This window comes from Apteryx mantelli, chromosome 4, assembly GCF_036417845.1.
Source record: "Apteryx mantelli isolate bAptMan1 chromosome 4, bAptMan1.hap1, whole genome shotgun sequence".
NCBI classification, from domain to species: Eukaryota; Metazoa; Chordata; class Aves; order Apterygiformes; family Apterygidae; genus Apteryx; species Apteryx mantelli.
Window position 1 is genome coordinate 36,725,441 of NC_089981.1, and position 576,716 is coordinate 37,302,156.

At 38.8% G+C, this 576,716-nt stretch overlaps 3 protein-coding genes and 2 long non-coding RNA genes across 10 annotated transcripts; 2 read left to right on the top strand and 3 right to left on the bottom strand.

Moving 5' to 3' along the window:
* The first annotated feature begins 63,568 nt into the window (after positions 1–63,568).
* LOC106498181 (uncharacterized) lies at positions 63,569–89,371 on the top strand. Its single transcript, XR_001294906.2, has 5 exons — positions 63,569–63,638; positions 65,560–65,620; positions 68,892–68,931; positions 69,474–69,572; positions 88,255–89,371. It is a non-coding gene; the product is annotated as an uncharacterized lncRNA (long non-coding RNA).
* Positions 89,372–94,708: 5,337 nt separating this feature from the next.
* On the top strand, positions 94,709–95,787 carry LOC106498206 (uncharacterized). The gene is made up of 2 exons (XR_001294918.1): positions 94,709–94,785; positions 95,214–95,787. It is a non-coding gene; the product is annotated as an uncharacterized lncRNA (long non-coding RNA).
* A 7,241-nt stretch (positions 95,788–103,028) lies between these two features.
* Positions 103,029–397,728, bottom strand: NELL1 (neural EGFL like 1). 4 transcript variants are annotated; one of them, XM_067295537.1, is made up of 20 exons: positions 397,649–397,728; positions 393,601–393,729; positions 373,576–373,726; positions 358,636–358,806; positions 340,763–340,859; positions 336,034–336,106; positions 335,687–335,769; positions 329,913–330,047; positions 328,954–329,056; positions 324,701–324,774; positions 318,601–318,700; positions 309,351–309,479; positions 252,363–252,488; positions 217,438–217,560; positions 171,291–171,386; positions 124,187–124,261; positions 114,702–114,895; positions 108,986–109,162; positions 106,980–107,204; positions 103,029–105,006 (listed from the first exon to the last, which is right to left on the bottom strand). In XM_067295537.1, exons 1-20 carry the CDS (start codon positions 397,695–397,697, stop codon positions 104,956–104,958), a joined length of 2,361 nt encoding a protein of 786 aa, XP_067151638.1. In that variant the 5' UTR covers positions 397,698–397,728; the 3' UTR covers positions 103,029–104,955. The 4 variants fall into 4 exon arrangements, with proteins under 4 accessions (XP_067151638.1, XP_067151637.1, XP_067151639.1 ...); XM_067295536.1 differs by having other exon boundaries at positions 124,187–124,327; XM_067295538.1 differs by lacking the exon at positions 124,187–124,261.
* A 9,485-nt stretch (positions 397,729–407,213) lies between these two features.
* Positions 407,214–439,377, bottom strand: SLC6A5 (solute carrier family 6 member 5). Its single transcript, XM_067295541.1, has 15 exons — positions 439,198–439,377; positions 437,810–437,948; positions 436,243–436,374; positions 435,668–435,841; positions 434,415–434,556; positions 433,872–434,004; positions 432,244–432,378; positions 429,829–429,932; positions 427,151–427,275; positions 421,646–421,758; positions 421,230–421,361; positions 420,037–420,136; positions 413,203–413,303; positions 409,736–409,903; positions 407,214–407,369 (listed from the first exon to the last, which is right to left on the bottom strand). The coding sequence occupies exons 2-15, from the start codon at positions 437,877–437,879 to the stop codon at positions 407,214–407,216; spliced, it is 1,785 nt and encodes a 594-aa protein (XP_067151642.1). The 5' UTR covers positions 437,880–437,948; positions 439,198–439,377.
* A 26,950-nt stretch (positions 439,378–466,327) lies between these two features.
* On the bottom strand, positions 466,328–535,307 carry PRMT3 (protein arginine methyltransferase 3). Of its 3 annotated transcripts, XM_067296247.1 has the most exons (17): positions 535,230–535,307; positions 534,878–535,022; positions 534,152–534,234; positions 532,700–532,749; positions 531,256–531,358; positions 529,433–529,586; positions 525,714–525,855; positions 523,441–523,506; positions 517,223–517,344; positions 512,759–512,858; positions 503,567–503,645; positions 496,107–496,294; positions 491,088–491,174; positions 477,376–477,426; positions 477,081–477,168; positions 466,879–467,029; positions 466,328–466,542 (listed from the first exon to the last, which is right to left on the bottom strand). In XM_067296247.1, the coding sequence occupies exons 1-16, from the start codon at positions 535,264–535,266 to the stop codon at positions 466,920–466,922; spliced, it is 1,605 nt and encodes a 534-aa protein (XP_067152348.1). In that variant the 5' UTR covers positions 535,267–535,307; the 3' UTR covers positions 466,328–466,542; positions 466,879–466,919. The 3 variants fall into 3 exon arrangements, with proteins under 3 accessions (XP_067152348.1, XP_067152347.1, XP_067152349.1); XM_067296246.1 differs by having other exon boundaries at positions 466,328–467,029; XM_067296248.1 differs by lacking the exons at positions 512,759–512,858; positions 517,223–517,344 and having other exon boundaries at positions 466,328–467,029.
* Positions 535,308–576,716: the final 41,409 nt, after the last annotated feature.

Consider the following 576,716-nt stretch of genomic DNA (forward strand, 5'->3'; position numbering starts at 1 on the left):
ATTCATGCACACAAAGATATGGGAGGTTGGTAGACCACCTAGAAAAAAGACCACTGGTGCTTGGTCACTGAAGCACTTAGACTCATCAGATTGATTTCATTCTAATATAAACTTAAACTCTTACAGTAACGGTATAAACAAAAAGAGGTGCATTAGCGAGACCCATTCACAAGTTGCAAATTTTTTGCAGATAAATATTCTTGTAAGATGAATGACTCTGTAATTACTAATAATGGTAAAGCTAATAATTTGAAACCAGATGAAACTAGCCTGTTTTTCTTTTACCCTTCACACTTTTAAGACAGTTTTGAGCACATATGCCAGACTGGGGAGTAGGCTTTAGCAGGGGGACTTGGGGCATGGGGAAGCAAGTAGTGGGAATGTATTATATGCCTTTAACTGAAACTGAACCTGCTTGCAGGAATATAATAATCTCCTTAACAGTGCATCCATTTGGCATGCATTGAGAAATCCCTCTCTTTTTAACCATAGCTTTCTACACAGTGAAATGTAAGATGTTTCTGTGCTAAGCTTGTGTCTCAGATTTTTGGGGCCAACCTGTGCCAGCTTCTGGTGCAGAAGCTTCTCAGTGTGTGGTGGATTTGCTTAGCAGGGTGCTCTTATTGTTATCAGCCGGAGCAGGACTGTGTTGTCCACTCTAAGGAGTACTACTACTGTCAGGAGTATTTTCTCACTCTGCATGTAGGTTAGTATCAGGAAAAAGGAGGGAGTTGGTTGGAGGCATTTAGCTCTGAGTAGTCAGGTGTTGTCCTCTGCCTTCCATCACTGTGAATCCTACACATTTCTGAACTTCTCCTTAGTGTTCTTAATTTCACTGTGCTTCTGAAATTCTTGGTCTGCTCCTGGCTTTGGAATTTGATCTCCGGGATGACTTGCCAAAATAGCTTTGTAATATTATATGTTATTTCTACTTCAGTTAAGAAATCATCATGGGAATATTCATTCCATGCATTTATAAGGCTCCTTGACTTCTTTTTTTGACCATTTAGCGGCACATAAGTCTGTCAAAACTGAGTTTAGCAATGGGCAGACAATATGGAGCAGGCAAATGACGAATGAAACGCTGATTAGGGTAATATAAAGCACTTTAAAATGTAGAGGGAATAGAGGGAAAAGTGGTAGTATGCAGAAGGGTACATGATCTGTGGGAATACCATGGGAAGACCTTCTTTATTTCATTGAAATCATTCAGTAAAGCAAAATTTCACATACAGATCTTTCAAGAGTGTTAATATGCTTATGAAAAATGTTACTCGTCTTGCTGAAATGAGCACTCATGATCAGAGCAGGACTATTTGCATAACCAAGATTTATCCACCAATCTTCTTTTTTTGAATAGTAATATTGTGCAATATTAAGTCTGAGTAAATGTCAGCTGCTGATACTTCGGTGGCTCCTTTAGGTAAATATTTCATGGTACATTCTAGACTGTTCCTTTTCTTGAAGCCTTCAGATGGATTTATTTTGTTTTGCTGCTCTGTGATGCTGCTGCTAGCTTCTTCTGGGTTTTCTTTTTTTACGTTATGTTCCAAGAAAATACTAATTCATTTAGGAAAATTAGCTGTACAAGGAGATTTTGAAGGCAATAGCCACAGAAGTAGTTGCATTCAGTGGAAGAAGCACTTTGCAAATTGCCAGACTATTTCAGTAAAGTTCATATAGCATCTCAGTGAGTGAAATGCTAGGGTTTACTTTTGCTGCGCTTCAAGAACTGGAGAATGTAGACTACCTCATTTGAACCTTTAGATAATTAATAATGGCCTTATATCATTAATGATCATATTGCATGTTTAAGTGCTACTTTTTCTTTTTAAACTATTGATCATCTTTAATTAATACAGGTAAAGCAGACAGCACTTTGCTGACATTTGACCAATCTGCAGAGCTGCAGTGATGCTCTAGGTAAATTAAATCTCCTAAAGTTATAGAGCTTGTATTAGGACATAGTAGTACTTGGTAGCACTTGATTCCCCAGTTTTGAGTTCCTGCCTCTACATCATGGGGTTTTTGGGCGGTGTGCCTCTCTTTGTTAACAGACCTTGTGTATTGCTATTAAAATAAATGCATATTTTCTGTGAATTAGTAGGCAATAAATACAAATTTTCAGTGACTGCAACCAAGTGACTCAAAATGGTATTTGTTTGATTTGTAACTGTGATTGGTAAGCCTATGATCAAGTTTCAGTATTTTACCTGCGTCTCAGACACATATATAGAAATACCAGACATGAATAGAAGCACAAGTCTACATGATTCAGAAATGGGTGATCTCCACCTATTGTTTCACCTTGTTAAGTAGTTGACAGAGAAATGCTCGAATAAATCTGTCATTTTAGTCTTCCTGATAAAACTTGTTGGTCTAAACTTAGTCTGTGGTGAGCAATCTCAGGTTTTTCACTTTTCTCCCTTGTTAAAGACTAACAGGAAAGAAGAAGAAATAGAAGTCTGCACTTTTATTTCTTTCAAAGATATCACTGAAATTAAGTAGACTCAGCTCAGCTGAAACTAGTGGAATTACTGCCACAACTCTTCTTAATGGGTTGTGTCTGTGCTATGGACCTCATTCCACAGACACCTTCTTTAAGCAATTCTATGCTATGCAATACATTACTGCTATTTTACACTAGCAGTTTCTTATTAACATCCAGTTTAAGAAAGATCCACACTTGAAGAACTTATCCTTTCCTTTATGACATATTTATACATAAACTACTTAGTGCAGAAAAGAACCTATTTTTCCCATCTGGAGCTGAGATGCTGAGACTGCTAGATTGTTGGTTGCAGGGCTTTATGCTTAGCAAGCAAATCCAAAGTAAGCTGAGGCAATTTTCAAAATTTATTCTCTTCAAATTAAAAATGAGGAACCTGATGCTTTGCTTAACATTGTTTTTGATTAAATTAATTATAGTCTTTGACTATGTCTTACAGATTTATGTCCCTATTAAGCATGACTGAGCCAAATTCTCTGGTAGCTGAACACCAGTGGCTTCAATTAATTTTATGCATTCATAGCTTTGCATAGTTGTATTTTAAGCCTAGACCATTTAAAGGAACGTTAGGAAACTTTAAATCTGAGGTTGTCAGTTTTGACCCCCTTCCAAAAGTCTATCCTGCTCTAAACAATTGACTTTAGTCTTCATACTCATATGTTCTTGTTATGAATTATGAGCCACAAGCAAATAAAAGTTAAATTTATAATGTCATCTAGTTCTCTGAGCAAATGTTCCACAGTAAAGGTACCAGTGTTAATCTTCCAGAATCTTGCTTATGAGATGCCCAGCATCAGAGCACTACATATCATTGACTATTAGAATAGTGCTTTTTGTAGAGGAAAAACAAATGTATGGTTCAGCATAGTTCAGCTGAAATTAGAGTGGAACTCTAAAATGAGGACTGATGTTAGTGTTTTCATTTGACACATGACCAGAAGATTATGAAGTCTATTCCCTGTTATTACAAGCAACCATGTCATAAAATCCATTCAATTAACTGTATACGTTTCTTCTTGAAGATAGTGGTATTTTTCTACTACTAATGAAGCACATTCTTCCAGTGTTTGTAACTTCTGACTCCTAGCTTACATTTATTTGTGCTGAGTTTGAGTACTTGTGATTGTGACCATATTGTCAATTTTTTCCTTTTTGCTGAATTTACATATTGCCCTTCATTTCCCTAGGCTAAATAAAGTTGCTCTAGTGATATACCCCATTGAGTAAGAAAGCATATGAGGATGGGATTAAACAAATAGTATGCTCTCTATCCTCATTTCTGGCTGTGATCTCGCTGTAGCTGAGATGTAGCTTGAGCTCAAAAATCCACGCTGTGCTTAGGAATTGAAGAAATTAGGCTGTTACTGATAACTTATCCAGCCCATGCTTCATCAGGCTTTCAGTGGGGCAGACTTGAAACTGGCTGAACTGTTGGGGGGTTCTGAACGACTGAACAACTGAGGGTTGTGATCAGCAGCACAGAGTCCAGGTGGAGGCCGGTCACTAGTGATATCTCCAAGGGGTCACTACTTGGGCCAACACTGCTCGACATATTCATTAATGACCTGGATGATAGGACTAAGTGCACCCTTAGCAGGTTCATAGACAATACAAAACTGGGAGGATTGGCTGATACACCAGAGGGTTGTCTGCCATTCAGGGAGACCTTAACAGGCTACAGAAAGGAACAGAGAGGAACTTCATGGAGTTCAGCAAAGGCAAGTGCAGGATCCTGCACATGGGGTGGAATAATCCCATTCACCAGTAAAGGATGGGGAAAGACCAGCTGGAGAGCAGCTTTACAGAGAAGGATTTGTGGGTCCTAGTGGACACAGAGTTCAACATGGGCCAGCAATGTGCCCTTGTGGTGAAAAACACCAATGGTATCCTGGGCTGCATTAGAAAGAGTGTTGCCAGCAAATCAAGGGAAGTGATCCTTCTCCTCTACTCAGCCCTAGTGAGACCACATCTGGAGTGCTATGCCCAGTGCTGTGCTCCCCAGGACAAGAGAGACATGGACCTGTCAGAGCGAGCAAGTCCAGCGAGGGGCCACGAAGGTGATTAATCTGGCATGAGGAGAGGCTGAGAGATCTGAAACTGTTCAGCCTGGAGAAGAGAAGTCTCAGGGGGACCTTATCAATGTTTATAAATATCTAATGGGAGAGTAAAGAAGATGGGGCTAGACTCTTAGTGGTGCCTGGTGACAGGACAAGAGACAATGAGCACAAACTGAAACACAGGGAATTCCATCTGAACATAAGAAAACAGTTCTGTATAGTGAGGGTGGTTGAACACTGGAACAGGTTGCCCAGAGAGGTTGTGGAGATGCTCAAAAGCTGACTGGACAACCTGTTCTGGCTGACCCTGCTTGAGCAGGGAGGAGTTGGACCAGGTGATCCCTGGAGGCCCCTTCTAATCCAAACTATTCTGTGACTGAGCTGTTTTTACTTCTGACTGATACAGCAAAGCCTCTTGAATAGGAACTTGAGCATATGCTGAGATGCAGAGTGTACTCCGGCTTTCCCTGTGGAGTTTTCTGGAGCTAAGCCTAAAGCTGTTTTATCTGAGACATGTTTACAATGCTGGTGCTGTATTAGTCTGGTCTTGTGCGTAGATTGGACCCTCGTTTAGCTGATAGTGTCCTTAATCACCTTTAGACTCTGCATTTCCCAAATTGCCTTAAAAGACCTTCTCTGTTTCAATTTGAATCATATATGAATTAAACATACAGTACCAGGATGGGTAACCAGACTGAACCCACTATCCTGAAATATGTCCTGTACTATTTGTAGCAGTGTTACTGCTTCCCATTGCTCGAAATCTCTCTTCAGATGCTTATTAGGATTGCTTGTTTCATGGATGTATTACATGATAGGGCCATATGCCTCTTTTGATCAACAAAAAACTCAAGATCCTTCTTGTCCTCACTTTTTTACAGACAAAAGATTATTACATCATCAAAAGATCATTAGCTCTTGTGCTTTTCCTTCCTATAGTTGAGGAAAAAGTCAAAAGCAAACTACTCCTTCCTGTAAGCCAGCTGCACTGCTCTGTCTCTCTGCGTGTTAAACACATTCATGGCTGGCTTCTTGGCTTTTTAAACCTTTTGCATCAGCCAATCATATCCTTTCAGTTAAGTTCAGAAGTTAAGTCAGATCGACTTTGAGACCAGAAGGCTACCTTAGAACATAAACTGTTTCTCACCTACTTGCAATACATGGCTTTGAAACAAGCTCAGCAAAGTCTATATTGCATTCACATTTTTACAAGCTCCAACAAACACAGCCACAAGCAACAGAAAACCAGATGAAACAAATCAATTTACCTTCTGGAACACCAGGCAAGTCTATGCTAATATTTAGGGTCAAACCTGAGGTCAGACTCAACCATTCCATGACAAGCAATACAGCATTCTCCTATGTAGATTTTGGCTTTGGACCAAAGCCAGCCACTCTGAGACACGAGCAAAGCCAGCCCATGGAGGTGGAAGGATTAATGTGTGATTTGCCACTTTCCTCTTTAGAGGGTGCGTAAGGTTGGAAGGTGGAAGTAGGAAACTGTGGGATCATTCTGGAGCGTTCTTGTGTTAAAGATGTACAGTGTACTGCTCCATTGCAAACATGCTTCAGAAAAGGATGGACTAGGGAGGGAGCTATTTCAGAGTTGGCCTCAAGTCTAAAAATTAAATAGAGCTTTCCAACCTTGAGAGGGCACATGACTCGGGGTAAAACTTGGGATTTCCAGTATTAGAGGAAGGCAGACAGGAGTTGAATGTGGTTTCATAGTGAAGCTTAAGGTCAACATAGTCCAATACCTCTTTTTCCTTACAAGTGTCAAATCTCATGTAAATGCCTGCCTTTCTTGCTGTCTATTTCTGGCCCTACATCCAGACATATGAAAGAGATATAGCTGGCTACTATTCACCTGGAAGTGAGTAACATTACAGTACAAGGGAAGATAAAAGGAATCTTCTCTTAAAAAAAGCTCTTTTGTTTTTGTGGTCATCTAAACCATTAGTGAAAACTAATGGTTTAAAACTAATGAATAAATAATAATAAAACTAATGAATAAATGTAGATTAAAATAGTGACATTTTGGTGGTGGTTTTTGTCCTTATGGTTTGAGTAATCACATCCATGTTCATAAAGGTAATGACTGTATGTTCATGACAGTAATGTTTCACTGGATTTTAATCACTGTAATTGTCCCTCCATTATTCAATAATGTTAGATAACAGACTTTCCTTCTGTAAAAATTCTCTCTTTACTAATTTTGTCCTGGACAAATGCTGTAAGGTACTTAACTTTGTTAATTAAAGATAACAGCCAAGTGCAATGCTTGATGATGACGCTGCCAGTGACATTCTCTATTCTAAAGAACCAGATTAATTTAAAGTTTTTAACCAGCTGCTCTATAAATTGTGATGCTAATTACTAGGTATTGAGTTATAGCAGACTAGAAGACACAGGGCCTTGTTTGCATAACTGGAGAGTAGCCATGCGTGAAAAGTGAGATTGAGAGTGAGCTTGCTTGTTAGAAGCAAAAGTATTGTCTAAATCAGGGCAGGTTATATTTTGCCCTGACTATTTTTGGTCCTTTTTCAACACATCACTGAACTGCTAAAATAGTTGTATCTATTTTGATAATTCTGCTTCTGAGTTGTTTTGCTAGCTTCTTTCAGGTAAGCCTGCTAGATAGTAAACTTACTGGCACATTCATATTTCTTCACCATGAAGGTCCAGAACAGTCTGAGTTTTCATCTGGACACTTTTTCATCATGTGTTCCTTTGTCGCTTATTCCACATACCTCGAAGTAGTATGTAGTCTTATTGCACCAGACTCCAACATTCACCTAATTAAATCTCCTCAAGATTCAGTTCTGCCAAACTACCCCAAAACAGGCTCAGAAGTAATCTGTTTAGATTATTGTCAGTAGTAGTATTTCATGTTGTGTTTTTGCAGCTCCAAGCCCAAGTAGTTCTCAATCTTGACTGGCACCTTTGGGCACCACAGAACACACAGAATGCACAAAAAGTGAGAGCATGGATATTTCCTTTTTTTTTTTTTTCTTAGTAACTCTTGCATTTCTATCACAGCATGGTTATGAGCTAATGAGAAATACTGGATGACAAAATTCAAAGTTGACTTTTTTCCAACAGAAAAGGGATAGTGCTTAAATAAAAGCTCTACAAATGACTCTTAAGGTTTTAGTACTTTTAATATATCAGATAGCTGTGAATGGCCCTGTACACACAGCAGTATACAATACAAAATATATATGACCTTATTAGTCACTCCATACGGCTAAAAATGAGTGTTGTATCACAAGATGTTATTTGAGAATGAACTGAAAATACTATGCTCTGTGCTATAAGATTTTCATATGAATTCTTTCCAGAGCTAGTTTTTGCAGAACATGTGGCTTAACATGACTGCAAGATCTAACAGATGTTCATGCAAAGGTCATCATCTCTTGCCAGCTCTAATTTTTTAGTTAAAAACTTTTCAGGACTCATGAAAAGGTTCTTGCCTTTCTCCAAAAGTTTATATTTATTCTGTTTTCCTCTTCTTTTTCCTTTTTTAAGTTCCCATAATTTCTTTCCTTTAGTTGCTTTTCATTTTTCTAAGTTCCATAACTTTACTCTAACAAGCTTCTGGGATGATCGCTCTGCTTGCAAATATGGGCCATCTACTGTCTATCTATATGGGGGTTGAGTTCTATAATAAAATGAAAGCTATATGATAAAAGTAACTGTCATACATCTTTCAAGAGGTCATCTGTTCTCTGTTCACTAATATATTCCTGCTGATAACTTCTGAAACACTAACTCTCTGAGGCACTTCAAATGGGTAACAAATTGGCCTTCCAGATTTTAATGTTTTCTCCTTTTCCCCACAAATGACAATTCCCTCCCAATTTTTCCTCTAAAATTTTTCTAAAATTGCATTTGAATGAAGTCTAGTGTGTGACTGCTTCCAGTATAAAGAACTCTAAGGTTCTTTCATGAATCTTTGTTGAGGGAATGGTGTGACTGAAGTCTGATTAGAACTGGCTTTCAGAGAGGAAGAAATACCTGAAAACATGCATACATATACAAACATATGTATACTGACACATATATCATGAGCAACTGCTCTATAACTGTTACTGGGCTGCCAAAGGAAGATATCAAGATTCGTTGAAAGACAACCCATGAAAGTCAGGAGTTCCCAGAATTTGAACTCTTTAGCTTAGGTACAATATTGTATTCTAAGAGTATCTTGTAAGTAAAGCAAAAGGGATTTTTTTTATTTTTTTTTAGCAGGACTTTTACACTTATAATCAGTTAACAAACTGACATTGTAATGATTTTAATATATACTTCAAAATAATGATTTCACTCAGTCCAGTGCTAATGCTGTTAAATGAAACTCCCGGTTATCTTCGTTGTGTGAAGAAATGGAAGCTGTTAGAAACAACTTTACCTGATAGCAAAAAGAAGAAAAATCCCATTGAATGCTTCACTACTCAGAAGTTTCAGTTTACAGGAGTTAGAAATGGATTTCTTGTGCCCCAAGAGACAAGGATTGAGAGCACCATTTTGGAGGGGATATAAGGTAGGGACCTAGAGCTGCATCAGCCCATGTCCACAGCTGTTAATGGAGCTGAGATTTGTTGTTTACAGAAAGACTCTGATTTGTCCCTGATTTCAGGTACCTGCCAGATTAGTAAGGTTCTATTTAAACCATACATAATGCCTGAAAAGAGCATGACAAGGTATAAGGATATTTAAATAGACTATTAGCATATGCCTGATGTCAAGGGGCAATTCAAACAACAGCAATATGATTACATACACTAGTGAAACCAGATGGAGGCAGTAAGTAAAATGACTTAGAATGATGCTTCACCTGCTGTAGGTTGTTGGGAGTTTTTCTGTTTTTTTTTTTTTTTTCTAAATTCTGCTCTTCAGAAGCTTCCATTTATTTACAAAAATATAATCTGGAGAGTTAGAGACAGTGCCAGATAATAAAGGTTTTGTTCGATTAAGAGAAGAGCACGATACACAAATCACAAAAGGGTATAGAAATGTGTTATGTCAGGTGTGCACTCTATTACAAACTGTTTCTGGTATTAACCACTATAAGACTCAAGCTATATTTGTTTTGTCACACAGACGTATTCCTGCTCTTAAGTTTTGAATAACACCAGGGCCTCATCTAATGAAAAATAATGACTTAAACAGAGAACTCAATAGTGTTTTCCAAGAAGAATCCAACTGTAGAAGAGAAGCACATGACAGTTGTGTTCACCAGTATTTTCTGGCTTACTCTGTATAATTGTATTCAATTTTTTTTCTTTTTTTTTGCAAGGATGTATGAGACAAAAATTTGTATGAATACCATTTTTTTATGCCTGCAGTCTCTAAGGGTCTGAGCAATGCATTTGATATGGTTGCTTATAACATTCTATTGGATAAATTAGCCTCCTGGGGCTTGATGGTTCAACTCTGAAATGGATCGCTACATATGCAAATCTAATATGCTAAAGAGAGAATAGTCTTTTCAGGGAATTTCCCCCCCCCTTTTTTTTTTAATTGCAGAACTGGTGAAATTGTAACATGTTGTTTTGTCTAAAATTTTTATATTAATATGTTTTATAATCTTAATTCTGTGCTATGCTTGTTAATTACATAAAGGTCCATGAGCTGGAGGTTTTATGAAGAGAAAGAGATAGGGGAGATGGAGAGACCCGTGAATTACTCGCTGAAGAAATTTCTGTTTATTTCTTCAGTTCTAAGATTGCAGTTAGTTTGGAAGTGAAACTGTTTACTGTTGGAGAAAAATGCTGGAGCTGAGAAGCAGAGATTGAAATTTTCTATCCCTGAAATCAGTAAGGCCATCAGCAGCAGTGCTAGTTTCCCTTATGTTGTTCTGCTAATACACCTTAATCTCTCCTGGGGGACTTCAGCTAATCATGGCTTTTCTATTGAGGCTGTCAGCAGGGATTTTGGTTGCTGCTAGTGCTTTCCTGGCTTCCTGATTTGGACACTTGTCTCACTACAGTAAAGTCATTAAAAAGACAACACTTATCAAGTCATCTTGCAAATAGTTATTATTCTAGATCTAGAGATACAATTGGGAAGAAGCTAATCCAGATCTTGTTCAGTGTTGCAGAGCACCGCTGGCAGGAGACGTGTTGAGGCACTGGGCTGAGCAGACTTTGGGCCACTCTAACTTGTGCTAAGTAATTTCAGGCCTCAACCTGCCTGAGAGCTCGCATGATCTGTTTGCTCTGCTGCTGATTTGCCCTCAGGGTTAAGGCAAAGGCTCTAGATGTACGAGTAGTTGATCTAAGAGCTGTTTGCATTATCTTATCCTAGCTTAAAATGGAGTGACTTATCTGGTGAGATGGGTCCAAGCTCCACCGCTCTGCACCATTTGAGTGGTACAAAGCATCTAGACCATGCAGGCAAGAATCTGACCTCATACAGGCAAACAATGACTTTAGCAGTGAACAGTGTACAGGTGACTAAGTCTCATATTTTGCTCTGACTTTAGAAGAAATCATGACTTTTGCATGTTTAGCTTTATGCTATTCATAATTGACTTTGAAAACAAGTATTTTCATGCAAATAAGATGGCAGCCTTTGGAATGATTTTCTAAGGTGTCTTGTGTTAATCATTTTTCCACATTTTTTTAAAGAGAGGAATTATTAGGGTTTAATTTCTTTGCATCAGAAAAGATTTGGGTTTTTGGAGGATGACCATTTCCCATCTAGGAGTGATTCAGAAACAATACCATTCTAGCTGAAGTAAATAGGGCTTGAAGAAGACCATGTTGACTTGTCATAGCTAAGGATGTGGCCCATATATCTTAGTGCTAGCTACTGACTCCTGAAATATATGTAAACCCCCACCTCCCAAGATTATAGTACCTATGAAGTTTTTTCTGATCAGTCCTTCCACAAAAAGAAGATAAAACTCAAACAGAATAAGCTACTTCGTGATGTAATAGTGTGTGTGTGGAGGAGTGCTGTGGAATCATCATGTCAATTCTTTTTCTGATTGCTAGATAAGGAATAGGGAAGGAAATGGAGAAATAACTGTTATTCTCAAATCTTTGATTTCTTTCTACTGAAATACCTTCTAAAAACTGTTGACAAAAGCATCCTTTCAGACTTACTAGTTCTAAGGCAGTTAGAAAACAAAAGATGGATTAAAGATAGCTTTGAACTCATCTGCAAACACAAGTATGTATCAAAAAATTAGTATCCTTCACCTTTGGGTGATCTTTAACTTCTCAGAATTGCAGAAGGCTTTGAACTCAGCAGGAAAAAAAATGGAAATGGTTTCTGAAGAATATTTATTTGTTCTTTTGATAATCCCAGGACTATGCCACGCAGCTTGTAAATAGTAAGAAAGGTGGGATCTTTTTTGAAGAATTCCCGTCTAAATAGGAATGCAATCAGAGAATGGAATGTGGGAAAAAATTACATGCTTGAATGGCATCATATTTAGGGTTAAGGAAAAAGCTTGTAACTTTTCTCTTCAGGAAGAGTGGACTAGAAATGGTGGCTTTTTGGACAAATTTTCTGAAACACCATTAGGCAATAAGCCCTGGCCAAATGGAATAAGAGAAACATGGAAGAAGCCCATGATAAAGCAAAAGACACAGTAGAAAGGTTAGTTGTATGGGTGGAGTGACTGGCAGCAAGTCAAAAATTCTGTTTGAATTTTTGACTTATGTCAAATTTTATAGTCACTGTTTCTATACCGCTGCATAAATAATACAATTCTTTTGCAAATTGCTGCTTCTTAGTATGTACACCATTTAAATAAATATATTACTTGGAAAGTTTAGTTTTCTAATAGTTTTTAAGACTCACAGCAATTAGAATTAATTTGCCTGTCAGGATATCTCTCTATCTCCCTAACCACGCTAAATAAAGCAACTAACATATGGCTTGTGCAGCAGATGGACCAACTAACACACAGACAGCTGTATGTGTTTGGCACCCAGGTGCCAACTGATTTTGCTGGGAAGTAAAAACTGACTGATGTCTTTGAGTGAGAGTGTTTTTGTATTCTTTCTTTTCTGCACCAGAGCTTTCCAACCATGTTCTTCAGTGTCATACTTGCTCCCCAGGGCTTGATACCTTTTCAGATCTGTGAATTAATATACTTAAGTTAGTGTACATGCAAACTGCCATAGTGGGTCCAAGCACAGGGTGGGCTGGCTCCCCATCTGTCCTTGGTGGTGGCCAGGAGCAGATGCTTAGGAAAGGTGTATCAAAACCAGAGCAGATTCATAGTGATTCTTGCCTTGTGCAGCTTCTCAACTTCCAGCAACCGGCAGTTTAAGAAATTCCTGAGCCAGAAACATCATCTGGACCATGATGTTTAATTGAACTTAATTTACATGAATTTATCTCATACGTTTTTTAGCACAAGTATATTTTTTGTTTTCCATGATAGCAGTGCCCCAGTTCACTTGTGTGTTCTGTGGAAGAAAAGTTTATTTTGTTTCTTTTAAGCCTGCTTCCTGATAATCAAGTCCTGCTGAATTGTAAGGCAAATGAGGATATGTGGTCACATTATCTCCTCCGTAGTTCGTAAAAAATTCAATTTATAGTTCCTCAGAAAAGCTGTTCCATTCCTTTGATCATTTGTGTTGTCATTTTCTGATATATGTTTCAAAAGGATACATGAGAACTAGAAAAAAATGACTAGGATGCGTTCAATGTAAAGGAAATACGTGCATCTGTTTATACAGAAGCATTAATGGTGTATTCTCTTTTGTTCTCAATTGCTTTCCTAAAAATTTTTGTTGTTCTCTATATTGTTCTCTTCACTCTTCTGACTTCTGTTGAGCATTCAGATTACATTTGTAGAGATTTATGCACAATGTCTTCAAGATTTCTTTTTCACAGAAATAATTAATTTAGAGCTAGTCCCTTGGTATATGTAGTTAGCTTGTGATACTTATTCCCATGTTTACTAATCTGAATTTACTGATAAACAATTTCATCTGCCATTTTATTATTAGCCATTCAGTATTATGACATCCTGTGACTCTTCACACTCAGCTTTTAGATTTGATTATCTGCAATAATTTTCTATCATTAGCAAATTTTACCATTGCATTATTCACCCCCTTCACAGTTTTTTCAAGAGACACCCCCAAAAACTAGCTTTATTGGTGGTAGTTTGTGTTGTGAGAACAAATAATTTATTTCTTTTTTTTATTATTATTATTAATTTTGACCCTAGTTTCTGGTACATATGTATGTGTATATGAAAAAGCCTTCTCTCTCGTCCGGTGTCCACTTAAACAGCCTTTCATAGCAAAACTTGACAAAAAATCTTTGACATTCAAAGTGCTCTATTGAAATCTACTCATCTTATTAATATGCTCACTAACTCCTTCAAACTTTGAGATTTGTAGGAAATAATTTTTTTTCTACAAAAGCAGTGCTCATTCTTTCCCAACCTATCACATTTATCTGGGTGTCTAATAAATAATTTCATATTTCTTAAGGTTTCTGCAAGTTTACCTGGTGCATAACTGCACTGTAGTTCTCAGGATCACCCTGGAGCCCTTTATATGAGTTAGTTCCACATTTGTTACCTTCTGCTCTTCTGAAGCTGAGGATCATTTAAGTGATGAGTTGTATAGCACGGGTAGTTGCCTGGAAGTTTCCTGTTTGAGTTCCTCTAGAACTCTAGGGTGAAGACCATGACATCCAGGTAATTTTTTATTGTTCATTTTATTGATTTGTTTTAAAAACCACTTCTGCTGATAATTTCATTTGAATACAGCTCTTTAAAGAATCTTTGAAGTCTGTGATAGAGGAACCTCACTGACTTCTTTACAGTGAACACTCGCACAAGAAATTAATTTAGCTTTTCTGCAATTACATTATTTTTTGAGTGCTCCTTTTATGCCTTGATCCTCTATTAGCCCTACCTAGGAGACTTTCCTTTTCCAAAGTGCTTGAAAATAGGTGGGTATATGGTGGGGGGTGAGGGGAGTTGTTTATGCTTTGCGCCTTTTTGTGCTTTGCTACTGAAAGTCTTTTTCAGTCTGATGAATCTCATTCCAATTTTAATTTATTAGAGTTAGTGTTTTCTTCTATGTTTCTCACTTTATCATTACTTTATTTCAGAAGATTGTCTTTTTACTTTTCAAATATTCTTTAATTTTGCAGTTTAAATGTCTCATTTCATTTTTGGTCTTTTTGTAGTCTTTCCTGAAGTGTTGTATATGTTTACTGTAAGCTGATGAGACCCATAACCAACACCATGCTGTTCACAAGTATTTTACCCTTTTAGCTATTTATTTTAGTTTTTTTGTAACTATCTCATTTTTACGTAGTTCTCCTTTCTAAAGCTAGCCCTTAGCTTTAAAGGTTTATGACTTCTTCTTCTCTCCCATACAAAAACAATGTATTCAAATAGATTATAATCATTATTACAGAATTGATTTTCAAAAGTTACATCCTGAAAGAGCTTTTGTGTGCTATTCAGCAGCCAGAGCTGTTGAATAGCTGTTGAACAAGGGCCATGCATTATTCAGCAGGGGCTGCTGGCTCCTCCTCCTCTACCTAGTGGAGTCATAAAAAAAAAAAAAAAATCTTAAAACAAATGTTCAAGAAAAATTCTTTATGATGTCGAAAACATCAGTCTTTTAATATCTCATGTGATATTTATCTCTTTTACCTGGAGACGTATTTACTGCCTTCACAGTCTCTCTAATCTTCCTTTGCATTTGATTGTCACTATCCCATTCTGGTTAGGTATTTTACTACTACAAAATTTCCTATTTGAATGCTCACATGTTCTGTACTATATTTTAATACAGTCTGTTATTCATGTTACTTGATTATAACTATTCTTTTTTTTTTTTATCCTTCTCCCTTGTCAGTTTGATCTGTGCCTTCAATTGTACTTACTTTTTATCCTGACATTATACCTCTTTTTGTTATAATCCTTCTACCAAATTCCTGGTATATGTGTTCCACTATTATTCTTATTTAAAAGTAGGCATCTATTTGATACTAGACCTTTTAGACTCCTACCATTTGCATTAGAAATGCTTGGTCTTGGTTTAGCCCTCTATTTTTGTGTCTTGTGTAATTTGTGATTTTTTAAAAAGTCTTCTTCATTGTTTCCTACCTTAGTTGACTTCTTCTATAAGTTTTTTTTCAGAGAGGGAGTTTTAATGACTTCGTCCCTCTCATCTGTTCCAATCTTCTTCTATCAGCCTAGTTGATAAAACTTAATCCTTGCTATTGAAGGATTCATTGGGGGTTGTGAGTATTTCCTTGTACAGCATCAATAGCAAGTTTGGTTCTTCCATGAAAGGAAAAGGATTTGAAAGGGGCCAACCCACTTCCATTAATCTCAGTAGGAGAGGATAAATCCTTGCACAGTAAGGTACTGTCTTGTAACTTCATTGCACTGCTGTGAAATAGGAAAGAGTGTACTTGAATATGAGGTACGATAGTGACTGGTTCCTAAACATTTAACTCTTCAGGCTTAGATCACTAATAGCAGCATCCTTGTGAACCAATGTGTTGGGACAGTGAGTAACCTGAAGCATTTGCATCCTCAGCTGGATGAAATATAGCTTAACTTCAGAGAGCAGGGAGACGCTAATTTACAGCCGGCAGAAATGTAGCTCTGTATTTCAAATATATTTTGAATATTGAAGCTTTCATCACTAGATGACTAAACTTTTTTCAGGCCTCTTTGAATGTGCAGTGGCTGTAAAAATTCAGTATCATACAGATTGCAGCATCAGAAAAAATTGTCCCAGCTTGCCTGCTCATTCATTTGTTCAACTGCAGTCATCCAAAACACATGAGGATGACCATATAGGTGCAGTAAAGATGCTTATTTTCAAGGCTATATCCTGCCTGGTCTTTCACAACGTGTTTTCCAGGAGTTGCTTGCACTGTCCATAAATTTAGAAACCACAACTCCTGGTCCCTGTTTTGCACTGCTGTGGAAGAGTGTGTGTACTGGATCCCCCTAAAGGAAGGTGTTCTCCCAGTGCATCTCCCGTTTCTCTGCTTTGAGTCATTAAAAAGAATTACATTTACACATAAAGAAAGGAGGGAATGTTCTCCTGGTGAACAGTGTAACTATGATTTGCCCCAACTTTGTACTACAAGGAGTTAGCTAGCTTAGAAAATGAAACAATGAAAGAATACAATAAACAGAGAAAAAAAGAGAAAATGAAGACAAATGAAAAATGGTGGCACAAGTCAACCTAAAAGGAGATTCTTTTGAGGAAAAGCTAAAAAGGAGAAAATATAGGTCAGAAAGAAGGGATAGATGAGACTTGTACATCTGTCACTTTAGTAGCTGAATTTCCCGTAAACTTCCATTGAGATCCGATTAGCTCTGCAGGGAGCAATCCAAGTGGGAAAGCATTAGAAGTAACTGAACTTGTGATAAATCCTCTTGCAGCCAAGCATTAGTCAGAAATATACTGATCTAATAACAAGTCATGATTACAGTTTAATCCTGACTGGTACTTTCAGAATCACAGATAAAATGGATCGTTTAGTGTTGACTTTTACAATTCCCCAAGGTAACAGTACAGGGTTCTTGTTAACTGCAAGAATTATTCAATTTGAGGACGAAGCCATATAAATGCATGCTTTTTACAGGACTGGGATCATTAGTATTGTCGCAGAGGTGTATGTGAATTACCACTAAATCAGGTACTGGTCACATCCCACACAGTAAATTACTAAGCATCTTATTTAACATTTTTACAGCTGATATTAAGTTCTAAAACTTCAAATGAGTGAGGCTTGGAGCTTTCAGACTTTCAGTTTGGGAACAGTTCTTCCTGCTCCACCTTTCCAATGCAACAGGCATTGCTCAAAGGTTTCATTTCTTTAGCACCTGAAAATACAGATGCCATATCTCTAGTGTACTTCATGATGTTGGTTGCAATGAGTAAGAGAAAGTAACAATTTATATTTATAATTGTTTGTACACTTAAAAAAAAAAAAAACTATCAGTGGTCATTAGCCAAAGGATTACTTCTTTTCTTGTCTTGTGGGTTCTGGACTATATTTCTTGATTCACTGTGGTTAGGATCTGTCTCTTTTTTCGTGGCTCAGCAAAAGAGAATGTTAGGGAGTCTACTTGCTTGAAAATAGAGATAGAATTGCTCATTTGCCTCTCATATAAAGTATTTTTTGAATCAAAAATTCAGTTTTCTCATGAAACTCTTGGTTTTCAATTTCTGACCCCAAACGAACACTTTGTCTAAGAAGAAGCTAAACTAGGTGTTCTTGAGTGACTTCACATATCTTTAAACAGGATTTATGATTTAACAGAATTTATTTTGTGCTATAATCAGGCATTACTGTTGAAAGCTTCATGTGTATCTTATTTCTACAAGGGCCATGTGTGGTAGATACAAGCAGAAACTAGATTTTCAATTCTAGGAGATTTCATGTTTCTGGTTTCTTTTTTTCATTTCTCAAACAAGTAAAACCAAAAGAATTTGAATTTTCCCACATTCTTACTCAAAGGAAATATTCCAGAATTTTTAATTGAAGCATTTTACTTTACAATACTTCATTCTATCACAATATTTCATTTTTTTCTCCTAAATGGAATTTCACCAAAGTAGATACATTTTAAAGCTTTTAATTTAAAAAAAAAACACTTTTCAGTAACCAAAAGATACATTAAAAAACTTCTTTTTGCCCTTAATGCAAGACAGCTCTTTCCCATTTATGTAAGAAATTTCTAAGATTGTAAAAATACTTAGCATAAAAATTATTAATAAAAAGATTAATGTGACATTAGCATCTGTTTGGTGGAATTCCAGAAAGCAGTACTTGCTAAGGTAGTAATGCATCTTAAATGATACACTTCGCTAGATACACATTTCTCTTTTTGTAAAGTTTATTGTGTTCCATTTATCATCATGATAATTCCCAAGTCATTTTCATTATCACATGACCAGAAAATGTAACCCTAATACGTATCTTTGGAAAGATTTCTCATGTGCCTGAGTGAAATATAAGCAAAAGTTTTCAGGTCTGGTCTATAGTAGAATAGGAAAATAAAATGGACATTGACAGATTTAAAGCCAAATACTGTTTAGCAGGTATTTTATTTTTCATCTTTCTGAAATTCTTTACATATAAATAATTTTCAGATTGAAGGCATTCTAATACATTTCATATCTCCTTTTATGCTATTCCCTAAAATGCCTCTTGGTTTCTCTGAAGTCTCTCTCTGTATCTCAGAAAACATGGATTATGATGAGGTGAATGTCTGTCATTTTAAAGATGAAAAAATTTCCAGGACAAAGGTGAAGAAATCTATCTTCAGCTAACAATTCTCATTAGGTTGAAAAGAAAAAGTATCAAAATGGAAAGGGAGTAGAGTTAGGGGACCAATTTATGGATGAAATAGGGAATTATGTCTGCAGCTCTTTTTTTGTTTCAGGAAAGATAGTGAGGTTAGTGAGTCTGCTGGGGAAGGAAAGTAGGAGTGAGGAATCCAAGGTGTCAAAAGATGAGGGAGAAAGAGGAATATTCTGTCCAGATCTAATCTGATGCGTAGCCAAGAAAAGTCTCAGACAGTCTGTGAGTTTGAATTCAGCTCTTGGTTAGTGGTATATAAAAACAATAAAAATATCTTCCCAACTCATTCCTGCAAAAAAAATAAACATTATCCTATAAAAGACTTCAATACTGTAAGAACTGGCAATGAAATCCCAGTGTAGGACTTTGTGTGCACCACCAGTGGTGTGGAAGAGGTCCGACCGTGATGGCATGCGAGCCACCTAATGTTCCCAAGTCTCCCTACCTTGGCAGGAACAGTGAGACCCTGAGGTCGCCCCTTTTCATGTCTGCATTTCTGCCACTGCCTATATGGGAGACTGTCAGAGGAAAGGAGCAGGAGATATCTGGCATACACAAGCAAGAGAAAAGAATGGAGTATCGAACTGGTCTTTCTCAAAGAGCTAGTTTCCCTCCAGCTTTGCGCCTGTGGCTTGGTGCACATGATGGGGATACTGCTGGGAAACTGCTGTGGGTAAAGGAGGGGACCTTGGGGTGATCTTCAGCCCCAGTGTCTGCCTCAAAGGGGCTGTCGTCTGTTCTGCACCCCATGTCCTCAGCAGGTTAGCCAACCTGTTTGCTCCTGCTTGGCACCTGGGATCAAAATGACCTGCAGGCAATAGAGATGGTCCTTGGGATCAGGGCATCAGAGGCAAAAGAGGCCAAGCAGCTTGACAGCACAGAGGGACCCTGAGTGGTCGAGGGGCCACATGAAGTTCTGTCGCATGTCAGTTTTATGGCAGTAGAATTACACCAATTTCAGTAAAGTAAATCCTGATTTAAAGCTGTGTCACTGCATATTACAGAATCACAGAATCGCTGAGGTTGGAAGGGACCTCTGGAGATCATCTAGTCCAACCCCCCTGCTCAAGCAGGGTCACCTAGAGCACGTTGCACAGGATTGCATCCAGGCGCGTTTTGAATATCTCCAGAGAAGGAGACTCCACAACCTCTCTGGGCAGCCTGTTCCAGTGCTCTGTCACCCTCACAGTGAAAAAGTTTTTCCTCATGTTCAGATGGAAGTGTCTGTGTTTCAGTTTGTGTCCGTTGCCTCGCGTCCTGTCGCTCGGCACCACTGAAAAGAGTCTGTCTCCATCCTCTTGACACCCTCCCTTCAGACACTTGTACACATTGATGAGATCTCCTCTCAGCCTTCTCTTCTCCAGGCTAAACAGGCCCAGCTCTCTCAGCCTTTCCTCATAAGAGAGATGCTCCAGTCCCCTAATCATCTTTGTAGCCCTTCGCTGGACTTGCTCCAGTAGTGCCACATCCCTCTTGGACTGGGGAGCCCAGAACTGGACGCAGTACTCCAGACGTGGCCTCACCAGGGCTGAGGAGAGGGGCAGGATCACCTCCCTCGACCTGCTGGCAACACTCTTCCTGATGCACCCCAGGATACCATTGGCCTTCTTGGCCACAAGGGCACATTGCTGCCTCTTGCTTAACTTGGTGTCCACCAGCACTCACTATTGAATCACATCCACTGTTGTGTTAAATGTAGGTATTTTTCATACGCACATATACATGCGTACTTACTTTTTTAATACAGCAAGTAAGGAATATCACTTACAATATAACTTTTTATCTAATTTCGTAGTGGTGAGGGCTTTCCTGCTATCTCATAAGGCAGTCGGCTTTCAGCATAAACATTGTTTAATTATAGAATGTTTAAAGTAAAAATACCTACAGATCATCATTCCAGCCTCTGTGCTTTTCAGTGTTAAGCAAAAATTTATTTTATAATGTGTACATGGCAATGATTCTCTTGCTACAAATATATGAGTGAATAGAAAACATAAAAGCTCATTTTTGATATGTATGTTCATCTGAAAAATCTCTGCTGAATTTCACCTAAGAACAGTAACAAAGCAAAAGGACCTTGAGTCTCCCACACATTGAGGTGATTCATATGTAGCACACTTCGACACATTTATCACTGTCTGATGATATGACCCTAGGTATTGAAGGAAAGATTTCTCATCAGACATTTTCTTTCACAGCCATAGTTCTGAAAGATGAGGAAAAACAGTCAAAATGCTGAGGATTATATCATATTAGCCTAACTGCTGAGCAAAAGTAAAAAAAAAAAAAAAATAGTGTAAGGTATCAAGAGTTTTGTTTTTGTGTGATGATTTACATTCAATAGTGATGTGGTCTGTTGCAAAATGACTGCAATAAGAGCTGTAAATAATTGTGAAGGAAAATGCCTGAAAAGATTTGAATTAAAAAAATAAAAGCTCTGTTTAGAAAAATCTGATGCAGTGTATAAATAGTAGATCTTAGAGTCCAGATAAAGTGCAGCTGAACAGTCCCTCCTGAATGTTCCAAGAAGTTCAGGTACTCAATTAAAAAGCAAAAGATTATATCATATCTCTAGAAAGCCAGCTGTTCTGTAGTATTACTCCAGGAAACCCATTTAAGTTTGAAGGACTCATAAACATTACCCCAGGACTGGGCTTCTAGTGATATAATCTCTTCTTTAGTAACCAGGGCTAATCTTCTTTTAAAGAAAAACCCTGATGTCAGACATTTCTGGTAGCAACAAAATAAATGTTAATTATTTATTTCTGCCAGAACTTCAGCCTTCTCCTTTAGCAGTGGTGTAGCCTATAGCGCTTTTTTTTTTTTGAGACTGCTACAGCAATATTTTAAGGAATATTTTAGTAGGAGGCAGTTTTACTATAAACAGAACTTTTTTAGGTAAGTAGGATTAAAACTTAAAAAATGAATCAGACAGTAAAAGAGCTGATCTATAAACAGATATGTCCCTGCCATTTTTCTAGGCACTACCAGCAATCAAGTCATCCCAGCTATCATAGGATGGATTTGGGTTGCTTTCTGGAGTAAGTGACCTTTTTTTCAAATCAACCTCCTTTTATATTCACAAACAATGTTGCTATATATTTTTTATGCCCGTATAGAGACCATGAGAGGAAGCTAGACAGCAAGCGCGTTGCTTTGGGGAGTGCTAAAACTTCCTTTGGGGATCAAGAGGAAGCTAGAGAGGTTCATTAAAGAGGAAGGGCTTTAAACTAGGAAAGATGGGGGAAGGGGAGAGTTTTGGTGCCAGGGTAGCTGGCAAAAGACAGCTCAAGTCAGGACACCTCCAACAGGTGAATGCAGCCAGGGAAGTGAGCATGGGATGTGGCTATGGAGGATCCTCTTTTACCCCTCCTGGGAAACCTGCATGCTTGATCACCTCTCTGAAATGCCTGTACACCAATGCACGCAGCTTGGGGAACAAACAGGAAGAACTAGAGATGTGTGTGCGGTCGCAGGGCCATGATCTCATTGCCATTACAGAGACATGGTGGGATAGCTCGCATGACTGGAGTGCTGTCATGGATGGCTACGTGCTTTTTAGGAAAGACAGGCCAGGAAAGCGAGGTGGTGGAGTTGCTCTTTATGTGAGAGAGCAACTGCAATGTATTGAGCTTTGCCTAGGGGTGGATGAAGAGCGAGTCGAGAGCTTATGGGTAAGGATTAAAGGGCAGGCTAGCATGGGTGACACTGTTGTGGGTGTTTACTACAGGCCACCTGATCAGGAAGAGGAAGTTGATGAGGCCTTCTACAGTCAGCTGGAAGTAGCCTCACGATCCCAGGCCCTGGTTCTCATGGGGGACTTCAACCACCCCGATATCTGCTGGAGAGACAACACAGCTAGGCACAAACCGTCCCGGAGGTTCCTGCAGAGCATTGGTGACAACTTCTTGACACAGCTGGTGGAGGAGCCAACAAGGAGAGGTGTGCTGCTGGACCTCGTACTAACAAACAAAGAAGGACTGGTGGAAGATGTGAAGGTCAGGGGCAGCCTTGGCTGCAGTGACCATGAGATGGTGGAGTTCAGGATCCTGCGAGGAGGAAGCAGGGCACTAAGTAGGATCGCAACCCTGGACTTCAGGAGAGCAAACTTTGGCCTCTTCAGGGACCTACTTGGAGGAATCCCATGGGTTAGGGCCCTAGAAGGAAGGGGCGTTCAAGAGAGCTGGTTAATATTCAAACATCACCTCCTCCGGGCTCAAGAGCGGTGCATCCCTATGAGTAAGAAGTCAAGCAAAGGAGGCAGGAGACCTGCATGGATGAGCAAGGAGCTCCTGGCAAAACTCAACCAGAAGAAGGAAGTATACAGAAAGTGGAAAGGGGGACAGGCCACTTGTGAGGAATATAGGAATGTTGTCAGAGTATGCAGGGATGCGACGAGGAAGGCTAAGGCCTGTTTGGAATTAAATCTGGCTAGAGATGTCAAGGACAGCAAGAAGGGCTTCTTCAAATACATCAGCAGTAAGAGGAAGACTAGGGAAAATGTGGGCCCTTTGCTGAATGGGGTGGGTGCCCTGGTGACGAAGGATGCAGAGAAGGCAGAGTTACTGAATGCTGCCTTTGCTTCAGTCTTTACTGCTCAGGCCAGCCCTCAGGAACCCCAGACCCTGGAGGCAAGAGAGAAAGTCTGGAGGAAGGAAGACTTTCCCTTGGTGGAGGAGGAGTGGGTTAGAGATCATTTAAGCAAACTTGACACCCACAAATCCATGGGCCCTGATGGGATGCACCCACGAGTGCTGAGGGAGCTGGCAGATGTCATTGCTAAGCCACTCTCCATCATCTTTGAAAGGTCATGGAGAAGAGGAGAGGTGCCTGAGGACTGGAAGAAAGCCAATGTCACCCCAGTCTTCAAAAAGGGCAAGAAGGAGGACCCAGGGAACTACAGGCCAGTCAGCCTCACCTCCATCCCTGGAAAGGTGATGGAGCAGCTCATCCTGGAGGCCATCTCCAAGCATGTGGAGGACAAGAAGGTGATCAGGAGTAGTCAGCATGGCTTCACCAAGGGGAAATCACGCCTAACCAATCTGATAGCCTTCTCTGATGGAATGACTGGCTGGGTAGATGAGGGGAGAGCAGTGGATGTTGTCTACCTAGACTTCAGCAAGGCTTTTGACACTGTCTCCCATGACATCCTCATAGACAAGCTCAGGAAGTGTGGGCTGGATGAGCGGACAGTGAGGTGGATTGAGAACTGGCTGAATGGCAGAGCTCAGAGGGTTGTGATCAGCGGTGCAGAGTCTAGTTGGAGGCCTGTAGCTAGCGGTGTCCCCCAGGGGTCAGTACTGGGTCCAGTCTTGTTCAACTTCTTCATCAATGACCTGGATGAAGGGACAGAGTGCACCCTCAGCAAGTTTGCCGATGATACAAAACTGGGAGGAGTGGCCGATGCACCAGAGGGCTGTGCTGCCATTCAGAGAGACCTAGACAGGCTGGAGAGGTGGGCAGAGAGGAACCTCATGAAGTTCAACAAAGGCAAGTGCAGGGTCCTGCACCTAGGGAGGAACAACCCCCTGCACCAGTACAGGTTGGGGGTTGACCTGCTGGAAAGCAGCTCTGCGGAGAAGGCCCTGGGAGTGCTGGTGGACACCAAGTTAAGCATGAGGCAGCAATGTGCCCTTGTGGCCAAGAAGGCCAATGGTATCCTGGGGTGCATCAGGAAGAGTGTTGCCAGCAGGTCGAGGGAGGTGATCCTGCCCCTCTCCTCAGCCCTGGTGAGGCCCCATCTGGAGTACTGCGTCCAGTTCTGGGCTCCCCAGTCCAAGAGGGATGTGGCACTACTGGAGCAAGTCCAGCGAAGGGCTACCAAGATGATTAGGGGACTGGAGCATCTCTCTTATGAGGAAAGGCTGAGAGAGCTGGGCCTGTTTAGCCTGGAGAAGAGAAGGCTGAGAGGAGATCTTATCAACGTATACAAGTATCTGAAGGGAGGGTGTCAAGAGGATGGAGACAGACTCTTTTCAGTGGTGCCCAGTGACAGGACGCGAGGCAACGGGCACAAACTGAAACACAGACAATTCCATCTGAACATGAGGAAAAACTTTTTCACTGTGAGGGTGACAGAGCACTGGAACAGGCTGCCCAGAGAGGTTGTGGAGTCTCCTTCTCTGGAGATATTCAAAACGCGCCTGGATGCAATCCTGTGCAACGTGCTCTAGGTGACCCTGCTTGAGCAGGGGGGTTGGACTAGATGATCTCCAGAGGTCCCTTCCAACCTCAGTGATTCTGTGATTCTGTGAAAGAGGAATCTGCCAAGGCTTTCTATAGATGTAGAAATGACCTCTTGTTCTGCGAGTAGTGAAAGCACTCCTGTATGATTGCCTTGTTCTGAAACTCCTTCTGGGCATCCTCTTTTGGCAATGGTTACAGACATGATCCTGGGCAAGATGGACCTTTGTTCTGACCCACTATGGCCACTCATATGTTCTTAAAGAAATTTGACCTTGCGACACACAAAAATTAATAGCTTTAGACATGGCCATCAGTTGAGTAAAGGCAACAAAATCAAGGCCTGGGTTTTTCACCTTAAAGAACTGATTTCTAGAGGATGAGGCTAGGCCAATTCTTGCCAGGTTCATATGGTGGCAAATCGTATAGAAGGTGTCTGTTACTCCTGGAGGGGCTGCGAGCACCATGCAAGTCATCTGTCCATGAACTGCCTTCTGAGGTGTGCTCCACACATCAGAAGAGCGCACCCTTTCCAAATGGCTGACCTCATCATGGGATCTGTGGAAAGTACAGAATAGTCATGTGTAGAAAATGCTTAGGTTGGCAAATAATTTTTCCCCTTTTCTTGAAAGTGCAGCTCAAAGGCTTCTGTAATTTTCACCAGTATATGGAATTTACTCGTACAGAGATCCATCTAATAAAACAGAGTTACTGCTGTGAGGTGTGTGTTTGCGTACATGCCCGCAGACATACCCACATGTCCAGCACACAGACGTGGTCTTTGTTCTTTCTCATTGCTTCCTTAGTGTTTTGTGGCTGAAAGTATGTGGGTTTTTTAATCTTTTGTGTTTATAGATAGATGCTAAACATTTTAATGGCATTCTGTGCTTTGCAGGCCCCTTTTTAATACACTGTTAAAAATATAACCAGTGTAGGTTGTTTAAAAGAGAGACAGAGTTTCAAAACCTTATTCTATTCTATATGCCTACATATTACAAGCATAAACTGTAAACAAGTTTAACAAATATGACTTTAATTCAGTTACAAACATTCATATTTTTAAAAGCTCTTGATGACCTATTAGCCAAATATATTGGGTTCTTAACTCCCTCAATCTTGTTCAAAAATCCCTGGTCTCATAATGCTTTGTACTAAAAAGTAGTGACTGCATCTCTGAAACTGATCGTTTTGGTAAGCCTAGGCTGAAAATCAAGTTTATTATCACAGGCTTTCATCTAGAATATAAAATATCCATAGGCTTTTGTTGTTTACTTTCTTTAATGGGCGTTGTTACAGGGCTGTCTTTAACTCTTAAAGCTTCTGATTTTTATAATTCTCCTACCAGTTCAGCAGATGTGCTTTCATTAGCTCCACTAAGTGAAACTGTTCAGGTCAGGTGTTTTGGGTCATCTGATCCAACCTATTACATACAAGGTGATAGTGTGTCTATCAGAGAAGTCAACAAAAGTGAAAAAGCAGAGGAAGAAGTTGTGAAAAGAATATATACTGTTGAGCATAGTTCTCAACCTGCCAACATCACCTCATTTGAAACTGTTACTATGATGAACACCAACCATTAACAGAGATTCTGCAGGCAAAACTCTATTTAAAATGATTCTGGAGGTCACTTAATCCAGTATAATGGATAAGTAATGATTTATTGTAGGAAAAATATTCAACTCTGACATACTCTTCAGTCAACAGATAATTCTCAAAAATTATTCTTAGAATTGTTGACTAAATTGCTTTAATTTAAGCAGCCAATAGTAATGCTCATTGCAAATAGAAGTTATGCTGACTTATGGAACTCATGTTTTCTAAAGACTTTCATGAAGTCATGTATCTTTCCTTGTAAAACAATTGCTCTTAGCTAAACAGTTAACATCATAATCTCAGTAATCTCCAAACAGGTAGCTGAATTCAGTTATTTTGTCCAAAGAAAAAAGTATTAGCCACTGTCACTTAGTGCATGCTATTCCAGTGCTAAATATTTTTTATGCTTCTGTCTTGTCCACAACAGAGTGTACTCATCCTAAATCTCACTGCTTTTCTAAGAGTTAGTTTTCCTGGTAACAAAACCAATTACACAAGTTTCTGCTGTAAATTAGATCAGAGTAAATATGGAGTCACACTGCTGACTTCATTTGAGGCTATACTGATGCAACTGGAAATAGAACTGGTGTTGGTAACATTACATGATCTCCTCTTTAAAGCTCTTTTCGCCATAGTTAGCTAATCCATGACCTGTGAGCCAAATAAAATTCCAACCCAGTCTTGCCTGGATCCCTGCCCTCCTCTCTTGGGACCCCTGGCTCTCTCCCCTGTCAAGTGATCAAAATGCAAGGCATGCTACTGCATTGCTATAGCATGTCCAATCACATGACAAGATTTGTTTGTGCTCCTGGATCACTGTCGTATCGGTCTCAGGATAAAGCCTTTGTGCACATCCATAAGAGGGTAAGTGCCTGCCCTTCTGACCGGGAACTATTGCGTGAGAACTTCTCTCACAAGTATCCTAATTCACTTCCACACTTTTTCTAGAGAGAAAAATTCTCACATAGTTCTACTTAAGTTAGAGTTACAAAGCATATCTACTAATGAGAGTTGACAAAGTTTTAACAATTTCAATGAGGATTATAGCACCAAAACATAAGAGAGATCAGCAAATGATATTTTCCTGCCCTGTTACCATACCACTGGGATGTTCACCCAGGGTTCAGGAGGATAAAACCAGTGACGAGCTCTTTGCATTCTCAAGTGGCCTTGCCATGTGTTAGTAAAATGTCTTTAATTCCCTGCACCTTTGATACATAGCAGGTAGCCTGTCATTTCCTCCCTTACAGTCTCTCTGCTCTGACTTGGAGGAATGTGAGTTCAGGTCTTCATTCTATGATTCTTTGCTGCTTTCTCGAATGCTTTTGTAAGCAGTTGCTGCACTGAAATTGCTCTATTCAATCCAGGCGGCTCAAGAGAGAATGACCATATTTTGAAACAGCACATGACCTATGCTTAGTAGTTGAATTTGCTCACTTAAGCTTGTAATCTGTAGCTACTTTTGCGTGACTCTGCTAGTTCAAACATCAGTGGTACTTGAGCTTCATTTCACATGTTTTGATAGGCCAGCTGTTTGGAGTTTATAGAATTGCTTAACTCAGTTTTTCCGTACGAATGTTGTGCAAATGGTTGTGTTATATTTTACTTAACACTGCACTGAATAGAAGCCAAAACTATAAATATTAGTAGTTAAAATACTATCATTGTCATCTAAATCACTACTCAGTTGAATTAATACACGTTGACATGCATGAAGTGTAGGTACACAAAGATTTGGTTTCCAACTGTTTCCAAATTCAAGTATTTTTACATGTTTCTGTATCAGCTACAGTCACTTGATTGTTCAAAGTTTACTTCACAACCATAATGGTTAGAGACTTGCTTTAAGAACACTGAATAACTGGGAGAAGAACCCAGGCCTGACACACAGATGAAATGCTGCCATTTTCTCAAGGCACCAAGCCAATACCAGAAAGTCTGCCACAGCATCTCATGCCCTGCCTCTTCACCAGCTTGCCAAAATTAGACTTGCATGAGTACCAATATGTGGTGCAAGCCATACTGTATCTTGGATCTGTGCCTTACCACCACCTGGAGTAAAGATTGTAGGTTAAAAGCCTGGAACTGAAAAGTGTTTAATTTTGTGAGGTATCACGAACATACCATTTCTGTTTGTCTGCTGCTCTATGCATTTCACATTAGATGATAACCTGAGAGGACTGCATGTATCTAAATCTGAACTAAGTACTTAGTGACCAAACTTTTTATAAATTACGCAACAGCAGCTAGCACTCAAGCTATATGTGAGCAGATGGATTTCATCGTGCCTACTCCAAACTCTTTGCTGTCCTGTGCTACTCTCTCCTAATTCCACTCTGGTTGCTACCTCTTTGTTTTTGATAAAAGCCCTGTTGCTTTCATTTTTAAATATTTGCTTGCTTGTGTTAGCCAGAGGATTCTAGTGCAATGTGTTGTAAAGGCAAAGTCTCTGCTGCTGACCCGTTGTATCGTTTTTGGCTTCATTACCTGAGCATGATGGTTGCTCAGCCATAGTCTTTGAATTGCTTTTCTAAGCCTGTATCTAACTGTATGATGTCCTAGTGTGCTTAGGACCCTTGTCTTGGACTACTGTTTTGTGTATCTATTTGATAGATGGGGGTGCACTGTTCACCTATGGCCTTTGGTGTCTAGTAGCCTGTGATTCTTGGCTACTCTTCTGCAGTAGACTGTGGCAGACTACCTTGATCTTCATAATATCTTGTGGCCTGCTTCTGCAGTCGTTCTGCTGCACAGCTACAACAGGTTTGCTCCTCCTGGGAAGCAAGGTCTTTATTCCCTGGTTTATGCATGGTGAAGGTAGGTTACTATCTGTTTTTGGGATAGCGTATTGCAGTTCCTCAGTGTTGCTAGGTGGGAGCTTTTCCTTGTTGCTGGGGTCTGATTTGTATTTAGTGCCAATTCTGTTCTGTTACTTTGTGGATGGATAAGGGAAAATATCTGGGATAGTAATTCCCATTTGTACTGGGCTACTTGAATTCTGCAGCCGAATAGTGGGCTCATTGCCTGAGCCTAAAATGACAGATACTTGGTGTGGTACAAAAAGCATTTTGAGTTTTTCTGCCACATTTCTTGCCTCATCCAGAACCAGGTGGCCTAAATGTCTCCTTACCCCTGTGCCCTGTGACATTTGTTGAAGAGCCAGAGTTAGCCAGTAATAAACACAAAGCACACAAAATCAGACAGAAATTAGGCAAACTGAATTTGATTACTAGTTTCTTCGAAACAGACTAATAGTATGTAGTTTCTTGTCAGACTATCTCCCGGGCTTTTTGGGGCATTCCTGGACAGTGGAGCATCTATACTTTTTTGTACACAATCTGCTGCTCTTTGTATGTGCCAGAGGAAATCAGACATATTATTCCAAAGTATGCCATGAAAGTCCAATATTAGAATGCACCTGTGAACTGTGGCACTTTAACTGTAGGGCATGTCCCTTAAAATCTCAGTGTCCCATGAATGAGTAGAGTGAAAACTGAATCATCAGATATACAGGCAAACCCTCCAAAGACTAACTAGACTGTTCTTACTCTGCAGGGAGTTCATTCTCCCTCGTAACAAGCTAATGAGGAATTATCTCTAGAGTAAGTCACTTCAGTTAATGCTGTACCATGGACGCTTCCAAAGCAGAAGATCAGATACATAGAAAGAGAGAGAGAGAGATTTAATTTGTTTAGTAATGCACTTTGCAAGGCTCTGAAGTAAATGAGTACATTAAAATTAGTTTTATAAAAGAAAAAAAATCAGACACAGTATTATCACAGATTTGATTTTGCTAAAATAAATCAAAGTGTAAGAAAATTTAGATAGGATTAAGCATGAAAAAGTGCTCTGTCATTTTAAAATGCTTTGGTACAACACAGAAGAAAATAACACTGAGATTATTTGCCTTGTACTCTTTAAAAGTAGATCCACTTCTGTGAGCATCAGACTTTAAACAATCCAAGAGTATCTGATGTTATCAAATGGATGGGAATGATTTACTGCAGTTTGCAAGTAGATATGTGCTCTCCTCATTTACAAAACCTTCTCAGATGTTGTACTTCAAACCCTCTCCGGATATTTGATTCTGTGAAATGCTGCTGAACATTCAGATTAATTGCTTCTCTGTGTTCCATTAAAGAGTTCATTTATGCCTCTAAAAATGGCATGGTTTATATTTGAGTCACATCCTGAGCCTGTGTTCAAGCCCCAAACTATGCCTTGTCTTAAATGTGCTGTGCATCATGCAGCTTGGATGTAAACCTGTGCTCATCAGCTGACTTTAGGAGATGCCGAGGACACAGAAAAGGAATACACAGTGCCTAAGAGAGCTGAAGCTTGCTCCTCTCTTCCGAGTGCAGAGGGGCAAGGCCTGGCTGAGTCCCCCACCAAATATCTATTACAGTTTGACAGCAAAATTAGATGGTCGCTACTGGGGTAGTAAGTTAAGCTCCATCATCCATTGGCATATTGTGGGGTTTATAAGCAATCAAATGTGAGGTTAAAGGCACCGTTGTGCCTCTGGAAGCCAGATTAAAGGTGATATTAGGGGAAATATCCTCAGCAGCCTGCATGTGTGGAAAATGTGGATTCCTTCAACACAGCCTCAGAGGCAGTGTACAACAAGCACATCTTCTGCAAGGGAGCAAGTATCGTTGGCTGGTTCCTTGCTGGGCTCACCTGGCACAGGTTATCATGTTGTTCAGCTATTCAAACTGCTCGATAATGTTAAACTGGAAAATAGTTCCTAGTACTTTTCTCAAACCTTCATACCAACAGTTTCTTTCAGGGATTTAACAGTAATGGTAAAAGAATGAATTATTCTTTACCCATTACTTTTCCTTAATTTTGAAGGCAATGGGGCACCATTTAACAAAAGGCCTGCTTGACAAGGTGCACTGATGAACTTCTTCAGGCCCAGCCAGTTGGTCCCTGATAATAATATGCAATGTTTTGCATTTAATTTAATTTAAAGTTTGCTTTAATGTTAAAAGCATTAAACAGAAGCCCCTGTCTTAGGCACTAGGTCACGTCTTGCATTTGACTTGTATCTACAGAGTAGTTATGTAAAGGTACCAGTCCAGATATAAATCTATATAATCCATAGTTACAAGAACAGTAAGGCAGTTAGCATATTTGTATATATCATATTATTATATTAATTATTATATTGATATTATATTATTAATATTATATTAATTATTAACATATTACCTATACTAATATACAATTTCCCATTTCTTTTCACAAACTACGTTCTTCCCAGATGAAGCAGGAAGCTGGATTTTCACTGAGATGAGTTCAAATGCAGCTGGACCTCAATGTCAGTATTACCTAACAGGGTTTGGCTCAGCCCTGCTGGCTGATGCTGGAAGCCCCCTGCCCAGGGCAGGAAATCTAGTGCAGTTTGGCCTTCGTAATGATGCCTGTTTGACCCAGACCGCTGCCTGCTCTCTCAGCAGTGGTTGCCCTCTGCACCAAGGAAATGCTCTGCAAGGTTGGAGTTGCTGTGATAGGATGTAGGTTGCAGAAGACTGAATATAGGTGGCAGAGAGCTGTACAAATCGGTAGTACAAGTAAAAACAAAAATTGGAAATGCCTCTGTGTAGAAGTTACATCTTCAGTCTAAACTTCAGTAATAATTAGTTCTAACAAATGAAAAAAGATTCAAAGGCCTCAGGTCTATACAATTTTACTTTATATTTTACCTTTTTTTTATTTGCAAGGAATAAGGAAAAGAAATGTATTTGACGCTGCAGAATTCTTATTATTCTTGATTGCTTTTTTGTCAAACGTGGTTACATCAACAGTAATGCCAGATTAATAGAAAGATTTGAAGAGAGATGATTGGCCCCTCTCCCCAACACCTTCTAGCTAGTAATTCTTTCACATTACTATTTTTTCTTGTCTTTTTTCCAAATAAAATTTAGAATAAAATCATGGTAAGTCCTTCTAGAATGATACTTTCACTTCCTCTGGAAAAAACATAAAGGCTGTTATTAACTTAAACCAAAATATTATTTTGCTTAAGAAAAAAAAATCTGGTAAAAAGCAGAAATTTGTTTAGTTAATTTAACCATTGTAGTGCTTTGGTGCGCATAGTGTTATGGTGCTTTTAGACTCAAATCATCAATATTCCCACACTACTGAAATGGTTCTGGCAGCTAACACAAAACTACGGGGTTTAGAATTCCATCCTTCACTTTTTCTTCCTCATTTCATATGAAAGATTTTTCCAATTTTGTAATTAGCCAAAATGTTTGCTAACTAGATAATCATTTGCAAATTAATTTTATGTTGTGCAAAGTGTAACTAAAAAAGTAAATCAATAAAACGCAGTTGAGGATGGCTATTTTATAGTTTTAAAAGCCAACTCATCACTACTGAATAGAAGCAGCAATTTTTAATGCATTTAGTAGTATTGCAGAGGTTCTCAGGCAGGGCACATTAATTTTCACATTAGAGCTTGGCTGTTGGAGAAAATGTAACATTTTAACTTTAACACTGTTTTCATTCAAGGAGTGAAAGACACTTCAGAGTTTTTACTTGACATAACACTAGGTTGCTTTAAAAGTTACCTTCTCTAACAACACATTTTAATATAGGAAAACTTAAAGGTGAAATTCTTTTTTCCTAAAGTCATTACTGAAAATTTATGGAAAACCTCAAAACTTCGTCCCCTGTTTTGTTTTCTTAAGAAATTTGGAGAGTTAAAGCACACTCTTTGGCTGAGTCAGGTCCTGATTCTGCAAACCGGAGTCCTGATTAGATTGCTAAAATTTAAGGACTTAATTTAAACACAGCAGTCCCTTGAACTGTGAAAGTGGGAGCCTAATTTTTAATTTTAGCAATGGGGAAAAAATGGATAATTGAAACAGTAATGAGGAGTGGGAGCGCAGTCCTCAAGCTTACTGTGCTTTGCAAAGTGCCTCCGCAGTAGCGTAGCTCTCTGTGTACTCCCTGTGCCTCAGGAACTTTTTGCATGAGAGCCAGTCCATTTATTTCTCTGTACAGATTGGTCTAGCACGGCTGTGCTTGGAGACCTAAGGCTCTGAGTTTTCAAAGTCTAAAATGTCAAACTGTTTGTGGAGACCTCCTATATATAGCAATATATAGTCAGCTTCCTGTATATTTTTCCTAAAGCTATTTTCCTTTAGTAAGTAAGAATTTCTCCAGGTATATCTTCTAGGAAGTTGTTCAGCTTATCTTTGAGGAATATCTTCTAGGAAATGTCTGTCTGTCCTGTAACTTTACTGTAAGCATTCCGTTCCTTTACTTCATCATTCCCTAGCCCTGGATTGCTATCCTGATGTTTTTTCAGTGATTTTTCAACAAGAGGATGGATACCTTTTCTGGCTGGAAAGCAATGTGAAATTCAGTAAAATAATCTCCCTACAGGCTTATTTAGACCCATGCTTAACATGCAGAACAAAACAGAATTCAGAAACTGATAGTAATGTTGATACTAGTCCACCAGTCTTGATACCAACACCCAGATATTTGAGATATGAGAAGTGTTGGATCTTCATTTTCTTGGTTTTTCATTTCCAGTTCTGAAGGCACCTAAACTTAATACTTCAGTAACCTTATAGTAACCTCCAAAAAATCTGCTACTGTCCCTTAATTAACAAGAGAGAAAACTCTAGTAGTTTTCCTCTGATATAATTGCTCTTCCCAATGAAGCTTGAATAAAGCCTAAATTCTGAATAATGATATATTGGCACACTTAGAAAAGCATTGTTAGGAGCTGATTGCTTATATAATATCCTTGGCAATTTTTTACATTTAGGTTGTCCTTATTTTGTTACAAGAAAAGAATATAGAGGTTTTTACTTCAGTTTGGTCCATTAATTTTCCTAAGTCATTTGGACAGCAAGGTATTTAACCAGCCTCCTATGCAGTTTGAATGAGATACTATTTCTAAAGCACCTAATTGAATGCTCTTATTCTATGGTTTAAGGCTTTCATTAGAAACAAGCCACACTTTCTGTGAAAGATTAATATCCACATGAAGGAAAAGGGGTAATATAATCAGGAGTGGTAGTCTCATATCATCACAAAAAATGAGGCTTGCCAAAAATCATGGTAAAAAAGATCAAGAGTTTTAAGCAAATCCCCGTTGCTGGTTCTTGTATCATTAACAACAAATTAAAACTAATTACCTTCTAATCACAAAAGAACACAGTCTGATGTTCCAGTCATTCTTTGCGGTGATTATAGAGGCAGGTGTGGAGCAAAGGGAATACTCTGCTAACATGCATGAAAGGCATGAATGACTGGAATTAGTTTGGTATGTTGTACTAATTTTCTTTTGGATTTTCCAGTCTGTATGGGAAGTAGGAGGATTTATATTTCTTTTTTTCTCAAAGATGTTCTGTTCAGAGAAGTACATTTTGATGATCTGTAGACACACAGCATTTCAGCCAAGCAATTTAAAGATGTATTCAGGCAGGGTACAATTTCCCTGAAATTCTAGGAATTGTAATGACAGAGAAGGTAAAAAGCAACTCCAAAATTCCTTGAGCCCATTCAGCTTTCTTATGTTACATTTTCTATACTATGTTGGAGAATGAAGAAGCCATTGAAACAGCCAAAGAAGCAAAAACTCAAATCAAAACTTTGATTACAGTTTGCAGCAAACTCTTTTTCCAATCAGTGAGCTTTTGATTTTGCTCTCCATGACATATATTCATATATTCAGTTTGCTGAATATTTACTTTACTTTTCAGTGATATTCATACATTCATACATGCATATTCATACTTTTCAGTATGAATGCTTTTCTCTCACTACCACACATGGATATCATGAGACTCAATTCTCACTCATTTGGCTAACACTCATGTCAATTTTGTTTAGATTTCTTTTCCAGTGAGACTGTTCATCTGCAAAGGACCTCAAAGGTCAGCTTTTATAGCCAAAGAATATCCTCTTGACCCCCAAATATGAGTGGGGAAACCAGTTTCCAGGGAAAAAAGTAGTATTCCAAAGAACAAATTTTAAAAGAACTTTACTGAAGTAATTATTAAATATAACAGACTAATGTCAATAGATATTGCATTAAAGATCTGTGTAAATGATATAACTTTATAAACTTAATGGAGCAGGAGAGTCCTAATACTGAATGTTTTAGGATGTTGAGAAAAGCTAATAGGTGGCTGACCAAGTGGTAAGCTCCAGGGAAAGGATGGTGTCCCTGCACCTGCAGATGGATGCACCTTGCACCTCAGCATGGATATCAGTTGGAACTCTTATGTCACATATGAGACACGTCAGGAACACTACTCCAGTGTTCGTAATCACTAATATAAGCCATTTTCTTATAAACATAATAAGTGCGTGTATTAAATTTGTCAGCCTATTTCTCAGCACATTAGACTAACCGTTAACCTATATTTTTAGCCTATTCTGTGGTTTCCTAAGCCAGACTGATCCTGCAGTCAGCTCTAAGTGTGGAGGTAAAGAGCTCATTCTTCCTACAATCCCATGCTTAGGTCCATTTCTTTGCATTATTCATCCCTTGATAATCTCTTTTTGACCTATTTGAAACCAAAATGCTTTACTTGTAAAGCCATACCTTCCCCAAATCTTGCTAAATCATCTACAAAAATCCATTTTCTCTATAAATATTTGCAATACTCTATGTATTTGCAACTAATTTTTTAGATAAGGAACAGTCTTTTTATTTTATGTTTGTACAGCTCCTAGCATAATAGAATTTTCATCAGTGGCTTTGGTTTCTGGATACTTCTCAAGATCCACACTCCTTCCTTAGAGAGAGATCCTCAACAGATCATCTAAACGTTTTTATATCCAGAAGTCAAACTTTCACTTCATATCAAAGTCTGTGGGTGCTGTTCATACAATACAAAAATTATAGCTGAAGAGAGTCTTGGATTCTGTTGGTAGTTGTCCAAGGAACGTAGCAGAAGGTTTTGTTGGTGTAACACCCTCTCTCACCTTGGTGCAGGAGGTATGTCAGGAGGGAGCTTAGTTTGCAGAGTTGTACTGTGTTCCATGAGTCCTCCAATAATGTCTCCATTCTGCTGATCTTTCCTTCCATACTCTAAATTTATGCTCAGACAAGCAAAGATCAGCTCTGGTAATCCCATCTTTCCCAGAATTTAATGGAGCTTAGGAACAAAAGAGAATGTAGTTCAAATTATCTTGCCAATTTATTTATTTTTTTATGCCCTCGTACTGCATTATTCATTTATAGCAACATTTCATGAATTTGTATTTCCTTTCTGATCATTAAACAACTTAACCTTCAGAGGTGCCTTCCAAACTATCTTGTCCAATCTTTTGATCAAAGCAGGACCAATGCTGAAATTAGAGCAGGTTTCTCAGGGCCATGTCCAGTCAGATTTTGAATATCTCCAAGGACAGAGATGATATTTTGCCTTGTGTCTAGTTGGAATTTCCTGTACTTTAACTTGTGGATCTCTTGCCCCTTCTCTTTTTACCATGCACATCTGAGAAGAGTCTGACCTTGGTTCTCTCTATAATCCTCCTTCAGCCAGCAGAAGACTGCATTTAGATCCCCTCTTAGCTCTTCTTGACACCAAGCAAATCCAGCTTCTCATTCTACCTCATGTGTTACAGCCACCTAACCATCCTCACGACCTTCTGTTGAGCTCTTTCTGACTTGACAATGTTTTGCTCGTACTACAAGGCTCAAAACTGGATGCATGCTCCACTTGTGTTCTCACAGGTGCAGTACAGAGGGCAAATATCATTTCCCTTGACCTGTTAGCCATGCTCATGTTAATGCAGCCCAGTGGGAGTCAGGTTTCATCACCAAAAAGGCACTTTGCTGACTGAGGTTCAACTTGTTCACCAGGAGCCACAGGTCTCTCTGTAAAACTGCTTAAAAGTCAGGTGGTCCTATTTTGTGGAGTTACTCTGTCTCAGGTGCAGGACTTAGCATTTGTCTTTGCTAAATTTCATGATGATCCTCTTGGCCCATTCCTCCCACTTGTTGAAGTCTCTCTGAATTGCATCTGTGCCTTCAGTGGATCAGTCGCTTTCCTTGTGTCATCTTCAGACTTGCTGAGGGAGCTTTCTCCTGCATTTTCTCTGTCATTGTTGAACACAGATGTTAAACAGTATCAACCCCTGAGTAAAGCCTCCAGTTACACTTTGAACCTTTCACTGCTACCTTTTGAGTCCAATGGTCCAGCCAGTTGTCCGTTAACCCAGTCTTTCTAATTAGGTACAAGGATGAAACAGGAGACCATGTTGAAAATGTTAAGTAAAGCCAAGGTAAACATTGTGGATGGGAGAGAACAGGGGACAAAGTCAGTCATTTCATCACAGAAGGCAATCAGATTGATTAGGCCCAATTTGCTGTTAGTAAATACATGCTGGCTGTCCCCAATCACCTTCTTGTCCTTCCTGTGCCCAGAACTATCTTCCATGAATATTGTTCCTCAGTTGTCCCAAGGGCCGCTAAGTCTGTAGTTCCCTTGATCTATCTTATTGCCATTTCTGAAAACGGGCATAACATTTACCTTTTCCTTTTTCCTTTTAGTCATCAGGAATCCTCCCAATCTTTAAAATATAAAAATTTGGAAAAATTGTTTAATATTTACTGACCAGTGTGCAATTTCAGGCAGAGTTACTGTTTGATTGTAAGATTAATAACTCGAGCAATCCTGTAGGTGCTGGATAACTGTTATCTATGCCATGAGGAACACCAATACTAGTGACCAGCATCAGAAGTATGTAGCATGAGCTAAATATGGGGAATGAAATGAGCAAAATTTTTTCATTGTTACCTCTACTACCTTTTTTTTTAAACTTGCATTTCAAGTACTCAGACATTTTGTGAATCGACTGCAAGATCTTCTGCTTACAATGTCATAATTTCACAGTTCATAACATCTGAAATTTCATGGAGAAGTACCAATTTTGGCTATGCTGACTTAAGGTGAAAAGGACAGAGAATAGCAAAGATCCTATGCCACAGCTAAAATCCACAGAAGAGATATTCTTCTTTTTTCAATTTAAATTTCATGTGCTTTGACTGCTTTAGCTCGGCACTGCTTTAAGTAGGACATTTAGTTAATGCCATAGACTTGATAAGTTATGATACTCTTAGCATGCCAAATCCTCTTTAAATCCATGTCTTTTAAGCCCTTTTGTAATGTCAAAATTCTCAATAAACAGCACACAATGCAATTACCAATGGAACATAGTTGTTTTTTTTTAAAATAATCAATTATACTTGAATGTTCATTTTGTAAGTGTCTGGTACAGATAAAAAAAAAAAAAGAAGGAACACAATCATGATTGAGATTAGTTGTCAAGCAATTATGTATTTAAGTAATTAAAACTATCATCCATTACATTGAATACTCTAAAAATTCTCACATAATTGATGTCAGTCCTGTCCAGAGAGAGGGTTTTGTCTCCAGTGAAAAAGAATATTATTCCCAGATTTGAAAATTAAGTGCCTGGCTTTTACTACACACTCTCCCTCCCTCAGCCCTCAAAAACAAACAAAAAAAAAGCAAACCCTAAGTGTCTTGAAAATAAATTCTGTGTTTTAAAAAAAATATAGCTTGAAAAGTAGCAAAGTGTTTTCAGAACATGTTTCTCAGATTCTATGCCCTGTGTGACGTTATAAAGAGCACAATGATACCATTTTCTTGAAAAAATGAACAACAGGGGACAAGAATTTGCATAAACAAATGAAAGAAACTATTTTGAGTGTCAGAATATAAATGCAACTTTTGATGGAGAAATTCATTTCTCTTATGTTTGTATTCACATGAAAAATATCACAAGTAGAAAGGTGCTCAGTACCAGTTACAAATAGAAAAACACTGATGACAAAAATTAGTCTTGTGAGTATAACATTGAGCTGTGAAAGGCTGAGATGACGCTGCTTTGTCAGTGCTCTAAAAGTTGCTGTTTGGGGATGGAACCTGGATTCACGTTGACTTTTCAGAGGATTTGCGTTCAGAAAGCTTTTGTTGCTGGATTTTATAAATGTGCCACGTCTTTGTGTATTCCTTGCCTAACTGAGGAGATCTACCTTCCTTCAACTCTCCTTATGTGACGTTGTGCCGTACAGTCCTATTTTAATTTACTCAGATTGTATGTGGAAATAAAATCCCAAGCCCAAATGAATAATGATACCCTAAAAGAAGGTACCTATAGTGGAGTTTGTAACATATTATCCCTGTCTTCTATCCAGCTATAGTTCCTCCACGCAGATGCCTTCACAGTACTTACAGTACCCACTGTGTTAGTTGAAATTTGGTGCCCATATGGCATTATAAAGAAGCCTGCTGGGACAGTCCAGCCTGCCTTGAAGTCAATAGCTTGCATGTGCAGCATTAAATAGGTGTTAATAATGTGATTACCTACTTTCAGTTATTTGCTTTAATTTCATTGTTTCAAAAAATGAACAAAAATTTAAAAAATTCTAAACCCATGGAAACTATATTCTAGTGACAAGATGGATGCTAAAGGTGCAAATGGAATTATGAAGGTTTCCTGTAGCTTTTGATTTCCATGTAGGACAAAGAAAGCATTATTTCATTGAAATTTCTCCTATTTTTGCATACCAGAACTCAGTAGAAATTTTGGTTTCCACATGGCTTCATTTAGTATTTTTTGAGATACATATATCTGAAAATTAGGACAGTGTATTAAAAGACAAGTGAAGTGTGCTCCTGCCATACCACCAGCAAGGGACCATCGTTATTTTTTAATCAGTTTTCAATATGTTGTCTGTAAGCCTAACTAACTTGGCTATTCATAACTTCGTTGAAATGAACATTAAGGGAATGGCCTCCCCTTTAAATAGTGTGGCATGCAGATAACTTGGAATTTCAATTTCTCCTCTTTAAATAATCATTAGTGGCAAAATAATCTTGCTATGGTGTCATAAACACATATCCCATTAGCAGCTATATATTTATATATTTAAAACTGCTAATAGCTTACAGTGTGATCATTATGGCTAATGCTCTTGAACGGTATCCATCTAAACTTTCATTACTTTTTTCATAAGCTCTAACAGCCACCCAACCAAATAGCAGCTCCCATACACAAAAAAAGTACATGAATTAAATTAAAATTTAAATTTACTAGTATTTTTTTTACGAGGCGCTTTCCAAAATTACCTATCCTGCATTCATTAAAACTGTAGCATAGTTAAAACAGTCTATTAGCAGCCCTTATCTCCAAGGAGTTTGAATGACTGAGTAATCTAACTGGACAGCTATGGATTTTCTGTCTAAACCGATTGATGTTAATTTTAATAATCCTAGATTTATTTCCTTTATTGTTTCATAGAGTCCTTTAGTACAGTTCACCTATTTGTTCCTCCACTAGGAATAACTCCATATACCTGCTGACCCTTAGGGCAAAGAGTTGACTAGCTTGAAAAAAGGATATGATGATGGTAGTGTAAATGTATGGAGATGATTTCACAAAAGTACTTTTCGCACATTGTGGTGTATCTTCAGTACTGTATGATTTGTTTCCCAGTTGATCAAAAGCGTTCTTCAAATTCCCCAAGTTTAAATTTAAAAACACGGACAATTTATGTGCTACAGTTTGGTATGCGAGATAAATTTGAAACTCCCGAACTCACATCACTGCAGTAGAACACGTAATCCAGAACCAGCTCATTCTTCAGAATGTGAACTGCATTCATTTGTAGTCGACCAGAAGTCTATATTCATCTACATAAAGAAAAGTAGTTTCCTTTTTTCCAGCCTAAATAACATACAAAAGTACTTCTGACAACTTTAATTAGTTATAAGATTGATATTCCTTAGGATCTTTTTAGCATGAAATTCAGTTCATTAGATTGCAGAAATGGTCTCAGACTTCATCTCAGTGCTCCTAGACTCTAGAAGAGTTTGGGTCAAAAATCGTATTTTATTTCCATACAGGTTCCAGAATGTGTCTCCCTTAGGACAGTGCAGCCATTCATCCCATTTTTGCAGTGATTGCATGTTTTCAGAAAGTATCCAGCAGGACTGCAGGACTGAGTGTGTAAACTTGTAAAATGATTAAACTTGATTTTAACGACATGAATGGAAAAATAAAGTACAAATTCTCACATCCACGCACAAGTAAGTTTTCTCTGAGTACAAACTTAAGTGTATATATAGGGACCTGATGTGCACATAAATATTGACAGCTTTCATACTGAAATATATTATCATTTGCATCATGAGGATCTAAGAGTTTGTGCTTAATATATATATATCCCTATAATGTTATTTTTAACATTCATTTTTCATTTATCTTTTCTTCCAATCCTAAAATTATGTTTTTACAGAGATATCCTTAGCAATTACACAGCGGTCACCAACAAGTGGTGTACATGATCTAATTTTAGAATTGAGGGCTTCAGTAGCACTTAAGGACCTTTAACTATCAGGAGCAAAAAATTTTCTCTACCAGATCTTAACCTTGGCACTGAGTAAGTAGACATGAGGGTAATGCATCACATGATCTGTTTCAACCTTGGATCTTTTTCAATCCCAGCACTGAAATGAGACTTTTTCATATCAATTTGTTCTGCTACAAATGGAACTAATTTGATTGTATTTTTTATTTATTTTATGGAGGGAGCTTGCAGTTCTTAATCATATATGGTAAAAACTCATCAGCTAGGAAGTCATCCACTTTTATTGTATCATTGAGAAGGAACATGTTCTCGGTGTCTCTTACACCTGTAAGTGTATTTTCTAACTCCTCATTTCTTCTCTAATTACTTCTTGATTGTGGGGTAAATTCTCTAAGCTGCATAGGAAGGAAAATCATTGTCTTTTTATCCTCTCTGTGGGGAATTCATTCCACTTGTTTACTGATGTGTGTGGCAGGCTGAATAAAATGATTCCTAATTAGCATATATGAAATAATCATTGGTCTATCTGGAGTCATAATTAATGCATTAGGAAGAATTTACTGAGTGTCAAGGAGAAAAACATTAGCATAAATGAGCTTATTTTAGATGGGCTGCAATTGAGAGACTACTTTTCAGTAAGAATGTTTACCAGAATTAAGCAATAATAACATATCAATTTACTAAGAACCATTAGCATGCATGATCTGAACTATTAACTTCTGCAAAGAAGCTCCAGCCCTGCTTTGAACACCTTGCTAGCCACAGTGTATTGCTGGCATCTTAATAAAGTCATAGTACCACGAAAAGATATGGGGATGCGAAGGGGAGAGAATCTGCTTTCTATGCAGTGGTTGCGCAGAGACATGTTGTTTAGCATGCTTGTGGACACTGAGAAAAGCAGATACTGCAGAATCTTATTATCATCCTACCTGGTAAATTTGAGGCTTTATTGATTAAAATGTGTTCCTACTGGGAATGTAACTTGTCAACAACAGCAAAACAGAAAGACTTTCCTTGCACTGGCAAATGTGTTTAAATAACTTTAATTTCTATATTGTTCCTCTGTGAGCCAGGAAGTGACAAACTGTGATACAAACTTTAACTATTTTCATTCCTTTTTCCTCAGTCAGTCTATAGACCAAGCATTGGGAGGCTGGTTATTTTTAGAGGACTCTATACATTAAAGAATGAATGCTATACACAAGGAAGAGGCTAGATTCAGGAAACTTCAAAATATGAGCACTTCCATTTTATAGGCTTAACCCTATAGGACATAACTTTTAGTACAGCCATCATTGTACTTAATGTTGAAAAGATGTGACTGCAGATGAACCCTGTAAAGGGTCTGTGAGCCACTGGGTTCAGTCAGACTTCAAACATGAGGAACTGACTGAAAGTAGTAAACCTGACTCATCTGACTCTTTTAGTCAAACCTGTGTCAGGTTAGTATAAGTGGACTCCACTGTTACTCTTGACTCAAGAAATAGTAATCCATTACAGGATTATAAATTTACAGTATTCCACCAAATTCATAGAAAATCTCTTGAGAACAATCCTAACCATGGTCATTAATTCATGCGGGGAAATCAGCGGTCCAGCTGGTATCTCCTTCACTGCGTCCCCAGCTTCTGTACCTCTTCCCATGTGTTATTTTGTCATCTGGAATGAAACAAATGGTTCTTACGTAGTTTAAATCTTTGCAGATTTTTTTGCTTCAGATTCTTTGCTAGTGATTTTTAAGTGAAACACCACGCATGAGCAGGATACTAGCAAGGCTTTTGTTGGTAACAACTCCACAGAACACACCTCACCGTATCTATAGTAAACAGTCTTTGTTGAGCTAAATTAGAAATGCTGTTTTGTCTGTCATAATAATATTTGTGCTTCATCAAGTGCTATGCAAGACGAATGATAACACAGGAAAGATGCTTCTATTGCTTGATGAGGTCTTTATTACTATAGTTAAAACAGCCAGTACATTGATTCTTTTTTGGTATTGACTTTCTAAAATGAATTGAAAAGTGACGTTATGGAGGGGGGCTCAAGAAAGGGAGAAGGCAGTCTTAACAATGCACAGTGGTTCAGATGCATTCAGCTTATTGTACAGATCAGTACAATGTGTAAGAAAAAACAAAGGGCAGGGAAAACTGTCAGCTACACTTACAGAAACGTGGTAGTGGAATAGAAAACTTATGTAGGCTTTCTTGATGCTGCTTTTATTGCCTTCATAGACACAATATATTTAGCAATAACACTCTTTTCTGACCTTTTTCTAATCAGGTTGTGAGTTGTTATACAGGGGAAAAGTGATTGCGTTATTCCATTTTGCTTGTGCCCCTCCTGGAGGAGATACTGTATCTAGCAGCACATCAGAAGCTACGTTTCTAGAGTTGCATGCAAGCCATCGTACCAAGTGTTGCTAAAGAATACCATCTACAGTGCTGACATTTTGGCCTGGTGATAAATGTTGTAGCAAAATAAGACTATTTCCTCTAGAAAGGTCAAAGCCCAGGGAATCGATTAGCATAGCACCTGCTTATGGAAGAAAGTTGGTGTGTTGGAATAAAGAAATGTCTTCATTTTTCTTTTGTCCTTCCATGCACTAAAATTATTATTTTATGCTTCCATGAAGTAAACTAAGAAGCAGGAATGGAAGCAAGTCCTCAGGCCTGATCCTGCCCTCCTCTGTAACTGCTAAATCCCAGAAACGTCATGGGCTATGTTCATTCATATCAGGTGGTCTTAGTCACGGCTAACAGGCCTGTTAATTTCCAGCCTCTATATAAGCTACTTCCTTAAAATATCTTTAAGAGATTAAAATATATAGAGGAAGGATTAGAGAGGAGAGTCTTAATTGCTAAAGAAGAGGAATGACCCTCAGTGAGGCTTTCTTTGCTCTTCCTCTGCCCTCTTTCTTCTCCATCTTGGCGAAACAGTTCTCTTTTGCTATTGTTTCTCATTTCTGAATGATGTTAGTAGTTTGGTGTGTGTAATTCTGTAAATATCCTGCTCTTCTCGTAGTGCCAAGTTATTAACTTTCAGGTCCAGTCTTCCTGATAGGTGGGTACAGACTATCTCCAGGTACTTGACATGAGAATCAAAATGTGCTATTGTACATTTCTGTTTCATGCTGACTTTCTTTTTAATCACAGTTTTCAGACATTGTTATTACAGGGCATTTTCTTAACATTATTTCCTTGCTTTAATATGTTCTGACGTCCTATTCTGAGAGTTTTGGACTTTGCTGCCAAAACCTAGGATGACAGGTGTGGAGAATTACCCTCAGACGATGTAAGGCTTTTACAATAAAAGAAAAAAATTAACCATTTTATTCTGAGCGGTGAAGATGTCACGATTCACTTGTGGGAGACTGTTGTGGATTCTCTGTGTAAGACTTTCCGGTCCCAAGAGGAGCTTTAAGAGATTTTGTCATCACTGCCGTTCTGCACTTGGGGTGTCTTTCTCTCTGCAATACTTCTCTGAAGACTAGCAAGGCAGTATGGTAATTCTGCTCACTTCTTACCCATGATTGGGGTAGAGGCTGTCACGCAGAAGGCAGCAAACCTTTAGTTCAGGAGACTAGGACACAATTATGTTTAGTCAATGCATGAAAAAGATGGTGAATGATGGTTTCTCTGTGATGCATAAGGAGGCAGTCATGTAGGCAGCCACAAACTTTTGTCCATCACCTACAAAGCAAGGAAATGCCTTTTGAAACAGTGACCAAATTTACCACTGGCATTAAGTCAGCTCCAAGGAGTTACATCCAGCTGCTGCTTTTGGCCCATTGACTGATGATGGTGTCCTTCATAAAGATGTATGTATTTCTGCTAATCTGACTTCGAACCACAGCATTGTCATTTGATTCCACATTCACTGCATAATTGCAATATAAGAATGAAAATGCTTTTTTAGAATGTAATTCATAAAGCAGCTTATGGTCTTGCATAATTAAAATGGCTAAATGGAAACAGCTCACTGCGCTTTGAAATGCATACTAAGCTAACCAGAAATTCATCAGTGAATGTGGCTTCTAAGAGGCAGTGGAAACTTTGGAAATGCTTTATAACAGTGCAACCTAAATTACTCCAGGAGGTACATAAAATTAGCAGTAATTATTACATGAGAGTTGTATCACTGTATCATCATAAATGGCATATTAGATCTGCCAACAAGCCTTTCAGTTTAGAAGCAGACTGGATTGGGTCTGCATTTTGTTCTCTGGCTCACAGCTGTGCTTAGCTATATGGATTTGATTCTGTACTTCCAGGCTTTTTTGCAAGTTTCACGTTTATTGGGCCCATGTATCTGATATCTGATCTTAACTGAGGCTTGATCATATATGGAAGAGATGTGAGACAATTCATGTGGTCAGTCAGAGCTTCTTCCAGCCCATGAAATCCTGACCAGCTAGAAACGCACTGAAGAGGCAAAAGCTTTCCTGCTCTGACTGATTAATTAATAACCATATAGAAACCTGGGAGTTGAAACTTAGCAGTGTACTGACCATGAGCCAGTTAGACTCTGATCTTGAACTACCAGTCTCTGGAGCATGTTTTCAGTGTGTAATACAGTATTAATTTAACAGAATTAAATGTGTAATTAATTACTTGAAGTAATTAAATATTTTTACTTCTCCCCAGTTTGAAGCTGGAGGAACTGGGGCAGATTAAGTTACAGGCTATCCAGAAATCAAGACTCACTGGTTCAGCCCTGTATTCCAGGTATACTACATGTCCTTCTTCTCCTTCCACTTCTCTCTCACCACACAGTGTCCTGTTGTTTTATACACCAGTCTGAGGTTAAGTGGTACCAGTTCTCCATGGTTTGATACTATCTCAGAGCTCTCCATGAGATCAGCCAGCCCCGCTCAGAGGCTATCAACAGCATTTTCCCATCTGTGGGTTGCCTCTCCAGTTTTTACAGGCAGCTGCACTAGTCCTTTTTGAGACATGAAGATTCGCAGAGCAGCTGTACTATTAAATCCTGAATAGTGTGATTCTGAACACATAGGTTTTTTTAAAAAAAATGAAGCCTATTTTCATGCAAATGGCAGGTTTTGTTCTTGGAAAACAAATATTGTATATTCCCTCCTATATAGTGTGCTGTCACAATTCATGAAAATTCTTCTCCTGTCCCCCTCCCTGTTAATGGACTCTAATTATCATGCATATGACGGATATGAACTTCCAGCATAACTGGGTGGATACTGCCAATAAAAAGCCTACATTGCTTTCAGTGAATGCCGTGCATGTGTCACCTCCCCCCATCATTAATTTTCAAGCACTGAGATTGCAGTAATTTCTGCTTATAAGTAGCATGTTGATGTGTTTATTACTCCGCAGTTGAGTTCAGTGCTGTTTCACATAGCCTTTTGCAGTGCTCATCATCATTTCAGTAGCTATAGACCAAAAAAGCAAAGGCCCAAACTAAGACCCAAAGAAGCTGGTGCCCAGAGAATTGTTGGTATCAACCTGCTGTTCAAAAAACTTTTCTCTAGTACTAGTTCTTCAAGCAGCTGTAACCCTCATATTCAGGTCTGAAACACTATATCATGGAATTTGAGCTTCATATTAAGTGTCGTTGAGGATTATTGTGTTTCAGACAGTGATTCATGGTGATGTTTTAATTGTAGGTTCTTTGGGAAATAGTACAGTTGCATCTCTGACTGTGTGAGGCCTCAAAGTGTTTGCAGAAAGGTGACAGAGAAGATAGTGATCCTAATAAATAATGCAGTCAGTCACTGAGAAGAGGAATTATGTTTTCTCCCTTGTAACTCTTCACTAGTTTTGCTGTGTTTATTTCCCAGTAAGCGTTAGTCACTTCTGAGCCAGCATGGGATCTGTGCAGGCCTCGGGTGGATAGGACTTCATAATTGCTGCAGTGCTTCGTCGCCTTCTGCTAGGGTCTCTCTGCTACAGAGATCTCTCTGCTGGCATTGGCAGAACCTGGCCTCGCTCCACGGCTACCATATGGCAACCAGTTGATACACAGATGCTTCTTACTCTGTGCTGCAATACGATGGCAGACTCCTCTGTCAGTCTACCACATTAGCACATATTGGAAATATGCTTTAAAACATTGACTCAGAAGGACACTTAACCTTGATTCATAAGGGCTAGTTTTAAGGCCAAACTGCTGTCTGGAGACGGGGACCCTACAAAGCAGAGCCCCTCTAGTAGCGTAACCATCTGTGGATAGCTGAAGGGTTGCTTCCAGAGCATGTGGGGGTCTGTGCTACTGGCACGCAAGGCAGCCGGTTATCCATCAGGGCAGGTAGAGCGCAAGCTGCGCTGGAGGCAACCATCTTGATGGCCGTCGGGCAAATCACTGGGCGCGTTGTGCCTATGAGACACACAGACCTTGAGCTTTTAGTAGATATAGCCATTGATATCCAAGGCAATGTATTAACTTGTTAATGATCTAAACAAAAAGAGCTAGGATCTGTAACAGAGAAATCTGAAAAGAAAACTAAGGAGCATGTTAGATTTAAAAAGAAACTTCATGCTGTGGCTTTCATTGGGATTTTATTGCAGTTTGAATCGTTTGTAAGCGAAGAATCACAGAATGAGAAGTGAAGTTGGGCACTGGAGCTGGAGTACAGTTCTCACAAATGAATTTTACTGTTAGGTGTTCAAACAGGACTTATCTGAAAAGTACCAGAAGATCATTACCATTCACAGATTGTTGATAGCACCTTGGTTTTAGAGACTGATTCTGAACAATCCTCCCTGAGTTAATTGCATGGAACTTATTTTATCGTCTCCAGAAGGCTGAAGGATTGAATCAGTTCTGTCAGGGCTTAAACCAAGTTTTTGTAGGAGCCTACGTAATGCAAGCCTCGGGGTTGTGCCAATGAGCCATAATAACATTCTCCATTACTGTACACCTCTTGTGAATAGCTACTCATTTGATGACTTTAGAGGGATGAAGCGGTTTCAGTGGTAATGGATGGGATGGGAGTTTTTTAAAAGCAGTATATCCTAGCTCGATGCTATTCTACGATTAAGATTTCTAGGTACAATGGGCAATATTAGAAGTTTACCATTTTCACCTATTAGAATTATATATTCCCATTTCAGGATTCTCTGCACACATGACTAGAAAACTGTTGCTCTAACAATTTAAATAGCTGACTAGATTACAACAAAATTTTGTATTGTTTTGTAGTCCAAAATAAGTACATACACAAGCAAACATATACACATTTACAATACATCACAATCTTTGAAAGAACAAAATGATATGACATTGCTATGGGTGGTCTGTTTGACATAATGGTTATGATTAGACAGTTCTCTGCTCACAGAGTGATACTACAATACCGTACCACAACACCGGAAATGAACTCAAGAGTCTATAAAACTGTTTAGTAATGACTGCCTTGAATATGAAGATGAATGGCAATGGTTAACAGTGGACAATTCTGATTTTCATTAGTGCTGAGTACCAGTCATTCCCACTGAATTAACAGTGGTCAGGTGATGCTCGGCACCTCTGGAAATCAGTCTCCAAGTGCAATTTATTTTGTAATTAGAATGAACAAATACTTGAGAAGGTCTGAGAAATTAGGATTACCAGGGTAGACAATTGACAATGCCTTTGAGATAAAGGCTAAATATCTTTTGCAACTCAGACTCATCTTCATATATACAAAATTTATGTCATATAATGTCTACATTAATATTTTATAGCATTTTTGTTGTGTGTCATTATTTCGCAGCGTATTAAGGTGCCGTATAGTGCCTAACATTGCTTTCTTCTGGAGCTGGGAGTTTAAAAAGTGAAGAAGCAAAGAACAAGTAGAACAGCTATCTTTGTGCACCTTCTTGTGACCCCAGAAGCCCAGGAAACTTTTGAACCCAACTCTGGAATTAAGTAATTAAGTTATTATGAAATATTTTTGTGATAGTCAGAAAACTTTAACCTTTGCTAATGAATAATAAACAAATCATTGATGAGGTATTGTGATGCTTGGGCAAATCACTATTTTGTAGCTTTTGGGAACCAAGAATGGAAATGTGTTCAACTTCTGCTCTCTTTAACAACCCCTCCACTTCCCCATCTCCTCCTTCACCCCCAGCCCCACAAGACTTGGGAAGAGCAAGGGTTTCAGGGCTTCATACATACTCCTTGCATCATCCTAAAGTCAATACTAACAAATATTCTATTGCATACATGAAGTATGACCCCAGTTCTGCCTGCGTATCCTGGGTTCTACCACAATAAAAATGGTCTCCCTACAGCTCACATAACATCAGGAGAAAGGACTGGAGTGGAAAGGTTGAGTCTTACTTTCTTTCCACCTTCCCTTTCAAAGAATCCAAGAGAGTATAACAGGCTTGCTGATGGAAGAGAAAGGACTAGTGGTCCTCTAGTAAAAAATAATAGCATGTAAAACATTGTGGAGCTTCTGGGTGGTGAAGAGTCTTCTGCAGAAAGGATTATAAAGTTTGCAAGATAAATGAAGCAATGTGAGAGTGAGTTTGTAAAGAAATTACAGATGTAGTCTGTGTAGGCATGAATGTTTATCTAAAACAACTCCAAACTTAGAGAATGGTTTAAATTCACCATCTGCTCTGTAGAATTTATGAATTTTCTATTTTAAAATAAAGTATTGTTTAGCTGTCCTCTTTAGACCTTACTTTCATAGTCAATATGCAATAGTCCAATTGAAAAGCTTGCTGTCCTATTCCTCTGTGGTTTGGATAGAATGGAAACTATTTTTCATTTTCATTCTTTTTTTCAGAAAGTTGTCTAAATCTCGGGAGTGAGAACAAGGAATCTGAATGCTATCCTTGGTTTTGCCACTGATTTATTGTGCTTCCTTGGAAACTCACTCCTCTGTGGGCCTCAGTTTCACCATTCAGTAGGGATATCAGTACCTCTGCACTTCATGCTGCACAGGGTGAGAATTAGTTTCCTAACAATTACTATCACCTTGTGATTCTTAGGTAGAAGGCCGTTTTCAGATGCAAAATATTACTTTTTTACAATTATAATTTCCATGCCAAAACTTTACACATGAGCTTTGTAAAACCAAATCACAGTATTGTTGGCCCAGCTTTAGTTAGTATAGCATGTCACTGTAGAGCAAAAATTGCACTTCTTGTTCTTCCTCCTACAGAACTCCTGATAAACATTTCAAATGGCAGTGGTGTAATTATCTTTGATTAGTGACTGTGCTAACTTTAAAAAAAAAAGTAGTAAAGTAGATGTTGATTACCAAGCAGTAATGTAGTGCTTTCATGCACAGCTATAATTCTACTCATGAATATACATTAATCTTATGCATCAGCTGTTATCTTTATCTACAATCAAAAGACACTAACCAGTGTCACTTCATTTTGATTTAGGAAATGTAAAGGAAACACAGAGGTGACCATAGTGCAGGAAATTTCTGGATGGTATAAAATCCTTAAAGATCTTTTCAGCTTTGCTGTTTAAAGTAAACCCTGTATTTTTTCCACAATCAAAACGTTTCAGAATAAACTATTGCAGAGATGGCAACAACCAGAGATAACATTGAGAGAGATGAACACAAGGTGCAAGTGAATGTGAACAGAGACTAGAAGCAGCAGAGCTGGAAATTATGCATGGTGGGGGAACCCAGTAGTGTGTTCCTGCATAGTACCTGAAGGCTTAGGAAAAATGGTAAAAAAAATCTGCCAGAGCTATCTGCGGGGAACAGCAAGTGACCTTCAGATGAGAAGACATGAAAATTAAGGTCCTGGGTTAGGATTTATCTCACCTACACTGATATAGTTATATATCAGCATCTGAAGTGATTGTTTAAATTTCTTTTCTAGTCAGAGGAAAGAAATAGCTGCTTATAGAGCATGATTCATTTTTTCTTGGAGTGAATATGTAAAGCTCCAGAAATGCCCATTTCTCTCCACTGACTTTCATCTGAGTTTACTTGACTAGCTGAAATGTAGATGGCTACAGCAGCAACGTCTAAGTTAGACGAAATAAATCTCATGTTCTCAAGGTCCTCCCCAGCTCTGACACTATCACTGCAGCTCATCTAAAATTAAAAAATGACAGTGAAAAGCAGTTAAAATCAGTAGGTTTCAAATCAAATGTGTAATGAAAACTGAGGTTCGGGAGAGAGTTTCTGCTGCAATTTTCTAGTCTTTTACCCTACTCAACAACATGCAGACTGAAACACTGGCCTTGCAATCACACATTAATTTCCAGATCAGATGTATTTGTTGCATCCGGTGTGGTGGGTCTCCCAAGAGACCCGCCAGTGCTGCAGTGCTGAAAAACACAAGAGAGCTGGTTGCCATAGTAGCCTCCCCTAGAGCATTTGCTCCTTTGGTTGCTTTTGTGATACATCTCAATCTCGTGCTATTTCAGAGTTAGTTTTTATTCTATACTAGGCTGTAGCACATTTGAGTGAATCTGTCAGATCTCCCTAATCCATTTTTTAAATATCAGCTGTCTCATGCAATGTACTAGGGTAATCTAAACATTTGAATTTAACTGGAAAGGTACTTCTTTTGCTTTTCCCTTTCAAATAATCACAGAAGGTAAGAACAAGCGCTCAGTGAAAACCAATTTGGGGAGAGCAGTAGTCAGCAGATTAAGACGTCTATTCTGATTCTTCATTTTTCCCTCTCATTATTCTGACTGATCTTCAGCGGATGAAGGCAGGTGGGTTGGCTGCCTTTCCAGCCCAAATTCAACAGTCACGCAACAGACTCTAACAAGGCAATTGACTGTAACGCTGTGTGACTCAGACATATCTTTGACCCACAGTAACTGCATGACTGTTCCCCTGGGTTATTCTCAAACAGATCTCAAAATCTCTTATGTACAGTTTATGTTTTCCCATGGAGCTGAATCTGACAAAATACCATCATCTTTGCAATGACTATGCCTACAGTGCATATCATTGCAGTAAGGACAGAGACGCAAAAGTTCTCCTCTCCTCAAAGAACCATGTGAAAAGGTGTTTGCATTTCGCAATATACTGCTTCACCACACAATTCAGTCCCATCGAGATGTTGTACACAGGAATTGATTGCTTCCCTCACACTGAAGGAGAAAAGCCAACTGTCTGTTCCTTTCATATGGGTGTTCCTAGTGCCTTTCATTTTCATGTGCAAAATGTTATTGCTTTCCCAAAAGGTGCTACAAGTAATTCTTACTGATAGCAGAGGGAGGGAAAGCTACAGTTTGAAAGCAAGTTCTGCTAGCTGTTTCTGACAGTGTAGATCAGAAGATATTCACAAGGAGAAAAGCAGTGTGATTTCCTCTACTGGCATAATTTAGCTCTGCAGATTTCGGTGGATTAGGTATTTTGCAAAGAGAAATAAAATTGTTTTGTACTTGACCTAAAAAAGGCTAGACCAAGAAAATAATGAGGTAGAGCTGGGAAGCACATTGGCTCAAGGTTACTGGCTGTATATGTTTAGTCAGTCAAGATAAGCCCAGGCAGCACTTGGTTCTGATCTTTCTTACAGTAATTTCACATCCATTTGATAACTCTGAATGCAGTGGAAAGACTCATATTTTAAATGAATATGAGATGAGATTCAGCTCTTATTCTGAATTCTGCCTTCACAGCTCAGGCCTATTGCTGCTAAAACATTGAAGAAATGTGTGAGAATGATTCATTTCTAGGAATAAAAGCCCACAATGAAAACCAAAGTCAGCAGAACTGTAGGATACTTGAATCCTGCCCAGCATGCTAGGTTATCTTTGAATTCAGAAGAAATTGTTTTTTTTTTCAGGTGACATCCAGGACACAGAATTTTCAAGGTCAGAGAAACTGCTCAAGCTCATCCAGCTGTTCTCTTTTCTAAGCATTCTGGGAGGTGGGAGGCAGCAACAGGAAGGTGTTGCCTTAATGACATTCTGAGTTTGTTAAACTCGTTTCGCATTTGTATCTGGCCCCATTTTTAGACTTCTCTAATTCTTCCAAGACTTTCAATTTAAGTCAGTGACTGAAAGCAGCAAAATTCCAGTTCTACAGAAATGACAAGAGAGCTGAGCTCAGCTGGTTTTCCATTTAAAATTATCCTTTGCCCCCAAACTGGATTTATATTAGGCCTGAGTCCAGTCTGAATAAAACTCTTGTTGACCTTTCTAAGATTATCATGGCATGGGATGGACAGATTTTATCTAATTCAGTATATTATGCATAAAAAAAGAATAAGGTACAGATGCTTTGTTGGCGTTACTGTTCCTGGGAACATATTTTTAAACTCCTTCTAATTTAATTTAATATTCACATGGACGACACATTTCCTTTGCCGGCAAAAAGCAGTTGTACCGATGCAGCTAATTTGATTTTTAAATATCTTGCAAAGCCAAGCAGCATTTTTCTTCCTTCTTCTCACTAACTGAATTTTGTATTTAATTGCTGACATTTTCTAAATGGTGGCTACATGCCTATAATGATGTGGTTATGACACTAGTTCAGTTGGTTTTAATGTATTGCTTTACAGTCAGTGGCTCTGAAATCAGGAACATAGTGAAAATAAGAAAGGTAAAAATCAATGGGAATTCTTTTCTTTCCTGTTGGTATAATAAAGGCTGACAGGCACAGTGCAACCGGTGACATAGAGCACTGCAAATCCAGACCCCCAACCTCTCTTCTGTAGGTACAGAGCACTTTTGGACACAATAAAAAGGTGAACATTTGCTCCCCTATGCAGAACAGAGGTCTTTACCCCTGGACCTCTACAGAAAGAGCCAGTTCTCTGTATACAGAAAAAGAACAGAGCCACAGAATTAATGTGTCCTCTAGTGCATGTGATGTCAGGTTTTCTCATGTAACAACTAATGCAAACAAAGGGATAAAAATAAAAATGGTTGCCAGTTCATAAATCACAGTGCTTTAAAGTGCATCAGTTAATCACATGCTCAGTGTTAGAACAAGAGTATGTATGCATGCTATTTGGCTTGCTACATTTAACATAACCTAGTATTTATGATTTAGGCAAAATTCATTGTATAATTGCATTTGCAAAACACATGTGCGATTATTTGAATAATGTTCATTTAAAGCAACCCTTCCTGAATAAGCAAGTGGAATATTTATGCATTCAGATATCTGTGTCTAATTACATTTGTGCGTGTAGTTACATATTGCAATTACTACTCATTGGCATTATTCGTACATTTTTAAAAATCTAACTCCATAAATTCATATTTCTAATTTAATTGTCTCATGCAGAGATATTGGAGGCTTGTGTATATATGTAGACAAAATAACATCTAACTAATGGTGGCAGAATCAGACCTATCAGATATGTGCTGGTTTCTCTTCAAAAAGGGGATGTATTGGAGAATAAATAAAACACGAGAGAAGTCAGTTTAAGAAATCTTGTTGTATGGGAAAGGTTTCACATAAAGAATAGGGAGAGGAGATTGGGGTGGGTTTTGGTAGTAGCTGGGATTTTTCCTTTACTCACAGAAATATATTAAGCTCTGAGTTTCAGATAATCTTGAGTCACAGGACATAAACATGTATGATCAGACCTTTCATGCCCAAAAAATCCATTTTCCCTCTTAAAATGAATGTCTTTTCTGATTTACCAATAATGGAGTTGTAGGTGTATGTAAATAATCTGCATGCCAAAACTTTACCTTTCTCTCCAAGTGAACAGAGAGTTAGTTTTGCATTAAAAAAACACAGAGTTTTAGCGTTACAGTTCAGTGACTGTACAGAAAGACGTTTTGAATAGAAATGCAGACAAAAAAATAAAATGTTTTTTGGTAAGATATAGTAAGGCACTCTTTAAAATGGCCTTAGTTAAGATAAGTTAAATTGTTGAAAATACACTCTAATTCCAGTACTTTAAAAAGTAATCAAATCTATAAATTAGAAGGGAAGAAGGAGATAACTAGTTTGAAATTGGAAAGACTGCAGCCAGCCTGCTCCCAGCAACCACAAGAGAACGTGGAATTCTGAACTAAAAAGGAGCTATTAAAATTTGGAAAGCTCAAACTATGGGCAGGCCATAAGAATAAATGAAGTCTTTATGCCAAGCTGTAGCACATGAAAAAAAATGAACCTCAAACAACAACTTTGTCTTCTTTTCTCTTCTTAACATATATATGGCTATAATAATTTACATATGTATCCAAGGAATGTATTGATTGTAAAGTTTGTAAGCTCTTTTGAAAGTTATTGGTCTTTGGTCACAGATGGATGTGAACAAAAATTTCAATTTTTGTTCACATAATGTTTAGGGATAAAGAAGGGAATTTTCAAGGGAAAAAAGAGAGTTAATGCCTTATCCCTTATTGGCTTCCCCTTTTGTGACTTTGAAAATCTTTAATTTGGGCTTTGACATCTCTATTCACTTCTACTGTGTTCCTGGAAAGACCTACCTTTTTCATTCATTTTTGTGCACAAAAACACCAGTGGGGCTCCTCAGATCATAGTGTGAAAATTCCTTGATGTCTTTGCAGAAGGAATTTGCAAAGAAATAGTTAAAAAGTTAATAAATAGTGCTAGTTAGTGGAAGAGTTTCTGTGATATGCGAAGTGCTTCACAGGAACGAGGGTAAAACCAGCCAACATTACAAAGTTACTGAACAACTACCAGACAGTAACCTCTTTCCTCACTTTCCGTCTGGGTGTGGGCACTCTGGACCCCTACAATCACCCACATTCATTTTCTAAAGCATCTGTTATCATAATACTAGGGTACATTTTATAGTATTTATCAAAACATGTTATGATATATGAAACATTTCATAAATACATCTCACTATGCAAGACTCCATATCACTTTCTGTAATCGTTTTAAGATAGCCTAACATCACAGAGAAAGTCTCTGTCAGTGCATAGGGAACTATCTTATCAGCCATCAACAGCATATAGATCTAAATTACAATAAACCACCACTTACTTCTCTTGATGCGCACGGATGAGGGAAACAACAGGTTTCTAGTGCAGAAACCACTGCCTGTAATTATAGCTAGTGAGTTTGCCTGTAACCACAGAAGAGTCAAAGCTCAACTTTTATTTTAAATGACTAAATCCAAAGTATAGATTCTCAATAGCCTTTTCAGCGACTACTTAAACCTGCAGAGGCCTCCTTATCCGACAGCTACGATACCACAGTACCTGTCTGCTGAGCCTGCACGCAAGTATCTTCTGCAGTGAGCAGTGTGGTGCTTAATCTCCAGCAGGATTTGGAAATGAATTTTTCCCTTCCCCATAACACCTGCAAAGACTGAAGAAATGGATACTCTTGGAACATAAGGCCTGGTGAAATTTCATACTAATCACAGGCGAAAGGAAGAGGAAGCATGCTGTGTATTTCCCTTCCTTTTTACTTACAACCTGGTGTTTATAGCTTCCAGTTTGAGGATGAGAAACTGAGCTTCAAATCCTCCTACTGTTTGTTTAAAGCAGGAATCTGCCTCTTCTAGGAGTGTGTGCTTGTGTGGTCTGAGATAAAGTTCTTAAAACTTCTGCTGCTGAAGCCTTTTTGCAGACCTTTCCTTCTTAGGAGGTGAAACTTAAGCCCATCTCCTTAGGATTCCCTGCCAAGGAGTTTAGGTAATTCAGAATGCTATCTTCTCTGGATTCAGAGGTGTTTAGCTCTTGTATAAGGAAGATTATGGCTGTAGACAATACAGGATACGTAAGGGTTAGGTATGGTGAAGCTGGGTCTAGTTCTTTCATGTGGACCTCGCCATTGAGATTGTTTTGATCCCCAGTGAGTGATTAACTTATACAACACTTTGGAGTAGGGAATTTAGAAAAATGTTTCCAGTATAGATTGGAGGCTGAAGGAAGGCAAACAAATACAAAATGAAACTTTCGGGGACACAGCGGCAAGCACACCTGTTCATGCATAGATTTTGTATCTTGATGATCACGAGAGTCAGGATGTCTTCAGCATATGATGTTATCTGAAAAGAGGCCACTGTCACAGTGGCCTAAGAACTGATTAACTTCTGTTTAAGATGGAAGAGCAGTCAGCTTCTGAATTCACGTATTCATGTGACCTGTTTCTGCTTAGCTCTGGATTTGGATCTGCCTTAAATAGTGGGACCAAGAGGATGCAACAAGATTGCATGCTTATTTCCTGTATTAAACAGAGGGGAAAAAAAGAACCTTTAAAGGGAATCTGTAATTAAGCATAAGATAGTAATCAAAATTGGGTAATATGTATATATATTAGGGAAAAGGAATTAGCCCACTGTTGTTTAGTAGATCCAGTAAGCCAAAAATTCCTTGTATGAGATCCAATTCTATTTACAACTTGTGCTGTAGAAGTTTCATGATATTTAGTATTAGAGTATATTTGGCTCCTGAGCATTGTTAGGGATGACAGCCAGATCCTACCTGGCTGTCTTGTTAACTTTTTGATTAAGACTGAAATTAGATATTTGAAATAGCCTCTATTTCAGTAAAGTCATTTGTTACAAAGGCTTCCTTCTTCCTCATTTCTTTATAATAGGTCTCTGGAGTTTCATGAGCAAGAGACAAAATTATTTCCACAGGGTCCATGAGCAGCTGGAGTCCTGTTGCCTTGATATATCAGATAGTATATCCAACTAGGAATAAGGTTTAATTTTGATCATCTAAGAAATGTTTGTGCTGTTTGTAGTATCAAACCAGACAGTGTGTTTATAATGGCCAAAGAAATGTGATTATAATTTCCTTTTCATCCATGTCCATTTACACACATTGTCAAGATACTATGATATGCCTTAAATAACTCATACCTCTTTTTACTTTAGAGTCCATAATGCACTTCGCTTATTTTATTTCATATATGTAGTTTTTATTTAGTTAAAAACTTATGAGGAAAGATATGCTCTGTTTCATTTTGGGCAAGGCACTTGTTCAAATTTTTAAGAAATAGCCTATAACTTTACATACAACTGTCCAGCCTTTGGCTGAACAGTATGCAGAAATATCAACTTCTTGCAGCTCCTAAATATCTTCAGTTGCCTTGTGTGTACTCAGCTGCTCTGCAAATCAAGCCCTGGCTATGAAACGTGGACATCCAAAAACTAAATCATGGAAATTTGGCACTTCCACTTATCCCTGTCTAATTTCCCCACTAGCTAGAGTTAATAATACTAATCTATTTCACATAAGTGCCAAAATGTCTAATTCATGACTTAATCTATTCTGTTAACTCTCTTAGAAGCCTTTGGTAAAGTTCATCATTATTCGGCGGCCTTTTGTATTCTACCAGAGGAGACTGAAGTGTCCTTATATGTTTTGGTTTTCTTTGATAAACTCCAGAGATCTATGTAGAGCTTGTCTGCTCCAGGAATCATTATGCAGAACTACACAGGCATGTCTCAACATTCACCAGATGTGTGAGATGTCCTATGGGATAATGGGAGGTAGCTTGGTTTAGCATCCTAAGCAAGTAACTCAAAACTCTAGTGCTATTTTTATCAGTTCTAGACAATGCAGTGCCTCACCTCCCCAGTATCCAAACAAGAGTTTTTAAGGAAAGCAAATAGAAAAGCCTAAATGAATTACAATGAATATTTAAATTCTTCTCCCAAAGAAAATGTTGTTGCAGTCAATAAAAACTTTGCCACAGAATGGTACTTCAGTTTTCATCATCAAAATTGTGTATTTCAAGAAAAAAAATGTTCTGCTGATGCCACTTATATTTGCTAGCCAGCTGCAATTTTTACTCTCTAGAAATAGGCTGAAGTGTAACAGAAAAAGGGCCCTCCAGATATGTTTTTGACTGGACCTTTAAGGCTAACAGAGTATGTAAATTCTGTAGCTTAACATATGTAGGCTGCCTAGGGTAGGCAGCAGTTGCAGTAGTGTTTTTTTTCTGATAAACATTTTCCAGTAGGAATATCTATGTACTGCAAGACACACTCATATCTAGTGATGGAAAATAATAGGTTTCTGGTTACTGCCATCCCTTTCTGAATTCAAACTGGAATCCTACAGACGAGAGACTTTGTCTGCTATTACCGATCACCTTGCTGTCTCAAAGGAAGTCTTTGGTGAAGAAATAAAGACAGAAATAATAACAGACTTCATTGCTCTGGTCTTAATATGTCAAGAAAATAAGATAGGCAAGATTGTTGAAACAGCGGAATTTCTTTTACTGAAGTACTATCAGGCCTGTACTATTAGCAAACTAATTAACAGTTGAATATTGACAACTCAGTAAGTGTAACTACTGTGTGCTTATCATTTTGCAAGGTTGCCTTTTGCAAGCCCAGAGGGCTAGAAATTCATATTATACATTTGCAATGAAAGGGGGAAAAAGAGGAACAAACAGGAAAACCTTCTTGGGTTTTCTTATGAGAATTCACATTGAGTTTTTAAAAGAGGAGCTTAAAGAGGAAAGTATATCAATTCACACAAATGCTGATTCTGTTACAACAGCTTCCTTGGTACAAAAAGGCTAGGATCTACTTCGGCTTGTGCTTTGGAATTAATTCTTTAAGGAACATAGTATCAGAAAGTGAATGAGAATTATTTTGCTTCTTAGCATGGTGTGACGTTATCCATTTTCCATTTTTAGGGTAATTTTATAATATTAGAACAGGCAAGGAGAAGATATCATCACAGTATCCCCACTGAGACTTTATGCATTAGAGTTGTTTTTCTTAGCAGTGGATTTTGTGATATATCAGGAACCTAACCAGAGTGAGGAACATACGGAAGAATGTGAAAGGGGACTTGTGCTCTCAAACATCACTTACTTTGTACTCTATACAGTGCTCTTCACAAACATTGCAGTATCATCTGAAAACTGCTGTGGTCTTATCAAAGAATTTGTTATATCAGAAGAGGAAAGTTTTCCCCAGTCTGGGTCTAAATTCCCCCCAGAAAACAGAAATATGTTGTGCACTGTGCAGGACAAGGAATATGCCCCAGCTGAAACTGTGAACGCTTTTGTTTGCATTTGTAAATGTAAGGTGGAACAGATGGTGACAACTTAGTTTAATGTGAACAGTCCATTGTAATAACCTAAATTGTCAAGCTATTCTTCTGTAGAAAGTGGTATATGCGTCATTCAAATAAAGTCAAAGTAGCTTGCACTTTACTGAATCAGTTGGGATTGCCTTAACAGAGTATAAGCTGTTTAATTTTGGTAGCTGTGAATGCTCCAAAGCCAGAAAAAAGTCTGGTGTGTTAAGAAATAATCCATACCCATGCTATTCTCTGAGTCATTTTGCTGTGGAAAAACTTCTAGGCAGATGCCTAATGAGATTAACAGCATTAACAAAAATGTCATGTCTTCTGAGCTAAGCCCAAGGACAGCCTGCTCTTATCAGTTGGCTACAGATCTGTAAGGCAAGGTAGTAGCCCAGATCAAAACAAGCTTCATCAAAAATTGTTTCTTACTTTTGCTAATGTAATGTATTCACACTCAGCATTTTAAAAGCAGGTTGCTGAATGTCTTTGCGTAGCAATGGCATGCACAGCGAGAATGGGCTGTTTGGTTTTTGTATGACGGATCAAACTTTCAGAAGTCCCCCCGTTGTATTTCTGAAGTGGGTCGTGCCTGCCTTTTAGTGATTGTGCTGTCCAGCGATGTGCCTCTGTATGAGGTATCTGGACTCCCCTATACAAAGCATGAAGAAGATTGCACACCCAGGGCTGGCATACCTAACCAAAAAGATCAGTCACATTGAGCAGAGAGATATCTAATATAGCCTCTGTTAATACTAAGGAGAGGCTATGGCTGAAGTCCAACCCAGGAAAGTAGCTAGGGTTTTGAGATATAGAGAGTTACCAGCAGGTAACTGCTGTTGCCCATGTAGCGAAAGGCCAGCTGGTTTTGTGGTAACCTTCCATCCACATGCTATTTTCCTGTGATAAATTTGGTGAAGGCAAGATATTTCATCTCTTTCTCCTGCCATTATGCAGGTTCTTATGTATCTTTGCCATTTTATTGTCTTGGGATTCCTCTCTTGTATACAGTTAGGTGCATAAGCAATGCCCATCCCTCCTAAAAAATGAGACAGAAGCCAGTGTTACCCCTCCACCCCCCCGCCAGAACATTGATCTGATATATTGATATCACTTTCCTACCTAGACAAGGCAGAGATTTGAACCAAGAAGTCCAGTACTAAAAGTAAAAGTCCCAGCCATGTCATTATGGATGATCGTGAGGAGAGAGTCTGTTGCGAAAGGAGTGATGCACTTCACTCGTAAGAGGGAAGCAGTGCTACCTTTATTGCAGTAAGACAGTGACTTAACAAAGTTCAGTCGTGAATAAGAACGATTTAGCAAGGTTCGATTGGCAAGGTTCACTCAGTTATTTACTGCATGAAGGACAGGGTCAGATGCGTGCGCAATGGAGACCCTCCCATTGAGTCACGAGGTTCAGACTGGACCCCTTTGCTTTCTAAACTCCTTCAGAGAGGAGCCTAGGTGCTGCTGGATCCAGTCCTAGTCTCAGACTTGGTCAGTGGTTTATGCCTAAGGGATTATGTGCACAATTAGTCAGAGATATAACTCAGTAAAATTTTGCAAAGTTCAGCATACTGTTAATCACTTACTGAGGCTCTGTCGCGGGTAAGGAATCTCTCAGCCTCGAGGAGTAACCTTGAGAGGCATCCCTGCTCAAGGGGAGGTTCTGCAGTGCAGCCCGCTGCCGTGCAGGAGAGCTCCATGGGCTCTGGGCTGCCCCCTACTTATGGGGGGGGGGAGATGATTGACTCATAGTCATATTTGCATGCTGGACGGGCCTTAGTTGGCACATGCTCAACTAGCCCCTACAAATGTGCTGTTTACAGGGAGGACAGGTTGAGGGGGAGAGAGCACATCAGTGGGGGGGAAAGCAGCACACCGTCAGAGAGTCCTTTTCAGTGTCTCCTACAGAAATGACTCTACTGAAAAGTAATGAAGTAATCACTGGAAGCTGACTGCCACATCCAGATCCAGTGACGTAACTTCTATTTTCACCAGCAAATTGCAGATGAACAGAGGAAAAAGCTCAAATATTTATTTCAATTCTCTTTACCTAGGAATTGTACATCTGTTTCTTGTATATGGAACTGATAATTTATAAGATAAAAAGGAGAGAGGAGGTGGAGAAAGAAACAATATTTCAGTGTTAATCCGTTTATACTTTATATTTCTATGGGACTGCTGAATACTGATAAAAATGCACTTTGGTTTCAAAACTAAATGTGAAAAACTTTTTTTAAACTACCGCTTAAAAAGATTGAACAAGCCATATTGGCATATTCAGCTACTTTCTAGTCCCAGATAATTAATCCTTCATTCTGAATGGCTACAAAGGGTCTAACATTACTATTATTTAAATAATATGTAGCATATTCTTAAAGAACTGTAAGGGCATGTATATATTTTGTGTACTGCACTCATTTAGCCTATTAAGTTGCACACAGCAGTGGCCAATGGCTGGGGCATACAGCACTTTACATGTTTTTTAAAGAACATAATGGATCTAATATTCTACCTCTTGACACTTTTGACTCTGAGTTAAATGGAAGTAGGAGCAGGCCCCAGATAAATAGTCATTTCTTTAGTACTGTATGTAAAGGATGAAATTTGTTTCAGTATTGGCTTTTATAGTTGGTCTACACATACCATGAAGAATACCTGTTAACAACCCTCAACTGAGCCTAAACAGATATAAAAGGTAACATTCCTTTATTTTGCATATAAATATGTGTGTGTGTGTGTGTGTGTGTGTGTGTGTGTAAAGAAAGTCATCTTCAGGCTCTTTCTTTTATCTTGAATACTAAAGTGACTGTGTTGCTTTACTGATAAGATAAAAATGGTGTTTTAAAAATCACATGCAGAGGTTTTGATAAGGGTATTTCTCAAGAATAAACACACCTTTTTGGCTATTGGATTTAATATACATAATGACAACATTAGCTTGTTAGCTTGTATTACATTCTAAGTCTACATTAAAAAAAGAAGCCTAACTTATTATCATAACTGCAGTTTCTTGACTTAAAAAATAATACTATGAAGTGCAACACAAGGACTTATTATTAGGACTTTCTTCAATTAGAAGGAAAGGAAACCCTACCAACTGGTGTGATTTCTTGTAAATGCCTTTTTGTCATTTGAAGAACTCTTCTATAGATCTTTCAAGTACACAGATCCCCCTGGAAACCCACCAACTTGTGTTTTTTAAAGAAATGCACGCACAAGAGATGCTTTCAAGCACCTTTTTTGTTTTGGTGGTGTTACATACGCAGCCCTGTGTGTAGCAATAGGGGAAGAATGTTAACATGAAGGAGAACAGAGAACAGAAATGCAATAAAAATGGAAATTAAATAAAATCAAGATTAGATCTATTTAATAAATGCAAAGCCTGCGTCCCTTCAATCCCAGGAGCCAATGTAAGGCTAGAGAAAGGCAAGTCCCTTCAATTATTCATGGATACACATCAACAGCAAGCAATTATTGCCTTTGCTTATAAGGATTCAGTTGGCATTGAGCACTGAAACCAGTTGTCTCTTTCAAAAATAATCTATATAACTTTGACAAGACATTAGCACCTATACCTAATTATCTCCCTATTGTATCCAAGCTGTCATCCAGGAGAACATTTGTATTATAGTTGTGATCAAAATAAAATACAATGTATTATAGTTTTGCTTATGTGAAATAGTAATCCCTATACACATAGACCTTTACTTTCCGAGGGTTTAATCTTAATTTCACTGCAGTAAGATTCAACAAGGAGTCATTTTAGGAGAAAACTCTATTTGTTGCTCCCTACTGTGGAGGTCTGCTTTTTCTTACAAAATGGATAATTGTAAAAAGGCCAATGATTCAGACATCTCAGAAGAACATATAAGTGTCTTGAAATTGCCACAAAGAATATTCCATAAATACATGAAGAGAGAGAAAACCAAAAAAGCCCTCTCTGCTTATTGAGAGCGATAACAGAAGAAAATAGGTTCGGTTAGTCTTTTAAACTCCCAAGTATGATTTTTCTTCCAGTGTATTCACAGGAGATTTGCATTTCTTCCTATCTTGGAATTGCTTATCTGTCTCTCTAAGCTTTTGTTTTCACCCTCTGTTTTCTTTATATCCGATTTTAGTGTGCTTTGACACTCCTTTTCAAATAAAAATGTGAAACATTTGATTAATGAATTAGATGAAGTGTTCAGCTTACTACCTGGTCCTGCCTGTTGTGAGTTTAGAACTTTATTGGCAATGACAAATTAATAGAGATTTTTACAGAATCATCCCCCTTTCTTCCAGAAGCTGCTCTGTCCAGTGGGCAAAGTCTGCAGTGTAACATGAACAAGAGCCTTCTCCAAGGCAGGTTTCATTTCAGATTCCAGCAATGACAGATATATACTTTCCTGTACCTGAAATTACCAACTTTTGTAGACAAATACTGACATAATTAGAGTAGGGTTACAGGTCACATGGCAAAACAATCTTGTTTGCAAGACTTTCAGTATGGAGCTTTATCTAATGCTAACTCTCATAGCTACAAAAACAGTCCCTAGTCCTTCTAGGTAAGGAAGGTTCCTCAGGGGAAGGCATGAAGAAGCTAATATTGTGTTGTGCATGTTTTACTGTTTTAACAGACAAAGAAAATTTCACTCACCTTGAGTTTGTTTCCATGACCTACAGAACCTATTGCTTATGGTGAGTTGCATTTCCTTCCTTTGCCATTTCCAAATCAAGCCACTTCCCAGGGACAGAAAGTATGTCCTAATATATTCTGATTTGGGCGTGAGGACCCAAAGACACACAGCTGACACTGTTTTCTATTTTCCTTATTTATTCCAACTGATATGAGAAAGATAGGGTGTTGACCTCATAATGATTTGTAAGATAAAAAATATACCTATTACAGTCAAAAGGAGTGCATGTTTTAAGGTATTTTAGGGGTTGCTTCTGTCATACAAAATCATAAGGTAAGTGCTAAAGATTGTACTTATGAAGCAGTCTATATTGAAAGATCAATTTTACTTAGCTTGATAGGTAAATCATTTGGGATAAGTGATTTTTCTTTTAATCTTGCCCGGGACCACAAGGAACACAATGTCAATCAGGTAAAGCAGACATCTCAACACCTTTGGAGTGTCTGATGGTTTGCATCACGCTGAGTGAAATGGAAATTTGCTACTGCTGAAGTAGAGGTCTGTAATTCTTTCTAGTTTTAAGCTAAGAATTCGGAGTTTCTAGATTGAGTAATGAAAAGGACAAAGGGTTACAAATAGCTTGTATTGTCAGCTAAATGGCACCCAAAATAGGCCAGATTTGTCAGAGGGGTGTTATTCCTAGTTCTCATGTAATCCTTGTGGAATTTTTCATGGAAGTTTAATTACTACCCTTGGTAAACACATGGCCTGGCAAAGGTCATTTGAAATACTTATTTTTGCTAGCAACAATATCGCAAAGGATGCGTGTTCAATGCATTCTGCCAGAACTATTTCAGTAAAATGTCATTTGGGCTTTGGGGATAGATTGCTGCCTCATTAAAGCTAGCTCAAAGGGAATGCTGGGTTCTTCTGGAGACTGAAGCATGAGAATGGATTTCTTTCCTCCAGTCTAAAATAGCTGATTTTTAAAACATACAAAGTTTGGACCTACTGTATTAACAAACATACTCTAGGAATTTGATTATAAAAACTAAACTTAAACTATTATAAAAAAAAGACAAATTAACAACAGTTCAATGAAAAATATAGGTCAGAACCTATTCCCAGTAATAAAATATCTCCTAATTTAATTGAGAAAACTATTGGGCTCCAATAGGTGATGCCACTAGTAATAAATACTTAAGGATTCCAGAAAACTCATGACTATGACATCTCAGTGAACTCACAGCAGATGAGTAAGTGAAACACAAAGGTGAAAATTTGGATCCCTAAGAAAAACCGTAGTTAATGGGTCTGGAGCCACACTTCTCAGAGAATGAAAGACTACTGGATTAATGAATTCAAATCAAAGGTTGCATTAGTATTATATCTGCCCAGGAAGGCTGTAGACCCAGATAGCCAAGTAATCAAACACAGCTTATAGCTCATATTCCTTCCACCTCGAGGCATTATTTGTTACCTTGGAGAAAATCAGCAAAAAGATTGTTTCATATAAAAGATTCCCATGCATGTCCTCTCTGCAGCTTGTGCCTACCTCCATGCTCAGGCACAGCAAAGGTAAAGGCACAGTTTGGTCCTTAACTTTTCTTTTGGAGCATTTCCTTTCAAAGAATAACCAGAAAAGCAATACTTTGCATTTGAAATATAAATCTGGAAGGGGGAAAAAAGCCACAAATTAAATCCTCCTCTTCTCTAGCAAAGAATACTGCTTTTGTCTTAGCAAACATCCTTTATCATTCAGATATGCTGCTGCAGCACTCAGCCATGACAAGCATCTATTCAAAGGGAATTCCTTTTGATTTTTTCCTTTTATTCCATACCTCATAAAATGCTCCAAAACAGCAATCATTATCAAAACGATTATTCAGCTGGATAATCCGACCATTACCTTAATTGTTCATCCAACTTTGCTGCAATCCTTGCAACCACGGCTGCTTATTTCAAAACTCCATTTTCAGCTATTGGGTGGAAATAAAAAGCTTTAACCTTGGTGTAGAAAGAACGAAGGAAAAATCCTACATAAAGTATTTTAATGGACGTTAAAAAGAGTGGAGTGAAGGGGGAGGAGCAAAGGAAGTGGTTCTTAGTAACCATTTTCAATTCATTTTAGCATTGAATAAACAAATACTGTAAGATGCTGATACATATGCATATTATCATGCAAAAGGTTCACGATCTTTTATTTGAGATCTTCTCTAGCTTTTGTAGGAAAAGATGTTAATACAATACATACATATGTGTGTAAATGCATATACTTACATATATATAAAATATATTTATATATTTGGTCATGGGCATTGCTGATGGTTTTAAATGTATCTGTTAAGAAAGGATCATCTATTAAAAAGAGTATAGTGCTCTTGACAGCTTTTTAGCTGTGAGTTAGCAGAGTACATGGACCAAAAGTCCCTCTGCAAGCGTATCTATCTGTACCAAGTCATAGAAAATAAAATGTGGAGCAAAATGAAAATCTAAGCAATGACTGACAATCTGCAGAAAGATGATTAAAAAAAAATTAGTACCCTAACTATATCTCACAAGGAGCTTAGGTATATTGTTGCTCATCACTCATAATGTGCCAACTCTATTTACATTCTTTTAAATGTTGCACTTTATATCATTCCAGATTATAGATTGCCTTTGTGAAGGCGCACAAGGGAGGTGATAGCAGCATGAAGTTTTTTTCCTTATCTGATATACTAAGTAACAGCTTCCGCACAACAGCAGTCTGTGGAAGTTTGCGTACTTTATTCTGCCGAAGTTAGAGCCTCAAGGATCTTCCCCCTTGAACACCACATTCACACATTCACTCCTAGCATGACTGCAAAAATGAAAATGTAGTATAGCTCCCCATGGAACGTATAATGTTGTGGGTATAGAACAGAGCTGTACCTCCAGGTCATGTCATTCTTATTCCTCTGAAGTGAGTGGTGTTTCCAGAAACAGGGGTGCACAGAGTGTCCCCACCTACCCGAGGGACCCCTGAGGACGTAGACAAAGAGCAGGGAATCTCTGAAGGTGTTTTGACTTGTTGCAGATGTTGGTTCACTCCCGAATAAGGAACACTTAAAGAGAAAATGAAGTCACCTTTGCATGCTGCTGAGCTCACAGGCTGAGTGAAGCTGAGCCGGACACGAGGGCTTCACGTGAACCGTTCTCGTCCCAAGTTAGACTATAGCCAAGCCACCCCCGTTAAATGCTCATGCAAGTTTGACGCTGAAATTAGTATGAATTGTTCGCAAGACGGTGAGAGGCAGCTTGCAGAGTACAGAACAATATTTTGCTTACGTGATTGTGTTTTTCCTCCACAGCCTGCTTCAAGGATTTACCTGACTGGAAGACCCAGGTGTGGTAAGTAACTAATGGTGATGCAGAGAGTGAATGAATCCTACAGATCCCGGTGACAGGCTTAGAGATGCCATACACTTTGCCCCAGAGGTCTCCTCTTACTTTCTCAGAAATTTGTCCAGGCAAAAAAAGAAAAGATGCATTTAGTAGTGCACCCAGCTCTTCTGAATGTTAGGCATTCACTTGAGACAGTCGTTTCAAGTGAGGATTGCAGGCAAATGGCTATTCCCCATGCCCAGATCAACTGTTCCGTTGAACTACACCTATGCAACAAGCTCATCAGGTTTTTGGCTGCAATATATGCATGCTGTACTTCCGGAACAATTCCTTAGAAAACCATGACAGAAGAGGGTGGCATCTATGCATAATATTTTGTCATTTTCTCTAATTTTCTCTCTCTACTTTTCTAATCTTTGCCTCTGCTGTCTTCAAGTCTCAATTGCTCTATTTTTTATCTAAGCCTACACAAGCTATTTCTATGGTAGTCTTTTGTTCATTTTTCCTCTTATTTCTTAGCTAAAACTTTCCAATTATTTTGTCCTTAGTTAAAAGACTTTGCTGCTTTAAATTCACCCTGAGGAAAAACTTCATTATTTTCCTGTCCAGCCCTGTGTCAATTACTGAACCATTTCTGCTATGTTACCGTAAGTGACGTTACTCCAGTTTTCTAATATAGTGATAATGGTGTGTGGCTCATAATTTTTTTTTTTAATTGTCTGTGGATTTCAACCTAATTTGTGAAAGTCATTTGTATTTTAAATGTGATGAAATGGAAATGTGGTGATCTTTTAAATGAGTGGAGGACATTTACAAGGGGATCACTGCCACTCTGTTAACTTTGACCTCACTTTGGATTGTGAAAGAACTATCTACTCTAAAAAGTGCTCGAACAAATGTCTGATTTTTATTGATATGTGTGCCTAGTCAGTGGCATTTCTAAGGCACTTGACACCACTGAACAGAAGAGTTGACCTTGATATGAGAATATTGTACCTCATTACAGTGAGAAGAATACTGAGAATAATCACCTATCTCATAGGTGCTTATTTCTCATATGATTTTGTACTCCTTTAAATTTACAATACATAAATTGTTATTAGAAGCATACCTTAACCAAAATAACAGATTCAGACATTTTGGAGATACTTAGGTCTGGATTTGAAAGCAATCTTTGCCTTGCTGATGAGTCAAACCTAAAGTTCAGCCTTAATTCCTTTGAAACTTGGAGAATTTTTTAATCTGGAGCCCCAATTAGAGTCACTATTCTAAATTCCCCTTGTGGTTCCCATTGTGAGGTACTGTGTTGCAGTTGGATGAACCAAGCTGATTCATATTGCTATGTCTGTGTGATGCATTGCAATCAAATTAGCATTCTTTCTGTAAGAGCTATTTATGGCTGTTATCAAGGTATCACAAAGCAGTGTCTTCAGGAGAAATTCCTTCTGTATTTCCATGAGTTGCGAAGCCTTCCAATGAAAAGAAAGGCAAAAGCATGTCGGTCATGGATGATGCGACTCCTGCGTATAGATGAGACTCCTAGCTGCATATGCAGACATAATTTCTAAACTGCTCAAAGATTTGAAAGCCCATGCTAACTGAAAATTTAAGACATTATCTTTTTTCTATAACAGTTAAGAGATTTCCTAAAAATACTATCAAAACCTAATGCAAGGGCTGTATGGTTTTCATATAAATTATACTTGTTTCTTCAGCCTTTAGAAGGAAACACTATCTATACTATAAATACCGTATTATAAATACTATACTAAAATAACATGAAGCCACTGCAGGAAATTGATTTGTTTTTAGTTTACTTCCAATGTCCATTTTATAACAAATTTGTGGTCTTGAACAGTGTTCAGCAGAGGCCATATCCCAAGGGGAAAGAAAAAACAACTTAAAAGAAAAAAATTGCATTTCAGTCTTTGTGACCCTGTTGTGCTGATAAATGTTTGAAGCAGGAGAAGTACGGCCTTCAGTTTTCCTTGATGGGGCAAGCAGGTCTAACAACACCAATTCCTCTCTGTCAGAAATTTCATAGTCTGCTTTGGTAGTACAAGAACTTTGTCTACAGCCAATAAAGCCACAAAGGGGCCCTTTATTTCAAGCTGCTAGAAGTTCATATTTCTACTATTAACACAACTAGATAATTGTCCTTTGGTGATACCTGCCATATTTGGAACTCGTATCATCCACAGTGATGCAGTCTAGTATGTGTCTATTTCAGATAATTGGAAAATAGCAACCAATCCCTTAATTAAATTCCAGGGAAGTATGAATTAGAACATAAGTCTTGCCTGCCTTGTACATCTTTGTTCCTCCACCGTAGCTCTGTGTAAAATGATACATTTCAAGAATATGTATTACTACTCAGGGTAAAATTTCCATGTTGTTAGACTTCCTGAGCTGATTAGGAGACCTGCTTTTTTTTTGCAGCTTATGTTAGTCATTCAATGCATCTTACAGAATCTTTTTTAGCTTAATAAGATAAAAGGCATTGCTAGCATGTTTCATAGTAGCGTACATGCATAGGTTTTGCACTTCCTACAAGTGACTGCTATTAATTTACAACAGGAAACAATTTTATTTCACAAATATATGATAGGAGAAAGCTATTGCCCAAAATCATTGTATCGTAAATAATAATTTTAAAAATTGTCTAAGTAATAGTGAGTTCTATGGAAAATAAGGAATTTCTTGTAAATATTGTTACCCTTTTGGTGCTAGTGGCTAACAAAAGAATTCTGATTAGGTATAGAAATTGTTGATAGTGTAAGACATCTTTAATGAATTATGTTCAGTCACAAGAATGTGCTGTTTCAAATGTGAGAGGGATCCAAAGAACAATCCTATGCTCAAACCATTTCTTCAACCAGACCACCAGCCCTAAAGGTGGGTCTTCACTCTCTTCTTCGGTACATGTATCTAAGTATTTGGAACATGTTGAAGATTTTCCTTCTAGCAGTCTTTCTGTTGCTGATTTACTGATTCCCTTCCTGAGCTATTTCTCTCTCTTTTTCATTGGAAACCAGACTCAGGAAGGGTGGGGTTTTTTTTCAGAATCTACTAAAGTTGCTCTATTTTATTATTTTAAATCTCCAACAGGTGGTAACTAGCTCATGCTAGAAGATTCTTTCACTGAGATACTTGGAATAATTTAGGAGAGAGTTGAAGACTACATAAAGACTATGTCCTTACGCATATCTGGAGGAATTTGTGTTTGAATAATGCGAATTAAGAAATGCCCTAAGAAATAGCGAAACAGGAATAACTTCTGAGGGACTGTGTTGCTTTCTAATTATAGCTTGCTCAGCACTCATAGTCCCAAGAAACTCAGCATTAACAAAAGTTAGAAATGGTGAGCACTTCTTAGATGTCTTTTATTGAACATTTTTTCTGTCCTGCATTTCATTTCTAATGCTTTCATAAGTCTGCATTTTTTCACTGTTCGATCAATGGGCTGCCAACATTTCCTTTAGGAATCAGTTCTATATACTGATACGTTTTTCAGTCAGAAAGGTTTCCTGCTATGAAACCAATTGCTTCACTGTTTTTAACATCATTCAGTTGTTTCTAGCCTTCTCTCTTCTATGTTTGTGTATTTAGCCACTGATGTCACATTTAGACCATACTTAGCTATGTTCATTCCGTTCAGCCCTCTATCATTTAATAACCCCTGGCTCCTGATAGCTTTTGCTGGTCGTCTTTGAACAAACACCAAAAGGTGGATTGATTGGTTGGGTAATAGTTTTATTGATGCAGAAGTGGCAGAGAAGGAGAACTAGCGGTTTTTCTAGTTGAAGATCCCATGGTGTGACTGAATTTCCCACATACTAAAATACGCTCGACAGGTCTGACACACATTCCATGTCCACAGAAACTTATTCTGAAGTCATATCAAGGCAGGAAAGGAGATGTGTGTTATCTATGTTACTGCAGTTGTCATCAACAGTTCTCATCCTTTGGGATCTTTTATCAGATGACAGTCTAGAGCAGTCTTGAGGCCATAGCAGGGAAGGGAACCAGCTGTGGATTCAGGGGCTGTAACAGCTCTCCTTCATGTCATTTTGATGCAACAGCTGGTAATCACTCACTAGGAGAAAAATCTGGTTTGAATATTCCCACTTCAGTCAACCAATACTTTTAAATTAAAGACAGTTACACTCTACTTCTTCAAGAAATGGTCTTCCATTCACCAGGCAAAGTAGCTATGAATTTTCTACAAATAACACTACAAAGACCAGTTGAATTTGCTCTTCAATGTCTCTTTCACCACCGCTTATTTCCAGGCTTCTTATTTCAAGCTTCCAAATTCCACAGGGTTTTATCTGAGGAACTAATTATAGGCCCCAGCTCCTGCAAGCTGAGATATCTGTACAGACTAAGCCCAAAGGCCCTAAGGAGCAGCTTGGAGTACTGAAATATGAAATTTAAAAAAGAAGATGAGAATTCTATAACCAGGGTGTATAGGACATATCATCTACTTGGCTGTATCTGTTAAATAAACATATATCAGCAGGGAAAATGTTTAGGGGATCTATTATCTTATTGAATTTCCAGCTTATGTAGGTTTTCACCTATATAGACATGGACAGAACAGCACTGCTAATCTCCAGACCACAAAAGACTTTCTTGGTTTGTGACTTTAGTGAGTCAGTGGGACAATTCAAAGAGAAATTTAATCTTAAATGCTTGTTATTCAAGCAACAAGTAAACTTGATCTGCTGGAGAGGATTCTGCAACTCCAGAATTCCAGTTATTCCCTCCAACACACACAATTCACCAGTCTTGCAGCATCAGGGCATGGTCTCCATTAAGGTAGCATAACTGCACAAATTTTACAGCAGTATTTCAGATGATTGACAGCTGGGGAACTGGGAATTGAACATGACTTCTGATTTCCTGCTGACCAGGTAGGTATTCAGTTTCAGCTCCATTGCTTTTTTCTTTTACAAGTATGTCATTCTCGGATATTTTATTATCAAGTTCTAGCAAAAAATAAATATGAATAAGAAGTCTGAGAAAAGCAGAACATTTATAATTTAGGGATAAATAATAATGTTGCTAGAGGGTAAAAATAACATGAAAGTTATTAGCTACAGCAGTAATGGCTATTATTTCAAATGTTAATGAAAAGCAGTCTGCTCTGTAACTAAACTATTAAATAAAGACCCAAACAATGTTTTTTCAATCGCACCAACATCACTGATATTACATAGCTTTTCTGGAGTTTTACAAATGATCCAGTTTGATATTGCTGTCTGAAGAAGTGTCTGGCAAACTTGGAAAATCCCATGGATGCCATCTGACGCGCTGGTCTGACCACTGGTTTTGTTGGAATCACACTGGACTGAAATTTTTCCAACAAGGTGAGCAAAGCCTATTAAACACAAAGTTAAGACTGCAGCTGAAACTGGAGGTTAACGGTGTTTTACCAAACAAACAGCTACATACTGGTCATATCTGTGTCAGCGTAGATTTTGCCACCGATTTGAATGGGTCCAGAATGTGGCCTGCGGTAGCCTTCAATATGGGAAATTGCTGAATGCAGTTGCGCTGTGCCACTCGCCTGGTCGGGGTCGGGGGGACAGTGCCTGCTTGGGGAGGGTACAGCCCTGTCATGCCCTGGGCCACCCTGGCCCTGCGGGGTGGCTGGAAGTTTATGGTCTCATTCAGATTTTTTCAACAGGTTAAAGCAAAATGGAAGAATCTTCATCTGTATTTTGGTACTGAATAGAAGCTGGGTTGTCTCAGGGTTATGAATTTTGCTGTCTCTGAGCTCTGAATAACTCTGCAGCCAGGACATGGCCCGCAACAAAGCAAGGAGGGAAAAGCTGGAAAGACAGCTATTTTGGCTTCAGTTAGAGCAGTTTAAAGGTTGGATATTCAGAACTGAACATCTGGATTTTTGCATTGTCTGTTCTTCCCTGTAGCTGATCCTTCCACTCCTCTCTTGAAATAATTTGGGTGAAGTTCCGCTAGAGAATGTTCTGGTCTTTCTTCCCATCCAGTCCCCTCCCTATTTTTACTTGTTTGTTTGTTTATGAGAATTGGTGCAATTTAGCTCAAAACACTTGAAGCAAAGATGAATCCACCCTTAAAGAACTCACTGGGGTCTGCCACAGGGGGGGCCCAAGTGTTTGTGAAAGGCACAGACTCTCTAAGCAGGTGTTGCTGCTCCTCAGGCAACATGCATTAATATCAGGAAACTTATTCCCTTTGTAACTTCCTCTTAAAAGGCAATCACTAAATAAGGTGCTTTTGCCCTGTATTCCAGTTAGTTTACTAATCTGTGTCAGTTAGATAGCAAATGCTGCTGTAATAATACATACGCGAGCACTATAATCTAGCTGGGGTACAATGCCCTTTTCTCCCAAGCATGGCTTAGCCTGAAAGCCTATTTATCTTGTATTATAATAAGATGCCACCAAGATATTACAAAGCAAATAGTTTACTGTTTGGGTTGAGATCAATAAATATTAACTTTTTATTAACCAAAAATGTAAAGTGAATGCTGAGTGAAGGAAAGTTGAATGAATAGCTTAAAAGCAATGAATTATACTATGCACATAAAACGAGGGTGACATGGTGTGAGGCATACATCCTATTTCACATGAACTGGATGATATCGTAGTTGCTCACAGAGGGATACTCTGCAAAAGCTTAATAGAATCTGTATGATGTAAAGAGGTTGTGCAGATGGAAAATGCTTCATATCTACCTCATAATATTATTCTTATCAAAATACACAGCCCCTTAGCCTGGAAATTACTCTCTCCTTAAATAAAGAAAAGCTGGTGCCTGTTTTTCATTTTTGACATTTTACCCTTTCATTTAACTGTATTCTCCATTGCGTGAAGTAGTGGGGAAGATCACTGGGAGACACCCTACTTTCTCATTGTATACTTCTCTTAAAAGATCTTGCCAGAACACTCCATTCAGGGTCAATATGAAAGCTGAACCCGAAAAGCATAATCTTAAAGATATTTCACCACATTTCAACACTGTGCAAGTGGAGATCATTTGAGGATGACTAAGGCATTTTGGGGGGGGGGGGGGAATCATCGAAGGTCACCCAGTCAGCCAGGGGTCATGGCAGCCCAAAATATGCCTCTTGGGGCGGGGGTCATCCAAGGTCAGGCAGGTACTCTGGGGGTCCTCTGAGGTCACCGCAGCACCAAATATGTGTCTTGGGGTCATCTGAGCTCACCTAATTAGCCATGGCTTCATCTGAGGTCACCACAGCACCAAATATGCTTCTGGTGGGGTCACTGAGGTCACCTAATTAGCGATGGGGGTCACCTGAGGTCATCAAAGACCAAAATATGCCTCTTGGGGGTCATCTGAGGTCACCTAATTAGCGATGGGGGGTCACCTGAGGTCAGCAAAGACCAAAATACACCTCTTGGGGATCATCTGAGGTCACCTAATTAGCAACAGGGTCATCTGAGGTCATCAAAGCCCAAACTACGCCTCTTGGGGGGTCATTTGAGGTCACCCAATTAGCCCTGGGGTCATCTGAGGTCATCAAAGCCCAAACTATGCCTCTGGGGGGGGTCATCTGAGGTCACCTAATTAGCAATTGGGGGGGGTCTCCTGAGGTCAGCAAAGCCCAAAATACGCCTCGGGGGGGGGGGGGGGGTCATCTGAGGGCATTGAACAGCAACATATGCTTCTTGGTGGAACATCTGAGGTCACCTAATTAGTGATGGGGTCATCGAAGCCCAAACTATGCCTCTGGGGGGGGGTCATCTAAGGTCACCCAATTAGCCCTGGGGTCATCTGAAGTCATATCAAAGCCCAAAATATGCCTCTGGGGGGGGGGTCATCTGAGGTCCCCTAATTAGCCCTGGGGTCATCTGAGGTCATCGAAGCCCAAAATACACCTCTTGGGGGGGTCATTTGAGGTCATCTAATTAGCCCCGGTGTCATCTGAGGTCACCACAGCACCAAATAAGCTTCTCAGGATTACCTGGCATTACCAAATTTGTGCCTTGGGAGGCCAAGGTTTCTTGCGGGGGGGGGGGGGGTGCTTGAGAGCATAATGGGAAAAAAAAAAAAATTAGGCCTTTTGGAAAATCATCAGAGATTAGCACCCCCCCCCCCCCCCCCCCCCCCCCCCCCACACACACACACACACCCCGGGGTGAGAGGAGGGCCGATTTCATCCTATTAGCACATGGGGGGGGGGGGGGCAGGAATCATACCAGAGCACTTGGACAATAAATATGCATTTTTGGGATTGAGTTTCCGTTGCTATCTCCTGGGCATCATTTGCAGGCACTTTGGCACTGAATATTCCTTTCAGGGTCATCTGAGGTCATCCAGGCTCCAAATATGGCCCTTGAGGTCAGCCCTGACTGAGCTTGTGACTTTGGGGGGGGCACTTGCTTTCACCTGACATTCATTGGTGATCTGATCTGGGACCCCCCCCCCTCCCCTACTTGTCCCTTTGGGGTTGGCTGCAGTCCAAGCTTCCCCCAGTGGATTGTGAGGGGTCATCTGAAGTCAGCCTGTGCCTTAGGTTGTTCCTCTGGGAGCTGTGGATGGCACCCAAGGTCACCGAGGTGCCTCCTAGTGTCAGCCCTGACCCCACTGCTGGCACCCTGCTCCCCAAGACAGAGGCCACACTGCACCGCAGCCCTTGGGGACAGGCCCTGTGGGGATGGGCTCAGGCTCAACACAGTCCTCTCTGCTGGGGCTCCCCTGTCACCCATGTGAATCCAGCCATGCCCCCGGCTGCAGCCCCAAGGTGCTGAGCACACAAGGGGCAGCGCAGTTTGGGGTGGGAGCAGGGGGTCAAGGCCACCTGGACTAACAACAACTCTACCTCTCTTGTCTTCTCCAGCTTTAGCAAAGGTCATGCTCTTTTCCAGTTTGGCACTCAGGTGTCACCTGAGTTTAGTCTTGGCCCAATTTAGCACACATCTGACCCCAAACACAAATCCCTTCTGCTGCTTCGGGACATGTGAGGTACAGAGTTATCCTCTCAGGGATACCATCCCTCTGTGCCCAACTTCTGCCTCTGCTCCTGCTTAAAGGCTAGCAGAGACCAAGTAATGCCTCAGCTGGGTGCCCACATATCACCACTGGGCACCTACACCCCCCTTTTGCTGCTGGGATGCTTCTAGTTCAAATCTTCTCTCTAGACTGCTCGGGGTTTTCTGAGGCAGAAAGGTGCCACAGTTGTGTGGTCCAATTCATCTGAATTTCAGTATTGTCCCTACTTCCACCTAAGGCATTGGCTGATGCAAAATCCCATATCTGGTCTCTCTCTGTTCTGGGCCCTGCTTAATTAGCTCCCCAACTGGGTCCTCAGGGCTTTGACTGATTTCAGGGAACATCCTTATGGTCCTTCAGGTTCAGCTGTGCTGCCTGCTTCCAGGATTTTATCAGGACAGACACCTGACAGTCCTTGAGCAGTAACTAGATGTGGGGTTGGGCAGGGTTGGAGGGAAAAGATGACCCACAGTGTTTTGTTCCTGCACACGCTGTTCTTGGTGTCTCCCAGTGCCTTGTTAATCAGCCCCAGCACAAAACCTTCAGCTGAGATGCTGCTTCTTGCACTCCCTTAAGAAGGTGCCCAAGAAAGCATCACCCCCCCGGCACGGCTCCCTCCCATCAATGAGGGCCTCAAAATCTCCTACATTTCAACAGTGGGTTTAGCTCATCTTTTGTTTTCTCCAGTTTGTGTTATCATTGGGCTTTTGCCTTCTGTCTTCAATTCCCATCCATTATTTGGCTATTTAAAAGGCATAGGGAAAAAAAACAGAACAAAACCAACCAGACTCAGTCACGAGACGACAACTGATGGCCTGTCTTTAGAAAAGCCTGAGCAGAATTGCTTTTACACAGGGCAGGCAGATTAATGAAATTAAGAAGCAGATTTCACTGGCAAAAGGACAGTGAAGACCCCTTCGTAGCTGCAGCAATGATGCTAAATAAAAAAATATTATTAATATTTCCTCTCACAAGGAAGTCATCTTCAAAAAATGCAAGGCACTAAACCCTAGATTAATTCATAAAAATGAGGGCCTCTGTTGACTGTTATATAATGACATAAGACAGACAGTGCTGGGACAGTGTTAAATAAGAGATTATAATATCAAAAATTTATTTTATTCTGCTGTTATTTATTTCAAAAATCAGCTGCTCCAATCAATCAATCATTTTTATTAAGCCTTCCATTCCATTCATCCAAGTGCTTTGCTACCAACACTGTTTTAATACTATATACGTATTTTTCAACTGCATTGTGGGAAGAAAACAAACCCCAGCTGTTTTCTCTATACACTGAGCATGAGGGCAAGAAAAGGAGATGAGAATTAGTACTAATCATCTTTGGAAAGGATGATTGGTCACAACCATTAACTCATTAACAAGCCATAATTTAAACAAATTATGGCTTTTATGAAGTCTCCTATGCAAATAAGCATACTCATACAGGTGTCAGACTATTTAATTCTAAACAGAGGAAATCATGGCATATATTTGCAATTTATGTAATAGTACATATACAGAAAAATGCAACTTAAAATTCAGTGTCATGCAGAGTGAACAGAAAAGGCAAGAGGCATACACATTATTCATAATTTCCCTTTTGTACAGACTTTGCCATATGTAACCTACCTATGTAAACCTGCCATATGTAAACTGCAATAGCATCTATCATTACGGCTCAGAGACACATATCTTATTGCTCGACCCACTGTGTAGCACAGAATCAAACCACATTTTTTCAACTACAAAAGAGAAAACCAAGCCTTGCTCCACAGAGATCTCCTTGTCTTTAGCCAGAACTTGGCTGGTATTTTGGAGAGGACTCAGATCCCAGTGAAACTGTTTGTCAGTGCAGGGATGCAGAGCACATAAAAATCCTGTTTCTCCTCAAGGCAGCAATTCCTGCAGCAAAAACAACAAAAATCTGGTCCAGAAGGATAAAATTGGTCAGTTTAGAAGCATTTTTCAGGACTCTAGGACTCAGAAGCCAGGGAACAAAAACAAAACATTTTAAAGTAAACGAAATCTAAATCCTGCCATCACTCAAGCAAAGCAAAACAGATTCAATAAAACAAACAACCAAACAAAAATTTGGTGAGCCTGTGTTGTGAGGCTTGTGTTTTTATAAAAATGAGTAAGTTGCCAATACTAAGTCAGCTGACTACTGCAAGCAAGCAAGATGCTAGGTATGATTCTTCCTACTTTAATTAATTCATGCATGCTCATTTGAATCATCTAAGACATATCTGGGCCTTCCGCCTACAAACTGTAAATTCCATGAAGAAGTGCTGCTGAAGCTTAGTGCTGAACAAAGTATTTGTAGGCAGCAAATAGCTAATGAAGTTATGCAATGATTTGCATCACATTTATGATCACAGCAATGCTGCATCCATGCTCATATTGCTCAGACCATAGTATAAACATGAATTATATATGATGATTCAGTGATTCTGGAGTTGGTATTGGCATCTATGATCATTGGGATACTTGATTATTTAGACCATTATACTCTACTGCATACCCACATCCCTTTATGTGAAACCCTAGTGCACAAATGCAAATCTGACATCCCAGTTAAAATCCATCAGCTCAAAGAAATGGGGGTCTTACTACTCCTCCAATAAATAAATTCTATGTCCCACTTGCCTCCTATTTCATCCACAGATTCTTCTAATGCCATCTCCTTTTCGCCCTGTTCTCCAAATTTCATCCTTGAAATCCAAGCTCCTCTTCTTCTTCCCCGTTCCCTTCTTCTTTGGACCAGCACATTTCCTGTGGTGAGAGCAGGACCTTGCACTGGGACCACACTAGAGCACACTGGCTCTGCAGTCTGCTAGACATGAAGAAAACAACCCCCACAAGAGAACGAAGTCAACAGCTGGGACTGTGCTAATGAAGGACCATTGCTGACACCATTCTAATGTTTAAATAAAGGCAGAAAAGATATGCAGCCATGCGCCCAAGGGAACAGAGCTGCTTTATAGAAAAATAAAGGAAAGGAGGAAATTAATAGGCGAGACTCAGTCTCTCATTACCAGACATGACTTCACCTATAGGCCTTCCTCTTGCTTCACAGCAATTGCACTGGCTTTCATAGCAAATCATGCATTTCAAGGAGCCAACAGCATGAAAGGAATCTAAAAATAGGCTAGAGCCTGAAACTGAAGAGCAGCTGTTTCATGAGCAATGAGAGAAGCAGCAGGAGAAAGAACTGTAGAACAAGAGCTCTCCAAGTATGCCAGATGACTTGCATTTTATGCTATTTTACAGAAGTTCTTCTAGCATCTGGACATCTTTCAGATGTAGAGTAACTGATATAACTAGGACCTGCCACATGCTTGCTCTTCTGTCCTTATGCTGAAGATGATTACCTGGAATCAGAACATGGACACATCTCAGCACTCCGTATTACCAGACATCCTGAAGGATCACCATGCACTGGAACAGGGAGCTGAAGAAGCTGAGGTGGAAGCAGAAGTTCACCTGTTGGGGAAAGACACAGGTAGAAGAGACATGCCTGCTGTGCTCTGTGACAGCTGGACCTGCACTTTGAATGCAGATTTATAAAGTCTCAGTTGCAGAAGATGAACTCCCAGCATCCTACAGGTCCCTGGACATCCGTGCTTCTTCCCCTGTACAGAAGAAATCCCTTCCATCCAGATCAACGTTCGTTCTTTTACCAAAGTTTTGCAATTCATCAAAATGCTGACCACAACCTTGAAAGAGCTTGTACAGGCTGAGTTCTTCAGGTACCTTAGAAAAACGGCTTGAAGACAGTATGGCAAGCAAAACAAAGGAGGATTCATTGTGTTCAGTCCCACATCATGTTAGCCAGGATGACAGCAAGTGGAAAGCCATTGTGCAAGCATGTGTGCGTGAGAGTACACAGATATTCCAAGTCAGAGCAAGTATTGGATTCAAGAGGACTGAGTTTGGGTATGACACTTCTCAGAACCCATGATTGTGCTATCATTAGACAGCTGGTATGGACACATAGGCCAGGAAGGAGATCAGAGGAATATCAGGTAGACTATTAGGCCACTGACATAGTACATGGTATGAGAAAGGGTGAGAAAATCCATCAGATTACAGAGCAAGAGAAGGAAGAAATGTACCAACACTCAGGCTACAAGGAAGGCTTGGTAACGAGGATTTCAATCTTACTTCTATCAGTCACCTGAAGTACCAAGAATGCCTCATTTTTCAGTCTCAAAATAAGCTGCTGCTGGCAGCCCACTCCAAGAACATCATAATGGTGACTACCTCTGGGAGAGCCCTAATTGCCGTTCTGGCCAGCTGATCGTTTCAGTGCTTTGAGAGGCAGGCTATGGGCAGCAGCAGCCCATAGTACACAGCCTGCAGTGTCATCAAGGAATTCATGCAGTTTCCCATGTAGCCAAAGACTCAGAGATGTGCCATGTGTGAATTCTGCCCACGTGGATAATGTGGTGGTCAGAAAGCTGATAGAGGATGACCTTTTACATATCAATAGGCAGAACGCGCCTGCTATGAAATGATGATATGTGAGATGTACTGGTATTTCATTAGCCTCTCTACTTCATTCCTGGGGACATGCTTCACTATGTCTGGTCCCAGCACACTGGTCGCTATTGGGAAATTCCTGTGGTAGTCATCAGCAGAGCCCTCGCTCAGAGGTGCTTGGCATGACCCAACCTTCCCTCCTGCTGTCTTTTTCAGGCCACAACATGCTCTGTGTATGGGGGAGGAGGCAGAAGGGGTTATGTCTGATGGGACAGGTTTTGGGGAGTGTTGCCGCAGGACCTGCAGTGGCTGTTCTATTGAGGTGTAGCTATTATTCTTGCTGCTAAGCCAGGGAGCCTCTTTGCTTGGTAACAGCAAAAGGTAAAGAGAATCAGCGGCCTCTGAGGAGCTACAGAAAACTGGCAGCTTTGTCAGCATCATGAGGAGTCAGGATGGATATCTGTGAGGAAAAGGGGGGCAGGGATGGAGCAAGAGAGGAGGAAGGATTTGGAAGGAGCAGGAAAGCAGATGTTTGAAATGAAAAGCAACTAAAAATCCTTTTCTCCCTGTCACTGGAGGGAGGCATACAGGTAGAGGCTGCATCGCTCCTGAACTAAGAGGACCAAGACCTTTCACAGTTCAAAATGGCTGAAGCCAACTCAAGTGCTATGCTGCCAAAGTCACACCTGTAGTGAAGAAGAGATGCTGCTATCTGAGAAAAGGCAAAGCAAAAGGCAGCTTTCTGCAATGCTTCTCTCTCACTCTTTGTCTCAGCTCTAGCCCTGGAAGTTACCTGATGCTTTGAAAGACCTTGCAAAATTCTACCAAGCAGAGGTAGAATTCATCCAAATAAATCAATTAAGAGGTCCAGATCTGAGCTAGTTGGATTAGACTATCTTTTAAGTCAATGGACATGGTACAATTCATCATTCAGTAAAATAGAGAGCTAAAATAGGACAGGTGAGTCATGCCTAAAAATGCCTAATCCTCTCCACGAAATAACAAAGTAAGCCTAGTGTGCCCAGCTCAGCTGTAGATACATACACCACAGGTTTCTGAAGTGATGCAAAGTGAATCCCACCCCAGGTTCCTGGCAGTCACTTTTAGTAGCAGAAATACCACCTTGATCCAGCTGACTTGACCCTGCAGAGCTGCCCTCCTGTGCCACGACAGCCTGCAGATCAGCTGGAAGGAGAAATTCTTGTGTTGGGTTTTATTGCCTTTCTCTGGCTGGCCCCCAAAATACTTGAGTGCAAGGCCCAGGAACACGCTAGTTAAGGTTGAGATCTACAGCAAAGCTACTCTCTCTTTTAAGCTGTGTTTGAGGAATATGCCTTTCATGGAGATCAGATGTACCAAAAACTGAGGGCTTGCACTTCTGGCTCTGTATCCACAACAACACAGAACAGCTAAGTATGATGTATCAGATGAGTGGAATAAATCATTCTGTGGACACAGTACACTGTGCTGCTGGTTGTGCAAGCCAGTCACCTCCTGCTGCAACAGGCAGCCTTCCTGCGGTTAATCAAGAATCAGCCCTGCAGTCATCTCCCAGGGCTAAAGCTTTAATGTGATCTGGCAAAGCAGGGGAGAGGAGTGATAGGGGGAGAGATGGTTGTCTTGTGATTATCTTCAGGAGGTGGTAAAGAAGAGAGAGGGTGCCTCTGTGTCAGGCCAGAATGATTTACAGACAGAACTGCATTGCCATGGCCTGCAGGGATCGTTACTGGCAGGAAACAGTAGTCTTTGGGGCTGAGAAACAAATCAAGTAGTGCTCTTTGAAAGGAAAACTCTCATAACTAAGAAGAAAGGACTTTCCCTTGCAGGGTCTGACATTATCAGTTGGAAGACTTGCATGAATCTGAAAGCGTCTTTTATCCATCTTGTTAGCATCGCCTCCAGAGAGCCTGTGGTGGGGGGGACAGCATTCACTGTGTGCAGCTGAACAGCCAGGAGAAGATAAGAAAATGGTTTGGACAGCACAGCCTTACCCTGAAGCCATACCTAACTTCCGTGTCAACCCCCAAAATAACTGATTTTGATCAAATCTTCTTCCAGCATTCCTCTAATATCAGAACGTATTTCCTCATGACCAGTTCTCCTCCAAGACTACACTGATAAGTAGTGTCATGTAAATTCTGCTTTCACCACATGAGATGGATACACCTGAAAAGCACTAGGTTAATACTTGGGGTTGCCTGCCGCAACCCCTTTTCCTCCAGCATGAGATGCATGATATTCTTGCTGTGTGCTAAGATTTTATTTTGGGTTATTATGCATAATACCTACCTGGCACTTCAGCTTTCCTTCTCAGCGCTCCTAGAAAACTGGCTGTCAGGGAACATATATGGCTATTGACTCTTTGCCTTCCTTTCTGTTCACATTTCCCTGCTCCCAGCCTCTGGACCATTCCTATCACCCAAGATAACCCTCAGTGAAGCACTTCATAGCACACTACTGAACTCACCGTACTAAATCCTGATGTTGTCCAGCTGTCCTTGGCTACAATGGAGGAATGAAAGACGAGTGCTCATAGTTTATGCCTCCAAGAGAGTCATGGGCGTGATTGCAGAGACTTCCATTTTTACATTCCTGTTTGCACACATATTTAATACAAAAATTTAGTCAAAGCTCAATTTGGAAATACAAATAGTAAAATAAAGTTATAAATGTCTTATCATTGCAAAAATGGATACCTTTTGAATGACTATCCCAATGACTGCTGTGTGGCTCCTTGGTAATTAGTCCTACAAATACCATCATTAAACTTTAAACTAATATAAAGAAAATGTGCAACTGAGCATGCTAATAATAGCACCAATCAGTTTCTTATACTGAATGTTTTCATAAAGATATTCTTTATAACACCTTTGGCACAACTGGGACCTTGCATAATTAAATCTGATTTCACTTTCTTACAACTGTAAGCATAACTGGAAATTTCTAATTAGTTCCAATTATTCTTTTCAGAAATGTGTTCTATGTAGTATAATCTTGTATTCATCTAGCCAAATGGCTTATGTATTTATTATTATTATCTCCTACTGATAGCTATTTAGCTGAGACATTTTGACCAAGATAAATAACTATATGCCTCCCAACAACAACTCTGTGTAGCATCTGCTTTGGGTGGTAAAATAATTTACTAAATGGAAGATAGTATTTAATGGAGATAAGATAATTTTCCATTCTACTACTTCGAGTAGAGATAAAAACTTAGGCTGATTATCTTCTAAATCTAACTTTTCCCCCCAATAAAGCTTCTAATAAAGTGGCCTCAAGAGAACTTCTATTCTCTTTAATGAAACTTCCTCACTTAATTGTGCTTCTCTTCTGCTAGTAGGGAGAAGACAAGTAGGCTCCAGTTTTTACTTTGTGGCTAGGATTTTATGGCTGGTTGACATGCCCGTTAACACTTCTCATGCCAGCTCAGGGAGAGAAGCAAGTACTGCAAGGCCAGTAACATCCATGCTCAAGAAGCCCACACTAGTATCAGTAAAAAAGCATATATTGCTTTGTGTCAGTGCTACACACAGTGAGGTGCCCCAAACACAACCCCCACGTATGTGTTACCTGTGTCCTTGAACACATGCGGTGCCAATTGCAATAGTAACTAGGCAGCAAATACCTCTATTTTCTCCACAAGCGTGCTCCTAGCTGAAAAAGCACAGATGTGGTCTTTTACAAAGTTTACTCAAGCAGGAAGCAGAGGCTGAATTACTAGCTAAAAAGGAAACAGACAAAAAGTTATAAATTCTAGAATAAAACACTGGAACCTATTTACTTCCTGAGAACCTAATGAACCGCAAGAGCTCATAGGTTGAAAAGCAAATTAAATAAATGTCTTTCCCTTTTAAGATCTGGGGAATTACAGCAAGTGCAGTTGACTTTATGCTCGTCTTCCCTTATTCAATATGGGTACAAATCTGCTGAAATATAAAAGAGAAATGGCAAGAGAAACCACTACTGAAATAAAATCAACATTAAACGAAGGCGCTGGGACGGGTTGGGGACAAGCGCACACTTTCCTGGACTTCCCTGGTTTGTCCTTCATTGGTACATCAAACCTTTGCGTGCCATGTTAGAGCACTCTGACAGCTATTCTGCCTGTAGTGACAACAAAGCAGGACCCCCGTACGGCTAAAGGGAAGAAGAACTGTTAAATGAAGTGGGTTACTATACTGTCTTTGCTTTCGTCAGGCCTTATTTTTCCTAATGAGCTTGCTGCAAGGAAGATCCAGGACAGATTAACGTTGTTGTTCCCCATTCAAACAAGGACAGGCCACGGATGCTCTTCCTGCATAGCCCAGCAAGAACATCAGCTGACTGACGTATTTAAGTCTGGCTGACTGCTGTGGTTACCAAACTGCAAGTCCATAGCAATGCCTGAAGAGTGCAGAAATACTCCAAAACCCAGAAAAAGCTTGGAAGGGGAGGAGGCAGGGAGGAGGAGAGAAGGCAGGGAAGAGGAGAAGGTAGGAAGGATGGATGAAAGCCCCAGTGCAGGGCAGATATGGGGTGCTACCATATCAAAATATCTAGCCATACCTCTGTGATTTTGCAGGGTCGTCCTTGTGGATGATGGGATCCACAGAGTTTGGTGGTCAAGGAAGCAGCTGGCAGGGATGTACAGAGGTCCTGAACCTCATGCCTGCTTTCTTTGAGATTTGAACAGGATTTAATGCCACAGCAGTGTGCATTTCATTCAGGGCCCTCACCAGTACCTGATTTATTAATGCACATTACTCATTAGACATGTTGCGTATATTATGTAAGTTATTTTGTCATAGCAGTGTTTACCGTTTCTTTAGTGTTTTATACTCACAGAAGTGGGACACAGGATGCCTTTGGAGGTGATTCTATCACACAAGACTCTCTCAAAAGATCCATCAGCAAGTTAAAATTGAATTTGGAAATGCATTTGTACCTACCAAACATACCATAGGGTCTCAATGCTATCTAGGTCAATGCTGTATCTGACTTAGTTAGCTGTTCTCTCAAAACTAAGCCTTCAGAAATCCTAAATATAACATCAACATTATATCATTTAAACAAATAATGAGACTATTTTATTTACTTGGAGATTTCGATGCATACAGGCTGTTTCCCGGATTTTTTCTGGGCAGCCAGGAGCATTAGAAATTTACTTTTGGGGGCAGGGGGAAGGAAGCTAAAATTTTAGCTGTGCTTCAGCTGGAACATCAAGAAGCATACCAGTCCCTCCTCCCAGCATTTTTAGGTTAATGATAAAATCATAGCATTTGACATTAATTTGTTATCAAAAAATTACATTTTTGTGGGCATACTCTCAGACCGAAATATACTTGACAGAAACAGTTCAGAATAGTCAGAAAAATTACAAAATTGAAATTTAGTGTTATCCATGATACTTTTGGGTACACACACTTGAAAAACACAACCCCTTGATTGTAAGAAAATTCTTTCGTACCAAAAATTACTCTTACATGGAACATAACAGAACCCAGCCCACAATTTTAAATATGCTAACTTCAAATATGATAGATTAAACAAGAGGTTTCATGTTCAGCATATAAAGCTCTCTATTCTAGGTCACTGACAGTAACCCTCCATTGTAAAGCAGTAATGAGCTTTAGTTTCATTAAAATATTACTTCTTTTGTGTATTAAGGATGATTTCTTATCCTATTCTCTTTATCTGTTTGTATTTTGTGCAGCTGTTTCATTATTGATGTAAAGAAGCAATTCAAAATTTAATGATTAATTTTAATGTAAATCTTCCTTGTCTGAATAATTGATGGGAAAGATGAACATAGACTTTTGGAGTCAGCAGTTGTTATTGCTTCTTCCTTTCTTATCTTTGTAGTAGTACTCTCTGCCAAGCCCCCTAGAGAACACGTGTTTCTGGGGGAGATGGCTTGAATTCCCCAGCCTCCTATCACTCCAGATGTGCAGTTATCTGAATACAAATCTCTACTTTGTCCTCCAAACTGTGTAAGCTCATCCTGCCTCATGTATGGGAAGTACCTGATCTTGCACAAAGCCCTCAGTCTGCTGCATCGTGAGGCACCAGAAGGCCACACGGCTGATTCTGCAACGGGCCTGTCTGTCCAAACGCCTCTCTACAAAGCTCTGAATCAGCAAGCGATGCAGAAAGCCGGGTAAAGAAACGCCACTGCCGCGGTGCTTGCTCTGAGCCCTGACAGACCAGACGGAGTCAACTTCTACTCCTTTAGGAGGATTTTCCTCTGCTCCGTTTGCGGCGGTTGTTTCTGGAAATCCCAAACTACAGTAACACTGAAAACTACTCCATTTTTATCCAAATTCTTCCAATCCTGTTATCCATTATTTGGTAATCCACATATACATATGTGGCCCAAACCTGCAAATAAATCTCTGATGGCCCCAGTGGAGAAGCTATCGATTTCACTCCCAGATGGATCTAGAACTGGATCCTCCAGGGCATCCCTTGAGAGAGAAAGAGAATCTCCTCCATGCTTCTAGTACAGCTTGTGTTATATAATTTTCACAGTAATTAATACATTTCAATAAACTTGTAGAATGACTTCCTTTCATAACATAAGTTTAAAATTTCATTACAATCTGAAGAAAATACTCCAGAACACCAAACAGTTTATGTTGAAGAAGTTAACAGCTTCCTCCTACTCTGCACTGCTAACATTTTAATATTTAAGTATTTTGTTTAAATGTTAAATAGAATTGCAAGTTGTAACAGGGAATAAATGTTATAAAGATAGAAATCTCTATTGCCATTTAAGTGATAAGTTAAAAAAAATAACCATCTTTTCATGCTTGGGGGGATTTTTCCCTCGGAAGTCACTTTTTAATCTGATTTAAATCCAATTAAGTCTGAACATCTAAAATGAAGAACAAGTCTTTGAATTTATGTATAACTGATTTAACTAATCACTGTCTTACTGCAGAGCTACTAAGCAAACAAACTATGAAAAATAAATGTGAAATTAGACCCAAATCACAGAGAGCCTTGATTTTGTTTTTTAAATAAATTAATAATCATTTTGTACAAAGAACAGGCCTTTCTTTGCCACCAGCAAGTCAAAGTTTCATTTGTTAGATTTTAAAACTAATTAGGTGAGAAACAGTGTTACAGTTCAGGGAAGCCTCTGTATTTTCACCTTCACATTTAGGACATAAAGCCTTTGTGTTCCTCAATATAGCCCCATCCAGGCAGACCAGAGCCACCACGTTCACTGGGGAAACTCCGCTGCTTCGACAGCTCTGCACTGATTTACACCGGCCATGCACTTGGCACTCTGCTTCTTCCACTGCTCCCACCGCCTGGCCCAGGCGTGCCAGGACCTCGGTCCCCCACTGCTGCCAAGGCAAAGCCCTGGCTGCTGAGCTGGCCGGGGAGGTCTCCCCGCTGCCCCACGAGCTTCTGCGCTTACCTCCAGAAGAAGGGGTTGGGCATCGGAGTTCACCGGGTGTGTGGCTCTGACACAACAGGCATCTGGTGGCATCAGCAAGCTTGTAGACACAAACTCCAGCGTATGTTTGCCAGTAGCCAAGCTACATGTCTCATTATGAAGCCACCTCCTGCACAGGCTGCAAGAGCTGAAGAGGGGATTCATTACGGAGAAAAATCTAAAGGACAGGTAGGAAGCACTTCCCTTTCATCCTTCTGCTGCTCTGTTAGTTTCTGTTCTTCATCATTTGCTAGCACTGACATTGAATGCTAATCAGATCGGGCCTGAGCCAGGCTCAGGCTGCCATTTCCAGGTACAGGTATCCAGCACTTTACTCCAACTTCCCCATATACCAAGCAACTTTGGTAATCCATGGGTGTTTCAGAAGCATGTCTGAGACCTGGAAACATCAGCGCCTGACAGATCTTATCTAAGTTGAAGAAAGAGTGCATTGCAGTCATCACAGCTGCACGATGCTGTATGCTCCAGAATATCATAATTGTATAACTACGGGATAATGGAATAGCTTTTAAAGCTCCCTGTCAGAGAGTATCTTCCTTTAAATTGCTGTCTGTTTCATATGTGGGAACTACTATCTCATCAGTGAGATGACACTGAAATACTGCCAGACACCGCGCAGCTCAATGCCTGAAAAAGCAGCTCTCTCACTGTGGATCCAGACTCTGTAGCTGCAGACAGGGCTCCTGCCAAACTGCTTAGTGCGAATTAACATGCGCATCCAGCTTCCTAGAAGCAATCTCTGACATTTTTCCTTTCTTTCTCACATGCATGCCCCCATACAGTGGCACAGGGTTTCCAGAGACAGCATCAGGAAAAGCACTATGCAAAAGCAGTTCATTCCTGAGATACCTATTGTGTTGCTACCATAGTCTGAATACAGCTGCAAATATTGCTTGCTGTGGCTGCAGCAGCTGGCAGCTCTGAAACCCTTCAGCTATACAGCCAGGACAGGAAGACTGAAGAGGACAAGCCCAAAATGACAGCTCCTAACTCATTTCCTCATTCCTTTCCAAAAAATAAAGCTTTTCTCCTTCCCTTTAGAACTATGTAACAGAGTACAAAGCTTTCAGAGTGAAAGAAGTGGGAAATCCCACATACATGCCTTGGAGACATTTCTTAGGTGTACATAGGGGGAAGGAAACTTATTCAGATTATTTCTTAAGTCCCTCCACAACCCTGCATGTCCAGCTTAGTATTGTGGCAATAGGCAATAGCCAGTCTGCACTGTTTTTTGTCAATGATTCTGGTTTGTTTTGATAATCCAAAACATATCACAGGGGAAAAAAATCACAATTTTTTAATCCACTTGAAGATTCTCCCATTCAGTCCACTACATAGAAATGTTCCCATTTTTCATCTTGTTTGCAATCCTTACCTAATAACCCTTGGCACTGGAGAGGATTAAGCAACATGATCATTTTCACAAATCATATCATATTTGCCAAGCATTAACTGAATGTCATTAAAGGCCCAGGCATTTGAATTGCAATTGCAGGTATTTCTCTTCCTATGTAAACAGCACTGAGGTGCCCACAGGCAATAGCAGAAATGCAAGAGGCTGATATGCAAACAAATCCCAGGTTCGCTCTCATATTTTTTCAGGAATGTTTTTTAGTCCTAGACTTAACTCACAAGAATCAACCAGTTATATCATTGGTTTCCTACACTGACACTGTGCCCAGTAAGCCACCCCAGTATTAATTTTATTACCATTTTACCTGGTGTCTTTAGGCATATTATTTCTCCAGTTGGCCCAGTCCTCATGAGGGAACACATTTCTTTGTTTTTTTACTTTAAGGTTGATATATTGGGAGGTCTTTTTCTGGGTAATTTCTTTTTTCCCCAAACATTGACAACTGGGAAAATAGAAAAACATACCACAGAGAGATTTGAACCATTTCCTCCCTATTATGGGAAAAAAATGAGTTACTTAAAAGATAATGAAAAATGATGGATTTGTGGGAGAGCAAAATTAGCCAGAATATATTTTAAAGTACTTTTGATATATTTATTAAAAGTCAAGATGTGCTTCAAAATAAATCCCAGTGCACTTTCAAAAAATTGCATGGCTTAAAAAAGATCCACTTAAAAAATGAATCAACGTTTTAAAAAAGAAAAAAACTGCATTGGGGTTTATCAAATTGTTATCAGCAGTAGAGACAGTTTTGCAGCAGCATTCTAATTAGCACAACCAGATCTTCTATAAATACGAACACTCCAAATTTACAACAATAGGGAGACATGGCTTCTGTGCCCAAAGCATTTTTACAGTATTTATTGTGGAACAGTTTTCTCCTCACCTGCCTATACTGCAGTCACTGTAGGAAATGCAAAGAAGGGAAAAAAAAAGCACGGACATTGCTGATGGCAATGCACCTTACTGATGAGGTGGCATTTATTATTTTCCCCTGCATAATTGGTTTTAGGTACATCACCATGTGAAATATAGCATAAGCAGTCAATTAAGTTATATTTCCCACTTACAAGCCCATAAGTAGAAAAAAGGAAGCCGGGGGGGGGGGGGGACACAATTTAGGAAGTGCTTGAGACTGCATTTGATTAAGGGAAAAAGAGTATGGCAATTCATACACTGACGAACATACTCCTATTATTCAAGGCTCAGCAAATCTCCCAGAGGACACTTTAATGGCCACTATCTACCATGACCAGATGAAATCCCTTTTCTTAATCCCCAGTCCTGAACTTTAATCCACTGCTATTTAAATTTCTCATAAAATCTTTTATTTGCCTTGCCATGTTATTACCTAATCAGTAAGTATATTCTGTTCTAATAACTTGTAAGAGTTCAGTTAATATGTGAGTAGAGGACAGGTTACTGTGCTTTCCTGAGCGAGCTGTAAATAAAAACACCATTTTTAAAAACTAGAGGAGAAATTGCCCAGCAAGATCAAAAGACCATGGGCCCTCATCCTAGATTAGCATCATGAAAAGACAGATCCTTTCCTCTCTTGTAAAAACAATTTTTCCTCTTCTCTCCAGCGTTTAGTCAGTGCCACATCAACCCTTTGCAGTGCACGTACTCAGGAGAACAAATTATTAACCTCTGGGGCCTGGGAGCCACATCCAGGGGCCACCTGGGTTGTTCTCCGAATTGCAAATATGAAGACTCAGCAATTTAATGAATTACCTTCTGGGTGCGGGTAGCACCCGGCGGGATACCCCGAGGCGCACGCTCCTGGTCCGTGGTCTTGCTGGAGCTCCTTGGTGCCCCGGCTGCCCAGCGGAGACATGGAGACACGCAAGGTGCCCTCAGCCCAGGCCAGCTGCCCCGCGGAGGTGAACTATCGCGTCTCCATCGGTGAGAGCGGCCGATGGAGAAGGGTGGATGCCCGCCTGGACGCCCGCCGGGGTGTGCACGGGCAGGGCAGGACCCCGGCTCCCAGCCGCCAAGCCGCAGCGCCCAGCCCACGCTGCCCCCGGGGGGCCCCGCACTGGACCTGCCTCAGCATCAGGGCCCACGTGACAAAAGAAACGCTCTGCAGGCCAACTTGCAGGCTCTTGACAAAAACTGACTGGCTTCCAGCAAGTTTAAGAGCCCCACCTGCAAAAGAAGCAATGGTCAAAACCTGAATTAAATCGATAGTGAGAAAACCTATCAGTGTTCCCATGTGCACTACGCAGTCCGGGCGCACAAATCCTGGCAGGCATATGGCACTGACTTGCAAGAAGCATGCTTTTTTAGAGGAACAATTGCTTGAGTGGAAACAACCCTGTCAAGAGATATCGGTCTCCCTGCCCCCAGCCGGAACTAAGAAGCTAATAAAAACCATCAGAACACAAGAGGCAAAATATTTACTGCATGTTTATTTAAGCATGCTACACAGTCACCTTGAATTATAATATCACTTCTGCTCCTAGTTGCATTTTTAACTTTCTAGAATTTTCTTTTCTTTTCTTCAAGTCAAAAGAATAAATTAGGCAGGGAAACAATACTGAACCAAATACATCACTGCATGCTCTGTGGCTGCTAAGAAACCCTGCAACTGTCCTCTTGAGTTCTGTTAAAATAGAACATACTTAATATTTTTCTAAACTAACTGCATGTGTTGAAAGCAAATGAGGAAACGACAGGGCCTTGACTATGTTTGGTATTAGGAGAATTGTGAACTTCTGAAGTTTTTTGACAGAGGCAGAGTTATAAATATCAGCAAGTGCTCTGCAGTGCTTCACTGACGTTCCCCCAGTGCAATTTGTATACTGCTTCAAGATATTACACAGACATATATTTTACTTCCCCTGCTAGTAGCCAATTTGCAAGAAAGCAAGTGATATAAAAATGGCTATTTACTCTGTAACAAGCAGTACAGTACATTATCACTCGACACTGATGTTGTTAAAGGATAGCAAATCAATAATCAGTTCTTATTCAGTAACTTTGTAAACCATCTGCTTCTATCATTGTAAAGCATGCTCTGCTGCAGCAAAGCCTTTACTGCCAGGCTAACAACCAATTTCTTTTATAAAGTCTAAGACAATGTTTTATCAAAAGGTTTCTAATTGCCTTTTAAATAAGTGAAATGGTTAGGCTATACAGAAATTTTCCAGAGAGAGATAAATTCTAATTCCCTGTGAAAGTTCATCCTCATCAGAAAATATTTTGTTTACCTTTCAAACTCAAAGTTTGTGATCATATGATATATTACATTATTAGACTGTACATAGCAATTTTATTATTACCATTTATCATTTGCTCAGAGCAGGCCCTGGAAGTGCAGCCGCGAGCAGAGCCCACTGCACGCAGCCCTCGTTCCAAACCCTCCCGCCTCCACCCAGCCCTGTCCAGAGGAAACACCACTCAGCTCAGCGGCAGGCCTCAGCTCAGGCATCCCCGAGGCCCTTGCAGGGGTCCTCAGAGGTATCTACTGGTTTTCACTGACCATCTGTGGAGCCTGAGGACTCACTTTAAGGTACTGTTTCACTAAGTATCTGAAATTGGAGAACAATTTAGGTGACTTAGGTGCTTAAGCTACCTCTAGTCACTGGAGATCTAGCCAATGCCAGAGGTGCAATCCACGTCTTCCAATTAATATATGAACAACTACATTGTCACAGTTAAGTCTCAGGCATCCTACAGAATATTTAAGGCATATTATTCCAGGAATAAATGCAAGGATGGGGAATGGAGATAGGAGAACTGCAACCAGAACTTAATTTGGAGGTTTACAAAGCTTCAAATCTCTGGTCATTACTTTTAAACTGCTGATAGAGTCACTGGTTTCTTCAGTGAGTTGTCAGCTCATTAAAAAACAAACGAGCGATGCAGACACTGAGGATCACAGTCCTGCCTTATTTTACTCACAGCCCTTTGCTTTAACAGCCAATCTTGCCTTCACAGCTCCAGCGGGGCAGCGAGGAAATGCAGCACTGCTGGCTTTCTGCTCTGCTTTCCTGTCTCGCCAGCCCAGCACTGGCCACACTCTGACCATGCTCGTCCCATGCCACCAGACTTCAACCTCTGTTAATCTCATAAACCAAGAGTAAAAGTTCTCTCCCCCTTACCTTCGGTAAGTAATTTCTGCCCACATGTCTAGATTAAAGCAGCCCAGGCTCCTGGCACACCTCAGCACCCAGCTCCAGCCTTCTGCTCCCACCACGAGCAGCTGCAAGCGCAGATGCGGAGAAGTCACAGCTCCAAGACCCCTGCTGCTGGATTCGGACCATCTCACAGTGATGACCATAAGTGACCACTTACCACAACTCAGCTGCCAGGTGCCAGCTGACAGGATTTGTTTTTAAATAAAAATAAAGCACGGAAGGCTGAAGCAAAGACTCGAACCTTGAGTGCCCATGTTCTAAAGACAAAGACAAAAATCTAATAATCTTTTAGTGTATTGACTGTTCTGAACTACTTCTTTTGGTTTGCTTGGCATCGGAGTCTTTTCTATAAATCACTTCCACATTTAGTGTCACCAGCTTCATGAATTCATTTGTCTTTGCTAAAAGCATCATTGCCTGTGTTGATATTACCTGACTCTTCAGTCCATGTGTTTCTCTTGCATACTCTTCTTGTGATTTAAATTGCCCAATGACATCATATTTCCAACATTAAGCAATATTATTTTGATTTGCTTGATTTCAGTTCCAATTTTCTCTCATGCATAAAGCTAAAGAATCTTTGTGATCTAGAATATTCAGTGATGTCCCATTACATATTTGATATTGGCTTTCCCATTTGTGTACTGTTGCTTTTTCTTTGCATTTGGTGCTAGCTTGAGCTTAACAAACAAGTTATTTTTGCTATAGGCAGTATCCTCATGTCATAAAAATTGCAAAAATCTCATCCTGGAGTTACTGCTCACTTTGATATAATGCTTTATTTTCCTTTAGCTTCTCTCCCTTCCATCTGCAAGCTTTGGCATAATGACTTCTTTTGCCTCAATTACTTAATATCACCCCATACTCTCAACAAATTCCAATAACGAGGACTTTTTTTTACTACACTACTATCTGCACTTCTTTGGCCTCTTTAGAGCTATCGGAACAGCTTTAGTCAAGCTCCATCTTCTTGTTCTTATTACTAAGCTATCACAAATCAATTAACCTTTAGAAATTAAGATCTGATAATCACACATGCCAATCACATCACATTTTTTTAATTTAATGATCTGTGGATCAATTTCTTTCACTTTGATTAGACTTGTTGAAAGATACTCTTTGGATAGGACACATTTTGGGGGTTGAAAATGCTTCTAGAGAACTTTTATGATTTGCCATGGTGCACAGTTAGACCACACCATGACTTACCAGCCCAGTGCAAGATGACAGGGAAGTTTTTCTTCATTATAGCCAGTACTATCAATGCTCTTCTCTTGTTTTTCTTTAATATGATGTTGTTACTGTACTATGGCATTCCCATTATGAACTAAAATTGCTAAATGATTATACACTGTTATATTTGTCTGCTCAGTGACAAAGATTTAATGTGTTTCTCCTTAGACTCTCTTTTTGATTTTCTGTTTTTGGTAGGGTGTTCTCTCAGAGGTTTCTTTTCTGCTTACACTTAGACACAGGAGTTAATCACCTTTTGGCATAAATTCAGAGTAAAAACACTGAAAGGAAAGTAGGACAGCGCAAAGGCCACGCTTTACTCCTTTCTGCACATAGACCAGTCTCTAACACCGACGCCTCCTGACAGCTCCCAAACCCATACAGGGAGTCAGGCAAGTCTCGCCTCTATTTTCAGTGAAGGCTCAGATGTATATTCAGGCTCAGCACACTGGGTTTGGCCTGTACCAGAGCCATCAGTCTTTTAAACTGTGGCCTTTCCTGAAGGTCCCCAACACTGCAGTGCTCCAAGGATGGCCTGAGCTCAGGCTGCCCTTAAGGCCTAATTGGTGCCCAGACAGGAGCTTTCAGTGGTTTATGCTGTGGACACACAGAGAAAGGACAGGCTACACATCACCTTGTTTTCCTGGCCTATCCCCTCACTACAGAAATTTTAGCTACTAGGACAACTTTCTTTCTTTCTAGTGGACTTTGCTGTCCAGGGCAGACTGCAGTCCTAACAACAGAAATCACAGAAATTCAGCAGGAAAATGCCTGGACCACTGAAAAAATGTACTTTTTCAAATTACATACTTTTCTAAAGGTTATCTATTAATTTTAGGGTATCTGGGGCATAATTTTTGAACACGTGGGACTGACATTTCTCATTGCTAGCCTTGCAGTGGATCAACTCGGCTGAAATAGATGGCATACCTTTAATTTCACTTGAAGTAATATTACTTATACCAGATAGAAGTTTGCTTTGTTACAGATATAAGGGACATTTTTCACAGATTGCCACATCATTTGTCAAATAATTTCACATAAACTGAGAGATGACATAGAATTAGAAGGCTATGCAGAGGTGAAAAGGTTGTTAGGGATACATTTCTCTTCTCCTGATTGTAGAGGATATATATGTGCACACTATAATCCTATATAGCTTATATTTCTGTAATGCTTTAATTCAGAAAGACAGATAGCTTTGAACTTTCTCACTGAGCAATACTTAGACAATGAAAACCTTCAGCTTAATGCCTTTGAACTTTGCAGGAATTTAGAACTGCCACCAACATTTGTGATTTAAACCATCCTGCATGGCCCTAAAGACTTTTTGGTAATACCTGAATTTTCGTTAAGGGTTGGTCTGAGACTGCTGTCAACCCCGGATGCACCTTTTCTCCCTTCTGCAGATGGGTCTATGGACTTGGCTTCAGATTCAGCCGTGTTCTTTTCACAGACTGCTGCCCATTGAGATGGTTCTGTGAACAACCAGCAGAAAGGATGTGGAGCAGATCATGGTCTAGAGCCATTCTTTCAAATGGGTAGGGATAGCGTTCCCTTGAGAGTCTCCCTGAGAGAGGAAATATTTAAGTAAGAGGTTATAAAGAAATAATAAAGGGTGCTAGGTAATTGATCTGGTCTGGCTGCCTGTAGTTTTAATGGTTTATTCAATATTAGGGTGCAGACTAGACAATAATTCTAGGTGTTTTTTGACTAGTACGAAGGAAATGACCTTTGAATGGAAAAATCTAGTTATGCTTTCCATTTTCTGCTCCTATAGACATGAAAGCAAATATTCTTTTGCTTAGTTTCCACATTCTTTCCAGTCTCTGTTCAAGTTGGAAGACCACAGTGATGGAAAGGTCTGAAAGATCCAGCCAAAAAATTAAGAAAGTGAAGAGCGAACTGTTAAAGAGGGAACAGTCATTTTCTGATTTTAGGACAATTAAGATACTCCCTTTAAAAAAACACCATCTTGACATCACTGGCTAATTAGCTTATTAAGGTGATGGATTTTGTTATGGATTGAACTAACCTCCCTCTGGATCCAGTTCCAGATCCCACCAAGGAAACTTTTCCTTAACCATCCTACATACTAAGAGAAGCAGATCATTCTCGCCACTTCTAATATGTCTAAGGCACCAGCAGAAGAAATTTTCCATAGTTTTTTTCCCTGTGTGTGTGAAGTTTATTTTCAGCTCTGCTTCACCCATAAAGAAGAAACACCACACCATTACTGCCCTGCTGCTGCAAACGGCTTTCTGCAGGCCTCCTCTGGCCCTATCAGTGAGCGGTGGCCGCGGCTGCACTCCCCTCTGCAGCCCCACGGCCCTGCGCTCCTCGGCGGGCACAGCCAGCCCGCAGCACCCGCCTCCTCCCACGGCCACGCGCTCCCCGGCGGGCACAGCCAGCCCGCAGCACCCGCCTCCTCCCACGGCCACGTGTGCAGCAAGCATTACCTGCCTGGTGTGCTTAAGAGAAGAGCTGAACCTGCAGTTAAATGGCATTTTGTCTCAGCAGCTCCAGCTCTCTCCAAAGAGTTACTGTGCTGTAACATTGCGGGGGGGAAAAAAACTCCAAGCTTTGGCAAAGGTGCTTTGCCCACTACCACACAGGAAATATTTGATTCTGATTTTGAGAAGGTGCTTGTGATTTTTTTGTGGCGGTCTCTAAGAAATACTATTTTTGTATGAAAACCTTTTCATTGGGATGACTTCATGCAGTGGTTGCCTAGTTCAGAAAGCTGTCTTCTATCCTGAAAATCACAGAAGAAATGTGTGTGGCTAGAATGAACTTAATCAGCTAATGATTTAATACAAATTTGAGTAAACAGCCAAACCTGTGGTCAATCTAGAAATCTGCCTTTACAGCTGTAAATGTACCTTTTTGTTGTCCTCAGGAAGCTACAAGAGGGCAGAAGTGAAATTAGTCTGTAGATTTGTGTTATTTTAAAATAAATATTCATTTTTTTGTAACTCTTAAATTAAGATGTAAGCATTTACCCTTAGAGTTAATGCTTACCTTGAGATACCTAGGTAATTCCGTGATTCTTACTTCAGAGACATTGAGTAAAGAAATGCCTAGTTCTAGTCTACAGTCATGATAGTAGCAAAGCCCTCATATTGACTACCATGTTGGATGAGGATTTTGGATAATATTCAGGTAGGAAAACAAATCCTCATATTTAACACTGAAGTGTATGAAAGGGAAATCTGTCAAAACTAGTACAAAGAGGCACTGGATTAAATCATGTATGTTTGCAATTCTTGTGATGCAAAAAGTAGATTTATAGTTCATCAAGCAGCTATCAATATTAGTAATCAGCATTATTAGAAAACAGTATTTTTCAACTACATTTCAATTTTCTGGTAAACTTCTGACCTCTGCTTTGTGTCTGAGTGGTGGTGTGATCTCCTGCAGAATATCTGAGCCTCTGCACTGAAGTGCTTGGCAGTTCTATATGTGTACACGTGCCCACACATAGGCATACAGTAATAAAGAGCTCTGGGATAGGTAAATATGTTATGGTGTCTCTTTTAAACAGTTATTTGAAAGAAACTACTGAACAGAGAACGGTAACTAAAAGCTGCTATGAAAAAGTTTATGAATCTGTTACTGCATCCAGGGCAAATTACAGAACCACTCAACTAGAGGGGAGCAGGCAAGGTATCTCACCAGCTTTTTCCAAGGTGGTTGCACCCAGTCTGGGTGGAGATGGACAAAAAAGAAACATGAATTGTTTCAGATCCCATTGTAGCTACTTCGATCTCAAAGAGAACGTGATTAGACTTGCCTCCAAGCACCACTCAAGATCACTTAATTCACTTAAATAAAACAATCTCATGCACAAATTTAAGAAGAAAATTAATTCAAGTGTGAGATACTGCCAAGGCAAAGATTTGGCTACCAGTCAGAAATCCACTCATCAGAATTCAGTGCATCCCTCCTGTTGTGCAGCTGAAGTAGCAGTAAAGAATTTAAATGATACATGCTTGATTTGGGGGGGTGGGGGGATGGGGGTTGTTTTGTTTTAGTTTTTGACTAAGGAAGGCCACATCCTGTTCTCACATGCTGTGAATCTCCTGGTGACTGCTTCATTAAAAAATTAATTTGGCCCTTTTAATCAGTTTACTGATATACAACCCTTTCGTGAATACCAATCCTGCTTAAGGGGGACTGTTTATTGTGACCTACTAGCAGGAGATAATATTGTTAGCACATACAAGTATTACTTGCAGATTACAAGCAATACCAGTATTTCACCAAAACCTCTCCTGAAGCCAATGACCAACTGAAACAGAATTATTGCTGACTTGTACCCACGAGGGAAGAGAACTGAATATGAAGAACTCAGACACCCCAGCTCGGATTTTACTTTTCTTTTAATTTACACCAGTGCAAGTCTTTTGTCTACAGGCCTTTTTGTGCAAAAAGAGAAAGATCAGGACCTGATTTTTATCTTGCTTACAGCAGTTTAAATCCAGAGGAACTCCAAAGATCATCTACCATAATAGGGACGCTAGTTCGTTGGCATGTATATACTTCTGACAGCAGAATATATTCCTCAAACAATTATGTCTTATCACAACGCTCACTTAAAATGTTACACTGAACTGTATCATGGGGCCCTTTTAAAATCTTCTCACTAATAATGATTATGTAAGTACATCTGAGACATTCCCATATTGCTCGTAGGAGTTATGATTTAATTCTATTACGATCTATTTCACCATTTGTGTAATCACGTCTGACATTTTACCTTTTGTTTTGTAAAATATTATTGTCTGCCATAGTAAAAATCAGCTGTTATTTTGTTTGCCATCACAATCTGATTAGAAAGATGTTATTAATTAAATGTTGTACACAGTTATACTTGAAAATTCACTGACAGCTCTTGGGAGAAGGTATTACCGGAAGACAGTTGATATTTAGGTCTCTGAGGCAATACAGAGACACTAATAAGTCTCCCACACATTGCTGTGAATTAGGAAGATATTATTCAGTTTTTGTGGTGAACAGGATGGGTTTTCTTTGGCCTTGAATAGTGACTAGTATGGTTACTGGGCTCAGGGTGGTGCATGTTTCTAGGAGCCACTACAAAGGCCCAGGAAGGTGCACGTGCTTCAGCTCAGTGGGTGAGTCTGCAAACACACCGGGGGCAGAAATGAGCAGTCACTTCCCTTACAAGAGGTGCACAGTACCATACAAAGTACGGATTTAGTGCCTGGGATGCACTTTTTACTAAAATGAGGAGGCAAAGATGTTTTATCAGACCTGCAATCTTGCTTTTCTCTTTCTCACCCATTTTTTTGACATCAGATGTTATATGCAGAGAAAATATTCCTTTGCATGACAAATAAGTAGAAAAAGCTATAAAATTCCAACTGCCTATAGTGAGAGTTTGAACTGAGTCCCTTAACTATCAGCAAGTTCCCTTTCACAGAAGTGGCAGACCTCCTCACATTAATCCTATCGTTCTTATATTCTGAGTGGAGAGAAGGACCATCTCACCAACTAAGAAGAGATTTTTAGAAATTATCTTTTTTCTAGCTATACCTCAATTATAATGAACATCATTACTTTTCAGCATTTTCACTGTAACGCCCATAGGTTTTTCTGTTAATAGGGAACTTCATCAAGTCCCCTCAAAAGAAATAGGTTTTGAAAGTTCCTACCTTAATCACAAGGAACACATTGTATTAAATTTTGTTTCTCGATCTGCTGTTTGAGCTGCAGTTGTAGCTTCTGAGTACACTGAAGATATTTTCTAAATGTGATGTGACTAGTGATCAGATTGCTTCATAAGGAAAAGTTCATCATAGTCAGGATAACTGCTTAAAATGCAACATAAATAAACAAGTCTCTGTCAATATTTTGACTCTGTGTAAACAATTCAAGCTGTATCACTCTGGAGATAACAACACTTAATGCTGTATAAGACAGTCTGAAAGGGTTCTACTAAACTAATCTGCATTTTGGTTCTGGAAGGAAATCAGCCTGTGCAGTGAGAAAACATGAGCTTCGCTGCTCCTGTCAACCATCCTCCTAACAAGGTCTGGAGCTTCCAGAAAGCATCCTGAAAAAAAGCTTCACTCTTGCAAGTTAAATGGGAAAAGAATGATTTTCAGACTCTGCACTGTCTTAGATCACATTCACAGACCTCCAGAAACTGGTGTGCATGACAGTCTGGCATATATGTTTTTTTCCACGTACATATAAATGAAGTATTTCTTACAACTTTGATACTAGTGCTCCAGGCAAATACTCTCTCTCCTTTTAGCAACCTCACGAGTTCAAGTCTGGAAAGGGAAAACAAAAGTTTGGGATTTAGGACAGTGATTAGTGTTTTAGGATTCTGCTAATAAAACTACGGGAAGCGATCTGTACACAGGAGTTTATTTAGATGCCCACAAGTTTTAAATCATTCCCCTTTATATCTCAGCCCACTGGATATCTCATCCAACTGAATTACCATTGGGTTTTACAATGTGATATACAAAATGAGCTGACATTATGATTTACAAACATCCTTTGAGTATCATATAAAACACAACTGCTTCCCTTATTATACAATCATTAGGGCAATGCAAATATATTCAGTACATGAGTAGCTGAAAATGATGGGGCATATTAAGAAAATAAACTTAACTTTACCACACAAACCTGTTAGGTAAAACAAACCATGTTAAAAAAAAACAGCAATAAAATCATCTGAATCACTGCAAGTCATTTTTATATTATTTTGCCACTTCCTCCTTATGAGAAACATGACAGTACTTTATTTAAAAGAACACTCTATTTTTTTCACTGTATAGTCACACTTCATTCTTATTAATCAATTTCACATTTCCTGCATGAAACTATGAAGAAGTCACAAATGGATACTTTCCAAACTGTAGCCACTATACTTATTTTTGCACTTTTTTCCAAATACTCAGTGTGTTTAATTAAATGAACAAAAAGCAAAGAACATTACACTAATGAGCAGAATAAAACACAACAGCACGTTAAAAAGGTGACATTTAAGCTGTAGATGCCATCATCATAGAAATATATTCTTGTTCTAATGCTACAAACTTTCTAGCCTCATGAAAAAATGAATTAGACATAAGTTGAAGGGAATGCAAAATCTAACCTTGATAAAGGACTAGGAGTTTTAATTAGTATTTCTGTCTAAACTTAGGTATTAAACAACACTGTGTGGATTGCTAAGTTTAAAACTAAGTCTTTTTGAACATCACAAAATATAAAAAGAGAAAATCTGTTTCTTAAATGTTAGTTGGGTAATGAAAGTTACTAAGTGTTAAGGGCTACTGACCCACACATCTTTGGGTTCAGGTGCTCCTGCACTTTGTCATTACGGTATCAGTGACTGAGAATGGCAGACATCATTCTTATCATAAATTTAAAAAAAAAAGGATTCTGAACTCATCAATATCGCTATAATTAAAAGCAAAATCTTACCTACCATATTCAAACTATATCATCTTAAGGCTCTCTGACTGTTTTATCACTGCACATCCCAGAGGAATTATATCCCTTTCCAACATTTGCAGTTTCTCTTGCAAAACAGAATACTGATAACAGCTAGTGACTCTTTCCTGAATGGTGGCGGAATGTGTTTTTAATTCTGTTTCTCATTATAGGAGTCTTGTTGCTGTTCCATATGTTCGGAAAAGAAAGTGCTTTTTTGCCATTTCATTAAGTTCATGGCATTTATTTTATAAATTTTTAAGACAGATCTAGTTTGGTCACTTCCAATCTGTCCAATCATATATACCTTTGAATGTTTTAAAATGTTGGACAGCTGTGAAATATAAGTACTATGCAATTTGACTGTACATACATACATATTTTCATAAATACATCTGACAGGGACCTTGGAACTAAGTATGTGATATCATGGGACAAAATCACAACAGGCTGTCTTATTTGTAAAATCTAGATCCAAAGTAAGAAAGGCTGAATTCTATCATGTTGTCAATACACAACTTAAAACAAAAATACAGCATTAGTTTACTCATGAAATAATTTAAACATATTTGCAAATGTCTTGACAGGAGAAGTGTGTAATTTACAACACTGAAAACTTTTAACAACCATTGACTTATATGCGTTGTACTGTAAGTCACCCAGACAAGGCTAGCAAGGATGAGCATAGTGATAGGTCCCAAAGGCAACTCCCAAACATCTTCCTCATGTGGAGACTTTGGTAATTGTCTGTTGTATAAAACACCAACTCATATGACTTCATTTCAGATGTTAACTTCATCAGTTTTCCTCACCCAGAACAGTCCAGTCTTACTACTTCAGTTATTGTGAAGACACTCTAAATCCACCGAACAGCAGACATTCCCATTCTGCACAAACAAACAAACGGGAGTTATTCATCCATGTGCAAACAGTCACACAGAACAACCGGGCTGGTGGTACAGAGACGTATTACTCTTATGCATCTACTGCGCACAAAAAGCATCTGCTTAAGCCATAATCCCATAAAATGCCATATGATGTTTTCATAGGTCCCAACTGTGGTGGCTTTTGAGAAGGAGGCATTCTAAATAGCACTGACTTTATCTGCTCTTTTTCTCCCTGTACAGGCTGTATTTGCCAGTAGTCACAACTGACCTGAACTACACGGGAACTAGATACACAGGTGTGGAAGACTCACTGGTCCCCCATAATAAAATCTAGCACAACATCCACGACAAAGATGACTGGATTTGTTTTCTCCAATGCAAGAACAGAAGTAAAGAGAATTTTTATCAGATCTGACACACAGAGAAGTTGTCAGTTTGTCTGGAATAAGTAGATCGTTCAGATTCTTGATTCATGGCAGAGACATATGGGGAAAAACACCAGATGGCTTTGGAGTTAACTCCATTGTTAAGATATCTTTCCGTTACATCCAGTCATTTACAAAACTTTCTTATGCATTGAAAACTACAATAAGCACCAAAACCCCCACCAGGGTTTCTTCTTCTTTTGTTTTTTAATCCAACACAAACCAATAGGAAAAAACTCTGAAGAATGACAGAAAAGCTAACTTCAAAAATTTTAAGCCCTGGAGCAACAACTCCATTTCACATAGTGAACAGAAGGTTGTGTAAGATTTTATATAACACGAAACAACATTTTCATAATCCTGTTTGGAACTTTTTGTTGAAAAGCAAGAGAAGAATAGTTTTTACTGAGAGTGATACAAAACACAGAATTCACAACTTAGCTTCCATGGAGTTTGATTATGGCAGACTTAATAGCAGTAAAAGGGATACTTTTATCTGTTTTTCATTAGTCCTCATCTGTAAGTAAAATGTACATGCCACAGCCATAATTCCACAGTGCCTGGCTTTGGTGACAGCTACCTTAAGATACCCCTTTTCCCAACCACTTATTCCCACCTCTCTGCTGAAGTTCGCTGCTGCTCCTCACTTTTTACTTTGTTTTGAGTTACACTCTATGCTGGATCACTAACATCATCTTTGTATAAAAAAACTTTAAAGAAAAGTGTGTTCTCTTAATCTGGACCATTTTGCCATTTCTCTTTATATCACAGCCTCAAAACAGTTAGGGGGTAGTGAAGGGCAACAATGGGCAGGAGCAGGTAAGAACCTAACGCACCAGGCTTTGACGCCAGAAAAGAGAAGAAGAAATGCTCTCTGCTCTCCCTCTTGACGCCGGTCCACTGTTGAGGAAGGCATACAAGATTTGTGAGACCTGAGAGAGTAAGCAAGAGGGAACATGGAAAAGCGGCCCTCAGGGAGGTCACTGCATGGAAGACGGGAGACAGGCTACTCCTCTGCATTAGAGCCATTGGATAAAATACACCATAACGAGATCAGGGAGCAGAAACTGTGATGCTTCCCCTCCCTCTGATGCCAAAGGAGCGCCTTCATCTGTGAGACGCAATAGGTTTCAACTTGTTCACCTCCTGGCAAAACTTTTACTAGTGTTTTTCCCTCTGCTTACCAGCTCACATCTCTGTAAAATACATTTTCACAAACACCCACATTAAGCAATTACTAAAATATTATCCTAGATTCATACCAAAGGCTCTCCAGGATTCATACTGAAGGGATCTCCAACAGAGTATTTACAAGTTGCACTAGGGTACTGTGCATCTGTGCTATTTCCAATAAAATAACCATAGAATTGCCATGCTTTGTTTCCACCCTGCAGACCATAAAAGGCACAGGTTTTCTGTAGGCTTTCTCTGCCCTCAGGTCTCATTTACTTCCCTGGGAGTTAGACATGAGCTTCCAAGGCCAGAAGGCAACCCGGTTTTTATGTAGCAACACGCATTTCCATTACTACTCCACCTTGCCCATCGTACCTTGCATTTGCAGGTGGTACAAGGAGATCCAACCATTGTCCATACGGAGCCACTAAGTCTTGTGATTCCGTAGCCATCTAGACAGGTTTTACTGATGTCATACGTGATGTTATCGGCCAGACAGGGGTCACTCACACAGTGGGGACAGCACTCTCCTTCTGAGATGGCTGTGTACTCGCAGTTTAGATTTGGGCACAGAAGAGGCCAACAATCCACCTCTCCTTCCTGCAAAAATTGAAATAAAGCTCACTGAATTTTTTGCTATTTATTAGCTACTAAGAAACATTGCCTCTTGTTAAATAGAAAAGTTTTATTTTACCAAAATTGAATACAGATTCAATGCCCTCAGTCTAGCCGATCATGTAACTGTGTGTTTGAATACTGAGCTGAACTTTCCTATATGTAGCAGAGTATCAATTTGGTTGTTTCCTGACTAAATGACAAAGCTGTCATCATCGTAGGAGGAGAATTTGAGTTTCTGGGGTTTTTCAATGCAGTGTTAAACATTGGGTTCTAATAATTTTTCATAAACTATAATTTTTGTAGTGATGGCCTTGCAAACTTGCACCCTCTTTCTATCATGGTCACGTAAACATCTCTGTGGCAACCACAGCAACTGTTTAAAGAGGAAATTAACACTGCAGATAGATGTAGGTTACTATGTTTGAAAAACACTGAACATTGATCTAACTAGATTCCTGCTACAGCCAGGAGTCTAAAATGCAGCTAAATGGATTTTACTGTCAATTGCAAAAGGAACTGCTAGACCAATGCCAGTTATGTTCCCCAGAGCGATTTTTTAACCTTTTTTAAAAAGCAGTTTAATGGATAGGAACTTGGAGAAGAAAGAATCATCAGGTCATTTCTGTAGAGTATTTTGTACTTTCTCATAGCTTAAATGTGCAGAAGTTTTATTTGATTCTGAGTAAGTCACAGTTTAGATTTAACAGGCAGTATAAATAAGCAGTATATCAAAGACTGGAAATTTCCACTGGGACTGTATGTATCTTTGATAAAATGAATGGAAAGAAAGAAAACAGACCAGCAATTGAATCTGTTTTGGTGAAGTGCTTAGCAGGAACAACTGGACAAGCACTGTGATTCCAAATCTGAGATGTAGCACTGATTTAGTGAGTGCATCACTGTCTTTTAGCCCTATCTGTCAACTCGGTCACAAAATTAGGCAAAGAAATACTAACCGTGGATTCACTGTCCCTTGTAAAACACATTACAACTAATATTTGCCATTGTTGTGGTCTCTGGATTAATGTCATATAGAAACACAATGTTATACAGACAGCTAAAAATGGAAATAAAAATGGTAATTTTAATGAAGTTCATTGCTGCACTAAGTATATCTGTACAAGAATTAAAGCTTTAGGAAAATATTCTACAGTGTCTAATGAGTGTCTTCAGTGTCTACAAAATGGTCTTTATTTTGTGTTTTTTATTTTGCACATTTGTCTAGCAATTTCAGTGTTCTTTATCCTTCTTTTTGATATGGTTAATTTTTGTTTTTTTCACCATGTGGCACTGGCACTCCTTTTTTCCAGCATTAGCTGGATTTTTTTTAATTTTTTTAAAAATTAAATTAAATTTTTAAAAATATTTTATACTGTCCATTTTGGTAAGACAGGTTAGCCAGCTAATATAATAAGCTGAAATGCCTCCAACCAAATTCATCATTTGTGAAGGAATTAATAAAAGTCACTTAAAAATCAGATGACCCTATGTGTAAAAAGCGGACTAATGCTTTAAAAACAATTACTATAGTGTCAAGATTTCCAAGCTTTTGTCAAGCATTTCGTTTTGTTCATTAGACCTAGGTATTCAGAGGTAAGAAGAAAACTGACAGTGTGGTTTCTGGTGCACACACAGCGAGTGCTTTATCATCGTTCTTAGTATGAAAAGCAGGCAAAGGGAGAGTTAATATCCTACTTCTAGGTATGCTTTGCTAAAAGTCACACTCATTACTCTTGCTCCTCTCCAAAACACATTACTCGTACCAAGCAACGGCACTGCTGGCAGCTGTAGGTCCAGTTGTCCCCACTGCGGTAGAGCTTGTGCCCGGTCTGGTCGAGGCACTGGCTGGTGACCCTGGTGTCACACTCCGGGCAGCAGAAGAGATCGGCACTGGGGTTCTCGCAGTCGCAGGCAGTTCTCCGGCAGAAAATCCTCCCGTCCTGCGGAGAGCATGTTGCCCTGCCATCAGTCACATGCCGCCAAAGAGCACCCCCAGATCAGCTCCCCAGAAAAGGTCACATGGTAGATATCAAAGGGTACAGCTTTGGCACATCTTTACTTCAGGAAATACTAAGTTCCTAACATATTCAATACTACCCTTGTAAGGACTCAATCCTGCAAGTTGCGAGCAACTTCAAATACCAGTATGGTTCCAATTTCTATGAACGCTAACAGACACCTAATTGCTAGGATGATTTAACTGACCCAATGTTGTCTGAAAATACTGTTTTCTTTTTTCCCCGCCTACTTGAATTTAAAAAAAAAAAGGGATCAGTTTCTCAGATGAAATACTGTGAAGCAATTTCATATCTCATTGGTTGCATGAACAAACTCACCAAGTGGCTTCCCCTCTAATACATTAGCATTACAGTTGTTTAGCACTATTTCTTCACAATGATACAGTTACTCAAAAATAACTTGAATAAATAAATTAAAAGTATGAAGATGGTCTCTTTAACTTCATAGGAGCATGACGGAGCAAAATTGCCATGGCATTAATCATTCTTTCACCTGAACTTACCACTGGTTCTGTTCTATACCTGGACCTACAGTATATCAGCTTAAAGCTATACGGACTACAAACTGTCATCATTCACTATATTCCTGTTCATGTTTAAAGAGGGGTTTCTATATTCCACAGGCTCTCCAAAATATGATTTTCTTCTGCATTTGCTAAGTATTTACTTATAATATTGGATGACATATTTTGGTAAAGACCATTAAACAGAATTGTTTGAGATAAACAGAAGAATTGCTTCTGCATGTAAAAAGAAAAGGACGTATTCCCTTTGCATCAGAGAAAAACAAATATATTCTAATTCTAGTCATAAAAACTGGAGGGACTACCATGTTTGAAGTTATATCCTTTTTGTAAGTGAGTCAACATACCAATATGCCATATGTAGACTGGAAAACTGAAAGCATAGTTAACAATGAGGTGATTATTGGGGAGTTTTGCCATTAACTTCTTTTGCATTTAATACTGGTTATTGGATTGGTTCTTATTTAAGCAAAGAGTCATTTGCAGCCAATTTAAAGGTACAGCTGAGACAGGAACGAAGCTATATTCTGCTTTGAATCACAGTTGTACAATTCCTAAAATAACTCCACTTGTTTCATTAGAGTTGCTTCGTATTGTCTTCAAAACCTTGTTCTGAGTCTATAAACCTGTATCTGATGTAAAGGGGAGGTTTTTTCCTTCCTGAAAAAAGGTATACTTATCTAAGTGAGGAAGTTTATTTCCTCTTGAAGCTTTTAAAAAGTTATGACTAAAAAGCATGATGGCAGTCCAGGATGGCTTTTCTATAGGCAGATGAAATAGCTGTAACAAAAGCACGTGGCAGGGGAGGTTGTTCTGTTTCTATTCTGATGTAGGAATCTGAGTGTGGCTTTTGTTTTTAAGCAAAGCCAGGCTTGGCCACATAGCAACACATACAAAATCAGCATCAGGCAACCATAATGCTCAGGTCAGCCATAACACTGATGTGTTTCATAATATTTCTGAACTGATTAGCGCATCACTTTCAGTTGTAAGAATAATTAAAATGGTTTCTTACACCTAACAAAGAAAGCTAAAGAGAACACAAAATTATGGAAATGTAGAAAACGTGATAGCTTAACATGAGTCTGAACTGCTTTTACCAACTGCAGGATACAGGGCTAGTCTGTCATACAGTCTTTACTCAGTTTTGTATCAAATTAAGGTAACTACGGATTCTTTTAGTTTGACTCTTTAGCTGTTGGAGAAGGAATAAACAAGCTTTGTTTCCTTATTCGGCAGTTTAAGTAAATCATAACCTAAGGAAGAGAGCTGCTGTCTGACTCCTTACCCATGCCTGCTGGCCAGGTCGGATGCAGCGCTGGGAATAGACCCTTCCATGAAAAACAGAAAAAAAGTCATCCTCTCCCCACAGCGAGTGGTGGAAGACAAGAACTGAAAGTCTTCCCTAACAAAGAGGTAAGGCCAAATCTCTGTTCCTCTGCTGCGGGCAGATGGCAGCTTCCAGCCAAGCAGGAGGGCGTTGCCGGGACCACCCATCCCCTGCGCCCGGGGTTGGAGCAGGCAGCTCACCGGTCTGACGCCACTCACAATGGCAAGGTCTTGCCTCTCCGAAACCAAGTCCAGATTAATAACAGCTAACAGTAACCTGTCTGTCCTGCTCCAATTTACTTTCCAAGCTTTCAAGATTATTTTTCAAATTCCCCTTTTCAGCTGGTGACAGTGCTGGTAGTTCAGAGCTCCTGTGCTGTTACCTCTGGGGAGCAACTAACCTTTTACGTTGCCTTCACTCTATATATTTCTGACAATGCCTGAAGATTTTGCCAGAGACCTTCTGGTAATCATAATACACTGCTACTCTCTCTATTCTTTAAGCATCTGTGTTTCATCTACAACCTCGTTAGTTCCATGCCTTTCAAAAAACATTTTTACCCCATACTGCAATGACACAAAGCCTCTTAAACTACAACATTTAACTTGTGTTTTTGCAGCTCTACAATAGCACTGCTTTTTTTAAAAAGTCTTCTCTATAGTGAAAATGGAGAAATATATAGAAAATAACTTAATTTCTTTTGATGGGATAATAATATATACCATCTAACTAGTCCCTGTCCCTCCCCACCTTCCTCCCTGAATCACTGCCACATTCTTCACAAGCATTGATGGTATTGAACACACAATTCTTCTTACTAAAGGAAAACCTGACACAGAGAGGAATCACTACAAAGGTGACTCAACTTTCCACACAGACCCAAAGCTAATCTAGGACAGAAGTCAGACACTGCAGAAACCTAACTACCGCACCGTTCTCACCATTACAAATGCACTTTCACCTTGGTTACATCCCACTGTTCTCAGTGCTGTGCTTATTGCTCTGGCTGTTTTTCTTAGAGGGAATGGAGGGTTCTCTTAATTAGAGGACAGACTCAAAAACCTAGATATAGCCAAACTGTACAGCCAGGTTCAGTTTTTTTCATAGGAGAGAGGAGTAAACCCCCTCCCCCCTCCAAATTTCTACCACTCTTGTATATTGATTCCACAAGAGTTCAGGAACATGCTTGTAGAAGACACATCAAATATACTTAAGGTACTATGTCAATTATAAAGTCAACTAATTAAGTTTTGAGAATTTATGTTTTTGTAAACTTTGTCCTCATTCAGATGAATGAGGATGGTTTGAAGAGACTGTGGCTGATGAAACACTGGAATAATCCCTTGTGTTTCAGTAATGACACTTGGCTTCAGTATGTAGCTGTAATAACATAACTTCTCACGTTTGATAGTGTCCTACTCCACAAATAACCTTACCCAAAGAACTTGAAAGTTAAGCAAGGCATTTGATTTTCCTTGCACCAGATTTTAAGCTAAAATATTTTCAAAACGAGATCCATGTGTTCCATCCACTGCCCAGAACACATCCATCTGACCTTTCCCAGAATAACTATAGCAAAAGACAAGCCAAGAAAACACGTTATTTTAAATCTGAAATGCTGACTTGTCTCCTGGAGAAAACAAGCGAGCAGGATCGTTTCAGAGTTAGAGTAAGAAGTGGAAGGAATGATTTAGTTATATCCTGCCCTTTTGCTCAGTGCAAACTGAGCAGGCTGCAGAGAGGTCAGGCAGGGTCAGCGCTCTCGGCGGCAGCACGGGAAGGGCAGCGTCCTGCAGGAGGCCTCCGGAGCAGCCTGGTGGACTGGAAGCTATCACAGTTTATGAAATAATGTTTCAATAACAGATCTTTTAAAAATTGCTGAATGAGTACTCTATGTCCCAGTTGGGATATGACGGAGAGGAGCTCTCCCCCTTTTCCCTGTTCAACAGGAAAGAATTTGGCTCCTGAAACAAGGCAGATACTGGAATGAAAGAAAATGCAAATTTTTATTCACAAAGGAAAAAAACTGGAAAGTGAGGAAGATAAAAAGGAGAGCAACAAACAGTGCCAGGCTTATTTTAAAACATCTATGTACTAGTTAATCATTTTGTGTATTTTCATTTACTAATAAGTGCATTCAACATATAATAAATAAGTGCAGTGAAAAATGGCAAATAAAACAAATTACAAGCAATCTAAAATGGGAATGCTAATAGTCATAATTCTACAAAGGCAGACCAGATGTCTTCACATATATTAAACTGTTTATTCTATTGACTGGAAATCCTTTCATAAGCCAGCCAGTTCCCCAAGATTACAATAAAAGCTTGATATGTATTCAGTGGAGTTGTACACTTCAGCTTCTGAAGGGAGGAGTTTTAGGGAGCTTGAGGCTACTTGAAGTGAAAAATATAGCAGCTAACAAGAATATATTCCCATTTGAGCCTAAAACAGCAGTGTGCTTTGTGGGAACTATTCATTCTAAAATCTTGATTTTCCTTTCTGCTATCCTACTGCAGTACAGAAATGATGAGGCTTTCAGCTTCTTTCAACTTCAAAACAACTCTTCCCCCTTCTAATGCTTATCTGGCTCATAAACCATTAAGATACGAAGACAGATAGCCCACTTCTCACTCTCTCTGTTCCGCTTTTCCCAGTGGCCAAAATCTCATTTTACTTACACTTATGCAATGGCTAATAGTGTTGTTGCTACACCTACGGAGAGTTTTACCACTGCTATGAATGCATCTCAGATGAAAGTGGCCATAAAAGACCAACCATTCCTTAGGTTGGCGCATTTCTCAAGTCCGGCTGGTTTCAGTGACATTGCCCCTATGTTAACTTAGTGTAATTGAAGAAAGCAGAGTCAAATGTTCCTTTAATGTTGTTGCCACATTCAGAAAAGAGTGATAATTTATGGGGGGGGGGGGAAATCTGATCTAAATGTTAATTCTAAAGTAGATCTACTTATATTGTGGCTGGTTTCTCAGGAAGTGCAGAGGTACCCACACTCACCAGCGGTACGCCAGCAGGAAGGCTGCCGACGCAGCCAAGCTGCAATGCGGAGGAGAAGGCTGGCCTTCACCCTTCCCCACTTGAGGAAATGAACTGCCTGCTGATAGGTCCTCTGATCTTTGAATCATGCTCCTTCCTTCCTTCTCATCCAGTTAATTCACATATATTCCAAGTAAAGTGAAACAACATCAACAGGTAAATTGCTGATTACAGTACTTGCCCTGAGAGATGAGTATTCATGCGAAACAGAAACAAAAACGGAAACCTGGTTTCAACATTTCAGCATATCATATTACGGGGTAACATCCGAGGCATGCTCCAAGTGGATCTGGCCCACAGAGTGATGTAGTAGAAGCCTAGCAGGGTTTGCTGCTACCAGCTGTGTTTGTGGTTGTGCATAGTATGAAAAAGATAAGTCCCAGAAAAATTTCCCAGTAAATGCTTAGGTACCCGCAACAGAGCTCAACTTCTGCCTCTGTGCTGTGGGGTTAGGCTAGAATTTTGTGAATGCCAACAGCACTGCAATATCAGATTTCTGACAGTAGCCCAGAGGTTTAAAAGACTCATAAAACACACGACACATGGGACTCACCTTACAGGAACAAACAGAGCATCTGTCTTCCTTCAGTGTCCACACCTGCCCGTTGCGCTTTAAGCCACCTTCGTGGGGACAGTCACCAGTGCAAGATGGTCCAGAAGGGCAGAGGCAATCAAACCCTCCTGCCAGGTTCACACAAGCTGAATCGTTCCAACAGGTGTGGGTCTTTAAGGCACACTCATCGATATCTGCAAAACAGCTGATTTATAGTGCTTTGGAGATCTTTTTGTGGGACAAATTTTATTCCTGTAATTATTGCTCATCTGTCTTGGAGGAGGAAAAGGGTACCTTCTTTCTGCTATCTCCCATGTTTACTTGCTAGACATTAAACATCAAATTTTTCAGTTATTTTTCAGTATTTGGTTTGATTCCACTAAGAATTCTTAAACTATCTCCAGTAGACTTAATTGCAAATGCTGAGATCGACATACCTAGTGGAACTACACATCAGCGATGAACTTGAACTGCCAGACAAGGGTGTATAGTGATTTCCCAGTGACTGGAAACAAGTGAACAATCAGAGTGACTTTCTGTCAATGAGACCACACTCTGTTCTGGGTTTTACACCAAAATAGAAAGGCACTATTGTTCATAAGCTCCTAGCATGATCAACACTTCCCATACTAACAGCAGTCAATCACACTCTTTTCCCATTGCTGGAAGGTATAAGTGAATAAAAAAAGAAATCAGAGGCACCGTATAGAGGGAAAAGAAAATAGAACAAAGCAATGCAGGAAAAGTATGATTTCACAATGAAACAAAGAGAAAAGTAACAAAAGAAAATAGTTACACACTAGAGAATTACAGCAGAGATTTCACACAAAGTGAATTACAGTATCCCATTAAAATTGCTTTTGGAGGGTAAAATATAATTATCCAATATGAATTTATCTAGGGAGCTAATATAGCATTCTTTTTCTTGCAGCAGAAGCCCTGAGAATTTTAAGCACACTATGGAGAATAGGTATTTCTTTGACAAAAGAACTCCGGACTGTTCTTAAAAAAAACACCTGACAGAATGTCCAGGTAAATATAAAGGTAAAAATTCCAGATAAAGATACCAGATAAAAATACTTAACCAGATTATTTTGACAATACCAGTCCAGGAGAAAACACCTGCCAGAATGTCCAGGTAAAATATCAGTAAACTGGTAGGTCTTTTTAGTTCCACTATACATTAACAATGAAAACTAAGCAATAGTGGGAGGAAGGATGGAGAAGGGAATTCTTTAGAAGTATCCAATGGTTTCTATCATGAAAATTACAGAATACTGTTATATGAATTCAGAAATCACAAGAAGGAATCATCACACTTACCATTTAAGATGTTCCCACTGCTAGGGTGAAATATGTAACTGTTTAATATTACCTAAAAGTACTTTTAATTCCTCCTCCAAACAACAAATTTAAAAATTCAGTAGACTTTGAGAATAAAAATTACCTCAATTCTAATTTAGGTGGGACGTGATGACTAATTGCCCTACTTCCTGGACAAGTGCCATAGGATCACTAGTCAACTCTTTAAAAAGCCAGAACTTAGAAAGATCTTAAAAATTATCTCAATCAGGTGAAGAAAACTGTTTATAACATACAAAACACTAAATTCCCTTTGACCTGGTTACTAAAATTCCTCATTTCGATTTATAAATAGTCCTGGAACAACTGGATATGTGGTACTGCCCTTGGATTCGATCAACTGCAAAATCAGCCAGCACAAATGAGTCGGGGTATGGGCCAGCAGAAAACTGTTCTCGTCTTTCTGCTTATAGACCCAAAGGGAAGCAGAGAGGGAGTTATGCCACAGAAGGGCTTCATTCCCAGGCTAACCTGTTGGCCAGTCCTTTGCCAAGGAGGTTCCCAATGGCCTGACGGCACAACTCAATTGTTCGTCCCTCAGCCTTCCCTATTATGGTGAATTTTGCTGCCCTGACAAAGCAAGTCTTAATCCCTCCAGAAGAACATTACTGCTCTAATCCATACTTTAGCACTACTAGGTATTTGAAAAGTCTGCTATCGGTGGTTGCACCAAGAAAAATCAAAACTTGTAGTCCATTGTTTAATGAGTGCCAGAGTATCACAGAAGAACCATGAAGACTGACATGAAGAGAGCTATGAATGATCTGGTATAAAATAAGTTATACCCAAATAGCTACTGTAAGACTTAGAATATTTTAAAAATGCCCTATACTATTTTCCTTTCCATAAGCCATGACTTGTATTTTATGTTGAAAACAAAGGCATGAAGGCAGCATTCGCTTTGTCTTTGGTGATTTCACCAAGCATTGTCAATATTTTCTTCCCCACAATATTAAGGGCTCCTTGAACAGCACATATATAATATGCAGCAGGATCAGAGTGCAGATTAGAAGGGTAGCTTTCACAGTTCAAAACTAAAAGGATTTCACAGATGAATATAAAGCCAGATTGCCTACAGAGTTCCATGTAATTGCTTTACTTAGGACACAGAAATCTAATTCTGCTTCCATGTAATTTAACAGATTTATGAAAAGCCAGATGTTAGCAATTATAGAAACTAACATTATTCATATTCTCAGTAGTACAGACCTGTTCTCACTGCACAAAGCCAACCTAATCTATTATACATATCCAAACGGAAGAGCACCCTATTTATGCACTGCTATCGTTGTCAACTTAGCACACATAAATAGGATGCCCCCATTAAGAGCGGCCCAAACTGGTAAATGGGACATTAGTGACAAAGGAAGCAATCAAGCAGAAGCCAAGTAACATAGCGTGAACACAAATTCCTAATTGCTACTCAGTTTGCTCAATTTTTTTCTTTCTTTATGCAAATGATGGTTTCTTATTATTTTATGGCATTTATTATTTAAATGTTTTAGTCATTAATCAAATACAAAAGGCTTGGACACTGCACTTATTTCCAGCTGAACTTTTAATAGAGCTAATTTTCCTAGAACATCCCTTTGGCAGTTTTTTCTTGTCACTGATTGCATTTCTGACAGTCAGAACAACCAGCCAATGTTCCCAGTAACTTGAGGAAAAGAAGTTTTAAGCTTAATGTGATTTTGTTTCTTCCACTCTTTAAACTTTAAACCAGATGTAAAAAAGAATTTAAAGGGAAGAAAACCCAGACAAATGCCTTCATATTGTTAGCCCCAGTTAGCTTAAGGAACTATTTCATTTAAGGGAGATCAAAAGGAATTGCTCATGTAGACATGAGATCAGCATGTAGACTGCTAAGCTAAACATGGAATAAAATACTCATATTTACTGTGAAATTTCTCTTAACAACAGGAATCAATGTGCCCACTTAGCTGTTGAAAAGTTACCCTAGCTTAAAATTCTGAACATGTCCAAAACAATCTTCTAATGAATACAAAAATAGTATGATAAGGCTCTTGCATATAGATTATTTTTATATTATTCAAATCCTTGTTCAGCTCAAATTCTCCACACACCCAGCAGGTTTTGTTTGCTTTTCCACAACTGCTCTCAGAAGATGTTGGCCCAAAACAGAAATATTTAATGATGGGCAAGACAAAATAGTAGACAGACCTCATTCCCAGTTTTAACAGCACTATCTCAGTAGGAAGAAGACAAAAATATTCATTTATAAAACTACAGAATTGTCAAGACCAATGGACAAGTACATATATGAACTAACTAGGAGACTCCGCAGCCTCTTCCTGTTTATAACACAAGAACAAGGTGTCTGTCTTGATTTTGGGGGTTATCAGTTCTTCCATAACTTCCACATCCCTGTCAATCTGTGAAAACAAGTCATTTTCCTCTTTTTATTCATTCATACCTAGAATCTGACTTTGCAACCTTATTCATTATATTATATTGAGATAATCTGTGGCATAAACTACTAATTAACCCAAGTAAAAGTGGCTGATGTCTCACAGAGCTTTACTTCTCCCCTCCACAGTCTCTTTTTAATGAAAAGTGAGAATAAGGTGGAAATGACCATAAGCAGGTATTGGTTTGTAATCCTAGCCTTAAGTGATTTTTAAATCAACAATATACAGCCAACAGTAAAGTGATGGTTGCTGAGATATTCCACCTCAAATATTGCCCAGGACTATCATAAAACTCACTCTTTAAATACTTTCAATCTTTGCTTCTCTAAGTAAATATACAGCAACAAGAACCCGGTCATATATACTTTAAGTGCAACACAACTAGTCACACTTTATGGATGGGAATAAGAAAGAAAAACCACCCAAGATATGCACATTTCCTAACATACTCTTGAAGTACCTCAAGATAACTTGGTAGCATGAGATTAAAAATCAGAATCAATATGGAATAGAATAATCCCGAGATGCAATTTCCTTTTCCATCCTTTTTGGCTATAACAAGAGGTAATTTGCCTCAGATATTACAAGAGGTCCCATGGCCACTGTATTTGAATGGGGTAGAAGACAAGCATGACTGTACATATCAACGCAAGTTCATTAACTTTGTTTCACTGAAATTTCAAACCAATCCCTAGCTACTTCATTTCTTAGCTTTCTAGGCTATTCAAGTTCTAATAGTATGACTTTTCTATAGCACCTTAATAAACGTGTGCAAGTCCTGCAGCACGGTGCTCTGTAATATCATGATAAGCTGTTGCAGAAGAAAGAACTCTACTAATGTCCTAATTTTAACTGTTACGGTACATTAAACCATTACAGTATAATGTTACATGAAGAATGTATGCTGGGCTCCCAAACCAATGTATGTATAAGCTAACTAAACACTGCTTTGACAAATCATTTTTCACAGGCAACTTGTCACTGAAAATAATGTATTTGTCTTCTTTCTAAATCAAACAAAAGTGGTTTGGATTCATCACTGAAAAGATTCCTTTTTAGATAGAAAATATTTTATGATAGTACTTATATATAGACATTATGGTTTATTAAAGAACATTGTATAGTAAATTAGATTTGTTATATAGGATTTACTAATGCTTTCTAGAAATGACTAAGCACAATTAATTTTAAGACATGAAATAAAACTTTTTCTTGGAACACGAATCAGAATTTACTAAATGGAAAGTAAGCAAGATTATTTTTATTTTGTAGGAGAAAAACTACAGATACAGACTCTGCTATTTTGAGTTTTAGGAATTTCTATGAGCAGAATAGAAGCAAGTTGTAATACAGCAGGTTCTAGAGTTGGTCTCAGGTACTCTGTACCACATGCAAACCTTTTCAACAATGTACTGCTTGGTAATGCTAGAAAAGCAATTCTCAGGTATATAGGAAGATTTTCAAAGGATGGGTCTAGGCTTCTATTTTGCAGAGAAAGGGGGCAAAATAAACAAAGAGCAAAACTCCTATTCAGTTGGTTTTGAACACAGATAGGAGAGAACACTGCAGCATGCTATCTATTATATTAAATTTTCATGAACTGATTTTAAACACATTCAAACTTGACCATAAAGCACTGCTGCACCCAACTTCTGTGGAGACTGGCAAATGCACATAGAGGTTTTTTTTCTCACACTTTCTCACAGTCTTCCCTTTTCCCAGCCAGCTTTCATTACCCTACAACAGCTACTCTACCCTGCAGTGAGGTCCAGCTATGCAACCTTCCAGTATGAAAAAGATGGTGAAGCCTGTGGCTTTGTGGTGGAAAAAACAGGATCTATGTTAAGTTTCCCTACAAAGTTTAAGTTGATTCTTGAAGGAAACAAAAAACAACCAACAAAGGACGGGGGCTGCTGTCTTGGTTGTTTTTCTTTCTGTGCTTGCAAATCAGTGTAGAGATATGGGAAATGAAGCATCATGGGAAAAAATGGAATCAGGAATTCTGCACTGCAGGGTCTGAACAAATGCGTACAGACTGGAAGCATCATACTTAAAAAAAGAGAGATGAAGATTAAAATCTATTATTTAGTTTAATTTGCTTTTATTTTTCTGCTGTAGACAGGAGTGAGCTTTATGGCACATTATTTACTTTTCAGAATACAACATTTTCTTGGCCAGCTTTTCCCTTCTTTTGGTTTTCATGATCTTAAAGGTTATCACTGAAAATTCAGTGGTGAGGGTTTATTCAATGATTACCTTATGAGGTAGCAGTATTTGGCAACAGGTTCTTAGTGTAAAGAAACTCCAACGTATGCCAGATGCTTCAATATGGTATCGCTGGATAGCAGTTAATATTGGTAGAAGTATCAAATGACAAGTCATTGTTCTCTTTAAAGGGTTTTTATTTGTTTATCCTAAAGTGTAGCAAATTCTTACTAGAAAAGGAAAAAAATTAGAAACCCAGCAACTATAGCCCACACATTATAATTGCCATGCAAACTTTGGTAGCAACTTAGCACAGCAATTGCCTTTTGCCTGCAAGCAGTATCCTTAATAACATATTGTAAAAGGCCAGTGCATCACAAAAACGCTGGAAATCAAATTAGATTCTCTGACTTGAGCCTGCACACCACCACCTGATGAAGCTGACATCTTTTATAAAGGTATGGCCATGGAAATCTATTCTGTTTTCAAAGCTGGCTTTGGTCGAGATTTTGAGCAATAACAAAATTTCCCCAAGCTTGAAGCAGCCTGGCTAAGTCATACATCCTGATTTCCCACGCTCTGGTACAATATTACGACTTTCCCCTTCCCTGTCACATCAACTGATTTACAAACTTGTCACTTGCCAGGTGACAAACTCCACTGTTATCCAGTAGCCAATGAGACAGAGAGCTTTTAGAAGCACTGAGATATTACAATACGCCCCGAATAAACGATATTTTTTAAAACGTTCTGCAAGTACTGCAGAGACACTGCAAGCAATGACTCAGCTCCAACACCACCTACATATAAACAGAGGGAAAGGGGAGTTCACCAGTAGATACACAAATGCATAATGCATCCAACAGCAGCAACTGGCTGCCTGGGCTTTAGATAGCTTGCCAGAGCTAAATATGCCCTCCCACTTACCTACCATTTTTTAATGTTTTTTTTAATCTCTTTTTACTTATTTTCTTAGGCTACTTATTGTTCTCTAAGATTTGTCCTTCAGAGAGGAAGAAAAGGTGTTTTCATAGCATACTGAAGGACAATGGGCCAAATCCACCTCAGGTGCACACTAGCATTTCAGCACACAGTCTGTAAAATAAACCAGGACAAAACACTGTTGCTAAGCAGATGAACCTTCTTTTATCTGAAATAGAGTGAATGACTCTTGCCCTGACTCTGCATACTCCACCATGCAAATACATTCCATAACGTGATGTAAATATGTGTTCAGTCAACAAAGTTTTACCTAGAACGTGTAATAATATTTATCTGTCATTTTAACTAATTCTTTATCTTCTTTTTAAACTTTTTTAAAAAGTTATTTTTAAAATAAAAGTCATGGTTTGAAATTTTGTTGTTGATATGGACTAGCAGAATCTTTTGATTAACTTTTAACTGGTTAACCAATATAATGAAATAAAAGAAACTGGTTTATTCTCTTCATCCCTGGTGCCCTGCAGCAGATGTTTCAGAAAAGCTGTTTAATTAAAACAACCCCACTCATTTCACATTCCATTTACCACTTGCATATGGCACGCAGAGCACCTCACCTTACGAACTTCCAGCACATTGTGCAGGTCAGAACGAGGGCCATTTGTTTTCACAAAAACTCATCCATGCAATCCATGCTGCATAGAACATAGAGCATTTGGGGGTCCTTTTTTTCTCTGAGGCAGCAAGGTGCTCTTCCCTTTAGTAGCAACATGAACAATACTAACGTTTTGGGGAACTGAACTCATCTATAAAAAGGGAATACTGGACCATTCAAAATCACAGTTCTGCCTGTACACCATTTTTTTGTTGAAACCAGCCTGAGCCTAATATGTTTTTAGTCCCAACACAGTTATCCCACACCGCTGTCATAGATTGGAGAGAGCCAAGCAAGCAATATCAGTAGGCACGAGGAAAGCTGTGAACGCCCGTTATCCGCAGCACCCTCAGGGCTTTTGAGGTTCTTTTATATTGCTTTGACTTCTGACAGAATGAGTATTTTCAATATTGCTTTGTCTGTCACTCCTTATACAGAATTTAAATACACCAGAGCAGAATTCTAAATATCTGAGAATCCATTTAAGAATACATGACTTTCACGTGGTGTTTTATCTATTAAGTCACAACGTGCTGTAAAATCTGTCATTTTTGACACAGCCACCCCATGAAGTCCACCTTTGTGGATTTGCTGTGCTCACTGGTTGAGAGTCAGCTTAGGACAACATGTAAAAAGTTAATATGGTTTGACTGGAAATGTACAAAATATCAGTTTTGAAAACAACTACTTTTCCTCTGCATTTTTAAATCACAATGCTATCTCATTCTAAAGACCCATCACTTCTACTAGCTGCAATTTGTAAAAGATGAGAATTTGTCTGTTACGAGTTACAACTGAACTTACATATTTAATATTATAAATCTTCATTTCAATTTTTACTTTAATTGTATGCTTCTTTAACTCTTAGAAAGAGCCCTTTGCACTTATGTGCATGATAAATAAAATGTACAGGGTTAAAAAAAATTCTTTCTCATAAGAGGCAGATAAGGAAAGATGTTTTTTATAGAAAATTCATAAAACTGAATAGAAATGAAATAACTGAAATCCTAAAGAAAGGATACAGAACCATAAGAAGTTGATCTGAATCTCAGTGGAAGTTAAAATGAGATCCTTTCTAAATAGTTCTCAACCCTTCCAATGAAATATAGAGAAATTGCTCAAAAGGCTTCAGAGCAGAAGTAAAAAATTGGTAAAATTGTAAAGCAGAGGTAAGCCACAATTACCATCTTCCCTGTGATTTTATTACTGCTTACTTACTGTGGCAGCATACCAAGTCTTATGGCCAGCAAAGGGCACCTCGAGCGCAAGAGCCAGCACCAAGCCGCATGGACCCTTGTTCTTGGGCCTCGCACTGAGAGACTCTGCTCACAGAAATGCCTGCCCAGCTACTCCATACCCTTTAAAAATTTCTCTCCGTTCCTGTTCTTAGGGCCTTATTTTCCACATATGGTATGTATGGCACACACAGTGTTGGATCCTGTTTGCATAATTCTAAAAATAAAATGATGAAGATACCAAACAATGCAAAACAAACAGATCAAAGCAATACAGACTTGCAATAAATGTGTTTTGTATCATGAAATTTGAAAACTGAAAACCAGCACTTCACCTTTTGTAGCTTATGCTGCTCCCCCAAAAGCCTACTTTCATTTCAGGTTTTAAAGCAACCTGTTATGGTAAACGGCAAAGCACAGTAAGTCACACTTTTGATCTGTGGTTGCCGTCCTTCTGTAGCACCATTCAAAACCGGGATGCATCCTGCACTAACATCTGCATTGTGCAGCTAGGGACACCGGCAAACTTAGACCCACTTGAATTCTCATTTTATCCTTAAACACAGCAACTGCTCAGGACATACTGTCTCAATAGTCACTTTATAACACCATGCAGAAATATATATATAAAAAAAAAGCGCTATGCTGATCATTGCTTACCAACACAGGACTCCCCGGAAAGAGAATAGCTTCCATTGTCATGGAAACCGCTTCTGCACTCACAGTGGTACCACCCTGGGAGGTTAACACAGCGTGAATGGTTGTGACACTCAATGATCCCCTCTGCACACTCATCAATATCTGCCTCAGAGAAAAACACAAGCCAGCCAGGAAATTAATTTCCTTTGACACCAATGGTTTCTTTTTTTTCTTTTTTCTTTTTTTTTAAAGTCTTCCTTTAAAATATGGATCATGGTTTATTATGGTTCCAAACAACAGACACTAACATGATTGACATACAACAATAAAAAAGAACAATAATACATCATGGAGTTTGAAACATATAAGACGTTTGTTTACACCATGATTTGCTTAAAATGTAAAGTAAACATGCAGACTTTTTGTTCCTTGTTTTTGTTTTTTTTTTAACTCATAAATTTGTCTGTGCACGTAAAGCATGGCACAGCACTTTCTCAACTAAAAAGGCAATTTCAGCAATATTCTTGCTTTCCAAACTGCATGTCCCAAGACATCCTGGAAAAAAAGACAATTTTCTTCAGGACTTCTGTTTACAGTGGCACTTAATAAGTTCAGAGCATTTAACAAACATTAATTAATCTTTTTTTGTAATTTAAATTTTTCATGAGGTTTATATGATCAAAATAAGTACCTAGTAAACACACAATAGCGTGTAACAAAGAGACAAGGCAGTCTATGTTTCAGCTGCTATAATACATTTAGCTGGAAAAAAGTGAGGCAATTGACAACATCCTGGTAAGTCTGTAGCAGTGGAAAGGTACAGCAAGTTGAATACCCTGCTGAGTTTTAATGAATGTGCTGTTTTTATACAGGAGTTTTAAAAATTTCCTTAACATGGTTAATAGAGACCTCATAATTGCTAGTAACCTTGGTTAATCACAGCTGGCACCTGGCTGTTTCTCCCCTTTGAGCATTCTTCCAGCACATTTTGTAGGATTGTAATTAAAATTAGCAAATTAATTATATGTTAACCTTGTGGTAATTTAAGAAGCTATTACATTTCCATTCCTCTGTTTAGCTCAAACTATATTCTTATCTTGGACAGTCTTCAGCCCTGCTACGGGTACCTTATCAATTAAAATGAATCTCGAATTATCCACAAATATTAGAAGTTTTCACTCATCAAGATTCCTTCTTGACAACCAACACACTTAAAATATGAATGAAACTGTGTATGCTGAACACACAAAGTTTGTGAAATTAGGTTATCTGCATTTAGATCTGCTAGCATCTAGGTTCAAATTTCTCATACTTAGATCCTGATGCCAGACTGAGTTAAGGTTATTAAGCAAACACAGAGCATGTTTTTTATCTCAATTTATAAAATGCATATACCAATATGGTTTCACTGACTGCAGTGGACTCATGTTCACGTATGTTGAAATATATTTGAATGATGTATTCTTTAATACAACTCCATTTTATGACATCTTAAAAGCAATACCATAGAAAAGTTCAATTTTTCCTCATTTAAGTAACAATATTTATTCTTGCGGAAATACAGCTGAGAAATCTAAACAAAAACCTTTTTCTCAGTTTTGTGCTCACACTCCCTCAAGAACGAAGTTATCTACATAACAGGGTTATAACCACTATTTATTTCTAACTTTATTCAGCTTCCATCTAACAATAAAGTCAAATTGTTTATGCTTTAAAATCTGTCACTGCTGCCACCTTTTCTGTACTTTATATTTTGTAGAAGCTAATTTTAGCATTAAAACACTGCACAAATCTAGCTGTCCATCAGTGATGAGTGCTGCTTGCAAACTCAGACACTTTCAATTCATTACAGCAAATGGAATTTATAACCATGATCTTTTCACATGTCGTGGCTGATGGAACAATTTTAATCCTATTTGGAAAGTGAACAACTTTGCTATTGCAGGTCAATTGCCAACGACTCCTCCTTCTAGCTTTCTTTTCTTCCCCAGTGTCAAAGCTCAGAATGCTCCAGTTTAAAGATTGGTTCGTTGGGTCAGTCCTGTACTTGGCCTCTTTCCATTCAATTTTACATTTTTAATTTACAAAATCAATAGAGTTTTCCTAAAGTTCATTTCTAAAGTTGAGCCCTTTTGAAAGTATATTTGATTCAGGCTCATGCTATAGGATACTAATTGGATGGTGGATTCCTTCTCCAAGAGCCTGCCTGCCAAGATACCAAAACTGAGCAGTGGTGGGAACTTTTGAAGGAAGAAGAGCATCAGCGTGCAAGTCTCTGTAGATTATGTCAGAAAAGTAAAATTAAACACGTAATTCGTAGTGGGACAAAAAAGAATTTCTCAAACCAGGAGAGCCGGGGAAAAGGGACATGTGTTCAGGTATATAGGTTCTGTCTTTACTTCTTTTATCTCCTTAAAGCAGTCACACTTGCAACAGCACTGCCTTACTCAAGCCAAGGGAGGGGATGAGGGAAGAGGAAGAGCCGTGCTGGCCGGTTTGAGAAAACCTGCCATTAAAGCCACCGTGGACTCCAGAAGCAGCTATTAGAAACCCTTCCAGCTCTGCTCCTGGCTGCTACCTCTCCTCCCCCAGAGCTATTGCAGCTAATGGGAGGTGCCCTGTTCCTCCTCTTGCAGGTGGAGACCCAAACTCCTCCTTGCCTCCCAGCCTGGCCTTTCCCTGTGTGTATGCGTGTGTGTGTGTGTGTGTGTGTGCGCGCCTGCAGGTGGGCTAAGACAGGTCTGGGGTGATGGTGAGGAGAGGAGAATGGACAAGTGCCCCTTTCCCTGCTTCTGCAACAAGTTTGCATACCTTTGGCGACACATCTTTAGCCAGACCACATAATACAGTATGTGTGATGAGAAAAAGACCACCATTCGCAGCTTTCCCATTTCTCTAATACATTGCAGTTGCCTATTCCTATGCTTAAAATAATGTGCAAGATGAAAAGGGAAAAAAAGTTATGATTAGGTCCATAAGCTTCTCCTGTTATCCTGTGCATTATTTTTAGCATATAAACATATATCTAAAGGCATAGGAAAATATTATGGATTTGTTTTAGAAATACAGAATAAAATAGTAATAATAATAAAAATAATAAAAAGAAGCAATTGTAAACGACAGCTTTATAAAAAGGTGTATCACATACTGCAACATTACTTAGTTCACCTAATAGATCTCTTACATCTCAACATACCATGGCTTTTGAAAACCCTTTTTCTGAGGAATATTTCTGTGGAAGATGTTGCCATGTTTAATGACCAGATCAGGGAATTAGAATCAATTCACTGTTCTGTACCTATGCTTTTCCATCTTTAGATCCTTGCACATGTATTTACAAACTTACCTTAGGATGGATATCTTTTCATCAATGTCCGGTTTAAGGTTTTGCTATAGAATTTGAATCATATATGCACTGCATTTATGTGTCACAAGTCTGTGAGCGCGTGTGTGTATGCTGGTACTTTTTTCATAAAGATAAGCTAAGTTGAAATGAAAGCATGTACCTCTGACTTTGGAGAGAAAATGATACCAAAGTTGTAATCACTCCTGTCACTCTGTCTGCATTACTAGTTCTATAGCCTAAAACAAACAGAGTGATTGTGAAAAACACATCATTTAATATTTCTTTGGAAACTTAAAATTTCCCATATCCTTAATTTGTTTCTCTAGTCTTGGGCTAAAGACCTGCACTACCCTTGAACTAGCGTAATATTTTTCTTTTCTAACTAATTTAACATAGAACATTGCTGCTCTTATCTCCTGTGGGACTATTTTTCCACTGCATTGCATGCTTTTACCCCACTCAGTTATTTAACTGTCATTAATACAGAATTGTTAATGGATCTGGCAACACTCCATAATAATGGCTTTGCAAAAGCTCAAAAATGGCACATTTTGGCATTGTAGAATAAAGGCACCAGTTGGTTTTGAATAAGCTCTTGCAGGATGCTAATCCCATGCTTTAAGGACAGGTCTGTAATTTTTACTTTTACCATCCCAGCTTCTTGCATTATTCATACAGATATTTGTGCAGACAAGATAAATAGGATAATTTACCTCAAAAATAAAACACAATGGTGTTTCACTCAGTGAAAAAGTGAAATTAAAATAATTCAATCTTTTCTAATGCTTCATCATGTTTAAGTCACTGTGTGACAATACTGAAAGAAAAACTGTTCAATGTCACGTAATAGCTAGCAATCTACAGTTTCAATGAGACAGAAGAGCTACTATAATAAAAGTGTCTGTTCATCAAACTCCTACAGTACGCTTCTCCATGCAAAAAAATATACGATCCTTATCTTTAGCTCTTTGTGGATCACGAGACCTATAAGCAGGAAAGGTCTGTGCTAACATGAAATGATCATACAGGTCTCTGGCTTCCCGAATTAAAATCGCACCCTGACGGTTAACTCCGTTGGTTCCAGAGGAGCAGAGCATCACAGCTTTGTTTCCACCGTAAGGGGTTTCTTCAACATCAAAACACCAGAAGCCTTCAGCCAGCCAGCTGAGGTATCAGTTCTACATAAGATGACGCCTTGTCTCATCTTCAACTTTCACACAAGCCTCACTTCCCGGAGACAGAGATTGCCGGGAAGGAGTGTCAGCGCCAGCGCTATGCAAACAGTGGCTCTGCCGCAGAACGCTCATTCGACTACTTCAAATAAACCCTGTAAGCAAAGACAACTGCTTTGGATGAGCAGAGACAAAATAAGGCTTGCTCTCTCTCGCAAAAAATATCTGCCAAATGCCTACCTTTCCACCAAATTAACTTGATGTAAAGCTTATCTGATGTGAGCATAATTCATAAAAGAAATAATAAAATGTTTTACATAAACTTATATAAATGTTGAATTTTATTCTTTATTATTAACTCATATTAGTTTTGACATTTCTCTATAGTTATCAATAAGGAACTGTATTTATTTTTAAATACCTGCAATACAATGCAGAAATACATTGTCAATGTTTTTCCCAGTTTAAACTAGAAAATTCTATGACTATCTGACGTTGTCACAGGTTTACAACCTAATGTGCCTACAATACCAATGATACTGAGGTAATGCATTTTAGTTATTAAGCAAATGCTAACTTTGAAAAACAGAGATACCTGTATAATTTAGTTACATTTGTATAATGACTCATGGCTGTCACTTGAACTCATGTGACCAGTTCACACTTAAGACCATAGAGATATTAAAAATCAGAAAGGACAGAAAAGACATCTCTCTGAGCCCTAACCATTGACATTTTTAATAATCAATTTCTTGTCTCATAGCTTTAAATGTCTCAAGTGATAAAGATGCCACTTCTCTCTGACAGAGGCCAGCAGAAGACTTTGGAATAGTCATTCAGGAATTTTTTCCTTGACATTTAGCCTCTCTTTTAATTATCTTCATTTTAACTCATTTAGGAGATTTTGAGCAAATAATCAGCACCAAACAGCATGTTCCTATCTCCTCAGCAGTCATGACTGTTTTCAAAGACTGGTTTTAATGGCATTATGCTTATACTGGCCTTTGCAGTTCCTTCTCTGGCAAGAATAGTTTTGCCTGAATAAATGGTACAGGCTGAGGTCCATTTTAGCACTCTGGGGACACAGCAGGAAATTATAAAATTTTGATTTGTTGAGACAGTGAATACAACTCATATTCATGAACAGTCAAACCCACGCAACAGTTTAATGGCACTAAGTAGCTTTCAGGGATGAAAGGTGTGCCCACCACTCATTATAATTAAAGAACATTTGTAGTGTGCTTTATTGTATAATTCTGGATTGGTGTTATCAAGATTTTTAATAATCTGAAACATGCAAATTTAAAATGATGAGTTTAACAAGGAAAAATGGAATTAAATTGGTATCACAATAACACAGACTACTGGTACCAGCAATTTTTAAGATTAATTCTTTTAATATATAGCATTTAATTTACTGAAATTCATTTTTAATAAACATTCCAAGCTGATGTCTTTATCAGTTTAGTGCACATCTCTCTCACACCCTCATATTAGTCTATTTGTATGCTAAATATGCAGCACACTTGGAGTCTGCAACCTAAAGGTCCTGAATGATCCAAATAAATGTCAGTTCACACTACTGTAGCTGAAACAGAGTTTTTGATTCTCATAAATAAAGATTGCCAGACTGCTCCATGGAAAGCGTGGCAAGAATATATTAGGTAGGGTGAAGAACTATTTCATATTTAGTGCTGCATTTGCGTTCCTGTTGCAAACAATATTTTAATTAGCACTCTGCAAGTCAGAAACAAACCGACTGACTTCACAACTGATAGGTTGCTCACTCCAAAGAAAGCTGCTACAGTAAACAGATACAGGCTGCAAACTGGTTCATCGGAGCTACAAAAGATGAATCTGGTCTCTCACAAAACAGGACACTGACAAACAGCCTTCTCTACCCAAAGCACCAATTGTCTGCAATACAGTGCATTGCACACAAAAATTGTTCAAATGACACTAGCACTGCATATAAAAGCTTCACTGATGAGCCTTAGCATTATTGTTCAATGCTAGCAAACTACTTCATGCACAGTCTTTAGGTATAATACATAACCAATATATCACTCTGTCTAGCACTTGAAAAGCTAAAGTTCAACATCAGAGAGTCACAGAAATAGCCTATTATCTCATCTAATACATCCTGTGACAGAAGAAATGCTCCCTATCATATATTCTTTGGTGATTTGCTTCATCCAGTTTTAAAATGACTCCCATGATGAGTCCTCCTTCCCTTCATTGGGAAGATTACATTGCAGCCCAATAGTCCGCAATATTAGGAAGTTCTCTTGATCAGTTTGAGTCCTTCCATATTCGAATATAGTTCAGACAAAATAACACTTGTCAAAACAATTTCACCGCTAACAGGAGGCAGCCGCTGATGAGAAAATGATAAAAAGCCTATCTTCTCCACTGTGGCTAGGGGGTGGGGGCAAGTGTCAGCCATTCCCCTTAAAATCCCTGTGCATACCACTGTGCCAAAGGGCACAAGAAGCAAAACCAAATTGCCAGTTTAGATTATAATAGTGTACACGCCTTATAGCACCCCTGAGAGTTTAATAATAATGGGAAATATTCTCAATTAGTTTTTTAAAATCTTGAAATGATTAACAGCTTCAGAAAAGCATTTTCATTCATACAGCAATAAACCCTCCCAAAGAAGCAAATCCCCAAACAAGCAGTATAAAAAGAGCTCTTGAAATGGCAAGCGGAATAATGGAAAGCTCTCTGCATCCTTAATTAGGGAACAAAATGGCTCAGGAAGTGCTGATCAATACAGCGCAAATGACAAAAACGCAGACTTTTGGGGAACGTAAGAACACAGTTTCGTAAGGAGGGTGAAATTTGTTGTGGGTCTCCCAGGCACCGCACTGGAGTCCAGCTGTTCTCATCCAAGGGAAGATCTCTGCCCACCAGGGAATTTGTATGTTTGCTTCTGATAACAGGGAGGATACACAGAAAGACCCTCTGAGTTACAAAAGAACAAAATATTGGGAGGACCTTTTAAGAAGAGAGGGCAAAACTCTTACACCACGTAGCCTATCTGTTTTGTGTTCACAACGCAAGTACTAGCCTTTCTCCTCTTTTTTCGCTCTGCTTGAACTTTCACCAATCCCACCACCATTCCCAGTGCTGTTAACCTTTCCCAGGTTCCTAGCTCCATTACTCCATGCGCACGATCATAAAAAGCAGTTTGCTGTTGTGATTTCCCATACACAATCCACTAAGTATATTGAGAAGCATCAAAAAAAGTGTTTTTTTGGTTTTTTGGTTTTTGTTTTTTTTTGCCAAGTCAGGAAGATTGAAATGGGCTTTCCTGGTTAACTTGGACAGCACTGTATTTCATTGCACTAAGTAAACAGAGTCAAAATGTCGTAAGAAATCAAGTAAATTTGGCTAACCAAGCACAACAGTCCAACTATCCCATTGAAACGTTCAGAACGAAGGCTGGGCTGAAGACGATCAGCAACTGCCCTATGCTTCCTCAGTAATCAATGAGCTGAGACAGAGACTGGCAAAGGGCAATACTGCCAGCTTTGTATCTTTTATTTTTTCACCAATTTGAATTCATGTTAAACTCATTTGTTGTATATGTTATCATACATTTAAAATTTGTAAACATATATATGCACTTCAATCAAGCTAAAAAAATTCCCCCATGGAAAATTGAAAATTTGTGGTTTTCACTATGAAAACCAGAATTGAAAATCTTGAAACTCTTCTTCAAACGAACTTTTCATTTGTCATGCAGTTCGTAATATAACTAGAGAGAATAAAGTACACCAACAGGTATGAAAGCTCAGTGCTGCATGCAGTAAAATCTTCCAGATGAAAAACTCAACAAATATTCAGGGTTAAAAACTGAAGTCATTATTTTTACCTTTTTTAAAAAAATACTGCAATGGGTATTTCCAAATAAATAAAAAGTGACTATTTCCTGAGCTTAAAACGTGCACTTTGAAAGCACACACACACTTTCATTTTTTAATTACAGACTGAATTTTTAACTTCACTAAACCATTTGTTGTAGACTTTGATCAGACCCCAGTTTTCCCAGACTGGGTGCTGCTTCAGACATCAATAATTCCAATTAAAACAAGTCTGAGATATGACTACATCATTTCTCTAAGCAATTAAAAATGTGCAACTGAAGTAAGTGGAAAATCCTGAAAGAAAAGCCAAGGGACTCATCAAATGTTAATAATAACGATAATAAATACATTGCACTTATATACCACCTTTCATCCAGTGATCTCAAAACAGTTCCTACACATTATGTAACATTACAATACTTTGTGAGGAAAGTAAAAAGGTAACAAAACTTTGTTTACTTATCTAAAATGGTTTTGATGATTCAGGATGAAAATACAGCCCCCACTGTTTACTGCATGAACTAGCCGTCCACTCGTTAAAAAAACCATTTATCCAGATTAGTTTTCTGCCCCCCATTTCATTGAATTAACTAAGTTTTATTATATGTAAGTTGAACATAATTGCTTTTTAACAGCATTCCCAAAGTTAGGAGTTTCTCACAAGAGTTGACTTAATCATTTGAACACCACAATAAAATTTACTCCTTTAAAATGTACTAACCTACACTATATTCCACAAAAACTTATCTGCAAAAGCTGGCACATAACACTAGATCTTATTGTACTAGAAGAATCATTCTGAACTTGTAGAACTCAAATGGCTACATGATCTAAATATTAGTGTTGGGGGGAGATGCTGATCCAAAGAGTCAATGAAGGTAGTGAGCTGAGTAAATTGAGGTTTAAAAGCAACAGCTACCTGAGATTTAATACTGTTGCTGTCATTGCCTCTGCGTTTGATTTTGACAAATCTTTTCACTTCTCTACATTTCTGTTTCCTTAGATGCAAAATATTTTAGATACTTTAGTAGTTCTTCAGTACATACCTCAGATAGTATGTAGGCTAATGAATGAACATACCGAATATTATTATACTACAAAGAGAGAGAGAGAATGTGTGCATGTGTGTGTGTGTGTGTGTATGTATATGTATATATATATATATACACACACACACACATATATATATATATGCAAAGAATCTCTGTTTCAGAGAGTTTTTATTATCAGTGAAATGAATTTGATCTATGGAACACAGGACACCAGAATATCAAGAATCCAAAATAAGTGAGCTCCTCTGAAAAAAGCTGACCTATACATATTCATGTGTTTATGAGGAAGAGATTAACTACTTTTGAGAAAAAGATCACTAAAAATGGAGCGCACAGACTGCCCCATAAGTTTTTTTCCTAATTACACTGGATACTTTTCTTCTCACACAAGGACCATATCACCTTTCTATGAAGACTAAAGTCTCCAACACGCAGGTTAGACCTAGATCAAAAATTGGGTGTGGTAAGCTGCTCCGGGTAATACAAAGGCTGTGATTCATGTCATGAACAAAGGCAACTGTAGTGTTGTCGTAGCCATGAATGTCAGAGGATACGAGCAAGAAAAGCTTCGTGGGGGAAGGCGGTACAGCAGTACAAAAATATTCAGCTTTTCAGAGCAGCAAATACGATCTACACGAACAAATGGTAATGAGAAAGGAAATCATTCTTAAGCCCACATGAAACCACCTAGTACGTCACAGCCTGTGATGTTTACATTGCTTGAGAGTCAGTAGAAAAAAATGCTCATTACTTGACAGTGACTTAGGCCAAGGGTTGCCCTAAAATAGAAGAATACTAAAAATACAAACATTAGTAAAGTGTGTCACATGTGATTGTCAAGGAACCTGGGGCCACCAAGGAGAACATAAAGTATCTGGCTTTCTGAAACAAGGTTTTCACACATATATAACTTGGGAAATATAGTGGGGGAAAAGACAAATTGAGAGATTTGCATTTCGTTTGGTTCTTAACCTGTATCAGCTCACAAATCCTACAGGCTATATTCTAATTTATTAATTGCAGGGTGCAGGTGTCTTCATTACTTACACTTCAGTTACATACGATGCTCTCCCCAAATTAATCACTTTTATACGGAAGTCTACTATTATTTTTCTTTAATATAAAGTCAAAAATATACAGATATTTAATGAGAGGACATTTATTATGCTCCTAGTGACGCTTTCTTGTTAAAATTACCTTGGTTTTCACTCAGTGAAAATTCGATTTCTGGCCTCACAGATTTTCAGTGATCAAAATAATCATAGTTCAAACAACATCATGGCCTGAATACAGCTGTTTGAGAAACGCATCCAAACATACACCTAAATTATAATCAGATTCAATATGTTCACATGATAAAAAGTTACTGCCATTAAGATGGTGTCTTCGTTTTATTTAAACCAGTGATGTGTACCACGAGTTTAACAAGAAGCTCCAACAGGGTCATCCTGCTGAGGTGACAGAGTACCAAGAAAGGTGAAAGGGGGAAGCTACTTGCAGATGAGAAGGAATTGGAATAATCAGAGAATATTTACAGTCCTTTTCCATTTCAGCCAGCTCTGGCTCCCTAAACTGCAGCTAAGAAAGAACCAGCATTGCTGAGCAAACATGTTTAAGTGGGAAATTTTTTACTCCAGAAAAGACTGTGTGTATTTCGTTAGTGTAGCTCAGCTTTTATCTTACAGAATTATAAATAAATGGGCTGAGGGTGAAGTCACCAACTGCTAATTCAGAAAGCAGACTGGCAGCCTTGCCTGTTCCAAAGCAAAGATGTTTGCTGCGCTGAGCAACCACAGGTGAGTCAGCGCCGGTGGGGGACGTATTCAGGGTAAGGCAGGACGCCACTGGCACTCGGGGGTGGCGCTCCACTCTTTTTTCCTGTTGCATGACAATTTTAGAAGGAGCTTGCAGAAGCCTAATTAACCAAATCGACAATTTTTCTTCTTCTTCACTTGCTTTGATTTTGGCCTTACAATGAAGCAGTTGCATACACAGTCCACTACCACCTACCTTTTAATGACGTTTTCTCCCTAAGAAAAATTGAACATAAAACTGAGAGTCAGCTACTTTACTATAGCGCGAATTGGCTTAACCATCAGACACTGAATGGTACACATTGCTCTTTTTTCTTTTGGGGGAAAAAAAAAGCTTAGAGCAAAATGGCATTATTTTGTTATCTTCTATTTACAGCAGAAAAAAATCTGTTCCTAATTTTTTTAAAATAACTTCTAAAGGTCTGAGTTCCAACAGGTGATGATAGACTTGCTGCTCATCCTGTACAATTAAAGTAAGCTACAGGGGCCTAATTATATCCTACGTTCACACAATAATCTTCATTCCCACAAAAGGGAGAGAAAACCCTTCAAGCAAAAACACCGTGAGATTCATCTCACCTGGCTTTAGATGCCTAGAAAATAGGCATCTTTATTAGAGGTAGTTATCTGGTCCTCATTTATCATCAGTGGAGAGTTAGGTGCTTTTAGAGCACACTTCATCTAACACCTATCTTAGATGTCTACTTTGGGAGATGCATCATGCCTTAGAAACCTATTTCTCTCCACTGACTATAAAAGAAGGTTAGCCGACTACCTCAAATGGAGACATCCATAACAGCCCCCATTAAAGCTGGGTAAGACAAATTCTGTTTCACTTGGCTATGTACGTAATCTACATGAAAAGGAATCAGTGACAACTATGCTGAAGGGGGTTGTAAATTTAAGCGACGCATTAGAATCACAGAATAATTCAGGTTGGAAGGCCCTCAGGAGGTCGCCAGTCCAACCTCCTGCTCACAGCACAGCCAGCTGTGAGATCAGACCAGGCCCAGGCAGGTCTTGAAAACCTCCAAGTGTGAGGACTGCACAACCATCTCTGGGCAACCTGCCGCTGGTTTTTCCTCATGGGGAAGAAGTTGGGATCTCTCTTGTTTCAGTTTGTCTGTTGTCATTTGTCTTCCTGCCATGCACCACTGTAAAAACCCTGGCTCCATCTTATTGGTAACCTCCCTGTAGGTAGGGGGGCTGCTGTTAGGTCCCCCTGAAACTGTCTTCTGCAGGCTGGACAAGCCCAGCTCCCTCAGCCTCCCCTTGCAGGGAAAGTGCTCCAGCTCCAACCACCCTGGTGGCCCTCTGCTGATCCTGTGCTAGTTATCGATGTCTTTCTTGTATTAGTTTTGCAGATGCAGTCTAACAAGCACCAAGGAAAGGGGGATAATCACTGCCATCAATCTTCTGGCTGCGTTCCTGTTAATAAAGCCCAGGACTGAGAAATTCCTCCTTTGGTGTCTGCTATGGCTGCCTGTGATGCTGGTTGTCTCCTTCTGATCAATTTGCTCCAGGCAGCTGTCTACTCCCTGGCCTGCAGGTATTTTAAAATACTGCAGGTATTTTAAAAGCCTGTTTCATGCTTCCCTTGCTTTTCCCTCTGCTTGTTGCACTGCAGACACTAGCCTCTTGTTTAGATGCGCCCTCTTGAGCCATCATGTTGTGAGCTGTCAGCTGCTGCACTCCTTTTGTGCTGGCAGCAATAATAACCTTAATAGCCTGCATCAGCTAGGAGGAAGGGCTCCACAGTACTGATGGGAGGTCATTTGCTCAGCAAGCTGGAGATGAATGAGAAGAGCTCTTCTTCAGGGAGGCACTGTTTGCCTGGCTTATAGGTGAGTAAGCTGCTGGGGCTGTTTTGGCCTCCTTAATGCTCCACTGGGAGACACTGGATTGAGGAAGCAGTAGAAAAGATATGAAAACAGTGCTTCTAACAATGCTTTAAGGGAGATATATTTTACAACAAGCCCTTGCCTGCTTTTTATTGTTCATTTATCCATTTTTATATCTTCCTGTTTTCTTTTTCTGTCCTTTTTTTCTTTTTCTGGTATAGAATAATCAATTCAGGTGAAAGTACAAAGAAAAATGAAAAAAGCTGCTAATCCCAGAGCAAGGGAGGATTCCAGGCATGCTGTTCAACGCATCAGTTCCCTTTTTTTTTTGAACATGCTTTGGGGCCTTGCCCTAGGTTGGGTGTTTGGTTGCTCTGACTGTTCCAGGAGAGTACACCTACCCTCTCAAAGCCACACACCTATGCATGCTCTGCTGGCAAATGCATGAACAAATGATCTTCTGCTTGCACATGCCAGTAATCATTCACCCCTAATCTGAATTCTCCTTTTTAAAAGATCTCTGCAACAGAATTTTTTTGGCACTAGTACTCGAAGAACACAATCCTATTTTAAAATAATTTCTCTATTTCTGAGGTGAGACTAGAATCTTCCCAACTGCTTTAATATCTTTCATATTTTATAACCTTTCTCATCAAAGTTTAAATTTTTATCTTCATTAATATTGCTGTAAATCAAAAGTGCCCCTTTTTAAGTTGGTAGAATTATACCAAAGACATAATGAGATAAGAATTGGGCTTCCTGTGAAAAATTGAATATTTATGTGTTTATTTTTCAGGTTAACTGTGACTCATCATACAAATTTTTCAGCATTTGCTTCCTCCCAAAGCCATTAAAAATTGCAGACAGTATACAGAGAAATCCCTTTACCAGTCACTGAAATGTAGCCAGCCCTGGAGCAATCTACAGCAGCTATTTCATGGCACATAGTTATGCAGGCAATGACAAAGAGCAGGTGGACTTGACCACAGACATCAGATCTACCTTGTGAAATGTAATTTTCCAAAGTGGAATTTGTCAAGACCCCATCCCTAGCTGTGTCAATGCCACAGATCATACTGTAGTTAAAAAAGCTGAGCTTTACATCTCAAATCTGTTGTGCTTTCACCTTAGCATAATAACTGTTAAAGTGTTGTGACTCCTAATGCAATTGCCATCACGAGGAGAATAGACAGGGGCATGCTTAAACTTCATGCACTTCACTTCCAGGAAGGAGACGCAATACCACAGACTCACTACCTTCCCAACATTTCATGTCATTTAAAAAAAAAAAAAAAAAAAGTCCAGAAAGGAAAACTTAGTTCTGAATGAAACTTCTGTCTTGCTTACTACATCAAAGCGTGTCCTGATTGTTGCAAAGGAGCAGTTTGGCAACTAGATCAAAGTGTCTCCTGGCTGTGTTGTGCTGGAACTGAAGTGTCAAAACTATTTCACTGCAACACTAATAAGAAATGCTTTGACTGGGGGGGAGAAGCACTTCAGTCATTATCAAGTAGCTACCACTAATGTTTTAGAAATCGATTACACCTACTGCAATTTCACATTATGACATGTCACAGAAAGTAACCCATATCAGTACATTACTGTTACTGACACGTTATCAAGCAAGATAGAAATGAAATATTAAAGCAACATTTTGAAATCTGGACATTTTCTGCGAAATGCATATTTGGAGCTTCAATCAGAGAACACTGTGTAAAAGACCAAGGACAGTGCTACAGACTATCATTTAGATACCTTCTTTGATTAAATTAGAATTAAGGGACATGAATTTCCTGAGCTGAACATGAACGTGTGCATGGAAGCGTATAAAGAATCAGCCTGGAGCCTGTCCCCAGATATATCCACAGGAACAACTTCACAGGACTCTCTTCTGCCCTTGGATAAACAGTGCCTCCAAAGGTTAACATCAAATTATATATGATCTCCTTCCAAAATTTGTACTTATAAAAGCTTATCAAAAAATGTAGTGCCCCAGCTGCACCACCGGGAAGCAGAGACCTGCCTCTCGGGGGAGTCTACAGCTACCAGCACACAGCGCGGTTCCTGCACCCAGGGCGAGAGAGCACATCGTTCCCCGCACGCCAGGACTTCTTCCTGGCCCTTCCCAACTCCATCAGCCAATCGGCTTTCCCATTGGCACTCGTGGATAGGGCACATTTTCAATTACGGAGGGATACACAAAGGGAAATGGAAACGTTCATTCATCTGGCCAGGAGTCAGCATCACATCCCTAGGGAGACCTATTACTGAATATGTTCAGTCAAATATCTTTGCAATCTCATTTTTTTGTGTGCAAAATATTAGAAACTCAATTTCAGGCACCACACTAACACTCCTGAAAATTCAATTAAAAATAAATCCAGTGTTGTAATAACTCTCATAATTTTTTACTACTGATTTATAATTCCAATACAATGACTACAACTAAAGGAAAATACAACATGTTACTCTTTTAGCTCTACAGAGGACATAATTCTGACACTGCTGAGAACCACAGATCATACTTCCAGTTTTTGTCATTTCCAGGAAAACTGAAAACATTTTCATGTCCAATTAACCAGTTGGATTGCTCAGCCTCACATTCATTACCTTTCTTATTATTTACCATCCTCCTTATTATTCGTCTACCCTACTCTTGCTGGCATGAGAATGCCATCTATTTTTCTTTTAATTTTAAAATTCCCCTTCAGCTCCACAGGTCTATAAAATTATACCTTATTGAACAGCATAATGGTATTATGTTGTCTTTTTCTCCGCTACTGCACAGCTTATCTCTAAAGCTTGTGGGTTTATTGATTTATAATTGCCTAACAATGACTGTATTAATAATTTGGGACTATTTACTGATAAGCATTAGCAAGAAGACACCAAAACAGTTGTCAATTTCAATAATTCATTAAAAATGTACCTGAAAAGTATCAGAAAATATCCAATCCATATTCTGTAGTCTTGGTTATCAAAATACTGTTTTCTCTTAAATTAAAAAACTTTATCAAATTGTATGTTCGATCATGGAATTTTGAAATGTCATTTGAAATTTATGAGAATTTTAAAATTATATAGTTTTATTGTTTTATATTAATACAGAACACAGTATGCAGTCCTGCTGATGATGATATACAGTATTTTAATTCATTTAATCTTTTAAAATAATTTGGGCAGTTGCTACTTGGTACTGTTCCAATTTGTACTATAATTACGTGGCTTGATACTACCATATATGCTATCATTGGCAAACCATGAAAAAAACAACAATAAAATATGCTACATTATAAAAATGAAACAGCAATATTAAAAATGAAATTTTAAGATTCCCACTCCCAAAGTATTTTCAAAAATGTTTGTTTTTAATTCACAGAGCAAAATATTTCAAAGCATAACAAAATTTTATTTTTGGCATATCAACATTTTCTGTAAAAGCAAATTCCAAGTTTTCAGTTGCATCAACATCTTGACTTAAGTCACACATCCAACATATTACATGTACTTGTTGTGATATATGCTTCACAGATAGAGAAAAATGAGCCTGGAGAAATGAGGGAAGCACCAACAGTCACTTAAGTTAGCGGACTAGTCAGGAAGCAAATCTATAGTCTGTGAATTTATTCCCTGACAAGAGACACTAAATTACAACCCTGCATGCAGCAACACTTTATAAGTGTGACAGTTTGGATACCAGTTACTATTTAATATAGAATTTTAAACTGTATTAAGCAGCCTGAACAAAATTTGCCATACAGCAAAAATGGTACAATTTTATTAGGTGGAAGATAGAGTAATTTTCATTCCTGCTATCTGGTACCAAATGAAATGTCATACCTTTTCTAGATGTAAATTATTTCCTATTTACATTATAATTAAGCCAGGTGACACTTTCTCTGGGTAATGGAAGTTCTTCTGGGTGCACCCCTTTGGCCCTCTAATCTTTTGAGAAGCAGGGATGGTGGCAAGGTGGCCAGCGAAAGAAAACGGAAGAAAATGAAAACAAAGGTGATGTTACAAGAAGTACATACGGAATGATGGTAACAGTCCAGTTAAGCTTGGAACGGCCTATTGTTATAAAGAAATAATAAAGGAAAAGATGTCTCCTCTGAAATGAGTCTAATACCCAAAACTTTTTGAAGAGTGCTACATAGCTGACCGTAATTTACCTATTTTCTAATTCTATAGCACTGTCAAGTGCCACCTTTCACAGATGCAGGCTGATTTCAGCAACTGATTAATTATTAATTAGACAATTTTATATCAGCCCAGCACCATACTGTTTGTCTACCCGGGGAACAAAGGGAACAAACGGACTCGAATGCTCCAGCCCTCACTCCTGCTAATCCGTCTACAAAGAAAGGAAGACGTTCCAAGGTAACAAGGAACATCTTATGCAGTCCTCCCCCATCCCCATAGGCTTTTGCCAGCTCTGAAAAAAGAAAAAGGGGAAGCATTACAGTGCCCGAGTCTTCTTGCTGGTTGTGCCACTGACTCCCTGAGTTACGACAGACATGCAAGTTACTGGCACCTACGTCCCCAAAAACAGTTTGGGGCTGGGGAGAGGCAGACCTAGACAGTAAACAGGAGCATCGGTTTCAATCCTCAGGCATCATGTCACACACAGGGAGAGACATACAGAGAGTGAAATATGGACACACAACAGTCCCTGGATAAACCTGTTATTGCTACTGGAGGCCAGAAGAGTGCCCTAACCATGTCTGTAGGGAGCTACGCTCATGTTTATTTTCTGGGGCAAATTAATGTTCATTGGTTTCTGCAATGTGGAACAGCATCATCAGGAGATGTTACGAGGAACACTATTGCAGACTTTTTAATATGACTTTCTCCTGGGAGGGAAGAGAGAGATCTGCAATACCTCAAGCACAGAGAAGAATTATCCTAACTTAAAACACTGGGATTAAAAACATCCCTGTCCCAATGCGCTTGTCATGAGGCACCTCTGCAGAAGAATGTACACCTACAAACAGAAATCCTCTGCCAAATGTCTCCAACCAAAAGCAGCAGCTACTGTTGGGTCACGGGTGCATCGTGCCAAACACCAAACCCCAGGACCATATTTTTGGAGTGCTCTGGGTTAGTAAGCTGGGTCTCAAAAAAAGCTTATTTTATGGATTTAATTACAGTTTTGGCATGAATACAGTGCTACTCATCTCTGATATGACAGACAGATCAGATATATACATAAGTAGAACTTACAGCCTCTAGGACTTTTTACTTGTGAAAAACTACATAAATGTCTATTTACAGCATTTGATGGGGGTTGCACAGTAGGACCCCTACCTCTGTCACAGCTCCACTACAAGTCACTGAACTCCTTTGGAGATCTGGGTTTTTCCTACTACGCCATCTCAGTATACACACCAATACAAATGGGATAACTGTGTGATTAAAGTTCCTGGAAGTCTACTGATGAAAAAAAAGAAAAGGAAAAGAAAACGAGAGAACAACTGAAAGAGAGAATTTCTTTAAGCATTTGTCTTGGAGCTCATCTCATCTCATATTTTCAGTAAAGACCATATCACAACAAAGGCAGCAGGCTGTTAATGGTAAAACTTTGCAAAGCACTGCCAATGCCAAGGAATAGTGGAGTTTCATTCCGGAAGAATTGAAAGGCCATAAGGACTTGACTAACAGAAATGGAATGAAAAGTAATGATATAAAGTGCCTGATGATTCTGCTCAAGAGCCTAATAATAAGCATTTCTGTTCAGAAAATGGGAAATTATCAATGAGAAATGACTGGGGAAGATAAAGACCATATTAATCAATCAGAGGATCACAGGATAACTAGGATTAACTTTGCTGAAAAAGACAAAAGCTATCCTAGAATACATCAACAGAAGTATTCATATAACAGAAATACAAAAATATTAATGCCATAAAACAAGGCATAGTGACACCTCATGTCAATAGAAATTTTGTCACCACTGCTCAAACATCCACAAACAGAGCCACCAGGACATACAGGAGAATAAATAACCTATTTTATGATATAGTGTTCTTCCCTTATTTGGCCCAGTGCAATCAAAGCCAAGAGGAGATACAATTCCTTTGTGTAAATTCATTAGGGGGGCAAATAATAAAAAGAATTTTCTATTTAAGACATATAAATATAGCTATTTAAGACAAAGAATGGCAAGGGGCAGAACACAAACACAAATTAGTATAACCTGCCAGGAATAAATCTAGGCTGGAAACCAGGGGAAGATCTGAGCCATGGTGACAACAAGATCTGGAATAGCTTTCCAGGCTAAGTCACTTTTTTTTTTTTTTTTTTTTTTTAATTTAAAGAAAGATCTAATTTTAGGACAGGTCTGACAAATCCATAAAGAGGATTATGTGACAGTCACCTGTGATAACTGGGAACTAAATTAGGTCATCTGGAAGGTCTTTTCAATTTTATGTCCCTTATGCTGTATAAAAAGGTAGGTACTTGATTACATTGTTAATAAGAATTATTAATGTATGATAAAATTCTAAAGAAGACAGGGCTGTTTATTCTTCATAATAGGTGATACCACAGGGTAAACCCTGTGATCCTCTTTCCCTTTTCTGTGCAAAAAGAAAATGCCCTAGCTCCATTATAATTTTGTTCTGTTAGTTATTAAAAATTAGCCAGCACAAACTAAGAACACTTGTTTATTCCTAGACTGGTCCAACAGCTCTGAATACAAAATGGGGGGGGGGGGGACAGAGGAGGCAGAAAGGACATACAAAAGGAAATACTAAGAATACATGTTCGAAGGGAAAAAAAAGGCAAAAAAAAAAGAAGAGGAAAACTTCATTTGTGCAGGTTCTTGTGTCTCATCACCAAGAGACGGTAATGTGTGAGAGGGAAGAGGAAGGAAAGGTATGGAAGAAAAGTGGAACGTGTTTTGCTGGTGTTAGTTCCTTTAGTACAGGATGCAACTGTCTCAGAAAAGGGGAGATGCAGCAAAGGGCATTTCACACACACAGAAGCACTGCCTGGGGACAGAAGCAGGAGCCAGGAGGGCCAAAAGTCTAACGGAGGTTTGATGCGCTCCCCCCCAGGAACCTGGCGGGGGGATCCTGCCCGCCGACCCCTGGTCGACTCCCCAGCTGTGTTTGCCCGGAGGAGCAGCCCGCTGAGAAGGGCTGCAGAGCAGACAGGGTCCGGCAGCTCCCCAGGGTCCCGCTCCGTGCTCCCTACCATCCTGACCCAACCTAGCATTATAGCCCGCCTGGGACAGCCCAGGCTGTAGGCCAGAACCCCCCGTTTAGATAATTCCCTGTTGCTGGCCATTTACAAAACCAAAATTCATCCTGCCTGATCTCCCAAACTCTTCATGATGCACAGCCATAAATGTTTCAATGCATACTTCAAAAACGTTTGTTATATTTGCAACTTCTCCTACAATGTTCCTGAGAAACAGCCAGGTCTACGTATAAACCACACAGCTTGTGACTATCTTCCCCTCCACATTAAAACCCAATAGATTGTAAGAGCTAATTTAAAAACATTATGATTTCTTGTTCAAATGTGCAATTAAGAAAAGAAATGAAGACTGAAATTAGCAATGGCAGAAGATCTCTAAACTTTATATTAACACAATTAACATTTTGAGTAGAGTGGGTCAAAATAACTGGGCTTTGTACTTGCTTGCAACACTGAAAAGTAAAATAATCGTGCTTTAGGTCAAATAGCGCTTCATTTTATTTTTTAGCATTATTTTAATGTTTGCAAGGGTTTATAAAAGCTGTTTCAAACATAAAATTGGAAACATTTACAGGGGGTTTCAATGCTGCTTATAGGCTTACAAACAAATATGAAAGGACATGAGACCTTTACACTTAGAACAGCTGTACATGAAATTTTAACGTTACTAATTAAGCTCCATATATGTGCATGCAGATAAAGAAAATTCTTCTGGAAAATCTGAACAGTTCATTTAATCAAACACTGGGCCCTCTGACTCCAGAAGTAAATGGAAGTTGAAGGCTCAGGGTTACAAATGATCAGCTTACAGCACTCATGATGTGTACTGCTGAGCAACAATGTCATACAGAATTTCTGATTTATTTAGCAGAAAAGAGGTAAATAACACAGGACAAATTTTAGTAAATTAATAATGATGACACAGAAAGAAGCCACTGTGCTCAGGTTGAAGCCTTGAACATTGTTGCTGGTCCAACCCCTCCTCCGTGCACATCCTCTTAAGGGGAGCTACTTGGCAGAGCAGGATGTGGAACAGATCACAACCTAGAACATGACCTGATGACAATCTACCAAAAGCCATCACCACCTTGGAAGGAACAGACAAAAGTATTACGCATTCTTCCTTTCTGCTCAGTAGTTCAGGTAGCATCTTAGATGTAGTACTATGTCCACCAAAGAGCAGACAGCAAACTTAATGGCAGAGATGTGGACTAAGAGAAGATCCAGAGAAGGTTACAAGAATGATCAGGGGTCTAGAAAACATGACTTCAAGGGACTACTGGGAAAAAAAAAAAAAACATTGGGAATAATACACAGAATAATACAAAGGGGACAGAATAATACAAAGGGGATATATGAAAATGGGTCTTAAATATGAAGAAGATTAAAGTACTATGCTTGATCTAAAACAAAAGATTTAAGACATTAAAAAATAACCATTTTTACAGTAAGGATATAGAAGCACATGAACAGGCTATGTAGGGCAGCTGTGCACTCTCCATCCATGAAGATTTTTAAGAACATGTTACGCAGATGGGCCAGTAAAAGATGCAGTTCATCCTTCAATAGGTTGGAGCCCTGTCTAAGGTCTCTTCCAAGATTATTTTCTAGGAGTCTGTAATTTTGTCTTTTGACAAGCATACTTGGTCCTAAATCATTCTCTTCTCTCAATTTTCTTTACCCAGTTACTGACTTCAGTGAACTCTATACCAGGGAGCAAAAAAAAATTAGTTTCCTTATTCTTCTTCCATCACTTTGGAGTACTTCAGTTGCTAGATGCAACTAACTGGAAAGGAAGAACAGGAGGCAACACAGATGCCTGAAATCAGATCTTGGCATCAAAGCAAAGAAGGAACTGATGTCCCAGATACGCTGTTTAAATTTCTTTCTGACCCATTTCATTTATACATTTATATATTCTACTATGATCCTAAGCACAGTTTTATATTTTTAAAAGCCCTCCTAGTTCTCTTTCTCCTATACCCTCCCACAATGGCAAGAACTCAATAGCTTGCTTTTGTTACTGGCCCATCAAATCAAACTTGGCAGGATTCTCTTCTATTTCAGCTTTTTACCTTGGTTCTCCTGTAGTATTTGATGACAAAGTATCTGGGATTTTGCTGAAGAGCTTTCCCATTAAAGAGTTTTACCTTAGAGATTTGAGTTTGCCAGCTCCCTAGAACCAAGATCTAACGACCTCCAGAGCAGAGGTGACATTTCTGTTCAGCCAGGTTCACAGCTGAGGTGTTACACACCGTGTAAAGGAGAAACACCAATAGAAGGATGAAAAAAATGAAGTCATGGATTCCAATAAAATTTATACCACTCTAATTCAGCATTATTGCCAAGTAGCTCAGCAAAGTTACAGTGGTATAAAACCAGCGTAAGCCAGAAGAAAATCAGATCTTTGTCTCAAAGACAGAAATGTATTTGATCTTATTTAGGGGTAGTTATCTACATTCTTTATTTGATAAATGTTCAGTTTAAGACTGTTAGATGCCAAGTGCCACAAACGATACGTAAATAAAATAGAATATATAAATTACATTGGAAGATATCTCAAGATATCACCCTGACATTTTCAGTGAAGAAGCTGACAGCTCTGTGATTGTCTAGAATGGTGTCTGTTAACTCCTATATAACATATGATTTTTAATTAAAAAAACACAAGCAAATTCAGTTTATATTTTTTAATGATTTTCCAAGAATACGTTGGAGTATAGCTAGCATGGCAACATTGTGGGTGGAAAGAAATACAAGTTCCTTTTACAAGTGTAGCAACAAAGGAATAGAATCAGGATTTAAAAAAAAAAAAGGTTTAACCACAACCCTAGTCAACACGGATGCATGACGTGACAAAAGGTAAAGACAAAATCCACTCCCCATGCCTCCAGATACATTTCTTACTTGATTACCAGAAGACAAATTATTTTTTTGGAACGGACTGATGCTGTAAGGATAGTGTTAAGCCTGAGTTTATGCCCTTTCTCAGTACCCAGTCAAATCATTTAAACTTTAACATGCCTTGCTAAGTTGCACTAGGCTGTCTGAGTGGCACGGCAATTTCTGAGAGATGGTTTAGGAAATGCCTCTTACCTGCTTCTCTGCTATTACCTGCCTTTTCCGAGCTGTGGCAGGAGACAGCTTCAGAAGTTCTCCTCCTCTCTCCCATTTCAGAGGGGCAGCAGATACCTAGGTCCGCTGGGAACACTGCTGCCTCTCAGCAGGGATGCAGCAGGGGAGGACCAGCCTGGTGTCAGGCACGGGGCTCCCGGAGAAGCAGCAGCCGAGCCCCCCGCAGCCAAGGCCAGCTGCCTGCGAGGGGAGTCCACCACCAGTGCAAGGAGTGCTCCCACCTCCCATGACCAGCAACACCTCCGATGGGCTTTCCTCACAGCAGGTAAGTCAATGCTGCTGTCACCTCCCAGTGGCAGGTTAACAGGCGTTCTCCGTCAAAGTTGGGAGCTAAAATTCAGTGTACACCTCACCTGAAGCACAACCAACCGCGCAGGCTGCTCCTACAAAAGGATAAACACTACACATTTTTACCCATCAAACCTTCTGATTAAAACTTAATAATGGTTGGGATATGAGAGGGTGATGTCTTAAAACAGGATATATTTTCTTCTTTTATTACGGGGCTCAAAAATTATAAAATATATCTTTCAAACTTTTGTATTAAAGAAAGAAAAACGGGCTCCCAGGCAGAGACCTTGAATGTCAAGTGATTTTTATGGCTATGTAATGGCCCCTGAAAATAGAGGGTTTTAATAGAAGTGTCAGTCACAGTCTGTAACTACTTCCATGAAGAATTATGACATTAATGCTCAGTGAGATTTTTCAAACAAATATGCATCAATGCTAGGCAGCTGATCTGCAAGTTACTAGGACCAAGAAAATTCATTCAAGAACTCTGCAAAATCCCAGCATTCATGCCTCCTACAGTTCATGAGGTCAACTGAATGTATTGCAAGCTAGGCTCCCATTTGGACTTATTTTAATCATTTTTAAATTGGACATAATTCTCTCTCCACCTTGTATTTGTACAGTATTACCCAGTCTCCTAAAAATCATTACAGATCACCTGTGAAGGTTAGTCATTAGGGTTCTTTCAGGAATAAGAAAGACTAATAACATATAAACCCATAAAAACGAACATGCCGTGGAGGTTTTTATTTTGAAAAGGAAGATAATCATTGCCTTTCAATTGCGAGGCATTCCATCAGAAACTTGTTTATGTGAAATGACTGTGCTTTTGCATAAATTAATAGCTGGAGTCCTATCACGCGAATCTCAGTGCATTTTGCCAACAGAGCTAAATTTCTCCCTGGCCCATACATTACCCTAAGTGAAAGCAACAAAACTGCCTTTCTATAGAGCTCTAGCAAGATCAAAGGACTGTAAAGGTTAGTTTCCATGAATTGTTTCCACTGGTGCCTGCTCATACTACAGTTTGCAATAGCAAAATTGGATTTAGGACACCTTGTTGAGATATTAAATTTACATTTTTAACAATGGTATTGATACTACTGCATTATCCTGTACTGTAAAGAAGCAGCATTTCTGATTTTGCTTATATTGACATCTAAAATGCACCAACACATTGTTCGAGGCAGGTAGTTCTGAAACTTTTGAAACAAAATCAAAATTGACCCAGTGCTCATGACTACAAAAAAAAGCAAGAAATTGTCTAACAACACCGTGTTTCCAAGCCTCTCTGACTAGGTCTCAGGGAGAACGCCTGTGAAACCTGTAAGCTTTGCAACCCACCCAGAAAGCAGCTCTGCCCTTCTCCACCAGAGACTGTCAGCTTGCACAGCATAGATCAAATTCAATAGCCTGACGAGCACTTTGAAAGCAGAAACAGGGCAGTCTTGGGAACAAAATTTTTACACGTGCACAGCCTTGGTTAGTCAGTGGCTGTGCATTCTACACAAGGTGACATTTCTGCATGATTTTCAAGTTAAAAATATGCAGAGAATACTAACAGTGACATAATCTACTTGCCAAGTCTCTAACATCATTAGGATACTTAATAGCCTATCATCCAGCTAAACTCCTCGTGTTGTCTGTGACTTTCTAAGGGAGTATTTGTGCCAGTTCCCTGCCACTGGAGTAGCTGAGTCCTGAACCTGAGCTATCACTGATTCTCCCATTCTGTCTCACCTTACCCTACGAGTTATTTCTTCAGGAGCTTATCTAGACTGAGCTACTACCAATTAGCTTTCCATCAAATTTTGGGGTCACATGCAAAGATGATGCAGAACGTAAAACTATACACCTCATGTACAGTGCATACTTCATACCATTTCTTTAGCTTTCTTGGTGCTCAAGTGGTTTGTTCAGTCTTCAGCAGACTGAAAGATCTCCCAAAAATGGAAAATACAGTCAGTTCAGATAAAAGGTTAAATCACTCTGTGTGTTCTGGGAGAGAAAAATATGTAAGAACTCCGCCCACACCCACTACAAGAAGGTACAACAGTAATAATTGAATAGTAACTTCTTCAGTGACTAAAAATATTCAAATTCAAAGCACGGGCAGATACAACATTACATCCAGGAGATTATACAAGGCTCTTGATCAGCACAGCCAGCGCTCTTGTTTTGGGTCCTGGTTTACAAAGACCGAATAAGCATAGTTGAAGGAAACAGGAATTATAACTATTTTCAGAATTATATCAACACAATCTTGTCAATAATCTTTTCTAAAAAGGCAAGTAACCAGAAAGAGACAACACATCATGGTATCCTGGGGAACTGATTTTAAATCAATTACTAAGTTCTTTACAATCAGCTTGACCAAATAAAACAAGTCTTGTAAAAATAAAAACTTGTTGAGAACAAGTTCAGTATCTAAATCTAAAGAGTGGTTTTGATCTTCCTCATGACACATAAATACCTTTTTAGTAACTACTGATACTGTTCAGACCCTGAGAAGAAACTAAGACTTTTTATGCTATCATGCCACTATTTTTATGATCCGAATTTTCATTCTCTCATAAGATACATATGTATACTTAAATTTTAAAATATATAAATTCAAGTTTAAACCTGCTATAAATCTGAGACTATTCTCCTTCCTTAGAAAAATATAATTGATAATGATACAGTAATTTGGGGTGGCAACATACAGTCTTCCTTTCTTTGGAAGACAGGAATTCCCGTAGAATGCTAATCAACAAGGAGGAGAGTGTACTCTAAAAATTCAAGACTTTCAAATCTCCTTGATATCGCCATCATTTTTCTGTTACACGGTCTCAGACCATATGAGGAAAGATCAACAGACAACCTGGGGCAGCCAGGAAAATGGACAATAATCTTGTTTTCAGCTCAGGATCAAAACAAACTTTGAGAAAACTAACTCTGGGTTTTTCTTTCTTACAGAAGAAATGCATTTGTTTCCCAGTGTGCTTGAGCAGCAGGAGATCTATGAGTGACCAAAATAATGTGTACCTCAATCCCAAAAGAGACATAATTTCTTTTAGTCTCAGAGCACAAGCAGCTGTCTTCACAAAGCAGCCTCTCCCCACCCTTCCACAGACAGAGTACTCGCTGCATTTTAAGGAGTAGAGGCACATAAACACATAGAGGATCGTACCTAATTAGTAATTTCTAAAGTGCACATAGCATTCCCTGGGCATTAGATGGATTTGAAACAGTCTAAGACTCTAGTGCAGATGCCCGTTAAAGTTAAAATATGTAAGTTAAGGTCTCCCTCCCTTTCTTCCCTCTCTCCCATTTTGATTCTGTAATACAAGACAAGTGCCAAAAAAATTTGCTCTTTAGCAGTAGAGATTAAGAACAACAGTAAAGGGCAGAGGGAATGGGTAGGAGAATCACAAACAGTTTGAATGCCCTGGCTAATCGAGAAAGAAGCACACACGAAACCAAGCAAAAAGAAGGCACAGATCTGCAAGTAAGAGTCATCACCACAACACCCTCAACCCAGACCCAAACAGGCTCTACTAGAGTTGAAGGCTGTCAATCAGAGAGTGCTTAAAACTGATGAGACTGCCTCCTCTTATTAGTTGCATGCCAACACATTCAATCTTCTTTTCTAAACCTGGAGAAAGCATCTCTCTTCTTTCTGCTCTGGTTAGTCATTCTTTTCACACCAAGACAACAGCCCACAGAAGGGTAAGTCACACTGAAGATTATCTTCTCATCAGTACCATGAAGAGCCACATCCGACTTCACTAAGAAACTCCTTTCAGTGAAAAGAGTAATTTCAAACAACAATAGCCAAGCAATTCACAATTTGTAGTGGCAAGAACAACACACCCTCACAGAGAAGCTGACTGTCACGGGATTTATGAGAAGCTTTACTTCCACATATGTCTTGTAAAATCCAACAAGAAGCTTGCAGCAGGACGAAACAGGGATAGGAGTAGAGACCTTTGTTGAAAGGAAGAAAATCACACAGTCTTTTCAATTATGGGACCTTTTTTCATCTTATACTCAGAGAGGAAAGAAGAAAAAAGGAAAGAAGAAAGAGCAATTATAGTTTACAGTGCGTATCAGAGAGTTTTGTATAATCCATGTTTCAGTATTATTCTACTTTCAATCCTGCTTCCCACAAAAAAATCAATAAAGCAGCCAAATATATGAAGTTGACTGAGTTTAATTGGAAGCCAGGAAAAGAGATATTGCATGTGTGGTATGACAGTTGTTCTTTTTGCATTGCTTTTGTAGCAGACAAATGACAATTTTAGAGGAGTAGCTGCCATAGTGCCCATGGAAGCAAGCAATCCAGTTTAGAGAACTGGAAGTGTGAGAACAATTTCAAACAGTTCTTCCTCAGACTTCCAACTTTCGTACCACTGATTCATCTCCCCTACTATCTTCCTTAAGACATCCAATTTTAATTTAAGAACTGGTACTAACATCCATCTTTCATACACGGGTTAGAGCACTCTCCTAGAAAGCAGTACATATTGTTTGAGAGGGATCCATCCCACAGTTTCAATTTCAGGAAAACGACCGAAAACACTAGCCCAAGTTATTCGGCATGAGGGGGCTCTCCATTTTTACCCCCCCCCCCTTATATCTCGCACATGCACAAAACCCAGGTTAATAATGGACTTCAGTGAACATAATGGGCTATAATGAACACACCTGAATGCTCCTCAGCAACCTGTTTTATCAGACTAATTCAACAGCCAATGAAGACACTTCCCTACCCATATAGTTTGTTTTTTCCTCTGTAGATCTATGAATCATTGCAAAAGTTTCTTTTGCAGAGAAGTTAAAAAACATTATTTTCATAAACTGACGGCTCACTCCATCCTCTGCCTGTGGGCTGGCCATTTAAAAATCTTCTCCTTATGGAGAGAGACAGAAATTCAAGCCTTGCTCCACACAGGTCACACTGAGAACTGTACAGGCAAGCCACAGTCAGCCTTTGTCCCCAGTGGACAAAAATAACCAGTACAAAATGTGGCATGAAAGAGTGTCAGGGAAGTGTGATGGCTCAAGTGACAGGGACAGCGTGCAGTATGTTTACCTGCCACTTGTGTGCATTTTATTGAGTTCCAGCTGCTGCAGCTGGGACTCTGCTGTCAGAAGCTTCGCATCCACTCACAGCGGTAAACCAGAAGTCCCCAGAATACTGGGGAATAAAGAAAGTAAATCAAAGCAACTGCTTGCATCCTCTGAAAGAACAGGCGTACAAGTGTCGAAGTGTTTTTCCTAATAAAAATATTGGGTCACAAGACTTCATTCTATTCAGTGCAAAAACGCCTTCCTTTCAGAAGTCTTTAAAGCCAATTATACAATATAGTTTAATATTGGAAACAACATATACCATTTTGATGGTATATATTGATACGTAACATTTTGAAAGAATGATTTAATACTGATATCTAGGAAAAGCAAATTATGTTGAGTAACAAAGTCTGCCAAAACAGCTTGATGTTAATGAAAAGGCTAGTCAAAGTAAATACAAATCTTTCAATTTGCAAACCTTGAACCCTCATTGCAGAAATATCTTCAGCAATATACTCCTCTATTGGTTGTAGCCCAAAGAAGTGATATGTTTACCATATTACAAGGGCCTAAAAAGTCACACAAAAGATATACATATAGGAAAATAAGTGGCTTCAGTTCTGAAATGATTTTCCATGATATTAAACTCTTGCCATAAACACAGTTTCATTATTTGTATACTTCTGATGTAAGCAGATTTCAGTAATAAAGACTGAAGGCAAGTTGCCGAATAGCAATCTACCTTTCAGAAAGAGAGACCTATGAGAACCATATTCAATAACATAAATTGTATTACAGTGTAAACAAAATTTAACCCAAGTGCAATGAATAAAGCAGAAAATGACTATTAAATGAAGATGACAGAGTGGAAATGTTTTCTATATAGCTATATAATATACTCATAACCAACGGCATTAAGACAGTTCCATACCAGTAGACAATTTCTCATTTTTAAACTTCCTTGACAAAACAAATAACTACATCTACTCATAAATTTTAGAGAAAAGACTCTCACTATTAAATATTAATAAGCTGCTTTTTATACTGAATTTTAAATTACAGTAAAAGTCCAGAACATGAGTTTTTAGTCATCCAAACTTTTTTCACAGTATTTTTCATTTGATAATTCTAATACAGTTACAATATATGCACACAGTGTGAAGTCAAATTTGCAGTACATCACTGTAGAAATGCTCACATGTAAATGCTACAATACTCTCAATAACTCTGCTCAGAGCAAACTAACAAAGAAATCAAAAGCTTGATCTATGAAGCACCACAAAGATAGAAATAGCTATGCTACATATTCTATCCACATGATCACGCAATCCATCTCCCAGAAGAAGCAAAAGTAAAAAATCATGATTCAAGAGCAGCTTAATTCTTTTCAGCACTCAGTTACTATTTATCAAGCACTGCAGACACCCTCCTCAGCTCCAAAGAAAGGTAATTCACACTCTTCCCTAATGTAAGCCTGCCCAATATGCATATTTAGCCACTAGCCACTCATGCAATCCTCCAAAGGGATATCATATCATCATTATCCAGATTTGGATAAAATAATAAATCATGGAGAAAAATTTAAATAGGTAACTAGAAATAGATAAATAGATAACTAGGTTTTAAACAGATAATAGATAAATAGATAACTAGGATAAATAGATAACTGAATAGATAACTAGGTTTTGCACCATATCAGCAGGTTGTTTTCCTGTGGAGCTGTCTCCAGGTGCCATTTGAAACACAATAGTTTGGGAAAACCACAAGTCTTGGAAAAATCATGGCACTAAAGGTGCAAAATGATGCTAATGCTACTACTACTAATGCACGCAGAACAATCAGATAAAAAAAGACCATGAGTTCTCTTTTCCTCACTTATTTTTACTTGGTGGTGCAACCCTTACATCACTTGTCAGCCATCCTCTCCCACCTAAGCTGCTCTAAATTTATGTATGTGCACAGGGCTAGCACAAATGAAACCCAGAACTGGAATAATGCAGATATAATTTTTATGCCACTTTTTCACTGCTATATTCCTCCCCATGAGGTTTAGCCAGCCTTATCTGTCTAATTCTACAGACCTAGGATATGTTTCAGCACAGATATGTATTACTGGAAAGTACAAGAAAAATAAATCAGCAGTAATTAAATACACAGTATTTTATTTGTACTAACCTCCACAGAGCTAAGGTATGCAGAAATTATGCTTAAGAATTAGTAATATACAACTTAGACACAAAAATCCTTGTTTTCTGAAAACAAGAAATGACCTACACTCCACAGTATACATATAACCCTATATCAGTCTTGAAAGCATATTTTAACAGTATTTGTATTTACACTGAATTTAGATTAGATTATCTCCCTTTCAAATTAATTTCTGGAAGCAACAGAATGCTCACAACAACACTGTGTTTTCAAGAGGGAAGCAGAAGAAAAATAAATGAGAATTTATGAATACTGTGATAACCCTGTCAACATTTACAAGCTATTCTTGCACTCCTTCCTCAGGAGTTCTTAAAAAAAGCCCCACATCACTAAAGTCAAATACAAGCTGCTTGCGTATCCACAAAATACACAGGTGCAGCTAAAGCAGCTGCTTGTGATTTTCTTTCTGAGAGCAGAAGAAACCATATACAACCAAATCAGTGCTCAGACAGCAAAGTAATCCTTTCATCTGTCCAGTAAAAACTTCTCTTTTAAGGAGGTTTTACCTTGGCTGTAAAAAAAACCAAGCAGAAATACTTCTGGCTGGCTGTCTTAAGACAGCTGTGTCCTTGAAGCTGACCTTGCCAACTTCTGAGGGCTCTTTACTCATGGGAGGGGACCCAAGACTTGTGAAGACGTCGTACCAGCTCTTCCACCACCCTTTGCTCTGCAATGTGTGCGCCGGCTGCCTTAGGAGATCAGCTTCAGGGAACTTAATAGAATAGCTGATTATTAAGATTAATAAACAACTACCTGTGTTCTCCACCCTTCTTACATGGCAAATTCATTAATAATTGTTCCTAAAGAAGAAATAATCTCCATGCCTATGAAGTGTCATTGTCCCTCATGCAAGTTATTTTATACAGTATATATATAACAGTATATAACAATCTGTTATTTTATACAGTATAACAAACAAGATAATATGTTTTAAATCAACAACATGACAAACCAGTCACATCATTATGGCTGACCTGTTCAAAGTTAGAATCTGCTGCTACGGTCTGCTTGAAAGATACTTGTCTGTATAATCTTACCTATAGTCCCTAAATGGGACTATAAACAGACTATTTGGTTATAACTGAGGCAATGTGTTACATAAAACCACATGTTCTACGCTAACTGCCACATCACCTTCCAGGAACTTCAAGGTGCTTTTCCCCTTCTATTCTCCTTTTTTCTGTAAAAATAACAACACTGCAAATGTATTTAAAGAGGGCATGCTTTTCTACATAATGCAGAGAAAAGATATTCTGTGCTAAGTAAGCTTCTGCCACCTTTCTTGGGACAGCATTTCCAAACAGTACAAATATTCACATAATGTTCCAATATATATAATATACACAAGACAGAAGGACCAGAATTACAGCCTTTACCCTGTTCTTGGTTGCTTCTATGTTTAAACACTTCAATAAGCATTATTTAGTGTGTGTGTACATGTGTGTGTGATCTAATGAGTCAGAAAGCCAAACTTACAGAGCATTCACTCTTTCTCTTTACACCTCCACCTCAGAAAACAACAGTTTATATAAATACAACTTCATCTGCTGTAAACATTAAAACTCATCCAGTCAAAAACTTCAGAGCCATAAAAGAAGATTTGCAGCGTTTCCTAGTTTTAGCAAATGCTTATTCACTCACTAGACCGATGTGAATTTTGAGGGTCAAACCATAGCACCACCTTGAGTCCAGAAATCTGGAATAATCTGCTGACCTGGGAAGAAGCTGAGTATAACTCTTAAATGTTATACAAATTGTTTAAAAAATAAAAAAAAAAAACCCAAACCTACAATGACCTCCAACATTTATAATGCTCAATGTTTATAATGTCAGATAAATGGTGCAGATATTCTGAATAAAATGTTACTTTCAAAATGCTACTATGAGTACGAATTCCCACTTTACATTCCTTCCTTCTATTAATTACTCCTTTTGTATTTATTTATCCTTGGCTGGCATTTTCAGCCAGATTTTGCCACCTACTGTCACACTGAGCTGTACTTTACATCATTACTAGACAACTGAAATCAATATGACTACTCATAGCGTAAGACAACTCAGTGGGGTAAAGACTGACAAAGCCTGTTATGATTTTGTCAGCTCAATTAAGTTTTTTCAATATCTCTTTTTCATGAAACTTAGTAGGTCAAGGTTCTTAACCTTTTTCAATACAACTGAGGTTGGAATCAAATCATAAGGTTGTGAAAACCACAAAACCTTCAGTGGTTTCACAGCTAAAATATTTTGGGTGTTACATTAAGGTTCAGATACGGTCAGCACTATAGGTCAGTTATTGTATTTGATTTATACTCAAAAGCGATATACTTCAATAAGGGAAGAAAAAAAAAAAGGTAAGGGTCTATTTCCTGGTTTGGTTGGTCCCTTTTCTTCATGTTTCAAAAATACTGTCTTTCCTTCAGTGGAAAACTGAAATTTCTTGTTGCTCATACAGGCAGCTTATGAAATCTGTCATTTTCAACTGTGACTGACACAACACCCTTCCCTTAATTCTTTCCCTATTTTATCTTTCAATTCGACTTAGAAACCTTGTCTATGCCCTTTAAGTCTGGCAGTTAATATACAGTAATGTGAAGGAGAGTGAAATATGAAATCTAGATATGTGAATACACTATATACTTTTTTTTTTCATCTAGATGGAATTTAACATTCATGAAAAATGCCACATTAAATGCCATGAAGTGAGGTGTCTTCTACTTTCCCACAAAAAAAGTCAAAAGAGTGACAATGTCAACTGTATTACATTTCCCATTTAGGGTGCCCCCATCCCAAAGGAGTTGTTGTAATTTATTTTTACAGCTAACTGCTGAAACTATTCACCAAGTGGACTAATAAGTGACCATTATCATTTTGCTGGCTGTAGCAAAAAGATGTAATAATAGATTGAACACATGAACTAATTTATTTAACACACAGTAAGCAAACTGTTAATAGTAGTATGACAGTCTAAAACCTTTTTGTAGTGGTTGGACAATTAACTATTCTAGAACTACCTCCTTCTTGTGTAATTTTGTATTTAATTCTTTAAACATTTGTAAACTATATATATCATGAAAGGATCTGAAAAAATCCCCCACGGTCAAGTCAGTCAGACAGACACCAGATGTCAGGAAATTTTGGTCATTATTGATCAGATTCTGCGACTCATTACCATCTAGCTATACATACAACTTTCTTTCATCTTATTCAGTAATGAATATACCTAATAAAGCCTGCTGAGAAAAGATGGGGGGGGAAGGGGGGAGGAGAGAGAAAAATCAAAGCTCTCTTCAAAAAGAAACATATGATTCAGTCATCTCAAATGGGAGGTTAGGAATAGCTGGGCATTATCACACTGTATCTGACTCACTAGCTTATAAATGAATAATGGGACCACTGGGGGAGTTGTTATTGCTACCAGCACACAAATTTCACAAACCACATCAGCTGTGAACTCTCTGTTGAAAGCTGGAGGAGAAACAAGAGTTGAGATGAGAAAATAGAAGAAAATTTCTGAGGTCTGAATTAAATCTCTACTTTTTTCCACCCACTTAACTGAAAGAAATGAAAAATTCTGTGTGGGACATTCTAAGGGGGAGAAATAAAATAATTAAAGGTGGGCGCCCAGAAAGAAAAGCAGATATATAGAGAGATTTTAGGAGGCAAAAATTTCATATTCCCATTCCACAAAAAATGGCTTCCATTAACTGTAGGATTTACAATCTGCTTGAGTTGTAACAGGCACAACACAAAAGGCCCTTGTTCTATTCATAGGGTTTTTTTCTTTTAATTTATTTTGGACAGACTGATAGACTTTCCAGAGTTAAGGCTATCACAAGAGGTGGCCAGGACAGCTGTTGTAGAAAGCCACAGAGTGAGCATTTTGCAGCAAAATAAATGAAGCTGCCTTATCACACTACTAAACTTAATTTCTACAGGGGTCAGCGACAGCTCATGGGACCTTCTATATTCTGTCTCTGGTAGAAAAGAAAGAACCATTAAGTCTCTCTCCAGGAAATGTAATCACAATTACATCTGGCCAAAGAATTGTCAGAGAAAATTTTTTTCCTTTACATAAACCACTACCAATAGCTAAACATCTAGTCCATATTGTAGTACTACCACTGCTTGAAAGCATCAAAAAGGAACCTAGGGGATTTCCATAAAAAATCTCTTTGATGGAATTCAGTCTTCATAACTGGTCATATAAGAAAGTAAAGTATATGTACTGGGCACACCTGTTGACTGATCAACAACAGACCAGTTTCAGTATTTCCTGGACGCTCAAGAAGAACTTTCTCCTGATGGCTACAAAGCTATTTCACTTCTGAGCCTGAACACTTTGTTCATTTTCAAGGTCAGTGGCTCAACTGTCAAAGGAAGGACAGATTGTTGCCCATTCTGGCTGCCTGCTAAACTACTGTCTTGGAAACGAGAACGATGGATTTAATCTCCCTTAAACTTCAAAGTGCCTACAGTCCAGGTTGTCAATGCTTTGGATGAATGTCAAACCACTACCTGTTATACAGAAGATGGATGGCTGCAGCACATGCGAGGGGGAAGCATGGGATCCTAACCAGAGTCTGGGTACCTCTCTTTTTGTCTCAGGTCACCAATGAAGCTTAGCTGCCTACCAGTTTACAAAAGAAGATTCGGTAGGTGTGCAAGAACCTATGAATGGTACCTGGTAAACTCTCCTATCCAAAACAGAGATACCACTACTTTCAACACAGCGCAAGGAGCAGGACAGTTGAATGAGCTGAACTCACTCTCGCAAACCTACATGCTTAAACTCCACCTAAGAGTCACTCACATTTGTCATCAGAAACTGTAAGACCTGTAACCTACCACAGAAATGTAGCCACCTATGAAGTGAAAGCATGGGTGCCACTCTATGCTAGCCAGACAGCTATTTCAAATGAGTAATTTTTCTGACTGACATTACTAAAGGAGGCAGAATGTAATTACCTGAGCTGGAATAGGATACAGGTTCAACTGGATCTTTAATGACCAAAGTGTTTAGGGCTTTCACTTTATGTCTCATTCAAAAGATGAATGAGTATCATTCTCAAAGATTAGATTGCCAGCATACAGAGAATGTCGTTTCAGAAAAATCAAATGAAAAGGGGATTTTGCTCCTTCACATAAAAACCCCACCATTTATGTTTCAGTCTGAAATGACTGATCTACTTAGTAGATATTACATGTTGAAAGAAATAATTTGGATGTTATACTGCTTAAGCAGTAGAAAACTCCACCTATTAGAGTGCCTGAGTTGCTAAATCAGAGGTTCTCTTCTAGAAAGGGAAAAATGTTTGATGTATTTAGGAAGATGCCCCTTTCTGCAAATGTGAAGGACTGAACAGATTTTCATTAGAATATTATAAAAAGTTTCAAAAATAACCTTGACATATAATTTTTTGAGGTACAGTATGATTGTTATTTTAAAGCTACCTCATGTATAAAGGAACAACTGAAGAAAATATTAAACCAGAAGGATCCTAGTTACTTTTATGCTTCACGTGTACCTTATATTAAGCACAATTTATTTTAACATCTTACATAGTCTTTCTCTGGGGACTACAGCCATCAACAAAAGCCTACCAAAACCAACAGGAATCTGCACACTGAATTAGTGAGCTCTGAATCTAGAACAGGTTTTAGTGCCACACTTCCTAGGAGCTGGACTCATAGGTCTTTTTCACACCCAACAGGTATTACTCTATTGATTCTTTGGTAATTTACCATGCTTGATATGCTGGATTATCCATAAAAATTCTATTGTGACCAGGAGCTTTGGATACATCATGTACTTTTTGCAGCAGAACAGACACATCAAACAGACTAAAGACAATAAAAATGTTTCACCTGATGCCTAAAAAGCATTGGAAAGGGAGAAGCAAGTGTGTAAGTTTCCATATCAGCAAAATATGGCATTTTTTTTCTTCTCTGTATAAACTTTTGAGTACAAACCTAAAGAAGGAGGGCATGTTTACTTGGGTCCACACTGATTTTAACTCAGTAGATTTTTTAGAGCCACCTCCTTCTATTGTTTCTATTGCAGGCTTTTCTTCACTGTAGTCTTTTATAACACCACCACAATTCTGCAAATCTCTAAGGGCAAACTGTTGAAAACCCTGGCTGTTACTCTTAAAGAAAAGGATACTCAAAAGGACTGAAGTTCAGCATAATTGTAGGAGTTACAGAGGCTACCTCACAGTTAATAAAGAAAGGATGACACACCCTTTAACAGGGGTTTAGCTCACATTCTCACCCCTACTCCTAATGCAGACTAATTGGATTAGTTATCCTCATTGCATGCGAGCTGCAATCTACACAAGTCACATAAGAGGGCAAATGATCTATGTCTTTTTATTTGCCTTCCGAGCATTATGTAAATGGGGACATGATCTCTTCTTCTGAATGTCAGCCCAACGAAAGCAAGTAGAGGTGGCTATTACCTTTGTGGTGTTGAATTCCTATCCACAGGGGAAAAGACCTTGCCGGTTACCCCTACTTTTTTCTGTAACATCACTTCCACCAGCTTAGAATGCCCTTCTTGGGCCGTAATTTGTCAAGGAAAAAAATCTTACAGTTAAAAAAGAAAAACAGGAAAACTCACTCTTTGTTAGAATTAAAGACGAAATACTTCTAAAATAGAAACATGCTGTTTTGCACCATTCCTTTCACTTACCACACTACTTCTCAAAGAGATTATTTTCCCATGCTGGTCCTGATTATTGAGGTACATTTGCTCTCACTACCCCTTGATTAAAGCATTGTCTATAAATTAACTTCAGTGAGATTGCTCATGGAATATGTTAATACTCGCTGTATTTAACTTTGGCAGAAACGTGGCCCTATATAGTAAACTTCTCAGTCGCTGCACAAATTTTGTAAAGAGACTCTGAATTCTTTACCCAGCTTGAATAGGACCTTACTCCTAGGGTGGCTAATTAGATTTATACCCTAGATCAATGAGTTAGGGATGGCATATTTATCACCAATAATCACAGCTAAAGCAGCCTGCTCCACATAAAAAACCCATTCTAAATGCTCTCTTACTTCACTGGAACAATTCCTTTCTCATTTCACCTAAATCAATTGCACCAGATCCTGAAGCTCTCACTCAGCTTGAAATTCTCACTGAAGCCAAGAGGAGTTCTGTCTTAAAAAATGCAAGCACCTCTCTGTGCCTGCTCTGCACATCTCAAATTATAATGCTAGGTTATCAGCAAATTTAAATATTCATGGTTGGTTTCCCCATCTACAGAGGGCCATTGATAAGAAAAAGTAAGGTGGCTGAGAGCTTATTAAACTCAGTGATGTTCCCTAAATACTGCCTGTAGTTGGATAGACTGTGGAAGTTTTTACTTGATGTTTAGTTAGTTCACTACCTATTCTGATCTCTCTCCTTACAAGCACTCTGGTTTTGTTTCATGATGGCATACGCTAGGAAGAACCAAGGAGTGGGTTTCAGAATGTCCTGACAAGCTATGTTATAAAATTAGCATTAGTCCACTGCACTCGGAGAAGGATTTTATTTTGATTAACCAGAGTAAAACGAATGGTCCTGTTTATAGTTAATACATCATAAAGTATGTATTTCAAAGCAACGGTCTTTTCTCTACAGCTCATCTCACAAGAGATAATTCATATATGGAGATTTCTTAGTTGTCAAATGGAAATTTCATATATATATGAATATGCATGTTTGTTCAAATTTTAAGTGCTTTGTAGCACCCTATTTTCTTCAATATATTCAAGTGGTGATTCTGCCACTTGAAATAAATTTAATCACACTGTCTGGGTCATCAGAGTCCAAGAAGAAACTGCAGCAGATATACCCGCACTGAAGGTTTGGGAGCTGTTTCTGGTGATAAACTGGACGAATGTTAAGCCAGAGACTGAGCACTTCAAGAAAGGACCAGAAGGAACAGGTCTCCAGCAGAGAATGAACTCCACAGCCTCAATTCCAACAAGCTGTCTGCACAAAACTTGGCGCTCGAGATCGTGTGCTGTAGGATGTTCAAAGGGAATTTGCGGCTTATACTTAAAGCCTAGGAGTTTGCTACTGCTTATTTTACCTGTCTTTTTCTAAACATGATGTTCCTTCTATAGTGCATAATTAGAACTTATGGATGATCTAACACTTCATAGTAGCAGCCCAAACAAACAAAGAAAACAAGAACAAACAAACCAACCTCCTTTTCCTCCAGTGATTTCCAGGCACTAAGTAGAGGTCAAAAAAAGGCCCTAACAATTTTTACCTGTTCAGCTAGAATAGCTTATATTCCTCACAGCATGTTCTCCTCTCAGCTAGGAAAGGCAGGTACCTGCTTTTTTTCTGTGATTGCTGCTTTCAGACCCTGCACTGTGCTCTGCATCTTCTAGGCACTTTATGGAAACTGTATGGGTGTTCCCTTTTAACGCCATGGGCATCCTCTGGGTGCTAGTGCAGCCAAACTGAGGAAACACACTTTATCCTTTTGATGTGCATCTCTTCAACACTGAAAGACAGGTTTTCCTTCAGAAAGGCATGAAGTTGGCTTGACAAAGCCAAAGGAGTACAAGAAGCAATTCCAGCAGTGTTGTCCATCGCTGAGAGGCTCTGTAAGGAGCAGAATGGGCAGCGAGCCCAGGCTTGGGGAAAAACAAGGACTCTAGGTCTACTCCCTCATTTACTTCACAGTGAAAGTTTATTTCAAGCCAAGCACTGGCTGGCTCTCTCCACCGGTCACCACATTTGGCTAGTGACACGGGAATGGGAGCACACAGGGGCCCAAATCATGTGCTGGGGAAGAACGCTTGCAGAGATATTCCTGCTGGTACAGCACACCTTAGCAGTCAACTGAACGGCTCTCTTGCACTGCTGCATTTTCTTAAACTTCTTATGCACTTATGCAGCTGCCTTTATGCTCCTGTGAAGCTGCCTTCTGAAAGTCCAACTCAGCTACGGTAGAGCACATTTCTCATATTGGACTTCACTGAATCAATCACTAAATTCCGATCCACTAAAGGACCATGATTTTGCTTTAATGAAAGCTATGTTAGTCCTCATTCCATCAAATAATCAATTTTTAAATATAATTTCAATCAGTTTAGTCCATAGTGCTACAAGAATCCCTCATCTCTAATACCAAACCAACTTCTAATAGTTTTTTAAAAGATTCAACATAGCTTACTATCCAACTCTTTGGTAGGGTACCTGAATCTAAAGAGAGAGAGGGTAATTTTGTTTGCAGTTTCTCCTTCTGTTAATTGCTTCTTTATCACTGGAGATCTAGCTGAGCAATCTCCTTGAAAGTCCGCTGCTCTTTTTTTTTTTTTTCCCCTTCCAAAGTATTTACTGTCATTTCTTTTTAGATTTTTCGTTGCCTTCTTTTCAGTCGGAATGATATGATACAGTCAAGCAGTCAAATCCACTGCTCCATTAAACAGGAAGATACAAAGCCATTAACTTTTTGGAGTTAGATCCATTCATTTCTCTATATAGCACATATGGTTTCATTTCACTACTAGGTTACTAAGGAAGAATAAAACATAGCTATTTTTGAAACTCTATAATGATTCAATAGTGGGCCATCAAAGGTACTAATTCAAGAACCTCGAGAACAGGAACAGAGACACAAAGAAAGATGGCCTGTGGAGACACTATCTAAAGGTATTATTTGGGATGTCTAAGGCAAAAGAATAAAGACTTCATAACATGGGTTTGGATCTTCTCTGCACTATAAAGTTTGATCAACAGAAATTACCTCCTGATTATGTCAGTCTGCGTGAATCGAAATGCAAAGCAGATGTCAATTGGCTAAATCTTGCCTTTCTCTTGTCTGAATAAAACTGCATCCCTAAATAATACCCCATATGTAAAACTGGCTTATAGATCCTGGTAGGGGGGGAGAGGAAACGCAATTTGCATGGAGAAATGGAAATCGTAGGAATCTAGACTAACAACCATAATCCCAGCCAGGATAAACAATATAATACTGCCCAATTTCTAAGTGCAAGTTTTGGGGACCAAAGGGAAAACAAAATCATTTGCCATGACTTAAAAACGGATGTGTCTCACCCAGTCAGAAAACTGCAAAAGAGATATTTTATGACCACAAGTCATACAAGTAATAAAACATTAGAATATTAGAAACATTTGTTAGCCGGAATGTCAAGATATCATTTCAGCTAACATAAAAGATTAATAGAGCAGATATTTCTTTCATTACAAACAAACAAAAATATATAGGCACTGACACCTGAATATAAAAAATAAACTACACAGGTACATAAAAATATCCCTTGCAACCAATAACCCAGTGCCTGCTTAGTGTTCCTCCTGGCTTTTAGAAGTAAACTTTTACAGTATAAAAGGCAGTGTAAGCACTACAAAAACCAGCCCAGGCTCCTCACGCTGCGGTCAGCTAGAGAAGAAGAATGGTGTTCTTGGTCTGGGAGAGTTCACTTTTCTTTGGCTTGGCAGTGTGAGATAGAACAAACAACTTTTCTTCCATCGAGAGTTATTTGTTGATTTGCAGACAGATGTCCCCTTGATCCTCAGAGACGATCTTAATCAGATTTTTCTAGGAGATATTCTTTGATCTATTCCCTGATATCTTTAGAAATGACAGCTTTGTTTCTTCTATCACATTAAGATATCACCCCTTGCCATTTTGTGATAAGCACTGCTGGGGCAAATGCTGTAAACAGCCTGGCAGCAAATGGAGCAGGATAACCTCAGCCACCTGGAGCATCTGCCTTCTCTGGATCTTTCACACCCTCAGGAGTGTCGTATCAGCCACAATCATCATTTTCTGTAATAAGCTAAGCATCATTCACTTCACCCCTCCTCTGTTGCACTTCACTGGCTTTACCTCACCTTGAAATGAGAGGCTTTAAAAAGAATCTCATGCAAAGCATCGTGCCCACAGCTGGTTTGTTTCCCAGAATAAATCCTGCTGCATATTTTACAAAAGCTCTTTAGATACAGGAAGGCAGGGAGTTTTGACATTTAGCTTACTATACTCACTGAAAATCTCTCTCTGGTTTGCTTTGGTTTTGTTTGCTTGTTGTTTTTTTTTAAACCAGGTTCCTCAACTGAAAGGTCTTTGATAGCTACACACCTAAAGATTGATCCAGCTCAGGAATCAAAGGAACAGCACATGGAAATGCATATTCTCACATTTCTTTCCATCTCCAGGGTCCAAAAGAATACATACTGGAGGGAGTTCTACCCCGAGAACTGCAGAAAACAACATATTCCAGCAGAAGCGATTAAGAGAGGAGTGCACAAAGAAGTATGTCAGCTTCTTAGACAACAACCCTAGGTATTGCAAACTATTACAAAGTCGATCAGCTAAAGGCCTCATTTTCATGACATATACACAACACACCCAGCTGATATAAGCATAGGAACATTTCATTGCACACCTGTGAAAAACAAGAACTATGACTGCACTGAAGATGCCATATATAACTAATGCAATATTGCAAGCGTTGATTTCTTTCTTTTCTTTTTTCCCATGAAGTGATTTTTGGGATTCTGAGCACGTTTCTCAGCAATAGTACATACTGAAGCATGACCTCTCACCCCAATATCAGGCAAGCTTTTGTAGGCACAGGCAACAACACAAAAAATAACCTCAGTAATTATCCCATCCTGAGGCGTTTCTGCCATGTCTAACCCTTGTTGCTGAGTGTTTGCAATCAGCAGCTAATTCTCTGACATCACTCTTCCGCTCTGTGAGCAAACTGTTCCCCTTTGCTTTACAAACATTGTAAGTACACATGTAACTACAACAGAAACACTCACCTCTCTGAGCTCCAGCCTAAGCCAAGTCCTTTTAATCTACCAGCTTCATATTCCCCATTCATTGTGCATTGGCTCAGGCAGCAGTCAAGTCGTTTCTCTGCCCTGTTTGCTGTCATGAGGCATGGGAGCAAAGGTTTGGTGCAATGGCTTTGAATCACTTTTGGAGGCGATGCCCCATCACTGCCAAAGGCTTTCTGGCAGCTTTTGAAAAAATACTGCACTTCTCTCGATTTGCCCCTAGCTGGGAACCTACAGCTTCAGATCCTTCTGCTGTTTCTTGCTCATTGCCTGAAGTTGTAATTTGCACAGACAGATACTTTGAAGACTCGTATCTAAATAACAATTGGATTTTGCCTCTCCAAACTGATTGCCAGCGACCAGCTGGAGGCTGGGGTATCTTGACCGACATCACTGTCTGCTTTCCTATGGCAGCTTGCATTCCAGGTTTCTATGCTGGACACTTGGGTTAAACCCACTGTGCAATTCCAGGATCTGACTCCCATAGCTGAAATTTCTGCCACCACTGGTCACCATCCCAGAGCTGTGTGCAACTTGCTGTGTATTTCTAGGCCCAAGTGCATGACTCCACCACATGCAGGTGTTTAAGGAATGCCTGCAACAGACTGCGATTTCCAGGCATGGAATCACCTGTTCACGTGCTCTAATAGCCTACATTGTCTTTCCTGTCTCATCCTTACTGCTTCATCAGCAGCAGCAATGATTAACATTCCACAAATATAGAATAATGATGGAGTCTGTCTACAAAACCAACATGATAACTCCACTGACCTGTGGTTTGCCCACAGAGAGATAAAAACAGCTCAAGGAATGATTTGGGGTTTTTTTGGAAGTTGAAAAAATATGAGATGGAGAAAACATCACTGGAGGGAAAATGAGGGTATTTGACTCCATGTTGCCAACAATTCTCAGGGTATTGTGTTTGTGTTCTCTGTAAATGGGATGCTTGCCAAAGATGCCTCCTGGCTTAAGTCAGCACTGTTGCATACAGTCAGGATACACATTTCCAGCTCAGCAGTCGAGCACATACACACTGGAACCACACAGCAATGCCAGCAAAAATTCTAATAGAAAAAGCTTTCTAACCCAGGTATATCACTTATGTGTTATATATGATCACAAACAGTAATGATCACATAGATCATTTCTTTCAGCCCCGGCTAGCTTAAAAAAAAAAAAAAAATCAATTTTGATCAGAAGATAGAATCAGACCCTAAATAGAAAAGGACAAAAAATTCTATAAGCAGCATCATGCACATACTTCTAGAAACAGCATTATAAAGAATGGATGGAAGGAAGAATTACCTGACAGCATCTCTAGATATCAATCTCCAGTTCATCTCACATGCAAAAAGAAAAGTCAGCCCCACAACCGTATTATGGTGATTCCTCATTTCAGGCAAAGCAACAATTAGCAATAGCTAATTTTTCTTAGCTGCATGCTGCATCTGCACATATGGCTTAAATATGTGCTTCAATTTCACTTTTTAAATGAGTAAATTACCACCATAAATCTTACCCTTCTCAAATATCTCTGAATTTTAAACTAACCTAATACCATCATTTCAGCCATGCAGTCAGAACTGATGAGTAACACAGAACATTCATATTCAGAAGTAAATGCACCTGCTTTTCAACAACCTTCCTAATTGCTGGTTCATTTTGCACTTACATGATGTTAAAGCCAATTTGGGTCATACTATGTTTAGCCAATGAGGAGTCCTTTCAGCTCACAAATAATGTATGAGGAATTGCTGTGTTGTTGGTTTGAAGGACATCTTTAAATGCAGTGTGGCAAACAGAATACATTATCAAAACACATCATTTTACTTTAGATATGCATCCGTTCACTGTAAGCTTCCATCAGACAAGATTTTACCAGGAACATTTAAGCTTTGATTTAAAGTGGTATCCCACCATTTCATTGCCTTTGGACTAAGCTTTTTGAATACCTCAGGTGTCCTCCAAAAATACTGCAGCAAACTGCAGTGAGACTATGAAGGAAGTCCTCACTGAACTAACTCTCATTCCTGACACCACTGCATCTTCCTGGGGTAAGCAGGTAAACAAAGGGAGGCCCACTGCAAAGGTGGCTAATCTGCTTTCTATTTTCAACATACAATTTTTCCAGGACGTGTGCCTTTGTGGCTGAAGTTATCACCACTTATATCTGATATTCACTTAGTCAGCCACTGAAATATGCGTATGACTTAAGGTATATCTGCTGACCTTTTTAAATACTCTAACACAACTAAAATGTGACAAACTTCTCATATGCAAAGCCCTTCTCATTCTTAAAACAGTTTGCATATCAGATTTCTAAATGTTTTCATCATTCGTTTGACTTTACCAAGTAGCATACTGGTACATCCTATCTCTTTCCAAAAAAAATTTTTTTAATCCTTCTTCTAGTTCAAGGCATATAGATTTTACACACAGAAACTAGTTCCTTCTGATGTCTACCTCTAAATTTACTGATATAGTGAGGGTAAGGCGCCTGCCATGTTTCCTTTACTTGGTGTGCTAACTCTTATTTTAGATCAAAACAATATAAAAGACAGAGAAAACATAGGTTTCAATTGTGGTCATGTCACCCATTTATCAATTTTAAACCATCAATTTATCAACTTAAAGACTCTGTATTCTAGTCATAAATGTCCCCTTACAGCCATAAGAAGAAAGACGCTTCAAGATTCATTGGTGAAAGACAGACAGTGAGCAGAGCTGAAAGATGGCCTGAAGCCGTCGATTCCCTGGGTAGGCAGGCACTCTCCAGGCCAGACAGCTCAAGGGTTTGTATTACAAGATTTTCACATATACAGACCACATCTCAGATATCCTGCATCTCTCTGAATAAGCTGAATAGCAGAAATAATTCTGCTGAATAAGCAGGAATAGAGGTTGTGGAAAGGAATGAGTAAACTGTACATGGGAGAGTATACCTAGCAGGATTAGAGGCTGGGGAGCAATGGTAGGTTGTGCTCCAAGAAAGCTATTTCTCCTATTACTTCCCCCTGTATCTAAACCGTGCTTGTTGCTCAGTGTCAGAAGGTTTGGGAGTTTATTCCTCTTTAAAACAAATAACCCAAGGGCTATAAGCATGAGAATACAATACTCACAAATTAATTCAAAATGGTATGAAAATATTAACATCCTAATTTATTCCCAAATCATTAGGAAACAATGCTGACAACTAGAAACTATGGGATCTCAGTATTTAGTGATTTGAGTACATCCACAAAAAGCTTTAGTAATTTTCAGAAGCTACTCAGAGCAGATTTGTTGACAATCAGGCTTAAATTATTTTCTATTATAGCAGAACAGCCATGTATTAAACAGATAGTGCTACACGCTAATTATTAAACAGTCTCTGGGTAACAAGTGGTTCTAGTGATTTAACTTGCCCTTCAATGGTTATTTCAATTTTGTTTTGTTTTTTTCTTAAAGAACATAGTCAATTATGATCTCTTCCAAACTAACATCATGCAACCTGCCTTAACTATCTACTTTATTTCCACTGGTACAGGCAAGTACAAAAGGTTCACTAACAAACATGCAACACAGAAAATTCTATTATCAGGTTATTTAACTGAAATACAACCATGGTCAACAAGGACCAAAATAAAATTTGAAATCTGCTGTTTAGAGAAGCTAATCAGGGTCCTACATGGCATCCTGTAAGATCCCTTTCTTCTTATTTAAGGGAGACAAGGAAACAGATCGCTGTGAAACATATAAGGTGGGCCTATGGAAGAAACTGTCAGAAACAAGTCTTAGTAAAGGAAAAGATCTGGGACAGATCTGAAAAGAATTAAATCATCATTTGTAAGATGCATTTCAACAGCTTGTCATTCTATGAAAACTGGTGACCTCAGTGACTTACAAACAAAAAAATTTTAGGAATCCAACTTATACCAAGAAGAATTCTTTAATGGCAAAACTAGTGAGAAGCAAGTATCCAAATTCTGGTCTAATCTGCACAATAGTTCCATAAAAATTAGAAGGTCATCTTGAGATGGCACCAGAGAAGACATGTGCAGTAAATATTTTTAATCTGCCTTCCTCTCAGTGACCTGGCAGGGCTCACTGGAAGCAGAAGCAAACACAACTCTGAACGTTCCATGTTTAACTTAAGAACATCTTTCAGTTAGGAGAAGGCATCCACAGAATAGTCAAAATACGTATGTTTACTGAATAGAAAATATCACACAGAACAAATGGCAAGTAACCCAATGGAAAGCAACTATTTCTTAATTCAGCATATCATATTTCTCATTTCCAAAGAAGGAGGAGTGTTTCAGTAGAGTTTTACCTTTCTCACAGCAACTCCCTGTGAATCCAGAAGGGCAGACACATTTGTTAGGGGCTACACAAGTTCCACCATATCTGCACCCCTCTTCACAGAATGCTGAAAAATAAAATGAATGTGCAGTAATACATAATTCTTTTATTTATTTAACATTTGCAAGATACCAGGAAAATCATCCACATTCTATAAAGCAATTAACAGAATTCAATATACTAAAATCCAATCCACCTGCAAACACAAAGAGAAGCAACTCAGTTAAATGATATGAAGAAAAAATTCAGATTACCCCTAGGCAAACCACCTCACCAATAAAAGATTAATAACCATCTGGAAAAAGGAGAGAGGGAAAAATATAGTGTACCATTTTTAATGGCACTGATCTTCTTTCAATTACACCCAATATGAGTATTACAATTACAATGCTCTGGTGATCCACAGAGAACAGGCTGGTCAGATGGTGTTAACTACTTTGTTTCTCACTTCCATCAAATACACGTTACTGAAAAGCTTTTAAACACATAGTATTTTCCTTTTTTTCCCTTCTTTTTTTTTTTTTTTTTTTGGAAGTGTGGAAGTGTAAAGTTCAGTTTGCGGAATCAAGAAATGAAATAAGGTTAGGCTCCTGACTGAAAACCGAGAAGGGGTCAACCACAAGATAATGCCTCTACTGAGGTGTGATGCTTTATATGAAAACACACAAGTACTCTATGAGTGCACTTGTGCAATGGCTGGGATCTGAAATGAAAGCTGCATCTTGCATGCTTTCTGGTAAGCACTGTGTGGTGCTCCATGCACTCACCCAGCCAAGCTTTGCAGGAAGTTCACTGTGGAAGAAATACATTTGGGATTCAATGTCACTCTTTTTTCTTTCCTTTTGTTGTGTCTGTACAAGGAGAGGAAGTGAGGTGAAAAGAGGAAAGGAAACTGTGGGCAGCAGGACATGATCTATTTTGCACCATTCACTCCAGTAAAAACTTCGTTAGGAATAAAAGCAGGCCTTACCCACAGCACATGCCCCACCCTCTCCTGGATATTATTAAACTTCACAAGTTACTCAGTGGGCTTAACCGCACTTATGAGGGAAGATACAATTAATATTTAAACAGCAACTCTGCATCTAAGCTAATAACATAACTGCAAAGCGTTTTCTGCAAGCTAAAATCACAGATGGAGTGTTGGCAAAAAGATGTCACAAATGGTATGAAAAGGCTTAAAGTGCTAGATAACAGAAGAAATGTTTTAGATTTATCTTCCAAGGCACTAAAAAGAAAAACAAAGTGAAAAAAGTACTCGACATTAGGAAGATTCTTTTGTAATTTTTAACCACTTAGAGGCAAAAAAGCACATCATCACATCTCTTGACTGAATTGATAGATGGAGCTGCCTTACTCTAATAATATAATTCATAGCATGTCATACTATGAAGGTTTTATGGAAGGTATCATGAGAAGAATGCTGAAGTGGTTCAGAGAAGATGGTAACAGAAGAACGTAAACTCTCCTAGGAATGGCGCAAGGTGGCCGTGTGGAGAAAGAAAGGCTCTTGCCCAGCAACATGTCCTACCCATCGATGCACACATTCCATATGTTAGTCTTCTGAAATATATCTATTTTGAAACCAGTCAATTTCTACTGGATGGAAAGAAGTGAAAGACAGTTTAACAGTAGTATTTTAATTGTAATTTTCCATCTAAAATATTTGTAGAAAAATATAATTTTACTGAAGTCTAAAAGTAATATTACAATACAGAACTGGAAAAATATGCAAAACACGACAAGATTCAAAAAGTTCCTCCTGTATCTCTTTAAAGAAAGTTTGCTGATTTACAGTCTCAGTATTCTCAGAACAGGAGCAAGGTTCATCTGATTTTTTTCTGGTTTGAGAGTAAGCAGAGACTTTCTTGAAGTAGTAATACATTCCCGCATGACATCAAAAGAATTAGAATTGTGGCAGAGCAGATACAAAGGGCAAAAAAGAAAAATACAATCAGTTTCATTGTCAAAAAAGTGAATAGTTCATCCACAATATATGCCACATTGCACCGGAAAAAAATTACTCAAGGGTCTTAAAATAGAAGAAGTAATAAAGGGCTTAAAAAAAGAAAAGGTTTATTGTCTACAACAATCACACCCATCTACTGAAGGTTATTACAGCTGAAGAGACATACATACAAGCAGTGATGGGGAATAGGTAAGAGGGCTTAAGTAAGAGCTCTCACCCACTGTCTTTACCACCATAACTGCTACTGGCAACTTATAACTGTGAAATATTTGCTTCTTTCAATGAATCTTATTGCTAGATCTGCACAGAAAACTATTTTTTCTGCTGTCTTCTAAAATAACTAACAGAGAAAGGTTTACAAGACAGGCTGGCGATTAAAGGATTTTCCTGTTAGTGCAAAAACTCTGTCACGTCCTTGCAGCACACAGGTCTTGACATCCACAGGCACCACCAGGCACACGCTTCACATCTGGGAGAGACGGGGCACTCGCCACGGCCCAAAACTCTCCCTCTCGCTTTCCTTCTATTCCTTACATACTCAGATCAAAATACACCTCCTCCATACATATCCTGATGTGCTAGCACTTGTTCAACATTTCGAAATTTCTCTCTTCTTTACCTGTTATATCTTAGTATGCGAGCAAGTCAACTTAAAAACAGTAGTATCTGTACAGGCACACCCTGAGGGATGCAGCACCACTAATTCCTACGAGAAGGCACTCCACAGGGCCCAGCATGCCAGGAGCTACCCTGGCAAACAGCTGCTGGTGGGGGTACAGAGCCAGGGAAGAAGCTGGGCAAAGGCTGCAGAAGGAAAGAATTCAGCTCTCCTTTTCAATCACTGCAGAAGCTGAAAAGGTCTCTGCAACACAGACCAGCTGTCTTTGCTGCTCAGGCTTTGATGGATTTGGGGATTTTTTATTTCTTTTTTTTTTCTATGCAAGAATAGAAAACCCCAAGGAAGACGACCCAAATTATCCTGCTATTGAGGACATTATTCATCTTCCCCAGATGGTGCTTCTACAGACTCTCTAATGCCTGCATTGTAGGTTTGCAGCAAGTAGAAACATCAAACTCACAAATCTCAGAACACAGCTACATAGTCAGAATGTTTGTCTAAAGACTACTTTCTTTAACTGCTAGAAAAAGAGCCCACAGTATTATAGGCAGTACTGATAGCACTACCTTGAATTTTAAGAATGTTCAACACCCTCTAATGATATAAATCTGGTTTTACTTGCTAATAATTTTACCAAACTTCATTCATTTGGACTATTTTCTCTGATAGGATTTTGCCTCTGAGTGAAACCCTTCAGAACATTTTATCAAAATTAATTCATTTCCAATAATGAGATTTTTTCCTTGAAGACCCTCAGTAGAAGGGTTAGAAGATTAATTAAGCAAAATCTTTACACCACTTCTGCACCTATGCTCTACTGATGGACAAGTGGACCCAACAGGGAGCAGCTCAGTGACTGAAGAGCGAATCAGCTGGAGTGCTCATGCTCTCAGGAAACTACCTGCTTTGGTGCTTATGCTTTCTCACAGCTCTTATGGACTGTGGGACATAAGGCTTCTACTGTCATTTAGACCCTTCAAAATGTATTATGGGGCGGGTGAGGAAATGGTACCACAGAACTACCAGTTGTAAACCTTGACTGCAGGCTCCCTCTTAGTCAGGGTAAGCTAACACAAGAAAAATAAATCTTGGTTGGGTCATATTTTCCTAATGCCTTCCCATAAACACATCCTGTCTCTAAAATTATTTGCAGGTTGGAAACCTTGTTGAAAAGGTGAATGGTTACTGAATTTGCAATAAACATTTTATCGGGAAAATTAAGTAAAGAAGCCATTAGGGTAAAGTCTACGATCAAAACCAAAAATCATTAACGTTCAGGTCTTATTCAGTATTCCATACGCAGTGGAAACAGATTTAACTGACTTCAGGCGGTTTTCGCTAGAGTGAGAAAAGCTGGACAGATCTCTATAATGCTAACAGATTTCTTCCTCTGAAGTAAAAGCCTTTATCATAAAAGACCTTTGCTAAAGACTAGTAACTTCTCCGCAGAGAAGGAGCTTTATTTTTTGAAGTGTGCCCTCCCTGATGATGGATCTACAGCAAATGGAATCAGCTAACATGATGATTCTGCTGGAACTGCCATTTTTGTGACCAGCATTGCAGGAACAGGGTAGCCTCACTACAGAGCTCCACAAAAAGCAGCAGGAAGCAAGCCACAGACTTGATACCAGTGCCCCCAGACACACCAAAGTTGCATTCCCACTGCTAACTTATTTACAGGGTATAGCTTCTTTTCCTCTGTCTAGGTAAATACAATCATTTCCTCTCCCAATAAGGGCATTACAGACATCCTCAGAAAGGAAAAGTAAAGTTAGAAGTGCTAAAGCCTCTTTGAGCAGAAGATGTGGAATTTGTCTGACATTTTTGTAAGGTCCTTATGTTTTTCCCTGAATCTAAGCACTAATGAAAAGGACAGACAGCATGAGGGAGGCACGCCAAGAGCAGCTTCAAATATTCGGTACTGCCTGTTACTAAAAACTGTGCAGTTTCTCTTTAGCCCCTCTGTTTGAGACTCAGAGAAAGTTGGTCAGTTTGGTTTTTGGGTTCCAACCCCTTTTTCTACAATGCTGAAGAAATTGTCTCCATTACTCTGTATTTTTCCCAAGGTAGCACAGTACAATACCTCACTGTGCAACTAGAAGCTGGAACAGCAGCATGGAACCCTCAGGCTGAGTGAATACCTCTTACTTCCAAGTATAACACAATAATCATCATAAAGTAAAAAAACACAAATCAAATATGGAAAAAAAACTAATTATCCTATGGATTTAAAGGAAAATTACCTGACTATGAAGAGACACAAAAGTCACCCTCCCAATTAAAACAGATATATGTTAGATATTATTTCTTGATCTATACACAAATTAAACTTTCTATAAAATTATAATAAAGCATCATAATACAACTGTTATATTAGTATTTTATAAGAATTACATATATAGAGATATATTTATTAAATACTCCTTTTAATAGGTCTATTTCTTAATGTTGCCCTGCTACAGCATAATCCACATTTTTCTGGCTAAATAACGTTACCTACTATAATGCAACCATAGGTATAATATATTGTACTCCCTTCTTTTTCCCCTTATCTGATCTGCCCATTACTTTTCAAAAAAAAAAAGGAAAGAAATAAAATTAAAATAGAAGCACTTCATTTATTTAGTATTTATCTTCTGACATTTGAGAATGAGCAAATATTTGAACTCTCAGGCAACTGACTAGAATTATATCAAGTGGACAATCCTCGTTTTCTCTTCATCTCAACACCACCAAAAAGCAACAAACACCAGTAAGGAAGAAACTATTTCCATCAATATTTTAAGAGCATCTGTACAATTAGTTTACTAAGCAGCTGACCTCTTCAATTTGACAGCACAAAGAGATGGAAGAGGTCCAAAAGCAAGTCCCTTAGCAGTGGGTATTCTTGGCTTCTTCCACTGGTTTTTTTCTCCCTCATGACTTTCCCTGTTTCTTCTTTAGTCAGGAAAAAACACAATATTGAAAAAAATGAGTTCCATTAGCACCAAAAGGAATAGCACTACAGAAACAAATAAAATGTACCGTAGCTCACATAACAGTAAAGAATATAGCAATACCAAAAAAACAAACAACCCCTGCCCCCACATCACAGGGAGGAGAAGCTATTAATTAAAGCAAGAAAACATATTTTTGTTCAATGGGGTGTACTGACCAGCATACGTTCATATGGATCAGAACAGTACCTATTACTGCATTAGGTTAAGTTTATCACAATCACAGATATCAACCCTCACGCTCCAAGATATAAACCAAACACTAATTTACTCCATAAATTGTGAGGACAATTACTGTGCAGAGTAGCTCTTACTCTGTTTTGCAGAGGCAACTGCTACGTAGCCCAGGTGAGAAGTTCTCCTTCAGACAGCATGACAAGATATTGGTTTCTACTGTGTACCGCAGTATCTAATTTGTGGCTTTTCTGCATATTGACCCAAAGTACTGGGTACTTACATCCACACAAAATTAGCTGGTAGCTGGCCTCACGTGTTCCTGTCAGCTTCAGAGTGTGCTAAGTACCTGAGACAAGGAAAGTAAATTGTAGTTCATGATCAAATGCAGCAGTATACTGCCAGCCTTGCCCCAATATTTAAACCTACAACAGTTTTCTAGAAGACTTGAATTTGAAGGGACTTCAATCCAATGCCTCTGCTTGCTCAAAGATTATGTATTGGTACAGGGCATTATGGGGAAACAACCATTTCAGGTGCTCACGGAAGGCTGTTTTCTCACAACTATATTCCCTACGAAAATGCAGACCACAGCTCCTCCTGGTCACTGCCCAGGCAATCCTCTCTTCACATCTTCTCTGTTCTCCTTGTAAACCAGCAGGTGTCTGAGGATTGCTACAGCAGGCAGCAGAAATATCAAGAGAAAGTCATAATGGCTTCTCTTCTACTTTTGAAATACTTATTTACTGATCAACAGGGTGATGAGTAAAATGGCCATAAGGTCCAGTGATATTTGGCCAGATTCAAAGACTATTTGCATGTCAAGTGAAAAATGGACATAAAGGAAAGGCAAGAAAGAAGTCAGAGACAGACTGCATGGGTAAACAAAAATGTGCTGGCTTGGGAAAAGAGATAGGCTAGCTGAACTATCCAAGCAATTTGATAATCAATTGATGGAAAGATCACTTTGAATTTAGTCAGCCAAGTACGCACAAGGTCATAGTTGATAACAATCCAACTACGTATGCCAAATACCAGAATAATCAGATGATACCAGTTGCTGAGGCGGGTTTAGAGGACAACTGAGAAACTAAGGAGAAAGCACACAAACAAAATAAGGGAGCAGCAGAGGTTCTGTTCTTTTTCTCTGTTCTCAAGTGTGGCACTATCATCTATAAAAGTACAAAACTTTTTGGTTCAGTGAACTACATCCATTGGATACAGGGTCACACTTATTTAACACAAAGTCTGCAAAATGCCACTGCTGTCCCTTTACAGCTGGCTGGAGTCAGAGAAGGACAAATCTGGCAGGAAAGAACTGTGGACATCAGAACCGGTCTGGAAAAAATTCATCCCACATGTTGGAGAAAGAAGGGGAGTAGGGAGTATGGGTCAATCGAGCAATCAGGATGTGACTGTTTCTGAGACTAGCAAACAACTCCTTAGCTGGGCAGTTCATCACCTTTATGAGTGGCTTCCAACCTAATTTACACTTCAGATTTTATATGCATTATGTGTGAGGTTTTGTTCAGTTCAGGAAGAGCCTATAAATACTCGCGTCTTCTAAGAGCTGATGGTAAAATTATTATTCCTGATTTATATTTATAGAGATGGCACATGTATGAGGTACTTCACAAATGTAATTGCCTGCTTAGTGTAGTCAAAAGTCCAAATACAGGTGGTATAAAAATATCATCAAGAGCTAAGTATGAACAAAGACTAATGATCTGGGATTTAGGGTTTGAAGAAGGGATTTTTTCAGACACTCAAAAAAAAAAATGGGGGGACCTCTTCTAAATTTAGGAGGCAACACACAGTAAGAGTAAAGAAGGTAAAACTGCAAAATGGAAGAGATGGAAGAGTACCTGGAATGAATATAAAGAACAATGAACACATAAGTAAGAAATTATGGCAAAGATACCAGATACAGGCATACGTATATGTGGGGGCATATATATATTTATACACACACAATCTCTCTATACATATAGTACATGTGCACATGTGTATATGTGTGTATACATGTATATATATCCATACTATATAGTATTTATCAATGTGGTGAACTAATGTCGTAGAACTTGGCATTAGGCTTTTTTAGCAGCTTTAGGACTGAATCTTTTCAGGTACCCAGCGCTCTGTGACACAGCACTTGCAAAAATGAAGATTAAAGAGAATTTGGAGGGCCAAGGATAGCTCTCAAAAGGCACTAACTACTTTTTGAAGTAGGCCCTTTCTTTGCTGTTGCATGATGTTAAATTTTCTTGGGGCTTGGTGTTTTGCTTGACTGATACATAATCAAATTGTGGCCATTTGTACTCAAGAAGCAGACAGTTCCTCTGGACTCTTTCAGGGTGAGCTCAAGTGCTGTTTGGCTAGGGATGCTGGGGTTTTTTTGAACAATGAAACATCAGCTCCTTACAATTAGTACAATGAATCACATTATTAATCACTAATTACTTCCTGTATTACCTCAATAATGGAACTTACTGGTGAATGAAAAAGTTATCCACCTTGACTGGTAATTTTTCACTACAATTTTTTCTAATAAGCAAGTAAGATTTATTTAATTAAATGAATTCAGAAAGCATACTGAATGGACAAAATATGTACATTATACTTTATTGGTAAAAGACACATATGAAACATACTTATTGATGTCAAGTTTGTTTTATGGCTCTGAGGACAGATACCTGATGATTTTCTAAAATGTGTATGAATAAGATCAACCGGAACAGTAAAAGACAAAAGTAGTATAATACATTTGTACTCTGAAATATCGCACTTTTGAACGTATCTCTCAAAACCCCAGATGATTCTCTGTTAAATAAATATTGCTGTTACCATTTTGCTGCTCTGCTTCCTCAAGGCTGGACTCTAATATTTTCAGTGCACCATTTTAAGTTGACTGCAACCTTCTGTCTAGCAACCTAATACTAAACCTGACAAAATAGGGTGGAATACATTTTCTGGAAACCAACCGAAAGTCATCTTTCAAAATTCAAGTCAACACTCAAAGCTGTAAAACCAAACTGAAATTTACTTTATTTGACAAATGACATGTGACATACCATATTAACTTTTTTTTCCTTATAGCACATCAATGTGCTTATTATAGTCCCTTGTTCTTTTTTCCTTTTTTGTACATATTATATACACACATATATAGTGTGTACACATGTATATATGTACACACACATGTATATGTACATATATATATAGTTATCAAAATAGACAGAAAAACACTTTACTAACAACTTCAATTATTACATCACAAAGTATTCCTCTTTAACAAAACCTAATTTGGAAAATTAATGACAATAAATTACCACAATGTGGTGCAGTTCTGTTTGTCTCACAGCAAAAAAAGAAAAAGACGACACATGAACCTTTTGACCTGCTTCGACTTTGGCTGTGATAGTGTGGCTCACAGTTTCTTTAGAAATCAGTTTTGCTTAATCAATCTTTATTTAAGGATAAAGAAGCACGTTCCAGCAGCACAACAGAAACATTTTCCCTTGCCTAATCTGGTAAATTATCGCAACTATACAGACACCTTGATTCCAATCCCATTGAATTCATTGAAAAGAACTGGATTAAATAAACAGTTGACACAATCTTAGCTGTGTTTGACCATAGTGCAGTACATGGAATATCCGGGCAATATAAAAACAGTTCTCTATCCGTGTGTCTTCTATGAGACTCTGGTCTTGGCTTTCCAGTGCATGCAAATACACTCGAGATACATTCAGCACAAGAGTAGGTGGATTCTACCCAAATGTAATAGATGCACTGAACAACATCCAGACCCTAAATTCACTCTTCTTACATACTTGTGTAGCATTGATATGGGACTTCACCGATAAACCACAAGTCTGTTTACCTGTAAGAAACATTCTCTCTCAGAGTAAAAGATTTACTGCATATTGCCTAATGAAGATTACCTGGCATCCTCAAATAATCGCATTTCATTAAGAAAGCCTGAAGGCTGAACAGCTGCAAAAAGATACACCTAACATTTCAATAAAACATCACCTTATGGTACTTGTCTGTATGAAGAGCATTATCTTTTGACCTTGTAAATGAACTTTAGAATGAAAATTTTTAGCTGTGGCTGGAAATGAACCTGTTACTCTTGCAGTAATGCTCAGATGCAATCATAGCTTCTACAGTGTTAAACTCAGCAATATTAAGGTTGTTGGAATCTTATCGCAAGCACAAAAATTGAAACTGAAAGCAAATACTCACTTGTTTTGATAGCATTTAATGATTCTCTAGTTTACAACTGCATATTTTGTGCAGCTATCTGATGGTGACAATATTGGGAAGGAGAAGAAAATAGGAAATAAAACGGCAATGGATTCTTCTGCTCTGAATCAAGGACTTACAAAGACATTAGGAGAACATAAGCAGAGTACCTGCTAACGAACACACTAAAATCTAGGTATTATCTCCCATTGACTTAACATGATACTTCTGCTAAGTATGCAAGTAAGGGCTCTTCTTGCATCTCTGAAAACATTCTCAAGTGGGTTTTTGCACCATCTTTTATATCTCACTCATCCTCCCAAGGCATTCCACCCCAAATAAAATGCCTTTTCAAAGCACAGTTGCCTTCTATCGAACAATACCAGAAAGATGGGAATTGTCAGTTCCATAGATCGAAGTCTGCCAGCTACAAAGGAGGAAAGACTTTGTCAGCCTGTTTGTATTCCTTCAGCATGTGAAACTTTCAGAGCTCATTCACAATACCCATCCCATCTTCACTCTCTATCAAGAAAGATGCCATGTTAGATATAGACATTTCCCCATTAAGGAACAGAATTAAGAGTTAATCTCAATTTACAGAATCTATCTTACCTTGCAGTCTCTAACAGATAAAGGTTTGCATTCACTAAAGACCCTGTCAAGCTGGCAACAGAGAGATGAAAAGCTCTGTATCCCATTAGCAATGCCCCAGGGCATTCTGTCGCATTCAAATCAAGTTTATATAAGGGAAAGAAAGAATGACAAAGAAAACAATGAAGGAAGAAAAAAAACAAAGTTTCAAATACACTGGTAAAACATACCACACTAAATAATTGATTCTCTTAGGTCTAGATAACTTGTGCACTCTTTTACACCTCTGACCTTTGCATTTGTTGGTTTAAAAAGAGAAAGAAAGTAACTATTAATAGGATTAAATTAATCTCAGTGCTAATCTGCATTTTAAATTAGAAAGCTTTTCAGTAGCTAAAATATTACCACAGAAGCACAGTTTTCTGGAAAAAATGTAGATTCTCAGCAATTATTTTTAATTTTCCCCTTGGGGAAAAAGCTTATGTTCAGCTCAACATCTGGATCTACCTAAACTAAACTCACCAAGTAAGTTTTATACTGAAATGTAAGGCTCATCCAGAAGAAGAGAGAAAAAAATTAAATTTTTGATTCAACTGAGAGAGACAACTGAATTTTTCAATGGCGAAAAAGAAAACACTGAAAAGTGATATTGTTCTCACTGCTATGCAGAAGCTTCAAAGCCAAAAGGCAAAGATTGCTTTTGCTCAGCCTGATGTGGCAGCAGGTGTGATATGCATCACCATCAACCTTATAATCATCATAATACCTTGCTTTTACATAATTCCTTTCATCTCAAGCTTTTACACATTATAAACAATTAAGCCTTACAAACCCCGAGTGAGGTAGATCCATTAAGAACCTGAACCTGCTAGGCACTTTTTTAGAATAGAGTTAACTACAGAAATTTAATTTAATAAACTACATGTTTAACAAGTAAGAGCAGAAAAGCAAATTCAATCTTTGTGTGTATAATCTTTAGCTGAGCCAACAGTGCCGTAGAAACCCAAGGGGCCACATTCTCTGCTTCTGTCAATTAGTTAAACTCTATCAGTTTACTAAGAATTTGTCCCCTAAATTCCTATGCTACAAGACTCTATGGAGTACATTTCTGTGACAACTTATACGATCTTACTGTTGGTTTCTGTTCTTAGATATACACATAACACGCATGCATTTTAGCCAATATCTGGAAAATACACACAACCCTGACTTCTGTTTCTGCCACCTGTCACTCTTTGCTATTTTTCCTGCAGAGAGCTCACTGGGAAGGAATATGGGGAGGTAAAGGGAATGGTAAAGGGGAAGGAAGATGAAATACAGATCCCTGGTTGCTTTCTAGAGAGAAATACCACTGAGGGCACAAATCGAACTTCAGCGATTCTAGGGCAGCGTGCTCTGTATTTTGCCATACGGGCCCCATCGCGGTGCTGAGTGCTTCAGGAGTCAAAGCAATCAAAGATCCCTACAACAAGTGGCCTAAGCATGCCTTCAGGGTACTGGGAGTTTTCAAAGGCGCAGTGCTTCAAGTTTGGTGTATCTGGCCAAAATTTTCTTCCCAATGCAAAACATCCAGACATCGTCTGCTTGCCTCACAACCTGTCAACTGCATTTCAAAGCTCCACACAGCATATGCCGTAGAGATGTTTTTAGTACTTTGGATTCGTTTAGAGCGATGAGGTTCAACATAAATGTGAAATATCCTTCTTATACTATAGTCTGCTAACAGTACACAATACATTCTTAATGTAGAAAAAATACAGCGCCATAAATGGCAGCTGTAATCCTTCCATCAAACACAGTATATGTTCCTAATGGAATATATTTTGAAAACAGTTTCACAGTACTGCCTTCCCACAATATCATTTTACTATGTTTAGTTTGCAAAAATTGACTAAAGGGATACTTGCTATATTGCTTGGCAATGCAACATTTAATTTTATGGTGCACAGAATGCATTTCTCTTAACAGATGTATCAATTCCCTGATATCATGACTAAACTGCTTCACAGCCATTAAACGCAGTGTGGGAAACCAGCACAGCTATGGCATTTGTTTTTGTTGTTGTAACAGTAACACACACTTCCACTGCTCATGACATCATGCCTTCCTGAGTAACAACAAACACAGCTTGCTCTTAGCAGACTTGATCATGTGCACACTATATATATTCTTACATGCATTCAGTGGTTATGCACAAAAATTTTCCCAGCTGTGCCTCCTAAGACATTTTTTATAAACAATTTTTAATAAAACATTACAAGAGTATTGGCAGTGTTTCGTCTATGTGAAATTGTTGAAAGAAAAATCTCAATATTCAAAAGTTCTCCACAAAATGAAATTCAGTCTTTGCCTTGGGAGAGCTTAGCCCCCTGCCTGAGTGTGAGTTAAATGTTCCATTTAGGCCCTGTCCTGACAAAAAATTAAATTCCACTCGATGGGAAAAATTTCAGAACAGAGAGAATATTATTTAATTGAAATAATCCCTGACTAAATTCAGAGAAAATTATGTGCATATGTTTCACACCTCTTTGAGATAAATGAGTGCCTTTAGGGATCTACCCCAGCCACAGCCACGTAGCAGTCGCCCCCCTGCGTAGTCCACAGCAGACATGATATTAATAAGCCTTCAGAAGAGCTCTGGAAGAAGACAAAGTCACAGTCATATGACCTGATTTGGGGAAGTTCTCCCCTATATAAGCCGTAACGTGGAAGGAGATGAAACTCACTTAATTGTAGCTTTTCAAGCTACCTGATGTGACTGGCCTCTATGAAGGACAGTGAGGCAGCTTTGAAAACAACTGCTCTTTCTGCACGTGTATGTTTCTGTTCTTAATATCCCTCATACTAGGGGTTTCAGCAATCTCCTAACAGCAGCTCCAGCAGATGATGAGCTCCAGGCTCTTCAAAGCATAAACAGTATGAATCCCCTCACTTCATGCCCTTCAATGCACCTTACTGGGGCTTCGAGAGACTTCGCTAAAATCTTTGTTCTAAAAAAATTTCTCGGAAAACATATATTTCAAGTATCATCTTAAAAGAACAAGTGAGTGAGCTTTGCAAAGGCATGTGTTCTTTTGCAACAAGTCACAGGTAGGAGTGAGTTCTGTGAAAATTAACTGGCTTAAAATACTGGGGGCTCAAGCTCAGAGAGACAGATACAGAGGAAATGTGTGTCCATGAAAAGAAAAAAAATAGCTTAGAGTAATCCATTCATGCAAAGTCACCTTCAAATATTTCAACATTATTGTGAGGAGTTAGAATCTAGGCTGGAAATGAAACTACTGCAGGTCATGTTTATTTTATCTATCCAGTTTAAATGACACTAAAGGAAAATGTACTGTGTAATGCAATGGTGCAATATTATGGTACTCACTTTCATATTACTGTGTTACTCATCAAGGATGAGGAATAAAGCAATGCTACAGCATGATTCTTAAAATCATCATAAACATAATACACTGTCATATACTCTTTCATGTGGTACCTAGTCTTCATCTACCCCACTGAAAATCAGTGTATCCTAAGCATAACTCTAAATTACAGATAGCTTAAGACCAAAGCATATTACTCAAGCCAAGAATGAAATATATATGTGTAGCATGGAGATATATATCACAAACAACAGTTTTGTATATTTTGAAGAGATTCATGCTTCTAATTATCCATGTGCTAAGCTGAAAATGTACCTAGTAATGCCAGGTAGAAAATATAATCAAAGAAGCAGCAATGCAAGTACTTAAATATTCTATTACCTCACTAATGCTAGCTTCAGCAGAATAAAGAAACCTTTTGAAATTGCTTCATCTTCACCCAAGTGAAAATAAAATAAAAGTTCTGAAACCTTAAACTTAGAATATTGTCATACTACGAGGCAAGAACAAAAGCCATTTATGTTTAAAGACACTTTCTGAGTCAAATCAGGCTTGATTTTTTGAAAAAAGTATGGTTCCACTGAGGAATAATCAACTGGTCATCTCTAATGTACATTGACAAGACAAGTCAGATTGTGGGGAAAAACAGCTCTTTGAACAGTTTTGTGAAGCTTTATGCATGCTATTGTTATGTTGCTGTTGCACTTTTTTCTCTTTTTCCAAAATCCACAGTGAAATTACTAGGTTTGTTCTACATTATGAATACTAGGCTGCATACCATGAGGAAATAAATAGCTTACGGTGTATATAATGAGTCATTAATACCAAAAAAGAAAAGAAAAAAAAACCCACTGCTGTTGGACAGTATCAAAATAATGGTGTCCTGTTGTCCTCTAAACAGAAAACTTTAAACAAAAACATACAGTGGGGCAGCAAGCAAGCTTCATGTTAAACTGAGTTCTATTTTTGCATGCACAATAGCTGCCTGGACTTCAGGAGCTGACATGTCATCACAAAACCAGACTTCTGGCTCTGGCACAGGCACCAAACAGGCTTAAGGAAAGGGACAGCAGACTTGGACATTCACAGAGAGAAACCCGCTACGTGTGAAGGCACAGCCTGATGGGAGTTTGGTTTTTGTCTTCCAAATGGCACCCAAGAGTCTGAAGTTATCTTCCTATCTATCCATGGAATTAATGTCAGCAACAGAGCACGTTTCCTCAGACTACCATGCCAGTGGTGTACTGCTGTAGACTATTATATTCATCTAAAATAAACCTTTTAAACTGTCGTCTATATGGCACATTAGTCAGCACAGTAATTCTCAACCTCTAGGGGGATGGCAGAACATCAGAAAAACCATAGGGTGAGATAGAGACAGAGCATTTCTTACAGCGGAATATCATACACAAATAATACTGGCTTTCACTATTTCCATTAAAAAAATGCTGCTTTTTCAGGATTTACAACCACATTTACTTAATTGACCAATATCTGTGCATTTAAATACACATTTAAGATATGAGAAGCTGAACACAAATACTTAGCAGAGAATTGATTCCTGCTGTTTCTGAAAGCAGCATAAAGGAATGTAATACTTTATCAGATACTCAAGAGAATTCCACCTAGGTGCTTCACCTATTGCTTTGCGTTTTGTTATTGTTGACTAAATCAACAAATCCAGCATCACAATACAGTTTTTTTAGTGACTTATATCTACCTTTATCTGTATTCTGCCACTGAAAAGGTACTTCAGTGAAATGCAAATGTATCTCAGAGCAGCATATCAAGTTTGGTAAAGCAGATGAGATTATGAGACTTGCCACGTGCAAACTTGTAAGTAATTTGTGTCAAATTACAAAGGTTGTGATGGACCAGAAGCAAGACAAACAAACGTGATATCCCAAGGGACCAACAGATGCTCAAAATGTCCAGGCAAAATTCAATACTATTCATTCATGCAAAATCAGAAGAACACAATAAAGTAACACAGTGTAACAACTTCTACAATATACAATTTTACAGCAAAGATAAATAGAAGTAGTTTCTTCAAGTCATGCAGGAAGCTATCAGAACTGAAGAGTCATCTCAATCACATTCTCTGACAGATAAAACTCACTTATTTCACTCTGATACTTTAGTAGATTATAATGCATATGTCCCAAATAAAACTGTATAGGCATTGCTTTACAACAGTAAGTACAATTGAATGCTGCCAATAATCTTCAGTAGAGGGCAAGAACTCTTAGTATTAACACCTGGACCTAGACTAAGTATATTCTATTGTATTTGAAAAGTGCTATAATAAAATTCATGTTCTACATTTGCCTTCTAAGGCAGGCACTTTTCTAAAACAAAACTGAAACATAAAAATTTAGAACTTCTTTGACCCCCTTTTATAACATCCAGTAGGTCACAGAGATCCAATGAAGCTGAAATCCAATATATTAGCATTTGATTATGCACTAAGACTGTGCAAGGTCAGGTTTGGGGAGACTGTCTTCTCTATTGTCCAATCCCCTGGGTTTTTTAATCTCCAAGAAGAAAATGTGTGAAGATGCTTACTGAGGAAAGAAAAGTTGAATGTCATCTCAACTGGTTGCTAACAGCATTGCAGTCACATCAGATAATCCTTCCAAATTCTTGCACTTTTGACCGCTTTTTGTTGTTGTTGTTGTTGCTGCTGCTGAATTTTCTGTAGCTCTACCTCTATCATTATTAATTTGTTTATATTTCTGCTAAGCACAGTCATCATGAGAATATGCCTACCAGGGGAAAAAAATTCCTGAAGCCAAGAGGCGGCTAGAAGGATGGGTTTGAGAAGTCGCTGGAGTGAGAAAATAGATCCACTGGACAGTTACCCAACATGGAATTTTTGTTTCCACTCGGCCAGCCTCTGAGATTTACCATTTGTACTAATCACAGTCCTTGGAGGAACTCCAGATTCTTTAATACACTGAAAATTCATCCTGTGGTTTCTCTTGTTTTAAATAGGCAGAGGCAAATAGTGCATTATCAAGTGCACTAATTGATCCAAATGCAGTGTAAACTAAATTAATGGGGCTGGAAATGCTGGGAAAATTAAACACAGCATTCTTAATAAAGCTGAAAATAGCTTAATAAAGCTGAAGATAGGATCCAAGCATCCTAAGGCATGTTTATTTCTGTTTAAATAGATGTCTTCCTGTAGACTGTTATCAGCTCAGCAGGAGTCTTACAAGACAGCCATTTTTCTCATTCTGTGCATTTTAAGTTAGGTTTCTATGAAGTTGAGCCTGCCTGTAAAAGCATCTGTCAAACCATATAAGAACCATAACTGTGGCAAAGTGATGCTAATATCCTGAGAGGAAGTGAGTTTCAGTACTGAGCTCCAAATTCGATCTAAACCTCTATCGCAGAAATGGAAGTTTACTTTCCCATCTTCCAGATACTGAGTTACTGCACACAAAAGGACGAACATGTCTAAAGGAACAATAGGAATCAATCCTCATTAGAAAGATTTTCCTTGTTAAATGGATTGTGGAAGTCCTTGGTGGGCAGCAAGGCACTGATTCTATCCTTCTGCTCTGTTGCTGAAAAGAGCCCATCAGCACTGGCAGGTGCCACAAAGGAAGGGGCTGAATAGCACTCATCTTGGTAAGCAGGCTCAAAATTAGATGCAAGAGGACAAAGCGCCCCAGCCCTGAAAGAAAAATGGCTGAGGGGCCTCTTCGGATAGCATTTCAAATACAGTCTCCTTGAGCTGTTTCTAAAGAGAAGAAAGGACAGCTGGGCTTCAAGAGCAGTAAGAATATCCAGCTGGAATTTTGGAGCTTTGCTCAAACTCTGCACAAGAGAAGGGACAGATGTATTGTACTTCTCTTTTCAGAAAGTTTCAGGAGGTAACACAAAGCAGAAAGGAGTGGAGGTAGAAGCAAGCAAGTGAAACAAAAAAAATTAGGGGTAAGAAAGTGAAAGTGTGGAAGAAGTGAAAAACTGGTAAAATACACAGAGAAAAGGGAGTGCCACTAGATACCTTAAATTTGGTGGAAAACCAAGCACCAGGAAAATAGAACACTGTTGGCTATGCAGACTTCTCTTTTGATACTTCATCTGAAAATATCAAAGACGTAATTGAATGCTGACTTAGAAAGGCAGAAGAATCCCAGACAGGGAAGGACTAACCTGCAATACCTACAACTGTACAGGAATTAAAAGAAAAAGCAGTATCTTTGGAAAAGGCACCAAGGACAAAGTCACCGCCTCATTATGTGTGTGAGGCACATAAGAATAAAACATGTCTGAAAGAGAAGATTCTGTAAATACTATGACTAAAAGGTAAGCAGACCAGCTATAACACAATGGTCCACACTGTGTTTAGAATTACAGCACTCAACTCTACAGATTATAAAAAGATTTCAGCTGCAAAATTAAGGATAAAAATGTTGTCCCACTACTTTTAGCAGTTACAAATTTGACATTTGTGCTACTGATTACAGCTCTTCAAGACATTTTGTAGCAAATACGTGCATGTATTTCATAAACTCTGGCAGTGTGGATGCCACTACAAGTAACTGAAAAAGAGCATCCTGCAGGTCTAGCGAGAATAAGAAATTTCAGATCCAGTGACTGAAATTCCAATGACTGCTCTCCCATATAAGCATCTGAGTTGGCAGCTGAGTCTAAGGCATAATGCTTTTGAGTCCAGAAGGCTATTACATGCTGCTGTCTTCCACATTTACGTCACTGGCACATTCCCAACAGAAATACAGTACTGTTTAGTTACAGCTTGGCCTTTTGCACATTTAATGATGGTCACAGATGTATGGGGTAGCAATTTGAGTGGTACAGTCCTGCAATAAAGCTAACATTACATATTTCTAATATGCATCATAGCTTTTACCCAAAGCCTACTGCAGCTTTGATAAGCAGACATCACTGATGGACAGAATTTAACATCCAAGTTAAATTTCAAGTGAAATATGAGGAATAAAATGTGTAAGTTGAAAGGAGGAAGGCGAAACATTACCTATGGAGACCTAGAGTCCAGCTTATTCTCTCCTAGAAGAAGTGAGAAAGAATCACCAGCCATCAGAGAGGATCTTCAGAAGTGAGAAAAAGAGCATTCTGATACAGGCTTGCACAGATACCTGCTTGTTAAGGACTTTTAAGGTCACACACAAGACTAGCCTTGCCTGCCTACCACAGCACATAACATATACCTGTCAGTAAACAGGAGGCCACCTTGCACAGGAACATCGGCAACCCTGTGGAGAGGTGGAGGGGGCACAGAGCATGTAATACCTTTGACTGCTCCAGATGCTGTTTTCTCAGTGTCAAAATATATACGTTTCAGAAGAATAAAACTGAGGAATTAAACTAATTTTCTTAGTGCTGGATAATATGAAATGGCCCCTAATGAAATAAAACAAACAAAAAAAATACTTACAGCAAGGTGAACAAAAGGCTGAGTGAGAGTAAAACAGAGTACAAACTGGTATTCTGGTACAGCCTTTGAAAAAGTAGGAAAGTAGTCACAAATTATGGCTCGGGCCAGTTCTAACTATTCTAGGCTATCTGTACTGAGAACCTCTTCCACTACATCCATTCAGGACTTTACTTTGACCCACTTACTTTCTAATATGGACTTATCCTCATTTAAAGGAAGATTTCCTCTCCTTCAGGACACAACTGCTGTCTGAACCAGTCAAACACACTGTCAGGAGGAGCATGAACTAAAAACCTGGCTGCAGAACCGGTCCCAAATCTGGAAGACACAGGAGCTGGAATGAGGCTCAGTGGGCATCTCTGGGACATTTATTACCTCAGAAAGGTTCAACGAATTTAGACCACAATGTCTTGGTGTTCCTTTCCATGCTAACATCTATTATGAAAATGAAGGAAGTAATTCGGAAGTATGCAGAGCACTGCGGAAGTGCCTCCATTTCACTCCAAGACTAAAATATCCAGCATCGATTCTGGACACGCACCACTTCCCCAATAGAAGTTCTGGATCTTGGTACTTACCAAGATGATCAACGAGCATATTAAAAAGGAGCTTCAAAATGAAATAATGATTTTTTTGGGAGGGTCCTGCTCATTGTCTGCTCTGAAATCTTTTAGCCAGCTATATTTTCTTTACCAAAGGTACTTAAGAGGCTTCAGCAATAGGCAGATGGATATGAAGTTTCATCTCGCTGCCATTACATAAATGATAATTAAAGGAGGGTATAATCATTGAGTATCTTCCCAATATTTTTGCATGGCACCCTTACCAAACAGGTATCTGAAGAACTACCACATTTCACTTCTATGTTTTTTCTAGCATAGACCATGTTTGAATCTTTTGAGAAAATGACACCTGGAAATATAAGAAGCAAACAGAGTATATGCAGGCACCATGATCTGTAGTCCCCCATACATGATCCCTCATGTGGAGGTGTACTGCACCAAGATCTACTCTGTCTGGTTGATTTGGTATCACAAGAAGACAAGAGCATTTGATTGGGAGGAAAAATAATAGGATATTTTTCTGATATACCTACTAGAAAGTGCACCACTAGATTTCTGAGAATCCCAGTACCTCTAATACTGGAACTACCGAAACAAATAGTCTGCTTTAACTCTATCAATCTAATTCAAAATGGATAAGCAAGATAGCGCAACTTAGCTTTCACTGTTGCTGTTCAGTTTACTGAAGTCAAAAATTAATTTTACATGACTATTCACAACTTGTTAGCTGAGACCATGGGCCAATGCCCTATGCGTCCTCAGCATCGACAGCCACAAATACTGTACTTGCAGAGGATCACCTAAATACCAAGCTCCCACTGAAAAGATACTAAAAACAGGGTGGAATAGGAAGACACTCCCATTCACCAATGGCTTAAATGACAGAATTTTTGCTGGACAAAAATGCTGTGTGGAAAATCTTAAATTTGAACAGTGGTGGACAGCCAGGGAAGTGAAAGGGAGGAAATTCTTCTGACGCTGTACAATAGAGGTGCAAATTCCAGGACTTGGACAACTTACAGTGAGCCCTGGCCCAGACACAACAGGGACAAACTCCAACGGCTTTTGTTACAAACTGTTCTATTTGTAAATACTGCAACAACAACAAAAAATACATTTAACCCACAGAGACTATTTCTATCAAAAAATATTTCTAGTAATATTTTAAAAGGGATGTTTGTCATCTTCTGAAGTGCCAGGCTCAAGACTTTAATTAAGCTTTTCCTCATGGTCCAAGGAGAAACAGCAGGGAGGAAATGTGACTGTTTCAGTTCCAAACCAGCGACCTCCTTGCAGGGTTGGCAGCAGGGAGGGAAGGACAGGAGAGGACAGGAGGAATTTCCAGAGTCATTATTGGGACCGGCAAGCTCCCTTTTGCCTCCTGGCTCAACCCTGCCTTTTCTGCTGTCTCCCCGCCCATGTGCTTGAGAGCATTATGCACTCGAGCCCTGGTACCCCTTCTGCCAAGACCCATGGTATAACTAACACCACATTGTGTGAAGTAGAAAGGAAAATCTTTCTCTGTGATAGATACTATGTTAGCTTGCTCTAATGTGAAGCTCTTGAAGAGAAATTGCATATTCAGAACGCTGACTCAAACTAGACAAAATACAATAGATATGGCTTAGCCAGTGTCCTAAATAGCAAAAATATATTTTCCTGAAACACGACTGCATTTCTTCCAAAGAGAGCCTGGAATACTGTTTACTATTCTGACTGCAGCTGCAGAAAATGCTGTTAGCTTTTGGGATTTCTGCACAGTAACTCTGAAATCTCTTTCTTGTCACTTTGCCGCAGCAACATTCCATTTAGCACATATTCACTTTTTAGTCTTTTTTGCAACAGACATTCATTTACATCTATTTTACATGAACTAAATTTGGCATTAACTGTAGTAGACCAGATGCTTAAATGATACAAGAGCTGACTGCAGTGCTCATCTTTATTTACTGCTCTGGCTTGGGCTATATTGATTCCTAAACATTTGCATATGTGCTGGTGAGATCGGAATTTTTCCAGTAACTCTTATCCCGTGAATTTCATTTTTCCTCATTCAGATCAGGTCACTGACATTGATTTCTGTTTACAGTTTACATATTTCAGAGTAAAGCAAGCCATGGACAAACATGAATTTAATCTACACAGTCAGTATATTTTCCAGATGAGAACATGATGGGGGGGAGGAATATTTTGGTTGTTGCTTTTTAAGCTCATAGTTTAAATTAGGTAGGCCACTCTTCTTCATTTCTTGCTTTAAAGACTGTTGCATACGACATTGCACATAACAGCTGCACTTGACCAGTAGATGAAGTGAGGCTTTTTGCATAGCCATTTTTCTTTCCTTTAGATGAAAGGATAGTGTAAACACTTTCTTTCATTTAGATTTCTCTGACACAGATACATGGTAGCCATTTAAAATAGCTACATAAACTGGCATCTTAAGCCACAACTACCCTCACATTGATCACATCTAACTTAGTATGTGGAGCATATTCTGAGGAGAGAGACAAATTTGTTACATGCATTCCTCTGTGTATAATACTCATCTACCTCATCCAGTCATTTGTGCTACAAAAACACTCGCAGTTTCTCTAAACTTCTATTTTCTGCCTAAAATAAGATATAAAATGTTCCTCTCTTTCATTTGCTGCTTTCCCTGAATAGTTTCATTCACATTTTTTGGTTCAACTGCATTTAACAGGTTAGATTTTTTATTCAATAATTCAGTTATTAAACACACATGGGGAATTTCTCTTTGTGATCCTTTTTGTTGAAATGCAAACCTCCTTAACCCCTTAAATTAGTACAGTTTACCTAGAAAAGCCAACACTTGTCATCTTGCACTTCCTCATTAACCGAAGACCTTTTTGATCTGTTAAATGCATCATAACCTATCACTGTCAGAAAACTGTTTTTTCTCTGCATTGTGGAATCACTTCTCTGGTCTGATAAGACACTTTGTATTGTCAGACATCAGTCACACCACCATCTTACTTGCCATCAGGTAGAAAATACCCTGAATCAGTCATGGAGAACAATCAGCCTCTCTCCCACTTAACTCTGCTTCCCCCTCTCTCATTCAGAGCTAGACAACTAACAGCAAAGCAGAGCATGTAAAGCTTTGCTCAGAAGCACTGCTCCAGCTGCAACCGAGGCAGAGGTAAGAAATTACCACTCCCAGTAGCCCATCTCTGCCCCTTCCCTTCCCAAGGCTATTCTCCCCTCAGACTTGTCAAGTAAATAACTGTATTTGGAATTGTTCATTAACAAAATGCTGCCATCTTTACTTCATGAGTGGTCAGAAACCTACTGTTTTTCAAGCTGAAATTATTCTTGATGATTTTTATATCATTTGCTTTTGTACCAATAGCGCCTTTAAAATTTTCTTCCTTGATATTTATCTCTCAGTGAATTTGTACATAGTAAGAATCTCTCTTCTCAAGCCTCATTTTGCTAGGCTAAAAAAAGCAACTCTCTGTTAAGCCATTTTTATCAGACGAATTCTGCATTGCTGCAAACATCTTTTCAGTCCTCTCTGAACATGTTCCCAATTTAAACCCATCTTTTTGAAACAGCTGTGGCAGAACCATGTGGCAGTATCACCTACGAGGTCTTACATAATTTCTTGAACAATGATATTAAAGCTTTTCTGCTTCTAGTAAAAATATCTCACCTTTTTCTCAACTGCATCACAGTAGCAGCTTACACTCAACTCATAAACAAGCAACAGACCAATACTAACTTACTTTGTATGTTATTTCAGATTGAGAAGCCCCAGTTGTACAGTAAAATTCCCTGTAATCAGCTCCTAAGAGTTCTTAGGTTATTATAGTATTTAAAGTGGATGATTACTCTAATCCAGAAGGTCAGATAATTCTTCCTGGAGGAGAGCTTGGGGTGAAAGTCTTCACACAAAACCCATAAGTCATCATTAATATGTTAATTGTTAAGATTAATGAGGCATTTTTGGTATTTTGAATGGTGACCTACCCTGTTATTTAATAGCTTTCATACAATGCTCTCAGTACTACCCTCTAATGGAGTAACTCCCTGCCACAGACTTAGATCCAGCCTCATTAACTCAGTGCAAAGACTCCTCCTGAATTTCACAGACTTGAATGAGGCCCAGAGTGGCTGTGGCACAGCTAACATTGCTGAAAGGAGCACTCTACGTTTGGGTGTGTAAAAGCATCAACCTTGTAAATGCCCATTTATTTTTCAAATGCTCTGCATTTAGAGCCTACTTCGACCTACAGGGATCAATAATTCCATTGACCTCAACAGACTCAATGGTCAGGCTCCTGGAAAAGATAAAACATTTCAATAACCACAATAAAGAACTTTACCCAAATACAAGCATTCGCAAAGTAACAAATGTCGAAAATCAAGGAGCCTGTAAAACCTTCTAGGAACCAGGCTGCTAAAACAGAAGGGGATATTGTGTATTTTTCCAATGCCAAATGTAAAGAGATTTTATATAGGGCAGCCATGAACATATCTCTGAAACAAAGGCAATACATTTTCAAGTTTTAAGTCCCTGCCTCAAAGTTCAGGAGACCTCCATCTTTCACAATAAAGCTCTCCATACTTGTTTATTTTATGCAGAAGTTGCAGTAATGAGGAAGCCTACTGAGTGCAAAGTTTTATTCCTACAGCATCATTTGTTGGCAGAGATCGCTTTTTAAGATTACTGTCAAGCTGCCAATAGACAACAGAAGTCTGCCATTCCTTTACAATTCCATATGCAATTTACCACCAATGAAACAATGCTGCAGTCTTTCAAACATCAATCTTTCCAATTCACGTGTAGCAGCATGCAGCAATACCTAAGTAAATTTCAAGGCAAAAAATGGTTCATAGGGAAATTTATTATTCAATTCTTTGGATTTTATAATCTCCAATGAACACAGCTACTAACATATAAAACCATTGTAATGCATGCCTAACCAACCAGGTATTGCAAAGACAAAAGAGAAAAGGGGTAGTTCAACTTCAAAGAGCTTATTTTCCAACAGACTGGACAGCACTTCTAATTAAGAAAAAAAAAAAAGACAGTTACAATAAGGTAATATAAACTTGATACATTCCTGCACTACAGCTATGGCTACCATATCTATCTTTTTGTTTATCATATTAACTAACTCATTAACAACATCTTCAGATATGTCATTGCTTTATCTGAACCTGACTTTCTGACTATCTTAATAAAAAGCAACAGAGAGATTTGTAAGCATGGCCAAGACTCACATGCTACAAATGGGAATAATTTCTCTAGTGATACAATATTATCACAAGAAAGCTGTGAATTATGGGCATTACAGAGGACAAAGTCTTAACCTTGCTGTAACCCACTTAAGTCACTGCAGGATACAACAATCCAGTTTAAAAAAGAAACATCTGTCATACTACAGCAGGTTGTGCTGTCACAAACATTTGTAAGCTTCTCTACCAATTTTTGTGCCTGAGAGACAATTTCACTACGTAATACAAGCAATAATAAAATATCTCCCATTTACAATTGCTAGAAATATACATCAGGAAAACATTCTGCATTGGTAAAGACGACAAGAAGGAATCAAACCAAATCACAAACCCATGGAGATGTTTTCAGTGATTACAGGCCACTAGTTTAAAAGACATCTCTAGCTCTAATTTCTGTGATTTCCAGACCCTGCTCTGTAGCTACTGGTGGCAAAGGAGAACAAAAACCATTGTACTCTACGGAATATGTCACTGCTGTAATTTCAAAAGGGTTTCAGTCCTTTTTCTTTTCTTTTTTTCCTCCCACCTCAAGCTTCTGGACTGCCATTTGCTGTACCATAATACTCTATTGTGCAAGTTAAACAACGACTACAGAAGAAGCAGTCAATGTTTAAATTTATTATGTCATTGTCACTAAGTCACTGTCTCTAAAATCCAGAGCTTACTAATCTTGGCTCTATTTCAGCAGTCATCTACAAAACAATACCTATACCTCCAAAATAACAACCTTGCTTCCATAAGCCTGCCCTGCTCTCCAGACATGCCCAAGCAGGCTGCCTGTACCGATGCCAAACCTAAAGAGAGACTCTAAACAGAACAAAACCACTGATCCACTGTCACACACATGAGGATGTATTTTTCCACCTGTATTCATTTTCTGTGTTCCTATAACATGTAGAGCGCTGAAGTTCAAAAGGCTTTTCATCCAAGGCATGTTTTATCACCATACTGCCTCTGTGGAGTACATTAAATTTCTCCTAGGTACTTGCAAATAAGGATGGACTTTCATGACCACCAGGGGGACAGTGCCAAAATAACAGTGCAGAGAGTTCAATACACAGGCTCCCTGGGATACACCAATGCATTACAGCTTACCTCTTTCCCCCAGTAGTGCAAGGCCCTCTACAACGTGTTTCCTGCAACTGAAGAGAAGCCCCTCAGACACCCCTATGAACACAGCCCACCCAAAAGCACCATCAGCCATTCCTTACAGCCTGCTCATAGCTTGTATTTGCTTGCCTCCTCTATGCTTTGCTGTCTGCCAACCAACCCCACAAGGTATATTATTGCAACTGAAATGTTTATGCCCCACATTACGCCCAGTTTCTCCCTCCTTTTGCTGAAATGAAAGCTGTATTAGCAACTACATTCAACTCAAAATCATGACCTGTGCTAAATATAGACCTTCCATCCCTTGAAGTTAAGGTCAGAAACAGAACCAACAACAAGCTGAACTTAGTTTATGTGAGGAGTTACTGTATTTGTGCCATTTCTATCCAGACTCCAAGGAGGAAGAAACACAGTTTCACACAACATAAAATAGAAGCATCGGTTGAGAAAGAAAATCTGCTGAGATACAAAACAAACCCCAGGGAGATGTATCCCAGCAGTCTAAGTGCAACAAATGAGTGAGTAGAGCTGTCAAGAGGGAAAGAATTGTTGAAATGGTCTGCATCTATCACCACTGTCAGATGCTTCTTAGTGGAGGATCACTCCCTTTCAGCATGGATTGAAGCATGAGAAGCAACTCGGAGGCTGACCACTTAAGTTCATACTACAGTAAGCATCACTTTTATTACTATACTTGGTAATCAGAACAACTTCAGAAGTGCTTTTATCAATAGAGGTGTGCATTTTCTTGTATTACTTCGTCCTTTTCTTTTTCAAATTGTATGCCTTAAATTGTATGCTTTATCTCATGCAACACCTTACTTGGTAGCACTCTTAAACCTGAAAACACGCTGTAAAAGCTAGCGGAGGAATAGTTTCACCCACTGCTGAGATACAGATCTCAAGCTCATCAACACTAAACAGCAACCGGAATTTGCCCAGGACACTCAGGGATCATATCTGCATGAGTCTATATGCTCTTAGTAACGGATTTTTGATATTTACGTTTCATGTCAGCTGCATACTGTGACCCCATGACAATGCAGAATAGGATAAATTGCTACATATTGCATCCCATAGATGCCTCCTGGAGTTTTACCAAGAAGCCTTGCTTTGTGCACTATTATAATTCATTTAATTTCTTCCATAGCAGATATTTAAGTACTTCTTCTTTACACCTCCCTCAGCTTCTACCGCTGTTATTTATTTTTTATATTTGGCATAATATAGACAATGTAGTTTCTTCTTGTTCTTGGTCTGCTCAGACTAAGGTTTAGAAGTTTTGCTTTTTAAGTTCATATATTTTAATTAAAAGAAAAAGTGTAAAATACTAGACTTCCAGACATAATTAATCCTAATGCACTGTTCCAGATCAGAAACTCTAATTAAGTTTCAGTACGTCCTATCGCTAATAATCACCCAGTCAGCAAAAGTCACTGACGAATTCCTTCCCTTCTGCCCCCTCCACCCCCAAGGCCTTGCTGCCCCCACTACTTAATTGGAAATTAAACATTTTCTCTCCATACAAACTGGCCACACTTGTACTCTTATTTAAAGTTCACAATTAGAGATGCTTCTAATGTTGGAAAAGAAATAATCAGCGTAAGAGAAAAATATCTTTCTTGCAATGTGTAAAATTGACATTCTGTGACCAACTTTTTGTGGAAAAGAACTTCGAAATTCAAGTTTTCAACCAGAACACTCACAAGTTATCTTACTTGAGAAAAAGAAATGGAAGGTGAAGACCGAAGATGAAGACACACGAAAAAGACATAAAGGTTCATGTTGATATGAAGATATGGTAGGGGACTAAGATTCTTACACTATAATAGACTGTAAAACAAAGCAATCCTTTTAGTTGTGTCCCAGGAACAAAACATAATAAAAGTAATTGACAAGTAATTTTACCAGTTTGCTGCCAGTCACTGAAGACTAGGTCTCCTGGAGTTTATAGCCCTCTCCTAGCTAATGCGATGGCGGTTTTCCTTTTTATTGTCAACATAATGCTATGTATAAACTGAATTGAAGACTTCTGCCTTGAGGACTGTCAATCTAGATTTCATTCACACTAAATCCACTAACAAAGAAAAATCTATTTAAAAATAATTATATAGTTGGTCCATGGTGTTTTGCTGAATTTAAAACAGGAAATATTACTCTTTATAAATGCTAACCTAAAAGACACTAAAGGGACATTCCTTCCTATTAATTTAATATTTGACTATTCATTTAATTTCACAGCATGTATTTTCCAAAATCAATAACCCAAATCACAAAGGTATCCTTCTACCCAATAGGTAAAAAGCAATGTACCGCTCAGAATCACATGACAGAAAAAAAAAAAAAAAAAAAGGCTATCCTGGTGGTGAAGCAACATTTTATGTTGCTGTCTGGGAGACTCAGGAGAAAAAGTGACCTTAATATACTCTTTTACTGGAGCTAGTAGAAAATAAATGCACTGAAACAGTTAATACGCTTCATTGTGTGGAAGAGCAAACCTAAGGCTTCTGTTCTACAACTCAGTCAGCTGCTTGTTGTATGAACCAATATAAAGGACACCCTTGGGATAAGCCACAGGTCCTGTCTTTTCAGCAGAGGCTCCTGGGCCAGGATGGCAGCAATTTGGAAGCTAGAAAGAAATGAAAGAAAAATCAAAAGGTAATCCAAAATAACTCCGAGGGCTAGAGTCTGCCCACTGGTTGTGCCATTAAAATTAGAAAGGAAAATATGAAAGACAACAGAGGAAACAGAAAGGACCCAACAGAAAACAAGTGCCTGCTGCTGCCTGGAAACAGAAGTTTCTTGAGCGTTTGCAAGCCGCAGCCATGTCTGCAGGCAGTGACAGGCATTAGTAACAGACTTGTTTCCATGCCCTTATTAACTGGTCTTCTAAGACATGGACAATAATTTTTACAAAATACAGTCTCAATTTGTTCAGTGTACAAAAGAAGTGGACACCCGGGTGCAGCTGGTGCACCTGCAGGGGAGAGGAGGCAGTTTGGACCATCTACTGACCTGACTGCCTCAATGAGCTTGCACAGGCGTGCGGAGCAGGGCACGCACACAGCTTCCCTATCTGCCTCGCAGAGCTGCTGAACTCGCTTGACTTCCCTCCAGCTCCACCTCTCCTCCTCTCCTTCCCCCATGTATTTGTCAAGTCAATACTGATCACTTTGCATGGAAGCACAGAGGGCTCTTCGGGAAGAACAGAGCCAACAGCACATCACAACAACGCAAAACCCAACACAACCTGCATTTGAAGGGATCACATGAAAAAGGCTGATGAAAGCAAAGGTACCCCATTCACATAGTTTGTATTCACAAAGCCAGATTGATTATCATACTCCTTATCACCAAAACTACGTAAAACACCAAAAATGCCAGCATTAGGTCCAGAAAATTTGTCATAGAATATGCTATACATAATATAGATATACCAAATCTACCCCAGTCAAAAAAGAATACATTAATAAATCATACTTTTATCTTGTCCCAAAATCCAAGTAATTGCTATCACAGTCACACACAACTCATTGCAACAACACTGCAGAACTGTATAAGCTTGCTATTAGATCATTTGGTGATTTATTCTTATATCTACAAACAAAGCGGGAGTAGTATCAAGTGATACATGCCCCAAAAGCCGCTGCTCATCTTAAAAATGGAACATGGTATGTATTTAACTACACAAAGACAGTTTCATGTCTAAAGAAGCTAGAGTCAATTCTCTCTTTGATTTGTAGGTTATAGTTTTCCCATCTCTTCTGAAGTAATTGATCAGCTTAGCAAATGATTACTACTTTGCGTTGAAATGTACATGGATTTCCTGTATTTCATTTAACAGTACAGTTAAATATGTACAGTAACAGTACAAATATGTGTTTTGGCTTCTAGCATACATTTTTGAAGAAACAGATTTGCAATAAAACCGTATTTTGGCAACCTATCAGTCACAATTCAAACATAACAAGAATATTGCAATTATGTTGCACAAATGCTTCTTTCAGCACTGTTCAAATGTACAACTATATTGTGAGATTAATAAATACGATCTGTGATTGCTGAGGATCAGATCTGAACCTTCGAAATGCCAATACTGATTTTTGACTTGGAAAACAAAAATCACATTAAGCTTGTGTCTTAACGTTGTTTTATACCCAATACTCACTTCCTTGCATCCCTGAAATAATGTAATACAATGAAAAGTGATTTCTTGTCAGCTAGAAGAAAAAGCAAGCGAAATGCAAATACCCTGCTAGCTGAAGATATTTTTATATGATCTATCTCCAATATAATTATCACACATTCATGAGAAAGTCTCACGTGAGTTACCAGAAGACTTTTCAAATTAATATAGTTTAATGAGAAATACCTAACATGACTAAACAAAGTTGAATATCTAACTGGGGACTTTCACGAAAAGGGAGGTAGGCTGGGTTCAACAGTAAGTCTTGTAATTATATTAGCATCTTAGTCACATAAAAATAATAGTGAAAACATGATGGAAAACATTACTACAACTTCAGGTTATTAAAGACAAAAAAAACGCACCTCAGATAATGGTGCAGATACCTGAACGGGCACTGAGCAAGCAATAAGGTACAAAACTGGCAGCAGTGAAGCAGCATCCGTCTGGAGCCACCTTCACTAGCCCAGCCTGGAGCTCGGCAGCTCGGGGGGCTGCGCGAGCCCCCGGCTTCCCGCGCCGAGTGTGATTTGCACCCTCTGGCCATACCGACATGATCGCAGCTGGCCAAGAGGCTCTGCGACATGCTCCCCTGCACAAGGTGGATACCCTCTCCTCTCTTTTTCTAACTGGTAAGTGGGATTCAACTACCATTGCATGAAAGCTTCTGCATTCTTCCTTTCCAGCAAGATTACTTACTTTTCTGAAATTTCCACATCGACAGCCATTTATCACTGCACAGGCTAAAAGGCTGTGTTAAAGCCTCTGAATGTGTGTTCAACAGTCCTCAAGAATAAATGTCACTGTCCACATAAATGTGGATAACTGCTTGCACAGACACAAACTTCAGCACCCTCCATCTACTACTGCATGTTTTATAAACTAGTGTGTTACCAGCTGGAGTGTTAAAATAATTTCCCTTAAATTAGAAGCATTTTCATCCTTGTAGAGTAGAGTCAGTCTATGGATGAGAGAGGTGCTTAAGTGGCTCAGCTAAATGGAGAAAAATGTTGCTTTTGCAGTACATTGAAGTCACCAATATGAGACACATGAATGCAGCCTGAGACACTTTGGGGCAAACAGTCCCGCAGAGCATTTCAGCATTACAGTATGCTACAAATAAACAGTGAGAGTGTCAGAAGAATGCATGTATTCTTTAAACAGCATGAACAAATCCTTAATGAAGATGCTTTTTCTCATGATACCTGCACAATTTCATTAGAAGTAACAGCTTAAGCTCCTGCAGCAGTTTGAAACATTGTCTGTCAAACGTAATTTTCAAGGCAAGAACAGTCTATCAGCCCTCTTATGTATTACTTCATTAATGTGTGTCAAGCATGCCTACCTAGAATATACATAGATCATGACCGGACCTGCCTGGTATGACCAGGGAGAGAGTTTACAGGGTTTATCATGATCACAATGTCAGAAAGAATATTAAGGTTTAAACAAGAATTAAATAACTATTTTTAGATCCAAATACAATATGCTAGGTTTGCTTACATTAAGCTCAGTCACATTCTGCAGCATAGTTTATTTGCACTGAAGGCCAGCATATTTCTCACCGACTGCCAGAACAGAGCAATATAAAAAATTTTGAAGCCTATATAAAAACTCCAGTTCACAGCTTAGAAGCACATCATAAAAATACCTGAAATTATTTTTCCATATGTATACCATGCTTCTGTTTAATGTACAATCTTCAGTTTTAAGCACTCAGCACAAAGAAATATTGTTTACAAATTTGTAACATCTACCTTTATCAGTGGCAGTTAATTAAACTTGTTTTCATGCACTCAATTTCATGCATTAGGTGTAATTTACCGTATCTCTAGGCATAACTCTCCCGGTAGACACCCAGACCAACAGGAACATGAATATAAAACAATATGTAAAGAAAAAACGCATAGTGAAAGATCCAAAAGAGCACCCGCATGCCTGAAATGCAACATGGATAAAATTTAGATAACTACATCTAAAAATGCCATTTAGCACTCCTCTGCCTCAGCTCTTCTCCTCCAGCCTACACACTTAGCTCTGTTAGACACTTCCCACACTTGTGCTTTCACACAAACCTTGAGACAGTCCCTGAACCTTTGGCACAGGATCAGGTGCTCTCATTGGGAATAAGCAGGAATCAGGGCGCCCCAGTCTGCTTGGAACTCACAACCCCCCCGTCCTCATGCACAAGTGCATTCAGAGCATGCTGGGAATCCCCATGGAAAGCACTGAACTCCACAAAAAGCCTGGTGCCCAAATAAGCCCAGGTACGTGCCAGCCGAGGCGAGAGGACATGCCTTCCCTGGCACCCCATCTCATGCTCTGCTCCTTCAGCCCTTGTCCGGGAACAGGGGGAATGAGGGCAACTCCCTCATTCTTGAGGACCTCAAACCCACAGCTCCATTTCTTCCAGAAAAAAACACCGTGGAAAGGGAAGCGAGAGAGAAGGTTGCCAGTCTTTACCCCGCCTGCTGAAGCTGACAGCTTGGCATCTGGGAAACATGGGACCAGGAGGACAGCAAGCGTGAGGAAGCTCAGCTCCCTCGGTGAGTAGTTAGGGCCAGCAGTTACAAGACAGGAGATCTATTGCCTGTCCTCTGCTCACACTGTGTGCAGGTGTTTTTGATGGTGGACATTTAATGCAACAGGTATAAATGCTCAGTGCATCAGACCTTACCATGTGAGTGATTCTTGAATTCTGATGCTTTTGTAGCCATAAAAGAACAAGTAAATAAAGCATTCAAAGTTACTTGGCCAAAGACCATTAGCAACCACATAAGTATTCCCATCCGTTTTTATTTTGGCTCCAACCACTCCTCTGTGATGTCACTGAAAATTAGTTTTTAAATCTTCTTATCTTAAACCTAATACTGTCTGAATTAAATTTCCAAAGGAAAGGTATTGATTGTAGCACTATGTAGTGCTTCCAGTGAAACTTGAGTGACCATTACTATTAAGTAGAAGCACAGTCTCACTCCATTTGGTGAGGATTCAAGGATAAGGGATAGGTGGATTTGGCCATTCAGTTATCCTTTCTTCAAATACAATGAATCCAACCTCCCTTGGCTACCCACAACAAGAGATGAATGCTTACTGTCTGTTTAACCTTCTCTGTGCAATATAAACACAGCAAAGCATATTCAATATGAAATAAAAAAAAAATTAATTATGTAGGTAGCTTCATTGGAGTCAATCACTTACTTTTAGTTAGATGCATACCTTGTTCAGTCAGGTCTAAAATCACTACATTAAAAATTTTCTCGCTTGCCTCTCTCCTAAGGCTAAGGGAATACTGCACTGTGCATGCAGGACTGATTTGATTACCTCAATCTTTTATTGGGAAATAACGTATGTCATGGCAATGTCAGACAGCTATTGTTTCCCTTGTTCTGTTCAAAGGGAGGAAACAATAGGTGTCAGGAAAACAGTACAACCATGTGTCTCAGTAATAAAAGTGGCATATTAATGTGCGTCCGTAAACCATCATAATTAATGCAGGGGAATGGATATTGCCTACTTAAGCTCTGCAAGTGTTCTAGTAGCTCCACACCCAACCGCCATTTTATTCCATCCCTGGGCTTTCCAATCACAACAGCTCCTTCACAAAGCCATGAGACACTGTGAAATCATACGCTCAAGGGAATGGGCAGATACATTTTAATAGTACAAGTGACAGTTGAGAACAGCCAGTCTGTTCGTCAGCGGCAGCAAATGCATCCCATAATCCACATGATACATATACATACCATACCCTTGAGGCTACAACATAATTAACAAGCTACAAAGATGGGTAAGATGGACACGCACAAAAGGTATGGACATGTATTGCTTTAACTTTTTTTAAACAACAAAGATACATTTGTGAATTTTACATCATTTCAAAATTTCAAGCCTTGATTGATGTGCCTGCATAGCACCTAACCTTCAAATAAATAATCATTTTTGAAGTTCAGCTTAAAAAAATCCAGCCTGACATTTCCCCATCTTTATGCACACAAGTGGAAAAAGAAGGAAAAAAAAAACCAGCCCCCCCCCCCCCCAAAAAAAAGAAGAAAGCTGCAAGCACCATCAAGGTGACAGACTAAGATGCTTGAGTATTTATTAGCAGAATAATAACATAGGTCATGCAGCTTTGTCCCTCAAGGAATACATAAAGACAGACTCCTAGTTTTTAATGACATACAAATTGTTCGTTTTTACTCTCGGACGACTGAATTTTAAATCATGCTGAAAAGCAGGACCCCTTCAATTCCCATCTCTTCTGGGTTTACTTTATCTTCTAATTCCCTCTACATTTAATGTGTTCTAAGTTACTTGAATTCAGATCCTTATTGTAGTTTGTGTACTGAATTCACCCAGTAATTCATTTTGATGATACAATCTTCAAAGCACCATTTGCTTTTTTTAGTGGGTTCTGGAATAGATTTGTTTTCACTGCAACATTTCTTTCAGGTACCACTCTGAGTATACTGTTTAAGCTTGTCATTAGTCTTGTACTTAGCATATGCTCACTTAGCATAGCCACATTTATTATTTTTATCGTTGAACACTAGATAAAAACTCCATGCACACACAAGGGTGCCTCCACTTTTAAGCATGTTGCAGAGGCTAAAACACCAGCATCACTGTGAAACAGTTGCGAATTGGAGAATTTTTCTGGATAGTAATATGCAAATTATTCCATCAAATATCCTACATGGCTTCCAGATTTGCCATTTCCAGTGCTCAGCAAATAAACACAATCTCCAAAACTAGAGAACCAACCAATGTAACTAATGCAAACAAAGTCAGCAGTACCTAACATGTAGGGCTGCCCAAATTTTTCCTCACTATAAAGTACTGTTTTCAGTAACTTGTGGTCAAACAAATATGAACTTGTACTTGAGCTTTTCCTGTGCTGGATATCTACCAGAAGCAGCATGGTAGCCAAAAATCCCCCTATTTCTCAACAGAAATAAAAAATATATTTTTGTATCTTTTGTCCCTGCATAGAAACAGCTTACAATCTCTTCACTGAGAATCTGTGGACCCTCCCCTCTCCTTGGCCCCTGCTTCAAAAAATTTGAAGATGTGCCTTTTGACATTTCTCTCAAAATCCAGCCAAATTTGGGCCAAATCACCTCTGCTTGCAAAAGTTTAATACAGATTTATCACATACCCTTAATATTCTTGGAGCCAGACCAAGGCAGGAGAGGACAGAGCCACAAAGGAAGGTGGAGATGGGCAAGGGAGGGCACAGGAAGACAACAAAGGAGAGTGGGAGCTGCAGAGAGGAACGTCAACTGTAACACCTTCCCCTGCGGAAATGGGAACTGAACCCCCTGTTGCCACGTCTTCCTCCAAGGGCCAGACCACGTAGAGAGTAACATAGCTCTCTCCAAGTCACAGAAAAACATGACTCAGAGAGCACTACAGGCTCTTCCCGAAAACCTGGTCAAATACTTGAGCAATGAAACCAAAACCTCCACCACACTGATACCTAATAGCTAATGTAAAGTTAGCTAAGGGTACTTCTTCACTCTGTTGCAATCATTTAATAAGAACAATATAGATGGGCTTCTGGACCTGGTAAAAGCCTAAATCCAGTACAGATACTGGAACTATTTAACAGTGACAGGGTCACATAATGAATGAAAAAGATAATAAACATTAAATACCTACTTTCAGGACTTCAGCTCTTTCACTCATTGATGGTCTGTCAGTCAGTGAGGCAGAGGACCAAAAGAATAAAGGATCAACTGTGATTTTATCAATGACTGCATTACTGCAGTGGACGCAGTGGAGTGACCTAAGACTGAATAGGTGACCTAAATTTTAATATCCCCAAATTTTAAAATGCTTGATTTTGCAGCCTTAATACTTCTTTAGGTTTGCTTCCTTGAGTACTTTAAAAATATTTTCAAGTAGTTTCTGTAGAGAAAACATAGCCCAACGGTTTAGAAACAGACCTGTCAGTCTGGGAGGTGAGAGTTCTAATCCTGGATTGGATACTGTCTGTTTGTCACGTTCAACAAATCACTTAATGTCTTTACCTCAGTTTACTCTAGTGTGGGAAATTCAGAGGAACAGGATGCTGAAAGGAGCTTTCTGGCTTGAGTCCAATCCTCTGCTATTGTAAGCAACAGTCTCTCAAAACCCTTTGTAAAATCTCAGTGACACTTTTGTACAGTTAAAAAAAAAAAAAGCATAAATAATGAATAACCTAAAGGAGATTGCTCTAATAATATGCTACACCAGAAGAGCATATAGATAAATCAACTAGGTCATTCCAGATGGCCTTCTAGCCCAGCATCCTGTCTCTGACTGGGGCCCATAATGAATGCTTAGCGAAAGAACAGGGCAAGGATATAATGACATTTCCTAAGGATTCCCCATGGTGCAAGGCCTTCCTTAAATCAAAGATTGTTCACCCATCAGTTGGGAATTTCTTCTGTCATGATGTCCGTCAGCTTTTTTGATCCTTTCAGCCTTCTCCCCATCCTATGGCCAAGGGTTCTCCAGTTTAATTAGGTGCCGTGTGAAAAAGTACGCCCTTTCACATTGGTTTGATTGTGCAGTATTACTACTGTTGCCAAAAACAATAACTGTGATGCTCTTATTTTACATTTAGGTGAGATATTTATATTCAGTTTTGAATACTGTTTCATTACTTTCTACAGATAATTCAAAGGAATTCATATCTGTGGTATCCTTTTGCCTTTTAATGTGTTTGTTCCACATATATTAGTTCTGAAATGTTTGCACACTGTAGCTGATTTCACAAGAGAGACAGAGCTCTGTGCTGCTATTGCAGCACAGGGTCAAGCCCATGCTGCAATAGGTTTTGTGCAATGAGGTATTTCAAGATGCTCCTACTGAACTGATTTTTCCCACCCATGAGAAAAAAAAGTACTGTGTTGCAAATAGCTGCAAGGCAAGCTCCCAGGGTCTGCCAGCACAGTCACAGATATAAACAGACGAGATTTCACACATCACAAGGATTACAAATTTAAAGCAGCCAGTACTGCAGACCAAGCAACTGACCATGAAGTCTACAGCTCTACTGTCAGAAGGAGCAAATGAGTTCTTTGGATGAAGGGCACGTTTGAGGATTTAATAAATGATCATTTTTGTTCAAATTTCACGTTTTTATATTGATGGAAGAAAGAAAAAAAATACTAATTTGGACAGCATTTGTAAGTATGAACCATTTTAGTATCATTCGAAAGCTTCCCCTACTTCAGGGGACTCTGGATTGGGCTGCTCTGCAACACAGACCTGGGAGGTGCTATACCTGCTACGAATGGAAGTAGTTACTGATGGAGATAGCCTTGAAGAGAATGGAGCAAAAATTATGACAAATGGATGGTGCAGACATCAAAGTAAAACCTTTACATTTTTGCTTTTATGAAGTACGCATTTAAAAGAGAAAGCAGTGAATACTGAAAATAGTACCAGAAGCTAAATCACAATGCTTTGAATGAAAATAGCAATCTTTATTACTGAATAAACTACATAAAAGAGGGAAAAAGAGAGAGAGCTTCCTTAAATTCCCAGCCTATTGGGTCAATACAGTTCAATATCAGAGGTCAAATATGATTTCCCTTTTTAAAAGCAATCTCTTTTTTTTTTTTTTTTTTTTAGACATTTTAATTTTGAACTTAAAGGAAAAAAAACCAACAACTGAAGAGAGAAACTAACATTGAAAATTGTTTTCATATTACTTGATGCAAATGTTTGATTTACAAGTCACTCCTGGAATAATTCGGATGGCAAAGGACAAAACAATAAGATCGAGTATGCGAAAGAGATACAAATAAAGAGTCTGATTTTGCAAAACCATACTACTATATAACCCAGTATGACCGTCCAGGAAATCACAGGGAACATTTCTGTTAACTTCATATTGTCACCTTGTAACTCTTTCATACACACTATATAGGACCTTGATCCGAGAGTGAACTGCTGATTCTGAAAGAACCAATGTAAACCAAAACAGTAGGAGACAACGAGCAACTGAGTCAATGAGAGATTCTGAAATTCATAACGTGAACCATGGAGAATAGGATTTGATCACTCAGGAACAGTCTTGAGCAGGTCTGTCGGGCTATCTGTACTTACTCATACAAGCAAAAAACCCTGTAAGATCAAGTTAAATTATTTCCCTTGCAGATAACTACTCTTTGCTTCCTTTCATGCAGATACAATAGTTGCTCTGAACTGGACCACTTCATCAGCAAACATTAATCAGTGCTATACTTTTTTACATTAGCTGTATATCCAGAGCAGTGAGATAACCTGTGTCAGCCAAGAGATCAGGTTCCAGATTCTGACAAGTTACATTAATCATGATTTTTAAATGATCTATTTCCACAACTGATGTGTATTACTAAATCACCTTGAACAATTTTTCACATAGAACAGGATCTAATCATCAGGAAATATTCTGCCCTTAAAGAGACTGTAAAGTTGGACTGCATAATGGCAGATATGTATAGCTTAGCTCTTAATACAAAAATAATTACTCCTGAATTTCAGTGCTTCGTACTACTAAGGCTAGATCATGATGATCTAAGGGCAAGAAAAAATTAGCTTAAATCATCTTAATTTCATCAATATTATTCTAAAGCATTACAGTCCAAAACCAAGCCAAGAACATTAGAACTGAAGGAGCTTAACAAGTATGTGGTAAATCATTTACAAAGGGAGATTATAAAACTTCAAAACCAATACACAAACATTACAATTAGAAGGAACGTATAAAACCTGATAGCATTCTAACCATGAACATAAAATACAGAGATTCTTGTATTAAAACATCAAGTTTTCGATTTTATTAATGCAGTGGATTTAAGATTTTAGAACAATCAGTAGCTTCAATCATATTGTCTTGATTCTGAGTCTGACCATGCTAGTTTTACAGTGAAAACTTTGTAAGAATTCTGATCTCACTGCTGTAAATCTGTATAGAGCTTATAAATTATTAAATAAATCATATCTAGAATGCTCTACCCAAAAGTCTGACTATCCAATGTCTTACACTTGCCATGGCATCTTGCACATATGCCAAGCAACAGAAAGATGCGTGTGAATGCACCTATCTGCTTTTGTAGCAATTTATTCACTATGCATTAGGCATACACAATTATACAAAGCTCAAAATAGTAACAAATGAACAAAGACCAAAATCTCAGAATGATTCAATACTCCCATATTCTTTCACAAGACTCATCAATATTACAACAAAACAGTCTCCAGCAGCAATTAAAGCTGTGATAAAGCATATCAACCATTCAAAGCCCTACAACTAAAGAAATCAGAAGCTGTGGGGAAGGACTTGCTCATTCCTTTCCACTCCTATGGTGGCCTACACACTATCCATAATGCACTTCTGTGCTCCATAAGGCTTTCAACTCCACCTCCAACAGACATCTAACAGTGATATGATATGCTTTTATATCAAGGTATGAGCACATCTCATTGTCTTACATTGCAGGCAGTTGGAAAATTAACCTACCTTAGCTCTGCTGATGTCAATGTAAAAGAAACACAAAGACAAGCAGACAACCCAGCACAGAAATAACCAATGAGACTCATTTTTCTTCAGCTCTTATTATTCTTTTTTTTTTTTTTTTAATTAAAGGAAGACGAAAATTTCTTTGTCTCGACTCATCTGTTCAGTATACCATCATTATCCTACCTACACATATGAAGGTATACAATTTCTTTCATGGACACTTATTTCAGGCTATGAAATATATTTCATACTAAGAAGCACATTATTAAAAAATAACCGTTTTGGAAGTAACCAAGAAAATTGCAATTATGGAAAGCTCTCAGACTGCGATTTGTCAAAACAACATAACCATACAATTACAATTTGTGATTAAAACAATATAAAATAGGCTGACTTATTGATTTACATCAGACAAAAGTAATTTTCAAGCCTGTAACATAATCTGGGTACTCAGTGTTTTGAAAGTGTGATAAAAAAAGGCTCCATACGATTATTCCTGCTACTTTGTTGAAGATAACAGTATCTGTTAGAAATCTGGCCACTTTTCCAAGGTTCAAACAAGTATTTTGTGAAGGGACCAGTAAGTTTGTCAGTAATGACCACAGTATGGAACACACTTTCCAAGGCAAATGTATGTGAAGAACCAGAGTATCATTAAGAAACTAATCTGGACTTCCAGATTACACCAGAAGAAACATGAGTCCTTTTTCATTTAAAAATAACAGCCTTCTTTAAGACTTCACCATACACTGAGTTGTAATGCCTTAAGTGTCTCCAGTGAAATGCTGCAGGGGAATATAATAGAAGAAAAACTGCATACTCTAGCAGAAATAAACTGTTCTATGACCTGAATGCTAATTAGCATAAACATTGTTTTGATTTTTATATCACAATACCCTACGCATCTCTGCCCAGGCATCAGTCATATTGCATACACTTGCTTTAAAGTTTATGACTGTAACTATATCCATCTCATTTAATCATTCTAATAAATCTACATCTCAGTAGAAACTACTAAATGAGGTATTAATAGCATACTAAACATACCTGTTAGACTACACAAGTGAAATACAAAAGTACAATGAAAAATATTTGCTTTTGTCTAAGTGATAGACTTCATTTCGCTCTGCATTAGAGAGATGCATGAAAAAGGATTTACAAACACATCTCTGTTTCAGGAGAATGGCTCATGTTTACAGACTGAGAATATTTAAGGCCTTTTTTTTTTTCCCTCCCTGATAACACTAAGTTAACTGTAAGGATGTCTATGGGCAGAATTTGACCATATAAAACAAATATTTGCAAAAAGAATATCAAGAGGTAGGACAGGGCTGTACACTACTTCAAAGTCTCTTTGTATAAAAGAAGAAAACAACTGATCGCAACAAACCTTTGATGGTGACTTGTACTTTGTTCATGCTGAAAGGCCAGATCTACAACCCCCATAAAGTCTGGTGTGGGGGTTTTTTTTTAGGCATTCAATCCCAAATGCCATCAATTATTTTAGGAAACCTCCTGGTGTTTCAATATACTTTGGCCCCTTTCGTTGACTTCAACCCAGGGTACAAGCCTTAAGGCTTATAATAAACTTCTGATAAACTGCATACCGCACGGCAGACACACTCTAGCCTCCATCTCTGTAAGGTAGAGCAGAGCTGAGTGCACCAGCTTCTTTGTGTTTTATCAAATGCCACATCCCACGTCAACAAGTCATTTCCACAGCATGTGGTGCAAGCGTGCCTACGAGGGCACTCGAACTTAGCAAGACAAAAAGCAGAGAAAGCCGTTTGCCCTACGTACATTTTCCAAGCTTCCAGATTCAAGCTCTGTCAGGAATTCACCCAGAAACAGTGCAACAGTACACAGACCAAGAGGAGATACAACAGCCCCTTCTAGCCTAAAAATGGGATTAATCTCTGTATTCAATATCCCTGGTTCTTCAGATACATTCATGACAGTTTGTTTTTCTCATTTTGTACATGACAGAATTTTACTCTTGCACACACAATGCCACAGGTGACAAGTTACTCATAAAGCTGGTTGCCCTATTTTCAGACTTCTTTCACATAGCAGTCACTACTAAACATGGATTTCCTGCAAGATCCCTCCTGGTAAGTACACGGTATAAAGTGTCATGTCCTACCAGGGAGGCATTAGCCCACCATGTCTCTTTCTTACTGATACTTGCTAAACCAATTTTTATCACTTTTCCATTCTACTCTGGTAAGCTAATTGGCTTTACGCTACACTGTCAAATCCTATCCCTGTAACAATAGTGAAAATGCTCTACAGCTCTAACTTCATCTTAATCTACTAATTCTATAACATATTCATGGAATTCAAGTAAATTGGCATGGCATGAGTCTTCTGTCAGGCACCTATAACTTCTTCTATCTTTTGTATCACACTTACTTTTATTTTCTTTTTCAGTTCTCTCCATAGAAAAGAGCAACTTAACACATGTGTAGATTCAGAATCTCTCTCTATTCAACTAGTTATACCTCTGCCCTCTGACTTTAATGCTATAATTTCTTCCAGCAAAGTCTTTCCCATTTTATTTCTCATTTTCTGAAAAATCCTAAGATACAAGATATCTGATTCTGGGCCCAGCACTCTGTCAAATTCCCTCTCTGTGATGGCTCACTGTTATACCCTCTTGTCATTCCATTTCACCTCAGCCACCTTCTTTTCCCATCTGTCCCCAAAATTTCAGCGTCTCTCTGGGATGCTAAAGCCTGCTTCTTACAGTGAAATTGAGAGCACGTTTACACCCCATAGGAAATAAATCTCATTTATGTCTGCTTTTTTACATTGTCTCACTGCCTATTTTTTTGGTACTTTTGTATATATATAAAGATTTTCTTGTGTTTATCTCCACTTTTCTTTACATTTTTATGTCACTTAAAGTACGGCAGTATTTATTTTAAGATAGAAGTGTATTTGGTCTTGGTCTGCATCCTTTTCCAGCACTTTCTTTCCTGACAGTTTCAACATCTAGTTTGACACAATCTAGTCCTTAATTACATAGTCTAGTCTACTACATTTGTGATAATGCAGACAATTTCTTATGCATGAAATTTATTTTTCTACTTGAGAAATGTCACAGCCTGATTCTACAGGATTTTTTCAATATTTGCTTTCCTCTTCACATTTGATTTTGTTTTGTTTCTATTTCTAAGTCAAAAGCAATCATAATATCCATATCCAGATTATATCTGTTCTTTTCATTTCTCCATACTTTCCACAAAAATGCAAACTTCACAAATTACTGCCAGAATAATTTCATTATATTTAGCAATAGTTCACCACGCAATTTCATTTAACTGCACATATTTTCCTTTGTAAAATTTAAATCATATTTTGCTTTCTTATAAAGACTTCATCACAGTTTTAAAGTCTAAAAGCAACATTATTCTGATTTTATTTCTTATAACGTTGCCAAAGATAATGTTGAAATATATAGCAGAACCAGGCAGAGAACCCAGCCTTGTTCCCTGACCATAAAATAATTTTTCTATTTTACAGTGTTGCTGGACAATATTAATAAGATTCTTTAATGAACTACAGAGATATGTTACTTCAGAAGTAGATGAAACAATTGTTAGAGATGCGTGTACATACAGAAAATATGTAAACATTTATAGAACACTTATAGGTGATTCAAGGAGAAGAGAGATGTGTGCATATCTTCAGATGGTATTTCAGTCAATTTATCACCTTGCTTTATATCTGTTTTTGCCAATTTATATTGCCTGAAGACGAGGCTCCAGAATTACTAAAAGCCAAACATAAGTGGTTTAGAGTCATCCCGACATGTTCGCAAGCCTTTCCTTGTGCCAACCCCAGCACTTGTGCAAGCCAACTGAGGCGACTGGCACCTGCTAATTTTTCTCATCTGCTTATTTTTAGCCAGATTCCACTCACAACGTATCAGTGTTAAGCCTGGTGGAAAGGCAGCAATGGTGGTGCTTCTGGTGTTACTGCAGGTAAAACCAGTGATGGGAACACTCCTTAAGTTAGCAGGCTGCACTTGAGAAAACCTCAAGTGACCACAGGGCGCGAGTCTGAGAAACCACTGCTTTAAACTGCACTTGAGAAAACCTCAAGTGACCACAGGGCACGAGTCTGAGAAACCACTGCTTTAAACTGCACTTGAGAAAACCTCAAGTGACCACAGGGCGCGAGTCTGAGAAACCACTGCTTTAAATTGCATGTTTTACTGTTTACCAAGATGCACACCGCTCTAATGTTACACGTTGCTTGCTTCTGGCAGCAAACTTTCCATGTAGTGACAGATTAAAGACTTCTAATCATCCCTAGTGAATTTAATAATTATTAGATTGTAAGACATTCTCCTGTAATCCCCCCAGTTTTCCTCTCAATGCATGCTTTCCAGTCAGACTGTAAGAACTCAGCTTTGTTTTGTCTATTTTCATATTAGCTCATTTCAAAAAGGCAAAAATAACTGCTTTCACTTGTGCAATCCAGGGCATATTAAAAAAAAATCTGCAAATGAAAATTTCACTTACTTTGTGCTATTATCTACAACTCACATGTCAACAGAACTTTGAGGTTAAAAACACTATCCCACTTCCCCAGTGCAATTTCATTACTTCAGTATTACTAGATTAATAAAGACACAATAGGAGATTTACTTTGAGTTTTTAGCACCTTAAACCAAGTATTAGGCATGCAAATCAAGAAAGTAAGTGTCGAAACATGGTTTGAATGAACTACTCAGAACACCCGTTTCAGAGAAACATGATTAAGGGTTCATCTTAGACTGATTAACCTTAGAAAACAAAAACACCACAGTCAAACACAGACACGCTGTTCACTCAGACTTCCCTGAAACTGTATTAGTCCACGCTGTAATTTACATTCCCTCTAATCAAAGATTGAAAACATACTAAAATTAATTTATTCCTAGTATCACGTCTTTATCTTCAATACAGACAGAACAAAGTTTAACTTGGCCACAATTTTCATAACATTGTCATCATCCTTATTAAATTATTACAAATCATTTTATAATTTTAAATAGAATGACGTGCTTGTGCATAGGGACATTACCCAAATAAAGTCAGACCAAAAAGCAATCAGATGGTATATGCTGTTTCAGCAGCTGACAAACTAGTCCTGGTGAAGAAATTCAGTCTGAAACAACGGGCTTTACCAATCTTCCCTTTAAGAAATTGCTCTGCCAGTTATAATGTGCTGGAAAATTAATATCTATCCCCTTGTGCCCCCAGATTAATTATGGAATATTTTACCTAGTAAATTTCTGTATTTCAATAGCAGTCACTAAAAAACCCCCTAAAAATTAGATTTCTAATAATTACAATTTTATTTAGAAAATCAGAAAGTATGCAAACCCCAGAAAAGGCAAAAAATAACATTTTATGAAACAAGGTAATTAATAAATTGCAGAAGAGGTATAAGTAAATAAATAATTCCATCACAGTCAGTCCTCACTGAGCCAACTAGTTTAAGAAAAACATACCATACTCTGTCTTTATAAAATATCTTTGCTTCTCCTTCTCCATAGAAGCAAAACAACCTCCCTAAATAAATGACCTACCACTTCACAGGAAGCATGGCTGAATCCAGGTGTTTCTTGTTTACATTACAGTGAAGTCTACCAAACACACCTTTAAAGCTAATGATTAAAAAAAAAAAAACTATCCTGATCTGAGTAGTCAAAGCACAGCCATTTGATGTTAGCATAAAAGGTAATTATGCTAATTTAAAAGGCATCTAATTAAGTTTTAAAAGCTAAAGATGATAGCACATACTATCCACAGGTTTATAAAATGATGAACATCATTTAAAAGCTGAATGAAACTAGCTGAAATGACAGTATTCATTGAAAATAAATGGAAAGGCTTTTTCTTCTAGCATTCCCAAAATACTTCCTTTCTGCCACAAAGTTATGCACAAATCAATTCCCATCATCTCCATGGATACTACAACTGCCAGATGATAAATAGGACAGTGAATCACTGACAGAATCGAGCCATCGCAAGTTACTAGAACGTAGGTGACTGTCAAAAAAAATTAATAGGGTCTGCAGCTTTTGCGATGTTCCTAGAGCAACAGACCTACCTCGGCAGATGGTCCCATTCCCCACATATCCGGGTTTGCAGGTGCAGCTATGTCCCCTGACAGTGTTAGTACATATTGCATTCTCATCACAGTTATGCTGTCCGCTGCCACATTCATCATGCTCTACAAGATAAAAAAAGACATGAGAAAGAGTGAGCTTTTCGGTTTGATGATCTGACATTTGAAAACTAAGTTGAAAAACAGGTTGCTACAATGGCTGAACACAGGGAGTTTGGTGTAGGAGTCAACCATGGGTCTGCTTCAATTCCAAGACTCAATGTGCATGGTGGCAGTAGATTATTCAGGTTCGAAACCAGGAAAAAAAAATTGGGGAGGAGGCAAAGTACAGCTACAATAAAAAGCCCATGAAGAAGAGTATCACAGAGGAAAATCTACTATGAAGACTAACCTTCGCATCATTGTCCATCATCAACAGTAATAAGCATAAATACAAGGTAAGTAAACACAAGAGAGGGAAACCTAAAAGCATACCCTTTAAAGAAAACAGTTCAGTTGTTACAGCCATTTGCTTAAATGCATGCTGAATTGAATCTTTCCCTAATAACTATAACAACATTTTATATTTTTAGAGCACCATTCATACCACAGGACCCCAAAGAGTCTTCTAGACAAATGGGCCATATTTTGCTTTCATCCAGTAACTCTAACTACTGCCATGGAGCCAAATTTGATGCAGCTCCTGCACTTTATTCTCCTGCTACATTTTGTTGTAGTAAAGCATCAGTTAAAAGGTGGTGAGCCACCTGACTGAAGTTTTTCCCTTCTTCCTGCAATTACCAGCAGCTTCCCTTATGCAGTAGGGTTGCAAAAAGAAAACCTGCATGTTTTAAAAAACACTACCTTTGTACTGGTGTATTTGTAGCTTTACTCAATGGAATCAAGAGGATGCAGTGAAATTTCTTTGAACCATCTGATGGGTCTTGACAACAGATGTAATCAAAAATCAGAATCTGGAATCCTACTCAATAGCGTTTGTCTTCACTTACACAACTACAATCATCAGGTTAGTGTTCATATACTTGGAGGTTAAAGTTCCCCTCCTGGAACTAAGGATAGACTTAAAAATTCTAGTGAATAAGGGGTATACAAAGGACTAAATTTAGCCTTCTAAAGACAACAGAGAGAGGTGTTGTGAGCAACTCATTTTTACATGCCCTGAATTAACCCCTTCGGAACAGGGTTGACAACTCCCTTCGCTGACAACAGGATGAGAGAGAAAAGGGCTTCCCCAGGCTAAAATTAGCCTTCACTTTTCTATAGTATATAACAAGAGCCAATTTCAAGACAACTCAAGACACATGTAGACTTGAGTAGTGTATTTCACAGAACCCTCCAGACCAAATATTTCCTAGAACAGCTTTGATAACTATTTGCAAAATATGTATCAGACATATGTTTTCTATTTTTCAATGAATTTTTCTATTTTCTATTTTTCAATTTTTAGCTTTGACAGCTAAATGATATGGATTGCCATCATTTTCTTTTAAAGAGCAAAGCCTACATCACTCGCTTTTCACTTTTAGCAGGAAATTTTCACACACATGCACACGCTCAAATGTGCCTGTCTTCAGCTGATAAATTCAGACTTACATTTATACTTGTTAGTTTATGCTGGTCCCTAGCTCTGCTTAGTAATTCACTTAGCTCCTCTCCAATTTTCCGATTCCCTAGATATTCTGAATGTTAGGTTTCTTCAAGGCCTGCCTGCTCTCTCCCTCATCTTTTAAGAAACTGCACCACAACCTGATTCTTGCCTACTCCTGTCTCATGGTGCTCCGACTGCTGAGTTGCACTCAAAACATTTTTGAGCTACTTCCCAGGAAGCACGTAATGGACTGCTGAACTTAAATGATACTTTCTTTTAAAACAAATACCTTCCCCATAATCTCTCCCTCCTGTTACTACATTTATTAGTTACTGCCATTAGCTTTCATGCGTGTGCATTCAAATTACGAGTGTGCCTCTGTTAGGCTCACACACACACAAGAGCATTCCTACTCAAAGAATTGCCAAAATCAGTTCATTATCTTTTCATCACTTCAAGTATACAAAAAACATTTTCCAAAGGTACTATTTGTGTTTTGCCCTAAAACACAGGACATTATACTCTGCTATGTTTTTCTGAGACTTTGACAACATAAATTACTGATTTACCACTCCTGCAGAAGCACAGATGCTGGCAGTACTGAAAGATTTAACATAGACACAGCCACACTTAATACACAGCCATACTTAATACAGAGGTCAATTTTTCTAAGCAGATTTAATCTGAAGCATTAGCAACAGTTCTGCCCATGGGAACCTGCCCTTCATGAGAGATCCTGATGCTGCTATCCCAAGGAGGACTAAGGGAATCTCATCTGTATGAGGAATCCCAAGATTTCTTAGCAGCTGCATGGCTGCAATGATGGGAATTTTGAAAGGAATTTTCCCTGGTGTAGACATGTCTATAGATGATGTTGCTACAGTTCTAATAAGAATGAGAAAGCATCAATTTTCTGTCAGGCTACAAAAATCTTTCATTCCAAATGGAAAAAATCCTTAAGGCTCTGTCAGTAGTGAGTTCTCTTGGATTTCCGTCTCCCTCACAAGGTATCATCTGTTGGACCACTTGGTGGTCATGATATTGGGAAGAGGGGGTGGAAGGTGGGCGTGTGTTTTGTTTAAACTCAAAGGAGATTATGACTAATTTGCAGAGAGCATCACTTTCTTAAACAGATCACTTTCCAAAATCTCTGCACTGAACAGGCAGAACCTGGTTTTGCTTTAATGTTATGGTTAATACTATCTAACCAGAGAGCAACCAAAGACTGGCAGGGAAAGACACTGAGAGCCAAGAAAAGGAGTCACAAACAGCATCATTCTAAAGCACCAGAGGGGAGAACTGAGACAAAACGTTGAAGTCGTATTTTGTTTTGACAATTTCACTTTTAGCTGAAAGTGAGTACAGGAAAGGTGATTCTAAAAGTCAAAAACAAAAGTCAGATTTATTTATTTGTTTACATCTGCCATGGAAGCCAGCTCAGGAATAAGACTGTCATGATTAAGTTTGTCTGAATGTATCCATCTCTGTGTGACTTTAATTCATTACATAACAGAGACAGAAGGAGATTCTAATCACAGACAAAAACAATTGGCAGCTTACCGAGATGGACAATACTGTAGGATGCAACTCCCTGAACCAACATTCATTCCCTTATTCCTCATTGATATCCATTTTCAGAAACAGGTACAATTTTAGAAGAGCAGTTACAATTGCAACACCACTCTTTCCTCACAGACAAGTTAGTTTATTTATGCAATTGCTGGAGATTATTTTCAAGATTAGTATTTCTTTCATCCAGGAATTCTGGTTATTGCCACCTATGTTCCATGCTTTGTTTTGGGGAAAACCCAGAGAAATCATCAGTTCTTCTGTTTTTGTTTCCCTCTATAAAATGAGAATACTGCAAGAACATTCTGTAACATTTTTAGTATTTGGCACTGTTCTGAAATCCTCAGATTTTAAGATTTTACCTAAAATTAAAGAATATCCAACTTTGTTGTATAAAATGAAGAATCTAATATTGACTGCTGATTTACCTTCTACTTAATTTTTCTTTTTTTTCAAGCAGAGATGATGTGTGAAAGCCCATTTCATCTCTGAAAGTTCAGATCAGCGTCCTTGCTTCCTAGCCACCAAGTTACAACCAAACCCAGCAAACAACACATTTAAACCTAATATTTTTTGTCTCAGTAAAAGCCTTCCAGAATTTCCAAAAGCTCTCATGAACTTTTCCAAAATCCTCAAGAATATCATGTTACATATGGAGCTTCCTGAGTTCAGGTATGAACCAAGACAGCTTGTAAAGCAATGACTACAAAGTTCATTCTTTTCTCAACCTTTATCCAGGGATGGCCATCTGCCTCTAGAAGCACTGAAAAGATGACTGGTAAGAAATTGGTCTTTTAAAAAACAAACAAACAAAAACCTCTGTGGTCTTTGTTTTCAAACCATGATTCTGTTGAACCATGATACGTATCAACTGTGGGTGCACCCTAGGCATAGGCTAAGCAAGGCTTCAGTTTTGAAGAACTAAGGCCTTTAAAACAAAATCTCTGTAGAAAGCTTCCATTTGAAAAAGCTGTCACCGGAAAGTCAGCCCTGGTTAGCCACTTGCCTCAGGCAACTGAAATTGCATGAACTCGAACAAAAATCCACTCTGATAGTGCTGTGAACCTGGGGACACAGATGTTTCTACATGGTTAGAGCTACATGATGATGTGCACTGTGGTTAAGGATAAATATTAAAGTTCTCTCTGCTTTGTTTACAGGCAACCTAACAAAAACAGTTTACCTTGCTGATTAGAATACTCACGGCTATCTGACAGGATGCGTTTCAATGTTACATGACCTTACAGAGATAACAATCACATAAAAAGAAAAGTTAATTCACCAGCAAATAGTTTCAAATAGGTGGTTAGTTGCGTATTGTATCATAGGAAGCAGCAATGCATCCTACAAATTGCAGAAAACCACTTTATACTAAAAAAAGGCTGGTCACACTGACATCAGGGCATGCTCAGTATCTCTTTCTCCTAAAATTCCAGAGAAGAAACTAGTTACAGCCCAATGGAAAAAAAGAGACCGTATTTCCTGTTAAAGTCCCAGTAACACAAAATGAGTAGGAAACTGCTGGACTAAGCACAATTACCAGACTACGACAGAGACAGCTAGGGCTGCAATGCACCTGCCTGTACTGATGCACGTGCTCGAGACAGACTGACCCCGACTAAGCAAACAGCACAGCACATCCAACATCGGCAATATCCAGCAGCCAACATCTATTGTGCACACATGTAAAACACAACAGTTGTGTAATACAGAGACCAGACACAACCAACCTTTGCATCTGTCACGAGAGCATTCACTATTAAAAGTCGAGCTGCTACTAATAGCTGTATTAGCTGCCTCTTCAGCAACAGCAGAATAATTGATCATGATGTATTTCATCTGTGAACCTACTTGCTTCAATTTTAAACAGACCTTTAGCTTTCTTCAAAACAGAGGTAACTATTTCTGCTAATGAAGTTAAAGCATCTGCAGGGGACAGCAACTTGTGCTTCTGCACACTTCGAACGGGTATGCGTTCCAGCTGCTCCATCCTTAACACACAACCTCCTGACTGCAGCTCACTTCAGTGAGAAGTATGAAATTGATATATACAAATCCAAAATTCAGCAACTTTAAGGCACCCATATTTCTGTCACATTTTCCCTATCCCCATTTTTATATTCTCACTGAGGAAACACATAACTACTTTTTTGTGGCACATGAGAAATACCCTCTGTTCTGGGCTAAAATGAGCTGGAAGCCCACATTAGGAAAAGTGTAAGTGGGTTCTGTACAAAGATTTTATCTGCCTGAAGTAGTGCACTGTGTATTAAGTCATTCACACTGTATTGCAGAAGTGTAATACAAACAACCACATAAAAATAATTTGGAGCAACACATGCAAAGTAAAAAGAATTTGTCATGTATTTATAAATACAGATTAAGGAACATCCATATTTCTCCTCTTCTTTTGTATGTTCATGAAATACAGTGTTTGTAAAAGGTTCTAGACAGTTCTGAAAATTAGCATCAGGAGAAACGTCAGTACTAAAAAAAATGGCATATTTCAATATTCTTAAAGTTGTAGGTAATATAGATATCTACATTTTTAATGAAGAAATATTTTCAATACATACTTTCTCTATCCATGATACTGAAGAAAGATAGCCTGTGCTTATATTTTATGTGCTTATTATTTTAAGCGCGTTCTTCAGAGGCATTACAGAATTTCTAGGGCGTTTCAGCTCTCCTTTGCTGAAGTAGACAACGCTAGTAGATTTAATGGATTTGTGTGGAGTCTAAAGGTGACAATCTACTTTGCTTTAGCTTTCTCTAACTCTTTTGTTGTATTATGTTTGGACAAAACCCAAATATTTGGGTTGTGAGGATTACACTTTGTCTAAAACATATAAATAGGAAATTAAAACCTCAGATTGAAAGCATATAGCAAGCAACACAATAAAGCTAAGAACCATTTGGTCAGGATTCATAACAAATTGTAACATCAGGTTAGCTTTCCCTTGAACAATTCAATAGTCTGTAATGGATTTCAGGTTTATAATATCAAAAAGGTACATTTGATACAGTATTTATTTTTCAGCATGAGTGTTGACTTTTTTTCTTTTTTTTTAAATATGGACTTTCTTCTTCTAGAAAGCACAGACCCTGGAATGTAATTACTGGAGACATATCCCATTGAATGGTCCTTTACCATAGCTGCTCTCACCTCTCATTGCCAAGAAAAGGTCTCAATTTAAACTTGCTCACAAAAAGGAAAAGGTTTTCCTATTTTAAGGATTTCATCAGTTCTCCAAACATCACTGAAAAGCAATCTTAGTTATTCTTTAAGTGGTTGAGATGACTACCTACTTTGGGGGTACATAACTGCAAATACAGCTAACATTTCTATACACCTTCATGGTACATATTACAAGAGATTTACGTGACTAGAGATATAACTCACATATAGAATAGGAAGGTCATCAGATGCTACCACTGTTTATTAATACAGAAGCCATTTGTATAGAATAAATACACTAATGTAAAATTAATTCATTAATTAATTAGCTATCTGACAACTCTTAAGCAACAGCCTTTGGAAACTTAGAAAGGAGAAACTCTTCTCTCCAAATACTTTTAAAATTCCTTTTAATAAGGAAAAAGCAATAACTTTTTGGATGGTATTAGGCTTCAAATGTCTCTTTAATAATTAAGGCTTTAAAAGTCTATTTTGAAAGACAAAAAAATTGAATTTAGGAAGAATTGTGGACTTAGTGGAATCTGGATTTCAGCTCCTAACAAGTTCTGTTGAAACACAAGGGATAGCTTTGAAACGGACTATTAAAAGGAAGCATTATTCTGAACACACATTAAGAACTTCCTCCCACAAAACCAGGACAATTAGAAACATGATGCGTATATCAAACAAGGTATATGCAAGAAAAATGCATTGCAAAGATGTTAAGCTGGTGAAAGAAAGACAATAGCTAATTGTGAATCCCAACAACCCTGAAAATGTGCGTTTTCCCCTACTCATGAAAATTACAGAAACAAACTGAAATTTATCCATGCCCGTTATGAACTTCAACTATCCAAGCTCACCCTGCCCATTTCTACAAGGAAACAGGACAAAGGAACAGGACACAGAATAGAAAAGCCCCACTTGTTTCTGCAATATAACAATATGCTCTGACTTTATACTTATGAGCAGTTAAACATATAAAGCAATGGGAGAAATACCAGATCTACAGATTTTAGTACAAAACTGAAATGCTATTGTAATGTAATGTAATGTATAATGCGTAAGACAACGAACAGCTTCTGGTGTTAAACACCAAATTATTTAGACCACATTCTAAAAGAGTAGACATATGCTACTCTTGAGAATGAGGAAGAAATAGCAGGATTTAATTTGAGTATAAAATTCTGAATGTGCATGTATTTGCTTAACTGAAGAAAACCTCTTGAATGTTTCCTTTTGAGTAAGAAACTAAAATATTGCCTTTGGTCTCCTGGAACCTAGTTAGATTTTGCTCATATTTGCCTATCTATAACTGAGTTTAGAAAAGAAACAACTGATGTAATCCTTGTTTATTCCTTTTATTCTGTTTTGTTTTAATGTATTGTAATAAACTAGTCTGCGTAGACCTAGAATTGTCTAGAAATCCATGTGATGAAATAATTAGATTCGTGTTCCTAAACTGGCATTCAGAGGGAGAAAATCACTGAGACTGGTCTGACAATTTCCTGTTCCTCTACAACTTTAATTATTAGTTGGTTTAGTTTAGTTTTTCACTCCACAGTGAAATCTTCTTTGTAGTCACCTGCTAGAAGAATGTAAACAAAAGCAGTGTAATCTTAATCATGTGCTCAATTTTAAGATACCTAATGTGATCCAGAAAGCTCTAGAAGAAAATGGACTAAAACTAGTCACTCAGGACAGTGTGCAAATATGGGGAATGATGACACCTATGCACCAGTATGGTCTGAAAGTTCAGCACCTGACCTAGTGGCTGGGTCTTTACAACCCATGCCTAATCCACGGAGAAGCCCAGCCTTCCTTATTTCCCCTTGGCAAGGGGCAGAAAGCAGAGACACATACGAAGGTCTATCTTCTGCTTCCAGTACACGGAGACCTCACTGTTTCTTGCCAAAAAACAGACCTTACTAAAAGCACCTACCAGTAAGAATCCCACAAGCTGCACGATTATAGTGCATATGCAGACAGAGATAGAAAGAGCCCTGGATGACAAAATGTATATTATATAAGAGGGGAAGACTTAAATTTTCCCAGAAACATTTGTAGTACACAAAACATCTCATAAGCCAATTGCAGCTTGCTTTTTTTCCTTTTACCCTTACCTTAATTTAACCTATAAAAACCTAAGCTGTAAAGTGTACTGAGTTGAAACTATTTTTTTTTAAAGAGCTGAGGAAGAAGCATTTGCTATTAAATTTCAGTGATCTGCCCTTTTTAGTGTTCAGGTCAGTTCATACCTTTAGTTTTTGTCTTCACACAGCACTGTTTAACTCCATTTTTATATTTCAAGCACCATACAATCACAAATACAGAATCCAAATAAAAAATTTAAATCTTATCAGGGTTATGTAAATTGCCCATTTTTTCCTTTTCGTATCATACTCTCAATTATGTGAATAAGCCCAATGCATAAATGTGGAACTTGGGTTATGCTTGAAAGCAATAAAACATCAGATACTCACACATTTAGATTTTCATTTGTATCAACACAAGACCTTTTGCTGCCAGCTATTTACATTATTAGCATCCTGAAGAGCATGTGTACTAGCATGCACATGGTGTATGCAATCCTACTGTTTGAAGGAGTTCCAGCCTATCAAGTCTCCTCTTGTACTGAAGCTACCCATGTCTCCCCCCACTTTTTGGGCTGGACAGATCAGAAGCGCACACAGTATTCAAGACGTCAGCATAATCATATTTTTCATTTGGTTCTCAGTGCCTTTCCCAAAGGATCTCACATTCTGCTCGTCTCCGACCACAGCTGAACAGTGAGCTGACATTTTTCAAAAAACTATCTGCAGTAATTCCAAGATGTCTTCCCTGAATGGCAACGGCTGATTTAGAGTGTTTGTATATATACCTATCTTTTTTTTTTTCCTCAAGGGAAAGGTACTTTATCTCTGATTCTCTGTTCTGCCTCACTACTTTATAAAGAACTACTAATAGCATCTATTTGAATTTCCATGAGATACGTTCACTGAGCAGTGCTGAGGAAATTTTAAATTGTTGCAATAAAAATGTTTACTTTTGGCCAAATCAAGATGCATAATAGGTAGTCTTGCAGAGGGAAACACTGCATTTTGTTTTCTGCAAGTGTAGGAAGAGGAGCAGAAAAGAGTAAGCAGATCTCTTGCTAGCATAATATAAAATATTTGCACATATATGTTAAGTGCCTATACAACAAATGTTAGGAAGTGGGAAGAAAGACATTTGTTTTTATTGTTTTCTGAACACAATACTAAAAGAAAACAAGAAGGCAAAAGAAAAAGAGGAAAATCAGAAAGAAGAGACATCTGAAAAACAAGGTTTAAAGCTAAGACACATCAGAGCATTTTAAGAAGCTTTAAGAAGTTAAAGATTGCATTGAGCAAACAGACTGGGAACTAGGTCAAACATTTGAAAATTCAGGAGTCACTGGAAGTGTACCATTATTTTCTCTGCACTTTGTACTTTATATCCCTCCTCTTTTAAAGTGTTTGAGCTGCATAGATGTGTCAGGTTAGTAAGGAATATGCAAATCATTTTATTAATACAAAAAAACAGCTACTAGATCTTTCATGTGAAGAGTCACACAAGGGTTTTTTTTTTTTTTTTACACTGAATTGCCATGTCATACATATCAATACAGGAAATACTGAAAGTATTGACATACATGAAAATTCCAGAATGCACCTTTAACAAACATGCAGTCTTATAATAAAACGGAAATCCAGATGATGTATTCTTCTTTTAAACTGCATGCTTAGCTGCAGTTTTGTGGAGTTCTTTCCGAAAGTCCTATTATTCATGTTTGGATGCATTGCTGTCTTGTTTCCTAATGCTGAAAAGTGTTCTTAAGAAAAAAATTGTTTGAAAACAATATGCACAAGGACAGTCTCTGTGACTGTACTACAGGATAAATCCATTGCAGTCCAAACTTTTCATCACAACATACTTCTCACAAAGCAAAAATACATGAGGAAACTGGGTCATTACAGATGTACATTTTTAACCTTAAAACTTGCCACCAAATTTTGGGTGCAAGTGTGGGTACATGCTGTCAAGTTCAATTCAGACCAGTTCTAGAAAAGAAATTAATTACAGTAGTTTGGAGAAGACAGCATACTGCACACTTAAACATGCAAACAAAAAATTCCACCATGGAAGAAACCTCACCTTACTGTCAAAAAGCTCTTTTGTTATCTTTGTGCTTTGAAGATTTGGCCAATTCATACCATCAAAAGAATGAACTCCTGCAAGTACAGTTTCTCACTGAGCAAAGAGCTCGGAGTATATCTGTAGCACTTACAGTCTTCAGGATGGAGGCTGAACTCCATGGAGATCAGATGATCTTTCAAAACTAAAACTAAGCATTAAGGACTGCCCATTTTCACCGTTAAAGCTTCAGAGGAATTCTTAAATTTAACAGTAATAGAGTGCAGAGGAGCTCTATTTCCAGTCCTATAGATCAGAATGAATTTCTCGTTACGCAAACTTTTGCACAGGGTAAAGGCAACAGGGAGCATTGCTAATGAAATACAGTACCATATAAAACCAGTTTTTAAAACCAAGCAATATCAGTGATTAAGGCAAAGTCACAAAGGAACAAAAAATGGTTCACATAATGCAGTACTGCACACATGGGGAAAAAATGTGGTGATGAAGATTGAAGAACTACAGTCATTCGCAAGATCCAAAACATCTTAAAGGTGTTTCTCCTTATTGGATTTATAAGCCAGAATGATCTAATGTTAAGCACTGTATGTCTAGAGGTTCATAGTAAGCTGGCCAGCATGTCAGTCTCTCTCTCGCTCTTCCTCCTTCCTGGAAACCAGAAGAAATTCCACATATTTTATGTCCACATATGGTATGTCCAAATATAGTATGGCCTTGAGGCACGATGGCTCAAGTGCAGGTCTGTATATTGGAAGTTCATTCTGTTCTGAGCTCTGCCACAAACATGTACGTATGAGAGCTATATTATCATGCCTGAATTACAATGTACACCAACAGTTTTTAAAGAGAAGGGCACTAATAAATAAGGTCTTCTCAATTATTACTTTGGGGTATTAAATTTACGATACAAATCCTATCTTGTCCACAAATTAGTTAAGCAGCAAGGCACTGGACATTTATGAGACATCTTCTATGGCCTTTAGCTTGATCCCAAATGGTCAATGTGATTTTTACAACTGACTTCAAATGTAATCAGGAGTTAGCCCCACAAAAACAAGATCCCAGACCCCAACCCACAAACTGATTGTATACTGATCTGAATATTCTAAACTGCATAATGTCCAAATTTCTCTAGGTAGTTATTGCTTTTCTTAACATAGTAATGAAGCAGACAATTTCATACAGAGAGCCAATAAAGTCTTGGAACTCAATATGATGTACCACACACAGAGAGCTACTATACACTTCCAGCTAGATCAGAGCAGTAAGTCACTAATGATAAAGGAATGGTAAAAAACACTTCTAGGAAGTTCTTGAATTCTTTATATCATAGGACATTCACTTAGGAAAATGAAGAAATTGCACATAATGACACAATCTGAAAAACTGAGATCTTGTCTAGCAGTCGCCACTGCCTAATTTACAGTTTGCAGGAGAGGTGCCCATTACCATTATATCTTAAGATACAGTTTTATTTTGCCTCTGTGTTTTGTAAAAGCTGAATACAGTCCAAATATCTGCATTCTGTATCAGAAAAGAAACCCTAAAGCAATATGATACTGATTTATTTATACAGTGATATAACTTAATCTAAAAAGACAGGCTGCTTTTTATCCATGAAATTGTGAAAGCTGCATATTTTATGATGATCAGAACCTCATCTTTCAGGCATTTTCAGTCTGAGAAGAGTTGTAAGCTTTAATTTGCAGAAATCTCAATCACTAACACTAAACATATGAAATGAACCTCTGAACACAATTTCAGCCAATATTTCATAATGGCTTGATGAACTTATACTGATAATATAAGGTCAAAAGAGCTTCAATAGACTTTCTCTTTTTCCAATACTCCATGATGCTTTAACTTCCACATAAAACAGATTATAAAAAGAAAGACATACCCCATTTCAACTTTGCACAAAAGACTATTAGTGCTATTGCAATATATTAAGGCAGAATCATTTCCGAATGTATCGCATGTGAGGCAGATGTGTCAATTTGCTGATACAAGAACACATGAAATCACAGTTAAGGTTTTATAGAACAGTTCAAGTATAATGAGGACAGGGCACATATTATTTCTTTACACCTATTAAAGGCGCAATGAAAAGGCTTGCAGAGTGTTGGAGCACGCATTACAGCTAATATGAAAGTCACATAGGCTTAGGATACTTTTCTCAATTTTCTGTTGACACAGCTAAACAGAGTTGAGCTGTTATGTTCCACTGCAGACATAAGCGCCCTTACGTACTCTATGTCCAAGTTTCTAATTAAGCAAATGCTATAAAAAGGACAGACTCCAGTATATTTTAAGCCTTTGACAGAGTAAGGAGGGACCGTTGTTTCTTACTGAAAGTAAAGAGAACGTTGTCCTAGTTGTGGCTTGCCCAACTAGTGAGTGCTGACCAAGATTCTTAAAAACAGGTGCCCAAAGATGGATTTCTAACACAGTATTTAGGCAGCTAAATTACTAAGTGGTTTACCTTCCCCCAATGCATTTAACTAGGACAAACATGCACTTATTTATGGAGGCCTTGTAGCTTGGCCTTGGGTTTACTCCTTTAGCCTTGCAAAAACACTGTGGCATTGTTAAATGGTACGTCGTCATCAAATTGTTTTACCTCTCGAAGAGTGCAACTTCAGCAATATATTTCCTCTCCACACAGAGAATCAATTTTGATTCATAGGCAGAAATGGCAACTAGCAAATCGTCATTTCCTAAGGCACCTATGTTTCTCCTTGGAGATAATCTACCCTAATAGCGATCAGACAAGACCCTACTTGTCTTATGAGACCTGACAAGATCACAACCTGAGTTTCTTTGGCTGCAGCTATACCATATTATATCAGCAAAACACTGCCCAGTATGAAGATCGCACTGCTGAAACAAAAGACAGGGCAACCGGAATTCACATGCTGTACATTACTCGGGCTTTCATGACTGACTTACCACAGAATAAACACAGTATAACTTTATTTTGCATTTTTAGCGCTTAAGTAAAAATTAGTAAAAGTTAGTTAACCAAAAATATGAGCCATTAGATTGAAAAATGCATGGTTGATTGATATTAATTCATGCAGGCAATCCTCTGTAAAAGATTTATGCTTTGAATGCATGAAAAAAATCATAGGCAGTCACAGGAAAGTGATAACAAACAGTATGTATTACTATCCAAGAAAAATAGGAATTAAGTACAGGATTTTGCAAGAAAACTAATGATAAAAGAAAGGTGTCTTTTCTTCAAGAAACCTTAGCACAGAATTTTAGGGAGGATAGAAGCAGTAATGTGAAGTACCTAAAATCACCAAACACAGTGGAGAGCACTGCAGAAGCGCACTGGAGACTGAAAGGAGGGGCTGGGAGGGAACGAGATGCCTCCCATTCATACTGGCTCCCTTCTCAGGGTTAACCAGTAACTGACTCACCAAGCGCTACCTGAAGCTCCTCTGCTGGAGGTGAAAGGATACCAGCCTTTGGCAAAGGATGAAATCATTAAGAAAAGCAGAACACCAGGTGTGAGGAATGCCCGCAAAAACCAATTTACAGAAGAAGGCACAATAAAATGAGCACTAAGCTTGTGTACCTAGGCATACTGACAAGACAAATCCACGTACATACTAGTGCACCCAATGAGACAGAGCAAGTGGGGTTAAATGACCACAAATCATGAAGGAAGCCTGAAGCTTCAGCAGTGGGATTAGAATGCTTTACGAGAAAATGTGAGATAGGAGTCATAACAAAAGAACAGAGGAAGTGAGAAATGAGAATCAAGCAATGGTGAACTTACAAAAAATTGTCTTCTCTTTCTTCCAACAAAAAGCAACATCAACATTTGCATAGCCAGAGAGCAGGCAGTATTCCCAATTAAAGACACACTAAAAGTATATTCTTTCTACTTTCTTTCTCTGTCTTTTTTTAATATCTGCATTTTCCATGCTTTTACACTACAGAATAATTTCAAGGGGAAAATCTAATGAAGTTACAAATTCCAATGTTTTTGCTTGCTTTTTCAGGAAAGCAAACAGGTGTGTCGCTTCTATGATGCTGTTAGGCTTGCAGAGCAATCTGGCTGAAGCAGCATGTAATTTCTGACAATACTGTAATTTTCTGTTCATTGTCTTGCATACAAAAACATTTTAATTTAAGTCAAAGGCTGTGTCAGAAGGAAATTTTCTCTGTATTTAACATCAAGATGAAATACCAGCTGGAGAACCTTTTTTACTCCATGCTAAGTAAAAATTTGAAGTGCAAAATGTATCAAAGGCCTATACTTTACTGTATATTCTTCTTCTCGCATAACTCTTCAGGTCTGCATGAAAACATGTGCCCTGAGCTCCCAGGTATTCCAAGCTCTCTCTCTTTTACAGCATATGTTTTCTCCCCAATAATCTACTGTCTAGTCCTTTGGCCCACTATGCCCCTCATTTTCTTTAACAAAGTAGCAAGTCCCTTCCCTTCAGCAGGCTCTTCCTTGGGTTTATCCAGCAGTCTTGGGGCTAATCCTCAGTTCTGCAGCTGCCTGCTGGCTCCTGCAAGCTGTCCAACCTCAGCTTTCTCCCACCGCCTAACTCAGCTCCTTGCTCATATGTTCCCATCTGGAGAACAGAACAGGCAATTCTCCACAAAGGTTTATTACCTCTAGCCCCAAAAATAAAAATATAAACAACTGTAAAGAAGTCTTTATACTAAAGTAAAAAGTGGACATTGCCAGAAATAAAAGTTTAGAACTAGAATTTGCCATCCTCTTCACTCCAAACAGTATCCATATTCTAATGATTTCAATGAAAAAGTACTCCCATATATAGGGTGGTATTTCATACTGGAAAAATTTTGAGAAAATGCTCCTATATCATTTGGAAAGAAAGTGAATTAAAATCCATGATCTGATTATCCTTGCTAGATTAAAAAACAGATAGAAAACAAAGGAAAATGACCTCCATAGAAGAAGTGTACCTGTGTCTATCACATGCTATTGTGCGGCTTAAAATAAAATTCCAGCATAAATTCCAGAAAAGAAAAGCAGGATTATAAAGAACACTCAAGCTCAGAAAGGGCAGCAATGAGACTGTTAGCTAAAGTGCACACAGGTCCAGCAGAGGAGAAAGCTTGATCCAGGGGTTGGAACATCTGGCACAACCTGAATTTCACTCCTGTCTGTCTTATTAATTGACTGCAAGACTTGGTGATAAAGATACTTTTACCACCTCTTTTGTAAAGCAATATATAGAAAGGTGTTATGTCAGTGCAAAACTCATCTAATACAACAAAATTGTTTACCAAGAGACAAGAGTGGGGAAGAGTGGCTTTGGAGAATTTGGAGCATTTGAAACAAAGTGAAAATCTAAAATAAACCTGACATATGTCAGTGTTAGGTGACAGGTAAACATTATGACATACTGGAACACAACTGACATTTCAGGGATAGCTCATATATACAAAGGATAGCAAATAACCAAGAGACAATTTGGAAAGGGTTGCTGGTAATCACATAACAATACAAGGAATGGCTGAAACAAGTCTGACAAAAGCCCGCTAGGCAAGTGATAGATGTGGACTTATTATCACAGGTTAAGCATTAGACAGACATCCACACTGAAATTATGGGGAAGAAGGTGTCAGGAGGTATATAACCAGACAAAAGCTTCACAATCTTTCTGTATCAGAAGAAATATAAGGATCAAATGCTTTTATTTTTTAAGTGCAAGGCATACTTCACACAACAAATAACAATCCTCCTACAGCTTCTGTTTCTAATCCCTGAAAGATATTTTGTGTTTTCACTTGCCTATTTCCTAGAACCCTCCCCGGTACAGAGAGGAAAAGAAAAAGATTCCCCCAGTTCCTCTGCCCCGCAGTGTCCTGCAGGCAGAAAAGGAAAGGAAGCAATATAATTGCAGCTTGCACATAGCTTTGATAAAGAATATATCTTCAGTTCTTCAACGTCTTTCATCTAAGGGGTTCAAACCCAATTACAATCACAACTGATCTGTGTTTCATGTGTCACTTTTGTGAGACAGGTGACAAACGCCAGCTCCATTTTACAACAGAGAATACTATAGTAGAGAAGAGGTATACGTCTCCAAAGGATCCCAGAGCTATGTTGTACAAGAGCTGGGATCAGCACTAAATTAGCATTACAGTAATTAAATAACCCTTTCCCACAGAAGACTATGGGCCTTTTGATTTTAGCTACTCCTCAGAAAATCTGAGCATACAGACAGGTTCTGTGGCATCACGGTGATAAATTCCCCAGAGGAAATCTCCTGCCACAAGCTTCCATACATACAGACTGAATGTCAGCAAGGAGCCTTCTATCCAATTTCTAGCTTACAACGACGGAAGCAGGATTCCTATGCATAACAGTTACAAGCACTCCAATGCTGCAGGAAAAGATCAGTGAATTAACATGTTAAAAATTAATAGTAATTTGAATAGTTAAACATTAATAGCTTAATGTGGAAGGAGCAAAAAAGATTTCTTTTGAAACTAATTTGACCCTGCCTCCTAGGTGACGATGTGATGAAGATGACAAGTGAAACAAATTAGTTTAACAAAACAATTGCTTGGAACCACAAATGGAATTTCAATGTGATACCATGTACCTCTATAACCCAACAGGTCATCTTGTGGGGCACACCTCACTGGGTTCATGTGCAATTTAGAAAATTAATAGGATAGAAATGTGTTTCAAATATTTAACAAGAGGCAAGATAAGGTCAACCAGGAATAGTCCTTTTAGCTGAAAAATTATACACATACAGTATTGATTCTTTTAACTCCCTGGTAATGAGAGGAAAGTAATCTTTTTCAACCAGAAAGAGCTCATGTAATTGATCCATTTTTGGCATCCTAAAAAGTAATCACACTGAGAAAGATGAACGATATGCAACCAGTCCTGACCATACCAACACTGGTGACCATACCAACACTGGCAAAACTGCTGCATTTCTAAAGAGGATGAGAAATGCAGCCATGCAAAGTAGGAAGTAAAGTTCAGGAGCAATCTTTACTGCTTGAGTTGACCCTATGGGAGACCTGAATGACAACGCATAATGCTGCCTAGTATCAAGTTCTTAATTCCAACACAAATTGTGTCTGGGTGTGGACCTTTTGAAATAGCCCAAAACAGCTCATGAGTCCCTACTGGAGGAGTGACAAGCAGGAAAAATAGGGAGAATAAGCATCAGGAGATCCCTTCTTTCCTTTCCCAGTGAAAGGTGAACAAATAATTGTTGCACAATAAAGGAGAAAAAAATACTAAAAATTGAGTATGGTTAGAATGGATAAGTGATGGCTTAGGAGAAGCCTGGTATCATTCAACAGGGAAGAACTCCACGTGGGGAGGAACAACTAGGTCAACTATGCAGAGCGTTTTCTAACTTCAGTATTCCTCTGAAACTTTGCTACACCAGGCATTCGTAGGAAGTGGTATATTTGGACTAGCTGAACCAATGGTTAGTTCTGGACTCAAAATAATCTGGATCTTTTGTTTCTAACACAAAAAACAGTGATAATTTTCAGTTTATGGTCCTATTTTACATTCTCTTTCTGAACAGTTCACGGGGAAAATTCATATTTTAGGTTTGTTCTCTCTGAAATACTTACTTGGCATACTAGAGCTTACTTGGCATACTACAGCCTGTGAATTTGTGTTGTAAGGTTTTCAAAATCCCTTTCAAAATGGAAATGTTATTTTTCTGTGATGCTCACTAAGCATTATGTCTTGCTTGAGAAGGCAGAATGTAAGTTGCATAATAATAATATAGGTCTCAAAAGAAGATCATTAACTACAGCAGGATTACCACCTCATCTTGGGAGAGTGCTCTCTCATTTTCTGCCTAGGCTGGAAGAGATCACCGTATCTCTGATCAGCGCTGGTATGATAACCATTGGGCCAACCATGGAAATAAAACAGGATTAAAAGATAATAAACAGCACTAACAGACAAAGCCTGAAAATGGGGTCCTTCTGAACTACATGCATCATGGAGGAAATCCCATGCTCAGATTTCAAGCAGCTGTACACAGAAAGAGGAAGAGGCAGGGGAATACGATACAGATTAGTTTCATTTGCCAATAGGAAAAGACAGAGAAGGACGACAAAGTTATGGAGTGTAATATAATAAAATGTAAAGAATTTTAAATTCTCCTAAAAATGGGCTACTGAGTAACATGGAACTCAGAATTTTAAAAAATTAAGGTAATATTCAAGTTCAGAAAGAATAAACATGAATGAAAATGAACTAAGAACAAAGACAGAATATTTAACAGTACTTCCTGTAAAATAAAATAAAACAAAAGTTCATACTTTGCAGTGACAACCAAAAACATGAAAAATACAAGGATATATGTCTACAACAGCAACTGTATATCTTACAAAGTTCTATATATTTTTTTCAGTTATTAAAAAAGAAAGATGAGACAGCACTTGAAAAGTAGAGGAGAACCAGCAACATCATTATCAGCACTGATTCACAAATGTCAAGAAACTACAGAAAAACATAGACAACATCATTACACAATGTCTAAAATTGATATTTCACTGAGGCTAAACTCCTCCTCCCCTCCTGCTGCAGTTACACAGAGTTCAAGGGGTAACATTTGAACAGCTGCATGTAAAAAATAAAAAAGAGAAGTTTACAGAAGTTGACAGAAGCAAAAAAATCCCTGCAATAGGATTTCATGTGTAATCTGTGCTTCATTGTAAAACTAAGATAACCGACTCACAAAAATATTAAGATGCTCACTACACTCTTGTCTTAAAGGATCTTGAAGGATTCAAATGAAAATATCATAGGACTACAATTATTGTTGTTGTTATGGTTAAATACTCTCTGGCTGTTACTCTCCTCTGACTTTATTGGTTTTAACAGATCAGTTTAAGTCACATCAAGTTCACCTAATCGGATTAGATATTTCATAATAACCTGACTGTTTTTTCCAGACGCAATTTTATTTTTATAACATCTGTTAAATAATCACATCTTTCTACTGGAGCTTAAAATCCAAGAATATTGAAAATAGTGTATTGTGGCCAATTGAAATTATACCAACAAATAGCATTCAAAGGATATAAACAGATAGAAGCAATTATCCTCCTCTTTGTGGAGCATGAAAGTGATAAAAATTATTATTTTTCTGAGATTACTATAATATTCATGCATCTACTTAACTTTCTCCCTTGGAAGGTCCCATTTGTTTTCTTTAAAGAAAGGAATAAAAAGATTTAAAAGATTATGATTATTCAGTACTTACAAGAAAATGAATAGTAGCAATGACAAAGGTATGTAAAATGAGTAACAGAATGCAGAAAATTCTCTTCTCCCATATTAGAAAAAACTCATGCTTGCTTGATGCAATTAAAAGGAAAAATATCAAGATGGACAGATAGAAACACTCATTTTACAGAACATGTCTAACTGATCAAAATTTCAGACAGTGTTGTGTTTAAGACCAATAATATTCAAAATAGCACCTCTTATGTACATGAATAACATTAGTAGCTTTACTAGCTAGGATTTAATTACAAAATTATTGATTTTCATGGTTCAAGGCAAAAAATGATCATTAGATGAAACGAAGGAAAGAGATTCTTCCTATGATATACTACAGCTGCATGGAGGCCTACACTTTCTCTAAGGCAACCAACTTCGACTGCTATCAAAAAATTAATACTAGGTCAACTGCAGTTCACATGCCAGTTTCTAATAAAAAGGCAATGAATTTTATGTGGAAAAAGAAACAATCACGGACTTTAGACTGCTATCTGAAGAGAGCGCAGGTGTCATGGGAACATGGGTATCCAGGATTAATATATATAGCAACAGGCCTTCCAGCTCACTTTTTATTATTATTATTACTATTATTTGTTCTTCATGAGCTCAGCTGACAGCAGACAGTTTGGTTGTGGGAGAGGAGGAAGAGTGAGAAGCTGCGTCTCTTGACCTCATCTTGGGCTAGCTGAAGTACCTCGTGCCATAATAAAGGACTGCTCTAATTCACCCGAGCAGGCTTCACATGAGAGAAAAATCTGGAAGCACACTGCACACTCCTGCTGCTGCTTCTAGGATTCTTAGCTAAAATAGAGTGCAGGGTTTACCTATGAATCACCCCAAAAATGGACACCATTGAAGGCAAAAGGTCTTCAAAGACTGGATTTGCATTTTCTTTGTCAGGAGGCCTTGAGTAAGGGGAATTTTCTGATTGTTTTGCTCTAGAAAGGGCTAATGTGTTCAGCTGATGTATAAATATTTAGCATACTCAGTGAACAAAAATGGTAGTGTTTCATTTTAGGCAAAGCAAGTAACTGTACAAAATTTATTAAATATCTTATGACAGTGCAGAGTACTTTCCGTTTTAGTCCCTGCAATGCTTACCTTAAAAGAGCGTGCATAGGTGTTTTGAGCTGCAGTATAAATTAGCCTGTGCAAGGTGCTGTACTTCTATTCAGTACAGCAATTCTACAGCATTTCAAACTACTTGTTATACCAAGTAGACAGTCTAGGAGAGGTGCAGTTTGGGTTATTCTCTCTATAGTATGTATCACATACCTTGTAAGGTTTGTTTCTAAAAGGTACATCATATTAAGTTGTGATACAATGTGACATGATATAATGAAAAATGTATCAACCTCATTTTTAGACTATCTTTTCTTATATTGCAAGTCTGGTTTCTGCAAAAATGAACATCTTTAATTCCAGGGATTCATAACAATAATGAATAGAAAGAGCATAGAAATAAGGTCAAAAACTCCACCTATGTAAATTCCATAATCTATGAACAGCTTAGAAAAATGACTCTAGGTTTATATTCCTAAGCAAAGACTTAACTGAAGAATATAAAATAAATGATTCAGAGAGGGTCAGCCCAATGTGCTATTTTCAGAATACACAGAAGCAGAGATAAGGTAGGACCACCCTTCTGCACACAGAATTATTGTGGCCACAGAGCTGCCAACAAGGAGAAACACAAGCAGGATTCATTAAAGAAATCATTAGAGAAAGTCCTCCATGCTAGAACGTGACTTCTTTTTTTTAAACACTGCAAAAAAAGACGTGGCTTTGATCTGCCAAGAAACCCCCAAACTTTTCCTCATCCAATTTCTCATGGTACAAATTTATTTCAAGGCTTGCTGCTTTATTAAGGATTGTCACAATTTTGACAGCCTCTGTGCAAAAAGCAGCTTGCACTCTCAATCTAAATCCTTTTAGAGAAAAAACTGTTTGAGATATTAAAAGACTAAAATATTAACAATTTTAGCCCCAGCTGTTTATGGAGTTAATGCCCATAATCACCACTTAAACTTGCTTAATGTCTACTCCCATGCATCACATAGAAAGAAGAAACAGAAAAGTTCAAAGCTAAGGAGGGTCTAAAATATATATAGTATGAAGTCCTTCTGGAGATGTGCTGACAACCCACATTCATGTTCAGGAAGGGAGGGAATTTAAATTCTTAACATTCTGCAGGCTCAGATCCAACTTGACAAATTTGCTTTTGATTGGAGAGCCAACACATGCCTGCAGTAGCATCCAGTAGCAACCAGCATCTCAGTAGCTTTCAAAATCTTTCCAATGACTTAAGCACTACTTAAGTCTTACACAAACCTTCTGTACAGGCATATTTAGGTATTGTCTTTATTTATTTAGTTCATAAATCATGAACTGTTAAGAGTTGCATCACGCTAATACAACAGGAATAACAGCTTTTTGTTTTGGTAACTTGTTATCCTTAAACCAACTGTTGCTGGAAAACCTATATAAGTGTGACAAGCTACACCACAGTATTCAAAATTGGTCTGTAAACGTCCTTCAAGAGCTGTCTGAATGTACTCATATGCCAAGCAAGTTAAGTACTTAACCATCATGCAGCATTAGTTCCTATACTTCGCTCTACTTTGTTAATTTGTTTTAAACTTAACACCACAAGTTAACTCTGTTAGGACTTCCACTGAAACAGAAAAGTTGGACAATAAAGGCAGTTAACCCCTTTGAAATAACATAAGAAAACAAATATCTTTATGAAAGTCAGAAAAAATATCAGGTAACGGTTCCATATTTCAAAAGTGGTATGAACTCATTTCATTACTGAATTAATTATCTTCTTTTCTTGGATGCAAAAACAAAATCCACAAAGCGTAATAACTGCCCTTGGTCCCTAACCCAATTTATGGATCCTGACAAGCAGTCTAATGGCATAGATTATTTTTAATAAATCAACAATCTTAGAGCAACAAATCAAAAGCAGCTTCAACCACGAAGACAAAATGTGTTTCTGTGTATATACATTTTATTCTGACCAGTACACCATGCAGAGAGCAAACAATTCTGTTAAGAAGCGTGATTCCTGTTGCTGTCAGACATTTCACATCAGCTAAGAATTTTTCTTTTCTTTTCTTTAAGCCTTTAACTTCTTACTTCCAATAATCCCAGTCAGTGGTTCAATTCTAACAGCAGCAACAAGCAAAAATGAAAAATGCAAAGGAACCTATGTCATCAGATGCCAATTCCTATATATCTTATCTGAGCTTGCAACAGTTAAAGAAAACACATCTGGGAAGAGCAGAGTCACTTGAACTGCGGATTTTGCATCTTTATTGATTGAGTGAAATAAGTCTGTTTTCCTAAAACCTGAAGCGATGATTACTGATCAAAAGATCCTAATAGGCAATTTTAGCATGCTAGGCAGAGAAACAGAGAACTGAATATGCTTTTAATACACTAAACTACCTTGTACTTCAAGATGAATGGGGTCATGTTGGTAACAAAATAAGTTCAGCCTATTGATGTCCACACTATAGGTCGGCGCTCCTCAAAAGGCACACTGGGGTCCAGACTCAGATCATAAGCATGTTTTTTCTGGGATTTCATCATGGTCCCAGAAACGCGAAGGCACCGGCACCTCTGCTGAAGACCTGGTGCATCTCGTGATCCCCCCAGCCCCCTGGCAGCAGCTCCAGCGTGCTGCGCAGCGCGGTGGACCCCGTCACAGAGCGTGGCTGACGCAGGAGCGCCAGGCAGCAGCCAGCTGCCTGCTCGGCGCACTGGAGAAAACCCACAGGAGATTTCCACTACTGTTCTCTGCATGGGCAACCTGCTGTTCCTGATAGTGCAACGAGGGCAACGCGTGAAAGAGCTTATGTAGGACAGGGGGATGCCCAATGGTATAGCAAGATTATGCTTTTCCCTGTTCTATTATGAAGGGCATCTGTACACTGCAGAGCCACAAAGTTTGTTTCCCACCCCCCATCCAAGATCATAGGGTTTGTCTGATTCTTAAAAGTATGCAAAGAGTGAAGTAACAGAACAAACCCATTTATTTAGCTTTGCACTGAGTAGCTTCTCCTTGCACATACAATAAATACAATGACATTTTATATTATGGTGAAATGTGATTACATTTGGAATGTCTTTGCTTTATTGTAAAGCCACATTTATGGCCTATATGGGATGCAATTCAGAACTGGGTTCTGAAATGAAGGCTCCAAAGATCAGAGGGCTCCTCTGCCCCTTTGTGGACTGCATATGTGCATACACATGCACATTCTTAATTTATCATTCAAAGATGAATTTGCTATGTCAGACATTTCAGAGAATAATGATGTCAACATTTGCTCCATCTTTAAAGAAACTCCACCCCCACAAAACTAGCGTAAAGGGCAAGTGTTGGTTTCAGTTAGATAGTTCAGCATTATAGAAGCTTATATGCAGTAAATTTTGTGTAATTGAAACGCTATTGCAGGAAGCAAGAAGCAGACTAAACCAAATCTCTAGAATCCTGAAAATATCTTGTAGCATGGAAACTTTTCTTTGCCATGATGAAATAGGAATAAGAATATTTTACTCCTATGGGTCATTAAGATCTCTCCCTGGGGCCATCCTTATCCTTTGCTTGTTAGCCCTGTTTTCTGACCATTTCTACTATCATCTGCCGTGACAGGAAAGTTCAGCTTTCCCCAAACTCCTGATTATCTCAGCCTAACAGCATGCAACTGTATTTTCTAAAAGTGAACTTTACTGATAAGTTCTGGAAAGAAAAAAGCCAAGCAAATAAAAATGGCAACAGATTAATCTAATAGAAACACATGATTTGCAAGACCGAGCCATTCATTTGTCCCAATTCTGTGACAATAACCAGCAACAGTTATTTCTGAGAGAATCACAAATTTCTGTTTTGGGTAATTATTATATACAATTGTATAACTACACAGGAAGTTTTTTCCTAATGACAAGCTTTCTCTGTCCTGAAGCATAGCTAGGAGGCAAAAAGTCTACAGTAGAAAGTACGAAAATATTAACTACAAAGTAATAGATCAAAGCATCTCTTTTTCTCCCTCCCGGCCCTACTCCCAAAGGCTACCTTTCTTAAGGACCAAGCAAGTCAGCTTGCTAGCTGCTGTTCCTCCACACTCCTTAAAATTATTTCACAAACATTGCAGAAAAGCAGTGCTTTTAGACTTACGGCTATTCACTGATGTTTACACATCTAGACATAAATTTAGGATAGCTAGGTTATCAGACTTAATAGCATTCACCTCCAAATATTGCCCATAATATTCTTGTTCATGGACAGAACACAAAATCCTCTAAAACCAGAATGAGACCATCCCATAGCACAGATCACATTGGACTCCTCTGCAGCAAGAGAAATTCTGCCCCCTGCCCCACTTCGGCTGAAGAACATGTTTAACGTTCTCTGGGAAGCTGTAGAACTAGCAGAGCAAGAGCAGGACAATTTAAAACGCACGGCTAAACAGGGTTTACACAAAACCCCAGCCACTTCAAACAAAGAACAGATGCCCGTCATTGAACCATGGTCCCAAGGTCTTTTCAATAGCTAAGATCACTCAGAAGGAGATTCTTTGATCACTTGTATACAGTAATTGCTACTCAAGAGTCAATAGTTATTAATAAAATATTAGCTTTCTCCCAATCAATATGTACACATTTATAAAAGATTCAGCACAAGTGAAAAAATGAGACCATAGTGAAGTGAGAAATGCTAAAATATTATTTCCTTGAGTATAAAATACACACTTCGATTAAAAAGGAGAAACCAAGATCTGCAAAAACCTTTGTCATACATATTTCTCATTGTCAGAAAAGAAAGTCAGATGTAAGCACAATCAACTTGATAGAAATTTTTCTATTGAGATTAACAAGCTTTGTATAATTCCTTTGTTTCGGAGATAAAGGCCTTATACTGCAAATCCCAAATCCAAGCAGCCAATGCAAAGGTACAAAACCAGATCAGCTGAGTGCTGCATGTTTCACAGATTTGTCAGTGGTTCCTTGGCAAACTAGTCTCATCCACAGTGACACACTGCCATTCAGGAGGAAATCCCAAAGTCACCCATTTGTCAAGTCCAAGCTAATATACTGCAAGTCCCTGGCCTTTCTAGAGGACTAGTGATTGCATCCCTGATCATTTCTGCCACTCCTTAAACCAAAGTGGTAGGGATTTACAAGCTTGCATTCCCATGCCCCGCAGTGGAAGGACTCCCCTTTCTCTGTATAGGATTTCTTAGGGAGAAATGTGCATATATGTGCCATGCACTGTAGAGACTTTCACCCAACTCCAAATGCTACACACTGCAAGATATATGCAAGCATACTGGAGGAGCATTTGAGTCATTTTTCCTAACAGAATGCGCTAGTCATTATTACTGCAAACAGACAAGCCATACAGCCCATTCATCCAGCATAAGCAAACACTACAGAGAACCTGTATTTGGCCATCCATTAGCCACCCATCCAAAATGTCTTCTTTGTCTTTGTTCTATTGTCCCATAGCAATGTTTCTGTGCAGAAAAAGAGGATACATTAGGGAAAAACCCTATACAGGGTTCCTATCCAGCATGGTCAGGGTCGTGCCTGGCTATTCAACCTTTGGCAGCAGACATTAACAAACCAGGGACTTTGAGAACCAACATGCGAGGGTTAGTCCACCTCTGTGTCTGACCCACTGACAGTGTGCACACTGTGCCCCATACTCGGCTTCATCTGACACACACAAACACACTTATCTTGCAGCTGCACACAAAAAAGCTTCTGTGAGATGTCAAGAGGCCCAGAACAATGACTTTTCTGAGGGAAAAAAGGTAAGACAAAACCCTCCCCTGGACCAGTTTTGTATTGCTCAGCCATGTATTTTAAAAGTTAATTTTTAGGTTAGAGATAAGAATGAAGCATATTTATGAAAAAAGATTTTAAATATTTAAAAGATAGCTGCAACTGGTGAAAGTGTTCTCCACATTCACCAAGAATACGACAAAAGGTGACAGGCTTAAGTTGTAGCAAGGGAGATTTAAGGTTAGACATTACAAAAACCTTTCCAACTAGCTTATTATGTACTGGGAAATACAAAAAAGGGGGTTAAGGAATTTCCCTCATGAAAGGTTTTTAAGAACAGGTGAGACAAAGGATATTTTGGGGGGTACCCTGGATCCTGCCTTGGGGTGGAGCGGTGGATTAGAAGCCCTTCTCTATGATTCAGTTACTTCCATGATTTAGTAGGAGAGTTCCATTCTGTGTTAATATTTGTTTTCCATGCTGTATTTTTAGCACTTGTGTTTGAAGAACAAAGTGTTTGGTACGAAATGTTTGCTTCCAGAAACAGGATACAGTGTGGGGAGATTTTTTGCTTGTTTAGACAGAGAAGACGACAAACCCTGGCTGTTAGAGCTCCAGCAAGATCACAACTTGATTGACTAAACTCTTTCCCAAAAGCAAGTTACACTCCTGAAGGCATTAGCACTTACTGTGGAAGCAGATGACTAAAATATCAGAGCTTTTTGCTTCAAGCCACTGACATTGATCCAGCAGCCTCTGCATGTTTTCAGGTAGTATGTTCTAGCTCTCACCTCATGAACCGTTTGCAGTAATTGTTAGATTTAGGAAAGAGATCAAGAATTCATGGGCCATAGAAATGGGTTTAGTCCTATTTTATCAAAAAGAAATCCTGCAATGCAACGGATCAGGATGAATGCTGACAGGCTGACACGTGAAAGCCTGCCATACAGTCATTCTTTAGATAGACAGCTCCATTCACAGGACTTGAATGAGAATTAAATTAGTATCATTCTTTTTAAGCTACTGAACATGCATATGCAAAGCATTTTGAAAAAAATTTTTGTGATAGTGTGTGTATATTTTATATAACGTATATATATAAGCACACACACACATCTCCACATCCACACACACACATACACCAGCACAAAAGGTTGCAACTAATAAATTATGAAAAATGCTAATTATCCCTTAGTCAAGAAGCACAACTATCAGCATGATTTGCAGTCAGCTGTTTAATTAATTTCAGTATTAATAAAGTTATAGAAAATCAATGTGTCAAAAGGACTTGAAAAGATTACCAACCACTCTGGACAAATTAGCAACACATCAATGCGTAGAGCACAGGAGAATACAAAGATGTTTAATTAAACTATTTACTCATGAGGAATTTAAATCACCATAAATATTATATTTTCAGTACATATTTTCTTCATATTGAAAGCACTTAGGAACAAATAATATGCAGATCCCCACTGCATTATTTTAAAGGAAGGAATGTAAAAAAGTAGCAGTTATAGCCAGTGAACGAAGGTGAAGTCAGGAACAAAAGAACATAATATAGCATTCAGAAAGTAGAGGACTGGGGAATAATTCAATGCTGAAGTAACAAAAGATGTTTCAAAACTGTATGGAAAGAGGAAGGAGAAGATTTATAACATTAGGGTCACATGGTTATTCAGGGCCTATGCACACTGTGCTTCAATGAACTGCTATTGTTTCTTTGTGAAAATGTCAATACCTATAAAAATAAAAATCATTGTTTACTGAATCCTTCTTGCTATGAGTCTATGTTTTTCCCATGCCAAAATTTTTTACTTTGTTTACAAGACTCCAATGTTGTCACTGTCTCAGCATGAATTTGGGCAAGATGCTCCATTTCTCTGTGCCTCAGCTTCCTCTTTTCCAAAACAGTAATTAAAAATACTTATCAGCTGTCATGGGATGCATTGAGAAGCTACATTATTAATGTTAGTACAGCATTTTCTGACAGTACAGAAGAATTATCCTATTTAGTTACTATAAATAGAGGTTTCCTGTAGCAAGAGTGTACTAGTTATCTCACTAAGGGACATATCTAAAGCCAAAATGAATGGGATTGAAAGCTTTCCATCGAGTTAATGGGCTTTGAGTCAAGACCTACGTATCAGTCATCTAACACGAGTTGGCTGCTTTTTTATTTTGCTGGATTGACTCAGTACTCTCCGAGTCTTCTGTTGACTTGTCCTGCAGAGCAAAGAAATGCTCTCTGATGCAGGCAATACCCATTGGTGCATAGATTACCTGCTGCTGAACTCAGCCAACAGCCCACTCAGGGACTCAAAACAAATGTTTCTGCATTTTAAGGCACCAGGAACTAAACGTTTTTCTTCACAGTTCTGTGAACAGAGATCCTATTGACTGCAATCCAAACAAAAGACTGCTACTTAATAGTAAGAACTAAGTACTGTCCTGCCTTTTAGTACTTGACACATATGATTCTCTGGAAAGAAGAGACTACATAAGAGTATTTTATGCCTGTTAGTACAATCATAGCATCGTCCACTCAGGGTGGCTTAATTTTCAAATACATTTAGGACTAAGTATTGTCCCAAAGATACAATGCAGTGAGAAGACAGGCACACAAATCAAAACACAGCTCATAGAAGGACAACGTGCTGTCCTCAGTCTGTAGTGTCCAGAATGGACTCTGAAGGAGGGAATGCTTCAGAACAATATATATGAATGTATTAGTGACAAGTATAAATCAGGAGGTGCAGATCCCCCCAAAATCCCTATCCCTAGTGACACCCATTGTGCTGACCATCTGCCATACATAACTGCAATCTCAACCCAATTAACATTTTCACAATGTTTCTTTAAAAATTATGAAGTGCTAGGCAAGATACTCACTAATGATGGACTTCAGGACAACAGCAAGATCTGAAGAGGGCACTAAATATGGCTGAAAATTTTTCAACCACAGACCCATCCTCATTGCTTACTAACCCACACTTTGGGTTTTGAGCTAGCTGATGTATCTATCAATTCATTAATTCTAAGCCATCACATGAAAAGCAGTGATATTTGTTTACTGACCTCAGTGAACATGCAAGACCCTACAGAGTACTTTCAAAGTCCAAGTGCCACACCAAAAGTGTTAATTTTTCCTTCTTGAATGCTAATTTATCTCACAGAAAAGGAAGAGATGGAAAACAGGTTCAGTAGAAGAGACTGCAGTAATTGCACTTTCTTTGGAAGAGTGACTGTATTATCAGTTGGCTGCCTAAAAGCTTCTATTGACGGCCTTTTCAAACACATATAGTGGTCTGGGATGACAGGCCAGTAATCTGCCCTTAAAGATTGCCACTTCACCTTTGTGAAACTTGCATTATTAGCATCATGACTGGGTCAAATACCCCACCTTGAACCTCTGACAGATAAGCTACAGCAACAACACTCTAAAGACATCAATTTTAGCGGTAGCAAACAATTTGAACAGCTTTTGCTATAATCATGGAAGTGAGTTACCTTTCATGGATAAGGGAGAGGAAGGAGGAGAGAACAGGAGAGGGCAGGCTAGTTTTTTCCTTGAAATTTAGCTTTCACAGAATTCCACATTTTCCACGCTTTAGGCCCAATCTTGCCAGTAATGTATTGCAGAAGGGCTTGTTCTGCAAGGTGCAGTAAATTCAAAACTGAATGCTACTCCAGAAAGCAAATTGCATAGAAGTGAAGGGGCTTTTATGGGATAACCCTTCAAAATCATTAGGTTTTATTACTTCCTCTAGTCCACCCATACTGTAAATCTAATTATCATACAAACCACACCCTAAGAAACATTTAAAACCTAAGGCTTCTTCTAAACAATACCTTTCTATATAATATTAATTCTTCCACAGGATGAAACTAGCTAATGATGTATTTTGAAAATACTTACTGTGATAGATGAGGGTTTGCTTTTTGCAAGTAACATATAATTAGCTGATTCATTGCTCTGAAAAGCTAAAGGTAAAAAGTTCTATGAATACTATCACACAGAATGAGGACTGAAAAAGGGTTAAAAGGCACAGTCCAGTATTCAAAAATCATTCAGAATCGCACAGCTCCGCAGTAAAACCTGGAAAGGGATTCCTTTCATGGAAGGAAAACCCTTGCTTGCATAGCTTGGTGCATAAAGAGGAGGATGTTTACATATAGGTTGCATCACCTTTTAGCAGTGCATGCTGCTGACAGGGCAGCTGTCAGGGCTCCTCAGGGCAAAATGGGCAAAGTAATTTTCAAATCCAAAGGGAGTTTCTTCATTTTGCAAGATGATGACCATGAGTAATGCATGCAGCCAAAGGAATAAAAATCCTTTAGCATACTCATTTGTTAAGGTTGTTTTAAGCTTTCATGCTTAATTAGCAAATATTTGTAGGAGAAAAAAAATACAACCCCAAACGAAAGTATCATAATTACAATAACACGGAAGTGACTACACAAAACAAACAACTTTCTCCTGAACTGACTGCAGGACTTTAAAAAGATCTCAGTGTCCCAAGCAGGCCTAAGGAAAACACTGTAGAATGAGGGTATTTTTTTGAAATGGTAATCATAGATGTTACAGGCCAAGAATCATCATCATGACTGCCTACGTATAAAAAGATGAGACCAGTCTACACTGTTTGCTCTACATATCAGCATGATACACCTAGTTATTGGAGATAACATAGCCTATTAAGATAAAGCAGTAGTTTTTAAAGTGATTTGGTAGTGGATGGGGAAGGTGGAGATAGAGATTAGACATTATAGCTTCAAACAGGTGGAGGGTAGGGATAGAGATATTGTAGCTTCAAACTACATAAATATATATATATATATATACACATACACACACACACACTTCCATAATAACACTAGAGGACAGGTGCAGCCCACCAGACATAAAAATACAAGATTTATAAGATATAATTTATATTGCTTCAAAAAGAAGTAAACAAAATAATGCACATTCGATGCAAACTCCCAGACTGGTATATTAGAAGAAAGCAATCCAGGAGAACTTATTTTTCAACAAGCAAAACAAGGTAAAAACCTGTGGAAGTGAATAATATTCTTTAACAGGAGATTCCAGTAAATGAGAGCATCCGGACAAGCAAATTTTCAGAATGGGAAAGAATGTGATTTACCTGAGAACAGATAAACAACCTGTGACTTTCATGGGAAGAGACTGAAAGAAGCTTCCTTTCCAAGGATAACCTTTCTCAATAAAACTGTCTTTCATTGAAGAGCTTAACATTCAGAGCTGACAGCTCCAGGAATAGGAGAGTACAAAAACCATTAATGCACCTTTATTGGTGGATCCAGGTCAAAATTATCACTAGACTGACTAACCTAACTAAACTGCAACAGACTATGTCTTTTGTTTATACAGGACTGAACATTGATTATTTATGAAAATATCCACTATCCCATCTTAAGCCATATTTTAGAATTTAAGATAATTATAGACTTCAGGCAAAATATTACTTGGTTACTTATCTTCTTCTCTGTTTCTGTGACTACAATTTCTACGGACTCAGCACAGCTTCCAAGGTACTAGATTCTTACTGATATCCATGGAAAGTTCCTGCTCCACAGTTCTCATGATCAGAACTGGGAAACACTATTCAAAAGGTGTTTTGGAAAAGAAGAAGTTCCATCAACAGCAAAACAGTACAAATTAGTTTAATTTGAGAAAGATGCAGGGAAAGAAGAAAAAAATACAGAAAGCTGAATAAAACTCAGCAATATCCAGATTATACATTTCATTTTGTTCAATTCAGATTGACCTAACATTTCAATATACAATTCAGTTTCTTTTTAAAAATGATAAAAACCTTATGCTATCAAAAAAACGTTTAACTTATGACTTCCACTCATCACTGCTTTCCCCCTTTCCAAAGCAGCCAGAGCACTGGGGCCAAAAAGCAGCTGCCTGCCCAGTGACACCAACTCTGCTCCACAGCTTCCCGCGCGAGTTGAGGACAGCCAGTACCTCGCTGAACGAGACTCAGGCTTCCCAAGGCGTGACGCTTCCTACTCTGTGGAAGCAACTCTGCCTTTAGGTCAGCATTATATAAAGCACATGCAGAGCTGTGCACGTGCCTTGAGCACTTACATTTGAAACTTGTTAACCTTTATTGTGAAGCCATTCACCTTCACTGTGCTGAAAAGACCTGACCCCACACACAAGATTCAGACGTCATCTGAATGCTAACCTATCTCAGGCTTCCAGGTTTGTCACCAGATACATGGTCCAACAACAATACGATTTCTCACTTACTTTGTATGAATAAATAGGAACAAATTAAAAAGCTAGTAACAGCTAGTAACAGCTATAATTTAATTTTGTTTAATCCTGCTATACACTGGTGCCAGCATTAAAGGGGAATTACCTAAGTATTTGCTACCTGATCTTTTTTTTTTAATTTATGAGAGGAGAAGTTTCTGTAAGCATAATGCAAAATACCCAAGCAGGATTAGGTCTTCCATTGCACAAGTACTTGAATATACATCTTTGTATAATATACTATTATTTCTAGATAAAATAGGCAATGAACCAAGTTTCTCCTCAAGTACATTAAACACTTGCTGGGCTTTTTAACTGTGATGTCGAAAAAGAAGTCATTTTAGCAAGATAATAAAAACTGCAAGAAATATTTATCTCGCTCATTCCATTATTTCTTATATCACTTCTGGGTTTTTTTTTGTTGTTTTTCTGTGCATGCACGTTAAATGAATGTTCAGCCATTACTGTCAAGCACCTGTCTTATTACTTCACACTTTTGCTGTAAATCACAAATACCCTGCTTTCTATACCATTTGCATGCCTAATGATACTGTCTGGCTGGAAGGAAAGGAACATTAGGGAATTAGTAGTGTATATATGGAAAACAAGTGTCAGATTATCAGAAATGTTTTTCCCATCACTGTAAAAGCAGCTAGCATACACAGACACACATTTAGAACAAAATTTAAGGTCTGAAACTTTTCTGACACAGCAGATTGTAAAAGATCAAGAAAAACTCTAAAATTTACTCAAAAGACACAACAAATTATTTAGAAATAAAGAACATCTACACAAAATACAAACCGGTTCCCTGACATCTGTTTAGTATGAGCCTCTCTCAAGAGATGAGTAGGACCTTCCTGAAGTTTTTATAAACTACCTAATTCTAGCTACAGGACATGCTTCATCATGAAAGCAGATATTTCCTGTGACCTTCCCTAAGGATAACGTGTATTACAATGTAATTATTCCAGGCTGGAAATCATTCTCATCTTGAATACTCCTTGGCCATCCTTCCACTTGAGAGAATAGCTCGCCCAACACGATTCTAAACCTGGTATTGTGTCCATCTTCTTCTGTTTCAATAAATCTGCCTGATATGTCCCTCCTTTGCCAGACAGGTGTACCATCAAAATAATCCTGAGATCAACCTTTTTTGGAGAGATGTGATTGAAAGATGTTATCAGCTTAGGTATAGTTGGGCAGAGCATCTCAGAAACTTCTCACGTTTTTCCCAGAGATTGCCAGGAAAGGCTCCTTAAAGACCTGTGCACAGAAATGAGACATATCTACTTTCTCATAAGACTTTTTAGAGCACATTTTGCTGATAGGTATTAAAAAAAATTACTGGATTTATTGTCTGTTATTGCACTTATTCTCATTTCTAAATAATGTGCACCGTAGTCCTGGAGGCATTAATTCTTAGCATTAATGATAACAATTTCCAAACCATCAGACAACAAAAGGTTTGGAGGAACTTGCACATTTCAGTTCCTCTTTCATCTCGGCTTTGTCCACAAAGCTTTTCCTCCTGGATCATTTCTGATATTTCAAACCACTGACCAGCTTCAAACCATAGGTAATAAAACATTATTTCTTTTCACTAAATGTGGGAAACCCTCTTTATGTCCTTGCTAAAATAAAGCAGATCCAAAGGTCTGGATGAGTCACACTCTCATGTAGAGACATTAATGGAGCTGTGAAGTGAGATGATGGGTACAGCAGGGCTAGAAACCGGACATGATCTCATTTGCACCTCACATGGAAGACAGTTGTGGGACGATAAGAGACAGTGCCCTGGCTGACAAGGGCACTCAGGCACATGCATCCGCCAAGCTTCCTGCACCACCCTCGATCTAATCCGAAATGCAGCACCTCATACCACATTTATCTACCATGCTTGTGTCTAAATTTTATGCCAGCAGAGGGACAACTAGAATGTGGCTTTTGTTTCGGCTCAGGGGTTAATTAAAAGATAAACAACACACATAAGACAGAGTATAGCAGCACTGTTGGTATGTACTTAAGAGCTCACCTGTACATGAGAAATCATCCACACGGACATATCCCATGACACAGTCACAACGATAGGATCCAGGCAGGTTAACACACACTGTATTGGCGTGACAATAATGCATCTTAGCAGCGCACTCATCAATATCTGCAGGGAAGAAGAACCAGGGAAGGTCCCAGTCAGGCTCAGAGTTAAATGCGTTATGTGACAGAATATTAGAATAAGAGATGAGAATTTCCATTTATAACTCCAAAAGCAACCTGGCTTAACCCTAGCATTACAGAACAAGGCAAATTTGGTCAAAAAATTTTCCTTAAAATGAAGTAAAAACTCCAGCATCACAAGAATGCGTTCCTTCCACTGTTCTTTAAAAAAATCCTAATTTTTTCTAACTCTGGAAAACTAACATATATTTGTTTTTTCATAATAACTTCTAGAAGTATAAAACTGATAAAAAGAGTTTTCAAACATAGAAAGTAACATCAAAAATATGCAACACTATATAACACTAATTCTGTCTCATAGGGAAAATAAAACATGAAGATGTAGTAACTCTGCACAACACAGTATCCATTAGGAGTCCCATTGGGCAGATAGGGCATAGCAATCTTTGTCCTGAAAATGTAGCAGATTCAACTGCAATATTGATCAATAAGTATTCCAGCCCTCTGGGTTCACTCAAGCACTCTGCTAATGCCTTGTCCCTGAAACACACTTGTGCTACAAGAGTTAATGAAAAAGGTACAGTTGTGTCACTGTGCCACTTCCACATCCTGCACAAGAAGAAGATGCAGCCAGTTGCCTAAACCTATTCTGAGCCTGCTTTACGCCATCCCAATGAAAAAAAAAAGATGACTTAGGAGAGCTAGCAACTTGGTCCTATATCTACTTGTTGAGCAATCTCTATTGTTGCTGCAAATCTAAAATTCAAAATTACAGTTTTCTGAATAGGGAATCAAAACCATCATTTACTTGCCTGTTTAAATATCATAAAGCTCTGCAATATTGTAAACTGTAAAATTCTTCCCCCTTCCCTCCTCACAAAAGCAGAAATTATACTGAAGCATTCATTTTATTTTTTTCTGATTAGGATAGATGTTCCGCTCAGTAGCACTGATTTTACATAGAGTGATTCATGGTTTTCAAAAGATTTTTCTAGTATTACATATGTCCAAGCAAAATAAAAAAGAATCAAACTTTTTTTTTTTGCTGTTACATTCTCCTTGTTATTGATTGCTCGTGCTCAAGAAAGGTATTAACTGGCAACATTGCTGAAGATTTTCTCAGCTGGTCAGGTACAGACCAGTCTCCCCACAGTTCTGCTGCCACGTCCCTCTGCACAACCACCTGCAGAGACTGTGCTGTGTTCTCCCTCCTCCCTCGCCGCCTGGCACTTACGGAGACACAGCTGAAAGGCCAGGATGGGTTAGTACCAAAACCACAGCAGCTCCCTGCAAGCTGAGAATTTCGTCCAAGAAGGGGGGGCCCTAACTGTGCAAGTACCGAGCTCTGTGCTGCCTTAATTGAGGCCTATCAGCAGCCGAGGTATCCTGTTCAACCTCCCCGAACAGAAGTAGCTGTAGTTGAGATATGCTCGCATTTTCCAGTCTCCAAAAATGAAGCACATGCCAGCTCTGCTCGCTCTTTCTATACTATGGACACCTGTCCAGCAGGAGCAACTAGCTAAATCATTTCATGTTGGCCACCAAACAGCTGTCAGTTGGCAGTGATTTTTGACTGCTGCTAACTTGGGCTGAATTAGAAATGATGGCCTCGAGGCAAAAGACTTTGTATACTACTGCAAACACCTTGAACTAGCTCATTCCCACTTTTCTGTTGTTTCTGTTGCAGTGCCACTTGATGAAATGAATTTTAAAAAGTCAGAAGCGTCAATATATGAAAGATAAAAGCCAAGAAAAATCCTCCCACATGTCTTGTTATCACACCACTGAGTGCTAGAGCCACTTGGGAAACACTCAGGTGTTGACATGTGTTCACACTGTTCTGCTTTCAGCCTCTTTTTAATAGGCTTTTGGTACATAGCTTTAAGGAGTTTCGTTCTTGCATATCTAATAATTTTCTGGCATAAAAGGGAAGGGAACAGAAAGATGTCTGAAAAGAAAGCAAGTATGTCAAAGCAGCAACCAATTCACCTGAAAATTAACCTGACATGTTGGCCTTTTTATCTCTAGCTTCCTCACTGAATTCACTGGACAACAATCCTCCCCTTTCTTCCCCCAAAGGGGAGTGAGAGGATTAAAAGTCTCAGAGGTGAAGGAACCTGAATTCTTATTCATTGCAAGCAAAGCCCACAGTACTATAACACAAAATAGGAAAATTCCCAAGGATAAAAAGGAAATTCACAACCTATAGGAAAATACCTCTGTAGCTGAATTTCTCAAAAGGAGACTAAGGACTTGAAGGGATGACTTGACTATAAATAAGAGAATTGAGAACAAATGACATGGGATTGCAACAGAAGTCCTTGAGTACAGGAAGAAAAAGGCTGGACCTAGCAAAGGAATCGGAAGGAACAAAAGATCTCTCTCTCCAAATTTTGCTCATTTATTTAGGCCTTTTCTCAATCTTTCTCTATGCATTTTCCACACATACAGTATTTTACATTTTCTATTACCTTTGCAGTATTAGCCCTGTGCTAATACATGCACTTCCTTTACAGAGAATAACACTGAGAGGTCAAAAACCAGCAACAGTATTTTCTTACTAAAGCTGTAGGGCAATGATAAAGCTGTTTTTTCGGCCCGCAGTTCTACAAACTCTTGTAAAAGGTTAGGTATTCATGACAAAAAGCTTTGGGTTTTTATTTAATATTGTTAGAGTAAAATCCATAAAGCACACAGTGGTATATATCAGCTCAGTTGTAATGGAACTCAAATTGTGATTCATGTGTATGGATTGCTTGTCACATTTGAAATATTAGAGCTCATCTTCTAGCGGTCTTTTGAGGTGATAAAAATACATGATTAATGTTTCTCTCCAAACTGGTGAAGTAGTTTGTTTTTCTTCTAAAAAGGTATACTTATGGTCTTTAAAATGAGACTTGACACAGCATAATCATCATTCACATATCACCAGCTTCCATCTACATAAGCTAGTTCTTTGCAACAACAAGGACATTTGGGCTCAAGCTTTTCAGTAAGGATCATTACATTACTGGGTGGGTTGGTTTGGTAAGGGAGTGATAATCCACTGGGTTAAAGTGTTTCCTTAACAGTTACCTACACAGGTTTCATTGTCTATACAGCGCTCTGTCTATCTACTTGCATCACCATACCCTTTACAGTTCTAAATTGGGTTAATGAACTTAAAGGGAAATATACATGTATTATTTTTAACTATTTGTGCCAGTACTGGTACAAAACATAGTAAAAGTATTAATCTCAGTGGAGCTACCTCCTCAGCACCTGACATTCTTTTTTTCATCATCTAATACCAACCGATCCCAGTAGAAAACAAAACAAAAACAAAACAGACATGGAGAAGACAATACAAATGGTGTTATGCTTTGATATGCAATGGTACTGCCTCCTTCTGACATCTGTATCAAGATTTGAGGGAAAAAAGGGTGTTCAAAGGAAAAGGAATTTTTTTTCTATAAAAAAATCTAATTAACTGAGTGTAAATTCTTTTTATTAATCGTATTTAATGTCATGGGCTCATTAAACTAACAAATACAAAACAGACATTTGTCACATGCACACTCTGGACGGGAGAAGGAAAGACAAAGAAAGTAAAGACAAAGTTAAATAATGGCTGCATCAAGAAGGAAGTAAACAAGAAGAATTAATACATCAGATAAATGGTTCAGGTAATTTCTGGCCATAAAAGAATGGCCTCATGCAGAGGAAAAAAACAGCCAAACCCATGGCCACTGGGTGTGCTGGCCACTGGGTTGCATCTGCCAATTTACTTTATAAACTTTGCAAACCACTTGATTCTTTTCATGTCCCACTCCAAAAACCCACTACTAAATATTTAAAAACAGATGACAGTGAGATACTGCTCGAGTATCTTCTCACCGTTTGCCCCCTCCAGTAAAAGTCACATCAAGCCAAATTAATCTCTGCTACAAAGAGGGCAAAATTCCTGTCAACCACAATGGGACTTTTGATCATTTATCCAAAAGGTGAAACGGACCTACAATTTTTAATTCTGTTAGTCCTGTAACAACCACAAGTAAGCCATCTTGAAACCAGGCACTCTTTATGGATGGAAATGCAGAGCACCAATGGCATGCATCTGAAAATAATCCACTTGGACATTAGCAATACTGTCACCCATTGTTTGGGGCTTCACAGTTTAGCTACTGGAAGACAATAACACATTCAAATCAAAACAAAACAAAACTGTGAAGTGTTCCAGAACACCAGTAAATGATCTATTTTGGAAATCTGCTAAGTATCAGAATCAATCACTTTACTCACAGCTCTCTTCCGATTATTTGCTTTTGGTTTGAGGAATTACATTTTACCAAATTTAATTATAATTTGCAAGCACGCTGTAAGAAGGCAAAGACAGAAAAGCAAAGACAGCTTTCCGCAAAGTTCTGATCTCTAATTCAGGACTCCTCACCAGAAAATAATGCCAATTTGTCTGGGGGGGGGGGGGGGGGGCGGGGGGAGGGGGGAATGTTGTGAAAAGATTTTTGTTTTTCCCAATCTCTTTTTATTCAAGTTAACACCATGCTTGAGCTACATTAAACTCTGGTTTAAATAATCTGAATTTTTTTAAATGTAAAACCAACCTGTGTTGTTATTTAAAACTAACCAAATCTTAAGATATGTTCACAAGTTGATGGAATCATATAAGCAAAGTTTTCAAGATAGCGAAGCACAACAGCAGTCGAGCATAAAAGAGGTCCTAAAATGTCAGCTACCCTATGCTTATGCAAAAATGAACACGCGCTATTTTTGCTCCACTGACTTAGCAGTTCACTGTTCATTATCTTCATTATTTATCCTCCAAACTCTCCCCGATTCAGTCCTCTCCTGCTCTCATCTCCTTTCCACTGCCAGCCCCACTTGACTTCACTCTGCTTGTCTTTTTTCGCTCCCATTATCTGCCCTCTTTCACATCCTTCTAACATGCCCCATACCTGCTGCCTTTAGCACAGGGTTGCCTTCTCAAACTGTGGAATGCAACCCTCAGCAAAAGGCTTTCAGGGAGCCATAAAGCATTAGACAGCAGCAGTCAGCAGCTCCCTGCGAGATGGCAATGGCTCAGGTACCCCTGCTTGCAGGAGTAAGAAAAGACTAGTTACTGGCTGCAAGTGTTTAGGCTAGCTTAAAAGTGTTTACCAACTCGGGCTCGTTGACAGCAGTTCAGCTCCTCCAAGGCAGGACAGCGGCACAAATACAGGCACCCCTCACCACTCCTCTGACTTGGAGGAACGGAGCTGCTTCCAAGTCAGAGGCAGAAAAACAAAAACAGATGAACCAAACAATAATCTCCCTTTAAAACAAGGCTGAGAAACATTACCCTAATATCATGAGTAAATAAATAGCTAAAAACACCTTGATAAATTAGGACTGGTGTAGCATCACCAGGGAATCTGTAAGCAATATAATAACTATCAATATAGTAACATTAGAAAGTACTGTCAATTTGATTTTTAGAGCTTCATTAAAATGGTGCAGCCTCTTCCTCTGGGCACAGTGTAAAAGTGCTTTACGTTGATATAGCTACTTTACGATCAGCCCAAGAATATCAATATTCCAAATCAGCTCTCAATTTAACTGTCCCTCTAGGGATTATAACTGTATAACTATCAGATTAAATAAACAACTAAATATAAAAAATAAACACATACAAATGCAAGTCACACTTGAACAAGCATACTTTCCAGTGCATACCAGACCTAAACTAATGTAACATATTCCAGAGAAGGACAAGAGAAAATGGAAGTGGAGCTGTAGCCCTCCCCTTTGTTTCAGTATTTTGGGACATAAATTCTTTTACCTATCACACTCATGAAAGTGACTGGTCTTTCTCAAACAAAAATCACAACGTTAGCACTCCTTTGCTACCTATTTTCTTGACTACACTAGTAAACAGCTCAAATAGCAGTCATCCTGGACAGTGGTTGCTTCCTAAAATCCACTCTGGTGAAACTTAGCTTCAGACTTTAGAATATTGCCTAGGCACAAGATGAGCTCTTCTTTTCCATCCCTCATAATGTTTACACCTGTGTACAAATCATTACTCTCATTATCTTATGCTATGGTTACATCACAATTCTGGAACCAAAGCCAGCATCACACCCTTTAAAGCTTCCTGTCCAGACTATGTAATGCCCCTCTAGTTAGAAGATATTCCTTTTATGATTCTATTAAGCTCTGCTCCTCTTTAAACCAGACTGAAAATTTGTAATTCTGCTCCCCCCTGCCCTTTCCATCACTACGTTGGTAATTTAAGATGAATTATTAAATGTCAATGTGGTTGGCTTGGGGTAGGGTCCTTAAGATCCTTGAGAACTCTTAGGATAAGAACAGTTTATTTAAACTGAACTTTTTGTAAAAGATCATTTAAATCAGTTACAAGGCTGCCACTGGTGTGTCAGCATTGAAGAAAATTCAAATAATGTTAGGGGTTTTTTGAACAGAAAGGATCTGTCTTTCTAACCCTAAGTGAAAGACCGCAATCATCTGATAAATACATTAATAGAAAATGTTCACAGTCTTATAAATATTATTTTAAAAAAATGTTTGCAGCTATAGCTCTTAGGGATGGTTGATAACTTATTCATAAGACATCTCTGACAGTTACAAATAAGTTATTTTAAAAAATATGCAGCCAGAATTCACATATGATAATGCAGTTTAGAGAACACAGATTAAAAATAATCACAAAAAAGCAGAATAAAACATTTGGGGGGAACAGGTTTTGGCTAATGGCAGTGGCTCAGTCATTTGCTCCAACATGCAAAAGCAACTGGCAAAAATAAATCGAGAATCTTCTTGTATATGCTGAAAATAATAGCAGCCACTCTGATATTTAGAATTTAACTGAAATCCAGATTGTTTTCATCTGGGATTACTCAGCCTTTTAATTTTTTATTTCTAGTTATCCTTTGAAAATACACTGATACCTGGATTTAGAACACAGGGCAGCACCACAGGCTACTAAGTGGTGTGCCTGAGTGGGTGTAAAGACTTCTCTTCAAAGCCGCTGGTTAATTGGCTCTTACACTAAGTGGATTATGAGGGGCCATGTAAGGAGCACGCTACTTTTTTCAATTCTGGAGCCTGTGAGTATTCAGAACATTTACCCAAGTCAGCGCCAGCGCCCCTGCTCTCCAGCTACTTTCTGGCCTCTGACTCGATCAAAGCAGATCAGTGAGGTTGAGGACACGCTGCAAAGCAGATTCGTGGATTCAGAGGAACACTCACAATGTCCTCACATGGACATTACAGCAAGCAGAAAGGTTCTTTATCAACCCCAGGCACTTTAACATGTTCAGAGACACTAGCAGCTACCTCAAGAAAGAATTCTGTATTTCAGGGAAATGACCTGGTGTCTATTAGCCTCTTAATCAGAGAAAAGCAAAGAACACTTATGTCCTCTTGAGCCGTATTAAGCACCCTGAAGAGTTAAGAGTGAGCTGTCACTGGTTCTGACTCTAACGAAACATCTTCAACTAAAAGGGAGTTAATCCCAAATAACCTGGTTCTGGCCCTACAGGAGTTGCTGGCTCCCAGAACTTTGCAGGACCAAGTCTGTTGGTGGAAAAGTTGTCCTCTCTTTGGTTAAGAGTACACAGGGGATCTGATGGGATACAGAACTACCACTGCAGCAACTGAGAAGAGGGCTATGTAATGGAGCAGTAGGGAGCTGTGCTATCTCTGCCCGCCTCCATCTATAGTCAGTAATACTCGACTGCATTGCCAAGGACACTGTAACAGGTAAGAACTAAACTTACAGAAAGATAAACTCAGAAAAAGGATGCAATTCAAGTATGAAGCAATTTTGAAAACTTCACTTATAAAAATGTAATTAGAAATATGCCCACGTGGCTGTACGTCCCATGATGGCGTTAGCCTATTGTTCTTTCATAGCAGCCTTCTCTTGTCCCTCTTCAGAAGTGGTATGCTCTGTAGTTCACATTATAAATTCTTTCATCCCTCATCCATACTTATTCAAAGTTACGAAATAGCCACATTTGTACATTTTAGTCGTCTTTCAAAATAGCAGACCTTTTCTTAAAGCTTCACTCCAAATGCTAATTCTGGAATAAATAAAAATTCCTATGGATGTGATAAATAAGAGGTTGGGGTCACTAGGTTCAGCCTTGTAAAGGTGATAAATGATTGCAAGAGCATAGTGACATATCTCAATAAAGAAAAGCAAAGAAAGTGTTGCTCAACTTCGACACAAGGTAACCTCTTAACAGTTCATCAGAAGTGGAACAGTCCCAAAATTAGGAAAAGCTGCTGGGTCTTTCCATCCTGCAGAAGACAACAGAAGGCGAAAAATGAGGAGACTCCTCCCTTATAGACCTTTTCCTAAAGCAGGAGATTTTGGGGGAATCTCCTAGCAGTTGAGGAAAAGATAGTGAAAAACAGGCTCATCTTGAACAAGGTACGCATGAGACAAATTCTCACCACCAAAGATGGTTCAACAAATCAACCTTCATAAATTGTCACTTATATTATCACATTCTGTCAGCACAGCACACATCTGGTCAACTGAGAGCTTAAAAATTAGGAGCTGTTCTCCATTATTCCCTTGCTAAATCCCCAAGTATGACAACAGAGTTCTGATCTGCTCCATGTTCCTCCATTGAATCCGTACAGATCAACAAAAATGGGAAGAGTCTATAAAGTCTATTCAATTACATAAATGGCGCTCATCAGTGCAAATACAATTTGCCTGTTTGGGACACAGAGGGAGTTAACTGTTTTTCCCTGACTAAAACACATGACAGAAACCTCAACAAATTACTTCAGGGACAGAAGGTTATATATAATAAATCTAACTGGACTACTCTCCTTTTGTATTTAATACCACTCTTACCCGTTTTTCTTCTTCAGAGCCTCTTAATGCATGAGATTTTATCCTAAATCCAGCTACTTCATGCTTGGCCGTAAGAGTTACCATTACATAAGTCTACGTCAAATAAAAGGTTACTGTACTACAGCTCCCAAATATATTACAGCCCATTAAAAAACAAAGGAATATAATCACCTCATTCTTACAAAAATAGCTGTGTTCCCTAGAAAGACTGCCTCTCATTTACTGATTACAAACGTACTCCCCAAAGCCCTATTTGCTTTGGCTTTGATTTCACTTGTGAAAGAAACTCTTTTTGGATCTTAGTAAGCACTGATGAAATAAATACTGGTGTTGGAGAAGCAATGTCAGATTTCTGTAATAGATTCACCTTCACACTTTTTTGTTATTTTTAATTCTTCCAAACATTCTTAGGTACTCCAGTGGATGTCTACAGGGGAGCAGGGGGGAACTGTGCTTTTTCTTTAATACACCACTCACCTACATTAGCTGAGCAATAAGATACACTGAAATAATTATATCCATTTTCATTCAGCTAATACCTTACTTTTTCAATCCCCTCTATCTGATTTTACTAATGGCTAAAGGTGAACAATGGATTACTGTATCAAAATGAACAATTTCCTCTTGCTGCTATACTCAGAGCAATTACATTAAATACCTCGTTCCATCAGCACTTGTCTTATACCATCCCCCACAATTTTTGCTTTGCTGCTCTATTTTTATCTCTAATACTCTTACCCAGTTTGTCTCCTCCTATCTGTGTCCTGTGATATTGACTGACTTACTCTTTCAAATCCACACAGATGCTATCTTCAAATGATAAATTGTAGAAGGCTACCCATATAATTGATCTAGAATCCCTGTGCCCACGGCAACCTTTTACTGCAGCATTTTGAAGGACACTGTATCTCTCTGAAAAATTAAATGCTGATGAAAACTGTGATATTTTTTGTCTTTACTGTGCCTAAAAATATCCATAGTCCCTGGAGAACCACTGGCATTGCATTCTATAACCACTTCTAATATACACTGTTATAATAAATGAAACATATGACACATTAATAGCAAAAAATCATACAAAATTAATACTTTACCATTTTCACACTAAAGTAATTTTTCACTCAAGTGCAGCACAAAGCAACATGCAGGTATTGGAAAAATATCGTCCCATGTTGGTAAACACTCACTGTGCCCTATCTTCCCTATTTATGGCTTTCACAAGACAATTTGCATTTTCCTAAACTCTCTGTTGATGTCTTTTCAAACCACTCATTGCTCATATCTTTTCATCATGTCTTCCTCTATACAACTTTGCTGAAAAATAAAAAAAGTAAAAAAAAAAAAAATAATAATAATAATAATTAAAAATGTGGAAACACTGAACTTAAAGTGACAGACACATCACATCACCATTGCTATGTTGCAAACTATGCCACTTCAGGGCTTCAAGAGCCAAACCAGGTGATTTAACATGACAGAGGATTTACTGATTTTATTTTCATGGGTCCAGACTATGCCCTGTTAATCAGGTCCCACAGCAGGTGAGAGCCAAATACTTCATTCAGCTAAGAAAATTATAGATCACTGTGACAGCTCCTTTCTTAGTATCCCCCTAAATCATGCTAAACACCTTTGTTCTATGCCTTTATTACACAATCTAGTCTTATTGTTTGTGTCTTTTTAAATTTAATCTACAAAAATAAAAATAATAAGCAAGCATCAGCAGAATAAAACCCCTTTATTTTACACATTACAAATAATTTTCCCGTATAAACATAACCTTAATTGACATAACTGAAAAATGCAAGACATGTTTCTCATTCTAGCAAATATGGTAATCAGGTGTGATTTATAACACTAGTTACTGAAAGAGGCATTTCTTTTTGGAGATTACATCAACACTGCACTCCTTAGGCATAACCTGAGGTAAGCTAAAACAGAGAACAGTAAAAGGAAAAAAAATTCCAACAGATGATCATAAAAATGTTCTTCACCTGCAACCCTAATTCCTGCCTCAATGCTTGGTATGAAATTTATTTTAATTGCTTTGCTTTTGGCTATGAAAGTGAACTAGTGATTTAATGCCTTTCCCTTTGATAACATAGTCAAAGTTTAGCTGCAGTAAGAAACACGAAATTGGGATACTTGAGTCCTTGCTATTTCATATCTAATAACACTGGACCTGAATAACTATATCCACCGTGATCACAGGGAGTCAGCAAATGATGTCTCTACCCATGTTTCCTTCATCAGTATCAATTGCAGAGGAATTCATTCACAGAGATTCATACGTCCCACAGGGGCCAGCGAGACAGAGCATGAAGAAAGGAACCCAAGAGATGCCTCACTGGCAGTGAAAGCTAACTGCGAGCACGGATGTTGTTTGGCTGATGTTTTAACAGAGACCTTGAATGGGCACGTCCCTTCCCGAAAACAGCCTTGTTGCACACAAGCTTTCCAAGACCCTTCCAGAAGAAGGATTTTAATTTCTAGTATGCAGCATCCTGACCTTTGTGAGTGGAGGTCTGGAACAGAGGCAGCATTACGGTGTCATTCATGGTACCAAATTACTATATTAGTATTTTATTGCCAGTACCATTATGTACATTTCAGAGCAATTTGTCAGAGATAAGGCTCAATTCTACCATGAGCAAGCAAGACAGGCCTTTGCCAGTTATAAGCAGTTCCATTAAAACCCACAGAAATTCTCTGTGAAACATAGGACTGTCCAGCAGCACTGTGGCAGAATCACACAGCAGGCTGAACTAACCCTTGCTGAAGCTGAGAGAAAGTCTCTGTGACTTCAATGGGCTTTGATGACTTCAGGGAGCTTTAAACCAACCTAGAGTACTAAACAGAAAAAGAAATCCTGATAAATCTTCTCAACTCACAGATGTGTTAAAGATTTTAAAAAGAGTGTGTGTGTGTGCATATATATATGCGGGGGGGTATAAACATATATACACATATATACATATAGACACTGCAGAAGGGGTGAATAGTCTATAAAGGCCTCACATTGAACAAGAAGAAGAAGAAAAAAAATAGAATTGAACTAGCAATTCCTAGTTCCAAACACTGTGCTCTGTTCCCTAAGCTCACTCTGTCTCTCAGTTTTTGAAGCTACAGTAAATTTTATGTAAAAGCAAAATTGTAACTCTTAGATTGCTGTTGATGAAAGCGTCATGTTTTTTGTCCCTGGAGAGAACTGTTACAAAAACAATGTGAGCTTTGACTATCACTAGGAGGGTGGAGATTTCTATATATATCCAAAAAGCATTTTCATGATCTCTATTAAGAAGCAAAATTCTAGCCTGATTTCATTTGTAATTCTACAATAGTTGTAAATAAGCTTTTAAAACAAAAAAACAAAAAAAAGCATGAAAGAGACAGCACAACTGAACAAGCTGTGGATAGAAAGTCAGTATCAAAAAGCAATGCAAAGCAATCTTCATCGCCAATGGCTTCCAATACCTTCTCTTCCCCCCACATACATTTCAAACTATTGTCCTTTTTTTTTTCTTCTTCTTCTTCTTCTTCTTCTTATTATTATTATTATTAACAGCAATTTAGCCTAGTCACATTGCAACAAACTGTGAAGTCACCCACACAGCACAGCCAGATAGGACACACTTTACGAAAACATACTACCATTGCCAGAGACTTCTAAAAACAGAACAGGGGGTGCCTGTCGAGGTAAAGGTGTCCCACAAGATTCACAAGATTATAAAGCCCCTACTTTGAAGTACCTCTAAGCCTTTTTTTTTTTAATGCAAGTTTCTGATTTTTGTTTTTGAAAAAAGTTCAGAGAATACAAAGCCTATGTCCACCAAAATCTATGTCCACCAATGTCTAAACCAGCATGTAATAGGGAATACCAATCTGTAGCTGCCAAGATGGAGAAGAGAGCTACCTGAAACTGGTGGCACTTTGTTCACCAACAGGCCTGCCTGCTGCAAATTACTACTCTGCCCTTGAGTCCAGGACACACAAGTTTTCAGAAATCACACTTTTCACCTTGGCAAGTTCCTGGATTAATCAACACTGTGCCACTAACTGTGCTTTGTTCACATGTCACTATCCTGGGCATCCTTTGAGTGTCTGGACTGCTTCTTGACTGCACGTGTTTTTGCGAGGCTGCTATTGCTAGTCTAAGGGCTATCATAAAACCTGTTGTACCAACTAGTTTACAGTAGAACCTATGCTTGCAATAAGCTTTTAATGATGTGATGAAAGGGTAAATATACCAAAAGCTGGTTAATTCATAAGCATCTAGCAAAAACTGAGCAGAAAGGCAGGTACAGGACTAGAGAACATACACCCTAACATACATGCATCCCACGAGGCTGCAGAGAAAGGTCTCCATGAAGGCAAAGACAAATAAATAGACCATGAAAATCCCTTCCTTTATTCACAACAGGAAGAACAGCCCTTTTATGACTGAGGTAAAGAGGACAGAAAGCAGAAGCCACTGTCTTTATTCCATCCTTAATGTGTGCCCTTAGAGAGAAAGCAGGGAGAGCTTCTCAAAAATGGGTTCAGAGTAACAATGGTAACAGAGAAAGAGAAGTTATCTTAATGTTTGGAAAAAGACCAAAAAAAAGATAAGAAAACAGGCTAGAGATGGAAGTGAACAGGAGTCCAGATGTCAGGATAACAAAACCAAGGAGTACACATGTGAAGAGAATTAGGGCGCAATGGGAACAAACTAAAGCTACCAGTGATACACTGTGAAACAAGACCCAGATGGTTGTACAACAGAGAGAAGATGAACATAAAACATTCCATTTCTACAGTGATTGAAGCCTTTGTATCATGACCCAAGGATGTTTTTCCTCCTCAAAACCATAATTATAATGGCTCATTCTGCTGTGAAAGTGCAGAGAGAGAATAACTTCAGAAGCAATATCGTGAACACTTAAGCGACGTGACTTTCTGCAGAAAGGACACGAATTTTCAGACAAGCACATATGAAAACAAATAGGAGTGTAAATGAAAATCAAAGGCTGTAAATAACCCCTTCACCTTAACCTTTGTTTCTTCCTAGCTGAATATTTACCGATCCAGATACTGAATTCGGATTATCCTACATATGCAAGCACTTAGCACTAGCTTTATACTTAAGTCCATGAAATCTGTCTCCTTTTCCAGGCTCTTTTAATTCTACATAGCTATGATTCATCTTCTGTCCTGTAGTTTGTAGTACATTTCCTCTATAAATGTATAGCCTTTATTTCACTTTTTCTTACTTGAAGATTGTCTCATCCTTAGCATCTTTGCATAATGAACGATTCCCTTACCTCTAGTTTCTCACACAACACAACCTTGTCTCTTATAGTATTGTTTCCCCTCTTCCCTCTCCCAGATCCTATGTGTTCCTATGAGGAACCTGAAACGCACTCTATTCTCATGTTCTACATAACCACAGTGATTAGTTTTAAATAACTTTACCAGCTTTTAACTACTAGTTGCCATAGTGTTTGCATATCAGATTTATAAGTTTTGCATACCTACCTGGGACCTACCATTGTGCCTTTGATTAGTGGGATAAAATGGAGAACATACGAAAGACACACATTACTGTGTGTGTGAAGGGAAGATACTATCTAGGACGAAAGGGCGACTGTGGCACTTTCGTGGGCTTGGCTTATTACGTTTAATGTCTGCTCACAAAGCCACGGCCAAATTATATGGTGAAAGCAGTTCTGTAGCTGTAATCCAGACAAAACATGATACTGGATATAGGCTCACTATAGCAAAGTGCTACAATTAGGTATACCAAGCAGAGGTTACAGTCTGGCTGAGAAAATAAAAACTGAACTCACCTTACATATATGCACTTTTTTTTTTTTTTTTTTTGGTCTGAGTATTTTTGATTTGATAAGATTTTGTATTTTCAAATTAAAGCAGTGCTTCTAAGCAAACTCTCCTATTTTTCATAGGATAACTTAAGAAATTTATTCCCCTTAACCTGTGAAAAAGTAGTCTAACCGAGTATCACCACGTTTGGTATTTCTTAAGTACTTAAAAATGAAGAAACAGAGATCCATTTCAGATTGGAAGGCAAATTCAAGAATTTTCAAGTTTCTCCTCTACTTAAGTCCTGCAAGGATGATGCTAACAACTGCAATGTTAATAGCTGATAATGCCTAATTAAAATTATAGTTAAGGTAAGTGATATATTGAAACATAATTCAGTCATAAAACCATCATTTAATAAAACTGCAAGCTTTTTTGAGACAATTCACTTGAAATTACATTACATCAAAGGAAAAGTGTGACTAGTATCTGGACTGCATCAATATTCCTTGGTATAATAAATGACAAGGAAAAATTAGTAATGCACAGTAACAAAATTTGTACACAGAGCACATGCTGCTTTCTCATAAAACATTGATATTCAAGATAAAAAAAGACTTTAAACTCATCCACCTTCTTCCAATAAAGAAGTTTCTTGTCCTCCTGCAGTGCTTTCACCAATCCAAATATAAGTAAGTGAAATGATCGATTCACACAATAGACTGATTTGATCAATCCCATGATCTAACAAAGCTGAACATGCAGAAATTTCTTCCTAACAATCAGTTTCTTTTTACCTTCCAGGTTTTCAGCAGTCTTCACAACTTCCACCTTTACTTCTACTTTCTCGCTATCTTGGCAGCCCTAAATCATTTCGTCTAGTCCACAATCTTGAATTCAAGAAAAGGCTTCCCTCTGACTGCTTTTTCCTGCACATACTTGAAGACAGTTACATTCCTGCTATCCCTTCCACCAAACTATACATATTTAACTTCTGGCCTTGCCTCATAAATCAGTCCGTACAACTGCTTTATCATTTTTACAGTCCTTTCTGAATAGCTTTCTATTTATTAATTTCAAATTATATAACTGCACATGCCATTTGCCTCAACTTGTCATGTGCTCTGAACTCTGCTTCCGAATCTTCGTAAAGATTTTGTAAAAATAAAATCGTATGCTGCTTTGACCTTGGAAAATTATCCACAAAATAGACTCTGTTAAAACAGTTTTAGAGATAACATGAAAGAAAGGAATGGTATAAAAATAGTGAAACCACTGTGTTTGTTTATTTTGAAGTTTACACAGTGGCTTAAAGATCTCCCAACCACAGGAAGGCTAAAGCAAAGTTCTTTTAATTACAATTACATAGCATATAATTTGCACAAATTCTAGGGTATACAAATCTTCTTGCTGTTTTCCAGTTAGGCACTAAATCCTTGCAATCTGATGATTCCCCATAAATCTGTTATTACTAAAAATATAAGGAGACATATTATCCAAGGACAATGCTCTTTCTGATTCAAGGACAAGATTCAGCTCATGAGGCGCATTAGAATGCCCACAGGCCAAACTCAGTCAACAAAAAACAGCAGAGATGGCTGACATTTATACCATTTAAAAAATTGTGTGTGTACACACACACGTATTCACATATATATGAATTAAAACAATCCTCGATCCCCCGGGCAGATATAGAAACGGCTATGCTCCACATGCATGCTGGGTTCGACTTGAATACAAGCATCCATTCACACTTCAAAACCCCAAAGTCTCTATTCTGGCATCCTAGGCACAGGCATATAATTTAACGGACATCAAATACTGCAATTTCAGTAAGAAAAGATAAGAGCTGACACAAGCAGATAAAAATTCAAAACCATTCATCTTTATTCAATCACATGGCGTTTTAAGACTTGGCTGATAAATGCTAAGAGAATATCCAGGGTAATATCACTCATATACTAAAGTCTGTATTCGGTTCTGTGTTAGTAAAATTAATTTTTTGTGCTTTCATTTATTAAAGCATCTAATTAGCCATACTGTTGATTTAATAAATAATAAAATATTTGAATAATAATTATAGCTTTCTCAAATATCTACTAATGAACAGCTTGTTTCTGAGGTGACTTAAGTGAATCATATTCCTTGCTGCATTTCCCTTAGGTATAGCCAACTTATTACTACCTTGAAACACAAAATCCTCTACTCAAAGCATCCCTCAATCACCTCTCCTGTTTTGTTTTTTTTTCAGTTCTGTTACTGTTCACTCTGATGGGAAAAACGTTCCTATTTTTGAGTACAAATCTCACTGGTTTATATTCTTGCAGTGCTGCAATTTAACAGTCTACTTTTAACGTGTTGCTTTATCTAGCGTCCGTATAAACAGTGATTGTTGATACCCTGCAACATGCCCAAACATCTCAAAGGCATAAAGGAATTGGTTTGACAATAGCTATTGATGCAAGCTGATGTACAATATGAAGAAACATGCATTATGGCTTAAAACAATAGTGTCACTCACTGCTAGGCTTATGAAGTAGCCATAAAATGCAGAAGACACGTTTCTGATCTTAGCAGAAGACACTTAGCTTTAACACAGATATAATTCTATTCCTTTCAGTAGAGATAACTGTAAGCAGTTGGGTCTGTATAAGGAAAAAGGAGAGAAGGGGGCGAAGACATGAGGCCTTCCATGGCAAGTCTACAGAGCAAAGTCATGCTCCCCATCACAAAGAGGCAGGCTCTCCAGGTCAGCCTCTTCCATCTAGTCAGTTTATATTTACCCATGCCAGCATGGCATTGTACCTGGACAAATATCCGCTGTGGTGCGCTATACAGTACAAGGAAAGTTCTGGAGTCCACAGTCTGGATGTTTGATGTCTCATTAAGCTATCAGACAGAAACCATCCCATTGCACTGTTAAGAGATAACGATAATGCAATTCAAAGATTATCCAGTTCTCTGCTACCAGCTTACTGTTTGCACCTGAACAGCAACAAGTTCCAGTAAAAAAAAAAAACAAGGGAACAGAAGACGATGGTGTGATAAACAAACCCACAGTAGTCACAGTCACAGTCCCACAATGAACAAGAAAGCTGTCACTTTGATTGCCATTGCTTCTTATGCTGGTCACTGCAGTGCAGAAACAGTATCACATGCCACTTCAAAACATTTCAGTCTTGCAAGACATAACAGAAGTATTAGTGCAAAAGAGTTCTGTAATTCCCCTAGGAGAGATGCACTTAGGTGCGGATTAGATGAGGAATCTAGACCTGCAAGGCATTCAGTGACAGCTGAATGAGTCCACGCTCAGTGAGCTCCACCAGCAGATGACCATGATATTCTGCTCAGCCTGAAAGCATCAACTGGAGGCATCCGCTGGGAAACTCTGCTATTCCTGCAAGCCGTGGGGCCTACCTTCAGATCATGTATCTGCCCTGTAGTGAGGGAGCAAACAGCTGAGCAGAGGAGATCCCAACTCCTCAACTGAAGTTGAGGTAACAGTGAAGAAGCACCCACTGAACACACCAGCATATGGAAAAGTCTGTGCGCCTCCTGGGAAGAGTTATTTAAAACAAACCAAGCACAGTGAAGGATCATGACAACAGCAGAAGAAAGAACATGGCCATATCAATCCCTTCCCCTTCCTCACCACTTCAGCCACATCCTCACTTTCCCCAGCACCGAAGGGAGCAGTAGTCATGACGGCAGAAGCCTGGCTCTAAAGCAAACCACCAAGAACAGCCCAGGTCTACGTAGCTGCTCACACAATTCAAGAAGAAATTAGGCTGACTTCTTCCATATTTGAGGGAAAGAAAAAGCAATCTAGTACATGACTGTGTATTGGCTTAAGAAATCAGTCTATAACTCTTCCCTGATATCCAACAGTCTAACCTATCTACACAGCTCATAAAAGCAGTTTTAAAAGCAGCCTGTCTGTTTAAAATGTCACTGCAGTGCCTCAAAACTGGAGCTCAAAGAGATGCACTACCTGTGATCTCTGAAAGGAAGTGACAGCCTCTGAAAGCACAACAACAAATGGATTTTGCACTGCAAAACTAGTTCATGTGCAATGCATAATCCACTGGTGAAGTATGCTTGCCTCAGTGTTCAGACACAATTTTTGCCCTAAGCCTGTGAAAGAAAAATAAAAACTTCTCATTTTATAGAAAGAGAAAAAGAGGGAGGTCAAAACTAATAGATTCAGCATTGTCCAATCCTTCACATTCACTCACTGCCATTATTTCTTTTCATTAGTGGGCAAAATGGGGTGGGGAATGGGGGGGAGCAGGGTTAACAGTTGGCAAGTTCTTGAGTTTTTGAGCTGATATCCATGTGTAAAATGCAGGATCTTGTACACAGAGATCTTTATCAGGTTGTAATTTTTTTTAAATAAATGTCGCTATTCACAAATTAAAGTGACACTTATTGCATGGCAACAGCAAAATCATGCTTTACTTCTCCAACTGTATATTTCTGTAGGTTTTTTCAGGGGTTGTAAGGTTCACAGTATACTGTAGTGTGTGCTATCATAGCTGCAGCAAATATAAATGCGAAGTGTTCATTATTCTAGACCTGTTTCTCCTTACTACCTAGTTATGCCAAAAAGTACCCATAAAAAAGAAGTATCTGTACAGACTAGATACAGACACAGTGAAAATGTACGATATTGATCCCCTACCAATCTAATGTTGAAATACGATATTCCCAGTTTGTACTGCTAGGAACAGAGAGAATGCCAGTCATTCTCAGACTCCTAAATACTTTACAAAGAGCTTTCCAAAGACCACAGACGCTGTCTAGAGTTTCTCCCTGAGGAATGAAAGCAGATAAATTTGGTACCAGAATAAGCAGGGGATAAATATGGACTCTCTGTATGTGGAACGCAGAACAGCCAGCTTTTCAGGAATGTGGAGCTCACAGAACCTGGATTAATCTCTCACCAATCAAAACAGCAAAGTCATCTGGTACTAAAAATTATTTATTAGATTTTTGGGAAGTATTTAGCAGGGCTGGACAATTATTTTTAGTAAATGGTTCACTTGTCAAAAAATATAGTTTCAACTGATCAAAAATCATTCATAAATTTAGACCAAATTAAGATTAGAGATCAGTAATATGAATAAAATACCTTTTGGAGAGTGTGTCATTTCTGAAATAACACATCTCAGCCTCGCAAGGGAGCACGTGCCACACACGGAAGAGGATGTGGTGGTAGTGTTTCGTCTCCTGTGACACCAACACTCTCAGCTCCACTGTCCGGGGCATTCTCCCCAGCTGGGGAAGCAGCCGTTCGAGGTCCCCCATTTCCTCACTTACAGGAGGGGTTTGAACACAGGGCTCCCCGTTCCAGGAGCCTGCCCCAACTCCAGTTCTGGGAAGTATAAATAAAGGCAATATCCAAAGGTCTTCTTCTTTAGGTTGATGAACTGACTCTTGGGGAATTTTTGTTCGTTTTGCAACACACTCTGAATGTGCAATTCTTCTCCCAATTTCTACATATTTCCTAACATTTTTATATTTGTTAACCACACTCTATAAAGAGCTGAATCACTTGCTACTAATTCTGTAGTATAATTTTAAGATTAATAATTTCAAGTATGTTTTCGATAAGTATTTCAGAGAGATTAATGTCCATGTCGATCTAAGGAGTTGCAGTTATTTTTATACAAGTGGACAAAATCCATTTAAATACTTGAACAACTTTTAAAACTACCAACACTAAAAGAATTGGAGTTTGGCCTTCTCGTGACACCTAATTACATCCTTTAAATAGCTGACATTATTCAGATCACCTATTAGTTATTATTCCACTTCTAAGAGTAAACTTGTATTTTCTTTCTTTCTTTTTTTTAAGCCCACAGCCTCTGCTAGCATTCTATTTTATATTATACCTCCGTCCTGGGCATCTTGTTGCTTTCTTTATGAGTGGTTTTACTTATTTTGACAATGATTTGTCTCAAGACAATCTTTTATGAATTTTGAATTGTCCCTTTCTTCCCGTCAAACTGGGCCTGTCAGCAAAGGTAATCTTAACTAAATATATTCTTTTCAGTCTAGTCCGATCTACAGATATGGACATTACTCTAAAATGCAAGACATTCTATAAATCTAATGCCTAAAACCTGAATGTTTAAAATTCCCTTGAGTAGCCCAAATCTAGGACACCCAAGCAATTTTGTGACCAGATACTTCTCTTCAATACTTACTTGTTTATATATTTTAGTTATATTTTAAGAACTGAGAGTTTGTCACCAAGGTTTAAAGAGTTCAGCAAATTTAAATACAAAAAGCCTTTGCACCTAGGTCTATGAAGCTGTCAGATTTCATAATCTCAGTCAGGAAAGTCTTGGTCAGAACTTATATGGAAAACTTCCAGAAAAGCAGAGTACATTGGATTCTGAATGAAACAGTATGTTGAATCACCAGCATGCAATGCCCCATGTGAAAAAGAGATACTCTGATTTTGGGAATAGACTCTCTTAGCCAAGACATTAGGTCAGAAGGGTGTCAAGAACCAATGGGTTTTTTCCTCTTTTGCCACCTTTCTATTGTAGTAATTTACATCTCATTTTCAAACTGTGATTTTAGCTGGGTTTGGCATTTTTTTGTTTCTTATTGTAAAAAATGATGAAGCATAGCTGCAGACAACTACCAGTTTTTACACTCTGACTAGCCATAGCCCCCTGCAAAAGTGATAGGACTATAGCAACAAGTAAAATTATTTGATTGTGGATGTAATAATTATACAAAAAGAGTGCGTATGAATTATTTGTTCTACTTATAACAGTGCATCAGATGAGCCTATATACTATTTCTTCTCACCTCACTTATTATTTCATTTTTAATTATAGGTTTTAGTAGAGAAAATATGCCCACTATTCAGATAAGGTTTTCCTTTAAAACATTGAAATGAGGTTCAAAATATGTTCTTAATGTCCAGATTTTAAAAATTCATAATCTCATTACTAAAAATTATTTCAAAATGAATAAAGGTGGAACTGAACTTGATTAACTACATTCATAAATCCAAAACTAAAATGAAGACAATTTCTAAATCAAATAAATTACTTATTAAAAGATATAACTTAGATATTTATCAATAACCAGAAATTAAAAGAACAAAACAGAAAAAGAGAAGACTGTATGTGAAGTTGGGAGTAATCCTGGCATCATACATTATCAGCTGAGAGTAAATCAAAAGACAAGAATGGACTGAAAATGTCTTTTCTTGTGAAGTGATTTTGTGGCAGTTTATAATTTTTTACCCATAACGAAGAGTCCTAAGGCTTGTTCATAACCTTTTATCGTAGCTGAGCCTCACTGGGGACAAAGAGCTGGGATGAAAAATTTAAAAGCAGCAATAATCATATAGAAAAGCTGGCTAAAGAAAGAAATGGATCAACTGTGTGCTGATTCATATTTGATTAAATGGTATATAAAATGATAAATAAAAATAAGTCTAAAACCAGGTTTTGGATTTAACAGGGCCAACTCTTAGAGCCTAAGAAAGTTAACACAACTGACTTGACTGCATTGAGCTCAAGAATTCAGATGAGGACAATACAGAGAAATAACTTTAATGAAAAGTTGAGACTATCTGGAATAAAAGTGAGAAAAATACGGTAAGCATGAAAAGCACTTCAAAGAAGATATCAGGAGTAAGCAAAAGATTTACAAGGATGGGAGAGAGAGACTGATTAACAAGGTAAGCCATGTTTACTAAATTAGCCACACAGTAAAAATAGTACCTGAGTTGGATCTTTCAAAGGAAAACAAAATGAACAGCGAAAGCTTCTTTTTCACCTGTGCAGAGCAGACTGAGGAAAGTAAGTAGAAACACTAGTTACCAGGGGTGAGATTAAATTAAAAACTATCTCTATGTAGCCTCAAATCTGGGTGAATGCCCCAGTTTCTCATAAGACTAATGATGCACATACTGGCACTTAACTAGAATGACGATATTAACATACCAGAGGTGGAAGCAGAACTTTGATTGCTTAGTGTAGAAAGATAATCAACTAAATAAATAGAAAAATCAGAAAACAGAGCATGAAAAAAGTAGAACATTAAAAAGCAAATTCAGTAGCAAGTGTTTTAATGAAATCCATAAATTCAGGAGAAGTCTCTGTCGATTCTCTCACCACTAAAAAATAACCCATATGAAGACCGCATACCAAAACGTCATCCTACATTTTCCCATTATACCAGTTAGTCTTATAAACTTTTAATTGGAAACTTTGTTCTTTGTGCATCCCAGATCATCACTGCTAAAGCAAAAACAACACTGGAGAACATCTAATGTAGAACCTACATTCAAAGAAGGGAGAAGTGATCTGGACAAATTCATTTGATCTTGACACTGAATACAGTAGGCTTTGGAAGAGACAGTAATCAAGGGCATGGACATATACGTAAAGTGGGATAAAATTAAATATATTTTCCTTACAAGCAGATCATCTGAGAAAAATAATATATTTTCTTGATAAGATAGCTGACTCCTTAGAGTCAGGGCAATAAAGGGCATCTAATACATTTAGATATAATTCAAGCATTTGATATAGCATCTCATAAGAAAGTATTATTTAAAATGAAGATGATGAGGAATAATAAAAAATATCCATCATAATATGGATAAAAAAAAACTGTCTGTGGGGGAGGGTACAACAGTCTATACTGAAAAAGCAGTTATTAAGATGGAGAAATGTTACCAATAGTATTCCTCAGGAATCATTCTTGGGATTGATCCTGCTTAATATATTCATTAGTAACCTTGGTTCAAGGACTGGATTATGAAATGCAAAGATGACAAAGTTGGACAATATTATCAACACTGAAGAGGACAAGATCATCAGAGAGGAAGAATGAGATGACCTTGTGAGCTGGAAAACTGAATGGGATGAAATTTGAAGCAAAAAGTGCAAAATCATGGCAAGACAAACTTATGACAAGGATTTCTGCATTAAACTAGAATTTCATCAATTGTAAGAATGAGAAAGCTGGTCGATAGAACGACTGCGAGGTACCAATGCGTTGCAGTTGCAAAAAGGTCTAATAAAATTCTAGTATGTGTAAGACATTTTCAGAGGATTCAGGGAAGGACTAACACCAAAGACTAGACAGACCTCATACAAAATAGTGTGGAGAGTTCTGATCATCTTTTTTCCAAAAAAAATTGTGAATGTGTGCAAAAAAGGGCTTATAAATAACTACAAGAAAGGGAGAATATCCCTTATGAAAAGAAGCAAGGAAGTCTTGGCCTTTTTAGCCTAGTTACACAAGGACTGAGGATATATATAATTATTTTTTGTTATTATATCAAAGGATAAATGCTGAAGAAGACAGGAAGGGGAGAAGTACTGAGAGTTAAAGGATAATTCTGGTGCATGATCAAAAGGCTAAAATTTCTGTATGAACTATCATAGCATAGAAATTAGAAGGCAATTACCTAATCAACAAGCCAAGTTTCGGAAGAAATAGCCTTTTAAGCAAGTTATTGGGAACCAACTGCAAGCTAGAGGCTGGGAAGATGGAGCTCAGCATCCCAATCCCTATGCTGTTATCCATTTTGTTCAATGACTCTTAGATGCAAAAGGGATAAACTACCAGAGTATGCTCCAGTACCAAATCCCACCTCTTCTTAGCTCCATTTTCACTTGTTCTTTCTTTGTCTCAAAGAATCCTTTTTTCCCTGGAATCTTTTATTCCTGCCCAGGTAACAGGAAGGAAGGCTCAGCTTTCAGTGTAGCATTTAGGACTCCTTCATGCGATGCGAGAACCATGTCTAGATTTTTCTCTTGCCTAGTGCTACATGTAGAATGCAGAAGTACTCAGTAGCCATTTGGAAGCAATGTCTAATCTACCAGTGCACAGAAGACCTCATATAGGACCCAGCAGCACCTGACTCTGTCCACTGACTGCAGAGTCAGGATCTGGCTTTTGCTCTTGGGCCCAAGCATCTACCTGCCATCCCTGAAATCTAAAATTGTGCACCTGCAGACCGTGATCTGAACCTGGCTCCAACTGGGAGCAAGGCAGGAAAGAGCATTAACTAAGCTAACAATAAATAATGGTGCACTTATATAAAATACACATCTTTCAGCAGCTAAAGAGTTACTGAGTCCAAAATGGGACCCCGTCACCTTTATCTGCATTTTAGTGAATCTGCATTCCTGTAAGCACGAGCTTGGATTATGTGATGCAACAAAATCCTTCCACACAGAAACAGGTATCTCCTCTAAGGCAAACATGAGATTTGTCTTAGCAACCTGCTTGCCCATCAAGTGTCACCTCTTTCGCTAATGGTTTAGATCAAAGGAAAGAGAACACACCCCATAATGTACATAACCAACTGTGTAATACTGCTCAGCGGGGAAATATCCTTCCTCTAACACCATAGTGATTACCTTATGCCTTGAAGCGTGAGAGCTGATGATCTTTATCTTACCTTTCATAACTACAAAGGCTACTATTGGTCATAAAATTATCCAAGCATTTCAAAAATTCAGCCACAATATTTGATTTGATGACCTTTTGCAACAGGGACTAGTGCAAGTTCACTAGACATTCAATGTCTGGCAAGTAATTTGTTTTAAATTATGCTTTTATTTTCGTATTGCAGAACAGGATTAGAATAACCTTCTGAATAATTTTTACCACATCCTTCACAAAAAAATGCAAACAGCTAAATCAAACCTTGCTTAAGAGCTTGGCTGTGACCTCAACTTATGTTATATGGCATAACAAATCCACTCCTGCAGTAGATACAAACACCTTCCCACCTAGAGCAGGTGGGCTGGACGTGGAGAATATGCAGAGACAATGTCCCTAGCTTTGCATGTATGAGCCAGCACAAGAGTCGCAATTTGCTCCAGGTGTATCACCACTTTCTCGCTTCTTGCGAAACATTGCAACACAGGAACAGGGTTTCAGGGAGAGAGGTTTCTGGGCCAAAACACCTTCTGTGATAATCCTGCATCTATTCAGTTTAAGCAGCAGCTCTTGTTCAGACAAGTGTCAAAAGGTACAGTTTAGCCTTAAGTTCTTTCCTTTTAAATCCATTACCTTGTGCACTTAGGTGTGAAGAATACCAATATCTTCACTGTCAAAAAAATCCCCACATCTTTTTTCTTTGCTTGTGAGGATATAACAAGAGACTGGTCTGAAGAAAACAAGTACTCTTTTATTTTTTTCCCCCAGACAGCTCAATAGACAACAAGAAAAAAAATAGGCTGAGTTGTTAAACAGCAAGTAGCTCAGTCTTCCTACTACCCACCCAGTCACCCCTCCCACACGCACAGGCTGTTCTTCTATTTTACATCCCAGAACTTCACAAGGAAAAAAGGACAGACAGCAAAGAAAATTAAAGCAGGTATTCTCAACAAGCAAATCACATGTCTGAAAATTCATTTCCCAGTAAGATTATGTAACTGAAGCCTAATTGACTAAATCACACTTGTTTCACAGCTATTAAAACAGCCTCAACAACAAGGAAGACTGGGAGAGAATAGGCTTGTATATTTACTGAAGAAAAAAAAATGTGAAGCTAACTCAGGAACTTATTTGTCCAAAGTAATGACCTTTTAGAAAGAAAAGTTATTTTACCCCCAAAAACAAACTACATAGTGTAGAATAGTCTATAAAATCAGTATCTGTCAAAGCCATCAAAAAGACACCATTTCTTTTCCAGTAGCAATGTATTTAAGAGGTTGCTTGCTAGCAAACTGCCATGGCAACGACAATAGCACCTGGGGTACAGTGTTCTCCTGAGAAACAAAATACCTTCTCTTGAGAAAAAATACTTTTGCAAAAGGCGCAATACAAACAATTTTTAAGAAACTTCACTACAGTCACTGAACTCCAGAATTGGGCTCCTATCCACTCTGTTTCTTTATCTAATTAATCCCAGTGAAGATTATACAGCACAGTAGACTGTATTCTTTAAACATATACCAATCATTCTCCACTTCTGTATCCAGTTTCATTAAGCATGGTGTAAATGTAAGACAACCCAATGCTTTCTGGAAAGAAATCTATAATATGAGACAGTTTCAGTTTTGAAAGCAGAATGAAAATGGGCCACAATAAAATTGTCCAAACCAGCTACTAGCCAAAGCATTGAAGCCAACACTCCTTAAAATACAGCCAGAAGGTGGCACGTGCCTCACTCTCTTGCTGAGAATGTGGCTTAAATTGCAAAAATGTACCAATACTTCTTTCTGCAATGTAGAAATATTCAATCCAGAAATAGCCTAACCCAATCTAAACTTCAAGGGGCAGAAGAAGTGAAAGAAAAAGGAAAAACTCAAGTGTAGATCTGTGTGCATGTAAAAATATTTTTATGCAATGAAAAAACATACTGTAAATAGTTTCTTGTGCTGAATCCATCAACAATGCACACTTCAGCATCTTGAGTTCAGCTCTTGACAACAGATTCTGCACATAACAATTAAGTCAACTTTTGAGAAAAACAATGCAAAATTCATGTTATTCTGAAAACTATATTTATATAATGCATGATTTTTAAGTACATTCTATCTCGACTCTCATTTTCAGAATTTACCATTACCAGGAAAAGAAACTCTTAAGCAAGCTTCCCTTCCCTTGTCTTTCTGGCTTTCCTTCTGTTCCCCATTCTCAAGGCTAAGGGAGAAAAAAATTACACAGATCATCTCAAGCAACAAAAGGGAAAATACGGAAGATAAATACTACTGCTGACAATGGCAGACACCAATTATTTTCTTTTTCTGATACCAGTAAAGCTTCCAGCGCTTTTAACTCACAATTTATGAATGTCACTGACTGACATTCTACTTTTGTGTTCCTAGCAGCCTCGCTTATTGTCATGCTAACATTTTATTAAGCTTCTTTTTTCTTCTCCCCCTCTCCCCTTCTCTTCTACCATAACTTTAAAACTTTGCTTGGAATCACTGAGCAGGCTCTTGCCATTAATAACAAAGACATTTGAACTCAAGAGATTTAACGTTATTAGTGATCCCCACCTTCCTCTTCATTTTACAGGGTTTTCTGTTTATTTGTTTTTAAAAGGTTCAACACAACAATTTGCTCTAACCATGCATTCAGGAAACACATTCACTTCCGATGAGTAAAATATTTCTTGTTTTTTTTCATACAACTGCCTGTGTCTATTCATTTCCATTATTGATTCATTTCATAATGCAATGCATTGGTCTTCAATGTACTTTAAAACTACAGTTTGACATGCCACTAGACACTTGCTATAAACAGGCAGCATACATGAAAGATGATTAATATATGCAATTAATGTGTTGACTGATTCTCTGATCTGTGTCAAAAAAAACCCCACAATTAAATCAAATGTTTTCCTTCAACCAGATTCTAGTAGGTGATTCCTTAATCAGACATTCATCAACACTTTGATTTTTTCATTTAATTTATAAATGCAGAAAACTTAGGACAGATAAGATGGTAAACATTGATGTGGTGCAGAAACCCACGATATTTAAATGAAGTGTCATATTATGCTTTTTAAGCATTCTGAATATAAATTACTTTTTCACATATAGCCCAACCCCTAGAATAGTTATTATTTGACGTCTGTTTAACGTGTAACTCTGCTACCTGTCTCATACAAGACAAAGTGTGTGGCATCTACAATGATCAGCAATTGCTTAAATGGAAGACATGAGACCATTTCCTATTTTAACAATGAACAATAATGAAGCTTCAAACACAAACCAACTTCTTCTGACCCTGACAGTGACGACTGACACTACAGTCTTAGTCAAGCTACCATATGAGGAAGGATCTTAGCAATCTTGACCAATATGTATAGCTCACCTACCTTAATTCCTCTTTTAGGCACACAAATTCCAAACTGATCACAGGTGGGAACTTGTTTAAGCTAAGAAGCAACAATATTGATGACAAACACAACATAGTTCAGCAATGACTGAAAGAGCACGAGGGAAGTAAATTAAGATACAGCTGCTCCATAATATAAAGATAGCTCCAGTTTTCACTGCATCAATACAAAAAGAGGTTTTATAGTAAAGGCTACAGTAGCTACTACAGTTGCAACTTATTCAGTCTCACATACAAAACACAACTTTCTAATGCCCTGAAGTTCAGAAAGTCGTGATCCCTCAAAGCTGAAAAATTTGTGAGAATATTTTCATCCAACAGAAATACCTTCAAAAAATTTAACAGTCATAAAGTGCAGGGCTCCAGACTGGCAAAGCACTTCACCATGTATTCAGCTTTAAGTACCTGAGTAGTTCCAGCCAATTCAGTAGGACTATTCACAAGAGTAAAAGCTAAACCTGGGCTGTATTGACTGGCTGAACTGGGACATAGGAGTCAGATACTGAAGCAACGATTCAGTTACAGCAGCCAAGCCCACCTTCATAACTCCCAAAGGATGCAGCAACAGACACAGTCAATACAAAATATATTTTTGAGGTGAGAATGAACGATATCTGGAAGCCCTACCATAGAGGTTACTTTATCCACGATGGGATACAGGATGTTTTAGCCATTTTCTGATTTCATTTGCCATTTAAGACCGCAGAGTTATTCCAAGACACTAACAGACCAGCAAAAACTAAGCATACAATGTGACATAAATTTTGTTTTAAAAAAGTTTCTGAACTGTAAGTGAAGCTTTTATCTTACTAATAAAATTTGAATATTATTAAGCACAGTTTCCACAGGGTTCTGTCATGACTCTGATATTTATTGTTCAGTGCTTTCATTAATGACCTGCACAATGGAACAAAGAGTATACGAATTAAATTTGCCAATGATGCTAACCTAGCAGGTTACATTACAAGAAGGTTGGAGGATGTAAGAATTCAAAATTATCTTTACAAATTGGAGAAACAGTTCTTTTAAAATAAAATACCATTCAATAGCGGCAAATACAAGGTTATACATCTAGAAAGAAATAAACCACACAGATACTGGATGAGAGCAACAAATGAAGTAGCTGTTTTGCAGACAAGAAAAAAATCTGAGGGTTTTGAGAGTCAGTGTCATATCTGATGGTCTAATGAGTCAGTAATATCATACTGTCACAAAATTAGGCAAGCCCCATCATGAACGAAGTACCATCTGTAACAAATCTTCTTCCTGCCCTCAGCATTGGAAGACATCATCTAGAGCCTCTCCTCCAGATTCAGACGCTACATGTCAGATTTGGACTTACTGGAAAAAGTCCAGGGAATAAGCAGATGTTTAGCTAACATGATGTTCTTTGAAAGAACTGGGGCAGTTAGGCTATGGAAGAGGAGGACACATGGTCAGAATCTTCAAATACATAAAAGGCTGTGGGCAAAGAAGTATGAAATAGTCCATTTTAAATATCTATGATTATTAGGACTGAGATGGCAGCATGGATTAGGTATTAGAAAAAGCTTTCTAATGGTGAGAGTAACAAAGCACTGCCATAGATTTTGGAGGGGAAGTTGCACTGTTCCCATCTCCAAAGGTTTTTTACGACAGGCTTAGGCAAATATCTGTTAGGAATGTTTTTTGTTAAGTTAATCCATGGCTGAGCAAGTGAAAGGTGCTATATTGACGGCTCAGACCCAGTTTCCTATCCTTCCTCACTGTTTTTTCCTGTAAAAGCACTGCTGATGGCAGGGGGGAGATTAGGAAGGATATAAAAGCTTGCAAGTGAGACTGATTAATATTATTGTTCTCAGAATGCAAGGACTCTTCACCGCTACCCGGCAGAGACATCTGAGCACTCTCTGCCTTAACAGGGGATGATCACATTCACAGTCACCTCATCTTGTATGACTCATCAGAATTTAGGCTGAACATACTTAAGGATAAGCAGAGAAGGCAAGTGTCAGCAGGAACCTGAAAAGTCAGTGTATTCTTATAACCTGAAATGCTGGCAAACAGCCTTTTTTTCCCCTTCCACACAGAATTCTCTCTTTAAATTTCCCTTGAAGATCAGCAAGTCATAGCAAACCTTTAGAGGCAGTAATTACAAGAAATTATGAGGAACTGTCCTCCCTAATGATCATCTGATCAGACTTCAACAGCAAGAGAGCTTTGATGAGTGGGTGGACCATCTATTGGCAATTTCACAAATCTCAGATCTCTTTACAGCGGTGAGGCTGCAGAAGTAGTGGAGTAGGTGACAATTTGTGAAAACAAGTACAAAACCTTAGGTACTGGCAAGGATTCCACTAGGACTTTGCCGTTCCGGATAAAATGTAGTATAGACAAGAACTCCGTGCTGCGAAATTGTCCCCAGTATACTATTTCATATAATCTGAGGGGGAAAAAAAATTTTTTTAAAGGAAGGACTTCTAAAAGACCTTGGATCTCTGTAGGTGGTAACAAATAGCATTTTTAAATCCAGCTCACGAAACCTGGCACTAAGAAAATAGTATCCTGTTCTCAAAGGGAATAAAAAAACCCTCAAACAACCAAGCTTACAAACGCTCTGAGCCAAACAATTTCAAATTTGCTTTCGGAAATTATTTCAAGTTAGGACATAAAGTTACTTGGCCTATAATGAAGACAGTAAATGATGTACGAGACATAAGACAGCTGAACATTATAGAAGTCTGGTAAAATTCAAAGTCATACTTTCTAACATCACATCACATTCCAAAAGCTTCTATTTCAAAATGATGTTTCTGCTTTCTGTTGTTTGCTGCTTCTAACGCTACCAATCAGAAAACTCATTTACCCTCATTCATGCTATCAATATAGATAATTAAAACGTCACCCTTTCAGACAAAGAAATGCCAGGACTCCCAGGGATACATGGTTTTGGTTTTCCATCACTGGAGGTTTTTACCGGGTGGGGCTTCATTCTTATGAGCAACCACCTCCAATAATTAAGGACAGTAATCAGGGGATGCATGGGGCACTTCCCTCTTCCATACAGAAATAGTCACAGTAAAGGCAGTTTTATATTGGTTTCAAAGGCACTATCACAGGCATCAAAAATTAAACTGGGAAGCACATGAGCATACATGCAATTGCTGACCACTCATTCATAAAAGTCATCCATTATTTATATATATAATCCGGAGGTCTCCCACATCTCCTTAACGTTGATCCAGTGTCACACAGGAAATCATGTTACAACTTCTAGAATGTCAGGACCTTGTATTGTGCACCTAATTTAAGCTCTTCAAACTAGGACTGTTCTAAATTTACCTTAATCTCTCAAGTGGGGAAAATGGTCTACGCATCAGCTCATAATATGAGCACAAACACAAATCATATAACATATGACACATATGTTAATGAAATCTATTTGACGGACTGACTGACCTATTCAGTAGATAACATACCTCAGAAAAGACCTGGCTCTCTTCAGCTCAGTTTCCTCCTCTTTAATGATATTGAGATTTATTCACTTTGCCCAACTATTACCCACATTTTGATCTTCATGCTGAGCTGGCCAGCAGGGGTATTACACTTACTCTTCATATAAATACTGCAAGTGTTTATTTCTTGGGATATTAATAAGGACAACTTGTTTCATATACACACAGTCTTTCCAAATATTAAAATGACTTAGTCAAATAACAGAGCTAGACATGACAAATGCCTGTGTCCAAACTACTGTTTTAGAGTTCAAAACTCTCATGTAAGTATTAACAGCTCCCCAAGATGTTCAGGTGTCTGATTTCTGGATCAAAATCTATAGCCCTGAGGTAGATGAGGTTCCCAGGGTTGCTGTAGGACACAAAGGGTGATAAACAGAACGGGATTCACATCAACCAGCCTGCTGGGCAGCAAACTGCCCACACGAGCTTACATGTAACAGTAATGGCAAGGGCCTGGATCAAATCTCACCTCTCCTCCAGGTTTAGAAACCTCACTCCATTCAGCAGGGAGAAGCTTACTTCCACCTCCAGGTATCTCCAAGAACATAGGCAAACTGGTTGAAGGTGTCTAGACTCCTAAATCCTACTTAAGCACTTAAAACTCCTGTTAAAATGATGAGAATTTAAGGATTTAAATAGAAGATTAAGAGCTGAAATGTCTTTAGGGATTCATCCTCTCTCTCAAAAAGTGACAACTTTTTTTTTTTCTTCAATAGACAGAGGAGAAAAGCAGCTCCTTCCCCTTGCACAACAGCTCAGCCATTTAAAGTGTTCAGATATCCGGAGAGTGTGCAGCTCAGTCCTCTACTTCAGAGGGTTTACATTTCCATTTCCCTGGCCACTGCCCTAAAAATCAGAGTAAGCTCATCTGCAGGTGAGGCTCTCCCAGCCTTTGCAGTTGAAGCTGTTTTACCTTGCTCACAAAACGATTCATCAGGAAATGCAAGAATTTAAAATTATCTTGACAAATTGGAGAAACAGTTCTTTAAAATAGAATGCCAATCAATATGGGCAAACATGCAAAATTTAACCATATCTTCTCTACACATCCCTTAACTGATTTGCCATTTTCTATCACGTTTGTCTTCACTTTTAAGACCTATCACGGACTCTATCCCATTCTACCTGTCATCCATTGTAGGCTAATAGCCTTAGCCAGGCAAGGAAAGAGGACTGTCAGTTGGTCTCCAGCTCAAGATATGTGCATTTTCTTCAAGCTGCAGTCATTTTCATCAAGTGCTCTAACCGGTATACTATTTGCACACAAAAAAATCCAACTATTTTTGTCTTCTAAGTATATTCTTATTTAACTACACTGTGGCATTTACTGGGTATAAAAAGTTTGGTCCTAAAAGGGCTGCAAAACATTCTTACAAAATTTGATCTTCTGGAGAGAAAAAACAGAGATCGCTTAGATGAGGCAGCATAGATGAAGCTGCTGAAAAACTTCTATGAAACTTCTTTTATAAATCTGGAGATCCACATGTTTCAAAGCACTAGGATAATGCACTGAGGACAAGAGAAAAAGAAACATGCTACAAAACTGACCATGGTCAGTCCCAACTGCCAAATCAGGAAACTGTCAATAGAGAGAACTGTTATAAAATGAGTTTAATAGTTTCTTACTGCATGTTGCATTCCCATGAAAGATCATTTGCTGACTTTAAAAGCCATATCTATTGTGGTTCTTAAGTTCAATCAACAAGCTAACATCCAGTGACCCGGACTGACATCTATCCAACATGTGCAGGTTACCATCACTTGAAGTATCATGATAAGCCTTAGAGAACTTGATTCAACTCTGCCCTACTGACACTAGAGAGCCACGCTGGGCTTTTTGAATCATGCCAAATAGATCGTGGAGCATTTGCCGAATTTTTTGTCAGGAAAAAAATGTCTGGAGTGGCCAATTATACCCCAAAGTACAGTTTTTCCTTTGTGAAAACGTATTATTGATTCTGCTTGTACCACATGTTTTCCATCTGCCTTGCAAATGGCGGAGATGGTTTTGAATGTGTTGGTTGCCAGCGCTGCACCTGTCCCTATGGCACTGCGGGAGCCGCTGTGCCATTCCAGCTTTGTGGAGCCGAGCCCAGGTGCCGCAGGCTGGGCTCCAGCCGTCCATAGCTGCAGCACCAGAACCGTGGCAGGTCCCGGCAACTGCCTGCCCCTCAGGCGGGGCCGCACCAAGCTCGCCTTCTGCTGAAAGGGGGATTTAAGGAGCCCATGGGGAGACCGGGAAGCCTTTTCAGTAACTTAGAAAAAATAAGACATTAGAAAAATAATGCCCATGCACAGACAATGGAAGAAATAACAATAAAAGGCTTGGGAAAGTATTTGTATTCTGTTTAAATTGCTCGTTGTAAATCAGCTCTTCAACTCTCACGCCACACTCACCAATAGCCAGTAAGGCAAGCACAGTTGAAAGTGTAATACTTAACAATTCACTTCTAGCCCTAGGGTCAGGGAACAGTGGGTAAAACTGCCAGCCTCAGCTTTTAGAGAAAAAAACATGTTGATCACATTCTGGTAGGGTACAGCAAAGTACACAGAAATCTAAAGAAAAAATAAAGAAAACAAAGAAATCTATCAAAAAAATTAAAATGTTGGAGTGTCTATATAGCGAACCTGTCCAAATGGATTAAAAAACCCTCAAGCACACAGGAAGAGCTTGGGGTCTGAGCCTGAACATACTAAAGGATAAGCCAAGAAGGGAACTGTCAGCAAGGACCTGAAAAATCAGTACAGCAAGTTGGATGAGACATTAAAAAAATCATGACTCGCACCTGTTGGAAGAAAAGATATGATTTACAGTAAGTCAGAATTTAGTAAACAATGCAATGAAAGCAGCTTGTGCGTCACTTTAAGCTTTGCTCAAAGGTGACAAATGCAGTTCTGCAGTACAACAAAATACTGGAAAGTAACAACAACAACAAAAAAAACCACCAAATGTGGTCCTATCAGTAAGTTCCACTCATTTCAGGTGTACTTAGTACCTACTTGACATACAGTTTGGTTGGTGTGTAGTTTCAACAGCAGTGTTATTGTATGCTTTTCACACAAAAAATTAATTACTTCTATCTGTCAGGCATCATAAGCGCTATTACACTAAAAAGTTTGTTTGTTTCTCTGTTTTAATTATTGCAACATGATTACTACAGACAAAACAACAGCCTAAAGGTACAAATGTAGCTAACATCTAAAATATACTAATGTATAAATATGTATGAGTGTGCGTGCAGCTATGGACGATACTTCTTTTCATAAATAAGCAACTCATAATCAAAGCTAAGAACTCTTTTAAACACTTTTTATGGTACCTTCACATTTTATTTATAAATATCCTTCAAAATTATTCCCCATTACAAGAAAGTGACTTTGAGGTAATGACTAAACACCACTTTTCAGAGGTGTAAAAAAGGTGATACAGGGAAATGCATGACACATGGTCTAACATACTTCAGTCATTAAATGGAAGTGCGCAACACAAACTATGTAGTACATAATGATTTGATCACACACTAGCATTTATGTTATTGCTTTAGTATTAATCAAAGCAAGAGGAAAGTTTTAAAATCATGCTCACATCTCGCTATTCACACATGGTCATTCAAGCCAACCTTGATGGTTAAATATTAAAATGGTTGGAATCCAAATGAAGAGGAACACGAGAGAACAGAGAGATGAACAGAGCACTGCACTTAAGCCAAAATTAATCTAATCTAAACTCTTTAGCCAATATTCTCATTACTTCACAGCTGCAACCCAAGTATAATCCCTCTCTCTCTATATATAGAGGGCTGTACTGTAGTTCTCTTGTACTAAACTGCTAGACATTCGTAGGACAAAGCTCTAAATGCATGGACTATCGTGTTATCATGATTATTCCACGAGCCCTCACACGAGCAAATAAAGCTAACTGGCATGTGATTACAGAGCTCAACACCAGAGTCCAAAAGTGCCAGAGAAATTAAGAAGCTGGGTGCTGAAGAGAAGTCTGGGCAAATCCAATTAATGTTAACTCTAGTATCAGAAAAGTCAGAGAGATAAGCACGCCGGGGAATGGCTTGTCAGCTCTAGCTTCTTCCCCATGGACCAGCAGAGGAGAACCAACATGCAGAAGGACATACCAAACACTGCATAGCAGTCCTGGTCTCAGCTTCTTTCCTCAGTTGTATCATGTGAAGCTATACAAGTCAATGCGATATTCCAGATTCACATGACTTAGATTTAATACAAAATGTAACCATATCTTCTCTACGTATCCCTTGACTGATTTGCCATTTTCTATCATGTTTGTTTTTACTTTTAAGACCTGTCATGGACTTTCCCTATTACACCTATCATCACTCATTCAGTGCCAAGAGGTTGACTGTCAGCTACAATCAAATCACAAGTCACCTTTGACAACTCATTAGGCTTTTTAACAAGCACAATCCCTCGTTCTCTCACACTGCACTTGAGAGGAGTTCTGTGTAAACAGCATCACACCAAACGTATCTCCTTCAAAACCTTCTTGGAATAATCCTTTTCCATGATGCCTGAAAACCTAGGAAAATAGTTCAGTTAAAGGTGTATTCCAACCGGTTCCCCTAGATTTTTGTAACTTTCTAGCTGTCTGGTGTTTCCTGTTGTTATCTCCTGACAGTGTTCGAAGGGGGCGGTATGCCACACTGCAGCTCTCCTTTGGGTGGAAATGAGCCACTGCTCTCTCCAAGCAACTGCGGGCACCATGGAGCAGGCTGGCTTGGACCTTCTGCCTCTCACTCAGAGGGATGGAGGGGAAACCCTTGCTGAGACCTGATCTTAAGTTGGGGCCAGAAGACTCCTTCATTCAAAGGCAAAGTCTCTTGTAGCAGTGGGCAGCTCTCATTGAAACAAGAACTTAGTGCAACTTCCTACTTTTCAGAGAGAGGCGTCTGCCTTAGTTTTATCACTATAATCAGTGCATGGCAATGGAATTATTCTAGGTTTACAAAAAGAAAATTTAAAGTAGAATCTATTCACTTAAAAAGACAGGGTTTTACTTATGAAAAAAGGAATCTGTTCCAGGTTTTCAATTTCAGATCACATTCCCACATTTTTTTGCTCCCACATCAAACACTGTCTCTTGTTCTATACTCAAGTTATAACACCTCCTGGAAAAGGAATCATCTTTTTATTATATATCTGAATAACACCTACCACAGTGGTATCCAGGGTCCATAAACAGGAGCCCTAAACACTGTAGTAATAAAAGCAGTTATAAGAATACATAGCTCCTCTATCATTAGAGCTTCCCATGCCATGCGATTTATACCCACTTACTGATATACCTAACCATGAATAAGAAAAAGAAACAAGATTAAAATGGTACCCAGTAGCTACCCCACAACTACAATGGCATCTCTTAATGAAGGCTAACTATAAAACAAACAAATTAAAAACAAAATGCTGTAACTTCAGTGGCAGACCACAAGCACATCAATCTAGGTTAAGATAAGTTAATTATAAACTTAAACACATATACAAGCTGTTTCATGTCTATGAGCACACCATAACATCACATTATTCCTGCAATTCAGCTGGCTGTTACTCAGCTGTTCAGTACTACCTGAGAAAAACACAGGCTTAAGTACTCACTATCGCACTATTGGCTGTTGGTTAAAAAACTGCAAGAGATATGTTCTCATTTTTTCCAAGTGGCAAAGCATCTTTTCTTGATACAGCCAAGTAACAATCTAATATGCCCCAGCACACAAAACCAGCCTGTGATAAGACATACAACTGACACATGTTAAAACCAAATTTCCCCTAGGGCTTAAATGCACCCCTAATCAAGAATATCAAACAGTAGCATCTGACACTGTTGCAGTCGTAACAGCCCTAGATCAGTTTGTCCCCTGTAGCTCCAAACAGTTTAACAGATGATACTCTTTCTATTTACTGGCCAAATATCTCCTACTGTTATATGTATAGTTCAAGGAATGACAGTGCCAACTCTTATGCTATTTGTCGAATGCTTATTTTCTGGTCATAAAAACAATTTCAGTATTGTCTCTTTAACTTAAGTAACACTGTTTTCCAAGACTTTTATGTCAAAAAATTGCACTAATCAATGAGGCTCTAGATTTAAAAAAAAAAAAAACAAAAAAAAACCTAACTAATTCAATTTAAAGGGGAAAAGACAGCTCATATCCCTGTACCCTTATATCAGAATGATGGTATAATGCCCGTGACCTAGCTCTCTGGTCCCGGAAGCACCAACTCTGTCTCAGTCTGCCTCAGGTCTTTTTTCAAAGGACATGGAATTTACCAGCTGTAACTTAGGCAAGTTAAAAAAAAAATAAAGAAAATACTTCATTGCAAATGGATTGCTTTTCCCTCAAGATTCTTGATTCTCTTCCAGTTTCTAAATTGGACACTTTCTAGCCATCTCAAGTTTTTCCCAATATCACCAATTCCTGAGAATCTAATATGCCTACTGATTTTGCAGGGGTCAGATTAGGCCTGTGAAGACAATGAGCGTGAATTTCTTTCCTTTAGTAATAACAATACAGGGAGAGTTCTCAAGTCAGTCGCTTTAGAATTACTTAAAATACAGGAGAGACTACCAGGGAATGATTTATATTCAAAGGGGATTATGGCTAACACTTAAATGTTTATAAAATCAATGGGAGCCTAGCACAAAACAGATATAGCTCACGGGAATTCATATTGATTAGATTCCCGTGTAGTCCAAGATACAGTTCTCTTTTCCATGATCCTCATTAGTTCATTTCAAGATTTATGTGAATTGCAAAATAGACATAACTGAGCTCCACGGCTATTTATTCTGTGTTAACTAAGGAAAAAAAGAATTCTACTCACCTGAAACGGAAATTCATTTGTTCCCAAATGTTTAACGAGAGAGGATGGTTCAGTCTACCTCCACATTCATCATCTGTTGCACATTAATGAATATCCAATAATGCCAATACTAACCAAGAAGCAGCTGACAGAATCCGTTAGCACTCAGATAGAGGTGAACTGCCACTCTCTCCCTATACCCGCAACACAAAAGCGGCTACTCCAACCAACCTACGCAAAATGCGTGGCTCCCTACACTAACAAAAGCCATACATCTTTATACAAACCAACGTTTTGTAGCCTTTTATGCAGGATAGCACCGACAGTAAAAACAAAGACAGCAAGGTGCTAATTACTAGAAGGTATGTTGGTGCATTGCTCCCATTGCGTTGTCAAGCACCAGCTGCCTACCAGCCAGAAAGATGTGTCATGTTTTACTCAAATTTGATATTACTGTTTGTACAGAAAATCATTAGATGAAAACCACACATAGTGGCAGCACCAGGCTCGGAATTGATTCTTGTAGAAAAGAAAGACTGGAAATTGTGCCTTACATTCTTTTACAAACTGAATGCACTTCAGATCGCTGCTGACCTTTTCACAACAGCATTGATTCAGCTAGCTAGACTGAAAGTCAAAAAGCAAATAAAGTCACCTAAGGGGTAACAGGTTAAAGCAAGCTGCAGAACAGAGCAGAAGGCCTGACCTTCAAAGGTTAATGTCACTTGTGCCCAAACAAATGGATGAAACTCATCATTACCAAGGTAGCTAGAAATTATAATTCCAAAAAAGCAGAGTGCTTAGCTGAAAAATAACTCATGTGCATGAACTTGGCATCTTTAAGAGTCTGAATCAGCCTAAAGACTGGTTACCCAGATACTAATATCTAGCAACGACTGTGATCTTCCCAATACACCAGCCCTATTTTCCACTCCTCCAGTTAAGCTACCACACAAGTCTATCTAAGCATTGCAAAATTCTTCCTGGAAAATAGGAAGATGAAAACAATGCCCATATTCCAGTGGGAAGGATGTGCTTCATGCAAAGAAAGAAAAAAAAAAAAAAAAACAGGACTCCCTCCCACCTCCTGGAAATAATGGGAATGCATTAGAAAATTTCATGCTGCCATGGGATCCCTACTGCCCAAATATTGAATTATGGTTTTCAAACACTTTGGATAAGAAGAAATGTAAGCCAGCTAACAGGATAGTCATGACACTGCAAGCACTGAGTCAACTCCGCAGAAAATTGAGTTTTACTGCCTTATGGATGTGGGACTGGAAAGCAAATGGAAGACCCGAGCTCTCTGCTCCTGAGGAAACCGGAAAAGTGGGAACGGCAACAGCAGCTTGAACATCCACCATGATGATAGGCAATACTTCATAATCTCTCCCTTTGGCAGCAGAAACATGAGCATTGCTAAGGCTTGTTTCTCAGGGCTCCGGCATACAAAAAGCAGAGAGCAAGCACGCGGCCAAATTGTTATAATGCAGGTCTGCTCCCCCAGGATACCGCCTGCTTTTCCTATGCCTACAGCCAATCCTGAGGCAATAAATTTTCAGTGTAAACTCTTCACAGATTAGACCTTCTCTCTTTTTGCAAAGCACAGTGTGTTTCTGAGCTAACAGTAACTCACATTTATGTCTGAAGATGCTACTGTGTATTCATATAATTATCTCAGCACTAATAGCTACCAATATGTACAGATGCATTCTCTGGTGAAAGCTTGAAGGGAAAACATGAGTCATAAAAAATAGGGAAACAAAATAATGAAAATGAAGATGAGAGGTAAACAATCCAAAGGAAGATGAGAGATAAAAAGGAGTTTGCATTTCAGGCGGAAGGGTTTTGTTTGTTTGCTTGTTTTTACTTAAAAGACTGTGGCATGTTAAGCAAAACAGAAACATATTTAAAGAAATCAGAGAAAGAAAAAAAAAAAAAGAATTAAAACTGAAAACACGTAAACCTAACTTACATTTAATATAGCTAACTGCAGCCAATTTCCAAACACTTTTTAAGTCTTTAAGTAGAAAGAAAACCACTTGCTACTGCTGAAATGCAGTGATCCCTACAGAGACAATTTGCAGCAGTACAAGGCATACAGCTTCTGTGAGAGTGTTCAGGACAAGATATAAAAAGAACAAAGTCTTCAACAGTACCGACCAAAAGCATTTTAGGTTAACGAAATGCAATTAACAGAAACTTGGGCAATGCAGTTTCAATAGCAAAAAGGAAAATGGTGACGTCTAATCCAGAAATGGAAGGAGGAAATTAAAACAAGAAACAAGAAAAAAGTTCTAGAATAACCAAAGTGTATTCCAAAATAGAGTTTTTAGATAGGAAGGACAGATATACTAACTGGAGAAATGGCAAGGTGTGTTACTGGAAAAATTTCTAAATACTAAAAAAATTGTAAGGGTCAGCAGGTACAAAGAAGTAGATTTCATAGAAAAATGCAAGCTTTTTTGAAAGATTTTTTCAAAGGCATTTACCTACCTAAATCAATTTTATTTCTTTTTGTCCAAAATCTTCAGATTAAGAGGAATTATTTGTCTAAAAATTAAACACGCATACATGCACTTTTTTTTAGAATGCTTTTTATCAAGTATCAATAACATTAGGTAAATAAAGTGGAAAAAAAAATAAAAGAAAATGTTTCTTACTATATGTCATGCTACGAATCTCGTCACTATATAAGCAGTTTGCTTGCTTTTCTACATTTACTTCAGTTTATTTTCTGGCATTATTACACTACTAATTACCTTCATCCATCGAAGCTCACAGTGCCCCAGAAGGACAACGAACAACTTCATTAGCACTATTAGCAGAGTTTTCAGGCAGCAAACCAAAACACAGAAACTTGCACAGAGATATACAGGGAAGCAGACAGATCCTATATCCCTGAAGACACAGGTCTTCCTTTTCTTACCAGGACAGTGCAAATGGATTAACCAGTCACACTGTCAGTTTCAGTTCAAATACAGTTTCTCATGCAATACAATAATGTAAGAATATGTTTTTCTTTATTAAATTTATAAAGAGTTCTCCATAACGGAATTACACTGAAAAATAGGGAATTGTTTATTACTTGAACATAAAATTTAATACAAATATATAAAGGAAATATATGTCTCTAAATATCAGTTGTGAGTAGAAATGGATACCTTAAAATTGCTATACAACAGTATAACTCTACTACACCTGGATTATGTCAGAAGCTCAATATCTCTTTCGATTAATTCAGAACAGTTTGCACTTAATACAGACACACATTTGTACAATCAATGCACAACTATACTACAAACTAATCTGAAAGAAGCCGTATTACTATATAAGGAGAAAAGCCAGGAAAGGATGTAAATATACATATTGAATCCAAAAAGGGTGGTAGAGAGTTTACCATATAGCAAAGCCCTAGATTAGCAGTAACTTCCTTTCCAATAATTCCTCAACTTCTGTGCTTTGTTTTTCATATGTACTAGCTTTGAACACCCAGAACTATATCAGTAAATCACTTACTATGTCTTTCTGGGAAAAAGTGTCACTGTAAACTGACATTTGTCATAGATTTAGAGAGTCTTGTATTTTTAGAACCAATTTTGTTTTTTCCATCTACAGAAAACAAAATATATTCACATAAGGAAACAGGCAACAGATAATATTTCTGGAACAGCCTTCAGTTATGTTACTATCAAGAGCGATACACTTTCTATTAAAAATAATAAAGAATAAATATTTTCATAGGCAACCAAATAATTTTTCCATTTAGTGTTTTTCTGACCAAAGGATAAAAAATTATTTCCATTCAACAGTTCCAGTTGAAACTTGCTTTATGTTACAGCAAAGACTTTAATTTTAAACACATAACTGATTGACAGTTTCTCTCTGGATATACCAAGGCTGCTGTATTTGGGACCTATACTACAGAACCTGGGCACTGTAAGCTTTCTGGATCCCCAAACCCCCAAGATTTGTAACACCTATAAACCAATCCTGACAAAAGAATTTTCTACACAGACTTCACTGCCTCCATTTCCTCAGGACGTGGCACTCTCTAAGCTGAGATAGGAGCCCTCCAAGGCCTTTGTATGGGTTTTCCTGTGAATCAAGCTTTTTCCTGGGTTCCCAAAACTGATCAATTTTCTTTTTTTGTATCCAGTTTGTAATAAGTCTTGCTGTGGGACAAGTGCACATCCTTCCTTCTTCTGACTTGCCCATGACAACCCTACAGTTACTTTCAGGCTGCCTCAAAATCGGATTTGCTGTTCCAGCATATTTGCAAGCACAGCCCCTGAAGCAGCTAGATGACATAATTCACAAAACACTTTCACGTGGCCACAGTCAGGCCCAATCAGACAGGCCTGTCTACAAACCAGCTGTGAGGACTCCATTTGGACAAGGGATGTCGATTAAGTCTGCAGGAGCTTCCACGCCTCCAAAGCCATTCCTTAAGAGCAATGGAGAGACAGCTTCAGAATCAAAACTGTGCATCAAGTTCCTTCCAAGTAGCTCAAAAAAGTGTATAAGTAAAACCATTTAAAACAAGTATTTTTGTTTATTCATTTGGAGACTTTCAACTGTGCAAAACAGTTGCCCTCTCCGAGTCCCCAAGCACTGCAAAAGGTAGCCACAGAGAGTCAACAGCATCTAATGTCCCTCCAGTGCCCTCAAGACAGAATAACAGTATAGGATGACAGATAATAGAATCACTAAAAAAAAGTAAGTTGGAAGGGACCTCTAGAGGATGTCTAGTCCAACCCCCTGTTTAAAGCAGGGCTACCTTCAAGGTTATATTTACTTGGGATCTGTCTAACCCTATATACAGTTGCTCAAAAGTGCAGCAACTGCCTAGCCTTAGCCAGAATCCGTTCCAGAAATATCCCGTAACAGCCACGCTAGACAGGCTTGCTCAGCCACCCAAAATAAGAGTCCTGCGTCCATTAATGGTGTGTGTTTTTCAGTTAGTACTTTTTATTTGTTATTTGTGTTTTGTTCTCAACTTAAAGAGTGAACATCCAGGGCTTCAGAAGATCCTGCACTCAGAAGATAATTCAGAGATAGCTCGTTTAATAGTATTCGATCTGAAAGATTTAAAATCAACCCAGTCATAAATGCTCTTTGGGACTGATGTGGAAAAATGGCATCAAGATGAGATGATTTCTTATACTGTTTGATAAGAAACAGTATTTAATTTAGGGTTTAAAAAAAACCACACTTCTTTGGAGGGCAGGGAGGAGGGGACAGGGAGCACACCTGACATGAATTCCTCTCATGAATCCCACTTCAGGGTCAATGTTCAGCTGAAAGCAGCCAGCCACACAGCTAGGTTAATTCACAGTGCCTAAGAGTCTGGTGTCCTGTCTTCCCCTAGATGGGACTTATATGAAGTCAGTGAATCAAATTTAAAAGCAAAACACATTATTAGGCTCCATAATATAGAAAGTCAATTGAAACACAAATAAAATGCAATCCTTGCAGTCTTCACATTGACTTCACAGGCCCATAAGAAAGTTGCTATTCTGGCAGTTCCTGGGTAACTAAAACCTTCTGTGCTGCAATAGAAAAATCCTGTTTGCATATATGGACACACACGTGCATGCATGTCACAGAAATATACACCCACACATATCATTTTTGAATGATTCCAGTTATGCTCCAGATTTTAAAAAAGACAAACCCCAGCACTTCAAAATTTAAGTCTTAAAAACTAAGCACACAGGTTTTTTAGAGACTTGTACTGGTAGGCAACTTCTTCATTCAAGTCTAATCAAAACAGTCCCAGTATATACAAACATTTCTCAGCATTTTATAGCCCAGCTCAACCATGAGCTAACCTCTCATCATCACTGCAAACGCAACTTGGACTTCTGCCTCTGCTTTGCTGTAACTGTTTTGATGCAAACATTCATCTGGTCTGAAGTGCCACAGCTCCACTAAAAACTCATTTGAATTTTCCCATCTCTACTGATGTCAGCAGACCCGTAATAGTTTGCATGATGTAAGGAGCTACACTTATAATTTTTAAGAAAGATAATCTTGGCAATACTAGGAATGATGCAGGGGCTTAATGGATAATGTAAGAGCAGCAAGAGCTCTTTCTACTCTCAACAGTTAAGACAGGCATATAACGTCACCATTTCTGGCATGAAGCGCTCTCTCTTTCAATGCTGGAACATGTAATGGGAACAATTTGCTACTGGGGTCACTACAGTGTAGAGATAATGATGCTGACCCAGCAGGAAGATGCAATAATACTTCTTTCCCCCTACTGGTAAGCTTCTAAGTGAGATCCTGCTACAATTAATAGCCAACAACGTGTCGCTGTGCTTTTGCTTAATCCATGTTTAAAACTAGAGAAAGAAGGGTTTTTTAAGAAAGTAAATAGAAGTGAAGGCAGTCCTTTCCATCCCTACTCCTCTCTCCCTCCACCCCTGAACACAAAACAACACAAATGCATCCCTGCCACCAAATCTGGAGCATGGGCACCAAAAAAAAACCTTGATTCTAGCAGCTCCCAAAGTTACTGTATTGGAGGCTGAATGCAAGTATAGATTGGAAAGATGGTGAACTACTTAAAGACAGACAGTGAACTAGACCAAAAGACAGACAGTTAACTAAACCAGTTTTGTTTTCGGTGTTAGAAGTGATCAGCCTACTCTTAGCAAACAACAAAAGATAGCAAGCAAATTAACAAGCCAAGTTTTATATAAGAAATACCCAATTACCTCTGATGCAATTCAGACGCATGCCATTCTAAAGTGTAAGAGCAACTGCTGAAGGGGAGACAGCCTCCCCAGTCCCTCCATGCAACCAAAAATCTAAACAGCCTCCATGGGCTTTTCATTGCCATTGAGAGGGGGTGAGGAGATTTTTTTCCTTTAATGGCAATGATTGTAATCTATTCAAATGTAGGTTACTAACATAAGAACTGACAGTTGCAAGGCTGAATTTCTTTGGAACCATAATTATTTATGACACTTTATTACAACAACTCCAAAACATATGGTTACCTTATTAGAAATTAAAATTCATTTTCATATAAATCTCAGCATGACATTACACCAAAAGAACTAAAGTAACTCCAGGGGATGGCAAATAATTTCACTTACACTGTTCTAGGGTTTGGCAATTGCAATATGAATTTAAACTACTTGTAAATATAAAAGCAGTTTTGATAACGCAAATAATCCATCTAGAGGCAAATAGGGCATAAACATTATTTTCCCACAAGCTTCTGAATCTACTTAGCAAAGAATTTTGACATTTTTTGTTTGAAAACTTTGTCCACTAGCAAATCCACCTTCTCTGCCTTTCTTGTATGTAATTACTTGGGGTGGGGGAGAATTTTGACTCCTCCATTAGCAGCTCGTAGTCAAGGAGACCAAAGTCTCATTTAAAAGGCCATAAACTCACAAATGCAGGAGCTGATTGATTAAGTGTCTGCCATTTGATCATATTATAAAAGATGAATTTGAATTCATGCAATGACTAAGATCATCATTTAAAATAAAATGTCTTTCTCTATGAAAACAGTAGACAGGAAAAACGTATTATTTGAATTATGCCACCAAGAAAAGGGACTTTCATTAGTAAACAGCGGAAGCCTTAAATTGGCACTGCAAAGTAACTGAAGTCTTAAAAAGTAGGTTGACAAGTGTCTTTTAAAGAATGTGTAAACTTTAGAATAAACTGGTATCAAGCCACATGTGTAGGAGACTGGGGGGGGGGTGCTTTTTCCTTTGGCTGTTTTTTTTTTTAAAGTCTCCATGTGAAGACTTGGGTCTGACTGAAACAGTGCCATCAAGGCAGCCTTTGAGGCAGGGATAGTGACCTTGACTGTAACGTTTTTAGATTCTTCTCCCGCCCTCCTCTTTGTTATGGTTTCAACATAGAGAAAAGTTCAATGCATTTGCAATAAATGCAATCATTCACTATCAACAACTGTCCCATTTTTTTACCTTTAGGTAAATCCATCAAGTATTCCGTGTATATAGTTATGTATATATATACACATCTATGCAGCACAGAAAATACAGTTCATTATAGCTTACTCTGTTATACAGTGAATGCTGACTGCAGCAAATACTGACACCATGTGTGGAAGGTTTTCTGAGAAGACGACAAACAGAAGGATAGTATTAAAAGCTGATCCAGAAGTCAAGTTAATGGACACCATCCAAAAACTACAGTCATACATCACAGCAACACAGAAGGTTTATGCGATACTACATAATGTTAATGCCACCTCCCAAGACACAATGCAGCAAAATGCAGCTGCAGTGGAAACACCATATGGGGGAAAAAATTCAACAATAGACTAATTTGTTTTCTACAGCAAGAAACATCAGCTGTGGAAACTCAGTGGATTGCTATCTGACTTTGAGGGCTATATGCAGAACTGTTTACTTCTTATTCTGCTTAAGCTGCTTGTAAGAATCAACAGGAGTTTTGTATGCTAAACATCACAGTTATTTACATATAGGATGCATTCAGTCGAAGGTTTAAATATTTGAGCTAAGTTTTATGAAACGCTGTCATTTTCAGAACCATAACAAAAGCCACCTTGTATGACAAGAGACTTTCTTGTTCCTGTATGTTTGCAACAGAAATAAGAATGTTTTATTTCTGCGTTTCATTAAAACATGCTGATAGTGACAGTCTTTGTATTTGGAACTAAACAGCTAATTTTTCCTGACTTCTGCAAGGATTTTTTTCTCGAACTACTGCAAAATTTCTTCTATTTGGCTTCACAAAACAAACACCTTCTCATCAAACCAACACCCATGTAAATATCTTTGAATATTTCAGCATATTTATGTATCCACCTTTCTATAAGGAATTTCCTGATTATGTCCAATATAATCAAGTCCAAACAAAAAGAAAAAGAAAGCATTAAAGGACACACAGCCTGGAACACACTTACAAATTACAAGGAAATTAAATGTTGTTTTAGTTTGAAAATAACTAGCAGCAGAATCCTGAGATTCAAGGCTTATTCACTCTCAGGTTCAGAGCTTGACTGCCTATTTACATAAGTTAACCAACTTAGCAGTTAGTGTTATCTTATTACTTCACAGGTAACAATATTCCTCTACAAACTTAAGAAAATTTTAAGAATGGGATCTCCTGCTTTACAAGCCCAAATGCTGAGATGACTACTAACTTGCAGAGCTCCAAATCAAAATATATAAAATAGGCAAATAAACATATATATATATATATACAGAGTCGAGTTGGAGGCCTGTAGCTAGCGGTGTCCCCCAGGGGTCAGTCCTGGGTCCAGTCTTGTTCAACTTCTTCATCAATGACCTGGATGAAGGGACAGAGTGCACCCTCAGCAAGTTTGCTGACGATACAAAACTGGGAGGAGTGGCCGATACACCAGAGGGCTGTGCTGCCATTCAAAGAGACTTGGACAGGCTGGAGAGGTGGGCAGAGAGGAACCTCATGAAATTCAACAAAGGGAAGTGCAGGGTCCTGCACCTGGGGAGGAATAACCCCATGCAGCAGTACAGGTTGGGGGTTGACCTGCTGGAAAGCAGCTCTGCGGAGAAGGAGCTGGGAGTGCTGGTGGACACCAAGTTAAGCATGAGGCAGCAATGTGCCCTTGTGGCCAAGAAGGCCAATGGTATCCTGGGCTGCATCAGAAAGAGTGTTGCCAGCAGGTCGAGGGAGGTGATTCTCCCCCTCTGCTCAGCCCTGGTGAGGCCACATCTAGAGTTCTGCGTCCAGTTCTGGGCTCCCCAGTACAAGAGGGATGTGGCACTACTGGAGCAAGTCCAGCGAAGGGCCACAAAGATGATTAGGGGACTGGAGCATCTCTCTTATGAGGAAAGGCTGAGAGAGCTGGGCCTGTTTAGCTTGGAGAAGAGAAGGCTGAGAGGAGATCTTATCAACGTGTACAAGTATCTGAAGGGAGGGTGTCGAGAGGATGGGACCAGACTCTTTTCAGTGGTGACGAGCGACAGGACGCGAGGCAATGGGCACAAACTGAAACACAGACACTTCCATCTTAACATGAGGAAAAACTTTTTCACTGTGAGGGTGACAGAGCACTGGAACAGGCTGCCCCGAGAGGTGGTGGAGTCTCCTTCTCTGGAGATATTCAAAACGCGCCTGGATGCAATCCTGTGCAATGTGCTCTAGGTGACCCTGCTTGAGCAGGGGGGTTGGACTAGATGATCTCCAGAGGTCCCTTCCAACCTCAGCAATTCTGTGATTCTGTGATTCTGTGATATATGCACTTGAATTTCATTGTTAAGCGAGTGAGATGCAAAGCTTCATCTAATCTGTCCTCAGAGGCCTGGGCCAGAGAGCAGAGCTTCCTGACGCAGTCCCACTGAGTCAGAGATGTCTCTGCCCCGATGGAGTCACCTACCCCCAGCTCTCATGTTGCCTTGCAGCATGCAGTATCCGGCTGCATGGTACAGCACATCAGACCGATGGTTTGCCTGGTCGTTCCATGCTGCGTGCTTGGGTTCATGCTAAGGGGCAAATGAGCACTCATATTTCTCCCCAAAGCTTTCATGCTTATCTCATATACTAGCTTGAACCCTAAACAGGATCAGTCTCAGGTTTGGGATTAAAGGCAGCACTGAAGAGCGTAACAGGATTATGCAGACCTGTTCTTGGCTGTGCAGGAAACTGCTATCAGGACACCAAATCTAAATTTCCTGAATCCCAGTAAAATGTTTCAACCCTAAAACATCCTGGAAGTCTACTGCAGAGCAAAAGAATATGTTTTGTTGACATTTGGATAGAAACTGTTATAGCCAAGGTATTGCTTTAAAATAAATAAAAGCCTATCATTACTAAAAGAGAAAACAAAACCATTTCGTAGGTACTGGAAGATCCTATGAATTTTAGAAAACTCTCTTCTGTACTACCTCTAATAACTTATAAATTACTAATAACTGACTTGAGCGAAGAGAATGATCCAATGCTCAAAACGTGAAGAAACAAAGAATTCAAACAACAAATGCCATTGTGTAACTGTGATCATATTTTAACAGAACAGATTCACCGGAAGAAAGCAATAATCCCAGAAACTGAGCTTGGATTTCACAGGAGATACTCTAGGAAATGTTACTAAATACACATTCAACAGTTTTTACCCTGAATTAGTAATTCAGCATGCATATTTTTCTGCACAAAAATATCAATAAATCAAATACTGTCAGTGTTTTAAAAAGCACGAATACACACAACAGAATAAACATGGTAGACTGTCCTTTGTATCCCAAATCTGTTAGCTCAGGACTGCAAACTTCTCAAATATAGTAGTTGTGGTGGAATGAAATAAAAAAGACAAGTTTAATTCTGCAAAATGCAGTTCTCCCTTTTTGGTGGCACTGTAACATAGAATAAGAGAGGTCTGCCGTAATTTATGTTGCTACAAGTTTTAGGAACATTAGCTGCTTACAGTCTCATATTGCCATGTTGACTTTCGCTGTCCTCAAGCAGTTGTGTTGTCTTGAACACAGCTACTTGCAGAGAAAGCTGACCCTCAGTACAACTAAGGGTGGCCAAATCTAGTCCTTACTAGGTATGTTTTACAAACAGGACTGTAGAACTTCATATGACAAATTATGAAAGATTTAGAAGCTCCAGGAAAAATTTCTGTTTTCATTCACAGATGTAATTCTAGGACAACAAAATAAACTCAGACACTCATTCGTCTTACTGATGGCCTGTTGACTCTAAAGCCTTTTACTTAACCATAAAAGTGAAATACAGCCTTCCTTGATGCTATGGCAGACTTCCGACACAGGCAGACTCTGCCTCTGCTGGGCAAGAGCACATGCCCGCTCATACTGCTGAGCTGCTTTGTGCTGGCTCTGCACTAAGCCCTAAAAAGCTTACCTGGATCAACTACGTAAAGCCTCAAGAGAGTTTTATACCATTCAGTTTTTGGCCTCTTGAATGGGACTTTAAAATGTGCCATCAGGTAGTTTCCATCTTTGTGGCTCAATGAGCTCTGCTATAACCTAGACAGAAATTATCAACTTCTTTCATATCTTCAGCTGAAAAAAATTCAGACAGGATGGGGGACTTTTTTTGCTACTATGGCCTGGAGTGAAAACAAAGATCCTGGAGTTCACAGTGCCAATTCATCCCACCTGTGTCATCCCATAATCCAAGCAAGATTTAATTGGCATTATATTTAACATTATAATTGCTAAAATTAAAATACATAATAAGAATAAACAAAAATAAAATACTACCATTTCACTTGCTAGAAGATATATCCAAAAGCGTGTGGTAGTTTGATAAACTGTGAACATACATAGGAAATATTGCCAACCAACTGTAATGCCTTTAGACTCCTTAGTAAAATTATACTATATTACCTACACAAATTCATTTTCTATGTCTATAATTCCAGGCCATAATTTGAAAAGTTTTACAGTTCATATGGACAGGGAGAGTTCTTCTGGTACAACAGTGACATGCTGCTGAATACAAAAAGTCAACGAGTTAGAGGGTGAGTTCAGTCAACAAGAAGCCAGCTGGACTTGGACGGTTTCCCATAAATCCTCTAATTTAGATCCACCTATTAAGAAATAGGAAAGAAGTCAGGAGAGAAAGATCATTCCTTTTGAAACACTTCTGTATGCAGTGAGTCACAAGGAAATGATCATCTTAATAGGAACAAAAGGCCAACAACGTGTTTAAGTCTCTATGGTATCTAATTTTTTATTTACCCCTAATCTTACGATTATGATTTTATGTATAGAGGAATACAATAAGCAAGGAAGAGGTCATAATATAACATGTGCTCAAGTTTGGACAACTATCAATTTTCAGGATTAAGTATTTAGTAAATGATTCACTGCACAGCTAGATAAATAGTCCAAAAGGTAGTAAAGGCTTTAAAACCAAGAATGAAATTTTGTCTTACCTCTAAGGTTGTCTTTTTTCAGAGAATATTCAATCAAATCTATCTCATCATCTCTTTTTACACCTCCTTCCTGCTTTTTAGTTTCAGAAATATTCTCTAGGAGATGGCTATCAGTGATTAAACTGAGTCCATGCTCAAGTAGAAAAAGTTTGTATACATCCTACTTCTGTAAGTCTACTTTATTGTTATGCTGAACCACAGGCATCACAGGACTAGTTAAATTACTCTTAAGAGAAAAATTCATACAGAAAATAGCATTACATTGTTCTCTGGGGAGTCAGCCAATAATTGTTGGAAATTTCAGACAGATTGGTTTGATGGAGATACTGATAGGAAAATAAATTATACAACAGAAGACAAACTATCAACTAAAGATGCTCCTAGGATGTTTTGTTGCCACTCAGTAAAGCAAACTGAAAAAGATTCCGTTGATGAAGATTACAAGAATCATTTTATTCATCTCTATGCCACCTCCCCCAAAGCTGCGAGTCCTGGAAAATCATTATCTCTCTTCCTTATACTACAAAACAAGCAGAAGGTTTTCTGAAAAGCACTTAGTCTTTGGGTAGTATTTCATGACTTACATGACATTTATGAAACGAGCAATAATTTTATTACAACAAATTAAGATAAAATTTTTGGAATACGGAAAGGTAAAGAAGTGACTGAGCCGAGTTCATTCTGAACGAACACCACGAAGGGCTCTACAGAATGCTATCAGGACAAAAAATGGGAAGTGTTTTCATAAAGGTTAAGGCATTTAGCTCATTAATTCTGCAAGCTGAGGTAATAGCAGTAAGATGACCTCGAAGGTCAGGTTATATAAGAAAACTAACTATGCTGCCTGAATTAATTTCACCGAAATATATTCCTCACAGAGCTTATTTTGTCACTATTAACCCATGAAACTTTGCCAGTGAAGGGGGGCGGGGAATCCACCAACCACCAGTACCAGCCATTCTCAACACTACATTTCTCCTCAGAAATTTTGCCATCTTCTTTAGGAGCAAACAGACTATCCTGAGACATCCCGCCCTAACTATTGGCTAATGGGCTACTACTGCCCCAGAAGTTTTGTTTATATTCTTGTAAAATAGCTTTCTTTGTTGCCCGTTCCTAAAAGACCAACTCAAATTCACACATCTTGTTTATATACTTTAAATCAGAAACTGGAAAACATCCTAGAGAGCATGTGTCATCCAACTTTGGCAAAATGGGGGAAAATACCCTACAAAATAGTAATAAAATGAAAATTTCAACCTTGTAGGCCCACTTTAATGAATGGAAGGGTTTTTCTACATTAAATCCTTTATCGCAGGAATATTTAGGGTGACACTGGTTTACCAGAAGGGAAAAATAATACTTCTACGCAGCATGACAGGGTACCTTGCCATATGTTACTGTATCCTTTTTACTAGGTGTTTTCTTGTGGGTTAGGTAGTTCCATGGGAAGGGCAAAAGGTTAATACTAATTTTCTTGTTTGATGCACTTTTTCTCCCCCCCAACAAACTAAATGTAGGTCCAGATTCATCCTAAGTATTATGTTCCATAAAGTCAAGAGTACTATAATCCCCCCTCCAAGGTCAGTGAGGAGAGACATGCATTTATCTTAACTGGGAGATTCATCCCACTTCAGATCTAAACAGCTTTCACAGCGAATCTGAGCCCAGCAGCAATAGATAATAATCACGTTTGCACCAATCCAACAACTTTGCTGGCAGAAAAGGGCTGTTAATATTTCAAGCTAAAAAGCAGTAAAGAAAGCAGAACTGAAACGTTGAGGGAAAAAGTAGTTTTGCCTTTGCTCTTCACTCTAAAATATATAGCTGAACCTCACTAAATTCTTCACAGAAGAGACGGCCGTTTGCTTCTTAGCATCTAGAAAGTGAGGATAATCATGCCAGCAACAAATCTAACTTTCAACTGATTTGGCCTGAGTTTTCTAATTTCATCTTTGAGCTTCAGACTCTTCGTTTGCTGTCTCCACTCTCCACTTTCCTGTCTCTTACTCTGCATTATGAGGACTGTCCTATTAGTATTTGTAAAGTGGTCAAAGACTGTGGAGCTTTCTGGCTCTGAAGCAGTGCAGACTATAAAATATCTGCTGTACACATCACAAAACCTGGAAGAAGCAACATGACACAGGCTCAAATGAATTCCCCATTATGGTCCTGGTTTTGCCACTGAACTACCATGCCATCTCTAGCCAACTGCCATGCACGTGACTCTCGGCCCTCATTCATGCTCGCACATCACGTGCTGAAAATTCATAGCTGCAACTTGAAAGCTTGCATCCTACAGATATTGGACTCTCCAGCCGTTCCCAGAATTTACCCGTGCATATGTGACAGAGGAAAACAGACACTGGTTTAACACTTGTGCCTAACTATTCCCATATGCAGGAATAGATTTTAAACCTCAGCCAACATAAATAATAAATAGAAATATCTCTATATGTCTCTCTGCAAATGATAAATGCTCTGTGCTTCAGATGTACAACACAGATAGGCAAATGTCCAAAAAAAACAACTTTTCTGTTTTTAAATGAGATATAATGCTTTAATTGAACACAGAGAATCTTCAGTTATCTCCTTCATTCATTACAAGCTCCATTTGTTTGTTTCAAGTCTTCCCTAAAAACACTTGTGTTATTGCAAAAACAGTACTCATATAGTGAGTAGTTATCCTACGCATATATTTTAACATGATGAGCTGCTATCTACTTGACAAACAGTTGAGAATGAACTATTTTTCCTTCTCAGAATTATTTTTATTTATTGAACAAATCTGTTGACACCAATTCTCTGACAGACTTTAGAAACTTAATTTTTTCCACTGTAACGGAAGTGTGAATGCAGAATGCTAAAAGACAAGACACAAATACATATGAAAACAAAGCAAAACAGACTCAAGTTCTTCAGAGATCTTACAGTATCAAAATAATGCCATAAGGTTCAGCAGTACAGCAGGATAAATCTGTATCAATAAGAGCCACCAGAAACAACAGTAAAAACACAGAGTACGTAAACTAATACTATACATTAAAATTCATATACACAAGTATTTCAAATGCGTTGGAAGAGATGAGAAATCTGCAAAGCTCCAAGTTAATGATCCAAAGCATTTTGAGCTAAGGTGCCACTTACCAGCATATGTCACACGTATGAAATAGTTTAACTTCACTGTCTCAAAGGAAACAGTAATCTCATATGCCATTTAATTTTAAAGGCTTAGAAATGACAAAGATGAATTCAAAACTATAGCTGAGACTTCTATATTTTCTGTGCTTTTACAGGCTTGTGCTTCAGTCTGTTCAGGTGTTTTGCATATTTAATTCTTACACAGTACATACAGAAACCCACAACTCTACAAAAAAAACCCTTATACTTACTTAAACTTGTACCAAAAACCTGCCAAGTTCCGTCTTCAGATGCATGTCTATGTCTTGATTTAAATCACAGCTTTGATGTGCATTTGAGAATGTTATTCAGACAACTAGGAAATGGTTGCATTTAGTAGATTAAGCACATAGATGAGAGAAATGAGACTGGAGAGACTGGAAAGCTGTTCCGTGGGTGGGGAGCAGTGAAGGGTGGGGAACGGGCAGCAAAGGAGTCGCCTCTTGGCCAGTCAATTCGTCAGTCTGTAGCTTGCCTTGCCAGAGAGCCCTCTCTTCTCTAAGTGATCGCCCAGAAACTACTCCCCATCTAGCAATTTCATAACTTATTAACATTTAGAATTTCTCCTCCCTTTATCTATCCCATGTTCTCAGGCAAAAAAACAAGCTATATTTGTTCTATTGCCTCATATTTCATCCACACTGACAGAAGTCAGGGCCTTGCTTCGCCCTTCAAAAATTCAATACAACACAGACCAGAGATGATGTAATTTCAACTAATTTGTTCAAACAAGTTTCTCAATAAACAGCATCTCTGCTGCCTACCTTTAGAACAAAAAGTGTAAACTGTTTTCCCAGTCCCTGAAAGTCCATATATAGAACCATTAATTTTTGTTCGCAGACTGACAAAATGCCATCAGATTTATAATTACAGTTTATTGAATAGCTTTATAAACTGTTATTTAAAGCAAACCTGCTCACTTACATATACTAAAAAGTTCTTTTTCATGAAAGTGTGATCATTTAAACCAGTTCATGCATGTCTGCTTTTTATTCTTTCATCTTTTCTTCCTATTCTTCCAGTATATTTTAACAGCTTGTCAAAAATGTCATCTCCCTTCCATCACCAGCACTGCTAGGAAGAAGAATCTCGGGAAACGTTTTTATAAAGTAGTGCAAAAATGTCCTATGATGGCCAAAAGATTAAATATTACAACCTGATCTACAAGGGCGTTAAACAGCATCACAAAGCAAAGGCAGGAAGGAATGTGTTATTCATCAATTCAGTTTTTAATAAGCAAGTCATAGTTACCAATAAGATCAAGCTATAGAAAACAGGGTAGCACTAAGGAAAAAAAAAAAAAAAAAGGAGAGCGAGAGAGAGAGAAAGAGAGAGAAAGAGAATAAGAATGCCATAGTGCATTCTTTCCTGTGATGAAGTAATACATCATCAGAAGTACCTCAGCTACACTCTTCTCTGAAATAGGTCTCTTCTGTATAATAGGAAGACCATTTCAGAAAAGTACCTGGCTCACAGAAGTACTTCAGCAAGTACGGCAGATCACCGTTTCTATATCCAGCCTCAATAAACCTTCACACTCAGCTTTCTAACAAATGCTACCACAATTCCCACTTCATAAGTTAATGCATGTTGTAAAGATGTTCCTCCCCCAAAAAGCATCTTACAAGGTAGGTACTACTGCCTGAAAAATGGTATCTTGAAAATCGTAACGACAGCACAGCCATGGCATGCCAAGGCAAGACCACAACAGCAAAGTATACCCATAGGCAGGTAATCTCAATAGTCCAGCACCATTTCTACCTTTCTGGTAATTTCAAATGTGTATTTTTAAAGGAAAAGGGGCCCTTATGATATACACCATCATGAAAACTGAACTTTGCAATGTAATTCATTCTTCAACCATTATTTAACACTACATTTCTGAGTAGGTTGTTAAGTGGACAGGTCTTTCAACGTTTTGTTTACCTTCACAATATGCAGAGTCCCCTTGGACAGAGAGATAACCATTCTTGCATTCACAAGTAGCTTTTGTGTTCCAGTTTTTGCATTCTGAATTTTCGCCACATACGTGTCCCTCTGCACAGAAGTTATGTCCTGAAATACAAGCAACATGCAACCAGGTATTAAAACATGTTTATTTCAGATATTCAGAATATAGTATTCATATTGACTGTATTACTCTCTGAATACTTTTGGCATGCTACTTTCCAGAAATTCTCTCTCTCTATGCAACCTAGTACATGCATGCTTTTCAGATTCCTCTATCAAGCCATTCTTAGTAACATCATTTTGTATAAATAAAAAAAAAAAAAAAAGTGTTTGCATGACTGTTTTTAGTCAGGAGAACAGCTTTCCTGATTCCTCAAAGCAGGAAGCCGTGCTAATACATTAGTCTTCTACTGAACCTACTCAGGATAAAACGTCACCTTAGTCTTGAATATCAAGAAACCAACCTACACCAAAAAGTGTAATATTTTTTAAAAAACCTTTCATGATTCTCTGATTATGCATAATATGCATGTGGTTTAGAAGAGAATAGGCAAAAATGAGAAGTTGCATTAGAACACAAAACTATACTGAAAATCAAGACAACTTCATACACTGCTTTATAATTGTAACATGAAAACTGGATTGTTTCCACAGTCTAAAATTAGTCCAAAATCATGCATCATATTTTGTAGAGAAGAATTTTTTTTTTTTTATTAATCTCTCATTTTTCCCTTGACACAAATTCTCAGTAGTTTCTTTGTGAAATTCCTTCTATCCCATATGGTTATTTCTAAAAACATGATGAAATTTCCCACTTCCTTCTACAACGGACTGAAGTTCTTTCTTCTTGATTTGCAACATTTCTCAAGCGTGTCTCAAAATCTCTCTCTGCTGAAGTCCAAAGGTGAAAGTAATTGCAACTTTATACCTTTAAAGGTATTCCACCAGAAGTACTGTAAGAGAGAAAAGTACCTGACAGAATTTGACAACACTGATTTTTTTTTTCCAATATCGGTGGCTTTTTTGATTTTTTTTTTCCTTATTAATATCCAAGAGTCAATTTCTATTTGCTTAAGATATATAAACAGCCATATATAGATTTCATTTTGGTCATTCTTAGTCTTTCTAGTTTTTTTTCCTTCTGGAAGAAGGGAGGTTTTTTTGTTTTGTTATTTGATCGTTTTTTGGTGACTTAAAAATTTACAGGCATGACTTTGAAATATGCATACCAGAAACGTAGGCATAACATCAGCTACATATATTCCAATTTGCGCTTCTATGAATATACAAGCACAGTTTTTGCCAGTTTGGGTCATAAAGGAGCAAAGTAAAAGTTCTAGTTCACAGATCTGAAAGCTTTCTAAAATCACTTAATGACAGCTAAGAAAAGATCTGGAGTTCTAAGGTTCAAATGTCAAGTTCAGACCTTTATTCATACTCTTTGCTTTGATATTTAGGGAACTTCTGAAAAATTTATCTCATATTAAATGCAATTTCCCCTGAGGTAAGCAAATTTTCATAGTTCTATCCCTGAAGTTTGAGGTTTTGGGGGGGTGGGGGGGGGTGCTGTTTTTTTTAAACACGCATTTCAGTCATCTATTAATTTAAAACTTTGGTTCTGTCATTTTAGTACACTCCAGCCTTCCAAGTTTGACTAGGAATGCTTATCTAACATTGGGTTGCAAATAATTAAAAAAAAAAAAGTAACACCTGATAGCAAGGTAGACACTTCCTCAGTGTCAACATCCAACTCTACACTTAAACTTCAGAATAATTTTACTAACAACCAAGGTATCTTCCTTGTGCTCAGTTAGCATGTCCTTTCACTGTAATCCAACTCCCCCCCCCCCCCCCCCCCCAAAAAAAAGCACTTAATATCTTTGGGTCTTTTTTGTCTCCTTTAATAAGAACTGCAGATATTCTTTCTAGTCTTCATTCATTTCACAGTCTGGTAAAAACCACTGAAGTATTCCAGATACAGCCTTATCAAGCCTGGGTACATTTTACACTGGTAAAAAAGGGTGCAGTGCCACTGCCTTTAGACATTTATGATATCACAGTATTTGATTTTTCATTTTGGCCTTTAAAATTATAACTGAAACTGAACACTGGAACCCATCTCCCCAAACTTATCCATTCAGCATCTAATTTATACTCTCTGAGTCGGATTAATATTCCGTTAACCTTCTGAATAATATGCAAGAGATGAAGAATTTTATATTTTCTTTGTCACTGCTTCCCCTAAGACTACGACATCCTATTTCCTGCTCCTTTAGAATGATAATTCTTCTTTGAACCCATATATAGTGTTATATTTGATTATTATTGTTAGATACTACTACTACGAGCCTCAGTAACATATTAGTATGTTAGGCTAGACACTATACAAAAACCACACGGGAAAATGTTTTAATTTAGTGTGGATTGTTACTGCTGTCTTTGGATTTGTTACGTTTCCCACTCTTCCAAACTTGCACAAAGTATTTCATCTTTCTCAGTACGTTTTAGTTACAATAGTCCTTATAAAAATTTCTGCATCAAAAAACTTTTATTCTAGACTGTTTTTAATCTCTGTAACTGTACATTTTATCATGTGACTTGTTTACAAAATGGTATTTTTCTTCTTTAAGTGATCGGATTGGGAGACTCCAGCTGATAAGCTCACGGAAAATTTAACACTTATACTGGCAGAAGGGATGACTTCTCAGAGTTCCATCACGAGTCCTGAATCCCACATCGACCACCCATCTCTGGAAGCACTTTCTCTAAAGCACAAGCCCTTGATTAGTCTTCCATATCACAGCATAGTTCTATGAATTCTGCACTGGTGATCTGCCACATCTGAAATTCATAAATAGATATGATGACTACCCTAACTATGCATTTTGTACCACTACAACTGCTGCCTTTTTTCTTTTTTTTTTTTAAATACTCTGGGAAAATCCTATTGCCTTTGATCCCGTATTATCAACTCTGTTTGAGATGAACCATCTCCATTCAGAGTCAGACTCTTTCTTATGTTTTCAAGGTTGAAGTCTGCGAAAAGAGCAGAGGAGAAAAAAGTAACATTCCAGCTTTGTAACTTAACTACTAACTTAATTACTGTGTAATTAGAGGTTCTAAAGAACTTTTTATTGTTCTCATCTCATTAGGAACACAAAATATTAGAACACCTACTACATCTGTAGATTGCCTTGGCATTTATTATTATAAAGACTTGTGAAACACTGTTTCCTACCATTTAAAACTGTTGACTAAAAGTGACTCAACCTCAATTTGCCACAGCACTTCAGAAAACTTGTTCAATACCTCTGTAAATGGAATGTGGCAAGCCATGTCTGCTAAGAACATGCACATCGCTTCGACACTGTATGTTACCAAGCTTTTACAAAACAAAGGTAATTTAATGTTAGCCAGCAGAAAAATGTACATGATGGTACTGAAGAGTAAGGGCTCACTGCGACTCTATCAGAGCAGGCATACCATTGGATCAGAGGCTCTTTCAAGTGTTTTTTTTCTTCAGTGAAGAAGCACATTTAGCATTTCAAAAGAGCTAAGAGGGGCATACCTAGGAAGTATTGCTCTTGACTCTCTTAGACTCATTCTTCCCAGCTGGGACTTTGGATGCAAAGAAGTAATAAACTGCTATCTACTTTACCTTAGTTCATATTGGCCTTAAGTGCTATCCCTGTTCTTCAGGCAAATAAAGGCCACCTGGTATTTGGACTGTAATGTGAAGAAATAAGCTACCTATGCTCTTCTGACCTTTAACATTCTCAACTCAACATCAAACTTAGGCAAGTATTTTAATTCATTCCTGTTCAGTAAAACGATCAGGAACATGCACAGGGCCTACTGTCTGAGAGCATGCTTTCATTCTTGACTAAACAGGGAGGGACCTAGGCACTGACTTAAATGTCAATCTATACATGGCCAATCTATTCACGGGAGCAATTACTTATTCCCAAACAAGCAGAATGGAAAAGAATGCAAACATCTGATTTTTATTAGTTCTTTGCTGTGAAATGGATTACAGGGTTCCTTTAAAATACCTATGCACACAGTAAAACCACTTGCTGATACTGCAGTGTGATCTGAGAATCCCAGCCACAGGTGGTAGCTAGCAGAGGGCACACATTCCTATTGCCCAGGTGAGAATAACCGAATTACTGAGACTTCAGAATATTCAGCAAAGTCTTATCTGAGACAGTCAGCTCTCCTCTAAATGTAAGAAAAGGCTTTAAATAGAATCATCACATCCCAGCAAGCCAGCAATTGGAGAGGATTTGACAGAAGCACACAAAATCTTAAATAGTTCTGATAATCTAAACTAATTTCAGGCCAACACAGATGACAAGGCAAGTGAGCATGAATTAAAATTACAGATAAACACATTCAGAACAGATGTCAGAAACCATTTCCCACACATACACATAGGCAATCATAAATGTGCACAACAGCCCTTCAAAGTCATTCAAGACATTCAAGATACAATTAGATAGCACCATGAGGGGAATTAAATATTGAAGAGTGTGTTCAGATTTTTGATGGGCCTGATGACCTCTGTTTCTTCCCCAAACATTTCTGATAACATTACTCTCCTCCTTATCAAGGCTGCTGAAATGTTTGCTTCATTTTTTCTTAAGTAAGAGTGTATTTGTATCTTCCTTCTTCTACTTCTGATATTTGACTGCCCAATAACCATTAACAAATGTCCTAAGACAGTTATGAAAAGGTTCAGATTTCATGTTACCAGACATAAAATTATCACTTCTGTAGCATCAGGAGCCGTACTTAGAGGACTTAGAGGTCCCAAGTAGGCTATCTGAAATTAAACATTTATTCCACTTTTGGCCACTTAAACATTGCTCTTAGTTTTCCAAACTTCTCCACACCTTCAGGTCCTAGTTCCCAGAATCTGCTTTTCCAGAGCAATATGTGAAGCTGTTTTGTACTGTAATCTAGTTATTTAAGCACCTAATGTGTTTGGTAATTGGGTTTAATTATTGATTGAAGGATGCAAGAACTCATTGAAGACTACAGCTTCAATCAATATATTCTTTCCATATCACTTCACACAGTAAACAGTGATGTGCCCCCCATTTTTCTGGAGGCTTCCTGGTAACGTCTCTAAGACTTTCTGTACTTCCTCCAATACCCCTAGTTGATCACTTCAGAAACTCTAAAACCTCTCTTTGTTAGCTGTTCAACAAGCTATCATTTCAGCAATCCACATGTTCACTGTTTCACATGTCAGAGCCTTCTAAAAAGAACACTGGTGATGTTTCCATTAATAGGATTAGCAATGTTCAAAAGGTCCAAGGTAATTTCACTCCCAAAATCATTACAGTTATTGCCGTTCAGCCCCACACTTATTGTGTAAACGTGTAAAGCAAATCTGCAGGACAACTCACGGGAAGAGCCATAAAATTTGCACTAGCAAATATGCCCTCTCATGATCTGAATCAGTTTTTAATGAGTCATGAGCAATGAAGCACTTTGCACAGCTTTTATGCCTTCTGAGACTGTGGTCCCAGAACTCAACGGTTTGACATAAAACAGTAACTTTACAAATTCTTTCAAGCTGCTATATGATTGAAGGCCTTATTACACACTGTTTATTTGTATGCATTAGAATAATGGAACTGCACAGCCTAACAAGCTTATAAAGAGTAATACTTTGAGGATAATAGAGCACTTCTAAATCCTAAATACTGCTATAACTATGTATAGGAAGTAATTATTTCATATTTATCAACCTCCAATAAGAAAAAAATAAAACTTTGAAATAACTCAGACATCATAGCAATGCACAAGAAACATCTGATTTCTGAAAAAGCAAAACTCGGTTCCACAGCTACAGAGGGAGAAATGAGAAATATGCTACTTGAAGAGCTTTCTCAAGCTGCAGTTGAAAGATCAGGAACTCTTAAATTACAACAAAGCAATATACATAAGTATGGCAGAAGCCCTATTTTTGGATTCAGCTACTGTTTTCTGTGGTAAAATGCACACTCCAGCTCATCAGTGGGATTCTCCACTTCCTGCTAACCAGTGTCAGCAGTCAATCTAATTCTATCAGCCAAACCATATTAAAGGATAGCAAATAAAAATTACTTTCTACAGAAATCAAACAACTCACACTACTTCATTATTTCTCACACCCTCTCTTTTAAGGAGAGGATGATTGAAGCAGCTAGGGCTGTTGAGTCTGTTCCTACATACCCAGATTGTGAGAGTAACAACATAAAAATACTCTCATGAAACTTTATTTCAATCACTCATTCAAAAGAGGAAAAATTCACTCTTTCAAAAGCATACACTGTCTCTGGCAAGGAGGAAAACAGTTAAAAGGAACAATAAAACATTTTTATGACACTATATTTTGTATTAGATTTGCTCCTGGACTATAAAAAATGTAGTAGGCATGCTGAAGGAAAAATGAACGATTCACCAAAAAGTAGTAAAACATATATTTTATTACACAAAGACTCTGTGTAAAATTTTACAATTAACTAAAACTTCTGTAAGCCTAAAATAAAGCTTACTAATACCATGTTATTCTGCTGAAAAGTATAAAATAGCCACATACTTTAAGCAGACATTTATACTCAAGTACAACAAATCAGTGTATTGTTGAGGGAAGAACCACAGTTGAAGGACAAAACTAGATATACTCCAGCTAACTAAACATTCGGGGATAGTTCCTATATATGGATCTGACAGAGACTCATTCTTGCACTGAGGTACATCAGTTCACAAAATAAATTGTCACTGTACAGTAAAGTTCTTCCATACTCCACCTACTTCACCGTATGCCTTATACAATCATTTCACTGAAATCTAGAAACTGGGCTTTAACAGTATGTTAGCTTTTGCTATATTATAAGCACACGTAGCAAGGCTGAGGAAGAAAAGGTATCATTTTCTGTTTTTACTTTTCTAACCATTTGCAAACAATAATGACCATCTAGGAGCCCACCAGCTGTGTATATTACAGTATTCAACCTAGTACTTTGCTGACTCACAATTTCAATCACCATAAACATCACAGGTTTTTCTCTTCCCCTAGCACACCCTATTTTATTTTAGGCATTTACTTATTATTGTGGTAGGTATTACAGAGATCCCTGAAGAGGGTATGGTCTTATACCACAACATAATGAAATTTCCATACTTCATTCCTTGTTTTTTTCCTTCTGTTGATCTCCCACATTCATCCTTTCATTAAACAAATTCATCTGCTGCAGCTAGCAAAGCACAAGCTGCAAACCTCTTATTCTTTCCCAATGTCATTTAGCAAAGGTATTCTATAATTTTTTTACAGAATAGAAATTCAGTAGAAGTTTTCTGTGTTTCAACAACTACATACTAAACAAAGCATACATTGATATAAAAATAAAACCTAACCATCATTAAGTATGTACTGATAAACTTTGCATAGAATTATTAGTCTCATTTAGCATTATTGGCTACTAGTAAATGCTTATAACCATCCTGTTAATAATTACAGCTAAAGGCCAATGCAAAGTATTATCAGTGTCATCGTAACATATGATGTGAAATGTGCACACGACATGCAAGCAATCCATGTGGCTTTCCAATAAACGCTCTGATCATTCAGGACTATGTTTCTTGGACAGTAAAAGCTGCACATAGTCTCTGAAAGCGGTCACTACTGCCCAACAGAGGGAGCACTCTGTCCTATCCCACAAAGTACATGCTGGCGCTGGATGGGACCAGAAACCACAGTCTGCCTGCCATCTCAAGAGGTACCTGTTTGCATAATAAAACCCACACAATACATTAAATTGTTTATAAATATCAGTTTTTTACACCAGTGTTTCTACAGATGATAAAATTATATACTACCACTTGGGGTCGTGTGCAACTGAAACAAAAACGTCAAGTAGTATATATTCTATTTAAAGAAATAAAAAGCAATTTAGGAGTGCTAACTTCAATCTATCTGTTTAGAAAGCTGACAAAACTAATCACATCTCTAAGCATAATTTTGAAAGAAATTTAAAAAGTAAAGATAAAATAGAGAAAGAAGGAGGTACTGTTTTAGCAGTCAGCTAATGCAGAACTGAATTGGAAGTCTGATATATCAATTTGAAAGCACTGAAAATCAGAGTTCACAATTCCTTCCGTTGCTTTGGGAGACCATCACATAAGCATCCATAATCATGGTATTTTATAAATAATAAAAACAGATGTAGGGTGTATATCTAAAAAAAAGTACCTGTCATTAACAATAATATAGACATGAATAATTATAGAACTTATCCTTCATCAATTCTGAAGCTTTCAAATTTCTAATGCTTTTAAGCAATGAAGCTTATTTTTTTCAGTACTGCACTACATCAAACTGGGTCATCTGCTAAGAAGCATCATTAAGACAGGGAACCCTCTGAGAGAGAGAAAAGCAACATTTACTGCTTACTTAAATAGTTACAGATGTTTCTAGAAACTGCTTAAAAAATTAAAGTGTACATCCTTAGTCCCTGATCCAGCAAGCGGTCTCAAACGTGCTGGCCCCTGAAACCATGTGCATATGCTTGCAAGGTCAAGGCCTTAGTAAATATTTAACTACACACATATTTATTAATATTTACTGGCTAAGGGAGAGATTCAGAGTCCCTCCTTTAGCATCTTGCAATGACACTTGGGAAGAACTTACACACAGGCAAGCAGGTAGACCAGCAGGCCCTCACAACCATCTAAGCCTGCAAACGTCCAACACTCATTTGGCATGTCTCTTGCTTGAAAAATTTCTGAGACGCATCACTACAGGCTGACACTGGAATCTGAACATTATTACTGTGTGCTTAAAATAGGCAGCTCAACCCCCCCTTCCAAAGGGCCTGGCACCCTGCACATCCAGTGCAGTTCCAAGGTCAAGTGACACAAAACGTCTCTATTTCAAATAACTTGCTCCTAATAGGAATTTGTAAGAGATACTGGGCCCTGTAAATACCCTTTCTTCCCCACCTCTTCCTTTCCTCCCTCCGCCTCTTTCTAATTCAAAGCAATTACAGCTTTGTATCTGATAATTCTTCTACCCAAAGGAATAGCACCGACTGGTTTATGTGAAGGCTAATTATAGACCCAGGTTTATAGAGGTACCTAATATCTCATTAAACAGGAATTGCTCATTCCACTGTATCCCCCAGTTAAATCAGCGACATATATTCCTTCCCAGCACACACAGTCTCTGGCTTACCTCTGCAAACACTGCAACATTGGTTCTCTGGAAGAACGTGGTCTTTTTCCGAGCAGTTCAATGGAGGACAAGTCTCTGTTACTTTTACTAAAACTCCATTCTGGAAATAAATAACGTTTAAAAAAAAGTGACATTGATGAAAATATGTGCAGTGGCAAGGATCACAATTTTCAATCTATAACACTGGCAATCTTTAGTAACAACAGTAGTAAACTGACAGGCAGCAAGCTAAATTCATTTTTTACACCACAACATCAAATCTAAAGTTAATCTGCTTGGACATTTCTATGCCCACAGTTGAAATAAAAAAAAAAAAAAAAAAAGACACTTTAGCTCAAAATTCTATAGCTTTTTTTCCTCCCTTAACCTGTTTAAGTATTTGAAGGAATTAAAGTATTTCACTCCAGGTTTTTGTTAAAGACAGTCTTTCTGCTTTATGTAAGTTCTGGTTTTATTCCTCTTACAATAATTTCAGATTCTACATACTGCACTGATATTTTATTCAACTCAAGTAAATATAGCAGAGAGAAGAGCAACATTTTCAAGTGTCATGCATTGTTCTGCTGTGTACAAATTAAAGACATCTGCTCTTTAAAAGTACTGATAACCTGATTTCCAAAAATTAGGTCCTTCAATGGCATAACAGTGCAGAAATCCAATCTTGAGACTTACATTTTACACAGCAATTTCTGGTTTGGATACCTAGGTCAAGATACTCATATGACTTTGATTTCTTCTGGATTTAGAACAAGACTGTGTAAGGGAGATCTGGCTGCTGATGTAGAAATTTCTAAAATAATAGATATAGGGGTATCTGGGGAGATTTTGCATCATCATTTTACTCCATCTTCTTCCCATCCAGGAAAACAGCTCAAATTCTGATCCATCCTATCTCCAGATTAACAGTTGTCCTGCTTGATTCTTAACATACTGTGCCAAAATAGCTTCCTCTTTTCCCTCCTCCTCCTCCTCCTCCAGCCTCCCATATACTTTCATTTGCTTCATCAGCACCCCTTCTCCTCGAGCTATGCCATCACTGCAAATCAGCAAGGGAAGACGACCAACAACCAGCGTTTTGCTCAGTAGGAGCTACAACAACTATCCCACAGGACTGTCCACACTTAAGTAATCCCATTTTCCTAGAGGCCAAAGGACTGAAACTCTACTAAGGAAGCAGGTGGCCTGCTGTATTACCAATACACCTTTTTAATACAAATCTTGCCCCCACTCTTCCCAAAATGTTTTTCATGATGCCTCAGATGCTGGAATGAAAAGATGATGTGAGAATTTCCACTTTCTTAAAATAAATGAATCAAATCAATGACATTTGCTAGCCATCATGATTGCAGAGGAAAGTTTAAAATATGACCCAAATGCATCTGGGGGCTAAAAAAGCAGAGCAAAACTAAAACAAAAAGCCACAATACGTTATTAAAACCACCAATTTCATAATCCGAGGGGTGAGATGGATGATTTTGAATAGAAAATATTAAAAATACCCATGTGTTTATCTGGTATGAAGAAACACCCCCACATAGGGATATCCTCACTAGCCACAGACTTGCTTTCGTATCTACAAGATACAGCGCCACACCATGCTGAAAGTCTACCTCAGGTGCCAGAACCAGTAGAGATAATATTAGTATAACTCTTCACAGGCAATTAGCCTCGCTAGAGTGCCACACTGATTCAGCTTTGCTGCTTCAGGCTCCAGAATTAGCTCTCCCAGCTCTCCTGTACAGCTCCACCTGCAGAAGGCCCGCTGAGTCTACAAGGTAGACGCACAAGGCATGGGGCAGCTAGCAGCACTTACAGTTGAAAAGTAAATTTAGCAGATGTAGGGAATGCAAAACTCTGACCATTTTACAATCACTTCTGGTGACTGCCATTGAGATTGCAACTTAAAGGTTAAGCAGGGCCAAGCCATTTCTCTCGCTTCCCAGTTGTACTTTATTGGCAAGTTCTATCAGTTGTTGTCATGAAAAATAAATAATAATAAAAAAAACACTCTCAGGCATCAGGGTTTTTTTGTTCTTTTTTTAAAAAAGTCTCCCTACAGTATCATACAGCATGCATCTTCTAAGCAAGTACCCACACAAGAACAGCGAAGTTAATGGAGGTATTAGGTCTCCTTCCGATCTCACTTCCCCAAGCGAAAGGGAGGAATCCCACAAGCTTGCCCATGCAACTGCAGCAGCAAAGGTGATAAAAGAACCAGACACACCAAGCCGTCATTTATTATCATGTTAGTAAACTACCAGCTGGAAAAGCACTGGCTATAATTTATCGCCTAGTCAAGCTCACAAAAGACAGCTGCAGCAGAAAGGGTACGGTATATCACTGTATTGATGAAAAGTCTTGACTGATGATAAATCTGGTCAAATAGATGGCAAGAAATCAAGAAATTGTTTGGAAGTCAAATCAGTGGTCAGGATGAGTCAAAAAGCAAAAAACAATTTCAATCCTCATGCCTTCTTTAATGAACCATAAGGAGATAAAAGCACAAAATTAAGTGAGAGCTCTGTTAACTTCGTAAGATTTTACCTCCCTCAAGTTTCTTATTTTCTGCAGAACTTGAGTCTCAGGAAAACAAATCAAATCTATATTCAGAAGTTAAGTTTTAGAACATGAAAAATGTTTCTATGTTGAAGCATTCTTTGGATTAAAATCAATTCGAAATAAACTAGTACAGATCCAATTATAAGAATCATCATCCTTAGATTTTTAGATTGTATCCACTGAGATAAGCAAGAAGGCTGCCTTAGAAAAATGACTGTAACTTTTTGTACTCAGTTCACATATGCCTTCACAGAATCTGGACAGAAATAAATGTCAAAAAAAAAAATTCTTCTGGAATAAATAGGTACAGCTCCAACTGTGATATACAATCTACAGAGCATTAGATCTGGAATCAAACTTTTACAACTATAAAATTGAATTTCTTGTAATTGCAAAGTTAAGTACATAAAGAATTGACTGTAAGCCTAATCAGTGACAATCTGAACCGCAAGTTCAAGACACTTCATCTTCAGAAGGTTAACTTTAGAAAAAAATAGCAAGATTCCAAATGGAATTATTTTGTTTCATTCTTTGGGTGGTTTTTTTCTTGTTTTAGATATTATTGATTAACCTTTCAGCAGAAAGGTCCAAACAGTGTCCCTAGCAACCATTCCCAGCACCAAATTATTCCTTACTTTTATGAAAAACTAAGTCAAGCTTCTTGTAAGTCAAAGGAGCCTTGTCTGTCTTTCTAGTATTTTTATAGCACTCGTTGACTGCCCACTCCCAGCGTTACTGAAAAGGAGTTTATTCTTGTATCCTTTGCTGTCAAACATATAGGCCAGTGTGGGTATCATGTCTTTCACAAGCAATGACACAGAAGTCGACTGACCATCAATAAAACTCCCAATGAAACAAAATTTATAGAATTCTTTCCGCTGACTTATAATGGGCCATTTCATCATATTGGTGAAGTCCACAAACCTAAATAACCACTTATTTGAATGCAGAAAGGTGCAGTTTTCTAACTCACAGGCACGCCTCCATTTTCTTGGAAACACTGGTGTGCTAATTTTGTCACTTTGTCTTTGTAGATTAAGAGCGTTTGTGGGCAGGATTCCAGCTGGGAACAAGTGAAGGACTGTCCACCAGTAGCATATGTGCTTATGATTAAGAGGATGTGCAGCATAAATTCTTTTTTTTTTTTTAGTCTGGATTAGTTTTCAGAAATAAAAACAACTGCACACAGCCTGACGAAGAAAATCTGGACTGATCCATCTGAATCCATCAGTATTATTATTTTTGTTAGGTGGAATAAATACAAGTTAAAAGCCTCTTAAGCTTGAATCAGCACCTACACAAGGAATAAAATAATTGCATCTTCAAATAAAAATGGAAATGTGAAATTTTAATTGTATCTTCTTGACATTACCCTGCCTACAAATATATCCTCCTTTACCTTATCCACCTACAAATACATCCTCTTTTACAGACACAAGAATTATTCCCAAAGATATTTCCCCTCAGGTTTTTAAAGTCAACTTTATCAACACTAATAAACTGACAGTTGACATGTACCCTCTACAGTATGTCCTTCATGGACCAACAGCTTTTTCAAACTTGATGTCTGTTTTTCACATCTGGAAAAATCAAACCATACTAAATTTTTCACAGTAGTTCCCCTAGCACAAAGCTCTTTATTTAGCGATACAACAATGTCGCAAAAAGAGTAGAAGTGTCCTCCCCTTGTCCAACACTAGGCCTGCACAGGATACAAAATTATTACTACAGCAAATGAACAGTTTGGCTAGCCTCCATTGATATTTTGCCTAATTGAGGTAGTAAATAAGCAAGTGTTTCACTTAAAGCTTCAAGAGGGTCATGCTTAAAACATGGTGAAGGCACTTCCTGTCTAGAGATGCGTCCCCTTGTAGGAGCAGAGGTAGACGCCCCCTTAAATACTTTCCCAAGTCAGAATGACAAGCTTTGACAGTTAGGTTTAATGTCTTCAGATACAGCTGTGGAAATACCCTTTTGCAGGTATAGACTCATTTCTTTCATTGTATCTCATTAACAGATGCTGTTTCAAAGATGTAAAGAATTGCCATTATTTACATCTCCACTAAGATGTAAATAATACAATCTGTGACATGACTGCAATTAGCACTGCTGTATCAATTTCCTTCAAAAGTGAGTAAAATAGGGAAGTATTATACATAATATACTTTTATATAAATATATCACAATATACTTTTATAAAATATAAAAATATTTCATTATTATTTCAGTCATTTCTAATATGAGAAGTAGTTGATGGTCAATATTTGTTTTTAATCTCCCTGAATGTATTATCATATTCATAATGATGAAGGGACGACTGTCCTATTTATAGTGGAGAGGAATTCCACAAACATCATTCAGACCACCTTCTAAGTTTTCACTTTAATGTGAAAATCCTCCTATTTTCACCTTATTTCACATAGGCACTTCCCCTGCCAAATAAACACTGTAAGAGAAGACCTTAGTCTTCAAGACAATGACCTTGCCCACATATTGGTATATATGGTGTTGGGCATCCCTATACAACCGAATACTAAACAGCAAAGTTATTTTGCACAACAAGCTGCTTTCACAACATCTGCAACCAGTTACTGTCCGTTTCCATTAGCAAACATAAAATTGCTACTCTGTACACTCAGTCACAAATGCAACAATAACCAGATCATTGTGATCTTTTCCAAATGTTTTTCATAATTGTTCTAGCATACTGATCTGTCAAAGCATTTGTAAGCCTGCCCTTTATCACCCTTCCCCCTCCACAAAATTCAACAAGATGTAAAGAACAAAATACTTAAAAATTACATGCAAGAGCAAATGTGTTTAGAATAGCTGCAACTTTTTGAAGCGGTAAGTCATATTTAAAGCATGCACATACTCTAGTCACAACAAATACACGCCTCAGCAGAGCAATGGGCCTGTCTCTCCTCTTCTAGGGCTCATCTTGATTAGGACTGGGTTCTGCCACACTTACCCACCATATATAGCACTCATATTCAGTAGCACTCCCTGGAACGAATGCTCCTATTTACCTATATCCTCCATATACCTATATCCATGCTCCATTTACCTATGTCCTTAAATACTGACTATAGTTACCTGAGCACTATGAACCTGACAGAACAAGACTTCAGTCCAGTCAATTGTTACCATTAATACCATTACTACCGTGATTAACTAATACTAGGGTAAATCTAGAGTAACTCAAGCAATGTAAGTGAGGTTTCTTCAAATTTTAGCAGCTGTGGCTGAAATCAGAGACTGGCTCAGGATGCTGCCTCTTTCTAGAGCTCATGAAAGCAGCAAATAAGAGAAAATATCCCTCCAAGTCATTTTACTCCTGTTTTTATTACCCTGAATGAGTTGCTGTCCTGCCTTGTTTACATGTTTGTGGCTTTCACTGACTTCAAGGTAACCTTTTCAAGACAACGGACATCACATTTGCATGAAGGAAGCCTAAAGAAATATACTAACTTATCATTGTCACTTTTGAAGACTACACATTCATTTAAAATCAGAAAAAGTTTATGTGATAAAAACTTACTCGACATTCCCTGCAGCTCTTAGTTAAAACTCGTTGACCTTCTGCTAGCACTTTGCCTCCATAGATACACTTTGCTGTAATTTGGGGGCAGGAGGGGAAGGTGGGGGAGGGGGAAAGATAAAAAAAAAAAATCAGTATTTGGGTAGTAAACAAATGCAAACTATAGCACAAAAGTAAAACCAATATTCACATACACTGGGAAATACAGTCACAATGTTAAAAATACGACACAGTCATTTGCATCCACTGGAAGTATTATATATAATTAAAAATAAATTCATTAACAATAAATTCATTTTAAGAGCAAGCAGCTCATTTGCACAAAGTGAGAAACAGGAATAGAGAACAAGATAATTGATAGCGGACCCAATTCATTAGAAAATATTTTCATTACTGAGATTCTGCAGATCAAGCTACAATATTTGTGTTACCAGAAGTCTTCATGCTGCACTTCAAGAACAGAAGACATTTATTAGTGTACTGTTCATCAAGAGAGCAATATAAGCACAGATTTCAATTAAACCCTCAGACTTTATGTGGGCACAAAGGTGGACTCTTCAGCTTGCTGGAGCACTGCAAAAATTGTCTAGATGTAGCAAATAACTCTAATAAATCAATGAACTGAAGAAATTATTTCAGAAAAATATTCTTAAAGCACACATCAAGCAAGCAGATTTCACAGCAAATGCAAAGGTCCTACAACACTAAAGCTGTTGCCAAAAAGTCTCCTGCAGTCAAAGTCAGTGAAAAAATTCTCCTCCAAAGTTTTGACTACTCTGTTAAAGATGACCACCTCCACAGCAGAGCCAACAGACTAGAAGATGTGAGCACTCCTCATCCATTTCAAGGCAAAATCAACTAGCTTAGCTTAGGACTACTGCCACCGTGAGGAAGGTAACATCCAGCAAAGCCATGGTAGCAAACAGCTAGGATGAGTACTACTATAACCATCAGTGACCTCTTGGAAGTAAATGTCTAAAATTCACTTCCAGGAGAGGACAGTAAATCCATCCATTAAAGAGAATAGTTGGACTATTGTGATTTTACACAAATCAAGTACACATTATAAAGGCACTCTATAAAGCTGTTAAAACTTTCAGCATCCTCCTTGTTCAACATCATGGGATCCTCTTCTTAAGTCTGTTACTTTGATCACAGATATCACCTTAGTTTCTCACCACCTCTACAACAGCTACCAGAAGCCATGAGAAGGCAATTCCGTGCTCAGCCTTTTCTTTTGTCTCTGATTTCTTTTCACAGAAAAGTAGCAAACAAAACAATTTATAGTATGCTTTCAGTACAACAGGGAGACTGGAATCACTTATACTTTAAATTTACTCACAGGTATATCTGTCTGCAAGTAAACCAACAGCTCGCTAGGTAGGTGTTTCACTCTGAACTCTAAGAAGTGTCTGTCTGCATCTAGGCCAAATTTTTTCAATCTGTGTTAAGACATAGTTATTTCACCAGCAAATAATTCTCTATCTGCTATCATTCTTTAAGTACCTAACTGTAACACCAGTCTATGTGCACAGATTTGCTAATCCATTATCTCTTGAATCTGTACATCTGGCATACATGCAAAAGTCTACTTCTTTGTTGGGTCCAAAGTTCCCCCCTTGGTGAACAGTGCGAAGGGCTCTTTACCAAACTACAGACGATTTTATACTGTGAGGATGAACCCTGTGCACCTCTTCCTGTGTGCCCAACAGCCATGCCAATGTATGAAAATTGGTCAATAATACTATTGCATGCTCATCCAAAATATGAAGGAGCCCACTATTCTCAGAGACTCTACATTACTAACAATGTCAGTGACTTACTGAATGCTGATAAAATGAACCTCTTTGGTGCTTGAACTATCACTACACTTGACCAATAACTAAGAGTCTGGCCTATTACACTGAAAGGAGAGCTATAAGGTGCGAATCCTGTGGTGCAAGCGAAAAAAGCCTTAAAAGTTCCCTGAGTCAAGGCACACACATGCTGAAACAGAAAGCGTTCCAAGTGTTGGTTCTCAGAAAAAGAAGTCGCAGCCCACCTAGTAACTGCTTTACCTCAGTTTCTCTCTTGAATACTGTGATAAGGGGACCAAGCACTCACAGGGGTGGGCAGGTGGATGTCCCTTACAGCTGATACTAGGAGTACTCCACAGCAGCAAAAGGACCTTTTCTTTAAACTTACACACTTGAAAATGCTGTTTTCTAAAGGGAAGGAGCAAGACTTTCAAAAGAACTCAGTTTTCATTGTCAACAACACGTTGAAAAATTAGGTTTCTTCCTTTTGGTATCCTAGTTTTCTTGCTTTTTCTAAAGCTGCCCTAGTTTATATGTCTGAGTTGTTGTGATCTCACTTATGAGAAACACTTTAGATTGGGAAGCTGTGTTTAAATTAGGAATCCAAGTAAGTATTTTTGGGAAAAGATGAATTAGAGCAATTTCCTTTTTCTTTCTCTCTATTCTCCTGATAAGACTGCTTTTAACACAAGCATGGGTGCATGAGAAAGCAAGGAAATACACAACTCAAAAGCATGATGAAATTTTAAATAGAATTATAGTCTTTTGTCAAATATTAGTTGGAACAGCTAACACAAGATGGCAGGGATCAAAATAGAACCACCTCATTTTTAAAGCCTTTAACATTTCAGATGTTAGAACTACTTTGTTCTTTAACTCACAGCTAACAGGAAACTGTTTAATAATCCAGCCATTGAATAATCCCTAGAGACAGCAAATTACAACCGATGATTCTATCAGAGCTAAATAGCAAAAGCACAGAGAAATTAACACCTGCAGTGCAGCTCTTTGGAAAGCCTCAGCAATTACGACTATATACCCGAAAGTGACTGCCTGTGGCCCTAGCATGTCATTCTGCCAAGGAGCCGGCATTTACAATCAATTTCAATCAACTTCCATGCCACTCTTCCCATTGACTGACAGGCTGAGTTCTTGTCAGAGTAACGAGTCAAGTTTGTGCCAATCACTGACAAAAGGCAAGTTTGATCGTTCATCTTTCCATTACAAAAATCAGAAACACAGTTTACTCATGGGGATATATGTTGAATTTACAATTTTGCACCTTGCAATTCCTTTGTATCAAATTCTGACTTTTGTCCTTACACGTGTGTTAGCAAAGGCATGTCAAGAGAGGTGCTCACCACCACAGCTTCACAAAGGAACTTTACAGTTACCACAGTAACACAGAACAGTTTACAGTTTACCACAAATAAAAGTATTTTGAGATTTTTTTTGGGGGGGGGGGCAGGGGGGAGCATCAGCAGAGCCAGTTTACCGCCTAAATACTCTGTTCATAGACATCTTTTGGTAAGCAGCTTGCTCATTCCGACATACAGCTGAGACAAATGAGATGACGTGAGTAAACAACAGCAAGTGAAAGATCATGGCTAGGGGAAATTTGTGCATGTGACTAATAAATTCAGTGAGTGAAGAAAGGTGACAGAATGGTAAAAGGTGTTATTTTTTTTCCTAATTAGTCTTAAAATAATTCGACATCTGTCCTGTGAATTACAGAAAAAGTCATGCCTGAAGTCTACTGGTCTCCAAGAAGAAGAAAAAAAGATAATTTGTGCTTCATAAGGTAAGATGTGCATCAGTCTTCAGCTAAAATTTCCATGCATAAATTGACTTCATCCACTGTACTCCATTAAGGCAACAAATATTGAATATAGGCTCTCATTTCCAGAAGGAAAAATGGAAGGCTGACAGTAAGACCAACCACAAAATTTACTTTTTTTCCTTCTTTCTACAGATTTATTACGAAATGACTTACAATAAACTATCACTCCACACAGTGATATTAACCCAAGGTCTGAAATTCTGTCACGTTCGTTTTAAAGAACAGTCTTCCAAGCTGAAATAAAAGTAAAAAGACAACACCTCAACTTATTACACATCACTATGAAAAGCTCAGGCTGAAGGCTTCATGCTCCTCAACATCAACAGGAGATACAAGCCAAAGCCAGGTTAGATTTTTTTTTTTTGCACAAACAAGTGGAAAAATAATTTTATACTGACAACATGTAGCAAGAGAATCTTAGAAGTCTGCAATGCTTCATTTTATATATTTCTCAGCAAATTATTTATTTTCTTCCTAAATCAAATTTCCCAATACAACTCACATTTCCTGATCTAACAGGACCTATGAAAGTCATTATAAAATGTTCCTATTCTCAGGACAGATTTAACTCCACTTAAAGGGAAGGTAGATGGAAAAGGTCTGTGTAATGTACTTACCCTTGCATACTTTGCAGCACTGGCTTTCCACGTGCACTGGGAGAGCATCAGAAGGACAATCAAGAGGGGGACAGGACATCCTTCGGCACTCCACAACTCCACTCTAAGCAAAGGTTATTAAGACAAAATTCAACTATGACTTGTTGTAATTAGCGAGTATTTTATGCAAAACACAAACATAAGGCAGAAAACTCATTAAGTAAATGAAAACAGCATTATGGATTACATCCTTCAGTAACAAGTTTAATCCTGACTGCCAACCTGCATCTAAATGCACCTGAAGGAGAATCACCCGATTTTGATATATGTTACTGGTTTTACCCCACTTGCCCAGAGCAGCAAAGCAGGTTAAGTGGAAAACATAAGCCCATCTTTACAAGAATGTAAGCATCACTTTTTATAGGCTCTGCCAATCACCTTCATGATTTTTAACAATACGTTTTCTATTTTCTCGAGCAAACAAAGAGTCCCTTCAGATATTTATCAAATAATTTCAACAAGGCAAGATTTACATTCTAATTTTCTTCTGTTCCTCAGGTTTTCACAGTGATAAACACTGAAAACAGAATCTGCATGTTGTTAACAGGCAAGATGCAACTAAGCATCTATGAATACTATTAAGATAATGAATCCATTTTAAAGAACTACTGCAGCGAAAACAGTTCCGAACCAAACAGTCAACACCATGATTTCACCCCAAAACAGTAAAGTCCTCACAGATATAATTAGATCAAATAAGAGAGTATTGTCAAGGGAAAGCGGATTTTATCTATGAAGTCTGCACATAAGAAATATCAGTTAAAAAAAAAAAAACACACACATTTCCCTCTCTATTGTTCATACTGCCACTAGGTGCATACTAAAAAACATAATTATTCTCAGAGTTAGCATTACGTATTCAAGCTCCATTTTCACATTTTAATTAGGCCCTACTCCTTAAACTCTTTAGAAATTCTTACTTTGCATGTGCAATTCCTGCAGTGATCATCTTCTACCCATGAGTCTTTGTCTCTATAGATCACTCCATTTACTTGACAAGTCTTCTCACAATGACAGTCTTCCAACTGACTCAGCCTTGTTTCTGCATAATTTAACTATAAATGAAAGTAGCTTGATGAGATTTCTGCAATTCAAACACATGACTTTAACAAAGCAAATATGAGAAAGCAGTATACTTATTTTTAGCTGAAGCAAGTTTGACTACAAACTTTGAAACACTGAACCAGGATGTCAGCAGGTATAAACTAACCCTACTCCACAGACTTTGATGGAGCTGTGCTAAACGACAATAGTTTATGACCTAGGAAACTGCCTCTTGTACTTTAACGAACCCCACTAAGATCTCCTCAGGAATGTATAGGTACTAACAAAGGTACACGAAATACACTTGTTTGTCAAAGGAATTTCTTAATTGCCCATTACCCTGATTATAGGTCATAAAGCATGAAGGCAGGCAGACTGACCTTTTCTAACCATCCCCATCTCTTCCTTGTCAAGCATCAGCCAGAGCACTACTTTCTGGCTTTTTAGAAAGATCTTAGCCTTATAATAGCAAATACGACTTACAGGTGAAAGAAGGATTTTTAAACAACATTGTACAGATATTTCCAGACTGTCATTAATGGAGAATAGGTGTTCCATGAGTTAACCCCGGGCTGGTGACTAGCCCTCTACAGTCCTTGCTATTCTCATTACCTTCTCAATTCCAGCTACTAAAAGGCATAAAGAAGCCAAAACCAATGAATCTTTTCCTAGTACTACATCTGTAGGCTAGATATTGCTACACTTACTCATGAGATACTATGCAATAACAAATGGGAGCAGTGATGATTCACGCAGTGACGGAAAAGGACAGTGGCCCTCTGGACAGCAAACAGGAGGGAGAACCTATGTGATTCATCGTACAGGCAGGATCCATTCCTCACTGCTTCTTGCTCTGCCTGACATAACCAGGAGGCTTCTCAAACTGCCCTTTCCTAAGCCCTCCCTTTCATACAGGGTACCCTCTTAAACTGAGGGTCCTCCAGAGAGCAACAACCCTCATCGATGCGCACCTCGTACCTAGTGCCATCTCTAACCCTGAAGAGGACTCCAAATGTCCTCTTCATATTAACTAAAATTCAAAAAAAGTCCTACCAAGACTCAATATTTAGAGGTAAACATGTGCATTCTTTACACCCCAGAACTGCCATCACTCTAAAATTACTCTACTGCCAGATAGATCCAAGTTTCTCAAGGTCTTGATATTTTATCTTCATATTTGTTGTATGTGCATAAGCCATCACACTGAAGCCATTGCAGATAGTGAGGCTACTTGAATCGGGCACAAGATAAAATGAATGCCTACCCTATTCTGTTATAAATACCAAACTATTATTCCACATTACAGACTAATACATCTTAATAGCAGCAAAATTCATAAAGATGAATGCACAGAGCTGCAGTCTTTTTTTACATAATAGCATACACCTGAGTTTTATACATTTCTATCCTCTAAAATTCCATTGACTTTAAGTGAAATTATTCTAACATGCCCATTTTACTTCCTGACAGTAAAAGAGCAACATACTGGGGGGGGGAGGGGGAATGCACGCACACGGGAAGGAATAATAGACAAGTTTCTGTGTTTTCTTCTCTGCAGTCCTCCTGAGTGAAAGCCCTGAATAAAAGCTCTGAATTCCTTAAATTGTTATTCTAGGATATTACTGAGATTGACACGCACCTCTCCCCAAACCCAATATGTTCTGGTGACTTCAAAATTCCTTTTCACATTTTAGAGGCAAAACCCATCCTCTTACTGAGCTGCTTGTTTTCAGCAGAAACCCTCATTATATTTACAGTGTATAAAATATATTCAATTTTGTTAAAAAGATGTCTGATTTGTCTTATGTTTGTACTTTATTTACATGCGTGGATCATAAATTTTTAATACAAAAATAACAAAAATGAACCTTCCTATGGAAGTGTGCTATACAAATTTTAAAGACAAAGGATATTAGAACATCCGGTTTTGAAGATGGCACTTAATATTGCCCTTTTTCTGTCCTAATACTTATCACAGAAAAAGAAGAAAATGCTGTGAGAATAAAAATTTTGTATTTTTTAGTTTTTTCTATTGCTTGCATTATCTTGCTAAATTCATATCAATTTTATTTATTTAAATATCATCTACCTCCTGTTCTAAGAAATATCTTAAACACAGTGGATCAATTATCAAAATAAAAATACACATGTATGACCAGTGCTACCTTTGTTCAGGCACCTGTACCTGTGGTGTTACACAACTTGCCACTTCATCTTTACTAGAAGGAGGGCAGGCAACAAGGAACCCTCCAATACTCACAGGTCAATCAGTGCATCACAGCCCACAAAATCTGTTCAGAAAGAACATTTAACTGTCATCTCCTACGCTGGAGTGACCAGGCACATTCCATTTGTGTTTAAGCTTCAGGGCTTAATTGAAAAGTTTCTACTGTGCTCAGCAAAACAAGGAATTCCTTAAAATTAGCTGAAACAGGTTTCCAAATGTTGTCAAATACGCATAAGTAGATTTGTCAAAGATTTAAAGCATCAGTAGAAAATCCTCAGGCTTCAAATGTTTTATATTTTTTAGGTTATGAACTGAAATAAACTAATGAGAGGGAAGAAATTCACACCACATTCAACATTTTCCATATACTAACCTAATTCTAAGTTCTTAACATTCAGAAATATTTAGTTAGCTGTTTCTCACACAACTTATTTAACATTTTCCTTGCTTCTCCTCTGTCTATATGAATAACTGAAAGACAGACTGCTGTTAAAAATGTATTATTTCTGGCAAAATTAGAAATAAATGTATACAACTTTCCAAGAAAAATTTTTTGTTCATGTAAGTATTCATGGCCATATAAATCCATGGTATAAACAAACCAACAAAACTATTCCATCCATGAACTCAAGTGCTTAATTTTCTTGTTTTTAATAAAAACAAGCTTCAACCCTTTTGACCTCAACCAAAGAAAGACTTGGTAAATGTTTGTGCTGAAAGGCTTTAGTGGCTCTCTCCAGCACAAGCCCATCCTCGTGCGAGCCCGCAAGTTACTGAAAAGAAAGTATACGCCACTCAAATGTAGGAGATCCCGAGGCTGGTTTCAGTAGAATGTTATCAAGTGTTGCATGAATTATTTTAACCATTATACTTAAAGAGTAACCAATAATATTTCAGCATGGTGGTTGGGAATGCTGAACTGTAACATGATCCTTTTGTCCTGCAGCAAATTAGTATTTTAGCTGGATTTCTAACAATCTGATCTATTACCTTTCCCCATTTACAGACAAAAGATTAGACCAATGAAACATTCACTGGAAAGATTCAGACCTCATTTAAATTGCAACAAAAATAGCATAGGCTTAAAAAGCTAGTGTTTACACACCTGTAAAAGCTATGTCTTTTCAAGGCATAGGTAAAAAAGGGACATAACAGCAGTTAGTTTTTTACAGGTCATAATCAAATGCTCCTGTACCTAGCATTTAATGATAACTTGCTTTAGACAGTGCTCTACCGGGCACTTTATACGGCCTCCGTGTGTTGTCCAGAGCCGGCCCAAGACCCGAGGGGCCCTGAGGTAAACCCTCAGGGCGTGGGGTACTCTCTCCTCCTACCTACATGCTGCATAATTTGCAAGGCTTCCAAAATTAGTGAAGTCCTAAGCCACTGTTCTGATGTTTCTTCCCCAAACAGCTCTGGTCCAAGTCTTCATAGCTTGTATTATATAAATTGCATGTACACATTTGTTGCAAGCAACATTTGTTGGTCTATTCAATGCTGTAATACAGCTGTGATCAAACACAGACCTAGGGAGCAACTAAAGCCCCAGCTATAGCAGAGCCTAAAAGCAACAGCTGGTTGTCAAACCACAGGGCACGCTTTTCCAAAACATCATGTTCGCACACTGCATCTCTTGGTACGGGGCCAGCAGCTGGGGGTCACTGCTCATGTACGTTTGCAAGCCATTCTTTGACCACCTGCCTTGGCAAAAGTTATCTCCGCAGAAGGGCTGTACAGCTGCCTAAGGCAGCTCTTTGCCTTGTCAGACATCATCATCGCCATATTATATACTTGTATCTGCATTAGGATCGCTTGGGGCCATTTACCCCCTAGAATGAAAATGGCAGGTACAAGCCTCAAAGCTTATCTTAAATTCCTCCAATTTTAATATGCATTTGTCCAGCAATTTAGTTTCCTTTCCTTGTACATGAGTTTTTCCTGGACAACAGCGTTTCTGTAACCAATGCAATGAAAGACTCAGCGCACTTCAAGAGGAAAGGAACTCACAATGAAAGGTTATCCCAGGACCACTTTATGGAAGCACGAAGTCTCTGAGTACAAATACTGTGTTATTTGCTTCCCCCCTAAAGCACTAGCAAGCAAAAATATAATTAACAGCAGAGAAAGCAAGTTACTCAGTACACTGCATAATTGGAACATGCTCATACCACCAGCAGGGCTCAAAATAATTGCCTCTGTTTCACAGTACAAGCAGCAAACTGAACTAAAAGCTTCACATTTTTCATTCTGAGTCAGCCTGTCCAAAGCATGTCAGCTGGGTAAGTGGCTTGTCAGTATAATGCACACTCATAAAAATATTTTTTTTCCTTTCCTATTAGGAAAGAAAAAAAAACAAACTTAAAGGCAGCACAGTAGTAAGTATCACACATATAATGCTTTTATACTAGTACCACTACTATGCAAATCCTATTTTTGAAATTCCTGTTCAGTAACTACACTGAGAGTAAAGACAGCTACAGGTTGGTTTTAGTTGCACTTAAATCTACAAGTAATTAGCACATGATGAGACAATTAATTGCCTTTTACCATGGACCAGATGGTTTACCAACATTAACCTCAAAAAGTGTTCACAGATTGCCCTTTAACACACACTGGGGTTCAGTCACCTCTAAAACAAGGCTTTCCTACCCAGAAGCCAGACCACAGCCTGAGCAGAAGGGACTGGGCTAACACAGAGATTGACTGTGCAACATGGGAGCAGACAAGATAATTCCCAAAACTCCAAACAAAAAAAACCCTATAGCTTCCCATACACCCCACCCACAACGCGAACCAGTAAAAAAACAGCATAACCTGGATCTGGGTTAACTTTACACTGTAAAAGCTGTTGATAAAAGGTGACGTTGAGATCAGCATATCCAGCAGCTTCACAGGCATTTCTATTTTGGGGCCCATGTAATTCTTCTGCTGCTTTGGGGCTCGTGTGAGCCCCCCCACACACATTTTGAGGCCATTTCAGTTCCTAGTAAAGAAACCACACCACCCTCCTGGAGAGTCCACAGGGCTTCCAGGGGTCAGCGCTCCACGGGCAAACATGCACCCTCTGACAGCACGACTTAGTGAGGAAATCACAGAGGGATTTCACTCCTTTGTTTCTGCATTCATCCCAGACATGAAAAAGGAAATCACACTAAGGCTTCTTGCAAAAAACAGACCCTTGGCCTTTTGTCGCTATCTTACGAAGAGCAAGTCAGGCAATAGAAGTTCTATGAGGCTTAAGCAACATCCATGAAACTCTCTCCTTAAATCCACGGCAGATAGGGGTACTGGCAGAAGGAAAAAAAGTGAAAAAACGTTTCTCTGTCACGAAAACGTAAAATAATTGCAAAAGGATGAATTACTTCTATGCCGGTCTCAGCAAAGGAGGAAACGGGGAATTGACAAAGAAGCTTAGGTACCTACTTTTGCAGTCATTTTTGCCAGGAGTTCTTGCAAATCCATGATTCCTTGCACCAGACTTAAGAAATCACTGCAGGTCGGGCATGCTCAATAAAGGAAGTTTAAAAAGAAAAGGAAAAGAAAGGAGGAGAAGGAAAGAAACAATAACCCGTAAATAAATCAAATCTGATATTCTTTTGATATGTCATTTGCTGTTTATTTGAACATAAAATGCAATCTTTACACAGAATTTTTGCTTTCTGGGAGTCACCATACGCAACAATGACAAGCCTGAAAATATTACTTTTAAAATAAAGAAATAATTCATATTAAAAATCTAACAACTCTAGAGTAAATAAATTGCTACTTACTGCGATTCAGATTAGGACACTGCGTTATATATCCATTAGGTATAAAGATGATTTTCACATCTTGAATAACACCCTTTGTAAAAGAAGAGATAACTGGTAATACAGATTACGAGCATGCACTTAGGTCTGTACAAGTTTTTTCACAAGCTATCTGTTGAGAGGTACAAACAACTGACCAGCTCACTCTTTTCATGAAGATAACAACTTAAGATGGACAAAACGTAACGATTTCTCCTCCCAGTCTTCCTGGGTGTTTGCATGTTAATTTTCATAAAACAGACACAAATAATACTGTTTTGTCTTTTGCAATCACTAAATATAAGCTGCTTAAATGTCTTAAAATGGGAAGACATTAGTGAAAAGCAATGAAATAATACCAATTATTCAAGCCTATGAGACACTGCAAATAGAAGAAAAAAACACTCAGCAATATGCTTAGTGATTTAGCAAAGGTGGCTGTGAAATCGAATATTACATGAAGAGGAGTATATAGTGCAGAAGGTAAGTAAGAGCCTACACTTTGGCTGTTCATTGCAAATACAGTAAGTAACATTTAACGTTTATGTGTTCATTTTCTAAAACAGCAGAAGGTAATCAGCAAGCACTGTTTCCTGCTTACTGTTTCATGATCAAACATTAACTGAAAATATTAATAGACATAATCAGATCACACTGTCTCTCTTGCACAAGAGTAGACATTTATTAACCTTTTCATCTATGAAAATAATGAAACCATCATAATGAGAAGTAATACTGTCACTAGAAAAGGAACATCCAGAAAGCTATTTTATACACCTCTTGCCAATAGTCAGTGAGAAATTAGAAGCTGAAGGGCAAAAAAATACTTTAATGCTTAAGTCTCTCCAGTGAAAAGCTTAACCAAGAATAAATGAGATTACAAAGTTTCACCATATCATATCACGCAGCTAACAAGAAACCATCCAGAGAAAAGTGATAAGATGCTTTCCTGAACTTAAAAAAAGCAAAGCTCAGCTTTAAATATGTTTAACCTCTTTGTTGCACCAGTACACCACTGGTTAACCGTCATTTGGATAGGTTTATATTTAAATGCAAATAAAGAAGAAAAAAAGGGGGGGGGAGGATCTTTTTCAGCCCACGAAAACTTTAAGATGTCTGTTGCAGGCTTTAGAGGCCCCAACACCACAAACAATCTGAAGAGGAAACACAGCTGTTTTGCTTTTTAATTTCTGTCCACACGTTACCACAGGAAAAAGGGTTAGCTTCAATTCACCAGTGGGAACATATAGATGCCTTCTATGTTTATACATCCTCTGATACGGATAGAATTAATACGATCAAATACAGAAGTGATCCTTTAACTTCAAAGAGCACAGACTTTGCTGATGTAATTTTTTTAACAGAAAGACTTCATTATAGGCAGACACTTATGGCAGTCATAATTACTGTACCAAATACGAACAAAAGCGCCGCCACCTCCCTGGGGTGGGCGGCCCGGCCCCCGGCCCCTCCACACGCTGCGGACGTGCCCCGCGCCAGGTGCTCCAGCTGTCGCTACCCGAGGCACCGCACTTCCTTCACCGAAGTCGGCGTGACTCCGCAACCGAAGGGGCGGCAGAGCACCGAGTGCACGTGTGATGCTGTGCAGTTAAAATACCAATTTACTTCCTAAGCACCTACCGTACAATCCCCAGGCAGCAGGACTAAGATCAATAGAGCCTATTACAGCAGACAGAAAAATTACCATCTTTTGACATCAACCACCTATTCAGCAATGTATTAATAAGTCCACCTCCGCAGTGGCTTTCTGGAGGGAGCCTTAGGCAGGAGGGCTCTCCTCAGCGAGGAGAGGCGCTTTGCTGCCAACGCTGGTGGTGACAGCAATCAGACCCTTCCCACTCTGAGGGTCCTCCAGACACCTGCTATCACTGTTTTCCTCCTTTCACTTGCATTTACTTTTGTTTCCTAATCTGATTATAACGGTATTCTTTAGCACTAGAACAAATGTTGCTTTTGGGGCATACAAAGAAACCTGAAGGGTCAGTGTGAATTTTTCAAAGGAAGTAATCCACAAGATTCCCTCTAAAGCAAACAGACAAAGTTATCCTAAAGCCTGCTCTGTATTTGCTCCCTCCACTGATGTGCTAAAACCACTCTGTCTCGTCAGGGGAAGTCCCAACTCTAAATGCTTGGTCACAGCAGATAAGTTGCACAGTTGTGAAAGGCCGGACCAAACTCCCAGGAATATGCCGTAGAGTACGTCGTTCCCCAGCACTGGCACAGACACGGCAGGGCTACTTGTGGAATTATCTTTATAAACAGGGATGTGGAACAGAGGTATAAATAAGCAAAATGGCAGCAACTGGCCACAGTGATTCAAGAACATGATCTTTTCCCCTTACTCTTCTGATACACTGAAGAAGTATCATCTGAATCAACATGAGAATGTGGCCCACAATGCTATTAATGCTATCCTTTTATGGGGCAGAAGGAGACACACAACAATTATTTGACTATCACTAAAATAAGACTATATTTGGAATAGCTAAGATAATGCTCAGAACAGTACCCAATGCTTTTTGATGCATATATTGTCATGGCTCCAACACACATACAAAAATGCTAAATCTTTTTTAACTTTTATTTCCCTGCAGATCTCTGTTTACACTAAGGAAAATAAGTCTATTTTTCTATATGCTAAAACAGTGAAACAAATTGCTCTGAAAAAGAAAGGGAGGTCCTGCTGAGCATGTAAATATATGGAAAGAGATATGAACTCTTTATAAACTGGCAGAAGTCCAAGCTTTTGCAATGATTAACAAAAAGTAAGATTTCTGAAGCTCTCAAGCCGGATTAAAAAAAATACAACCAATTACATATTTCTTCCCTGAAGAAAGTTAGTAAAATATTCAAGCATGCATAAAGCAAAGTAAGGCACTTGTCAACTTTCATTACGATCAATAAAAACTGTCAGCTCATTAGCATATCATTAGCTACCCTGCTGTTTCCAAAGTGTTAATGCGTAGAAATATTAATTTACAAACATATAATATCCCAGAGTTCTGCGGCTCTGACTGCCTGCATAAAATAAGAATTTAAGATGGGTGAATGCAGTATAACTTCTTCTTCTCCTATGTAGCTATAAACATATGCTTACCATCTGTGGAATTATGGGAAGCAGCTGAGGTAAAAAACAACAGCTGTAGAATAAAATAATGCTATCAATTCCACTTCACAGTGACAGCTCAGCTGTTGGAAGATGAAATGAACTCCAGGTTCAGAGCAATTCTTGGACCACAATTTAAATTAAAATGAAAGTTAGCTTTTGCCTCTGTTTCACGATTAGAATTGTTGGAGTTGCTATAATAATTTTACCCTAAATAATTCAGCATAAAATAATTTTCCTAGCTTGCTGAAATTGAGGGATTTGGAGGAGAGGTCCTCAGAAAAACAGCAACTTGTAAAATTATCTTACGAACTGACTGCCTCAAAGGGAAACTGAGTGGGTGGTAAATCACCTTGCCAACAAAGCAATGTCAATATTGAGGATACGCAGATTAACCTATCACTAAACTACGAGTTTTTATTCATAGATGCTTACACCTAGGTTCATTTTCCAAAACTGGGAGAAATATCAGAAACTTTTCTGTAGCCTGCTTACCAAAGAAAAGCATTAATTTTAAAGAACAGGGTTTATTTGTTGTTGGATTGGTGTGTGTTTGTTAGCCCAGCAAGTCAACCTTGACCTTAAAATCATATAGCCTCACCAGGGGACAAAGAAAAACTGAAAGAAAACACACAGGAGAGGGAGTCTCCAAAATTTAGGTCATTTTTCTGTCCTTTGCAATTTCTGATCCTCATGCCCATACTGGCCTGCTCAAGGAAGGTGTCTTGGGGAGCCTCATAAATAGAAAAGACAACAGGCAGGCCATTCCAGCCAGAAGGTAGGAGCAGCCTGCATCCTGGCAGCTATTCACTTTTTCAGCGATCTGTGCTGTTTGGAAGCAATGAAGGACAAGGCATGGCTCATGAATGTAATTTGCTGACCCATTAATTCAGCCACTGCTGAGAAACTCAGATGACACACACTTAGTTGGGGAAAATATACAAAAAGGAAAGTACTCCCAGGAACTTAAAATCTACTGTGTTTTGCAGCAGGGCATGCACATTGCATTTGACGGCGAACATCTGCCAAAGCCCGAAGAATGGCAAGCAAGAAGAGCTCTTCTATGCTAGAAGTCAATGCCCAAAGAGGCAAACGAGAAAGAGGCAGCAGAGGCAAACAGTAGCAGGGTGAGAGTGTCCTGTGTGCGAAACCAAGGAGGAACTGGCCACCACGAATGACTAGAGCAGCACTGCCTGGCCACGAGACCACAGCAGAGCAGCTGTTTTGGGAAGGTTTAAAGATGAAACCCAAGAATTGACTCAGATTCCTTCTACGCAGTCTAACTCCATGCACAAGAGATAAAAGGCAGAGTGCAGGAGGAGTTGTGAGCTCAATAAATGAAATCTAAAGAAAGCAACCCAAATGAACCCCAAATATGGGATATTGCAGTCAATTATTACAGCATTCTTCCTTGCAGAAACTGACCCTTTTCTCTAAGTATTGGACCTGCCCCAAATCTCAAGCCCCCAGTTTCTACCAACGTTCACACAAACCAGATTTCAAGAGTGTAAGATAAGTAGTCAGAGGTATTGCATTGCCTACTCAGTCATTTACTTCTTCATGTGTTATTTCATATCTGCTTACCTTAAAGAAACCATGTTTCCTGTTTCTCTGTCCAAGCCATAAATTGCTTTCAGGTGTCAAATTCATTTCTGGGGGATCAATGACACGTTCATAAATCCTGTAGAAGGAATACATTATCATTACTTGTATTCTCTGTTTTGCCTCCCCTCTGAAAAGTTCCTACTCAAAATCAGCTAATGGAAAAAACATAAAAAGTTGAACCAAAAAAATATTCTTCATAAAATACTAAATATTTATCATTGATAGTATTTTTATTTAATTTTTACCTTTAAAGTTTAATTAAATTCCTTCAAAACTATTAAAATCAGTGACACAACAACTGTGGCAGCACTAAGATGAAGAAACTCAATGCCAGAACTCACTCTATTGGAGAAAACAGAATAAAATGCAGACCATCCCATCTTAGGGGTCTCTTTCAACCTCCACTACCAGTTCTAGTGAAAAAATGTAGTTGGAAACAAGATCCAACCAGTCAGAGAACTACACCTTGGGATTCTCACAGCTTTTTAGAGTTTTGAGTGGATTTCACTAAGAAACTCGATTCCACCTCCTACTGCCATAGTCTCTTTGTCTCTGTGCATCTGTGTCATTCCTCTCTGTGCCTGGACCATTCGCTTTATCCACTTCTCCCCAGTTTGCGGCTATTGTCCTATTCCCTTTGCTTAGGTGTTCTCCATGTATGTTTCCACTTCTGCACATCTAACTTGCCCATACCACTGGTACAAGCCCAGAAGAGAACAGGACCTCTTTGAATCTGTTCAATACTTAGAACAGCAGGGACCTTTTCTTGGTTAATCTTCAGGAATTACAATAATAAATAACAATGATAACAGGTAATATCAGACACATAAGCAAGCTTCATGTACTACATAAACTTGCACAAGAATGCTGTAATCTCCATCCCAAATCTCTAAATTTAATTCATGATAAATTGATGTAACACAGCATTTTTAATTTCCAAGAATAAGAATCTGGAGTTCTGAAAAGTTTCTGTTTAGTTTGGGGTTTTTTTGCTTGCTCTTAGGGCAGCAGTAACACCTCTTCAGGAACTCAGACTACTACAATGATGAGACCATGATTTTAGAATATGAAAAATTCAAGACCAGAGAATCTATAGACCCTGGGTTCTCATACTCTCATGTCACATAGGTGGGAGCTATGAACTTACTGCTTCATAACCAAACTAGCATTTTTAATAAGGATTCTTGAGAAGAGGATGAAATGTATTTCCATTACTGTCCAGTTCACAGGGAGTACATATTGCTCTGTAATCACACCAGCATGACAGCCAGTAGAAAAGACTTTGAACACGTCAAGCCCTGTAAAGTATCCGTATGCTTAAAGGGATGAAAATTTTTTCTTCTTCTTTCCCATATTATCATTGCAGCTATTGCTTTAAAATGAACATGAAAAATGAACATCCAAGAAAAAAAACAAGTCAATCAACACAACTTGGTACACAGTTATCTCCCTATTTACACTCCAATCGTTTCTAGCTTAGGCCCACCTAATGTAATCATCGATTTTTGTGTTGTAAGTTGCCATGTTATTGGGAAATTCATACATTTTCAGAGGCCTAAAATGACCTCCCAGTATTACAGAACTTCAAAAAAGCTCTATAAAGTTTTAATGTCAAAGTACAAAGAGACATATATTCCACCCACATTTGCTTATCCAGAAAAGGAGGAGGAAACTATTTGTCAAAACAAAATGGAAGCAATCAGACTAAAAAGCTACAGGCAAACTTGCTATTTCCTTAAAAAGGAACAACAACAACAAAAAAGCCCCAACCTAAGAACAAAGTAGTTACATTATAATTGCAACCTAAGAATGTTAGCAGAGGGGTCCGAAGAGTTCCTAAAATAATCATGGTTTTATTGCTCAACTTTATTGTAATTATAATCAGCCTTAATTCATCACATTTTGTCAACATGACACATTTAAAGCTCCCAGAAATTTTTGCCTCTGCTAGTTCAAAGTATAGACACTTATTAGTATCTATAAAATTACCATGCTGAGCTATTTGAACTGTTCAAACAGCAAAGCAAGATGGTATTCGTTTAAACCATGCTTTGAGAATCATGGGAATTTTGCATGCACTATCTCTATCAATATTTTAAAGTGTAAGCAGAACTTTCTGCTATACCGCATGCAAAATTAAAGATCTGCTCAAATGCAAGCCTGCTGTAAAACGCTGAACAAGGAACAAAGTAATTGACATGCTCCTTGAGAAAGACAATCCCTGAATTACAGTCATGTTAGGAATTTCTCTTCAGATATACAGCGCATCTTTATTCATGACTTAGGTTAATAATGTCCTCACTGAAAAGTGTCTAATCCTGTAAAAGGACTAGTCGATATTCCATGAAGAATTTCTGTTTTTAAATTTCTGTTAACAGATAAACCCCAATGCTTAAAGCAATACAACAGGTTCAACAACACTACTTATTCAAGAGCATTGCTTTTTTTTTGTTGCTTTTTTTTAATTTTTATTGGCCTAGTAAAAGGTTATAAAGGGATTCTACAATATCTGTCTGTAATTATGTAACAAAAACTAATTTTTCAGAGTAAAGCATACAAATTGACATGTATTATATGACAGTTCAATAATAGCAAGGAAGGAAGACAAATTAAAGGCAGGCTACAGCAATTTATCTTGCCTTTCCTCACAGTTTAACAAAGACACAACCTACGTGGAGAAAGGCTGTAATGACCTTTCTGCCAGGGTCTCTTCAGAATGTTCCATCCATAAGATCTATGCCCGAGATGCTCCATATTCCTCTGTCATTCTGGTCTAATTGTATTTCTGCAGCATGCATCAACCTTCTCCTGCTCTGAGATTAATTAAGGGATTAAATACAGGCTGTTTTGTGCCTTAATCCATATGTGTCTAAGAGATTGGTAAAGCTTTTTCTCCCTGGATCTACCCAGGTTTATGATTAAAGTGAAGGTATTAGATGCAGATCAGGATTTGCTTAATTTCCTATGTAAAAAGAGGTTTTGGATGATGCTATTTGGTTCATGGGCAATGCGAACTTACTTTATTACTGAATACTGTTAAACAAAAACCTAAAAGGCCAAACAAGCATGAATACAGCCTATCACTACCCCTGTAATTCTCCCTATGCTCTTGGCAAATGAAAAGATCAAAAAGCGCATGTGAACTCATTACAAAGGAAATAAACTAGCAGACCACAAGGAACATGGTTCACTGTACAGTACTTTGTTAATGAAGAAGAATTAAAATTTAAAAAATAAACAAAACCCCTGCAGCTCATGGGGAAAAAAAAAGAGAGAATAATGCAAAAATCCCAAGAAACTTTTCTAGCAAGACTGGAAACTGATACTCAAAGGCAAAACACTCACCCAAAGAAAATCTGGGACTACACAAAATAAGCTTTTGAATCAGTATAACCGGGACTACACAAAAGAAGCTTTTGAATCAGTATGAGTGAAGAAACATGATAGTGCTACCAACGCCCAATCAGTGGATTAGACAAAGATTAAAACAAATGTTTTCAAACACTGGTGAATGAAGCTCCACTGGCTGCGTACACTGGTAGCGTAGATCCAGCAAGGCTGACTGATGTACAGCTGGAGCAGAGCCAGGGACTCGACATGTCTCTCCTGGCTGCCAAACTCAGGTTTTAAGTCACAAGAACATCAGTAAGCAGTACAGCATTCTTGGAGGAGGTTTTTGAGAAGGGGAGAGACTTCCCACATATTGAAGACCCACTAACCATACAAAAAGATCAAGGTGGCACTTGCTGATGACAAATCCTTAAGCAGTAGGGAAAAGGGTTTCACTGACAATTGGATTACCTATGTATATGCCTCTTACAAACCTATCAAAAGTACTGAGCGTTCAAGTGATTTCCAGAGGTTTCCTACACTGAGACAAACCTCAAAAACATGAACATATTGTAGCATATTTCAAAACGTAATGAGAAAAGTTACTACATTAAAAGTGAAATTCTATTATTCTATTATAACTGTTACTTGTTAAGTGGGAAAAGCCCTGCTCTGCTCTTATCCCCTTTCCTGCTTTCATTTTCCTGTGGAAGAAAAGAGGTGTTTTTCACGTTGAAAAACTACTGTTGCTGAATAGACACAAAAGGACCCTTCTTTCTTTACAGCTACATTAAGCTTCCACTTAATTCTCATTTTCTTGCTTGATTTTCTGGGCTGAGGTGTCACTTCCATGGCTTTATCCATGCTTGACCAAAACTTTGTATGTGGCACATGAATAGCTAAATTATATCTACTACACTTCCAGGTTATCAAGTGCTGGTCTAGAGTTCCTTGGAGATCAGTTTCCAATATATTTGGTTTTGATACCTGCACAGAGAAATATGCAGTGCACTTCACAAGAACAGGAATGCTTAGAAAGAGGACTCCTGGGAACCATGGTCTCTACAATTACTGCAGACTGAACAGCCCCTCCAGCAACAGAAGACCCAGGTCTCTAGGTTAATGGAAACTCTATTCCATGCCTCAGATTTTCAGATTTATGACTACTGCATTCACTTTCCAAGAGAAAGCTTGATTTGCCCCTTCTTTATGCTGATGTATTTCAAAGGAGCTAAACCATAAACCTGGAGTAATACAACTATGAAGCAATCCTTCTTTCTTGAAATGCTCATGCTTAGAATACATTCACTACCACTAATCCATTTAGCTAAATGTAATAAAAAAAGCACCTGCTAATTGACAAAGACACATAATATCCCTATGGTTTGTATCTATACATCTACCCTATCAACACACTTTGATTTACAAAGTATTTTTATGCAATCCTCAAAACACCTTTTCTGAGGAAGCATTCCAAAGGGGCACCTGTGACATAAGGAATACAATCATACAGAAAACAAAAGATCTATAAAATAATCAGTGGGCTCCTGAAAGGAACTGCATCTAAAATATCTGCATTCAAATACACATGCACACACCTTTCTCCGCATAGCGGAAGACCCTCTCTAGAAACCTAGCTCTTTTGGACAAGGAGACAGTTCCCTTGTGAGCGCTCTATTTAAAATAATTTTTATCACCCTGATATCGTTCCAGTTAGATAGGGAAATATTGTTATCCTTATTTCACACATGCAAACTGAAATATGGAAAGACTAACTGATTTATCCAAGATCACAAAGACTGAGTCACAAAGGGACTTTCCCTAAGATTTAAGACATCAGGCTGCCCTCATGCACTGGGCCAAGTTTCCTCTGGAACAAGTAGGACATGGAATTTTCTCTTGCAGTAAAGTAGATTTCTTGCATGCAACTTTAACAAGCAGAAGTTAACACTTAAAGAGCATTTCTTTTTCTGTGGAGACAAAACTCTCCTTCATACATATAATATTTGCCATGCCAAAAGCATTTTGGAAATAGCTGAAATATTTAGTAGAACAAGAAAACAAACTTTGTCCCTGTCTGCATTAGAATACATAAGCCAGCATGGGCTGAACAGGAGATACAACTGAAAAATTCTGAAAAATAGACTACCATTCCAACAGTTATTACAAAATAGCATGCCAAATCATGAAATTTCCTATTTATTTGGGGTCTAAAGTATGAGTAAGTTACTAAGAACAGAACGCTGCCTTCTCAGGTTTTCAGACTAGATATGAACGAGAGAGATTTCTTTTATTATCAGTATAGTTAAGTCACAGGTAGCTGCAATCTAAATACTGCTGTGGCTGAAGCATGGCAAGATCCTCATTTCTCAGCCCCTAGTCTCTACCAATTCAAGGGCGGGTTTGTTTATTCTTGATCTGGCTGTCACATTTACTCTCATGAAGCTATAAATTTCTGTGTAGTGGTCAGGTGCGAATTTCATCACACCCAATTTTAGATGCCTCAAAGGTATACACCTACAGTGGAGCTAGTCATCTAGACTCACTTTAGTTGTTGAAGAGACAGAAGTGTTTCCAGGGTGTGATTCATCTAACCATAAATGAATCACTCTCTGAAGGCACCTCCAGTGACTGCACAGGAGCACTTTGACATCAGCGTGACTCATCAAAACAGATTTTTGCAATTCAAAACCTGATCCTTAAAACTGACATTCCCTTGCAAACATTCCTCACCTTAAATACATCCATCTGTATCCTACAAACCTTTAAATAAACACCAAAAGGCATTCAGAAGTCACACGCAGTAATGCATCATTAACAACAGTCTTTGAAATAGCAGTCAACTTCTTCAATAAAAAGGCGGGAAAGGGGCAGGTTTTGCATCAGTTTTTCTCCTAACCTAATCTGCAGAGGTGCTAACTACCTTGACCACTGTTACCATCTTCAGCTGAGGCAGCAAAAACTCAGTACTTCTGAAATAACAAATGTCAGGCCTCTTAGCATAGCCCATAGTATAAAAATAACCAGCCACTTTAAAAAGTTTTCCAGCATGTTTTCTGAATCTCAAATACATAAAGAAACTGATGATTATTTAAGGCTCTAGCTTTAAGATACAGTATTGGCATTCATCTTTATATCTACTCTTCTGAAGGGATTAAGAACTGATTTTGAAAAGAAATACTAGGCTATCTCTATATACTTGTCTTTCAACCCATTGTCTATATGCTTCCCAATGAAAATGTGTCAATACCACCATGATTGTTTGGGTTTTTTTTTTTTTAAATAGTGTTCACAGAATGGATGCATTATTTGACATGCATTCAGTTCTGGGGCAACTTTAACTGAATTATTCATTTAGTCTTCAATGCTCTGTTTCAGAAAAATAATCTTCCTAGGGAAATTTTGATTTTTCATGCTCTCTCTTCTGTCATAGTATAGGAGTTCACAGTCACTTAACAGAGAAAAGCAATTCAGATAAAAATTTCAGGTTTTGAAGGAAGCCTTTTGTTATTAAATTTTGAATGTACAATAGTAACCACCAACTATTTAATCAAAGTTATTGTTCAAGCTCAAGGAGAGAAAAAAAATAGGTGGTGTCCAGTAATACTGCATGTTAGGAAAAAGGCTCAAAAGTGCATGCTCAAGTTTAAAGTTCTTTTTAGACTCAGTCACTTAAACCATTTCATTGATTTTCCTGTAAAATCACAAGTGAAGGTACTCTAATTATCAGTTTAATTATTCAAAATAGAGAACCTAAATTTAACAATAAAAATGTATCTCAATAAATCTCTATAAGCAACTGCTTTTTCCACAGGAGAGAAATGCAAGTTAACTTTCAAGACACTCCAACACACAGGAGCAAACAAAACAAATGAAAGCAAAGATGGTCAGAAGAGCACATTGCACTGTCAGGTTTGGATTTTATTCTCACACAAAGAGAATAAGGGCAAAGTCAGAGACATATTAGCTGCCTTTTTTGAGCTTTCTTTACACAGCACATTAGGCTTCTCAGTTTCTTACCAAACTATTGATGACTCCTAGCAGTGCTTCTTGGTCCTTCAACTAAAAACCATCTTTGTTATCTATTCAAAGTAGGGGGTGGGACTCGCTAAATGATACGACATTGGCCACACAAAGGAAACTCTCTTCCTCAGAATACTACTACTTATATGGTGTCTTTCTCTTGGAAATCCCAAAGTGCTTTGCATACAAGGTCAATTTTAACAATTTTATTTTGCAGGTGACAAAGCAGAAGCAATTGGTTCCTGATGATTTAATAGTCTTAAGAGTGTCCAAGTCCTAGGCCAACATTGCGTCTAGCAGGCTGCAGCGTTTACCCATCTTCATAGAAAGAACAAAGTACTCATGAATGTGCAAGAAACCCAAAAAATACCTGAAGTCAGACATACTGAGGCAAAAATATGCCAACGCCTACAACATATAAGAAAACAGGCCTTACACCGAGATTGCAAGTATTTCCATTTCTGAGGACATTTAATCTAGTCAGAAAAAGAAATCTGGCCATTTGATTATGATTTCCAAGAGTCTTTTTTCCATAAAAGAATCAGAACAAACTAACAGATCAACTACGTCCCCCATGCAATACGTCTAGAGCACTTTGTACTTTACTGCACATGCACCATCCATAGTCTCCCAGACAGAAATACAGGATTGATACACCAGTGCCAGCTGATTGATATCAGCTGACTTGACACTCAACTGGTTATTGCATATTTCAACTTGGACACCCCCCCTCCTTTTTGTTTTTAAAATAGCTTTCATAAAGTCCATTCTGACCTGGTAAATCTGAGGTAAATAGTACACGGCTCATGGTCCAAACATTGCCCATAAAAGTTGCATGCAATTCGCAGGCAGCAGAAGCACAACAAGAACATACCCATCATTGTTTCAGGTGAAGATGTCACCTGCTGCCTTATTCAGTCAGCTTGGCCACGGCAGTGTTTAAGGTGGCATCTGCATCAGAGAATGCCTGATCTTGTGTGCTAAAGGAGAGGTCATCTACAGACACAGACTTTTCTTATGAATATCAGCGTTCACAACTCTTATAAACTGATGTGAATTTAGGTACTTACCTTTAAATATTTCAATGTGGAGTTGAGAGCCACATAGCTCAAATACCACTTTTCAAATAGATCTCTGAACCAAAGGTATTTTGGCAGTCTTTTTGCCACTTGTAAGCAGATACCGCTATTTGAGTACCAGAGCATACAACTTGTAGCAGCAGTTTCTTACGATCACACAAATATCCATTACAGACAAGGAGACAAATCCACTTATAAAGGAAGACAAGACTCAAACTCAGAGTGTCACTAAAAGACATCCTTTAACATCAGCAAGCTTTGAATCATGTTCTAAATCAGAACACTGAACTAAAGCAAACTTAACAAGAAAGCTAAAATCACAGCACTCTCATTTCTTACCATACCAAACACCATACTAGATTCTCTTCCCAGTAACAGATGCTGAATATTCAGAATACATTCCAGATGCCAAATATGAGTAACCCAAAACTAAGCAATTTAAAAAGACTCTAGAAATAGAAGGAGAAATTAATTTAATAGGTACTTCAAAGGGATAAAAAGAAGAAAAGCTCTTCTCCCACAAATTAAACAAGAAGCCCTTAGATAGAGCAAGATGGATACAAGATTAAAAAAAAGCTGCAATAAAGCATCCATGAAACAAGAAGCAAATTAAGCCTATCAGAAAGCAACAGGGTTAAAACATGCATCATCATACCAGCATGAAGCAGCACTAAAACTTCAGATCTTGCAGGAAAAATAACTCTCCAAAATAAAATTCTACTAGAACAAAGAGGTCAAACCATGGTTACGTGGCTTCTTATTTCCAGTTTGTCATGGAACAATCTAAGATTACCGCTGGTGTTTGCCACAAAAATTTGTTAAGTGAGAACTGGCAGTGCTGAAACTCTGCTTCCATTTCATTGACCTGCGTTATAGAGGGACAAGCTGGTCCCTGGCCTGAGAGCTGCAGCACACCTGTCTTGGCCATTACAGTACAACCTGAAACTTCGTAAGCTTGCAGCTTATAAATAACCCTTTTTTTAAAACAAAATACACAGGGCCTTCCTCCTTGCCTTCTCATGCTGCTCTCAACCACAAAGTCACTTCACCTACTACAGCAAGACAGGTGCAACAGTGAGAAGAATCAAGCTGGTGATTCCAATTCCTTCCTGCACTGCTATGAAAAATAAATTTAAAAATAAGCCAGCCAAAAGCAGCCTTTCCCCCCCCCCAAAAAAAAATCATCTTCTCAGAAGTTAATTGCCTTGCAGAGTATCCTGTCACAGGATCGTCTCATCAAGGGGTTCATGTCATCACTAAATAATTTGTGTGTAATCATAAAATACTCTCAGCCACATTCCAGAGTCGATTTCCTTTCAGGAGCGAACGCAAGTCGAGGTGCGCAGGCTTTGTGTGCCGACATCCTGCCTTTGCTTCCATGTCCCGTCAGAGCTTTCCCATTAGTTTTGTCTCCGCACCGTGCAGCTCTCTCCAGAGTGGCCGGCCCTTGCCATTAGCCACCACCTCTGCAACGCCACAGAGGGCCCATTCATCCCAGGTTCCTCGGCTCTTACTGCAGGTTCCCTGGGTTCCCGCACCTCCATTTTCCCATGGCATTTTTCAATTGCCCATTTTAGCCTTGGCGGTTTGAAAGATAACACCACACACTTTCCATAATAACTAATTGGCCATGACTGAGGAAATGTATGAACCATACAGTAAACAGAACAAGCAGTTATATTTGTTCTAAAATTAAGTTTTGATGGAAACTGCCAGGCAGGCAAACAGAAAAGCACTCTCCAGGGAGAGTGTTCGGGGTCGGCACTCATTTCCCTCAGCATCTGATGTGCTCCAGAGGTGAAAGCATGGCTCAGTTGAAGGCAATGAGAGTTTTTGCTGCAGACTTCACTAGGGCAAGGATTTCACCCCAGGGATACTGCATGGCACATGGTTCAGTCAAGTTTAAGGTAAGTGGCTGGCATGACACAGAAAGATTCAGCTAGGGCTCAGGAAGACCTTTTAGTTGCATTATTTGACACAATGTTAGTTATTTGCCTTCATTTTTGACATGTTGAAGGGAATGCCATTAAAATCACAGTTCAATTACAGTAATACAGCTTCCGCCAATTCTTTTGTTACCGACCAATCTCGGATATGAAAACAATTTATAGGACAAGAAATAGTCTTTTACTTTTATCTTACTCCTGTGCTCAGTATCAAACTACCATCTTAATCACCTCACTGCTCTTTCAAAGCATCAGTACTTTCACAATATGGATCACACCAATGGTTCATCAAATCATTAAAACATTTAAACTAAAAACAGTGGCCGGTAGCTGATGCTTTACTAAAAACAAAAACTGCTCACTAAACACACCTGAGGAGAAACAGAGCACCTTCTCCACTCCCCAAAACACCTCGTTACATGAAACGTGACCCTGGACTACCACTGCCCTTGTCTCAGCTAGCACATTTGCAGAGCAGCCCTCACCTCCCGGCACAGAACCGGCTTTTCCCCACACTCAGTCCCGAGCTCCTTTACCCTCATTATACTCAGCAGGACCACCCAAAACATTTTGGAGGCCCGGCTACAGCTCTCCCACATCCAGGCGAGCCTGCGAGTACGCCGGGTGGCTCTGAACCACCTGCGAAGTGAGGCAGGACACTGACCGGCAGCTACAGCCATAGCCGCACCACCGGCCGGCCCCAGGGTCTCGCCAGCCGCCCGCCGGGCACCTCTGAGCCGGCCGTCCCCACGCAGCGGCAGCTCTCTGACCTCGGGGCTGGGCTGCAGCGGCGCACGGGGACCCTCCTCCGTGCCTTGACACGGCCCTACTCGCAAGCAGTGACCGCACACTGTTCAGGAGGCATCAGATCGTTGGGAAAGACCACGGGCTATCTGCTACATGGAGATTCAGATCTCAAGTCAGCACCTGGATAGTTCAGAGAGGCTCTCATCTGCTATTCGGGCACGGGTCCAACGCTTTTTATAAAAGGTATTCAACTAAAATTATATTACCATTTTTCAAACCAGCTCCAGTATTACACTGCATGACTTCCAGTTCTCAATTCCAGAGTTTAGCAAACCACTTTGCAAAGAAGAGTTCACTTATGTTTTGGGTCTCAGTTCATGTGCCTGGCTGGTGCAAGATAATTGTTTTTATAATCTGAAAGGAAAAACCCAAAGCATTTGCTCTATGTAGTTGATTTTCAAATTACCATGATCCCCTCTCTGTCTGTATGACCCCATTAGCACTCCAACAAATGAAAGGAAAATACAACCAAGTAATAGGAGATTTCCTCTGAAACAATTCTACACAAACAAATCTCCACATACACTTCAAACTACTCATGCTAAATTTTCAGGGACTGCTTTAGTATGTAAACACCCCAACTTAAGGGTCTATTACTTTGATATAAAAAAAAAAAATCTAACTGTACATTGGAACAATGTAAAAATATTTGAGAGCAAGATAATACACCTATTAACAGGCTCTAGAAAATGAATAACTCATTTGAGGCTTTCCGGTCCTGATTTAAGGACCATTCCACCATTATTCATCCTCTCTGTCTGACACACCCATAGCATACAAACACAATGAATGCAAGATGTCATAGTAAAGCATAACACAACATTATTTTTGTCCTATTGAAGTCATGAACCTGTCTGTCAATATTTTCAATTCACAGGCAAGCACAGTTAAGTCTTAATTCAGCAATAGTCAGGCTCTGCAAACTCTCGCACTCCAGGGGTCCCCGAAACTCCCCGGACTACTGCAGGCTCCCACGGGAGCCCCTTAGACAAACCCCCAGAGGTCGACCCTGCTTGTTTCCTGCTCTTTGGCAGAAGCCTAACGAACATCGGCAGGATCAGGACACGTTCCTAAAAGCAATCAGTGCAGATTCCTGCTCTGCCCTGACACTTGTGGAGCAATGTGCGGTGTCTGGGCTGCAGCACCATGCCCCAGGGTAGTTTAGCCAGCAGATGACATTGCTTGTAGGGACTGTTAAGTGGTTACCTTCTTCTAAGCAAGGCAAGGATCTAAGTCGGCTAGGCAGTTACAGATTATTATAATTTTTCTTCTATAGTACTTTTTAATCACCTCAGCACTTCCACAGACACTCATGACCTTTTCCACATCCTACCAATGCAGCATATAAAAATGAAGAGAAAAAAAAGTTCAGCCGATTCATCTAGGACTAAAAAAGAAACTTTCCTCATAAACAGGAACTGGGGTAAGAGATACCATTCAGTATTGGGTCACACCCATACCATCATTACCGGGTTGGGCAAGACTCATACCATCATTTATTCTGCTAATGTAAAAGCCATCCTATGCAAGAAACCCTGACTATTAAAAAGTTATTTAAAAAAAAAAAAAATTCTCGAGGTAATAGCCATACTGAATGCATCCTGAACATCTCCTTGCAGCTTAACTATGCTAATGATAATGCTGTAGAGCTGACAACTGCTGACGGGATATGCCTGCTGGAGATCTCTCTTACTCTAAAACGTTTATAGCCTTTCTGTCAAACAGAAGGGACATTCAGTAGGTGAAAATTAACTTCCAATCCAGAATACCGTAGGTCAGAAGTTGGGTATACCTGTAGTGTACAATTATAGCACTCTGCCCAAGTAACCATCTCTCTGCCAGCTTTTGTTACAGATTAAAGAATGAGGACAAGCAATCTGGGTCAGGTAACCATATTCAAATGTTGAGAGTAAATAACCTAGCTCCACACCATTCCCACCACGCCATCTCTTTAAAGAGAAAGTATTTTACAGAAAGTAAAGCAGTGGATCTCTGTTTTAAATAGATGCCCTAGCCTTCTTAAAATTTATTATATTTTAATGAAAGTCATAGGAATTATAAGAATTTGTTTAGAGAAACTGAAAACCTCAGGATGGCAGCCTAAAGACCTTATTCATGAAAACTCAGAGGTTTGGGAATCCCATATTTGGACTATGTTGCTTTAATTTATTTATTTTTTCAATTGAAAAGTTCTCAATGCTCATGCATTTTTTAATTCGTTAATGTTCTATCAGGAGAAACATAAAAGCAGCAGACAGCATGCTTTTCAGATGGACACTACTTCCTAGCCTGCTCCAGTTTTATAAACTACTCTCTACACTCCTACCAAAAAGGAAAAAAAAAAAAGGCCAAGATTATCCATCAAAACCTCAGGTTGTATTCACACTAAAAGGTACTTCAGCATATATTTTCACTGGAAAGCATTAATTTTTGCAGAAAATTGTCTTGTCCCTTTTATGCCTGCAGATGAAGTTCATCAAGTAAAGGAATACTGATACAGTCTGGGCAGATGAGTACTTTCATAGCAATGCAGGTGATGAGAAACAAAACAACAAAAATAAAAACAGACACGTCTGGGTTACCTCCCTAGATGCATGAGACACACAGTGAACAATTTGGAATTTACTTTGCTTAAATAAATTATCAATAAATACATCTTAATACAGTTCCTATCACCTCTTAAAACTGTCGCTCCGATGCTATTCCCTCACAATTCTTATCGTTCTCTTAAGCGTAATATTTCTCTGTGCTGTTACTGAGTTTGCAAGCATTACAATGGACAGTCAGGCAACATGGGCAACACTGCAGACTCTTCATAGCTGAAAGTCATTTCAAATAAAGTAAAAACAATGCCAGATCTTGCGAGCCCTGACAATTTCCCGGGGCTGAAAATCTCCCGACAACGCAGCAAGGCACAGCAGGACTTTTTACCTCTGCTCCCCTAAGAGCCAAAATCTGGGAAGGAGCACAGCAGAGTTTATTTCATTCTATATCAAACCCTTCAGAGCCACAGGCTATTTAAGGACCCTCTGGCAATACAGTAGCTCTAGATTAATCTAAAAGCCCACCTAAATGGCACCCCCTGACAACCCCCATTCCCTTAGAGCAGGGAAGCGCAGATTCTACAGATAACCTATATTTCAAAATAAGATTTGTACATCACTAGTGAACACAGCATTGAAGATGTGAGGAAATGAGCATGCAGCACAGGTTCATTTCCATGCTACTGTCAGCACAGGTTTTATTTGTGCCTCGGTTGTACGTTTATAATGAATACAGTCTTTTCATTTTTCTAAGCTTTCTGAACTATACTAGAACATTAAAAGCACGTTAGCAAGTACATCTGCTGCTACTCTGTCATTTGTTCGAACTGTACTACTGGCTAAAGATTACCTCCTAGGCCCTACGCAAAGGCTGTTAAAGTCAGCGAAAAGAGTCTGGTAGCGTTCAACAGGCTTTTACTCTGGACTCTAATTTACATTCCTGTGTCAGCAGCTCTAAGCTCTGGTATCAGACTCAATAACAGTTCTTATTCCTTGTTTTGAAGGAGCACTGAAAGGAGCAAATACGACATAGCTGGAGCTGATGTCAAAAGGACACGTACTTGGGCAAATATACCTCCTTTAATATATATGCCTCCCCCACCATGTTACATATCATAGAACAGAGGCAATTATGCTGCTTTAAAGATGACTCTTAAAAGCACTAAAGGCTTTTACCAATTCTCAAGTACCTTCTTCTAATCTATCCATCTCTGAAAAACAGAAGCCAACTTTGAATCGAATCCAAAAGACAATCAAGTACCAAATGTCAAAGCAATTTTACAAATCAGAGCAATGTGGATGAAAAGGCTGGGAAACGTAAAAGTAGATTGGACAATTTGTTTACAATTTAAAAGTTTTCATCTCCAGTGCTTTCTGACCTGTGGCAGTTTTTAAAGGCCAGAGGCTAGCTTCGAGTATCAATACAAATCCTGGAGCAAACTTGGGAAAAATACCAAGCACAGTCTAACAGACACTTTCATTCCACTCTTACACACAGATTAACTTTAGTAACTCCACATTCACAAATCACTAGCCCAGCAAAACCTCCCAAATGTATAACATATTATCACAGCCCAAAATAAAGGATTACTGCACTTATACAAATTCATGCACATCTACACAGATGCAATGTTGCCACCCCCTTAAAAAATCCAGGAGGAATCCAAAGGGTGTATTTTGTTGGTTGATTTTTTGCTTTTTGTTTTGTTGCTTTTAGTTTTTATTTTTACAGGAGTGGGTACAGTAAGAAGAAAAAAATAAATAAATAAATAAAACTCAGTTAACCAGATAGGTACCTTTCAAGCTAAACTTTTGTTTAGCTGAACTGACCAAAAGAGAAAGAACACTCCAAATCTCTGCAAGAAGCGAGACACAGTGAATCTCTTGACTGCAGCCGTATTCTCTTCCCCTGTGACTCACTTGTTCAATTAAGTCTGCAGAAGCATCACTTCTCATTAGGCATCCTGAACTCTGCCGAGAGCCAGTGACACCACGCTGGCCTAAAATGGTGACATTTACATGTAAATATACAGTCCTTAATACTGGATTCTGTGCATACTTTTAGCTGCAGTTTTCCCAACTCTAACATTAGGAAGGCTCAGGTTTTTCGGTAGCCCTCAAAAGTAGGCCTCATTGGCTTTCCCTTCTTCAGGCCAAGCATTTCACACTCGCATCTTTTGACATTTATTGTAGCGTCAGCAGGAAATATTAGCGCAAAGGAAAAAAAAAAAAAAAAAGCAATTCTTTCTTTAAGTGCAAAGATGTAGGGGGTTAAGATATAAAGCAAACTATAAGCATCAACATTCACAAAAATCTCTAACTAACCAGAGATGCCACAGCTGAGTCAGGGACATAAGATCTTTTTTCACTGAAGCCTCTACTATGATCTGCCCTCAAGTCATGCTTTCAAAACTATTCCCATTGCCTTCCGCAGGAGTTGGCATAAACTACCACAAATATACAGCCAAATGGAGGCATTTAGCTATGGATCTATGCTGGCAGCAGCCCTGAGATACACCACCCCAGGGAACACTCTTAGATATATCAGCCCTGCTTAAGGCCGCCTGACACAGAAGGCTATACACATTTACCACCTTATATGACAGCACAGCTTATTCCATAATTGTATTTATCTATTCCTGCCTGTTACTGTAAAGAAAATCAGGTCACAAGCATGACTCTATGCAACTCTCTTATCCCTGGACAGACTTTTGTACCAGGAAGGCTTTTTACACTGTCTTCCTTTCACACTGCGTGCAAGAAGGCAAGCAGGGGAAAAAAATCTGCCAAAAGCGTCTTCCTACAATACATTTGCTGTTCATTAAAAAGTGATCATAGGGGATAATGAGGAACCTCTCCCAAAACCTATTATGTCAATAAACAAACAGAAACATATACTGTGGTAAGCAAAGAAATAACATAACAGATAAATAATGGTAAGATAAATAAATCAGAGGACAGAAATGAAGATTTCATGCCTGAACTAAATTAAAATTGCTCTAAGCATTTAATTGTTTCTAGGGTCCAAACAATAGGATACAATAAGCAACCTTCCTTGAGATTAGATTTTTACTGTCACTAGTTAATGCAGTTGCAGAAAACAGTCATAACTTTCTTCTCCAAACAGTATCTCATAACTACTTTGGTCAAAATTAAAACTTTTTCACTGTTCCAATAACCATGTGCTCCCATAACTTTATTCTGTCCACTTGAATGAAATGAAGACTTTAGAAGAAAATAATAGCTACCACTCTGTATCATTTAAATACCACAATCCCAAAATGCATACTGTGGGCTGATCCTCCCACTGAAGGCAAAGAATATTTCTGACATTAATTTCAGTGCAAGAAGAACTGAAACTAATGGTTCATTTTTCTCACTCCTAAAGACTATTTTGAAGGTCTCAAATCTGAGTTTTCCAAGTTGCCTCAACAACCGCTAAGTTAGTGAAAGCTAAGAGTCTTCAATATATTGTGAAATCAAGACCCAAGGGAAGAGAGATCCTAAGATGGTAGTTTGCTTCTTTTTCATTCCTTGAAATCCTGACGATCTGCCATCTTGCAGTCTTCGCAGGTTTTAAAGGAGAAAAAAAGTGCGATGACAGAAAGAATACCCTACAGAAAATAAATGGCACCGATTCTGTACACTCAAAAAGAAGCTTGCACGTTTCTGAGAAGTTTCCAAGCGGGGCAGTGGGTGGAAAATCAGTAAGAAGTGTGTTACTTGATTATGTAAAATAAAATAAAAATACCTCTGACATATCTATCTGTTCTTTAAGTTTCCAGGCATGCTGAGTGAAGCAGTTCACAACAGAACAGACTGCACACCAATCCATCACACTTAAATGCAATCACAGCCAAATATAACACCAGCCAGTACCTAAACTACACATAGATGCATTTAATACTCCCCAGTCAGCAATCAACCTTTTCCACATTTGCTCATAATCACAACGTATTGTTACTCTTTAATGCTTTGTTTTCTTTTTCTTATCTCAATGCAGTTGGTTGCTTTTTAAATTAACTTTTTAAAAATTCTTTTCTGCTTTCGCAGTTTTGTTCCTGTGCAATAAATTGGGAGGTTTTTTTTAAAATAAATATAAATTACTGAACACATTTTCTTACCTGTTGCAGTCCACGTGGAGGAGAAGGTGGGATGCACTAAGTGACACGGCAATCTTGTGCCATTGTCCATCTGCCAGACGGTATGGAAACACCTCTGTTCTTGACTTGCCATTAAACCTGTAGTGATATCTAATCTCATCCCGTAAGCCACTGCTCTCCAGTTCAAAATAGCTGTATTTAAAACAAGAAGAAGAATCAATTCTATTTATTGGTCTATTCATTGCTTCTGTCATTTCCATATTTCATAATTTCCAAATTCATAGACAACTTCTAACCAAACACCACATAGAAGGCCACAATCTAAAGAGGTTATACAACATGGACTGCATAATCTACTAGTTTGGTTTTTTTGGGGGGAAGGGGGGGAAGAGAGAGAGAGTAGACAAATATTTTACATTTAGTACATTATAAAAATAGCAATACCACTTATGTGAAAACAGTTCAACGTTCAAACCACCATTTGATAGTTCTGAAAATTAATGTCCTCTTTTCATTCACAGAACAGGTTAAACTACAAAGAAATGATCCTTACTCTACACACCAAATGCTTTGTATAAATGCAGGATTTGTAGGCAACACAAAAATAAAGGACTATACATAGCATTACCAATGGACAAACAAAAAGCCACTAAGGTAAGAAAGCACCAAGTAATCTTTAAACTTGTATTTATTTTTTGCAAATCTACTTTTTAAAGGTTGGTTTATTTTTAGGATACCCCTACACACAATTGTGCATAATTCATTTTCTGACTTTTATTTTTAGAGCTGTAATTGTTCAGCTTTACAAGGAAACAAAAACCCCTGGCTAGATTAGGTCTCTCAAAACCTGGTATAAACAATCAAAACTTTCACACAGTTGTTGCAAAGCACAGTCGTAGGACAGGATCAGGATCGTCTCGACAACAAAGTAAGGCTATTAACTGGCCTCATTGCAGCTAGAAGAACCAACTCTGTTTTTAAGATCAATTTAGCCCTTACTGGAAGTAGCTGATCGACAGTGTGAATAGTGAAGCAAAACGCACAGAATACATACCAGCACCAAATCAAGGCTCCCCCCCGCCCCAAATCTTCGCAAATGAAGCCATGGATACAGAAAGAAGCAGCAAACACAGACCTCCTTTTATAGGAGAAGTACCTTTACAGCCAAGTGCAAATGTTATGTTTTCCAGCTAGCTCCTACCCTCATCTACCTCCACAGCATCATGTTCTTTTCCTACCGGACAATGTCCATTTAACATGTCAGTTGAAAGGTAGGTGCTAATTCAGGATAAGGAGAGGATAGCAAAGTAATGAAATCCATTTCCAAAAAATAGATGAAGCACAACGGAATAAATCTCCAAGTGCTGATTTTAATTTTCACAAGTTTACACTGCTCGTGTACATGGAGCCCAACAGCCAGTGTCAACAAACTTCATGTGAGCTGTGTACACTTCACTAAGAATAGTTTTTCCTACTGAAGTGGCAACTATTTAAAACATAAAAATTAAAAAACAGAGTTCTGTGGGAGAAACTTGCTTATATGATAAAACGCTAGCTGGGAATACGTGCAAAAGTTGGCAAGAGATTGGGAAGGGGCACGCCAAAAGAATAAAGCTTGACTGAAAAAAGAAAATCAAACCCTCCCCCATCTTGCCAACGCCTTGCTGTTCAGACAGCCATCAAATTTTTCAGGCATTAGAGTGCCACCTGAATCAAAGATTCAAGTGCAAAGTAAAAACAGTCACAGGCAGAAAAGGACAAAACCAAAACTGAACAAATGCATGGCTGGTACATGCACAAATAAAATACATGCAGAATAGAGTGGAAAAAGCAAGAAAGGCTGGTATTGTAAAGGATCTAGCCTGCTTCATACACATGAAGGGAACACGAGGGCAGAGGAACAGTTCTCTAAAAGGGAGAGAGTTAATTCTGATTAACTACCTTCCCCCACCCCCTTAAGATACTTAAATTACACTCATAAGAAATCTGTAGAGGATTTTTTTATTATTTTATTTTGATACTCAGTAGGAGCATAGTCAATATACAGAAGATGCTGCTGCTGGCATTTTGCAAGACAGGAAAGCACTAGGACAAGTGCTGTCAATGAAGTCATACTTACAAAGTTAAATGTTTCATAATTGCCCTCAGCTGTCAAAGCACAAAAAGAAGTCATTAAAGGACTTTCTCTCTCTTCTTCAGATAAGCAGCACCAAGGCAGAAAACTTAAAAAAAAAAAAAAAAAAAAAAAAAAAAGGGGGGAAAGCTACATAACATGCCACTGTCTCTCTCACACACAGACTATGTGTATAAATACATATTTACACTGTTGCTCACAGAAGCTTAAGAGCCTGAGTGCAAGACAAGCTCCTGTTGTGGTAAGCACACTGCTTCCTGCAGTGATGCTTTATAGCCACAGAACTAATCTCTTGCTACACGATGTTTTGTTTGTTAGTAAAAGAGCAATATTCTAGCCCTGAAAAGGTCAGTCAGATATTGTACTTAATCACATTTACGTTATACTATTTGAACAGCATAGGGCACTGCAAACAACATAGTTTCTCATCTGACAAGCCTTACTGTCAATAGGTACTTCAGGACTAAAGCGGCTTGTCGCTGTAGTGAGTTTATTGTCAGTCTCCTGGCTGATTTACATAACGCAGAAGTGACTAGTTCAAATTTACTGTAACAGTCAGTGCTAGCATTCTTATGCATGTATACCTCTTGCACTGCTAAGAGCCACAGAACTGAGTGAAATACCATGGTTTACCTCATCAGTTACAGGAATAGAGGATGACAGCAGACAAACTTTGCATCTATTTCTCACTATCCTTCAACTAGTGCAAATCAGAAGCAGGTATGCTCTAGTCAACAGAAACCCAACAGCAGAAACTGGCAGGATTAGCAGATTAGCCCAGTCTATCTGAAGTATTTAAATAATACAGGACAGTGTAAACCAATATTCCTCCATTGATTTTACTGAAGCTGCATGATTTCGCACTGAGAACTTCACTATACACACACACACACACTCCACCATATTCCCAAGATAACTGAGAAGATGTAGCTGTCTTTCCTCTAATTCATTTGGAAAGGGAGCTCTCAATAGTAAGCTACCTTCTCTTCTTTCCTCCTCCCTTTTGAATCTAGATGAAAGTCTCTTCAAAATCAATGACAAAAAGGCCACTCACTCCTGAAATAAATGTGCCTGTTGTGTACTAAAGTCCTATTCCGCATATTGTGGAATGGAAGACAAATGAGTGGAAAAACATAAGTTTGGGCAAGAAATAGTCAACCCATGAGAAAATAACTTCTAAAACAAGGGAAAAGCAGCGGACTTTTTTAATGTTTCATCTTTGATTTGAAACACCTCTAAACAAATTTTCATTTACTATAAACTGACAGGTAAACAAAGGGAAAAAAAATAATAGAAGCTACCATACAAGAGGAAGGGAAGGGACAGGAAAGGAACAATCTCTAACCTTTGTTTCTTTTGGTAGGTTCTTGCTGATATTTTTACGAGGAAGACATAGGATCAGAACAAGTTGGGGTGCCTCAAAGGACTGCACCATCTCAGAAAAAAAAGGTGGTCTTCCACACTTGCACTGCCTGAATAAATGTATCATCAGTAGGCAAGTGTGAACTTCCAACATTGCCATGAGATCCACAGCAATAGCCGCAGGGAGACCACCGAGTATTACAACTAGTTCTGCTTCTGCATCACATCTGCATGAAGCCTGACTGGAACGGGTCTAAGATACTTGTGTGTGTCAACTTGCTGCTATATTTAGCCCCCGCTACCCTCCTTTGACCTTTTCCATGAAAGAGACATTTGAGACAGTAATCCATTTGTCAACTTGTTAACACTGAGTGATGGGCTCTTGTTTCAGTTGTTATTTCTCAAGGATGTTTTTTCACAAAGGTGATCAAAAGCAGCATGCATTTTGACAGATGAAATCCTCAGAACATATGTATTAAGAAAGCACACTGTTTATGGAACTGCAATACAAACTATTATATGACCTTGGCTGAAATTTTTCCAGTAGTAGAATTTTTATATTTGTTAGGCATGTAAACTACTGCTGGCTTCCTTCATACAATTATAGAATTCAAATGATCTTCACAGACCCACCAGCAGTCTCATTCAAATTCCAAAGCATAAGAGAGCAAAACGCAAAAACATACTACTAAATTCAGATGAATTTTATGCATATCAAAAAAGTTGGGATATTTTAGAATCATGGAACGCCTTTTACAGAAGGACAATATTATTCCACAATCAGTTCAAGATGCTTTACAATTCTTTCTGAAAGCATTTGAAACCCCTATATACCTCACATAAGGGTCTTGTTATAAGAAGATAATGCCCAACTTACCAAAGTTTACTGCTTTTTCTTTTTGGACACAGTCATATTGAAGATTTAACTGGGCATTTGACAACTCATTCCACTTCCAAATCAGGAAAAAAAGGTGCCCAAAACCCTACCCTAAGTTAAAAACAGCTGCTGTGGATGTAATGACCAACAAAATTGAAAGAGTCAGTATCAACATTGAATAAAAACATGCAAGACACCTGAAACAGGAAGCAAAGTATTTCTCTAAGATGAGTTGGCTTACATCCATTAGCTGCATTAAAGATACATACTCACGTGTTCGTCATAGCTAGCAGTGATCTTAACATGTGACAAATGACACCACATTTCATCCAAAGATGTTACTGCTCTCAGGTTGTACTGAGTGGAAGTGATCAGAGGAGGAAGGGCTCACAGGCTCCAAATGAGATGTGATCCCAAGAACAGCTGTAGGATATACACTTTTGAACATCTTTACCGTAAACAGTACTTTTTGTTCTGATCTTATGATGCTAACATCTATAACAGCCACAGTGAAGACAGGGCACCATCTGGTAAGGACAATCCTGATTAAGTGTTTAAATAAGAGCTCTAAGAATGAAGACAAAACTTCTTTTTGCGTTTAATTCCGGAAACTTTCCTCTTTATCAAATTCAAACACAAATAAAGCAGAGTTATCATACTGACTTTATAACTTCCACCACCCCTGATCAAGTGCCAAATGAAGCCCCACAGTCTCTTTGAAGGAGCAGCACCAGCACTTATAGCAGATGCTCTTAGAGCTACTGAACAGATGTCCCAGGGCAAAGCAGCAGGCACAGATGGCATCCCTGCAAATATATACAAACTTGGGGTTGCCATCTAGTCAAAACACTTGTGCAGCTGCATGGGATTGCATGGGATAAGGTCACAAAACCTTAGGAGTTCAAAGATGGAAACACTGTTCACCTTGCACATACTACAGTAACAATCTGAAGTCATTTCTCTTAATTGCTGGAAAAATCACTGCCATAATAAGAATCAGACTTGCTCAAAGCAGTTATTGAACAGAAGCTTCAGGGAAGTCCTGGTCCAGGCACAATTTTTTATTTTTTATTTTGTTTTAAAGCAAGGCAAATTCAAGGGAAGTTCAAAGACCAGCCTATTTGGTGTCATCAGTTAGAAACTCAGGAGCTACTGCACAAATTTGGCTATTCAGACAAGTCTGTGCACATAGTTTTTTCATTTCATGATAGCATCCTAGCAAAACAAAGTATCAGAACATTTAATGATATCTAATGATAAAAGCTGCTTCAAGCAAGACTCTGTTTTGTTTAACATCTTTGGAGAAGTGCTCCTTGATGGATTCACAGACAACGGCAAAGTAATCCACATCCGTTACCATGCAGATGTCAGGATTTTCAATCAACAGAGATTCTGTGATGAATCACAGATCATTATGCTTCTGGCCTTTTATTGCCTTTCACCCGATAGAGTCTGTGTGCACAGTGGTACGCACAACACAGTATTGCTTTGCTTGTGATGCCAAGTGGTTCAGTGTGGACAGCAACATAAAAGAAACTGAGGTCTTGTTCTAGCTCTCCCCTGGTGGATGGCAAGTCGGGCCAAGAGCACGCAGTGGTGATGCTCTACTAAATTCTGCAGATAGGACTATGTCTGAGATCATCATCACTGACAATGAAGTTATACAGAGCAAAAGCAGTGTCTCAAAAAAAGACCTATCTGACTTCAAACAAAAGTAAACACTCACCTTGCAGTTGTCACCACTGTTCTATATGGATGCAAAAGTAGAACAAGTTACAGTTGTCAAGGCAAATATCTCAGCCACTTCCACAGGTGCTGTTCCTGTACCCTAGCTACTATAAAGTGACAGGGTAAGATCCCAAGCTCTGAAGCATTACAGCATTGTCAAATACTGAGTTTTGAAGAAATGTTCCTACATGCTCAGGTGTACTGATCTAGTCCTTTGCTACATATGTATACTTATAAACCATACAGAGCTACTTTTTACAGTCAGTTTAACTACAGACAGATTGAGAGTTTTGCCCAGCAAAATCATACAGGGCAAATTTATGCAGCATTAAAGACCTACTGCTGTGGCAGAGATTATGTACTGATATCATCAAAGCTTACGAGCAAAACCAGACTGACATCAGGCAGCACAAAAGGTGCAGTGAATAGAAGGAGGATCATCTGTGACACTGAAGGTATATTGAAAATCAGATTAATTTTCTACCAAAGAAATTGCAAAAGCTGAATGCCATATGTTGCACGGAGACTCCATCATCATCTCCCACTCCAAAAGTATTCCTCCTATACAAGCAAATTCAAAATAAGCCAAAATAGAAAACACTGAATTTTATCACACTCCAATTCTTTCAAATCCCTAAAGTAAAATCCCAGAAGTTCAACTTCCCTGTGATGTTGGTTTACCTAAACACAGTCCTTTCATCCATTTGTATCCTTGCATTACAAATAAAAGGAACAAAACCCAGGCAATTAAACAAACTTCTTTTTCCATTCAGAGCACTGTGAGGACAATGGGAATCATGTTATATTAGCCTAGCCTGAAACATTTAGCAATAAAAATCTCCACAGTGGCATTTTCTATAACGGACATTTATCTTTTACTCTGCTAGTCTTCCACATGGCAGCTGGGGTGTTCCAAGCTGCAAGGCTTCAAGCATTTATGACACTCAGAAGATGCATTTGTGTACCTGCAACTAGGCAAGGATCATCCAAACACAAATTTACTTTCTTCTTTAATTGTATAAAAGAAAAACAGTAACCCCAACATTTGTCTGCCAGCTAGAAGAAAGCTTGAATCAGAGCTGGTACAAAGCAGCTACTCATTTTCATGGTATGTGCTGTAAGGATGAGCTTAAAATTTTTTTCTTTCATTTCATATGTCTAAAAATCTACCGCCTTCACCGTGTGTGCTGCCTGCCTATTACCCGAAAAAGAGACACAGGCTCTCCCCTATTCATACTAAACCAAGCAAGTAGTATCACGCTGCACCTAAAAATCTCCAGCATAGCATCTCAGCAGGGTTCAGAGGTAGCATAGTCAGTAAGACAGAAAAAGAGTCCATCACTTAAAGTAAGCTAAAGTCATGACTCCTTCATTTCTGTCATGACTCCTTACACTGCTACCATTAGAAGACCACAGACACACACCCCTACAAGAACCAAGACACCTCTGCTAAAGGTAGGTATCTGCAAGAAATGACCATCCAGCAAAGCAGTGGGAGAAAATTTTACTTAACTCCCTCCAAAAAAGCAGGGATTGGTCTGGCAGTAGGGGATGCAGTCTAGTGTAACCACCACTGAAAGGGATGGCTCCACTCTCCTGCCTGCATATTCCCACCTCATCCTTCGCATCAGATTTAGCCATTCTGATGCAATATGACATTTCAATTCAAGGAGCTAATCTGGTAGAAAAGTAGCAGGGCAAAAGAAAGAAAAAGAATGATTTCTCCACCCATCACCACTCTAAACCAAGTCACCCAACACTCACACAACGACTGTATCTACAGCAAAGAAAGCAGTTCTTTGGCAAGCTGCAGTTGTGCTCTGAAGTAGCCCTTGAAGAGCTCCTGTGACTCCTCATCTGTAACACCTTGACCAAGAGTCGGCTTCCACAGTGCACCAGCAGACCATCTGCTGGTCCACAAAGCGCTTGTACCTGGGAACTTTCTGAATGGGGGCTGTCGATTTTTTTGAGGCTAACCATCTGATCCCGAGCTGGGGTTGGCTCAGGGGTCATTGTGGGTATGCAGAAGCCTGGAGCTGCCAGTCAGACCAGAGACCCCCAACAGAGCTGTTAGCAAGGCAGAGCATTGCCCCATGCAGTCCCTCCCTCCCTCACATTCATCACAGTGGCAAGAACTCGGATCAGGGACTCCCCAAGTCCAGAATCTCTAAATACCAGATTTTAATACAACAAAGGAGAATAACATAACCTTTTAAACCATTAAGGTCTGCCTCTTGAGACAAACTAAAATATTTGAAAACAAATTACCCTATCATATTTGCTGTGCCTTACAAGAAGGGTTTTTTCCCCCCTTCTGATTTTCCTCTCAAATTCAGCAGCTTACAGTGACTTCTTGGGTTATGACGAATTCCACACAATTTCTGCTACATTCCCAGAAAAAGTCTTTTTCTTTCCTTTATCTCAAGGCCCAGCTGCATGCCTGCTCCCTGCTCCTCTCAGGACTCTCTCAGTCTCCGCTCATACATGCAGGCTCCCTGCTTCCCCTAACCTCCCCTGTGTCACCTGAGCACTAGCAGCTTTCCACAGGCAGGAGTAATCAGGGCAGGCTCAACAGTCCCCTGCCCTTTCACAGGGCAGTGCCTAGGCCAAGGAAAGCACACATGCATGTTTACTAAACTGCAAACAGAAAAATAAAAGCCAGACACATCATCATAAACACCCAGCCTAATGTCCAGCCAAGCAAATGACCATCTATGAATAAAATGTTGTGAACATCTAGCCCTCTTCTTAACTAGGAGAGTTACGTTCTTAATGAGCAGCCAAAATTCAGTGGACACAGTTTTCAGAAAGTTACTTTCAGTGTAAGTTAGAGACGTTTCTGTGCTTTGCCTATATCAGAGGGTCATAAAACAAGCAAACAGAGTAACTCAGCATGTTGGAGAAGACTCCTGGGGGACCCACACATCTTGCTCCTGGCTGACCACAACATTTCTGCACTGTCCAAATGCAGTTTTAAAGAGTTTCAAACTGTCAGCCATTCTGTTCCGATTGCCAACAAGGCCCAATCAATGTGTTTCAACAGCTGGTTATCAGCAGCATGTTAATGCTTCGGAGAGACAACAATTGTCAGTCTACCCTACATAAAACACCTGCTCTCAGCAGGGAGCAGCAAGATGGAAGGTAGTTCCTCAGGCAGCAACTCTTCTTCCACAATGCTTAAATCAGTGGAAGATGCATAGAATATAACAATTTTGCCTTTCTTTTCCCTTTTGCTTACCAGATTCCATAGGACAGAATCAGGGGGCCCCAATTCTATTTCCACTTGCATCTCTAAAGATCTCTTAAAAGAAAGACAGAAAAAAAAAATCTGGAAGAAACAAAGCTCACCTGCTTGTTGCACAATGAAAAAAAAAGGTGCATATATACCACACATATTCCACATTACCCAGTTCAGAGGGAGGGAAATAAGGCAAGATCTTCATATTCTCTGTACAGTTTGCCAATTCAGCAATTCTACATAAAAATATTAACGAAGATGTGACCTTTACCCTAAAAGGAAAAGGTTAATGGCTACACTTGCAGAGTTTTTTCTTCCTTTTTTGACATTGGGTATCTCAGAATCCAATATGCGTATAAACATTTTGGAGAGAATGATCTAAAACATAGCAAGGAGTAAATCTAATCTTTCAGGTTTTCAATTAGGGTCAGAAGTCACTTGCACAGATTTCTTTTCATTAATTAGGTGTCAGTATTAAATTTAACTGGCTTGTTACACTTCTGTATTTTTAATCAAACATATTATATCCCAGTAACCCGAGTTCCACTCAGGACTCGCGCACCTTGAAAAACGCATAGAATAATACCTTGAGAAGTAGGTCAATTGAAGGCTTTATTCTGTTTCTTATGGGTAGCACTTCCTTGCCAGAAACATATGGCTCCTCTGCTTACTGATTTACTTTTGCACATTTTGCAAGCAAACACCCAACAATTTACCTTCCAAAAAGTCAAAGGGAATTTTGTTTGATGAAAGATTAGGAAACTTGATGCAGACCCAGTACCTCCCAGTCTTGGTCAGATGACAGCCTGGTTGTCAACCACTGTTGCTTTTTGTATAAATATACTGGAAAGGCTGCATTTCCTCTCATTTCCTTTCAGGTAAGTACCAAAATCACAGGTGATGCGTACTGGTGCTACCCACCTGATTTTGGAGGAAGTTCATGCATGTACCTTAGCAAAAAACTTGACCTGGACTCAATCCTTCCTGATAATTTAGGCCTAACAGGCTTAGTTCACAAGTAGTAGTCTAATGGTGGCTATCTCCAAAAAAATCCGCAGCAATGAAAATTAAAGGTCATTACTGAAAGCTTGGGCAGTAAGTTATTTGAAAAAGTTTTAAGTTAGTGGACCAACCAGGAACAGGGGCCTATTCTCCCCATTCTTTTCCTGGTTTCTTACTCGTTGTTTCCAAATACTAAAAACCTGTATTCTAAAAACCTGTATTCTAAATACACAAACACTTTCCTTCCCCCACTCATCGTAATTCTTTATTTTATAGACAACATATAGGAAGAGGTTCTGACTTTAATGTGGGGCCAATATTTCTCATCAACAAGAAAAGGAAGTATTACAGAAGCCAATCGTTTTTAAATCGTGCTCCGGACTGGTCAGAATATCATAGTCAGCTGTTTTGGTGGCAGCCAATATTTCAAAGAATGTTAACCTGGGTAACTGAGTATCCTTGACAGACAGCTTGACAGATTTCTCCAAATACTGATCTTGGCCAGCAGAGGGAAGGAGCTATCAATATACCACCAACCCAGGGCGTAAACAGCACAAAGGTAATGCTAACTCCATCTATTTTCTCAGGCTCTGGAGCATGCAAGACCAGAGCATGCAAGGAACAGACAGAGAACTCCAGATGAAGTTGTATTATATCACTGCTGAAACAAGGCAGGATTTCAAGTATCCTGAGGGCTTTTGCAAGTCTCTTGGAGGTCTGAATAGCTAAAGGCTGTGAGCAAGAGAGCTCAAAGGTTCTTTCTCCTAGAAAGAACAGGCCTCACACAACTCTCCAACAAAGAAGATAGTTTCTGCCTATCTATACCCCCAAACAACATGTTTGTCCATCCTGTATTATATTTTGTCATCTATAATTTAGAAATAAACTTGATAATCTGCAGATTTACCATTGTATCCCAGATAACTACATAAGCAGTCTGCACATACTATCAGATTGTACAATGAGACTTAATCAGTGTTAATCTTTCTATTTTCTAAGCTGTATATTAACACAACTGGATCATGAAAACAAAATCTTTATCATTTAATATTATATTTTGTTGAATCAGTTTAAAGATGCATACATTGTGTCTTCTACATAGTACAAAACTTGTCCAGCAAATGATGATATAAATCAATGACATTTCTAAATGTTATGAAATATCAATTTAGTATAATAAAACACCATATTTGAATGACTGACTTCAAGAAAATTTGTATTCATCTTCTTTTGATACCTTTTATATTAGTTTTTGTTTTGTTATTCAAAAAATTTTAAGATCCATTTACATACATATTTTTAAAACATCCTACACATCTTGGTTTCAGAGTTCCATGCTGTTAATGGTAAATAAACTCCTGTTAATATTTACTGGAGAAACGAAATATAAACAAAGTATTCTTTGTATTATTACCCCATAAGTTTTCACTTGAACCTTATGGCAATCATCTCAGCTATATCATGCAAAATAGCCTTTTGAACTAGTTATGCTGGTATATATAACTTGGTACGTGTGTGTGTGTGTATATATATATCTCCCTTTTCATGGCATGGAATAAAATCTATTTGTCAGCTATGACTTCTGTGTACAACAAAAGGAGGTCTCACGGAAAGACACAAACTCTTATACCAACGACTAATGCAGTTTCTTCTTTTATTCAAGAGTTGTTGAACTCCTAAATATTCTGTAGTCTCAAACTTTTAATTTAGCCACCTTTGGCATGCTGAAAAGTCAAAAATCACTATGCCTTGACTACAGTACTTCCTATTCTGTTCATAAGGGAAGAGTTCTCAGTTTTTCCACAGTTCAAAACTATACTAGTTAGGTGATAAAAGTACCCCTATACCTGTTCCCATAAATCTTAATCCTGTTGAAATGTCACGACGTTTCTTACGCAATAGACATGAAAAGGTAGACCAGAAGGAGCTAACTTCAGTGCAGCATTTCCACTGCAGGAGCCTTCTAACACTTGCTCTCTGAAGCTCTGTTAGTAAAGCATCTCTCCTTGTGGCATCTACATGGCCAGTAAGAGCGTGGTGCTTAGGGGGCAAAAAAAACATCAGTTCATTTGTAATCTAGATCCCCAATTACAGAGATACTAATGTTACTGACCCTGGTTTTTTGTCCTCCAGGCTCTGCCAGCACTATTCTCTTTGCATTGTCTATTTTCTTAGACACAAGGATGGCTGAAAGAGGCTTAACAAAAAATAGATGTCACTAGAAAAGAGCCATAAGATTTATCAAAAGCTAGTAGGAGCAACATTTAAAGAAAAAAAAAAAAAAAAGCTTCCCAGTGTGTCAAGGGGCTGCACCCACCACTTCAGCTCACATGCAAGGCTGAAGAGTGACCTGAGCAGTCAGAGCAACATTAAAAAAAAAAAAAAAAAAAAAAAGTGCTGCTAGTACATTGATCATAATGTGACCAGTGTACCCTTCAGCAGTGCATTACAAAGCTTTATGCCCCAAATCTTTGCTCTCTACTCTTCTTCATCACTGCTAAAAGTATTTTCCCCATTTTCATCCACTTACAAATTTCTGTCATCGCAGAACTAAGGGTTTGAAAGCACTATCCTTACCAAGGTCTAGGTAACAACCTAAGACACTAGGGAAAGAAACACTGCCTCTGTTCTAAGTGACACACAATGAGTCCAGAAAATTGCAGTAATCCATCTGACAATCAAAATGCTAAAGCAGGAGCAGTCACTAGCAACACTGGACATGTCTGTTTTAGCTACTGCATAGAAGAACATGGATAAATCTATGGTGGCTATTACATAGAAGTACATAGATTTAAGTGAGACCAGCATCCAAGCCTTCAACTATATATACACCTGCACACTATATAACATATAACACACATATATAACATATATATATATAACATATAAAATATATATAACTATATATGCAACTATATATATATAGCCATACTGCAGCACCCACCCTCTCAAACAGGGAAGAACTACTTGGGCCACATTTTCAAGGACATCAGCAATGCATTTTGTTCAATTGAGATTACTCCTGCATGGCACATCTCTCTACCAGCCTCTGACCATCAAGACAGAAAAGCTAGGTAGCTAAACGCAGTAGATGCCATTTCTAAAAGTCTGTGTGCCTTGCATTATATAATCATCACTGCCTGCCCAGCTCGATCTTGGATTTTGCTGAATACAGGCATGTGTCCCTATAACAGTGTTCCTCATCAATGGCTCTTCTCAAAAAAAAAAAAAAAAAAAAAAAAAAAACACCTTAACAAGACAAATTCTTTGATCCTGTTGTTAACCACTTTTTCAGAGAACTCCAATCGCCTAGAAAAGCTTAGAGGAAATGTAGTGATGAAAGGAATGATTGAATGAGAAAAGGAAAACAGAAGAGATGGAGGGAGAGATCCTCATGTAATACAAAACAATATTCTTACATATTGAGAAAATGGCCTGGAAAATGAATGAAGTAATAAAGTAAAAGAAAGAGCCCTGTAAGAGAGAAAGTAAAGGCCACAGAAAAATACGATGATAGAGAAAAGAAGTAACAAAATCCTCCCCTTAAGTGTCCTTATTCATACATCTCCCTTGTTGCATGGGCAAAAAGCCGTCTCTGACCAAATAAAATAAAGCCACTGCCTTCTCCTTCATATACTTTCTCAACAAAGGTAAGAAATTGGGCTATTAGTTGCAGCATGTGTACAGGATTAACAAAATTAAATACCAAATTAAATACCAATTAGAAACTTTTTTTTTTCCCCCTCCCAAAAGATGCACTGCAGAATGACTGCTATTCGATTTGCTGCAGGAACAACCAAAGAACTTCCTATTACTTGTATTACAGGAGGAAGCTGACTAGATATAACAGTCCTTCAAGCCCTAAGAAGTTATGGAAAAGGAAGCATTCCCAAAGTCACAAGCAGTCCAAGATTGCAGGAAACGATTTGACCCAACAGCCTCTTTGAAACACCAACAGAATTATTATGGCCTATAATACAACATATACATTTTCTGAGAGAGGGAGGGACAGAGAGAGGGAGGGACAGAGAGAGGGACACTGATGTCTGACACTGTAATATCTAATGAAAAGAATTTTTTTCCCCCCTTATGCTGCTAATAAAAACCAACACACATGAAGCAAGCATATATTTCACTCCAGGAAAGAAACATATGCATCATCGCACAGAAACAAAAGTCTTAAGAACAGCTTAACTGCTGAACATCAGAAAGGAAACCGATTATTTTAAAACAATATGAAACAGTTTAGCAGGAAATGGGAGACTAAATTTAACTTTCATGAAAAATAAAACTCAAAAGTACATAGGAAAAACTAGTACGAAGTTGGTTACAAGGTTTATAACTTCCAAAATGCATTGTGTCTATAACTAGATTGTTTTTTTTCTTTTGTTTTGTTTCGTTTCTTAAGTTATTTTACATGCCAGGACATCTGAATAATGCATTCCTCCTGTAACAAAAAAATAATAATAAAACGTAGCAAATTGCAAACTATGAACAGATGCTTTAACTTACATGTCAGATTTTACATCTACCGTTTCAACATATTGTCACAATGGACCATTGAGTGCTCAGTATCTTACATGTTACTGCTGCTACAAGAGAGAAACAATCTCCTCTTACCTGTGCTCCAACTCTCGGATGGACAGGATAACTCCAGAAGTCGATGCCTTCTGTTGCAGGGTGGCCAGAAACGTGAACTCGCTTTTATTCCAAAAGAGCTGAATTAACTTCTCACTCACATGGGGCGCTGCGTGGATTTCTCTTTCCATATCTAAGAATTTCATTTAAAAAAAAAAAGAGGAGGGAAACAACAGTCCAGTAAAAATGCCAAGTCAGAAAGATTCAGATTACACTTTTCATTTTCATTTTCCCATCAATATTTATCATTTTGGAGAGTCATCTACCACACTCCACCACTGCATTCGTTCAATGAAAAACAACCCAAATACCAACTCTGTCAGCATGCCCACTTGTCACTTTGACAAGTTCACAATCGGTCAGCTACTGATTTTCTGACAGAATTTCTGATGGGATGCTGAGCCATTTGTGCCTGCTGTGAGCAGATTAAGTTGCTGTAAACAAGGTGTGCTGCAGTCAGATAAACAGGCTCCTAAATTTGGAGAAATCTCAGGCACTGCCTCACCCAACACAATTCACCAAGCTCCAATTTCAACTTTACCATTGACTCAGTTACCATCTCTCCATCATACATCAGAAGAAACCTGTCTTTGCACTGTGTAAGGCAGAGATGTATTATTGCTAATAATACTATACAACTGTGCTTCTGCCCAAAAAATAAATACAAGACACACTTGCAATCCACTACTGTTTCTGGGATTTCTCTGTTTAAACAAGCAAAGCGTGACAGCTCATACAATATTTATTAAGCTACAGTCTGACCAGGGAGATCCAGAAATATTTCAGTCTTGCTAATCCTGCTGATGTCCAAGCAGCAGCATGCCTCTTCATACTTGATCTCCTAACACTCAAACGCACCGTCATCTAACACCTTCATTTTCATCTCATCCTTTTATTCACAATGTATCATCACTATGAAAGATGATGAATAACAAAAGGGAGAAATCACAGCACTTCACCTTCTCACCCTTCGTCATGCCTTTCATGCCGGGCCTCTGTCACACATTTGCGAGACCTGGGTCACTTGCGGTTCCCAGATGTCATAACCAATTAGAAATCCAGTACGCTGTCTTTAGAAAGGCCTACTTTGTAGCCAGAAATGCAGGCGCAAATTCTCAGTCAGTAGCAAGCCCTATAACTCTACCGATTCCTGAGAATCTGGCCCAGCACAAAAGCTCTAACCTGCAAAGGAGCGATGAGCTTCACAGTTCAGAATTTCTCCGCAGGAAAAACATATCGCATCATTAAATTAGGCTTTGCAGATAAAAAGAAGAGAGCGGCTCAAAAACTCAGAAATTTGGACTTCTGAGGGAATTCCATGGACTGAAACTCAACACCAGTGAAAAAGTTTTGGAGCGTGTTTTGTCATCACGTCTCAATTGTTCCTGTACAGCTTAAAGCCCTTCAAGTGAGCCTCCACTATCAGCATACGTAACACATGCACTTTGGAAAGATCACCTCTGAAAAGTCCTGCAAATTAGACATCAAAATCACTAGTCATTATGTAAAAATGTTGCCAGAGGCTCTAATTCGCATGATAAATACAACATCCACTTTACAGCATCAAACTACTTGTCTTTCCAATCCCACTTTTAACATAGCAGAGGATAAAGCTTCAAAGCACAGAAATAGTCTCCACTGCCAACAAAGTGGGGGATGGAGGAAGAAACTATCCAGCACAGAAGACCCAGTTTTGTCTTTACCAATAAGATATTATCTGAATCATAATCTTCACCTAGCTCACCTAGCAAATGTTATTACTGGCCATAATACTACCTTGATCTCTTCTAAAAAGTTGAATCAGGTGACACAGAACTATGTATCCCAGATACCAGGAAGTTTTCTGAGATATTGCTCTGAAAATTTTAGTGTATCCTCTACTACACTAGTTCAACTCATGTGTGGCCCACCCTCATACAGGGTCAGTTTGCTATCTACTCAAATGTTGGAGCAAAACAGGCAAGTCACTGGTACCAAGGCACGTGTAAGTCTTGGGTATAAAATACCCTAATGTTGACAGTTCAAGATAGTTAACCTTGTTTTGAAGGTTAAGAATCTTTACATCTTACAAAATTTTGTACTTTTTTTTTTTTATTAAAGGTGTCACAATGTTGTCAGAAATAAAATACGACTTATTCAAAGGTTTTCAAAAAGGCTTTCACATCTGTGCAAGAAGTGCTGTCAGTGAAATGTGCATGCCAAAATTTCAGTCCACCCTTGCAAAATCCAACATTTCCTCATTACGGGAGGACCTGGAAATAAAGCCACATTCCCCCGCACAGCCACCAAATCTTACACAAAAATACTGCACTCCTTAGTCAGAATGATTAGACTGATCCATGTGCTGATCACTTAAGTCAGAAACACTTCAAAGCATTGGAGCGTACTCCACCACCTCGTCATGCATACATCAAAACCACATGCAACACCTTACATTCATTTTCTATTAAAATCAACATAAACCATAGATACGAAAAGTTGGTAAATTCTAGCCTCTTGGGTTCAAACTGCTACATAAGGAACCACATTTACCTATCGCTTTGCAACACCATCCTAGCACATGCCCTCAGAAGGGAGTCAGGTAACCGCACTGACGCACTATACGAAGCGCAGCGCTTAGCTACGTGCAATAGGTATTATCACGACAAGGATCAGGAGATAACTGGGCACGGGAACAACCCCTCGCTGCACAATGAGGACATGCTGCAGACAGAGAAATATTTACAGAATATTTGCTCTTTTCTTCACAACTCTGCCCCGGGAGCCGCTGCGCTTGGCCTAGACTCCATTCTGCTCCATTGCCAGAGAAAATGCCATACCAATGAATCACGAGTTCGATCCTTTTAGAGTAAAAGCAGTCTCTCTTCAGGTTCATCTTCAGACTTCCAAATAAATAAATAAAAATAAAATAAATAAATAAAATACACACACCTTCACCACAGGTGCCTTGAGGGAGAGATGGTTTTTACATTCTCTATAAAAATAACTGTCTGCTGGTAATGAAATGCCATATTTCCCACATAATATAGAATAATACAGGTTTATACAGTCATCTGCAGCAAAACACCACTTCCATGCTTGAACAATAATGCAACCTCAGCAAAAAATAAATATAAACAAAAATAAATAAATAACAATAGCTATGACTTTCCTATGCCCTTCTGTGTGATTATATTTTCTTAATTTGCAATACCAGCTGCCTGGGATTTTTTTTTTTAACATACCAGAACATTTCTAAAATAAAAGGAGTCTAAAAAAGCAACTGTACATACACAGTTGCTTGAAAGCACAACGGCCACAAACCCTCTAAGCAGGGCACCCGCTAAGGGGAACACTCCGAACGCGCCCAGCCAAACCTTACTCGGACCGACTGCCGCTTCCTGCGTACACTAACAGTACACAGCAGATGTAGTTATTCACCATGCTTGCTTGCAGCGCCTCCAAAATAAGCTGCAAATCGTCATTTCAGCATGGGTCTGGTGGGTTTTTTTGGCTGAATCCCAATGAATTGAATCCATTTCAGACTACAGCAAATTCTGGGTTTGGGGGATTTTTTTTATTTTTTTAAACATGAGGACACCTAGAATATACTACTAAGGAACATTATTAAGTACAGAAAAGGTCATCAGTGCAAAGTGCTGAACAGCTAAGATTCCTCAGGATATTCAGCACTTGTTAATCTTTCCTGCTTGAAATCTCCGTGGTTCTCCTGGTCTCCAGTGAAGAACCTAATTCACTTGCCTGTACATTCCATGAAATTCTTCACAGTTGCTGAGAGCTCGAATCACAGAGAGGTATCTGACCACCAGCATTTCCTAATTAAAGGGACACTGTCAAGGAACTTAAAGAAAATGCAGTTCCTATGAGCCAAAATGAAAAACCTCTATAAATCTGGTTAAAAGAAATGACCTCTTATTCACTGTGTTATTAAAAACAGACTCAGAAATACAACCAAATTCAATATTCATACAGAATGCTGTCCAGAAAAAAATGCATTTGAGGTTTATGAATTTTGCTTTTCTATACTAAACCCTGTGGTACTCGCATTTTAGTGACTTTTCCATGCCAAAAGCCACAGAATATCCTTTGAAAAGAGAAAGATATGATTAAATATATGGTCCATTACCATAACCTTCCCCTCTAGAATTGACGACGCATCTGCTATGCATAGTGGGGATGAGCTACATGGGAAAAATCTCTGCCAGTCCTGGCACAGTGCTAAGACAGGCCCAGATGAATGGTGATTTGGCACGATTAGGGGCAACTTGACCTTGCACGTATGAAATGTTCACATACTGCAGCACGTACTAACCCTGAAAGGCAGTGAGTGACAAATGGAATTATGAAAGCACAAGATCTCAGAATTAGGATCAGTCCTTACAGACCTCATTTTGGCCCTCAAATCACACCTTCTTCTGCAGTCCACTTCTCTCTCTACATATCACCAGCTCATGACGGCTAAAATTTAAGTCCTCAGAATTTTGGTACTTGTAGCTCAGATCAGAGAAAGGGAAATGTTGGCTTCCACTCCATTACAAACAGTAACAAAATGATCACCATGCACAAGAAGATAAAATGAGTTAGAGAGAAGAAAAAAAAAGATCTGTTAAAGTAAGCAAAGTTCTCTCTCAACTTAATTTTATGACAGTGTCAATAATCCATGATACCAAGGGAATCACATGACCATTTGGGCTGGAATTTTAAGCAGTGAAAAAGCATGCAACAGTTCTTACGAGCTCAATCCCAGTCCATCTGGGAAATCATTATTCTTTGATAAATGCTTCCAAGAGGGAAAAAAAAAAGTAAAATTTAGTTCTAAATGAACTCATGCTTTTTGAAACAGGAAGTATGTTTCATCACAACACTAGCCTGCCTGAATACTTTGTACTTTTACTTCCCTACTTCGGTAGGGAATGCAGAGCATATTGCCTTATTGGAAACTTCAAACATTTTAAAGCTGTTTGTTTCACCGTGCTTTCAAGATAACCTTTGCACAGTAGCTCTGGACAAGCAAGAAGAATTTAACCCTACAACAACAGAGAATCTGGATTTCAGCAACAGCAACTAAAGAATCGAATATTGCAGCACATTGGTTTTTACCTTAGTATGGGCAACATTCAATAAAACACTTAAATTTCTTAAAGGACAACAACAACAAAGCAGCGCCACATTTTTTAGACAGTAGCTTTCCAAAATGGAATCCAGATCCCCGTGGATAACACAGTAGGCAGTGAAAGTGGGAGCCAAAACAAGCAACTCTTGGAGCAGGCAGCTTCCAAAGCTGTCCAGGAGGGAAACACAAAACAGTGCCATAAAATCCTTCTCCTCACCGAAGGCAGGCAATTCTTCAAAGCTGCTGAGTCCAAGTGGGATGCAGGACACTGAATCCTTTCTGCACACAGGTCCCAAAAATGGTCATTCTGAGAATCGGTCCAAACTCACTTAAAAAAAACAAAACACTACTGGTGATGGAGGTCCCCAACCCCCACTTCTTCCTACCCCTCTAAAAACATTCCTCAGTCCATGCGAGTTACAAACAGACCCAGAAGTTTACAGAAGGATGCTAATACCAACCATGGGGATCTTTTCCAGAAAGAAGTCATTCCACTGCCAAGCAGAGCAGCACCTCACATAGTTGTCCTTCCTGCCTAACAAGGGCAAAATAAAGTCATCTCCCGATAACACCGATTTTTTTTCTTCTTTAAGTAGGCTGTGGGTAGAAAATTCATACAAATTCCTCCTTATCCACAAACAAAAAAAAGACCTAGCAATGTACTTCTGTCACAGGAGCAGGCACAGAGCCACATCTACCCCTCAAACATGCTGGTTGCTCGAGTCGGCTGTCACCATGAAGGCTCGAGACAGGCCCCACTGTGAGGCACAGACCCGCTGGCCAGTTCACAGCAAACCTAGGCACCATCTCGGCACGGACACAACCTTGCCCACCGCGCATCTACACTGCTTCCAAGCCAGGCTCATGCAGGGCCTTTTTTGGCCAGCGCTCACTGGTTCCCCAGTGCCACCTGCACCCGCATGATGAGGACAGACACCATCCTTTGCCCTCTATCAGCAACAGTGCAGCACCGAGAGGGAAAAATACTCTCGCTTTTCTTTAAGGCTACACTAGCAGAGAGGCCTGAGGCAGGCACAATGCTTTCCTCATGAGCACACCTCTACTTCTAGGTATTCTCACTAGTAAGAAAAGACATTTTAAATGCTTTATTTGCTTTTGCCTATTACTGACTCTGAGTGGAGCTAGCAAAACAGTAGGAAATCATGTTCAACAGCACAGCTTTCTAAATTATGATTATTCATTATAAATCACTTTTTACATGTTGCTTCAAACACTGTTTCTCAAGAATAAGATCCGTCTGCAGTGAAATGCTTGGTGATTTTAATATGCAAGCCTCCTACAGAGATGATGTCTCATTTTAATTATTGTTTCGGTTTAATGGGTTTTCATTAAATTAGAGGATGGAGCAATTACCAGGGTGAATAGCTGATGTTACAAAGGTAAGTTCTCATGACTACACAGCAAAAGCAGTTCTATTAGAGAAGGCGGAAAAACAGTATAATTCAGTAGAAACTCTCCTTTTGTATGATGCAAAACTACTCTGGCAATAAGTGTTTATATATTGCTTTCATTTTGATATACACTTTCATTTACTAGTTTATGACTAGGTCTCTCCTAACAAAATTGACCTAGCATTTGAAATTATATGTATATTTCATTGCATTAAGGAAGCTATTGCAAAACCAGTCCTCAAGCTCCAGATGCCAGGAACAGCAGGATTTTGAGCCACTAAGAAATCAGATAGAGACCACTTATCAAATCACAGTTTCTCCCCAACCAGTAATTTAGTTGATTTAGTGGATTAACGTTGGACTCGTCACTTGTTGAAAATCGGCCCAACTAGCACTGGCTAGAATGACCACACTCGTATTAATTACGTAGCTGTCAGAGAGTCGAAGTCTTTGGGTTGCTCTGTCAGCATTGCAAAGCTGAACCACGTCAATTCAGCACTCCAAAACAAGCAGAGCTTTACATCGAGTTTCCTGCTGAGAACAATGGTGTCACCTTGCTGCGCTCCACACAGTACCTGTTACTCAGGCAGCCACTTCTCCTTGTTTCTAAGGTTTTAAGCGGCTACCGGGTTTGCCTTCTGAAGTAGATTCAGCTGTTTCCTCAGGGGACTCGTGCTGAAATCAAAACTGCTTGCAAGTGGTTGAGCCCTTTAATTAAATGCTTACTCCTTACCTGGTAGAAATGCTCCAGAAGTCACACTAGTACTAAAAGCACATCATCTGCTCTTAAATCATGTGAGTTAATCAAATTACATGCCTTGTTAGTTAATTAGTTTAGGAGTCACTGATGATAAGGTCTTTCCCCACTGTCTATCTGTTTTAAGCAAGGTATCACATCACTGTGACTATACAAGTTAAAGGTTGCTATTATTATTTTCCAAATTTGCACATAACTGTGCAAGACTAATAAAAAGAGCATAGACTACATTAGCAACAGAGTCACAAGAAGAACTATTGACAGAGCCAGTGACGATGTGTGCAACATTGGGAAGAAGCAGTGATTTCTGACTCATACAGATGTACTGCCTGTCCTTTTTGCAGAAGCACTGTCCATTTCAGGGATCTATTTTAGAGAAAGTTAAATGTTAATGTCACACAAAATAATGAGCCACCCAAAAATACCATTTCTGTTCTGACTTCATGTCAAAGCCAGCCAAGTAATCTTTTTCTCCCTCTCTACAAAACATTTTTGGGTACGCTCAAAGTCACAGTCCCCAAGAAATTGAAAGTGATTTTAAAAAAATGATAACATATACTGAACTTGACAAAACGTGTTCTTCAGCCACATTTGTTTAAGAGAAACTTAGGACTAAATGAAGATGATACTAGAAGGTGAGCAGCATCTAAATCCAAAAATCAGGTACCAAATCAAATGGCTACCTTTTTTTTTTTTCTCCCCCCCCCCCGCAAATGACTACTATTTATAGTTTGGATTTATTTCTTCCCACTATATGTTTGTAATCCAGAAAAAACACTTAAATCTCAGCTTTGTCAACAGAGTATTAACAGAGATTGATCCATTTGTATTTTTAAACTACATGGAATAATTCTGAATTCTCATTCAGTACTCTTCTTTCTTATAGAAATAAAAAATGCTGTCCCTAACAATTGAAGAGAGTATTAAAAATAAATGAATAGTAATATCAAGTAATTCTGAAGTTCTTTAGGGTTCAAAAGTTGAACATGAATACAACAGATATCATCACAAGTAACCCACAGTCTGGATTCTCAAAGAATTGGAAGTACCAGATCCCACTGAAGAGGAGCTGCATGCCTAAATCTTTTTGACTGTTGAAAATCCCAGCCTTTAATTTCAGCAGGGCCACACAAAAAGCAGAATTTGCCTCCCTGATGAAAACTTGCATTCCTAAACATGTAAATCAAAATACTAGTTTTCAACAGTTCATTAAGAGAGACGTTTCGGCAAACAGAAACCTCTGACTCAGTTTCTTCACTTGCAGAGAGATTACAATGCCTAATGCTACTCAGGCCAGCCAACAGACCTGGCTACACCTACACACGGGTTTTAATTTCCAGTCCAGTAAAGCCTTTAACCACATGAATAATCCAACTAAAGACAATGAAATTATCCATTAAGTTCAAAGTAAGCATAGGCTGAAGTGCTCTCTTGGTTCAAAACACTGATGATTTGACACTTTAAACAGTTTTTTAATTACTTTTAAAGCATGTAGTTCTGTTATTACTAAAATCTTATGGATTTTCTTTAGTCTATGTGATTTGTGTGAGCATTAAAAAATGTGCTTCGTGAATTAATTCTCCCTTATGTCTTCTTTAACTTAGAAAATTCACTTTCACATTATTGTTAAAACAAATTAAATCCTGGGTGTCTGTTTTATTTATTAACTGCATGATAATAACATTGGGGATAATACATTTGTCAAAGCCCTTTTCTACTGAAGTATAATTTCTGCTGTCAGCCTCTTTAGAATTATGTTTATATTCAATATTCTAGGTGTCTTTGTTTCTTGGAACACACATAAGCACGTATTTGTGCATTTTCCCCAAATATACATAAATTCTATTTTTGTGAAGTGTTACACACACACGCACACACACCCCCCACAAAGAATCATAAATATAGCTAACGTACTTAGTCATTCTCTGCAAGTTTTATATGAATTGAGAGACTTAAGAATTTTCAAAAATGTCACAATAATAACTGTTTTATCTTTTTACACCATAATTATGATTTGGAGCATTGCTTTTCTTTTTTCATCCAAGCATACCACAACTCATGAATAAAATATGACAACTTTGATAGCATCCATTGCTGTGGGTTCATCCGTAACAGTAAACGTGCTTGGGGTACTAAAAGCTCCCTTTTGCTTCATAAGCCTTTGTTTCTGAAAATAGGCTTCTATTTAAATAGAACAGCCACATGTGTCCCCCTTTTTCTGCATTTCTTGCCATTAGCAATAACACCAGCAATAATGTTTACTTTTTTTTTTAATGAGTACATTTTGAAACAATTAGGATGGCATAAAACTAGAAAGGCAAAATATCCCATCCAAAAGCTGGCGCTCACAAGACATCAAAAAGCATTAAAAGCACTGCCAGTATCAGAAAACAAAAGGCTAACACATAGAGGACCACGACTTTAAAATATATGGGCAATACTATTATTAAAGAAACCTTGACTTTGTTCTGGCATCATAACTAATTAAGATTAAGTAAACCCTAAACAACTTTCCCCATTTTCCTAAGATTATTGTAACCAAGTCCTGCTTCCACAACTTGCCCGCAGATTCCTTTAAAAGGAAGCCTCGAGATGAAGCATAGCACATGGGGTTTCCAAATCATCAGCATTGATCAAATTATTCTACAAGCATCACGTTTTAAGGCTGTGCTGCTTCATTTTCCAGGCTGCACCATGAACATCTGCAGAGACCTCCACAGACCAAGAAAAATCGTGACACGGGCACGCTCACCCCGCTCTGCTCCCACGCGCCTTGGCACCATTATTTTCCCCAGCCCCCAAGAAGAGGCTCTAATCTTTCAGCATTGTTACGTGCCAACGCGTGGAGCAGGAGCCCAAGGCCAGGCTCAATGCCATTTGTAGATGGTGGCCTGCAACAGAAGCAACAGCTATTTAACATCCAACACCCAGCTTTATACCTGTTGCACCCTCAAAGCATCTTTGCTACCTTCCAGGTTACCGTGGAAGGAAAAAAAAAAAAAAAGAAAGAAAGAAAGAGGAAAAAAAGCAATACAACTAACCTTAGTAACACCAACTCCTCTACAGCAGGAGGTGTCTGCTCCCGCCAAGGCCAACAGAAAAACTCAAAGGGAGCAGTTCCCTGCACCCGCCAGGGGAGCACGGACTCAGTAAAATAATCTGTTTAACTGCTGTGATCCTATGCTATTTTTTTCTATTTATAGCACAGGAGGCCAATGGGAAACTCAGCTGTAACCATAGAAGAAACACGTTATCACACAGGGAGGGAGAAAGGGGGAAAGAATGTAATGCGATTTTTAGGAAGCCAAAACACAAACGTTCAGCTAGAGTTTTTATTGCTTCGAAACAGTGATTCGCAGCACCCTCAGTTGTTGGAATTACAGAATCAGCTTTGCTATTTTAGTAGGTATCCAACCTACATGACTATCGATTTAGATGAATGTTTTAGTGGACAGCAGGTGCCAAAATCACTTTTTTTTTTTGTCCTTTCTAAAAAAAAATTCCCAAGGTACTGCATTTTGTCTCACTAAACAGGCCACAAAAGGCAAGGCAATCACATGACATAATGCCATAAACCAACACGGTATGACATGATTACCTCACACCATTTATGCGGCAAAAATGAGTAATAAGAGAAAAAAGGTCCCCCTCATGTCGTTTATACACCCTCACTGCAGGTGGCAAGATTAATCTAGAATTTGGCATAGAAGAAGTAGATTGAGGCCTCAAGTAGCATCTAATTTTTATTCCCGTTAGGTAGTTCATGACAGCAGGGTTTTTCATCACAGGAAATGGTCCATGCCTGGCTCTTGCATTAGGTCTGATTATATCTGTAATTGTGTACCTTTTAAAGATACGAAATCTTTAAAAATAGTTAAACACCACCATAAGTTTTTAAACGCATGCAATACTAATTTTAAATAATACCATTTCTTCTTAGGCAAAAGACATAGTGCCTGGTTAGAGGTAAGTAGGACAAATGTAAACATTCCTATCAAGCGGATATTAACACATTTCCATTAAAAATTGTTTTGAAAATTAAGAGACCCCCTACTGGGGCCAAAAACCAACCCTAACAGGCCACTTGGTTTCACTGTCGACAGGGAGAAGACAGTTTCCAGCACCGCGTTTCCCTGCCCTGGCATTTCGAGTGGCACGAGCTCCGCAGTGTCCGGCCCCTGCCATCCTCCAGCAGCACCGAGCAATAGGCCTCGGCGCGGCCCCCCAATCCGGACAGGGAGACCTCTCGGGCACCAGCTGCGCCTCGCTTCAACTTCCCAGGGCTGTTCTGTATCATCTAATGATATTCAAGTTTAAGAGCCATTTATTAAACAAGGAGTTAACAAAACCTGATTAAGTGCAGTAGAATACAACTCTTCAGGAGTATCGGTTTGTCAACACCCTTTGCAGGAAAAGGACAAGTTTTTGTTGCTTTTTTGCTTTGATGAAGATCAAAAACTCAGTTATTCTTACTTTTACCTAAACTGATCTACTTCCATTTTAAGGACCTAGATGCTCATGCGGCACGGAAGCACACAACACTTATTAGCAGTACCAGAAACTAATGTATATATCCCCCTCTCTACCCACCAAAGAGCAGAGACCTTTTGTTTTCTTCCTGCTTATCCTCATTACAGGACTTTGTTGCCAGAAGCACCCAAGGTTTTTAGCATACTACAGAAATCCTGAAGTGCTTCTCCCACTGCCCCTCTGTACGTACCACCATGGCAATGAAGATAGACAAGTAGCGCAATTATTGTCTCCCAAGAAAGCAAAAATAACTGCCAAGGACAGAGGCAACGTGTGCTCAGAATACTTTCCTAATCATTACCGACTTGATGGGAAACCCAAAAAATGTCAAGTAACAGAAGACAGCATGACAACGTTCAGCATTCAGGACTGGAAAAAAACAAAAGTAGAAATTGTTCCCTGTAGTTTAGTGTGGCTAAGTTTCCATTCCTATCTTAGACTACGCATACTTTGTTTTTAGAAGAAGAGAATATGGAAAGAGAAATTTTTTGATGATTTACAAGTTGTATCTTCATATCTGTTGGGTAAATTTTACTGCTAGACAGGGTTCTAACATAATTCAAACACTAAACAACATCCAAGGCTGGATGGGTATATATGAGTGTTCAAAAACTACTTCTGAGCACTGAAAAGTTACCAGTAGTTCATCTCTCTTCAGAACCTCAGTGTGCTGTTCAGTAATTATGCTTCAAACAAGCTTTAATTTCCTCCATTTGAAGATGAGTCATCTTACTCAGCCCCTCCTAGTTCCTTGTATTCTGACTCCAGATCATTTCTCCCTTCTGAAAATGGTCAGTTTTGCAGAACAAGAAAAAAAAAAAATTAGCTCAATTTCTTCATTGCCATACAAAAGGTAAAATTACATACACAAAATAGATTAAAATATTAGCTATATTAAAAAAACAAAAATAAATGAGAAGTTAGACAAATGTCAGAGTTGGACTCTCACAGGCAAACCTTGCTCAGCCCTCTGGGGATGTACGTTCCAATATCGCTCTTAATTACAGAATCATGCACACCGTTTTCCCGAAGACCCATGCCTCATTCAGTACACAAAGTAAAAAACAAAAGCAACCAATATTTATTTAACAAACAAGTACCTGACGTGTTATTTTTACTGTTCAAGGCATACTCTGAACATTACATCTACCATATTCAAATTCTTCCCTGAAGATAAAACAGACCATGACCAAATTAATTATTCTATTACAGTATCTGAGACTACTACAGATATTAATGAGTTATTTTCACACCACTGTTATTAAAGGAAAGGATATTAGTATATCAACTTTACAGGTGAGCAACCAAAGCATGGCAAAGTTAAGGTTTAAAGTCACTAATAAAAGTCACATTATCCAAGTTTTATCCTCCCAGCACATCTGTTAAAAATTAGCACACATCACAGATGCATTACAGCATGGCCAAATCTGAACTTTCAATGCTTTTTCGCTGTTGTCATGCCCTAATACTGTCTCTACCATAAGCGAACCTCTATCTCGTCCTGCCCACCCAGGCTGAGAGCAGCCCTTGGGTGCCTCTTCCCAGCCCCAGCCCTTGCATCTCTCCCCAGGCTGCTTCTCCCAACCACCACCCACATCTCCCCTCATCCCGCTTTTCATCCCTCCCCCTCCAACCAGGGTCCTTGTCTCATCCTTGCCATGGTCTCTCTGCCCAGCTGTCACCAGCTCCCCACGTGGCCTCCAGCCCCTCATCGCAGCTGCTCCTCTTCTCCCCTTTCCACCTCGCTGTGCGAGCCCAGCTTCCTTGTCCTGCCCGTCACAGTTAATCTTGTCTGATCGTTTCCTACCACCCACTCTCCAACATCAGTTGATATCACTCCCTGGCTCTCAGAGTAGCCCATTCACCCAAACTATATTATTGTCTCTTTGTACATCCAGTCTTTGCCCCCAAATTTTCCAGGGTTTTTTCCGCCCTCCCTTCCAGATCCCAGACTTCTTCCACAGAGGTCTGGGGAGGAAAGGGGGAATGTAGGAGAAGTAACTGACATCCCAAAAGAGACCGACTCCTTGCTCTCGGTCCTGCTTATGGACATGAGCCCAGGACCTGCCCCTGCTGGAGACGTCCCACTTTCTTCCGTGGTTCCCGCCGCCACCAGCTCAGCTCTTCTGCAGGAACACAGGCACACAAGCTGGGAAGGTAAGGCGTGCGCCCAGTCACCCCAACACATCAATAGTCCCATTAACCCACAAAATGACAACAGGTTCAAGCATGCTCAAGTGCAAGTGCAAATTCTTCAGTGATTTTAGCCACTAACACCCCACAGTATTTCTGCTGAGCATGTGCAAACTCCTATTTTAGCAGTGCTCTGTATGGATGCTTTGACAAACAACCAGCAAGTAGAGCCTTATTGTGGGAACTGCTGTGCAGCAGCTGCATGGCAGGCAGTGACTAAAGCTCCTGCAGGTCAGACTGCAGTTCTATAAAAAAAGGGCAGAAGGCCAAAGCAGGTATCAACCCCCAAGTATTCCTGGGCAATAAAAAGCCAGCTGCAAGACTGCAGCTAGAAGTCCCTCTACAGTCACCAGGGTTGACCTCTCCTGGTGGGGGTATGACCACACAGGGTCAGCTCTGGTCCAGACAGAGAGACGCGGGACAGCAAGGATCCCACAGCCTCGAGCTCCCAAAACCCTCACACCGAGCTCTCCTGAGACACAGGTCAGGCTATTTTTCTCATCACCCCACAGACTTCCACCACATGGGAAAATACACATGCTGACTTGGTCACCACTACTTCCAGCCAACATCACTCTCTGTGCAGCAAATTACAATGCACCATCATGGAAGAGGAGAGCTGCTCTGCTGCTGTCCACATAACAGAGCCAACATGCCTTAAAAGTGGAGCAGCTTCAAGAAAAGTTGACATCCTACCATCCTCTGACATGAAAAGGAGATCAACAGCAGTGAAAAGAGAACAGAAATGGTCAAAATGTAGTACTGAGGGAGCAGCAAAGCAGGAGATGTTATTACGTGATCTGGGCAAGAGGCTGGCCTACAGATGTATACACATGTATGCTTACATGTAGAAAGATTGTATTTTATTTTATCATGGCTTACTTTCTCCCTTGAAGCTCCAGGGACCAGAACTTAACTATTGCATCACAGGAACTACAGGGTAGAAGCCAAAATTAATACTGCCACTGTCAAAACTGGCACAAACTTGTATGACAGGGTCTATAAGAAGGAAGAAACTCACTACTCCCCTTGGGGAAAAAAAAAAAAATCCCAACTCCGAGAAGCTTTCAGAGTTGCTGTGAAGATATACCTCATAAAAATCTTTTCTTTTACAAAAAAGTATCACAGTCTTCATGTAATTTGCAGTATTCACCCAAAAACAATAAGGAACATAACGCCAGCATCTCAAAGAGATTCATTTAGAAACTCTGTGTACTGGTGCACTGCTTCAGTCCAGAAATGCTTCCAGCAACCCAGCAAGACAGGGAATTCTCATAATACTGGGTATGGAAAAGGTAATAGAGCTACTCTCTTTTATGATAACTAAGGACAGTACAGATTTTGAACTAGCCATGTTGTATCCTCATATTTTTTCTACTTCTATAAGATTTCTGCTCTGTAAAAATGATACTGCTTATACTTAACATTTGCTATAAATATACAAGGACAGATCATATAGCGAGCAATGCCTCTTGTTGCATTATCTTGCATAAAGAGGGACTGACACTCTAACCCTAAAATTAAACATTAACCTCACCTAATACAATCCCCACCCCTGCCCACCCCAGAAATACAGTAATGAAAACTTCCTCTTTGAGTTGTTGCCCACTCCCTTTCACTCAGCCCCACGTCTTTTAGGAGCACCCCAGTTTGCACACCTTGCACATTACATTGGCGTAACTGAGCTTTAACACTTTAAGTCAATTAAAACCTCCGTGCATAAGCCACTGAGCCCCAGGTCAGAAGACATTCACCTCCTGATGAATGAAGGCAGCAGCCTACTCATCTGACCTTTGAATTTACTGAATTTACCTCACTGCTGAAATGCTACTCCACACACACAATACAGGCGTAATGAGCAGAACCTGGACCAGACTGTCCTAACAGGAGCAGCGCTAACATTCCCAAAATTAAGGGTATGTGCCCGCTCTTGATGAAAATACCAAGTTACGCAGTTATGCTATCCCTAAATCTCAAAGTAAAGCAAAGCTGGCTAACAAACAAAACCACTTAAAGACTCGAGCGCTTCAGCACCTGACTTTTAGGAATCTGGCCCAGAGCAGGATCAGGGACCCCTGCAGCTCTCTATGCCAGCCAAGGAGGAAGCTGGCTAAAACTCGGGGTCCACAGCGTATTGAGAGGAAAGGCCTACAGAGGGGAGCGTGCCAGGCCTGGGAGCTCATGCGAGCCCGCTGGAGTGCCTCTGTCCTCTTGGGACCACAGCAAGATTCATTCTTTTCTCACAAAATGTTACAGCACAGAGAAAGGTAATACTTGCTGCTCCTTCCCCTCTCCCGCTGGAGCTGTGACAGTACAAGAACTCAACGGTCACCAGCACGAAGTGAGGAGGAGGAGCGCGACTGGACTCTGTGTTCAAGGCGCCTGCAGTGCAGCCCTTTTTTCTTTCAAAACCAGCAATTGCTTAATAAAATAAGCAAACAGTCACGGGAGAAAGGACAATGTATATATAGACTTTTAACAATATTTAGTGGTCTAAATCCCAGTGCAATACACAGTATACATAGCAAAAAGACAGCTCCCAATTTAAAGACTAAGTTAAAAAAAAGTACACCCCCATTGCCAGGAGGGGAAAACAGCAACGTTTTAGTAAACTTCTTGTATGAAATACTTTATATAAGTAAAAGCTGTAAGCCTTAGGTCAAAAGAGATGTTAAGGAAAAAAGAACTAAAGAGAAATGGGCATAGCTGACAGGCTGCAAAAGGAATGAAATTTTACTTACACAACTAGAACGGAGCACAGAACAGAAGTCAGACTGGTTAAGCTAATCTCAAAACATAAGAGCCAGGCTAAAGATTAGACTTAGTCTGCTTAGGAACATAATGACAAATTAAGCAGCCCCACTTGCCTTATTTGTAGCGAAAGCCTTTCTCTGCCACTGAACTCAAGATCCTGCTGAGGTTTCCACCTACAGGGGTAATACAAACCCTGCTTCCCTGCTACCTGAAATTTAGGATAAGACTTAGCCCCACTAGGCTGGCCACTGCTCAGTGTTTCTTAACATCTTAAAATTTATTGTGACCCTATTATATGAATTTCAGTATCATTTTGTCAAGTTTATAAAAGACTACTTACAAATGTCTTTCATGTAATGTTCATAGGACATTATTGCACCGCACTACTTGCATGTTTAGTATTTTCAATACATTTCTTTGAAGTAGATTTCCCACCAACCCGCAGAACCGGATTCTTGGCTTCTCTGGCCTCCAGCTGTAGGTGAGGAGATGGGAGACACGGGTCAGACCTCTACTTCAAAGACTTCCAGCGATACACAAAAAATCACTCTCAGTTTGAGCAGCCTTCCTAAAGCCTTTTTAGGAAAGGCATCTTACAAGACACAAAGTGATCCTCTGGGAACTCGTGGGCCCACTCAGAGCCGCACTCCATAGCCATAAGGACTATGGACTACGTCCCCCCCTCAAAGAGGGGAACAACAAAGTCCCCATGAAAAGCGCACACCAGTGACCATATTCAGGACCTTTTCTTCCCACCTCCCAGACCAGGAGACCCTGAGGGGCAAAAGCTGGGGTTGAAAGGAGGTCAGCAGGGTGTCTCCACACCCAGCCCGTCCTGCCACAAGAGCTGCGGCGAGCAGGTCCTTCCCCAGCACCGGAGTCACACAGCACCACCAGGCACCAAGGCATGCAGCACTGAATCACAACAACTAACCAAAGCTTGCCTGAAAAAAAGGACCCTCTTGGAGACCAGAGCAGAAGGTCCAAGAGGATACAGTAATTTTGAAACTAAGCACAAATTCCCAGGCTTTTCACTCCTCTGGGAGGGTCATATTGGGTGGGGTTTTTTGTGAATTTCTACAGGGAAAAAGTGTTATAACTTTTAATTTGACATTGTAGTTATCCATACATTCCCCTAGGTGCCATGCAGTAAAACTAGCAAAGATAAAAAACAAAATTAAGGATCACCTAGTTCCAGCCAGAGGACCTGGCACACAGCCAAGCTGCAGCTGTAAAGTCACTTCTGTCAGGAAAAGGGAATTTATATGGCTACCAACACACGGCTGACACGCAACAAATAACAGGTATGAACAAGAAGGGGAGCAGCCCCCAGGGCAGCCTGGGACCTCCATCCCGCCCGAAAACAGCAGCAAGAGACCCCTTGCGGACCCCTTTCAGGATGGAGTAACACACCCAAGGTCTTTGCCCTCATCCAAGCCCAAGGGCTGATGAGCTCAGCTGAAGGCAGTCTTCTTCCTGAGCCGTCTTCCAAGACGCTGTGAACTAGAGGCCATGTGCAAGCCCAGGGGTTACTCCGGTACGCATTTGCGAGCAGAAGCTCAGTCAGGGGAATTAACAAAGCTTATCTACCTAAAGACTTGGAATTGTATATTCATGTCCTATTGTGGATTTCTGTTCAAAGCTTCCTGTGAACATCTAACTCTCAGTTTATCTGCTCAGATGAACTCTACAAGCTGTATGTTTTTTCTGCTAGTCTTCTCTAAGTGGTAGGGTCTTCTACAGGTGGGGTCTTCCAAAGCAAAAAGAACTGAATATCCTTAAAATCTTCACCTTTATCCCTTCAAAGCTACTTTTAGTATTGTTGGTTTCAGCCAGCCTCACCTCAGACTTTTTCCCTTCAGTTCCAACTACCAGTCTGTGAAAACTCACCCTGACTGTTCATCAGCACGGTTGCAAAATTACCTGCACAGAGTGGCAATTGGAAATACCAAAATATTATAAGCCAATTAGGCCACTGTAGTCTTTAGAGGAATGACTGTACTTTAATAGTGTTCATGCATAACACATAAACCTGAAGTCAGGGGTATCAGAAGCAAAACGATTTATATTTTTACATTTTAATTTAATGCCTTTTTTCTGGATGTTGATCTAGGAATCGGTAAAAACTAAGTACTTGACTCAACATAGCATAAGAGATGGGAAAGATGACTAACAAATTCTGAGGTGATCTCCAGAAGTCCCTCTGCTGCCAGGACCTGAACTGATCCATCCTCTTGTCCAGGTGAAAAATAAATGAAGATTACAGACCTGCTTCTTTTATTACTTACAGTAATGACAGTAATGCAGATACAGAAATAAAACTAAATGAGATCATAATCTTCTGCCTCCAAGAGGAGCTACAGAGGACAGATACCAAAAAATAAGACTCTAACCTACACACTTTAATGCATAGTAAAAGCACAATAAAGAAAAAAAACATAGGATGCCTCCACAATAAATATGTTCCTTATTGTGCTTTAATGTGCATGTTAATCTTAACCAAAGCAGGTGTCTTTTTTGCCTAAGGAACATATTGTAGCAACTCAGCTCTTCTGCCTCATGAGTCTGTCTCTTAATCCAGGCTTCATTTAAGTCAATGCAAAAACTTCCCAGTTTGTCCAGAATTTCGCTCACTGCTCACTTCAGAACAAAACATAACAAAAACACCCTCCATTTTAAAACATTTTGCAAGCATTATCTTAGAATATCGAAATAAAAAAAAAAATCACATTACAATTCAAGGTGACTTGTTCTGTGCCTGTTACTTGGCTTGGACAGTGAAAGGCAATACTGTCTGATTTTCTCACTTTAGCAGTTCTCACAAATTGACGAAAGACTTGCTACTTGTTACTAAGCAGTGTCAACACATTAGGTGCTTTCTCATCTACCTACATAACTCTAGCTGTGTGTGCCTGTGCATGTATACAAGGGCAGAGAGAAAATACCCAAGGATACAACTGAGTCCATGCCCCGGGACTACTTTGACACATTTAGTTGGAAAAAATATTGGGGAGTGTTGAAACCTACCCAAAAACATTTCCCTAGAGATCTTGAAGCTCAATGACCTGACAGCATATTAAAAAGAAAAATCATATACATTTCAGCAGAGTAACACAGACTGTTTCCAAAAAAAAAAAAAAGAAAATGACAGTTAAGAGCACCATTACAGGGAATCAGGTAGGCATCAAAGCTCTTATGAACTCAAGCGGACAGAAGCGGGATAAGAGACTTGAGGACACTTGTTTTACCTTGGAATAAGAATGCTTTGCTGGCATTGTGCAGCCCCGACACTTGCGTCACCCCGAGGGTTGTGTTCACAAGATCCAGTTCTGTGATGATATCAATTTGTAAGTCAGGATCCATTCCAAATCCTACAGCTGCGAGAGGCAGAGCCAGAGAGAGAGGCAGAGTTAGATCAATTTTTATTTCAAATCAGGTAATGAAAAGAATAGAGAAGAATATCTAGTGCAGCCATTTCTAGTATGTGCACACACACACACACACACACACACACAATACAATAATTACTTAAAGACTAACTCTGCTGCAGGAGAGAAGATATTCTTTTCCAGTTATTTCAATCAAACTATTTCTTTTCCACAGGTTTTACTACACACAAGTTAAAACATTATAAAACTGTTATATTAATCCAGCACCTTTATAAGGCACAAGAGTTATAAATAAATAAAAGCATAACCACCTATGCGAAAAGATGAAGGAGATTAGCAACATTCATCTATTGGCTACACGATTTCCAAGGAGACGTGAGGACTGGAAATTCCTCTCACATTTCATACCTAGCTGTGACTAATAGATCAGGTCCCACAGCTCATAACCTAAACACAATTTATTTTCCTAACTGAACAAAATGACCCTGAAGGAGATACGGTAGGGGGGCAAAGGAGGCCATCCTGTAATCTAAGGGCTGTGGGTGACTCGCACAAGGGTTTGACATTGCATGCAAAGCGTCTCTGCTGTATTTCAGCAGAGCCAGGGCCTGAAGTGTGCCATAGCCTACCTACACCCTACAGACCTTCGTTCCCCTCAAGTGGCACTTCCTGGTCTACGGCACAGAACCACAAATCTAAACCTGAAATTTGGAAATGGCTCACGCCCAGGAAAAGACCAGGCACTCAGGAACTGGTATTCTCCTAGGGGCAGGAAGAGGCCAGTCTGACAAGGGTCTGTCTCTCAACACAGCAACAGATGTCACATGAAACCTGTGCCTGGGACATAGATCAAAAATCCCTCGCAGAATCCAAGCACTTTCCTAACAATTTTTTTCACTAACATCATTAGAAACAGGAACAGGCCCTGAGAGTGAAAAACCCTGACACAGCTGAAGTCAACAGTAAAACTTCTGCTGACTTCCCTAGGGCAAGGATCTCACCTGCAAAGCACATCCAGACTGATTTTCACTGAGCCAACTCCACATTCAGGTTTAAATTGATTCATTTGTTATTTCAGGACTGTGCTTCTGGATCAGTTAAGCAGCAAATATTCTAGTTTGACTCTCTGAAAGGCTCCAAGAAGTTACTGAGGTGTACAGAATGAACAAGGAGAAGTTACAAATCCTGCTCATAAATCACCCGCACCCCAGCACTTTCTCCTTTTCTTTACTCAGGCATTAAAACTTCTTGGGATATATGTTGTGCTAATGCAGGGAGATACTATTGCATAAGATGCAAAGTATTAAGAAATATTGAAAAACAGCTTTAGAAGGTCTCTTTCAACTTTAATCTACAATGAAAATTAAGATCTCTCTGCATCTGGCAGAGCTGAGCCTCCAAGAGTGCTGTAATATCAAAGTGAGCACATACACATAATAACGTGGGGATAAGTACCCTTCTCTAGAAAATTAAAAGGAGAGAATATGAACCTGGATAAACATCTCCAAGGGTAAAAACTTCCCAGATAGTCAGCAACATGAACAGGCATCAGTACCATCTCCAACTTCATCCCTGCTAAACGCTCAGGCACTGAATGAGCGCGCACAGCTGCACGATGTGCACGCTGATGGACCAAGAGCACCCTCACCTCCCGGCAAAACGCGGACCCCCAACACGCAGCCAGCAGCTCTGCTAGTCTCAGACCCCTCGCGCACAGCTGAGGTGCTCCTGAAGAAATTTACCCATCCTGCTACACCCAACATTAAACAGTGACTACTTTCTTTTAGTATACCTGCCTCTGACCAACACGAGAGAACGCGTCTGCTTATTCTTAACCCACCACAACTCTTCTAGGGCAAGGGCACCATCCTACCACCCTCAGACACACACTTACATACACACACACATATATATATATACACACACACGAAGGAGCCTCTCAGGCTAAGAACCTGAGAGCAAAGATAGCTTTAGGAGACAAACAGAAGGACTTATTTCTTTTAAGGTTTTTGTTCAGAAGAGAAGCACACTGTAAGCTGTGTGAAGTTACTTGCCAGGTAAGAAGGAAAGGCCCCGCTGACTCTGCCAGGACCGAAGCACGACGTCCCTTATTCTAAGGGCGTTAGAGCTATTCAGGTCAGCAAAAACCTACTGACATGAAGGGAGGTTGAATAGGTCCTAAAACTCGCTCAATGAGAAGGACGAACTACATTCAGTAAGACAAATCTTGACCCCGCTGAAGTCAGTGGAAGTGCTGCCAGCAACAGCAACGGGGTCAGGGCTGAACCCACCTTAGCAGGTACGAGCACTCGCATAAATCACAGCAGCCCCACTGCTCTGTTAAAGCTGTTTATTCCAGCCTGAATACCTGAGGCTCAACAAGTACAGAACCCAGTAGCTCCACCAGCTTCAGTGTGCCCCCTTCCAGCTTTTAAAACGCTTTCCAAAAAGGAGACTATTTCTAATGTCACAGCAACTCTTTAGCAGGAACCTACACTGCTTTAAATTCCTAGTCGTCTTCTTGTGCTGGCTCTTCAAACCGCACACAGGCACTCAAAAGCCCGATTAATAATTAATAAACAACAAATCAGCAGCTTCAGTATAATAACCAAGTCTCCTTTTCCCGTGCGGTCTCCCACAGTCTATCAGGAAGATACCAGAGGCATATCAACTGCACTGGCATCTAGCATACTATGCTGCCTCTCTTCACTGGAGCAAGCAGCTGGAAATACTGTTTCTTTCTAAAGTAAAAATTAACCATCAACCCATACACTCTTACTGGAGACCTGTGCAAAGCTGGGGCCTGATCCTGAACAATGCAGCTTTCAATTCTTATTTAAAGTAAGTGGGCCATTCCCCTTAAATCAGTGGCTCACACAAGCAAGACTCCAACTGACTCAGCCAGGTTAGGGGGAAGGGGAGGGGGGGGAAAGCATCTCAGGACTTTGTGGATTTGGCCCAATGTGAACTGAAGGCACTAGAGCAGATTAGAGGATTAAACCATATAATTATGAATGATGTCACTAGAAAATCCCTAAAAGAAATTAATTCCATCTTACAGCTCTAACAGCTTGTATCCTCCGCTTGTGCCATTATCACTGGCACCCAAGCACCAGCAGTCGTGCTGTGCTCCATCAAGTTAACATGCAGCTATGCAATGTATGCAGCGCATCTACAATTTCTTTGACGTGTTACACACTGCATATTTTGGGATAGGGAAACTTTCCGTAAAAGCACGCTCAAGACAACCTCGTCGCTTCCACGCAGCCATGTGCAATCCCCGAACGAGGAGAAGCAGGCTCTGCGACAGGCGACAGCTTCGCTCGCTCCCCTCGCAGCCTCGGTGGCAATTGTTGCACACAAAGAACTTTCCGAGGGGCTTCGCAATGCCAAACGCAGGAGTTGCGGCTTCGTCTCAGGGACCGTTTCAAGCGGCAATAGGCACTACCGGTGGCAGCACCGCTGCGAACAGGACAGACGGCATTTCCCCCCAACTATCTGTATGCCGTACCTATGGGATTTGTGACGAGGTATAGTTACCAGAGGAATAATTACAATTTAGAAACGCCGACACCTTTGTGTTTCCGGCAACCGCGACGTCCCCGGGAAGGCGCACGGGCGCCGCCGAGGGAGCGGAGCGCTGCCCCTGCCCCGCGCCCCAGGCCGCGCACGCAGAACAAAGCCGCGGCCGCCGCCCCCGCGCCCGCGCAGCGGCCCCGCGCCTCCCCGCCGCGGCACCCGCAGCCGCGGCCGCAGCGCGCCCCGCCGCGCCGCGCCGCCCTAGCAGCCGCGCAGGGGCCGCGGCGGCTCCCGCAAAGTTTCGGCCCCGCCGCCGCCCCCGCTGCCCGGGAAGCGCCGGGGCCCCCTGCCCGCCCCGCCCGGTCCCGTCCCGCGGCCGGGCCCTCACCTGCGCCGGCGGCGGCCGCACACGCCCAGAGGAGCAGCAGGAGCCCCATCGGCGCGGCCGCGCTGCGCCTCCCGGCTGCCGAGCCGCGCCTCCGACTCGCGGAGCGGCTCCGGCAGGCGGCGGCGGCGGCTCCGCCCGCTGCCCAGGCGCGGCCCCGCCGCCCCCGCCGCGGGGGCTCCCGCCCCCTGCCGCCGCCGCCGCCGCGGGCGGCCCCCGCCACGCCACGCCACGCCACGCCACGCCACGCGCGGCCCCCCCGGGCCTCGCCAGCGCCGCCGCCCGGCCGCTGTCGCCGCCAGCCCCGCCGAGCCGAGCCGAGCCGGGCCGGGCCGGGCCGGGCCGCTGCCGCAGCGCCGCAGGCCCCGCGCGGGGCTGTCCCGCGTGGGGAGGGGGGAACACGCGTGGCCGCCCGCTTTGGCCTCGCTCTCGGCACACAAACAGTAAGGCTCTGCCCTCGTTAACTGTTTTAGTCTCAGTAATAATTCGTGCCTGGTATAAGCAAAAACTGGGTTCGGTTGCGTAGCGGTGAAATCTGCACCCTTCCACCGCCTTCTTGTACATCCCTGCTCAAGTCACTTGACTGCTCTCTGTCTCTCGTGTCTCTGAAGTGTAAAATGGGGGTGAAGACCCCTAACTGCTCTCTCTCGTGTCTCTGAAGTATAAAATGGGGGTGAAGTCCCCACTCATAAGCCACTTGAGAATCTTTCACAGGTGCTTTAAATTCTGTCTTCAAATATTTGCTCCCTCCAGCCTTTAATTCGGGCCAATCCGTGACAAGAAACCACCCCCACACACTGCTTATACGCAATTCCCACCCACAGGACACCTGACTTAAATTTGAATTAGGGCAGATGGGCCCCACATGAAGCTCCCGTTTCGGTAAAGAGGGGCAGGGTGAGATCCAGCTGCCTTGGCTGTGCTGGGTTCAGACCAAGCCATTTCCCCTGCAAAGCCAGAGGAGTCTCCTGCTGCCTCCTTCCCTCATCATCCTGCGGTCTGGTTCTGCGTAAAATTCAGGCTATCTTAAATTCAAAATAATAAACTGTATGTTTGGATAAAGTTAAGGTGAAACCAAGAAAACATGCTAATCTAAGGAGTATTTGCATTTGTGCACCTTGACTTTAGCAACAATAGCATGAGCAAAGAGAATAACTTGGCTGCCTAATTACTCATTTAGTAAGATCTCTGTAAACAGCTGGTCCTGGCTGCACCCAAGGTGTACATGCCAGGAAAGCTCTGGGGTGGTTACTCCAAAAACTTCTCAGTAATTCATCTCTACTGTATGTAAGCAGCTTTTGCCCAAACAGAACTATGTATATTCTTACTTTTATTTAGGATGCTGGGCTATTAGCACCATTCTTACCCACAGGACATGGGCAGTATATATACATGGTATACAAGTATACATGTTTTTATATGTATACATGCATGGGTATGTGTACCCATAGTAAGAACAAAAGGAGGTAATGGTACATCAGCAAGTGAAGAGATACCCTGATAAAATCATTAGTCTGATTGGTATTTGCTCTCTGATTTAGAGAAAGATTTTGTTCTGTGAAATGTGGCTATACATCCTATTCCTGATAGCTTAGCTATGTTTGTGATTACCTAGTAATAAAACCAGAGTCTATCTATGCACAAAATTAATTCTAATTCAACCAAAGTTTTAGACTGTAAGTTAAACAAGTGTGGAGTCTTTAATGGATACACAATTTAAACCTATCATATGTAGATTCTTAACTAGAGCCATAATTAGCTTAACCTAAATCTGTATAAAATGGTGTTTAAAAAATGACTGTGGGCCCATGCAAAAACTTGCACTGGATTATCGGCTTTCAAACACAGCTTCCAACACCCCCTGACCAGTGTCGTGGCTAGTCAACGTGCTCATCGTGTCTGACTTGTTCTTGTGTTGAGCAGAAACCTCCGAGGAGCCCACGGACACTGCAGGCAGTAGCAAAGGCAGCTGGGCAGGAGGATCGCTAAACAGAGCTGGTCCCAAAGAGGGGAGGCTCTCATAGTCCAGCACTGTGCAGGAGCGATAACATATGGAGACAGAATCAGTAATCATAGAAGTATTTTCATCTTTTCATACTGGAAAAAAAGATAGACAGGATGGGCAAAAAAAATGACATTCTCCCAGCCAACTCCATTCCCACACTTCCACTAATAATGTACGGCAACCAATCATCTTCCTTTGTCAGTGCAAAAAAACCCTGATATTCTGATATGATCATGTTGGAAATATAAATAGCTGGAAGGCATGACATTCAGATAAGAATGAGAACTGTGCTCCTGAACGTTCATAGCAATTAAGAAAAAATCTGGTGGCACTTTTGCAATACTAAAGCGTTAGTCCTGGCAAACTAGCTGGATTTCAGCTCAGATAATATTCTCGTGAAAGATTGTTCTTGCACTCTCAGTTGGGTGTTGCATGCTTCTTGATTTTGACCTAAATTATTGTGATGTTGCTAACTGCCTGGTGTTAAACTGTTAGTCCTTTCAGCCACGAAGCTCGTGGCATTTTGAAGTCTGATGAAATCTTTTTGATTAGGCCCCAGTATCTCTCAGAGCTGTTGTAAGGCTGTTCGCATTCCTTGGATGAAAGGCAATTAAAAGCGCTAAGTATTTTTAAGTGTAGCTGAAGGTATGGATGGACTCAGTTGCCAGCTGAACCACAAATGCTGGAGAGACGTCAGTGCTTCCACCAGGAAAACGCCTTGTAACTCATGGAACGGAAAACCTTCTCTTTCACAAGTAGTAAGGCTCGCAACCCTTGAAAGCCGGTCTCAAAGGGACACTTACAGGCAAAAAATACTTATGGGCAAATTTTACTTTGCAGCCAGTAGAGGGCAATAATTAACAAAAGCATTTACACCTAAATTCTAATAGTGCAGCCATGAAGGTGAGAAAGAAGCCTGTCCTACCAACTGATAAGTAGTTGTAAGGGACCGTTGGATCAGTCCAGCCAGGCTGGAAGCATCGATGCTAAGGTTTACCTATAGCCAGCAAATGCATCTGAATGAGGCCTTAACAAAGAAAGATCATTTGTCTACTCGAATATTCAGTCACAGAGTAGTATCTATTGCTTTTTTCAACTCCTAAATGTATGGTTAGCTGCTGTTTGAAGACTGTGAAGCCTAAATTAAACTTTATAACTGATTAATCTATAAGGTTGATACAAGATGTGCCCTGGGCTCTACACTCTGACCATGGCAATTTTAACACCCAAAAGGGTAAAATAATTTCAAACTAAGTGCATCTGTTAGCATTGCCATATAATATGTGCCTATCTTTTAGTCACTTATGTAGTGTACATCATTTGAAAGTGTGGCCTGGATGATATCATACAAGCAAGTTTTAAGGGGATGCATTTTTACCTGTTCTCGTGGGTTTAAAGATTTAAAGCAGTAGTACCTAATGGTGACAGCAAAGTCTCTTACTCCCCAAATCAACATGTTGTATCATTGACTCGCGCTGTTTGACTTTGCAGAAGTGACAAATTTGACGCACCTCAGCTTTGCTTCCTGCAAAGGGGCTGGAGATACTCACTTGCCTCTCAGGACAGGGAGAGCACTTGCTGAGAGTTGCAGACTTCTCCAGGATGAAATTTGCTTTATGCGTGCAAAGAATTATTGCAGCCCCCCATCATTAGGTCCTGCCATCTCCTGCATGTGCACATACACATCTCATCTCAGAGCAAGGCACTTTAGAGCTGGGACAACGTACCGCTTCCTTGGGGAACTGCCGGCAAATCCTGCCAAATCACTGTCGAGGCCCTTGCCTGGAACAGCTCGCACGCTCTTGACACAGTGCTAATACCTGTTCTGTTAGCATATCTGTTTGATACCGCTTTGTGATCAGATACTGTACTTCAGCTATTGTATTTGGGGAAGGCTTATCAAAAGCACTGCCTTTCTGCTGTGAAGCGGGTTGGATCCGTATTGCTTCACTACTCGGGTGCTGGTGAGCGAAGAACCTGCTCACCACATGCTTAGGATGACACATGCACTCAGCACCCTGCAAAAACTCAGCTTTAAACGAAAGCTGCAGCAACGTCAGAAATGGCGTAGTGCTTGCATTTTCATTCTTGACGTGCATCTTCCCTGCCACCTTTCATTTTCATCTCCCTCTGATATGAACCTCTATTTGTCTTTAACAGTTCAACAACCTTTGGAGTGACTGAATTGATAGGATAAAAAGGATTCAAGCAAATTCAGCTGGTCCTCTGATGAATAATCTATTATTCAACAAGCTACAGAGCATTCTGATAGTTAAGAATCCAACCATTTAATTGATATTTGTTTCTGCAGCTGTGCAATATCTCCAGGTCCCACGAGGGCTGTTTCTAGTTGCTGCTCAAGGTTTCTAACAATCAAATGGATCAATTCTGCAGATACCTTAAGGCTGTGTGTTAAGTAAGAATAATATTTGGGGTGTGTGTTGGGTGGGGAAGGAGAGGGTGGAAAAAGAGAAATTCTATTCACCACACACTGTCAAAATATTTTATGTTTTAAACACTGGACATTTATTTAGAGTCTTTAGAGCCCATACATTATTGAATAATTTTAATTTTTCACATCCAAATATAATAGGCAAATATATAATACAATAAATTGCATTTGTACACATAAATACAAAATCTGAGGTAGGGCCTCAAGAATAATGAATAATTCTTAAATGAACAACATACAGCATTATAATATGCACTACATGAGATATATATGATGCATCCTTTGTAACATAATATATCTTCTCCACATACAGCTAATGGAAAAATTATAATGACCTTGTTAGGGTACAAATCTTTATCCATAGGCAGCAGTACCCCATAGAATGCCTGTAAATATATATATATATTTACATATGACATTACGCAAGTAATTAAGATTTAACCCATCAGCGACAGGTCTGTAATAAAGTGCCATAGGACACAGGGCGCAAATTCTCAGCTGGTGTAAATTGTCACAGCTCCAAACAAAGCTGTGACAATTTATACCAGCTAAGCATCTACCTTACAAGGTACCCTACATAATATAAATGACAGATAACAACAGGTTTTTCATCAATCAGTATTTTCCCAACAATGGAAGGTCCCTATAAGGCAAATGGTTACCTGAAGATGTCCTTAAAATGTTATGGGCAAATAATAATATTGCAAGCAATATGGCCCAGCCTGGTTCTCACGTTTTATGGTAAACCCATCGGGAAAACCGTCTCTCTTTGGTGATAGCCTGCCTGAGGGTGACAAAGGCAGAAACTACAAAAGCCCCAACCCTCCCCCTTCCAGCCAGCAACCTGAGCCCCTCTGGAAGAATCAAGCTCTGACCATTTAACTTCAAACTAAGAAGCGTCTCATAATCATGCCAGATACGAGCGTGGCATTAGCAAAACTGAGACACTTCCTGGGACAGCACTTGCCGTAGCTGCACAGCCTGCAACCCCCAACCCATGCAAGTCTGTCTGCAACTTTGATTGCAAGGAGTGGAGCTGCAGAATAAGAAACCAACAGGAAAGCAATGCCTGCCACAAATAAGCAATTGCTTTATCACAGACAGTAAGAAATTATATTATCCGTACAACTACACACATACTCAAAAAGAAGACCAAAGGTATTTAAAATAAATTGAGATTTGGAATTTGATGGTGAGAGATAGCCAGAGTGTATCAGAAGCGGTGATCTTCAGTGCTGAGGCACATCTAATGTGGTCAGTGGAGCAGAACCTAATCAAAAGCGTACTTTGACTCAACTGAAACATCATATAAAGACAATCCAAGTCTTTCTCAATTCAAGATCATTTTTTTAAACCCTTCTTTTGGAAACAAAGTGCTGCCGTGGCTAGCTGAAACACAGATTTTGAACACTGTATATTAAAAACACTAGAAAGATCCCAAAGAATTTGAAGATGGCAAGCATTTGCATTAAGTATAATTTTTAATGCATACAACAGTGCATCTCAGCTCATCCAAAAATCCAATTTCATTTCAAAGAAAAAATATGCAACAGAAGTAATTCTCACCAAATTTGAACATTTTTTACTCACAAGATAGATTGATCTGCAAGTACATATGTCACATTTTTACTAATATGGCTTTTTCCCCTCCTTTTTTAAAAGACCTTTACTGGTATTTAATTAGATACTAAATTTATTTTTAGAAAGTTATCAAAGTACATGCAAACTTTTCTAGAATATGGTAAATGAAGTGCATTCCCAAACTGCAAGGTTACTTCTCATTTAAAGAAGACACTGCTGGTTAATTTAATCTCAACGTTCAGATTTGGCCAGTAAAATATTTTTTTTAAAGACTAATATGAAAATCTTCCCCTTTTAATTTACAGTGAAAAATTCAGTTCTTCTGTGATTTTTGTACTCATTTCTCTCCCACTCCAAATGTCTTTGCAAGCCCAGTTTTAGATGTTAAAGCTGAAGATAAAATCAACAAAAACAAAATCAAAACCATCATCTGTTTTCAGAGTTTCAAAGTCAGGCCTAATCCTGTGCTAATGACTTCCACAGGCACAGGCAAGACGCCTAAATGAAAGGCAAGCAGATTAATTACAAAAATCATGGAAAGCAATTCAAATTTTCGTATGCCTCCTGTTTTAGTAATCCAAGCCAAAGGAAAGATATCATAACCTAGCAGTATTCCTCCAAATGATATCCCTTTTGTACTTAGACAGTAACAGACATGCTTACACCAAGGCAATTTTACTGCAATTAGTTAATCTCAGTTCAAACGCATGTCCTGAGATAACAAATTAGGAAGGGAAAGGATTCAGAACTGTTAAGTGATTGTGGTTTTTTCTGTTTATTTGTTTGTTTTTTAAGAACAAGCCTATAAACATTTGGAAGCTTAGGTTTTTTTTGTTTTTTTTTTTTAAATCACAATAGTAATTAAGCAAAACTGGATTGGACTCCAAAAATCAAAGCAAGACTTTAGAAAATACTGGTAAAGAGACACCTAAAGCTGTTTATCCTGACAAAAATATGCAATTCTCACTAGATGGTGCTCCCTGATTTAGGTTCCTTTCTTTGCCTTTCCAGGTAGAAAGAACACCTGTAATTCATTTCCCGGGGCAACACAGTCCCCTCACCCGCACTGAGACACAGGTGTCAATCTTCAGCTTGTCTTTATACAGCTTCATTATGTCAGAGTGTGGTGCCTCCAACCAGCTCTGCCAGGAAAACAAAAACCCAGGAGAAGGGGGAATAGCAGCCCCCTCAGGAAAACATCCAGCAAAGCCAGAAGAAGCCGGCGCAGCATTATGGCAGCGATGCTTGCAGAGTCCGAGTCCTGCTGCTGCGCGAGCCGGGGGCTGGCAGAGCCCGTGGAGCGGAGAGTCATGGGCCAGCACAAACGTGGCAAAATCCATCCTCGCTTCGGCCAGGGACAGCGCCTGACGGCCCCTCGCTCGTCCTGCCTGAGGATTAAACATCTCCAGCAGTGCCTGCGGCTGGCAACATGAAGTGCCCCATGAAAGAGGGAGTTCAGCAAAATGATTAATATACACATATATACACACACACACACACAGAAAGGAAGTTAATAATTTGTGGAAGTGTTACACTAAGGTTTAGGTTTTTTGTTTTGTTTTCTTTGACAGGATGAAAACAACACATCTACCCACCTACAGACACACATTAACTGAAGAGTTACCTGAGACCCTGTAATATGCAGCCAGACAGACAAAAGAACAGGATAGAAACAGTCCCCTGAAAGGAAAGAACATTTATTGACTACTACTACAGTGTGTGCAGGGAGGGAAAAAACAGGCTAAACTACCATAAGCTCACCATCTCTATACGGATTGATAAGATACTTATAGGGACATAAAACATCACTAGCACACACTACATGAACACTGATCACCGTTAAAAAATATCATATATGTATGTATGTATAGGACATAACAAGATAGTAAAGGTTACATTTTTGCCAATTATTGAAGATATATTTTTCTCCCTCATTCTAGTGCATTTACAATAAATTGGGCTAATTTTCTATTCAGTTGAATAAACGCATTCTTAAAAGCTCTATTTTTACTCTGCCCAATAAGTAACAAAACTATTTAAGTCTAACACTTGAATCGCCACATATATCTGATTTCTAAATGGTAATGATCCTATTGCAATGCAATGGCCATCTACTAAATTGTCCTCTTCCCCACCTTTGCATTTTGTGCATCTAATGTTGCATCCATGTGGATGATTACAGTGGTTAGTTGTTGGGTTTTTTATTTTTTTCTTTAATGAAAATGCTTTAAATGCAAAAAGAAAAAAAGCTAAACTATGTACATTCCAGAGAGAATACTGCTTTGTAGAATTTACGTGCTATATATATAATATATAGACAACTGGAGTTCTGCTATTTCCCTATTGGTTGAAAGAGAAGAATACATCTAAAGGTTATAGAAAGATGTTTATAGGACAATGACTGGGGAGTCACAAAGTTGAACAGCACATCTAACTTCTAATAATTGTTGTCAGGTGGTAACTAGACTACACTTACCACTGTAAGAATACAAAATTAGGCACAAATTATATGATGGCTTCTTGAGGAGATACTGTAAACAAAAGCAGAGAAACAAGGAAAGCTATGTTCAGGGTTTTGGAGTTAAGTGAATAAAACTATGCCTGTGCTTGTACTTATTGTATAAGTAGTTTACCAATGGAGCAAAGTTTTAGACACTTGCTATAACTGAGGCATTTTTAATTGAAAAGGCAAATATCAAATTTTTAATAAAAACATATGAAAGTACTTAAAACTGTGATGCCCATCCAGTCTGGCACTATTTCAAAACCATTTGCAGACTCAGAGACAGTTTAGTTCCAGTCTCAAATGATTATTTTAAAATTTGCTTGTATTTTTCTACTCAAAAAGATCAAATGGATCATTATGTTTCTGTTCTGATTCCACATACTGCTTACTACTGTAAGCCTTGAAGACTATCTCCTTGTTTAGGAGTCCTCAAGGTCTGTATAATCCATGCTTATAACAGGAGTGGGCAGACCCTGTGAGCCAAGTTCTGCCATCACCAGCGTAGACAAAGCACCTCCGCCGACACGGATGGCCTCACTCTGGATTCACGGCAGAGCTGCAGGAGACCCCAGCCTGGCCTGGAGACCCCCCCCTTTCCTCACTTGCACCCCGTTGAAGGGCTGAACTTCCCTTTGGTTACACTGGCAACATAATCCTAGCCCCATCATGGCTACCTGTTACAAGGAGGCTTGTGTGAAATTGGTCAAATTTTGCTCATCCCTTTAAATTCCCTTAAAAGATTATTCCTTTTTATTTGTTTATTTTTACATCGCCTGACAAAAACTGGGATGTAATTTCTTGTATAACACGCTTTTGCTATTTCACAGGAACAGAATATGTCATGGGCATCACTTACACCCGAAAGTGGTCTAGCTAGTTCTTCACTATGGCATGCGACATTAAGTCCTACTTTCTAAGCAACCACTTTCAGGCACTGCAAGAAAGAAAAGAAGAAACGCTGGGAAATGAATGGAAAAAAGGTATCCAAAAAGGCTGACTGTTATTGCCACTGATGTAATAATTATTAGCATTGTGTCCCCAGTTCTATATCCTTCACTGGCAGCTTAAGTCCCAGGGAGGAGGTTCCCAGTGGATCAATCATGTTCGTGTAACGTTCACCACGGTGCTTGGCCAAAAACGGACCCCAGTCAGGCTGTGGAGAGCACACCAGCTTGAGTCGCTGCAATGCGGGGGAGATAAAAGACAGTCTCATTTGAAATTACAGAGCAGAATTACAATGCAGAAGAAATAAGGTTAGGCTCATTTGAGTTTATTGATAATGGCCCTGCAATGCTCCACTGCTCAGTGTTTGTTTTGCACAAAGTTTGCAAGATTAATAGAGGATAAAGTGCCCAGATTTTAATTATACATTCTCCCCCGCACCATATGAAGGGAACTGAGAACGACTACTACAGATTGCTAGCCTTGCTTTCTGAAGGACATGTGCTCAATAACTTAGCTCAATCATCTAAGCAGTGGGTAACTGCATTAAAATAATTGGATTTTTGTTTAGCATATTTCCCAAAAGTATTCAAATGACCAAAAGAAGTACACTGTTATGAATGAACAAAGATTTTAATTTTCAGATGACAAAATGCTTCACTTCTATCTGCAGGAAAGAGGAGAATGTTAGCCTGGCAAACAACAAAAATCTTCTAATCTTTCCACTGATTTCTTTATTAAATATATAATTTGAGTGGCACATTTATAGATAAAAAGGAAAGAAAACATATTTCTGACTGCTTGAGAGTGAACAATTATATGTTTATTACCTAATAAAGTGAATCAGGCCTCTATATCAGTTATTTTAATCTCTGCTTAATTACCAGTGTGCAACCTTTACCTCCCAAATCAACCATTAGAAACTTATGCAGCAGATTCAGTGTTCAGGAAATACTGGGCTAAAGCTGAAATAGCTTCAGCAAAAGTCCCTTCAAAACAGATCCAACTTTTTGGCATTTCTTTGGGTGCGCTACCAGAGGGACAGTAGGAAGAGCACCCTATTTTTTGAGGCAACATACAATGCTAATTCCACACAGATAAATCAGAAGATTAGCAGAAGAGGAATTTATCTCAATGAGAGGAACAGAATTACTGCTTTGTAAAAAAACAGAAGGCCAACTGTAACAGTGCTTATTTCTAAGCAGGGCCCATAGTCTAGACATCAGCCGAAAATTAAGAGGTGAGGAACAAGTCTAATTTCTTATTAGCTCATTTCCAGCAGGAGCAGTTATCTCTGCTGACCTGTGCACTCCAATATGCTCTGCACAAGGACTGAATGGTCCTTTAGACAAGTGGCCTCGTTGCCTAGTGCAGCTGTGTACTTGGATGCTCCCCCTAGGGTGTCCTACCGCTTAAACTCTTTTGCTCTATATGAAACGGAAAAGCATGAACTTTTCCCTTAGGCATGGGTAGTGTGACACACTGAGAGACCAAAAGAAGATTCTATTTTAGTACATTTTCTCTCCTTTTCTTTTTTAGGCCTATAATGGCCCCTATGGATTTTGCAGGAGGGCTGATCTGCAAGGGTGAAAATGAATATGAAAAGGGGAGACGTGTGTCTGCTCTCTATCCCAAGGAGAGAGCAGCATAAGCAGTATGCAGCGAGGAGAGGGCAGAACTGAGAAAGCCTCAAAGGCAAGGAACAAGAGCACTGAACTTATTCAGATGACAAGGTGAAGGCAATGAAGGGGTGAAACGCTGATATGGGAGAGACTGCCCTGTACAGCACCCGTAAGGAGCTGAGGCAAGCCAGCAGGGCTGGGAACACCTCAAGAAGAGGCAGCTGTGGCAGCCAGCAGTACCGGGCACAGCGAAACCGAGCCAAAGGGCAGCACCACGTCTTTGGAGCAGCAGGGGAAGTAGCAGGAATCAGGTTTGCAAAATAAACAAAAGCAGCATAAGTATAAAGCACCACCCAGCATTTTTAAGCCCAGATGCCAGAGAGGATCAATTTATTCATGAAAAATAAAGACCTGAATAGGGGGGAAAATACAAAGATTGTCAGCTAAGTTTTACAATATGTAACTTGAGCACAAGGTCTTTCCATATTTCTCATTGTTGAACTTCATGAAGTGGTAAAACTTTCTGGAAGCCACCTACAGCAACTTGGGTACCTGATGATCTGGCTCATGGCAATCGGGCAACTCGCGGCTGATGTCTCCTAGCACTGGCTGTCAGGCTTGCTAACATGTGGTGTGCACTAACATTTGAGGCTTCCTACTTCCACACACTGCTTTTGCAAAAGAGGCCAACAAAGCTAGGAAAACAACCTTCTAGCAGTGACACCCTTCCAGGGCTTATGAAATTTGCAGCTCTTTCTAGCTCTCACAAAAACAATCGCTTAACAATTTAGGAGCATTTTGTTGAGAAACGGGGAATAGAAGGGCTGCATTTTAAATCAGCCAAGCGTCTCTTTGCAACACAAAAACTAGTTCACCAGAAAATAGTCTTAGCACCATTAGCCATTCAATATCGCAAAAATCAGTGTAAAATAAAAGTCTCCTGTGACCATATTTTTAAGCAGAAAAAAGGCAGAAGAATTACCTCAATAAATTTGCCAGGGGCTAGATGCATTTTTATCACAAACATAATTGGGATCCAAATAACCGAGCAGGCCAGCATCAGCCATCCAAGTACCATGGACCAGCCTGGATAGTGGTAAGCTCCGTAAGTCATCGGTTCCCATTGGTAAAAGCTGAAGCAGAGAATAAACTGGAAACAAGGAAGGAAAATAAATGCTGGAATAAGTAATACAAGCCTGCTATGCAACAAATGGTAGGTATCCACAAACAGATTTGGTACATACGGAAGAAAGATAAAAGTACACACATCTAGGCAGATTGCTCACACAAACTGTAATAAACAGGTCAGAGTCAGAATCTAATGAGTTTCGTGTAAAACTTGCAAAACCCCACCAAAATCATTGTATTTATGCCAGAAGAATTGAAATTAGAATCTTGCCCCTAGAGTAACATGCTTTATTACATGGTCTATTGGCAGTTTTACCTAATGTGATTATGCTAAGTTACTCCATTTGACTTACTGTTTGAATAGCAACACATCTGCTTACATTTGTGCATAATTCAGTAACTTTCGGGAAATGCCTATGCTCACAATAATTGCCTGCAGAAGATTTATAGCACTATAGCTGGGTGAAGGCACATATAAAAATGATCAGTTTTATTTCTAGAGATATGAAATAATTGAAAGTCTAGTAATAGACTACTCAAAGGTAACAAATATTAGCTTTACAGGGGCAATAATAGAAAAAATATATTGCTTGGTTTTGCTTTGTCTATTTCCATTGCATAAAAATTGAATCATGACTGATCAGTATCAAATGATTTCTCACTATAAGTTGGCAAAATATTACATTTTGAGGGAACAACAGCAAAAGAACGTACAAATTTGACCTGACCTCGTTTGCTTTCCATAAGAGACCAAAATTCCCTATTCCCTAGCTCTGATTACTGTTAGTAGCCAAGAGTGCAAGTCTGATCAGTAAAGAAATGAAGTTATTTGCAGAAAAGCATTATAATTCCCTGCAGAAGCATAGCAAGGATTCTGTGACAGGACCTTGAAAACAGCCATTGAGAAAACAAACAAACTAAAAAAACAACCTGTGTGCACACGCCTTCGTGTTTAACAAGGCACTCAAGATAAAGTATATATTCCTGTTTATGCATCATAATACTATCGATTGACCTGGACTATGTCTTCAGACTTTTCAAAACCCGATTTACCAACTATAGCTACATATCATCATAATCAAACAATCGTTATCACTAGATAGATAAGATAGGTTTATCTGTTTTATCATGCATCATAATACTACATTTCAATTAAGACAATTGGTAAAGAACATCCATGCTGGAAGGTAGACTATCTTCATTATGCTTGTTTGAGAAATTATTTTCAGCATAGAAAATTTCTTCTCATCAAAACTCAGGATTTTGTTGAGTTCACCAAAACAAGCTAGTCCCTCCACACATGTATTGCTATGTGCAAAAAATAAGCCTTTTCAGCTTTCAGAAAAAAATTACCTCATTCCTAAAGTAACAATAGCTGAGAGAAGTAACCAACCTTATCTGGGGAGCCATATTTTTTCAGAAATTAGAAGAAAAGATTTACCAATGTTTTCCACTAAAGATCAGTACAAATGAGAATTTTCCAGGACATAAGCAGAAATGTTAGTTCTCTAAAAGCAGCAATTGAAAATGACTACAGACAGCATTTTGCTCTTTACCCTACCCAGCTGACATTATACTTATCATTGCTTTGAAATGTGCGACCTTTCAGAAATTCTAGTAACTATTCTTATCTTCCAGATATAAATACTACTGTGAAATATTTAGTATTGTTGTAAAAGAAGAAAAAGAAAAGTTTAGAGTCCTAAATAAATACTGATAATCTCGCCACATCTGTAGTCCAGGCCTAAAGTACATTTCCTTCAAAGCAAAACACTGGCTAAGGAAGGCCCACTTGTCTTGTTGTGACTTAGCTGTTCAGTTTACTGAGATAAATTATTTCATTCTTATGCCAAAAAAATGACAAAGGTACGCAATAAAGATTGTGTTTGTATTTAGGTTAAAGCACAAAGGAAACGTGTTTCAAAGTCAGATGCTCAACATAGATATAGTAGTTATATTTTGACTCTTTGACCTAAAAAAAACCCATGCTTAGCAATTGTAAAATTGAGAATGTTCAATCTTTTAAATTAAATGGTGAACTAAAATAAAAGCATAGCATGAAAGGGAATTAACATCAGCATTATTCCAGCTTTTTTTTTTTTTTTTTTTGAGGGGGGGGATACCAAAAAAAGAATAGTTTTCTAAAAAGATTAAAACCTTTCTTTTAAAAAAAAAAAAAAGCCACGAAGAATGCGCAGGTAAGCTCCGTTTCCACATTAACCTTGACAACCCCAGAAAAACCCTTGCTTCTCTGTCCCAAAGACCGTTCCTTTGTAAAATGCACGCCAACTGCTGGCGCGCCACGACACCTCGCGGTGCGGGGAAGGATCGCTCTCGGCGGCGCCGGGCCGCCCGGCCCGCCCAGGAGGAGGGCGAGCGCCGCGGCTTCCCGCTGCGGCTTCCCGCTGCGGCCCGGCTCGCCGGACGCGCTCCTCGCCCTCGCGGGCAGGAGCCGGGCGGCGGCTCGCAGGGCCTGACCGCGTCCCTCCGGGCAAGCATTTGGCCTTGCCCGTGGGCCAGGGCAGCCCAGGCTTGACAACAAGAAATACCTGGGCCCCCACTTTTCTCATGCTAAAATATACTCGAGGGTCCTTATTTGGTAAAGCCTTTAGGTGTCTGAATGTCAGCTTGTGTTTACTTTCAGTCCCTTTCAAAGTCTGAAGAAAGAACTGGCAGAGGTCTGTGCCCCGCACATTCATGCCCCAGTGTCTGATGATTTGGGAAACCGAAGTTTCTTTTTTTCTAAAAAACAGAAGCTGAAGGGTTGGTTTTTTTTTTAACTTGTTATTGAAAAGATGACATACCCATTTCAACCTTTGCAATAACATCTCCATCTTTTTAGCTAAAACTTTGTCACTCAAATTTCCACTCAAGCCTTTCCAAAGTATGTCTCTCTTAAATTAGTTTAGGATTCAACAAAATGTTTTTCCCTAACTCAGCCTGAGAAAAGACAGAAGGATCATATAGATCTGAGACACACACACACACATCAAATACACATATATGCAATAGTTAAAAGATACTGGTGTGCAGTGGGATGCCGTACCAGCATTTTGTACAGGTGGTGGAAGAATACAGTAGCAGCATTTGGAGACTCGCCATCCCTCTCTACCAAAATACCATTACTTATGTTCCATTCTGCCTACTATACACATGCAAGAACACATGCCTGTACGTGTGTGTCTAGGCATCTAGTTGATTAACAACCGAGATCTGATTACTGCTGCTCAGAAACAACACGATCACTCAAGAAACAACTTTGATTGCATTAACAACAGCAAGAAAGTCTTAGAAGATAACATTCGGAAATTTTCTGCTTACTGTTAAAATAGTGGGGGTCACAAATGCCCAACAGACTCTCCAGAACTTGCTTGGCTGGAATCCAATCATCATTTCTATATCTTCACAAAATCTTTGCAGTCCTGTAAATAACAAATGTAAATACAGTTAGGGGTGAAAGAAACCAGCTGCAATTTGCAACAAAGCTGTTGTGATCTCCCTTGTGTCTTGTTATAGTAACAAACTCTGATTTACTGGTGGAAAACTTCAGTGGAAGAGCTCACCACACAGCAAGAAGTGAGAATATTATGGTGGGAATAATCCTAATCAAATATTTGCTTCCTAAGGATTAAAACAAATTTAGCAGGTACATAGAGACTAAGTGTTCAGTGTATTTCAGATTAATGTATTAATAGAGTGTATTGGCTAGCAGTTCTGTTCATATTTGTTGTCTTTCTCTGTAAAGATGAATGTTATTAAAAATGTAATAATAATTTTAAAACAAACTACGATCTAAACACACAATATACAGTCATTAAAAATTATCATCTGAATACCTATTTCAGCATAGACAGTAACTGAGCTTCTCTATATCTGCCATTTAATTGGGCTATGATTATATCATTTAGCATTGAAACTGATAATGTCCTGTTATTTTTCAAGTAATATATAAGCAATACTTAGAATTATTAGAGAGCACCTATAAAGATTTTTATTTATATTTTATGTTGTTGGATCAAATTGATCAACATGTTAATGTTAATTCTTCAGGTTGTTGTATTGATTGCATCTATATAGTTGAATAAATAAGACGCACAAGACTGAAAAATGATATTTCAGCTATTTCTTCCTTGCATCTGAGTTCAGTGCCATGACAACATCCATAGATAATATTTAGTCCTGCATTACACTGCGCAGAAAGTACAGCTTCCCTTATAGAGTTCTATTTTTGGAGCTCAAAGACAACATGTTTTTGTTTTTAAACAAAAATATTTAGATCATCTTTGGTCTTCCTAAGTATTGGCAACCCATACATACTGTGTCCACTGAATTCAATTATCACCACTCATGAACTTTTGTATTTTACACTGATCTGTGTTTGCAAAAGTGAAAATATTATCAAGCTCATTCATACCTGCCACGTCTTATTAATTAGCCTAGGTTCACTACCTTGACTCACTAAGGATCTGTCCCCAAATCCAAGAATATCCGCACCCTTTCTACCAAGTATATGGAATCAAAGGTTAAGGTGGAAGTACAAACTAAGGGGAAAAGAGAGAGAGAGAGAGATGAAACTGCCTGCAGGACTGAAGAGAGAAATAAAGCTTGTTTTCTCTCTTTGCAGGGGTAACATCAGGTTCCTCAACTGTATCTATTTATATCAGATACAAATATAACTATTTTCCCAAATTATATGAGGTTCTATTATATTTTTTAAAGATTATTCTGTGGTATGATGCATCAGATCTCCTTTTTAATTAAACTAATGGAAAGGTTTTGCTGTGTTTGCATTGGTCTACTACTGGTACTAATAATAACTCCTATTTCAGACCTTACAACAGTAGAGGAACTAGTTCAGTGACTTTCTTTCCAGAGGTAAATCCAGCCCTGATGCTGAGCATGCTGCAGCTATCTCCCTGGCCATGCCATATGCCTTGAAACGGTGCGCTGGCCTAGCAGTTGCTAACACCCTAATGGTAAAACCCAGCTTGCTTTTCAGTTTTGTTCTGTGTAGCTGTTTAGCTAAATTGCCCCTACTCAGTATCACACCTATTAGTAATTTATCCAAAACAAATAAAAACAAAAATCAAAAATTATTCCAGCTTTTCTTATGGTGATAGGAAAAGGGAGATTGGGGGTCCAAGGCTGAGCTCATCAGTCATACAAGCATTTCAGATTTTGGCCAATTTTATCTGTTGAAGCAAATGATTGTCTCTTCCATTTGAATTTTGCAGAACACTATTCTATGGCATTTAGTCTAATTTTTATGATGTGGAGACAGAGATGGAGCTTAAAATGTTGGAGGGAACTTAGTGAATAAGGAAGGAAAAAATTGGAAGAAAAGTAATAAGCTGCTTTATTCTTATTGTCCTTATAACCAGCCACTGCAGTTGCTGAACCTAAGAAGGGATAATCCCCAGGCTTGATCCACCGAATTTTGGAAGCCTTCTGTTGATATTGAGGAGAATTGAATCTACCCACGTGACTGTCTGCTCTTAGAATTCGGAAAAGATGGCCCAGCATATACAAAAGTAGCAATGGTTCAATATTCAATATCTTCTGATGCACCTCTGTTACAGACACCTCTAAAATAACACCAGGCTAGATGGTATTAGAAATGAGGCAGAGCTCAAGACTGAGCTCAGAGAGTGAGAACAGAGTAAGCCAGCTTGGGCAGATACCCTAAAGCAGAAAAGCTAAAATCTGTGTTATGTTTAAGAAAGAAAAAAAAAAGGGGGGGGGGGAGGGTGAGAGAGAGAAAGGAAGTTGAGTTCCCCCTGTAGCATTGCCCACAGATATTCAGCTTAAGTCCACATTTTAATATTAGCAGTTCAAGAGTCAAACACATGTAAGCAGATTCAGAGATTACACAGTACACATCTTTTTCCTGATGAATGACTGAAAATAGTTTCATAAAGTTCCACAGTAAAAGACAAAGATGCTTTAGATAACAGAACACTGGTCAAATCTTAGCATACATGGTTTCCCTCTCAGCTCAGTCAGATGCAGTGAATGACCTTGGGAAATAAACAGTATATGAAGTTTCATTTTTCAGTTTCTGCTCTCTAAAGTGGGAAGTTGTATTACTAAATGTTGCAGATACAAAAAATGTAAAAAGTAGAATGCAAATTATGACAGACAACCACTTAAATATCCTGCTACATGTAAAGTACTCAAAAACTAACATTGTGCAAATACACTGCAGCAGTTACCGTTCACTCTGATGATCAACCTTCCCAACAAGAGACTTGCACCAAAAAAAAAAAACACTAAAAGGATTGTGAAAAAAGTTAAGATCATACATTAATACATTTTTAATTTCAGACAGTTTCCTGCAATATTTCACTCAAGCATAAGAATCTTTGTATTTGGCTTCATGTTACGGAACACATCACTGGGAACTATGCTGATGATTAAATTAATACCCACAGCTCTAAACTATTCTTAACCAATCATGCATCATAACCTAAACAACTGGAGAATAAACATCTATACCAGCATACATAATAAAAGGCAGAATTTGACTGGATTATATAGCACGAGCTCTAATGAAAAACAAGTGATTGCAAGGAAATAACTAAGTGTGCCTCTTTTTAATTTAAAAATCTCAACAAGCTCAGCAAGCAGAACATGTAACAAGAACTAAAGACAGATTTATTTAATCATAAAAGCACCTGCTAGTATTATGCCAACCTGCCTGCTATGAAGAGTACAAGTGTACAAAGAAGAGTGTCAGTGGAGTGTAAAATAAGCAATTGTCTGAGCTTGAAAAATATATTATGCCAATTTTAAGCACTGTTTGAAGGAATATAACAAGAGCAGCAGCTTCACTTCTATTTGCAACACGCAAATCACAAATATACAAGCTGCGCTCCTGCAAACAAAATCCCTATAAAAGTGGCCTTGATGCAGAAAAAGTAGCTGTGGTGCATTATTCAAGTGAATAAAGATTGTAAGATAAATCCTTGATTTTTGGTGCTGAAAGAATGGAAGCTCTTTAGTCTAGCAAAAGGTTAATTCTAGGGAATAACTTCTGAAATATTTTTTTTTAGTCAAAGACTTTACCAGCATCTGTTGATTACCAATCAGTTGGTACAGACAGAGCATGGAAAAAATGATCTGCAATTCATCCAATCTTTTCCAAGTCTAATTACATTAAAGTAACATCCTAACTAGAAATTTGTCTCATCTATTCAAGTCCTTACTAATGCTGTAACTATTCTATATTACTATATGTTTTTCAAAAAAAAAATTTTTTTTGAGGCATAATGAATTTGTTGGAGGAAAACAGGCACAAGTCTTTGCAATTTTGTTTACAAGTCTAATAAAATGTTGTTCCATAAAGGCAGGTTTGTAGTACTTCTGCCACTCAGTGTTCAAAGGAGGAATAGATCCAGTATTTTCTCCCTGTATGCCTTCATGCTTATTCAAAAACATACACAACAAAAAATAACCCACAAATTTAAATTTTTGGGGGCTATTAAAATATGCTCTGCAGGGAGGTTTTTTTTTTTTATCTTGCACACTGATGGTGATGGCTTAGAGGAGACAATCTTTTGGGTACAGACTGAGTGATGCTATTGATAACACTGGCGAAGGAGGGCGACAACATCTAGTACTTTTACCACAGCATCGTTCAGACATGCTCTGAGAATAAAGAGAAGGAAGAAGAAAGAGAAAAAACAGAACCCAAACCCATACTCTTCTGGAGTATTCCCACTCACCATCTCTTAAGAGACTGTTTCAATTTTAGCAAAGCTGGGAAGTCAGTACAACAACCAGACTGATGTGAAGTGTCTGGCAGGATCAGCAGTTGAAGCTAGTTCTGTGCTTTGAGCACAGAACTGTTTTACAGCTAATGAATATGTTCTTTTTAATTTTTTTCTAGATTTTTTGAATGTATTCTCATTAAAGATTGAGTGTTAAGTTCTTTAGTCTTGGGGATTTACTGTTAAGCATCTCAATAAATCCTGTGGTTGTTCAGTTAATCTATAGAAAGTCAAAGAGGTAGACATACCAACTTTTTAATATGTTTTTTTCTGTCAGGCCAGTATGCAGTCATTCCACTTAACAAGCTTCTGGCATCACCTTTTATGACACATTAGTAGTAATGTCCATTTTACAGGTCATGAGACCCCCCCAAATTAAATTGCTAATATCCATAGCAACAAGATTATAAAAAGGGACTCACAGAAAGGAGTGTGATGCTCACTGAGGACAGCTCAGAAACCATTGACTTATCGCAAACAGACAAATTCAGAAAAAGTGTTTAGCTTGTCCCCCAAATTACCACTGCTTTAAACAAGCACGCTGTTGGAAAATATCAGCTAAATACACACAAGAAACTGTTTGGTGGCTAACTAACTACCAATAGTGAGCAAAGGTGAATGGTCACACTGCAACAAGTCTGTGAGTTATGGGGACCCCCAGCACAGAGCACACGCTAATGTCTCAGATGACATGTACCAGGCAGTGTTTCCACAGGGCCAGTAAGTGCCAAAGCCTGTGGTAACCATGGGGAGGGAATGCACAGCTCTTGAAAGTCTTCATGGAAACTGAAGCACAGAGAAACAACGTAACTTGCCAGCACTGATTTTCAAACCAGGAGTTCTGCTAAATAATCCCTGAACTCCATATTTGGACTTCACTTTAGGAGATATCTCAAAGCATTACATTTAGGTCCTTTGAGAAGATTATTCGACTGTAAAGCTGATAGCAGTTGCCAACACCATTTCACTCACAGAGATTACACTTCTAAACCAGCTCTAATTGAAATACTTACATTTCAGGGATATAAAAAGTAAAAATTATTTTGATCAGCCAAAACCTGAACAGGCTAAAGCAAGCCTTCACTTAGTATTTTGACATTTTCCACTGTGTTTGGTAACATTTTCCTTACTGGGTCATTTCTGACTTAGCTTACAGCCTCTGAAGCCTGCTCACTGGATTGGATGTCTGTGGGGTTAACATATACCTCTGTATTTCCATGAAATCAGAGGGAAAAAAAGGAAGGCAGAGAGCGACTAAATCATCCTCTTTTTGCCCTGATTTCATGTCCTTTCCATACATATATGTTGCTTCTATTCCTTCCTCTTTCAGACAAGAGGAATAAATTCAATGTGGTTTGAGTCATATCAGATCTTTTCAAACATTTATATTACAGAGTGGACCCCACAACTTAGGTAGATACGTACATCCAGTGCACACCATGAGATAGGACTAGGGCCAAAGAACATCCTGCTAGATAAGCATCTTCAGCAGAAAATCCTGAGATCATTTTATGACTAGCTGATATATAATATATAATTCCTTCCTGTCCACAGCAACAACAGAAATGACCACATCTTTGCTTTCTTTAACACCAAGGTTCAGAACTTGCTTTGCTTATGAAGACAAGTCTCAAGTGCCAACAACACACTCCAGACACGGATTAATCATTTTTTTTATGTAGGGAGATCTTCACACTCCCTAGTGCTACCGTCTGACATCACACATTTCCAAGAATCAATCTCCTAGAAGCACCAGACAAGTTTGGGAGTGGATCACCAGCTGGTGTCAACTGACATAGCTACAGTAGCATCAAGACACTTACTCTAGTTTATACCAGCTCAGGTGCTTCCTCATAATTTAAGATATGACAACAGTCAAAAAACAACATGTCAGCATGGTTCAGTATAACTGGTGTTACCACCATGTATAAATAATCTCTGAGGGTAGCAGCATGTTCTTGATTCCATGTTATGGACACATGGGCTAAAGGGAAGGCTGGATGCATATATGGAAAATAAATCCATCAAAAGTTGTTAACCGTAAAGATGCCACTTCTAGCTGAGGAAGTCTCTGAACCACAAAACTGAGTATGAGTGAGCCTCTGAAGACAGTTCACTTAATGCTTGCTCTATTCTTGCATACATCTCTAGGCACTGGCTTTGAGCTACTGGTAGAAAAAGGACATTAGGCTAAACAAAGTAGTCTTCTGAATACATATATTTAGAGGAATCCTATAGTAATATAGTCCCATAGCTCCTCAATTCAAAATGATGTTTCTGAATTCTGAACTCTAGTATTTTTTTAAAAAAGAAAATTTTACCTCTTTCCATAAGAGTTTCATGGTAGCATCTATGTTACCATATGCAAAAATGTCCCTTTTCTTACCATATATATAAGAAACTCCAACAAGCTCAAAGATGGCAATGATGACGAGGGAATAAGAAGCTGCATAAGTGTCCACAAGCTGTAACATGTACATTCCACCCTAAAGGAAAAAGGAGAAAAATCTGCTGTCTCTCTTCACCTGTATATCACAATATCCCCATTCCATAAATAGCATTAAGGTAGGCAAAATGAACAGGAGCCAGAGTTCAGGACTCTCCACCCCACATAAGCATCCTAACATCAGCAGGCCACAGATTCATGCCACACTCTTGTTTCTTCCTTTTGGCTAAATTAACACTGAATTATTTTCAGCAATATAGTCCACCTCAAAAAGAAAAAAAAAAAAAAAAAGGAGAGGGTATGTCTTAGTCTGGTAGCTAAAATGCTCTTAGTAAAGTGGGAGACATTGATTTCTGTCTTTTCAGATCAAGGAATGAACTGGAACCAGATCTTCCACTAGCAGAGGGTCTAACCATTAAATACCATATCAAAAGCACCATTTAAACCAGAGATACTATACTAGTGAGGTCAGTTCATTTCTTTGCTAGAAAGGATATAACTGCCTAACTTCAGGATAGAGGTTAAGCAATACAATTCAAGTGAAAGAAGAACTGAATACTATCCACCCCAGGCTTCAGAACTCCAAATTTGGTGTAGCAGGTGACAAGATGAGGGTGAGAAAGAAAAGAGGGAGGGGAAAAAAAAGGGAGCAAATAAAAGACTAAAAATAATTTTTGCACCTCCTCCTGAAGTTGCTGAGAGCGACAACGCTGGAGGAATTGACAGACAAAAGACAGGGAAGACTGTCAAAGGTAGATGAGAATTTCATTAACTCCACAGTTTTTCAGGACTATCAATACATATCTAATCTGTACATATCTGAAAAAGCACCCAAAGTACAGTTTTATATGCTATATAAACTTTAAAAAAAATGAATAGCTATTTTATGTGACTGCTTTGGGGTTGCTTGGCTAGGAATTGATTTTTAAAAAGCTTAATTTTCAGAAAGATTTGAGCAACCAAGTCTCTCAGAGCATCCAAAAAAATAAGGCTTTCAAAATCACCCGGTGTCCTTGCGCATTTAATGGAATTACACAGGCTTAATCTTATGCAACTGCTTTTTGCACGAGAATAGAATGGCCACCAGAGGGGGACTGGGGACAGCCAGTGTTGCTCAAAGGCAATATTATTACCTGAGTGATCATAGGAAATCCCATGATGAAAAAGGAAATGCAGCACCCAAGAGTGAACAGTGCCTTGTGTGTACGTAAGTATTTGGGAAACTCATCTGAAACAGAGGTCACTATAGTCTCAATAGTGGCAAACTGAAAGACAAAAGAAAATGATCAATGTACACTACATACATAAAATGGTCCAACTGGGTATATTGAAATATTAAACAGAGTGTTTAGAGACTTAGATGCTAAATGCTCAGATGATAATGTTGAAGTTTCAACCAAATGAATGCAACACTGATGGCTTTGTTTCAATCTTCTCTTTGCAGAGCAGTTGACTGAACACATGGAAAACAGCAAGTAATTTCATGGTCTTCAGGACAAATAAATTGGCAGAGCAAGAGGAAAAGGCATGGGAGACAGAAGCAGCTTACCATAGTGTCCAATCCAAGCGTCAGAAGCATCAAAAAGAATATTATAGCCCAGAATGGAGAGAGGGGAAGCCTAGTCAAGGCTTCTGGGTAAACCACAAAAGCAATCCCAGGACCTAGAAATGGTAAAAATAAAGGCTGGAGTATCTTGCATCACATTAACATTGTTGGCCAAGTGGAAGAGAAAGAAATAAGAGTCACGTTTCAAAGTAGAATACAATATTACTGTGCTTGATAAAAGTAAAAGGGATCAGATTCAATCTTTCCTATTTACATAAAGATTTAACCACTGCAGAATTTAGCCTCACATGATTAATTTCTATTTTGGCTGTACATTTCAGAACGTTCATACACTCGTACTTTCCAAGTTGCAAAATACGTGTTTAACCTTGATACTACCACACTGATCCAAATGAGAAAGATCAGCAGAAATTCTGCATTGGGCCTATGTTTCTTTCCTGCTCTGTAATCAAATTGTCCCCCACCCACCACTGTCCCACTCCAATTAACAGTCTAGACCTTGGATCAACATGGCAACCCTCCACACCTAGGTACTACAAGGATCAATGGAAAAGAAAGTGCTCTACCTCATCAGCACATAATTGAATGAGCAGTACAGCAGGTAACAAATGCACAAAGCTAATCTCGGGCACATGGCAAGAATTACTGGGAATCTAAAATGAATCCACAAAAATATTGAAGTAATGCACAGCAGAAAGACTATGGAGTTTATACTTTTTAAAGCCTTAACTAGGAATTTGCCTGTTTTCTGTTTTGGTTTTCTTATCCTGGGCTATAATTTTTATTGACAGTAAAGAAAAATTCTTTTCACAAGTACACTTAGATGTGCCTGGGAGAAAATGCTGCAGGAGTTTGGTGGTAGATTACAGCAGATGGCACTTCTTCCCTATTTATCCCAACTAAAGCAATACCCAGTCACAATGCTCTGAAGGCTCAGGCGAGATACAAACACAAGTTAAGTTGAGCTGATTCTGTGACCTGTAACAGGAGAAGGAGGAGGTGCAAAGTCACACTGTCCTGGCCACTGCTAATCTGGGTTATAGGATCCCATTTCCTACTGCTCCCCATGTTGTTTCTGTTAAAGAGGTAAATGTTGCTCTCTCACACACTGAGAAGAACGCACAGCTTTAGCAGCCTGTGAAATTATCTCCACAGGTAGCTTGTAAAGTGTTTAGAGATCCTTCTGAACAAGAGACAAACACAAGAGTTAGCAATACTGTAAAAAAACACTGTACATGATTCAGTAAGTGTTGTGGTCTTTAAAATTTGCTGCAGAAAGGTGGCTTTTCTGAATAGAAAGGTGTGTGTGGAAATATTATTTATTCATGAACATGTTCTTCATCTCTTGATTAAAAATTTCTCCTTGACTGTTAGAGAAAGGTGCTCTGTTTGCTCTAGCTTCCTGCATTTAGAAGTTTAAATCAAATCTCAGAACAGTTCCCATTAATCACAGCCCGCGGAACAGTTTAAGTATACAAAATGAAATTGCACATCTCTCGATCTTGGCCCCTCACAACTCAAAAATACCAGGTGCCAGTTAAGGCCTACAGTAAGGGCAATATCCGAGCACAGGTAAGCAGTCACAAGGAGGCTGGCACCCTGCCTGGCTGTCAATCCTCTGTGTAAGCACAGTTCCCAACAATTAACATTTTTGGAGATTTGGGGAGGTGTAAGCTCCTTCTAAAAGGCTATTAAAGCCAGGAAAATTCTCTGAGGCTTTTACATGCCCTGAGATGAAAAGTCTGACGACCTTGAAATTTTATTCTAAATTATGAGAACCTTTCAACTGCAGTATGTTCTTATTCAAAATATGAGAGTAGAAACAAGATAGATTTTCCTATCTTTCTCTCCATTAAAATATTTTTTTCCATAATGTACATGATGTTTCCCAAAAGGAAGATTCTAAATGAAAAAAAAAAAAGCATATTATTTCAGATTTATACTTTAGAAAAAAGTGGGGAAAAATGACAACAAAAAAACCCCTTTCTGTTTCCATTAACCATTTCACTCAAGCTTTTGGAAACATGAAATGAGGTTATTTATTATCATCATTTTTGCTGTTTTCTTATTTTCTGCAAAAAATAATAAAACTTTCGAATAAAACCAGGAAAGCAGGGATAAGGGATTTCTTGTTTTCCCCCACTTGCTGTGTCCAATTTTATTTTTTTTCCAATATGCCAACTCAGCATTTTTTTTTCCAATTTTCACTGTCCTCCTGCTGTAGAGTTTTCTTCTATAATGGGACTAAATTTTGTTTCCCCTGTCACTGTGGAAGTGGAGTGAAAAAGCCTCACACTGGTGAGATATTTTTAAATGGCTTAAAAGGGGTTTTTACAAATGTACCAACAGCCCCACAATAAGATTGTCTGCTGACAGCTTTTCTCACATTCCCTTGAACATCCGCTGAAAGGGCTGGAAACAGAGAGCTCCACCATGTGACCAGTCACTTATTCAAAGACCTCCAACAAGCATGCAACAGAGAAGAGTTTGGGATCTACCGCACTAGAAATCTCCAGGGAGATGAACCAGCTGAACCAAATGTTTTCTACCCCATCTCTAACAGCTGCAATTCTCCATCCCTCACGCTGTCAGTCCCTTCAGAATTTCCATCGTATCTTCAGTCAAGCACATTTTTAGTTTGAATTTAACACTTTGCAATAATTTCTCTAACTGCAATGCAGTTTGGATTTGTGGTGGGGGGACTGTTGTTTGCTTCAGATCTGAAGTAAAATTTAAAATAAAAAGATTAATGGAAGCATTACTCCTAAAACACCTGGGTTTCTAGCAAGGATTTTTCTAGCACCCAGCCATCTAGCAAGGATTTTTCTAGCAACACAAAGTGAAAGGATCAAGACTGGGGAACTATCACAGGAGAGTAAATGAGGATATGTATACAAACAGTTTTGAGAGTTGAATCAGAATAAAAAGGTGTGAATTAGAGAGGAATACGCTACAGATAAACAATTTTTTCTTGATGTTTTGTAGACCACCATCCACACTGAAAAGCAGAGTTAATACTTTGAATGGCCTCTGCTTTTTTGAATCCATGCCATTGTATCCCAAATGACTTCTCAAAGGCTCATAAGGGCTCAAAAGAATCTTTCTGAGGACAATTATGACATTCAGTGGGAAAATAGGTCATAAACAATGTACTCAGAAACAACTGATATCTTCCTGGATTTTGCAGGAGACTACCTTAGGGAGAGGGGAAATCCAATGGAAAGAGGATGCAAAAAGGACCAAGGCACACCTATGTTACCTAGCGAAGTCAGAAACAAGTTACGTAGCCTGTTTTTGACTGCATGGGACAGAATGGTGTTCCTTTTGGTGTTGCCTGTGAGAAAGACTTGTCATCTGTAACCTTCAAACTTTCAAGAACAAAATGGCTTATCCTAATATGCTTTACTGCTCAGTTGCCTGGGATTTCAACACATCTGGTACAGAAAAGAGCTCCCTCAAGACATCATTCATATGAGTATAACCCACAGCAAACAAAGTTGTTTCTGATGTTTCTTTACCAAGAAAAAGGAAAGCTGTCATTATACAAGGACTGTCAACAGGTGATGCCTGTTGGCATACAGAAGGCGCATAAGATTGCATAGGGTAATAAAAAACAACATTGCTGCCCTGTCATAAGATATGGGCACAATGACATGGGCTGGAGACAAGTTGAGCACAGCTCTGAGATGAGAACAGACCCTCAGATAACTTATGCAGAGTCTTTCAGACGTGAGGGTCTTATCCAGCCAGAAAACGGGGACTACACTAAAACTTTTCTTTTCATACTTATCTGACTTGCAGACCAAAAAAATGCACTGAAGACTGAACTGACATTACATAGGCTTGCAAGGGCAGTATCCCTTACTACCTGCTGTCAAGAAACAGAGTTTGCCAGCTGGTCAACATATAAAGTTTTCCTCTCAAACCCTTTGACTGAATCCACAGCACAGCAGGATCCAGACCAACTTCCTATAGCCGGGCTGCAGTTCACAGGCTTCACCTAATACCAGCATTTGTGCTGCAATTTAACAACCCAAGTTGCTACAGAAATTAAATATGACTTGATATCTTTATTTGCATCTCTCACATCAGGAGAAATACTGCAGAGTCCATTTGCTTATGCATGTTTCAGGTTCCAGAGAAGGAAAAGGAAAACAGAATTAAGAGTCTTTTTTTCCCTCCCCTTAATCAGTAACATCTTATTCCCTTCTCTTATTGTTCTCCTCCTTTTAGATGTCGTAGATACACAATTAGAAACATCAGAGTTCTGGAAGAAAGTATTTAAAAAAAAAAAAAAAGAATGCTTCAGCCACATCACTGACTACTGTTCCTACACCTACAGGTTTTCTGAACAAGTTCCCAGCCTATGCTGTCTGTTTTCCATTCAGCTCCCACAACATTGTCAAATGCAGATTAACTTCAACACCTAATTTGTCTAGAACAAACTATGAATACTACAATACATAAGCTGTATTACATATGCATATACACAGAAACTGTTCTGGTGGGGGAAGAGTAAATAAATATACAAGTTATGGCAAAATTATTACAAAATCATCTCTTCTTTTTTTAAACACAGTTTGAAATGATCCTGAAGATCTGGGGGGCTGACTTTGACTCTAAGTGCCACAACAAATATATTATTTAAGATTATTTCACAGGAAAGGCAGGACTAGACTAAGGCAAAATTATCCCTCTATTATCCCGCCAGATTTTTGCAACTCTTTAGGTTTCTCCAAATCTTATGCCAAAAGCTCCTCCCTTTCTGTCTCACACTTCTTCTTGGTAATACATAATACATGACAGCACCAATTCATCCATCAGTCACACTCTTCTCACTCACATTCAGCTCTATCAGTTAAGACCTTACCAATCCCCATTTGTAACAGTCTCAATTCACTAACCAAGGTCTTCAAATTTGCACCATTGCAATAGCAGTTCTGCTCAAATTTTTTATTTCCCTGTGGAGGCAACTCCTTGCTCCCCACAGCTCAGAGCTCATTCTGCCACTTAGACCATATTTCTTCCCCTCTCCCTCATCTCAAAGTCCACTGCCTTTTCATCCAAGGCTCCCCCCATTTGGGAAAACTTTTACCTTCAAGTGGACCTGACAAGGCAGCAGCAGAGACAGGTAAGAGAGCCAGTGACCACTTGGAGCATATGAAAGGGAGATCTCACCTCACACCAGTGAGTCATTTACATAAAGATTAGAAATCACTCTCAGCTGGCTGCTTTCTCTTACCAAACAAGTGATAAGGATGTCTCAAGTGAGGCCTTCTTGACTTCACAGTAACAATAATTGCTGTACAGCAATTCAGCTGTACAGAGATGCCTACAAGTGATTTACTAATCCACTCCAATTTGAAGCCGGTATTCCCATCTCCACCACCAATGTTATCTTCAATAACACAGCTGAAGGTGCCACCAGGTGCCTGCACCTTGCCCTTCAGAATCCATTCTAAGCACCGAAACAGCAGATTACCATACCTTGGTCTGCCACAGCTTCAATATTTACTTTGAGCTCATTCGCCATGAAGCCAATAACTGAGAAGATGACAAAGCCTGCAAATATACTTGTGGCACTGTTGGTGCATGTGACTATCAATGTGTCCCTGAAAAGAAAACAAAAAAACCCTCATCACCTTGTTTTAATACATGCAAGCGAGAGTTTCACATACGCTTCAAGACTCTCTCACATGAGTGCACAAATTCTGTGGGAATGCAGGTGAAGGTACATAATCCCAAACCATATCCTTTTACACATTTCAGGTACATTTGACGCTGATCAGAGATGACAGAAGTCTTCACCACACCAGCAGCAATCAGCTGTACATGTCTCCTTCGCCCACATGCCATACAGGAAGCTTCCCACAGGCCAAGCAGGAGGCTGAGCCTTTCTGAAGAAGGTAGCAATGAAGACAGCATTTGTAACAGAGCATTTTACTTTTTACCTGATGTGTGCTGCTCACTGTATTACACACAGACTGACCACCACAGTCCAGTTATGATGATTTTTGTCCTATATCTTTCTCGCATTTATACACAACATTTCACGGTTAAGCTTTCTATACCCTATGGCATTCCTTAAGTGCCTGCCGATCTAGCTGTCTGTAGAGGATTCTCTGGTACTGTTTTCAGTTGTCATTATTATGGGAATCTCAAGAAACCCATACCTGAATATCATGCTAAATTGTGTTAGCACATGTGACTTGATAGGAAACAAGCCATCATGATCCCTGTCGGTAATTGTTTCAGTCTTGATGGGATTTTTATTTTGACCTCCAGGCAGGTTTGTCCAAAAGATTTCCCCTTAAACTGCTAATGACTGAGGAACAAACCAGTCACTTGCTTTAAAAGTTTTTCAAAGATGACTAGAATTGCTCCTTCTTACTGCAATTTGTTTGTCAGCGACAGAACAAAATACAATCTAAAAAGCTGTCAAGAACTTCACTGAATGATGAACTTTTGGAATCTCTAATAGAGCATCCCGTAACAGGAATGATTAAGTTAATTCTTCAAGTCTATAGAGGAAATGACAACATTCTGTTTGGAATCATCATGTGTTAATCTTCTTCCAAAATCCAGCTAAGTTTTAAGTAAAAAAAATTTAGGTTTGCATTAGGAAGTGGATTTATACAAACTTATTGCAATTATAATTTATTTCATGATGTTTAAAATGGACACATGACTGAAAAACAGAATTATATCTGCAATCTTAGAAAGTAATAAATGTAAACACTGAAAGGGAAAATAGTTGTGTTTCATTTCAGTATTGAAGCTGTATTGTAAAATTAATCAGATTAGAAGCAACTAAGTTTTTCTAATTATTTCTGCTTCAGTTCCCCAAACTCTTCTCTAACATAGGTAAGGAATGTATTTAGTTTTAGATCTTTAAGATTTTTATGCTTCAATACCATGTATTTCATTCAAAATTTCCATTAAAATTTTCCAAGCTCCTTAAACCATTGCTAAAATAATGCAGAAAGATAGCATGACAGCTATCCCTTTTATTCCTGCCTTGATATTCTGAAACAGATTTTCCAAGGCTAGATGTTTCCATTCATCAGCAACAAATCAAAGCAAAGGACAAGCATTTTTAAAAGCAGGAGCCAAAACACTGCAGGATAAGAGTAGCTGAGCGCACAGCATTGTTACATATTCATCCATATCTTTAGATAAATATATTAAAGGACTTTTGAAAACTAATTGGAAACATTTTGGGGATTCTTTTTTAGAAATCCTGATCCACATTTTCTAAAGGTGTTGAAGTATCTGTTCCATATACAGTAGCAAAAATGCAAGTACTCAAAAACTCATGGACATGCAGGTTCAAATCCCAAAGAGAACATGCTCTCAAGTCTTGAATCAAGAAAGTTTTGAAGTGTTTCCTCAGGACAGCCCCTGTCCAGCTGGTAAGCACATGCTGGAGGCTGTCCCGAATGGGACCGCAGTCATTACAGGAATCAGTAAAGGATTGCTTCAGCAGAAACCAGACTGGCTCTAAAGACAACAAAATATCAGTGAAGTAAGGGAGTGAGGACAATAGAGAGCACACAGATTAGCAGTTCTACTAATGCCACTCACTTTTGATTTTTCCATCTGCAAGTGTTCTTTGGCACACTTTTTGATGAAAAACTATCCTATGCCAACAGAGCAATGATTTTTCTTGCAAAAATAATGTATTCACTGATTTCAAATAAAAGTTATTTCAAATATTACAACTTGAGATAACTTTGTGCATGCAAAACCAGGATAAGTGCAATTGGAAAAGCAATAATATCCCTTAGGAGACCCAAGAATCACATACACAGAAACTGCATATTATACTCTTGCATGTCTCACACAATAGCAAACTTCAGCTCATTCTACACATGGGTTGTTCTTCCGTAGAGGTTGCCAACTGGCTTTGTTTCTTAACATTGCTCACAGCTGTTGACAGCTTCACACATTGCTTTTCAACTTAAAACTGCTGATTCTGAAAATGAATAGCCAATAGGGACTAAAATAAGCCTACGGCTCATCTAATAGATTTCAACCCAGGGAGAAGAAAGAAAAAAAAGTGGAGACTCTTTCCAGTCTCTTTCCAGATTTCTGCAAATTGGAAGATGACTGTATTTTTGGACAAGGCTACTTTAATAAGACTGATGGATTTCATTCTCACATACCTGTAGCAATTATTATGGAATTTGTTGTAAGAAGAGAGAGTAATTAAGCCTCCCCATGCTGCAGATAAGGAGAAGAAAATCTGTGTGGCAGCATCTTTCCAAACCTTAAAAAAAAGACAGGAGAGGAAATACTGTCAGCTTCAGGGAAGAGCTTTGGAAAAATCAATAACACTATTAAATGTTACTGTTAGGGAATTAACACATAAATAGTTCAAATGAACTATAGAGCAATGGATGTCAATAACATATCATTTAAGAGCAAAATCCTAATCTGAAATACTTAATGCTAATTGATTTAATTAGACTTAGGAGTACTACTGTTGTTTAGCCAATCTAAAAAGACAATATAACCTTTGCCATATACAGAAGGCACAAATATTCAATGAGCTATGTTGCTTGGTACAGACCAGTTTAAGTACACTCAGCAAAGGAAATGCAAATCAAAAGGAAAAAAATCTATATTCAGTACTGATGGTTTATCTACCATTGGCCCAAAATAATACTTCATCTCTTGATAAAAGCAAGAAACTCAGTATTGCTTGAGGTACATCCTATGAATGAGATTACATTAAAGCTTAGGTAAATTTCCTTCATAAGGTGTACCTCAAGCAACATAATGTAAGTTATGGCCATTTAGATACCTGGGCCCAGTTTCCTTGCATCAAAAGAGAAGAAATCCTCAGGCAAAATTTCTGGTTTTAGAGAAAAAATATCAAGTATTGTTTGTTCTGTAACCTATTCACAGTTCTTCAAAACCTTAAATGCATTTAGACATAACATTTCTAAAGTTGACTAAATTTCAAAAAAGTTGGGCTTGCTTAATATGGACTTACAAAATGTTCCACGCATTGGTATTTCTACTTACAAGCCGTCCTAGAAAGTTTGATTTTCAGCCAACCAAAATCTACAGTGCAGAAACGGAGATGCATACATACGTGCACAGATATATAGATATACCTACCCACACTAACCAGTCTGAAGATATTACTTAAAGGTCACTTCAAAAGATATATCAGCCACCAAGCAGCCATTGCTTCATCTGGCTGAGCACAATATACAGCTGTTAATTCATGTTATATTGCAAAGAAAATTAAAAACAGAAGCTCACCTAAATATTATCAAGCAGGTATCCAGGGTTAGATAGATACTTACGTATTCAGGTAGCCCCATTTTGCTAAAAGGCAATAGTTTTCACCTCCTTTATTGCACAATATGGGATCCAAAATGCTCATACTTAATGCAAAATAAATTTCTGCACTGCTTACAAAACATTTAATACTCCAAGCACTAACAGTTTAAAATACCCAATATTTTCAAGGATATTAAGGAAATGAAGATCTGCAGAATTCAGCCGGGAAACTGTTTCCAGCTTTAATTCTCAATCTATTAGTGTGATATGACCCTGTTATTGATAGATGATGAAATTTATTGGAAAAGTCAGTTATTTCTCGAGGTGTTGCTAAAAATCCCTCCTAAATTTCAAGAGAACAAACTCACAGCTATGGTTTCAATTCAGTCTCCAGAGTCCTCTCCAGGGACCCTTAAGACTGACACACAGACACTCAGGTGCTGTGCCAGACAAGCACATGATACCTGTGTGGATTCATGTGTATACAAATACAAATCCATGCATACCTTTGGAACATGTTTTACTGGGTTAATTAGCAACAAATGACTTTTTTTAGATATCAGCTGAAATCATAAGGGAGACAGCAGAGTTCAAGTTCCAAATCACACAGACAGTGTTTTCTAAAAAAGCAGAGCTAGGTACCAAGCCCCTTAATTCCGACCTCTATTACACAGAAAATGGGTCTTGTTTCTTATAACACAGGTAGGATAATGATCACAACTGTTCTATATATTTACATATGCTGTTGGCAGGGGTTAGATTAAACTAAATCAAATTTACAACCCAATCTAATGTCTCAGATTCATTTTTCAGAATAATCTTATCTGAACAGTGAGTAAAATGCACATATTCTGAGCATTTCAAGAGCATTTTTACAGAAATGCAGTTAGGTTTCTATGTTACCTATTTAAAGTTTCATGTCAAGCTTTTCATGTCATGTTCAAGTAAAAGCAAGATACATTCAGACATCAGCATATAAAAATCTATACTTCCTTTTGAGTTCCCCATTTTCCAAATGCATCTACTCTGCAAGCTCATCTGGAGGATTCAGGTGAAATATTAAATATGAAACAAGCATCCTATTTGTAATAACATAGGTAAAAAACAGGTACATGTGCACAAATGACAAACACCCGCTGTCACAACATCCATGTCAGATGAAGAACAAGATTTCACAGATGAAAATACTGCCACTGCACATGGAAAATGTTTGCAACAGACATTAAGTAATAAATCTGCCGGAATTATTCATCCTGTCAGAGTTATAAGTGCAATAATAAGCCCACCATAGCATCAATTAGCTTCTCCCACTTTGGCGTGATGAAGTACCAGATTCCAGCTCCAGCTCCTGGCAGGGTTACTCCTCTTATTAGAAGGATGATGAGAACGACATAGGGGAACGTAGCTGTAAAGTACACCACCTGAACAGACCAAAAAAAAGTTTATTGAAAGGACTTATTTGGTTCTGCAAGAAGAGAGAAAAAAAATGCAAGTACTACATTATTGCCTGGAAAAAGCAATTACCCGTGATCAGAGGCAACAGCCAGGGGATAAGACTAGCCAGACAGCAGGGTTATTTCCCAAGAAACTTGACAGAGCTGTCATTTTTTACAGCTCTTCTTGCTACTAGAAACAGGAATAATTTCAACAGTAACAGTGAAAATAAATGAGATTCTAGGGAGATTTATAGGGAAAGAAAAAGCAGAAGAGAAAACCTGGAAAAAAACAATAGGAATTTACAGCTAGGTAGAAATGTTGCCTGATCATTGCCTAGAATAAGCTAACATAGGTTGCTCCATAGAAATGAAATGAGCAATGCCCTTCTATACCAGTTCAAGTTCAGATTTTTCCCATATCATCCTTCCATAGTCCACTAAGTCTGCAGAATTTTTATTACTCTTTGTACCTCTTAATGATTATGTAGTACCATGAAAATGTTTATGGGCCCAATGCAAAAAGGTCCTGGGAACATCCAGATAGACCTAATAATCATTTTAATGAGGTTATGTGTTTAATGTTTATTAATTAGCAATATCTAACCCAGAGCAGAGCTCTCTTTGTGATCAAACACAATGGCTAAATTATGACCTGTTAGGCAATACACTCTAGCCAAAATCTGTAAAGTTCTTTACGCTTTAACCTTACTCTTACAGCAACCAGAATCCTCTGAGTTTAAGTGACTTTTGCTGCTGCCTCCCCAACTTTCTCCTTACTGCTTCAAGAGGCATTTCAAGGAGTTACTCTGATCAGGTTTCATACAGTGAATGTAAATTCCATACAGTTGGTATAAAGGAAATAAAATCAATTTCTTTCTAAGCATTACCTCTGTGTATCCATTATATTTATAACAGGAAACATCTACGTTTTCTTGCTCCAGCTTTATATATATATATATTTATTTATTTATTTAGTCTTTTTAGCATACTGAGCTGGGTTACCGCAATGAGGAGTTTTAGGAAGATGAAACACAAATATTTAGGAAAACAGGATATCTGCTGTCACTGCTCATGCTGACCATAGAACAATTTAAGTTTATTTTGGTTCCAGTTTTAAAAATATTACTTAATTTCCTTGGTTGCAGTGACATTTGAGGAGACTGCAGAATTTCTGATCAATGCCACGTAGAGTAGAGAAGGCTGTCCAAGGCATCCTTTTTTGCCATCCAACTGCAGAGCAGAGTTAAAGGGCTCATTTTAAAGTTACTGAAGATTAGGGAACAAACACTGAACCAAAATTAGCTTTCTCTATTTTGGGTAGACAGGAATAAATGGACAGAAAAAAAAACATTTCATTAATATTTAGTCATTTGTTGAAAATGGTTTTCACTGATTTACTGCCTTAAAAAAAGAAAATCAATCACTTAAAGCAGCACAATGCATTCTTGCAAGTGTATGATAGCAACTATTTTTCTTACTTTTCCTGATGACTTGATTCCTTTAGCAAGGGAGGCATATACAATCACCCAAGCTAGGAAAAGAGACAGTGCCAAGGGCCATCTAATCTCACCAGGATATTCAATCCCTGCTGAAATCTTCAATACAAAGTACCTAAGAATCAAAAAAAGGCAAAAATAAAAAAAATAATGACAGAAACTGCAGACAGTAATTCGGTGCAAGTTCCTACGGTATAGACTTTGTATTGCTTCATAGCTCTGAATGGTTTCTCCAGAAACTTCCAGTGAAGCGCACCACATATTGTTTTATTTATCTGCATTGCAGTAGCAGATAAAAATGCCAAGCATGGGCCAGCACCCCAGCTGTGCTAAGCACCAGAGCAAAAATAACACGTCTCTAGAAATTTAGCTTTCATTGTTTGTATGCATAAGTAGGCATCACATGCTGTCGTTAGATCCTTAGATATTGTATTCCTAGTCTTCCAAACAGTTATTTATTGTGTCCGTTACTGCAGATTTTAGAGAAAGAGTAACCTAGCATTTCTAAACAAAGGAAGATCTTACTTGAAGTATTCTTCACTTCCACTGACAAACGTTTTGTTTCCTTCACTGGTGAAGTTAACCATAGTCAAGTTTGGATAGGCACTCATACAGAAAGTAGAGTTCTTGATCTGTATTTTTGGATGGTCACCAACAATGCAAGAATCTAGGAAGAAATTAAAGCAAAGAGGAGAAATAACTGGTTGGGTGTAAAATGATAATATAAAGCATTGTGTCATGCTTTATATTACTACTTAAACTTTACTTCTGTGTTAAGTCACTGTAACTCCTTGCTTACAAAAGCTGTAAGCATCTCAGAGCACTAAGCCTTGAAACCTCTTTCTCAGATTTCTTCCCTTTATCAGAAATATCTATAAAAAGGTCAAGAAAACAGAGAGAACAGATGGTATGGGTGAGCATCTAATTCAGGCAAGCAAAAGTTAATCCCAGGCAAAGATAGTAAAACAATTCAGGAGTCCAGTATATAATCTTATACATAATCTTCCTTTCTAAATAGGTGCAAACATTTAGAGATACACACAAGCTCAGCTGCAAAGAGGAAACGGCGTCACTGAAAACACGAAATAAAGAAGCAGCAGGATTTCAGCCCCCAACCAGGCTCCCGCTCGCGGCGGTTTCTCTCCGCCAGCTGCGGGGGCGCAGCGGGCCCCCCCCGACCCCCCTCCCCGGCGGCCGCAGCGAGGCCCCGCCGCGGGTGCGCCGAGTGCGGCAGTTCTCAGCCCGCGGCGCCGCCCCGCTGTGCCGCCGCCACGCAGCTCCCGCGGGGAGAGGGCGCCTGACGCTGCTGCTCCGGCACTGCCGGGGGGCGGTTTAATTTTCCGCTTTTCAGGTCGTTATACGTTTTTGGCCGCTTGCAAAACCAGTTTTCGTTTTTTCATTAAGAATAAGCTTTCCAGAAGCCCAAAAGTTGTCTTCAATCGAAACCAGAGGTTGCTAGCCGTATTACGAGCTTCCGTGTTTTGTCCCCTACAGAGAGTTTTTAGTCGAAAAACGCTTGTTTTTTGGTATTACGGATTAAAAAGTCACATTCAGCTTTGATGAGAAAAATTAATAATAAATACATAAATTTTTAAAAGGCCGCACAGCACAGACCTCTACACACTAACTGTGAAGAGATAGTTCCTGCAGGCCGGGCACCCGGCTCGGCACCAGAGTCACCCGCAGTCTCTGCTGCCGCCTCCCAGCAGCGCAGTTGGGCCGGAGAGCAAAGGCGGCTCTGGAAACAAAACACGGCCGCGAAGGATGCCCCAACTCACCTAATAAAAGTTTGTTTTTATCTTTACAGTCTGGCGTGTTCCAAGGATTATTACAGGAAGCCCAAGGTAGCACAGGTACAAAGGATGCAAAAAGGTAGAAAAGTGTGTAGCACAGAATAATATTATAATATATGGCTATTAGAACAGAGATGATCAGCATTGCAATGCCACAGCCTAAGGGGGAAAAAAAAGAGGGAGAGATAATAACACAATTAATCATTACACATAGAAGTAGAGCATCAGCGAGCCCTAGGAGAAGAGTCACGGTCGCTGCAAAGGAACATTTTCGTTTGGGGCAGTCACAAAGTGCGTCTCCGAGAGGAAAAAAAAAGGGACGTGCAAGCCATGCCCCGAGCGCTGGTCACGATGCGCGGCGCGCAGGGAGCTCTGCGGTGCAAACTGTGATTAGGGAGCAGCTGCGCGGCCGCGGGCGCCCGGGCATCTGGGCAGCGAGGGCTCAAGGGCGAGGGGAGACTGCGGCGCTCAAGCCGTGCCCGGCGCGGCAGTGCCATGCACACGGAGGCCTGCGGGGCACGCTCCCAAAACGGGGCCCCGGGCGCCCCTTCGCCTCTCACCTTGCAAGGCGGGGATGGCTTTCCACACAGACACGGGGCCCTGACTAGCAAACTGCCCCAGGGAGACTTCCAGGAAGAAAATGGGGATCCCCGCTAGAGCCAACATCATCAAGTAGGGGATGAGAAACGCACCTTGGGGGAGGAGGGCGAGAAAAGAGAGAACAACCTGAGTCACCGCGCGCGGAGGGGCGCGGAGGGGCGCCGGGGGCTGCGCGGATTCATTAATTCAATCAGAGTTAATTCGCTTCCCCGCGGCCCGATGCCCTGCGGCGCGGCGCGGCGCGGCGCGGTGCGGTGCGGTGCGGCGGGCGGCCCCCCGCGGAAAACCCCGCGCAGCCTCCGCGGGGCAGCGCCTCCCCACGGCCGCGGGCGCCCCCCGGCACCCCCCTCCGGCTCCCGCTGGGAGCGCGCCCCTCGGCCCGAAATGGGGTCTCCGGCGCAGAAGCGCTGGGAGGATTTCTGCCTCTGGTACTGAGGGCAATTTAGTCAAGAGCTGCAGTTATTAAAAAGTATCTGTTTGTCATCGATTCCCAGTGCCCCCGCTCCTTCCTCGACGACGGAGGGGGTTTCTGCATTTCCAGCATTTGCTCGAGGCAGAATTTTTCGGGAGGAGAACGGATGCTTTAGAAGAGCGTTTCTAAAACACATCCCCTTTATAATTTCGTATTTATACAAGAAAATAAAACCTTACCATTTTTTTTTCTTTAAAAGATCAATCATTTTGTAAACCGCTAGCTCTCTCACGCGGAATGGCTCTTACAGTACTTGCGCAACTGTTATTTTAAATGAACACAGCATCTATATCACCTTCAGAGGCCGGGAGGATTACTGCCGCAGTAGGTGGAATAAAGTTGCACCCACCGGTTGTCAGAAGTTTAATCAGAGCCTCTATTGACAGAATCTTTGCAAGGAAACTTCTTTTTCCCCTGTAACCTATTAATGACATGGCTCCTTTCTCAACTTTTCTTCTCCTCTGTTCTGCTGAGAAGAATTCGCTCTATTTCAAATGATATTTTTTTCAATCGATCATTGAGAGGTTTGAAAGAAATGCCCCAAACTGCTCAAAACAACATATGTCTCTACTCAAATGTCCTTTGTCTCGGTCTTTCTTCCCTCTCCTCCATCCGCTTTCCCCGGCCCACAATTTGCGGATTCAGACCTGACTGCGTTTAAACTGGAGGACGGAGTTGGCCGGAGCGCCTTTGGGAAAGCGCCACCCTGCCCAGGTTTAATCCATGAACCTATTCGTTTTCCTCCTCTCCAGCCAGCACCAGTCGTAGGTGTTTTTAGGAAAAGCACTACCTTCTGATTAAATCTTTTCGGAACTTTCCTACGTTCGTATCTGACCATCAGCTCTTTACAGAAAGCCCAGCGAGGATCCTAGCTAAATCACTGGTGGTTTGGAGGCGCCCTGGCTCTGGGCGCAGCGGGGCGGCTTGCTGCCTGCCCGGCCGGGCGAGCAGCGCCGCCGACCGCCGCTTCCCTGTGCTTGTCCCCGCCGGCGAGGCAGGGCCGGCCCAGCCCCGTACAGTACTGCAGGAAGAGAGAGAGGAAAAAGCCAGCATACCTCCCCCATTCTTAAAGGCCAGGTACGGGAACCTCCAGACATTGCCCAGCCCCACTGCATAACCCACCATGGAGAGGATGAAATCCAGCTTGCTAGACCAGTTCCCTCGGGCTTTATTTTCATCCCCTACATCGTCTTCCTAAAGTGGGGAGAGGGGAGAAAAGAAAGGTCGGAAAACAGCCACGTTTGCAAACAACCGTCGCAGTGCCCGGGTCGCCCGGCCCACCGCAGGCACCCGGCGAGCGGCCGGGGGAAGGCGGCAGCGTCGAGGGGGACTTTCCTGCAGCGCCCGCCCCTCGCCGCCGCAGCCCGGGCGCCTGGCGAGCACTTCTGCCACAGAAATCGGGAGGGGGCTTTTGTTCGTGGGCCTCTCAGGCTGCTCCCGCGGCAGCGGCAGGCAGCGGGGGCGGCCCCCGGGCCCGGGCCCCCCCGCGCAGCGGGAGCGCGCAGGGCGCCCTTGGACGGATCTGTCTCTCCCCAGTAAGGCCTGGGCCCTTTCCCCGGAGGCGCACAAGGCACCGGCAGAAAGGACGTAAAAAAATGCTTTTACTGAATGAAGCTGCCTTCGCCCCCCCGCCCTTTAGGGTAAGCCCAGATCTGTACGCCGCAGGGGAGGGGGAGGACAGTGACCCCCGAGATCGCTACCCCCCCCCCCGGGGAGGAGGGGCTCAGGGACAGGGCTGGCAGGGTTTGACAGCTCGGGGAGTTGGTTGATCGATTTCGCCTTATTTTTGGTTACAGGCTCCAAGGCATTCAACCGCCAGGGCTTGAGCAACCGACCAAGCCTGACTGACTAGAGGAGGGGGACAGCAGGGACATCCTTTCGCATCTGATGCCGGGGAAAGGACTTCACCCACGCGCCGAGGCGGAACTGATGCACGCACACGCGTACCGCCTCCGGCTGGTGGCCCAGGCCGGCAACCGCCTGCCTTTGTAACATAGGTGCAAACTCTCCTGTTGGAGCGAAGAGATAAGTGTAACTGATACTTACCTCGAAATGTCCTACTTTGTTATTTCCCTTAGCACAGACTCAGGTCACGAGCTTAGGAGCCTCCGCTCCCCAAGACACAAACACACACGTGCACACGCACTGATCCCAGGGAGCCTCGGTTATACTGACCAGCACGGCTCGGTGCGCACATTGGAACTAGCTGGCAACTATTGATCGTCGTTTATGCTGATATTGCATTATTAGCAATCGCCAGCAGTACGCCACCTTATTTGTGACACTCTTTCCCTTCTCTTCCCTCCCCCCTCATCGCACAGCCCCAACCCCGACCTGTTCTGGAACCGCTCCCAATTTATATTTTTAGATCTTCAGCCCCAAATCGGTGCTGAATGGCAAGGATCTCTTACTTTCACGAGATGGAGGGGAAAAGAAAAAGTACAGGGAGCCAACTTACCCCCTCGACTCTGCCAGGAAGAACAGAAGTGTTGCCATCTGTGCCCAACACCACGGTACTCTGGCTCAAGGTCACCCAGGCGCCTTTGGCATTGTTTCGCTCCAGTGTACTCTTACTAAGGTTTAGGTTAGCGTCCCCGTCTGTGCTTTGCAAAGCGGGAATTTTGCAATGAGGGATAGCAGCTTGCCCGGCGGCTCCTACCCCAGGGGCGTGCTTGTACGGAAAGGTCTCTATAGATTCCCTCCGGAGGGTGGAGTTGACTTGCACTGGGGTGCAGGTCCCGACTTTGGTCCTCTCAAAATCATTTGGTTTGACTTCTTCAGAAGGAAGTATTTTGTTGTCGTTAGAGAGAGGTCGGGGAAGCCTGGGCATCGGGGCCGGGACTTGCGATGGGACATTCTGCGGCTCATTTTCGGGGTTGATTCTTACGACTCCCGCACCTTCATTTGGTCCAGGAGCAACTGTTGCAGAACTGCTGACAACCTGCTTGCTCATATCCCTTTGACTGGCGTAATCCTAAAATAACGACGTCACATATTTTATAAAAAAAAAAGGTCTGTTGAGACTGCACAGATTTTACGAATTTCTTTCCCCGTGCACAAAAGGCCTGCGCTAGGAAATCAAGATAGAAAAGTGTCGACAAATTTCGAGGTGCTCCGGCTCAACCCTTTGCCCTCTCTTTCAGCGTTAATTCTCTGGGGAAGAAACCAGTAAGGAACAGTGGCTTCAAACCTGTAATTTGAATTTTAGATAAATGTTTCTACAGCACTGCGCCGCCAGACCTCGTTAGATTTCACATCACGGCTGTAGGATGCTCCCTTCCCTATCACCAGTGTAGAAAGATTCTTTAATTTTACGCCCCATTTCCTTTCTGTCATTCAACAATGCACATCGGCGCTTCCCCCCCCCCCCCCATATAGGCAATAGACAAGCTGCCCTGTAGGCAGCCGGAGATGCTAAAAAACAAGCGAAATAGTACTGGTGAGCGTTTCTGAGCTGGCTGTCATCTTCTAAAACCTGACAGCAAGACGGGGAAATAACCGCACCACCACTGCTGAATTACAGTCATTAATAGCTGCCTTACCCTCTTCCGTTTCTTACATTTTCGACTCGCACAACTCTAAAGATTTAATTTTGTAAACATTCCCTTATAAGTTACACAAGTTATTGACGAACCATCCTCTACCTTTTCTATCACTTTTAAATTATCTTTAAAAATGTACCCTCTTTTCAAACCTGTACAGAATAAGGCTACACAAAACTGCCCTTCACTCTTTCCGCTGAAAGTTTTCTCTTCATCTTAGTCCCGTCTCCCAACCCACAGTAGCAGGGATAAGACCCGCCAGGACTCAGTCGCCATCTGAGAGCATTTCGGTGTACCATCGTCTCCCAGCGCACCCCCTTCCCCGGCAGCAGTCGTACCCCAGGCTGCGGTAGCCGTCCTTCAGCTCCGCGGGCAGCTCCGCCGGCTCCGCGGGCGGCTCCGCGGGCAGCTGCGCGATCAGCACCGCGGGCAGCTCCTTCCTTCAGCACCGCGGGCAGCTCCTTCCTTCAGCACCGCGGGCAGCTTCCCCTCCTGCGCCGTTTCCCCGAGCGAGGGGAGCGAGGCGGGAAGCGGCAGAAAGCGCCGAAGCAAGCAAAACGCATCCAAAAATCAGACTTAACGACGAACACTCCCGTCAGCCTTTCTAAGTCTCAAAGAAAGGAAAGCAAGCACTTACCATGCCTTAAATAGCAACAGATTGAACTGGTAGAGGTAAAAACAGCTGTACAGGCAATTGACGGACTGGATTTTGTTCAGTCAAGAGCAAAGCTTTCTATACTTCCTTGGGAAAGACTGGGTTTGCGTCAGTGCATAGCAAGGTGCCCTTCGTTTGACATTTTCGTGATAATAAGAGTTTGATAAATCATTACCTCTGGATTCAGATTTTAAAGGGACAACAAGAAGCCGGAGCGCTGGCTAGCTGTCACTCACGCGGGAGTGGGATTGCGTGTTCAGTGTGACTCATATGGGGGCTGATTACTAAACCAAATCCGCAATAGCACAGCAGAACTTTCTTGCTGGTAATTAGGGGGAACATGTGAGAAACACGTCCTACTGCACCCAAAGCAAGAGAGCTAGGGGGAGAAACCTTCCATTTCTACCTCTCTCCCTCCCCTCTCCCTTATTATGATGTGTGATTCAGCTCCCTTTATTTTTGTCTCTGCATTTCTGCAGTTCACAGTGGATAGTTTTATATATATATGGAAATAATATATACATATAGTATTTCGCTATGTATCTAGTACACAAACACATTTTAATTATGACTTGCACCAGTTGTACCATCAGACTACACTGTAGTGGAGTTCATTTTTATGGTGGCTTATGGGGGAGAACCCCAATCCTAAGTAAGTAAATCAAAGCGATACACACAATAAAGCTCTTTCATCAAAATTATTTGAAGAACCGTTAAGAGGGAGCAGAGATGAAGGCAAATGTAGTTGAGGCTGTTGGTGTTCTTCCTGCATCCACCAAAGCCTTTTTGTTTGAGAAGTGGGGGAAAATACTCATTAAAAGTGAGATGTTAATTTGACTGGAATCATTCTTGCAACGAAGCAATCTACCCATAACGATCTCTCGGAAGTGCTATTTGCTAGGAGGTGCTTTCTCAAAGATTTCTCGGGCACAAGGTAATTTTGTTGGCATTTAAGAAAGAAAATGTATTGGCAAACCTGCATGCTCCCTCACCAACCTTCCCCGTTGTTTCAGCGTCACAACGATGCTGTCCCTTCGCACACACACTGCTAGCGTCAGCTTCTCCTGATATATTTTATATATATATATATATATATATATATATAATATTTTAGTGTAAGCAATGTGAAGTGTGCGCCTGTTTGGGGGAGTGGGAGGCTAAACTCCTCAGTACCAGGTTTATTCTTTTATATGTCCTTGATCTTACGGGTTACTAAAGTCGGTTTCAATGGACAGAATAAATAAAAAATTTCCAATAACCCAGATAATTCTGCAAAGCCTCTCGGTGCCTGATGCCATCATTAGCTGTGAGCCCCTATCAGGTGACTGAAGAGCTTTGTTCCACTGCAGATAGCGCTGCCCGAGAGCGTCAGGCTGCAGCTCAGCGTGCACGTGTAGTTGCAGAGACTGCCCATCTCCGCTATAATTCAGCCCGATTCTTTACATTACACCTGGTCATTGCAGATGTAAGCAGAAAAGCACCTGCAAGAATCATTAAAAGCACCGCGAAAGCAAAAAAGATTGGGACTAGCAAAGCAGAACATAGAAAATCGTTTTTCTCAGAAAAGATCAGCAGGTCTCCCAACTGAAAAATGCTTTCGCCTTACAGCAGATTCAGAGCGTTTTTACAACACAGCTAGCACTAACTTTTCTGTTGTTGCTTAAAACATATTCAGGTTAACATGTGTGCCTACCTTCTCTTTCTAGATATATAATTATAATATGCATATATACGTATTTTTACATATGCACACTTCCATGCACAGAGTGTAGTTTGCTGTAGATTTCTCTCTTTAAATACACTCTTCCGTCCGTGTTTTTCGATATACTCGCCTCTTTCTATTCAGAAATAGAGAGGCATGTATAGAAACAAGCTTTATTGGGGCAGGAGGAGGGTAATCACTGGTATTTTGCATTGTTTCTTTGTTAACGCATACTCTAGGCGCAGAGCAATCCGTTTAAAGCCAGGGAACGGAGCAGGGTCGTTAGCTCAGTTATGCTGCCCTTCAGCTTATATTAATGCCTCTAAAGGCATGGAGCAAATTAAAAGCGACAAGGCGGCAATCCAAGAAGTATTTTGGTCAGAAAGACCCTCGAAACCTCTTCTAGATTCCCAGGGTTGACTTATTTTGTTTTTCAGAAAATTGGCTGAATTCATCCTTCACAATTCTTTCTAAGCAATATTCTTTCCTTTTCGATCAGCACTGAAACGTGAAATCAAGGTTTCACCTCTCGAGCAGAGGAATTTATCTCCTTTACTTGCACAAAACCAAAAAGCGCTGATCTTTATCCCGCACCCCCGGCTGCCCTCGGGGAAGGGCGCTCTCCAAGGGTCACGTCGGGAGGCTCTAGCCGAGGACGGGAGGGAAGCACACGTGCACGGACAAGAGGGAAACCCACAGAGAAACACGAACTCGGATTTCAAATGTTTTCCCTTTTCCTAATATCCCAGTCTCCGGCTATCGAAACTGTAAAGTCAAACTTCCTCCAAGTCATGCTGAAGCTGACTTGCCTCTTTACATATACAGTCTCAGACGGAAACACCTGTCCTTGGTCTAAACGGAAAAAAAGCTATGCTCTGTTACTCGTTTTTCGGAGGTACTGTTCCTTTCAAAAACAAAACAAAAAACTCAAAAGGTGAATCTCCCGGTTAACAGTCAGTTCTTTAACATGACTTTTCTGAGCTCCTGCTTGGTTTCTCATCGTCCCTTCCAAGTGTCTACCGAAAAGCGAACCTCTAGAGTACCTAGAGGTACTAAAGAAAAAGGATTTGGCTGCGGCGCTCTCCGCACCCACCCGCCTGCCCTTCCTCCCGCACAGCGGCGACATCATTCACCCTCGACGCGCGCCCGTCCTGCCTGGCGGGCTCTGCGCCGCACGCCGCTTCCCAAAGCTGTGCCCACCGAGGCTGCCGCGGGGGGGACGCGGCGGACACACGGCTCCCTGCCGCCCGCACCGCCCCAGCCCCGCTGCCGCCGAGGGGCTTCAAGCGGGGGGCGAGGGGCCGCTGCCGGGAGCCGCGGCCCCGCGGAGCGGATAACGAGCGACTCCCATCTTAATTACTTTGTCGAAGATGAAAAATAGCGATTGATTTCCCCCCTCCCCCCCCGCTACCTTTCCTTCGCCCTGCGCCCTCTCTGCGGAGAGGCAAACGCGCTCACGCAGGGGGCCAGGCCGCGCCGAGGGGCCCGGGCCAGGCCAGTAGCCCCGGCCGGGCCGGGCCACGCAAACCGGCCCGCTCCGAGACCCCCCTCCCCCGGTAACACGCACTTTCCCGCGATTACGTCGATTTCGTGCCTTGCGTGAGCAGAAAAGCAAAGTCACTGCATGAGCAAGTGGTGAAACCGCCCTACGAATAGCCCAAGCCCGCCGACAGACACCGACGCAGTGCCCGCCCCCCAGCTAAACCCCCCAGGCTCGGTTCTGGCTACTTTATGACTAGGCTAAGCATTGCAGCTACTGATTTTAAACCTGCCCCCTCTCCTTCATTTCTTCTGGAAAGTTTGCCTAAAATTGATGCGGGCAGTCACAGCAAGAAACTGCGCCCATAGCTGCGCCCCTCCCCCCCCCGTTTTCTCCCAGTATTTCTAGCTGCAGCCTTTACCGCCTACGCAAGTGCGATACTCTGAAGTCATCGCTTGTCCCAGAGTCCTCACTAGAGGAGGAATTCAGCTCGTGTCAAGCAATCCGCACAGCACACGGATTCATGTAAATAGCTGGAGGTCTCCTTCTTCCCTTCCCTTTCGTTCACCTCCGTGGTCTCACCTCTCTTGCACACAGCTCTTTGGCAAATCCAGAGAAAGCTGCTTTGTTAGGGGTTTTGTTAGGGCCATTTACTCTTTTCTCCTTTAAAACTGAAAGACAAATGGCAACGTTAAGGATCAGGAAAGATGTGAAGACCTCTGGAATGCTTTATCTTATATGCCCAGTTAAGATTACAACTTTTTATTAAGAGTAAATAGATTAGAAAGATGTACTTAAACATTACATGTGAAATATACTGATTCAATCTTTAACGTGCACTTTGTAGATACGACCTGCAAATGTGTTTTTCATTCGACTTTTAGACTTATGGGCGAGTGAAACAGGTGAATTTAAACAAGTCCTCAGCGAGTGTGAGAAAGTCTTTGCTACTCCTGGTCTCATTTCTAGCCTGACAGATACGAGTGCATAGATGTGCATGGTCATACGAATTCTCCCAGCATGTATACGTGTGTATTGAATCTTGAGCCTCTCCCTCGTGTATAAACCTACCCCATCTAAAGCTTTGCAATCTTGCAGAGAACCTCCAGTTTGGGGCAACACAGAAATGTTGATATATTTATATGTGTAAAAAAGATCATATTTTTTCTTATAGTTTTAACCAATATAATAATTTAACTTTAACAATACACAACGCAAAGCTATGAAAAACATTGTATTCACCCAGCTGAGACAAAGCAAAACCAGCCAAAAGCAGATATCAATTTGCCAGATCTTACAAAGTAATACCTTGCTTTTAATTTCTTGTGCTTCTCTTTTCATTCTAGCTGTATGTATGAATATTTATAGCCTTCAGTTACCTGAACAGAATGTTCACATGCAGAGAGTCCAGACTCTTTATAAAACCAAAGATTCACCTTATCAGGCAGCAATATTTTGCCTTTCTCAGTCAATTATGTCCAGATAATGGAGAGTGTAAAATCTTTAAAGTGATAATTACCTGTATATTTTTCTCCTGTGAAATGCCTCAGGCTTATCCTGCTGTTTATTAGCTACACTGCACACTTTCTGATGTGCTTGTCTTCATCTGCTTTAACCTGGATAACTCACCGGATGGCCTTGGATTTTCAGATAATTGTCAAAGTCAGGCATGCTCACTGTAAGAAAGAGTCAGGTCCCTGAGAAATTTAACTTCTTCAGTGGAGACCGCTGTAAATAATGGAAATGAAGAAAAGGGGGGGATCAGGTGGGGGAAAAATCCCAGAAGCATCTGGAGGAAATTTCTGCACCACTGGCCAGGCATTTATGCTCCTAACAGCTATTTAACCCATACCTACATGTTTCTTCATCTGGCCAGACATTTTCCTTAATCACAGGGCATAATTTCAATACAGGGCATAATAAACATGGGTTTAATTCTCCACTTTTTGCCATGGGAAAGGGTCAAAAAAAGTAGAATTAAAAAAAAAAAGCTATAAAGCATATATTTAATAAAAAAAGTTAATTAGGTATCCAGAACTCTTAGTATATTCCAATCTATTTATCCATGTGCAATCAAGTCAAGAATAGTTTTTCTAGTGCTACAGTGAGCTCTAGATCTAGTCCAGGCACTGAAGTCAATACTTTTCCTAATTCAGGTAAGAATGTGCTTGTCCTTAGTGTACTGCAAACAAAATAAAAGCACATTTGTTTGAGCTAGTGGTGCTCAAAACTGGATTAAGAGTAGTAGTTTCTTCTCACTGTACAAATACACAGTAAGGAGGGCTAGCATGGAGAACAAACAAATAAGCATCCTAATTCCATGCTAGTTCACTGCAGTGGCAGCTACAGAAGCAAAGCATAAGGGAGTGCTTTACAGAGTTATCCAAGTGCTTCTGGATGTAAGCAGTCAGGTCCTAAGAGACTTTTTATCTCAGTCTGAGCACAAATCTGGAGGGGTGATGGGCAGTGGCAGTGGTAAATATGGGGCAGGGAGGCAAGCACAGAAGCATGAACCCAAATGTGAGGAAACAGTGGGAGCAGCCTGGGGTTGGGGAGAGGGGGACAAGGAACCACACATCGAGGGACACTGAGCCCCAGGCATGTTCTCAGCACAGCCTCACCTGAAGAAAAGTGCCAAAATCACCTATAAGGTGGTTTTGCTTTGCAAGTGGTGAGGTTGGGAGCACACAAACTGTTAGTCAAACTCTTCATTCAGTCATGAGGTATCAGCTCAGTTAAGTCACGATACCAACAGAGGGTAATGCTCCACACAAAGCCTTCTAAAAACAGTAACTCTCCAACCTGTGGTACCTTGGTCACTTGTTACCATGTGAATGTGCCACACTCAGGCCTGAACTCCTGGTCAGAAATTTGGAGAGCAAATATCACAAGGATCTGCACCTGAAAATGAGAAAAAGTTGATTTTCTAGTCAGATGTTCTAGGAGGATGCCACGAGCATCACACAGAGACTGCATCCCATTCTAGCAGACAACCAGTCCAGTTTAACATCTTTCACTCAGTTTCATATTCACTTCGGACTGTTGAATCAAAAAATAATAAGAATGAAAAATAGTGGCATACATATCCATCAGGATTGTTGTGGGAATGCTCCCATAGCAGCAATAACATTTACTACATGGTCCCACTTTAAAAAAAGCAGAATCCAAATGTACTAATATAACTACTTCAGTATTTCACAAGGCACATCACGACAGTCATTGGACCCTTTGAAGTTCTGACTGAAAAAAGAAAAGAAATGAAAAAAAACCCTAAACTTTGTCTGTGCTCCCTCATAGGAAGTACTGGGTTTATTTAAACAACAGTGCTTCCCAATCTCTTTTTCTTTTTCCTTCTGTCTTTCCAACTATATTAGTGGATTGGATCATGGTGATTGTCATACAGAGATAATGACCGAACTGTGATCCCTCTATCAGCATGTGAAAATCCCACACTTCATCATAAAGAGTGCAAAACAAATAAATCCATCTGTTTATACAGTGTTGATTAGTCAATTCAATGTTGAGATGTAAATCAGAATCAGTGAACAGTTTGTAAGACATTCATAGGAGCAGTGAACTTCCAAGGTCATAGTTTAAATCCAGCTTTCCTTTATTTTGGCTGAAGAGTAAATAATAGGGGTGTATTTTCAGCTGCAGCCATGGGCACCTGGGTACAGCTTGTTGGGGGGATGTAGTAGTAACTCCCAGTTCTGAACTGAACTGGCCTTGGTATACTTCTGAATAGCTCTACTGGAATCTCTCTGGTGGAAGTGCTTCACCTAATTACATCCTCTTTAGCAGGCTCGGTGTGTAATTCCAGCCAAAACTCCTATTCTAGGGCCTAAAAATTTGGGCAAGAGAAAGTCTGGTATGCCAGCACTGTGGCAGCTGGGAACTACCCCAGGGTTGAGGAAATGAAGATAGGGATATATTACATAGCCACTTTTCAGGTCCATTGCACTGTCAGATGGCTCAAAGGGGCTGGCATCACAGCAGAGAATCTGGCTTGCAACTTGTACACATGTGGCTGTTATTCAAAGCCTTCTCAGCTGTTAGTCAAAGCTTTATAATCCCATAACGTTTGCCCTTCACTAAGCACAGACCTATGCTCTGTAATCCCACAGTGCTTTTAGTTAGGCCGAACTGCACTTGAATTGTAGTATACTTCTGACTTTACTTCTGAAGAGAGGACTCTAACAATATTTGAAATGGGGATTTAGATTACAAATATTATTTACTCCCCAAAACATTGTGTGTGGTGTATTTTGGGTATTAGATTCAGACCAAAAACACTGAATTGCTTAAAAACATTTAGAAAATCAGTTAGAAAATGCAAGTAAGCTTCTACTGGTCTACATATTGAAATTAGGTTCAAGCATTTCTTTGAGGATAAATCTCAAGGTAACTACCATGACTCTGCTCTTCTAAGGTACAAACTTTCCTTCTTTAAATGTTCACTTTTAAATTTCCTAATAACCCACTTGATCAATCTTTTGAAATTCTGAGCAGCTTCAAAACTGAGCTCCAAGTGTACTTATTGTCTTGGTCATAGGAAAAATTCAAGGTGATTCACTATCCAGAAGATGGAAAAATTGAAGCCAGACTTCAGTGTCAGGATTGTTCTCTTATTAAAATTCCCAGTTCACTCCCACAGTCAAATACCAGTAAGATGGTAAAACATATGAAAAAAAGATCACCACAGAAGATATTTCAACCAGCAGTTTCTCCCAAGTACTTTTTTCATTTAATCCTTCTTTACCCTTTCCTAATAAGCCACATCTATCTAGGACACTCAGAGCACATTTTTATCTTACATGGCAAACAACTTGACAAAACACAGGTTAACATCATCATCTGTCTTTTGTAGCTAAAGAAACAGACATCAATGGGTACAGTGCAGACAGCCCATGGATGAAAGCAGAGGAGGGAGGAATCTCGCCAGGAAGACACAAGGATGGAGTTTAGCTCTACCATGAGCCTCTAGGGTGACCTCAGGCAGGTCACATCACTGGAGGGTTTGCGTAAACATGGGCAGCAACTTCCCTTCTCTCCCCCACTGTTCAGCAACACATACCCTTGAGAAGACATGTCTGACTCCAAGGACTTAAACTGGTTTTGTACCACTTAATCAGTACAAAAGCCCCTCTATGAATCAGTCCTTATTATGTATTTTCATAGTCTGTAGTCATAATGACATGGCAATATGACAATGTCTTGAGGACACCTTGCAATGATTTAATGATGGAATGACTGGCTGGGTAGATGAGGGGAGAGCAGTGGATGTTGTCTACCTTGACTTCAGCAAGGCTTTTGACGCTGTCTCCCATAACATCCTCATAGACAAGCTCAGGAAGTGTGGGCTAGATGAGTGGACAGTGAGGTGGATTGAGAACTGGCTGAATGGCAGAGCTCAGAGAGTTGTGATCAGCGGTGCAGAGTCTAGTTGGTGGCCTGTAGCTAGCGGTGTCCCCCAGCGGTCAGTACTGGGTCCAGTCTTGTTCAACTTCTTCATCAATGACCTGGATGAAGGGACAGAGTGCACCCTCAGCAAGTTTGCCGACGATACAAAACTGGGAGGAGTGGCTGATACACCAGAGGGCTGTGCTGCCATTCAGAGAGACCTGGACAGGCTGGAGAGGTGGGCGGAGAGGAACCTCATGAAGTTCAACAAAGGCAAGTGCAGGGTCCTGCACCTAGGGAGGAATAACCCCATGCACCAGTACAGTTTGGGGGTTGACCTGCTGGAAAGCAGCTCTGCGGAGAAGGACCTGGGAGTGCTGGTGGACACCAAGTTAAGCATGAGTCAGCAATGTGCCCTTGTGGCCAAGAAGGCCAATGGTATCCTGGGGTGCATCAGGAAGAGTGTTGCCAGCAGGTCGAGGGAGGTGATCCTCCCCCTCTCCTCAGCCCTGGTGAGGCCACATCTGGAGTCCTGCATCCAGTTCTGGGCTCCCCAGTACAAGAGGGATGTGGCACTACTGGAGCAAGTCCAGCGAAGGGCTACAAAGATGATTAGGGGACTGGAGCTTCTCTCTTATGAGGAAAGGCTGAGAGAGCTGGGCCTGTTTAGCTTGGAGAAGAGAAGGCTGAGAGGGGATCTTATCAACGTGTACAAGTATCTGAAGGGAGGGTGTCAAGAGGATGGAACCAGACTCTTTTCAGTGGTGCCGAGTGACGACGCAAGGCAACGGGCGCAAACTGAAACACAGACAATTCCATCTGAACATGAGGAAATACTTTTTCACTGTGAGGGTGACAGAGCACTGGAACAGGTTGCCCAGAGAGGTTGTGGAGTCTCCTTCTCTGGAGATATTCAAAACCTGCCTGGATGCAATTCTGTGCAACGTGCTCTAGGTGAGCCTGCTTGAGCAGGGGGGTTGGACTAGATGATCTCCAGAGGTCCCTTCCAACCTCAGCGATTCTGTGATTCTGTGAACTAATAATCCATACTGTGCTTTCCAAATTGCATCATGCTGCTAGAAATCCTCCCTGAAAACTTAAGCATTTTCAGCACACTGGCATTAAATGTGTCCCTTCCAATTTGGCAATTCATTTATTTCTTGTCCTTTGCACATATCATAAGCTGACCTGGGTTTATTAGCTCTCTCCCTTTACCATAACATCCCACTGGACTTTATTAAGAAGAAATCAGAATCAACAAAATCAGATTTCTCAGAGTTGCAGGAAAAAGAAAATCTAGTATTCCAGCAGCCACCTCTCTAAGGATCCTGAGATCAGGAAACTTTGGGTGCAAAGCATGAGACAAAGAGAGCCTCACCTTTGTCCAAGATAACAACTGCCCAATTCTACCTGTTATGTACAGTTACAATGAAGTCATCAATATTCTACAGCAGAAAGACTAACTTCATTCTAGAAATAGATTTGATACAATCCAAAAGTAGTTTCAAAATCATGCTTGGTGAACAGGCACAAGGTACTAGAAATTAATGGAGAAACTGACAAATTTGAAATTAGGTGTTAGCAGTAGAAAAAATATAGTTTGCTTATCTGCTCCTTCTTGTGGTCTTTAACTTCTCAGGTTAGTCAAGAGGCCAGGAAAATGTATTAAAAACAGTAAGATACAGCATCATGGCAGCCCATGCCTCCATATGCTGGGGTCTTCATCAGTCTGAAACTTAAAGTTATGTCCTAAATAGAAAGGTCCAGAGAAATCCAAATGGCAAGCCTAGTTCCACAGCTCTGGCAAAACAGCTTCATTGTGTTTTTTTCATTCTGTTTTTCATGAAGAAAATTTGGAACAAATGGGAAAATTTGGAAAAACTGGGAAAATTTTACCTGACATTTTGAAAGTAGAGTCCCATTTGCAAAGACAAAAAAATTACTCTGTCATTCATTCCTTCCGTGTCTGAACTGCAGCTTTGGCCACCTGAGATGCAAGCTAAATTCTAAATCTTCCCTCAAGCGTCTTTTTCCTCCCTATCTATTTGGCATTCTTCTTCTTGAATGCCTGGCCTACTGGGTCAAGCCTGGCTGATGGAATATTACTACGCATATCTGACTAGAAAGGCAGTTAAAGGGTGCATTGTCTTAGATACCTGATATCTTCCATGTCCAAGTATGGATGAAATGGTGAACTGGGCTTATCTCTCATCAGCGACAAGGTTGCAAACATGTATCAGCACAGGTTATAGAAGCTGCCCTGTCGATCTTTGCTTTCTTTTTTCCCCTTTCTTGTGGCCATTTTTGCCTTGTTTTGTTTTGTTAAAAAAAAAAAAAAGCATCATGAGATTTTAACAGCAAGAGCAATGAAAAATAACTCCAACCTCTCATTTGTTTTTATTGTTTTTCCCCAAAAGAAAAGGATCACCATCTATAAAACCCTGTGAACAACTAACAAGGAAGATTATATTTCCCAGTTTCCATTTGTTTTCTTATTTTAATGTAGCTTTCATAAAAGATGAACAAATCTTTTCAGTTAAGCCTACCCAACTTTTATTTTCAAAATGTCAGTCTTGCCTATTTCATGCTGTACAGCAAGACATCCACGCTAACATCTTTCATTCTCTGGATTCACTAGCATAATATGTTCACGTTTTCAAGGAAAGATCTTTTCTGAGATGAGAGGTCAATGCTGAATATTTCTTATAAAAATATCAGGGTTCAAGCATTCCCAGATGGCTACCTCTCTTTCCTCAATAAAGACATCAATAATAGAGGAAATCTCTGATGACCATGATGTGTTGTCCTTTCATTTCTCCCACCATATGACTCCCCTTTTTTAAAGTATGAAAAACATGTGACCAATTTATTCCATGAAAAACATCTATGAAAAAGAAAAGTAAGATTTCTTCAATCAGAACACCCCAAAAATACAGGTCCTCAAAGCCAGCAAGTCTTTGTCATTCTTCTGCTGTTTTTTTTCCTCTGGTCATTGTTCTATGTTAGGGAGAAAACAGCTTTCATATGCACTTGATAGTCTAACTTTTTTGTCTTGCCATTAGGAGAAGAAATCTAGGAAGTCTCACAGGGACCCTTCTGTAGTTTTAGCCGCCCTCAACTGATAAAGCTTGTCTCCCTGGAGCCCTGGACTACCTGGCCTTAGCCAGGCCATGTACCAGAAGTTTTCACCACGCCTGCTTCATGGCTAAATTGAGAACATCCCCTCTTCACAGCAGGTTATCATTCTTCACAAAACACAAAATTTACAACAGCTGAGAAGAACAGTAGAGACATGAAAAAACAGTCTAGAAAATGGCCTGGCTTGTACTAAAATAGCAGACTTAAGTAAGCCTCATATGACACCTTACTCTCTTCTTGACTGTGCACTTACAAGTCATGGCATAGCCCAGCTCAAGTTGGCAACTCAGATCTGCTTCTGTCAGCCATGTGGGGGGATGCTGCATGAGCTGGTGGGGAGAACAGGAGAGAGTCTTAGCAAAATGGGCACACATCCGGCACCAGAACCGCTCACCAAACAGACCAGCCACTCAAGGTGGTGAAAAGCAGAAGCTGGTGAAGACACCTACAGTGCCAAGATTTCATGGGCCCCTGCAGGCGATCAGTGCCACTGTCTCCTCAGTCTCCCTGCGTGAGTTCTTATCTAAGGATTCACCCAGGCTCTGGATTTGAGTTAGGCCCTTCTCTATTGCCCTATATACCACAAACATGGTTCCTTTCCTCTTTGGACAAGGCTTTCTCATGTGTGCTTTTTTTTTTTTTTTTTAAAGACACATTTAAGTTTCATCTCCTTATTCTTCTCTACCTTGAGTTAAAACAACCTCAGTCTCTTCTTGCTTCCTTTAACTGTCAGCTTCTCTAGATCTCTGAAGATTCTTGTTCATCTATACTTAATGCAATTATTCCATCTCTTTCTCAAAATATCGTGTCCCAAGGCACTTGCACATCTCTATCTACAAACATAAAATTAAATATGACTTTTAAAACATTTAAAGATTTTTGAATGTGGTTAGAATTTAAACAGTGCTCATGACTTTCAAGTAAATTAAATGCCTATCTTCCTCAGAAATTTAAAAATCCTGTCATACTTCAAAACAAAGCTTTACAATGTAGCTATTTATGTAAACAATTTTCCCATCTAATTTAATTCTTTTAGCTGAATTGCTTTTGTAAAAATGTGTGAAAAGACATAATAGGAAAACTAAGGTGTAAATTTTCAGTTTGAATAGTAAAATTTAGCAAGTTAATAAGCAAGTCGGTTCCTGGGTTTTGGGGCAGTTACAGCAATAAACATGGCAGTAACCAATTCACGTATTGTTTAGACTTACTAGAATATAGCTCAAATCCTGTGTATTTGAAGTATTCATAATTCTCATATTTTAACAACATCATTGCCCTAGTTATTGCATTCTCCATTTTACATGAATTATATGTTGTGAAGTTTACTTTTCCTCTGAGATTTTATTCTAGAGGTAGAAGAATCTTTACTTGATTGGTGCCATAGTGCTGGTGTGCAATGCAGTGGTTGATTACATCATTCACGTACCTCTGTGCATACGCTTTCCACCTTGGATGCTGGTAAAAAGAAAAGAATATTACTGTGAAACACTATAATCAATATTTATAAACAGAACTTTTTTGTGCATAATATTTTTCAAAGTAGCTTTGATATTTCAACTCAAACTTCCAATTAGTTTGATGGGAGATACACCTGACAGTTATTTAAATGTATCAGCTAAAAAGCGTATTTTAATACCACCCTTGTTCCATGACAAGTTATGATGAAGGGGTTACAATTTACTTTCAGTCCCCCTTGCTCAGTTTCTAAGGAAACAAGATGCCACTTCAGCTTCTACTTTGTTGAAGACTGCATGTCAAGGACATCTGCTGAATCTTAGCATTTAAATGTCTCCAACTATCCTTACTGCAGAAGCGTAGCTTTTTGAATTACAGGCTTCAAGTATAGTGGTTCATTGAGTAACGTTAAGAAATACTTGGTGGGGAGGAGGTGTTGCAGGTTCTCCCCCCCGCCTTTTCTTCTTAAAGTATTTTGCTCTGCAGCTTTGAGTACTCCCGTCCTCTTCAAGTCGATCCAAAAATCACAGGAAAACCTGTAAGTCACTGTGAAGGTGTGCTGCTTTCCCCCCCACTGATGTTCTCTCTCCCCCTCAACCTGTCCTCCCTGTAAACAGCACATTTGTAGGGGCTAGTTGAGCATGTGCCAACTAAGGCCCGTCCAGCATGCAAATATGACTGAGTCAATCATCTCCCCCCCCCATAAGTAGGGGGCAGCCCAGAGCCCATGGAGCTCTCCTGCACGGCAGCGGGCTGCACTGCAGAACCTCCCCTTGAGCAGGGATGCCTCTCAAGGTTACTCCTCGAGGCTGAGAGATTCCTTACCCGCGACAGAGCCTCAGTAAGTGATTAACAGTATGCTGAACTTTGCAAAATTTTACTGAGTTATATCTCTGACTAATTGTGCACATAATTCCTTAGACATAAACTGTTGACCAAGTCTGAGACTAGGACTGGATTCAGCTGCATGTAGGCTCCTCTCTGAAGGAGTTTAGAAAGCAAAGGGGTCCAGTCTGAACCTTGTGACTCAACGGGAGGGTTTCCTTCACGCTCACCCCTTTAGACATAAACCATTGACCAAGTCTGGGACTAGGACTGGATCCAGCAGCACCTAGGCTCCTCTCTGAAGGAGTTTAGAAAGCAAAGGGGTCCAGTCTGAATCTCGTGACTCAATGGGAGGGTCTCTTTTGCACACACATCTGACCCTGTCCTTCATGCAGTAAATAACTGAGTGAACCTTGCCAATCGAACCTTGTTAAATCGTTCTTGTTCACAACTGAACTTTGTTAAGTCGCTGTCTTACTGCAATAAACGTAGTGCTGCTTCCCTCTTACGAGTGAAGTGCATCACTCCTTTCGCAACAGTCGCATATCTGTATCTCCTGTGTTGTGGCGAAGATCTGTCTTTTACAATCATAAACATATCCCCCTTTTTTATGACTGTGCAAACTGATAGGAACTATGTAATTAGTCATTATGATATACTTTGAAGAGATTTACTGACAGTGGAATTATTTGTTCTTCAGTCAGAGTGTGCTGGTTCTGCCACCTCAGCACAGGTGTGGGATTTGCCAGATGAGGACACACAGCTGGGCTGACTCAGCTGCATTGTCATCACTCCCTTCACTTAAAAGTAGGTGGCCACAAGGCTCTTCAAACTAGGGTCTGACATGGTATGGTGAGCTACCTGGTCAAAGACTGGAGACAGTTTATAGCTGCACAGATGTATGCAATATCATAAATTACATCCATCTGGACAAACCAATTACTTCAGTGTCAGTATTCTCATCTCTCCTATGTCAGAGGAAATTTATCAGAGGCAGTAGACTTTACTTTACAGAAATAGTTACAAAACAGATCACACACGGAGATCTTTGATCTAGAGGAAGGCTCCTGCCTCTTTCTATCCAATTTCTATGTCTTAAAGCAACAAACATTACTCAACTTCAAGCAATAACATTTAGACAGACAAATTAAATTGATTTCAGTGTCTGGAGACTTTAACCTGAAGAATTTCACAGAACTTTACCAAGCATTCCTTTCTCTGGTTTCCTCCTGAGCTTGATGATTATTAGTGGTTTCATTTCAGGCAAAAAGAAAACAAGTCTTTCCCGTCTGTAGCATACCAAGGGACAAATTCCAGATCTCACAGCCCTGATCCTGAGGAAAATTGAGGAACCTCCAAGGAAAGTGAAGGATCATGCAAGCACACATCTCAATGTAATGCTGATTCAGACAGAAGTAAAATCTGAAAGCATGTGTCTCAGATACAGGAACAATAAACAACAGAGAAGCCCACAGGCTGAAAATTAATGTGCAGTCCAAGGAAAAGGATCCAAAGGATCCAAAAGCCCAAGGATCTCCAGAGGTCCCTTCCAACCTCAACCATGCTGTAAAAAATAGCAAGCAGATCTGGAAGACAGCACTGCTCCTTCTGCAGAGATGATCTGAATACTACTAGAAGCTCATAACTTAAAAAGATAGTATCAGCTAACAGTCAGTATTGTTCAAACAGTGCACCTAGAAACTCTTAATTTGATGCTCCTTTTAACCCAGCAAGACCATCAAGAATTTCTGCAAGTACCTCAGGCCTAGTGACGACAGGCAAGCAGACCCCACATACAGCTTCCACTAGGACAGTGCCAGGCAAAAGAAGGAGGAATAAGTATGTGAATGCTCAGCATTCATTTTTTGCGTGATTAGTGTTGAAGGTATTGAGCCTAGTGAGCTTGTATCTAGAACCACCATCTAGAATACTATTAATACCTACAGAAAGTTTTTATATCACTTGGAAATTCCACACAACTAGAGGGAGACAAGCCAGTGCAAACTGCAGTCCAGGGAACATAATACAAAAAGATGAAATGTCATCTATGTAATCTACAGCTGGCCTTTCATCGGATCCATGTGTAAATCCCTGTAAAAATCCTCCAGGTAATATCTCATGCTCTCACTCTTGTTTCCATGCTACTGATCATGAAAAATAGGTTCTCAGTGTAAGCTGCTAGAGGCTGGTAGGGAGTGAGGAGAAAAAGAAATTAGACTTGTAGAGACTTCTATAAAGTACAGGCAAATGTAATACGATCTGGCGACATTTTCTTAAACCACATAAGAGTTCTAAGTTTGGACAATTACTATATCAAGTTCCACATAGGTATTTTATTGTCTCCTGTTAATTTTCTCTACCTCATACACCCTTGTTACTAGCTAGGCTTAGGCACCCATTTCCTTAATTCAGCTTCAGTTCTAGAGAAAAGGTAAATTACACTTGACTAACTCCATCTAAGATTTTACTCTTTACAGAAGGAAGGGAAGAGCAGGCAGAGGTGAAATGCTCTGGAAAGAGAATGTGCATTTAAAATATTTTATGCACAAAAGCACGACATACCTACCTAGCCCCCTACCCTCCCTCTCCCCATTTCTCCACACACGAATACTTCTTTTCATCATCCTATATGAGTCCAGCATTCAAGAACCAGATTTATCATTGTCCCTTGATGTCTGATTAGTATGTTCAGTTGGGGGTTTTCCTACCTCCCATTTCATGATATTCATGGGACCAAATGTCTTTTTATGATCTTTGAGAGAATTTAGCAATATTGATGAGGATGAGGAGTGACATGCAAGTCTAACAGTAGATCATGACTGTTGCTTTGTTGTATAATTCTGTCTATCAGTAATCCTCATCTTATACCTCCAGACTAAACTGCTGCTACGCTCTCAGCATGGGCCGTGTATGGCAAGCTGTCCTCCCCTCTGCAGGGAAAACTGCAAGTACTGGACAGGGCAGTTGCCCCATGCAGGCAACCCCATCACACCTACATTCCATAGAGTGGGGAGAGATCTGCTGTGCAACATTTTTTGAGTGAACATTTCTATGCACAGAGAAACTCCTGAACTGATTGAAGTTCTGCTATAATATTATGTAACTAACCCTGAAAGGGAAGATGCCTAGATCCATTTGTAGGACATGAATTAACTCCACCTTTTAAGAGAAAGATGCCAAAAACTCCTATTTCAACATCTACATTTTCTTAGAGCAAAGCAGCCCTTCAAATACTAGTCCTGGAAGTGCAAATTTCACACAGTCCTCTGCGCAGACTGGGAAGTCTTCTGCTTTCCGTCATCTCCGAGGCTTAGTTTTGGATGGTGGCCCTACTGCAGACACAGCCTTGCCGTACCTGCTCCACAGCTGGGTGCCTTTCTGCTGCCTCATCAGTTTGCCCTGCTTTCCTCCAAATTCTGCAAGCCGAGCTTGTTCAGTTCCTTGCAGGAAGGGGCGTGTTCTCCATCCTACAGAGGATTTTCCTAATCCAAAATTTAGCAACCAAGACAGGGTAGCAAGATAACTTTTCCTTCAGCTGCCTGCCATCATCTTTTTAAGCAGACTGATTAAGTATTGTTTAATGCATAGTAAATACTGACAGCCCCCCCCCAAAAGACCCCCCAAAACCAATTTGACTATGCACACACACACCCTAAATAATGAAAATACACATACTAAACAGAGTGAATGCACATGGGGAAGGCAATTTGAAAATATGTCCATATCCTCTTCCAAAAAGTCTGTATACTCCAGTGCTTTAAAAAATATGTCTGGCAATAACAGAATTTGCTGAAAAACAGAATGACTAGCAATGACCTACTAGAAATACAGTTTACAATACTGGTAATATATTAACCAGGCATATTGACTAATGAGAATGACTTCTGTTTTGCTTGCAGTGCTATAACAAGATATACAAACACTCAAAGTTATCGAAAACATTCAAGGGCAGAATGATCCCAGAGGAGCAATGGTAGAACTCGGGAAAAGTTACCTTGTTTTGGCAGGCATATGAAAGTGTGATTGTTTTATTGAAACCCCATTAAACTCCCCTGTGAGTTTACTGAATGCCTTTTCCCATCTCTGTTGACTATCAAGACAATTTCTTGCAAGGAATAAATCCAGGTGCACAGAGAAACAGCTTTTCCGTCTGTGAAACAGCCGTAAGAGCACAGCCATCGCTTGCTTATTCCATTGACTGAATTAAGTGCTTCAAATGGCAAGTATAAAAGCTGACTGCAAGATGATCTGATACTGTTGATTTTGCTAAGATTCTTCTGTTGACAGCTCTCTCTTACCCACTTGCTTCAATAATGACTCAGTTACTTGAAGAGTAATGAACTGTCATATGGATGAATAAATCAGTCAAAAAGCATTTGATTCAAAAAATACTTGTGTATGAAAAAGATACAATTCAGTTAAGGAAAAGTCTGAACCATGCCCCTGCCCCCTGGTGTATTTCTTAGCCAGACACTGCACCTACCTTTTATCTTAAGAACAGAGAAGACCAAAATTATGGATTAAAATACACTCTAAAAACCTTGAAAGAATTCAGATTCTAATGCAGCCTTTGTATCATCTGCGTTCCCCTGCGTGTGTTTTTTAGTAAAGAAAGATGAGAAAAAGCATGACACAATTTATGTATTAAAATGCAGACTGCGTTATTATGAAGAAATAACATTCAGGAAGTCTATTTTAGAGAAAACAATCCTAAACTATTTGATTTATAAAAATCAAGGCTCTCCTTTTAAAATACCTGGGGCAATTAAAATTTGTTTCTTAATCCTAGGAATTTTACTTGGTGTCTCAGTTTATGCTTTTCCTCTCAACCACATACAATCTATTGGCAATTTCATAATGATAGCAAATGGTTGTCATATACAGGGGGATGTCAGAGGAGCAGAAGAGTCCAACTAAACTCAAAAAAATGCTGTAAATTCATCACCTGCAGAAGAGACTAATCATGTCTTTCACTTAAACACTACAAAGGGCCTTCATTTAGGCTTTTCAGAAAGGCAAACTCTTGCAAAAAATCTCCATTTCAGCAGACCAATAAAAAAGGAAATCAAAACCACTAATCACTTGAGAAAATTTAAATCACAACTGGTTTGATAATTAAAGAATTTGCCGTTTCTTCTCAACATTCTCTATTCCTTACAGTATTAACCTTTCTTTGCATGTACATATGTGCACAAAACCCTTCTCTTTCCATTTTCCGCAGATGGCAGTGTTCCCTATCCCTCTTTGCTGTAGCTCACAAGAGATGCTGGTCTTCTCTAGGTGACAGGTAAGGAAGATGGGGCCACCAATCTCCAGCTGGGTTGCACCTTCCAATGTCATTGTCATCTGGTACCATGAAGGTCTTCAAAATTACTTTCAAACCAATTTTAAGAGAATTCTTTCTTTCTTTCTTTTCTTTCTTTCTTTCTCTCACTCCTCCCCTCCCTCCCCCCGTCCCCACAAGGTATTTACTATTCTCTAAGCTAAGTCTATTTTGGGGCCTAAGGAGCCCAAAGAGCTGTGAATGCTCTAAACACACAGAGCTTCCCAAATGAACAGCAATGCACATATCAGCATCCGGCAAGAGACTGATTGGTGTTTCCTACTACCTTCTCTTTTCAGTTTAAGGTTTTGTATTAATTCGCAAGCAGGCAAGCACAGTGCAGCCGTAACATCTGAGTTACAGAGAAGTCCTTCTCTTCACATCCAATTTTCCAGTTGAGTAGACTTTGTTTCAAGAATGTCCAGTGTTGTGACATAAGTCAATATTATTAGGAAATACCCTCTCTGCAGTGCTCTTCTCTTTGCATAACCCATCAGAAGGTTTAATCAAAGTTCAATTCTACTTACTGAAACCTACTTGTGTTTCAGGCTTAATTATCTGAACCATCATTATCCAAACCAGACTAACACTCCTTCAAGAGTTCTCTATTTTATGGTACATGCCATCCAGTGCCTCAAGTTCCAGTGCATCTCCTACCAACTGACCTTTCTTTCTTACTATCCTACAATTGCTTCTTTCATCCAGGCAGACTGCAACACTGGAGGAAATACTAAGCAGTAAAAGTTGATAATTCTTAGCAAAATTGACTTTTTAATGAAATCACTGCCAACAGGAGTACTGAAGAGCAATGGTACTGCAGTGCGAGGAAAATGTGTGTGTGTGCTATGTAAATTATTTGGGCAGTAATGGATGAACTTTCTCTATTTTACAGCTCTATTTTTTAAATCTAAGTGTGTCATGCAATATTTTGTGTAGTCTGAATATCACCTGCTCAGCTGAATAAAATTAAGTCAGGTGTGATGATATAAAGAGTAGCATACATAACATGGATTATATTCTGGTAACATCACATTATGCCCATGGAGATGGGTTTTCACCAGTGGAAATTTCCCAAATGTAGACTCCTTGCAAGTACTTGAATCTCCCACATTCTTGTCCCTGTTATTCATTGCATGTTACTATTGTGTACTGATGCAATCCCTTCAGATAAAGGCAAGTCACTTTTCTGTCCTTACTTTGTACAGGAAAATAACACATCTCACGACGCTAGAGTGGTAAGAAAAACATGAAAAAAAGGGCATCTCCAGTTTTGCCTGGCTCTCTTTGGAAGAAAGCAAATCACAAAGGCCTCTCATTCTTCATGTAAAACAGGATTTTAGTATCTGGCAATTGAATCCAATGAGAACAATTTTATATTGGTTGTAGCTTTCACTGTAAAAGGCTGACTTCGGTTGGTTTGTTTTCCATGGGACATATTTGCTCTCACTCCATTTCCATAGATGTTTTGAGTAGTACCCAAGTGGAAAATAGAATTAACATGTCGAGTAAGCTTTATTCCTCTTTAATTTGTTATTGCTGTCATTAACAGTCTTTTATTTTACTTTGGCTAATAGTTACAGGAACAGCAATAGAAATGTTATAAATCTGCAGGTTGATTGTTTCTTGGAACAATTTTTTCCATTGGGTGAGTCTTTTTCATTTAGTAGAGTCCAGACAGTAAATGAACCTGGAAGCATTAGCAGGTGATCAAAGAAAGTGAGCAACACTCTTGCCCTTCCGAAAGGGATAAAAGTGAAGTTTGCTTCTGTTTTGATATACAAGAAGCGCCAAAGTAGATCCAAATTCAGTACCAGTTGATACACATCAGGGAACAGAATATAGAAACTAACAGTTTCTGAGTTTCTTGATCTAATTCTAGTTTTGCAAATAAAGAATCTTTTCCAACAAATGAATAGTTGCCATTGACAGTTTGGGGCAGGCAAATATTCACTCTCTTGGTAAACATGCTATTACTACTATGTATTGATTTGCCCTCTGCTTTGTGCAAGTCCCACAGAAATGAAATTAAAAAGTGAATTATGGTCCTAAATTCTACTGAAGCCTAAAAAAAAAGCCTTTTTTTGCATATGAAATTATTTTGAATACACCTTCAGCAAATTTCAAATTATTTCATGCATCTGACCGCTGACCTGAAATTGCCAATCTTTGAACCATTTTTTCTTGATATCCTCCTAGATATACATCATAGTGAATAAATTAGATATTTCCCATTTGCCTTAGCAGTTCTCTGTTATAATAATGCTATAATAATATAATAGCAATAACTAATTCACAAGCTTTCAAGGTCAAAATAAATAGCAATCCTCTCTCTCTGTACCTGTATTCTTTCATCTGCATCCTCTTTCCACCATGCCTGCAAACGAAGCACAGCCTATGCTATGCCGATCGCTGAAGCAAAGTTTATGCTCATAAGCAGTTTGTTGCATCTCTCAGTGTATTCTGCACATTCAACATTGAGTGAAGGAAGGAGCAGGGAGAAGGAGAGCAGTCTAGGGATGCAGAGACATTGAGCTGAGTGAGAGCCTTCAGATTAGAGGAAGCGCCAGTTACCAGAAATAAGGGAATACAGTCAGGGCACAGAACAAATTAAAAAAAAAAAAAAAAAAAAAAAAAAAACAGACTCAAAATGGGAGAAAACAAAGGCCAGGGACAAGAGAGAGAGACATGCTCTGAAACTGAGACAACAGCAAACAAATCTGCATGTTGTGTCAGACAAGAAGTGCAAGAGAAACAACGGGTGGTGTGAACAGGACAGCAGCCAGCCACAGGCGGGGTTTGCTGTGTGCGTTAAAACTGCAACCGTACACATCAGTAAACAGGAAGAAGGAGAAAAGGGATGGGAGAAAACAGACCTCAAGGAAGAAGAGACAGGTAAATAAATGTCAAGTGCGAGTTTCAGGGCTAACCCATAGGATACATCGATCTGATATTTCTTAGTCAGGAAAGAGATTTTGTCATGTAAGGAGTTGCTATGAAGAAAATAAAAACAGTGATGTAACCTAGTTCAATTTATAGTATCAGCTGGTCTAACAGAGAAGTACTGTTAGGAGATATAAAAGTGAAATTCAGCCTCCCTGCAATTTACTTTTTTCCTTCTTTTCAAAATACAGGCACAAACTTTAAAGTAGTAAATCTAGGCCTGAAACTATGACTGACCCAGTTTAAAAAAAAAAAAAGAAGAAGTTCATGAAAGACTGACTACCACTACCCCTGGGATAATACAAAGGCTGCATCATTCCATCATAAAAGAAATTTAGAGTGTGTGTAGGGAGCAAAAGTCCTTGGAAGTACAGAAGTGGGTAAGCCTGGGCCTTATAACTCAAGGTCAAAGAACAACAACAGCTGCAAACAATTTAGCAGAAGGGACAAAGGTGTAGGATGAAGTACAACTCTACCTGTGTCCGTCAGTATGACCAAGCAGTGCCTCTGACCAGCACTGACACACAAAGACTACAAACACCCAACACAGATGAATTCGCATGATTTGCATCACCCTCTTTAAGAAGTGCTACTCTGTTGTTACCTTCATTAGCATCTTCCACCTCTCCCCACACCTTGTCCGAGATTTGACAAGAGACAATGGTACCTCAAAGGTTTTTTTCAGATCTGGATTTCTTGAACTTAAATACCAAACACTCACTCTTTTGGAGTATGGCCATTGATCATTCTCTCTACATCCTGAGTGATTCTTAGCCAGAATAACTTGCTTCTGTTTGCTACATGTATACACATTAATCACATTAGTCCACCATTCAAACTTCTCTTTCTCCTTGTGGCATCTCCTACTCTTTTGCTCCTGTAGACATAAGCATGTATCACACCCCTTCTTCTTGTTTCAGTTTCTTTACCATAGCTAGAATTTCCTCTCTTCTTTTACAGGTTTTTGACCATTTCTTCATGAATGCTCCCCTGCTACTAAAGACTATGCAAACTCTTTCTATGTCTTCACACTGCTTTCCTTTTCCATTCCTTTTCCCAAATTCTTGTTTTCTATCTCAAACCTATATAAGCACAAAATGCAGAATCATAAAAAAATTCAGGTTGGAAGGAACCTCAGAAGGTCATCTAGCCAACATCAATATCTTAAAGTATGAGTAATGCTAAAAACATGTGAACCTCTCACAGTAAAGATGTATCAGAAAGCTAAATTCAGGATGCAGATACTTTTGACTTTTAGTTGCTATAGTACTGAGATCAACCCTGTGAATGTGAGAATACGAGAATTTTGCTTAGTCTGTCATTGCATTTCTGTAGTGTTTTTCTGCAAAGGGCAAAATTAGCAGTCCATCCCCCAGCCTGCACATATACTGACAACCATGTCACAAACTCCATTATCAGTCTGATGCCAGCTACTCACACCTCATCTGCAAGGTCAATTTTTATACAGAGTTGAACAGTTTGAGTTTCTGACAACCAGGTTCAATCATTTTACCAGTCAAAGATAATCAATGTATTGTGGAAAGGAAGATAGGGCACTAAGCTAGAAAAATGTTACAAAATCAGAGACTTCTACATCAACTGCATCACTGTAGAGCCTTCATACTTGTCAGATACTACTGTGAAATAAATCTTGTTTCTTTGGTACTTTTAATGCAATCATCTCATTTGCTGTTACTTATTTATAATAAAGTCTACCCTGAAAACAAAATTCTGGAAATATACAGAACTTGTCAACTGTGAGGTCTCCCGTCATAAAACCAGAGGATCTAAATTCAGTGTGAGCAATCAATTTGTATTCATCGTTAGGTGAACATAACAACCAGGGTGTCAATACGGGTTTGAATCCTTCTAGTGTTTAAGTAGTCACTTACACCATCAAAATGAGTTAACCAGATTAAGTGCTCAGCACCTGAACATTGCTACTATGCTGCCCATGTGAACTGAGCCCTTGAATGTCTAGATGGTAATCAGGATGTTTCAGGGTTTTAGTGTTCATTCAATACTATTCACACAGGAAAGGATTCCCCCTCCCCCCAACCCAAAGGCAAATAAATTACTTGGATGTAAATTAGTAAACTACATGTTTCCACAAGAGAGGATAAAAGCAGTGTAAGTTGAAACAAATCTGCAAGTCTGTTTCCAGTTGAAACACAGTGCCACATTAAAGGAGAATTTCAGCTTTTAGGATACAAGTTTCTACTTTTCTGCCAAACTGAGAAGGAGGGTAAAAAAAATAGTTTATTCATCACTGAAAACATACTACTAATATCTAGTTACAGGCAGCAGAACAAAGTATTTCATCCCATTATACAACAGATAGTTAGGCAAACTTTGTTGAGCAGATTCCAAGGGAAGGAATTTCCTTCTCAGTTTTTAGTCCTAAAAAAAAAAAAAAAAACAAAAAACAAAAAAACAAAAAAAACCCCTACATTTTAGTTAGCTTTTTTACTTCCGTGTGCTCCAAATTCAGAAAGTTTTGCTACACTTTCTCTAATAGACTCTATCTAAGTTCTTCTGACCTGTGGTTTCCTCAAAAAAAGAGACAGAGCTTGCTCCCCATCAACCTTCATTCATCAGCATGTCAACCTGTGGGTGTGGGGAGATGGGGTAAAAGGGTATCTTCAGACAGTCTTCTACTACAGCTTTTTGACATGTACATCACTCATATCTTCTTCTGGTAGAAGTTTTAACATTGTTTTAACAAAAGTTCAGAGGTTACTGGCAAACACTCCCTTCTTTGCTTGTTGAAATGATTTTTGAAACAACTTTCAAACAACACAAATATATTTGTACAATACAAGCACATTAACTGCAAAATGTTACACATATCAAATTCTATTCATCAGGACATGCGCATCAACCCTTGACCGCTCATAATTGGTTTCTGTAAGGAGCCAAACCAAATCACTGTTGCAGCAACCACTGCTGTTTGTCTATAGTTTTTTCCTAATACTGCTGAAATATATGCTTGTATCCACCTATTTTCCAATGGGTTAGTACAGAAAAAAATCTTAGCCACAAATAAATGAGCCATCACCGGACAGATGTAAGAATCTTCAGTTAAACAGAAAACAAAAATCCAGCCAACAGCATTATACAACATGCAAGGATCATTTATTTAAATGAATATAACTGAAATGTGATACAACATTTTAGTTATAAAAATGTTATAAAAATAAAGTCTTTGCTGCTGTAATCCTGCAGTCCAAATTCCAAATTTAGTTCCACTGGTATTTTCCCACACTCTTGAATTGTCTTGGCACTCCTTTAACTTTAAATTTTTTGCTGAGAAATTGTCAAAGGATCTCTGTAACGGTAAGATTTACCGGATAGAGAATACAACAATATTCAGTTAACATAAAGTAGAGATCAAATTTATTGTTCCTCAGAGCAAGACTTTACTCAGATCCCCTCAGCCCCAGCAGATTCATCTAACCCCAAATCAGCTTTTCCTTCCTTCCCCACACCATGTGGAACACAGCAGAATCTGGTTTTGTCGTCAGTCTCCATATCCCATTGAAAAAGCATCCAAACAGTAATCTCTCAATTCTAGACTTTTCATATAGGTATGCACACTCATACGTGAACTCAAGCGTTTACTATTTTTGTATATTTAGAAAAGTTATCAACAAATATACCACACCTTTAAATCTGACATTTCTCAAAGTTACATGCACAGTATTTTCACTGAAGGCTGTAGGTCTGTTTTGCATCCTTCACTGAGAGGGTTATAAAGAGGGACCGTGGATCCTTTCTGTTTTTGCAGACTGTTATCTTTCCTCTCAGTGACTCTCCTGCAAGAATAAAAAGGAAATTACTATGCTTACATTATTAGATTATAAACAGTAACATAACAGATGCATTCAGTCTCCTTACGTTGCATGAGAAATTGTTCCCAATTAATCAGAATTAAGCAAGTCTACAAAGGCTTTCTTTATGTTTTCAAAGGCATAACCAATGGTCTTGACAATGAACTTAAGTCAAACTGACCACACATAGCTATCTGGCATTTTCAGACGTGTACAAGTTTCACTTAGACAGCTAGTAATTACCATTTAATTATTTTTCTCGAGTTTCAAATTTTCTGATGAAATGACAGATACATGTTTAAACTCTTGAACATACATCTTTTTACTTTCCATGAAGTAAACAAATACTTAGCAGTAACGCAAGAGTATAAAAAAGGGAATTTGTAAGTCCCTTAAACTTGTGTGTTATTCCTTTATTGCTCCCCAATTTAAATGCATTACTACTACCAACTTTGAGTAAAACCAAATACACTGCAAGAGTTTACTCCACTTCCTACTGCATATGTCATGTTGTTACTATTTGCACTGCACTTCATTTCAGCTCTAATTAGGTCATGTTTTTATAAGACAGTAGAAAATTAAATTTACAAATAGTAAGAGCTCCAGGAACTGATTCATGCTATACAAATTTAAGACAAAAGACTTACAAGTTTGTATGCCTAGGTACTGAAAGCGACACAAATTGAAATACATAACCATTTCCAACTAGTCATAGTGGCTACTATTTGTTAACTTGAAAGCTTTATTAAAAAAAGCAGCTTGGAGAGACCAAGTTTTCAACAGGGTTCTTGATTTCCAGATACTTAAGGAGCTGCATTAATTAACAATATTCATATTGTTGAGTATTAATCACAAATTTACCAAGGAGGTGGTAAAGCAGGACATTAAGGACACTTTAGTTTTCTCATTAGCCTTAATCTGTCACTCCCGTAAAATGTTAGCAAAATCCATGTTCCCTGGGCAGCACCACAAAATTCTTACATGCCTGACGTGGAGCAGGGGAATAATGAAAGAAAACCTTCAGCAATCCACAGAGCTCAGGTATGGAATAGGTTTTTAGAAATTCCCTTAAACCATATGCTACTAACATTTGGCTGACATCCTCTCTACTAAATACTGGAGAGATTCTGATAAATATCAAAAATGTTAGTGTGACTGTCAATCTAGTACTTGAAGAATTTAGCCTCAAGAGTTTGGTTTTAGGGAGAGAGAGGGGGAAAAAAAAAAATCAAGAGGTAAGGAAATGAAAGTAACTTGCAGAGTTACTCTCAAATGCAAATTCCATTGTTGATATAGAAGTATATGACTGAACATAAAATGCTACATATGCATAAAAAGACTGTTCTTTAAACATCTCAATGTTTGAAATATTTACATACATATCAATTTTAAGTGTGTATATGTTAAGAATGGCTTTGTAATTTTGGCATCTAGACTAGAGATTTTAAGTCAGAAAGTATGAACATCCCTTTAAAGTAGAAACTACTGGATTTGTACGGGTTTTGGACTACATAAATACTTGTAGAACACTGTATACTGGAGATTGCTTCAAATTTGGATCAGCACAGGAATGTTTTTAGACTTGTCACATATAAAAAATAGCTAAACCATAATTTCAAAAGAGCTCAAGATAATAGCTGGAAGCTTAGTATTTTTAGGATAGTATATTATCTATTCACAAACAAATGAAACTCAAAGGCTTTGACTGCAGAGAGGCAAAATGGATCTTTAATTTTAAAATCTGATGTGTGAAGTTTTTAATATCAGCATATTTATGTTAAAATAAATAAACTATAAAATTTTAAGCCAAAATCACCAACATTTTCAACTAAGGCATCTGAAATAAGTTGACTCAACAAGAGAATAATTTTGAGGTCAGAAGATCTTCATCTTCCACTACAAGTGACCTATGTTGGTGGACAACAACGAAGATGATCTTATTTGGAGGACTTCACTTAGATATTCAAAAGGTCAGTTAAGGCTCAAACTGCAATTTCTACATCATTGTGAAAGCTCTGGCATTATATGTTCTGTTCTAATAGCCTGGCTCTGGCTTTATGGCCAATATATACATCATATTCTTTTAATCTTCAGGAAACTATACATTCAGTGAATATTCTGCCATCTCAAGAGAAGATCCACCAATACAGATGTTGCCTCATATTTCAAGGAAATATTACCTCTATGGGCTTTTTGGTCTTGTTTTATATGAACCTACCTAGTAGTTATCATTGAATGTCACAAATCTTTTGTGAAGATTGTGCTCATGGATATTTAAAACAACAACAAAAAACTAATCCCCATTTATTTTCAGCCTTAAGATGTCCAATTTAAGTTACATCTGTAAATATTTAGGAAGCTGAGCCATTTCATACTATCATTCTAAAACACAAGAAATGCATCTAAACAATGATTCTACTAAATACATAAAAAGGCATGATCTAGATGTACACCATTAAGTTCTCTGCTATTCTCCCATTAGGCCTTGCTCCACCGATCTTCATCCCTTACACAAGCCGCATCCACTATTACTATTTTTCCATCCCACTGGATCTAAAGCATTTCCAGACTGCTCATTACTTACTGTGATTTTAAAAGCAATTGTTTATGTTCTGTTAAAAAGCTGAATTTTACAATATTCTTATTGCATAAATGAAAATAAATAGTAATTCAAAAACCAAGCTGGTTTCAAATTCAACAATATTTTTAGAAGTCTCCATTTGGCACAATTCTCAGTTGCATCCAAACAGTAAAGAAAACTGACACAAGATCCACATTTAAAGTGACCTTCAGCATATTTTGTCAAAGGCTGCAGTATAAATACCACATCAAAGAAAGCTTTTCAACTATGACTGTTAACAATACTGTACAAAAGAAAAAATATATATTCTTTAATAATTTAACAGTTATTTGGGGATTTCACTTTAATTTCAGTGCAGCTTTATTACTAGGGTACAAATGACTGATATAATACAATGCTATTTGTAAGGAATTGCTATAATGGTTTCACAGATTATTTAAACAGAGACAGATTTGCTGAGTAAAAAAGGACAAGGAGAAGAAAAAAGGTAGCTGTAGCTTCTCTTCAGTTAAGAAGTTTAAGCTAGTTTGAACAGATTTTCAGAACTGTATTGCAAAATGAATCACTTCAATATATTATAACATTGTATAATACTGAAGTTTTTTAAAATTGTAAAGACTAAAGTAAAGCTCATCTAACAGCAAAATTAACATTACATGACTTAAGTCATTCTATGTTATTTGTAAAGTCTTACCATTTCAAACATTTTAACACAAAGCAGTACAATAGAAATCTAATTATAGTTTTATAAATAATTTACAGCTGACTTCATAGAACAGTACCCTCAGATTCTGTTTATAAAGACACTTAATGAAACTAAGCAATCCATTCTCTTCAGTTATTCCTTATGCAGTACCCACGTTAAATCTGCCTTTCTAAATAGCCTCTTCTGAGGGATGAGCCAAGCAACAGCTGTGCAGCCAAGTAACAGAAAGGCAGTTTTGAACAATTAATCAATGTCATGTAGATATAAAATGACTGATGCTTTTTAACGGTTCTACTGTCCCATGAGCTGCCTGGAGGAAGCCGTCTCCGGGACTCAGCTGTATCACCTTGCTCTTATCATGCTCAGTTGAATGCAAGTAAACCACACAGTACTACTGCAGTTTGATTAGGACAAAACTGAATCCATTATGATCCTGTTCCAGCATTTTTATTGGTGAGTCTGGAAATTTGTCCCCCAAAAGAAATAAATAAAATAATTCAGCAAAACTGCTGCACAAACTTGTTAGCACAAGTAGAAATGCATTTCCACTTCCCAAGCTGGCCCACTGCCAAATTAACACACTTCTGATTTTAAGTAGTTGTCATATATGCCTTCTCAATTATGCAACAGTTTTCCCCTCCAGGTTAGACTATCTTATACCACATTGAGGGCTAGCATACAACTGAAAAAAGCAAGTCCTGAAAGCATTACTTTTTGAAAAAGCTGCCTAGACAGCAACCTCCATATACCATCCATCTCCTGAAAACAAAAAAGAACACTGAAAGACAGAAATCATTTATCTTAGAAACCAAGAGCACTTCCCTTAAACTCAGTAACTTATCCTTAATCCTCCTATTCCTCTCTTTAAACTGCAGACACCTGCAGCTGTACACAGACTGTCACCTTCTCATTCGGTCATGTCTCAGCAAATCACCAACCCAAGAGCAGTTTCAGTAAGCACTACTTTTCAGTATTATTCATCTGATCCATGATACCTGTTCTTACACAGACCAGTTAGTTTTATAAACTAACCCAGTTGTTTACCAACACCTTTTTGCTACATCACTATTCTAACTGTTCTTAGAAACTAAGTTTAGGTTCTGTCTTTTCCTTTCATATGCTGATTATATTCTCTAAACAGGTTTTGTACCAAACTGGTATGTTTCAGCTCCCCAAGTCAAACCATGAACTAGGCAGCTGCAAGGGAGTCTACACAGCCTGCTGAGTAAGCTAGACAGCCTTGAACAGCTGCCTAAGGTAAAGAGTATACCGCACAAGTGGCAGAGCACAGAGATTCCTGAAACAGCTTACATGTTACGATACTTGCCACGGAGCACTGTGAGGGCTGACTACGTGCTCCTCCAAAAAGCACAGCTGCAGTAGCCAAGCTACAGAGCTGGCCTTAATTCATCTCTCTTCCAGGCAGAGATCCTAAATTGTCTAGCCTTGTCCCTACCTTTCTCTCTCAGCACTTGTGATAAAATTCTGAGAAAACGACAATTGTTGCTGCTCTATGTACTTTGTCCCCATTCAGTCTCAGAACTTGCAAAGGGACCACAGAGAACAGCATGAGAAGTCTTGCATGCAAGTTTTCCTGCACAGGCACAGAGCTTCTGTTATGTTTCAACAGTATAAAACAGGTATGAGAAGAGATCATCTCCAGTTAGTGCCTGAACTGCATCCTTACAGATGTTTCTGAAATGTCAGCAGGATGATTTTAAATAGCAGATTTCAGAAGATACACCATAAGACAAGCGAGATTTAGTCCTACCTCAAAATTCAGGTTTTAACAATTATAGATTTTTAAAAGGAGTATGATCTTTAAAGACATCACTCATCAGTAAACAAGTGACTGTTATAAAGACACCATGTTGTAACCGCAGACACACAAAACAGACAGTAAAATCTCAACTGGCAACTAAATCCTCCAAGTGAGATGCACAGTATAGAAGTATTTCAATATAAGATCAAAACAGATTAATTGTACCACTGTTTTTTCCTAATTTTAACAAAACTCTCTAGGCAGACAAAGTAACATTTTTCACTTTGTAAGTTTACAAACAGCTACCCAATTATGGGAACTGGGGAGTTAAAGATAATCAAGGATTTTACAGGGGCTTAGTCATGTGAGTTCTACTTCAGTTTTGCGACCAGGCTCCTTTAGCCCCATGGAAAAACAAATAAAGGTTTTATTTCCACAGTAAGGCAATATCGAGAACACAAAATGCCGACAATATGCTGTTTTATTGCTAATGGAATTTACTTGCAGACAGATCTGGTTTTTAACTTGATACACTTTTACTGAAAAGATTCTGTGTGCATCCTTTAAAATTATTTTTGTAAGCATTATATTTATTTGGTAAATTCTTGAGCCTGAACCAACTGAGAATGATGCTCTGTACATAATTTTATTTTTGTGAAGTTTAGCAGGTATATTACAACAAACAGTGAAAGCAAAAGATTAGTTTGGACCATTAATAAGAAAAAGATACTGCACTGGCATCTCAATTTCAATTTTCAAAATAAAGATGTTTTCAGGCTATTACAAGGGCTGCTAAGTACTGCCTTGTACTCTGTAGGGAGTCCACAATACAATACTCTTCTGCCTAGGAAAAAACAGTTTTGCTGGCAATAAAATATCATTTGGCTTCCTCCTCTAGTTTCTCTAATTTTACTGCTTTGCTAAGCAGTTAAAGCATATCCAACATGCTGACGCTGTTGTTTTATTTCATTGTATATCAGCTTCAAGTCTCTAGTCACAGTCTGTGGGGAGGAAAACTAGCTTTTCAGAATATACTAGCAGTAAAAGATTGTCTTCCCTACACACATTAAATCTAAGCTAAATCAACAGAAATTATCCATTGCCACCCTATACAAAGCTGTCTATCATAGCTATGTATCAAGTTGGAATTCAGTAGCAAATCAAAAATATTAATTAGGTTTAACTGACTCAGTCTCAAGATCTTTTGATCTAGATCAGGCCCCCTTACTCCCCCATCTCCTCACAGAGGATTCACCAACTAGAGCAAGCTGGGGCAGGGATATGAAAGGAAGGAGGACTGGTTATACATACTCTGTCACTTGTAAGTGCTTGCTTCTGTTACCATTAGAATTAAGACCAAAATATTCATTCTTTCTGTGGCTCAGAAAATAGATCTATCTTCTTTGACAACAAATGACCTGGCATCAAACAAAAACCTGGCATCAAAAAAAAAATTTCCTAGTTCACACCACAGAGCAAAATAATTTTGCCATGGCTTAAAGCTGCCTTCTCCTGTTGAATGTCTAACAGGTTCAGATACTTTCATATGCTTTATGACCACCTTAGGCATATCCCCAAGAGCTATACAGCACCTGGCAAAGACTTTAAATTTAAAGTCAGTTTTAATATTTTACTCAGAACTGGAAATCTGAGGGAATCATTTTTCTTCATTGAAAGAAAGCCTGCCTGGAAGACACATTTTCAACACAGGAAAATACTTTAAATACTTTTTATATCACAGCCTGTTAAAATACAGCAAGGAAATGCCACCATGGATACCACTGGTCAGTGTTTAGACCAAATACCTAAATAGGCAACTCTGTCTTTATACTGGCTTTGAATATGAAACAAAATTTGAAGTTAGAGCCAGTAGTATGTTCTGTATGTCATTTTACCTCTTCTGCTTTCCTTAATTGTTTTAATTATTGTACTACGCTAGTTTAAAATCAGATTTGTACCAGACTCAGGTTGGTGCAAGTCTCAAATCATACTACTTTCTATTTATTTTCCAATATTTACTAGCAAAAGAGTTTGTTCTGATTTAAATACATTTGGTCACACCTCAGTGTTTTTTGTTCCTCTTCCATTGACACATATACATTTCGTATTCAAAGAGTTTATGCACAGGATTGTTGAATATTGGTGAGCACAGGAATGGAAAATAAAGGATGAAGTCACCAATTGATGCAAATGTGTTTAATCTAATAAAGTTACTTTTTTTCTTCAGTTAACTTCCATCAAGAAAAGCCCATTTGAAAAGAAAAATTTCCCCAAAACTGAAGTTCCTAGAGTGCAGTTCAGTTCATCATGCCAGGCAGAAACAGTGCACAGAAAAATGGTAACACACAGTACTAATTTTTATTAATTAATAAAAATCACAGATCAGAAATAGCTAGAAGTGCAACTTCAGATATGCTGCAAGAGCAGTTTGAGCAGCTTGTTTAGCTGGTAAAACAGGAAGTGAAAAACTGAAGAAATCAAATGGTTAAACACAAGTTACTAAGATGAATATTTAAGTGACTACTTTGATAAAAATGAAAAAATATTGAAAGCTGAGATATAGAGAAATCGATACTTCTAGCAATATGATTTGAGGGAAAAAAAGATTTTTTGAGCAGTGAAGAAGAACTAAAAGTCAGAGAGAACAGTTTTTCAAAAAAAATCACCAAATTTAATCAACACTTCTGTTTAAGTATCAGGACACACCTTCTGCCCTGGTGGGCTTATATCCTCTATGAACAAGAAGCATCCCACAGAACTCATCACTGGAATTACCCAGAAAAAGTAGGGTACCTCAAAGTTTTTCTTACAACCTTCTTTTTGCTAAAATGATAGGTAGAGTATCCTAGATTAAAGTGGCAATTTTACAGAAGATATAAAAAGACAGAATGGGCAAAAGAATGGGAAAGAGAAACTTAAATAATTAGAAAGAGAAGGAGCCAAGTAGAAAATAAAAAGAGAGAAGCATAGCAGCAACAAGATTTGTAAAGAGAAGAATTTTAAGAAATATGAGCTAATAGAAAGGAAGGAGTTATGGCAAAAGTGATCTTGAAGGTCAGCTAGGCTGTGTTCACTGCTTCAAAACACAGTTTCTGCAGTTGTCTTTAGAAAGTCACTGCACCTGGCAGACTAGAGTTCTAGGGCCCGGCACACCTCCCAGTAATTCCAGACATTTGCTAAATGTCAAATGATCTATGTAATATTAAGTAATGTGCATATTCTAACAAATGTCACTGCACTTTAAAAAATTTCACTTCATACTCTATGACATTGAAATTTAATGAGCTGCAGCAAGGAGATCTTAGCCAGCCTGATCTAGAAAGAGAAATTGCACAGAACGTAAACCAAGTTCAAATGCACTAACATGCAGGTGTATCCCAGGCAGTGACAGGGTCTAAGAACACACAAATAAGAATTATTTAAGAACATAACAAGCATTTATTTGTGAACTTGAAGCATGAAAAAGAGAAATCATATATTTGTCAGATAACAGACAATAGTGCCTTTAGGAAAGGCGGCGTTGGCAAAAAGCCATCATGGATTAAAGCCAGAAGAGGCAACTACCAACGCAGTTTAACTGGGGCCCAGATACTAATATCACCACCATACATTTGTAATTAGGTCTGTTAGCAGCAGACAATGTCCTGCTGCCTCAACACTTCTATTTCACCTCTAAACCTTTTCACCTCAGTTTCATTTGCAGCCATCACATTAGTTTCTGTACACTTCCTCCCCATATGTCTGGTCTATTTATAAACTCTTCAGGCAGGGGCCATCTATTACCATGCATTTATTAAGTGACCAGGAGAACAGAACCTCATTTCCAGCTGATCCCTAGGTCCTGCTAATCTGGTAAGAAAAAAGGCCCTCAAAATAACTAGGCATACATGACAAGGTATTTCTAGTTCACATGTTGGGTAAGAGTTCAACAACAGTGAGTAAATATTTAGTGAACCATCCTGAGTAAGTGGACAAAGAAATAAAGTGTCCTTTCTACAACATAAAAATACCATCTTAATATTTCCTTAACTTTAATTTGTTTTGATTATAAAAGTATAGTATATTCAGAAGGATAAAGAAGTGCAGCTCTACAGGAATAAGAGGGCAAGATTTACAATTCCTGCTCTGTTGTGTTACCATCCTGTTGCATGACCATCCTCTCTAATTCTGTGTTCATAAAGCAAGCAATATTTGACTACTTACACAGAAATGCATTTTCAAGACTTATCAAACAAAGCTAGTTGAATCTACTAACAAATACCACTTTAGTCTTCAAAATGTTATTTCAACAATCCATCTGAATTTTGGGTTATCCCTGATGATGATAAAAGCCTGTTTACTTGCATCAAATACAAGGTGAATCATACTACAGTACCTATCAATTTTATAACAATGTTGAGTGTATTGAAATAATTCCTCCCATTCTTCAAAGGATCAAGTTTATGGCTGTGAGTTCTTTGAAATTATTTCCTATTTACTGAATGAGCCTACAGTATTAAGATCAAGTGCAACATCCAAATATGCATTCATGTTTGATATAACAAATATAACACAGTTTAGGAGTGGTACAAAAAACCTTATGCAATCACTAAACAAACACAATACGTAAGAATGCGACTAACACTAAAACAAAAAACGTTCCTAGCAGTGTTCTGGTCTTACATTTTCCTGTCTCAGAAAGAAATGTGTTGAAACACAAGCAAGTTTTCTCACCAAGATTACAGTTTGGAGCTACGTAAGTATAAATGTATGCCCACTTACTTGCATATACATACACAGACATTTATATGTACTTTTCACATACCTTTTATAGAATACGAATGGGTATTTTCTAGTGCCATGCTTAGGCAAAAAAAAAAACAACCTCAAGATTTATTTAGTAATCACTTTTAACACGCAGATAATTCTTAAGTATTTTAGATGTAAATTTAATGAGAACAGCTGCATAGGCCAATGAATGCTGCACCACAACTGAATTTAAATATACCTGCTTCTACAGGAATTGGTTTCTCCAGGAGAAAAACTGTTTGTTTCCAGTGTGTTTTGGTACAACATGGACCAGTTGAAAACAAGACCTGCATGGGAAGAGTTCAAAAGTTTGATTAAGAACAACATTTTTAATATCACACTACATCAATCAATTACCAAACACATGCACATGAAATACTTGTGACAGCAAAAGACTCGCTGCTGAAAATCTTGAGGCAGAAAAACAAAACCCCCAAATGAAACAAACATAGCTTTCGAAGTCATTTTTAAAATGCATAACCCAAAATACTCACCTTGTTGTGACAGTCCTTCTCAAAAAATATATCAAAATAACCAGCAACTGCCTATAACAAAGCAGAAAATACAAATATGATAAAGGAATAATAGTGACACTCAAGAAAATGTCCATCATGAATACAGTTACTGAGATTTTCTTTTCAAGTCTTTCACTTATAGGAAGAGGCTTAGATTTATGCTTTTAAGTATGCTAGAAATCATAAAACAAAAAAATTATAAGCCTCAACTTTGTTCTACTCAGCAAAGCAGTATTTTCAGAAAAATATTCAGGCTACCATATCTCCATTACATTACACAAAAACTTTTAGTCAGAAACTTTCTAAAATAACCCATATATCCTAACTGCAACTAGAATTACAAAAGAAAAAAAACAACTTTTTAGATGCACAAACCCAGAAGCATAAAATTCAGTCCTTGTCGCCTATGGCTCCCACAACCCTCACTAAATGCGCATGCAGAGTGAGGGACTCTGCATGAGGTGTTCACTCTTTGCATAGCTTGACACCATTTTCCATAAAAGCTCCCTGTGAACAGAGGCAGGGCATAACCAGCCAGGGAATATTATTATTTCTTCCTCTACTACACACACAGATAAGGAAAAGGATTCACAAATGCCTCATGCTAGCCTTTCCAACAGTTAATAATTTCTAAGTGACTCCCCATAGGATTCCTCTCTCTAGGATTCCCTGGAACACTTCTTCTGTCCCTCCTGCCATCCCACTCCTAACCTCAAAAAGAGCCTCTCTCTTCAGCACATAACTCATTAGTGGGATTTATCTTCCACCTTGAAGGAAAAAGAAATATAGAACATCGACGCACAAAACAGTATACCAATAGTCTTTTAATACTGGCCTGCTTTTTCAATGACAAATAAATTTGAGACTCCAGAAATTCAAAGAATTCAAATAAAGAACTGAAAGATGCTAATAAGAGACGACCAACACCACAGTTTCACTGCAAAAAAACTATCCACACTCACGCTTCTTTGCTTTCCACGGTCTCCTATGAAAAGGCTAAAAAGAATCAGACAATATGCCTAAGGCAGGTATAGCTTTCTATTATACAAGTCAACCTCAAGAAAAGATCCAGAATGCATCTGTTGAAAAGTTGCTACTATGGCAGCTAGGGAGTCTATCCCTGTGATATCAGGGAGGGATTCCCCTCATATCAGTTGTAATACATTCAAACAAAATATGCACCAACTTAAAGAGGGCAAGTCCATTGTATGAAAACTCACTGCAAATTACTATCATCTCCTTCCTTTCACAGTACCAGTGTTACTCTTCTTACCTAAAGCTATGAAACTGGTTATTCTGAATAGTTACAAAGGACAAATTCTGTAGCACACTCTTCATATTGACAGAGAGATGTATTGTGAGGGAAAAAAAGTGTCTAATAAGCTTGTAAAATTATGATAACATCTGAATGGCATACGGCTTTATCATTAGGTATTATGTAATCTGAATGACTACTTAATAGTTAAACGGTTCTGGTATTTTTCCTTGCTAGTCTAAAACCTGAATGGGCAACATGTTGGTGAATACAGTCTCTTAAAGCAAATCGGTCTATGTTAGCTTTGTTACTCGTGTTATTTTCAACTAATGGCATTCTAGAGAGGCCTGGAAAGCTCTGAATTCCAACATGGTACAATATTCTTCAGAAAATGAACAAAGGATACACTATGGGACCTTCATGAGGAATGAGCACCACAAGCTGGAAACAGCGACTCTTCCATTCCTTAAGCAAGGCCCATCACTCAATGCTGAGAATCTCATTCCTAACTGAATTACAGCCTTGCCTCTAATACGCCTTTTTCAGTGAAGATTGAGAAGGTTTTGACAGAGTTTTATTGACCCATCCGACTGGTTTTATTGATCTATAATCTTTTTTGGACACTAGTCAGAGATCTAAGTCACACAAATACTTTTCAGTCAGCAGGTCAATACTGTTGATATGCTTGCAAATAAGACTTAGAATGTGATTACTGGGGAGAGGGAAGACAAGCTTGAAACACTAAAAATACATTAAGAATTGAGGAAAAACTGGCTTCCAGAGAAAGCAAGACAATCAAGCTACATTTTGGACCAGAAAACTGAAATAGTGCCCAAATTTTTTTTCATATTCACTACCTCGGCTATTCTACAAGCCAATTACAATTGAGGAAACAGAGAAAAATATCAGGCTTTCATGCACACAGCTGGTGGCTTACCTGTAAGACAAGAAAACAAAACTAAAGCTCAAACCTGCTGTTCAACAGAAGTGCAATTATTTGCATATGCTTAGGTAATAAACATCAGCTGAAGTTTATCTCCCAGGGATTCCAGCCTCAGTTAACTATCTTCTTCCTTTCCTCCTCCCGATTTCATGTGGATGATTTCCAATTCTCCTGCACCAACAACATAGCGCTTATAAAGGGACCCAGTTTATTCAAATAATAAATTATTTGCATGAAGTTAATTCAGTTTGTTTCTGAAAACTGAAGTTAAATGTGGAAGGTTATCTGATAAATTCAATAGAACACAGCATTCCAGAAATGTCAAGTTTATCTTTGACACTCCACTGTATAGAATCTAGAAAGAAGGGCCTGGTTTAATCAATCACAGCTTTTTTTAAATGAAGCAACTAATAAGAAATTAATACAATTACATTACAAAAGAATGTATTTCCTGAAACACACTTTTCTTTACATTAAAGAGGAACAGACACCTTACAGAAATGGTTAGATTCACCAGCTCTTCTCAATAAAAGGGTTGTTACAAAGTGATCCTCTATAACACATATACATTTATATCTTCATCCAAACAGTAAGCTGTGCTTTAATTCTTAAATACAGTGTTCATTTTTAGAGCTCTTTCTGCTTTTGAGCTATCTTTGTCATATTTTTATCTGCCCCAGACCAAGGGAACTCAAACCATCTATGTGAGTGCCTAAAGATTTGTTAAAAAACAGCATACCTGGCCTCCCTAAAACCTACCAGACAATTCTGTAGAACAGAAAAAGCAACCAGTAAGGATGGTCACATAATGGGTTTCAAAGTTGAGATCATCTCAGTCCTATACTAAAGTTTAAGATGGTAAGGAATTTTCAGCGTGTGATACTGTTTCCTCTGTTTTCATCAATCCCTTCCACTCACTCCACTACAAATGTATATGAAAATTAACAGTTCCATTATAAGATTAAAAAAAAAAAAAAAAAAAAAAGGTTAGGCTTCCTCTATGCTAAAATATTGGGCATGTGTGATCTCAGTATTGTTCTAACTCCTTTTTGTAGAAAGCAAGCAAATAAGAAATGCAACAGAACCAGAAGCCACAAATTTACACTTAATCCAGAAAACTTTAGACTAAAGAGCAGGTGGGCCTATGTCAAAGAGGTACCTTGTTCTTCACACTCAACCTAATGATTCTTTCATACTAGAAAAGAAGTTGACAGCTTCTTACTGCCACCCAGCTTTGCTTTATGCAATCTAGGAATTCCAAGAACAGAGCATTACAATCTCACTATAATGCCCTGTTTTTATTCTTCTGGCACAGATTTATTACAAACATTAGTAATGAATTCTTACCACAATATTTTATATCCAGAGCAGTAGCTTTTTTGGTTACAGCTCTATTTTTTAAATCTCTTTTTGTTCAAAGAAGTCAGCTATACTAGAAGTAGTGAAAGATTCCATTTTCCAAAAATCAATTTTCATACATTGTCAATGACACCATACCTTTAACTCAGGAAAAAGGTTTCTTTGCCATGTCACTGGCAAAGTTTTGGAGGACTCAAAGCTGCAACACATAGATTTAATTATTTCTCCGCAGAATGTTTTGTGAAAAGCTTTACATAAAACATCAGAATTTTCTTTCAAGTCTTCCTTGAAAGAACTATGAAAAACTAAAATCTACAATTATGATACAGAACCTTATTTCAGTACTGCCAAATGCAAGTGCTCAAACAAAAACAAAACAAAAACAAAAAACCCAAAAAATTCCACATCCCTCAAGATATGTTAGCGTAAACCTTAAGCCATTACCAAAAGAGTATTGGGACCTCACATTACCTTTGATTTTTCAAGACCTTAAAGTACACATAGATGATGCTTTCTACAGTTTTCTCTACAATCACTAGTGCTGTATATTTAAAAAACAAAATCTAACAAACCTAAAAAAACCCACACAGATCAGAAAGTTGAAATACTTGATAACAGCAGCTATAAAATTGTATTTTTGATTAATATCTTTTTAAAACTTGATATCTTCTCTGGCATCTTAACTTCTTTTTTTAATATTTGTTGGTGTTCTTACACTGCAATGAACAATACATAGCTTATATTTAAACACATTTCAGAGAAATAATTCTATAAAACTCAAGGTCAAAATATTTTCCTTTCATTCAATATTAGAACACTATCACAAACTATATCAATAACAGCTATAACTAACAATCACAAACTTCTATTAAATACCCAATACTATGAAGAAAAAAAGTTTCCAGTGTTTATAACTTGAATAAGTCCTCTCTTCTTGTTGTAAAATCTAACACATACGGCTAAGCAGCAAAATCAGAAAAGCAGAAGAGATCACCTACAAGTGGCATATTGGAAGCAATCACGCAGACGCAAGCATATTAAGATGGAACAGAGGGCTGGTCAGATTTTTATTACAGAGGTCATCTTTTTACAAGAAGTCAAACTAAAGAAACAGAACAAGCAAATAATTCCCTCCCTGAAATTCAAGATGACATTTTACAACTACTGCCATGGGATTTTTTTTGTTTTAAGCATAACAATAATGGTTATTTCTTCTGTTGCAGTTTGCCTCATCTTGTTGCTCCACCTTGACAGCTTATCTACAGCTTCTCCAAGGACTAATCAGCAAGAACTTAGGCCTCCTCTACAAGAATTTTTCAAGTGCTAGTCTCTTGAATACTATGAATGAGTTAAACAAAAATAATGACTTCTAAACCAGTAATAAATAGCTGCAACTCTAGTCCAACACTTCTTCCAACCTCAAAAGATATTATATATTAGGAAACACTGCAGCAATATTATCCTTCCTGCTACTAATAAATAAATTGCCAAGAGAAAAGCAGAGCTGTGAGGACAAGAAAACCCAACCCCAGAACAAATATCTCACACTTACCCAGGGAACTAAGGTTAATTAAAGAAGCAAAAAAATTATTAGGAACAGATTTGCGTTATTCAGACTACAAAGCAGCATCTTATATAGGTCAACAAGAGTTCAGTCAACAAGAATAAAATACTCCTGAAAGTACAATAGCAGTCACTAGCCTCTACCTGACTTTGTCAAATCCAGTTTTTGATTAACAGTTCATTTAAAATATCTTAAAGGTCTTCATCCATCACTGAGGGTTTGTATGGTGTTGTTGCAAACATACGAAAAACTGTAAATGCAGCACTACTTCCCCCCCAAAAAAGATTCATTTGTCTTTAACAAATTTTTCTTCCCTTCTAAAAAAAGTATCTAGAGGCTAATTTATTTTCATTCATTCATGTAACATGTACCAAATACATTAAGACCACAAAAAGCTTTAACATATGTAATAAATGAGTATTAGTATGTATTCTTTATTTATACTCTTCATCTTAGAGTTCCTAGCTGAAATGGAATGAAGAGACTAGATTTTAATTCAAATAAATCTGAATACTAATGCTTTTTCTAAAGAAAATGGCTGTCTGTACATGAAGCATCTTAACAGGACAAAATAAATGAGACTGCTTGAATCCTTATGAGAACTCATAAAGACTATCTTACCAATTCACTTAGGAACAAGGAAATTAAAAATTATCATCATCACTATCACCTACAGTGGGTAATTTATCATTCTTGCGCTTCGCTAGTATCATGCTCCAACAGTGAGTGGCTAGAGCAAATACAATTAGACAGCTGGCCGCAGAAGTGGGAGGATAATGTGCTTTTGATGGAGTTTATCCAAGCATGGAGATGGAATGTTTGTAATCCATGCAGCAGAGTTACTGTGTTTTCACCACAGTGGAAAAAATAAAAAAAACCTTTTTGTTATTAAAAACTAACAATTTTGTATTTTAAAGAGAATCAGTATCTGAAGATCACTGTAGAGGAGGCTATCAATAACTAAATAGATCAGAAAGACAAATCCAGCTTTGTAACTTGTCTTTCCTTTAAACAGAGAAATCTGGCATTCAAGGTATGTTTAACAATGATACCCAAAGCTAGGTTTCCAACTTTTAACTAAAAACATTTAGTTTCTCACCTAAGGTTGGAATTAAATACTTACATGCTAACACTTATGTTTGGCTCCCAAATGCAAGACTGGCCATCAAGAAATTAAATTGTCTAACATGTAAGAAGATTCTAACAAGCAAAGCTTTTTTTTTTAGTCAAAACAATTTTCTCCAGAACCAACTTCATTTCCTTTTTCTTCCTAAGGGTTTTAATACCTCAGTCACGTCCTCTGGTTCATTATCCTTCTTTCACTCCCTTCCTCCCTCCCACTTTTTATATACATCCACTGCTCTTTGACATGTTCTCCTGGGAGCAATGAAGAGATACTGCCATTTTCCTCCCATGGGATATTGTTATTCAGCTAGGAAAGAAGAACCTTGATGGACTCACAGGGGAAACACTCACAAACAAAAGAGAAAGATTGTCAATTGATTTCTACACTGAGGGTAATCACCATTATATTTTATCTCAAAAGCTCACACAGTGATCAACTTAGAATACAACTAATGGAATATTTTCCTAACAGCATCTACTAACTGATATTAGCCAGATATCTCATTAAAAGCAGCAGTGACAAACCGTAGTTCTCTACCAGGAAAAGGCACTTTTACAATCTAATTAAATTTATTTTTGGTCATTATCTTTGTAAGATTGAAATCAAGTCAACTTGCATTAAAAGTGCTTTGAATCAATTCCATATAATGATTCCACGCAACTGTTTTGTGCCTTTAAAATCTTCCATCTTCGAAAGCTAAAATAGTGCCAAATAAAGTAGCTTAATCCTAAAAGACAATACTTAGTGGTAAACTATAGGAAGAAAAAAATAAACAGAAAGAATACTTGGTCTGGGAAAAGTCTTAAAACGTTTTCCCCAAAAGAAGTTAAAAACTAAGCAGCACATACAAGGTCACTGTCATGTTTAAATATTTATTTTTACTCAATCTTTCCATATTTCTCAGGTTAATTTGGAAAATTTTTCTCAAAGACTCATCTAATTGCTTGAAAACCTGGAAGAATTATTTAAAGGATTAAGCTATTTTAATTTAGAAGATAAGACTGAATAAATACATCACAGGATAATTTGCAATACACTTAGGATGCACCTGAACTACAGAGGTTGGTCTGTTAGGATCATTACATAATAACTCTGCTTGATGTATTCTTTTTTTCTGTTACCATACAAAGTTGGTTGTTTTTTTTTAAAGTCTCAGTAATTTGAAGTTATTTACAGGCTGGAGGAGAGACTCAAATCAGATATGCTCCAATTAATACTGTACTCTCAGGTTTTGGGAACCGCAGTTTCACTAATTCTCTCCAGCTCATCACTAAATCTGGGCACTTCTGTCCTGACTCGCTCCATTTATTTAAAAAACAGAAAACAGTTAAGCCTACTGCCTACTGAATTGCATAGTTTTCATCAAACAACCTCTAGTACAATTAATTGACACTATCATACAAACAGATAATTAGTGAAGAGGTCGGCAGCAAGGCCTTTTGAGAGCAAGGGCAGTGATCATATGTAGAAAAATATTCCAGCACTTGCATTATCATTTTTCATGAAGTAACAGGATTTATTAAGAACTGGCACAGCAAAATAAAAATCAAAGGATGAGAAAGGGTTATGGGGCTCAAGCCCCAAAGGTTAGCATTAGAGAGGCTAATCTTCCTACGCTCCCTCCCATCCAAGAACAGAAAAAAGACTCTGCTTCTTGCTGTCCCCTAAGCAAAGCTGAACAGCTTTCCCACAGCCTTTACGAAATTCCCCCCGAAGTGTTAACCAGAGCAATTTACAAGGTCAGGAATAAAGTATCGGGAAATCAGAAAGCAGCCAACTTTTCTGTTGAGACTGAAAACAAACAAACACAGATTTTCAATAGTATCTACTAAAAGGGAGGAGGAGGGGGGAGACAGAGAAAAACCAAAGTCAGATTTTAGGGAACTTCCACATCTTACCAGAGAAATTAGAAATGCTGCCTTTCCTGCACAACAGGCCCTGGGGGTGTTCCAAGTCATAATCAAAGCATATGTAGTAATGAGTTGATAAAAATACTGTAGTATTGCTTTCATTCCTGTCAGCTTCTACCACCACAGAAATGCAAACAAGTTTATGGAAGCAAGCAACAGATCCCAACACGGCTACTGCCTCCAGAGTCACCATCCAGAAGTCTAGCCCTTCAGTGATTAACATTATGTTGGCTACTCCAGCTGGATAAGGCCACAATTCCTTGTCCCACACACATCATCTAAATTATTTCCCATCAGTGCTCCACTTCTGCAAAAAAAATTTTAACAGTAGCGACAACGCCTTCTATGATGTTGACGCTATTTCTAAGAAAGAATGTCAACTGTATACTCCTCTACACACCTTGGAAGAGGTGCGAGAGGGTCCACAAAACAACTATCTCATCTGCGAGAGGGTCCACAAAACAACTGACCTATGGCATCAGCATTACCAACAACAGTACACCTAAGCCTTCCACTTGTTTGTACTACTTACAGACGGAGCCAATTTTCTGATGGCAACACTGGTCTGAATGAAGCTCTGCCTTTAATGGCAGCATTTGGAAAAGGAGGGCCAAGTTTCTTCTCACACTTTCAGGGCAAAGAAAGAGAAATGGCTGAGAAGGGGCTGCTTTGAAACTACCTTTAAGTTGTGAACTAAAAAAAACCAGATGTATATTGGCATATAAGGATGAATTTTCAAATCGCTATTTTTGTGAAAGGTAATTTTTTTCTAAAAAAGCTAAAATATTTTTAAATGTTTATATTAAAAATGCAAAAATCAGAACAGCCAAGTACATTTACATTAAAATTTGGGGAAATACAAGTAGCTTTCTCTTTTTGTTCAAAAGAATAAAAATAAAAAAGCCAGGAGAACAAAAAACAGATGCAAACAAGGAAAAACATCAAATATTATTTTCAAAGGACAAATTGCAATCTGAAAGCATCTCCTCAAAAATTCTCAATATAAATAATGGACTTCTATTGTTCATTTACCGCAAGGTTAGGCAGCCTGATATGATGGATGAAATGTCAACCACCAACTAAACTTCTACAATCCATCATAAAAAGAGTGGAAGTTTCACTCAAAGTGTCAATAATCCTAAATGATAAAGTGCAAAATACTTTGCACTGGTCTGATTGTTCTTTTAGAACCTGCATTCACTGCAAAATTTCAGAAGCACTGTTCTTCCCCGATCCTCCCGGGAAGTTGTAAAATGCAGCTATGAATTTATAAGTCAATGATATCATAATCAGGAGTGCAAAACAGAAACAAAATTTTTATAAAGGTCTAGTGTTAGGGGAAATTATACTTACAAAATAAGCTACTTTATCCTATTCAAACATCAAAGACAATCAAGATTTTGTAGCACTTTCCATTTACTAATCAGCTGTGGTCAAATTAAGAAAGTTAACCAGGGCTGCACGAGAGCCTGGTCTGAAATCACAGCTGACTCTGCCTTGAGCAGGAGGTCAGACCAATGACTCCCTGAGGTCCCTTCCAACCTGGATTATTCTAGGATCCCTTTACTAACCACAAATAGATTTTTGCATGCACTACAAAATATACAGATTTCTCATTAACAGAAGGGAAGAAGTTGATGTACCTTTACTTAATTTTGTGATAATTAACATTTAATTTGTACATAACTAACTAGCTCACACTAATCAGAATGCTTTAAATTCTAAATATGGGAAAAGTTCAGTTTAACTTACTGAGATATTCTTATGCATCCTGAAATACAGGAACAGTGGTGGCAACAGCATGAAATACATGCAGAACCATCAAAAAACAGGTATCACATTTCTTGACCTGGGTATCTAAGTTTTCAAATTTTATTGCTCTTTATATTTACAATTTTGTATTATACCACATGATATTCTTATGACAAATTTGTGTTCATATCAGAAGCCTACATCTTTTCTCTGCATAAACATGCAAAAGCAAAATAAAACAATTTTAACAGACTGTCATTATTACAATATATTAAAAATTAGTTACCAATTGTCCCTTTGGACCTGACTCCGTGATATGCTGTAACTTACAATTGCTAAGCATGAAGCTCCCAGAAGTATCACAATACACTAAACTACAAGAATTTCAGTTTCTATTACAGATCTCAAAGCTTAATATAAGCTTTTTCCAAATTTTACAAGAATATTCTTAACAGTGGGTAGAAAGTGTTTATAGTTAACATTAAACATAAAAGCATATTAGCAACCATAAAGTCTGTAAAATTAGGCCATCCTGCCTTTAATATTAGGACGTAGTGTTAGAAATTGCTTCAAATTATTACTTTAGTCTCTACTACCACCACCAGACTATCACCTGTATCTCATCCCCTTATACCTTCTTCCTTAATTATGCATCTAAGAACACTTTAACAAGGTTAAAACACTTTTCAAAGTTTAACCTTCTTAGAAGTCTAATGCTGCAATAGAAAACACAGTACGTGAAGTATATGTTTCTCTTTTAGGAAGAATGGGACTACGGAAGGGCTAGTACACCACAGTGCCTTGTAACCACTACTTTGTGCCTACAATTCACCATGAGAAACTAAGAACAAAACTAGAAAGGTTCAAACCTTTGCCAAAGCTTCTGCTCTTTCCTGGCTCTACACATCCAAGAAACTCCTGGTCATCCTCAGTATATTTTATCCCTTGGAGAAAAGACGTCCAGTGCACTCACATCAACAGTTATGCTTTTAGGTCTTGCTCAGAGTAGCCCTCCAAGTTTTCCCTAGTAATCCACAAAGTCAAGCATAATATACAGACATGGTAGATGATGCTTCAACAGCCTTTCAAGACCTATTTTTTCCTGGTCTACTTCCTGCTGTCCTCCTTGTACATTTTGTCAATTTAATCATAGGGTTTTTATTTTTTTTTTTTTAGGCAATTATTTAATCTACTAGTCTTTCTACCTAATTGCCACAGACTTGAATGGATTTAAAACAGAAGGGTCTCTTGAGCAGTTCAGAGATGAAAAACACATACAAAGTAATTACCAGTCCCACACTGTACATGTGACTCCATCTCCTCTTTCACGAAGCTAATAGAATTAAATACTGCTAGGTATGAGAACAATGATGTAACTGGTATACAAGCTGCATTTTCAGACACCTACTTGACTTTATCTTCATAAGTCCCAAATTAATCTTTTCCCCTTCTTTAATCAAAATTTTAGACATCTTCCGAACTTTGTCTTCCATCCCTCCTCTGATGGCCAGAAAGCTGATGCAAGTTGTTTAAAAATCACTCCAATTTGAGAGCTACCAATCACTATTTATTCTGTAGATCATCATAACTTGGGGGATAGTTCATTTCTTTACCATAATACCACAGTGATGTCAAGTGGGAGAAAAGCTTCACTGTTTTTGAATTGCAAAATTACATTTGCGCTGTGGCTTACAGATTCTCCAAGGTTTTTACAGACTTTCAAACAGAGTAATACATTGTGACCATATTCCTATGTTTTCTCAAGTAACTTACAAACTGAGATTGTTCATCCAGATGCAACCTACTTCATTGGATCAAGTGCCCATAGGTAGAAGTAGTAAAAATATGGTATACGTGTAAAAAGTAGGAGACAGATTTGTATAGGCTGGAATGAGAGGCATGATAGTTTCTGCAGTGAGTTTCATTCAAATTCGGGCATCTAATCCACTATTACATTCCTTGAAGAATCAGCTGGAAAAATTCTAGTCTTCAACTTTCATCTTGTTTATAACAATGCCTTGTCTTTGTGATACCTGAATGTTTGTATGGCTTCTCGAATTAGTTCAGAATTGCTCTTCACCTAATAGCTCAGAAATCTGGAAAACAGCAGTATTGTTTCATCAGGTTCATCCTTAAAGAACTCATGGAATGTCCCCACCTCTCTATGGTTAAATTCTTTTCATTAAAGCTTCCTTGGAGGGAAAAAGTTAACAATATCAAAAAAATCCTTCTACTTGATTCTTTTCTTCCCTACTCCAAAGTAAGCAATCTGTGCATCACAACTAAGCCAAATCAGAAAGCTATCTCGACATAGGTAGCAGTCTAAACATTTCTAATTATTCGTGTTGAAGTAACTCATTCGTTTTAACTTCAAACACATTTATTCTTTACATGTTATTAACTTCATAACATCTTTATTTCAGAAGCTGTCTACAATCTTGCATGCAGTGTGTTAAATGAAAATATTCAGATATACTCCTTGTGGTATTTCAGTGGTGCCCAGCGACAGGACAAGAGGCAATGGGCACAAACCGAAACACAGGAAGTTCCATCTGAATATAAGAAAAAATCTTTTTACTGCAAGGGTGACTGAGCACTTGAACAGGTTGCACAAAGAAGTTGTAGAGTCTCCACCCTTGGAGGCATTCAAAAACTGTCCAGACACAGCCCTGGGCCTGCTCTAGGTGATCCTGCTTGAACAGGAGAGTTGGAATAGATGATCTCCAAAGGTCACTTCCAACCTCAACCACTCAGTGATTTATGCTTCAGAAATGGAAATACAAAATATTCAACATAAATTGCACAGGCATTTGCAAAAAGAAATAGAAGACGTTTTCCACTCATCCAAAAATCAGTGTTTCTCTCTAGTTTCTCATTACTAACAGATACTGAACAATCAAGAAAAAGAAAGCAGCAAAATGAACGTGCATTTATGTAAATTCAAACTGAACAATCTAAGCATAACTTTAAAGAAGCATTTAAGAGATGCCCCAGTACTGTTACTTCTAAAACTCAAACTGAAGAGGTTTTTTTGTTTATGTGTTTTCATCTTGACTAGTGTTTGCTAGACAAATAATATTCAATTGAGTAATATCACAGACCCAGATTTACTGCAGATTCTTCACTTAATTTTATGCAGCATAGTCTGTAATATCAAGATGAATAGGGTTGCATTTGCTGTAAAGCAGTATGTTAGCTATATATTAACTTATATGCAGTAAATACAGTTAAAAAATCTGGCTAACTACTAGCAGTTTAAGAGATTCAGATTCAAAAGATATATTTTTTCTGGCTCCTTCAGTCTTAGTTTCTCCAACAGAGAAGTTCATGACCTTTAAATACAGTGTTTGCCATATGAGCTACTATATGTTTAATATATGAGCTATACTCTACCTTTCCCTTGAGTCTCTTATTTTTAACTATTTTTTACTAACCTCAGAAAAGCTCTTCCGAGAATTGTAACTATTCATATCATTTCTAAGTGTGATGGTAATAAAACATGTCTGAACAGAAAATTCACATTTCAGAAAATGGGCTAGAGAACAAGAAAAAATACCAATGGTAAGACCTGTTACCTTTTCCCTTTCCCATCTACCTGCATTATATCATAATACTATTACTGGAGGTTTACAACCATTTGTCTTTACAAAAAGGGCTCACTTTACACCTCTGTAAAGCAGAAACAAACATTTCAAGGCAAATGACTGATGATAAATGAAGCTTAATTAATGCACTTTTAGTCCAATGTGACACTGATCATATATAAAAAGAAATTGTCTTACCGTACACCTTGTGCTCGTCGTAATTGTTAGAGTGAATTCCTCAGAGAATTCTAAATCTGGAATGGATGCAGCATTACAGTTGATACGCTATTGAAAGGAATAATAAGATTCTGTCAATAAAACTGCTAAATTAAAATTAAGATCTCTCATTGGATGAGCTTCATAGGTTGTTCAGCTGATCCCACAAAAACCCAACTTTTCTAGGGCAGTACTAATTCAGCTCTTCAAAAATTGGGAGAAGAGCCTTAAATATGATCCAGTCATATCTGCACACTGACCAAACACCTAAAACCTCTCTTCCCCAAATAAACAGACACTTTGACTAACAGTGGATTTGAACTAGATATGGTAGCTCAAGTTCTTCATGATAGTTGCTCACTTGGGTAACTTGATGACAGTTGATCATAGTCAATATTGAAGTAGCTTTAACAAGCACGCATACAGGTATCTTCAGCAGAAATTAGTTTATATGGCCACAGTTTCTCAAGTCACTTCTGTTGTGGAAGCAGTCTTGGCATTCTTTGAAACACCTTGAAACCCCGCAACTTTTTACCTTCCCCTGTTCTACTCCTTGCTCTTACAGCCATACAGTGAACTATAGTCATAAACTGATGCGAGTTAAAACTGTCCTTTTTTGACTTGCCAGGTTAGCTTTTTATTGGTCACAGAATGGTCGAGGTTGAAAATGATCTGAAGATCATGTAGTCCAATACACTACTCAAAGTGTGGTCAACAAGAGCAGGTTGCTCAGGACCTGTCCACTCAGGTCTTAAATAGCTCCAAGGATGGAGACTCTACAACCTCTCTGGGCAAACCACCCCCATATTCAACCACCCTCAGAGTACAAAAGAGTTTTCTTATGTTTAAACAGAATTTCCTCTCTATGTATTTCCTGTATCTCCATTTCTGCCCATTACCTCTTGTCCTATCACTGGGCACCACTGAGAGGAATCTGGCTCCATCCTCTTTACACCCTCCCATCAGCTACTTACACACACTGATAAGATTCCCCCCTGAGCCTTCCCTTCTCTAGGCTAAACAGTCCCAGCTCTCTCAACCTCTTCGCGTATGACAGGTGATCCAATCCCTGATTCATCTCTGTGGCCCTTCTCTGGACTCACTCCACTATGCCCATGTCTCTCTCGCACTGGGGAGACCAGAACCGGACCCAACGCTCCACCTGTGGTCTCACCAGTGCTGAGTACACGGGAATCACCCTCCTTAGACCTGCCAGCAACGCTCTTCCTAACGCAGCCCAGGAGGTCATTGGCCTTCTTTGACGCAATAGCACATTGCTGGCTCATGTCCAGCTTGTCCACCAAAAACCCTGGCTCCTTTTCTGCAGAGCTGCTTCCCAGATGGTCAGCCATCATCTTGCACCAGTGCATGGGGTTTCTCCTCCCCAGGTGCAGGACTTTGCATTTCCCTTTGTTGAACTGCCCAAGTTTCCTGTCTGCCAGTTTCTCCAGCCTGTCAAGGTCCCTCTGAATGGCAGACACAACATTCTGGGGTATCAGTACATGAAGTATCAGTGCAACACAAGAGTGGGAAAAAGCAAAGGAGGCAGAGGACGGCTTCTCTGGCAACCACCCTGGTTTGAAATGATCACAAAGCTATGACATCCAAAGCTGAAGTAAACTGATAAATACTGACAGACAAAATGGCAACCCACATTTCAGCATTCTTCTATTTCATATATAACTGCAGTTTTTAGAAGTGAAAAATTTCAGATTTCGTAGTTATTCAGAGAACACTTCACCACACTTTATCACTGAATTAAGTTTAGTTTACATAGTCAGACAGCTAAAATGTTTCATCCAAGAATGCCATAGCCCACTGAAACTAAACGTCATATACATTTTTGTCAATATTTCTTGATGATGCCTTTTCTTTCTTTAGGGAATAACATTCTGAAAAGTTACATCATAGACTACTCAAAACATGGAGCAGCTAATCTGAGCAAGCATACTAAACTATCTTCTTTACAAACATATGATAGATTGGAACATTTTAAACTTTCCCTCAAAATACAATCCATTTGTTATGTGGAGTAGCTATTGATTAAAACTATTTACCTATAATGCTATTACTGCTCAACCCATTAATTTTGCTAGTTTGTACTGTAATTCCAGCAAACGAGCTCATGCATTGGCTTTAGTTTATTTTAAAAACATATGATTTTTACTGAAAACAAGCAAATATAAAACCATCAGGCATAACAGTTATGTGAACTGCTCCATGATGACAAACTTTGCTGAGCACATATACCTGGAACTAGGCAGTAACTGCTCACAATAGTATATACTTAAAAAGAGGCGTAAAGCATTAGTTGGTAAATATATATTTTACTATTACCAGTAATATATTTTGCTTGTAAAATGACAATAGTTTATAGACTGCATTGGTAACAATAGCTATGATTACATTTGCCCAACACCTTCCAGTTTAAAGATGTTGTTTTCATTTGTTTATATGTTTGCCTAGCAAATTGATATAGCTCAACTCTTCCATGCAGCTGCTAATTTAGAGCATACTATGTTCTTCATTTTCTCTATACCAAACTTGACTTATTTATAAGGAGTATTCAACTTCACTTCCAGTTGAATCAGAACATGAAAAAATGTGAGAAAAAACAACATATGCAGGTGAAAAAAGTGCTTATGCCTCACAAATTGCACAATCCAACCTGTAGGACACCTAACAATTACAGCCTCAGTTTCTTTATCCCAGCATATCTGTTTTTGGAAGCCCACGACTACCTAAACTTACAAGATATAGTCCAGACTAATTCAGTAAGGGCAGAATTTATCTTACCTATAAGTCTCAAAGTACGTTTCAACACGTGAGTTGATCACTCTACCCTCTCCTTACATTCAGAGGAACAGATAATCACAGGGCTCAAGTCATATAACCTATAATAGGTGTCCTTAAGGCCTAATATTTCAAGTCCCAGAAGATGTATTTCATTCCACTGACTATAAAGGAAGTCTTGTCAGCTAGTTCAGATGATAAAATGCAAGACACTGTTAATGACAGATGCACCTAGAAGTTCAGAGAAAAATTCTATATACATGTTCAGAGTTTAAACAATGTGCAGGAAGCAAGACTAAAAGCCAGCAAAATCTAGATCCTGAAAAATACTGAAATTTTTCAGGAATCCTGAAAAAATTCCTTTAGGATTCTTTATTCATTATTTATGAATTAAAAAATCCTGAAGGGGGGGGGGAAAGAAAGAAAGAAGAGATGCACAAGACCACCGAATTAGTTATCCAAGTTAAAGAAATACCAGTGTCAGCACTTCTTGCATTTGAATGTCTGACTTCCAACTTAACTGTTTTTACTCTTTTCTGTAATATAATTATATACAGGAAAAGCTTAAATAGTAACTTGCATCAGGATAGACTGATTTAAGACAAAACTGTACTTCACCTGTCACTGCTTCTGCGGGCAGGGTGATAACTGACCACAGCAAGTAGTCTCTGAGCTGGAAGAGACTGGAACTACCCTCATAATGGTGTCAAGTTCAGCAGCAAACTAAGTAAGCCCATTTTCTTGTACATGGAAATAGGACAGGAATGCATCTAATTAGAAACTACATCCTGACTAAACAGGCAGTGATTCCCACTGAAGGACAACAATAATACTGCCTTAACTGTTTTAATGCAGAGAAGTAACTATATGAACACAGCTAAAATGCCATTACAGCATAACACCTCTGAGCCAAAACTAAGCCACAGGACCTTGGCTACTGTGCTGCTGCTTATACCATCAAATCTTACATATTTCTTGAAGAATTTGGCAGATACCAGTAAATTCATCCTGAGTAGACTAACTCTGAAAGGACAACTCATGTAATTATGACCATCAATTTCCAGGCGTATTATTTTAACCAATATGACAGATTTCATAGACTACAAAAATTTGTATTTGACAGAAAGCACAAACAAACTGGCAAAGCTTGGGGCACACATAATTTGGACAAAATCATGTTACAGAAATTACAGGACAAGTTTATATCTCTTCGAGAGTTCAAATATTTGAGGACAACTTTGAAGGTAAGTAAATATGAACATTTTCTTGACTTCTAGCTTAAGAATTCTGCTGTACCGTAGTTGAACTTCTTGTACTTCTACCTTGGGTTGAAGAAAAACAAAGGAGAAGGGGGTGATATCAAGAAAGTATGCAGCTAATCAACAGATGAGGTCATTTTACCTGCTTCCCAGCAAGAAAACAAAAAACTTGTTTCACAATAGTCCTTCTCTCAATGTGGTGTGAATTGTTCCAACCATTACTAACCAGAAAGTTCTTTGGACTTTCAAATCAGTGTTCTGGATTTGAATCTCATCACTTAGATGCTCTCACAAATGAATCAGTGTACAATGAGAAACACTGTTCACAGGGAAAAATTTTACTGCTTTTCCCTAATATGAATTGCTATGAAAAGACAACACAGAACAGTAAGCATAAAAATGAACTCAATGATTACTGCAGAAACTACTGCTGTTATTTCAGACACAGGAGTCACTCTGTTCAATGAAGCTACAGGAACAAAGTGAGTGATCCTCCAATGAAAGATCTTTAAAGCCAGCTAACTTTACACAGAAATAGATAAGCCTTACTGTAACTCAGTATGCTGGCTCAGGTGAAGAGGGAAGGAAAGCAGGACAGACTGTATACTCCAGAGTTTTTCTGTAATAGTTTCAATTATGCAACTTGTAAGTTACTAAAAAGCAGGTAAATTTGGTTTCTGATAGAAGAAAATCTAGAACAGACATGTTAGAAAAAGTCTAAAAATGGATGACCATTTTATTAGGAGCTAAACCTTGGTTAAAAAGCAACAAATACAAGTCTTAAAGTGTTAACACTAAGAACCTGATTACATTTGTTTCACTTAGAAGATGCCTAAGTTAAATACATTTTCTCCATATTACATAAACATGTGTTTTAGACAATGAAAGGAAAAAATAATAAAATGAAACTTTTTAAATCTTACTACTAAAAATTTAAGAAGCATGGTACCTTAATGACACTGGCTGCAGATATAATTGTATTTGGATCCAGCACCTCCACGACAGCTTCTGGAATTACCGCCTTCTTCATGCAAGACATGTCAAAGCCATATACATCTTCCCAGAAAACTAGCTTGTCCACATGTTTATTCATATCCCCCACAGCTACTAGACTAATGGTGCATGTATCAGGATAAACTGTAACAACAAGAAACAGAGTAGTGAAATTTTTTTTGGACATGTATAAAGAAACATTTAAGGGTTTTTCTTTTCATTTTGTTTTTTAAGTGATTAACATTTTAAAAGAACAAATAAAAGAATTGATTTCTGTTCTGGTAAAAGACAGCTACTTTATTTTCTGGAGTTCTACTTCTCCACAAAAGAGATTAGACACTGGAATTTAATTTCCCCATGTTACTCTGGTAACAGTATTACTGTTCATGAGAAGGTATCTCTATAGTTGAATCCCACTGCCAGGAACGTGACCAGAAACTTGCTGTCTGACGAAAATCATTTCAAACATCCTATTCTGGCTTTTCTACAGAGACTGCCCTGAAATTTATTTAATAGCTGCTTGCCAGACACCCCAAGGAAAACTCAGGTGAGGGTTCTGCAATAACAAGAAATCTTTATGAAAAGACCTTATTCCAGAAAAGGTCAAACATTCTTAGTCAAGTGTTTTATGCCTGATTCTCATCAGCTCTGGCCGATACATACCTTGCAACCTAAGAATAATTTCTGGCTACTGGAAAAGATCACACACTCTCTTCTCCTATGAGCATCCAAACACTATGGAAGTGACCCAACAGCCAGAAGAGAACTTCCTCATCCATTCTTCCCCACAGTTTTAGGATGACTGCTACCCTGTCTTTACATCTGTGTTCTCCCTTCTCCCAAGAATATCTTCAGAAAGATATCTACTACAGATTTCTCAAACAGTAATGGAAGACTGATATTCGCCTGCCTACAAAGTTAGTCAACCTCTCAGCAATCCACTGAAGATTGGAAAAGTCACAAAGAGCAGCAGCTATGAATATGGCTGTCTACAGGCATATAAAACAGCACTGTAGTTTAATGCATTCAAATAGTAAGAAAAACTCACTTGAAGGCTTACATTTAGCCAGGTTTCTTTCCACAAAGGAATTTACACTTTCAATTTTTAGTTTTCAGGCTTCTAAAGCCACACAAATGCTTCATCTAGCTTTATCTAGCTTCATCTAGCTTCAGAGCAGGATGCTTGCTACTAAGCACCTTTTTTTATTGATACATGAATGTGGCAGTGTTAATAACACTGAAGTTTCTCTTTTCCTCCCAAAAATCTGGTGAACTGTAAAGTTGATTTTGTCTTCAGTTCTATTTGAAGTTGTAGCTTATCAAAATGAATATGAAGAAATCATTGGTATAGCATGGTAAGTCAGAAAGGAAATGGTTTTTGCCTTGTAAAATACTGAAGATAGAACTAGTAAATTGCAATTGTACCCTTTACATAGTGAGAGTATGTTTAGCCTAAAGAAATAATTTTATGATCTTAATAAAAAGGAGACTTCACTACAGAAGCTTTTTCTTTCATATAAGAGATTAATTTAAAGTAAACATCAACCTCTACCTTTGGAATGACTAGTTTATACAAAATGCTAGCCCACTGTCATTTTTCTCACTTTCCGACTGTTTAAAACAGAGTAATAAATATTGGTAAGCTTAAATTAAAAACTGCATGGTAAGCTATCATCTCCACATTGTAGATGAGGAGCTCAAGCAGTAGGCTTTTTCAGGAACAGCCTACAATTAACTCAACAGAGAAAAGGCAATTTGATGAGAATCAAAACAGGAAGGCATCCAAACTGTCTTGTTTGAAATCACTTGGTTTCAGCACACCTGACAGCCAGCACCACCCGCAACAACCACCCGCAACAACCACCACCACCACGTGGTATTAGTATTTGCAAGCTGTTCCTGGAGCCATCAGTAAGGGTTTTCAGTTTCTCAACATTCTCATGTTGCTGTTTACTAGTTTGACAACTGCACTATATCAGGTTTTACCTCCCAGCATTTCACACCTTCAAGAGCCACCACTGACTCTCCAAAAATTAAAAGACAGTATGAAACAGGCAACAACAGCAAATGACTATAGCCTTTAAAAGAATATTTTTCATGGAAATGCTCTTGGTAGCAAAGGGTGTCGGGAGACCATAAAAGAGGAGTGAAAAAAGATCTAAGTGCCCCTAGTTACAAAATTCATAGGAATATGCTGGCAAGCTAGTGGTGACGAAACTGCAAAAGGAAATGGAAAACACAATAAAAGAGTGAAATACTAATTTTATAACATTCCTTCCTTGGACTAGCCCACATTTCTGGGACATTCTGTTAACAGGAAGAAGTTCATATGTCTATCAAGCATGAAATACTAGACGTTTGAGTGTGACTAAAATTAGTTTTTATTAAATCTCTTTGTCCAGATGCCAAATTCTTGGAACAGCGGAACTTATGATTGATTATACAAAGCATTTAAGAACAAGCAAAAAAGATAAATGCTAGAGCCCAAATTTCATCTTCATTTTTTGTTTAACTTATTAACAACAACAGCAAAAAACAGACAAAGCCTGCTCTGACTTCAGAAACAGGAATCCAATTTCCACAACCAGGACACAGGCAAAAGACTACAGCAATATATCAACTTCCAAATTTACAAACCCAATCATGTCTAGAAACATACATTATATTGATGTTTGACTAGAAATGTAGATGTGTTGATCTAAATATCAGCCTAAACCATCTAAATATCAGCCTAAACCATCTAAATACAGAAGCATTTTGCAAATATTCGGAAAAAAAAAAAAGTACTTAAAATTGCATTTTTCATTTCACCCATTATCCTTGATTCTCCAAAAACAAAACCTTCTGCTCATTCCACAGCACTGTCCTGACAGACTTGTCATTCTATTTTTTCTGATTAAAGCTGTAATTAAATAATTATTTCTTCTCACAGGTTAAATTAACAAAATGCTGATTAGACAAAAGCACCCACTCAGCAATGCTTTCACAGATTCGTAGTTTTGACATCTGTGTCCTTCTCGACTCAGTGCCCAGAAATCATCTGTCACTAGTAACAGCTCACGTGGTAAATGGAGTATGATGGGAAATCCATTACCCCTTAGTAATGCCTCACAAACTTCAGGACCAAAGGGTAAGACAACAATCCTCTGGATATGTAGAAATAATTCCAAGTGAATACCGTCATTATTTTGACGTGACCAAGCAAAAACAGTTACATTTTGAGTGATGCCTTCCTTACCTATGTCACCCCCAACCACTGGGCACTGCACTCAAAGTGTCTGGAAAAAACACATAATCAACCAAGTAACAGTTCCAAAGAATGAACCAGATGGGTCCTGGGCAGCAAGAACTTTATGTTCCCAAATAAAGCTATTATATACCGTACACATTACACTACACAGTTTGGCATCATCCACTTCAGTATGCCAATAGACTAAGTCAAAGTAGCTATGATAGGACTGACTGAACACAAATCTGGATATTTGGATTCTATTCCCAGCTCAATCACTGAAAGGTTTGGGCAAGTCAAGGCTGCTTCTATTGCTTTTCTCAGCTTTTAAACAGTCCCTAGTACAAAATAGTACAAAGTGGCTTGTGACAAAACTAATCTTTATAGCAGATTTGGGAGTTTCTCTGGTAAGTGACACTTCACCTCAGAATGAGCCTTTAGTTATGACTCAGCAGGATCTGGACATGCCCACAATTCTGCTGCTATTCATATACACTCTAAAAGTGTCTGTCTTGCTAGACTTAAACTGATCCCTGAGCAACTTTGGCAAGAGTCTCAGGGACAGCCATTTACCTGCTATACAAGCTGGAACAAGAGTAGTTATTGTAAGCATCTTAAGGCAACAGTGACTGTACAATACAGCATGCTTTGTGGAAGGTGGGGGGGGGGGGGAGAGAGAGAGAGAGAAAAAGAAAAAAAGCATAAGACGATTCTCAGACCACAAATGGTTAAGTGTACTGCAGAGCCAGCACATCATTTTCCCGCAGAGAAAACAAAAGTAGCTCAAGCCACTAGCAAACTTACAATAGTACCAACAGATTCCAGGAGAACAAGATACAGCTACGGTTGCAGTTTCAATAGAGGTTAAAAAAAAAATTGGCCCCTTTGGGAAGGCTTGCAAGAACTAGCTAAACATAAAATGACTCCTTATGATCTTACAGGATGCCCCTTTAATAATTATACTGGGATGTATAATTATGAGCATATACCTACACAGACCACACCACAGCTGGATTCTAGATCTGACGAGATTATTCTAACTACTGAAAACAAAAACCTCCTATTCTATCACGTTGCTCAAGTGCTTTTCTAAGTATTTTAACACATGAACAGTAATCTCTTGCTTGTATATTTAGCTTTATAACCAAATGTTGAACAATTCCTTAAAAAGGCATTTTTTATGCTGCACTCTGTAGCATACAAAGCTCTGCAATCACAGTGAAGCACTGCAGTGAGAGCTGTTACATAGTCATTAATCCAATCATTAAGTCAGTGTAGTGAAACTAACTGTGTGCGTGGTTAGCACAAAAGAGAAAAAAAACACACTGACGACTACGACTGAAAAGGTCAATATGAAATACAACACTGACAGAGGAATTAAGCGAAAGGAAAGCATATGCAGAACTAGTGCAGAAAACAGCATCACAAGAGTAATAAATATTTACAGGCATACATACACTGCTTAAGATGAAGCTATCTAAGCTACTTAAAGGATAAAATCAACTACTTCAAAGTAAAAGCTTGTTCTTTTGTCACTCCTCTACCCTCCAACTATAAAGAGAAAGTATATTCCTATGGGGATAGAACAAATATGCTGAACAGTAACAATGTAATTCCCTTAGTTACCACACCTGGCTTTCTGTGTTTGAAATGGTACATCCTCCACACCCATCTTCCCTCCCAGCACAAAGCACCCTATCCGTTTTTCCTCTCATTCATCTGTTTTTACAGTGGCTTACTCAAACAGTATCAGAGACTGAATGAATAAAATTTGTTTTCCTCTCTGTTGATAGTTTTTCATTCCCCTTTATCTTCTTTGGCTGATTTACGTATTTCCTAACCTAATCCAATGTTTTAGAATATACAGCATTTCTAAAAAAAAGCTAGGCACAAATACTGATGTTAACTAAGCCAAAGAAATTGTGTCTAATATTGATGCATTGGTTTGCATTGTTCAGGACTCAAAAGAGAAAAAATACTGACAAGAAAGTAATGACTTCTACCATTTTCCTAGTAGAGATAAAACCATATTGAGACAGACTCAATGAATGTATTTGAACAAATACAACCATACTTGCATCTCTTAAGAAGAATCAGAATGAAAAGAATTGTTGTCTGTACCCAAGTTGAATTAATTCGTTAGACATATCTTCTACAATGCAAGCAATTTTATGGGAAGTTATTTGCCAGCAATATTAACTATAGAGTTCAAAATATTTTTCTATTGGTCCTAAAAAATATTAAAATAAAAAATAATAATTAAAAAAACCACAACATTTTCCTCTAACAGTAAAATCCTCCTATCTTGAACAATACCCACTTCCACCACTCACCAGCCAGAAAATGCAAAAGATTTACCAAAATTAAAAAAAAAAGTTAATACTATGGAATTTGAAAGAAATACTAGAATTAATGGTTCAGAATTTTAAGCCAAATTGTCTAGAATTAGGAAGAAATTAATACAGAGAGTATACTACCCCACTTATCGTTTTTAAAGCAAATTTTTGGGGGGAAGTAGAGGAAACATTTAATGTTGGTGACCATCAGCAATGAAACATTAAACTAGTACTACCCACAGATCTGAATCCATTTCAGAATATGCATAGTTCCATTTAAGCTTCTTCTGAAACATTCACACTCCCTATATCCCACTAATTTTAACTCAGTCAATATAATCCAAGATCACAACCACCATGTCAATCCTTTAATTGAAACCTTCCTTCAGATTTTCTTCTGCATCAGATCTCCTGAGTGCGGTCTACATAATTTAGCAATTTGGACTGCATCTTCAGCCAAATCTCTCTCCTCTGAACTTTTATCCCAAACATTTACACCAGCTGTGGTGAGAAAAACAGCAATTTCCTATTGTCAGCTTCAATGCTACTAACTACAGGAATATTTATACAACTGTATTCTTACTGTACCAGGCTCCTGACTCCTACTGGTCAAGCAAGGCTTACCATCATTTTCTGGTTATCGAGCCAAAAGAAAATCCAGAATGAAGACAGGCATCTTAGCATCAGTTAATGGAGGAAAAGACAACAAACACTTCCATAACTTTTTCAGCCTTAACTCACGTAGAATTTGGACCAAAGACAAACTGGAATATGCACTTGGATGACACTTACGATGTGCAAGCATGAAATGTTGCATAATTAGGTAGAAATACATGTTTCACCAAGCACATACAGGGTTTTTGCTGGCTAATATAAAGACTGAGGTTGGCTTCCCGAGGCTGCAGTAGTCTGCCAAAGCATCCTGAAGAGTTGGGTAGGCAAGAAAATGCACAGAAGGGTAAGCTATTACTAAGTTTAGCACTGTTGGGTAAATAAGAGCCTGCCTGAGGAAAACAAAGAACGTGATACTGACATTGGTGAATGTGCACTGCGGGGGCATGAGACAAACTGTGATAGACAGCTCAGTTCCTACCACTCCCAGTTCAGTTCTTTGACTGAAGAGATCAAATTAATACATACACGTATTTGCTGTGGGCTGCTAGTTTTCTGAATTGATTTTTAAAAATCTACATTAAAACACCATTTCAAGCATTGAAATAAAAGCAGAGACAGGGATTTGAGGGTGGAGGGGAATGAAAGCTTTTCTGAGAGCTGCTGTTTAGCCCCATGGATTTTGAAAGGTTTGAAAACCAACACTGTAATTTGGTTAAAATGAAATCCTTGATTGTCCAGGCAGGCAAGATGCATTCTCGTCCAACCCTGTAAACGGATCTAGGAAGAATATATACAGCATTCCAAATTTAATCAGCTGAAAATTAAGTATTACTACTTTGGGCTAACATCCTAACTCCTGTTATTAAGGAAAACAATGTCTTGAAAAAGAAACATTTATTCTTAAAAGTGGAGTTTCTCCATTTGCTGTTGGAGATTTTTCTTTTGGTGGGGGGGGGAACTGTGGGAAGAAGGAGGGAAGAAAAATTTAGATGGCAGTTCAAAATAAATAAAATACTCTTTATTCTTAAAAATACCATCGACTCGAAACCTAGATACCCCATCTAATGCTCTTCTATTACCCATACAGCAAATTAATGCCTTGAAGCTCCTACTAATGGAAACATTTTTCATTTAGACTGGCAACTTTCTCATCCATGCATAGCTTATTCTAAGTCTCTGAGTTCATTTGGTTTTCCCCCAGAGCTAAATTTATAAAAAAGAATTATGCGCACCAACCTGAGCCTCCCTCTGCCAGGTACTTGTCCTTTGCATAAATGACAGAATCCAGCATAGACTCAAAGAGAAGGAAGTAACCCTGTTTATAGAAGAGGGAAAGAGAAAGAATTTAGAAATCATTATAATTTTTTAACCCATGTAGCATATCTATTCAATCTACAGGTAAATTTGATTGATAGCTTTTTGTCTGAAAAGCTTTACACACTTAAATATAAGAGAGTTTAAGAAGTTATTTGCCCGTAAATTTTAGTAAGAGCCAGCACCTAATGGATTTTTCAACAGTAAAAAACCCAATATTTTCACTACAAAACTTTAGTTACATAAAGTATCATCGTTGGTTTCCCAAACTGCAAATATCTAACACCTGCTCAATAAACTGCAGGCGATAAATCCATCTATACCAACAATTATCTGATAGAGTCCTATAACATTAAACCAGAATAAATTAAGTATACATACAGGCAATTTTATTAAATTTACATTTGCTTATAAGAAAAGGAAATTATGAAAAAGCATGCTGTGAGAAGTCCAGAAGAACTGAAAAAGCTACAGGAGTTAGAAATCAAATCTACCTCAAACTCCAAGTGATAAAACTATATGTATTGATTTTATAGTATTAATTTTTAGCTGCCATAAAAAAGAAGAAAAATTAAGAAAATTTCTTCCCACTTAGAATTGCAAATAGCATTAAAGTTATTGTCAGAGAAACATCAGAAGGAATGCATCTTTGCTGCTACACGTTTGCAACTTAGTGGTGCCCTGCATTGGCTTAGATACTGCTCACAAAGACAAGTGAAAATAAATGATATATCAAAGACACAGGTTCTCTACATGTTCTACATCATTTAGCAACACCTGAATTTAAAATATTCTCAGCATAAAAATGGTTAGAATTAGATTTGCTTAGTTTTTGTGGTAAATGTTGAGATTAATTTTATACAATGCTAATCACACCGCTATAATTGTTTAGAGTAACTTACTGCGTGCTTTTAAAAATTGAGCCAGCCATTTTCTAAAGCACAGAGCCAACATAAATAGCAGCATTATATCCACTTATTTTATATTTAACATCCAGTTTCTCCACTGTTTTTAACTAAACCACAAATTTTTAAACAGAGGTATATAGCCATTTATTTACACATTCATTTACAGTTTTATTTTACATCCTTCATATTTTGCAAGTTTGAATGATTCTTATCCTTACCAAATACTATAACACATTTCATCCACATACACGTTCTCAAGATGTCAGATCAACAGAGATGAATCACACTAGTGTATATTTTATACTTTCACTTGATGTCCTAATACTCATTTTTTTCTAAAACATAGTTTAGCCACATAGTCTGACTTATCTGCTGAGTGGCAGCTGGAAAGAACATATGGAACAAAAAAACACGGGAAAACCCAGACTTTGGACTTGCAGTTCTACAACCGCAGTCAGCAGTGACCAAGCAAAGCAAAGCTCTGATGATTTTTTTCTTCATCTTTCCTACACTTCCACATTTGTATAACCATAGAACTATTTTTCAAATCATCATGCCATACTAGTGTAGATAGATAGCACTGCCTGGGAACTTCATTGCTAAAGGTACAAAGTTTATTTCAAGTTTATGACACCTTGGATGTTTATCTCGTCTATGACTCCTGGAACAAAAAACTTTGCAAGTTCAGAGTTAATTAGAAATATCACCTTCCACACTGCAGCCTTCAGAATTAAACCCAAGGAAAAATAGAAACTCAGAAACTTGAAGTATGTCTTATAAGCATTCAGCAAGAGCTGTGTTTCTAGAACAAGTCCCAAAATGCACCTTACTGCTTTGTGAGCAACATTTTTTGTAAGCTTTGCAAAATGGTTAAAAAGGCCAGGAAATCCTATCGCATCGGGCAGAGATTATTTTATAGCCTACAGCAAACCAAAGGCACAGAATGGAACCATAGGGTTTCTTTTTTATTCTTATTCTTGCAGTTTTAATAGTAGAATATATTTAGTTCACAGAAATCTTTTCAGATGCTTTTAAGGGAAAAATGAGAGGTTTGCCACAGTATTTTGAATGCGACCTCCAGGACACACCCTAAGAACAGTTAACATCTTTTGGCTGAAGCTCACAACTGTTGACACAGCTAAAAATATTTATATGTGTGTGTGTGTGTGTGCGCACGCACACACAAAATTCTTAGCTGTGAATATACAGTGTGTAAATATACAGTGTGTGTATATATAGTAATATATATATAAATATAATATTAATATATATTATATAGTTGATATAGCTAAGAAATTTGAACTCATGCCCTAATACTTGGTATGGAACTAGTAAAACAAATTGTGGTACTGCACAACTACATAAACATCATTCTCCCTTTAAGAGATTTCAAAAATATATTAGCAGACAATAAGTTACAAAGTGACATCTTTATGGCTTTTTATTATTTATTTAGCTGTCTAAAATGCCTGTCATGGGCAATGTTTGTCAATCAAGTCTAAGAAGTACAGCTGAAAGACAAAGCTCCTAACCAGAAATACAGTTAAATTCTCCCTGCCCTTTCCCTGACCTTTCCACTTTGGCACTTTGGGGTTTTTTTTTCCACTCCTCAGTCCCACATTCCCCCCAATGCAATATAACATTCCTGTGAGTTATATAAACTGTCGTTGGTACTGAATCAAGTCATTTATTACCTATACCAAAACGTTTTGCTCTATGCGCTGTGCTCATCTGCAGTGTAATTTAGAATGTAATTTCACAGGCTGCTGCCTCACCTGTAGGGGTGCCATCTGGAAGGAGAATTATACCTGACATTTTTTCCCCGTGATGCTATGGGGCACTCTCACTTCCCCACTGACAATGTTCAGGGTTTTGTTTTTTCTTAAATGTGTATTAGCACCTTCAAAATTAATTACTGCAAAGAGATGCCTACTACACAAATCTGTGAGCAGAATATTAATAACTCCATCTTGCTAGTGGCTAAACTAAAATGTATAAAAGATAGCATGTTCTCTGTTAAAGACAAACTCAATGCATGGCACACCTTAAATGTTATGCTGTCATATGATGCATTTTCTACTAAAAAGCTCACTGCTTCTCCCTACAAAATGAACAGAATGTTCCTTATTTTTACATTTTCAAAACTTAACGGATGTGGAGTGTTCTTCAGCTGTCAAAAAGCAATATAAACAAACAGATTCAAACAGTAACAGAAATGCACAGAAGTCAGAGTTACTCCTTTAAAGCATATGTCCTATGCTAAGTCTGTCCAAAGAATCAGCTATCAAAAATACCCACAAGTCCAATGACAAGTCTATATTCCAAGGAATGCAAATACCATCACATATCCCTTATTTCTGTATTTTGTGTTTTTTAACAGTATTGTAACAGGCTCACAAAACTTTTCTGGCTTCATATGATGCACTGTTATTTTTTCTCTATTATTCAAATAAACTACACCACTCCAAGGTAGTTATTTTCATTTTAATTCAAAAACTAGGTAAAAATATTTTACAAATGGAGCAAAACCTACATATAGGAAGAACTTCTAACATGAGCACTTCAGTATTCAGCATAATATTCTTCACGGAGAAAAAGAAATTAATCTCTTTAAAGGTAACAAGACACAAGAATAACATTTAATTCAAAAGAAGTATGCCTATGTGTGGCGAGGGCTGAAGAAAAACGCTTCTCTTCAAAACAGATAATTTTAGATTGAATATACCTCTTCATGTATGCTTATCTTATCTGCTCAGATCAAATATCTTATTGGAAACTGGTTTCACCTTTACTTATGATCTACTTATGAGTGAAATCCATGCATATTAAAAATTTTTTTTTTTAAAGGGGCATGAGCATGCTCACAATCGCAAGAATTGGCAGAATTTTTAGCATGTAAGGACAGAACTGAGAAGCAATATTTAACTAATTCAATAAGCACATTTTATTATATCAAATTTTAATCTTATTGTTTTTTGCAACATAACTGGATCTGGTCTGGTACCTCAGATTCTGTAAGGCCCAATACTGAATATTTAATGAGATGCAAGGCAGCTATCAAACAACTGGCCCATAGTGTGGACTTTACAAAAAAAAAAAAAAAAACAAAAAGAAACCCCACACCGTATCAGTGTAAAGACTGTGTTAGTTCCTTAAATGAAGTTTCTAACTACAATGTCTCCACCGGACTGCAGAGTAGAGGAAGTCACAGAGGGTAAAACAGACTGGACAGGTTCTGATTTAGAATCCAAAATGCAATCCTGCATTAATAGACACACAAAACTGACAGGGCCTGCCCAGTTCTGTGAAAAATTACTTTTACCTTAACAAAAAAAGAAAAAGTGTCCAAATCCATGACACATCTGAATGAGAAGCAGCAGCTACATGTGAACTCTTCTGCGTGATCTGCGGCAGCCCCATTTCCTTCACACTTAGTCAGCCTTTCTGCTGCTCAGAGCTGGTGCTTCATGTATGATTTAATTCAAAAAACATATTGGGGAAACAATTCACTACTGTCAGAGCAAGCATAGACATTTCAAAACCACAGCTTGATTTTATTATTATGCACACCCCATTGTGTCCTAAACAAATGTGAGATGAGTGAGAACACCAAAAGGGAAGATCTGAACAGCAGAAAAGTGACGTGCATTATTGAATGAGGGCAAATATAAAAATATTTTCATGCAAGGAAAGATAATTCCCTTACTTTACTGTAAGGGAACTAATGTATTCAGCTACTTAAGTATGCTCTCTACACACCATAACAAAAAAAAAAAAAAAAGCAGGAAAACCTCAATTCTTACGTAAAATAGTTTATTGTGTTATAGAAACAAAACACCTGCACCTCCAAATATTAATGGAATTGCTATAGAAGGTCAAGACTGAAGAAAAAATAGTAAACAAGTGTTAAAAAGCATCACTGCATTCTATCCATCACAGAAATGGGGGAAAAAGGAAGGAGGGAAGATTGTTTTCGTTATTTTATACATATTCATTTCCTAGTCCTTCTGAACAGCAGGAATACCTTCCAACCCATCAAGATATCATTTCAAAATTATCTAATTAAAAAAGAGAGAGAGAAAGAGAGAGAGAGAGAGAGAGAGAGAATTTTTCAAGCAAACTCAACTTCTAGTTTTATATTCTTAGCTACAGAAAATAAAAGCATACCAAGAAAAAAAACTACACAGACACATCTGAGTAAGAATTAACATTCTGGAAAAACTGTATATATTTGGGGGGGTTTTGTACTCAATTCTTTCAGTAAGCAGCCTATGAAGTTTCCAATTACATTACCAAAACCCATATGTGTAATAAAACAATCACTTTTGTACATTGATAGCAAATACTCTCCTCCCGCCCAGCATTCAATTTAACTGAAAACTAGTTTCAGCACTTTGCATAGCAGCTCTCATTTCACACTTAAGTACTGTATGTAAAATTACTCTAATTACTGTAAAACATCATTGCTTCTTTAAATTCTATACCTCCAGGGAGAGGGTGTAAATGTGAACCAGCCTGTGAACAAGTCTACTGTATGTTCAATTCAAGCTAACATAAGTACTTCCTCACTAACCATACAAGCAACATAGCATTCAAGTCAAAATTCTAGACTTCCACTGAAATTTGTGCATTTGCAAACCATTTGCAGATTGAATCAATAACTGACAAGGGGTTTTATTCATTACACAAAGGCAAAAACAAATCACTGATGTGTATTCAGAAATGTATTTGCATCAGATTGCCATTAGGCAGTGTATACAAATATTCATTTATTTTATTTGCACCTTTGTTTATACACACAACTCATTTAATTCTATAACTTGAATAAAAAGATGAAAGATTTGCTTGTAGATTTCCCACAATACAAGCAAGCAGGCAAATAAAACTGTTGTTTTTTTCAGAGGCTGGTACCTGTGACCATTAACAGTAATTGAAAGCTCCATTAAGGCTTTCAAAAGTTTCACACATCAGAGCTCAGCGTAACTAAGCAGGATGATGCATCAGAAGACTACAGCCCTGCTACAGAGTACCGGGCAGGAAGCCTCCATAAACCTCCATAAACAAGGCCAGCAGTAAGATCTGGTACAGAATTCATGCATGTTTACATTCAAATATCTGTCTCCAAAAACTGTAAGACTGCTTCCTGTAGAATCAGTTTGGTTAGAAAAATGGGCCATCACTTAGCCATTCTTGTCTTCTTTTTTTAAGATAACGTGGTTCACCAGGTAGAGGTGGCTCTGTGGTCTGAAAAGGGCACATTCAGGCCCTTAATCTTTAGCAGTCTGCCTTTCAGACACAAAAAGAATTGCTTGTAGCTCATCACATCTTCCCATCTTTCTGAACAGTTTACATACTAGTTTTAGTAAAACACTGAAATCAGGCAGATGTTGAGCTTATGGTGTGATTTCAAAGATGCTAAACATGAACATACTTCAGGTCTCACAAACAATGCATTTAGCATTTACCTCATGGCTAGATTAGCAAGATCGCTGTTCCCTGTCTGCTAATTCCTTTCATAAGCAAAAAATAAATAAATAAATAAAATAAAAAGCTACTGAAGAGACAGCTGCTCATTCTTTCAGCCTCCAAACCTGGAATATGACAAAACCCTATTCAGATAGCACACACAGGTTTATAGATACCTGCACATATATACTTACACACTATGTGATATTTAAGATGCTTCTCCCATTCTTGCGTATTTTAGGATAACAAATCTAGAGATGAAAGAAGTGAGGAAAGCAGTCTGTGGAGAGCACAGGCCACTTACAGAAGCAGGAGAATGATCATCAGAATTCATTTACGTTTGAGATGCTTATAATGAAGTACTCTATCTTTTACAACACACTGCTATATATGCCATTTTTCTAAGACTGCTCTAGAAACATTCCTGATGAATGCTGCACTATCTCGCCATCTTCTATTCTGCTGCTTCAGGCTTGCTTTTATTTTTCTGGTGCTCCATGCATGGCTCTTAACAGCTTACAGGGTCTTAAATGCTGTTCTGTACAAAACAGAATGAAGCGATGGCTCCACAAAGGGGTTTGATGCTTACTAGCGCAAAAGCAGTCTGTTTTCTTAACAGAACAGCAATTTTTCGTATCTTTTTTATAAAGAGAAAAATACTGTTCCCATTGGAATTTTCCTGCTGGTCCATACAGGTGCTCTAAATGAAGAGCTGAAAGTGGACACATATTGAGTTCTTTTTGGTGTCCATACTTAGCATTTACATTTTCAACCAAGTGGTCGATTAATTTTCAAGCACACACATTCTCATATTAACAAGAGATTTCACACCAGTCAGTAACACGTAGGGGAGAAAAAGTAAAAAGCAAATTCATGCACTAGTGAAAATGGACAACATGAGAAAGCCAGACAAAGAGGAATCTTCATTTGCATCCAGGCAAAATATTGTTTCTCTCTGGGCCGTGCTGGAACAGTCTGCACACTGTCCAGATATCAATCTTACTTCCATAGCATTGTCCTCTTTATCTCTGTATTGCAGCAACCTATAAAAATGCTAACATTCCTAATTAATAATTCCTAATATTTAGAATACCTAATTAAGTGAAATGTACACGGCTATACAATTATGATATTAAAAGGTAAATCAGCACAGAAATGGGAAACACAGATCATTAAATACCTCACTTCTTACATGAGCTGCCTCTCAAAAACCCCGATTTCATCATAGAGGCATCAATTTACAATGTGACTTAAGCTCTTATGGGCCCAAGTCATTTTAAAACCAGATCTTGGGCTCCTGAATAAGAAATATGTTTTGGGGAACATTACTCTCGGTGCACAAATTAGGCAACTGATCAGAAGTCTCTCTGAAAGAACTATAATTACATTTCAACAGTGAAGTCACTATGCTCTCAGAAATCACCAAGCATAAGGCACTGTTTTTAAACCACCAGTGCCAATGGCTTGTCTGCTTCGAAACTAGTGAACTCAATGGTAGATCAAGCTCATGCTTCAAATAACATGAATTAGACAACTAAGGCATAACATTTGCAGACTTCTGAAATGTGTAATATAAAAAACATAGAGGAAACAAAGCTAAAAATTTATTTCTGTATTTACCTGGAAACTAATTGGATACATATGGATTCCTAGTGCACACGCGATCTCTGTCCCAAGGATCCAGAAGTGCAGAACACCCTCAGTTTGTCAAAAAAGTAACTCTGAAAGCAAGTTTTCACTACTGATGTTAAATTTGAAAGACAGAATTTCTTTAAGTTTGAACAGTGGGAACCAGTATGAAAAAACTGTTTTCTATATGGAATGCCGAAGGTCTGGGATATAGGTGGAGACCGAATAGGAGGAGTCCACAAGAAAGAAGTCAGAAAGGGTGTTTCCTACCACACTTTCTAGGGACCAGACTTATTCAGCTGCTGTGAAGTTCAACGTGACACTTGGATTTCTTTATTAGAATTGTATGGCAGGTAGCAAGCACAACCATGCAACAGTATTCAGCCAGCACACAAAAGGAAGACAACTGTCCACTACTGAAAACCTGTGGGTTCCAGGCAATAATGGCTCATTTACACTCTGTATCATACATTTCCTTTTGGCTATCATCTTTATTACATAATTTCAAAATCAGTTATTCTACTCTTATGGTAAAAAAAAAAAAACACAACACAATCAATAGTAACACTATGTCTTCAAGCTTGTGTCTACATCTTCATGTATATAATTAGCAGATTGCTCAGCCTGCATGCTCCTCACCTCCAGTACCACCTTTCTTGCTTAGTCATGATGATCTTTAGTCATCTTCATGGACTAAAGCATTTCACCTATCAGAATGATCTAGCTAGGTGACCAGTACAGAGTTTCTTCATCACTTTCGCCTGAGCAGCTACAGTATTATTTTTCAGGAATAAAGAAAAAATTTCTGTATATTTGCAAGCTAATTACATAACAGAAACCTACCACTGTGCCCAAAACAGCTTAACTGTACCTTTATAAACTTGACTTGAAACAACATGAACAAGAGGGATCAGGAATTACATTTGAGTACCATGTAATCAAGACTGTCATCACATCTCCCATGTTTTCAAAAATGCTTCTGCAAGCAAGACAAATTTTTGGTAGAACGATATAATAGTAGCACTTTAAGAATAATTTTTCAAATGAAATAAAGCAGTGCATTTTTTTTCCTGAAAATAACTATTTTGAAAAGAACATTCATGCACCTTACCATCCACTCAGATATAATTACATCCACTTTTTCCAAAGGCAGATCTACTTCTTCAATTCTTCCTTTGACTAATGTAATGATATTTTCAAGATTATTTAACCTGAAAGTCACAGTTTAAACAAGTTAGTTTGTATTTCCATTCTATTCTGTCAAGAGAGATATATTAATGTTTACATTTTGCACTCCTTCCCCCATAATACTTTCTCCTTTAAAAAAAAACACAACAACAACAACAAAAAAAACACTAATTTAGACAGCACTAAGATACTTCTCAGTTATATTTCAGAGGGAATATTCCTGAGTTTCCAAAAATTGCAGCAGATTAACTGCCAGGCAAATGTGGCAGACAGTAGATCTGTACATCTCAGATGTGCTGTGCATGCAAATGCGCAGACATCAGAACATGGAGAAGAAGGCAATTTAAAATGACTCTGCTCTTTATTCAGAGTTGCTAGTTCCCAGTTCTCCTTCTTCGACCCTTCCAGAGTAAGTCTATAGTGATTAGAGCCTACTCATCACACTAGGATAGCGATGGAAATTAGCTTCCTTAGAAAGCTGTTTTGCACGATTTGTTTTTTTATTAAACAAAACCAGCTGCAAAGTCACTGAGAACAAATGTTCCCTCTAGATCAATATTACAGTTATTCCACAATAAAGGCATCTTCCCCATTGTACTTCTAGCCAAAGTCATCCGCAATGTTTAATAACAGCAGTCATCAGGTATAACCTCTTATGCAAGTTACAGCATAAACATCCTGTATAAGGAGCAAGATGCTATGATGTGACTACAGTTTTTGAAATAAAAACTACATGACAATGAAACTTCTAAATAATTGAGTGCTTGAAAGTGTAGTATTTTTTTCCCTTGGCAAACCATATCAATCTTTCTTGCATATACCATTATCATAATAGCTATTGTTAGAGAGGGCAGAGTAAGTATTCCCACCAATGAAATTTATCTCTCCACTGCAGCTCTTATCTCTGCCCCTTCTCTCTCATCCTGATATCTTACTCTTACAATCTGTCTGACTTTCAGTGCAGACCAGTAATCACATTAAAAATTCAATCTAAAAGACAATGGGAGAAAGATCAGAATGAAGGGAGGGAAAGGAAAGGGTCAAAGGGCAACTTGGAACATGCAGGCTATTGGAAAGATCAGTTAAATATTCTCTACACAGGACAGTCTTCTGTTAAAGCAGTAACAATTTACCACTAATATCATATTTACTGTTGTAAATAGAAGTCTTTTTACTACTAGGAGAAACTCCAACTGAGAAATAAAATATTAAAGAGCTGTCACCCACACCAGTATTTTAAGAAAGACAAAAAGGATTTAAGGGTAACTTTCTAAATTACCATGTAAAAGGACATGATCTAAAACAAAAGAAAGTTCATTACATACTTATTTTCAATTGTAGAGCAGTATAACAGTATACTGCTTACACATTTTGGAAAGACCTCAGAGACGCTGTTTTGGAAGTATACTTCAACTTTCTATTCTATTCTAACAGTGACAAAAATCAAGTCATTCATCACACTAGAAGTTTTATGGGTGGCTATTCATATTAAGAAAATAAAAAGGCAGGCAGGCAGTTAACAAATTTACCATGTAACCTTGGGGAAGAATCATACCACTCAGGCCACTTACTCCAGTTTACCCACACACGTCAGTTGTGCTGTTTCTAATAATTACTAAAGCACTTCAGAAATGAACCTGAATTCTGGGAGGATCAAAAGCTCTTGAGCACATACTTTAATCACAGGTGGAGACACACTACAGAAGTCATTTTTAAACAGCACCCATTCATTTAGCATTCCATTAAATATTTGTTACTCTGTTGCAAGTTTGTCAGTCATATTCCTTCAGGAAAAGTAGGTTTAACAAGACAAATATAAATTGTTTTGATGTAAATTGAATACTTTAATGTGAACTGAATTTTTTATAGCAGAAGTTACCTATGAATGTGTAGCTTTAGTGATGGTTCACTGCATATTCCAAGTGGTCATTCATCACTTAGCAGGTTAAGAGTTTTGATTTGTTGTTTTTCTTAAAGGCTTGTCCTTTTCCTCACCAAAAGTAGTACAAGTGTTAGCCAATAAGATTATTCATCATGATAAAAGTATGTCATATAGTACAATAGAAATAAGATGCCATTTGTGACAATCCCAAATTCCTCAGTATCTACTGACTTTTTTTCCACAGCTGCAAAAATCCATCCACCTCAGTTATCAGCACTACACATTTTCACCTACATTTCTCATGCTTCACATTAGAAACTCTTTACCTTAAATGTTCAGATGTCATTGCTTCATTTTTACATATAGTTCAACATAGTCTCCCATAACATCCTCTACAGCCAAATTAGTGAAATGTAGAGTGGATAAATGGACTATTAGATGGGTGGAAAGTAAAGAGACCACCAGATTCAAAAGCTTGTGATAAGCAGGAGGAAGTGTGACTGGCAGCCTGGTACTAGAGGCACCCCTCAGGGGTCTATGCTAGGCCTGATACTAGTTAATATCTTCATTTGTGATGTGGATGATGGGAGAGAATGCACCCTCAGCAAGTCTGTGGTTAATGTCAAACTGCGGAGGAGCAGGCTGACATGATGGAGAGCATGGATGCTATTCAGAAGAATGTCAGATTGTAGAAACAGGCTGACAGGAACCTCAAAGTTCAACAAAGACAAATGTGAAATCCTGCACGGGGGCTGGAATAACCCCACAAAACAGTATGGGCTGGGTGCTGGCTGATTAGAAAGCAGCTCTGCTTGCTAATCCCTGCCCTCCCCACTGAGAGGCTTTCTGAGGAAGTTGAACATAAGTCAGCAGTGTACCCTTGTCATGAAGATGGCCAACTGCTTCCTGGGTCATATTTGCAAGAAGGTAGCAGCAGGCCAAAGCAAGTGAACATTCTCCTCTATTTGATACTGGTGAAACTGCACCTGGAGTTCAGAGAGTCCAGTTTGGGCTCCTTAGTACAAGACATACATTGCCATACTGAAGCAAGTCCAGTGAAAGACCTCCAAGACAACCGGGGACTGGAGCACACAATGTACAGGTAGGGGATAAGAGAACTGTGTTTGTTCAGTCTTAAGAAAGGAAGGTTATTGGGCAGATCTCATTGATGTCTGCCTCTACCTAGGGAGAAGGTGTAGAGAAAACAGGGCCAAGCTCTTCTCAGATTTACACAGGGACAGGATGAGAGGCAATGGACACAATCCACAACAGTGGAAATTTCAATTAGGTATTAGGAAAAGAATAAAAAATACTTTCAGAGTGAAGATAGTCAAAAGGAGACATGTTTTCCAGAGAAGTTCAGACAGAAGTGGCAATGTTCAGAAAGTGACTGGACAAGGCCTAAGCCACCTGCTCTAGCCGAGCCTGCTCTGACAGAGGACTGGACCAAAAGCCCTCCAGGGGTCCCTTTCACCCTATATTATTCTGTGATAGTTTACATGGTGCACAGCATCTTAGTAATTCTCCTGGAAACAATTTTTCTCAGTGACGAGAGAGAGAGAGAGAGAGAGAGAGAGAGAGAGAGAGAGAGAGTGTGTGTGTGTGTGTGTGTGTGTGTGCATACGCACCTGCTTTAAAAAATTTGTTTTTTTAAATGTAGCAAAATATTACAGTGCAATGATAATCACTTCCCAACTATCATGAAAACCAAAGGACAGTATGTTTCTTTCTCTATTAAAATAAAGAAACAAAATATAGGGGGTAAGCAATAAGACATTTTACTTCCACAAAGAAAGAATCCCTTAAATATACCAGTGTACAGAAACCATACTAGAAAATGGTTTTCCACAAGCAAAAACTAATACCATATAATTATAAAATCTATTAGCCAACAAAGAAAGCTTCATTTCATTAATAGAAAAAAAATCAAATAATGCCCGACTTTAAAGCTTTCACTTTAAAAAGATCACAGTTCCAATATGAAGATCTACAAGAATCTAGAGAACTAAAAAACAACTTTCACTGGATCCATCTTAATCAGAACTTTGTTTGATTTTTAAAACTCAGTCACATCCTCTAGGAATACGCCTGCACTGTAATGTTTGTTGCCTAAAAATTTACAAGCTTTATTTCCACTTCAAAGTTCTACCAGTAGGAATATCTAAAAGTATAAGAATAGAAAAAGCACTGGGAGCAGTCAGTTTGAGCCTCTACAGCATGGTAGCACTGGCCTCCACACTAGAATCAAAAGAAGGGCCTAGGAAATATTTTGCCTTAAGCAGAGCCCTGTTTAAATTGCCTCCATCAGAAGAGCACTCAAGATGACTGCTCATCAAAACCTTCGTTAGGTCTTAGGACAAAGAAAGGTCTCAGGGAATGTATCATTTCACGCATCTTCAATAAAAGAAAGTGAGTGTTAGCTGATCATTAACAAGTACCATTATTTAAAAAATAACTATTTAAAGCAATATTAATTTAGCATACTATCTTCAGAACTTTTCCCACCTAATGATGTCCATTGCCTGATAAACAATTTCAGATTGGTCAACTCCGATCACTTGCTTTGCACCTGCTTTTGCAGCAAACATGGAGAGTATTCCAGTTCCACAGCCAACATCCAAAACCACCTGAAATGAGTAAGACAGATTTATTTTTACCTCAGTTTATTTCTCTCACTAAGATTTTTCTACATGTCTTTTTCTACATCAGGGATATACCCTATTCTAACAGAAGAAACAAAAGGTAGCATCAAATCTTACCATTATGTCCAGCGATATCCAAGTCAAACTGCATATATGACCCCACATACTTTATTGCCTTTTACAGATAAATAATGAAGCAGACTAGCTCTAGCTGAAGATGAACTCATTCACATGAGGGGAAAAAAAAAAATAAAAGCAATTATTTGGGCAACTACTAAAAAGTTACACGTATAGGAAAGATCGGAAATCAGAGCCTGAAGAATTTTAATATCAGTCAGTCGCTCAAGCTAACAATTAAATCCAACAATTATTTGGGAGGAACTGTAAGTGGACAGGGCTGAGGAACATTTCTTCCTACTTATTGCATGAAAAATTCTATGCATTTTCATTTTATGTTCTTTGTAAAGAATTCAGGAATTCTCTGCTAGAAATGAGCACAGTCCCTCAAAGCAGCTATGATTCAGATGATTAAATTTCAAAGTACTGACTGGTACAGTTTTAACACTTCAAAATATTTTCAACCTAACACCTTTCAGAATCAAAATAGGACAAAAAATCCAGGAAGCTAAGATCCTTCAGTTCTCAGGGAAGAAAAATAAGCTTCAGGAGTACACTTCATTTAAAGTACACTCAGCAAAACAACAATACTCATGCAGATGCTTGTTTTCGACATCTCAATTATTAACTACTGTAGTAAGACTGAAAAGTGTAAAAAAAAGAAAAAAGCAAAGAGACTAAGAAAATTCTGGCAAATATATTAGAGTTTAGTTGTCAGCGCTGCTGAACTTCAGGAAGTAGATATTTTATCTCAGCAGCCACTAGGCAGTCCTCAATATCATAAGAATAACAGTGTAATTTTAAAATGCATGTAATTTTTAAAATGAAGATCATGTAGTCCAATACACTACTCAAAGTGTGGTCAACAAGAGCAGGTTGCTCAGGACCTGTCCACTCAGGTCTTAAATAGCTCCAAGGATGGAGACTCTACAACCTCTCTGGGCAAACCACCCCCATATTCAACCACCCTCAGAGTACAAAAGAGTTTTCTTATGTTTAAACAGAATTTCCTCTCTATGTATTTCCTGTATCTCCATTTCTGCCCATTACCTCTTGTCCTATCACTGGGCACCACTGAGAGGAATCTGGCTCCATCCTCTTTACACCCTCCCATCAGCTACTTACACACACTGATAAGATTCCCCCCTGAGCCTTCCCTTCTCTAGGCTAAACAGTCCCAGCTCTCTCAACCTCTTCGCGTATGACAGGTGATCCAATCCCTGATTCATCTCTGTGGCCCTTCTCTGGACTCACTCCACTATGCCCATGTCTCTCTCGCACTGGGGAGACCAGAACCGGACCCAACGCTCCACCTGTGGTCTCACCAGTGCTGAGTACACGGGAATCACCCTCCTTAGACCTGCCAGCAACGCTCTTCCTAACGCAGCCCAGGAGGTCATTGGCCTTCTTTGACGCAATAGCACATTGCTGGCTCATGTCCAGCTTGTCCACCAAAAACCCTGGCTCCTTTTCTGCAGAGCTGCTTCCCAGATGGTCAGCCATCATCTTGCACCAGTGCATGGGGTTTCTCCTCCCCAGGTGCAGGACTTTGCATTTCCCTTTGTTGAACTGCCCAAGTTTCCTGTCTGCCAGTTTCTCCAGCCTGTCAAGGTCCCTCTGAATAACCATCTGACATATGATGCATGCCTCCCAGTTTTCTCTCATCTGCAAATTTGCTGAAGGTGCACCCTGTCTCATTGTCCAGCTCATCAACGGTCTTAAAGTCGAACTTTCACTCAATATATTTAAGTTTTAGAATTAGTGCTTAAAATTTTTAAGCACTAAACCCCAAAACTTTCTGTTTCCTCAGTAGTATGTACAAGCATTCATATTATGCAGAGCATTTAAGATTTAACACAATGAGAAGCATAAAATAACCCTTCCTTTCTCATATAAGAGATACAAACAGGATGGTAAGCAGAAATTACTAAAATAGTCCTAAGATAAAAAAATCATCTATTAGAAAGCAGCACTTAGATAAGATAGATAATAACTTATGATAACAATTTATTTCACTGGTTCCCCTTAGCAGATCTGCCATCACTGTTGTAAAATGGTCTTTATAGCTTCCATGAAATGAATTTTTTTTCCCAAAGACGACATCAGATCACTGTAGAATCAATCCCACAAAACACTGACAATTATAACCCAATTTGACAAAATATTTCAAGGCAATAATGTATCCAGCGGACAAACTTTCTAGCCTATGAGCTATTGAGCAGTCCTGCTTTGGCACAACAGAAACTTGCAGGTGCACTTTTAAATTTCATCTGACATATAGCATCAATTTAAATATCTGAATGCTCTGCACATTAGGTACACTTGCCTTGTGTTACATACAATTCTATACATTTTGATGATGGATACAGTGCAAAGATACTCAAGCCAGCATGAATAAAAGCAGCAGCACAGTGCAAGCTAGCTTGTGTTGTGCTGTACTGCACTGAGAAGCAGTGAGTGAAGACTTGACTGCCACCTGCCTTCATAAAGTAACTTACAATCTGGAATCAGACTGTAAAAAAAACAAAACAAAAAAAAAAACAAAGAAAACCCCAAACCATCTGTGCAACATTTTCTTTCAGCATCTTGTGTGAAGGCCTAAACATGATAACAGAAGTTCCAGACACAGAGTTACTTGTTTCACTTGGACTCTTCACAGCTACGTTCCAGTAGAAGTCAATTCTATGGCCCACTCACAATGAGCTTCCAGTGTGTAGCAGCTACAGTCCCTAGGCTGAAGTCTTCTGGAGGCAGGAATAGAAAATAAAAGCCAATGCTCCTGCAGCTGTTGAAATCTCATACCCTTTCACGTCATCTGTTCTAACACTCTACCCGTGGTAGTTAACAAAATTGCTGAGCCGTGAAAGCTGGAAGTCAGAGCCAAAAATAAACCTCTGTGAAAGAATGATCTTGATGTACAGTTGCATGAAAGAGAGCAATCACCACAAATGAGAAAAAAATCAAAACGGACACCACTTTGGACAGCTGCCCTGGTCACTTAAAAACCCAGATGGAACTCATCTAGCCTTAGGCAGGGGATGGGGGTGGCCAGAAAGGCAGGGGAGGGAAAACATACAAGCTGGAACACATCTGAGAAACTGAAAGACAAGCAGAATGATCACCAATTAGCCTAAGGATAAAGGTCTACAGCTAACGCATTCTTGCAGTGATCACATATGGCCTCTCACCAGAGATCTGGAGCAGCTGGACTGATGATTTGGCTATATCATAATACATTGTAGCATCACATCCTCCTCTTCTGCAGTCAAAGCAAAATTGATATTCTACTTTTAGTAACAGAAGAAAATACTTCAAATTCAGGAAAGCAGGAGGTCAGGTAATTTGGCCAATTCAATCTATTCCATCAATGAACTTTTAATAGAAAAGTTTAAAAACATATTTTTCCCCTTGACATGGCACTGATGCCTGCCTTAGACTTCCACTTCACAACAAACACTCAAGCACGGCAATATTGCTTTTTTAACCAATTATTTTTTCCATCAAAAAAATGGAACCTTACTCTGGCTATAAAATGGATCATGTTTCTTTTTTCTGAGCAAGACCACTTTAACTATTTCTGCTAGGTAATCTAAATTGTCCTATTTCCCCTCTCAAGTACATCTGAGAGGTTCATAACATAAGCAGCAGGCAGGATTTGTTCAAGTTTTTATCATTTCTTTTGAAAGCTGAGAGTTAAAGAAAAAACAAGTTGGTTGGTCCTGAATAAAGTATATGGAACAAACAAACCTAAATATTCTGCTGACATCTAGTTTGCACAACTGCACTTCTTTGGGTGGATTTTCATTAAAAGCTAGTAAGATCTACTAAGCTCTTTCAAAAAATCCCTCCCAACGTACTCACAGTTGTCCTTTCAGGAACAACAAAAAGCATCACTATGTATTTTCTGAAGAGAAATACAATATGAGGTTCTAGGAACTCCCCTAGGAAACACTACAGGAATCTAGGAAATATGATATTTGAATATTCCTCTTATTCACATTTTAATCTTCTTTTATTGTAAGCAAACTTTAAGGGAAATTAGTCTATTTTCTCAACTTGGAAGTTTTACTTATGAATAAGGTTCTGAAAGCGCTACATTATACATAATTTAGGCGAAACATCTGAACAGTTCCTGCGACAGAAATCTATTAACAGATTGCACTTTAGAATTATATTTTTGAAAAAATCCAATATAGTCTCCATAACAGTATACCAAGTGAAAGTTATATCAACATTTGGTCAGAGAAGTGATATGGGGCGTTGTTCACCTGGATGCCAGCTGTTGGGAAGACAAAGCAATTGAAAATCTTTCTTTCCATTCAACCTCAATACACAGGGCTCAGATACATCATGAATTTGAGGGAAAAGATGCCTTGAACAAACAAACTGCAGCAGAAACACTGAGTTGAGAAAACAGTAGTATATACTGTAGTATTAATGGACAAGCTTTTCTTCAGAAGTGAAATGTTTTCATATGAAGCAAAAACACAGAGAAGCCCACTCCTGAGCAACTGCATCTACAGGTGGGGCTTAAGCAATTTTGCCTAAAACAGCTCACCTGCACTTTTGTTTTTGAATGCCTACCAAAATGTTCACATAACAGAGGAGAAATATAATCAACACCCCTATCCTGAAAAATTCCTGTTCCATTAGGAATAGTACATTTCATGTAACTTAAGGTTAGTCTTGCCCTGTGAAAACCTGTAGTTATCAATTTAGGGGCGTCTGTGAAACTAACTTGCTGTCAAGACATTTTTCCTTATTTCTTCTTCCTCCCTCTTATGTACTTTGTTGGATGAGCTGCCCAGCTATGAGATCATTCACATCTTTTCATAGCTGGTGGCATAATGTTTCTAGGAAACTTTGGCTGGTTCTCTCATTATAACCAGAAGTTTGGCAATCTTTAGTTGAAACAGGCTTGTGACAAGGACTGAAGCAAAAGCTAAGAAAATTCCTTTCCTAATACTTTTCCATTTTAGTTGCCAGAAAAAAAAAAAAAAAAAAAAAAAAAAAAAAAAAAAAAGGTAAGACACACAGTGTGCTATCTACCTTGAAATAAAATGTAAACCTCCTACCGTAAAACCCTATCTAAGACAATTTCCAGCTCAGGAACTATCAAATTTGTGCACCTTTACTATTTTCAAAACTGTTCTGAAGTCTTGTGTTATCAGTCATTAAAAAAATTCAACCACAACCAAAAAAAAAGTGATTTATTTCTGTAAAACAAATTCTGTTTTTACACTAGAAGTATCTATACACGGCTGAAAAATGATAAGCAGCAAGCAGAGGAAAGCTATGGAAAAGAAAATCCAGAACAGAAGGCTTCACAGTGTATCTCAGAACACAGCAAATTCATTAGAAATAGCCAATAGAAATAAAGAAGATAAGAAGAGGATCATGCTTGGGTATAGGTCATAACCACATCAATATCATAAACAAAGACAGGCCTCATCTCTCCCCATGATAAATGAAATACTAGTTCCTGATTTCAAGTCATTTAATAATAATCTAGTCCGGAGAGACTAAACAACATTAGTTCAATAAATCAGTTGCAGCTGAATTCTTCCCCAATTCTAATTATACAGTGCTTCTAAGATGTTTTTACTGTATTGGGCACAGATTGAGATTGGCTTAAATTGTAGTAAAGTCTCTCCAAAATATATTCTGCTTAAAACGCCGGACAAGAAAGGCTTGACTTAACCATGCCATCATAATTAATGAACATCCCGACATGGCACACAGAACAATGACAACAGCGATCAGCACTTCTGTTATCAGCACTTTGCACCCTCCAGCAGTTGAATAGCACTCTACCACCTAATAAAGCCAGAGTAGGTTAAATCAAATCTTGTCAGTGTGATATTCCATTCCCAGAGCCACAAAGTAGCCAACCTGAAGGATTTCTACCACTTGAGAAAAAAACAATTGCAGAAACTACTACATTTTCTGAGCTGTTTTACCTACCTTGTCCTTGAAGAGATGTGGGTTTTGATATATGAAGTCACGATAGCTTTCTGTACGCACTTTATCCTATGAATTAAAGGATAAAAACAGTGTTGATTTCGCTTATTTATGTACACAATAAAGTTCAAAAATGCTGAAAAGCTTGCTTTTAACCTGACCCAAGTAGATATTTTCTGGCTACTGTACTTACAAGGATTCTGCAACCATGACATTTTCCATACTTTCAGTCTTTTAGAATTGATTGCCTATGTAAATAAAGCCAGCTGAGCCTTGGGAGGAATGAAAAAAATTACCTTAACACCATTCTGACCTGCAGCATTTAGTTTCCGATGTTTCAAAGCGTTTAAATACCTCTCAGAAACAGCAGCAACAGAGTGGCAATACTGCATCAACTTTATACAATAGCCTTCTATGCAATAGTAAAAACTTGAGTCATGACCCCATAAAACGTTTTGTATCATTTTAATCTATAATATTTAACTGCCTAACACACAGTTTCCTTCAAAACAGCTATGGATCAGATGAACCTGTTCTATTTCTGAATAAACTACAAATTTGCAAACCTGAAAACAAGCTAGTAGTTGAAGCTGTATACCCCATTCTATGAAAACTAAATTAAAAGAAGAAAAAAAAAAAAGACTTGACTGTAACACTACACGAACTGAGAAGCTGGAACATATTCAAGCATGCGACTAAACATTCATAGTATCTTAGTACATGAAAGCTAGCAGCATATCTCAATCTACCAGCACGGTAATAAATTGATCCTCTTAATATGCATCAGCAGGCACATAAATTGACAGCTAACTATAGTTTTTGGAATCCCTGTTGCAGTTCAAGTGTTAGAGCAAAGCAAAAGAAAATTACAGTCATTTTTACCTAGTAAAGATACAAATCTTTACTAGAAATAATACCGAAGTATAAAATCCAACCGCTTATATTTAAGTTAGCACCATACTACTAAGGCAGGTAAAAATTTACAGAAACAATAATGAGTATTAAAGAAATACTTTCTCTAGTGAGGGAGAACAAAGTCTATCTCATCAGAAAAAGGAGATCAAAACCAAAAGCTGAGAACAAAAGACATGTTCATACAAGTTATGGAAACAAACCAAGTTATCTTGAGGCTTTAAAATCCTAAGATCCAAATTAGATTTAGGAGGATTATCTCCCCTCAATGTGGAACAAAAAGCTACAAGTGATTTTAGAAAACTGTACTGCAGAAGTATGCATAATAAATGTGAATCAAAATGTCTTGGATCATTTAAAATTATACTGGTTTACTATAACGATATATTCAGAACAACTATTTTTAGCACTTCACCTCTACCTCAGTACATAATAGAATTTGCTAAAACTACCAAAAAATCAGAAGGTTCAGCATCAATCGAGAAAGCAGTCAGCTGGAAAGCTTTCAGCCTTACATCCTGCCCACTCACATTGCCTCAGCACTGCCCCAACTTAATCAATAAAATTCCAGCTGCTGTCTCTACTGTATGCACTACTGCTTGGGTAAGCCACAGTCATTCACTTTAGGTCTCTCTATTTGTCAATACCCTTCTCTCACTCACCATTTCAATATAATGCTTTTTTTTGTTTTTAGAAGAAAAATGTAAGGACATTTATTAAGATGATATTCAAGAAGTCCTCAAACAAAAAAACAGAAGTGAAACTCTAGCCTTTTGGCCAGCCTACAATACTCTCCCCACATTTGAAATATTTGTAGCAACAGAAACAATAAGTTGATACTTCAGCCTGCCAGTAACATGCATAAGAAAAAAGGGGTTTCAAAACAGAACAGTGTCAGAAACAGACTTAAAATTCAGACAGCAAGTCTCCTTTCTTAAAGCTTTCAATGTATCAAATCACTATATTTATATAAATAAGGTTCTCATAAAAAAATCCAAGTGAACACCTGACATGCAGCTAAAAATTCAATGCACACATGTTAAAACTGATGTTTTCCTATGTTTAGATTTTGTAATATACCTTCAAGCGTATCTGTAGAGTACACAATTTAGTGTTCCTAATTCTTCCTGTACAGTAAACATAATTTATATGTTACAGAAAGCATTAGGAACAAAGGAAATAGAAGCTGGGGGGGGAAAAAAAAAAAGAAGATTTTTTCAGCCCAGCTCCTAGGATAAAAGCTATCAAGTACAGAAAGGGTTAAAAATGCAGTTGCTCTGCAGTATATTTATGGGCACCCAGCCCACTTCATTCCATCTTTCCTCTTTAGTCCCACTAAGATGCAGTTGAGCTCACTTTCTAACCTTCAGCATCTCTTCATGTATCCCATAATGCCCGTACGAGCTGAAGTAAACGCCATCCTCATCCTCATGAAGGCCTGCAATGGCGCTGGCTGATGAGCTGCTTCTGACATCTGCGTTCATCACAAAATCCCGTGCAAATTGCCTGTAATCAATTTGAAACATACCCTTGAGACATGTTTATGGGACCATGAAAAGGCGGCAGGGGCGGGGTTCAGGGGTGTGAAGGGGCTTGAAAAGATAAGGAATTCAGACTGCACAGGGGCTTCTACAACAATGGAACTGCTTCAGGCTTTAAATGTGCTGAATCTCCCTCTGCTGGCTTCCAGAAGCGGCTGCATGATGATTCACTGTTCTCAGTGCACTACCCATCTGCATTTCTTTCTTATTTTAAGCACTAAATACCATTAGCAAACCATTCACTGTGTTTGTCTATGTGCCACCCACAGTTCATCCAATTCAGATTTCATTTATACTTTTTAAACGGGAATTATCTATTTCGTACTTTCTAGTATAAAAGCCAGTACTACGGTGATCAAAATTTACAATGGGAAAACTTATTTGAGGCTCTGTGATGTAGATATGGACTTAACAGAATAACACTTAAGAACCATAAACCATGCTTCATTGAGTGAACAGTGGAAGGTTGAACAAATTACTTTACAACTGAAGCAACTGAGGTGGAAACAAGTCAGAGCTCAAAATTCAACTTTTTGTTTTAATTTCATTTGTACTTGCATACTTCTACTTGTTTTTCCTCAGGTATGGTCTCCCATTCCTAACATGTACGTTTTCTTCTCATTTCTCAAAGTGTTCTTGATGATAAAAGACAAATCCAGGGTTTTATCATGAAAACATTACAAATCAAAGATTGCTGAGAAGTAAATAGCTCATACTACACCTGCAACCAAGTGAGAAAAACAAAAATGCTTCAAACAGTCAATACTCCTTCAAGGTCTACAGTTTGACTCACCAAAGCTTGTATCCTAGACCACTCCAAAGCAGCCAAAGTTCAGTTTTAATATTAGTCACATTTTCTTAAATAGGAACTTAAATGTATAGAAGCTGTAGGTAACTTCTCACTATCAGTACCACCCTTAGGGAACAACAAAACCAAAAATACTGTTTTAATCCCAACATTTCAAATACTTTTGTGCTGAACTTGTTGGGATGGGGGAGAGGGTGGTAAGAAAACTAGTACCAAAGAGACGTCAATATTAGGAACTTCACATACTTGCTGACATACTGGTAGGATCCAGATCTTGCTTTTAATATTGCTTTTTATCATGGCAGTTTGTGGTTTTGTTACTTTTGATAATTACCAAAATGATAAAAATTGAAACTTAGAAAAACTAAATTCTATGACATACACTTAACATTTTGTAAGACTAAACCTGATTTCAAATTATAAAATATTTTAAGTGGATTCAGCCAAGTATTCCTCCAACTTATGCAAGCAACACAAGTACCAAAAAAAACTCTAGAGCCAGAGATACCCACTTGACTTTTTATTCAAAAAAAAAAAAAAAAAATATATATATATATATATAAAAAAAGCCTTCATCTCTAAACAGGACACAAATGAAAAATTCAGGATACACGAGCCATACTCTTTAAATAACATGAACTGCTAGGGGTTACCTGATTTATAGAACTGTTACCATCTGTGGAAAAAAAAATTGTCACTAGGCCTCCATCTACCTGTCTCTGCACTGTAACCCTTTCAACTCTCATCATTCAACAAGCTTATTCAGTCTAGCAAATCTGGAAAAACAATTCCACAGAAAGTGTTTCACACTGAATTAGTCAGTGTCCTCATACTATTCCTGGCCTTAAAAGGCGATGGTCTCCAAGAAGCTGCATGACTGAAGCACTCAACAGGCTGTCTTATTAAAACACCTAAGAGATTTTTTTCCACATCTTAGAGAGCAAGATCTTCATATGACTATTCATGTGCACCTAAAAGAAATTATAGTTATTTAGTCTCCCAAGAGGTCTCTAGACAGGTAAAATATAGGAAAGCTCCTGGTTCTAGCTTCTTTATTCCAGAAGTTGAGATTAGCCAACCAGCTGCCAACCAACTAGCATAAACCTATTTCCATCACAGAGAAGAGTATAAAAACAGGTTATTGTAGCTTAAAGTTCCATGTACTATTTCCACCCCACGTTTGACTTAAAGAGCTCTTTCTTCCATGGAGTGGTGCGCTGAATTGCCTTTACCTCACAGGAAATAATCTCTATGTGGACTCTTTCAATGGAGTAACCTATAGCATGAATTAATATCACCATGAGTTACAGCATGCAGGCTACCCCTATGCAACTATTTCCCCTATTCCTAATTTAAGACTGTATTGCTCCATCAGATCTACATCTAACTATTTTTGCTGCCAGCCCATCTCTGCTGGATTTAGGAGCCTGTGCTGACAAAGGACAATTAAAGGCTCCCTGTTACAGCAGCTAGATAATTTGGTAAACTAACCTCAAAAAGATATATATATAAGCTTGACAGAAGCTTAGAGAGCTGAGAAGAAATTGCAACCAATGACTTGAAAAGGTTGGGGTTTTTTGTTTGTTTGTCTGTTTTTTAATGCAATGGGTACAAGATTAAGACAGGCAACATACAGGGAAAAAAAAAACAGGTTACCCAGTAGGGCAGCAAATTTCTCTCATTCTTATTGTTTGGTGACGATGAATTAATGCATAAGGTAGACATAAAGGTATCAGAACAGTACTATATGCTGTAAAGTTGGACTTTCAAGAATTAAGCCTAGCTTAAGACAAAACTGTCCTTCTTGACATTTATAATTGCTCACAGCTGTCAGAATTTGCACAAATACATGACTTTAGAGTTTGGGATACCTACTTACTAATAACAAGTATGTATTCTCAAAACATAGAATGGACTCTCAGAATTTACAAAATAAGGTTTTTGCAGCTTTATCTTCCAACAAAAGAACACAAAACTTATTTTTCCAAGTTTATTAAATATAATTTTTCAGTGTCCGATTGCTGGGGCTATAATCATGAAACGACGTGTTTGGAAAGGACTTCATGCCATGTGATCCTCCAAAAGTTTAAACTTCCCTTTATGCATGAACATCATTAATCCTTCTTTTGAAGACATCAAGGTTTAGCAGTAGCATGTACAGCTATTGGGATTCTTACATGTTCATGCCTTTAATGCACTGAAGATTCTTACTAAGAGAATCTACACTTGAAACTGAAAGCAACAGTAAATAAAAAGACAGTTTATTAATTTCATTGAGGGTTTCTCCAAACTGGAATTGGATTCTGCTACTAGCAACAAATTGAAAGAAATAAACATGAACAAGCTTTTCACATGTTTAAAGTCATCTCCCACAGTGTTTAGAGTCCTGTATTTAATCTGCTGATACCACTTTCTTCTCTATAGTGTCTATTTATTATTTAAGCCCAAATTCAAAGAAGTAATGGAGAAGTGTTTGGAAAGCAAGAAGTGGTCTAAAGAACACGAAACAAAAAGCATGTTTCTGGACCATGTGCTTATTTAGCTTTCCTAAGCCTGTTTTTATAAGTTTACAAAGAATCTACAAGACAGAAATGGAAACAACAGTTCCAACACAGCACAAGGGTTTTATTCTTTAGTCAAATTCTACCACTTCTTTGAATTTCTACCCGTCTTTAAACATGAACATTTCATCTCATCTAAAAATCTCTCAACTGAAATAGCTTCAAGCACTTACTTCATTTTTTGAAGATCATCCTGTGCTCTAACCAAGGCTGCTTCTGCAAGCTTTGCTCTGTGTTCCGCATGTTTTAGTTGTTCAAGGAGCATCATGGTATCATTTAACTCATTAGAACACAAAACATTTGCAGGTTCACAAAGATCTTCTATATCTGATGAAATGGAACAAAAATACCTGCCAGTTGATAGTGTTGCTCCACAGCAGCTCATAAGTATATTACATTCCCATTTTTGCTGTTTCTGTCTTTAGACATTTTGCAATGTAGTCTGTTTCACAACAAACTACTGAATTTGATAGAACGAACTGCAGAACATAATACTATTCAGTAAAAGCAAGCATGCTAGAAGCGAGTTCAAAGTTAACAAAACAAATAAATCCAGAACTTAGTTTATTCTTTGTAACAATTGATGAGTGAGATATTAGGGTGAGCTTAAGCTAAGTACAGTATCTTATTCCAAGGCTGAAAAAGATGTTAACTGTAAAATGCAAGAAGAAAAATGTCAAGCTTTCTTAATAATTAAATGGTAACTCTTGATTTTCAAACCAGCTTCCTGGACTCTTACAAAGCTTCTGAACACACAAAACCTGAAAGAGCTTAAGCAGAAGAGAATTATGATGAAATACTGCTTTTAACTAGCAAAACATGGACTCAACTCTAGGTCCAGTTCATCTCTTGCTAAATTTGGCTAGCGATTTCAACAGATGCCAGTGGACAAGAAAACAGCCCTACTGCGTTTTTGGATGAAGTAAGAAGCTACTTTTAGCTTGTCAGGCAAAAGGCTTTATTTAAATAAATAAATAAATAAATAAATAAAAATATTCATTTTCATGATGGAAGACAGGCTACTTGGCCCACAGGATTGAAACAAAGCATTGATGCTTAGAATATGATTTTCAGAGCATCCATAATTCTTGGCAATTTCTACAGTAGCTGAAAGCACCGAGCACCTCAAACTGTCTATTTATAACTTGGGCAAAGGGTACACTTTAGATAGGAGCAGACACAGTGAAACATGAAATCCCTGCAGTAACCAAACAACGTCTATCTGTACTATCATGCAGCAGGGCTTATTTAGAAAAGGGCAAAATTGCATTCCAGGCTGCACAGAAGAGAAAATTCCACTCCTAAATGTTAATGCTTCACATGAAGGAAGGATGCACAAGCAAGTGCCAAATAGGAAGAAAGTGGGAGAATCATGGGCAGCAAAAATAAGTACTAAAGTCACACTGTATTCTCTCAAGACTTCAAACTCTTCTGATGAACACAACAGAGAACCTGAAGTTGTTTATACAGATCATTAGAACCATTAAAGAAACAGAATTCTTCCATGCAACTGTAGTGGAATGTTATACTTGGTTGGGCCAAAAGACAACCTCTATAAAAGATGAAAATGTTTTCAACAAGCCAAATTATTTACTACTGCCTTATGGCATATTATTTTTGAATGAATGCATCTGACTTTAAATACCTTCTTTTAGATGCTTTAAAAGTTCAAACTAAAATCTTCAACTAAAGTTTGGATGGAGTTCCTCTTTGACCTGCTAAGTACCTCCACTATGAACATCCCATTTACATTAAGCAAATACAGATAATAAAACAGGACTACAGAAACATCAGCCATTAAAAGCTACTGTGCAATTGTGTGGTAAAACTTTCAAAGAGTGACTTAAGAGTGACTTAATATCATTACTTCAGCTAGTACACAGACTTTCTCATGTATCTAACACTATTAAATAAATAGTGATAATGCATCGTATGACATGAAATCTGCTGATACCCCATAACACAGTGCAGTCATATTGCAATGTACTTATTTTACCAAACTGAAGTAGGAGATCATCTTCTAGCTCTGGTTTCAAGTATTCCTCTCCTTCCCAAGGCAGTGGGCTGCTGAGTGAATTCAAATATGCCACAGTTGGTTTCTAGACAGATGAATAAGAGTATATATGCTAAATTTCTTTAAAGTCATCAGCCCTTCATTCAAGAAAGGCAAAAACCTTTTCTTCCAGCCATTAATATGAATGAGGCATTACTAAAGTACTTTTGTAGCAAAAGCTAAGAAAGGTATTATTCTGCATTGCATGACTAGCAAGAAGAGTAAAAAATGAGCTTCTAGCTTCCATCCTGGCTCTGACAACAAGTATTCACATTATCATATTTACACCGAAACCGTGGTGACCAGAAAATAGCAAAAAAATAAACCTATGAGCTAGTCTGGGTTGACACCCAAGAAGCTACAGGATCAAGAAATTCAGTTCAGGCAGTAAGCACAGCAGACTCATAGAAACTGAAGTCTACACCTCTAGGATCACACTCCTATCAGGAACCAAGTTTACTAAGGTGTTTGACTGCATCAGACCCATAGCTTATGACAGAGATAATCAATAAGGCCAAGATCCTAACCGTGCAAAGTTTTTAAACAACAGTGTGTTAGGGACCAACTTTGAAAGTTGGTCCCACCGGAATACTGCCAGTTAATACTTTTTAGGAAGAGGAGGAGTCAGATTCTGGATTTGGGTGTTTCCAATTCTATGATTATTTTGTTTAATTAGTTATGCCTTAAACAACTATTGGAAAATTTAAGTACTAAGTCTGGAAAAAAGGCTTAATAGTGTAAGATGCTATTCAGCCTAAACCTAAACATTCAGGGAACAGCAAAAGAACATACTTCAAAGCCGCAGCATACGGAAGATGCAGTTAGGCCTAACTTAAAACTGTAAGTCTCTGTTGGCTCTTCTGATTCTTGGAGATAAATTTTAGGTTCATCTAAGGGATTTTAGTGTCATCTAAGGGATCAGGTATCATCCTTTCCAACAATGCAGTAGGGTTCTGTCCAGCTTACATCCCCAGGGAAGACTCTTCTGTACCAGCACACATACAAGAGCTAAGAAACTTCAGCTATCAAGAAGTAAATCCATTGCTGGAGCCAGATGGGCAAGTCAAAGGCCAAGATGAATTAACAAAATTACATGACATTATCTAATGTGGGCTTTTTGCAAGTCTGGAAACTTCTCTTTTGAAATCAATAAAACCTTACATTAATTAAATACATTTAAAATTAAAATATTTTCACAGTTAAAATACTCACCTCTAAATAAACCAACCAATAACTACTTTAAACAAGTTTCCACGATTTCTTATATTTAGAAGTGTAATATAGAATTTCATACAGTTATGTTAAAAAAAAGAAAAGCAAATTTAAAGCAGAGCATTTGGATTTCTCATTCTGCAGACACAGATCATAAGTAATATGTGACACTTACCTTCAATCTAACAAAGTTTATTAGTTTAATGTATCCATAAAAATCAAGTCCTGGAAAGAAATAAAAAAAAAGAGAGGCATCTTATGTCACAGGAAATCCACATATTTTACAATAATGTTAATGTTAGTTAGTTGTTCAATTGGCCAGTTCCCCCTTGGGGTTTACACCACTATCTAGTGCAGTCTTCCAATCTTAATTTGTCATCTACATTTTTCTGATTTTTCTCTCTTTAGATCTAACCATGAAATTTTCACATTCAGTACAAATATACTTGCCACAAATTAAAAACTGAACACATGCAAACTTGGCTTATCAGCAACAATCTCCTTTGTTTGGCAAACAACTCTACATCAGGACAGGCACATTCATCTACTAGCAACCTTAACGATTGCTCCACTGTTGTGCTTCTTCATTCATATTTTCAGCTTTCTGCTTATGAAAAAGTAAACTGATTCTACTCATTAAGAATACGCAGCAATATTGATTTAAACCTGCCACCTAGCTCAGGAATAACAGTAGTTTAAATATAATTATGTACTTTTCCCAAGAACAGCAACTAGTACTCCAATCTGTGGCTACCATGTAGCCTTAAAATATTTTCCATTGGATTTTAGATAGGAAACAGACCAGATTTTACAAGTTTATATACATTTTTCTAAACACTTTGTGTACTTCCCATCCCCTCATCTCTCTCTCCTTTTTACAGCACACTCTTGAAATAGTATTTCTCCTATCCAGCTCTTGTTCCCCTACTTTCCAGTTTTCCTCTATAGGCAGTAAGTTTGGGATTTGAAGCTCATAGCTAATTCTTCCGAAGCCATTCCCCACTTTACATGTCTTCCTATACATACCTTTCTTCAGTTACCACCTCGGCCTAAACATATGCTGGCTCCAAACGGAAGCCAACCTTAAACTTCACGAGGAACAAATCAAATGGATGCTAGAAGGTAGGCTTTCCTATGCTCACCTGAGGGGACGAAAGCACAGCCCCTTTAAAAACACCAGCAGTACAGCGCAAATACTTGAGATCTTGTTAGATATATCCACGCTGGTCTCTGCTAAGCTGCTGAGCCAAACACTAGTATCACTAGTTAGGCAGGAAAACCCAACACAACAGGTAAACAGCATGACTTCATTTATGCCCATGTGCTCTTACCTCAGTATGCCTTAGACTGACTCAGGTAAATCTAGCAGGCAATAGGGACTCAGCACAAGCCAGCAGAGACCACTCCTGTTTCTATCACTAGCGGAGAATTTTATCAGAGCATGTAATATACAAGAGATGGTCAGCATAAAGATAAGCATTTTTCTAGAATAGCTCGTCTTTTCAATCTTGGACTCATCAGCTACAACCAGAAAAGCAGTTAAAAACAAACTCATCTTTATCATTTATTTTAAACAAGATATCAATACATGTGAGAAAAAAGATAAAAAGTCACAAAAAGAATTTACCATTCTTACTGATCACATCACCAACATTAAACTGATGTTCTATTTTACAGTGGAAGAATACATCTTCAGCAGAACTAAACAATCTGTAAAAAATTATTAAACAAGCAGTATTAACATGGTGGTATTTAGATTCTGTAACTTTCCTATGACTTTTATATGCTCTGCTCTGACTTGCTAGGCAAGGTGTTCACAGCACAACATTTTACCTTTGAGAAAGAATGAACAAGTGTTTGCTTATTTTTATACCTCCCGAAGAAACCTTAGTTTTATTACAAAATGTTTTGCTAACAACAGGCAATAAAGAAACACATCAATTTTGTTTCACAGTATTGGGAACCTCGTAACTTCCAAAAGTTACTTTAGAGTAAAGACTAAGCCCCAAATATAAGAGCTACATGTATAGGAAATTTGTTTGCCAGCATCAGAATAAATGTCTTCTGTTATTTACTGATGAAAGGAAAAGATGACAGAGATGGAGAGATAAACTTCTATGTTACTTCAGGGGAAAGAAGGGGGAATTCCTTGTTCTTCACATCATTTCTCCCTCCTTTAGTCTGGATTCAACAGACCTTCAGTTCTAAAGATTGCAAAAGCCACAGAACACTGTTTCAAGCTACCTACTAGTTAGTTTCTAACTGGCCCATCTTCTACAGGCCGAACTTGAGCATTATTTGGGAAACATTTTTTGCATTAAGAGCCCATCAGGGCTCCTGCCGCCATCCTCACCTGTCGCAGAAGAGGCAGCGAGTCTGCGGGCCCTCTGCGGCGCCCTCCTCCTCCTCCTCCTCCTCCTCCCAGGCCTCCTCACCGTCGGACAGCTCGGGCATCTCCATCTCCTCCTCCTCCTCCTCCACAGACGGCCGGCCGGTTCCTGCGGAGCCCACGCAGGGACCGTTAGTGACGGAGGAGGTGGGCGGAGGCGCCCAGGTACCCCCGGGGCCGCGCAGGGACCCCCGTGGGGGCCGCGCAGGGGCCGCTGGTGGGGGGCGGGGCAGGGGCCGTTGGTGACGGGCGGGGCCGCTGGTGACTCCCGCGCGGGCGGGGCAAGGGCCGCTGGTGACGTCGCACAGGCACCCACCTGCAGGAGCTGCAGCCGCCGCCGCCCCGGAAGCCATGGCCCCGCGGCGCGCGCGCCCCGCAGCCGCCCCACGTGCACCTCCAGCACCCACAAGGCCGCACGCCGCTTCCGGGCTGACGCCCGCCCCCTTACGTCAGCGCGGGCGGAGCGCGCGGCGGGGCGGGCCCGGGCGGCGCCCTCCGGCGCGGCGGCGGCGGCGGCGGGGGGGACGGGAAGGGCGGCTGCCGGGAGCCCCCCCAAACGGCCCGCTGGACGCTGGGGAGCCCCGGTCGCTGTTTCTGTGTGGCTTCGGAACGCGCCAGCGCCGGCGGTGCCAGCGTGGCGTGCGCGGCCCGTCTTCACCGCAGGTGGCGCCATCTTGTGGGGGCCGCGCGGGGGCGCCGGGCGGCCCGGCCGGGAGGGAAAATCATTCCCCCAAATTAGGAAATCACTGTTTCACCTTGAATCTCACCTGAGTCCGATGTCTACTAACTGCAGGAACAGGCATATGCTGTGCATCCTGCTAGCGCTGCTCTGAGTCAGATGGCTAAATGCTGTAGCTGTACTGCATGTCGTAGGGGAACAGGACACAGCTGTTTGCTAATGCGCCGTACTGAAGGAGTCGCCCGCATCTCCTCATCGCTGCTGTTAGGCAACCGCGCCTCCTCAGGCATCGTACATAGATCAATGCATGCCGAATTATAAAAATTCATGATCCATCCTTGCAAAGAGTTACTGTCACTTTTTAAATAACTCCTTGTAATTTTTAAATCAAAAAATTGAGAAAATCCCTTTGTCTTCTATTCAGTTAGCAAAGTCAGGGTGCATCTACACAAGCACTTCAGGTCAGATCAGGAGATCCAGAGCATGCTTTTCAAGCTGGCCTGCCAAACTTCCCCGCTTCCCATGCTTCGGGCCACCTCACAGCATGGTCTCACAACACATGAAATGGATTTAAATGAAACTACCAAACTGCTCCAAGACTACAAACCGCTGCCAAGAGCTCAGATCACAGGAGCAAACTAGAGCTAGCCCAAAGTCAAAATCCTGAAGCATTTAGGTACTGGTCTTCAGTGCCAGCTGTTTTACTACACTTACTGTATCACACTGCTTGCTAAGGCAGACAGCAGCAGTTTCCTCCCTGTTCCTGTCCAATCTTACTTGTTGTAAAAAGCTATTCTACATTATATGTATTTCACAAGGGCTTAATCCACAACAGCACTCAACCCTGACATTTAGCACTCAGCATCAGCTGAGGTACCAATTGCTAGTTAGTATTTGACTGTTATTTCCTAGTCTCACTTTTAAGAGTCCAAATTCAGTGGTCTTTACTGAATATAAATGTGTTGAGATTTAAATCAATTAGTAAGAGAAAAAGCAGGGAAAGTGCAGGAAGGAAACCTGAAAGTCTGAATATCCTTGTCTGGATTACAATCCCTGATTTCTAACCTAAACTTGTAAATCTGTCCCATGTAGCTTAATTTTCCTTTTCACTATCCTCCTATTTCTCAAAAGTAAAGCTAACAAAGACAGCTTTTACATACAGATTAGATTTGCCTAGATTAAGCATTGTTATACAGTATAACTCAATATAACTCAAAGGGATATGAAAAATTTAAATATGGAAACTGATTTTAGATATGACCAGAATGACAAGTTTGAAAAAGGGAATTTGACCTAATCTGATCTACTGTTTTGTTTTTAAATTCAATGTCCAATTAGAATAACTTCCACAGGTATGACAATGTAACGGTGATTCTGCAAATGCTGCTTAGTAGTATAAACCAATGCTTTGGTATAAACCAAACCTACTGTTCCTCTACTCTTGCTCAAGCAGCTGATCACAGAAATAGATATAACAGCCACTCTTCTGTAAATAGTCCCTGGGCTGATAGCAGCAAAAGCAGAAACAGCAGCTTCTTTGTGCTATACTGAAATTCTCCCCCACTGAAGGGGCAAGGGGTCACTGATTGCATAGTCTTTGCTCCATTGCACACTCTTTGCTATTGTTCGGTCCACTCAGAGAATAACAGACTGAATATGCCACACAGCCTTGTAACTGAATCTTCTTTTTTATTATTGCATAAATTAAGATTCTCCATAAATGTACAGCACCTGTTCATTTGGATCAGTGTATAGAACATTGTGTGAAGACTGTATTAAATCCTGCAGCAAAAGTCTATAACTTATACCAGTACCTCTTGAAATATCATCATCTTTGTTACAATCTCATAATCCTTATAAGGGGATTTGCATGGTACAGCAAGATTTACAATGTAAGGGATTACTGTTTCATAATCTGGGCCAAGGGGAAGAAACTTCAAATATTTACATTTTTTTTACTGCATTTCAAACTTTCCTCCAGATCCAGAAACACAACACTGGGGAGGCTGTTAAAGGGTGTTTGCACACAAAATATGGTATCATCATATCACTTGTGGGCTTTGTTTCATTTCGATTTCCAAGCATGTGTAACTCTATCCTCTACCTGCGTCACCCTTTTGTCCCTACAATGTTCGTCATTATTGAAAAGCGCATAAAGTATGTTAATAGAAATTGCATGGGCAACAAATGAAACATTTCTGAACAAACTATTATTAAACAACTATTTCTTTATCTTGTGTCAAATATATTAGAAGAAAGAGAGAAAAAAGTTAAAAAGAATTAACAATAGACAGCAAAACGTATTGCTTCTCAGTCAGTCACCTTGGTCTAGTACATGGTAGCAATTGGAGTTATATTTTTCGGTTTTAAACCCCCGAGATCTCTAACAGAACAAGGAAAACTACACAGAACCATGAAGCTCAAGACTGAATACAATTTTGACAAAACCATTTTCACCTAAAAAGCCCAAACCATCTGAATTTTTACATTATATGCCTTAGATACTAAACCCAGCTTGCTACATGCCTGTGCTAAGAATGACACTCCTGAACCCACAGAGCATGATGGCAATTATTTTCTTGTGTTCAGTTCTCCCATCCCAGTTTGTTGTATTTTTTTATTAAATTAATAAAGCAAACTCTTTGTAGCAAGCAATCTCTGATCTACAAGCAGAGATTGGCTTTTTCATGATGTCTTTACGGTGTCTAGCAATGAGGAGGTTCTCACAAAGCTGTCACTTTCCAACATTACACAGCCATGAAAAGCATAGCTGCAGCAGTGAGAGATGCAACAGAAATAGCTACAAACACCTCAGGTTTTAGAGTGGCATCAGTGCAAGTAAAACATCATGAATGCCACTGATCTGCATACACTTTTATTAGCTCTCAGCTGAAGGATGAATTTCAACTCTGTTAAAATAATTGAGCATGAAAAAATTTAAATGAAACAAATCAGAAAATTTAAGTGCTAGTTAATATATAGAGGGAACAAACTCTAATATAGTGAGTAATAAAAAGCTATTTTTTATTCCTATCATCAGGAAAAAATAGTGATACTGAAAGCAGGACTGCTAATCTAGATTTACTTTCTCAGTCAGCATGCTCAGTCATTTTTTAAAAGTTTAATAAAATGATGGCTATATTTCCCTTAATTATGAACCAAGAGAACTGGTCTGTGAGATATTTTTTGCCTGGGCAATGCTCATGGGGCCCTGTGTAAGGCTCACCCTGAAATTAGGTAGGTTTAAGATTTGGCTTGAGAGAGAAAGCAAACCTGGTTCTGCAGCTGAAGTGGAGCTGCCAAAGAAAAGTGTGGGCTGCAAAGAGGATTGCACTGTGAGAAATTTTTTGCCTGGGCGCTGGCAGGGGACTTTTGCAAAAGCTCACTCTGGAATTAGGGTGAGGGTTACCTTACCCAGTCTGGGACTTGGTATGTTATATGGCTCATTTTCATCATTCTTTCCTGATTTTCTCTGCTTTGAAATTAAAAGCTGCATTTCTCAACCTATCAGAAAAGTAAAGGAAATACAAATGACCTCTCTATATCTTTCACTGGGTTCTTCTGTAACTCAGATTACAGCTTTTGTCCTTATACTTAAAAGTTGTCTCAAGGCACGGTCAGAAGAGATGATCTAACACCTCTTTGCTACCAAGCGGGAGAGTCCTGCTGTCTCCAGCATCCACCTGACCCTTTCGAACACTGATTTATCATGCTGCATTGGCAGAAAACTACTCATTTTTGCACTCACTCACCCACCCACCCTCTCCCCCTGCTTGCAGAGGCGGCACAGGGAAGTACACAGTTGCAGCAGAGTGCAGGTTTTTCTTTTTCAGCACCTGCTGGCAGCTGAAATGGCCTGGCTGTCCCCTCTACCTGCACCCTCAGCTGCTGCCAGCTGTGGCAAGCCCCTGTCACAACTGCCACAGCACACACCCTACAATCTAAATGCAGACAAAGCTACTAGCAGGTATGTTAGGGGTAAATCAGTGTTTGCAGAGACACCATACATAAGTAACTTATTCTGACTTTTCTATCTTTTAATACCTATGCTTCTACAGGGGAAACTACTTGGACTCAGAATAAATAATTACTAAGATAAACTACAAAAGAGGCACTTTCTGAAATCATATCCTTATCTGAAGTAAAATATAGTGTTTACCTGAGGCCTTGTCTTTACCATGAAAAAATACTATTTCAACTAATTCACAGTAAAAAACAACTGTGGACAGGCATTTTGTGGTGTTTACATGAATTAACAGGTCAAACTAGTGGAACTACTAGGCCTATATATTAAAAACAAACAAAAAAGAAAACCCGCCACAGCAACTCTTTGGGACAGAATGTTTTTTTAAATATCTACAAGATATTTAGTGTTGCAGTGATGGATGTTAAGCATTTGACAAACTCTGGATGTAAATACTTAGAAAAGTCACTTTTAAACTAAAGCCCATGTTGTAAGGGGCTGAGCATCTGAAAACACCATGCTCATCAGAACCAGCTCTCATCTATATTCATCAGGGGTAACTCTGAAGACAGTGGAAACTTTATCTGTGCCAAAAAATAGGATCAAATTATTTGAAGACCTAAACAGCAATATCATACCTAAAGAATAATTTAGAAATCGTAGATGGAAGGAGCATTACTACAAATTTGCACAGATATTTAAGGAATCTAAAGCCGGAACTAGATGCTTAGTGCCTAGATTTTCAAGGTTTGATAAGGGTGTCTCGAAGAGCAGAACTGAGATGCAAGTAGAGGAAGAGTGTGAAATTTTGTAGATTACAGAATAATAGAGGAGGACATAAAACAGTCATATTTTTCAGGTCTTTTTACACATGCAGTATAAGTGATTGATCTTTAGTGTGTGTTAGATTGCAACTCAGACCATTCTGTCCATTTTGGTGGCTGTTAAAAAAGACAAGTTTTTCTCTGTTCCGTCCCACTCTCCCTAATTTGTGGCTGTCCTAGTAGAATGAGGAACATGCTGATGATCATGAATGGACAAAAGCAAGTTAGGAGAAGTCAGAGAAGAAGAAGAAGAAGAAGAAGAAGAAGAAGAAAAGAAAAAGTAGAATCAGGCATGGAACCAGATCCATTGACACTGCTTTTCTTCAAAACAATTTTTACATTTCAGACAAGGATGGAAAGGAACATCCATCACATTGTGCTTTTAAAAAATAAATCGCTAAACTAGGCTGAATTCAATTAGTTGGTTCCAGCAAAGAATATATGCTGTTTTACTTCTGTTTCTCTAGCTAGAAAAACAGCAAAACTTAGGCAATGATTTTAAGAACTCACAGGTTGGGAATAAAAGTGATAAAAGATTTATTGCAACAGTTCAGTTAAATCTTTGTAGAGGATCTACAAATGTGGGACTTCTTCATGCTGTTATTATTGAAAAGATGGTAAATATCTCCTGCTGTAAACTTTTACTGAAAACACTTTGCAGGAGAAGGTACTAGACAGTTTGGGAAAATTGTTTTCTTGGGGATGATCTAGGCTTTTCCCAGAGATCTAAAGAATGCAGAAAGCATGAAGAAGCACTACTTAACCCTGCACAAATAAATGTAAGTAAGTAATAGCAAAATGTGAATGTGCAATCAGATCTTCAAAGCAGGTAAACAAAACTAACTATTCTGAATCAAATAAGAAGTCACTCAGTAGCATTAGGCTACTACTTAGATTTTTGTGCCAGCTTGTTCCAAGTTTTCTTGTTTTAGCTCTTCTGTTGAGAGATTTTTGCCTCTTTTTCAGTTCATTTCACTGAACAAAACTAACAGAAAAATGGAAATACCCTTCAGTAAAACTGCAAATTCTCCTGATAAATATTAATTTCCACTTTTTTTTAAAAGGTGCTTGTTTGAGGTATTATGAGGTAGCTATGTGTGTTAAATCTCCCATTCTTTGTACCAGCTTCTTTAAAAAAAAAAAAAAATCAGCCAATCAAAAGTGCCTAGACCGACGCTGTCTCCCTCAGTTAATCCAAGGCTAGTAGAGGGATAATTTGATTAAACTGAGACCCTAATTTATTTAGCTTTAGTTCTGGATCAACCTCGTCTTAATAGAGTGCTGTCGTCTCCAATTGTTTGATGAAAATTAAAGTGACATAAATACCATGGGACTTTTTCAATCTGATTAGTCAGCTAACTTGCATCAATACTACCCCAGCCATCAAGCGCTGGCGTCCTTCCTTTCACCAGCCTTACTAACAACTGACAAGTTCTCCTTGAAGAACGGGCACCCACGCTGCCACTCAGACCCCCACACTTAACCCATCATCCATCCTCAATGGGTCTTGTTTGACAAGGTGCCCACACCTTTTTCCATTGCTGTTCATCAGACAAAGCTAAATATTGTTTTATTAGCAATCAATAGCCTGTTAATCCCAAACGATTTCACAAATCCACTGAGCTCTCAAGCTGATTATAAACATTCGGGTTTTTTTAAGCTGCTAAATTTCAGATGGGTTTTCTCCTCCTCTCCCAACCCTCCCTCTCTGATTTGGGACATTGTAGTTGGGAAGCAGAGCCACAAAAGCAAAAGAGGTCTGTTGTCTTTAATGTTGCCTTTAACAAGACATCTACAAATGTAAAAGTTTTACAGTTTAAACATGATCAAACCTATGGCACCAAACCCTCAACAGACTTGCTGATCAGTCTGAAATTTAAGAATAAGAAAGTTTCTGAGCCTTCCCTTTTCTTTTACAGCGATATGGTAAATTCTTGCTTAGTCTGTGGGCTGGCAGAATAAGTAGCAAGAGAAAGAGAGAAGTAAGCTTCTTTGATTTACAATATATAAAATGCTAACAAAGCTAGCTGGTGCACTATTGAATGATGTACCATTCATGTCCAAGACAGACAAAAAGCCTGGGCACGCCTGGTACACTCTGATGATCCCTTTGTTTGTGTATTGGGTCATGGATATTTCTTCTGTGAGGCACAAGGGGAGCAGCATTACAAACACGCTTCCTGTTGGAGATACCCATCCTCACGTATGCCTTCTGTTTGCCTGCCTTCACCCTAGTAATGTTGATAATGATAGCTGATAATAAAACAATAGGTCACTTATGTAGCAGAGTATAAATCACCAGGTCAAGGCAGACATGTTAATGAAGGACACATGCTGAGGGCAGGAAGCTTCTTGAAACAAACTCTTTCTTTCAAGGACTAATAAGCTCGTCTGGCAAGTTTGGATTATTCTCTGCAGGTCCCTGCTGAATTGTTGCTGCTGTAAAATGTGCTCCCTCTCTGATAACCAAAAAAAAAGACTTGTTGGCAAGAAAATACCTCATCAATATTTGGACACAGACCACATGAAACAAATCTTGAAACAGCTCTTTACTCTTCAGTATAAGATAGGTAACTGTAGTAAAAGTTTAGTCTTGTTCTTGTTGACATTGAAGGAGTTAACTAAAAACCAGAATGGACTAAACAAACATGTTTTCTGTGCAGGGTTTTCACATACTCAGATTGCATATTAACTAGAAAAGGAAAAGTTAATTCAGCTGATATAGCTCTCTGGGATATGTAGTAAAACATAAAACATTTTCTAAGTCATCAGTCTTGGCAGCAGAGTGCCAGTTCTGAAACAGATTATAAATGTAATGTTTCACAGGCAACATTTCAAATCAGCAACTTCCAAAAGTGCTCCTCAGTATTTAGGCACAGTTATTGTTAAGGTATCCACCTGGAGATTAATGTTGAAATATCTGCCAAGTAAACTGTTTAGTATCTGTTTTGAATGTATCTTCTATATAATCTCAGGTCTTTTATCGGCTCATGTCTAACTCTTCTGACAAATTTTTCTGATCAGAGAAATATCTGTCCCTTAAAAAGTATTTGTCAAAAGATTGGACATATTGACCAAGAAGTACACCTACTCATAATTTTCAAAAAGGCTGGCAATGTTAGCATATGATGCTTCCTCTCAGACAATTTTAAAAAGAACAGGTAAGCTTCCGCCAAGCCAAATGAAGCAGAGGTTTTCTGTTTGTTACCCTTTCTTTTGCTACTGTGCATGACCACGTTCTGTTTACCATTGTTAAAAACAGGCTTTAACATGTTGAAGAACATTTTCCAGTGTCGTATTCTGAACAATAAGAATCAACAGGAAACAATATTAGAACTAATACTCATCGGGCATGCACTTACAATTTACGATCCCTCTTCAAAACCCAGATTTCTAAGGCCAATGATGGTAACTTTGGAAAATGATTGCTGATTCAAGATTTTAACAACTCAGTATTGCTCTTGAAGCATTCTAGCATAAAACAAAATGCATTTTGTCTCAAAGTCTTTACAAAGCTTCGGTGTATTCTCAAGCTGGTTATTCTGTATGGCAAAAATTACATAGTTCTTTAAAAAAAAATCTTAATTACATCTGCAAACACTTTATTGTCAGTAGTATGCACTGTTGGATACTTAGAAGAAGTGTTTGCTGTTGTTTCATAAAATTATTTTTATGTAATAATGAGGAAAAAAATCCCATTGATATCTTCACCTTCTCTAAGGATTATGTAAACATTTTAAAACACATAGGGAGTGAAATCTGAAATATTTTCTTTGACAACACCATAAGAAACCCATCACCATCATAAAGAGGTGCTAAGGACTGACAATCAGAAAGACGGAGTTCTTGCTGCACTGTGACACTGCTGGGTATATCCCACATGCCAGACTGCAGCAGTTTACAGAAACTCAGGTATTGAAAGAAGTCCACCCAGAGCAGCACAAAACTCCACACTCTTTAATTTACCCTTTTAACACACCATGGACAGATAGTTGTTCAGTTCTTGCTCAGAATACTTGACTTAAAAGTTCTTTAGTGTTTTGCTTTTAATGAAATGATTTCTACAGGAAAAATTAATAAATGCAGAAAGTTCTATCATTAATATATAAAGAATTTGCCTGTGAAAGCAGAAGATACAAGTCTGCAAGTAGAGATTTTGTCTAACCAATTTTAATGCTGGGTTATGGCCTTGATTTGATATCAAGACTGCGGTGATTGCATCTACCAAAGCATTATGTTTTGTTTTCGAGCAGCATTACCATTTAGAAGTGAATCCCCTATGATCTCCACTTATGATGGGTTGTTTGGGTCTGCAGACCAATTTTGGTGGACACATACTAACAACTTCTGAGAAGAAACTAAAGCAGAAACTCCACTCCAGATGCACACCAGATGCGTTCCAACAGCAGGTACAAGGGTCTGCACCAATGACTGCATGTTCAGACAGCTTCAAACCACTAGTGTGGTGAGGCCAGTGAGTCCAAGGGACCAGACGAAATCTGATCTGGAGTATACACCTCTTGAACTAAATGTGATGTAGATGTAAGAGCTTCTGCATCTCTTGCTTCTGTTTACTGATCTGCTCCTAACAGATTCCTAATGCAGACATAACCTTTCTTGCTGTCAGGCTGAGTGCTACTGCTCCAAAGTTCTGTCCCAGTGGAATAATCTCAAAGAATCATTACAAATTGTCACAATTTAGAGTAATTCCTCTAATCTTTCACTTGGTGCCAGTGTCACCTGCCTCCTCAAACTGAGGGTTAGTGTTTATTGATCCTCACACTGGAACAAATTTAGGATCACCCAATGTGTTTATTGGAACTTTTTCCCTGGTAGCCAAGTCATACATATGGAAGCTGAGGCAGATGCTCAGCAGTTGTTGTCCAAGTTACATGGCCAGGAAGATGTATTGCTTTGCCTGAGTTCTTCAACCACTGGTTCGTTTCTTTGGCAACATTCAGAACACAGTGGAGATGGCAGCTATTCAGTTTGGCAATTAATTGATCAGAAATCTTTGTTTCTTAGCCAGAGTGGTGAATAGATGTGATCTGGTCTCTTTAATGGCCATATCGTTTGTATGCTGAAGCTCTGTCTCCTGAATTTTAAAACCCTAAAACTGAACAACATAACACTCAAAGAAGTTCAAGACCAAATCTAGATTCAGATCAGGGTAGAATTTGAGCCAACAGTAAATATAATTCCCAAGCATATTCATCTGCATATAGTAATTCAATAAAATTAAAATTGAATCTCAGTGGCTTTAAAGTAGTGGCTTATTTTGACTTTCAGCTTCCATGCTTAGAAATATCAGAATACAAATAATTCTTCTATTAATAGTATTTTCATTTTTGTATCATAGAAAATAACTGATTGCAAAAACATGACAGATTCCACATTTCTTCAAAAAACAATGGAACGAGAATTAGCATTTTTATGTTATCCTGACTATAAACCCTGGTACAACTCTATTTGACTAATACTTTGATTTTTTTTATCCCAACTCTGGCTCCCCAGCAGCTGTCCTGTTTGTCCGTTATCAGCAACACAGAACAAACTTCTGTGCTTATTCTCCATGTTTCCAGATTTTATTGTCTGCTTTCTTTTTTTCAGTTTTGTTGTATATTGGTTTTTGTTTGTCTTCTAGAAGCTCAAATCATTTTAAAAAGACTACCAAAATATACTGGCATAAAAGTGGGAGGAGAGCCCTACTTAATATGCAGCTTGAACTACTTAAATGAGAAAGTGTGTGACCCTCCAGTGAACCCCTGATTTGTATAAAGCAACAGAGGGCACTAGATAGCAAGCAGCAACCTTCTGTGTATTGACATAGATTTTCCCATACTCATTCTTGCAGACCACCATTTCCTTTTAAATGTGTCAGGTGTCATTTCAAAAACAGTTGCTTTTCTTACTCCTCTCCTTTCATGAAAAGATTGTTCTAGATCTCATTTTTCTGAAGCTCAGAAACCATTTCATTTCTAACCTAACAGATAGAAGGAGCTGCCCTGTACACAGGCGGGAGGGCAGAAAGTTCACCACTCTTGCCGCACCGGACGCCCACCCGCCTGCAAGCGCTCCTGGGGGTGAGGGAGCTGCTGGCACAGCCCCTGGAGTCCAGCTCACTCCAGCCACAACCCACTGGCAGACTCTTCTCCCCAACCCTTCGTGTCCCTGCCCCACTCTGCCAAGCCATTTGAATGCCCCCATGCCATTCGGTGTTGCTGTACCTAGCACACTGAATGCCACCTGAGGGCTTCAGCTCAACCCTATGGGCTATCACCAGCTCTGGCAGTTGTAATATGAAGATCATATGGACATCTGCCTTGGTGTTGTATATTCCAGTCCTCAGAGGTTGCAGCCTGAGAACATTATCTGCTTTTCAGAAATTTCTGAATTTGCTGAACCCAGCATTCTGGATGGACACAAGGTACAACTGGACAACCTCAAATCTGCATTAGGAGCCTTCTAGCACTGAATATGTATTTTCAGTGATGGCTTTGGAGCCCAGCTAGCTATAAAATGCTCTGGATGCCTAAAGTCTATGCAAGACTGGATTTGTTGCTTGTAAAAGCAGATCATCTTGCAAAGCTTCCAAAAAGTTTAGACAATGAATGCATAATTAGAAAACATAATCAGAAAACAAAAAACACTGCAAGCAGATCTGACTATCAGCTTTTTCTGCATGGTGTGAGTGAACCTGAGAGCAGAATTTGCCCTGGACAGACTGGGCTAATTGGATTCTATGTCCTTCTAAGTAGTTGGGCACAGGAATCACTTTGTTCTCTTTTTGTTAACATTCGTCATAAAAAAATAGATGCTTCCTCTATACCGTGCACATGTTTCTCTGAGTATTTTTTTTATTTTCACACACAATCTTCTCTGTGTGAACACAGGGGGGCAGTGCAGTTCTAATTTGGATGCAAACGTTTATTAAGCAGATGGTCTTCAACAGAGCAATCTCAGGCCAAGACCAAGAAAAGCCCCCACTTCACTACCATTTCTACCATTTCTCTCATTATTATACTTTGAAACCCCACCTGTAGCTACACCTTTTAAAATAAATACATCTTACTCAACCTCCACATGCACTGTAAATCTCCATAATGCCAAAAAAAAAAAAAAGAGAGAGAGGGTAAATATTCTTTTTCCTAAATGTAATGAGGTGGATCTCAGTGCTGCTGTGGACCAAATCCTGGAAAGTGCTGATTACCCATAATCACGATGGGTTCATACGTCGCTGAAAGTGCTCAGGCCTCCCTATTCAGCATTCAAAAGCAGACCAAGTGCGTCTAAAATGGATCTTTTCAAAGGCACTGAGGAATAGCAGCGCAAGCTGCAGCTGTTTAAACTTCTTTGGGACTGTAGTGATCAGTAGTACCCACACATGCACCAAATAAGCTGAATACTGTCCTCAACAAGGCAGGAGGTTAATGCAGGAACCCTTCACTTGGACAGAAGGGACCCACAGTTCTAGCTGAAGCTTAGAGCAAGATAAACCGGACTGTTTTCTTGCATGTCTCTTGGATGTTTTCTACATCTTAAAAACAACCGCATAACACATGATAGGCAGAGCCTATCAGACTTTAAGGCTGTGGTAAAGGGAGTGTTGGAGGATGCAAGTGTACTGAAAAATTTTCAAGCAAAAACTCATTGCTAATTGTATTAGTTGCTCCCTGGAAATAAAGACTAAAAGAGTCTGCCCACAATCTGATACGAGCTTGAACAGGGAAATAACAGATTCTATTATTGATCAAAAAGCCACAACTGTAGATTGTAAGAATAACCAAAACAGAATGGTAAACTGCCACAGGCAAACTCTAGTTTCACAGATTTTGTTTCCAACATCAGTCAAGCCTTTTCTGATTTCTCACCATAATGCTTCAAGTTTTGTCTATCTGTCTACTGCTGGAGGTGCTATGTACCAGCAGTCTAGCATGCCTAGATTGTAAATTGTACTTATCTGTATTGCACACAAATAAACTGCTAGACTCAAAGACAGCAAACAAAGTCAGTCAGGATGCCAAACTTATGAACCATCTAAATATATCTTAGAAATTATCTTGTGATACAAACAATGTGTGTGACATCAGATAAAGGAAACAGCCACATCACAGGAAAAAATAATCAGCAACTTTTTTTCTGATAACTCTTTGGGCAAACTTGTTCTGTTCCATTCTGATTGGTCAACCTACTATTCAAAATTTCTTCTGTAAAATATATTTAATTGTCCACTGTCATGTTCTCTCCTGTTTATTTTACTTTGCTCATTTTACAGTATTTCTTTCAACCAGATACCTTGGTGAAAAGGCATTTTGCAAAGTAAATGACTGATACTGCCCAAACAAAATACTTACTGAAGTGAATGAGTAGTTCGGGACAATAAAGATTATTAACAAAACTGTAAATGCTGTTTAGTGCAATAATTTGGTTTTTTAAGCACATCAAATTTTTTCCAGCACACTGAGGGAAAGCAAACTATTTAGTGTGAACAAAAGCCTGTTGTTAGCAGGATATTGACTTTAATCAGGCTCTGTGGGAGACATTGATTACCTTGTGCAGAACCTGAGGAATATGTTGTTTTTGAAACCTCCACAGCACTATTCAGGGTCTGGACCCTGCTGCATACCGCAGTGTTGAGAAACATTTAGAGGACACAGCGTATGGCTACGAGATGGATGATATTTTATCATCAGTACCACATAGCATGCACAGCATACAGTGGCATTACACAGTAACTCACAGAATCTGTTGATTTTGTACTGAAATAGTTCTTACTCAGGTGAAAATGTTTTCATCAGATTCTGTAAGTCATCCATTTGTGGTATTTTCTAGACATTTTCTGTATGATTCTTTTTATGGGTAGTTTTGTTCCTTGGGGATAAGTATACTCATATAAAGATATATAGAGATTTTAAAAATCATTGATACTATTTGTGATCATTATTTTGTATCGTGATTTTATGAGAGTTTATAGTGAATATTTTAGTTAGCTGCATTGTATTTTAACATATATATCTGTATTTTCTTCACTTTGTCTGTGTTTCAAATTTCTGCTTAATAAGTATACAAAACTGAAGTGCTGTCAGGAAATCACAGCATCATATAGAACACTTCATTTCAGCTCCTTGGACCATCTCCAGCATGAAGCAACATTATGATTCTTTAATTGAAGATAAAAAATGTATCAAGTAGTTTCAAGTAGTTATCCTGATAAGGGAAAAAAGAAAAGAAAAAAAAAGACAGCTATACTGCTAGAATAAGCATGTCTACCAGATAAGCCTCACAGAGATCTCCTGTGAAGAACAACGTAGTGTAAGAACCTGATCTCACACAGTGTGATCAGCCTTATACTAAGACTGAGCTTGAAGTGACCCCGTGCTCAAGCCAGGGGTATATTGGTATTAACTTTTATTGCCTGAATGTGGCTTACTGTAGATCAGCAGAAGATGAAATGCTCACCTGGCGTAACTCAGTGTAGTTAAATTGTCTACCACAAAGTTACAGTATTGGGAAATACCAAAACCAAGCTGTCTAAAGGCAAACCTATGTTCAGCATGGCTGATAAAGGAACAGTTGTGGGGAAGCCAGATTTCCGTCTGAAAAAGCTAAGCTTCAATTTATAGAGTTCTATCTCTATAGGGATACTACACAGAATGTTTGGTGATGGTAACAAGAAAGAGCAAATTCTCTTCCCATTGTGTATTGAAGAAACACAGAGAAGAATCTGGCCCATTGGCTCCAGAGGATTTAACCCACCTTTGGAATAAGCTGATCATGAAACAACCTCCTCCTAAGAGCTAAGATAAGACATAAGTCTGTGCAGCTGACAAGAGGGACCTCCCATGCTGGTCCCATTTCTGGTTTCACATTCCTACTCCCTTCTCCCACCCTAACCTATTCCCATATGAATAAGAACCTAATTCATCTGAAAACTAACCCAGCACATGTATCAGCCAAATTGGTGTCTGCACTGCCTCAACATGTGGCTAAAAAAATCCCGGTGCTGATAGAGGAAGAGAGATGGGCCTGTGCCGCTAAGGGCAGTGAAGGAGGGAGGACCCAGTCTTATGGGCAGCACCTTAGATCTGGATTGATTTAAATCTGTTCTGAAACTGTAACCTGAGAACAACATCCCCTGAAATCAAGGAAGTCACAGCGCTCTGAAGCACCTCGATATGAACCTTTCACTGGGGCCACTTGCTTATAAAGCCCTTGAAAAATACTAGATCCACTAAAAAAAAGATTTGAAAATATCAAGGTAATAACACAGTGCATATACCTCCTTCTAAAGGTATACTTTTCCAATGACTCTATATAAGACATAAAAAATAAGGGAAGAAATGGCTAAAATGAGCAATCAAGTAAAAAAAATTACAACAAACTAAAGATCCTCAAAAAAAAAAAAAAAGGATGACTGAAATTGAGAAGATGTACTTCAGAAGGAAATAATTTAAGAAACAAGTAAAAAGCATTTATGGAGCCAATACTTTGGAACTCAGTTGCACTAGTATAAATATGGAGGAACTCCCTGTGCCTTTCCTTTTGTAACAGATTTGTAATGTGCAGAACTAACAAAATAATAAAAGTAGTCACTGGAAATTAATAAATAAATTTTAAAAAGGAAGGAACCACAAAATATTAGTAAAGACTGTCATTCCTCAGTGGATTGCCAGGATTTTTTAATCTGCATTCATATCAACATACGTGTTACTCATCACTGCAATCTGTGCTACTAATGTATGTAATATCCATCGCTACATACATAGACAATACCATTGCAATTAGTAAATATTAAGCTCTAAACTCTAAATTCCTTTTGAATTTTGACTAAGCCACCTTGTCAAAGAGCATAATTAAACCCTATGATACAGAGACTTACACATGGCAAAAAGCATACAGCAAAATATTTAAAATGCAGTTAGCTCAGTATTGCATTTTATCAGCAAATTAAGTCTTTACATTTTCTCATAGAGAAAATAGATGATGCCTCTTGAGGTTTCTTTTCACAGATAGAAAGCATAAAAGTTTCATGAACTAAATTTGATCAAGTTCACACAATCATCATCAATATTGGTTTCAGCTGCAATTATCTACCAAAGGATTTTCTTTTCCTCCACATTAATGCAGATTTGACCTTGAAAAAAAAATATTGTTTTAGTTGTTATTCAGTTGTTTTGGGAAAAACCTTAAAGATGGCAGGGTGGCAGGACTAAATTTTGGTCTAAACTGTCATTCTGAAATATCTTCAACCTACTTTTATTGTGATAATTTTTGTGTGAAGAAAACCCCACTTATTTGTAGAATTAAATAGCAAAAACTTTCACGATGATGCAACGAACAACCAGTTATTCTAAATAATGGTCTTCAAGTGTATTTCTGAACTGTATAAAACATAAAATGAAATATTACTAAACTATAGGAAATTATTTTAGCTTTTACAGAGAAGCTACATTAATTCATAAATATATTAGAATAGCTTCTTGTCATTCTGTTACATTAATTGTAACACTATTTTTAATTGTTAATCAAATTTGAAGAGGGGAGGTTTTTTCTTTTTTTTTATAAAAAGAAATATGAAAACTGATCTTTTACTCCTTCCCTATTTCACTGGCCTAGTTCTGCTTTCATTTGTAATCTTTCTGAAATCACTCCTGATACACAGAGTATCACAATACATAGTTTCACACATATCAGAAAAAGGACATAGACCCTCTTTTCTTAATGCACTTTTATAAGAGATTACTCAAAATGACAAGATTTTTTCCTGTGGTATTTCAGGCAGAACATTCTTAAAAGATCCATGCATTCCCACCACCTTCAGGAAGCTGGTTGGACAAATGTCCCCATGAAGGTTAGCAAATGATAAATGTCAAGAATATTAAAATAATGAGATCATTGCCTGGTAGACAAACTGTTTTGCAAACTAAGGTCCAAGATACATAGACTTGTGCAGCCAGAGGATATGACTGAGATAAAGGGAGGGTCATACAGAAATATACACTGAGATCCTATAATCCATTTGTCCATAACTATTTCCCATCGTAAGAATTGAGAACAAACAAACCAACCAATCTGACCTTAGCAGAAAAGAGAAAGTGAACTGCAAACAAATCTAAAATTCCATCCACTTCATCAGCATGCTCAAAATGCCCTCTGCAGCCAGCTCAAGAGGAGAGGCAGAGCGCAGCCAGAGAGCTATCTCTGCAGAAACACCCTTGTGACCAAAAGTCTCAATAACGGGATGAAAGAAAGTGCCATATCAATTTCTTTTCCATTCATCATTGTTAAGCTCCAGTTTAAGAAAGTTTCATTGCCCATAAATACTCAAATCATAAGCAGCTGCACATGATATCATTTGAACGCAGTTGCACAACATGTATTTCCCCGGAGCTTTGTCCTTAAGCTGCAGACTGACAGGCATCAGTGAGATCCAGCCTGCTTTTTAAAGAAGCCTGCACAGCGTTTTTACATTTAGCAGCTGAACCGAACTTCACAAAGGCAGCCGAAAAGAATTGGTAAAAGGTTAGGATAGATTGACTGTTTCCAAATTGGAATACTAATGATGATCTTTAATGAAGCCTGACAGTACAATCTGTTTCTTATTGTTCCCTAAGTGCTGGCTACTGATCATATTCACTGGCTTTAGGTGACGGGGACAGACAGGGACAAATGGGCCCCACTGGTGAGCAGGACTGTGCACAGCTGATCTTTCAACAAGGATTAAATTAATTAAAATGATTCTCACATCAGAAGAATCAATCTTTTTATTTGTTATCATCATAGTGGTTATTAATTTTGAATGATGCCTAATTGGTGCCACTGATGTTTGGGTCAGCTGGCTTAGTAATCTGCTTAGAAAGCAGTAAAGAATACATAATTTTAGCAGCTCTGGCAAGGAGTGGGGGAGATGTAGGAGGAAAAAATTCACCAGCTTGATTTAATACCTTGCTAATAACGTAGAAGAACAATGGAGAAAGTAGTCAAAATACCTACAAGACACAAATGGTGAAAACTGACTTAGCTTTATTAATTTCACTGCTTTTAATACGCTACAGAATTAAGGCCTGTCCACAACTGCTTTCTCATTAGGATCACCTCAGAGAAATATTTTATTATAGCTTTGTTAATAAGCATTTATTGGACCTTATGATCTCTTTCTGTACTTTATAATGACATGCAGACATTTTAATGTCAGGACACAACTTCTGACAGAGATGGTATATTACGTAGTTTTTCCTCTTGTTCATGTTTGAAAGATACACATATGACTACTATGGAAGATCTAAAGGAAAGCTAAATGGTGAATCTTGGATGATATTCACACAGATCAAAGCCCTGCAGATTTCTATTGAAGCAAGTGATATCAGAATCTCACTCTGATGAAACATAATTCTTACTTTTTGTCCATTTGTGCTCTGTGCATACAAAATTGTTTATATCTTGCCAGTCTATAATCATAAATATACAAGAACATTTCCTTATGAAGGAAACAAGTCATCTGGGAAGGCCTCTATTCATCAGTGAAATAGATATTTAGATGTGTCCATATAATCTAAACAAATTTTAATCCTAGCAGAGGACTAATGTTTTACCTCCCTCTAAAAGAGGCATTGCTCTCTTTAAAAATCCAATTTCAACATACAGTTTCAACCCTGCTAAGAGCACCCTTTCTCCTATTAGAAGGGGACATGTGCTAACCCCATATGCCATCCCCATGTACCACCACCGTGTGACCCTGCTCAGCCAACCCAGAGCTCCTGTCAAACACTTGCTCTGGGAACGCTACAGGACAGGGACAGTAACATGGAGGGGTGTACGAGATGCAAATGCTCTAGCTCCTTTCGACTTCCTCTGAGAGGATAGCATGATTGTTATAATTCCTGTGTTTTATCTAAAAATCTAATTAGGTTGGAGTAGAGTACATTTGAGTAAAAATAATTTCACACATGTTAGCCCTTTGAAGTCAACAGCAAAATCATCAACCCAGGAGCATCTGTCCACTACGCTAGACAAAGAACAGACCTTCTCTAATCTTAGCTACATTCTGTAAACAATTCTGCTTTACCTGATCTTGTCAGGCTTTACTATGGGCCATAATTCCCTCCAAAACATTTTCATAACTCAGGTGTTAGAAAGAAACAGAAGACTGCTTTTAATTCCCTATCCTGCAGAGAGTCATTCTTCAGCTATAAGAAGGGAAGATAAACCTCAACCAAATTACTGAAGTTTTTGCTCATTTCTGGTCTTTATAACAGAATAAAACAATATCATATCATAGAGCCCAGACCTTCACCTGAGTTTGGGGATTTGAAATATCCACATCTGGGTCCTATTTCATAGGTTAAATGCATTTGTAATTGATCGATGCATTTATAAATGTATCGTATATAATTACATAAGAAAGTTTATTTTTATCTTTGCTCTACACACATTGCAGCTACTTCTTCTGCTATGTCTGGTAGGACTAGGCACACTGACCTTGCTCAGTAGTGTTAATAGCTGTTCAGACAAATTGTAAAACCCAGTTTTTGTTCTGGCAGTAGTTTGATATGTGACTTTGGGTAAATTGCATCTCTGTCTTTACCTTTGTTTCTTCATTTGAATGCCCTATTCTGCAAAGTATTTTAAAGCAAATAAAAGCCAAATATTATTACTAATACTCCCACAAGTAGGCATTTTTCAAACAGTCACTCTAGGTTTTTCTTATTATTATTGTTCTAAAAGGGATATCCTGCATTTCAAAACAGGAAAGAACCAAAGGCTATTGATTAATATCCAGTGGGACAATCCCAACTCCAAGAGGAGTATCATATTGAAGACTGGTATACTATTCATTTCTTCACATCTGCAGTCAGAAGAGATAAGCAGGTTAGAAAAGTCTCCTTGCAATGTGTACTGAGAATTTTATTTCTATAGTGAGAAGACACCGAGACAAAAAAAGATTTAAATATTTTGGAAGGTACACAAGTCTATCTTTGCTTAGTTAGTCTTTGAATGTTGCTTGAACTCAAATCTTCTTATTATATTATGTTTAGAGACACAGATGACTGTTCAGATTGGGGTTTTAAAATTCCTCTAAGTACCAAAGTATATATACGTTTAAGGAAGCATTTAACTCTAAATTCAGTTTTCAAAAACGTATTTGTGTTGTACTGCCAGCTGGTAATACTTTTTGCCCAAATTTGTCTAAATATAACATCTTAGTTTTCTTTCCAAACATTATGCTTTTTAATTTGTCACAGTTGTCTTGTAGCTAAAAGCTATCTTACACACTGGGAAGCTGTGGCGTAGAGCTGCTTTGGGATTTGCCCAAGGTCGAAGAGAAAGTCCAAAATGCAACCAGGAACACAGCAGATGTATATCTCCCTAAATCAATCTAGTGATTTAACAAGAAGTAGAATGAACATCTTCCCCCATGTGGCAGCAGCAGTATTTATAGTTTTGTAAACATTTTACTGGAATCCAATATGTTGACCCTTACATGCACACAAAGTTCTAGCCCTGTAAATCGTATTAGTTCTTGAAAGCTGTGTAAGTGCCCGTCTTTTCATCTCTAAATCTTCTTCAAAAGCACAGTGGACATTTCGTACCTAAAGAACAAGACAGCCATGTTCTCCATAACAGGCAACCACTCCAAGAAGCAGAAGATCCAGGAACACACAAAAAGATTAGAAAAGAAACCTTGTAACCCTGATCAGAAAGGAGGTCAAAAACCTATCCTTATTGGTTAAACAATCTGATTATTTTCTGGCCACCCACGTTATAAATGCTGCTTCAAAATAAGACAATATAACCTGGAGAATTTTTATTATTTCAGGATTTCCCCCGAATAATCTCCAATCCTCAATGATATACTACTTCAAATAGTGCAGGGCCAGAAGCCTCCAACAGTTTTTTCCTTTGATTTAGATCTGACTGTAAAATCACCACTTACTTTACAAGCTCTAAAAAGAAGTCAGAGAGATCTTGAGAGGTATAACTACATCAAAGAAAAGCAACATGGGGAAAAAAAACCTAGTGTGTACATTGAAAACAGAGCTTAAATGAAGCCAGCCTAAATTAATTGCAGAGAATGCTCTCAGCTTTTTCTGATGACCGTGATTTCCACACAACATATTTGGATACTGTCAGATTTTTGTAAAGAAAACACAGCTTCTAATGGTGGTTTTCAGTTTATATGTGACAGGCTTTCTGGAATTCTATGTCTCCAAATTCTTTTTGTTCCTCTAAATACTTTCCCTGTTGAAAAATGCAGTGATTCCAAACAACTATAGTGGCTAAGTCCTCTAGCAAATGTCTTAAGTACCTGATTTTGAATAACACCTTGTCCAAGGAATTGGTCAGTTCTTAACCTTTAACCCTGTGTACTGCCATGCAGGAGGAATCCACTTAAAATTCTCATTGTAAAGATACACAAAAAGTAGTATTAAAGCTATTTGACCTCAGGATTTTCTGAAGATAACTTTTGCACGTAATTTTCTCACATCTTTCTGGCGTTTCAAATAATTCCTTAAACAATAATCCAAATAAACTTACTTTTCATGGTGGATTTTTTTCCATTTTGTTTTCTCATTTAGAAGAGAGCTACTAATTCTTTCTGAAAAAGTTACAAACAATCTAGGGAAAGACTGTCAGAAGTGCCTAAGAAAGAAAGTGTATTTACTTTCCCCAGGATTGGGGACATAACTGTCTTTGACAACTGATCTGTTTTATAATAGAGCTATCCCAAGTGTTCAGAAATAGTTCACTGGGAAAGGTGAAAAGTCAGGTGTAGACCTGTCTCATGCATATATAAAAGCAATCTGTATAATGCAAAGAGATATAACTGTTGCAGGCAGAAAAGGAAACCTGTGGGAAAAAGAAGCAATTACAATTCTATCACAGCACATGGGGTTTTCTTTTAGTAAGTAAAAAAAGCCAGAGTTATCAGGTACCTTGTAGCGAAGGGTCTGAAAGGCACAAACAAATTAAATTATAATGCATGACGCAGAGCTTACAACTTGCCTCTGGGACTTATTATTAGAAAATACCAGCAACATTACAATATGTTTAGGTCTCACCTTCTGTAGAAGGTTTCTTTAACTTTACTTCCAGCCACTCCATTGAAACAACTAGTGAAATCCTGCCTTCACTGAACTTACTGGAAATTTTGCTACTGACTTCAGTGGAGCTAGAAAGTCACCAGTCACGTGGAGAATCCTTACACACAGAAATGCTTCAGTGATAGACAGCACCAGCAACTACTGAACACAAGCCTCCTTGCTGCCTTGAAATAAATAGAGAACACAGCACAGGATGGGAACAGTCAAAGCTGGACTGCCTTAAATGTCTGGGAGGCTCCAGGCAGTATATGTGCACATATGAAGGTGTAGGGGACCAGATCATATGCGAAGCAGGGCAGGACTCTGTGTCACATGCACAGCAAGTTCAGCTTCATAGCACATGTAATGATGAGTCCTCTGTACAGACACAGAAAACCTGACATATCTGCTGCCAGAGCTCCAAGTCAGATGCTCCCTTCTTTCCAGGGGGGGGAAGTAAGGGCTTGTGCCTGAATATGGGATGAGGCCAAAGCGCGGTGGGGTAGCTGGAAGCATGGGGGATCACAGAGCAGGTAACCTGCTCCACGGCACCCGTCTTTACTGTCTGCTTAAGAGGCACATCATGAGAAGCAGTTCAGGACAAGCTAAGCAGGTTCAGGCTAGATTCGTAGTCTGGATCTCAAATGTTGTCTTAACCCCATCTCTTGAGTAGGTACCTCTTCTTATCAGAAATATTTTACAGTGTTAGTGAGAAAAACTTAGGATTTCTTTAAGCATTGTACAATTGCTTGCTGATGGTCCTACAAAGTAGAAGCCCCTTAAGGTATTCCGCTAGCCTGAGAATACAGTCTTGTCCATAGCACACTGGAGGACAATCTCTGAAGTTATGGAGGGCAAAGATCGATTATCTTTTCTATGAATATGTCTATTTCCATGATGTAATTTTGAAATGAATGTCACAGTAAAGCCGGCAGCTGTAGACAGATCCCAGCTTCTAAAACCCAAACTGAAACTCTCAAGGAGACTGATTCATAAAAAGATGTGGTTCCTGTTTATAAGGGTTTGAGTTTTACATACTCTGTAGATATAAATAATGTAGATATATAGAAAGAAATGCTTAACAAGTTCCTGAAAATAAATATATGATTCATCTAAACCCCAGCTTGCTATTGGTAAAAAAATGTAACTTCAGTGGGGACCAAGCAAAGATCTATTAACTAAAGCATAAGCAAAAAGGCAGGCTGAAAAACTCATTTACCTGAAATGTAGGAAAGGGATGGTGTTTAATATGACTGCTATGAATCCTGACAATATCACGGTGCTGTTTCTGTTTCTGAGCCAAAGATTTCTTACAACATTTGCAATAAAGCAGGATGAAATGGATTTTTTAAAGTTCATTATTACCAATCCTGTGATTACAACATACATGTAAGTCAAGGATGCTTAGCACTTGAAAGATTCACTTCCAAAAGACGAAGGGGCATTATGTCGCAAATTAAACTGCTGCTAGACTGATGGGAGTCCCTGGACATGAGCTGAGGCATACTTCCTTTCTCTTCCAACCTCTGCAACTTACACTTCTGCTTTACAAGCTTGGCAGTTCCCTAGGTTCCTAGTACCACTACCAGTTTTGTTTGCAGGGTACTACCACAAACTCACCCCAGCCGATTGCTCTGTGCTGAACCATGATGATGATAAGAGGAATCTGACTGTGGAGAAAGGCTGAAGGGCAGAATGGCACAGGAAAACAGAACTTGCCAACTTCGGGAGTTTAGTCATATTCTGTATAACAACAGTGACTCAGTCTCACATTTGAATAGGTATACACACATTTAGTAAATAGAAAACACTGTATGACTTTAATTAGTTTGTTCTTTAACCACTTTGAGTGAAATTCTGATCCCAGCAAAGTCAAGAGGATTTTCTGCAGATGAGGCCAGCATTTAATCTTTCAGGCCTGATGGTCCTTTCACTTGTACTGGACTCAGAACGTCACACAGATTACCTGTCTTTGCGGGCAGTATGCTGGTGAGATCACCCAATGGAAATGAACATAGGTTGGCTTTTAATTTTATAATCTTTACTGTCACTGCTTTATCCCTCATCATGTACAAATTCTTGTAGTCCACATGTTTCTCTGTACTGGGGTATAGATACTTTTTCACACATACATGCATTTCTGAATACTTTATTGGTATACTTGCTTAACGAAATCAAGGAGCAACTTTTTTCTTGGTTGGATGTGGTATACACTCTCCTCAAAGTACCAGAAATGATCATCCTTATGTTAAAAAAAAAAAAAAAACTCAACAAATGTTTTCTGTAACTCTGCCCTCTTAGAATTGCTCCCTTTAGAACAGCTTACTTTTGCTCCCAAATATTAACTATTATTGCTCCCAATTTCATGGTATTATCAAATCAGGTATTTTCCTTTAAGGTTTCCACAATAATTCTAATCTGTTCTGTCCAAGTACTAGTAAGTGCTTTTTTTCCTGCCATGTCATTTGTATTTATTTAACTCAGTTAAATTTCATAAACATAGTATCCTTCACCATCTCAGCTATGAAGTAAAACGGAATCATCAGCATTCAGAGATGTTGTTGTTTCACTGAAATATCCACTACAAGGGAAAAAGAAAATTTTTCCTTCTCCTAAAGAGATCCTTCTGAGGATTTTGTGCATGTAGGTACCTACAGATTCATGCCTTTTGTGAACCCAGGGATTCTGGATACTAGGATTTTGAATAGGCCCAAACTAGATAAATTTGCCTTGTCTTCTCAGTATTTGAAGCAAAAACATAAAGATATGCAGTATAAAGATTACTAGACAACAGTCTCTATGTTATATTCAAATAGCCCAGCAGCATTCTGCTGTATTATTGACAGGACTCCACTGGGCTGTAAACCGTGTGAGATTCCCTAATCAAATTCTCCTTATAAGCTTCCCAGGTTATTTTGGAGGTGAACAGAAGAGCAGGACAACAGAACAATAAATAAACCAAAAATATATGTTCAATGTAAACACTTCCACTTTGTCTGGTTTTACCCCATCTATTTTACCTCACTCATTACTTTTTAGTTTATACAAGATCTAATGCATTATTCTCAAACTTATTACACATAACGACAGGCTAGCTCTAGCACAGCCTAAACAAAACAGGGTCCACATGCCACCACATGTGGAGCAGGACTGCCGAATGGAGCTTCCCCCATATTTAGGAGTTCATTTATGAGCACAGGCACTTATGCTGCTTTCCATCCTCAGCAGTCTGCTGAGGGGTCTTCTCTCCCTCAGTCATTCCAGTTTACAGATCAGGAGAGCAAGACAACCTTAAAAACTGCCATATACACAGATGAGCCAACCTCATTTGCTCAGAATCCTTAGGTTCAAGAGGCTGATCTGAAATTTGCAAATTTTGGATTTGTGTTTGATTTTTCAAATGTCTCAAAGTAGAAAAGGACAAGAAAAGTTCAGATGCAGAACCTTCCTCTAAAGATATACATTTAGTTAGGGTCAGTCAGAACAAACAGATGAACAATAGATATGTATGCATTAAATCTAAGAGGCTTTGCGTATTTACATTTGTGGACCCACTTTTGAACACTTTAAACCTTTGTCTCAATTTCCCTACATATACTGATAACAAAGATTTTAACCAATTAAAGGCTACCTGGGACCCTAAATATCTGGCTTTGCATAGGATAACTCAACATTCTGGTTAGGTCCTTGAGTTTTAGGTAATATTTAAACACAGGAAAGAGTAATTGGAGATAATATTGTAATAAAACTAAAACCCACAACATCACCTCTTTCTGGCAAAATCCTCAAATGAGCCTTAAGCAAAGATTTACTTTTAAATAACTTCTTTGCTCTGCTGACTGGAGAAGATGAAAGTTACCATTCATTGGGCATCTTCTATTTAACTACTTCTGGCACTTTTCAGATGATGCATTGGTGGATTTCCTTTCCATTATGTTCTGGGTCATGCATACATGGAAACTGCTATGCTTAGATATCTCATTGTTCATGAAGTACAGATGCATAAAATAGTTTGCTAACCATATCTTAATTTCTACTATAGACTTGTATAAACTGGCACCAAAGTCCTTTGGGGAAATACTGAAAATTGCTATAGACTTGGCATCATATATTTTTCTATGTGTATATAATATTTGTTGTTTCTGAAATGAGCATACTCAAGCAAATTTTAGACAACCAAATAGCAGGGGTATCAGCTAACAGATCACACATATTACATCCCCTGGTCTAAGAATACCTTATTGATGTCACTCTACTTTAGGCACGGCACCCACATTTGAAAATTTTGGCTCAGTCGACACGCAGAGTAAGTGAACTGCAATGTTGAATTCCTTGTGTAATGAAGAATTTTTTTAAAAGAAAAATCACAAAATAATAAAACTTAAAAAGAAGAGAGTTGTACTGAACCACTGAAACAGACAAAGCCCCAGACAGAACTCTCATCCCAAGAAACAGTATATTTTATTCTCATCATATACTTTTAGATTGCGTGTCCTTTCAGTGAAGACAAGAGCTGGCTAGTTGTGACCTAGAGAAAATAGAGGTTAAACATATTACTGTGCTTTACATTTTACTCAAAAGTATGTGAAAAGTTCATATAAATGTTAAACAACTTTTAATTAAATTCCCCTTTTGCCCTCCCATAGCAATTTCCCAGGCAGTTAGGGTGGGGAGGGAAATCACCATTTCAGTCACGTGGTGCTGTGTATGGCTAAATACCAAACCAACCGGATTTATTAACTTCATATCTAACAGCAAGGAGTTTGTGTCAGACCCACCACAGCACTAACAGATCTCCTACTGGGCCACAAACACTAGTACAAATGGCAGGGCTGAGAGCACAATCACAGCATGAATGGGCCTAAATTAGCCAGTGCCTAATAACCAGTTTACTAACACCTGTATTAGTACTGTATCACTGTGGGGAGGACTGCTGTTAGACAAACCATAATCCCATAAGCTTATCATTTGCATATCCCTCATTAGCTGATTAAAACCTGGAGGAGGCAGATTTTTGCAGCTGGTGGGTCCATTCCAACACTCAGTCTGCCTGGGTGGCTTGATAATGAAGTAATGTTGGTGAATGTGAGGTTTATATGCATGGAAGGGATTAAGAGTATTAGAATTTGTGTGAACCGATGCTGCCATATTCTCTCTACTGGATCACAGTAATTGGATGGGAGGAGCAAGAATGGATCCATTAGTTTTGTCTGTTTGCCCAGGAGCTGGGTGCTGGAGATTCAATTTTGCTTCCTTTTGCTCCTGTGCTTTTGTGAAGCATGTCTGCTTTGTCTAGGCGAGCCCTTAGCACCTCTGTACACTACCCACACTAAGGCGATTCAGCTACAAAGAAGAAACCTCAGAGAATGCGAAGACAGCCAGTATAAAATGCAGCCTAGACTCAAGTACTACTTGAGGGCAGCACAATCCTGCCTAGTCCAATCCTGGGAGAGAAAGCAAGAGATAATTGAAATCTATAAACACCTCTGGAGCCTTTTTATTATTTTATTAGCTCTCCACATTTGGGCTTAACAAACCTCATCATCAAAGAAGCTATGAGCTCCTTACAAGAAAACTGAATGGCTTTAAATTTCACTGACTTAAGGAGCAATTGTTGAGAGTATTTGCTGGGCTTGCATAATTCTAATGCAAAAAAAATCCATTTCCTACATTATTTGTACAGCTGGAGTAATCACTCTGTGTGACTGATGATGTAAAAAAACCTGCAGGATTGTCTCCCCCATACTGCCAACGATGCACCTTTAGCAACAGCAACAAGAAAACATACTAAACAGTTCAGAAGAAAAGCATGCTGCCAAAGAGAGTCTTGGCAGGACTTTGAATAGAAACACAATGATTTTTGGAGGAATATTTTAGACATTCTAATATGGCCATACCATTTCATCAGCAATTTGGAGAATGCTTTTTTTCTGACCAGAATAGCTTAAAATTGAACAAATTGCTATGCAAATGAAGCTGTGGGGCACACAGAAGATGAAAGTATTCAAATATAATAGTAACTATTAAAGCTTCACCTAAAGAAGGCACGTTTCTGGGTTTTTTTGTTTTTTTGGGTTTTTTTTACATATTGTATGTGTACCCAAAATTTAACACCATCATTCTATTAATTACACCTTCCAGCATTTTGATAGTAAAATGTGTATTTGTTTTATATCATCACTTTATTTTGTGTTTGTATCCTAAACAATTGTAATTGTTTGTAATATGTGAGAAAACTCAAAAAATTCTGGTCTTTAGAGATAAACAAATGTTAGAACAGCCAATACACACAGTGGCAGCACAATGTTAAGGAATAATGTGTGATTTGTCCTCATGCTCCTCCAGACTCTCCTCACTGGAGTAGTTTTATCAGCATGAAACTATAATGACACAGATCCAATTTATTAAGCAGTGTTTAAATCTGTATTACTAATTCTATATATGGTTAATAAAATTACATGCATTTTAAAGTGTAATTTTTAGTTATTATGCTATGATCATTTGCTGCCTTTCAACCTGAATTTTACAAAGTAAAGTGTTTGTTACTAGTTGGTTTTACTTTCTTATTTTCATGAACTTCCACAATGTCATCTGGACTCCTAGATCCAAAGAGGAATTTTTGCATTGGAGACAGCCCAACATTTACTCCAAAATTCCCTATGTGAATTATATGGGCCTGATTAATGCCTGCACCAGGCTGCGATGAGGTCAGCTCAGGGCTGTGAGAAGATATGCATCAAAAGTAGCTTTGCATCATCTTTTTCTCAGGCCATTAGAGGACAAGGTCAGGCACAACTAGCCTGCCTGGCTGCCACAGCCCCTGAAACGCAGGCAGCAGTAGCAGCTCTCTGGACACAGCTTTTGCCTCCAAGAACATCTCCAAACCCAAACATGGAGAGAATCCTTTGGGGAGCAACATAAATTGGGGGGGGAGCGGTACTGGCTGTGGTTCATTCAGGGTCAGCTTTTAAGTGACACCATAAGACGGAGAGCATGAAGCCCCATATTCTTACAGCAAGCAGAGTCTCATCCTTGGATTCAAACATTCTTAGCTGGGATGGTGTGAGATACAGCTCTGACAGCTAGAGTTAAAGTGTTTGAATTTCATTTGCTTCTGCACTCACTGAGCTCCATTCCCTCCTTTGGGTGGCAATCATGTCATGGACAATATTCCCTCTCTGTATATGCTGCAGGCTTGAACTATAAATGAGGACTCCCATTCTACCCATTTCTCATTTAAAACAACAACTTTGATAGTAGCCAAAAGGCCAAAAAAAATCTACATCCAAATTGTTTTCCTTTTTACATCTCCCACAAAAATTAAACTTTGGAATAACACTACTTAAGAAGTGTCTGTACTTACATATCTACAGAAGGTATCACCATAGTGCCTTATCTACTCCCTGCTTTGAGTAAAGCCTACCCACCATTAGAAACAAGCAGTTCCCTATGGTTTTATCTGCTCTTCATTTATGACTGCAACAAAACCCCGGCCAGAGAAGAGAATTCAGGTAGAATCACAGAATCACAGAATCACAGAATTGCTGAGGTTGGAAGGGACCTCTGGAGATCATCTAGTCCAACCCCCCTGCTCAAGCAGGGTCACCTAGAGCACATTGCACAGGATTGCATCCAGGCAGGTTTTGAATATCTCCAGAGAAGGAGACTCCACAACCTCTCTGGGCAGCCTGTTCCAGTGCTCTGTCACCCTCACAGTGAAAAAGTTTTTCCTCATGTTCAGATGGAATTGTCTGTGTTTCAGTTTGCGCCCGTTGCCTCGCGTCGTCACTCGGCACCACTGAAAAGAGTCTGGTCCCATCCTCTTGACACCCTCCCTTCAGATACTTGTACACGTTGATAAGATCCCCTCTCAGCCTTCTCTTCTCCAAGCTAAACAGGCCCAGCTCTCTCAGCCTTTCCTCATAAGAGAGATGCTCCAGTCCCCTAATCATCTTTGTAGCCCTTCGCTGGACTTGCTCCAGTAGTGCCACATCCCTCTTGTACTGGGGAGCCCAGAACTGGATGCAGGACTCCAGATGGGGCCTCACCAGGGCTGAGGAGAGGGGGAGGATCACCTCCCTCGACCTGCTGGCAACACTCTTCCTGATGCACCCCAGGATACCATTGGCCTTCTTGGCCACAAGGGCACATTGCTGCCTCATGGTTAACTTGGTGTCCACCAGCACTCCCAGGTCCTTCTCGGCAGAGCTGCTTTCCAGCAGGTCAACCCCCAACCTGTACTGGTGCATGGGGTTATTCCTCCCCAGGTGCAGGACCCTGCACTTCCCTTTGTTGAACTTCATGAGGTTCCTCTCCACCCACCTCTCCAGCCTGTCCAGGTCTCTCTGAATGGCAGCACAGCCCTCTGGTGTATCAGCCACTCCTCCCAGTTTTGTATCCTCAGCAAACTTGCTGAGGGAAGGTAGATTGCATTTGACCTTGTGGGAATTCAAGGAAAATAGAAAAGGTGCCAGCAACTTGTGCAGGCAACCACTTCCCTCTCTTGATGACAAAGCCCTTCCTTTCCTTTCTTCTTTCTTCCTTTCTCACAGGAGCTGAGCACTGCATTGGGGCATGCGGCTGCCCTCCAGGCCCTCTGACAATGCCAGTTTTGTCTGCAAGGGTAATGCTACATATAACACCTAACCCTACCTCACTACTGTGAGAAATCAGATCACTGCCACACTGTATGGATGATTAATGAAACAGCAATCATTGCCAAACCACTGCTGAAAGGACAACACACATTTGTCTGAATATTATGTTTCCAGAAATTCAAGTTCAGCCAGAACTAGTGACAAAGAGGAACGAGGCTGTCCTAGTGTGACTAGTAGGTGTTTCAACAGCTCTCTTTATGGGCTCTGGTCCAGGCCTCTACTGGCGTAATTCAGTAAGACCCTGGCTTCAAAAGTGAAGTGGGCTTCAGAAGTTCCCACCCTATATCTCATTTCCCCAAGAAAAGCTTATTTTTAATTCAGATTAGTTCAGTGATTTGGTTTGTAGCATAGCCCCTACAAACAGATTCACTGCCATAACTGAGTGGACACTACGAAGGTGAATGCTTCTTGGGCCAGTTGGCCTGTGAGTGCCAGCCCTCTCCCATGTCTAGGAGTCAGACACATTTTATGTCTGCTGTATAACCAGGAAGAGATTGCAAAACAGGGTTTCCTATGACAACCAGAATCTGTGGCTCAAGTTCTTCCAGAATCTGTGTCAGATCGATGTTCCTACACAAAAAAAATGCAAAGAATTCATTTGGGGCTTTTGAATAAACATGTCCCTCTCATTTTTTGATGTTAGAATAAGCATCTAGGTAAGTTTTCACTATTTACTCCAAGTTACGGTCTAAACATTTCAGTGCAATTGAAGTAATGTTGTAAATAAGCAAGTCAAAATGTTAGTTTATTAATCTGTTATTGGATTAGATAAAAACGAGGTAGGATGAACTAAGCATTCATGCTTTTAGAAACTGTCACCTACAAAATCCCACCTGGTATTATTATATAGCACTTTGTAAAGTAACATATAGCTGATTATGATGCAGAATATGAAACATCTGGTAGAAACTGCTACAATAATTGAAGTGTTACATCTGGGAAATTACAGAATTTTACTAGGAGAAAATAAAGTATTGCCCACACATCTCTCCTGGGCAGTATAGATTTGTCTTTTGTAATTATTCTGACTTAACTGAATGCTAGCTATGCGTGTGCTTTGCTTTTCACTGAACAGTGAGTCTGTTGGTATTGTGCTGTGTCTTATATTCCCAAAACACCATCCATTTCTTCTAAACAAGATGATTCTGAAGCCAGGATTCAAACACCTAAGCTTTGGGAATAATAATATATCTCAGAACATAAACAGATGAGGACCTGCCACTAGGAACCTTTTCAAAGATTTTCATAGGAACAAAGATCAGCGATCAGCAGTAAGAATAAAACAGCTTTCTATAGACATCAGTCCTTAAAGTGAATCCTCATTCATGGATAAGTCTAAAGCCAAATTTACTCAGATTAAACTTTCACTGGCTTTAACAAAGATGTAGCTTTAATTTAGAAAACAATTTCCTCCAGGAAAAGGAATAGTGCTAAATCAAAACAGCTCCAAAAATGCCATTTTACAGATGGTAAAGAAGTTAGCTTTTTATTACTTGAGGAAGTGGAAGGTAGCAAATAGTTAATTCAAAATTCCTATTCTGTGCCAGAAACTATAGACTATATAGAATCAGACTCTGGAAAGTCATTTGCCAACAATTTTGCACCATGTTGAAGTAATGTAGCAAAAGAGCTTGGGTGAGGCAGACTGCCTAATCAAGACATTTCAAGTGTCTCTAAAATAGAAGGATTGGCACAAGCAACAACACCAGCACCCACATGGTTGCTAATGAAACTTGGGAAATCAGCTCCCACTGATTTCACTTTTTCAAAGTACCAACCCACGACTGCTCAAATGGCTGGCTAAGGGCCCAGTCCAGACTACATTTAGGTAAAAAAATAACTGATTAGGACTGTATAAGTAGTCTAAGTCACCTAAGGTCATTCTTACTGTGCCGTTCTGAGTCAGGGAATAAACTGGTATGGAAGCAGCCTACACCACAATTATGCTTCAAATCAGGACAGAAAAAGCATCTCCCCTTCAATTTTTCTTATGAGTTTCAGATATTTATTTTGTCTGTCCTATTTATTTGCACTGCTTTGTGGTTAAGTTGAAGAATGTCATTCCTAGATTTTTATGAATTGATTTTATGAATCAAAAGTCCCTGTGACTTCAATATCACAGCAGACAGGGAGTCTCAGCCTGCTCTGTATCTTCCAGGCAATGGAAAGCCGCTCCAATGAGGCGCCTATTGGTTTTGTCAAGTGGGGCCACCTTCAGACGAAGTGGATGACTACAGTGTAGATGAAATGTTTCCTGAGAACTGGGATTTGGACAAGAGAAAAGGCCCAAACATTAGAACAAAGAAATCATAACCACGGATTCTTCAAAAACATGGTCTGAGACCCAGCAGAACTTACCATGACTGTGGTTTCAGGACTGGCTTAAACCAACTTGCTACACAGCTTGCTACAGATATCGTGACAACTCACTCCCAGACATGCATTCCTGCACCTTCTGGCACCAGCACTCACATGTTCAGCTGAATCGAGGAACTGACCCAGCTCCAAATCAATCTGGGGATTTGACAGGGTTGGGTTGGGTTGGGTTGGATTGGGTTAGATTTACATGGTTCAGTTCCTAGATCCAACTAACTATAAGGACTCAGGAACACTAGGTGCTGGATCAAGTGAGGTAGCAGAAAGGAGGAATTAAATCAGCAGACTGTGAAAGATATAAACAGCTCTGGAGAGGGAGAATAATATAAAAGTACTTGATAGCTCCAGAAATAGCCTTATGAACAGGAAACTATCTGCAGAGGACAGACAGCAAGGGATCCTGTACTTCTTTTACTGGAGGAAGAACCTTGGACCCCCTAGGGTCTGTGCTTTTTCAGAAAAGAAGAGCTGAAAATCTGGAGTGCGCACATCATTAGAGCTCAGGAAAACAAACTATTCAAATTAATAAAATGACTTGGGAGAAAAAAGAGTGTTCTTTATCTTCCAAAGTGAAGGAAGTTCAGCCTCTTTTCAGCCCAACATTTCTTGCTAAGAATCCACAGTGACTTTGGAGTAGCTTATTATTATTATTAAAGATCACACACTTTATTCATGGGATACATCTTACTATCAGGCTGACTTTATGTGGAAAAGAAAGACCCACGCTCTTCTAAAATGACTATAATAAACCGGAGGAAAAAGTTGCCAAATTAATCATGCTATGGTTCCACTATGGTAAATTCCAGAGCACATAATGCTCCCAGTTGTTTGTTTGAATCATTTTATGATGCTGCATGCACATTTAGCTGATGTACCAACACTAATGTACCGTGCCATTTTTGGAGTTGGAATTATAAAATATCTCATAAAAATAAACAGCTTTATTGCCAGACTCATGAATGATAATCCCACAGATGCAAATCATTAATCACAGAATGTATTAAGGTAATTACTAAACCAGGGATCTTTTTTATGGAGTTTGTGGATATGTGGTTAGATTATGTTCTTTTTGCACAAAGCAGATAGCAATTGCCTGCTGCTGACATCACTCTGTACCAGAAGGGATCAGGTCCTAATAAAACAATAATATTCAGCCGACCCACCTTCATTACAGCACTGGCAATGTACTGCCTGCATGGAACATGTGCCTGTCACTTTTATTTAGCAAATACACAGACATCTCAACATTGCTGCTGATTTCAAAGAAAAGAAAAAAATCCTCATTGACATGCTTATACTTAACAGACGTTGATTCTGAAATCAGAAGAAGATCCTGACTTACACAGAGCTCTTGTCTACTTGTCTGTTCAATTCATCCCAATAGTGTGAAAGAAACCTTGTTTTACAGATTTCCGATCCTGAGTTTTGCCACAGATTATGTTCCTTGTGAACAATGACAGAATAAAGCACTGAGTGAGGGCAGGGAGTTGTATTTCCCTTCACTTCAAACGTTTGTGCATGAAGACTGAAATAAGCTTTAAAACCAGAAATATTTTGCATTAAGTTGTGTGCTAATATTTTTAATGTCTGCCACTTTCAACTGTTTGTTTTATGTTTCTAGTCAGCTTCATCATCCCATTTTAACGCGCTCATGCAATGTGGCACTGGGGTGTTAAAAATACTGCAAGAAGCCATTCATATCCCTCGTTCCCCACTTTCTTTTTTCTACTTTCTCCCTTTACCCACCCTCCCTCCCAAGAAAGAAAAAAACAACATTAAAAATAAATGTGGGGAAATACTCTTTTACAAACCTAGGTAGGCCTCCAAAGTACAGCTGAGCCCTAGGAGCCTAGGGAGCCAAGAGAGTGCACGAGAAGTGCACGTAAGAAGAAAGCTTCACTGTCTGATTAAGAAAACAAAACAAAAACAAATAGCTTAGCTGCATAAGAACAACGGATCAGCATCAAGAAGTCACATTGGTCCAGAACCATTAACTCCCACAGGCATTTTAATAATTTTAAGCATTTATTCAGCTTTCCATCACTACTGCATATAACTAGACACCCTACAGTGTGAGTTCATGACTCACATCTAAAATGGGCAGAAGGCTCATTCTCCAGGTTGCTCTCATTTTCCATCCTTATCCTGGAAATCTCATGATCAATAAAACCTGTGTATAGCAAAAATAAAGGATCCTGCAGCATGCAGGGCCTTCAAACAGCGAACCTGCATGGGAACCTACGTTGCTGGACATGGCAGGCAGAGAAAGGTAATGACAGCAATACTGAGAGCACAGAAAACTTCCTCATCTGAGCTAGTCAGTATTTCCACAGACTTGCTGTTTTTTCATGAATGGTTTGCAGTGCAATAGGTAGGGTGGCTGGAGACATATGTTGTGACACAAAATGCCAGGACTGTTTGTGGAGGGCACCTCCATTTTCACAGTGATGGGAACCATCTAAACCTGACAGCTGTCTCTGTGCAGCTGTGCTGGCCTGGCTCCCTGCAGGAAATGTGTTTCCATTGCCCAAGTCCCCAGCAGCTGCTCGGGATCGGCTGTGGAGGACACTCAGTGAGAATCATTTTAGCTCTAAAAGGAAAACCAAGGTGTCAGTTTAGGATGACAATGGAGAGCACAGCTGAGGCTTAGCCTCATTTACAAGCCATCACCAAATCACTGTGACTTATTAAATTTTTCTTTGGGAGTTGACCATTTCTCTCTGTCCCTTTAGTCTACCTAATAGTGGCCTCTGCATTTTCTTTTACCTGGCGAAGTAAAAAGAATGGTCTTTTATATACCTTTATAACACAGAAACAGATTTTATGTCCCATTGCACCATTACAATTCAATTTTCAGATCCTGGGACATTTTGGCAGGTGACAACTTAAAAACTCACAGAAGTTTACTATTTGTTGTATAGCATCCATTTCTTTTTCAGCATTATACAACAAGTACAAAAATAAAATAAAGACCCTAAATGGCCTGAAATCTGAACAGACAGAAGTGGTCATACTTGACAACTGGATGATGTCTTATTTCACAGAATGAGAAATGTCGGTGACATAATTTTAACTCTTCTTTGGTATACTACTAAGACCAGATTAGATTAAGACAATGTTCTTCAGGGACACCTAAGTCACAATGTTAGCTTAGCCCAATTTGTTTAAATGTGCATCTGTTTACAGCTCAAGAACACATTTAGTCCTATGGTACGTTGTATCCAGAGTGCAAAGACTACTCTATGACTTTAATTGCAAATTCAGCCAGGATTAAAGAAAGTCTCATTCCTGTTCGCTAAGCATTAAAACATTACAAAAACTATTCTGAACAGCTGGCTATCCATTGTTATTCAAATCAGCAAAATCACCTGCTAACATCCTGTGCATCTTTCAGAGTATATAGCCTTAAATGTTAATTGTTAAGGTGAAACTACAGCCACGTTAATGGCTCACCCCTGCAGAAAGGAGGAGATCCCAATCCTTCCCCACATTCTCCTCCCTCTCTCTTATCTCCTAGTAAAATACAGAACCCTCCTTGATCCCATTCCTCCAGGAGCTTATTTAATTCACTAACCTGGCAAGAAAATGTTTTTTTCTTCCTTTTTTTTTTCTCTCTGTCAGATTAGTTTTCTTCCTGATCAACAAAATATCCCAGCTCAGCTGAGACTGATGAGCACCAGAGCTGATGCAAAGGACAGAAAAGGACTGACCACATGGGATGGAAGGAAAGGTGGGACCAAGCTGTTAGATTGCAGTAAGCTGCTGTAAAGCCAGTCCCAGACCTATTGGGCCATGAAGTACTCAGTATGGCTTTCATCTTCTCTGTACCTGCTGCTCGTCTGGAAAGCACATTAAACTACTCAACTATTACTAGTTTGTAAGACCTGAAGAACATTCCTTCACAACAGAGAGAAGTTGATTTCCCTAGTACAGATCTAAAAAAGATACCTGATTTAGCTTCAGTCTGTAACCTGGACCTATTTGATCTACTAGATGAAGTGCAATCAGGAAAGTCTATTTAACGTGGTCTGGCATTTATCCATTTGAACAGAATTAAAATGTCTTTATGCTAGGACAAAAATGAGCAGAATTGAAAGTAACGTTAACCAATGTCTTGCTAACAGACTCCTTGTAACAAGACACTTCCAGCTTTGTAAGCACTTCACAGGGGTTTGGAACCACTCTGTGAGCTCACAACTTCTTATCAGAAACTTGTTTCATTTGGGGACAAAAAAGGAATTGTCAAACCATAACCAAAAAAACCTGTTGGGAGAAGATGACTGACTTTTTCTCATCATGTTACCTATGAATCCAAAACTCATTCACATATACCTGTTTATTTTTATAGTCTTGTTGAGTTAATTCTAGGAGCTCCGCAGTTGAAGGCTTTCTCAATCATTCCTATTCTGCAACAAGGTTGGAGCAGGTAAATCATTTTATTTTTTGGTTTTGAACCAAAAGGTTTGAACCAAAAGGTTCAAAGGTTTGAAGGCTGTGAGAGCCACAAGGTCCTAGTTCACTGAGCATGTTGCCTGGGGACACTTCAAGATTGGTAGTACTTAAAGTGGAATTTCCTGAATGAGCCAGTGATACTGGTGGCCTAAATACATGAGCAAGCTGCCTTGAGGCAAGCAAAGGTATAAACTTACAATGCATCATCATCACCTTCCTGTATGCCTACACTAACTCCCCCTGCTAAATGCTAGTAGCTTGCCCTGTTACTGCTGGTTGTTCCCCCAGAGTAGGTGACACACAATAAGACACACCATCACTTACATCACCGTAACATGTTTAATTGCCTCAACCTGAATCTTCCAGAAAGAAAAGCACCTCATCTTTTGGGCATTAGAGGAAAGCAAGGGCCATACTTGTCATACTAAACAATTCTCATTTGGACTGGGCATGATTCTTGACATTGGTAGCTTCTTTTGTGACTGTCAACAAGCTATTAAGTATGGCTGTAGGAAGATACATTCGGTGTGCAGACTACCGGTACATAAAACCACAGTTTTTCTGCAGCTATTCAACTGCATGTTTTTTTACACAGACTGTGAATCAACACCATAGGTTGATTTTTGTATGTTCTTACTAATTTAAGCTACAATAGTGTTTAGGAGTCTAAGTCTGAAGTCAAGACCTTTACTATGCTAGGCAGAAAGAACAAAAAGATGGCCCTTGAGACAAAGAATGTGATGGCCAGTTAAAATAAGCCCACAGCTTTGGATCAGTTAACAGTCAACCAGTTGTTGAAGCACTGTTATTTACCCTGTATTAGAACTCCATTGCTCCTTACTATACTTTTCCTTATATTGTGAATATAGGAGGTGAGAATAGATCATTGACTCAACTCCAAGCACAGACCCCTTTCTTTCCCCCTTCCTCGTGCTCCAGCCAAACACCAAAGAGCTCAGCTGACTCTGAAGAGACTTATATTTGGGAGATTGTATGTGCACACAGACACTTTACTGCCTCTACCTAAAACACAGTTGACCAACATTGGGGAAAAAAGGCTTTTGAGGGAACAATACGTGGATTTGAAAAGTTTAAGTTTAGCCAAACACACACTTGCATTATTTAACACACGTTCACCCCTTGTTCTGTCTGCTCTGTCCCCACCATTTACTGCTAAACAGGTCCCTTATCTTTATTGATCACTTAATTTATCTTTTCTTAACTCCCCTTGCTCCGTCTGGTGCCGTGTGTCCAAGGTATTGAGGTTAAACATCCGTCTGTTCATACTGTCATGACTGGTTTGCCTTTGAAAGAATAGGGGGAGCAGGTGGTGTGACTAAGTAGACCCTCAACAGAATAGGGGCACCATTGCTGTGTCCTGTCCCAACCTGCCAGTGATTCCCCACCCTCCCAACTGTTCCACATTAAAGCAGTCAACTGTGGCTTTACAGTCCAAGTTTTACACAACTGTTTTACAAACCAGGAAGAATTTCTTTTGTTGAAAATCCTTTGTTAGGCAGCACAGAATGTGGGGGAGGGATAGCGGGGTAGAGAGAGTGGAGAAAGCCAGTTCTGAGACTGAGTGCATTTTAATGTGTATGTAGATATACACTATGCAATGTGCCAAGTCACAGAGCTCTTCTGTCTGTGTTGCAGAGTTTTTAAGCTCTCTTTCAAAGCCGTTGCACAACTTATCTTTAAAATATATACATCTTTTTAATTTTCTTGGAGACTTTTAGTCAGTTTCCTTTACTGTTAGATACCTGTTTATGGTACAATTTTGATTTATTAGAACAAGTAAAACAGAAATTTTCTGAATAAGAATAGAATGTCCATTTTTTCAGTGTTGCAAAATGATTACAAATCCATCTAAATGGATAGATATCCCTGAAGAAAAGGCCAGATGATGCCTCAACAATATTACAGTTTGCAAGTAATCTTACTACAGGCACCATGCTGCTTCTGATCTCATCCACGATATTTCCTCATAGCATTCAGTGGCGGGTATTTCAACCCAGATTTAGGAAAGCCCTTAAACATGTGGGTTATCTCTGAGATAACACACTCTGAAATGGTCTGGTCCATGAGAGACAAACATTTGGCACCTCACAGAACTGAACCCAGAAAGAGCAAATATTTGTTACAGCTGTGAGACTAATCTGGTATCACCACTAGAGTGCTGCAAATATTTGCATACAAGAACTGAACTTACCAAAGTTTTCTGGTTTGCTTTTTTTCCCTCTTCCCTGAGAGATCTCACCAGCTAGATCATTCACAATTGCTGCACAGCCAAACAGAAGATTTGGTTTTCTTCCTCACATTTTCAAAGGATTTTTGCAAGTTTATGCAAACTGACTTATTCCACCATGAGCTTTTTTCTACAGGCAAAAATACTGTACATGGAAAGTTTCATTTCAGGCAAGATTCTGATTTATACAAAGACCCTGCTGTACCGCTCTGTTAGTTTAAAGGAGCCTTTGTGTATATGAACTTAGGACTCTGCCTTTAGTTGTAGAAAAGGAGTTGCATACATATTATTGCAAACCAAAGGAGATCCTTTCCCTTTTTTTAAAGATCCTGTAGTCAATAGCTTAAATCTTAATACTGCACAGAAAAATATAAAAGTTGGGTTCTCTTTTATTCCCCCTGGAGACTTGCCTGTCTCCTACTACCCTCTCCCTCACCATCTGACTTCAATAGAAAGACAAAAGTTGAGATCCTGGATCTGTAGTAGGCTATGGGGAAATTTCACTGAGGCCTGAATTTCATCCAAACTGCTGAGTCCTGCAGCAACCACAGAAATCAGTGACTCTTGCCTGAAGAAGGATGGATCCACATTTGTTACCTGACCATCAGAAAAGGACTGACAATTAATTCTACTACAAGCACTGTTTTCTGTTAGGAGCCTGATCCTATCAATTCCTCTCAAATATGTAAATAATTAACTTTTCATTTCAGCTGATAACAAGTACAGGTTGGTGGGTTTTTTTTAGTTTCCTGACCAAAAGCACAAAAATGTCAAAAAATACTCAAAGCTAAAATGAAATGCTTTGGTAGGAAGCATTTCTTAAAAAAAGAAAAAAGATGGATTATGTTCAGAGAAATCCTGACTAGCATATGTTCACATATGTAGCCTAGTGGTTAGGTTACTCACTCAGAAGACTTGGTTTCAATCCTTCCCTGTCTTGAAAGGACCTGAAGGTCTTCTAAGAAAAGCACTCAGACCACTAAGCTATATGATGCCATGGAGCATCAATTTCTCATATTAATGCAGATCCTTTTTGCATAAAGAATCAGTGATCCTTTGAAGCCAGAAGCTACATCAGAAGCTACTCTGAAATCAGTGTCCTAACCATGAGGTTCTTCACTCCTCATTTTGCATTTTCTATCTCACTGAGTATTCTTTAATACACAGTGAAACACCACCGACGAGAAAGAGGGGAAGCTTGCCTCCCCTCACCTCTCCTCTCTATTGTTTTATGTCATGGTGGTTAGGGCAATCACCTTACAGAAGGGAGAAAGAGAATCATTTTTTCCCAGATAGAAAACAGCACTGAAACTGCGTCTCTTAAAATCTGAATAAATATGCTATCACTAGACAGCTGGATAAAAAGGGATCACTTTGACTTATTTTCAGTCAGATCTGTTTCTCAAATGCAGCAAAAATTTCAGATAGCTTCATGACAACCAAGACTATTTGACAGCAAAATTGGTGAACAGTAATACACTAAAAAAGATTCATCCAGGCCTAGCAATAATCAGAAAGGAGA

Bases quoted from the DNA above. Each gene is read 5' to 3' on its own strand.
- SLC6A5 (XM_067295541.1), bottom strand. From the start codon at position 437,879: ATGGTGGGTTATGCAGTGGGGCTGGGCAATGTCTGGAGGTTCCCGTAC. The intron at 435,842-436,242 runs GTGAGAGGCGAA...TTTCCCCCTTAG, and splicing joins AGCCATCCCCGCCTTGCAAG to GCTGTGGCATTGCAATGCTG. The intron at 421,362-421,645 runs GTAAGCTGCTTC...TTTGTCTTTCAG, and splicing joins CGCTTGGATTGGACACTATG to TTTGCCACTATTGAGACTAT.
- PRMT3 (XM_067296247.1), bottom strand. From the start codon at position 535,266: ATGGCTTCCGGGGCGGCGGCGGCTGCAGCTCCTGCAG. The intron at 532,750-534,151 runs GTAAATTCTTTT...ATTTCTTTCCAG, and splicing joins TGATGTGATCAGTAAGAATG to GACTTGATTTTTATGGATAC. The intron at 512,859-517,222 runs GTGGGAAAAGTT...TGTGACTTTCAG, and splicing joins CAGGCAATGGACATCATTAG to GTTAAATAATCTTGAAAATA.
- NELL1 (XM_067295536.1), bottom strand. From the start codon at position 397,697: ATGGGGCTCCTGCTGCTCCTCTGGGCGTGTGCGGCCGCCGCCGGCGCA. The intron at 373,727-393,600 runs GTAAAACAAGTG...TGAAATTCTTAG, and splicing joins CAAAGCATTCTTATTCCAAG to ATATGGAAAGAGAAATCCAC. The intron at 324,775-328,953 runs GTAAGTACATTA...CCCAAATTACAG, and splicing joins GTGCTGCAAAGTATGCAAGG to CAAAGTGTATCTATGGAGGC.